General features: G+C 39.5%; 2 protein-coding genes across 2 annotated transcripts; one reads left to right on the forward strand and one right to left on the reverse strand.

The window, feature by feature from the left end:
• Positions 1-221387: 221387 nt before the first annotated feature.
• SPATA17 (spermatogenesis associated 17) lies at positions 221388-472076 on the reverse strand. Its single transcript, XM_064276902.1, has 9 exons — positions 471311-472076; positions 468830-468911; positions 441760-441810; positions 425806-425909; positions 372442-372565; positions 325209-325412; positions 319253-319401; positions 288733-288868; positions 221388-221580 (listed from the first exon to the last, which is right to left on the reverse strand). Exons 1-9 carry the CDS (start codon positions 471439-471441, stop codon positions 221500-221502), a joined length of 1062 nt encoding a protein of 353 aa, XP_064132972.1. The 5' UTR covers positions 471442-472076; the 3' UTR covers positions 221388-221499.
• On the forward strand, positions 348434-349740 carry LOC100656247 (malate dehydrogenase, cytoplasmic-like). The gene is given in 2 exon segments (XM_064276901.1): positions 348434-348882; positions 348884-349740. Coding segments are annotated over 2 exon segments (987 nt in total). The 5' UTR covers positions 348434-348550; the 3' UTR covers positions 349539-349740.
• Positions 472077-482473: the final 10397 nt, after the last annotated feature.

The following is a 482473-nucleotide window of genomic DNA, read 5'->3' on the forward strand; positions in this document are numbered from 1 at the left end:
ACAGTCGCTGCTTCCCCGTATTTGTTCGTTCTCCGTCTCTAAATCTGTGTTTGTTGTTCAGGGTTCGTAGATTGTTATGTATGTGATCAATTTACTCGTTTTTCTGAGTCTTTGTTGCAAGAGGGATCTGAGGTAGCATCTACCTAGTCCGTGATCTTGGCCCCCTGTACCGACATTCTGATTTTTAAAATACATTTAGCATTTTATCGTCCGCAGTAGGATTTTGCTCTGTTCCATTCATTTATGTATTCATTCAGTCAGTATTTACTGCGTGTTGAAGACTGTGGACTGCTAAAGAAATCAGGGTTAGAAAAAAACAAAAACAATGTTCTTTAGAAGCTAGGATGAGAAGACTTGGAATTGCTTACTTTGGACACATTGTCAGGAAAGATCAATTCCTAGAGGACAACATGTTTGGTAATGTAAACGGTCATTGAAGAAGAGGGAAACCGTCCATGAGATGGACTGACACAATAGCTGAAACAAAGGGCTCAAACATACCAATAATTGTGATGATGGTACAGGAGCAGGCCATGTTTCAATCTGTTGTATATAAGGCCGCCATCAGTTGGAACGGATTGGATGGCAACTAACAACAGGCAGTTCCCCAGGCCCTCTCTTAGGCCAGACAAGTTTCCTGCTTTGGCAGCTAACTGCAGGGTAGGGTAGGTAGTTGGGAGGGATGACGGATACTTTCGATAAGTGTCCTGAAAGGAACACTTCAGGTTACTTGTGCCCCGGGCTGGGGGTTCAGTAAAGGCCTACCAAAGGAAATAAAATTTAATCTGAAACCTGAAGGATATAACTAGATCGAGAGCGGAGAAAAGAGGTTCCATAAAGAGGAAAGAATATATGTAAATGTTAAAAGAAGGGAGAAAGCCTTGTGAAAAAAGGCTAGTATGACTGGAGCATAAAAGAGAGAAAGAGCATGATGCAGATGGAGCAGGTCAGATGACACAGGACCTTTAAGGCCGTGAATGGGATTTTTTTCCCAGAGGCAGTAAGAAGTGATTGCGGAGTTTGAGTTGAGGCTCCTTAGGGTCATATTTGCATTTTAAGAGATCACTGGGTGCAAAGAGAGAAATTGTTTGGAGGTGACTGTGCAAGTGGACAGTAAGGAAATCCGAGAGAATCATAACTGAAAAACTGTTAGAATTAATTGGAAAGTTTAGTAGATCAGAGCTCTAAAGCTAATGGTTTTCATATGAATTGCAACAATCAACAAGGTGGTAAATGCGTTTCTCAGGGCACACAGCTCATAAGTGGGAAGACTGGAGACTAAAAGTTCTTCTGATACCTAGTTCAGTGCTTGTCCAGACTCAAAATTCCTTAACATGCAGATCTCTAAGGCCTGACTTATTTCAAGAAATGGTTCATTTCAGTTTAGATGTTACTTTCTTTAGACAAACCAGAGGTAAGAATATCCACAAACTGAAAAACAACTATGAATTTAAAAATATTTTTTAAATCTTAAAAAAATACTTTAAAATTTATAAATTATTGGTTAATTTTATAAAACAGTCCTAAATATCATTCTCCTCTAGGAGATTTAATGTAGGATTTAAACACGGGAAACAAAGTACTTTATTCATGTGTTAGTCCAGGTCCTCTGAGAAGCACACACCAAGAAGAGGTTAATGGTGAAAAAATTTTGTTAGGTGAAACACCTTTGTTGAAAAATTGGTAGGGAGCCAGTGGGAAGGTTGGTCATATCACGGTGTGCATCTGACCCAAGATAAAGATAAGGGGGAAAGACGAACATTTGGAAGTAAGCTTCTTAGATTCAAGTGCCATTCTAAGGGAATTGAACAAGGCTGTTTGCGGGCATTCGGGTCAACATGAGCCATCAGAGTCCCCTGTGTCCTAGGAATGGACCTGTCTTGGAATTCCTGTCATACTAGGTCTCTGGCTGGGAGCAGCTCGTGGGAAATACGGCCTACATGGGGTTCAGCGCAGCAGCTGGGGCTTTTGGTCGATTATGGTCCCTGTCGTTGGAGATCTGAAAGGCAAAGTTTTGTAGCTCCCACAATTTACGATTTTCTTAATCATCCATTCTGTTGCCTAAAGAGGGCTAAACTGTACCTCATAGCTGATATTTGAGTGTTCCCACATTGCCATACATGATCGTTGTTATTATTCCCCTGTTTGGTAATTGCCAGAGTCCAGGTTTTTAGATGGTATTAAATGTACTTGCAAAACTCAATGGATTAACTATATTCCAGTTATCAATGGCTAATTAACAAGTTACCCCAAAACTTAGGATCTTAAAACAATTATTTTATTATAACTCATGGTTTTGTAGGTCAGGAATTTGGGCAGAGCTCAGCTGGGTGATTCTTTGGCTCCATATGGCATTGATTAATATCATTCAGTGGTATTCGGCTGACAACGGGCTGCTTTGGAGGGTCCCAGAAGACTTTACTAACATGTCTGACATCTTGTTGAGGATGCCTGGAAGATTGGGGTCAGCTGAAACCATCATCTGAAATGATTATGATGTCTTCTCCAGCAAAGTGATCTCGAGATAGTCATACTCCTTACTTGATAACTCAGGACTCTTAGAATTTTCCTAGAAAGAGGAAGTAGAAACCGCCCATCTCTTAAAGTATTAGCTCTGAAAATGGCCCAGTATCACTCCCACCATATTCTAGTGATGAAATCAGTCTCTGAGTCCACCCAGATTCAAGGAAAGGGGATATAGACCTCAAGTCTAAATGATCAAAATGTCCAAGTGTTTGTGGCCTTCTTTAATCTATCACAGATACTCCTCTTCCTGTATTAGATTTGATGCAAATTTTTGCAATTGTGTTTTTGACTTCTAATTCTGTACACTTTGTAATTCCTATCTTGGCTATTACGCCTACATAAGCATTTTCCTATCTTAGATAACTTAAGAATTTAATTATATTTTCTTCTAGATTTTAGCAATTTCCTTAAAAACAAAACTTTTTTAATTCAATTAGTATATGGGACATGGTGATGTCATAAGTTGATTTTCATCCCCAAGTCACTCTCTAATTTCCCAATACTATCTGTTGAATAATTGTCTTTCTTAATTGTTTGCAATGCTTCCTTTATCAAAAAATTGTTTCAAATTACACTAGAATCTGTTCCATTTCATTGATTTTTTTGTCAATTTTGTGCACTTAGCAAAAATCATAATTATCATATCTTTATAACTCAAAGCTATTATAATGAATAAGTAAGATATATAAAATCTAGTAGAAAATGTGCAAATTATGTGAACAGACAATTCTGAGAAGAAATGTAATTTACCACTTAATGTGAAAAAAAAATTAAACCTCATTAGCTGTTGTTGTTAGGTGCTGTTGTGTCACTTTCCACTCATAGTGATCCTATGTACGACAGAACAAGACACTGCCCGGTCCTGTGCCATCCTTACAATCATTGCTATGTTTGAGCCCATTGTTGCAGCCACTGTTTCAATCCATTTTGTTGAGAGTCTTCCTCAATAGTAATGTGTAGGAATTAAAAAATAAAGAACATTGAAATAGGTTTTTTTTTTTTCCAAATAACTGAACTTTTTTATTTCTGGTGAAAATATACACAACAAAATATGAACCTATTCAACAATTTGTACATGTACAGTTAATTGACAATGGTTACATTCTTTATGTTGTGTCACCATTCTCGCTATCTCTACTCCTGGTGTTTTACCACCGTTAACTTAGACTCTCTTTCCCTTAATGTTCTCATCTGTGCTTTAGAGCTACTGCTGTCATCTCAACCTCATATAAGCAGTTCTTTGTTTTTTTCAATAGGGTACAAAGCTCAAGACAGACTTTTTTTTTTAAATAATATTTTATTGTGTTTTTGCTGAAAGTTTACATAGCAAATTAGCTTTCTCTTTAACAATTTCCAGAGCCCTGGTGGCACAGTGGTTAAGAGCTCAGCTGCTAACCAAAAGGTTGGCAGTTCAAATCCACCAGCTGCTCTTTGGAAACCCTATGTGGCAGCTCTACTCTGTCCTATAGGGTGGCTATGAGTCGGAATTGACTGGATGGCAACAAATTTGGCTTGGTTTTAACAATTTCTGTGCATATTGTAAAGTATAGGGCCAGCAAAAAAGAGGAAGGCCTTCAACGAGATAGGTTGTCACAGTGACTGCAACAATGGGCTCAAATATAACAATGATTGTGAGGATGGCACAGGACTGGGCAGTGTTTCCTTCTGTTGTAGATAAGGTTGCTATGATTCGGAACCAACTTGATGGCACATAACAATAACTACAACATGCATGTTCTTCAACGGTATTGGTTACATTTTTAATACTGTGTCAACATTCTTGTTATTTTCTTCCTGGTTGTTCTGTTTCCATTAATCTAGCTTCTTGTTTTAAAATTTTCTGCAGTGAGTTTGAATGATCTTCAACTAAATTTTACTTGTCCGTGATATTAATGATACTGTTCAATAATTTCTGCATTCGGTTGGATTACTTTTCTTTGGAATGGGTGCAAATATGGATCTCTTCCAGTCAATTGGCCAGGTAGCTGTCTTCCAAATTTCTTGGGATAGACGAGTGAGCACTTCCAGCACTGCATCTGTTTGTTGAGACATCTCAATTGATATTCCGTCAATTCCTGGAGCCTTGTTTTTTTCCAATGCCTTCAGTGCAGCTTGGACTTCTTCCTTCAGTACCACTGGTTCCTGACCATATACTACCTCCTGAAATGGTTGAACATCGACCAGTTCTTTTTGTTACAGTGACTCTGTACTCTTTCCATCTTCGTTTGATGCAGCCTGTGTCATTTAAGATTTTCCCTGTAAAATCCATCAGTATCACAACTTGAGGCTTGAATTCTTTCTTCAGCTCCTTCAGCTTGAGAAATGCTGAGTGTGTTCTTCCCTTTTGGTGTTCTATCTCCAGATCTTCGCACTTGTCATTATAATACCTTATTTTGTCTCCTCGAGCCGCCCTTTGAAATCTTCTGTTCAGCTCTTTCACTTCATCATTTCTTCCCTTCACTTTAGCTACTTTGCATTCAAAAGCAAGTTTCAGCATCTCGTCTGACATCCATTTTGGTCTTTTCTTCCCTTCCTGTATTTTTAATGACCTCTTGCTTCCTTCATGGAAAATGTCCTGGATGTCATTCCAAAACTCATCTGGAATTGAACCCAGGTCTCCCTCACGGAAGGTAAGAATTCTACCATGGAATCACCACTGCCCCTGCTAATACTTAAAAAAAAAAAAATCCATTGTCGATGAGTCCATTCCAACTCGTAGTGACCCTGTAGGACAAAGGAGACCTGCCCTATAGGGTTCCAAAGGCTGTACTCTTTATGAAAGCTGACTGTCACGTCCTTCTTTCATGGAACAGCTGGTGGGTTTGAACCTCTGACCTTTAGGTTAGCAGCCAAGCACTTAACCACTGCATCGCCACCAGGGATCTTTGCTAACACCTTTGCTGTTGTTGTTGTTAGGTGCCATCAATTCAGTTCCAACTGTTATGGACCCTATGTACAACAGAATGAAACACTACCTGATCCCGCTACATCCTCACAACCGTTGCTATGTTTGAGCCCATTGTTGCAGCCATTATGTCAATCCTCTAGTTGAGGGTCTTCCTCTTTTTTGCTGATCCTTTACTTTACTAAACATGATGTCTGTCTTAGTTATCAAGTGCTGCTATAACAGAAATACCACAAGTGCATGGCTTTAACAAACAGAAGTTTATTCTGTCACAGTTTAGGAGGCTAGAATTCTGAATTTAGTGTGCCAGCTCCAGGGCAAGGCTTTTTCTGTCTGTCAGCTCTGGGGGAAGGTCCTTGTCATCAACCTTCTCTTGGTTGAGGAGCTTCTCAGTGAAGGGACCCAAGGTCCAGAGAACACACTGTGTCTTCAGTGCTTCTTTCTTGGTGGTATGATGTCCCCTGCCTCTCTGCTCACTTCTCCCTGTTATATCCCAAAAGAGATTGACTCAGGACACAACCAAATCTTGTAGATTGACATAACTGCCTCTAATCTTGCCTCATTAACATCATAGAGTCAGGATTCACAGCATACAGAAAAATCACATCAGATGGGAAAATGGTGAACAATCACACAGCACTGGGAATCATGGCCTAGCCAAGTTGACATACATTTTGGCAGGACGCAGTTCAATCCACAGCAATGTCCTCATGCAGGGAATGATGCCTCCTCATAACATGTCCAAAGTAATAGGGCATCCTTGATTCTAAGGAGCATTCTGTCTGTACTTCTTCCAAGACAGATTTGTTCACTCTTCTGGCAGTCCGTGGTATAGTCAATATTCTTTGTCAACACTATAATTCAAAGGTATCGATTTTTCTTCCGTTTTCCTTGTTCATTATCCAGTTTTCACAAGCCTATGAGGCAATTGGAAATACCATGGCTTGGGTCAGGTGCACCTTAATCTTCAAGGTGACATCCTTGCTTTTCAACACTTTAAGGAGGCCTTTGCAGCAGATTTTCCCAATACAGTATGTTGTCTGATTTTTTGACTGTTGCTTCCACGGGTGTTGATTGCCTATACGAGTAAAATGAAATCCTTGACAACTTCAACATTTTCTCCGTTTAACCTGATGTTGCTTATTGGTCCAGTTGTGGGGATTTTTTTTTTTCTTTACGTTGAGCTGTAATCCATACTGAAGGCTGTAGTCTAACACCTCTACCTACTGTAAAGTTATAATGCATTGGAGTCCTTCTTTGAGTGTTGACAAACTGATGGATGAATATGAAAGAAGATTAGAGCTCAGCAGAGGCTGACACAAGACCAGTTAATCCTGCTGTGTGCCAGATCATGGGCGCTCTCATGAGATGTTGAAATAAAATTATTCCAATATTCTCCATTACAAATGGAATTGAAAAAAATAGCTATTCATTTAAAAACTTTGAAGCTTTTATTACAAACACTCATGGCATCTGTTAGTTATTCAAGGAATTCTACAGTCATCCAGAAGATTGGTAATGAAGTCTTAGAATAAAAGAGAGGAAGTAAAAGACCTCACTATTTTTCTCAGTTTCCTGTGTGCCACAAGAAGCACGTGTGAGCTATGAGTTTCAGTGAGATACATTGTCCAGAAGGTCCCCAGCCAGCATCATATAGGCAGCAGAGGTCCATCAGATGTGATACAGTGGCAGATGGCAGCTTTCTGGAAACCTAGTGGCATATGGCGTGCATTCTCAGTAGTGAGACACGCTTGTCATCCTGTGGCTGGGTTACTGCACAGTTGTCCCTGCCTCTGATTCTTCTTGCACAGATCACTGTTCCTGAGGCATCATGTTCACTATGTCTCGCCCCTCATCAGAAATATCACCACAATAAGCTAACACTTATTGAGTATTTACTGCCTGCCAGGCACTAGCCTAGTTGCTGTCCCGTATGTTTTCTCAGTTAGTTTGTACAGCACACCATTGAGGGGCTCAGGGATCAATAGTGACTTCTTGTTACTGATCTGATCACATTCAAACTCTTTAAATGAGCATTTAAAGTATTTATGGATATGCACCCTAGACAGTCAACCCTCTTGTTCTTTATTCCTTTTCAGGTCATCAGCCAGGGCAGTCCCTCCATATTTTTTGGCCATGATTTTTCTCCTTGCCGGAATGCCTTTCTTACTCCTCTCCACCTGTCAAAGTCTTTAACTTCTTCAAGACCCAATCCCAAATTACCTCCTACAAGAAAACATTCTCTCCCAGTGCCATTCTCCCTTACAGGAGATCTTTTCCTCCAATATTTATCCATCCAGTCTATGCCTCCTTGGTATAGGTGTATCTATATATTGTTTTGAAATAAATAGTTGTCTAGATTTTTGTGTTTTTTTTCTTTGTTATTATCTAAGTAGATTCTAAGGTTCATAAAGATCTTATTGTCCGTTTATTTTTTTAATTTCCTAGCGTGGCCTTTATAGTCCTAAACACTGAAGTTAATCATTGAATTGAGCTTGCCCCTGAGAGAAAATTTCAGTGAATTTGCCTCCAACTTCAAATTCAAGTTTCTATGTGTCTAAATGTGGTACAGACCATCTGAGCTAAGGCTGGTGGGGTGATTCAGCCAGGTTTTTGTTTTGTTCAATGGGCCTCCTGTGTGGTGTTGACTGATACATGAAGGGCCTGAGGAGGGTTGCTGCTATTACACAGAATTCCTTCCCCACGCATATGAGAGCAGACTCATCTTTCTGCTTGAATGACACCACCTTGGCACCAAATTGATTCAGGCGCTCAAGTGCTTCAGCAACACAGGACAATACGAAGAATGTCAAGCCAACAATTTGAATGAGTATTTACAGTACCTTCTATAAAATGAATAAGAGCCTCAAGTCCTCCTGGTCATAGCATCAGAAAACACTTTCTTCATCAATGGGCCATTTTCTTTCTTTCTTTCTTTAATTGTGCTTTGGGTGACAGTTTACAGCTCAAGTTAATTTCTCTTTCAAAAATTTATACACATATTGTTTTGTGACATTAGTTGCAATCCTCACAATGTAACAACACACTCCCCCTTTCCACCTGGGGTTCCCTGTGTCCATTTGACCAGTTCCTGACCCTTCCTGCCTTCTCAGCTCACTTTTGGACAGCAGCTGCTCATTTGGTCTCATATATCTGGTTGAACTAAGAAGCACAATTCTCATGTGTATTATTTTTTGTATTATAGTCTTGTCTAATCTTTGTCTGAAGAGTGGGCTTTGGGAATGGTTTCAGTTCTGGGTTAACAGTGTGTCTGGGGGCCATAGTTTCAGGGGTTCTTCCAGTCTGTGTCAGACCATTAAGTCTGGTCTTTTTATGTGAATTTGAGCTCTGTTCTACTTTTTTCTCCTGCTCTGTCCAGGACTCTCTACTGTGTCTCCTGGCAGGGCGGTCACTGGTGGTAGCTAGGTACCATCTAGGTCTTCTGGTCTCCGGTTGGTAGAGTCTGGTTCATTTAGTCCTTTAGCCCTTCGAGCCATTTACTTTCTTAATACAATGTTCTGTGTCCATCAGAGAGAATCTCTTGGTACAGAAGTAAGGTGGTCAGGCAGAGAGAGTATCTTAAAGGTATAACTCTAAACTCTAATTGCTTCGGACCAGTGTCCATCAGATATTTCCCCTCTTTCTTTCTATGGCCATTTAAACTATAGTTTCTCTATTTCAGTTTTACTAATATGAATGAAGCAGATGAATTGTGGCCCACTTGGAGCATTATAGTATTTGGGGCTGGTTACTATCTTTAGCAGAGATGCTAGAATTCATTCTCATCTCATTTGCTGAGCGCTCTATCATTAAAGTGTCATTGAGAACTGACACCACTTAATTTTAGCAGCTTTCAATTCTACTTTGCGGCAAGAATAGCTTTAAATGGAGAGGGGTGCAAATTACAGAGAGAGGGATATTTTTACACCACACTCAGCATTTTATCAAACAAAGCAGCCTCCCAGGGAGTAGGGGACAATACATTAGGGAACCCAACTGTCCTCTGATGCTGGTAAATGGGTATTTAATCTTCGGATTGCAGGCATCCACTCTGATGAGCCTGTAATGAATATACTGACGGGGACATTATCTGAGCTGTTGTGCTTTTTTATACCTCAAAATATCCTTGGTTTTTATTTCGGGTGTGGTCAAAATTTTAAAAAAAGAATAAAGCTTCCCAGCTCAGCTGTCCCTTACAGGCCACAGCAGAACCTTTACCTTTCTGCAAATTACAGAGCTCTAGAGATTTTTCCCCTATTAATTGCATAATTGCTTTTCCTGCCAAAGTAATTTGAGCCCTTGGGGGTTAAGAAAATCACTTACTGTGAAATGGTGGCAATTTTTAACCCGTTCACTGGAGTTTCTTTGCCTAATTAAATGTAAAAGGGCTGTTTGCTGCCCATGTGTGTACGTGTTTCTGATGCTGCTCAAATTGCTTTGCACTAGAAGCCTCTGAGTATTTAAACCTTGATAGAATTATTATACTTATTTCTGGCTGCTTGCATCACTGTTTTGTGCAGGTGAAAACTTTATGTAATCACGGGCTGATCTCTGATATTTGTGTCTATCATTCTGTACATGGAAAAAATAAAGCCATCATCAGTAATAGGGGATGCTTTGGCTTTTGAGAAAATACCTTGTCTCACACTAGCTTTGAGAGCTGCTCAAACGGTTTTCAGAGAAATCCATGTTATCACCCCATGAAATAACGACTTGGGCTAGAGGCTTGATGACTTTCCCAAGGTCACACCTGAAGTTAACTTTTGGATTCCCAGATTAACTCTGCCATTTTGCCTCTTTGTTTCTTCTTGTTTTAGCAAAAGTTGTCTTCTTCTATCATGAACCATTCATAAGCAGCAATTTAACCCAAAGATTTTCTAGTTCTAACCACTAGATATAATTTAGTGTTTTGTAAGATCTAAAACTGGCCTGTAGAAAAGAAACTTTAAGCTCCTCTTCTCTTCTCAGGAGAACATGTTTTGGCACCTTGCAAAGCCTGGGCAGAGGGACCCTGGTGGTGCAGTTGTTAAGCACTCAGCTGCTAACCTAAAGGTCAATGGTTTGGACTGACCAGCCTCTCCACAGGAGAAAGATGAAGTAGTCTGCTTCCAAAAAGATTGCAGCCTTGGAAACCCTACGGGGCAGTTCTACTCTGTCCTAAATGGTCGTTACCAGTTGGAATTGACTAAACAGGCAACAGGTTTTGGGTTTGGAATGACTGGACAGTAAACATTGTAGGCAGAGGGGTCCTACCTGGGCTCTGGGCTACAAACTGATCCAAGGACATAGTCACCAAAAATTGGAAGCAACCAAGATGTCCTTCAATAGGTGAATAGGTAAGCAAGCTGTGATACATCCAAATAATGGAGTATTTCTCAGTGATAAAAATAAATGAGTTATCAAGCCAGAAAAGTACCTGGAGGAACAGTAAATGCATATTGCTAAGTGAAAGAAGCCAGTCCGAAAAGGCCGTATGATCTTAAATATAAAACATCCCGGAAAAGGCAAGACTATAGAAATAGTAACAAGATCAATGGTTGCCAGAGGTTTAGGAGGGGTGAATAGGTGGAGACAAGGATATTGGAGTAGCTCTGGTGAGAGGTAATGAGATCCTGAAACAGGGTTGTGGCACTGGGAATAGAAATAGGACAGTGGGTATCAAAGACATTGCAGAGATACAACTGAGAGTCTTCATTATTGGACATGGGGGTGGAAATCTGGGAGAGAGGAAATTATCCCAGCACTGAAGTTACAAGTCTGTTTTATTAGCAAGATGGTGATGGCATTTAATAAAATTAAGAAACAAAAGAGGCTCAGAGAAGGGAAGTGATTATTTGAGTTTTATTCATAATGAGTCTGAGATATCTTTTTGAAAGCCATATAGTGATGCCCAGTCAGTATTTGAAAAAAGGGCTGGACTGGAGAGAGTGAATTCAATTTCTTCTACATGGCGAAATCAAAAACTTGCAAGAAGTTATCAAGGGAAAGAGAATGGAGGGAAGAAGTCAGAGCTCAACTCAGATCTTTAGGGAACACCAAGCTTAAAAATATGGACCGAGAAAAATATATCAGCAAATTAGTCAAAGAAAGAATAGATAGAGAAGTCAGTGGAGAAGTAGAGGCATGGAGCATCATTGGAGTCAAAGGAAGAGGAACTTTAAATAAAAGGAAGTAGTCAATGTACTAAAAGCTGCAAAGAAGAAGCACAACAACTGAGAGGGGAAACCACTAAATTAAGTGACTTCTCGAACAGAAGAGGTACATGGAGGAAATCAGAAGCTTATCTTCAAAAGATTAATGAGTTTAGGAAAGTTGTTCAGAAAAAAAAAGTTCAACAATAATACAAAAGAATATACTACTTTTTAAATTTTTTTTCAGAAAATTTAATGTTTAGAAGAAAAAATTAATTTACAAGTAAACAAGCTCATTTGAAAGATTTTAAAGATTCCAAGTTATCTCCCCCAGTCAACATATATTGTGTCCATCTCTGACAGCTACAGCTGAGGGAGGGTCCAGTAAAGAAAGATGTACTGAGTAAGAAATAGCCATGAGCCTGTAAAGTCCCCAATCTTCAAGAAAAGAATTAGGTGTAGTATATTGTAGCTACATACGTTGCCGTTGAGTCAATTCCGACTTACAGTAACCCTGTAGGACAGAGTAGAACTGCTCCATAGGGTTTCCAAGGAGCAACTGGTGAATTTGAACTGCTCACCTTTTTCCAAGGGCTGGGGATAGTCCAGCCACTGTTTCTCAATTCTGCCCAGCTATTGGAATCTCCAGGGTAGCTTTTAAAAAAGACTATTTTTGTACCAAACAAATAATATAAAAGGTCTGAGGGTGGATTCAGGAATTTTTTTTTTAAAGCTCCGCAGGTGATTGTAACAGGTAGCAATGTTTGAAAACCACCGAGGCAGGCAAATTCAAATAGAAGGCAAAGGAAGAAGACCATCAAAGAAAGGTCCCAGGGGGTGTTTCCTGCACACAGTATGGACAGATGGGGTGGATGAGTAGAAAACACTTGCTGAGACCTTTGATCACCTTTCTCCTGTGAATTTCAAGACAGCAACAGCAGAATATTAAACCCATCATGGGGCCCTTGTGAGCCCAGGTCACTCTGTGACTGCATGGGTGACACACCCTGTGAAGTTGCCCCACCTATAGCACTCTTCCAACAGCTTTCTTATCGCATGTGTCAACTTCTGTGTTCAAAGTGATCAGTTCTGCACATTTCTATTCATTCGAGTGTTTGGATTAGGTCTCCTTGATCTTTGTTTCATCTTGCTCTAGTAGCTTGCCTCCTTGTTCTAACAGATTCTTCACACTACTGACATAATCAGATTTCTTATCCAAAAATATCATCATACTACTTTTTGTCTTAAAATTCTTTCATAGCTCCCAGTTGCCTTCAGGGCAAAGTCAAATCTCTTTACTAAGACTCTACACACTTTTGTGACCTGGCTCCCCCCCTTCTCTCCAACCTCATCTTCAACCATGCTCCTCCATGCAATCTATGATCCAGAGTCTCTTCCATACACTTTCCTGCCATCCTGCTTATGTGGTATCCTCTGCCTGAGAAGCCTTCTCTCACCCTGCATTCTCCTCGTAGCTCCCTCAGCGTTCCCACTGTAACTTGCACTGATTCTTCAAGATTCAGTTTTTGCCTCATACCGTCTTGAGATTTTTTGCTAATATCCAGGTTCGGTACGGACTTTCTCCTCCATACTTCCTTGTCCACCCCCCACCACGGGCCACGGTCTAGGGGTTTGCTTGCAAGGGTAGAGGCTGTGCATCCCTAGTGACCCACATCAATCTTGACACTCAGTAGACACTCAAGAAATGTCTAATGAGCCAAATAAATGAATGTTGCATAATGTTTATTGATTTGAGTTATATTTAAATCCTCTCCTTGGTGGTATTTCAATGTTAGGTGTCAGATCCTGTCTCCTGGTGGTTCATCTAACTTAAAAAGACTTTCACGTTTGTGTGTGTGTGTGTGTGTGTGTATGTGTATGTGTGTACATTCATGCATGCTAAACTTTTCCCTTTACAGATAAGGACATGTTTTCACCTTTAACATTTTTATCCCTGCATAAATATCCCTGTGTGTTTCTAAAAGATACTTTATTTGATATCCTGAAGGAGAAGGCAGTGTAGTATAATGGAAAAAGTGTAGATGTTGGAATTAAAGAAATGAGTTTCAAGCCCAGGTCAGCCTCCTAATAGCTATGTGGCCTTGGGAAAAGTATTTAATAACTTTGTGGGTCAATTTTTTCAGATGCAAAGAAGGCTAAGGATCATTGGATGGAGTGGAAAAAAGTATACATAAACTATCTTTTGCAGAGCTTATATCTATAAACACTCAATGAGTAGCAATTATTATGCGGTTAAATTTCTCATTCCTAAGTGTATAGCTCAGAATCTGAAATAGATTCAAAATAATGCATAGAATCTTAGAATGTTAGATGTGCAAGGAATTTGGAATTACAAACTTGATGTTTATATATTGTTGCTGTTTTTAGGTGCCATTGAGTCAGTTCTGACCCATAGCGACCCTATGTACAACAGAACGAAACACCACCTAGTCCTGAGCCATCTCTACAATTGTTGTTATGCTTGACCTCATTGTGGCAGCCACTGTGTCAATCCACCTCATTGAGGGTCTTCCTCTTTTCCGCTGACCCGGTACTCTGCCAAGCATGATGTCCTTCTCTGGGGACTGATCCCTCCTGACAACATGTCCAAGGTATATAAGTCACAGTCTTGCCATCCTTGCTTCTAAGGAGCATTCTGGTTGTATTTCTAAGACAGATTTGTTCATTCTTTTGGCAGTCCATGGTATATTCAATATTCTTCGCCAGCACCACATTTCAAAGGCATCAATTCTTCTTCGGTCTTCCTTGACCTTCTTTAGGGCACAGACCAAATCATTAACCCAGGCTGAATGGCGCTCTAGCACACTGTACTCTTGTCATCATAGAGATCGAGATTGAGGTTTATAGATGAGGAGGTTAAATTTCAGAGTTCAAGTGACTTGCTTGCCTGGGGTTTTACCCAGGAAGGACCAGAGCTGGGACTCGAGTCTTGGTCTTTTCGTCCCAAGTGCATTGCTCATTTTCTAATGGCTGTTGTTAAGACTCTCATTGACAGCCAACGCTTAAGGAGGGTTTGTCAGTCACTACCCATCTGTCAGTTTGTCATACTGTGGCAGCTTGCATGTTCCTGTGATGCTGGAATCTATGCCAATGGTATTTCAAATACCAGCAAGGTCATCCATTATGGACACAGGTTTCAGTAGAGCTTCCAGACTAAGAAAGACTAGGAAAAAAGACCTGATGATCTACTTCTGAAAATTAGCCAATGAAAACTTTATGGATCACACCAGAATATTGTCCAGTACAGTGCTGGAAGATAAGTCCCCTAGGTTGGAAGGCACTCAAAATACACAGTGGCCACAACAATGGACTTGAGCATACCAATGATTGTGAAGTTGGTTCAGGGCTTGGCAAGGTTTCATTCTGTTGTATATGGGGTTGCCTTGATTCAGAGCTGACTTGACAGCAACTAACAACAATTACTGAAAACCGTGGGCAGTCCGTGGTCCGGCTCCCATCCATTACATTCTGATGGCCAACATACTCTTTGCTTACGGCTCATCTTGACACATTTTGTGTGTCGATTTAGCCAGGGACGCATAGCAATGAGAGCGGAAATATAAAAAAGTGCTGGTAGTCTAGAAAGTAAAGATCAAAATCTACTCTTCTTCCCTATTTGGAAGTGTTGGCACACACGGGGCCCTTTGAGGCAGAGATGCCATAAGGAGGAATATAGGGGTAAATCTGCTGTTTCCAATCATTTTTGTTCTTTACTTCTGTAGTGCTGAGCTCCCCGGCTCTTCAAATTTTGACTTACTTGTGTTTTCTTGGGTGTTTTCTGCTATGTTGACAGTCTCCAGTGTCACAGTGGAACTTTACCGCTTGACTTCTCAGCATGAAGTACTTCCTTTTTTTCATTCCATTTTGTGTGGTCATCTTTCCACTCATATCTACACTTTTCTAATCAGTTCCTTCTATTAATTCTTTTCCATAATAATTTAGGCACCAAATATCTACTGTTTCATTTGAGTAGGACTATCAAAGTATGTTGTCTTAATGCTTCTATTTAGGGTATGCAAAGGGTAGATATGCACCTTTAAAGCTTTGGCGGCTGCTAATTTTTATTTTAAGGTGCAGAAACAGATGGTCAAGAGGTCTGTGACATTTTTACTTTCATACCTCCATTTTCAGTGCTATTAAAAAAAAAAAGTGCTATTAGTACTATAAAAATAAGGGAACATAGATGTCTACATACTGGTTTCTTTACTCTCTAGAGCTTCTGTATGACTATAGTATGGCATTTTAATTAATAAACTAGAACTAATTCATCCAAATGAGTGGTGCTTCCTTCAAGTTGTCACCTTGGGAAAAGACACATAAATTTCACTAATGTGGCCTTGTGGAAAAAATACTTCACAACTCCTCTTTTGAAATAACCTGGAGAACCTGAGAATGTCCTGATTAATGGTAAACTGTTATGTTTCTGAAGATGGGCTTGTTTTTTAGAAATAGCCAAATGTCATGTAGAAGTAAAATTGAATGGGTAATTTAATCATCAGTGGTGACCTATAGGGTTGCTATGAATCGGAATCCATTTGACAGCAATAGGTTTGGTTTAACATCATTCGTAATCTATAAAAGACATTTGAGTATAAATAAATGGCATTGATAATCAAGGCGTTTTCTAGAGTTACGGAAGGTATTGGGCAATGACAGTTTCATTGGAATAAGTGGGCAACCAAATAAGGTGGCTAATAGGCAATTATCTATTTGATAGAAAAGCTCTGATATGTTTATTAAATTAAAAATAGAATTTAGAGTCATAATTTATAACTTCCTTCACCTACGTATAAAATTCCTGTATTATCTAGCATTAGGCCAAAAGGATCCTTCATTTGGCGAGAGGAAAGGCAGCTGGCTGGTTCTTGAAAGATCAAGGACTAGACTCAACCCTCCTTCTCTAGTCTTCGGAAAACTCTCTTGGCTTTCTTTGGCTCTGTGGTTTGCAGCAGTCTCTATTTGGTCTTTCACTGTGTGACCTTGACATACGAGTTTCTTTGTCTCTAGTGTTTTTACTTCTCAGGGCAGGTAGGAAGGATTGAGACTGAAGGCAGAGAAGACTAGTCGGGACAGCTGAGACAGAGCACTTTGGAGAAATGAGGAAAATGTTCCATTAGAAATGTTGCTACCACTTTTAAGCACATGTGAAATATGTTTTTTGTTTGTTTATTTATTTATTCTGGAAGCTTTGTGGATCTGCTTAAGTTTTCTATAAAAATAAATTGTAGCTGTCTCATCAATCTTTTTAGGTAACCTAGGTGATTTTCCTACATAAGTTAACATTACCCTTTCCTCTCAGGGACATCTCATTCATGTGACAAACACTGTTTAACATGACGTGCAAATGTTCATTACTGACTTCTTTCTGAATTATCACATATCTTTAATTAAAGGTGCCTATTTTTTTTTTTTTTTTATGTGTGGAAGAAGGAGCCCTGGTGACCCCGTAGTTCAGAGCTCAGCTGCTAAGGGAAAGGTCTATGGTTCAAACCTACTAGCTGCTCTGCAGGAGAAAGATGTGGCAGTCTGCTCCCATAAAGATTTACAGCCTTGGAAACACTATGAGGCAGTTCTTCTCTGTCCTATAGGGTCACTATGGGTTGGAGTCAACTCAAAGGCAATGGGTTTTGGTATGTTTGGAGGATGTTGCTGAGACTTATTCATTAAATATTGTTAACCTGACACTTTGACATTATTTAAAAATTTATCCGTGTCTGATTTCAACCTCATTTTATTTTAATCTTAAGCAACGAGGTATCATAACTCTGTCCTTGAAAAGACAAACATGACTTACAAATTTGCTTAAAGCTCATGACCATCTTTTCAATCATTTTCTTATGCTATTTTCTCACAAGCCCTGTTATGAGAAGTTGTTTAGAGTGGATGGATGGAGCCATCTAATGCCATGTGTTAGGTCTCCATCCATACGCCTTGCTTCAAAAGTGTATACTTGGATTCAAGTGGTAAAAATGTATTAATTGCCTCACTTCTTAACACAGACACTTCTGGCATGGTGTTGTTTCTTACATATTTCCTCATCAAGTAACCTAGATTCAAGATTTAACATCGTCTAAAAAATGAGACCCCTTCATCATCAACATGTCCTTAGTATATAAATAACTGCAGAGGAAAGTGTCACCAGACACATTTGCATGGGAAAACTGCATTTGAATCATTGGGACAAGTGTCATTAATAAGACACACACTGAGAGCCAACATTGCATAAGAAATGTAATGCCACTTCCTGTGTAAACAAACTTTGTTGTCCAGTTGGTTGTATTTTGCACAGTTTCAAACACCTATTTCCAACGTGTGCCCTATTTCTGAAGAAAGCCATGAGTTCTGCCCTTCTTCCCAAAGCATTTCTCTTCTCCCCTTTTAGTTGCTTGTGATTTGGTGTCAGAGTGTCAAGATTCCCTCTCTATTCACTCCTCAAGCCTTAGTTTTAATTTCCTTTTCATGCCGCAGTTCGTGGCTATTAGATTTCCCTTGGACCTTTATTCAAAAGGTAATACATCACATACACAATGGGCCAAGCTTCTCTGCATACTGAAAAAATATATGCTTTTGTGTTTGGAACACGATGTGATACCCACATACATAAATGTATTTGAAATCCAAGTTCTTCTTCAGACCTTCCTTTAGAGGAAGCCAGAAAGTAGATCCTGTGGGGAGGGAGCAGGGCAGAGAGACCAGGTGGGGGGACAGGAAAGGGAGAAAATTGAACCTTCCAAGATCAGTGCTTAACATAAAAATTTCATCACAATCTTTATCATCTTGCAGTGGTTGCAGAAAAGGCCTAGGCTCCCTCCACCTTTAACTTCCTAAAGTCGCCTATTTTACCTTCAAATCTGATGAAGTGTCAAAGTCATTTACCAGTAATGAGTTCTGCTGCAAATTTTATTTTGCTTGGAATTTAATTAATGGGCCAAAGACTTTCCATTGTGATTTGAGCAAATGAATAATAAATCAAGAAAGGAGATTTGTCAGGGAAGGAACATCTGTTTCTTACAAGCGTTACAACATGACTACAGCTTGGCTGTGCATTACCAGCACAGAGACAGTAGGAGTCCTCTCCGGTGAAGCTCTCTTCATTTATTGCTCCACTGAAGGTGAACAGAGAGCACTCTAATGGGTCTCTGGTGTTAATAAAAGCTTTGCGCTTCTCCAGTCTGGCTGTAGCCTCTTCCTTTAGGGCGCTACTGTCCTTAGTCCATGGTTTGTTGAGCCACGTCAGGATTCTGCAGTGTCAGTACTTTATTGGATGATTAATAAGGGAAAGACAAATTCATAAGCAGAAACAATATGAAATTACCATCACATTAGTGTTCACTGTCATGCTTTTTATTTTGGGGGTTTGTAAATGAGATCCTGATTGAAGTTAAGTACTTTGACTTGCTCTGTCAAAAAGCAAAAGTAGGTCACCAGACCTGTTGGGCTTTGTCTAGTTCACCAGTAACAGACTATCTGGAGTAGTTCGAATTTGTCTTAGTGTCAAAACATCTGGTCAATGGTTAAAAAGAGGAGAGGAACGAGTCTGACCCACCAAGGTCTGCTCTTTGTGGGGGAAAAAAGACGTGGTAGTGCTTTTTCTGCTATTTGCTGTGGGAGCACACTTCGCTCCTATACACAACGGAAGTTTAAGTGCCCACCAGGCAGGAATAAATCGCCTTATGGAAATCTGCACCGCGGGGTTCATGATGACCCCTGTGAGACGTTTGCAATGTATGTGGAAAGTAATGGACACTAATATCATGCAGAAATCACGCCAGGTCTTACATGTTACCCTTTTCTTAAAAGCCATTTTTGAATGCTGGGGAGATGATAAGAAGAATTTCAAATTTTCTGATTTCTTTGTATGTCCCTGGAATACACCTTAGAGGGATGTCTCCCTGATGAATCAAGTATTTCCCATCATTAGAATAACAAACAGCCCCCCAAACAATTCCTTCCTGCATCCTGCACAACGTTGCTTGATATGGTGTCTTGCATCCAATTTGTGTCTGAAATAGCTCTATGGAGTGAAAATAGGAAAATATACACTGGCTGTGGGAGAGAAAAAAACACCAAGACAGAGAAAGGGGTTATTTTGGATGGGATCTTCTATGCACTGAGGCAGCATGATTGGTTGGGCTCGATCTCATTTTTCACCAATATATTGGGAATCAAGATAGTAAATCTACCCCTAAAATTAGCATAATGCAGAAATTATCAAACAATATCATTAATGCCACATGCAAGTAAAATTTTGCTGAAGATAATTAAAAAAAAAAAAAAAAAAAGTTGTAGCAGTACATTGACAGGGAACTGCCAGAAATTCAAGCTGAATTTGGAAGAGGACATGGAACAAAGGACATCACTGCTGATGTCAGATAGATCTTGGCTTCTTGAAAGAGTCAAAGAATACCAGACAGATGTTTACCTGTCTTTCATTGAGTATGCAAAGGCATTTGACTTTGTGGATCATAACAAATTATGGATAGCATCACAAAGAATGGGAATTCCAGAACACTTAATTGTGCTCATGAGGAACCTGTACATAGACCAAGAGGCAGTTGTTCAAACAGAACAAGGGGATGCTGCTTGGCTTAAAGTCAGGAAAGGTGTGGGTCAGGGTTGTATCCTTTCACCATACTTACTCAATCTGTATGCTGAGCAAATAACCTGAGAAACTGTACTATATGAAAAGAACATGGTAACAGGATTGGAGGAAGGATCATTAACAACCTTCAATATGCAGATGATACAACCTTGTTTGTTGAAAGTGAAGAGGACTTGAAGCACTTAACGGATGCAGATCAAAAACTATAGCCTTCAGTATGGATTACACCTCAACACAAAGATAACAAAAATCCTCACAACTGGACCAATGAGCAACATCGTGATAAATGGAGAAAAAAATTGAAGTCAGGATTTCATTTTACTCGGATCCACAATCAACGCTCATGGAAACAGCAGTCAAGAAATCAAACAGCATATTGCATCAGGCAAATCTACTGCAAAAGACCCCTGTAGAGTGTCCAAAAGCAAAGATGTCACTTTGAAGACTGAGGTATGCCTTACCCAAGCTGTGATATTTTCAATCACCTCATATGCCTGTAAAAGCTGGACAATGAATAAGGAAGATCAAAAAAGAATTGAAGCCTTTGAATTATGGTGTTGGTGAAGAATATTGAATATACCATGGTCTGCTAGAAGAATGAACAAATCTGTCTTGAAGGAAGTACAGCCAGAATGCTCCTTAGAAGAGAGGGTGAGGAAACTTTGTCTCACGTACTTTGAACATGTTACCAGGAGAGACCAGTGTCTGGAGAAGGACAGCATACTTGGTAAATTAGAGGATCAGCAAAAAAGAGGAAGACCTGTCCATGGGACGGATTGACACTGTGGTTGTCCATGAGACGGATTGACACTGTGGCTGCAACAATGGGCTCAAACATAGCAATGATTGTGAGGGTGTCACTGGACCAGACAGTGTTTCATTCTGTTGTACACAGGGTTGCTATGAGTTGGAACTGACTCAAGGGGATCTAACAACAACATCTTGTATTTTTATAAGCTATATCTAGCTACCTTCCTCAAGGAAAATTTTAGATATAAACACTAAAATTTTAGGTGAACAACATATCTTATTACTAGAACGACATAAAAATACTTGTAATAGAGAAAAGAATCTTGGGGCATAACTCAGTCAATTGGCATAACATAGCTCATAAAGATAATATCTACGTTCTAGTTTGGTGAGTAGCATCTGGGGTCTTAAGGCTAGACTTCTTGGACTGGAAGAGACTAGAGGAACCCCCGAGACTGTTGCACTGGGATATTCTTTAAAGTTAGAACTCGAACCACTCCCAGAGGTCATCTATCAGCCAAAAGACAGCGTAGTTCCTAAAATAAATAATACCACCCGCGAGTACTGTGCTTTTCTAAACAATTATCTAAATGAGACCAAATGGTTAACATTTATCCTAGACCAAAGATGACAAGGAGTCTAGATTCATGGAAACAGAGTAAGCAGAATAGAAATATTGGGAAAAGTGTAATCAATATCTCTGAATAATATGCATAGAAATTGTTAAATGAAAACCTAGTTTGCTATGTAAATTTCCTCCAAAATCACAATAAAAATATAGCTTAGCTGTTACAATTAATGGAGCACCTGAGTGGTGTAAATGGTTAGTGTGCTTAGCTGCTAACCAAAAGATTTGAGTCCACCCAAAATTGCTTATTTTTCAGAAGTAGATGGTCAGGCCTTTCTTCTCAGGTGCCTCTGGGTCCCTCTTTTCTGGGAAATGATTTTTGGAAAATGTCTTGCTTGGAATTGGACATATGGCAGAACTGTCCAACCGCTTGCAGGCGAGCTTTGTGATTGGAAAGAATTAAGGTCACTTCTGGAGCAAACCAAACCGAAAGGTAGGTGGTCCAAACCCACCAGCTGCTCTGCAGGAAGAAAGTCCTACAAGTTGCTCCCATAAAGATTTATAACCCAGAAAACCCTATGGGGTGGTTCTACTGTGCCCTGTATCATCACTTGGAGTTGGAATCGAGTCGATGGCAATGGGTTTGGTGTTTTTGGCGATATGGCTATGCTCATTTTTCTTCTCAGTTACAGGAAACAAGAAAGACCTTCTCATTTGGATATATAGTGAGTGGGACCTCAGATACTGGGAAACAGGAAGGAACAAAACAATTAATCAAGGTAAAGGGTACGGGGTTATAAGCATATTACAATTCTGTGCTTGCATCTTTCTTAATTGTCTGGGTGAATTATATGTTAAAGTGACGGTAAGAGTTCTTGTGCTTTATTTGATGTTTGAACATTTGATATTAATTAAATGGTCAAGTTCTTGTGGTGTATTAGTCTCCTGATTCTGGACATTAATCTTTTCTTCTCTGTAGTTAAATTTTGCGTGTCTGTGTACCATGGGCTCTAGATACATGTATGTGTGGTGTGGTTACACAATACACAAATGGGAGATTACTTATGACTTTTTTTCTTTTTCTACTGTTTTAAAAATATATGTAACACATTTGCAAATTCAACATTTTTCACGTGCACAATTCAGTGACACCAATTACATTAATCGTGTTATGCAAACACCACCAATAATCGTTGCCAACTTTTTCATCACAATAAACAGAAACTCAGTGCTTGCTAAACATTGACTCCCCTTCTCCCCCTCTCTCCTGCCCCTGGTAACCACTATTAAACTCTGGGCTCCATGCATTGCCTGTTCTAGGTATTTCATTGCCTATTCTAGGTATTTCATACCTAGAGCTCATACAGTACTGGTCCTTTTATGGTTTACTCATTCCACTCAGCGTAATGTTTTCAGGGTTCATCTATGCTGTAGCATGTATGCTGTGGTTTTCCAAAAATCAGAATAAGAAAAGCTCACTGCTCAAATTTAAGACTGGGTTTTGTTGAGTTTTACATTTGTAAGACTGAAATGTATTTGTTGTACTGATTTTTCTTAAAGCAACAAAAAACCGACCTGTTGCCGTCAAGTCGATTCCGACTCATAGCGACCCTATAGGACTGAGTAGAACTGCTCCATAGGGTTTCCAAGGAGCGGCTGGTGGATTAGAACTGCTGACCTGCCATAGTTCTTAAGCACTGCACCACCCGGTCTCCAAAGCAGTTCAAGATTTCTTAATTTCATAGAAACTGACAACTCTCAGGACTCTAAATTATGGAGCTGTAAAACCCAGGAGAATATGCTATACAAGGAAATTCACCAAGGTGCACGCTGAGTAAATTAATAGGTAAGTAAAATAAAGGCCAAAATGATTTTTTCCTTAAATCAGTTCCTGTCTCCCCCCGATTAATGAATTATATAAAAAAAAAAAAAAAAGGCGAAGGTGATGGTTTTGTCTCAATGTTCCCACACAGTCATCAAAATTGATCCATTCCCCTCAGTAATTCTTGTCTAGTTTTCTATCTCAGTTGTTCATGTAAGCCTACCCTTAACATCAGTCTGGAGTTTTCCTCTTTGAAAATGGAGGACTTAAATAGCATAATTGATGATGTCATTTCCAGTGTGATGCCACCGAAACAGCTCACTCATAAAACGCCTCATTTCTACTTAGTCTTTGCCACATGATGGTCCCCTAGGGGGACATGTCAGAGTCACCTGAGGGACTTTTACACCCGCTCCCTTCATCCAGAGCCCAGCATGCACCATCCATCCCTCGAGAATTACTCTAACTGATGGGGTGTGTTGTAACCCTCCGGTGTGTTGGGATAGAAAGAAAAATTGAAAACAACCAATCAGATGAAAAGCCAAACATCTGGCCAATTGTCAGACATTTTCCATTATGCTCATGTAGATGCTATGCAAATGGGACCTTCGGATAAGAGAAGTTTCTCCTCAGTCCAGTATTTGCCATCATTTAAATGGTAGACTCAATGGATTTTGTGAGAAAATTTTTTTTTTCTGCAGATATACAGAAATGTTTACAGCTTTGCAATGTTTTTATTTTAATTTACTGTGGGAGATCTAAACACGTTGGGCAATGAAATGTCATCCTCTGTTCAGGTAACGGTTTTATGACCCTCTGTCAATTATAAATTCCTGTCCTTACAAATGACAGTCTTACCATGAGAGGAAAAATTTGCATTGAGATTTCTCCAATCCAAATCACATTGCCTAACTCTTTCTATATAAAAGGGCAGAATTACAGCCAACCCTGACACTTTAAGCTGGTGAGACCTACCAGTTCCCTAACCCCTGACCGTAACAGTTCCAAGATTTCATTGTAACTAGTACATGCAAGAGGCACTTATCACTGATTCTCCATCCATGTCCATATTGCAACTGCTCTGTTTTGGCCTCATTCTCAAAGGGGGAGATATTGCATTTAACTAGTAGATGCTTTTCACAATATGATGAAATGGTATCCAGCACCTCTGTGTAAAACGAGGTGGTGCAGTGTATTCCTTCCATCTTCTTTCGATACTTCCTTCACCATTCAATCTTTTGCCAATAAAGTCCTTCAATATTGCAACTTGAAGCTTGAGTTTTTTCTTCAGTTTTTTCAACTTGAGAAATAGCAAGTATGTTCTCTTCTGGTTATCTACCTCCTCCCAACTTCCCAGGCTAGTTTCTTCTCACTTTTTGGAGGTCTCAGTTTGTACATTCTGAGATACCTTTGCTGACTACCTAAATAAATAGATTCAATCTCTCCCCAACCACCTACTCCCTCACTATTTGCAATCATTTCATCCTGTTAGTTTCCTTCATAACATCTGTCACTTGAATACCTTCTATTCCAGGTATATAATGTCTTTACCTGAAACTATTGATGCCATATGTATTTTAGTATTTAGATAGGTTTTATTTTATCTTTTAGGAAGATGATATGGTACATAAACCATAATATAAAGACTTTGGGACACTTTATAATCAAACCCATTAATATTGAAACAAATGTATATTCCCACCATGTGGGATGAATGGATAGATGATAGAGAGATAGATAGATAGATAGATGATGGATAGATAGATAGACAGATAGACAGACAGATAGATAGACAGATAGATAAGTAGATAGATAGGTAGATATAGATATAGATAAATATGGCTTCATGTTAACACAGTTCAGAATTTACCCTGAGTTAAGAAAATACTTTGCTTTCAGAGTCTTTTGGATATCAACATAAGTGATAAGGGATTGTAAGCCTACACATATGTACTTGTTTCTTAAGTTAAATATAGAGTTCCCATAAAAATATGACCTAGGAATTCCACTCTTAAGTATGTACCCAAGAGAGTTGAAAATATATATTCACACAAATACTTTTACATGAGTATTGATTATTCAAAATAGCTAAAAAGTGAAACGATCCAAGCGTTAATCAACTGATGGATGGATAAACAAAATATGGTACATCCACATAATGGAGTATCATTCAGCCATAAAAAGGAGTGAGGTAATGATACAAGTTACAATATGAATTAATCTTGAAAGTATTATGCTAAGTAAAAGGAGCCAGCCACTCGTATTGTATGACTCCATGTAGATAAAATGTCCAAAATAGGCAAAGCCATAGAGGGAGAATGTAGATTAGAGGTTTCCAGGGATTGGGGAGTGGGGTGGGGAGGGAGATGGGAGTAATTGCTCATAGAGACAGGGTTCCTCTGGGGGCTAAGGAAAATGTTCTGGGGTTAGATAGTGGTGATGGTTTCACAACCTTGAGAATATACTAAAAACCACTGAACTGTACACTTCAAAATAGTGAATTTTATGGTATGTGAAGTATTCAGAATCAAAAAACCCAGTGCCGTCGAGTCAATTCCGACTCACAGAGACTCTATAGGACAGAGTAGAACTGTGCCATAGAGTTTCCAAGGAGCGCCTGGCGGATTCGAACTGCCAGCCGTTTAGTTAGCAGCCGTAGCACTTAACCACCACGCCACCAGGGTTTCCACGTGAACTATATAAAATAAATAAAAAATGTTGGGGGAAAATATTTCTTAAGATATAGTCTCTATAGTGAAGGAAAAAGTAGCTTTATTGAGAACAGGCTGAAGAGAAAGAAGTGACAAAAAGGGAGATAGCTGTAAAAAGAAAAGCATCTGTGAAAGCGTAAAAGAGCAAAATTATAGTTTTCATCAAAAGTAGTTAGGGAGCAGAAATGAAAGTTTAGAAAATTAAGGAATGATGCAGAAGAAAAACCTAAGAAAGCAGTACAAAATGCAGAACATATTGAAAAAAATAAAACATATCATGAAATTACAGGCACAGAGAATAAAGAACGAGCACTCACCTGTGTGTCAGTTTGTCATATGTGGTGCCTTGCGTGTTCTTGCGATACTGGAAGCAATGCCACCGGTATTTCAGATACCAGCAGGATCACCCACGGTGGACAGGTTTCAGCGGAGCTTCCAGACTAAGACCAGGAAGAAAGGCCTGACAATCTGCTTCTGAAAATTAGCCAACAAAAACTCTATGGATCACAATGGAGCACTATCTGATACAGTGTTGGGAGATGAGCCCTCTAGGTTGGAAGGTACTCAGAACACACAGTGGCCCCAACAGTGGACTCGAGCACACCGATGATTGGGAAGATGGAGCAGGACCAGGCAAAGTTTCATTTTGTTGCCATGAGAGGGAGTTGATTTGATGACAGTTAATGGCAACTACCAGGGTCAGATTACTTGCTTAATATAAGCCTGTGCGTATCTTGCTTACTGGGTAATCTGCCCCTGACAACAACCCAACCTAAGTACTATAACTATGCGTCTTCCTAGGAGTCCAGATCCTGTACTTTCCCTTATTATGGATCATGTTGTTTATCAAGTTTGCAAAATCAGTGAAAGAAGCGAAGCAGCAATCCTTCCTGTTCATGACTGATCCACCGCCCCCTAAAATCCCACAGTGTTCGGCACACAGCAAGGACACAATACATGTTCGTGAAACTGATTTCTGAATTAATTGTATTAGAAAGACAAACCAGAACAAAAGAATAGAACTAATCACACTTTTATTAGAAAAATTCCATTTTATCAATTTAGAAGTTGAAGGGATTATTAAAATCTAAACAAATTTGAGTAAAAGAGACCCATATATCAGAAAGAAGTTGAGTTTTAGGGATGAATGAAGTAACTAACTATAAGCATCCAAGTAGAAAAAGATTTTCTGCAAAGGGTCTGGCCTCAGACTTCTCCTCTGCCACACCAAATGACAGGAAATGATGGAGCAATGTCTGCTGATTTTTCAGGAAAACAGATTGCAACCTAAGAATTCGATGCCAAGCCAAGTTATCATTCATGCACAAAGAATAGAAGGCCTTAGCAAGGGAAAGACTCAAAAATATGCCACTTTTGTACCTGACCTGAGAAAAAAATATAAAAATAAACAGTAGCAAAAGAAAAATAAATCAAATCATAGGAATGAAAAGCCATAGTATAAAGGAATAGTAGTAAACATGGACATGCATTAGCAGAATAAAAAAAAATCATTACAATAAATAATAAGCATAGTTATAAAACCAGATACAAATATCTGAGAATAATTACTGGGAGAGAAGATGCTAGTCTACAGTGTTTCTCAATCGTTTTCATGTTGTGGCAGACACAGACAATGAGAGCATTTTTTTTTTTTTACTGAACGCTGGCGCCCTACCCTCTGGGTGGCCCAGTTAGCTGAAGAAGACATCTGGGCACACCTGTAGTCGGGGGTAACCCATTGTATTTAGATTTAGATTTTACTTTCATTGAGATGAAAAAGCAATGGAGGGTTTTAAAAACAAGTCAATGGTAGGTGAAAAAAAGGAACAAATCTTAATGTGAAGTACACTTTCCATTTGGCTAAAGTACATTTTACAAAATTAGTAGGCAAGCATACATGTTAATGCATTATCTGGGTGGTGGGGAAGTTTGCATTTTTTCTTTATACTTTTTCTTATTTTTCAAATATTTGTCAATAAATTTCTTTTCATAATCCCCCCAAAATTACAGGTAGGATAAAGCCTCAATAAGGCCTTTAAAAAATGTGTTTGTTTGGTCTTAGTGCAAAAAAAGAAAAAAAAATCAACAAATATTAATGGAACAGAATAGGCTCAAACAGATTTTAAGATATATGTATATACATTTAAAAAAACCAAACCCATTGCCATCGAGTCAATTCCTACTCATAGCAACCCTATAGGACAGAGTAGAACTGCCCCCTGGAGTTTCCAAGGATCTCCTGGAGGATTCAAACTGCCGACCTCTTGGTTAGCAGCCATAGCACTTAACCATTAGGCAACTAGGGTTTCCATATACATACATATATACCAAAAAACCAAACCCATTGCCATCAAGTTGATTCCACCTCATAGCTGCAGCCCTGGTGGAGTAGTGGTTAAGAGCTACCTCAAGCTATGGCTGCTGACCAAAAGGTCGGCTATTCGAATCCACAAGCAGATCCTTGGAAACTCTACGGGGCAGTTCTACTCTGTCCTGTAGGGTCACTATGGATCAGATACATATAACCAAAAAACCAAACCTATTGCTGTCGAGTAGATTCCAACTCGTAGCGACCCTATAGGACAGAGTAGAACTGCCCCATAGAGTTTCCAAGGAGCGCCTGGTGGATTCAAACTGTCGACACTATGGTTAGCAGCCGTAGCACTTAACCACTATGCCACCAGGGTTTCCATAGATACATATACCCAACCCAGAACCCAGTGCCAAATCAGAATTCAAATATGTAACTATATTTGTGGACATGGTTTGCTATGTGGTATATCCATTAATTTAATTAGGAGTGTTATTATGCTATTCACTTGTTCATTGTATCACCGTTGTTGTTAGGTGCCTTCCGGTGGGTTCCAACTCATAGTGACCGTATGTACAACATTGCCCAGTCCTGTGCCATCCTCACAATTGTTGCTATGTTTGAGCCCATCTTTGCAGCCACTGTGTCAGTCCATCTGGTTGAAGGCCTCCCTCTTTTTTGCTGACCCTCTACCAAGCATGATGTGCTTCTCCAGGGACTAGTCCCTCCTGATAACATGTCTGAAGTACATGAGATGATGTCCTATCATCCTCACTTCCAAGGAGCATTCTGGCTGTACTTCTTCCATGACAGATAGTTATAGTTTCCAAACACAGCTTAATTTATTCTTGTTTGAAGCACCTCATCTTATCTTTTCATTCACTTCCCTTAATTTTGTCTGAAAGCTCCCTACCCCGCTCCTCACATCCCAGGCAGCTTGTCCATGGAACTCAACACGCAGTGTGAAACTCCTTAGTCGCTCATGGAATCTCTTTTTCTCAGCAGAGCCACTGTCTTCCCCCTCCCTGAGGATCCCAATGGGTGTGTTTTCTGCCTCAGTCTGTCCTGATTTACTATTGAATTCACTCAGCTTTGATTTTTGCCATTTTCTGAGAAAGAGCAATTCCATGGTTCTGAGAATTCTATAAGCCTAATGTCTGACCAAAGGAGCCCAGGTGGCATAGCAGTTAAGTGCTCGGCTGCCAGCCTAAAGGTCGGAGGCTTGAACTCACCAGTTGCTCCATGGGAGAAAGATGTAGCAGTCTGCTTCCATAAAGCTTAGAGCCTTGGAACCCTCTCGGGCAGTTCAACTCTGTTTTGTAGGGTTGCTGTGAATTGGACTCAAAGGCAATGGGTTTGGTTTAGTTTTGGAATGTCTGACTGTTCCAATCAGAAATAGAAATTTTTTGGATCCCCCCTGCTTGTTTCCCTCCTCTTCCACATGATTCAGGGTAATCGAACCAGCTGCCATAACAGAGAAACCCTGAAATACGGTTGTGTAACATAGAAAAAGTTGATTACTCTTTTATGTCGCAGGGTTTACTTGGCTACAATCTTAACGAAAATAGCCTTTTTTCTCCAGTACTGCTGGGTGGGTTTGAACTGCCAACCTTTAGTTTAGCAGTCTTATAGGGGTGTCTATTTACAAAACCTGGACATGTAAGTTTTCTGTGACACTGTCTCAATACTGTGTTCTTTTCAGCTTAACAAAGCACCGAACTCATGTTAAAATGTCTTTCATCACCGGTGTTCCAGGCCAGCCAGAGTAGCTCAAACTTTTACTGCAATGATGAACAGTAATCCAGCTGTATGGACTTTGGAGTCCAATATACTAGGCAATAGGTACAGTGAGTGCAAACCGATATAAGTATTGTTGGTCTGAGGCCTACTGACTTATAGCCTGGTGAACATTTCTGACTTGTTATTTTAATTTTCTGTACACAGAATTTGGAAAGAGAAGGGCATAGCCCTTCCACTCTGTGGCTGGACCAGGGTCTGGCACATGGCAGGCACTCAATAAATATCCGTAGATTATTTGACTCTATAGTGGTAGTTGAAGTAAAAGAAAGGAGACTCATGCCTTTAAATCTGCTCTGTCCTTGAACTTATATTGGGGCACAATATAAGTTTAAACTTGTCTATCTTGTGACTCTTCTCCTCTCTCTCCTTTTTCTTCCCTGGATATATTCATTTCCTTGGGTTGACATAAAAAAGTACCATAAAGTATGTGGCTTAGAACAACAGAAATTTATCGTCTCACAGTCCTGGAGGCTAGTAGTCCAAATTCAGGGTGTCAGCAGGACTATGCTCTCTTCAAAGGCTCTCAGGGGAGATCCTTTCTCACCTCTCCCAGCTTCTGGTAGTCTCAGGCGTTCCTTGGCTTGCAGCCACAGCATAGCTCCATCTCTGCCTTCTTCTCCATGTGGCCATCTTCCCTCTCTATCCATGTGTTTCCTCTCTTTTAAAAGGACACCATTCATATTGGTCAGGACCCATCTTACTCCAGTATGACCTCGTATTTACGCATAATATCATCAAAGACCCTCTTTGCAAATGTAACCTAGGTACCACGGGTTAAGACTTCAACGTACCTTTTTAAGGGACACAATTCAATCCATAAAACCAAGTCCAAAAGTAGGTATGATTGGAAAAGACAGCGGTGTAGAGTTTGGAGGTGGGAGGAAATGCCTGTAAAGCAAGAAAGAATAAAGGACGGGACATTTCATTCACAAAACTGAACTGATAAATTCTAAACTCAAAGCTCAGTGCTGAGTTATTTTTTGACATCCTACAAGAAACAGAAGCAACGGCATTTAACATATTTGCTGGCATTTGAGATGATGGAAACATTGCTGTTGTGTTTTTAGCTGACGCCAGGTAGACTGTGTTCTAGCTCCTTATGAGTCAGGAAAAAAACTTTTTTTTTTCATTTTAATGCCTTATGGAAATGAGAGAATAATCTATCAAAAACATAAATGAGGAACAATTGATTTGAATTTTCAGTGTCTTTTCACTGGAAGCTGTTGTTGTTAGGTGCCATGGAGTCAGTTCTGATTCATAGAGACCCTACAGAACAGAGTAGAGCTGCCCCACGGATTTTCCAAGCAGCAGCTGGTGGATTTGAACCGCCAACCTTCTGGTTAGCAGCTGAGCTCGTAACCACCACAGAACCTAGGTGACGGCAGGTAAGTAGCTCACCCAGAAGCAAAATGGAAGCAGTTAATGGTGTTTCACTGGTAAGTCTAAACCTTTCCATTGAAAGCTTTCATAAAACACATCCAAACTACTGTGTTCCACTATGGGTTTCCAGCCAGAATTAATTAGGGCCCAATCAAGAGAAGCACTCACCTTGACTGTCAATGAGCCATAGATAAATAATGAACTAAGTTTTGGCTGATGATAAAGGGGCTTAACGAGAAAAGAAGGTGCCAAGCTTAGTAGCTGGTTTGGGGACAGTCATCTGGAGCGCATCAATATATTTTTCTACCTTAATAATACCTATCTTAATATCTACATATCTCGAGATCTATCAAAAAGCCTCGCAATAACCCTATAGGTGTCAAGGGATGGCGTGGGCCAACAATGTTAAGTAGGTTTAGATAAAGGGAAGTTTGGAGTTCCATTCCTGCCTTTGAGGACAATGTTATGTAAGACAACCAATCTCATACAAAGCATCTCCAGGGGCCACTCTCAGAAGAGAGCGCTGGGCAGGATCAACTACGAGCTTGGACCCTTTCGTACCGAGATTTTGATCACAGAACAATATTTTTTTCCTTGATACCAAAAGTAGCCTGATCTCATCTCCCTGTTATATGCATTTAATTGTACCTTGTGCGATGGACTTTGAGCTCAAAACTGCTCCTGTTGGTGCATCTTTATGCAAAACTTATTTGTTTACCCAAGGAAGTCCTTATTGCAATTCCCATACTTTAAAAAACCCAGTTAAAGCTTACTTGTTTGGATGAGAACTTAAACAGTGGGTAAGAAACATTGACCCTACAGGCCAGGACCACATGAGACAGACGCCATGGATCTGAGTGAGAAGTTTGTGGGTTTACAGTTATTATTTCTCTTTCAACCATGTCCTATTTGGAAGAGGATAATAGTGCCCGACAGATCTTTTGTTGAGTGCTTCTTATATACTGTAAAATACTGTCATTTAACAGCTTGCTGGGGGAACAAGAATTTGTTCCAGCTCCTGAATTAAATGTTTATGCTAATTGCTATTTATTGGCCCAGATGCAAATGATAGGTTGGCCAAAGTGAAATTTTATGACGAGCAAACTCCCCCCTTTTGTGCAAATTGAAAAAGTGAAACAAGAGGAGGATGAAATGAGCCGAAGATGGTCTTAATGGCTGCTTTTTAATGGGGAAGATAAAATTAAGACTGATTTACGTGGCCGACTCCCCTGTTTTCTCTTATCAGCCCATTTGGCAGGAAAAATGGAAAAGTAATTGTTCTTCTTTCAGTGTGGGCCTCAAACCATTATTTATTGGCTGAAATTAATCGCTGTTTATCCTTCCTTCACGTGGAAACCGCTCTATCAGCACTATGAGCCCCAGCAACTCAACTAGTCCCTTGCGATTCAGTCGGCAGCGAGCTCGGATCCTGATGAGGCGTGCCTTCATTTTCTGGGCTGTGGGAGTTAATGAAAACTCCTTTCTGAGGTGGACATATTTGTATTTCTACAACATTAATAACAAAGACCTACACTTTCTCTTTGGCGGCAAATAAACTTTTTTCAAAAAAAAAAAAAACAGGAAAATTTATTGAAAGGCTGGTGGGTAATAATAAAATGGAGAAACAGAATCATGAAGGCCACATGTTTTTACTTCAAATCCGTCTTAAACATGAGGCGATTTGTAAACATGCAGGGGGCTGTCTGCAGGCCCCGGTGCTTCTGGGGACGCCTTGCAAGTTAATAAAGGAAAAGTGGAGAGGCTGCAAAAGCCACGCCTTCCAGAAGGATGGTTACTTAGTTCTTTTTGCTTCCACTTTGCCTCTTCTCAACAACGCCTGGCGCTGAGTAAGTGACAGCCCCTGGTTTTTCTGGGGCCGGGATTCCTGGATGGCCTCCTGCTCTTCCTCAGGGACCATCTGGAACTGACAATCTGTCCTCTAGGCTCCTATCTCCCCTTTCCAATCAACCAGTCAATCATCAAGCATTTGCGAACACCTTATGTGCCCACCAGGTCCCTTTGCCGTGGGAAACGCAGACAGCCAGAGCGCCCTTGCAGGACGAGCACAGCACAGCTGAGCGTCCGTCAGAGTGCACCTCCAGGAGGCACTTACGGAGGGCAGGTTGTAGTGGCAGGGTTTCAGAGACATGTGGGGTCTTTCTGTGGGTTCTTTTGGATCCCATTTCTGGAGTTTCTTGCCAAGACCCGAGCTTCCTTTCCTTGCTTCACTGAGTGTCCTTTATGGCTTCTCATTTGGGAGAGTGTGTGAGTAAATGTTGTCCTGCGCCCCCACAAACTCGAATTACCTCACTGTCTACATCACCCGGTGCTGCTGAAGCACAAATACCACAAGTGGATGGCTTTCAAGAACAGCGATGTATTTTCTCAAGATACAGTTCCAGAGGCTCCAAGTCCTAGTCCGGGTCTCAGTCCATTCGATTCCTTCCTTGTCGGTATCCCTGACGTTCCCTTGGTTCCTTTGGCGTGTGGACGATCCTCACATGACATCTGTGGGCCTCTGTGTCCACCGTATTTTTACTCAAATAACGTGTGCCTTCTCCATTTGTTAGCCGCCATGCCCTCCTCCCACGAGATATTTTTGCAAGCTTGCGCTACGCTAATTTTTTTTTTTACAGCAACATGTAAAAAAAATGGCATAGCACCTCTTATGAAAATACCCATGAGTGGAGAGCACGGCTGGCAAACAAACATAGAAGGTAAGAGTTATTTGTGTAAAAATAGGATCATCTGCTCTTTTATAACTCAAAAGGGGTTAGATTTAGAACCCACTCCACTCCAGCGTGATCTAATTAACATAACACAGAAGACCCTATTTCCAAACAGGATTCCATCCAGCTCATCCTATGAGCTCCATAGGGTATTCTTGGCTGTAATCTTTATGGAAGCAGAGATCTAGTCCTTTCTTCCGTGGCACCACAGGGTGGGTTCAAACTGCCAACCTTTAGGTTAGTGGTTGAGTGTAAGCCGCTTCCTCCACCGGGGGACTCGGCCACATTCTCGTTCATTTACATAACCATGACTTCCTGACGTTTCACTGATTTGCTATTGTAGCTAATACAGTGATGACTATCTTTGTGCATACCGGTTTTCTTCATGTCTGACTATCTCCTCAGGAGTCCACATTTCCTGTTGTCTGATATCAGGCTCTCAGCCTGGTCGCACACCAGAGTCACACCATCCCAGGCTTAATAAATCAGTACCTGCCAGCTGGGCTCCAGGCACACGTGTTTCTGGTTCTCAGCCAAAGTGAAGAATATTTTATTACAATTTCTCAGTGTCGCTCTGATTCTGGTTTCCAGTGCATGCTTATTGTATTTATACTCTCAAATTCCTCTACTTTTTGATGTTATTGGGCTGTAATAAAACCATTGTTGAACAGCTGTCCAGTTGGTATGGTTCTCCCCTCAGGGCTGGACTAACTTAACCTTCTGGAATTCATATTTTAATACGAAATGCGACCAGGAGAATGACATACGCTTTGCAAGTGGAGAAGAAAAAAAAAGAGGTTTGAGTTTATGTTGATAGTTTCTAACCTTCCCTATGAAGTATTTTTTCAAGTTATATTGCAATATTGATTTTAGAATCCATGTTATAGATTTTTATATAGTGATGCTGCCTTTCAACTATTTCAATTGACTCTCCATTAGCACTGAACAATATTAACAAAAAAAACAAAATCATCAATCTTGTTAATTCACAGGATGTTAAAAAATAAAATCCTATTCCAAAATCAGATTTCCTCTAATTGGTGAAAAAGATGACCTCGAGTTAGGTTGGGGAGATAGAAAGTTTGCATTGGTTGGAAAGGTAGAGATGTTATTGCCTGCTGGAAAGTCAAGAGAGATTTGGACTCTTAAAAAAAAAAAGTGTACACTTGTCTGATTTTTAAAAATACAGGTGTTTTACAATAAAAAGGAGCCGTGCTGGTAAGTGGTTAAAGTGCTTGGCTGCTAACCGAAAGGCCAGTAGCTCAAAATCACCGACTGCTCTGGGGGAGAAAGATGTGTCCGTCTGCTTCTGTGAAGATTTACAGCCTTGGAAACCCTATGAGGCAGTTCTGCTCTGTCCTATAGGGTTGCTGTGAGTCAGAATTGGCTTGATGGCAATGGGCTTTTACAATCAAAAAAAGCACAAATAAAGTAATTCCTTAGATTTGAAATTTTAGAGAATGATGACAGTCAGAGAACTTGCAGGTCCATATACCAGTCGTTCACTGAATTCAGTTTTAAGCTTCCTGGAAGCCAAGGCAAAAAAGAAACCTATAGTTCTTACAGGGTTAGCAGGAAAGAAGACCCTCAACGAGTGGCTGCAACGATGAGCTCAAGCGTAACGACAATTGTTAAGGATGGTGCAGAACAGGGCAGTGTTTCGTCCTGGTTGCTTTGAGTCGGAACTGACTCAATGGCACCAACAACGACAACAACATAGTTCTTACTGGCCTAATGAGGTATATAAGATCATTCAGCAAAGTAACCTTTTCCCTGGGAGGGTTTTATTAGAGATTTCTTCTGTGCAGAAAAAGGACAAAGAACTTGTGAAATTATGATAGATAGAGTGCCCTGAGGGTCAGAATGATTTCCAAAACCTTTCAAGGCTTTCCATCCCATTCTTCTTCTCACTTTCTTAATCACTGTTGTTTTCACTTTGTAATACAGCATTTCTGGGATTGACTTTTAAATGCCACCATCTAAGTCAGGTAGATATGAGTCGGAATCGACTCGATGGCGGTGGGTTGGGTGGGTAAGTCAGGTAGAACGATACCTAGTGGTGGCTCCACCACTCATTGCCTTCCTAACTTTGAGGTACAAGTGGGGAGAACTCACCAGAAGGTTTTAGGTATGTTTCACTCCACTTCAACTGTATTAGCTTTTTTCTAATTACATCATTAAATTCCATTTGACAAGGGTCAGCAATTAACTCTTTTATGAGTAAGTTTTTTTAATATTATTTTTATGATTTAAATTATTAAAATGATGTAAGATTACCCTTAGCCATTTGAGATTATTCTCATCATTTCAATGTGATTGAAGTCCACCTGGGTAATTTATAGTTGGCCCTTAATGCAGCTATACCAACTACTGAATAAGCTTTGACCTTGCTGATCTGAATATTTTCTAGAGAAATTACTGATAGAGAACATACCTTGATATGATAGTGCTCTCAGAAGAGAGGAATATTTGCTTTGTAAAAAAAAAAAAAAAATGCTCTTCTGTTTATTGTTTGCTAGTAAAACAAATGCCTTTTCACTCTTCATGTTAATACTAGCTTTTTGAAGGGGGTGTTCTACTTCTAAAAGATCTCAGCCGTTGAAAACCTTCCTCTGAAACTTTCGGGATCACAATGAGTCAGAACTGACTTGGTAACCGGTTGTTTATTCTTTTTATTTATTTATTTATTTGTTATTAATGTTTTAGGAATAAGAGCAACATTTATTTACAAGTAACAATTTAAATCTTCTATGTATTTGATAGGAAACCCTGGTGGTGTAGTGGTTAAGTGCTACGGCTGCTAACCAAAGGGTCGGCAGTTCGAAACTACCAGGTGCTCCTTGAAAACTCTATGGGGCAGTTCTACTCCGTCCTGTAGGGTCGCTATGAGTCGGAATCGACTCGATGGCACTGGGTTTTTGGGTTTTTTATGTATTTAATAGATTCTTATATATCACTTACAATGTTCCAGGCATTATTCTGAGTGTTTTAATAAATTATTTTATTTAATTATCCTAAAAATCCTATGAGACCGAGGCACAGAGTGGTTCTGTCACTTGCTTTGGGGCACACAGCTAGGAAGTGGCCGAGTCAGAATTCAAATGCAGGCATCTGAGTTGTATTGCGTGATTTTGATAGGTTGACCATATAATTTAACATGAAAACTTGTCACTTTAATGCTGAGACAATAGATGAAACTGAAATTGCCTTAAAGAAATTGGGCCTTATGGTCAAACTAAATGTTTTTCGTCTCATCCTTCTTAAAACTCATTTTTATCTTGGTTTCTAGTATACATCATCCTGCTGGGTGCACTTTTAACTCTGAACACTCTGATCTTCACTAGAATTTTTTTCTTCACCTTCTACCTACTAAATCCAGATGTTAGAAGTTATCAATGTACGGCCCTAGGCTTCTTTCCATCTATAATATTTTTTTGACAACCTCAAGTACGCCCATGAAAGCTGCGTTTTTTGCTTCTTTTGTGTACTGGTATATCGCCAGCACCCAGAATAGTGCCTGACAGGTAGCACCTAACAGGTATTCAGTAAAATGCCTGGTGCACAAATGAATCACATTACTTGTGATGTTTTCCAATCAAGGTTATGTGACTGGACTTGATTTCTTCTCAGAATATATTTCTGGTCTACTTCTACACATATTTGCCTTATATCCCCAGTCATTGGAAGCTGAATTCATATATATAGTCAACTTCCTATTATCATTATTATTACATAGATATTATGAAGAATCCTAATGATACCTAACATTCATATTGTGCTTACTACTTCACTTATACTAACCTTTTTATTGTCAAAATGCCATGAGTCAGATTGACTCGACAGCAGCTAACAACATTATTATACCTATTTTACAGATGAGGAAACTAAGGCACAAAGAGTGTTAAATTCTGTGTCCAAGATCACAAAGATGGGTAACATAAGTGCTAGGTAATGTAACTTCCTCTGAAAACTGAACATACAAAGCTGAACGTATCTCTACTCTTAGATCTGAGCTTCCTTCTGTGTTAATGGCTCAGCTAGAGAAGTTCTTAGGGGCTTTCACGTGCTCTGTCCAGGAGCTACTTCTTACAACCAGACAATGCTTCCCTTGTTCATCTTTCTTTCTTGTAGCAAGTCTCAGAACTTCAGCCAGCTCCTCTTCTCCTTATGCTAGCTGCCACCACCCACTGTATCTTTTGGGACCCTGTCCACCCTCGCAGCCCCCCAAACCCTGGTTGTCAGGGAAGACACCATTTCTCCGGTAATGCGCTTCCCTGGTCCCCACTACAAACAAGCACATAGCCTCTTTTTGGTGTACTGCAAATCACCACTGTGACAGGAAATTGTAAAAATAAACACTCAAGGGAATATATATATACATATATATATATATTTTCAAAGTTTTAACATTCCAGGCCCTGTTCTATAGTTCTGTATCTCTTCTGATAGAGTAACTAACTAGAAGCCCAATAGGAAAATTTTCACTTTGTTTTGATAATCTTTAAAGTCATCTCACCAACTTTTCACCCTATATTTGACCCTGCCTCGATGTGAACACCTGTAACTTACTCACTCTCGCTGCGTAGCAGTATGCCTGGTGTATTCTGGAGGTTCACAGTGTGTGTTGTATGTGTGTATGTATACACCATATTTTGTTTATCCATCCATCTGTTGATGGACATTCGAGTTGTTTCCACTTTTTGGCTATTGTGAATAGTGCCACAGTGAACATTAGTGTCAAATATCTGTTTGCATCCCCGCTTTCAAGAATTTTGGGTATTTACCTAGATTTACCATATAACCCAACAATTCCACTCCTAGGCACTATTCACGATAGCCAAAAAGTAGAAACAACTCAAATTGGGTTATGTAATAAATCTAGAAAACCCCAGTGGAGTAGTGGTTAAGTGCTACGGCTGCTAACCAAAGGGTTGACAGTTTGAATCTGCCAGGCGCTTCCTGGAAACTCTATGGGGCAGTTCTACTCTGTCCAATAGGGTCGCTGTGAGTCGGAACCGACTCAGTGGCACTGGGTTTGGTTTGGTTTGGTTTTGATGGTAAATCTATGTTTAACTTATTAAGGAAACGCCAAACTGTTTTCCACAGTGGCTACACCGTTTTACAATCCTACCAACAAAGGACGGGTGTTCCAATTTCTCCACGTCCTTGCCAACACTTGCTGTTTTCCATTTTTCTGAAAATAGTCATCCTAGCAGATATGAAGTGGGATGTTATTACAGGTTTAATTTGCATTTCCCTAAAGACCAATGTGCTGAGTTTTTTTTCATGTGCTTGTTGGAAATTTCTATAACTTCTTTGGTGAAATGTCTATTCGAGTCCTTTGTCCACTTTTTAATTGGTGTTTTTTTTTTTTTTTGTCCTTTTTTTTGGTAGGGCTTCTTTTAAGAATCAAGCGAGATGAGTTTTTTGAGAAAAGTCCCAAAATTATAAGAAATATTAGAAATTTAATGTTAAAACAATCTGTGTATATTCAAAGAAAAGAAAGATTATGATTAATTGAAATATATAAAGAAGACAAATGACATTTCCATGAATCTGAAACCACAGGGGAAAAGTTTTCTGATTTGCTTTTCTCTAGCATTGTGTTAATTTTTGGTTATGGTGCTTAAGATTGTATAACTGAATATTTTCTCAACAGTTAAGGTTACATTCAAAGTGGTTTTGAAATTATCTTCTCTTTACTACATGTACTTACCTTAGCAAACAGAAGGGCTTCCTGATGAGCCAAATGAAATTGCATTTATATCTGAGAAATTCACTTACTTAGAAAATACATAAAAGTAATTTGCTAAATCTGCAGTCTTTCCTTCCTAGAACTGGGTTTAAACTACTTTCAGAGAGTTCTTCTCCCCCGTGACATTTATTTAAAAAAAAAAAAAAAAAGGTAAACTTGTTATTGGTGTGAGAAAAATTTTGTGTAGGACTTTATGGCCTGTCTCTTGGGTATATTAATCTTCTAGATTATGAAAATGATTGCCCTGGACACATGTTTTCTCTTTCTTGACTCCTTTATTTAACCTTTGAATTTAGTAAAACATTGTCTCAGTTTTACTGTAAGATTAAAGCTGACCTTTACATTTTCCTTTTTTAAATTAAAAAATTTGGTCACTCTTCCTTTGTAATATGAGATGGTTATATAAAATTGATCCACGTACAAATGATGTAAGAATTTAAGGGTCTCATTTTATTGAGGTTAGTCTCTATTAAATTATACTTTGACCGTGTGGAAATAACAAATTATGGACAACAATGTCGAAGAATGGAAATTCCAGAACACTTATATTGTGCTCTTGAGGGAACTGTACAGAATTCAAGAGGAAGTCATTTGAACAGAACAAGGGGACTCTTTGTAGTTTAGAATCAAGAAAGGCATGCATCAGGGTTGTATCCTTTCACCACACTTGTTCAATTTGTATGCTGAGCAAATAATCTGAGAAGCTGGACTGTATGAAGAAGAACGGGGCATCAGGATTGGAGGAAGACTCATTAAAAAAGAAAAAAAAAACCTGCATTATGCAGATGACACAACCTCGCTTGCTGAAAGTGAAGAGAATTTGAAGCACTAAAAGACGAAGATCAAAGACTACAGCCTTCAGTATGGATTACACCTCAATATAAAGAAAACAAAAATCCTCACAACGGGCCAATAAGTAGCATGATGATAAATGGGGAAAAGATTGAAGTTGTCAAGGATTTCATTTTACTTGGATCTACAATCAATGCCCATGGAAGCAGCAGTCAAGAAATCAAATGACATATTGGGCAAATCTGCTGCAAAAGACCTCTTTAAAGTGTTGAGAAGCAAAGATGTCACCTTGAGAACTAGGGTGCGCCTGACCCAAGCCATGGTATTTTCAATGACCTCGTATGCATGGGAAAGCTGGACGATGAAAAAGGAAGAAGGAAGAAGAATTGATGTCTTTGAATTATGATGTTGGTGAAGAATATTGAATATACCATGGACTGCCAAAAGAATGAACAAATCTGTCTAGGAAGAAGTATGGCCAGAATGCTCCTTAGAAGCAAGGATGGCAAAACTTCGTCTCACATACTTTGGACATGTTAAAGGAGGGACCAGTCCCTGGAGAAGGACATCATGCTTGGTAAAGTAGGGGGTCAGTGAAATAGAGGAAGACTCAGTGGCTGCAACGATGGGCTCAAGCATAGCAACGATTGTTAGGATGGCACAGGACCAGGCAGTGTTTGGTTCTGTTGTACACAGAGTCACTACGAGTCGGAACCGACTCTACAGCACCTAGCAACAACAACAACATTAATTATGCTATAAATAATAATTAGCCTATTCTCTAATCTATTTCTGGTGTCTCATTGGTTTCATACTTGGTCTTCTGCAAATTAGTATATTTAAGCTTGAAACCTTGAAAAATTTACTTTCTTAGTAAAAATTCTTACATTGTTCAGAAATTTCGAATGGCTTTTATAAGTTGAAAGCACTGTATATTATAAAAATGCAAGCTAATGACAGTATTATTATATTTTTTTATTTTTGTTATTGATTTCTCTCTAAACAGCTTCCTAATTACCAAATTCCTAGTTTGTCACCCCTTGTCATCATTCTTGTTCTATTTCTTCCTTGAAATTCTCTCCTAGTTCGCATCATACTCCTTATGCCACCTTTGTCCCCATCTCAGGCTCCTCTCTTTACTTCTGATTTAGAAACGTTGATGTCCTCAGTGTTCTGTCCTTGCCTCTCTGCTTCTTTTTCCCCCTCATACTTTCTTTTTTAGTGACCCCCCCTTGTGTTTCCTAGCCACAACTCTTGAATTGACTTACTTTATATGTAATTTCTACCACTTGCCTGTCAGTTTGTTGTACTGTGGTGCCTTGCAAGTTGCTATGATGCTGGAAGCTATGCCACCAGTATTTAAAATGCCAGCAAGGTCACCTATGGTGGACAGGTTTCAGCAGAGCTTCCAGACTAAGACAGACAAGGAAGAAAGGCCTGGCAATCTACTTCCAAAAATTAGCCAGTGAAAACCCTAAGGACCACAACAGAATATTGTCCAATATAGTGCCCCCTCGGCTGGAAGGCACTCAAAATACACAGGGAACACAATAATTGACTCAAAGATACCAATGACTCTGTTGTCCATGGAATCACCATAAGTCAGAGCCGATTTGTCTATTCAAGAAGCATTAAGCCATCATTAGTATGTTGGTAATTCCCAAATCTATAATCTGAAGTCTTGTCTTTTCTTCAAACTCTAATCACACACTTCCACCTGCTGCCAGGGATCACATTTGGAATGCATGTTCAAACCCATTATTTCACAAACAGCCCATAATCTCTCTCTCCAATCTAACTCCTTCTTTTCATATTCTGCATCCTAACCTTGGTACCCAGGCGTGATGTTTGCCTCTTTCCTTACCTTCATGCTCTGCACCTAATCAGTCTCCTACTTTTATGGCTCTAGGTATTAAAATGGCATTCTCTCTAGATGCTACCCACCCAAAAACCCACTGCCGTCAAGTCAGTTCCGACTCATAGCGACCCTATAGGACAGAGTAGAACTGCCCCCTAGATCTGGAAAATCCTCGTGAACACTTGCCTGGACTTATTGCAGTAGTCTGTTAATTAGCGCCCTCTTTATAAAATCCACATTTCTTCAGCTGGTATGCTAATCTTATTCGTGATCTGCTTGCATCACCCTCAGTAGCTGGCTTGGTGCCGCACACAAAACAGACACACTCTACACATTTGTTAAATGACCAAGTGACTTGACCACATAAAGGAATCTCGATGTGGTGATTCTCTTAAGACATTAGTCACCAGGCCAACTTTAGTGAACCATCACACAGGATTTCCTGAATCATCCTTTCCTAAAGATGAAAGGCCAAGCACTGAATAGTAGTGCTCAATATTTTCCTAGACCATGTACATTGCAGACAGAAATGGAAACAGCCCTCTAGGAAAATTTGAAATGTCCTTGAAGAGTATGAAATTAATGTAGGTATCTCTAGGCTTTTTTTTTTTTAATTGTCTTCTGATAAATGAAAAATGCTTGTGTAGATTAAAAATCCATCATTTAGTGGGTACTAATTTTTTTTTTTTAATGGGAGCAAGACCTGTGGAGGTAAAGCACCTCAGATAGCACAATGTAAAGCTGCAAGTAACTTCAATAGCAAAGGCTATGCCACCTTAAGACCTGCAGCAAATAAACTTTGGTGAGAACACTTACATAAAGACACATTCACCAATTCTCTCTCCTCTCTACAAGGACAAGAAATGGATTTTAGTGTCTCTCTTTAAGCCTGACTGTTAAATTTATCTGGAAGTGGTCATACGCTTAACTTGTTAAATATTGCTCCATTTTATAAGACTAAAAATAGTATTTCTGGCATTCAGACAGAATGATGCTGTCACTCACATCTATTCTGGATGAGGAACTCAGCTGTTCAATCAACCCTGAAAGGGACGGTATGTGTAATACAACTCCTGGGAATTGGAATTTACCACATGGGAACAAGAAGAGTCCAACTTACAGGGGAAAAGAGGCAAAACTGAGGCAGCAGTTGCTTTGAAAAGATGACATGTCAGACAACTGACACTGAAACATTTTGAGTTTTTAGAACTGTTCATAGTCTTTCTTGTATAATTCTAGATATGAGAGCTGAGTTTAAACCAACCTATTTGGCACATAAAACTTCAAGTTGTCTATCGCCTCGGAGATGTGCTGCCAACAATTTTGACTCCCACTCCAATCTAATCACTAAGGCATAATACTGAGAATAACACATTCTTTATCTTGCACATTGACTTCTTAGATCTGAAAGGCCATTAACTAGCTCCAGAGGACATTTGGAAACCCTGGTGGCGCAGTGGTTAAGTGCTACCACTGCTAACCAACCAAAAGGTCAGCAGTTCGAATTCACCAGGTGCTCCTTGAAAACTCAATGGGGCAGTTCTACTCTGTCCTATATACGGTCGTTATGAGTCAGAATCGACTCGATGGCAAAGGTTTTTTTTTTTTCTTTTTAGGAGGACATTTCTTAAAATATATACTGCAGAATTTTCAATGGGTTTCATCTACTATATAGAGTATGATCATGATCATGGCATGATCTTGGCATGAAACAGAATGTAGCCACTGACCTGAAGGTTCTACCTTTTATATTCATCACAGCATGTTAATACTATTTATTGGCTTTATCTCTGATCATTATCAATAAGGCTTGGCTTCCTGAAGTATTACAAAGGTGCTCACTTAGTCATCTCATGGCTTACTGTATTCTTATCACTCCAACCCCCAAACATGTATTTGAATAAAAAAAAGCCCAACCAGGTCTGGGCTGTGACATAGTAGATGCTCTATACGTATTTGTAGATTAATTGATTGATTGGGTTGCGTGTTTTGCAGTTGGGTCATGAGACACACAAGCAACTCACACACCACGTCTGGTATCTTGAGCACATTCATCAGCCTCACACATAGAGAGCCTCAGACTCAGCATGGAGTGACAAGTTGGAAGAACCAACTCAGAAAATTAGAAGAAGGGTAAATTGAGCCTGCCATGTACCAGAAACACAGCTGCAAGCTTCTTGGGTAGTAGTCTTATTGTGAGCTGAAGCAAGGAGGGGGAGATAGAAACACAACTTCACTTCAACTGTCATGGACGTGCATGATAGATGCCCTTCCTGAGTTCCCCTGTTACCTGGGTAACCTCAAGCACAACACATACATCTCACAGCTGATTCACTTGACAGTCTCTGTTACTAGAACGTCTGTATATCTAAAGCTGTTGGCATACAGAAAGGGTACAATAATTGCATGTTAATGAATGAGCAAAGTTGGCTGATCCATTCAGTTGGTGGTGGTCAGATGCAGAGTGGTTTTGACCAAGTAAAGCAAAGGAGATCCTAGGGAAAGAGACAAAGGCTTTCGCAATAATTTCTTCTAACAGCAGCCACTGTCATGAATAGATTTCAATGTACTCAGTTTTAGCAGAAGCTAACTTCTCGCAGTATTCTTGAATAACATGAGCAACGCATTTTCCATTCCAAGGCCAAGCTACCACGCTTACATGATTTTTTTATCTCTCGTTTCTCGAAAACAACACTACCAACTTCCATCCAACTCTCAAAAAGCAGTTTTTCCAATGTTAAAACACACACACACACAAGATTATAAAAAGGATGTTCATGTCTTCATTAGTTCACAATGTTTTTCCAATTTTAAGACAGCTTCAATTATAATAACTTTTTCATAGTTTAAAATAGTTCTTTGTTAAATACAAAAACTGATTGTAACCTGGATCCTAATCTTGAAAACATTAAAATATGCCTTGTAGAGTCAAAGAAATATGGTGCATCTGTTTCCACTTTTCATTTCGTGATATCCCGTAAGAAAATCAAATAGAATAGCATTTAAAATGTATTTAATGTGGTGTGTTTTTTCATTATGCCATATCAAGTCGACAATGAGGTACTTTAATGATAATACTGATGACCACAGTACTCTTTAAATCTTGAATGGATATTTATCCAACAGGGCTTAACTTGCGAGTAAATAGATGTCGGGTTATATCTACGCAAACCCGTAGTAATTATTCTTGTCCTTCAGATAATAAGGACTTCCTAGCTTTGTGTCTTTCCAAAGGACGTCATTTTGGTCCTTTTAACATGATAACCAGCAGGCAGGAGTTAGAACAACATCATTTAAATTCTTGGGGAAAAGAGCATCTCTGTTACATGGAGAGGGGCCTTACAAGCCAGGGAAGACAGAGCTGGCATCCAACGTGGTTTCTTCTGGCTTAAGTTCTTGGTTTTCACAGTTCTTTTGGTTTCATAGTTAATGACTTCATTTAGAAAAATCAATAATAGGGAAAAACTGTTTCTCTCTCAATATATTGCTTTAGCTTGGGGGCCTGGGAGGATACATGCGGAATTGGTAATATATATATATTTTTTTCATTTTGGCCAATGGCTGAATTGCCTGAAACCTAGGGTAGCATACCCTTTGGGTGTAAGGTATTTGAAAGTCTGGTGAAATTTTAGGAGGTAGCCACCCCCGCCCCATAGATCTGATGTAAGAGATACTCTCCTTAATCTTCTTTAAGGCTCTATTCGCTAATGGAGCTGCATAGCTGCATAATTGCCTTGAGTCCATTGCTATTCCAAGTGGAAAATATAATAATCTAATGGTATTGTCTCTATAAGCGAATGAGAATTTCAGGAGTGGCTGTTGGTGCCACCCATGTGATCCAGAGAGGTTAATGCAGTTAAAGTTATTTCACAGTCCATTAAGGAGCTTACGGTGACCTCACGACCTTTTCGCCAACAACACGGAATCCATTATCATCACAATGGAGGAGCTGTGGGTTCGGCTGACTTGACAATGGGCCCGGGAAATCCCAAGTTAGTACTTAGTTTAAAAAAATGCACTTTTCTTTCTGCTTCTTGGGTATGGCTATTAATATGCCCTCCTATAATTTGTAACATTAACATTGCTGAAGGTACAGAAAAGGACATTGAAATGAAGATGTCAAAACTGCTGACTTAGTTCGGTGCATGATAATATTGGCTGTGTATTTTTTTTTATTGAAGTAGTAGATATCTAAGAGGAAAATCAAGATGAAGAAAGTCAAGGAACTCAGTTAAATTAATGATAAATTATCACAGGTTGTGAAATTCATTTAGGCAAATTATAGCTCCCCTCCATTTTTAATGCTACATTCTATTTTAAAATTTAATATATGACTTAGGGAGAAACAAAAAGAATGAGAATGCTACAGCCTAAGTGTAATTAATTAAAATTACATTAAAATACTTACCTTATCAAAATCCAAATTTCAGAGAAATATGACACACCATATAGTCTCAAGTACACCTCACCTTGACAAATGATGTCACTGTGCGGACCTCAACCGTTTTTCTTTCTTCCATATGTGATTTGATGAAAGACACCACTGTCACTTGAATTTAAGAACAGATTTCAAGCATGGGTTAAAAAATAAAGATTCTATCAGAATAGCAGCTGACATAGAAGTGTTAATTAGCATTTTTGCCCTCCAAGATGAACTTGACTGCACAACAGTCTCCTCTGGCGAAATAACAGGCAAGGAAATTAAAATTGGATTTTGCAGTACTTTGTACCAATAGAAAAGACATACCAGATCCAATAGTCCTTATGCCCAAAACACATTACACAAGATTGTTTGTACATATAAAACTTCCATTGTAAACACAGGCTGTAAAAGTACCATTTACATTTGCAGAAACCAAAAAGAAAGCATTTTAAAATAATTTAAGGAAAGCATTTAAAGGTAATTAAAGAATCCAGCAGTACATTTCAAAGATAGTTATTGCTCACGGTAGTTCACATATCTTACCTCATTTAAACACAGTAAAGTTTCAGCGCTTGTCACAGCTCCAAATGCCTGTAATATGATCACACCGAAGCAGAAGCTGAGATCTCAAGTTAATTTCCAGGAACACATTGTGATGATTTCCTTTTATGATTTGCTATCTGAGAAGATAATTGGAAAAAAAAGTATCACCTACTTTTGCTAATTCAGAAGAAAATAACAAGATCAAACAATGTTTTTTAAGCATCGTTCTACTGGAAACCTGTTTTATTTAAGGAAGATTTTTCAAAGAACATAGTGAAGTTAGTGTTTGAAATGTGCGTTAAAATCTGTCAGCTCAGACTCTTTAGAACTCAAAGTATCTTATAGTAGGTTTACAACAAGTTTGAATAAATGTAACTCACAAATAAATGTAACTCACAAATAAATGTAACTCACACGTGATAAATAGGTATTGAATTAGTCATTATTAAAGAATTTTTACAGAAGCTGTAGTCACTAACCAGTAAACCTCCATGGATGCTATTCCTAAAGGAGGATTCGCAGTGTTCAGCTTTTGAATTTTTTACATTTTTAAAACATTTCCTGAATATCAAAAACAACAGAAAACTCATTTTAAAAAGTCATTGAATTTCATTCTGTAACTCATGATACAATTTACAAAACAAAAACGATGACATAATACTGCTCTAATTCATCAACCTAAAATGTTTCGCAAGATATTTGCAGTAGTCGAAAGACATATTTTTATTTATGAAGCTCTAAAAGGTATGTTTTTAATTTTTCCCTCAGCAAATATTTGTTTGAGTGATTTAATCTAATTTTCATTGTCATGCGTCTCCTGGTAAGCACCTGGATTCCCTAAATGAGCCAGAATTTCAGAAAAGAACAGCAAATGGGAGACTGGCAGACATAAAAGCAGCCACAGTAAGTGGATTAAAAAACAGCATACGTTCTAAAGGTGAGGAGATGTGCTAGGTAATCACACGTCAGAATTTCATGTGAGCAAACTATGTGGAATTTAGGTGGAGTCCCAAGGAATGATAGGCAAACAACTCTCCACAATTTGCAAAGCACAGCGTGAAAAACCATTTTAAATACATTGAAACAAACCAGGTACCTGATACCCAAAACTAACGTAGCCATTAGTTTTGCCCTTGTGATGTTGTTATTGGCACTATTATTATTAGCAGCACACATAAGATACTGAAAATTCAAACATTGCTTCTTTTTTTTTTTTAACTTTTAAAAAATACTGCCAATTCTGAGGGATCTGTTTTCCCAGAGCTTTGTTTAAAAGGAGACCCCCTCCACCTCATGAAATCTCTATCTATAAAAGTAAGAATTGATAAGAGAAAAGAAAAAAATCTTCCAAACTCTTTCAAAATCTACAGCATGACTCTTAGGGAAGAAATGTGTAACTGCAAACGCCAGGCGAGACAGAGCTCATTTGCTCTGTAAAGATGCCTTGATTTGACTAAAGAGAAAGTTATAGCTGAGAGGCTGGCAGCAAGCGTGGATGTGTAAAATGCTGCTCCAAAGTGAGTCTCAGACTTCAGGAGCCAAAAATAAACCGGTTCTTGGCTGAAAGACACAAGTGCAATTGTGAAATTGATATCCCTCCTTGGCCGAGTCCCAGACAATATGTTGCCTTTCGGGGGCTGATCAACGTGATTGATGTGATCTGTGAAATCCAGGGGGGCGTTCCCCTTTAATCAAACCCACCGTCCTCGACAGAGAGGCAGCTGTGGACTAACAAGTACTTCAAGCTTTCTCCCTCCAGGTCTCCTTAGAAATCTGACAGCCTGAAAGAAGAAAAAGGTGGCAAAAGAGCCACCAAACAAACTCCTGCCTGGAAAAGAAAAGGAGAGAAAAGACAGACAAGCGATTGAGTGAGACGTAAGATGGCAGCAACTGAGCGGTTATTGCCTCTCAAGGAGAAATTCACACTGGACTTCTAATGTCACAGCAGGCTTACTGAGGATGTGCAGTTAAGCTAATTGTTCTATTCTAAAAATACAGATTTTTTTCTTCTGTTTCTCTTTATTTTACTCCGATGCTCAGTGTCAGAGTCTATACCTCTGTTTTTGTTTATTTTCTCCTCGGTTTTCCTGTGTGTATCATATATTTTAGAGTAGTGGTACTCTGAGCCCAAATAACATGTGAAGACAAAGTCACAGGGAGAAAAATAACCTACATTTTGTTTGCAGGTGCACTGCGGTTACCAACATTAAAAAAAAAAAAAACAACCCACCAAACCCATTGCCATTGAGTAAATTCCGATTCATAACAACCCTGCAGGACAGAGTAGAACTGCCCCATGGGGTTTCCACGGACAGGGCTGGTAGATTTGAATTGCCAACCTTTTGGTTGGCAGCCAGGCTCTTAACCACTGGGCCACCAGGGCTCCATGGTTATCAGTATAGTGATTTCTAGTTTTATAACCATGGACTTGTCACTCTTTCAGACTCTTCTCAGCTGCTGTAAATGAAGAAGCAGAAATATCAAATTAGAGTTTCCTTTGGTAAATGACTCTACACATAGAGCACACTGGTGCTTCTCGTTTCTTCTGTAGCATTTGTAATGAGTCAAATTGATTTTAGCTTAAAAGATCAACACCCAGGTATAATCCTTTTTTTCCTGGATTTCCTTAAACATTGAAAGGGCTTCCAGGTTGGTTAACCTTACCACCTTCTCCCACAATGTTGTCTGATTTGCACGGAATTTTCAGATGCCAGGTTGTCAGCTAATTACGTCACAAGCAATCAGCGAACAAAGCACAGCCATTCTCACCTGAAGAATGAACCGTGCTTTTTTTTCAAAGCTACTCCCAGGAAAAAATAGGCCCCTTTCATTAAAGAAGCCTGGGCAAGGGTTTTCACCAACTCTACACTCCATTTCTGCACTGCTGTTTCCTTGATGATGTGAGGGTGGTGATTGCTGGTTAGTTTTCCAGCAGCTTCGCGGAGCTGAACCCTGGAGCTCCACCAAGCCGTGGTTCATCACGCAGACTAAGTGGGAAGACAGGCAACACTTTGGCCTTTCTCTGCTATATCAGTTTACTAAACGAAAACCAAAAGCGAACTTCCTTCCAAAGGCCTTTTTGACTTTATTCCTTTGAACAATGATATCAGCTTTCTTCTCCAAAGACAAAAGGTGAAACAAAAATACAGCACCTTTTCAGTTATCTTTTTTAATGAAGACACAATTTAGCAGAGATGTGCAAAGCAAGTTGTGACGGAAAAAGTGCAGACCTGTCTGGGTAGATTTTCAGTAGTGAGTGAGTGAGTGGTATCTTTCAAGCACCTTACAGAGAGCCTGGCACGTCGCTGGCACTCAACGACTTGAGAGTATATAGATTCCAATAAAGATTCCAGGTCCAGTTGCCATGGGGTCAATTACAGCTCATGGTGACCCCAGGTGATTAGTTCCTCCTTCATGGAATCCCTGAGTGGACCAAAGAGTTAATGTGCTTAACTGCTAATCGAAAGAATGGATGGAGGTTTGAGTCCACCCAGAAAAAGGCACCTTGAAATAAAGGCCTAGCATTCTGCTTCTAAATAAGCCCTATGGAACACAGTTCTACACACTTGGGATCACCATGGGTCAGGATCAGCTCTATGGGAACTAGTTATTTATGTGAGCAAACTTTAAATGTAGTTCTCCAGTTTTGAGTGCGTGCCCATTTGCAGGTGGAGAGCCTGACCAGAGAAAACATTTGCTAAAAATAAATCAGTTACATCCATACCCTTCTTTTCATTCATGTATTACGGCTTTAATGTCATTCATTACCTACAGAATATAATAATCACAATGTATTGATGAATATATCTTAAAATCTTACAGGCGAACAGAAATAACACGTATGAAGACACTGGATAGAATATTACAATACACAATTTAGTGGTATATGCTGTGACATGACTAATAAATGCAACAGGAATTCAGCAAATAGGAAAATGTGTTAATGGCCTGTCCTAATGTCTCGTTTTCTCAGAGCTGTGGGCTAGGAAAATCCCGTGAGCTCTCGGTTATTAGCAGACAGGAATAATCTCTTGGAAGGCTGATTATCCTAACACTTTGCTCTAACAATGAAGATTCAAAACGTGAAATCCTGATAAATTAGGATGAGGATGAAAATGAAAGTTGTAAGTGCCTTGGTCATAGGTGTCCCAGGGGCTGCAGGCCTGTTTCCTGTCCCTCCAATGGGTACGACTTACTATTCTCGTGGATTTCTTTAATTCTACTGACCTGGACAGGAAAATTTTCAAGGTGAGCCTTTAAAAATGCCCAACTGCCAAAGGTATTAATGAAATCTTCATTGAAAATGGAGAGAAAGAAAAAAAAAATTGTTCAGAAGGTGCTCAATGCATTTTCAGTAAAATATGCCGTATATTCATCTAGTGCAACCCTGGCAAGTACTTCTTCCAAAGGGTTTTTCATTTTATAACAGATGATTCTGGGAAAATAAAGTCTCAGCTCGAGAAATGATTAGATGTGCAGGAATACTGCGGAACAGGAGGCAATTTTCACGGTGTTCCACGAGCTGAATCCACTTCAGCTCAGCAGCATCTTTACAAGATTGTGATCCGGAAAGCACAAACCGAAGACTAACACATCGGATAAGTCAATAACCCTCTTTATTTTGACAATGACCACATCTTAGTTTCAAGGTCTTTAATTAAATGGGATATGCTAAAATTATAGGTAGTCTTAGGAGAGTGGCAGAAACATAAAGGAATATGCTAAAATTGGGCATATGGCAAAAAGTAAAGAAGTTTGGGCTTCCTAGCAAGGTGAAGTAAAAGCCAGGAAAGGATTTGTGGTTAATATTCTGGTATACAAGAAGTTGACTAGTTGCCACCAAGGTGGTTCAGACTCAGGGCGACCCCGTGTGTGTCAGAGGGGGTCTGTGCTCTACAGGGCTTTCAACGGCAGAGTTTTTGGAAGTGGATCACTAGAAATTTCTTCCCAGGTGCCTATGAGCGGACTCAAACTAACAACCTTTTGGTTCGCAGCTGAGCATGTTAACTGTGTGCGCCACCCAGGGACTCCCATATAAGAAGTTACAAGATATTAAGGAGACTATGGCCAAATATTTTCATTTTTCCACCAAGAAGGGAGAAAGGTGGGTAAGTTTAGCAGGCATGAAGGAGATTGAGATTAGAAACCCTGACAATGTTCTGGACAGGGAATGATTTTATTATACTAAAATTTATGACTAGAAAATACCTGGAACTATTTTTCCCTGGAGATCTTTGAAAATACAAGAGAAAAGCAGCATTTTGGTCCAGAATAATTTTAATAACATACTGTCCAGAGTCAAAGGAAGAGGTGATTACAGATATCCCTTCCTGACTTTGAAAGCAAGATTATTACAAAGTCAGTGCACATTCTTCTAGTGAAAGAAATCAACTGAGAAAGGGAGACTTGATTTTTCTTGATAGAATAATGGGCTAAGTTTAATTTTTCTAATTATAAGATGCACAACATATAATAAGTGATAAATTCTCCTTGGGTCACCCCCACGTCCTTCCCCCACCCCCAATTAAAAGAGTCAACGGAGATACAAGAGCCAGGTACAGACGTCTTATGCTTTCTGAATCTGTGGCTGGGGAGCCTTAAAAAAAAAAAAAAAAAAATGGGACCTTTGAGTGTTAATGTTGGAAGGATTTTTGGGACTTCTAAGACATAAAAGTGGTGTGATTTTTCATATTTTAGTATTCATTTTGGGACTTTTTAGGCATTCTAGATTTTCCGTTCTCTCACTTGTCCTCTTGGTAACAAAAAGGAGAGAAGCAGAGATTATCTAAGGTGGTGAGTAGTTCGTATTTGTTTCACACATAAGGCTGGAAAACTTTAAATAAAAAATTATCAAATTTACACAGCTAGTACACGATAGTACTGTGGCTATATTTTATGGCCTGTTGATTTGAGAAATACATGAAGAAAGGGGCATGACTGCACATATATAATGCAAGCACTCTTAAATGATGTTTAGTGTTTTATTAATCGCGCCATTTACATACACACAGAAAACAAACAGGTGTTTATGTCTTCACCTATAGGCATTGCTTGGTGCACACAGACCTGAACTAACTCCTCAGGGTCCCTTGAGCACCTCTTGCTTTTCGGTTAGAAACCTCTGATCTGAAGAAAGTGTCACGTACCTTCTTGGCAGCATTCCTTCTAGAATGCAACATTATCATCAGTGGAGAAGAAAATCTGTTTAAAGTAAACTCAAATTTGAAATACATGACCCAACAATGATCAGAGAGGACTTGGAGCGCAGAGGAAAATAATACACTATTTACAGTGACAAATCTCACAGTTGTTTAACTTCACCTCATTTTAACCATTTGGAGAAAATTTATGTACTTAGCCACCAAATCTATATGTCAAAAAAAGAACAGCTCCTGGAATCAATTAATTCATGTTTTTTAAAAGGTTTTTTAAAAAATAACACAGTGCTTTATTTATTGTCTACATTGTAGATCAACATTTAAAAGGCCTCCTCTCAGCCCCTGTCATACAGATCTATTAGGAAGTGAGTAAATTTAATAAACACACAACTGCACCAAGTATGCGTTACCTAATTTGCATGCCTGTGCAGATACTAGGGCAGCCAGTGTGGGCAAACAGCTGTCTGCTCTTCGTCTGTGTTGGGATGTAAATGAGGTGCTTGGAAAATGTGTCTCCAACCGAACAGCAAACCCAGGGCTGAAAGGGATTCTCAGAAGCCACGCAGGACTCCTCGGGCACAGGGCATTCAAATCATCCCAGACGAAGCCGTCAGTCTGCTCCTTCAGATCATTAGACCAGGGTATGCCTCTAAAGACAGACAGGAACGACACGTGCAGAGAAGATAAAAACAGCATGTGGAAATGTTTTCATTTTCAGTCTGATAAGTATATAAAACTTATTTCAATCTGCAATATTCATTGTTTCAAAAAACTGGATTCGAAAACCTTTTGCAGCAGAATGCGATTTCTAAACCCATCAGCTGCTGTGTTTGCTTTCTACAGTAATATTTGCAATATATATCAAGCGGAGTATAATATCAAGTAAACCAAAAAACCAAACCCGTTGCTGTCGAGTTGACCCCGAGATGGAGCCCCGATATTGACTAAAACAAGCAGAGTGGGGAGGTAGGTCGCAGGTGAGGTGGTTCCGCGACATAATGTGTATCAGGTCCACCGAAACCAGAGCAGCTTTGAAAAACAGTTAGAGTCCTCTAGGTTCCAATGTATAACTGAGTTCCACAAACGTTCTCTATTTCCAGTTTGTGGTAAAGTGAAATCCAGCCAAAGAACTTGGTTCACCTCCTCTAAATAAACAAGAACCTGCAATTTCTGCATATTTTTATTTTATTTTCCCAACCCACACACCTTTTATATAAGAAAAAAGTAATTTCTAGCAATGGATCAGAATCTGTGGGTGATGGTGGGAGATACCTTTAATCTTACGAACAGCTTTATCAGGAAGCGATGCCATAAAAGATAGAAGATAAATAAGCATTTCTAATGTGAATCAGTTCAGTAAACCACATATGTAAATACATTCACAATGATTGTACATAAATAGGGATGTTCACAGTCCTGTCAACGCGGATTCATTGGAAATGCTTTCTCAGTGAATATCCCGTTCAAAAGAGTCTCAATAGAGCCACGCCCGGAAAGATCCCACACCCTGATACCCTGTGGCCCCCTGGGTTTGTGCTTCTGACGCACGGTGGCTGAAAGTGGCATGTGTGGCCAAGTTCCTATCTGTCCTTCACGTGAAGTCTGTATTGACTGCTCCAAAAACTCTTTGTATGAGCTATTATTTTCAAATTGTTTCCCAACTTATTCTGCAATTGAAAATTGGACAGCTCTTCGATTGCTCTTGCGTTCCAATTGATCACCGATAACAGTTTTTCAAAATTAAAACTATCAGTCTGCTCTCTTCCCGGCACCGTGTTGGCTTGCTGTGGCTTTCATTTAAATATTGCAGTATGGTTTGTGCCTGATTCTGTGTTAGGATAATGAGCAAGGCGATCAATTAGGTTTATTATCTCGCCTCTTGACTCGATGGTATGTATCGATGTGAAAAAAAAAAGAAAAAACAACAACCACCCCTAGACATATGTTGCCTTCACTTCAAGGTCTCCCAGGATTAGTATCTGAACTTGGTTTCTGCTGCATCAGACAGGTCTAAAGGTTTGTGATGTGTACCTCAGGACAAAGCGATTGTAACGATCAAATGACTAATATGTTTTCTGAATACATGCATTCTAACACTGTTAGGTTATCAGATCAAATCGATACATATTTATTGAGTGATTACTATGTATAAGGCGCCATGCTAGACCTGGGGGGGTGGGTAGGGGACTGCATTTGCAAGTGTGTCTTAAATTCTCAGGGATTTCTCAGAAAATACCAAAAAAGTGAAACCAATAGGAAAGAGGGAAAGAAAAATATAGTTTGTCTACAACATGTCTGAGCGTTTTAAGAAGTTGTTTGGTAACCTTCTCGGTGGTCCCACGAGCATTAAAGGTAGTCACCATTTTCGGAGGGGACAATAGAGGAAGGGAGAAGTTAAACGCTTTCCTCCAGGTCAGGCAGCGATACAGATGCCAGGCCCAGATGGCTCCAGTGAACGGCTGTCTCCTAGCTTTTCTGTTTTAACCCAAACTAGGCTTCAACAGTTGTTGGGGAGAGTGGAGGGGGCAGCCCTACTTCCCAGGGAAAGCTTGCCTGTGCTTTGTTCATTGGTATTTACGACACAACTACAGGCAAACCTGAGAGAGCTGGCACTCAACCGGACTGCCTTGTTTTTCTGGGTCTTGCAAGTTTTCCGCCTTCGACAGGGTGCTGTCTTACCACTGTTCTATTGCTAATTTTAGTGGATGATGTTTGAGTTTTCCTTCACTGACAGGTTTTCGCCTTACACCAGTGCTGGTTTTCGAAGCTTTGGTGTAACTGGCATGAAAGTGTCGGGATTTAAATTGGCACCAATACAACTGGTTTACCTGTATCGACACAGCACACTGTCAGCGCATATGAGCCCAGCCCCTGTTTTTACGTGATGAAGGGAAACAAAGTATATCGCTCTTTTTAAATGACTGCTCCCTTTGTAACGTTTGCTTGTGAAAACACTTTCAAACATACAGAAAAATGGAAAGAAGGCGTGTATTCCCAGCACCTCGGTGCTACCCTTAACATAGCTGGGCTATCCCTGTAGCCGTTCTTCTTTTCCTCAATCTTAATTTTTAAGTCATTTAAAAGTAAATTGCAAAAGCCACAAAACCAAATCCATTGCCATCGGCAACCTTTTTAGAAACTCTTTTCATCATAGGGTAAAGGGGCTTATGATAGCTGCTTTAATCTTTTGGGAGGAAATAAACAATTCTAACTGATGTCCAAATGAAGGTCGTGCCTTACACTTGTGTGGTGATGCATTCGTTAGTTTATCTGATCCTGGAAACAGTCCCATAATGTGGAAAGACTGACAGCAATAACTCCATTTTACAATTAAAAAAAACTGAAGCTTGGAGATTAAAGGGAGAGCCCGAGGCTACCTGGAAATGGCAGACCAAGACATGGCTTCTTTCAGCTCCTGGCCCAATGCTCTTGTCACTAGACCAGGCCTCTACCCTCTCTTTTGTCAAGACCTCAGAGGAAGTTTTTAATGATTATTCTAGTAACTAGTTCTTAAAACGTAAGTGTTTAAATAGCTGGATGTATGCCTTAAAAAACCTTAGCCATCGCATTAAAATCAAAACCAAACCTGTTGCTGTCAAGTCGATTCTAACTCATGGTGACCTTATAGGACAGAGTAGAGCTGCCCCATGGGGTTTCCAAGGAGTGGCTGGTGGGTTGGAACTGCTGACCTTTTGGCTAGCAGCCGAGCTCTTAACCACTGTGCAACTAGGGCTCCAAGTGGCTATAATCTTGTTCCAGGTCGCCTTGTTTGTTAAACAGGCCTCAAAGCCATTTACTCGGAAAGAGCCCCATTAAGGCTGAGAAGATGTTACACCAACTCCCTGATACTGTTATGTTCTGGTAGTCCATGGCTCTATGCTTCTATATGTCCATTTCTTGTATTAGCCCTATTTGTGGCTTTCCTATGAAAACGTTAATACACACACACGCAAACCTCATTTATATGATACAATACATTCATCCTCACTCACATCCATTTTGCCAATCCTGTTTTTAAAAGTTTTATTTTTATATCATAGAAACAATAATGTTTCTCACTAAAATTCTGAGCTATTCTACAGTGTTCAAAGGCTCCTTTGGGGGTCTTACCCTCCAAAGAACACTTACCATTTTGCAGTTCGATTTTTACACTTTTAGTGTGAGATTATACTGCTTTGCAACTTGCTTTTTTGTTGTGTAATAATCAATCTGCCTCACGGTTTGTAAAGGCTTGATAGTCATCCAGTCAACGACTGAGCCAGTCTCTGCTTAGTGTCTTTTAGTGAATGCTTTGTTTTTGTGCTTCTATTATACAAACAATGCTCGAGTTGACATTCTTATCATTATATTTTGCCCCCATTTGCTGTATTTTCAGAGGAAAAATTCCTAAAAGTGCAGGGTGGAGACAGTGTGAAGTGGGGGATAGTGAGGCTGAGGGAATGGAGGTTGGGAGGGAGAATACCAAGGAGGAGCAGGCTTGCCAGTAAATATGTTTCAGACATGTGATGTTTGAGACACTTGCTAGACATAAGCGAAAATACTTATACACCAGGTGCTAGGGGAGAAATGAAGACCAGAGATATTGATTTGAGAGTCTGTGACGTCTAGCTTCTGCTGAAACCCTTGGTATGGGATGGGATGAGGTCATTTAGGGGTAAGTAAAATGCATCAGGCAGTGATGGTTCAGTGGTAGAATTTTCTCCTTCCATGCAAGAGACCAGGGTTCAATTCCCAGCCAATGCACCTCAAGCACAGCCACCACCTGTTTGTCAGTGCGGCGTGTTGCTATGATGTCGAGCAGATTTCAGCGTAGCTTTCAGACTTAGATGGACTAGGAAGAAAGGCCTGGTGATCTACTTCTGAAAATCAGCCAATGAAAAACCTATGGATCACAATAGTTAGATCTCCATATTACAGGACAGGGCAGTTTTGTTCCATGGTGCACGGGGTAGCCATGAGTCAGGAGTCAACTTGATGGTAGCCAACAACAACATAGATAAAGAATAGGGTCAAAACTCCTGGGATGTCTCAACATTCAGGGGTTTAGCAGAAGCAGAGGCTGCAAAGGAGGCTGAGGAGGAGAGGGGGCAGAGTGGGATCTAGAAATCCAGGGCAGCGTGATGTCCTGGAATTCTGCAGAAGTGTTTCAGAAAGGAAGAGTGACCTAAGTGTCAAATGTTGCCGGCCCTACTGCTGCTAAACCTCTGAATGTTGAGACATTGAAGCCTCAGCTTATTTATTTATTTGCTATGGTATTTATCGTCCATTCCCTCGCTCTTGAATGTAAGCACCCTGCACAGCGTAGGGAGACGCCATTCGCTCAATCAATGCTTGCCAATTGAAAGAAGAAATGCTTATTTTTGCCTTTTGCTATTGGACTAGTCTTTTTCTTTCTCATTGATTTATAGGAGCTCTCTACATGTTCACCAAAGAATGTATCCCTTTATCACATATGCTGAAAAAATATCCTGTATTTGGGTTCTAACTTTATGATAATTTTTCCATACAGAAGTTTTAAATCTCTGCACTGCCCATCTTTCAGTTATTTAACTCTTAGTTCCTTTCGTTGGTATTATGATGAAAAAAACTCTCCCTAACTAAAGATTTTCAATAACATTTTTTTAAAAAACTCTACATTTTCTTCTAATATTCCTGTGGTTTAACTGTATACATTCCATTGGGAATTTTTTTTTGTATATGGAATGAGATAGAAAACAAGGTTTTTCTCCCCTGATGTTTAACTAATTGATCCAATATTATCTTTTGAATAATCCATCCTTTACCACTGATTTATAATGGGAAATTTACATAGGTAAATTTGTAACATGGAAAATTCCCATATGTGCTCTGAGGCTCTGTCTAGCTTAATTAATCTATTCCTATACAGTAGCATACACATTTCTATAGCTTGAAATGTATTTTGATGCCTGGTTGGGCGAATCCTTCTTCATCGTTCTTGTTATACAGAACTTTCTAGGATATTTCCTGATGTATATTCTTTCAGACAGACGTTTTAAAAAGTCAATTTGTCAAATTTGAAAAATAAGCTGTTCAGATTTTTTTCGGAGTTGTATCAAGATTTATATATTACTCTGAAGAGAAATGACATCCTTAGAATATTGAGGCTCTCACATCCTGGGAACAGAATATACCTCTGCATTCATTCCTGCCTACTTTAATGCCTTCAGTAAAACTTTATGGTTTCCATCTCACTCGGAGTAAAATTTCCACGTCCTTCATGGGCTGTGCTCCACCCCCACCCCAGGGATCTCTGGGATGTCATCCCCTACAACCTTTCCCTCTCTTACTCCACTTCAGTCACTCTGGCCTTCTTGATGGTCCAGGAACACATCACGTACACGCTCACTTCAAGGCCTCTGTGCTTGTCGTTCCCTGTGTCTGGAGAGCTGTTACCCAGGTAGCCTTCTGGCTAACTCCACTCTTTTTCGGGTCTCTATTCAAATGTTGGAGTCCTAACAATGGTTAGGAGCTATGACTGCTAAGACTGCTAACCAAAAGATTAGCAGTTCAAATCCACCAGTCACTCCTTGGAAACCCTATGTGGCAGTTCTACTCCATCCTATAGGATTACTACGAGTTGGAATCAACTTGATGGCTGTGGGTTTGGTTTGGTTTATCCAAATATCACTTTGTCAGTGTGGTTCTTCTTGACCATCCTACCGAAAAGAATGCCTTTCCTCCCACTTCTTCCCACCTTGCTTATCCCCCAACCTTGTTTAAAAGGAGCCTTGATGGTGCAATGGTTAAGTGCTCAGCTGCTAACCTAAAGGCTGGCAGTTCAAACACACCCAGCGGCTCTACAGCAGAAAGACTCGGCAATCTGCTTCCGTAAAGACTACAGCCAAGGAACCCCTGTGGGGCATTTCTACTCTGTGATATGGGGTCTTTGTAAATTGGAACTTGATGGCACCCAACAACAACAGCATAACCTTATTTAAATTTTGTCTTGAGCACATAACCCAATCTCACACACTATACACTAGTTTGCCAGTTTGTTTACTGACTCAATACTTTTCATCCCCTAGTAAATTGGAAGCTCCAGGAAAGCAGTTTTTCTCCGTTGTTGCAGTGCCAGCGCATTTAACAGTACTTAGCACTTAATTCATATTTATTGAACGCCAAATAATGACTTTCTTAATATAGCTATATAAGTTTGCTCATTCGCTATCAAGTTAATTCCTAGTGAGGAGCTCTGGTGGTGCAGTGGTTAAGTGCTTGGCTGCTAACCGAAGATGGGCCATTCAAACCCACCGGCTGCTCCGAGAAACATGTGGCAAATCTGCTTCTGTAAAGATTACAGCCTCAGAAACACTATAGGGCAGTCCTACTATGTCCTATAGGGTCAAATGCACGGGAGTCGAATCGACTCAATCCCAAAGGGTTTTTTTTTAATTGAGACTCTGTGGTCTCACAGAAGAAGGAAAGAAGACCATTGTGGAACGTAAGAGGTTTGGTAAAGCTTCTTTTAGAAGTGTTACCCCTTACTTTTGTTCACAATAAATTGGCCAAAACAAGTCACATGGCAACTATTAACAATAACCAAACCACAACCATTGCCGTAGAGGTGATTCCTACTCATAGCAAACCTATAGGACAGAGTAGAACTGCCCTGTAGGGTTTCCAAGGAGCACCTGGTGGATTCCAACTGTTGACCTTTTGGTTAGCAGCCATAGCTCTTAACCACTACGCCACCAGAGTTTCCACTATTAACTGGGACTGAAATGTATAATTCTCCTAAGGGGAGAGGCAGTGCAAGTCACATAGCAAGCCTGTCATTGACAAGGTTGTTGTTGTTAACTGCCATTGAATCAGCCCTTGACTCATGATGACCCCATGCACAATGAGATAGGGCCATTGTGATCCATAGAGCTTTCACTGGCTGATTTTCAGAAGTAGATCATGGGGCTTTCTTCCAGTCTATCTTAATCTGGAAGTTCTGCTGAAACTTGTTCAGCTTCATAGCAACAGGCAAGCCACATCTGACAGAAAACGAGGTGCATTGGCCTGGAATCAAATCCAGGTCTCCCACACAAAAGGAAGAATTCTACCACTGAACCAACACTGCACTTCATTGCTTAGGTTGGGGGATATAACCCTCCTTTGGAGACAACGATATTTATTTATTTATTTTTATTGTACTTTAGATGAAGGTTTACAGAACAAACTAGTTTCTCATGTCAACATTTTCCCTTTTCAAACTTGGGTTTCCCTATTACCAGCTTTCTTGTCCCTTCCTGCCTCCTAGTCCTTGCCCTTGGGCTGGTGTGCCCATTTAGTTTCGTTTTGTTTTTATGGCCTGTCTAATCTTTGGCTGAAGGATGAACCTCAGGAGTGACTTCATTACTGAGCTAAAATGGTGACAGGGGACCATACTCTCGGGGTTTCTCCAGTCTCCATCAGGCCAGTAAGTCTAATCTTTTTTTGTGAGTTGGAAGTCTGTTCTAGGTACCCATCAGTGGATGAATGGATAAATAAATTATGGTATATTCACAAAATGGAATACTACACATTGATAAAGAACAATGATGAATCTGTGAAACATTTCATAACATGGAGGAATCTGGAAGGAATTATGGTGAGTGAAATTAGTCAGTTGCAAAAGGACAAATATTGTATAAGACCACTATTATAATAACTGGAGAAATAGTTTAAACAGAGAAGAAAATATTCTTCGATGGTTACAAGAGGGGGGAGGGAGGGAGGAAGGGAGAGGGTTTTTCACTAATTAAAACCCACTAATTAGATAGCGGATAAGAATTATTTTAGGTGAAGGGAAAGACAACACAATACAGGCAAGGTCAGCACAACTAGACTAAACTAAAAGCAAAGAAGCTTCCTGAATAAACTGAAAGCTTAGAAGGCCAGCGTAGCAGGGGTGGGGGTTTGGGAACCATGGTTTCTGGAGACATCTAAATCAACTGGCATAATAAAATCTATGAAGAAAACATTCTGCATCCCACTTTGGAGAGTGGCTTCTGGGGTCTTAAACGCTAGCAAGCGGCCATCTAAGACGCATCAATGGGTCTCAACCCACCTGGAACAAAGGAGAACGAAGAACACCAAAGACACAAGGTAATTATTAGCACAAGAGACAGAAAGGGCCACATAAACCAGAGACTACATCAGCCTGAGACCAGAAGAACTAGATGGTGCCTGGCTACAACTGATGAAAGCGCTGACAGGGAACACAACAGACAACCCCTGAGGGAGCAGGAGAGCAGTGGGATGCAGACCCCAAATTCTCATAAAAAGACCAGACTTAATGGTCTGACTGAGACTAGAAGGACCCCGGAGGTCACGGACCCCAGATCTTCTGTTAGCCCAAGACAGGAACCATTCCCAGAGCCAGCTCTTCAGACAGGGGATTGGACTGGACTATGGGATAGAAAATGATACAGGTGAAGAGTGAGCTTCTTGGATCAAGTAGACACATGAGACATAGTTGGCATCTCCTGTCTGGAGGGGGGATGAGAGGGCAGAGGGGGTCAGAAGCTGGCCGAATTGACACAAAAATAGAGAGTGTGGGAAGGGCTGTGCTGTCTCATTGGGGGGAGAGCAATTAGTATATAGCAAGGTGTGTATAAATTTTTGTATGAGAGACTGACTCGATTTATAAACTTTCACTTAAAGCACAATAAAAATTATTTAAAAAAAAAAAAGGAGAGATCCATAGAAAGAAAAAAAAAAAGCACAATAAAAAATTAAAAAAAAAAGTCCATTCTACATTTTTCTTCAGTTCTGTCCAGGACCCTCTATTGTGATCCCTGTCAGGGCAGTCAGTGGGGGTAGCCAGGAACCATTTGGTTATACTGGACTCAGTTTGATCCATCAGTCCTTTGGACTAATCTTTCCCTTGTCTCTTTAGTTTTCTTCATTCTCTCTTGCTCCTGAAGAGGTGAAACCAGTGGACTATCTTAGATGGCCGCTCACAGGCTTTTAAGGCCCTAGACGTTACTCACCAATGTAGAATGTAGAACATTTTCTTTGTAAACTTTGTTATGCCAATTAAGCTAGATATCTCCACAGCCCTCAGCCAAGCAATTCAGTCCCTCAGGGAGTTTGGATGTGTCTATGGAGCTTCCGCGACCTTGCCTTGTACAAGTTGTGCTGGCTTCCCCAGTATTGTGTACTGTCTTACCCTTCACCAAAGTTTGGACATGACAATATTTAGAACAATAATATAATTTTCAATATGGGCATTATTTTTTGTCCCTCACTATAATAAGGATAAAAAAAATAATAATTCTTTTGTCCCTTTCTCTGTCAGTTTGTCATACTGTGTGGGCTTGCATGTTGCTGTGATGCTAGAAGCTATGCCACCAGTATTCAGATACCAGCAGGATCACCCGCAGAGGACAGGTTTCAGCTGAGCTTCCAGACTAAGACAGACTAGGAAGAAGGACCCGGCAGTCTACTTCAGAAAAGCATTAGCCAGTGAAAACATTATGAATAGCAGCAGAACACTGTCTGATATAGTGCTGGAAGATGAGTGCCCCAGGTTGGAAGGCACTCAAAAGATGACTGCAGAAGAGCTACCTCCTCAAAGTAGAATCGACTTTAATGACATGGATGGAGTAAAGCTTTTGGGACCTTCACTTATTGATGTGGCATGACTCAAAATGAGAAGAAACAGCTGCAAAACTCCATTGATAATTGGAACCTGGAATGCATGAAGTATGAATCTACAAAAAATGGAAAACATCAAAAATGAAGTGGAATGTATAAACATCAATATCCTAGGCATTAGTGAGCTGAAATGGACTGGTACAGGCCATTTTGAATTGGACAATCATAGAGCCTACTATGCTGGGAATGACAACTTGAAGAGGAATGGTGTTGCATTCATTGTCAAAAAGAGCATATCAAGATCTATCCTGAAGTATAACACTGTCAGTGATAGGGTAATATCCATAAGCCCACAAGTAAGACCAGTTAATACCACTATTATTCAAATTTACACACCAACCACTAAGGCCAAAGATGAAGAAATTGAAGATTTTTATCAGCTTCGGCAGTCTGAAATTGATCGAACGTGCAATCAGGATGCATTGATTATTGCTGGTGATTAGAATGCATAAGTTGGAAACAAAGAACAAGGATCAATAGTTGGAAAATATGGCCTTGGTGATAGAAACAATGCTGGAGATCAAATGATAAAATTTTGCAAGACCAAGGACTTCTTCATTGCAACTACCTTCTTTCACCAATACAAACGGCGACTATATACATGGACTTCGCCAGATGCAACACACAGGAATCAAATTTACTACATTTCTGGAAAGAGACAATGGAAAAGCTCAATATCATCAGTCAGAACAAGGCCAGGGGCCAACTGTGGAACAGACCATCAACTGCTCATATGCAAATTAAAGCTGAAACCGAAGAAAATCAGAGCAAGTTCATGAGATCCAGACTATGACCTTGAGTATATCCCACCTGAATTTAGAGACCATCTCAGGAATAGATTTGACGCATTGAAAGCTGGAGATGGAAAACCAAAAGGGAAGAACAAGCTCGGCATTTCTCAAGCTGGAAGAACTGAAGAAAAAATTCAGGCCTCGAGTTGTAATAGTGAAGGATTCTATGGGGCAAGTATTAAATGACACAGGAAGCACCAAAAGAAAATGGAAGGAATATACAGAGTCATTATACCAAAAAAAAAATTAGTCTATGTTCAACCATTTCAAGAGGTAGCCATTGATCATGAACCGATGGTACTGAAGGAAGAAGTCCAAGCTGCACTGAAGGCATTGGCAAAAAACAAGGCTCCAGGATTTGATGGAATATCAATTGAGGTGTTTCAACAAATGGATACAGCACTGGAGGTGCTCACTCATCTATGTCAAGAAAAATGGAAGACAGCTTCCTGGCCAACTAACTGGATGAGATCCATATTTATGCCTATCCCCAAGAAAGGTGATCCAACCAAATGCAGACATGATTGCCTGTAACTACAATATGCTAGATATAAAAATTTGAAAGGCTTCCAGGCAATTGCAACTATGAATGAAATTGCCTAAGCAGAGAACTTAGGCTGAGAAGAAAAGAAGGTCTAGGACCAAACTCTGGGGCACTAGTATTTAATGGTAGGAGGATCTAGAAAAGACCAAGAAGGAACAGTTACAGAGTTAGCAGGAAAACAGTGTGGTGTCATAAAAGTTAACGGAAGAGAAGGATTTAAAAGTGAAATGTACTCATCAGCACTGAATGCTGCTTTATTGGCCATGGAGTATGAAAAATATTAATAAGCAAAGGAAGCCTCAGAGGAAACAGAGACCATATTGGTATCAACTGAGAGGCTCTTGGAAAATATGGAATTGGAAGAAAAGCCTCAAGACTTCTCTTCTAAGAAGTTTGGCTAGAGGGCAGGAAACTGGTAAGAGGTAGACAGATAGGGAGATGAAATAAAATGAGGGATTCTTCCCCAAAATGGAAGAAGACTTGAGAATATTTAAACGCTGATGAGAAGGTTTTAACAAGATGAATTGGTGAAGACACAGAAGTGAGAGGGCACTATTCTTAGTGAGAGAGAGCTGAGAGAGGGTTAGCAGAGAGGATTCAGAAGTGAGGCAGACGAATTGGCCCTACCTCTGAGGAAACACTTCCTCTATTTTAACAGGAAGCAGAACATTCAGGGTGCAGGCAGACACGGGAGGTTTGTACTTTTGGTGGCACAAAGCAGAGAGAGAAGTTCCCACCTGAAGTGCTGTGGCTTCTATTTTCTCCCTGGAAAGATCATATTTGTGAGTGATGGAGAAGATCAGGTGGTTTGATGTTTGAGAAGTGTGAAGACGGTTTGAAACAGACTTTGTAGAGTGTGGAAGAACAAGATTATAGTCTGAACTGATACTGGACCACAGGCTTCATTTTTGATACGATCTTGGTCAGGCTTAACACAAAAAACCAGTTGAAAGCTCTCTGCCTTTTCCTATGCTTTAGAATAACAGAGAATACTGCATTGTTTAGGATTTGACAGCAATTGGCTATAAAATGGTCTGAGCCCATCTCCTCTTGTGGTAGTAGATACAGGACTATTCGTTTTCTTCTATAGTTATCCTTTTCTTGAGTTAATTTAGGTTATCTAGCGTTTCCTAGAAAATCACACATTTAATTTCAAGTATATCATTATTAATTGAAAATTTTACTACAGCCCCTTTCTCATATTGAATGTGATTTTTTGTACCCTAGAATTTGTTATACATCTTCTATGTTTCATAATACATATACCGTGATATATATAGCTTCTTTATTCCTCAGACTTGTAAGAGCTTTAATTTACTGGTCTTTTCAAAATGATCAATTTTACTGATTTTTTTTGTGTTCTAAGTAACCTTTTTCTGTTTTGGCTTTATTAATTGCTTCTTTCCATTTGGCTTTAAAGTATGCTGTACTTTTTTTTCCTTCAGTTGTGTGCTTTTTAATTCATTTTTAATGTTCCTTGTTTAATAGTAAAAATATTTAAGGCTAAGGATTTTTCTGAAAATAGCTTGACTTCATCTATATATAGTATTTCTATTTTCATTGATCTTTAGGTAAACTACAAATTGAGTTTTAACTTCCTTCTATAAAAAGATCATTCTTATTATTGTACAGAAAATGGATAGTAAAGGGGCAAGCCAGATGGGTGTCATTCACTAAGATGGGGGAGACTGGGACAGAGACAGTTTGAAAGCAATTCAGAAGGGTCACCAACTGAATCAAGCTTTTATGACAATGATTTTTTTAATCACTTGAAAGAAAACATCTGGAACTTTCTTTTACATGCTTTAAAATATACACTGGCATACTGTGCTAATTGCTTACACGATACCCATCTTCCTTTCTTTTGTACTAACAGAACCCTGATTTTGTGGACTAGGCAATGTACCCAGTAAACACATTCCCAGGCTCCCTTGCTGCTGTTGTGTTGTTGTTAGGCAGCTCTGGTCAAGGAGCTATAAAGGAAAGTCTGATAGGAGTTGCTAGGAAAGGCTTTGCTCTCCTAGAACAAGAGGATCTCTTCTCTCTGGCTTGAAAATGGATTTAACATCTGCAGATGCAGCAGCCATCTTGTGGCCAGGAGGTGACAATCTAAAAGATGAAAACCTATGCCTTAAGAAAGTCAAAGTAGCAGATAGAGTTTGCCAGTAGCTGAACCTAAACAACAGCTGCTTACTAACAGACTTTTTTATATGAGATAATTAATTTCTTTTCCTTTAAACCATTGTTGGGATTTATGTTACTTGCAGCCAAAGACTTTTTCAACAATGCATGTATTTATTCCAATGTTATCACTTTCCCATGAACCCCTTCTATTGTATGAGACCTTGTTTTGCCTGCTGAATATCTGCAACAACCCTCCATATAAAGAATACAACCCCTCAAAATGAGTGAGATATTTCTATTATGGCCTACACTTTAGTGCTAATGGTACCACATTCTTATAACGTCTTTGAATTTTTTCTCTACCTCACAATTCATGTCAATTTTGTCAACTAAGTCCTGAGGCATTTCCTTCTTTTGCTTCATTAATCACTTCATGCTTGGACCTAGATAATGGTTTCCCCAGTGGTTCCCCCATTCCAGTCTTTCTATTCTCTACCAAAACTAAACCAAACCAGTTGCCATCAATTCCAACTTATGGTGACCCCATGTGTGTAGAGGAGAACTGTGTTCCATAGGGTTTTCAATGGCTAATTTTTCAGCAACAGATCTCCAGGTTTTTCTTCGAAGCAACTCTGGGTGGGTTAGAACTGCCAGCCTTCTGGTTAGTACCTACACACTTAATCATGGTGTCCCCCAGGGACTCCTACCAGTTGCTGCTGAGTCAATTCTGACTCATGGTGACATGTGTTTCAGAGTAGAATTGACTCCATAAGATTTGCAAGACTGTGACCTTTCAGAAACAGATCACCAGGCCATTTTTTCAAGGTACCTTTGAGTGGGTTTAAACCACCAACCTTTTGGTAGTAGTTGAGCACTTAACTGTTTATGCCACCTAGGGACTCCTGTTCTCTAATCCAAAACCAAACTCATTGCCATTGAGTCGATTCCAACTCATAGCAACTGTATAGGACAGAGTAGAACTGCTTCACAGGGCTTCCAAGGAGCAGCTGTTGGATTTGAACTGCCGACCTTTTGGTTAGCAACCTGAGTTCTTAACCACTGTGCCACCGGGGCTCCTGTTCTCTGTTGTTGTTAGACGCTGTGGAATCAGTTCCGACTCACAGTGACCCTATGTACAAAGGAACGAAACTGCCTGGTCCTGCACCACCCTCACAATGTTGTTATGCTTGAGCCCTTTGTTGCAGCCACTGTGTCAATCCATCTCCTTGAGGGTGTTCTTCTTTTTCGGTGACCATCTACTTTACCAAGCACGATGTCCTTCTCCAGAGACTGGTTCCTCCTGATAACATGTTCAAAGTATGTGAGTTGAAGTCTTATCATCCTTGCTTCTAAGTAGCATTCTGGTTATACTTCTTCCAAGTATCAACAAACCCGTTGCCATTGAGTCGATTCCGACTCATAGCACCCTACAGGACAGAGTAGAACTGCCCCATAGGGTTTCCAAGGAGCAGCTGGTAGATTTGAACTGCAGACCTTCTTGGTTAGCAGCCAAGCTCTTAACCACAGGCCGCCTTAAATTCCTCTGCTGTACAAAGCTTTCCAATGCCATCATTACTTCATTCCTGTGTACGTAGTACAGTAAATGTTATTCAATTCATGAGGAAAATGGGCAAATTCCTTAGCCTGGAGTGCTCTGTCCTCTACAAATGGTTCCTGGTCTCCCTTTACAGTCTTGACTTTTATATTCTTCCACGAATTCTCCACTTGAATTAAACTGCTTTCCTGAACAAAATGTATCTATCAAATGTACTCTTCTCTGTATTAAACGCACTCTTATCTTCCCCTGCTCCTTTTCAATCTCTACTCATTTTCCAAGATTCAGCTGAAATCCCACCTCCTCTGTCAAAGCTTTGTTGCACACCACGACCTGATCAACTTGTTTCTTTCTCTCAAATCCTAGTTCTTATTATCAGTATTATTTTCATCTTCCATTACATCTTCTCACTTATAATGTACCCAGCTGTCTCGGGCTAACCTACCATTCTCCAAGTGTAGTCAGAAATACCTTTCCTTCTCTTCCCTTCTGGAAGTGCTACTTGTGATTCAAGATGTGGATCAAAGGTTTCTTCATCTGACGTCTTTGTTCATTCCTAGGTTAAGATGAACAGCTTCTCTCATGCCCTTTGTCTATTACACGGCTTGTTTTGCTTTGTCTTATCAAAGTGCTATTTGTTTACATGATTTTTACCTATGAACAAAGACCTGCAACTACCAAGTCCCAACAGAGCAGGTACTGCATCCTCAGTTCCTAATTCATCAAATCATAGCTATCTTTTTCTACTTATTGTGGTAAAAATATATAAAACAAGACATTTGCCATTTCAACAATTTTACACAATTCAGTGACATTACATTTATCATGTTGTACAGCCATCACCAAAGTCATAGCTATTGTTGTGAGAAAAAAATGCCTGGCCATCTCATCCAAAGCCCCAATTTATAAAAGAGGCGATAAGCTTGCAAATGAATAGTGACTTCTCTAAAGTCACAGAGTTCAGTTCCGCAGACAGGCACCAATCCTGTGTCAGTGCTCAGGACACAAAGGAAAATGAGGCAGTTCCCTCCCACAAGGAGCTAAGAATTTAATTGAAGATGTCAGACATATTTAATTAATAAGGCCCAGTTTTATTTTTTGAAGAATAAATTGGTGAACATCATGTTGTAGTAGATATTTTCTAAAGCTTCCATAATACAAGAGTAAGATTAGATATAAGAGCTAAGATTCTATTTTGAGAGACACCTATAGGGAATTTTTAAATGTTTGCAAATAATTTAATTTCCCACTGATTTAAAATTTAAGAGACCCATAAAAATAGGCCCCCAACCAATATCATCTGTATGAAATTATATTTGTAACATTCTTTTAATTTTGCAAATTTCTCCCTTGTTACGTAAGTGGTACAAAATTAAACAGAATAAGCAAATGTATCACAGCTTCATTTTAAATTAATGTGAATAACATTTACTCATTGCTTGTTTGTTTTAAGAACAGTAAGAAAATAATTCTCATTCATGCCTTGGTATTCATGTTTCAGTCCATCTACTCTTTATTTTACAAGAGAGGCCATAACCAGAAATGTGAAAACATTTGCCCAGAATCTCTTAATTGTTTAGTTCTGCCAGTTGTTTATTTTTACCAGAATGGATCGGTGGGTTGTTAGCAGAGTGATAATTATGATTAAGGGATATTCCTTTCCATAGTCAAAACTAGATAATGGACCATGTGTGCCAAAATCAAATTTCTAATTGTGTTTAACTGGTTTCCTCTTTTTGCATTGCCTACTGAGAGATTCATTATACTTTTTTTGTATATTTTGCATACTGTATATGTCTAATACATTATTGTCAATAAAATAAAAATTATTCTGATTTTTCTCCCTAACCATAGCCATAATTTTATACATCTCAGTTTCAATTAAACACAAGCCATTGACATTCATAGAAGGAAAATCAAGCATTATTAGAGAAGCTCAGTATTCCATGAGTTTGACGCAGTTAAATATGATCTTGTACTTTCTGAGTCTGGCTGCATTAAGTACCATCTCTTTGAGCAAGCCTAAATCTGATACTACCCACATTTCTCTTCTCAAGCAAATAGGGCCCTAAATTAAATGACTGGCAGGAGCAATACCCGTTGCTGTTGAGTCAATCCGACTCAGAGTGACACTAAAGGACAAAGTAGAACTGCCCCATCCAGTTTCCAAGAAGCGCCTGGTGGATTCGAACTGCCGACCTTTTGGTTAGCAGCCGTAGCTCTTAACCACTGCACCACCAGGGTTTCCAGCAGAAGCAATAATTTTCCTGATTTCTTTCACTTTAAACTATTAATGAACAAACTTCAAAAATACATGCCGAAGGAGGGTGGTTTTTAAAACAGTTATTATTTTCTGGATTATCCACTCATGGAAACTTGAAATAGAAATGATTGACCAAGAGTGACTGAAGACGTTGACTTTGGGGGAAGATTTATAGGCTGAAAAACTCCGGACTGGGTTCAGATAAATTCTGATCCAAACTGAATGCTAAAAATATTTATAAGAGAAGATGCACCAAGTTGCAACTAAATAGTGGTATAGCTTGGCAGCTGTTTAAAAGACAAATTAGAGTAACTTGTCAAGCAATGTATTAAGTGACAGGTGTCCAAGTGAAATCAGTTGGGTAATGGAATTTGGATTTTATTTAACCTGCCCAAACAATTAAGGAAAATTTGTCAGTCTCATTCTCTCAGCTCATTGTTTTGTTTTGGCATTGTTGTTGACATTGTTAGATGTCATAGAGTCAGCCTTGTCTCACAGCGACTCTACGTGACAGAGAAGAACTGCCCCGTAGGGTTTTCTAGGCTGTAATCTTTCTGGGAACAGATTGTCAGGTTTCTCTCCAGTGGAGTCACTGGTGGGTTCAAACTACTAGCCTTTTGGTTAGCAGCCGAGCACGTAACCATTGTGGCTTGTTTATCCTAATATTAGTTATCAAGTAGTGGTTTAATTATACCGCACAGATGTCTCTATTCCACAAGCAGAAACTTGGCTGTCAAAGGGTCTGTGCTATCACTGCCTTAAGTTCCTTAGTTGGACACAACCCTTCTATATGACACTTGATTGAAGTGAACAGCCAAGGGAGCTGGCACCCTCTCCCAAGCACACATCAACCCAGACAATGAAACTTAGACTGTCTATCCTTTTTGCATTTTTTTCTGCAATAATTTCTATTTAAACCTACAAGAAAGGCTTGTTGTCATTGTCATTGAGTTGGCTGTGACTCGTGGCAACCCCATATACAACAGAACGAAACATTGCCCAGTTCTGCACCATCTTCACAACCATTGGTATGCTCGAGTCCATTGTTGCAGCCACTGTGTATTTTGAGCACCTTGGCTCATCTTCCAGCACTGTGTCTGACAATAGTCTGTTGTAATCCATAAGACTTTCATTGGCTAATTTGAGGAAGCGGATCATGAGGCATTTCTTCCTAGCCTGTCTTAGTCTGGAAGCTTCGCTGAAACTGTCCACCGTGGGTGACCCTGTTGGTACTTGAAATACTGGTGGCATAGCTTCCAGCATCACAGCAACACACAAGCCACCACAGCATGACACACTGACATACCTGTGGTGGCAACGAAGGCTTACCAACTACTAATAAAGTACCCCATACAGTGCTGACTGCTTGGATTCCTTCATTTAAGCGTAAAGCAAGCTTCCCTCTCCTTCCTTCCTGGGCAGGTAAAGTAGAGCTAAACTGGTAAATAGATTTCACATGCCAAGTGGTGCTTGAGCAAATCTCTGATAATAAAGTTGTGTTTTCATGTTTTTGTTTGTTTGGCTGTGATCTCTCCTGCTATCTGTTTTGTCTGCAGTGGCTGACAGTATTTCAGGGAACCTGGCTTAGTTAGATTGATTGGAACCTCCAACTTAGCCACTTCCTTGCAGAATGGCTACATCCCCACCTCCTCTTCCCTCTTCTGTTTTTTGTTTTTTTTTCTTCTTCTTCATTTTTTTCCCCTAATGATGTTACATTTGTCCTGCAGATGATGTAGAGCACGCTGTGGAGGGTGAACGGCTGGGCTCCGATCGCTGCTTTCTTGGCAGGCGCTCACACTTCGCACCAGCCCTCCTCGGCACCATTAATATTATATATAGATACCCTTGTCACAGATTTACATCCGGCGATCCAAAATCAGGATGGGAGGGTGAAGTGTGTGTGTGAGGAGGGGGTGGAGAAGAGCTGGCTGATGTATTGTGGGGAATGTTAGAGAATAAAAAAGAGGTGATCAAATTTATATTAATGTCCTGACTTATATTCTTAAAACGGCTTTTTGCTGATTTTGGCGCTTAAGCCATTTGCTGCCTGAAACCAAAAAAATGAAAAGAAAAAGAAATTAAACAGTATGTTGCCTTGTTATTTATTTATTCTCTTTATTTACTGGGAAATTGTTCAAGTTACTATCCGTGCACGAGCTTTTGAAGAGAATATGGAGACAAATTGTTAACTTACATAATCTGCTGCTGGTCTCTGCATCCTCATGAAAGCAGAAAGGAGAAAGAAGGAGAAAGTTTGTATGCAGTAGGATAAACCAACTGTAGGGAATTCTGACTATCCAGGTTAAATGTACAATTTGGCTAAAAAGGCCTCAAGTTGTGTTTTTGTTGTTAGGTCCCCCTGAGTCAGTTCTGATTCATAGTGACCCTATGTACAACAGAACAAAACACTGCCGAGACCTGCACCATCCTCACAATTCTTGTTATGGTTGAGCCCATTGTAGCGGTGGCTACAATCCATCTCTTTGAGCGTCTTCTGCTTTTTCAGTGATCTTTATTTTACCAAGCATAACGTCCTTCTCCAGGGACTGGTCATTCCTGAAAACACGTCCAAGGTACGAGAGGTGAAGTCTCACCATCCTCTCCTCTAAGGAGCATTCTGGCTATACTTTTTCCAAGACAGATTTGTTCATTCTTCTGGCAGTCCATTGAATACACATTCGATTTTCTTCACCAACACCATAATTCAAAGGTGTTCATTCTTCTTATTCATTGTCCAACTTTCACATGCGTATGACGGGATTGAAAATATCATAGCTTCAATCAGGCCTACCTTAGCCCCCAAGGTGACATCTTTGCTTTTTTAACACTTTAAAGTTTTTTGCAGCAGATTTGCCCAATGCGATACGTCATTTATTTTCTGCCTGCTGCTTCCATAGGCATTGATTGTGGATCCAAGTAAAATGAAATCCTTGACAACTTCAATCTTTTCTCCGTTAATCATGATGTTGCTTATTGGTCCAGTTGTGAGGATTTTTGTTTTCTTTATGTTGAGGCGTAATCCATACTGAAGACTGTGGTCTTTGATCTTCATCAGTAAGTGCTTCAAGTTCTCTTCACTTTCAGCAAGCAAAGTTGTGTCATCTGCATAATGCAGGTTGTTAATGAGTCTTCCTCCAATCCCGATGCCCCATTCTTCTTCATATAGTTCAGCTTCTCAGATTATATGCTCAGCATACAGATTGAATAGATATGGTGAAAGAATACAACCCTGACGCACACCTTTCCTGACTTTAAACCATGAAATATCCTCTTGTTCTGTTTAAGCAACTGCCTCTTGGTCTATGTACAGGATCCATGTGAACACAATTAAGTGTTCCGGAATTCCCTTTCTTCACAACGTTATCCATAATTTGTTATGATCTACACAGTGGAATGTCATTGCAGAGTCAATAAAACACAGGTAAACATCCTTCTGGTATTCTCTGCTTTCACTTAAGATCCACCTGACATCAGGAGTGATATCCTTTGTTCCGTTGCCTCTTTGCACAGAAGTAGTTGATTTTTATTCTTGTGTTTTCCATCTGAGGAATTCCACGTGTACAGTCACTGTTTATATTTTTGAAAAAAGGTATTTCCAACGAATAGGTTTTTGGTCTTGCAAAATTCTATCATGAAGCTTCTCTCGTCATTTCTGTCACCGCAGCCATATTTTCCAACTACTTATCCTTCTTTGTTTTCAATCATTCCAATCACCAGTAGTTATCAATGCATCTTGATTGCATGCTTGATCAATTTCAGACTGCAGAAGTTGGTAAAAATCTTCAATTTCCTCAACTTTGGCATTTTTTTTTCATTAGTGGTTGGTCTGTAAATTTGAATAATAGTCTCGTATTGACTAGTCTTTCTTGTAGGCATATGGATATTATCCTACCACTGACAATGATGTGTTCTTTTTGACAATGGATGTTATGCTATTTCCCTTCAACTTGTCATTGCTGGCATAGTAGACCATATGATTGTCTGATTCAGAATGGTCAATACCTGTCCATTTCAGCTCACCAGTGCCTGAGATTTGGATCTTTACGCATTCCATTTCATTTTTGACAACTTCCAACTTTCTCAGATTTATACTTCGAACATTCCACGTTCTGATTACTCATGGATGTTTGCAACTGTTTTTTTCTCATTTTGATTCGTGTCACATCAGTAAATGAAGGTCCCTAAAAGCTTTACCCCATCTGTTTCATTAAGGCTGACTCTACTTCAAGGAAGCAACACTTCCCCGGTTGTATCTTGAGTGCCGTCTGACCTGAGGGGCTCATTTTCCGGCACTATATCAGACAATGTTCTGCTGATATCCATAGGTTTTCACTGGCCAATTTTTTCAGAAGTAGGTCTCCAGGTCCTTCTTGCCAGTCTTTCCTAGTCTGGAATCTCTGCTGAAATTTGCCCACTATGGGTGACCCTGCTGGTATTAGAAATATTGGTGGCATAGCTTCTAGCATAACAGCAACACGCAAGCCACCACAGTATGACAAACTGACACACGAGTGGTAGAAAAGACCTCATATGGACTAAAACTGTGTTATTTCATTAAATCCTATTCTGACCATAGAGAGGGAAGATTTACTATCTAAGATATGAGACAAAATTTGCATAAGATTCCAAATCGAAGGAAATCTTGGTGCTGTAGTGGTTAAGAGCTATGGCTGCTAACCAAAAGGTCGGCAGTTCAAATCCACCAGGCCCTCCTTGGAAACCCTATGGGGCAGTTCTACTCTGTCTTATAGGGTAGCTATGAGTCAGAATCGACTCGACTGCAATAGGTTTTTTATGGGTCCAAATCAAAAGCACATTTTCTGAGGATAGATCCCCCAGTTTTTAAATAATATTTATTTTTAGTTTATCTTTATTCTAAACTAAGTTAGTTAGCAAGGTTTTTACATTACCCTCATGTTTTATATGTGTGTCTGTATTGGTATGGTTCATTTTGCCAGGTATTTGCCAACCCCACAACTCAACACTCATATTTCCCAATTCAGTACAGACTAGTCCAGGTCAAGACTGTTTTGGTACTGTGGAACAAGCTTTTAATTGTCAACTTCTTCACCACCGACAGCAGCATGCATAGGCAAATTCTCCAAGGTTTTTTATTTACTTGTTGAAACCAGTTACTCAGTGTGGAGAAAATGAGACTTCCTTTATATTTTTCAAAATATTTGAAAAACTTTTACATGGCATCTTTTTAAGGTACTTTTTGTATTTATTCCTTTTCCAAAGAAACTCTATACAAAGTAAAAATCATTAACAAGTGTGCATAGTATAACCACTGGCTAAACTGATAGTCATCGCCGAGCTGAACATGAATACTGAAGAGTTCAATACAAAGGGTTCTTCTTATTTACAACTCAAAATTAAGCTTACGTCCAGAAAGATTGGATGCTTGGTTGTCTGAGGTCTAAGAAAATGTGATTTGGTATATTTTCATTTACTGAGGATCAGTTGTGTGCAGGGGGCATTGGGCTAAACTTTAATTTCAGTAGTTGGCTCGCCATCTGTGCTGTACTTTCTGTGGTAATGTAGCTAACCGCTTTGCCCTACTATCTATTCTAATATCTAATTAAACAAAATAAAAAATTGCAGACGTTGATGAGATGTGAGTACAAAAATTGCACTTTGTATTTGAAGGTGGTATCCTGTCAATCCTTTCCATTTTTGTGTATGGGCATGATTAATAAAAATTTTATAAACCCAGACCCAGTGCCGTCGAGTCAATTCCAACTCCTACTGACCCTATAGGACAGAGTAGAACTGCCCCATAGAGTTTCCAAGGAGCGCCTGGCGGATTTGAACTGCCGGCCCTTTGGTTAGCAGCTTATAGATTACCACTAATCTTTCTCACATGGGAAGCATCATTTTCAATACCCATTACTGTCTTATAAGTTGCCTCATAGACTGAGAGTTTATTCCAAGGCCAGTGCTCCATTGTAATGGCTTTATTCCTAAAAGCTACAGGCCAGACTCACCTGTCCATAATTTGATTTCCACAGTACATGTCTCTGTCCCATTATTTGAAGCTGTGCTCTAGTGCTTTCTAAGCATAATTATTTTGTTCTTCCTTTACAGAGGGGCGTGCTACTCTGTCAGACTCTTGAGAAACAGCTTGGCTGGCCATACTCAGGACAGGTAGAGCAGGGACCACCATCAGGGAATGCCAGGTATTTAAGGCAATCAGCTGCACTCCTGGCTGGTAATGATCTTCTACAGATCTAAAAATGATGGAGTGCTTTCAGCTGTTCCCATAAACTCGGGCAACGAGGACCCCTGGTCCTGGGTCTTCACCGTAGGGGGCACGGCATATGATAAACACTGATATGCAAGACCAATATTTGTTTCTTTTCCTCAGAAAGTGTTCTTTTGGAGGCTCTGTAACTGACTGAGTAAACAGGAATCGTAGGCGAGGTACCTCCCAGGGGGGAACTGGAACTGGGTGCTTCAGGCCTAACAGAAGAAGGTGCAGAGCATACAAAGCAAACACACTAGAGGGAGGAAGAGATCTAGTCCGTCTCGGGACTAGTATGAAGAAGACTATTTTTGTTCATACTTGGCTGTGCCAGTCTCCGAAGTGAGTGTCTAGGCGAATAAATATCCCCAAATAACTGCACTCCCTCTCCTCTTTGTATTCAGGGCCTTAATTTTGGGAGGTGTTAAGAACCCTGGTCTAGGCTCAGTCCAGAAGACCCAGGCTGACAGTCTGCCAGGCAGCATCACAGTGGCAATCCCCAGAAAGTGAGATGAGACCCCCCGGTGCCAGCATCCAGGTGGGCATGTGATCCAGACTGGGCAAATCTCGAGCTATAACTCTGAAACCTTCACACATACGGGATATGGACCTCCATTCGTAATGTTGTTCTGGGCCCCACAGATGTGAGGAGTCGTCCTGGGTGCTTTCTTTCCCCAACCTAGCTTCTGACTTGTCCTTGACAATGATGTTGCAATCTGCTTCTGGTGATCCGTGGCCTCAATTTCACTTCGTGTTTGAATCCTTTCTCTTTTCCTCATGTTTGACTTTTGTATTCTGACCCATGCTTGCTTTTTTTTGATGGTTTAATTTGCTGGTGCTCTCCTTGCCCTGGCCTCATACTTCATGTACCCACTCAAAAAAGTTTAACAAGAGGATCCCAGCACCCCCTTACCTCAACTATCTTCACATAGATATTTCCTTGGAATGAATGGGGACAGCACAGTGCATTAGGGGAGGGTTAAGCTGTTTGAAAGCAAACCACGTGGGGAGAAAAAAGGCATCTCTAACAGGATGATTTCTCCGACTTGGCCACACGCTTTTGTTTTAACGGTTGGCAACACTAACAGAGGTTCATGAATCACTGCTCAGGTCCCTGAGTAGAACTTGGCTCCTGCTACCTTGACACTTACTTAGAAGTTGAGTGCTAAATGGCGATGTAATGTTTGGGGCTCTATTCCATTTGCATTAAGCTGTCCAGGTTTGGTGGCTGTTCAACGGGAGTTCCCTGGGTGACTGTAAAAGGCAGGCGGCTAATGGTCCTGGTATCTTAGCCAACTTTTTTCTTTTTTGCTGTGGGAACAAAAGTTGCACATACAAACTGTTCACATTGACAGTAATCCACTTACCCCACAAAATCACTGCAAATAAAGTCAGTAGGTTTGCAGACAAAATGAGCTAAGAGTCAGCGCAGGGGTTTTCCTTTTGCCGCTGTGTTTCAGTATGACCATCACGTGTCTCTCCTTCCTAAAGACTGCAGAAAGAATGTTGACAAAAATGTCTTAACTTTTTTATTTTAACCAACATTTGGACAAGTTTAAGAGCTTGTAAAAGAGAGTGGAGACCGATAGTCGAAGACTGAGCTTTCTCTGAAACAAAACTACAAAGCACACATTCAAACTCACAGGAACTACAGCTTGCTGAGAAGAAGCAGGCCCTCTCTCTTGCTGTTTCTCTTTTCTAAAGAAGCTACCTTTAGGCCAAAGAGAGCAGCTACTGGATTATTTGGTCTCTCTCTCTCTATCTGTTTTAGGTACTTGCTGCCCACTTTTCATTTTTCTTTAGCACCTGAAAAAAGCTGCCATCGAGTGAATTCTGACTTACATCGACCCTGTAGTACAGAGTAGAACTACACCATAGGGTTTCCAAGGCTGCAAGTCTTTATAGAAGCAGACTGCTGCATCTTTCTACCACAGAGCGCCTGGAGGGTTCGAACCACTGACCTTTTGGTTAGCAGCCTAATGCTTAATCACTTCGCCACCAGGGCTCCTTATTTAGCACAGGGACTATGATTTGAGAGGAAGGCAGTATTATAGTCAGACAGACCTCCTTTTTAGCACTGACTTTGCTCCTTTCTAGATGTGTGAACTTGGGCATTCTTAACTACTACATCTTTAGGTTCTCTGTTTCCTCATTTCCTAACTAGGGATGAGAGAATGTTCTTCATAAAGTTAATGGGTAGGGGAAAGGGGTGTTAACTGAGATGTCTGGGCCAAGCAGTGACAAGGAGCACAGTCAATTATAGTTAACCAAAGGCATATAGCTATGGAGAAAGTTCCTGCAGCTTCTGTGCGACTGTGTTAACACAGATAAATAAAAATCTATACACTGTTACTTGTGGCCTTTATCTTATTTGATCTCCTTTACCAATGGGGCAACTGTTGATTGTTACATGTGCATGAAAACATAGCTAATGGGCTGGGTGTCAGGAGTTTACCTCAAGCCATTCTTAGTCGAGAGGAATACTGCCAGAAATGCTTGTCTTTATAGACAAGGGCAAGGACCTGCTCTGTCTTCTGCACTTCTGGTCCTCAGAAGAGGCTACCAAAATTGGGAAATCTTCATCCTTGCATTATATACTCCAATTGGGACAGGAATATTTTGATATTTGCTAGAAAATAAAGATAATGCTTTATAACATAGGGGTCATTCTAAACGCATAGATCTCACCTTTGAAGGAAAAAGAAAGAGAGAGAGAAAAAAAAGCAAAGCAAACATTTCATAACACCATGTGAATTAAGTTTGCTTGGAACATCAAGTGATTATCATTGATGCAATTAGAGATAAAGCAATTTCCTTTAGGTTTTGTTCATAATTTTAAGTGTCTTTTAATGTTTTAAATGTTAATTTTGTTATGAAGCCAGTGTATTCAGATTAGTATATTAAACTGAATTAATTTCAGTGCCCAGGACTCTTAATTGTCAATCACAGTAGAAGTCTCCTCTTGCCCACTTTACAATTAGCACTAATTAGGGGCCTATAATATGTTTATTTAGTTATTCAAAGCTTCTTGTGCTCTGAAATAGAAAACAATACAAGGAGCATTTAAACTTGTAGCAAATAAAAACCTAAAAAACAAAAACAAAAACATTGTGGTCATAAAAGTTACTCATTGAGGTGACTAAAATATTATCTACTTAAAAAAAAAAGAAACCTGCAGATTCTGACTCACAGCAATGCCATGTCATAGCCCCATGTAACCCCATGTTATAAAGTAGAACTGAGCTCTGTAGGGTTTTCTTGGCTGTAGTCTTTATGGAAACAGATTGCCAGTCTTTTTTTTTTTTTTTTTGCAGCCCACTGGCTGGGTTTGAACCCCCAAACTTCTGGTTAGTTGCTGAGCACAAAGCATTTGCACCACCCAACCCTAACCCCTTGCCTTCCAGTGGATTTTGACTCATAGCAACCCGATAAGACAGAGTCGAACTGCTCTATGGGTCATCCAAGGCACGGTTGGTGGATTCGAACTGCCAACCTTTTAGTTAGCAGGAGAATGCTTAACCACTGCGCCACCAGGGCTCTATCTGCACCATGTAGGAAATATTATCTACCTACCTAGAGAAAAACACAGATATTTTAAATGAATTAGTCAGGCTAAATTTATCTGCCAATAAAGAAAAATGAATGTTTTAGTTGCAATATTATAATATTGTAAATAAAAGGGAAAAAAAAATGATCCATCAACCTGCTTAACTTCAGTGGCCATGACTATTTGCTTATTGAGCTATCAGATAGAGATAGAGCAACCTTCTCAGGGTCCCTGGCTGGCTCCCCAAAAGTGCATGGCCAGGGTGAGAAAAGGAAATAAGGAACATGGGTAGATGGGAGATGGGGGGAGACAGATAGAGTAACTGATGGAGGAAAGTGTCATAGGAGGGGGAGGAATATTAACTGTAACAATGAATAAGGGCATATGAGCCTCTAAAACAAACGGAATAATGGGAGGATATATGGACGTATTTGTTACGGAAGGGAGGAAAACAGGAAATTCTAAAAAGACCTTGTTCTCCTTATTTGGAAGTTTCAGTAAAATGAATAATGTTCACAGCAGTCACTGTGAAGCACTGGGAAGGTGCGAAGGAGAGACAGCCGTGAGGTGAAGGTTTGGGAATTTATGCTGCAGACCCACCTTAGAGTGTAAGCAATCACCTCACAGTGGACCCAGCCAGCGCGGCTGTGCACTTCACCCAAAGCCTGTAATAGATCAGGATGAAAAGGCGCGGAAACTTTGTACTGGGTGAACCCAGGCTTGGGGATGGCATGTATGCCTTACAGTCACAAGGTTGAACTGATTGAAAGTGCTGCTGCTGAAGAGCTGAAATGATTTCTGGTGGCCAAGATAAAAATAAAAACAAAAACAGGACAAACAAAAAAACCCAAACCGGTTGACACCGACTTGATTCTGACTCATAGCGACCCTACAGGACACAGCAGAACTGCCCCATAGGGTTTCCAGGGAGTGGTTGGTGGATTCGAACGCCGACCTTTTGGATAGCAGCCATAGCTCAACCACTGCTCCACCTGGGCTCCGCACCCAAAATAGGAAGTATCAAAAAACATGAGAGCAGAAAAAGTGACTAGGGAACATACCGTGCGCTCAGTGGGCCTATCTGCAAGATACCTCGTAAGAACAACCTGTTTTGGGTAAAATAGGTGAATTTCAGAATTTGTAGTCTTGGAGGTAGGCAGCCCAAGATATATGGTTGGTATGCTTGGTAGACTGAAGGTGAAGATCTTACTATTTGTATCCCCTCTTAATCGGAAAAAAAACTCCTGGAGCAGAGAGGTTTGTGACAGGTGAGACAGTGGCAGCCCTCTTAGGCACTGACTTAGCTTTAGTTTATATCCTGCCACAAACCTGTACTCCCACTGAAGGAAAAGTATGGCGCTTTCCTTCACAGTTGATGCTACTGAGTTGAGTGGTACTATTATGTTCCGTGTTCTCTAAAGCTAGCTCTTTTCTTCTCCTTTATCAGAACAGTATGTTGGGTTATGCAGTGGGAGGACAGCCATCCCACCCACTCGCTAACTACACCCCATCCTAGTGACGTCACGGGGGTTATCCCACTGTGTTAAACTCCTTGAAGGCAGAAACTATGTTTTACTCATCTCTGTATTCCTAACAGCGGAGTTACTCATGCTTAGGAAGTGGTTGATAAATGTTTGAGGAGTGAATGAATGAATGAGAGAGAGAAAAGCTAGAGCAGAAGAGAAATTTAAGTCAAGTTTGAAGAAAGCAGAGGAATGCCGTGGAGCTCCATAGATGACATAAGGATGGGAAAACGAGGCGGCCTAATTAAATGAGCTAAGCTTCCATGAGGGAGTGTTACTAAATTATGGCTGCTGAAGTAGCAATGGGAAGTGAGAAGAATTCAGGCCCTTCCTTTTCGTGTGAGGAGGGGCCACAAACAGCAGCTAGAAAAGGTAATGAGGAAGGTGATGGCATCAGGGAAAGTCATAAACAGTGTTGAAGTCCTTCAAGGAGAAGTGATTCACAGTAACACCACACACCTGTTTAAAGAATGTGACATTTTCCTTGGTGCTTGGCAAGGCGTATATTTTAAAGTTTGCTTGAGTGTGGCTTTGATCTTTCAAGAAGTCTGAAGGAAGATTAACGCTTATTTGCTAAATATTTCTTACAGAATTAATTTTTCCATCTTGTTCTTTATATTGCTACAGTCTGCATAGCATGATTTAAAATTCTGGTCTCATGTGGCTAGTTTCAAAGTACAGTTTTGAATAATCAGAGAATTGGTTTAATCATTTGTTGCAAGGAATAATAAATTACTGCTGCTGAAGACTCTACCACTGTCTCTTGAACTCGGTCTGCTTTGGCCTGCTTCTAAATATTTGACACACTGTGCCATGTTATCATGTTCAAATAGGATTGAATTATGGATAAGCTCTGAAATGAAAAGTAAAACAATGGTATGGAGATTAGACACAGGAAAACATATGAATTGGATTAGATTGTTATTGTTTTACCTAACGAAAGAAGAGAATGAAATGCTAAAATAGTGGCAACATGCCAGAAGACTGGTTGATGTGTGGTAAAATTGCCCCTTCATTTTTAAACTAAGAGATCTTACAAAGTTCAAAAGTGAGACGTAGCAAGTTCACAAATGGTTGTTCTATAACTCATTCACATTCTGATTTGTTTTTTCCTTGTAAACATCCACTACGCAAAATACCTTGGAAACCCTGGTGGCATAGTGGTTAAGAGCTATGGCTGCTAACCAAAAGATTGGCAGTTCGAATCCACAGGCGCTCCTTGGAAACCGTGTGGGGCAGACAGCTCTACCCTGTCCTATAGGGCTGCTATGTGGTGAGTCGACTCAACGGCAGTGGGTTTGGTTTGGTTTTTTGGTACACAAGACAGAGGCTATTCTCCCATTCTGTCATATTGTACCTAATATGGAAGGTTATCAAGTGTTTATCGTGGTGATTCATAGCAACCGTTATAATAAAAGGTAAAGATTTAAGTCTCCTGTAACATCAACAAGCTAAATAGCAGAGTTGAAGAGTTAGCTCATAAAATATTGGCAAGTCATGTCTCAATTTTTCCAAGTAAAGCGAGCAACCGTGTAAAACCCACCAGGGTCCTGCCATGCCTCTCAAACTTCTGGGAATTCAGGAAGAAATTCAGAATTCAATGGGAAAGTAGAATAAGTAATTTTTTTTGAAAGGGAAGTTTCATCCAAGCAAATTTCAACTGTCAGATCCTGGTGACTTGCAGCAACAAATGAATACCAAACTGTTGTTATAGATCACAGACCTTTTTACAAAGAGTTTTGTTTCCTGTGATGGGTCAGATTTGTAGGAAAAAAGGACAGGAAATCAATGCCTGGAGGAAGAAATGCGATAAAAGTGGGCTTTGTCTTAAGCACGTTGTTTCCTTCCATTTTATCTTGCATCGATAGACTTTGCTTCCTTCTGCTTCATCATGCAGCCATTGACCTTCTGCTCACTGCCCACATTCCCCAGAAATGTCCCAGCCACCAGCATTGCATAAGAATTTCTGGTCTTTTTATCCTTACACTGAGTGTTGCCTAAGCCTATGGTTCAAAATGGGTGCAGTAGCCCCACTTCCACCCCCCCAACATGTGGCATTTTGGCTGTCAAGTGATGTGGGTCCTACAGGCTATTAGTGAGCAGACCCCAGGATGTTAGATGGAGGGACATCACTGTCTGTTCACATCTTTGTTTTCTGCAAGCCTCTGTGAAGTCATGCATCTTTTATTACCCACCTTTGTACCTCTGGCGCCTAGCTCAATGAATGTTCGTTAAATGAATGGGGAAATGAAAGAATGAGAAAAGCAAGAAGTGTGTGTGTGTGTTTAATTGTAGACAGTGATGCAACCAATAGATAGATTTTTAAAAATAATTATTCTCTACTTTGTTGTATAATTATTCTCTACTTTGTTGTTAAGGGTCACTTTAGAATTCAAAATTTAGAGGATTTACAAATTCTTCAATGGATAAGGTACCATTATTTCAAGAATGTTTCGGATTTATTTACTTAGGGAATTGTTGCATTTTGGACAGTTTTTGTGATTGATGAAAATGGCCATAGACATAATTGCCTTTCAAAATCAGAAGGCTGCTGAATTCCTTTTTTTTTAAAGAGTTTTATTTTCTTAAGTGATGAATATTTTTTTACCCGAGACAGAAGCATGCTCCGACTCTTAAAAGCAACTCAAAAGAAAGCCGTCTCTGGAAGCCTGTTTCTGTTAGAACGTTGTAATTTCCTTCAGGAAGTCCAGCTGTTCCACGGCACGCAGTTAAATGAAGTGTAAGCACTGTTAAATAGGAGGTACCATTAGAATATTTAACAAAATATGACTAGCATCCAATGTTTTCATCAAATCATTTGCTAATCACTCACCGTGGTGCCGCCTCCCAACCAGCTCCTGAGTTAACTCAGTCCTCCCCGCTGCCTGGGACCTGAGTTCCCGCTGCTGCTGCTCCTCCTTCCCTTCCCAGCCACAAGGCCCTTATTTCTCTCTGGAATGTTCCTCAGAGCCCATTAAGGAGTGTTTTAATCCAAGAGGATCTAGCTGATCAAGAAAAATTAAGCTCCTAATAACAGCAAAATCGAAAGAAATTTGGACAAAATGACTCTCCCCATCGCAGATTTTGTTTACTAGTGGGTAATTAATTCTCCACATATGTTGGGAACATCTGTTGCTGTGACCTGCCATCAGATCTGCGAAATGACTGCTGTGTGGTTTCCCCGCAGGTCATTAGCAGTACTCTGAAAGGAAGCTCCTTCCTCCTGCCCTCAGCCCGGGCAACTTTCCCTTCAGCTGTGAGTTTCACTATGTACATTTCTCCACGCGGGATGCCCTCTGCCACTTTCCCTCTGCCACCGGTGGGCATCTCTGGCCACCTCCCGTTCTCCCCCCACCAGGTTCAAAGCAAGAGGAAGGCAGCTACCTGGTCACCGGGAAAAGTAAGCTCGAGGAAGCCTTGCTTCTGCTATTCGGCCTTTCTTGCTCCGTCAGTGTGAAAGTTTTCAAGCACACTCAAATGGGATCCAACAGAAGTCCAGGATGCTTCTAACATGTGACTTCCTAGTCTAATTTGTGAAAATTGGCCCCAGAATTCTAGGGTACCTTTGGCAAGAGACTTTGTCTTAACAGAAACTAAAGATGGCAAGCAAAGTCTGGGAAGGGGCTTTGGCACATAGCGTGAAATGCCATTTGTTGGCATTCAGGCAATTCAAGGCAAAGGAAGGGGGAGTCTACTGGAAAGACGGAGCATGGGCTCCCCTCCCTGGGGTTTCGTTAAAAGGCCACCTCTCCTTTGGGTAACTGTAGAGGCCACCAAGCATCCTGGAAAACCAGAGATGGAAAATTGTGTTGCTGCTATGTGAGAATTTTTAAAGGGAAATAGCACACATTACATATTCCCTAAGTGCCCTATGGAACCCTGGTGGTGCAGTGGTTAAGAGCTTAGCTGCTAACCAAAAGGTCGGCAGTTCTAATCTACCAGGCACTCCTTGGAAATCCTATGGGGCAGTTCTACTGTGTCCTGTAGGGTCACTATGAGTTGGAAGTGACTCATTAGCCACAGGTTTAAGTGCCCTAACTGAATAGGGGCATTAGATATTCTGTGGTAGCATTCTTGCTTTCCTTGTGGGAGACCCGGGTTTTGCAGTGGAGGCTTGCATGTTGCCATGAATAGGTTTCAGCAGAGCTTCCATGATGCAGGGGCTGACTTGAGGGCAGCTAACAACAAATGCCCTAGCATAGTATTTAACATACTGTGCTGTTTGCTCGTGTGTCTCTTCCCTCACTTGTACAGTAAGTTTCTCCAGGACAAGGATTTTCCTTATTTTTCTTTGCATCTCTAGCGCCTTAGTATTCTACCTGTTAACAGAAAAATGTGTATTAAATGAGTGGACGGATGTTAGTCAGCCTCACCACAATCCTGCAAGGTAGACATTATTATTTTCATTTTTCTAGTAAAGAAACTGAGGCCCAGACAAGTCAAGCCGAGCCAGTATTCCCATCAGCTCTGCTTGCTACCAGTATCCACAATTTTTTCAACTGGAGAGTGGAAACTGTGCAGTCTATAGATACAGCTCTATTTCCTGGGATGGCTGGGCGATGTCATCCCAGAGGAGAGGATTTATAGCTTCTAGTTAAACTATTGAGTGAAAGTTAACCAAAACGATCTCATTTTTAAACAGCATTTATTAAGCATTGATAGTGGTGAAGGGAGTCCCTAGGTAGAGAAAACAGTTAATCCACTTGGCTGCTACCCGAAAGGTTGGAGGTTTGAGTCTATCCAGAGGCATCTTGGAAGAAAGGCCTGGCAATCTACTTTAGAAGATTCAGCCATTAAAAACACTATGGAGCACAGTTCTACTCAGACACACATGTGGTTGCCATGAGTCAGACTGACCTGACTGCAATGGGGCATGGGGTGATAAACCCAGATCTAGAGTTAATGACTCCTGGATTCCATTCCTGGTTCTGCCATTGTCCTGGGCAAGGTACTTGGCCTCTTCAAGCCATAGTTTCCACATCTATAAAATGAGGATACTAATAATTTTCAGATGACAAGAGTGCTATGAGGATCATATAAACAATATATCAAAAGCACTTAGCACAGTACATGGTACATAGTAAGTGCTCAATTAATTGTGCAAAAGAGAAGCTTATTGTTTCCTGTATCTCTTTTAAAAATTAAACACACTTCTACATTACATTAAGAACACATCTTACCCGACTGGTATTTCTCATCTGGCTGGTTCTTGTTAGCAACTGGAATGTCACTTCTAATTACCAGAATTGTACTTTGCACACTGATAGTTACATGAAGAGTTATTTTCAAGTGTTTGTTTAATGCCTGCTCTCTCTTTTAGAGAGCACGATCCAGAACGCCAGGGGCTGTTTCGGTCACTTTATTACCCCCCCGCCTGTCCAGGTGATTAAAGATCTTGTGAAGCTTGCCGTTGGGCAGATCAGAAGTCACTAAATGCTCAGTAAGCTCCTAAGCTGGGTCATCCATTTAATTGCTTCCTTAAGTAACAGTTCCTCAGACAGCAGTCCGTAAAGTAGACTGCTTAGCACCTGAGCCAACTGTTGCCCCTGGCCAGTTCTCAACTAGTCTTTAGTTTCCAAAAGGACACTTTTTGAACAGGGGTGGAATATGAAGTGTGGGATACATTTTATCCTCCCTGCAGAGAAAATGAGTCAGGAGAATTTTTGGACAGTAGAAGAATGACAAGCTTTGGAAATTTGGAAGAATGAGTCCCTTCTCTCATCGTGGGGTCTGGGGTTCTTTATTTGACCTTTGATGGACAGTAGCAACTCTTTGTTAAGGAGGGTAAGAAAAATGGAAAATGATCAGTCAATATGATATAAGTGCCAAGTTCAGATTAGGGTGAGGAGATTTGGAGCTGTCCCATTATTTAAGAAGCCAGAAGGAGACGTTTTGGAAAAGTGAGAGTAGCAGGGATACGCTTTTAACACAAAACTGAAAAATATAGAGGCATTTACTGAATAGTAAATGTAAAATCCAGTTGCCATCGAGTCAACTCCAAACTCATGGAGACCCCATGAGTGTCAGAGTAGAGCTGTGCTCCACAGCGTTTTCTATGGCTGACTTTTTGGAAGTAGATCAATAGGCTTTCCTTCCGACGTGCCTCTAGGTATACTTGAACCCCTAACCTTTTGGTTAGCAGCTGAGTGCACCACCCAAAAACTGCGCAGCAAAAGTAGAGGCACATTTATATAGGGTTTTGAAGGGACTCCTAGCTTTGTACTGGTTTATTCAATCCCACTCACACTGGTCCACCCTTTAAAAGGGAGAGACAACAGCCACTGGCTGACTTCTTCTAGTGTATATCATAGTCAGAGGACCTTTATTTGTGAAACACTGTGATTCCGAACTCTAGTGGTTTGCTTATTTAATAGGTAATTATTTTCGGAGACTGAAAGCTGATATTTATTCTTTTATTTGGTGTCTGTTTGGAATTTTTTTATAAACACTGTTTTTTGGTTCAGACCCTCTCTGATAAATCTTTTCAATTTATTTGATTCTTTCTCAATTCAACAAATATTTACTGAGCACCTACTACATACGAGGCATCATACTGGCGGGACAGGATACACAGATTCATAATATAGTCCTTGGCATCTAGTAGTTTTCCACAAATACAGACTAAATCAAAATGAAATGGGATGAATGACACAGTAGGGGTATGTTCACAGTGATTTTGTGTCACAGAAGAGGGAGCACATGACACCAACTAGGTTGATAGCAAAAAGATGTTACTGCAAAGAGGTGACATTTGAATTGAGTCTTGAAGGATGAATCATGGTTAAGGAGAATGAACTCTGGAGCTGCTTGGGTTCAAATTCTGGCTCTGTCAAAATTCTAGCTTTGTGACCTTGGACAAGTTGCTGAACTTCCCTGCCCCTCAGTCTCTTTGCCTGTGGAATAAGGATGGTAATAGTACCTGCCTCATAGTTTCGCTGTGAGACTTTAAAAAGTTAGTACTAATAAAATCCTTAGAACTCTCTGTGGCACGGTGTGCTATAAAAGTCTTTAAAAAAAAAATCTGAGGGGAACAAGGAATGGAAAACCATGGCGTGTCTAGGAATTAATGAATAGTTCTATGTGGGTGGGGTATAGTTTGTTTATTATCTGATTCTTTCTGGGCATTCACCAGGACATAGCTAGAAAAATCATTCTGCACTGGGATTTTATTTCCTGTATGATTTTTTTAAAACAGATTTTTTTTTTAGAGCAGTTTTAGGTTTACAGAAAAATTGAGCAGAAATGTATGGAGTTCCCATATACATCCCTTCCCATGGCACACAGTTTCTCCTATTATTAACACCTTGTGTTCCTGTGGCACCTTTGTTACAATCGAGGAAACAATATTGATACATTGTTACTAACTGAAGTCTATAGTTTACATTAGTGTTCACTCTTTGCATTGGACAGTCCTGTGAGTTTTGACTAATGAATAATGTCAGGGGTCCACCATTACAGTACCATACAGAATCACGTTACTGCCCTAAAAAGGCCCTGTGCTGCACCTGTTCATCCCTTTCTCTTTCCATTATCATCTTGTTTTACTCTCACATATTGCTGATTGAGTGTCCTTACGTATCTACTCCAGGTGCTTCCCCAGGTGACACTGCTGCTGTTCCCTGTTCCGTCGCACAGCTGCCAATCTATCTCAGTGTGTATTCTCTCAAGGGGCTCAGTCATTCCTACTGAAATTTCCATTTTCTTATGGCCAGAATGCCCCTTAGAAGAAAGGATGGTGAGGCTGCACCTTACATACTTTGGACATGTTGTCAGGAGGGATCAGTCCCTGGAGAAGGACATCATGCTTGGTAAAGTACAGGGTCAGCGGAAAAGAGGAAGACCCTCAATGAGATGGACTGACACAGTGGCTGCAACAATGGGCTCAAGAACAACAACGATTGTGAGCATGGCACAGGACAGTGCAGTCTTTTGTTCTGTGGTACATAGGGTTGCTATGAGTCAGAACCGACTCCATGGCACCTAACAACAACATGGCTTCATGGACACATTTGTCACTGGTTTTACTCTCTTCTGACATTCCTGATTGGAGAATGCTGTGTTCATCCATGTTCGTAGGGGGACAAGTGACAGCATGGGGCTAGGCAGGCTCTGCGGGCTTTGTCCCTGACCTCCCTAGTGCCATGTCTTAGGGTAGCATGACCGGGGCTCTCCACTCTTCCCGGTATGTAAGGACTACTCCCCCATTCACCGCATACAATAGCCAAAGTTCAAGTTTCCATGCTGTATACCACCTAGACTCTAAATTTACTTGGATTTCAACCTACACAGTCAGCCTACAGAGAGCTTTGAAGGAATTTTACCTTTATTCAATAAACTTTGATAAGCTGTTAAGAGTCTGTGTAGGAGAGTAGTAATACTAGCTTAGCAGTGTTTTGTAGAAGGGATCAGAGTGGAGAGGAGCAGGCAGTGAGAGGAGCTAGTGATAGACCTTGTACTCCTTCTGGGAATGCAAATGGGGGTGGATTAAAGAAATCCACGAGAAGTTTTAAGTCCTCAGGCTTGTTGTATAACTAGATGGAGGCTCGAGAAGGATGTCCGCGGGGCGGGGGGGGTGGTAGGAAAAGATGACTCTAAATTTTCAAGCAAGAGTCAGTGGGGAATGCAAAGTCATAATTAGTATAGGAGGTTGGACGAAGAGTTAACCCAAAAGGAGGGTGCGGTGGTAACAATCCACATTCTGAACATGCTGGTTCCGTTCTAGGAGTCCCTGAGTGGTGCAGTTAACACGCTCGGCTTCTATTCGAAAGGTTGGAGGTTTGTGTCCGCCCAGAAGTGCCTTGGATGAAAGTTGAAAATCCTATGAAGCACACACTGACATACTCTGACACACATGGGTTCACCATAAGTTGGAATTGACTCGATGGCAACTGGTTTTTTTTTGCCATCTTAAGTTCAATTCTAAGGGCAGATAATAAACTAAAAATAAACCAAACCAGTTGCTGTCACGTTGACTGACTCATAGCGACCTTGTGTGTTATGGAGTAGAACTGAGTGCCTCAGTTTCCTGGGCTGTAATCTTTATGGGAATAGATAGCCAGGCCTTTCTTCCATGGCACAACTGGGTAGGTTCTAACTGCCAACATTTTGGCAAGTAGTGAACCATGTATCACAGGCACAAAGAAACTCAAGAGTGGAGCTTAGATGTGCAAAGGATAGGGGTAGGTGCCATCTGCATAGAGGTAAGAGTTGCGACAAGGAGACGGATGAAATCCTGAAGGAGAAACCATAAATACAAATCAGAAAACAGCAATGTGCATCAATTGGTCTCAACCCACCTGGAGCAAAGGAGAATGAAGAACACCAAGGACACAAGGTAATTACGAGCCCAAGAGACAGAAAGGGCCACATAAACCAGAGACTATATCATCCTGAGACCAGAAGAACTAGATGATGCCCGGACACAACCGATGACTGCCCTGACAGGGAACACAACAGAGAACCCCTGAGGGAGCAGGAGAGCAGTGGGATGCAGACCCCAAATTCTCATAAAAAGACCAGACTTAATGGTCTGACTGAGACTGGAAGGACCCCGGTGGTCACGACCTCCAGACCTTCTGTTGCCCCAGGATAGGAACCATCCCCAAAGCCAACTCTTTAGACAGGGATTGGACTGGACAATGGTTTGGAGAGGGATGGTGGTGGGGAGTGAGCTTCTTGGATCAGGTGGACACTTGAGACTATGTTGGCATCTCCTGCCTGGAGGGGAGATGAGAGGGTAGAGGGGGTTAGAAGCTGGCGAAATGGACATGAAAAGAGAGAGTGGAGGGAGGGAGCGGGTTGTCTCATTAGGGGGAGATCAGTTGGGAGTATGTAACAAGGTGTGTATAAGTTTTTGCATGAGAGACTGCCTTGATTTGTAAACTTTCACTTAAAGCACAATAAAAATTAAAAAAAAAAGCAATGGACCAAATTTTGTAGACTGTGTTATGGAAACCAGGAAACGGGACCAAGAAAGAAAATTTAAGGAGACAAGACAAGATACAAAACTTTTTGGACACCAGATAAGGAGAAATTTCAAGAACGAGAGGGTGGTAACCAGTAACAACACTGTTCTTAGATTTTGGAGTAATCTTACACTATGTCACAGTTCAGCACGAACCACTACACTATACAGTCCGTTTGTTATATTTTTTCTTCCTTGATTTTTTTTTTCTTTTTAAAGAGGCATATCTGTAATATTTACTCCTTTGAAAATAATCTGTGACTATTTGAAAATAATCTAAGTAACTAATTAATTACCTTCTTTGGCAATTTAGCAACCATTTCTAAACATTAAGTCATTATCCTACCTTTTGGATAATTTTAAAAAGTGTGTGCTTTAAAAATAATTACCTTGCCTTCTCCGCCAAACCTGCACCGCCGCCCATCCCTTCCACCTCCATTAGCGTCAATTGTCTTCTTCTGGTTGTTCAGCCTGGGAACAACGGCATCATCTTTGACTCTTCTGCTTTCTATTCCATGTGCAATTTATTGGGAAATCCCAGTAGCTGTTTGTTCAGAACGTATCCAGACTCTTAACCACTTCCTTCACTCCTGCCACCCTGGTCCAAGCACCAAGGGATTTCTTGCTGGGTTATCGTAGTAGGCTCACAACCCGTCTTCTGCTGCCAGCTGGGCCTATACAATCCATTTTCAAACCAGCAGCAGAATTATCCTTTTACCATGTCGATTAGGTTATGTCCTCTGTTGAAAACCCTCCAACGCCCTCCATTTCACTCAGCCGAAAAGCCAGTGTCCTTTGATGGCTTCCAAGGCTTAGCCCCGCCTGGCCCTCCACTAGTTCATTAAGCTCTCCTCTACAGTTCTCTCATTCGCTGCAATACAATCTTCTTAAAATGCTGTCTTGACACACTTTTGAGGCCCTGGCTGGTGGCCGGTCCATTCTCCTTGTTGAGCAGCTGGTGAAGTCTACTCTCCAACCACTCCTCCCATCTGGTTCTCACACTTCTGGGCCTCTCTGCCCCAGTCCTAGTCACCCTGGAGCCAGGTATCCAACAACTAGGGACAACCTCTATACCCAGTGCCTGCAGAGTTATTCAAAATGCCCAATCCCCAAAAAGCCCACGAACCTAGTTAACCTCACCCTGCTTTCCATACGTAAGTCCTCTCCTACTATTCTGGCTTGTTATTTCCCTTTCCCTGGTGCAACTCCCTGTGTGGTTCTTCATCCTGGTGCGCTGTGCCTCCCTGTCTCTGGGATCTGTGAGTGTAATCAACTAGTTACTTTCTGTGGCCTCCTTGGCTCCTCTTTACTGCGTCATACCTCATCGTGAATCTGTTAGAGCACTTGCTCACTCAACCCTGGCCAAAAAACCTCCTTGCTGTGCATTTGGCTCCCTCTATCAAATTCTTGTCCACATATAGGCTACCCTGACCATTCTGCTTAGAACTGTAACTTAAAACCTTGAGCCATGAACTTGGTATTAGCAGTTGCCTGTATCTTTCTCTAATTACTTTTCTGTATCACTTACGACCTCCTAACTCTGTCTTTCCTGCTAGAATGCCAACTTCTCTGGGGAACAAATTTTTGTCTGTTTCATTACTGATGTTATCTATAGCATTTAAAAAAAAAAATGCAAGACCATAAAAATAAAGATAAAAACCAAACCCATTGCCTTTGAGTTGATTCTGATTCATGGTGACCCTATAGGACAGAGGACAAAAGTCCCATAGGGTTTCCAAGGAGCAGCTGGTGGTTTTGAACTGCTGATCCTTTGGTTATCATCGGAGCTCTTAACCACTACACCACCAAGGCTCCCTTAAAAGCACATAGTAAATGTCTAGTAAATATTTGTTCAATAAATAAATGGATGAATGAATGGATCCGGACTAACCCCTGTGGCTCATCTTGGGAGGTGGAAGTTTTTGTAGTGCCCCCTTCACAGAGTTGTTGTGAGAATTAAATCAGTTAGTCCAGCATCTGGTACATGGTAGATGTCAAAAGATGCTATAGTTATTATGTGCTTTTGGGCGTATTTATAGAATCAGCCTCTTGAAAAAATATTTTCTGGTGTTTTCATGTTCCATGTGAAATAGACTATTTAATCTTCACCTCAATTTATAAAAATTAATTTGGAAATTATATGGGATGAGAAAACTGAGGCTCCTGACAAAAACCAAAAACCCATTGCCATCGAGTCAATTCCAACTCATAGTCGGAAACCCTGGTGGTGTAGTGGTTAAGTGCTATGGCTGCTAACCTAAAGGTTGGCAGTTCAAATCCACCAGGCGCTCCTTGGAAACTCTATGGGGCAGTTCTACTCTGTCCTATAGGGTCCCTATGAGATAAACTGAGGCTCAGAGATGGCAAGTTACTTAACAGAGTTTACAGAGGTGGTATCAGGGTGAGGATTTTTTCCCAAACCCACCTGATTCTAAAGCTGAGTCTTGTGATCTGCCTTTGACCATTTTTCTCCCCTTCCAGACCCATGTACACAGGTACATATTACCTCTCCACTTCCAGGAAGTCTTTCAATCCTAGGGGACTCTTGTAGCATGTTCATCATTAGGGCTGTCTCCCAGGTTTTAAAACAAGATTTGGGTCCTCAAACCTGTGGCAAGATTATTCTCTTCACCCTGCCAGATCCTCTTCCACCTGGCTAAAATATTGGCTGTCCTTGCAGCTCTGTTCTAGGACCTCTCCTCTTCTCACTCTAGTTTTCTCTCCAAACCCACTAATTCACTGTCATGGCGTCAAGTACTGTGGCCAACAACTCCTGCATTTATTTTTCCAGCCTAGCTCTCTCTTCTGAGATGTAGACTAGTGCACACCTAACCATCTAAGGTACAGTGGTTAAGAGCTTGGCTGCTAACCAAAAGGTCAGCAGTTTGAATCCAGCTGCTCCTTGGAAACCCTGTGGGGCAGTTCTACTCTGTCCTGTAGGGTCACTGAGTCTGAATCGACCTGATGGCAATTGGTTTGGTTTTTGGTAACCATCTAATTACCTCCTCAACATAGCCATGGGATAGTTCATTGGCTTCTTATGGGCACCAAGCTGCAAACTGAATTTATCATTTTTTTCTCCAAATCTTCCTCAAGGATGCCCTTTCTCATCCACCAGACCACGTTGAGTTCAACTGTTGAAACTCTTCTCTTTTATGATGCTTACTACAGCAAGTCCATCTTCCCCAGTGGATTACAAACTCCAGTTGGGCCTCTGCTTAGTATTCTCAGTATTTAACACTGAACCTGGTACACAGATTTGCTTCAGAACCCTTGGCACGCCTGGTAAGTACCGTAGGCTATGCAGTTATGAAATAGTGTCATTTGCCTCATCCACTCTCTTTTGTATTCTTAAAAATTCCTGAAAGCATCAGAGAATGGGAATCTAGCGAGATTACTAACAGAGCTCCTTCACTTACGATTAAGTTTCCATTCCTGCAATGCTAAGAAAGCAGCATCTTTGAGTTCTACAGTGTGAGTCGTCAATACAGAGAAACCACATACACAGTCTTCAAGGCAACTGTCCTATCATAGCCTGATGAGAATTCCCAGGAGGCCTGTGTATAATTAGCTGTTATCATTTACCAGGCAGGTGTCTTCACTACATACAAAATAAACATAATTACGGTTCACTAAAAGCAAATTTATTGTACTGTAGTTATTCATCAGTCAGTCCTTTTATATTTCACAGAATGCAAAGGCTTGAGCCATTATCTTGGCTGCTTGGATACCGCAGTTGAGGATACTGGATAGTGCACGAGTATAGCTTTGTCAGAGCCCTGTGCAGATCTAAACGGCAATTCCAGTTGACTAACCTGATAACCGAGTTCCCATACCCACCTCTACCTTCAGTTTATCTAGTCCTCCCATTAGTTGGACTAGTTTGCTTGCACAGAAAATTTTAACAAGCCAGAGTCCTTCTCATCCCCAGGTTATTAGACACATATTGATGACATTTTAATTGATTACATAGCAAGAGGTCTGCAACTATTATTTTATGCGTTGAACTACCTGAGGAATATTTTTCTCTTAATTTTTCCCCATAGATGCCAGATTCAGATGAAGAAAATACAAGCTCCACAAGGGAAGAGACTTTGGTGGTGATGGTGGGATGTGTGTGTGTGTATGTGTATGTGTGTGTGTGTGTGTGTGTGTGTGTGTGAGTCACATGATTTACAAGAATATAGAGCAGTGCCTAGCACTTGGGAGGCACTCAGTAAACATTTATGGAACAAATGACTACGGAGTTATGAAATCATTGTGTTTGCATCTGTTACTCTTATTCTAGTTACAAGATGAGTTATGTTGATTTTTTTAAAGTAATTATTACTTAGTGTCATAAAAATGAGTGATATAAGGTGACTTTGTCTTTTTTATTGTGGTAAAAATATATGTAACAAAACACTTGCCATTTCAAAACTGTATACAGGTACAATTCAGTGACATTAATTCCATTCCTCATGTTGTGTAAACATCACGGCTACACACTGATTACCGTTCAACATAAAGAAAGTTTGAATTCTTGGGATAAATCCCAGTTGACAATGTGGGTAACACATTGAGCTAACCAACTTATGTGATCAAGCTTCACTAATACCTTCCAGGATACAAGCAATCAAGAGGCACAAGCAAAGCAGGGAGAAACCTCAAAATGAACCCATTGGTGTCAAGTCAGTTCTGACTCTGGGAGACCCCATGTGTTGAGGTCTGTGAAAACTCACATGACTCCCCAGACCCTTCCTTTCTGCATTGAATACATGCTTTCTGACCTGCAATGCCAGCTGAGGTCGGTAAGTGCACACTGTGGGTCATCGTACACATTGGAGAGTCTTCAGGTTGTAGAATATCTATTTCAGAGCTTAGGTCTGTCCCACACACAGTCAGCCCCTGGCCTTGTTCTGACTGATATTGAACGTTTTTATCATCTCTTTCCACAGATGTAGTCTATTTGATTCCTGTGTATTCCATCTGGCTAGGTCCACGTGTATAGATGCCATTTATATTGATGAAAAAGGTACTTGCAGTGAAGAAGTCGTCGGCCTTGAAAATCCGATCATGGAATCTCTGGTGTCATTTCTATCACTGAGGTCCTATTTTCCAACTATTGTTCCTTCTTCTTTGTTTCCAACTTTTGCATTCCAATCACCAGTTACTATCAATGCATCTTGATTGCATCTTCGATCAATTTCTGACTGCAGAAGTTGGTAAAAACCTTCAATTTCCTCCTCTTTGGCATTAGTGATTGGTGTGTAAATTTGAGTAATAGTCGTATTAACTGGTCTTCCTTGTAGGCATGTGGATATTATCCTGTCACTGACAGCTCTGTACTTCCGTATAGACCTTGAAATATTCTTTTTGACAATGAACGCAGTGCCTTTCCTCTTCGACTTGTCGTTCCTGTCGTAGCATACCACACGGTTGTACATTTCAAAGTGGCCAATACCAGTCCATTTCATTATTGTCTAATTCACTAAGGCCTAGCATATTGAGGTTTATATGTTCCATTTCATTTTTGACAACTTCTTATTTTCCTAGATTCATACTTCGTACATTCCAAGTTCCAATTATTAATGGATGTTTGCAGCTGTTTCTTCTCATTTTGTGTCGTGCCACATCACCAGATGAAGGTCCCAAAAGCTTTACTCCATCCATGTCATTAAGGTCGTCTTTTGACTGTCTTCCGACCCAAGGTACTCATCGCCCAGCACTGTATCAGACGATGTTCCCTTTCTATTCATAGGGTTTTTCACTGGCCAGTTTTTTTCAAAAGTAGACTGCCATGTCCTTCCTAGTCTGTCTTAGCCTGGAAGCTCTGCTGAAACCTGTCCACCACGGACGGCCCTTCTGGTACTTGAAATATTAGTGGCTTGGCTTCCAGCATCACAGCCACATGCAAGCCACCACAGTACAACAAACTGACAGACACGGAACTTATTTATGATAATCTCTTATTGACTTTTTAATATCTGCAGACTCTGCAGTACTGTCCCTTCTTTCACTCTTGATGTTCATAATTTGTATGTCTTTTTTTTTCTTATCAGTCTAGTTAGTATTTTAAAGACCTGACTTTTGATTCTGTTGTTTTTCTCTACTGTTTGTCCATTTCTCTGTTCCTGATATCCATTTTCATCTTTATTTTTCTTTCTTCTTCTTACTTTGAGTTTACTCTTATTCTAGTTCTCAAGGTGGGAGGTTTTTCAATGATTTTAGGCCTGCTTTTTTTTTTTTTTTCCTAATATAAGCATTTTAAACCATAAATTTCTCTTGAAGCATTATGTCAGCTATATCCTGTGTTAAACCGGCTCACTGGAGAAAAAAAATATAACAGGTTTGTAGCATTTGCTGAATCTGTGGTGCAGTATTTTCACCACAGCTAGTTCCAAGTCACCAATGTGATGTAATTGAATGCAGAGTTGGGAAGGGATGCACACGATTGGCCCTAGCTGGCATGAACCAGTTCCAGCACACCGCTGTTTGCATCCCACAAATTTTGATATGCTATGTCTTCACTTTTCATTGATTTCAAACTATTTATAATTTCTCCTGTGATTTCTCCTTTCACTCCTGGGTTATTTAGAGGCACTTTCTAAATATTTTAGAGGCACTTTCTAAATATTTTAGAGATTCTAATTATCTAGTTATTTTTCCACGAATTTCTAATCTAATTCTTGGTTGGTTAGAGAACATACTCAACATATGTCAATTCTTTCAACTTTACTAAGACCAGTGTATGGAGACTTTTTGTCTGGAGCAGCATATAACCTATCTTAACCAATGTTTTATCTGCACTTAGAAAACTTCAATATTCTCCTAGTGTTGGCTGGAGTGCTCTGGAATTGCCAGTTTGATCTAGTTGGCAATAGTGTTGTTCAAGTCTTCTATATATTTTGTGGTATTCTATGTTGGGAGTCAGCAAATTATTTTATATGGCTTGCAAGCTAAGAATGATATTTACATTCTTGAAACATTATTAAATGAAACAACAATAAGAAGAATACACAATAGAGACTGAAAGTGGTCTGCAAAGCTTAAAATGTTTACTATCCAGCCTTTTGGAGGAAGTTTGCCAAACCCTGTTGTATCTCTTAGTTAATTACCAAGAAAGGAGTGTTGAAATTTTCAGCTGTAGTTGTGAACTTGTCTAGTTCTCCTTTCGGTTATTTTATTTTGTTTTTATTTCATCTGTTCAGGTGCATACTCATTTAGGAATGTTACGTATTCTTCCTGAATTAACACTTTATCAGTAAGAAATGTCCTTCTTTAACCTTGATGATATTCCTTTCCTGAAGATTATTTTGTCTAATATTAATACATCCAGTCTAGCTATATTAATATGTGTTTCTATTCCTTTATTTTTGTCTATCTGTATCTTTATATTTTAAGTGGGTTTCTTCCTTTTCTGTTGTCAGAGAATGTTTGTCTTTAAATTGGAATCTTTAGATCATTTATGTTTAATATAATTTTCAATATGATTGGTATAAGACTATAATTTCTTTTCTATTTATGCCATCTTTTCTCTTTATTTTCTGTTTTTCTGCCTTATTTTGGATTAAATAAGCATTGACATTTTTCTCCATTATTGTCTCATCAGCTGTACCTTTGTTTATTTTTTTTAGTGGTTGCTCTAAGATTTACAATATGCATTTTTATCTTATCACAGAAAATTTTCAAATAGAATTTTACTACTTAATATTTAAGGTAAGAACCTTACAATAGGATACTGGCAGTCCCCAGGTTAAGAAAGTCCAACTTATGGACAACTCCTACTTAAGAATGGACCGCCATAATGAGTTAAATGCAATGGTCTGTAATAATGACCACACACATCACTTTGTGATGGTCATGAACCCATTGCGTGGAAGTGTGTATTAAGTGTTTCATACTCACGTTGTTGTTGTTAGGTGCTGTTGAGTCGGTTCCAACTCATAGTGACCCTATCCACAACAGAATGAAATACCTCCAGTCCTGAGCCATCCTCACTATTGTTGTTGTGCTTGAGCCCATTGTTGCAGTCACTGTGTCAGTCTATCTCATTGAGGGGCTTCCTCTTTTTTGCTGACCCTTCACTTCACCAAGTATCATGTCCTCCAGGAACTGGTCCCTCCTGATAACATTTCCAAAGTAGGTGAGACAGTCTTGCCATCTTTGCTTCTAAGGGACATCCTGGCTGTACTTCTTCCAAGGCAGATTTTTTTGTTCTCTGGCAGTCCATGGTATATCCAATATTTATGTGCACCGAAAGGTAAAATATATACTAAGAAAAATGTTTAGCTAACTGATGCTGAATAAGAACCATCTGACTTACCTACAAATTCGACTTAAAGATAGACTTAGGAACAAATCTAGTTGGTAACCTGGGGACTGTCTGTACTTCAATTTCTGCCTCCTATCACTTATGCTATTATCATACATCATACTTCTTTATATATTATGAAATCCAAATGATATTTTTACAATTTTTGTTGTAAATAGTAAATTATCCATTGTTTTATTATTAGACTTTATTTGTAGTTTTAGGTATATAGTCAAATTGAGCGGGGAGTACAGAATGTTTCCATTTTATGCCTCCCTACCCCCCAGCAACACACATACACAGAATTCGTCCTATCGTTAACATCTTGAATTAGAGTGGCACTTTTGTTACAATTGGTGAACCAATACTGAGACCTTATTTTATTAACTAAAGTCCATAGTTCACATCAGAGTTCACACTTTGTGTTGTACGTTCCTGTGGGTTTGACAAATGCATAATGTCATGTATCCATTAGAACATATCATACAGAATAGTTTCACTGTCCTAAAAATGCCCTGTACTTCATACATGTATCCCTCCTTCCCAATTCATCTCTTCATTTGTATTCTTTTGGATTTTGACAAATATATAGGTGTAAGCATAACCAAGCCAGAAAATCAAACTCATTGCCGTTGAGTTGTTCTGACTTACAGGAACCCTATAGGACAGAGTAGAACTGCTCCACAGGGTTTCCAAGGGGCAGCTGGTGAATTGGAACTGCCAGCCTTCTGGTTAGCAACCGGGCTCTTAACCACTGTGCCACCAGGGCTCCAAGTGTAGTATACTCTCTGTGAACTCTGTGAGTTGTTCCAGTGAATTATTGAAGCCAAAGAGGCAGAGGGAACCAGCAGGTCAGAAAGTAAGGGCGTTTGTTGTGTGGATTCCTGAGCTTATGGCTAGCATTCTGGAGGGGATAGTGGGAAACCAACCCCAAACAGAAGGTAAGAAGGTTGAGTTGTTATGTGGACTACCCAAATTTCAGCTAGTATCTGCTTTTTTGGCAGTCTGAAGGACTGTGTCCTTTTTACTTATGAGCAGTGACCTAGCTCCAAGTGGCTAGGGTCAGAGAAAGAGAATGCCATGGGGGCAACTGGTGACAAGGATGGAAAAGTGGGAATGTGAGGACTGGATCTCCACATTCTGAGGATTGGATGCATACTGTCCCTTACCAACACATATTCTTATTCATATATTTTCCATTTCCATATATCTTCATTCCTTTGGTTGATACAAGAATCATTTGGTATAATTTTCTTACTCCTGAAAAACTTAAACGTATCTGTGTTGCAGGTCTTTTGGAAATGTGTTTTCTTAGCTTTTGTTTATCTTGTAATTAACCTTAATATTTGAAGGATGCTTTCACTGGATATAGAATTCCAGTTGTCAGTTTTTACCTTCAAGTGCTTAAAAATGCTGCTCATTGTTTTCTGACTGAAAAATAATTTATTGTCATTCTTTGTTTTCCTGTTCCCAGTGTTCAATTTTCTCTGGCTGCTTTCAAGATTTTTATCTCTATCATTAGTTTTCAGACACTGGTTATGTCTTATTCAAGTTTTATTTATATTTATGTTGCTTAGAGTTCATTGAATTTCTTGAACTGTGGGTTGATATTTTTCTTCAAATTTTGGCCATTATTTTGCCAAATATTTTTTAAGCCCCTTTTTTATCTTTCTAAACAAATCTCGTTTGACATTTCAATTTCACTCATGTAAGAGCATGATATTGTCTCAAAGGTCACTAATACATTACTTTTTTCCTTTTTCTCCCTCTGTTTCAGTTTGGGTAGTTTTTACTTGTTTTCTGGTAAACTGATGTGTGTGTGTGTGTGCGATATCTAATCTGCTGTTAATCCCATCTAGTGAAATTTTTCATTTCAAATATTATGTTTTTTAAATCTCTACATGTTCCTACTTTATCTTCTTTCTGACCATTATGTTCATGTTTTCCTTTAACTCTTTGAACATAGTTATAACAGCTGATTCAAATGCTTTGCTAATTTCACCATCTCTCTTATTTTTGGTCTGTTTCTATCCACTTAATTTTCTTCTGAATTTGGGTTACATTTTCCTTCTCCTTCACATATTTACAACTTTTTGATTGGGATACTATAGCTTGTAAATTTTACATTATTGAGTGCTGGATTTTTTTTTTTTAACCTTTTAAATAATTTTGGATTTTATTTTGGCAGACAGTAAAGTTAATGATGGATCAGTTTGCTCCTTTTAAGGTTTAATTTTAAGCTTTGATTGCAAGGGTTTTACATATCCTTTGATCTAGGACTTAATTAGCGATAGTACTAAGGCTACTGAATGGTCTCTACTGAATTTCCTATGTTCAAGGAGAACTGTCCACTCTGGCTGGTCATAACTGAAATGTCTCACTGCCCTGGTTAAATTCTGAGAAATTTTCTTCTTACAGGTACTCAGTTGTTCTTTGTTCAGACTGGTAGCATTTAATACATGGCTTAGTATTCAGCAACAGACTGAAGAACACCCTTATGCAGATTTTTGGAGTTGTTTCTCTGCATAGCTACCTCATTTCTATGATTCCATCCTATAAATTTCAGTCACTGTAGGCTACCCGAACTCAGGTTCATTTCTAAAATGATTATTATATTTCTAAATTTTTCTTTTTCAAATTATCCCCAATTTCATCATTTCTACATTTTAACATTTTAATTTAAATGGACAATCATATTCAACAATTTAGAATTTTTCTTTTGGATCCCTTTGAAATAGTAGGTTAGAATTTTCACCAGTTTTGTGGGCACGCATATCTGGCATGCTATTATTATGGTCTGTAAGGACATTTTTCTCCTCCTTGTTCGTTTTTATTTTTATATCTTTTCTATGTATTGAACTATGATCCTTTTCTGTTGCTCTGGAAATTAGTTTTCCATTACTTTTAAGAGGGAGGGATGGGCTAAGATACCTTTTCTAGATTCTTGGCTCTGAACTTCATTTTCTGTTGTTTTCCCAAAAAGGTCAAAAATGTATCCTCGTACTTTCTGAAATCTATCTGTGTCCCCCTCTCTACTTTATCTGGACCTTCTCTTTTCTTTATCCTTATTGTCCTTGTCCTGTTCAATTTTGAATCTATTCTCAGCAGTTCCTCTTTAGTGTGGTGCTTTGTCCTAGATGGGAGCATCAATTTGTTAGTTCCGATAGGTCATGGAGCACAAGTCACTCCAGCGCTACAGAACTTATCACTCATTTTGCACTTACCTTACCTGTGAATTGGTTTCTCACACACTTCCACGTTCAGCAGCTGTTCCCAGATTGTCCCATGTGCTTTGCAATGAGAATTTGTTGGCATTTTGGGGCCTCTTTTCTTTCCAGGGTCATCAGAAGCCCTGTTTCCCTCTGTCGGCTTCGTCCTGCATGATATCATGATGTGATGTTAGTCTCTTACCTCTTAATAGTTTGTCCCTATTTTTGGAGTTTTAGAGTTCGCTTGTCATCTAGGTTTGTTGTAGATGTTCTCTGTAAATTTTTAGTTTTACTATTCTAGTTGATCTTTTATTTATTTATTTGGTGGGGAAATTCAAGGAGACTCAAAATAAATCTGCTATCATCTTCCCATTCTCTCTTAAGCTCACTGTAATCACTTTACCACAATTCCATGATAACCAAGTTCCTAAATCTAATGGTCAGTTTTCTTATTACTTGACTTCTCATCAGCATTTGACTCCATATTATCTTTTCCTCTTCCCTCATAGTCTTTCTTATTTAGCTTCTAGGACATCATCCTATTTTGGTTTCCCATCTACCTTATTGGTTGGTCCTGCATATTCTTCTCTGCTGATTTGTCCTCTTTTTCCCCAACTCCTAATGTTGAAATTCTTTCCTTTTTTCTTTTTCACCCTCACTCACTGGATGCTCTCACCTAGTCTCAAGGCTTTAAGTACTATTTTTATGCTGGTAACTCTCAAATTAACACCTCGGTCTAGAGCTCTCTTTAAATTCAAGACTCGTATATTCAGCTGCATAGTCAGAATCTTCTTTTGAACGTCTAATTTGCATCTCTTAAATCTCAAACTTACCATGCTTCAAACTAAAGACATGATAGCTCCTCCCAACCCAATCCGCCCTGCCTATAGTTTTTCCCATCTCAATTCATGGCAATTCCATAATACTAGCAGCTCAGGCCCAGAGTCTTGCAATCATTATTGATTTCTTACTTTCTCTTACATCCCATCTAATTTCCAGGAAATTCCCATATTGACTCTAATCTCAAAATACACCTAGAATCTCACCATTTCTCATCTGCTCCACCATTAAAATTCTGGTCAAGACAACATCATTGCTCTTGTCCATTACCACAATAGCCTCCTAACTTTTCTTTCTGCTTCCTCCATTGCTCCCCCACATAGCAGCCAGACAAACCCTTTTAAAATATAAGCCTGATTACAATCCTTTGCTCAAAATGGAGTGAAAGCCACAATCATCAATGGTCTACATGATTCTATATGATCTGGGCCTCCATTACCTACCTGACTTCAGCTCCTACTTTCCTCCTTCACTCACTCTATTCTAATCACAATGGCTCTGCTCATGTTCCTCCAACATTCCAGATATGCTCCCACGTTTGTGAGCCATTCTCTACGCCTGGAACGTCCTTCACTCAGCCATATGCTTGGCTAGTTCTCTCACCTCCTTCAAGTATTTGCTCAGATGTCACCTCAAAAATGCCTTCCTGACAATCATATTCAATCTCTGCCACCCTAACATATCTATACCCTATATTGTTTACATATTCATTCTATTGTTTATTATCTGTATCTCACCTGCAGTAAGCTAAGCACCATAAAGACAGGGTTCTTTGTCTTTCTTGTTTAGCAGTGTTGAAGAACATAGAAGACAGTCTAGCACACAGTAGGTAGATAATAAATATTATGAATAAATTAATGAATTTTCCTCTTTCGTTTTGCTCCTGGGTTGCTTTCTATTTTCTCAATTTTTTCTTTTTGTAAAGACTGCATCACTTGGTAATCTCCACGCATAATGTCTCACTAATCCTGACGTCTTCTCAATCTTGGGCCTTTCGTCTCTCCTCACTTTCTATCATCTTTTCTCATAATCATGCTTTCTTCTGTTAGGGAGATTTTTAGTATTGAATCTGATAAATTTATAATTTTGCCATTAATTTCAGGATCCTTAGGGATTTCCTCCAAGAAACATAGATACATATTATAAAAATTAAATTATTCTTTCATAATTATCAGAAACATACGTCAAATTTTAATCTACGTATAATGTCGCTTTGATAAACATTAAACAAATAAATTTAATCCATAAGTGGGCCTTGCTCTATAAATTAATAATTCATTTCACCTTTTATACTTGCTATTATTTAATGCTAAAAAGACAAGTTACTATCTTTCTCGGCTTTAGTGGGAGGAACCCTTGTCTTGATGTTTATAAGACCTGGGCTTTCCTACAAACTCTGCTGCTAATAAACTCTAGGATATTCAGCAAGTCATCAATCTCTGTATTTCTACTTCAGCTGTAAAACAAAGAAAATGCAACAAATTACATGCCAGTCTCTGTGTTAAATCTGTTATATATTTTCTGTCTTCTACTTTTGGTAATTACCTACTGAGGCAGGTCTGACTTAAGACCTATGGAGGCCCTATCCCCTCAAAAGATTGTGCTGCTCACCTTTCCATCCCCCACTATGCCACTACATGCAATTATTTTTAAAAAATCTGAACAGTAAAGGAAATATAATGTAGTTCAATGAAGTTCTCGTTTTTCCATGTTGATTACTTTGAAGCTTATATATAAAAACATATAATTTAAACAATATTTTTGTTTGTGTGTCTCTTCTTTGCTGAAGCCCTGTGCCAAGCTTGTTTACTTCAGAGTTATCCACAATGATGTGAAGTAGCCATCGCTATACCCACTTCATGGATAAGGAAAATGAGGCTGCAAGGAAGGAAGTAACTTGATCAGGGACATACCCTAGCAAATGACAGAGCTGGGATGAGGACCCAGGGCTTTCTGATATCAAAATCTGCAACTCTGTACTGCCTCACACCACCTGAGGATAAAATGAAATAGCAGAGCTGAGAGTAAAAGATATACCAACACTTACTGGTTTAATATGGAAATCTATGGAAGTCCATCGTAATTGCAGATCTCTTCATTTTCTGATTAGAGCTCATGGTTGTAAATAAGCAGGCATTATCAACAATAGCTACCTACCATGTTCCATCAACTCTAAGATGTCCATTTTTTCCACCTGTTAATATCTCTGAAAGCAGAATGTATCTTTTAATAGATAGCACCTTATATTTGATAAAATGTATATTTGTTGGGTGTTTATTATGCATCAGATATCATTCTATTGCTTTTTGTTTGTTTGTTTTAATATTCCTATAACCCTATATGCTGGTTAATAAATCCCATTTTGCAGGTAGGGAAGCTGAGGCACAGGAAAATTAAATAACATGGTCAAGGTCGCATATCAAACTCATGAAGAACGATATCTGAATCTTGAGAGCCTAGCTCCAGAGCTTGTTTTCTTAATCACTGAAACATAACCAGTACCAGCTGCTGTTGAGTTGATTCCAACTCATGGTGACACCATGTGTGCAGAGCACAACTGTGCTCCATATGACTTTCAATGGCTGATTTTTCCTAAGTAGACCACCATGCCTTTTATCCAAGGTCCCTTTGGGTGGACTTGAACTTCCAAATTTTAAGTTATCAGCCAAGCACGTTAACTATTTGTACCACCCAGGGGCTCCACTAAGACATACACCAACTCATTAAACTGGGGCTCCCAGGGAGGAGAACAGACTGGGGCTATCATATCCAGAAAAGAGCTGAACTCATAAAGGTTTAATTGACTGCATTCCTTGGGCGGAAGTTCCTTACCTTGCTCTTGTTTCTTCCTTCCAAATCTTCTAGTTGTGCTGCTTTCTGGACCAGGATGTTGGGTCAATTTCCACAGTGTCAAACCACCAAGTGAAGCAGGAAAGGAAAGGGAGGCACCTGTTAGAAGAATTTAGTCCTGGAAAAGTTCTGAGTGTTGTGCGCCCTGAAAACAACTTGGCAACTTTCCAATTGACATGGGGGATATGTTACAGGTCTGACTTCTAGAATTCTTTTCCCTCCCATGTTCTTTGGTTCAATGGAAATTGTTTTTTTATTTTGTGCTGAAACTAGAGAAGGGGAAGTGAGCTAGACAAGGGGAGAACTGTTCCAATTATCCAGCCACTCCTTGCAAACTCTGGTTAAAGCGAGCATTAAAAAAAAAAAAACCCACAGCCTATACAGATGTAGTTCTCATGATAAATCACTTTTTAATCAGTCATAATTTCACATTAAGTGCTGAATAAATGTCCTTTGTTTCATACTTAAACTGTCAGTGACTAACATCAGGAGGGCAGACTAGTGCCTATCATTACAGCAGAGAAAAATCAATACCATTTTTAATTAAAGGCAGGCACAGCCAAGCTCTGAGACAAGCAAATCTCCTTGTCAGTTCATCTCCCCTTTAAACTGTTTCAGAAGTTCAGTTCAGAAGTTAAAAGACAGCCAAGTGCAGGAACTGAGTGACACATGTGCTTTGGCAGTGTGTGTGTGGGGTGGGGGGGTGCAAATAAATGAAGAAGGCAGACGCAAACACGGGGAATGTGTGCTTTGCATTCAGCCGGTCCCTCAGGGACAATCATACAGTATGACAAAACGTAGATGCGGCTTATGCTGTAGAGATGGTCTTTTCATTTGCAGACTAAAAGAGAATCAAAAGACGATGAAAGAGGCATTCTTGTCTATAATATTTGTTCATTTGTTGAGGGTTTATTATGTATCAGACACCATTCTATATACATATATCTACATCTATGTATTTTAATACTCTGATGGAGCAGTGGTTAAGAGCTCGGCTGCTAACCTAAAGGTCAACGGTTCGAATCCACCAGTTGCTCCTTGGAAACCCTATGGGGCAGTTCTACCCTGTCCTATAGGGTAGCTATGAGTCAGAATCAGCTCGATGGCAGTGAGTTTGTTTGTTTGTTTTATAGCTCTATTAAATATACCACAAACTTCCAGAAGAACCAACTAATCTATCCTGAAAGAAGTACAGCCAGAATGCTCCTTAGAAGAGAGGATGGTGAGACGTCTTCTTAGGTACTTCGGACATGTTATCAGGAGGGACCAGGATTTCATGCTCGGTAGAGGGTCAGTGAGAAAGGGGAAACCTCTCAACAAGATGGATTGACACAGTGGTTGCAACAACGGGCTCAAAAAATAGCAACAATTGTGAGGATGGCACAGGACCAGGCAGTGTTTCTTTCTGTTGTACATAGAGTTGTTGGAGTCTGAAGCAACTCGGCAGCACCTAACAACAACAACATAGCCCTATGCACCAGTGAAACTATTAACCCCATTTTTCAAGTAGAGAAGATGAGGCACAGGAAGATTAAATACAATGGTCAAGGTCACATATAAACGCATAAAGAAATTATATTTGAACCTTGAGAGTCTGGGCTCCAGCGCTTGTTTTCTTAACTACTAAGACACGCCAGTGTCAGTAGCGATTGTCAGTCATATCATTACAGTTTAGAAGCCAGAACACAACTTTTTTATGATTTCTTCCATATTATACCTTACAATTTTAGATTTTCTTACTTTGCAGAGCAACAGTCCAGCAAGACAGAACCCAGAGTCCTTTGTAACCTAACGACAGAAGTGGCATTCCGTTGCTTCTGCCGTATTCCATTTATTGGAAGCAAGTCTCTAGGCCTGCCCACTTCGGGGCGGGGGGGAGTTGCACAGGGCGTGAATTCCAAGAATGAATTGAAAGCTGCTTACCACAGACCCAGACATTAGAAAGATTAAAATATGCCCAGATTTGAGGAAATTTGAGCATAAACCCAGGGTAGGTAGTATTTAATCCAACACCCTCATATGACACAGCCACTGAATCCTAGAAATAGTCAGGGAGGCTAGAAATGACCTGGCAAGAGTTTAGTTAACAAAGGCTAATGGATGGCACAGAGCCCCAGTGGTCAAGGGGTTAAGATGCTTGGCTGCTAACCAAGTGGTTGGCGGTTCGAACTCACCAGCCCACTTTGTGGGAGAAAGATATGGCAGTCTGCTTCCATAAAGATTACAGCCTTGGAAACCCTACGTGGCAGTTCTACTCTGTCCCATAGAGTTGCCATGAGTTAGGCTCCATTGCGGTGGGTTTTTGGGTGGTCAACGGATGGCTCTTTAGCAAAGGTACAGGGACATTCAGAATAATGTCACTCATATCTTTCTGATTATGTCAGAATCGCTAGGCAAGGGACTCTCAGTGGTCTTTCCCTGGTCTTCAGAGTTTTTGTAGGTGCATAGCCATCTCCTAATTATTGTATTTTCTCCTTAGGATGAAAACTGTAATGCTGTTTATGTCAGTAGTGCCTCTACCAGCTAGGGGCTCAATAGTTCTAAGTAATTTTTAAAAAATCCATGTTATACTGGCTTAAGGATAAACAGGAACCAGAAGTTCACGTAATTTAAAAGTCCAGAGTTAAGTGAAACCTCAGGCTTAGTTCATGGGGATCCAGCTCTCTTTTCTGGGATTCTCTGCGCTCTCTCACTCTCCTTTTGTGTGGCCTTCATCTTCAGGTGGTTCCCATTCTTGTGCCAAGATGGCTGTTGACAGCAACCAGGACTCCAGTGCCCTTATTCACATCCAGAAGTCCCTTGTGTGCCTTTCACCCGAACTCAATATGTCGTTTTCACATTAGCCATAAATTTCTGCCTAAATTCCAACGTCTCTGCAAAACCCCACAAAAATTGGTCCTATTTCTGGTTAAATTAACACACCCTACAGGACAGAGCTCCTTGGAGGCAAGGATGGCGAAACTGCATCTTACATACTTTGGACATGTTGTCAGGAGGGATCAGTCCCTGGAGAAGGACATCATGCTTGCCAGAGTACAGGGTCAGTGGAAAAGAAGAAGACCCTCAACCAGGTGGGTTGATACAGTGGCTACAACAACGGGCTCAAGCATAACAACGATTGTAAGGATGGCGCAGGACCCGGCAGTGTTTCGTTCTGTTGTGCACAGGGTCGCTATGAGCAGGAACCGACTCGAGGGCACATAGCAACAGCAACAATAACAGGACAGAAGCAGACACACAAAACCTATTATGAAATCAGCAGTGCTCTTTTGTTGTTGTAAAACCACTTGAAAAAAAAGATAGCTGCACATTTGTAGTCTGATATCCTTAGATCCAGGCAAAAGTGCCCCTGCCCTAACCGCGCACCTCAGCACCCCCTTTCCTTTTTGGAGCACTTTTCTTGAAATGTTCAGAGCGGCCTGGGCAGGTTGGCCAGAGTCCATATGGGGCCCCAGGCGCTCTCCAATCCTCCACCCCGTGCGGTCAAGCAGAAGCCCCCAGAAGCTCTGGGACTCCCTCCAAGCTCGGGTTCGAGCAGCGGCCCTGAGCTGACTGCCGCGGTATTTCTTACTGGGAACTTGGGAAATTGGACCACCAGACAGTGCTGACTCGCTGATTTTGGGGTGACGCCCACTCGCGTTGGACCCAGGAGCAGTTAAGGGCTGTGGGCTACTACCGGCCCCCACGTGACCCCTCTCTGCTTGAGCCGCCTCTGTGTTCCGGCCAAGGTGAGGCCCTCACTGCTGGTACCCAGGGGCCCCCACCCACCTCAGGCTCCATACCACGTGCCAGACAGACCTGGGGTGGCCATTGCTCCGTCATACCAGCAGACCCTCCAGACAGGTTGCTGTGGAGGTGCGTGCCCTCTCAAGTTGGTCTTAAAAAGGGACAGACACTTCTTGTGGGAACCAGACGGCTCTTCTCGCTCTGCCACATCACTGGTGCTGGCCTGTGGACAGCATTGAAAGATCACATTAGAGGAAAACATTTGGTTTATGCAAGGCTCAACCAGACTTCTAACAGTATAATGTTAATATTTGATTCACAGATCATTATGATTCCCCACTTCTTATTAAAAGAGAGAGAGAGAGAGAGAGCCCTGGTGGTGCAGTGGTTAAGTGCTCAGTTGCTAAGAGAAAGGTGGGGGGATTGGAAACACCAGCTGCTCCAAGGCAGTCTGCTTCCATAAAAATTACAGCATTGGAAACCACATGGGATAGTTCGACTCTGCTCTATAAGGTCGATATGAGTCGGAATCGATTTGATGACAATGAGTTTGGTTTGGTTTTTTTATAAAATTGTCAAAACTTCTTAGTAAATAGCAACTGGAAAGGTCACATAGGAAGCTTAGGGGGCTGTGAGTTCATGGTAATGAGGGAAGAATAATTTGGAAAAGGAGAGCAAGTGTAGTTGCACAATTTGAAGAACGTAGTCAATGTCACTGCATTGTACACACAGAAATTGTTGAATTAGTGTATGTTTTGCCATGTATACTTTCAAAAACAATTTAAAAAAAAAAAGGAAAAAAAATCTTAGTCTCTCTTCAGAAACCCTGGTGGCTTAGTGGTTAAGAGCTACGTGGCTGCTAACTAAGTGGACAGCAGTTCAAATCCACCAGGTTCTCCTTGGAAACCCTATGCTACAGTTCTAGTCTGTCCTGTAGGGTTGCTATGAGTCAGAATTGACTCAATGGCAACGGGTTCAACAGGTTGGTGTTCCTTCGGCAGCAGCTCCAGCTGCTCACTCTCGGAACGGACCCTTCACTCTCTTGCAGTCATACTATCCGCTGTTGCTTGTGTTACCTCTTCCCTGTATCTCTGTCGCGCCGTGCTTTGCCTGAATTTCCAGTTTTCTAGCCCATCCAAATTATACACTCTCTCAAAGCCCAGTTCAATTATTTTCTTCCAAGAAACTTTGGTTTGAGAAGTTGTAGTACCCCTGAACAGCCATCTCACCCTCTTCTGAACTGATTTTATTTACTGGCTGTTCCAGTTAGTTGGAGATTAACCACGCCAAAAAAAAAAAGTTGCAATTCCTTTGTTATCGTACATGTTTCTTTAACTTTTCACTTTGTGTTCTATCTTGCGGGCCAGATTAGGACATCCTTGGATACAAAGGCTAAATATATGCTCACAGCACCAGCACAAAGTTGATCGTGAGTATGTACCTATTGATCGGTAGATAAATAGTCTGCAAGGAATTCCAGATAGACTTTGGTACCAAGATGTGATTGGGTCAGCTACAATTATCTGCATACAGTTCGTTGAAAGAGTGTTATATGCACATGTGAGAAGATGAGGAAGCAAGCAAAAGAGATGAATTCAACTGCTGGACAGTGTTATATCCATTTTATTGGTTTGTGTGAAGAGTGTTTAATAATTACACAGTAGAGTAAGACTTACCTCTAGGTAAGAATTTCTTAGTGAATTTCTTACATTCTTTCTTCTATGATTAAAAATGAACAGTAGTTTCAGATAATGCCAATGATAATGGCTGTCTAATTTTTTTTAAATCTTAAAATTAAATTCTGTACATTCAATTTGGCCATATTTGAGTGGTTTGAATTTTTGATGAGCCACCAACTCTACAGGAAAGAACTTATTATAGAGGTCTCTGTAGTATTTCCCATGTGATTGGAAGTTCCTTGGGAGCACAGCTATGTTGTTCACTTTTTAAAAATAGACTTTATTTTTTAGAACAGTTTCAGATTTACAGAAATTTGAGAAGATACTACAAGAGAGTTTCCATACACCCTCATATCCACTCTGATACATTTGTTGCAATTAATGAACCACTACTGAGACGTTATTATTAACTGAAGTCAGTAGTTTATTCAAATTTCCTTAGTTATTACCTAACGTCCTTTTTCTCTTCCAGGATCCCAACCAAGGTACCTTATTTCATTGAGTTGTCAGGCCTCCTTAGACTGCTCTTGGCTATGACAGTTTCACAGACTTTTCTTGCTTTTGATGCCTTTGACGGTTCTGAAGAGTTCCGGTCAGGTATGTTGTAGCTTGGCCCCTTCATTGTCAACTATTTATCTCACGATCGTGATCGGTGTCAGTTGCCATCGAGGTGATTCCAACTCATTGCAACCCCCTGTGTGCAGTGTAGAACTGCTCCATAAGGTTTTCAAGGCTGTGGTCTTTCAGAAGCAGATAGCCACGCCTGTCTTGGGAGGAGCCTCTGGGTGGGTTCGAACTGTCAACTTTTTGGTTAGTGGTCGAGTGCTTAACTGTTTGTATCACCTGGGGTTGTGGATTTTTTGGAGGAAGATCACAGAGGGAAAGTGTCATTTTCATCACATCATATCGAGGATACATGCTATCTACATGACATCACTGTTGATGTTGACCTTGATCACCTGCCTAAAGTAATGTTGGTCAGATCCCTCCACTGTGAAATGACTCTTCCCCTCCCCCCTCTCCATACTGTACTCTGTGGAAAGAAGTCACTGTGTGCAGCCCACACTTAAGGAGTGGGGATTAAGCTCCCCCCTACTTGAGTGTGGAGCACCTACATAAATTATTTGGAATTCTCATACACGGGATACTCTTCTTTTTTCCCCATTTATTAGTTTATTCAATAATTTATCTTTATTAGTATGGGCTCATAAATATTTATTTTATACTTTGGCTTATGATCCAATACTAAACCCAAAACAAACCCATTGCTGTTGAGTCAATTCCGACTCATAGCGACCCTATAGACTGTTTTAATTGCTCAAATTGTTCCAACTTTGGCTACTGGAAGTTCTTTCACTTGGCTTCTGTGACTCTGACCTACCCCATCGTTGGGTGTTTTCCTTTCTTTGTTTTTTGTTGCCGTTGTTGTTTGAGAACTTTGTTACTTTCTGACCCATGTCGTCCACTTTTGCCTATCTCCAACTCCTCGCACTGTAATTAAGCATTTGTTAGGTGAATGTAGTACGTATTGAATGATAGTGCAGCTTGTTTTACCTTTATATATTTATCCACAGTTTAATTTTCAAAAAGAATAATGCCTCTGGTTGCAATTTCTGTCTTGTAAAAATATTCCACCACCTGTTTTGGGAGCAAATATGTTTACATGTTCCCTTGCTGAAAATTTCTCCCTTTATATTGGCAAGTCTAGAGACTTTCCAGCAACATTTTTGTGCATTTACTTACATGATTTTTAGGGTTTTAGTTCTGATCAAAATCTGAACAGTCAATTGATTGTCCATAGCCAAGTTGAACACAAGAGCCTTATTTCTCCCTTCACTTTCTGCCTCCCTGCTCCATCTCCCACAGCCAACATAAAACAAGACACTGACCTGGGAGTTGAAAAAGCAAAGGGCCTAGCACAAGTGTGGGTAGATGTGGTAAATTTATGTCTTGGGTCAACACGTTTTACTCCTGCCTCCTTCCCCCAGTTCTCCTCCACCCCCTAGTCTTGCCTCAGACAATGAATTTCCAGGGAGTTTTTTTTTTTTTTTTTTTTTTGCCTTTTGATCTCCACACCGATTTAATGCAATTGTCCACTGGCAGAAGCGCTGTGAGGTGCAGAATAAAGTAATGAAGCTAATTTGATTTCCACTCCACCCCCACCCTTGAGATCTACATGTCCTTACTGTATTAGGTTCCTGATGAGATTCCCTGTCTGTGCTCCAGCAAGAGAACTGGCACACTGGGGCTGTGGGAGGGGCTCATGTCAGGAGACTTTCCCTCATGTACATCCCATCTTTAATGGATGTGGACCTGCCTGCCCTTGAGTCCTAAGGTGATCATCTTTCCCTTCCTGGACCACACTGGGCAAGAAGTGGGAAGGCAGCCAGTGCTAACAGAAGTATGGGGCAACTGGAAAAAAAGGCTTTTTTTCAATTCTGGGGGGGAAAAAAGACTAAAGGTTAGTGCTGGGCTGAACAGTTCATGGAAAGAGACACAAGCTAATTTCCAGGCCTGAATCATCTGTTTTAGAAAGAGGTTTGTTCCTGTGTGGAAGTGCTTTTATTTCTATTTTGCCTCTACCACTATAAATAGCCAGCAACAAAAATAACATTTCAAAGAGCCTTCCCCAGGGCTTCGAATTCCCTGAGCCCTTTCAGTTGCACCCAGGTGTTGCCATGCATCGGAGATAAGTCCTGGCCGAAGGTTTGGCTGCCTAGGGGACCATTTGAGCGGGACATAAATATAAAATTTATTCTGGAGATCTCTGTCCTCTCCAATATAACACTCATTCACTCCCTCTACACTTCCAACCACCTATGATGAGGGAGGCATACCCATTTCATAAACATCAACCTTCTATTTGTTGATATCTTTTTTGTTGTTAGTTGTCACTGAGTCAGCTCCAACTCTTGGCCATCTATGTACAACAGACCGGAATGTTGCCCAGTCCTTCGCCATCTCCACGATCTTTGATATCTTTGAGCCTACTGATACGACCCTTTGTCTTATTTTCCAGACCTAGACCAATTAATTTACCAGTCTGAAATTATAACATCCACCAGGAGTAGAGTGTGATATCATTTTGCTTTTTTAGTCCATGAGCTCTTTATGGACCTGCTGCCACATTGCTGGAGACTCTGATTTAATCAGAATTCCACACTTATTTATACAGTGTAATGCATTATTTCAAGACCCAATACGGGTGGAAGCGGGGAGCGTGTCAGTAATTCAGAATTCTGAACTTTGTTGCTCCAATATAAAGGGGTTTTTGACTTTTCCAGAGTGATGGAAAGAGAAACTGAGTATTACCCTAGGAATAGTTTTTTGTTTTGTTTCAATAAAAGCCAGCATTGCTCTGTTTGTTGTAAGCCTCTCTTAGATCCCTGAAATCATGGGACAAAGGGAAAGGCGAGGTGATTGGTACCGTGACTGCTTTTCTAGGGGGAAAAACGTAGTTTATATCTAATCCAAGGTCTTTAAGAGGAATCTTTCAGCTTTGGTTTGGCTCTCAGTGGACAGGTGTCTGTATCATAGAAGCACCATACATAATTCACCACCAGAGAGCCCCAGAACTTAGCAAGAAGGCTAAATTACCTGTCACTTCCAGAAGAGGTGTTCCCTTCAGGTCAAGGTTGAAGGCTCTGGTCAACCAGTGTGAGGAAGAGCACATCCGTCCATATTTAAATGTCAGTGCTGCTTCTCAGCGGTGGCTATTTACTCCCCTAACGTGGCCACCTCTTGTGCAGGGCTAATTAACATGCCATCATCCTTTAGTCAGATTGGAAAGATGGAAGTAAGGTTCCCTGTGTTTATGACTGGAGATCACTTCGTGTCTGTCCATTCAATGGATGCTGAAGAACTGTACTCCCTTCACGGAGGGGCTGAGGTAGGGGTCCTGTCAGAGGTGGGAGCCACCACAGCTCAAGCTGAATACAAAAACATCTCATTATTATCCGGGGATAGAACACTGAGCCGCGTTCCAGGTAGAGTCCAACTTAGGAACACAGTTCATGAAAAGCAGGTGCCATCTGGCTGTCATTAGGCTGCTGATTGCACCCCTCTCCTTGATGGACTAGTGAGTGATTGACAGGTGGGGGAAAGTAGGCGGACATACCCGTGTCGGGAGGACGGTGGGCGCTAGGCTCCACCTCTGCGGTTTGGGGGAATCTGTTGGCGGCATCACACACAGATTGCCCTTTAGATTCCGCACCTGTATTTCAGAAACTTCACTCTTAAGGGAATACAAAGCAAAACAAAATATCAAATACCCACCACACAGAGAGAGAGGGCCCTTATTTCCTTTAAAAATTATTTTCTAGGCTTAATTCTGAGGCTACTGGAAAAGGTTGGTTGTATAGGATTTTTAGCTCTTTCACTGAGTTACAATTTCTTTACACTTATGAAGAAAATATTTGGTTTAATTAGAGAATTGGGTTTTGTAAGTTCTTTATTTCTAATAAAATAGAGTAAATGCTTAAGATTTCAGGTGTTTAAAGATAGAAAAATCTTTTGTTACATTCAAACTCTTATTAAATTTAAATGTTACTCAAATTAATAAAATCTAAATTAAAAATCCTCTCAATGCTAACTGCAAAATATATTGCATTTAGTAATCCAAACGAGCAGGATGGAGAAATACCAGAGCCCCAGAAATTTCCAAAAGCAAGAAGTAAAACACAAGGCAGCTGGGCGCCAGGATTCTCAGATGTGCTTGATAGATATTTAATTGATTAATTGATTGAGAGCTATTTGACCTAATTTGCAAAAATCTTTAGTCTTTAAATTCAGATGATCTCTTAGCTGAGAAAACTTTTTCAGATACACCTCATCAAAAAAATAATGCTTTCAAATTGTGTAAAAAGGTCTCATTTTAATTTTGGTAAGCTCAGCAGAGGCATAAAAAACCATAATTATTTCAACAAAGAATATTATAGTTTTGTTGTTGGTGTTAGGTGCCATCCATTTGATTCCAACTCATAGTGGCCCATGTACAACAAAGCCAAACACTGCCTGGTTCTGCATCATCCTCACAATCATCGTTATGCTCGAGCCCATTATTGCAGCCACTGTGTCAGTCTGTCTCCTTGAGAGCCTTCCTCTTTTTCGCTGACCCTGTACTTTACCAAACGTGATGTCCTTCTCCAGGGACTGGTTGCTTCTGATAACATTTCCGAAGTATGTGAGATGAAGTCTCACCATCCTTCTAAGGAGCATTCTGGCTATACTTCTTCCAAGACAGGTTTGCTTGTTCTTCTAGCAGTCCATGGTATATTCAATATTCTTCAACAACACCATAATTCAAAGGCCTCAAATCTTCAGTCTTCCTTACTCATCGTCCAGCTTTCACATGCATACGAGGCAACTGAAAACACCATGGCTTGGGTCAGGCGCACCTTGCCACAGCTATTGTGCAGGGATTTCATCCCAGGGGCCTCATCCTCAAGCACTATAAGACCCAGTGCCGTCGAGTCGATTCGACTCAGAGCGACCCTGTAGGCCAGGGTAGTACTATATCCGACGATATTCTGATGATCCATGAGGTTTTCATCGTCTCATTTTTGGAAGTAGATTGCCAGGACTTTTTTCCGGGTCTGTCTTGGTCTAAGAGATCTGCTGAAACCTGTCCACCAGAGGTGACCCTGCTGGTATTTGAAATACTGGTGGAATAGCTTCCAGCATCATAGAAACTTGCAAGCCCCTACAGTCCAACCAAGTGAAAGACCGGTGGTGGTGGGAAATAGTAAAAAAAAAAAAAAAAAAAAAAAAAATTTTTTTTTTTTTTTGGAAATAGTAGCACTCAACAAATAATTGTTCAATGAATAAATATATATTCTTAAGCAAACATAAAGCTGAGACCTTATAACTTTTATGGTTTATACTCCTTTGAGTAATTTTTTAAATACCTTTTAATATACATAAAGTAAAATTTACTCTTTTTGATGTACAGGTTTACGAGTTTGAGAAATGCTAGAGTCACGTAACCCCCACCATAATCAAGTTACAGGACAATTTCATCATCCCTCAAGGAAAAAAAATCTGATTTGCTATCTCTTTATAGTCAAATCCTTTTCCCACTAACCTGTTCTCCATTCTACAGTTGCCTTTTCTAGAATGTCACTTAGCATAATGCATTCGAGATTCATCTATGTTGTTGAGGATATTAATAGCTTGTCCTGTTTTATTGCTAAGCAGTTTTCCATTGTGTGGATTTGAAATTTTAGTTATTCCCAGGAGACCATGCATAAAGGGAATATGCCATCAAGTTGTATATCCCAAAGCCAAGTCTCTAAGAGGATATACGTACTTTTGCAGAAGTTAAAGAACTGTATTTTTTAATTAAATGTAGAAAAAAGATTTGAAGAAAATACACCAAAATATTAATAGTGGCTTTCTTCAGATTGGGGAATTATAACATGACTTTTTTCTCTTTTTCTATTCCTATTTGTCAAATTTAATAAAAAAAAAAAATAAAGGACATATTATTTCATAATAGAAACTTTATTTGAAAAAGATGATATGTAGAAATTAAAATATCCAGACAATATCATTCTGGAAAATGAAGAAGGCATCTTATTTCCTTTCGACTCAAATGGTATGAAATAATCTCAATCAGCTACACTTTTATTGGGGGGGATGAGAAAAAAGAAGGTTCAGCAAAAGAGTTTCCTTAACCCAATCCAGTTGTTAATTTTAAAATGATAATTTAAAGTTTTTTTTGTTTGTTTTTTTGTAGCAGTTTTATACCTGTAATCAAGAAGACTGCTGCTGCTTTAAGAAATGAGGGTCTCCACAGAGTTTATGAAGTAATAGATCATATATAAATAGGTTGTTTGCTCTTGGTGCAGATGCCACCCTCGCTAACTACTTTCAGGCTCTTTGAGAGCTAAACAATTCCGTAATGCATCATTGGACACTTAGTGGCTTCATAGCAGATGGTTTCAGGGGTCCATCTGCTCACAGCAATGTTTTCAACAAGCCCCCTTCACCTTCACCAAAAGGTTCGGAAGCATTACGATATTTATTCTCCACCGCAGGTACCTTTCCTTGGCTCCCTGTATTAGGGAAAGGGCCACTGTCTTTTTTTTTTTTTTCCCAGAAAGCAGCCTCTGGCCTGAGTCCTTCTAAATGAAGCCTTAGTACGTGTCAGGGAAACTATGGAAGAAACTCTTGATGTAAATCATTTGTAAACTTACCCAAGTTATTGTTGTTTTGAGTGTGTGTGTGTGTGTGCGTGTGCCTGTGTGTGAAGTGATTGCTTTCCTCGCCTGTGTTAAAAATGAGATACCAGGCAGTCAACATTTGCTTCATTACTCCTCTTCCCAGTGTGTAGAGGAGCAGAATCAGGTCCTTCAGGGTTTTCTGAAAAAAAAAAAAGAACACATTCCCTGCCTTTGAGAACCTGGGGGAGTCCCTGGGGCAAGGTCAGGGTGAACATGTGAAATTCACAAAGGAGCTCCAATCGCAACCAGATGGGTAAAACAAGCTGGATATAGTGTCTGGATGCTGAGGGGATCCAGGCCTAAGTGCGATGGGACACAGCTAGTTTTATTCCAGAAATCCCAAATGCCCCATTACCTGTGTGATCACTGAAATTTGCAGTCCGACTGCTGCAGGGACGGGATGGTGGTGTGCCATGAATAAAGCATGTGTGGCAGCTGCTCCCTAAATATGTAGGAGTTTCTTTTCCAAATTGGAAGATAACAAGGAAAGACAAAGTCGGTGAAGAGGAAGCACAGACCGCTAAGAAAAGAGCTGTTAAAAGACCGCAAGAAACGGTCATTTGATTTAGGAGGAGTCAATGGGCTCACCCCCACCCCGACCCACGGGGATTCAAGACTGTGAACTACACAAGTGCATTCCAGGTATCGAAGAATTAGGGAGCTCACTGGATCACCAGCTCGCGGGAGGGAACAGTGAAGAGACTGCTGCTTGGGAGAAGCGCGTGAACGGCAACTTTTGCTCCCTCTGAGGTCTCAGAGGAGGTTTCCAGAGGAAAGCGTTCTGCACGTTGTGTTCAAATGTCTGTATTTTGGTTTGTCTTTCTAAAACGAACAAATGGATTCACGTTAGCTTATTAAAACTAATCCCAATAATTTTCAGGAAGCTGTCTGAAGGCGATTTAATTATTTTTTGTCTTCTTTTTTTGAAAATTCAAAGCAACAGAAAATGAGGACAACCTTCGTTTTACTGAAATGCGTAACACTTGCTGTCTGCAGCTGTAACTGGGGCGACTGGTCCTATACTAGTCCTTTCATTTTTAAAAGGCATTGATCAAGTCCCCCCCAGCTGCCCAGCATTGGATAACATTTACAAAAGAGACTGTTTCTGACCTAAAGGATCTTCCCAGTTTCTAAGTTGAAACTCCTTTGCTAAATGGTTTATGTCAAAGGTGAGTGATTTATTACTGACCGCACGTCCGGAGGTGTGGCCTGAGCCACATTCCTGATATTGCCATCAATGTCGTCTTGATTATCCTGTCAAGAAAATCCACTGGAATTGACTTTACCGTCACTCCTACTTGTGCCATCAAAGCAGGAATGCTGCAGACCTGTTTTCTGTGTTTGAGAAAGCCTTTGGAATTGAGCTGATTCAATCCAGTTTCCTTTTTTAGGCATTAATTGAGTACCCAAGTAGGCTCAGCATTCTTAGCTCTAATTAAGTAAAGGACTTGTTCCAGGCCCTCAAGTAGCTTATAATCTAATTGAGGAAAGAAGGCAGACCTACTCAAAACTGTAAGAAACAATCTAGGGAACCTTCAAGGAATGCACCTTTTAAAGCGGACACCTTCCAGCCAGGGAAAAGAGAATGCGGGGTGGAGTAAACCAGAAAGGCATTCATCTGCTGGTGCCCTTGTGAATTCAGACAAACACTTATTTGTTTATGAGCCCTTCAGAGAGGAGAGGGGAGACCAAGAGGGTTGTGTTAGCTTTCAGGAATTTTGAATTGATTTTTTAAAAGTGGAAGTTGTTGCACGCCAGGGTGTTTGGAAAAAGGCATAGCCTGAGTGAATACACAAAGTAAACAGAGTGGGATCAAGAACAGCGGGGGAGGCAGTGCCAGCTGAGGCTACAGGGCCACGTTTTGAAGTAATGAGAGAGAGTGTGGCTAGGTAAGTCAGAACCTGAGGGCTGACCTTATGTAAAGGGAAGTATGCATGTGACAAAAAGGAACCCTGGGGGCGAAACGGTTAAGTGCTCAGCTGCTAACTGAAAGGTTGGTGGTTCAAACTTCCCCAGGGGTTCTGTAGGAGAAAGACCTGGCGATCTGCTCCTGTAAAGATCACAGCCTAGAAAACTTTATGGGGGCAGCTCGGCTTTGTCACATGGTGTCACTCTGAGTTGGACTCGATTCAATGGCACCAAACAACAACATGCATATGGAAGCTGAACTCTATCCACATCATACACAGCCCAACGTAGCTTGGCTGTTTGGTACATTCAGAGACCTTCGTCTGTTAGTGTAGCAACAGGAGCAGTAGGGGCCCTGGTTATGACGAGCTTCTACTACCTTCTCTTTTAGCTCAAGTGAAGATCACCTACCGGTAAGAATCTGACATCACACATCAGAAAAGGAGGTGGCTGTAGAAGACACAAATACGACTTCAAATTTTGAAGGAGAAAAGCTACTAATTAAGAAAGTATTTTTAAGGAAAGGATCATCAGAATGTATTTTTGTTGAATCCAGCGGAGGGTTCTCACAGCAGGGGAATTTCTTGTATTTTTCAAATCAGAAAATAAAATTTACTTTTTGGTCACTCTATGCCAGCAAACAGATTTAATTGTTTCAAGAAGATCTGAATTCAGTAAAACAAGTTATGATTGGAAGAGTCATTGATTCCTAAGTCTGGATTTAGATACGTTCAGACGTTTATCCAGTGGTTTTCGGGGATGCTATGAAATCATGTGGTCTCAAACAAACCACATTTTAATTGACTTTGTATTGATTTATCTATCTGCCTACCTGCCTACCTACGCCTCTGCCTCTAGCAATGTAGGGAAGGCGGGTTTGAAAGGTGACACCAGGAAACAGTAGCAAAGCAATGATTTCAATATTTTAAAGCACAGCCCTGTTCTCAAATGAAATCTGCAGGACCTGGATACATGGAACAGTTAAAGTAGGGTCTACTTTTGCTGATGCAGAGAGGGAGAGCTTAGCCTCTGTGGCCTCCCGTGGGTGCTTTGCCTCTCACATTTGCTCCAGGAGCCCCAGGGTCACTCCGTCAGCTTTCTAAAGGGTGCCCAAACTGGTTCCCTTAAATTTCTCACATTTCAACCAATTTGTTTGGTGTCCAGAACAAAATGGGGTAGACGATGGTCGCATCTGGGCATTAAGCCTACTCCCAGCTCCCTATGTAAGCAGACCTGTATTTTCTCTTTATTTCACCTGTGTGATAAACGATTGTATCTTGCAGCATCTCTAATAAAATATTCCGTCGTACATGATCATTAGCATGTGGTTGATTTGCTTAGTACTCAAGAGGTAATATGTCAAAAATGACTTTAAGTATGCTAAAAATAGTATATTTTGTTTAGAAAGTTTGAGTATAATAACTCAGGCATTTGTATCTTTGGGTTAAAACAACAATAACAAAACATCATTTTCCTTTTAATTGTAAGTAGAAACAGAAGGCACTTAATTAAAGGCCATTGTCTATAAATCTTAGTGCAAGGCAAGTGATACCTTCCTTGCTGCTCTGTATATGGATCTGCCATGGACTGAATTGTGTCCCCCAAAAATATGTGTCAACTCCGTTAGGCCATGATTCCCAGTATTGTGTGATTGTCCTTGATTTTGTGATTTCCCTATGTATTGTAAATCCTATCACTATGATGTAATGAGATGGATTAGTGGCAGTTATATTGATGAGATATACGAGATTAGTGTCTTAAGCCAATTTCTTTTGAGATATAAAAGAGAGATATGATCAGAGAGACAAGGGGACCTCATACCACCAAGAAAGCAGTGCCGGGAGCAGAGTGCATCCTTTGGACCTGAGGTTCCTGCTCAGAGAAGCTCCTAGACCAAGGGAAGGTTGATGACATGGACCTTTCTCCAGAGCCACCGGAGAAAGCCTTCCCCTGGAGCTGATGCCTTAAATTTGGGCTTGTAGCCTACTAGACTATGAGAGAATAAATTTCTCTGTGTTAAAGTCATCCACTTGTGATATCTGTTATAGCAGCACCAGATGACTAAGGCAGGGTCCCTATGTGTGTGTCTCTATCTGCCTGCACAAGGCAAAGACAGGTGCGGCAGAGTCAACTTTGGTGTGAATTTCAGTGCCTAGAAGCTATCATAATTATGAGAATAGAATCTAATAACTTATGTAGATATACCTATAGGAATATACCTGGGAAGCAGCATTAAAAAAAAAATCTTTTAAGAAAAATATAATTGACCAGAAAGCAAGCTAACAATTCAGTCAGAATAAAAACAAATGCAAGTGTTTTCAGGGACTTTTTTGGAAGTTCTTATACATAATACCAAATCTCTTGGGCCATTTATATCTATAATTATGGTAAAACACAAAGGTTAATAAAAATAAAAGCCCATTATCTCTTAAGTGGAAAATTTAATTAGTTGATAATGTTCAGGGTTTGGGTAATGTATAGGTTTCATCTTTCCAAATAGCTGGAGAGCCATGATCTCGCCCTTTGGCAATATTTCCGCTCTTCTCAATATGCCTCTCCCACCTTGGATCTTGATTACTAGGAGTCTCTACGTGTCACTCATTACCTACTTCAGGAAAAGCAGCTGTTGAAAATCCTCTGGTGCACAGCTCTGCTCTGACACTTATGGGATTGCCATGAGTTGGGGTCGACTTGATGGCAACAGGCTGGTTGGTGGGCCAAGTGTCAGACACTGGGGATACAAAGACGAGTACGTAAAAGAAAAACGAATGTAGGTAAACAAATGAACATGGTAAAGTTGTTAAGTTTTGCATAGGTTGGCGGTCCAACAGAAATTATTAAATTACGGAGTATTTATACGGTATTCATCATAAGCAACCCTCACCTGTCTGTCAGTTTGTCATACTGTGGGGGCTTGTGTGTTCTATGATGCTGGAAGCTATGCCACCGCTATTCAGATACCAGCAGGATCACCCAGGGTGGACAGGTTTCAGCTGAGCTTCCAGACTAAGAAAGGCTAGGAAGAAGGACCGGGCACTCTATTTCTGAAAAGAATTAGCCAGTGAAAACTTTATGAATAGCAGTGGAACATTGTCTGATATAGTGCTGGAAGATGAGCCCCCCAGGTTGGAAGGCACTCAAAAGACGACAGAGGAAGAACTGCCTCCTCAAAGTAGAGTTGACCTTAATGACGTGAATGGAGTCAAGCTTTCGGGACCTTCGTTTGCCGATGTGGCACAATTCAAAATGAGAGGAAACAGCTGCAAACATCCATTAACAATCAGATCCTGGAATGTACAAAGTATGAATTTAAGAACATTGGAAATCATCAAAAATGAAATGGAATGCATAAACATCGATATCCTAGGCATTAGTAAGCTGAAGTGGACTGGTGTTGGCCATTTTGAATCAGACAATCATATGGTCTACTATGCCAGGAATGAAACTTGAAGAGGAATGGTATTGCACCAATCATCAAAAAGAACATTTCAAGACCTATCCTGAAGCACAACACTGTCAGTGATAGGATGTTGTTCACATAGCTAAGAGGAAGACCAGTTAATATAACTATTATTCAAATTTACACACCAACCACTAAGACCAAAGATGAAGAAATTGAAGATTTTTACAAGCTTCTGCAGTCTGAAATTGATTGAACACGCAATCAGATGCATTGATAATTACTGGTGACTGGAACACAAAAGTTGGAAACGAAGAAGGGTCAGTAGTTGGAAAATACCGCCTTGGTGGTAGAAATGGTATTGGAGATCACATGATAGAATTTTGTGAGACCAACGACTTCTTCATTGCAAATACCTTTTTTACCAACATAAACGGCGACTATACACCTGGACCTTGCCAGGTAGAATACACAAGATCAAACTGAATACATCTGTGGAAAGAGACCATGGAAAAGCTCAATATTATCGGTCAGAACAAGGCCAGGGGCCAACAGCAGATCAGACCATCAATTGCTCATATGAAAATTCAAGCTGAAACTGAAGAAAATTAGAACAAGTGGACGAGAGCCAAAACATGACCTTGAGCATAAAAAAAAAAAAATTTTTTCTTTTTTATCCCACCTGAATTTAGAGACCACCTGAAGAATAGATTTGACCCGTTGAACACTAATGACCGAAGGCCAGACGAGTTGTGGGATGACATGAAAAACATCATACATGAAGAAAGCAAGAGGCCATTACAAGGACAGGAAAGAAAGAAAAGATCAAAACATGTCAGAAGACTCTGAAACTTGCTCTTGAGCATCAAATAGCTAAAGCAAAAGGAAGAAAAGAAGTAAAAGAACTGAACAGAAGATTTCAAAGGGCAGCTCGAGAAGAAAAAGTGAAGAATTATAAGGACATGTGCAAAGAGCTGGAGACAGACAACCAAAAGGGAAGAACACACTTGGCATTACTTAGCTGAAATAACTGAAGAAAAAATTCAAGCTTCAAGTTGTGACAGTGAAAGATTCTATAGGGAAAATATTAAACGACCCTGGAAGCATCAAAAGAAGATGGAAGGAATACACAGAGTCATTATACCAAAAAGAATTAGTCACGGTTCAACCATTTCAAGAGGTAGCATATGATCAGGAACTGATGGTACTAAAGGAAGAAGTCCAAGTTGCACTGAAGGCATTGGCGAAAAACAAGGCTCCAGGAATTGGCAGAATATCAGTTGAGATATTTCAACAAATGGATGTAGCACTTGAAGTGCTCACTCGTCTATGCCAAGAAATATGGAAGACAGCTGCCTGGCCAACCAACTGGAAGAGGTCCATATTTATGCCTATTCTCAACAAAGGTGATGCAACCAAATGCAGAAATTATTGAACAATACTATTAATATCACATGAAAGTAAAATTTTGCTGAAGATCATTCAAAAGCAGCTGCAGCAGTATATCAACCAGAAAATGTAAGAAATTCAGGCTGGATTCAGAAGAGGACGTGGAACCAGGCATATCACTGCTGATGTCAGATGGATCCTGGCTGAAAGCAGAGAATACCAGAAGGATGTTTACCTGTGTTTTATTGATTTATGCAAAGGCATTTGACTGTGTGAATCATAACAAATTATGGATAACATTGCAAAGAATGGAAATTCCAGAACACTTAATTGTGCTCATGAGGAACTTTTACATAGATCAAGAGGCAGAACAAGGGGATACTGTGTGGCTTAAAGTCAGGAACGGTATGCGTCAGGGTTGTATCCTTTCACCAAGCGTATTCAGTCTGTACGCTGAGCAAATAATCTGAGAAGCTGGACTATATGATTGGAGGAAGACTCATTAACAACCTGCGTTATGCAGATGACACAACCCTGCTTGCTGGAAGTGAAGAGAACTTGAAGCACTTGCTGATGAAGATCAAAGACTAAAGCCTTCAGCACGGATTGCACCTCAATATAAAGAAAACAAAAATCCTCACAACTGGACCAATAAGCAACATGATGGTAAACGGAGAAAAGACTGAAGTTGTCAAGGATTTCATTTTACTTGGATCCACAATCAACACTCATGGAAGCAGCAGTCAAGAAATCAAAAGATGCATTGCACTGGGCGAATCTGGTGCAAAAGACCTCTTTAAAGTGTTGAAAAGCAAAGATGTCACCTTGAAGACTAAGGTGTGCCTGATCCAAGCTCTGGTATTTTCAATTGCATCATATGCATCTGAAAGCTGGACAATGACTAAGGAAGACAGAAGAATAGGCACCTTTGAATTGTGGTGTTGGTGAAGAATATTGAATATACTGTGGACTGCCAAAAGAATGAAAAAAATCTATCTTGGGAGATGTACAATCAGAATGCTCCTTAGCAGCAAGGATTGTGAGAGTATGTCTTACATACTTTGGACATGTTGTCAGGAGAGATCAGTCCATGGAAAAGGACATCATGCTTGGTAAAGTGGAGGGTCAACAAAAAAGAGGAAGGCCCTCATGGAGATGGATTGACACAATGGCTGCAACAATGGGCTCAAACATAATAAAAATTGTGGACATGGCTCAAGACCAGGCAGTGTTTCATTCTGTTGTACATAGGGTTGCTATGAGTTGGAACTGAATTGACGGCACCTAGCAATAACTATCATAAGCAAAGGGGCCCTGGTGGTACACTGGTTAAGCATTCAGCTGCTAACCAAAAGGTCAGCAGTTCGAATCTACCAGCTGCTCTTTGGAAACCTTGTGGGGCAATTCTATTCAGTCCTATAGGGTCACTATGAGTCGGAATCGACTTCAGTGGGTTTGGTTTTGGTTTTTACCATAAGCAAGGAACCATGCTAGGCACTCAGAGGTGATGTAAAGAATAATAATTTATTGTGATGGATTCAAGACACCTTTCAATTTTTGAGGCAGAAATACCAAGGGGTATGAAATTCAAAAGTCCTAAGTTTAAATCCAATAATGATTTCATTATTGAATAATTAGATCACCATGGGCAAGTTATTTTGCATCACTGAACCTCAGGTTAAATGTAAACCTGAGGTTTACATTTGTAAACCTTCATATGTAAAATGGGCATGGCACTGCTTTCAAACGTTGATTGTGAGAATTATATAGAATAGCACACCTTATTGCCCACCCTGGAGCCTGCTGTATGGCATGTACTCAAAAGTGTTTGAAAATCTTCGACTGGGGAGATGAGACAAGTCCATATTGAAAAATAATGTCTAGCAGGAGGTAGTATGTATTTTGAATATAAAGTGAAGAATGTTTACTTTGTTCTAGGACTCAGGGAAGGGAGATCATTAGGGCTTCACGGATAAGTGGTGACCTCACAGGGGATCTGGATAGCTAGAGAGAGAAGACTATCGGGAGAAAGCAGTACTTATTTATCTAGAACATTCCATAACAAGAATGCCCTGCGGGTTTACTAAGTTAGCTAACAAATGATGAAACATTTATAGAAATGAGTCATAGAATATGAGAATTTGAAATTCTTACCAGAAAGATAGGCTATATATTGATATATACAGTTTTAGTTATTTGTCACAAAATGAAACAAAGAGAAATTATTGGAACCAAGTTGATCTTCACCTGTCATTTCCCATCTAGCCGATTCCCACCTATGGCAACCCCACGTGTGTCAGAGTAAAACCGTGCTCCATGGGGTGTTCAGTGGCTCAGTTTTGGGGAGGTAGACCCTCGGGCCTTTCTCCAGAGGTGTCTCTGAGTCGGCTTTAACCTCCAACCTTTCAGTTAGCAATTAATCACATTATTCTTTTGCACCACCAAGGGACTCCAAGTTGAACTTAAACCAAAAAACCTAACCCGTTAGTGACAGTACAGAACAGAGAAGAATTTCCTCATCAGGTTTCCAAGGTTGTAAATCTTTATGGAAGCAGACTGTCACATCTTTTTCCTGAGGGGCAGCTGGTGGGTTTGAACAGCCGACCTTCCAGTTAGCAGCCGAGCACTTCACCGCTATGCCACCAGGGCTCCTAAATTGAACGGATTCTTCTGAAAATCTACCTTTTAACAAACTCAGAACATGAGCATATATAAATTGATCACAATTTCAAAAATATCTACTTAAGTTATAGCTGTCACCTTTGTAAAACATAGTTTCCTCAAACCGATGTCTCAAATCACAATACATAAGTATTTCAAAAGCTATTTGTCACATGCAAAAGACTACCTTACTATTTTATGTGATTGAAAGTCAGGGATGAGGTGTAGGCTGTACTTTTACTACGACTGGTGAAGTCTCAGTTTCTCTTAGCTCTGGACTGTGTAAAGAACGAGTATCGAGGAAGTGTTTCTAGTGTGGTTTGGGAAAATACAGGTTTCCATTAGCATTCAAGTCCCTGTGGGCCTGGCGGTTTTGTGTAGATCTCCACAGAGACATAAAGTCAAGTGAACAGTGGAAAGAAACAGCCAGATATTTAGCTCAATAGTACTTACTGAAACTACTCGGATAATTATCACATCTCCACTCTGGTTTTGTTGCTGTTGTTGCGGTTGTTGTCAGGTGCCGTCAAGTCGGTTCCGACTCATAGTGACCCTATGCACAACAGAACGAAACACTGCCGGGTCCTGCACCATCCTTACAATCATTGTTATGCTTGAGCTCATTGTTGCAGCCACTGTGTCAATCCACCTCGTTGAGGGTCTTCCTCTTTTCCACTGATCCTGTACTCTGCCAAGCATGATGTCCTTCTCGAGGGACTGATACCTCCTGACAACATCTCCAAAGTATGTAAGACCCAGTCTTGCCATCCTTGCATCTAAGGAGCATTTTGGTTGTACTTCTTCTAAGACAGATTTGTTCCTTCTTTTGGCAGTCCATGGTATATTCAATATTCTTCACCAACACCACAATTCAAAGGCGTCAACTCTTCTTTGGTCTTCCTTATTCATTGTCCAGTTTTCACATGCATATGATGTGATTGAAAATACCATGGCTTGGGTCAGGTGAACCTTAGTCTTCAAGGTGACATCTTTGTTCTTCAACACTTTGAAGGGGTCCTTTGCAGCAGATTTGCCCAACACAATGCGTCTTTTGATTTCCTGACTGCTGTTTCCATGGGTGTTGATTGTGGATCCAAGTAAAATGAAATCCTTGACAACTTCAATCTTTTCTCCGTTTATCATGATATTGCTCATTGGTCCAGTTGTGAGGATTTTTGTTTTCTTTATGTTGAGGTGCAATCCATACTGAAGGCTACAGTCTTTGATCTTCATTAGTAAGTGCTTCAAATCCTCTTCAATTTCAGCAAGCAAGGTTGTGTCATCTGCATAACACAAGTTGTTAATGAGTCTTCCTCCAATCCTGATGCCCCGTTCTTCTTCATGTAGTCCAGCTTCTCATATTATTTGTTCAGATTAAATAGGTATGGTGAAAGAATACAACCCTGACGCACACCTTTCCTGACTTTAAACCAATCAGTATCCCATTGTTCTATGTAAAGGTTCCTCATGAGCACAATTAAGTGTTCTGGAATTCCCATTCTTTGCAATGTTACCCATAGTTTGTTATAATCCACACAGTTGAACGCCTTTGCATAGTCAATAAAACACAGGTAAACATCCTTCTGGTGTTCTCTGCTTTCAGCCAGGATCCATCTGACATCAGCAATGATATGCCTGGTTCCACGTCCTCTTCTGAAACTGGCCTGAATTTCTGGTAGTTCCCTGTTGATATACCGCTGCAGCCATTTTTGAATGATCTTCAGCAAAATTTTGCTTACGTGTGATATTAATGATATTGTTCTATAATTTCCACATTCGGTTGGATCACCTTTCTTGGGAATAGGCATAAATATAGATCTCTTCCAATCAGTTGGCCAGGCAGCTGTCTTCCATATTTCTTGGCACAGACGAGTGAGCACCTCCAGCATTGCATCTGTTTGTTGAAACATCTCAGTTGATATTCCATCAATTCCTGGAGCCTTGTTTTTCGCCAATGCCTTCAGAGCAGTACCATCGGTTCCTGATCATATGCCACCTCTTAAAATGGTTGAATATTGACCAATTCTTTTTGGTATAATGACTCTGTGTATTCCTTCCATCTTCTTTTGTTGCTTCCTGCATCGTTTAATATTTCCCCCATAGAATCCTTCACTATTGCAACTCGAGGCTTGAATTTTTACTTCAGTTCTTTCAGCTTGAGAAATGCTGAACGTGTTCTTCCCTTTCGGTTTTCCATCTCCAGCTCTTTACACATGTCATTATAATACGTTACTTTGTCTTCTCGAGAGGGCCTTTGAAATCTTCTGTTCAGTTCTTTTACTTCATCAGTTCTTCCTTTTGCTTTAGCTGCTCGACGCTCAAGAGCAAGTTTCAGAGTCTCCTCTGACATCCATCTTGGTCTTTTCTTTCTTTTCTGTCCTTTCAATGACCTCTTGCTTTCTTCATGGATGATGTCCTTGATGTCATTCCACAATTCATCTGGTTTTCGGTCACTAGTGTTCAATGTGTCAAATCTATTCTTCAGATGGTCTCTAAATTCAGGTGTGATAAACTGAAGGTCGTATTTTGCCTCTCGTGGACTTGCTCTGATTTTCTCAGTTTCAGCTTGAACTTGCATATGGGCAATTGATGGTCTGTTCCACAGTAGGCCCCTGGCCTTATTCTGACTGATGATATTGAGCTTTTCCATCATCTCTTTCCACAGATATAGTCAATTTGATTTCTGTGTGTTCCATCTGGTGAGGTCCATGTGTATAGTCACCGTTTATGTTGGTGAAAGAAGGTATTTGCAATAAAGAAGTCATTGGTCTTGCAAAATTCTATTATTTGATCTCTGGCATTGTTTCTATCACCAAGTCCATATTTTCCAGCTACTGATCCTTCTTCTTTGTTTCCAACTTTTGCATACCAATCGCCAGTAATTATCAATGCATCTTGATTGCATGTTTAATCAATTTCAGACTGTAGCAGCTGATAAAAATCTATTTCTTCATCTTTGGCCTTAGTGGTTGGTGCGTAAATTTGAATAATAGTCGTATTAACTGGTCTTCCTTGTAGGCGTATGGTTATTATCCTATCACTGTTAGCATTGTACTTCAGGATAGATCTTGAAACGTCCTTTTTGACGATGAATGCAACACCATTCCTCTTCGAGTTGTCATTTCCAGCATAGTAGACTATATGATTGTCTGATTCAAAATGGCCAATACCAGCCCATTTCAGCTCACTAATGCCTAGGATATTGATGTTTATGCATTCCATTTCATTTTTGACGATTTCCAATTTTCCTAGATTCATACTTCTTACATTCCAGGTTCTAATTATTAATGGATGTTTAAAGCTGTTTTTTTTCTCATTCTGAGTCGTGCCACATCAGCAAATGAAGGTCCCGAAAGCTTTACTCCATCCACGTCATTAAGGCCGACTCTACTTTGAGGAGGCAGCTCTTCCTCAGTCACCTTTGAGTGCCTTCCAACCTGGGGGGCTCATCTTCCATCACTATATCAGACAATGTTCCGCTGCTATTCATAAGGTTTTCACTGGCTAATACTTTTCTGAAGTAGACTGCCGGGTCCTTCTTTCTAGTCTGTCTTAGTCTGGAAGCTCAGCTGAGACCTGTCCTCCATGGGTGACCCTGCTGGTATCTGAATACCAGTGGCATAGCTTCCAGCATCATAGCAACACGCAAGCCCCCACAGTGCGACAAACTGACAGACATGTGGGGTTGTTGTGGTAGTGAGGTAATCTTATGACATGGTCTGGTCATAATAGAGGAAAGAGAAAATTATAAAATGACAGGTTTTCGCCGTTGCTGCAAACCTAAGTGAGTTCTGTTAAAACCGCCATTTCAGTCTCAATTACTAAAGCAGTTACAAACTCTGAGGACTTGATCTTAAAATCAGCTCAGAGAACTCTTTATAGTTTTGTTTGTGCTACATGTATATACATATATAAAACCCACTGCCATCGAGTCAACTCTGACTCATAGCTACCCTATAGGATGGAGTAGAACTGCCCCATAGGGTTTCCAAGGGGTACCTGGTAGATTTGAACCGTTGACCTTTTATTAGCTGTCACAACTCTTAACCACTATGCCACCAGGGTTTCCATGCATATATAAGGAGACCTAATTATATTTGTGCTTCATTGATAATTTTGTACTTATTTGGAGTAAACTGACTGCAAATTGGAAGGTTATTAGTGAAAAAATATGCCCTTTAAAAGAAAAAAAAAAAAAAGCATCACTGCCAACAAATGACTCACCTACATTCACAAAATGACTACATTACGGTGGTCAAATTGGAGTCGACTTAAGCATTTTATTGCAATAGGAAATTGAGCTTCTTCCCATGTTTACTTCATGGTACTGGCTGCTCATTTTATTTTCTGGCTCAATCTTTCCTCTCTAAAATTAGCAGTGCTTTGTTGTCTTAGAAAAAGAAAAAAGCAGGGTTTCTATATAGTCTTCATTCAAAACAAAGTTTGATTCAGTCAGATGCGGGTACTTCAAATTACAAAAGCAGATTGTCTGACTAACCAACATTTACACGGGCAGTGATGCTTCCTTGTTTGGGCTGTTTTACCAGGGGATGTGAAGTCCCTGGGTTTTTCAGTTAGGCTCTGGAGAACTCTAGAGCTCCTTTGTGAGGCATACTAAAATAAGCCTACCTCTGGACCCTAAAATGGGATTTATCTCCCAAAGCTCTCTCCCTTGTCCCTGTTTCAGCTCATTTATATCTAGCGGATGTCCAATAAGCTCTGATGGGTGCTGCTTTTCTTCTAACATTTCCAGTCTCCAGACATTAGTTCCGACAGAATCAGAGTCATCTACTTTTCGGTCTGCAGTGCCCCTGGTGCCATGCCAGCTGGAGAGGGTGACACGGCTGAGGAGCCCGCTAATCTCAATGGCCCTTGGGTCTTTCCTCTAGAGCAACAGCAAGCAAACATGCCAAGTGCTGTACATAAGAAGGTGGGATGTCACCGCTGCAGAAAGCACTCATGGTGCCGCGTGTCCCCCACTGAGACTTCTGAGCCTGGGTGAGACTTGGGAAAGCACCCGTGGCAAGAAGCGTTGCCACCCTGAATCTCAGTCCTCCTTTTACAGTACTGCCAGGCAAGGGCTCATAAAGCTTTGCTTCTGCTCTGCAAATGTATGTAGACAGAGGTCTAGGTTGGAACGATATGAAATGTACAGTCTTAATTATTGTCTAAGCACAGCCACAGGCAAATTCAGGAACAGGGGAAAGTCACTTTGGAGACAACGAAGGAGCAGTTCTCCTTCCAGAAACTGGGACAAAATGAGTTGTCTTCTTTATGGCAAGTAGAACCCTAAGTAAGGTGAGGAAAACAGGAGTCCCTTCCTCGGCGTGATAACGCCAAATGTGCTCTGACAAGCTCTCAATGCCACTGATTCTCAGAAGTGGCATCTTCTTTTTTTTTTTTTAAGATTATTTCTGGGAAATTAGGCAACTGTAATTTAAAAAGCGTGAAGAAGAGAGCTGTATTCTAAAACAGCAACTGGTTAGCTCAGCTGCTCCCTAGCGCACTGAAGATTGTCTCAAAGAAAACAGCAAAAGAGCTGACTTCTGACTTCTTCACCAGAGAAAGCATGGAGCTGTGTCAGCGGACACCACCACCCTTCTCTTTTCCAAAAATCACTAGTTTTTGAAGTTTAAATAATGCAAAGATTTTAACCTAAGTGACATCTTTTGTGCTAAAAGAAATACAGCTTTCTGTGATCTTGCCTTCCTAGCATATCCACAAATCAGCAAAAATGAAACGGTTTTAATAAATTTAAAATAAAAATAGCATGGCTCATAAGGAACATAAATTAAATTTTATTTGGGACTGCGAATTTTAAAAAGCTAATGTTAGATTCATAAAAACATTTATTTCAAAAGCTCTCATGAAAAAAATATCATTAGCAAAAAAAATTGGGAATATATAAATTGACTTGTCCTTTCAATCAACCAAAATGTTTTTTTAATTAAAATAATTTTTTTTCTTGGAAAATTCTGTGATCACACCAAGAATTCCTGGCTGTGCTTATGAGAGAAGCATGCTCGGTTTCATCCTTACCGTAAAAGCTAGCTGAAAGTTTTTATTACCAATTTAAGGTACTATTGTTGGGCTGAATTACCTACCTCAAGCCATTTTTTAAAGCTGGAAAGAATACAATTTTTATTTTAATAAAATTTGAAAAATATTTCATAATTAACATTTTCTAACCGTGCCTTTGTGTTCACATGTGACAGACCAGGTATTCTAAAGAGAAGGTGGCTGTAATATTAAACAACTATTTCAGTTACTCAAAATATTCAATTTGTCAGCTTTAAGCAAGAGAAAGATAGGATGATAAAAGTTTTAAACGCTAAAAGGAATTAAGTGTTCTTTCTATCTTGAAAGAATTTATTTTAAAGTTTGGAATCTTTGTCCTGGTAAATACATGATCTGTTGCCAAGATACAAAGGCTGGAAACCGATGTGCGGGCGGCTGAGGCAGGGGCTGAGTACCGAGAGAGCTCTGTTTTCATTTCTTTTTATTACGTTTGAAATGCTGTTCGCCTTTGGTAGCCATCACTCTAGGTCTTAAATAGTTTGGCTCAACGGCTTTGAGAACCCTATAACCTCAATTTTTAAATGCTGTGCTTCCCTGGTCTAGTTGGGCTGTGACATTATTTCCTTGGCCTTCCGAGTTAAGAAAATTACTTTTAGCAGGTCATAGTCAAGGCAGGATTATTACATAATTGGAAGAAGTCTGTTCCATTTTTCAGGAACCAGACCATATTACTGGGGTGCATGTATGTATTTCCCTTCCTCTTCCACCATTTACACGAGGGCCCTGTGTTCCTTTTGGATAAAGACAAGACTTCTCAGCACCCATTTCACCTCCAATTTAATGAAGTTGTTAAAGTAGCAAGACTGACAGGTTAATTATCCTTTATAAAAGCGGGACAAATTGAACTGTGTCTTTCCATCATTTTTTGATCTTTCAGGAAGCTCTGGAGGTGCCCAGATGCGGCTCTGGTGAATAGAAGAGCTAATCCAGGCTGCAGCTCCTCCCTGACCTTGCCCTCCCCGCCGGGGCCTGACTGTATTGCAGTTGGTTTTTGTTCCACATTCAACAGATTCCACTTTATTATAAATTCAGAAGGATTTTTTTCTCCCTCTCTCCATATGTTGGCTGACAGCTCCCCTGAAATAACTGATGGCTAAATTTAAACTCTGATGAAAATTAACCCAAGTGTTAAATGCAAACAGGAGCTGCTTGGAAGAGAAAAGAGTTATCATGGTAGATGCCAAACAGTGGAAAATGTGTGTAAATTAATGGAGCCTCGCTGGTGACAAGCCGTCAGGCAGTTTGACGGCTCTGGCTAGCGCTTTGGTCCCACTGAAGTTGGCCAGAGGGCAGCACCGACAAGTCCTGCTTTTCAAAAAGACTGCGGGACGCTTGACAGTACCGCTAACTAGATCATCGAAAGTTCATGGTCAAATAAGAGATTTTAAAAAATTTTTTTTTGCAAAGCTTTGCACTAAACAGAGTTTGCAGACAGGGGAGCCATGAATGAGACATCAAATTGCAAGTGCAGCAAAATGATCAAAAGAGAAGAAAGCCTGTGAGAAGTGCTTTAAAACCCCAACTGACGAGTTTGCCGCTGATTTCAAAGTTAATGGTGAGAAATTGGTTTTGTTAACAAAAATAAGCATTTGACTGAAAACATTTTCTACTTAGGGAGTAATGCATCCCTCGCTCAAGGTATTTTTCACAAAAATTAGATTTATACTTCTCAATTTTTTGGATTAAAATACGTAATTTTAGTGAAGCTCATGGAACGGAAATGGACATATAATCAAATATAATCAAACGTTTCCTATTGTGATGTATATGTGACATTCCTAAGAATCTAAGGGGAAAAAAATTCAACCATTCATCCATTTTTCTCCATGAATAAACCAAGCATTTATCTTCTTTAAAAATATAGCATTAATAATATGCCATTAGAACTTAATATTAGCAGGATATAATTTTTTAATGAGTAGGGCATTGAATCATGACAAATAGCCCTGTGACCTTTAACAAGTAAATGACCCTCAGTTTCCTTGTTTGTAAAATGGGAGTAGTTGTAATAGGATCAAATGGAATTCTGAAGATGAAGGCATTTTGAAAACTTGTAAATTTGAGATAAAACCAAGTTATATGCTACTGCTGTGTCATGGATTGAATTATGTCCCCCCAAAAATGTGTGTATCAATTTGGCTGGACCATGATTCCCGGTATTGTACGATTTTCCCATATGTTGTAAATCCTTCCTCTATGATGTTAATGTCTTTAAAGTGTTGAAAAGCAAAGGTGTCACCTTGAAGACTAAGGTGAGCCTGACCCAAGCTATGGTATTTTCAATCGCATCATATGCATGTGAAAGCTGGACAATGAATAAAGAAGATGGAAGAAGAATTGACACCTTTGAATTGTGGTGTTGGCGAAGAATATAGAATATACCATGGACTGCCAAAAGAACGAACAAATCTGTCATGGAAGAAGTACAACCAGAATGCTCCTTGGAAGTAAGGATGGCAAGACTTCGTCTTACATACTTTGGACATGTTGTCAGGAGGGATCAGTCCCTGGAGAAGGATATCATGCTTGGCAAAGTACAGGGTCAGCAGAAAAGAGGAAGACCCTCAACAAGGTAGATTGACACAGTGGCTGCAACAATGAGCTCAAGCATCATAGCGATTGTAAGGATGGTGCAGAACTAGGCAGTGTTTCGTTCTGCTGTGCATAAGGTCGCTATGAGTCAGAACCAACTCGACAGCACCTAACAACAACATGATGTTAATAAGGGAGGATGGGCAGCAGTTGTGTTAGTGAGACAGGACTCAGACTGCAAGATTGGATTGTGTCTTGAGGCAATCTCTTGAGAAACAAAAGAAAGAAGAGAGCAGAGAGTTGGGGGCCTCATACCACCAAGAAAGCAGTGCCAGGAGCAGAGTGTGTCCCTTGGACACGGGGTCCCTGTGCCTGAGAAGCTCCTCAGCCAGGGAAAGATTGAGGACAAAGACCTTCCTCCAGAGCCAACAGAGAGAGAAAGTCTTCCTTCCCCTGGAGCCTATACCCTGAATATGGACTTTTAGCCTAATTTACTGTGAGGAAATAAATTTCTCTTTGTTAAAGCCATCCATTTGTGGTATTTCTGTTATAGCAGCACTAGATGACTAAAATATATTGTTATAAAAGATAATTCATTATTATAAAATAAATCAATTTAACAAGGAAAAAATGGCTCTTATATTAAATAGGAAACCCTGGTGGAGTAGTGGTTAAGTGTTATGGCTGTTAACCAAAAGGTAGGCAGTTCAAATATACCAGGTGCTCCTTGGAAACTCTATGGGGCAGTTCTACTCTGTCCTGTAGAGTCGCTATGAGTCGGAATCGACTTGTTGGCAGTGGGTTTGGGGTTTATATTAAATGGAGCAAACATGGCGCTCAGTTTTCTCTATGCTTTTCTTTATCTTACAACTTCGTTATCTTGAAAGCACTCTGATTGTCAACTGTTTAGCTCTTCATCAGAGTCCGATTCCTTGTTTGATTTGATAATGTTTTCCCCATGCTCACCACCAAAGCATTAGATGCTATAGATTTATTACTTTAATTAAATTAAAATTTATTAATTTTATTTTTAGAATTTCCTATCATCCCTTAAAAGCTCCTTAGGACATTCAGAGCAAGCTCCAGTTTTTAGTGGAAGCATGTGTTATCTTATTTTCTGGGTTAGGAGCCACTCGTACTTCCATTCTGCATTAGAATTAGGGAAAGATTACTTATCATTTCATTCAGCTAGGGAATACACTGGATCTTCCTGGCAAGTTGTTTGAATTAAACATTCCTGGTGCTTACTACAACTGATTCTTCCTTGGATTTTGTTACCTTGGATTACATTGACTTCTACAACAAGAAAAGCCCTGAGTCCTTTCAGTTTTTCTGTAGACATGGCACCTTTAGCCCATCTCCCATTGATGGCAAAGTGGGAAAACCCAGATGTAGCTTATATCCTGTAGATTAACTCCGTTCACCTCATAATTCCAAAGGACCACAAGTGGACCTAAGCCTTAGCCTGGCACTGGCGCATAGCAGAGAGCTTGTTTAATCTCTCTAAAAGGCTTTTTTAATGAATCTCTTCCAGTCTGTTGGCCAGGTAGCTGTCTTCCAAATTTCTTGGCATAGATGAGTGAGTTTCCAGCACTGCATCCATTTGTTGAAACATCTCAATTGGTGTTCCATCAATTCCTGGAGCCTTGCTTTTCACAAATGCCTTCAGTGCAGCTTGGACTTCTTCCTTCAATGCCATCAGCTCTTGGTCATATACCACCTCCTGAAATGGTCAAATGTCAACCAATTCGTTTTGTCACAGTGACTCTGTATTCCTTCCATCTGCTTTTGCTTCCTGTGCTGTTTAGTATTTTTTTCTGTAGAAAGCATCAGTTTTTGCATCTGCCAAGGCAGCACAATAATACCTACCTCATGGGATTGTTATGAGGAATGAAAGAAATCACATATGTAAAACCTCTAGTCAGTGCCTGGCACATAGAAACTGTGCCACAAAGAGTAGAAATAGTAACTGATAGGAAGGTTGACTAAAAGCAAAGTAAATACTAATGAGGTATTCCTAGTCTGACTTAGCTCTGGCACAAATAGTTAAGTGCTTAGCTACTAACCAAAGTGTTGGTGGTTCGAATCCACCCAGAAGTATCTCCGTAGAAAGTCCTGGCCATCTATTTTCAAAAGATCACAGGCTTTGAAAATCCTATGCAGCACAGTTTAACTGTGACACACATGGGGTCACCAAAACTTACCAACTATTGAAAACAACCTTTTTTAAAAATTAACAACAATTATTTTTAATGAATAGCCTCTTTTCTCAAATGGGAATCTCCTAGTGCCCTCCATCACACACTGAGAGCTGGGGCACTTTCTGTCAGACTTGGCTTCTCATGTTGTGAGTGGTCTCTGTCTAACAGCAGGTCTAAGGTCATCTGTGAGTCAAGTGTTCTCTATGCTTAATGTAACTCTCTAGCATGAGATCCCGTGACAGAACTTTGTAAGACCAACGACTTATTCATTGCCAGTAGCTTTCTGCAACAACATAAATGGCGGCTATACACGTGGACCTCACTGCATAGAAAACACAGGAATCAAATCAACTACATCTGTGGAAAGAGACAAAGGAAAATCCCAATATCATCAGATAGAACAAGGCCAGGAGCCAGTTGTGAAACAGATTATTAATTGCTCATATGTAAGTGCAAGTCGAAGGTGAAGAAAATTAAAACAAGTCCGCGAGAATCAAAATATGACCTTGAGTATACCCCATCTGAATTTGGAGACCATCTCAAGAATAGATTTGACACACTGAACACTAATGACTTAAGATCAGACGAGCTATAGGAAGACATTGAGTATATCATACATGAAGAAAATAAAGGATCATTAAAAGACAGAAAAGACCAAAATGGGCATCAGAAGAGACTCTGAAATTTTCTCTTGAACATAAAATGGAAGAAATGGTGAAGTAAAAGAGCTGAAGAGAATATTTCAAAGGGTGGTTCCAGAAGACAAAGTAAAGTATTATAATGAAATGTGCAAAGACCTAGAGTTAGGAAACCAAAAGGGAAGAACACGCTTAGCATTTCTTAATCTGAAAGAACTGAAGCAAAAATTCAAAATATTTAACAATACAGAAAGCATCAAAAGCAGATGGAAGGAATACACAAGGTCACTGTACCGAAAAGAATTGGTTGACATTCAACAATTTCAAGAGGTAGCATTGATCAAGAACCAATGATGTTGAAGGAGGAAGTTCAAGCAGCATCGAAGGCACTGGTGAAAAGCAAGGCTCCAGGAATTGATGGAATACCAAATGAGATGTTTCAACAAATGGATGCAGTGCTGGAAGCTATCTCTTCTCTACACCAAGAAATTTGGAAGACAGCTACCTGGCCAACAGACTGGAAGAGATTCATATTTGTGCTCATTACAAAGAAAGGTGATCCAACAGAATGCAGGAATTATCTAACAATATCATTAATATCACACGTAAGTTAAATTTTGCTGAAAGTAATTAAAAAACAGTTGCAGCAGTATAAGGAACTGCAGAAATTCAAACCGGATTCATAAGAGGACATGGAACTAGGGATATTATTACTGATGTCTGATGGCTCTTGTCTGAAAGCAAAGAATACCAGAAAGATGTTTACCTGTGTCTTATTGACTCTGCAAAGGCATTCAAATGTGTGGATCATAACAAATTATGGATAACATTGCAAAGAATGACAATTCCAGAACACTTAATTGTACTCGTGCCAATCCTGTACATAGACCAGGAGACAGTCGTTTGAACAGGACAAAGGGATACTGCGTGGTTTAAAATCAGGAAAGGTGTGCATACCTATTCAATCTGTATGCTGAGCAGATAATCTGAGAAACTGTACTACGTGAAAAAGAATACAGTATCAGGATTGGTGGAAGACTCATTAACAACCTGTGATATACAGATGACACAACCTTGCGTACTGGAAGCAAAGAGGACTTGAAGCATTTACTGAAGAAGATCAAAGACTTTAGTATGGATTACACATCAACATAAAGAAAACAAAAATCCTCACAACTGAACCAATAAGCAACATCATGATAAATGGAAAAAAGATTGAAGTTGTCAAGGATTTCATTTTACTTGGATCCACAATGAACGCTTATAGAAGCAGCAGTCAAGAAATCAAAAGATGTATTGCATTGGACAAATCTGCTGCAAAAGACATCTTTAAAATGTTGAAAAGCAAAGATGTTACTTTGAGGACTAAGGTGTGCCTGACCAAAGCCATGATATTTTCAATTGCCTCATATACATCCAAAAGCTGGACAATGAATAAGGAAGATGAAACAAGGATTTGAATTATGGTGTTGGCAAATAATATTGAATATACCGTGGACTGCCAGAAGAATGAACAAATCTGTCTTGGAAGAAGTACAGCCAGAGTGCTCCTTGGAAGTGAGGATGGCAAGACTGTGTCTCAAGTATTTTGGACATATTATCAGGAGGGATCAATCCCTGGAGAAGGACATCATGCTCAGCAAGGTAGAGGGTCAGCGAAAAAGAGAAAGACACCCAGTGAGTTGGACTGACACAATGGCTCCAACAATGAACTCAGATATAACAACAATTGTGAGAATGGCGCGGGGCTGGGCGGTGTTTTGTTCAGTGGTACACAGGGTCATAATGAGTCAGAACCATTCAGTTCACAAAGTTCATGTTCTGCACCCTAGTGAGGTGAGTAGCATCCAGAGTCTTGAAAGCTTGTGAGCAGCATCTAAGCTGCAACTGTGGGTCTCTCTCCACCTGTCAGAGCAAAAAAGAAAGCAGGACACCAAAGTCCCTGAGAAGAAACTAGTTTACAGGGCGGAGAGTCTACAGGAGCCACGGCCTCATCTACACTGATACCAGAACTAAATGGTATCCACCTACCACTACTGACCATTCTGATCAGGGCCACCATAGATGGACCCTCAGAGCTTAAATTTTTAAAAAGTCCAGACTTATGGACCAGTTGAGACCAGAGGACTCCGTGAGAGTATTGCCCTGAGATACTCTTTAACCCTTGAACCAAAACTATCCACTGAGGTAACCTTTTAGGGAAATAACAGATTGGCACACAAAACAAATGATAGCACCCCTGTCCCATTAACATAACTGCCTCTAATTCAGCTTCATTAACATCATAGAGAAAGGATTTACAACACATAGGAAACAACATTACATGACAAAATGGTGGACAATCCCACAATACGTTTTGGGGGACACAATTCAATCCATGACAGAAGCTTTTTCAGTTAACTGCCCTGTTGGATTATACATCCTTTGCTCAGTTCAAATGGAGCCAACAAAATTAAGAGTTGATTTAAAAAAAATTAATCATCTGATTATATACCTGTGGGCAAATACTACAGGGAGTATCTTCTATACAAACAAGCTCTCCTTAAAAAATGTTTATATATGTAAAATATTTGCCATCTACTGTTGTACCCTGTAATTCACAAGACATTTTGCAGGACCTGATCATTTACCCATGTTGGGGCAGTTATAAAGCGATTTGTTTTTCAGATACATAAGGAATTGGAATATAGGCAAACTGACATGGTTTTATTCACATGTGGGCATTCTTTTATTCATATGCTCTCACAACGAGGAGCTTCTGATTAAGCCAAGGGCACTTCGTTATTCTGCAAAACAGCCAGAAATCATTTCGTTTTATTTTCTGATAGAACTTCCCTTCACTTCAGTGTCTTGCCTTGGATTAAAAGAACCAAATGCACCAGTATCCAATCTGTCCTACATCCAAGAATGGAATCTGAGGGCACGAGGTGGTGGGGACTCTGATGACCATTGCTGCATGGGACTGAGTCTGGAGCAGGTGCCAGGAAGCTCCCCTGAGCCTTGAGAGTGATGGAAAGCTGTTGACATCTGATGGCCTTTCCAGTGGCCTCTGCCAACAGAGTGAGAAGGGGTTTCCAGCCTCAGGGGATCGTCTTCACATCACAACTTGCACTAAGTGGTCCTTGCGCTGCCTTTCCCCGTGAGGAGGCCGGAGATGGGCCTGGTGGGTGTCCGAGCTGCTGGGCAGTGCAGCCCAGGGCCTGGTTGTCCAGCCGCAGCACAGTGGGGCCAAGTGCAGAGCATCACGCTGACGCAGCGCTGGCCCCAGTGGCCTGTGGAAGTAGAGACCCAGAGAAGGGGATCTTCTGAGAGTCAGGCATCAGGCATATATATATAAGTAGTTAAAAAGATGCATACATACTAGGTTTTATCCCTGTGCCTAGCCCAGTGCCTGTCACCTAAATATTTGAGTTTTGTTTGTTCGCTTCCTCACCTGCTGGCTTGATTGCGAATCCACAGTCAGCTCTGTGGATAAGAATACTGTTTTCTTCGTCACCGTATCCCATTGCCTGGCATGGTCCCTGCAAATAGCAGATACTCAACAGATGTGTGTTGAACACTTTATGAAATAATGCAATTTTAGAATTGAAAACTTTGTATTTATAAGCATACCTTTATTTTCTCCAGTACTATAAGCTTTTTGAGGGAGAACTCAGGTTCTAGGTCTGAATACCTTTTGTAGACCTCACAGTGCCTGGAAGAGTGTCTTGCACACAGTAAATACAGGCAGTACCCAGATTACAAGGGAGTTCCGTTCCTAAATCCATCTTTAAGCCAAATTTGTACGTAAATCTAAGTTGGAACAGTTAGGTATGGTTTGCTTCTAATGTCAGCTAATTAAATTTTGTCTTACTAAAAAAAAAAACAAAACCCAAACTCATTGCCATTGAATGGATTCTGACTCATAGTGACCTTACAGGTCAGAGGAGAACTGCCCCACTGAGTTTCCAAGGAGACGCTGGAGGATTTGAGCTGCCCACCTTTTGGTTAGCAGCTAAGCTCTTAACCACTGCGCCACCAAAAAAATATAAAATAATACTGCAACACCAGGGCTCCCTTGATACATAGTATATAGTGTACCTTTCTTTCTTTTTTATTGCTGTATTTTTTTAAACTTTAGCTGAAGGTCTACAGAACAAACTAGTTTCTCATCAAACAGTATACACATTATTGTATGACATTGCTTAACACAACACGTCAACATGTAGTGTACCTTTCTATGCATAAAAACCATTGAAGAAACACTTCCAGATACATGAAAACACCTTTAACATAATAATACAGTAATAACAATAATAATGTTTTGATGTGCGTCACAAAGCAGCATCCATTGGTTGTTACAAACCATTGTATGTACGTTGAAGTTCTAATAAAATAGATTTTATGGGGTTTGGTTTTCAACTATGGGTTGTACATAAATCAGACATTTGTAACCTGGGGACTGCCTGCACTCCACATGTAAGAATTGAGAAAATGACCTGAGTTCAAGTCCCAGCTCTGCCAGTTACCGGTTGTGTGACCTTGGGAAAGTTGCTTACACTTTCCTAGTCTCAGTTTCTTCTCCTGTAAGGTGGAAAAATCATATCTAGTTCATATAAGATAGTAATAACAATAATAGCTAGGAATTTCAAATGCTTTATGTATTATTATTCCCATTTTACTGATTCGGAAACCAAGGCATGGAGAGGTTAAGTGACTTGTCCAGGATTACTTAGCAAGGAAATGAGATAAAGCATGTGCTGGGCATGTAGCTAGTACTCAATAAAAGCCTGAGTATTATGGCCATGGCCGTTGATGTCGTCAATACTGGTGTTGTTATTGTTAAGAAGGACCTAGTGATAGAATATATAGGTATTGTGATTACTGCACCCTCTTGAGGGTGCTGTAAGTCTGATTCGCCTGGGGTTGGAGACAGAAGCAGAGTCTTGTTGTCTAAGCATCCAGGGCTTCCAGGATACAGGAGAGGTGGCTGTGGTAGCCTTTCGAATCCCCCACTGCCCATAGACTCTGCACTGAGCAGTGTAGACTGTTGGCTAACACTGTGCTCCAAGACCCTCCCCTGAGAGCTCCACAAAGAAACTCCCGGATTTTCTCTCTTTCAGGAGTCCCCAGCACTGGGCACTGACTAAGGGGGCAGAATGCCCATCCTGTGAAGGGACCACTGGATACCAGAGGTCCAGGGCTTCTCTGGCTGCTTGGGGTCTCTCAGAGGCTCCACTGATGCGAGGAGTGGAGAAAGTGTGGATCAGGTCATAGTGTCTGACAAGGCAAGCCCAGGCCAGCAGCTCAGCCTGTGCCTCCAGCCTTGTGTCTGGGCTTGGAGCAGACAAAGGGGGCTATGGAGGTCCTTCCACAGCCAGGCCAGAGTGCAGCCAAGTTTTTATTTTTACTACAGCGGCCTGAACGTGAGGATTTGATTTTATGAGTCAGAATCGACTCGACGGCAGCGGGGGGTTTTGGTAAACCAACTGCTACATTCTCCCTGAGATAGCAGAGTGAGAGAAAGCATAGCAATAACTAAACTTCAACACCACCCAGGAGGCAACCGGGGAGAAGTGAAGAAATAAATGTCCCAGCTGCCAAGTAATTCACTGAACGTGGCCATCCTTGCAGGCATTGCAGTAGCTTCGGTATTGGAAAAGTGAATTAACTGAGAATGAGAACCCGCAAACGTGTTGTTAGCTCGCTGTTACAAAGCAGTGTGACATTTACTTTAAGAATCATGTGGAAGTGGTTAACAAATTCTATTACCGCATTTACAGAACTCTGCCACAGCTGCTTTTCCCTGCAACGGAGGCACAAAGCCATTGCGCAGAGCTGGAAGTGGTACCCAGAATGTGTACCAGAGGGGGCAGGGAGGAGTGAGAGAACCCTGCTGTCTGGGTCCGAGTGATGTAACCCTTCAGAGCTTCACTTTCTCTACCTGGAAAAAGAAAATAATGGCCGTGTGCAACCATGTGATAATATGTGTCAATGTACGTCATAGCCTACAGGGCAAAAGATATATAAAAAAGGGGAAAAAGGGTCTAAAGGCAACAAAACCAAAGCAGCTGTCATTTAGTTAACTCTGATCCATAATGACCCCCAAGTGTGTCAGCGTAGAACTGTGCTCCATAGGGCTTTCAATGGCTGATTTTTTAGAAGTAGATTGCCAGGACTTTCTTCCAAGGCATTTCTGGGTGGGCTCAAGTGGCCAATTTTTTGATTATCACCTGAGTCCTGAACTTTTTGTACCATCTAGGGATGCCTTAGGAGCCCTGGTGGTGCAGTGGATAAGAACTTGGCTGCTAACCAAAAGGTCAGCAGCTCAAATCCACCAGCTGCTCCTTGGAAACCCTATGGGGCAGTTCTACTCTATCCTATAGTGTCACTATTAGTCGGAATCAACTAGAAAGCAACAGGTTTCTAGGGACGCCTTATTTAAAAAGGTGTATAAACTAAGATCATTGAATTGGAAAGCTTTGTTTTTCCCCCATGTGGACTCATAGGACTCTGAGCCAAAATATCACTTGTGCCTCAGTTTCTCCTTTTTACAATTGTCCTTCTCCCTGAATATTATCAGGATTAATAGAATTCAAAAACCTTCAATTTTTAGATGGGTATGATTTTGGAAAAACTGGGTATGCATATAAAGGCATTGCCAAGTGTCATGGATTGAATTGTGTCCCCCCAAAAATATGTGTCAACTTGCTTAGGCCATGATTTCTAGTATTGTATGGTTGTCCTCCATTTTGTGATTGTAATTTTACATTAAAGAGGATTAGGGAGGGATTGTGACACCACCCTTACCCAAGTCACATCCCTGATTCCATGTAAAGGGAGTTTCCCTGGGGTGTGGCCTGCACCACCTTATCTCTCTCAAGAGATAAAAAGGAAAGGGAAGGGGCAGTTGTGGGGGAGGGCGGGGGGACCTCCTGCCACCAAGGAAGAAGCACCAGGACCAGAGCGCTTCCCTTAGACCCGGGGTTCCTGTGCAGAGAAGCTCCTAGTCCGGGGGAAGTTTGATGAGGCTGACAGAGAGAAAGCCTTCCCCTGGAACTGACACCCTGAATTTGAACTTTTAGCCTACTTTACTGCGAGGAAATAAACATCGCTTTGTTAAAGCCGTCCACTTGTGGTATTTCTGTTACAGCAGCACTAGATGACTAAGACATCAACATTTATACCCTGCATAGGAATGCTTCAGAGGGATTAAAGGAATAGGATAATTTCTACGTTGTTCTTACAAAAGATGGAGTAGTCATGACACCCAGCAGCTGGGTCAGCTTCTCGAAGGGCAGAGTCAATCAAGGTATATTCAGCAGACAGGAAGAACTAAGGTCACTTCAGGATCTAACACGGGTGCAGTACTAGTCACATCCCATGGGTCAGGGGTGGGGAACCAGGGAGGGCTTTCTCACTTGGCTAGTGGTAGGTGAGATAAGACCATGTGGAAACAATTAGGTACAAACACACTCGTGTAATGGGAAAGTTTACTGGGCCTCACAGTGGAGGGTGGGAGGGAGAAGTAAGAGAAGATGCAGCCTAGGAGTGAGGAGACCTAGCCTGGCCACTAAAGAGTCTGTGACTTAGACTTTCCATCTCTGCCTAGTTCTTCACCTTTAAGACAGCCCTATATCACAAGGTACTGTGAGTACAAACAAGATAATCAAAGCAAAAGTGTTACAAATGTAAAAAGCTCAGTGCAATTGGAGGCCATGCTTAGGAGTCTCCAGGAAGCCCTTTCCAGACTTTCTGTAGTCATCGGGGTGATTCTGAGACAACGATTAAATCTATGAATCAAGCTCCTCCTCCCTGGCCCTCTCCTCTCTCAGCGATTTTGCTCCTACAGTTTAGGAAGCATTCAGTAGTTCCGCAGCATATAGTAGACCGCAGGAATCCCATCCTGCTTCTCAAAGTAGCCTGGAATAGCTCATGATACCAGAGACTGTGGGGTCAACTGGGTGGCCATACCCAACCTAAAACACCCCATCGACTAATATAATATCTCAAGGAAGCTTGAATGCTAGATCCGTCTCCAGGTGGATTTAGCTGAATGCCCCCAATTCTCCATGCCCATCTTTACTTCTTTCTGCATGGCAAGTAAGTATCTTTGAAATGTTGAGAACTGTTCTTTTCTTGCTTTTTCTAGGTATTGGTTGAGATCTTGGGAGAATACAGGGTAAGCAAGACCCAGGTTGCTGCTCCTACACTAAACAAAGATTCTCGAAGGTGGACATAGGAGGAAAGTGATGTGTGTAGGAGTTGGTGGAGCAGAATGAACCTGTGTGTCAAAAGGCTAGATGGCGCCTGGGACGGCCCCATGGAGTTCCCCCAGCTCGGCATGGCCTTGACGCACTGGACTGATATCCGTGTGTACCAGAAGGACCTAGAAGTGAGAAAAAGAAATGGAGGCATGAGCCATAAGGGGCCTTACTGCTTACCAGCCCACTCGGCAGCAATCTGTGTGGACCAATAACCGAGGGCTGAAGGCAACACTGGACGACGTCTTGGCTAGCAGTGATGTGGACAGATGGCATGGGTCTTAACACCCGTCCCTTGGAACTTTTTAAGTCTCCTGGTATGTCAGTAAAACTGCAGAGGAAGGGAGAGTGCTGAACGAGATACAGTTCCCGTCACTCCAGCAGGGTCTCGTCAGAAACTAAAATTAAGCTCAGTTATGGAATAATAAAGTCAGGCTTCTCGAATTAAGCTCAGTTATGGAATAATAAAGTCAGGCTTCTCGTGCACTTGAGTTTGCAGGCTGAGATTCATTCAAGGTGAAACTAATACATGCTCACCCTCTTTCCTTTGTCTCGACCTCTCTCCCTGTAGACATCTCCTTTTTGAAAAAAAAAAAAAAAAAAAAGTCTTGAATAGAAACAGAAAATTCTAGTACCATGTAGGCCAGAGCTGAGGAATATCCAATTGCCCAATGCCATTAAACTGAACTCCAGGGCTCCGTCTGACCTCAAATAGGTGATGGAGGTAGCACACAGGAGCGCCCGTCCTGTGTGCTACCGCTGGCTGCCCAGACAACTGACGCCCCACCTTTGCCCAGCCTCTCCGGCAAGTCGGGCTTCTCCATCTCTCCCCTCCTAGCCATCTGTTCCTGCTGCTCTCCACCCACCAGGGCCTGCCTGGGCAGGAGGGTGTGAGGGCCTCTGATGAGGTAGGCCTCGCCCCCCCCATCACTCGCAGCCGCAAGGAAAGCACCAGCTGTCTGGCTTCATTTGCATTTTTTCTCCCAACTAACGAAATTAGCCATGAGTTTCCTGAGGTGATGCAAGACACAAGTTTAGGCGGGATGTGTCAGTGTGTGATGGAGAGGGGAGGGGAAGGTCAGGGAAGCGTTTTGATAACAAATTTGCAGCCCTCAAATGGAAGAGAAAACTAGAACACGTTTTACTGTAGAAGTACCTTTCAGCTCAGAGGGAAACGTACATTTTTAGCTCAGAGGAAAGTTAGATGAGGCTTTTAACAGGTAATTTTTATCCCCTCTGGGAGAAAGGCACACGCATTTTACGAACAAATAGAAAAAGATGCCAGCCAAGATTGAGGCAATTCTCAATTACTGGACATTTCTTTGGTCACATTCAGAATTGTCTTAAAATGACGAAGACATTTGCTAAAGTGCTTAGGCCAGAGAGCCAGACATTCTGCTAAATATTACAAGCACAGAAGTGAAATGTCTTTCTCTGAACTGCCCTTTGTACCCTTCTGATTACAAATAAAACAACAAGACTGTCCTTTGCTGGGAGGGTTTGATTACTGGTTCTGGAAATGTTTCCAGCGTTCTCATCTCTTTTTGCATTTTTAAACTCACAGATTAGTTATCTTCCCTGAGGCAAATGCATAAACTCATGGTTATATTCTGAAGCAAGTCCAGATATGAAGATCTTTTAAGAAACTGATATTTTCAACAAGTTCACAGAATTCTTCAAATGACCCTTCAGAGGCAGAGAAAACCAGCCTTAGACAGGTGAGGAAAAATTGAGTACTTCCCCCAGGTTAGCCGCTGTCAGTCCTCTGCTCAGAACACTCCAAGGATTCCTCTCTCATTCAGAACAAAATTTAAATTCCTTCCAAGGCTTAAAAGCCCTCCATAATTCAGCCCCTGCTAGCTTTCTAGCCTACTCTTTACTTCCATCCTTTCTCCCTCCCCCCCTTCCTTCCTTCTTTCCTTCCTTCCTCCCTTTCATCCTTCCCTCCTGAAAGAAACATTTTGAATACCTCTATTATCATTTTTTTTTTTAATGCCCTTTTGTTGTTGTTAAAAAAAAAAAAAAAAAAGCCGTCAAGTCAGTTCTGACTCACAGCAACTCTATGTACAACAGGACGAAACGCTGCCTGGTCCTATGATATCCTGACAATCATCGCTATGTTTGAGCCCATTGTTGCAGCCACTGTGTCAGTCCATCTCGTTGAGGGTTTCCTATTTTTTGCTGACTCTCTATTTTACCAAGCATGATATCCTTTTCCAGGGACTGGTCCCTCCTGATGACATGCCCAAAGTAAGTGAGACAAAGTCTCACCATCCTTGCTTCTAAGGAGCATTCTGGGTGTACTTCTTCCAAGACAGATTTGTTTGTTCTTCTGGCAGTCCGTGGTATATTCAGTACTCTTCACCAACACCATAATTCAAAGTCATCAATTCTTCTTCAGTCTTCTTTATTCATTGTCCAACTTTCACATGCACATGAAGTGATTGAAAATACCATGGTTTTGGTCAGGTGCACCTTAGTCCTCAAAGTAACATTTTTGCTTTTGAACACCTTAAAGAGGTCTTTTGCAGCAGATTTGCCCAATGCAATGCGTTGTGTGATTTCTTGACTGCTGCTTCCATGGGTGTTGATTGTAGATCTGAGTAAATTGAAATCCTTAACAACTTCAATTTTTTCTCTGTTTATCTTGATGTTGCTTATTGGTCCAGTTGTGAAGATTTTTGTTTTCTTTATATAGAGGTGTAATCCATACTGAAGGCTGTAGTCTTTAATCTTCATTAGTAAGTGCTTCAAGTCCTCTTCACTTTCAGCAAGCAAGGTTGTGTTATCCACATATCACAAGTTGTTAATGAGTCTTCCTTCAATCTTGATGCCCTATTCTTCTTCGTATAGTCCAGCTTCTCAGATTATTTGCTCAGCATACAGATTGAATAAGTATGGTGAAAGGATAAAACCCTGATGTACACCTTTTCTGATTTTAAACCACACAGTACCCCCTTGCTCTGTTCAAATGACTGCCTCTTGGTCTATGTACAGGTTCCTCATGAGCACAATTATGACTTGGGCACTCTAATAATCACTTTGGAATATATTGAAGAACAAAACAAAAATGTTTGTCCTAACAGAGCTTACATTCTGCTGTGGAGGAAACAGACAATAGTCAGTATGCACAATAATTAAATTTTATAGCATGTTAGATGACAGAAACCCTGGCAGTGTAGTGGTTAAGAGCTATGGCTGCTAACCAAAAAGGTCGGCGGTTCGATTCCACCAGGCACTCCCTAGAAACCATATGGGGCAGTTCTATTCTGTCCTATAGGGTTGCTATGAGTCAGAATTGACTCAACTGCAATGGTTTTTTTTTTTTTTTTTTTTGGTTAGAAGATGATGGCTGCTATGGAAAAGAATAAAGCAAGAGGCGTGAAGTGTGTATGTGTGGGGGATGGTTATTTAAGTAGGACAGTCTGGGTATGCCCCGTTGAGAAGGCAAATTTTGAGTGAAGGATGAAGCGAATGAGTGAGCCATGAGGTTATGACAGGGTAGGGTCTTCCAGGCAAGGGGAGCAGCCACTGCAGAAGCTGGAAGGAAGAGCAAGTCTGGAATGTGAGAGGAAGAGTAGAGAGGCCATTGTGGTCAGAGCAGAGTTCGAAAGGGGAAAGGAGAAGGAGAGGAAATCCAAGAGGCCATGGGGCCAGATTGACTAGGGCTCTGTGTACCTCTGTAAGGACTGTGTGAGATGGGGAGTCAGTGGAGGAGTGATGTGATCTAATCTATATCTTTAAAGGTTCATTTTGATTGGATAGTTGAGGATAGGCTGTAGAGTGGTAAGGGTAGGAACAGGCTGACCACTGAGGAGGTTGTTGCTATCGTCCAGGCACACGGTGGTATTGAGGGTGTTCACAGTGGAGGCAGTAAGTGTCGGTTGTATTCCTGACATATTTTGAAAGGACAAACAACAGGATTTCCAGACAGAATGATTGAGAGGTGGAAGTGAAAGAGAGGGGTCAAAAGCAATTCTAAGATTTTAGCTTTAAGCAACTACAAGAACGGAGTTGCCATTTGCTGAGATGGAATGACTACAGGAGGAACAGGTTTGTAGTGGGGGTGATATAGAGAACTTGGCTCTGAAAACATTAAGTTTGAGATGCTCTTAGACATGCAAGTATTAAGTAGGCAATTGCATATGAAAGTCTCCCTGAAACAGCTCGTATTGGGGTTGTCATGAATTTACCATTTCATGTGGAATAAAATATTTTAGAGCTCTTCATGTTCTGGAAAACCAGAAGCACAAGATTCCTTTAGAACACTCTGTGGATCTTGCCAGCCTCTGCACTTCCACAGACTGCCAAGACCATTGCCACTGGCCACTTTCAAGTTCAACCATTTACTGTGTGACTTCAGGCAAGTTACCAACCTTAGTCTGTTTCCTCGTCCATAAAATGGGAATGAAAATAATGCTTACCTTAGAGTACCCTTGTAATATTTATATCAGATAAGATAGCAGAGCATATGTAAAGTCTAATGAGCCCTAAATAAAAGGCTGTCTAGGATTACGCTCTCTGACAGCAGGCATTTGGGCTTTCACTGTTGCCTGCACTACTATAGGGAAGTATGTGGCCATTTGTATCTCCAGAATCTAATCCGTATTGTGGACTTGTCTGATTTCCAAGTGAAGACAGAATAAATTTCTTAGGAAAAAAGGGAGACACATGCAGTGGGACCCTGCATCAGGCAGGGTCTCAGTAGGTGGTACACTCAAATTAGGATATTCATGGAGGGTTTACTCACAAATAAACTCATTGCAAAGGTATGGACAGGTGGCAGGGGCTGTTAGGGGTACTTCAAGAATCAGAAATGAGCAGGAGAAAACTGTTACCTTTTGTAGGCCCAAAAGGACAAGGTGAGGGGGAGGTTACTAGAACTCTGAAGAAGGGAGAGTGAGAGGCAGTTGGCCTACTTGAGAGGAGCCATGGCTTTTTATAAAGGGACTCCCCTAAAATGACTCACAGGGAGCTCCAAAAAGTTCTCTCTGGCCTCACTCCCCACCGACGCTCGATTTGTGCTGGGACGCTTTGTTGACTGGGCCCACTTGGAAGCTGGAGGGCGCTGAATCCCACTGCTGCGTCCCTAGAGGCCAGCGTTCTGGGCAGAGAGCAGATAGGAGAAGGGACAATAGAAGCCCCAGAATGGAGCTCTTCCAGTCACCCTAAGCCCAGTGTATGGAGCATCTGAAGGCCCTTGCCCCCTTCAGTCCTAGGAATCATCTAGCCTTGTCTCTGTTCCTGTCTGGTGTGACTTTGGCCCTTCTTTCCTAGAAAAGGATATGAAAGGACTGAGAATTTGAGGATGTGGAAGCAGAGCACCCCCTCCCACTGGCCCCATGGGCCTCCAGATTGACCTGAGCTGCTGCTCAGGTAGAGACCTCCTGGGGGCCGTGCAGCCTGGTGCATACGTATCACTCTTGTTGAAAGTTTTCGTCTTCGTGAGTCTTAAAACTACATCTCAGTGTCCCCAGATGTGCGCCGATCGCCAAGTCCTGAAACAAGTGAAAAGTAAGCTGAGAACTGGAATAAGTCTCTATCTATGCCCCTCTGCCCCTCTCTGACACACACACACAGACACACAGACACACGCACACACTGAATCCTTGGCTAACTGCATTTCTATACTTTTTGGGTTGATTTTCACGAGGATCTGCTTCTGTGGGCACCTAGAGTCAGAGTTCCCAGATGGTTGCTTTATTCTAGCCTCTTGTTCTCCATGAATTGGACATCAGAAAATACTCTATGGTGGGACATATAAAGGATTTCTTGCTGATTCCAGTCTCTGGAACTCTCCTCTCTGACCCTAGGCCTGGCCTGCACATCTTAGCCTCTTGACTGACTTTCTTACCTCTCAGATTCTCTCTTTCCAGCAGCCTCAACGCTACCACTAGAACAATCTTTCTCAGATAAAAAGCTGACCACGTCATTCTCCTGATTTAAACATTTTAGTGATCCCCAATTGCCTATATCACAGAGTCTAAACTCTTTGACAGGCTGCTTGAGCCCCCTCTTCTCTCAAGAAAACACGCTGACCCTTAACAACCTCAAGAAGTTAGGTCTCTATTTCAAAAGAGAAAAAAACAAACAAAAACGTGTACTTGAAAAGTTGTCCTTGGCAGATCTCAGGCAGAGCATGATGTAGGGGTTCAAACAGTAGTACCAGGACTTAGCTTTCCTTCATGCGTATTTCAGCTCCAGCTTCTCCGTGTCAGCTTCTTGCTCAGCTGGCTTCTCCCCTCCTGACTGTAAGAAGGCTGTGGTAGCGTCTGCCTCGTGCTGAAGCAACTTCAGTCACAAGGCAAGAGTGACTACCTCTGTCCCTTGGTATCCTACAACATCTTAGGCTCTGATGAGGCCGTCTGCTTACCCCGAAACCAATCACTGTGGTTATGGAATCCTCTGATTGTCCAGATTTGAGTCATTTGGAGCTGGCGATGGAGATGGTTTCTCTGGAACCATACATACTAAGAATAAGGTACAATGGATCCCCCAAATGTTATTATTTATTACCAACATTAAAAAAAAAAAGTTGCCCTTGATTCGATTCCGGCTCATGGAGACCCTATAAGATAGAGAGGAACTGCCTCATAGGGTTTCCAAGAAGCAGTTGGTGGATTTGAACTGCCAACCTTTTGGTTAGCAGCCGAGCTCTTAACCACTGAGCCACTAGGGCTCCATTACCAACATTAAACATCTATAATTACATGTAATGGTGCAATGTAAAGGAGCCCTAGTGGTTAAGCTCTTGGCTGCTAACCAAAAGGTTGATGATACATACTCACCCAGCTGCTCCATGAGAGAAAGACCTGAGAATCTGCTTCTGTAAAGACTGCAGCCTAGAAAACCCTATGGAGCAATTGTACCCTGTCACATGAGGTCACTATGAGCACCTAACAACAACAACAACAATAATTGTATGTAAACACCCAACCCTATTTGGTCCTGCTTTTTAGGTGAAGCATAAAACATGATAAAGCATTTCAAAGTCTTCTTGAAAATAAATTCTTAATAATTAGCTTCAAATGGTAACTTTATTTCCCAAACTTTCCCTTTTACACGGATCCTCTAATTCAGTTATATAAGGAACATATGTATGAGTGTCCTTGGGCCAGTTACTTCACCTCCCTGAGGTGCAATTTGTCCATGTGTGAAGCAGGGATTACAATACCAACCTCACAGGGTTGGGGTGAGGGTTAGAAGTCAATGTGAAAGTCAGTTAGTACAATGCATGGTTGGAGAAGGGGGGTCTCTGGTGTAGCAGTGGCAGCAGGCATCAAACACAGCACCAAACCAAAAAACCAAATTCACTGCCATGGAGTCATTTCTGACTCTGACCCTACAGGGCAAAGTAGAGCTGCCCCATAGGGTTTCCAAGGAATGGCTGGTGGATTTGAACTGCTGACCTTTTGGTTAGCAGCCATAGCTCGCCGTAGCTCTTACCACTGCACCACTGGGGCTCCAGACAAAGCACAGGACAGGACTTAAATTGTAGCACTACAACTTAAACATTGGAGTCTCTTGTTTGTCTGGGCGTATCATAACAGCTCAAAAGCAAAAATTCGAAATTTAAAATTCCAGCTTCTTGACATGTAAAGGCACTGAAATAACTTTTTAGATATCAGGGGGATTAAAATAGAGAATAAATGATATTGTAAAAATAAGATCCACTCAACAACGTTCTCTTTGGAGAGCTCTTATCCCCCGGTGCTTAAAAAGGAAAAGCACAGATTAGGGGTTCTTCTAAATTTCTCAAGGAGCCCTGGTGACAAGTGGCTAAGCGCTGAGCTGCTAACCAGAAGTTCTGCGGTTCAAACTCACCAACTACTCCTTGGGAGAAAGCTGTGGCAGTCTGCTTCCATAAAGATTACAGCCTTGGAAACCCTATGGGGCAGCTCTACTCTGTCCCATAAGGTCGCTATGAGTCTGAATTGGCTCTACGGCAATGTGTCTCAATGATTTTAACATTCAAGTAGGTGTTTCTATACAAGTCGGCAAATTTCTCCATAGGATCATATTTGGAATTCTGCTTTAAATTTAAAGTGTCTTCTCCAATCATATTGGAATAGGGGTTGAAAGGAATACCAGGGAATTATCCTAACTGACTGAGACAAACTGTGACTTCTTCTAAACCACACTGATGGAACAGATTTGACTGTACTCCTCAAATCCTTCTCCCCAGCACAGATGCTGCTGTCGCCTGTGGTGCATCTGTGAGGACACAGATGTGGGCCCCCAGGAGTGAGCTCCTCCCCTGAGCTTCCCTCTGCTCCATCTACCTCCCTCCTGCCTCGTAGTCACGACTGGAAAAGAAGGTTTCTTCTTGACAGCTCTTCATGTCAGTCAAAAGTCTAGGTCAGACACTTATCAATTGACCTGGTGTTAAAGGTAGACACTCATTTCAGCATCTGTCAATAGCTTCTTTTGATCCATTTAGGCCAGAGCCTATGTCCCTGCAGTGATTTATACGTAAGCGTGCATAGAATTTTAAAGACAGCAAAACATTTCTAGAACTCTGGAAATCAGCTAGCATGTGTGCTGCTGCTTCTCTTGCTCTTTAAAAAAAAAAAAAAAAAAGCATCTTAGAGAGCAGATTATGCTTGGGGAAAAACACCGAAGACCTTCAAAGATATCAACTGCAGGGCCCAGGCATGGAGGCCAGGCATTCTTACTGAGAACCTTGTTTATGGTGTCTGTGTGCTGGCACACCCATCAGATTGGGAAGGCTCCACCAAGCTAGCTAATTCCTGACATACCAGGCTTTAGGGATACATTTCCAGGGAGACCTGGTGGTGTGGTGGTTAAGAGCTCGGCTGCTAACCAAAAGGTTGGCAGGTTGACTCCACTAGCTGCTCCTTGGAAACCCTGTAGGGCAGTTCTATTCTGTCCCACAGGGCCGCCATGAGTTGGAATCAACTCAATGGCAACGGGTTTGTGCTTTTTTTTTTTTTGGAGGCCACAGCTAAACTATACTACTCCTTTGAAAAGTGCCCACAAGTATAAGCCAACACTTGACTTCCCTCTGGGCTACTCCAGTCTGCACTCCCCTCCGATTTGGCAAAGCTTCAGGAGTGCTTTCCCACCTGAGCTCAGATGTCTTTTCACCTCAGCACCCCTGATTCCTAACAGGGATAGTGCCCATTTTCCTCTCCCAGGTGTTTGTCACAAAGCTGCCAATCCCTCCCTACTTGTGAGACAGGAAAAGAAATGCAAACACGTAAGAAATTCAGAGGAGCCTAGGAAATTTTCCTGACACGCTCCTGCTGTGACACCACAGTGGTTGAAGAAGGCCTGTCACTGGGCTGTCAACCTTTAACCTCCCCCAGACGTATTTTGAAATGACGTGAAAAGAATTGCTGCGTTGTACCACCAGCTCCTTCCAGCTCTGCCTGTCTGTCCTTGATGTCAGTCAAAAGTAGTTAACTGGCACCCATGGTGCCTTAAAAAAAAAGCCTCCACAAAATATCAGTAATGACTTTTGTTAGGGAGACTAGCTCTTGTCAAGTAATGACTTTTTGACATAAGGTGTTGTTTACCTAGGCAACGTTTTCTTACTTGCATTTTAATGAGCCTAATTAATAATAAGTCAGGAGTCCACAGCTATGTCTTCACAGCTGGACCATATGCACTAATTACACTGAGTGTGCAAACTTAAAACAATCCATTTGCTCAGAAGAATTAGTTTAAATATAGAGAAAACCTTGGTTTATGTATATTTCTCAAGGATGTCAAGTGTGAAATCAAAGAAATTCCCTCAGTGATGCAAACTCTAATATGAGAGAAATTTGCAAATCATTAAGGCAGACATTACCTTTAAAATTTAGGTTTTCTTTGTGGGTTTTTTGTGTGTGTGTGTGTGTGAAAGTTTTTGCATAGAGATTTCAGGAGGTTGGGTGAGGAATGGACTGAAGGACTTGCTTGGTACATCCCATGTGTTACTGATCAGAATAGTTCTCAGGCTGAAGGATAAATATCAGTGGTAGTGAACAGTCATTTATTAATGGGATTATTGCATTTATAAAGAATAACTAGCTTCCAAAGGGCCATTTTGGAGCTTATGAAAGTCTTTTACGTATTACATAAAGCATGCTTTAGTTGGCTTTCCTTAACACTAAGTTTCTGTTTAGCTTTTGTGCCATCTTCAATAGAAACTTAGGAACTGAAATAAGCCTTTGATATCAGGGCAGGACAACAACTCCAAAGAAAGCAAAATCCCAGGTCACTAGGCAGATTTTACAAGGGTGACAAGACACCTCTCCTCCTTTCACCACCCCCCAAACCTGGCTTGCAAAATTAGAGGGTACCCCGTTACAATCTTCTTTGGGAAAGTACAGTGAATCCTACTGTGTCAGAGAGAGAGTTCAGTCTTATCAGCAGTTGGCCATTGTTGAAACTTCAGTGTGATTGTTCGACTCTTTGGGACACAGGCATTGGTGCTATGCCAGGCTGCTATGAGCAGAGGTGCAGCTATTACAGAAAAGATAATCTCTGATAGATCATTGATCACTTGAGCTCAGAGTCAATCACTATTTTTTTCTCAGAATAAACCATGAAGTTTAGCTTTTAGATTGTGAAAAGATCCTGGAGAGAATGTGATGAGGAATGCTTCATTGAAGGCATTGCTCAGAACCCCTGCCAGGATCCTTCGGGAAGTCAGACTAGCAACTTGAGCGCTGAGACCTCTAACTACATTAAGTGGAAAAGAGAGTTGATTCAGGCCTCAGGGCTGTATTAGGAGATTTGATTCTTTTAGAGTGACTTTTGGACTTCACCAGGTCCCCATCCACCCATGTTTTAACAAGACATAGTTCAAAGCAGTCAGAGATGATTCCAGCTAATTGGTTGATTCAGCAAGAAACCTGGGAAAAGGTGATGCTGAGGTTGGAAGGCATCAGGCTGGCAGGGTTAGCAGATGCTCTCCAGAAAGGGCCTTGGAGTGGAGGTGCACCCTGCCAGGCACCATATGTGTGATGGACATGAGAGTGAATGCGGGACGCCTGAGCGAAGGTGACAGACTGGCTCTCATTTGCAGAGAAAGAAACTTCCCTTGGAGTAGACAAAAATGAAATGATGTCCACAAATTGGGCACATTTTCAGGCGGCTGGCCACTTGGCAGAATTTTCTCTGCTGCAGCCTTCCCCTCCAAGAAGGGAACAAAAGCCCGTAGTATTTGCCATGACAGAACACCTGTCCCAATTGTCCTCCAGTGCTCTTAGAGCCAGCAGAGGAGGAATTAGAGAATGCAGGCACACAATTGCCACTGGTACTTGTAGAGCACGTTGCAAGCACCTTTGCAGATCTTCTCTCATTGAATCTTCCCAGCATCCGAGTGAAGAAGAGAGGCAGTTAGACAATGGTGGAGCCCAAACTTAAACTCATGACTTCCTCAATCCAAGGGGAGTGCTGGCTTCATTGCCATCTCGCATTAGAACATAAGCACGAAGATGATGAAAACAGGACAGGTGTCATTCTGAGGAGTAAATGGCCCTGGGTTTGTTTAGGGTGCTTGCTGTTCCCAAATATATCTCCAGCTTCCCATTCCTTGCCTTTGCTGGGACCTTCTCTCAACCACCACCCCTCCTGTCCATCTTTGCTTTGTCTGTTTAATTCTATCTCCTATACAAATGAGAAGATTAAAAAAAAACTCTCCTTGTGTTATAGAACATGGTAAACGTGTTATTTGAAGGGAGATTACAGACCATGGCTAGTCAGATACATGTTTTGTACTCACCAAAGGATCTCCAGCTCTTTGCTACTGGATGAGGTTACCAAGTAGAAACCATCATTCTTTTTACTTATCCTCACCAAAATCAGAAAACATGTATCAAACACCTATGTGATTGTGGAAGAAAGAGGGGGCAGAGAAGTCTCAGAGGCATGTTCTCTAGCTCCAGAGCTTACAGTCTTCACAGGCGATGAAATAGGGAATTTGGTCATCAGTCATCTCTACAAGGACCTTGCTGTTGCAGTCATTGCAGATAATTAGACATCAAAAACACCTACTGGGTCATCATTTCCACTGCTTAGCATTGAGCTGTAGCACCTAAACTGTCTGCCCTTTTAGGCTGGCAAATGGCCATTCATTCACACGTCCAAGGCCACTAACTGAGTCTACACAAGTAAGCAGTGTTTATTTTATAAATTTTACCCCTTGGTGTACTTTGCAGGCTACCAGAAGCAGTAAAAATGGGTGGGTGGGATAAATATTATTTCCTGAGAGGAAAGGTTGGTAGTCAGAGACATGGCATCTATCACTGCTGCCTTCCACCCCTCTCACCCAACCTCCAACACCAGCTTCTCATCCAGTTGTCCCCTGTCTGCGCTCAGCCTGAGACAGCCCCAGGGTCAGCATTGACTTGGCCCAGACCTGGGGTCTTCACACACACATACGCATACACACACACTCGGGGGTGGGGGGGGGTGGAGAGCAAATTTAATTTGGGATCTAGCCCAAACTGGAATTTATCTTCTTTAATCTTGGCCAGAGGTCTCCAGATGAGACATCATTGCCATTCAGGCTAGACTTCACATTCTAGATCCCACTCTTGGGCAGCCTGGAACAGAATTATACCCCAGACTCCATATGAGGAGAATAAGACCCTGGGTACCTTTACAGTTTACCACCCATCTATCAGTTCGTCGTACTGTGGTGGTTTGCATGGTGCTATGATGCTGGAAGCTATGCTACTGGTATTTCAAAATACCTGCAGGGTTACTCATGATGGACAGGTCTTACTGGTCAAAAATCAAGGTGTCTTCCAGGGCTGCAGTTCTCATCTGGGACTCCACGTCCTTTCCCAAGTCCCTGCTTGCTGGCAGAATTCATTTCCCTCTCATGTTCTCCACATGCCTCTTCCATCTTCAAGTTGGCAACTGTAACTTGACTCCTTCAAATCTCTCTGATGTCCCCTTCTGATGCATCTCTTTACCTCTCTTCTTCTCTCAGCAGGGAAAAATCTCTGCTTTTATGGGCTTATGTGATTACATTGGGCCTACTAGGATAATCTTTTTATTTTAAGGTCACCGTTTTGTAACTTTAATTACAACTGCAAAGTCCTTTTTGACATGTAATATATTCATGGGCATAACACCAGAGGGTAAAGGTCATAGGAGCCAAAATTCTGCCTACTGAGCCTATCATGCAGCCCCAAATATGGTGCCAGCTCAGAGAAGTTGATGGAGCTGCAGTGGGAGGGCTTGGATTTCCATTGCCCCTTATTTGACTGTCCTGGAAAAAGGTCATTCTGGTTTTGTAAGGAAGTCCTTCAAAGGTCCACAGTGGTCTAGGCGTGGCCCCAGAAGATTTCACTATTTCCTAAATATGAACTAAAAGGATGCCTTCTAGTCAATAAGATTTAGATTTGAGTCCAGTTCAACTTCTAAATAGCCACATATTTTCGAGTTTGGGACCCCCTATAGTCTCTGTCTTATCCAGACATTATAACTATCACACAGAGTCACATAGATTAAAGCACCTGAAAATCTAGACGCACCATGCAATCGGGAATATTATGACTGTGTTAGTTTCTAATCATTGATGTAGCAGATTACTACAAATTTTGTGGTTTAAAACAATACAAATTTATTACCTACAATTCTGGAGGTCAGAAGTCTGAACTGAATCTCACTGGGTTAAAATCAAAACACTGGCAGAGTGCTGTTCCTTTCTGGAAGTTCTAGGAGAGAACCCATTTTCTTGCCTTTTCTCGTGCTAGAGGCTGCCCTCATTCGTTGCCTCTTGGCCCCCACACATCTTCAGAGCCAACAATAGCCCGTCAAGTTTTTCTCACACGGCAACACTCTGACATCGACCCTTCCTCTGCCTTTAGCTTCCACTTTTAAGGACACTTGTGATTACATTGGGCTCATTTAGATAATCCAGGATAATCTCCCAATTTTAAGGTCAGCTGATTAGCAACTTTAACTCCTCTTTTCTGTGTAATAAAGCATAATCACAGGTTCTGAGGGTTAAGAGATGACATCTTCCAACGGTCATTATTCTGTCTACCACAATGCTTATGAGAACCAGTTACCATTCACCTCGTTTAAGACTGGTGTGCCTGTCTGGCCCGTGGTTAGGGCTGGGATACTTCTACTAGAAAGATTTAAAAGTTGTTGCTAGTTTCTGTTTTGTGGCTCTTCTCCCAATCCTCTTCCCTGTGGGCAGGCTGCACTGAGAGCTCTTTTGTCACTTTGCCACAATGGGAATCACAGGTCTGTTTTTTAAGGATCTTTCAGATTCTGGACTTCTAGAACTCTCTAAAATTGCTGGAGTCATACCAAATGGGTACTTCTCTTATAACCTACTTCTCCACGAGTCCACCTCAGACTATTTTTTGCTATTCTGGCTCCGTTTTCCCCATGTGGTTTGTACACTTTACCAGTTAACGTAGGTCCTATCTAACTTCCTTACCAAGCTATGCAAATCCTTTGGCTTCATCATTCACACATTTATTGTCTACTATGGGGCCCTACAGGGAAAAAATTCAATGATGCAGGAAGCATCAAAAGAAGATGGAAGGAATACACAGAGTCACTATACCAAAAAGAACTGGCTGGCATTCAACCATTTCAGGAGGTAGCATATGATCAGGAACTGATGGTACCAAAGGAAGAAGTCCAAGCTGCACTGAAAGCATTGGCGAAAAACAAGGCTTCAGGAATTGACAGAATACCAATCGAGGTGTTTCAACAAATGGATGCAGCACTGAAGTGCTCATTCATTTTCACCAAGAAATTTGGAAGATAGTTACCTGGCCAACCGACTGGAAGAGATCCATATTTATGCCTATTCCCAAGAAAGGTGATCCATCCGAATGCAGAAATTATTGAACAATATCATTAATATCACATGCAAGTAAAATTTTCCTGAAGATCATTCAAAAGTGGCTGTAGCAACACATCGACAGAAAACTGCCAGAAATTCAAACCGGATTCAGAAGAGGATGTGAAACAAGGGTTATCATTGCTGATGTCAGATGGATCCTGGCTGAAAGCAGAGAATACCAGGAAGATGTTTACCTGTGTTTTATTGACTCTTCAAATGCATTTGATTGATTGGATCATAACAAATTATGGGTAACACTGCGAAGAATGGGGATTCCAGAACACTTAATTATGCTCATGAGGAACCTGTACATCGATCAAGAGGCAGCTGTTCGGACAGAACAAGGGGATACTGTGTGGTTTAAAGTCAGGAAAGGTGTGAGTCAGGGTTGTATCCTTTCACCATACCTATTCAACCTGTATGCTGAGCATATAATCCGAGAAGTTGGCCTATATGAAGAAAAATGGGGCATCAGGATTGGAGGAGGACCCGTTAACAACCTGTGTTATTCAGATAACACGACCTTGCTTGCTGAAAGTGAAGAAGACTTGAAGCACTTACTGATGAAGATCAAAGACCATAGCCTTCAGTATGGATTACACCTCAATATAAAGAAAACAAAAATCCTCACAGCTGGACCAATAACCAACACCATGATAAACGGAGAAAAGATTGAAGTTGTAAAGGATTTCATTTTACTTGGATCCAGGGCCAACACCTATGGAAGCAGCAGTCAAGAAATCAAAATTTGCATCAGGCAAATCTGCTGCAAAAGACCTCTTTAAAGTGTTGAAAAGCCAAGATGTCACCCTGAAGACTAAGGTGTGCCTGACCCAAGCCCTGGTGTTTTCAATAGTCTCATATTCATGTGAAAACTGGATGATAAATAAGGAAGACCAAAGAACTGATGTCTTTGAATTGTGTGTTGGCAAAGAATATTGAATATACCATGGACTGCCAAAAGAAAGAACAAATCTGTCTTGGACGAAGTACAACCAGAATACTTCTTAGAGGCAAGGATGGCGAGACTATGTCTCATATACTTTGGACATGTTATTATGGGGGACCAGTCCCTGGAGAAGGACATCATACTTGGTAAAGTTGGGGGTCAGTGAAAAAGAGGAAGACCCTCAACATGATGGATTGACACGGTGGCTGAAACAACGGGCTCAAGCATAGCAAGGACTGTGGGAATGGCACAGGACCAAGCAGTGTTTCATTTTGTTGTACAAAGGGTTGCTATGAGTCAGAATCAACTCGACAACACCTAAGAACAACGACAACATGGAGCCCTGAAGGCACAACAGTTAAGCACTTGGCTGCTTACAAAAAGGTTGGTGGTTCAAATTTACCCAGTGACTCCACGGGAGAAAGGCCTGGCAATCTGTTTCTGTGATGACTACCAAGATCGATTCTGACTCACTGCAGCCCTGCAGGACAGAGTAGAACTGCCCCATGGGATTTCCAAGGTTGTAGTCTTTACGGAAGCAGACTGCCACACCTTTCTCCTGCGGAGCGGCTGTAGGTTTAAACTACCAACATTTCTGTGAGCAATTGAGCACTTAACCACCGTACTGCCAGGACTTCGTCCATAAAGATTGCGGCCTAGAAAACTGTACGCGGCAGTTGCACTCTGTCACATGGGGTCTCTGCGAGTCAGAAATGGACGGCACTCGAGAACAATAACACCACCACCATAGGCCACACTACCACTAAGAGTCAACAGGCCGGCAGACCCTCTCTGGGCTAACTCTTCAAATATGCTCCCTGTAAAAAGGTTGAAAAATCAATTAAAAGGCAACATTGTTACAGGCCTTCCAAATGTTGTACCTTATTTTTTTAAGCAGTGGTTAAAAAAAAAACATTATTTGTGTTATACGAAAGGAAACCTTCTCTGACACAGGATTAAATGTGCTGGAGACTTAGGTTCAGCAGTATTCAGTTGGATATCTGAAGGCTATTGATTACTTGTCTAATTTGTATTATTTCTCTTGGGTTCTTTAGACAAATTGAGCTTTTTTGCCATCTGATCTGCCCTCAATTACGCATCTTACCTTCTCATTCTTTCAGCTTCTCCCAGCGTACGGAGGTCCCTGTGTTCACTCCAATCTGCCCCAGCTTTCTTGGGGTGGTCCACTGGAGGACCGGGGCCCAGCCCGTGGTCCTAGCCTGCCTGGGATTCATGGTGTTCTCTGGGTGGATGAGCCATGGCAAACTGACCTTCGGAGGGTGGCAAACTGGAGCAGGAAGGGGGTGCATCTAGCCAGTCTTGGGGTTGGACTTTTAAAGTACGACATTCAATACTTCTCTTTCCTCCTCTGTGAAATGGGGTTAATGTAATTGCCCTGCCCTCTGCCTGGGGCTGCTCTTGTTAGGTTGGAAGATGATAGAGCTTGCTGGAGGACTATATAAACTGTAAGTATATATCGCGATCATTGTGAGTTATCTGAACTTTTGCTTCTTTCTTCCTCTTCTCTTCTCCTTGACTCTAAAGCTTTGGACGCCTAGGAAAAGAGCTGACACTCTAATAATTCCATGAGACTTTGTGAATGGTTCTAGCAAAATTGAAGAGAACATAAACCTCTGACCAAACCAGAGGTTTGTGAATTTGTCTTCCCCTTTTAATGTGACTATAAGTAATGAATATCGCCTGGGCCTTGGTTTCTTTTTCCTTATTTGTCAAACACTAAGCTCTTAGGTCTTGTAAGCTAAAAGCAATGCTCTTTCAGCAGCAACACCTCATAAAGCAATAATTCAAATGAAACATTTGTCACTAGTAAGCACTTATTTAGTACTCAGAGTGTGCAAGACCCATGCCTTGCACTGCAGTGAATAGGAAAGAAATGTAAGGCATAGTCCTTAACTTCAAAGACCACATGAGAAAGCTATGGGAGTCCCTGGGTAGTACAGACAGTTAAGTGCTCGGCTACTAACCAAAAGGTTGGTGGTTTCAATCTACCCAGAGGCACCTTGGAAGAAAGACCTGGCAATCTACTTCCAAAAGATCACAGGCATTAAAACTCTACGGAGGATAGTTCTACCCTGGAACACATGGGGTCACCATAAGCTGGAATCAAAGCAATGGTAATTTTTTTTTTTTTTTGGTTTGGGGGGAGTTGTAAACACATATCAATGGCTAACTAATTTTATTAAAAAAAAAAATAGGCATTTAAGCAAAGTTTCTTGGTGCCTAGAGAGAACCCTTGGTCACTTCTGATAGTCCACTTTTGCTGACCAGTGGCACAAGATGCATATCTGTTCCACAGGTGTTTTCTAAGGTCATTGTTGTGTTGTGTAAGGAGTCAGACAGATACGGGTTTGAACCTAAGTCTCCCACTTGAACTTGGACAATGAGTAAGGAAGACCGAAAAAGAACTGATGCCTTCGAACTATAGTATTGGTGAAGAATATTGAATATGCCGTGGACTGCCAGAAGAACAAACAAATCTCTCTTGGAAGAAGTACAACCAGAATGCTCCTTAGAAGCAAGGATGGCGAGACTCCGTCTCACGTACTTTGTACGGGTTATCAGGAAGGACCAGTCCCTGGAGGAAGACATCATGCTTGTTAAAGTAGAGGGTCAGCCAAAAAGAGGAAGACCCTCAATGAGATGGATTGACACAGTAGCCACAATAATGGGCTCAAGCATAACAATGATTGTGAGGATGGTGCAGGACTGGGCAGTGTTTTGTTTTGTTGTACATAGGTTTTCTATGAGTTGGAACTGACTTGACGGAACCTAACAACAACAGCAACACTTGAACTTGGGTTAATTACTCAACCTCTTTGAGCTTTAGCTTCCTCCCCCATAAAATGTCTCCTGGAGGGGGTTTTGTGAGGATCAAGTACAATTCCGAATGTGAGAGCTCCAAGCCTAGTGACTGGCACACACCAGGTAAGTGGAAGGTTCCTTTCCCTCCACAGCCCCCTCCCAAATGGAACTATATAGAGTGACATTTCTGCACTTAGTCACATACACTTTTATGTAGTCAGCTCTTTACTAGCAGTTACCACCACCCATCTGTCAGTGTGTTGTACTGTGGTGGCTTTTGTGTTACTGTAATACTGAAAACTATGCCACTAGTATTTCAAATTTCAGGGTATCTTCTAGAAAAAGATAGACGAGGAAGAAAGGCCTGGCTATCTACTTCTTAAAATTAGCCAGTGAAAAACATATGGATCATAGTAGAACATTGCCCAACTCACTTGCTTTGGACATGTCATCAGGAGGGATCAGTCACTAGAAGAGAACATCATGTTTGCTGAAGTAGAGGACCAATGAGGGCTTAGGAGACCCTTGGTGAGATAATTGGCACAGTAGCCACAACGATGGACTGGAACATGCTGCCAATTTTAAGGATGACACAGGACCGGGCAACTTTTCACTCTGTTGTATCTAAGTTTGCTATGAGTAGAAGTCAACTGGATGGCAGCTAACAACAGCTACAGTTTGGGGATAAAAAAACAAACAAAACACACTCTCTGCCCTAAAGCAACTCAAGACCTAGTGAATTTCTTTGAAGGTCAAGGCACAGTCATTACAGTTGAATGTAACTTTTTTTAGAGAGGCATAGTCTTCATAAAGCCAATTTCGGAGTCACTCATTTCAATCTTCTCCACAGAGAATACATGGTAACGGCAGAGGTTGTGCAGTATGCTTATTTGTTTTCCCACAGAGATCTTTTTTGAAAAATCTACTGAGTTCTGCCAGAAGTAACTCATGACATGTTGTAAGTTTAATTATGTTCAATTCATTAACACAATTAGAGCTGTGAACAAATTTATTGACACAGCCAGAATCACTTAGTAACAGGCAGTAAGTCATAGATTAAAAAACCCATTCTTGTAGGCCTCTCGACTCTGGGAATGCGAAACTGGAAATTCATCTTTAGCTCCTTGGAACAGTTCTAAGAGACTTGACCAGAGGTCGCCACTAACGATTCATTGCAGGGATCGTTCGTATTTTAAGAATGATTCTCAGGACCCTTGGAACATAAATTGAATCCCCTTGAGATACTGCTTTTCATTTCAACATAATAAGTGATCCAAACTTGGGGATATTTGATGGATACGGATTCGGTTTTAGCTTAGCTGGGCTGGCCTCCCTTACGATCAGTGATGGCGGCTTGTCCTCGCTTTTCTAGGGGAGGCCAGAGGGATACTACTGTAAGTTGAGATGAACCTCGTGATGATCTGCCTTTCCTTTTGGTACATTTTTGTCCTTCTTCTGAGGTTGATTTACACAAATGAATGCTGAAAAAACTTGAAGCAAAGTTTCCAAAGAAAGATTTTAGGATCTGGGATAGTCTCAAGAATACTCTTATGAGTGAGAATCAATCCCCAGGCAAAGGATTTTTAAAGAGGCCTCAGTGAAGTGTGACATTGTTTTTGTTTATAATAAAAAGTTCATCAAAGAGCTTTTTTGAAAAATTAAATTGCATACAATTAGCCAACCTTTCCAGCAAGAATGATCTCTTCACTGAACAATCTCTAAGTTGGCATAACAACACCGGCAATTTAACTCTCAAAGAAACTTTCTTGTCTATATTTTTTATAATCCAGGTTAGGGTAGATATCTTGCAGATCCTTTACCTGGCTTTACCTGTTGATGTTGCTGTTGGTCAACTGTCAGTCAATTCCGATTCCTAGTGACCCCATGTGACAGAGTAGAACTGCCCCATACTGTTTTCTAGGCTGAAATCTTTACAGGAGCATATTACCAGGTCCCTCCGTGGAGACTCTGGGTGGGTTTGAACCACCAACCTTTCGGTAAGCAGCTAAAGGATTAATCATTGTGCCACCAGGGCTTCTCTATATATACATATATAAGCTGCTCGATTCTGACACACAGTGACCCTATAGGGCAGAGTAGAACTGTCCCATAAGGTTTCCAATGCTGTAATCTTTATAGAGGAAGCAGGCTGCCACATCTTTCTCCTACAGAGCAGCTGGTGAGTTCAAACTGGTGACTTTTTGGTTAGCAGCCAAGTGCTTAGCCACTGCACCACCAGGGTGCCTTTTGTGTATGTATAGGCTTCCTAAGTGAGGGACTTATTTCTGAAACCAAAGTGTGATTGGGCCTGAAGGCTCCTAAGCAGACTGTCAGGGTTTGAATCCTGCACTCTGCTGACTACTAACTAGATTGATGTTGAGTGCATTTTTAGCATTTCTGTGCTCAGTTTCTGCATTTGTAAAAATAGCAAGTCTCTCACAGACTTTTGCTTTGAAGTTTAAATGAGATATGTGAAAAGGTCTTAGAACAGTGGCTGGCACATTGTAAGCACTCAAAAAATGTTAGCAATTATTATTCTGCACTGGCTGTCATCAGTCTCAGTCCTCTGGTGGGGCTTGGAGTCCTTGGTGGCACAAACGCTTAAGCACTACATTACTTACCAAAAGGTTGATGGTTCGAGTCCACCCAGACACATCTCAGAAGAAAGACCTTGTGATCTACTTTCTTGAAAAATCAGCCATTGGAAGTTTCATGGAGCACAGTTCTAGTCTGACACAGAGGGTTGCCGTGGGTCAGAAACAACTTGGTAGCAACTGTTTTGGTTTGCTTTGGTGGGGCTTACAATTGAAGCTGCCTTTTCTCTGAGGTCCTGGAATCCAATGGGCTAACAATGAGCCTGGAACTCTGTGCTACTTCCAGAGATTTCTTTGTTGCTTATAAGAGAAATTTTTTGCAAGTACAACTAGTTCATCACCTTCATAAAGTAAGAAATTTTTTAATTGGAAAAAAAATCAGTATTTTATTTTTCTTCTAACACAGTCTTAAAATTTTCAGCTGACATGCAGTGCAGCTTTGTAAGGAGATAAGAAGTAGAGTTGTGGATGAGAAGTTCGATATGTGGCCTTGGAAATTCACAGAGACGTGGCCAGAAAAAGGCATCTGACTCTTAGAAATGTGAAGCCATGTTCACAGCAGAATCTGATTCATAAAAAAAAAAAAAAAAAAAAAAACAGGAGACAGCAAGGGCAGGGCAAAAAGCAAGATGTTAGGTTTCAATTAAAGTGATATTTTTGAGTCTCACAAAACAGTGGGAAGTCGATACCACGTGAGACAATCTGAACCAGCACCCTCCTTCCTATATGGTTTGTGGTCCCCTGACGAAGCTGAGCATTGAATGGTGAGGATGAGTAAGGCATAAGGTGCCTGGATCTCCGGAGCAGACAGATGCCATCGTTTGAGAGAAAATTCATCGGAGATCAATAAATATGATTAAGGGACCCAGCAAATTGATTTTTGAAAAAAGATTAAGAAAACTAAATGTGCAGCTTGACACACAGCCAAGAAGGAACTGGTAAGGGGGTGGTCAGATGCGGAATGGAAGACTCTGAAGAGCTATCACATTTACTAGGAATGTGGAGAGAAGTTTCCCAAAACGGTGCCTGAGGAGAAAGTCTTCCCAGAGAAGCAGCACAAAGCCCTGCCGCCACAATTACTAGTGGTTCAAGTGGCTAGATGCTTCTTGAACATTGATGGCAGATAATAGTAGACAAGATGATCACACAAGTTTTTTTTTTTTTTTTAGTGTGATTTTAGTAATTCCTGGAAACATGAACATACATGCTGACAGAGTCACAATTTCAACCAAGCTCCTGTTTTCACTATGGAGTCATTTTAGGCAACCATCAAATTACATAATTAAAATTAAAAAAATGAGGAATAAACTGTAACATTCAATTTGGTACATTTCTGCCCTTAAATATACACACAATAAATGTGGCTACGAGTTGGAATGGACTCAAGGGCAGTGGGTTTGGTCTGGGAATATGTAGATAATAAAGCATTTGTGGTTCAGTGGTAGAGTTCTCCTCTTCCGTGTGGAAGACTTTCCCGGCCTTGGCCAATGCATCTCAAGCACAGCCACCATCTGTCTGTAATTGGAGGTTTGTGTGTTGCTTTGATGCTGAACAGATTTCAGTGGAGCTTTTTTTTTTTTTTTTTCTAGACTAAGGTGGACTAGGAAGAAAGGTCTGGAGATCTACTTCCAGAAATCGGCCAGTGAAAACTCTATGGATCACAATAGTCTCATCCACAACCAATCCTGAGGATGGCCCAGGACCGAGCAGTATTTTGCTTCATTTTGCATGGGGATGTCATGAGTCAGTACTGACTCTACAGCAGTGAACAACAAAGCATGTGGATAAACAACGTATCTGCATTAGAACTGCATACTTGCAAAAGAGATGTGTGTATGTGACACACACACACATATAAAATCAATATATTAACTGAAATATTTGTGCCTAGCGATACGCCATCATTTTCACATTGAATTAGATGATGATGGAGCCTCTGAGTACATTACCTCTGTCCTTCGTTCTGGCAGTTTCCAGAAAAGTCTCCTAAGCCAAGTATGAATCATCTTTTTCTGGCACTGGAAAAGCCATTTTCAGTGCAGCCACATTGCAGGGTCATTATTCTTAGCGCCGCATTACAGGGCAGCAGAGGAAATGACATCACCCAACTCAACTCACAAAGAGTGGCAAGTGGAGGAAGCTTAAGGCTACATCATACAATCTATCCATTCTCTCCTGAAAGTCACACAACTTCTTAATAATGTCCCTTAGGGAAAAAAATCTAAGGAGAAATAGCCTGAGATATGCCCCCATGGTATAAAACTCCTTCATATATTTTTGTAATAAAGAATGTATACAATAACATACAGAATAATAAAGTGAATCTTTAATTATATTATTTAAAAAATTATACTCAATGTTTGGCTGCTATTTTTCACACTTCCCACATAGTGCAGGAGATCCTTCAATAACCATCAAAATAATAAAATGTATAGTGGACAAAACGACTGTGAAAGAAATGCTGGGGAAAAATGTTGACCTATGTGTTTTTGATGATGTAGACTCACATTCACCATACAGGGTCTTACTTAGATTTACTTCCAGAAGGATGCAGGAGGTTAATGTTCCACCTTTGCAATTGCTCGAGGACTGAAAGAAAATGTGATTTTCCTCTCAAGTGAACAGTGCGCTGGACTCCACTGAACAGCTTTCCCAATTGGTCTTTAAGCGTTGCTACCCCTGGAAAAGTTCTTGGCATGACTCAGCATGGGTGGAGATCGGAGCAAAGGGCCATGTTACTATTGGTGCATGTGCCAAATATATAAAAGCCAAAATTTAAGCTGGGACATAGTCTCATCGTTCTTTGCAGATTTTCTCTCACATTTTATGCTCTTCCTTCACGTGACATTATCATTGACTTACTCCACCTTCAGAAGGGCAGAATTTCTATTTGTAACAACAAAAGGGCCACACTAATCTAGCATTCTTAATACTCTGGACGTAAGCACGCTAATTGTTCTGTGAATAAACAGAACTTGAGAGGCATGTCAAAAGTAACCAAAGCAGGAAAGAAAAGCATTTATAGATAACAGGACAATAAAACGAAAATTTTTGTTGGGGTATGTGAGGTGCTAGATCAAAATGAAAAATTTTTATTCTTATCATTGCTACTGGGGTATCACTACTTCCATAGTAGGTGGTTAAGAAGTGTCTTAATAACTCTTAAATCTATGACCCATATTGAGAGTATCAAAGGGCTAAGAGTCAGAGATTAGAGATGGACTTTTGAAGGAGGATTTCAGAAAAGGACTGTTGGTGTGCTGTGAGTAGCACCCTACCACAGGGAAAGGGTGATGGGCTCTTCTTCTTTCACTTCAAGTACAGAAAGTTGGACTTTAAGACAACTTGGAGAAATTACTACATAACCCATGTAGTTTGGGGTCACAGTAGATGCATTGGAAATGTGGTATCAGAGAAGAATATTGAATATACCACGGACTGTCAAAAGAACGAATAAATCAGCCTTAGAAGAAGTACAACAAGAATGTTTCCTTGGATATCCCTCATGAATGTAGATGCAAATATTCAACAAAATTCTAGCCAATAGAATTCAACAACATATCAAAAAAATAATTCACCATGACCAAATAGGATTCATATCGGGTATGCAGGGTTGGTTCAACATTAGAAAAACAATTAATGTAATCCACCACATAAATAAAACAAAAGACAAGAATTACATGATTTTATCAATTGATGCAGAAAAGGCATTTAACAAAGTTCAACACTCATTCATGACAAAAACTCTCAGCAAAACAGGGATAGAAGGAAAATTCCTCAACATAATAAAAGGCATTTATACAAAGCCAACAACCAACATTATCCTAAATGGAGAGAGCCTGAAAACATTCCCACTGAGATCAGGGACCAGACAAAGATGCCCATTATCACCACTCTTATTCAACATTGTGCTGGAAGTCCTAGCCAGAGCAATTAAGCTAGATAAAGAAATAAAGGGCATCCAGATTGGCAAGGAAGAAGTCAAAGTATCTCTATTTGCAGATGACATGATCTTATACACAGAAAACCCTAAGGAATCCTCAAGAAAACTACTGAAACTAATAGAAGAGTTTGGCAGAGTATGGGGATACAAGGTAAACATACAAAAATCAGTTGGATTCCTCTACACCAACAAAAAGAATATCAAAGAGGAAATCACCAAATCAATGCCATTTATAGTACCCCCCAAGAAGATAAAATACTTAGGAATAAATCTTACCAGAGATGTAAAAGACTTATACAAAGAAAACTACAGTACACTTCTGCAAGAAACCAAAAGAGATTTACATAAGTGGAAGAACATACCTTGCTCATGGATAAGAAGACTTAACATTATAAAAATGTCTATTCTACCAAAAGCGATCTATACATTTAATGCAATTCCAATCCAAATCCCAAGAACATTCTTTAATGAGATGGAGAAACAAGTCACCAATTTCATATGGAAGGGAAAGAGGCCCCAGATAAATAAAGCATTATTGAAAAAGAAGAACAAAGTGGGAGGCCTTTACCTGATTTTAGAACCTATTATACTGCCACAGTAGTCAAAACAGCCTGGTACTGGTACAACAATAGATACATGAACCAATGGAACAGAATTGAGAATCCAGACATAAATCCGTCCACATATGAGCAGTTGATATTTGACAAAGGCCCCAAAACACTTAAATGGGGAAAAAGACAGTCTTTTTAACACATGGTGCTGGCATAACTGGACATTCATCTGCAAATAAATGAAACAAGACCCATACCTCACTCCATGCACAAAAATTAACTCAAAATGGATCAAAGACCTAAACATAAAATCTAAAATGATAAAGATCATGGAAGAAAAAATAGAGACAACGTTAAGAGCCCTAATACGTGGCATAAACAGTATAGAAAACATTGTAAAGAATGTAGAAGAAAAACTAGATAACTGGGAGCTCCTAAAAATCAAACACTTATGCTCATCCAAAGACTTCACCAAAAGAGTAAAAAGACTACCTACAAAAACAGACTGGGAAAAAGTTTTTAGCCATGACATTTCTGATCAGCGCCTGATCTCTAAAATCTACATGATACTGCAAAAACTCAACTGCAAAAAGACAAATAACCCAATTAAAAAATGGGCAAAAGGTATGAGTAGACACTTCAGTAAAGAAGACATTCAGGTAGCTAACAGATATATGAGGAAATGTTCACGATCATTAGCCATTAGAGAAATGCAGATTAAAACTACAATGAGATTTCATCTCACTCCAACAAGGCTGGCATTAATCCAAAAAACACAAAATAATAAATGTTAGAGAAGCTGTGGAGAGATTGGAACACTTCTACACTGCTGGTGGGAATGTCAAATGATACAACCACTTTGGAAATTGATTTGGCGCTTCCTTAAATAGTTTTAAATAGTTAGAAATAGAACTACCATACGATCCAGCAATCCCACTCCTTGGATTATATCCTAGAGAAATAAAAGCCTTTACACGAACAGATATATGCACACCCATGCTCACTGCAGCGCTGTTTACAATAGCAAAAAGATGGAAGCAACCAAGGTGCCCATCAATGGATGAATGGATAAATAAATTATGGTATATTCACAAAATGGAATACTATGCATCGATAAAGAACAGTGAGGAATCTGAAACATTTCATAACATGGAGGAACATGGAAGGCATTATGCTGAGTGAAATTAGTAGCAAAAGGACAAATATTGTATAAGACCACTATTGCAAGAACTTGAGAAATAGTTTAAACTGAGAAGAAAACAATCTTTTGTGGTTACGAGAGGGGGGAGGGAGGTAGAGTGGGACAGGGGTATTCACTCATTAGGTAGTAGATAAGAGCTACTTTAGGTGAAGGGGAGGTCAGCACAATTGGGCTAAACCAAAAGCAAAGATGTTTCCTGAATAAATTGAATGCTTCCAAGGCCAATGCAGCAGGGGCAGGGGTCTGGGGACCATGGTTTCAGGGAACATCTAAGTCAATTGGCATAATAAAATCTATTAACAAAACATTCTGCATCCCACTTTGAAGAGTGGCGTCTGGGTCTTAAACTCTAGCAAGCAGCCATCTAAGATGCATCAATTGGTCTCAACCCACCTGGATCAAAGGAGAATGAAGAACACCAAGGACATAAGGTGATTATGAGCCCAAGAGACAGAAAGGGCCACATGAACCAGAGACTACATCATCCTGAGACCAGAAGAACTAGATGGTGCCCAGCTACAACCGATGACTGCCCTGACAGGGAACACAACAGAGAGCCCCTGAGGGAGCAGGAGAGCAGTGGGGTGCAGACCCCAAATTCTCGTAAGACTAGACTTAATGGTCTGACTGAGACCAGAAGGACCCTGGTGGTCATGGCCCCCAGACCTTCTGTTGGCCCAGCACAGGAACCATTCCCAAAGCCAGCTCTTCAGACATGGATTGGACTGGACGATGGGTTAGAGAGGGATGCTGGTGAGGAGCGAGCTTCTTGGATCAGGTGGACACTTGAGACTAGGTTGGCCTCTCCTGCTGGAGGGGAGATGAGAGGGTGGAGGTGGTTAGAAGCTGGTGAAAAGGACATGAGAAAAGAGTGGAGGGAGAGAGCAGGCTGTCTTATTAGGGGGAGAGTAATTGGGAGTGTGTAGCAAGGTGTATATGGGTTTTTGTATGAGAGACGGACTTGATTTGCAAACTTTCACTTAAAGCACAATAAAAATTATTTTTTTTTTAAAAAAGAATGTTTCCTTGGAAGTGAGGATGGTGAGACTTCAACAAATTTACTTTGTACATGTCATCAGAGAGACCAATTGCCAGAAAAGGGCGTTATATTTGGTGAAGTAGAGGACCAATGAAAATGAGAGAAACCTTTCAATGAGATGGATTGGCACAATAACTGCAGCAATGGGCTCAAACATACCAATGATTATGTGGATGGCACAGGTCCAAGCAATGTTTCTTTTACTTGAGAATAGTGTTTAGAAACCAAGATCTGGGCACTGGGTGTGCTCATTGCTACTGGGATATCGAAGCCCTCTCAGCAGACAGAGCAAGGAAGTACCTGTGTATTTCAACCAGTGTATAAACACATGTTTCTATTTATTTCAATATTTATCTATCTGTATATGTTTTAAAATATACGAGTTCACACTGCTTTTGATGATTCTAATCCAGCATCACAAGTTTCATTTTAGTCTCTCCATCTCTTTCTTATTTGTAACCTGGCAGTGAAAAACCTGGCTCCCATTATCTGCAATGTATTTACCTAGTTGTTCAACCCTAGCACGCATGTACATTAGTTTCAGAATTGCTAGCCCACATCCCCATGAAAAATAAATTTACCAACCACACTAACGTTAACACAGTTATTTTTGCCTTTTGTTTTACAGTATTCAGTTAAAACATCATTTTTCCAAGGATACTTGAGTCTTTTCCCCCACCCCTCCATTATGCAAAACATTTGTAATACAGTTAGATTCACTTGTCACAGTTTTCAGTCCTTCCTGGGATCCTCTGCCATCCTGGCTGGGTTTTAAAAGGTTCAGTCTTTTAGCATACACTCCAATGGATATTAACAAATCCATGGAGTCATGGATCCACCACCACAGGACCACACAGAATAGTTCCGTCATCCTAAAATTTCCCCTGTGCGGCTGCTTTATCGTCAACCCCTTTCTTTCTCTCATTCTTTCATGATCCACTGGTCTGTTTTCCATTCCTACAGTTTTCCCTTTCTTATAATGTTATATAAATGGAATTATACACTATGCAGCCTTTTGGTCCTGTCTTCTTTCACACAGCAACTTGCATTTAAGATTCCATGTTGTTGCATAAATCATTTAGTTTATTACTTTTTATTGCTGAATAGTATTCTATTATATGATCCATTAAAAGACACTTTGGTTGCTTTCTGTTTTTATCAATTACGAGTCAAGCTACTATAAATATACATGTACAGGTTCTTGTGTAAACAAAAGCTTTCAGTTCGCTTGGGTAAATAACTAGGAGTGGGATTCTTGGGCTATATGTTTAACTGTAAAAAAAAAAAAAAAAAACTGCCAGACTGTCTTCCCAAGTGGCTGTACCATTTTGCTTTTCCACCGACAATGAACGGGAGTTCTTGTTGCTCCACATCCTCATCAGCATTTCTTATTGTCAGTTTTCATGCTTTTAACAACTCTAATAAGTATGTAGTGGTATCTCACTGTGGTTTTAATTGGAATTCACCTAATGACAAATGATGATGACTGTTTCATATACTTATTTGCTATTATTATATTCTTTGAGGAAGTTTCTGGTCATATACTTTGCCATTTTTTAAATTGGATTATTTGTTTTCTTGTAAAATTAATTATTAATAAGTATTTTCTTTGTCTTATTGCTTTATATGGATTCTTTCTAAAAAAAAAATTTTAAATCTATTGCCTATCTCATCAGGCAATGGGGAAAACGCTACTTTGGAAGTTTTACAGAGACCAACTCAGGCAAAAGATGCTATAAGAGAATAGTTCTAACTTAGATTTTTACCTCAAATAAGAAAATTGAATGGGGGCAAAAGCTTAAAAATGTATACCAATCTTGCTCTTTTCTTTCTCAGTGCACCTCATGGATTCCAAATATCTTGCATTACATACTTCCTAAATAATGAAAAATGATAGTTCGCTCTATATAATTCAATATCTAATATCAATATTTTAAATCAATTTATATCTGTTAGGCATCTGGTCCAATGAATGAAACTTCCTATCTTTAAAGAGTAAAGGCACTCAAGTCATCACCTACTAGTTGCCTCTGTAGCGAGAGTCTCATGTTTAGAGGACTTGGCACAGCAGTGTTCCAGCTGTTAGGTATTACCTTCTTGGCTTTTGGAGCCAGTATGCCCTCAACTTTTTTTCCCTGAAGCACAAAGATTACATCTATCAGTCGTGGAGTGGCTAGGGGTGACTCAAATGCACAGATGCTGCTTGACAGAGCATCGTGTACCCGTTAATTAAACAGAAAACCAAAAACACCAAACCCAGTGCCGTCAAGTCAATTACGACTCATAGCGACCCTATAGGACAGAGTAGAACTGCCCCCATAGAGTTTCCAAGGAGCGCCCAGGGGATTCAAACTGCCAACCCTTTGGTTAGCAGCGGTAGCACTTAACCACTACGGCACCAGGGTTTCCAATTAAACAGAAAAAAAAAAAAAAAAACAGAAGCTACTAAGAAAAATGAACTTAGTGGATGATTTGTAGGGTCCTAGCCACACAACCCCAGTGACGTAGCAGTTAAGTGCTAAGGCTGCTAACCAAAGGGCTGGCAGTTTGAATCTGTCAGGCGCTTCTTGGAAACTCTATGAGGAAGTTCTACTCTGTCCTACGGGGTCGCTATGAGTTGGAATCGACTCGACAGCACTGGGTTTGGTTTTTTTGGCTTTAGCCACACAACCATATGTGCCTCACAGCAATAGGAAACTGGAATGACAACCAGCTGGTACCAGTTGACAACGGAGATCAACATTTTGCTGTAAAAGGAGAATGAACTTTGTGGCCTTGTTTGGCTTTGTGGCATGGCAATTGAGAGCACCTGGTATAACAATTTGTTCTTATTATTTTGTATCATTTATTCTCTTCTGGCTTACATGCTCTGGCATGCCCCATACTACAGCCATCCCCCAACAGGAGGCGTGGGACTAGCCCAAGTCCAATTCCTTTTAGCTCCCCCAAGACCACAGTGGGGCACGGGAGCGGACTTCCCTGCACTTACTTTGCTGCCGTTTGAGGAGTCTCAAATAATGTATTTCATGTAAAGAACACCTGTTTGTCCTGAGAAAATTATTATTCTGGAGAAACTCAACAATGTGGTCAGATTACATTAGCCTTCTCTTCTGCAAGGAGCAGCTCCAACCTCATTTCCTGTATGACAACATCATAATAAAACGCCTGCCTGACACTGGCACTGGCTCCTTGGCTAACACCTTGGCTGACACTAGCATATAGTTCCAATGTCTGAGGGAGTGCCCTCTGTTCTGAACTGTTCTTTCTCTGTTGTCATATCTGTAGACTAGGTAGGCTCAGTGCCTACCCATTCCCACATGGTCATCTGCACAGTAAGGTTGTAGATGGTAGGCTCCAGACATGGACGTTCTCAGGAAGGCCTTCCCTGCACCATAACTCTAACTTCTAACCCTTTCCCAAAGCCTCCCTTTACCACTCAGCACTCTCTAGCACACTCTACGTTTTACTTATTGCTTATTGTCTCTCTCTGCTAAAATATGAGCCTTCTGTGATCAGGAACTTGTGTTCGTTTTGGTCTCTATTGCATCCCTAACTTCTAGGAGACTGCCAACATTGTAGGCACTCAATAAATATTCATTGAATGTAGTAAATAAATGATCTTTACTAGACTAATTTTCAAAAACAGGGGCTATGCCTATTTATTTTACATTCTACATGCCCTTGCAATAATCTGTCCTTTAATAAATGTCTTCAATGCTGAATGTAAGGATTTGACCCTCATTTGTGGTAGATGCTAAATATTCAAAACAGCATACTTGCTGCTACTTCTAATATTGGAATATATAGCCATGTTGTGTTGTTTTTCCTATCTAGCTCTTTCTTCACAGGGAAATCTTCTGCAAAGCCCTCTACTGACTCTCAGGCGAAAAGATACATGGAAATCAAAGTCCATCATTTTTTTTTTTTTTCCAACCTTAAGATCAGACTACCATCTGGCTACCCAGAGCTTTTGGTATCTGGATAAAGTTGTGAGCCTGAGTCAATGTCAATGTTGTTTGAGATAAGTCCTTTTTTATATTGGTTGCTAACAAACAATACATATTCATAAATGCTAATAAGTTCTTTGATCCGACAGGCTCTCCAAAGAGCAGCAGGGCAAGTGTGTGTTGGTTAAACGATGGACAACCAACAAATGTACTCTGTACCACCATCAGGGATGGAAGGCCTGTCCTATGGGCCATTTTCTTTACAAAGGCTACATTACCTGTAGTGAAGTTTTAGGTCTTTTTGGGTTTTTTCATATTATGGTTTTTAAAACTTTTTTTCCCCAAAGACATAACTTTACAAACATTTCTTCAGTGCTCATTTTATAAAGGGCACTGTGTTAGGTGCCATAAATCTACAGTTGCACAGGGTTCCTGTGCTCTCAACCAAGAATCACTTGTTGAATTTTATTTTGGACCCAACAAAGTATTAAAGGGGGAGTGTGCAACAAATATTAGTAAAACACTCATCTTTGAGGGCTTTGTAATCTTGGACGGAAGGTGAGAGTTACTTTCAGAAAGTAAGAGAACGATGTAAGAACTATACAAATTGGCTGCTGCCCTTGGTAGTGGTATTACTTAAAACCCAGGGTTTGTAAAAGGGAAAGAGACTATATGCACGACACTATGCACCCAGGACATTTTAAGAGATTGAAAAAAGTATAAAATGTGACCTATGGATTTCAATAGCATACACTTAACTTAGAAAATAAGATAACCTAAAGAGCCAAATTGGTTCTCCATAATTTGCTCTATGATGCAAAAATTATCAAGCCATTTTAATCCCTTTCCCTCCACTTAAAATATTTTTAGAAGATGAAAAGAAGGTAGAGAAGAAAGAAAAGGGAAAGGAGGTAGTGCTTATAGACCTAGAAGTTATGTTTAGATTAAGTGACATAAAATGGCTAAACAAAGGAAAGAATAAAGAACTATGAAAGAAAGTTCTTTGGATCAAGGTGTTAAGACAAAGCTTCTTCTAGCTGTGCATGCATCTGTAGTCATCCAGGCAGATTCAGGTCTAGTTTGACAGACAGTGTTCACTGCTTCCCATTTTAAACACCACTCTTTCTATTTTCAACTTACTGCACTGCCAATTTCTGGAGGTCAGGGACCATATGGACTAATCTACATCCAGCACGTGTGTAAGTATGACACTTCTTACAAGACTGGGGACCTGTCTTTGAACGCAAAGCTGGTATCAAAATAAATCATTAGAATTTGAAAATGGGGAACTTATGGGTGCAATAGGCTTTAAGTCTCCAGTCTAGTAACCAGTTTCCAACTCATGAAATCTCCGTGTGTGTCGGGGCAGAACTGTGTTCCATAGGGTTTTCAACAGCTGATTTTTCAGGAGATCATTAGGACTTTCTTCCAAGGTGTCTTTGGGTGGACTAGGATCTCCAGCCTCTCAGTTAGCAGCCAAATGCCTTAACTGTTGGCCCCACTCGGGAACTCCTAAATCTCCAGTCATTGTCGTTGTTAGTCTCTGTTGAGTTGATTCCAACTCATGGTGACTTCATGTGTGTCAAAGTACAACTGCTACATAGGGTTTTCAAAGCTGTGACCTTTTGGATGCAGATTGTCAGGGCTTGTCTTCTGAAGAGCCTCTGGTTGTGTTTAAACCACCAATCTTGTGGACAGTCATTGAGTGCTTAACTGGACTGGGAAAGGGAGGACCTAGGCCACTGCCGATGCCTAGGGAAGTCTGTGCAGAGACTGGTGGAGCTCTGAGTCCACAGGCCCGCCAAGCACACTTATTGTTCTTAATCTGGTTTCTCAAGCACGCTTGGCACATACTGATCTTCATGGCAGTGAGATTTCTCAGCATCAAGGGCCTATCTAAGGAAAACAGCACCAATGGCAATTAGTTTTAAATTGCTGAATGATCTCTAACAGCTGGCAATGGAAACTGGGATGACCAATAGAAACTGCTCATGAGCAGCGCCCAGGGCACACGCCCTACGTGCCGTGCCTTAGTTACGCCTCAATTGAATTTTTTGATTCAGTTCCACCACATATGAGTCTGGGCAGCATGAGTGCTGTTTCCAAGGCTAGTTAACCACTGAACAAGCAAAAAATTCCCAACTTCCTATGGAGCAAGTCATGATGTCATGGAACGCTTACTGTCTCTGCAATCAGACCCAGATTTGAGTTCTGACTCCACCACTAACTAGGTACAGGATCCTGAGCAAATTGTTTGCCCTTATCTGTGAAATGATTGTTAGGAAAATTCAAAGTAAAAAACTAACATATAAAATTCTATACTACTGCACATTCTTAATAAAGGCAGGTTCCTTCCTAGCCCAACAAAGCAGGAAAGTGATGTTCTAGTCTCACAGGGGTTGGCAAACTTTTTCTGTACAAGGCCTAATAGTAAATATTTTAGGCTTTGCAGGCCATACAGTTTCTGCCACAATGACTGATCTCCGCCATTGTAGTGCAATAGCAGCCATAATAATTCCTAAATGAAAAAGCAAGACTAATAAAACTTTACAGAAACAGGCATTTGGCCAGAGTTGGAGGCAGTGCTTCTTAAACTTGAATGTGAACGCAAATCACCTGCGGATCTTATTAAAATGCAGATTCTGATACATAGGTCTGCATGGTGACTTGCTTTAGCATTTCTAACAACCTTCCAGGTGCAATGTTGATGCTTTGGTAATTACACTCAAGAGAGCACACAAAAAAGGGTAACCTGGGAAACTTTTTTGATGCTGAACCTACTATACTTATTTCATTTGATTGCCTAAGTGGGTTGCCAACGTCTCAAAATCTGCTTATTTTAAGAACATATTTACCAATGCTTCCTCCATTTGTCTATGATGGTCTGGATTTCTGTTCTGAACTTTAATTTTGGTGAATTTAATGCTAATTACTCTTAGAACAATAGGAATTACCCTCTGGTGAAATTCTGTCTTCCTATCTCTCACTTTGGTAATAAATGAGATTTTACTGAGATTAATAGGATTGTTTTAGAATTACACAACTGAAAACTGGCAATCACACCACACTCTCCATGATGATTGTTAATACTACACTGCCCGCGTGTACTCCGGGAGTAATGGTTTCCTATTGTCAAAGAGCAACAATGTGTACTCTGTTTAAAATAAAAGTAAAGAGATTTGTGAGAAATTCAAGACAGTTCATACAGGGGAGATGCGTAGTCAACAAAGTGAAACTAAGCGCTCCAAGGTAGTGAAGTTACAGAAGTATATTTACTTTGGAAAATCAGGAACTTCAAGTATGGTTCTCTGATTGGAAGGTACACAATTAGGAAAGTAAGAGGTGGGACAGCTCTGAGCAGGGATCTTAACGTGATTGATCTGAAGTGTATATGTTGGTTACCTAGATTGGTTAGTCTTCTAAGTTACAGAAGTATGTGACTAAAGGGGGTTTACAAGATGGTCATGAGGAAATCACAAGACATTCTTTCTGAGATTATTCTGTTAAAATAGCTTTTTTTAAACAAAGCGTTTCCTAAGGGTTAATTACAGCTGAATTTTGATAAGGGTCTTGTGTTAAAACCCCCCCTTAGAAACATTCTTTCCGCATTCTTAGCTTAACCACTGGGAAAAACATTTCCTCAGATACATGATTAGCTCTACACAAAGGTTAATGGTTACTAGATAAGTAAGTGAAAGACTAAGATGGAGTCAGGGCTCAGGCATAGGCCAGTCATTGTACTATAGCTAAGTGCCTCAGTTTTGGGGCTCTGACACATTGCAACCTTTTGATAAAAAATTTCCATGAAATTCTTTGATCATTTTCTAAAAAATACTGTCTTCTGCATGGGCTTTGAGATTGGGTCCTTTATAGGTGGCTTACCTTGGTAAGGTTTTAAGACCCCAGACATTACCTGCTTTGTGTAACTGAGCACCACTGAACGTCTTCACCAAGCTATAGTTTTAGCTTCTTTGAGCTTTATGGTGGGTTAAGGTGGAACCAGACCACATTAGGAGGAAGAACTTGACTGATTCAAAGGGCTGATCTAAGGTGAAAATTCGAGACCATCTGGAGAGTAGGTCTTGTCTATATACATAATATTGTTCATAGCATACCATTGGTTGTGGAATTAAAGGCATTAATTATATATTTTAGACAGAATTTAATCAAACTTAGTATTATTAAGATAATAATCAATAAGAGGATTCCAGCCTGCAGAATTTTGCATAACCAAGACCTGATGCCTTCAGGAAGCCAACTAAAAATGTCCAAAAAGAAGAAATCAAGCATGAGAGAAACAGAATGTAGCCAAGTAGCTTGTTCATGGATGTCTTGTTCTACTTCTCCGGTGGTGTTTATCCAAGTACAGCAAGAGGTATAGGCAATGGCGCAGACCTCAACTTGCTGGGCAAGGATAAAGTCAAGGGCTATTCTGTTGTCTAATAGCATTTTAACAAGAGAATTTAAAGACTGCTGTTATTTTTCCATCTTGTCTGCAATATTGTCAGCAATCTTAGCCATGGTAGCAGATAGGTTCTGGACAGCCTTTTCAAGATCTATTATGCTGGCCCAGGGAAAAAGCGCTTGGAAAAATACTCACCCTAAGCTGGATTGTTCTGCTATAGTATTAAAAAAAAATAAAAAAAAAACTAGTGCCATACGATATTTCATTTGGTCAGCCCATCCTAAAGGATCTGCTGGGTCAGTGTCTCATTTAAGATGGGTGAAGAGTCTCAGGTCATTAGTCCAATGTGTGCTTTCATTATAGAGGTATATTTCAAGAGGGACTCAAATGACCTAGAGTGCATTGGCCTGTCATGTTCCATCCATCTGGACAGGGCAAGGCCCAAGCATGAGGTTCATTCCCTGGGTTAAGCATTATCAATATATGGGTACTTTGATCCTCCACATAAGACCATGTGTCCGTAAGGAGCACAGATCATACTTTTTCTGATAGTGGTCAATGGTGGGCAGAGGGAATGGTTTGATTAACTTGCTTGAGGCAACTATTAGCTAAAGAGTTGTTACAAATTGGTAAATGTCAAAATTCTAAAAAACTGGTTTCCAGATTAGGGGCTCAAGAAAGCTATACCGCTGTTTATATTAGCAGCAAGAAGACTCACCCAGAATCTTGGGAATTTTGTATATGAAACTAAATACTCATGGGGACAATCTTCAGCAGTATTCAAGCAGCTTTAGAGAAATTTATAGGTTTGATGAAATGCAAGTTAAAACAAGGAACCTGAGGATGAGCCAACAATCTAGGCAGATGCCATAGTCTATCACATATAGCTTATCTAAAGGTGATATTAAAATTAATGACTACAGGAGGCACTGAGCTGAAGCCAAAGGACCTGATCTGTCATGCACAATTTGTGGGGAAGGGTGACAAATCCATCAATCAGATTAGCAGTGCTAGCTACTGATTGGGCCAACCTAATAAAGGCATTTGTTTTTCCAGGAGTTAATGGGTATCACAGTATACAGCAAGAGAATATTTAAGAAAAGCTTCATAGAGCAAAATACTAACCAAAAGTGATATAATAAAGCAAATATCATAAAGATAATAGCTATAAATGAAGCAAGTTCCTCTTTCAGTTATTTGTATGGAACTAACAATTAGTAAATGCCAGCTGATAGAATATGGTAACTACAAAGGCAACCAATATAAAACAAAGAGCAATTATTTCTAGTTTTTGCATGGGAAAAGAGAATATTAAAATAGGGAATAATACCACATTAATGCAGTATAGCGATTAGCATAAGAATACTTGTGATTATGAAGCAAAACCCAAAAATTTCAACAGTCTGCATGAATTGATCCTTCTAATCAATACATTTAAGCTGAAAAACAATTAACCCAATTTCAAGAGCTATTAGTATTAAATAAAGGCCATTTATTTCAAGAACTTGCATGTGGTCTTGTTCCATGATCTTGGGACAAGCTATCTATCTTCATGATCATCTACTTCTGGTCACCATGGTATTTGAGAGAAATCCATAAGTCTCCATTGGATTTCCAAATCCAGACAGGTTCTTTGGCCTTTGGTTGTGAGAGGTGAACCCAAGAGTCCACTCCCTCTAATTTGGCAACACGAGGTTTGCCCTCATGAATTTGATCAGTTCAGCCTGTTGAGCAGGTGACTTTAGGGAGGGCATCACTTTTGAGGATGCCTATAGACGTGGTGATGGCATAGCTTCCCTGGTAATGAGGACTGGTGGGATTACATCTTAGGTAGAACCCAACCACAAATAAGATTAAATCAGCATTAAATAAAGGAGTTTCTTTCAAGTCTTTCCTGGGAGATAAAAGTTGTTCAGTTAAATCTAGTCAATCATGTGAAGGGGTAATCATTATTATCCAGAGGAGTAAAAGGGTACTTGGGTTTAATGAAGCTATGGTATCCAGTCTAACATTATGGGCAGCTAAAAGGAGAACTTCATATGAAGTGAGCTAGGTAGCTGAAAGGTGTTGCGTTAAGGTTGAATTTAAAATGGCAGAAATTGCATGGGGAACATAAACATCAATAGAATTCCCTAAAACTATGTCTGCTGTGGTTTCTATTAATTTAGCTGTAATTGCAACCACCCAGAAGCAAGGAGGGTATCCCCTGGCAACTGAGTCTAATTATAAACTGTAATAACCAACAGGTCCCTTTTAACTTTTATATAGCATCTCAGCCTTCTTTTGAAAGTTAGAAAGGGTCAGACTTAGAAGATTTTAAACGCTGATATAAAGGTTGAGTGAGTAAAGAAAAATTCTGTATCCAGACCCTGTAAACCAAAAAAACCCCACTGCTGTCAAGTCGATTCCGACTCATAGTAACCCTATAGGACAGAGTAGAACTGTCCCATAGAGTTTCCAAGGAGTGCCTGGCAGATTCGAACTGCCGACCTTTTGGTTAGTAACCGTAGCACTTAACCACTACACCACCAGAGTTTCCATCCAGACCCTGTAGTACCCACAAAGTCCTAAAAAATCTTCTTAATCATTTCTTTATGGCAGGGATAGGAAAAGTCAAGATGGCTTCCTTTCTTTTAGGATTAATTGATACTCCCTTTGTTGTTGTTGTTGTGTGCTGCCAATTCTGACAAATAGTGACCCTATAGGACACAGTAGAACTGCCCCCATATGGTTTTCTTGGCTGTAATCTTTACAGGAACAGATTGTCAGGTCTTTTCTCCTGCTGGTGGGTTTGAATTGCCAACCTTTTGGTTAGTAGCTGAGTGCTTAATCATCATGCAACCAGAGCTCCTTGAGACTCCCTTAGCTGAGATTATATGCCCTATGTATTTGACCAAAGATTGAGTTAGGTGTATTTTCTCTTTAGAAGTTTTATGTCCACCAGTAGCTAAGTGTTTTGACAGCAGGAGGCTGTCTTCAAGATATGCTACCTGTGAACAGGAACACATGAGTAAATCATTGACATACTGTAATAAGGTGGACCCTCAGGTAAACTATAATGGCTGTAAATCTGCATATAAACTTTGGGGTAGTAAGTAGAGGGCTCAGTGAAGCTGAGTCTGTAAACTGTAATGGCTATAAATCTGCATGTAAAATTTGGAAAAAGTAAGTAGGAGACTCAGTGAATCCTTGGGGCATCACAGTTGAAGTAAATTGTTGGTCCTACCAAGTAACAACTGTAAGGATGGCGTGGGACGAGACAGTGTTTCATTCTGCTGTGCATAGGGTTGCTATGAGTCAGAACTGACTTGATGGCACTTAACAACAACAACAACAAAAACAGCCACCAACTAATGGCAAATAAATATTGACTACCCGGGTATACAGAAATGCTAAAAAAAAAAAAAAAAAAAAAAGCATTGCAAATGTCTATGATGGTCACGTGAGTGGCTCTGGGAGGGACATTGGAAAGAAGTAAATGAGGACTGAGAACTGCAGGGAACCTAGGTATGACAATGCGATTGTAGCCCATAGGTCCTACACACATCTCAAGTCTCAATTATTTGGCTTCTTGTCAAGAAAAACAGGATATTGCAAGGGCTAGTGCAAAGAATAATATTTTAGCAAGAAAATCTTCGATAATGGGGGCAAGTCCTTCTTTGGCTTCTTGTTTCAATGGATATTAGGAAATTTCTGGTAAAGTCTTGGAGGTATCAACTTGGATCTCAATTGGATCTGCTGATAGTACCCGGCGAACAAGCGTAGAGGTAGTGGCCCATAAAGTTTCTGGTACAGAGGAAAGGCAGTGTAAAGGAATAGAGGAAGCAGAAAGACTACATTCCCGCAGAGGCAGTTTAAGTGCCTGCAGGTAACAAAGATCCTCCTCCTTATCTTGAATGTTTTCTGATTCAATATCTGTTTACTTATGGGTGTCTGGTAAATTCAACAAAATTTCTCCTTCTTCAGTAAATTGAAATGGCAATTCTATTTAGATAGAAGATCTCACCCCAGTAGGTTAACTGGGGTATCAGGGCTAAGTAAAAATGGGTGCATGTCTTCACTAGGGGAAAGAAATAGGGACTGGTTGGGAGCAAGTTACTGTATACACTAGATTGGCTATCCCCACAACTTGGGAAATCTGGTCACTCTGGGGCAGGGGCTTCTGTAAATGTGTGGGGTTTATTGCTGACAGGGTGACACTAATATTAATAAAAAATTTACAATGTTCTCCATTTACTCAGAAATTTGTTTCTCCGTGAGGATTTAAAGCCACCACCAGAAAAGCCGCTGTCCACAGAGCCTCTTCGTTTCTGTTCAGGTTGGGCCCTGTCTGATGGCAGATCATTCAACTTAATTTTTAATTATATCCAATCTTTCCTAAAATGTCCAGTTATTTTATAGTAATGGCAAGTGCCAGGTTTAGTACCACTAAAGGGCTTAAATTTCTTTGGTTAAGAGACTGCAATTGTTGTAATTGTAGGGCCATTAGCTTATTTGCCTTGGGGGTTTGTCGAGTCTCCATTATTTGAGAAAGTTTGTGAGCTAGATTAGCTTGGCAATCAGAGCTGCCTTCCAATCCAGGTGTTGCCTCTTTATTAAGGCTGAAAGTGCAGATTTAAGGCCAGACAGAAGCACAACACTAAAAGCCCCTGAAGCCCCTGGGGTCAGTGGGTCCAAACCAGAATGCTAAGAAAATCTTGGGACAACTGGTTTTGGTAGTCATAGGCAACTTTTCTTTATTTCATATACAAGACTGAATCTTTGTCCAGTCTACTACAGGGGAAGTGCCTTACCAACAGCATCAAGAAATTTCTTTCCCCTGTCTTGGGCTTTGGCAAGCAGGGTCTCAGCTCTCATGCCTGTGTGTAAAGCAAGACTGGCTTGAGGGTCCTTCCAGTCAGCATGTTCTAACCATAACTGAGTATCTCCAGGGCTGGCTAGTATGTGAACTAATTGATATAAGTCTGACGATCCAGGCTAGTATACTTCCACAAGGATTTTAAATGTTTTTGTAAATTTGTAAGCGTCTTTACACAAATTTGGGAAATCTTTAACAATACTATGTAGTTTGGTGTGAGTTCAAGGACTAAAGGACATGCCAGGTTCATTTGAAGTTTCCTTTGTAGTGACTCCTGACCTCAGCAGAGGACAGAGTTTAAAAGCCATCTCAGGAATGGGTCTTAACTTTTTTGACAGGTTCTTTGGGAAAAAGGGAAGTCAGAAAGGGTATTAATAGGGGAGCAAAAAGGCAGAGATGGGTATAAAGAAGAGTCAGCCAGCAGAGGAGCAGAGGGACCAAGGTCCGTGGGATAGGAGTAGAAATCTGGCATTCTAATTCTTTTTATCTCGTTATTAATTTGGAAATAGTATCTTGCATAGAGAATATTCTGCTCTCTTAGTGCCTTTTATAGGCTTCTATAGACCAATCAAAATAGGTGTCCCATTGTGGTTGCCTGATCCGGGAGCCTTTCTTTTCTAATTGACTGCACAAAAAAACTAGTTTGTCTAGTTCAAAGGAGCCCTATAACACGCATTGATTTTTAAAACCTGTCTTTGTAAAAGTACGCCAGCAGTCCAAAAACAAGCAGGAGAGGAAAAAAGAAAAAACTTGTTCATGTGGGTGACTGGGGTGCCCGAAGGTGGCCCTGCCAAGTCCTTAAACTGGCATTCTTCATCTTACTAAAACAGTAAATTGCACATGTTATAAAACCTGGGGGTGTGATAAAGCCTGAACATGCACTGGGACCTGAATGCATCCTGAAACCTAAATGTGCACCTTAAGAAAACAAAGTGAGTTCAGCTTAATGGGCTGAAACCTTGATTCTCCCAGAGTTTACTAGAATTCTATTAGAGCTTTGCTGCAGGCTGCGACTGGTGTTTTGCTCTAACCAACATGTACCTTTGGTATGTGAATTTTTGCTTGCAGCCAGCAGGCAGCCTAGTGCTTTTGCCTGGTTCATGATCTGGCTTATCCTGTCATGGGAGTCTTTGACCATTTTTGTGGTTGGCAGCTGTCCTACCAGTGTTTACTGGCCAGCCCATGCCCAAATTTTTCATGTGGTTTATAAGGCCTGACAAAATCACAGTAATGACCTCACCAAAATTAATTTGGCAACAAACTCATCAAAACATTCACAGTGTTAACTGAAAATGACAACACAAAAGAAATCTCAAAGAGCATCAAGCAAGGAAACAGAGCTCAGTTCAAAAGGCTTTTTACCCAGGACAACTCCCACAATCCCATGGAGGCGGAAGGGCTCAAGGGGCCTATGCCAGTACCAAAGTTCCAGGTCCTCAGTGTCTCAGGGGTGGCCAAAGATAATGCATCTTCAAATTCCACATATATGACACCAAGAAATATCAGAGTAAGGACACGTACACTGTTTAAAGTAAAGAGATTTATTGGAGATTCTTGAAAGTTCAAACTGGGGAGACACACAGTCTAAGCATTTCAAGGTAGTGAAGTTACGGAGTTATATTTATATTGGAAAAGCAGCAACTTGAAGTACAACTTTCTGACTGGAAGTTGCAAAATTAGGAATGTAAGAGGCAGGACAACTACAAACAGGGATCTTAACATGATTGGTCTAAAGGGCATATGTGGGTTACCTAGGTTGGTTAGTCTCAAAATTGCAGAAGTACATGCCTAAAGGGAGGTTTACAGGGTTGTCACAAGAAAATCACAAGACATTCTTTTTGAGATCATTCTGTCAAAATAGCTTTATCAAAACAAAGCATTTCCTAAGGGCTAACTGCAGCTGAGTTTTGATAAGGGTCTTGCGTCAAGACCTCCTCTTATGAATATTCTTTCCACATTCCTAGCTTAACTATTGGGAAAACATTTCTTCAGATGCATGATCAGGTCTGTGCAAAGATTAATGGTTTCTAGAGAAGTAACTGAAAGATTAAGACGTAGGCCAGTCATTTTACTATAGCTAAGTGCCTCAATTTTGGGACTCTCGCACACTGTAATAGCCTCCAGTGCCATTTGTAAAGATGTCATTCTACAAAACCAGTGGATAAAGCACCAATAAGCAGAAAGCAGTTGGCAAGTGATGTGGTGAAGCCCATGTGAAATTGTTCACTACAGATTAGTAAGTAAACATAATTAAGTCCATGCGTACCTTGCTTACTGTAAGCCCATGTGTACCGTGCTTACTAGTTAACCCACCCCTGGTTAATTGGCACTGCCCAATGCTGAGTCAAAATGCACCTCCTCAACTAGGCACTGATTGCCTTGCTTTTTGAGTAGAAAATCTTTCTCTGAAGGCATGGCAATTTTAACTTTTGAATTATGTCAGCTTCCTGTGAACAGAAGCTCATTTCTGCAGAGAGCTGGAATATAAACTCAAAATATAGCTCTATGTTTCAGCAATTCTCATCCCAAATAACCCCAGTACAATACTCCAAAATTAATCTACTTTCAAGCTAAAGCTTACACTGAAATGGGAAGTGCTATAAATATCCTCTGTCTAATAAAATGTTCTAGTCTGCTTTAGCAGCCTGAGCTCCTGAGTTTATTTTGGATATGGTTTAGCCTCCAAGCTTAGAGATGTTCTTAAAACAAAAATGGTATCTTTGTGAGGTCAGATAGAAACTTAAAATATCCAGAAATATAAAGGAATGCAATTTCTGATTTTTTTTTGCTAGACAAGGAGACTCCATAAAACCCTGATAAGTATTATACTTTTCCAAGTTCTTCTTAGTTAACAAAATTGTCCTTAATTTGAACCTAAGTTCTTTTTGATACAATATAAACCCATCTCTCTTCTTTTCGTATTTTAAACAGCTGCTAAACACTACTTATCTAGCAGCAATTAGCCTGAACTAATTTCAAAGTATCCTGAGAGGGAGTCATTTTCCAGAGATATGGATGGAGATTCTAGGCAGGGTGGAAGAACCAGCAAGTGGGATGGTTGTGGCTTGAAAACCAACTGCCGCTTGTCTTTACAAGCAGGAGGCTAAGATAAAGAGAACAATTATCTGACTGTAAAAAATATACATAAAATCTGTCCTTGCTTTACACACTTTTTTTTTTTTTTTTAAATAATTTGAGTTGTTGTTACGTGCCATTGAATTGGTTGGTACCCATGCTGCTGTGTACAACAGAACGAAACACTGCCCGGTCCTTAGCCATCCTCACAATCATTTATGTTTGAGCCCATTGTTGCAGCCACTGTGTCAATCCATCTCGTTGAGGGTCTTCCACTTTTTTGCTGACCCTCTACTTTACCAAGCATGATGTCCCTCTCCAGGGACTGATCCCTCCTGATAACATGTCCAAAGCACATGAGACAAAGTCTCCCCATCCTCACTTCCAAGAAACATTCTGGCTGTATTTTCCAAGACAGATGTGTTTGTTCTTCTGGCAGTCCATGGTATATTCAATATTCTTCTCCAACACCATAATTGTTATTATGTTGTTGAGTTGGAATGGACTTGAAAGCTTACTTTACCTCTGTGTTGCTTAATTAAAAATTTAAATCACTGTAGCTTTTTAGAGCTAGGAGTTCTCTTGGTCCACCTTGCCATTACCTCAGTTTACAGATGAAGACCACTAGGTACAGGCTAAGCTTAAGTGATGCACAGGAAAGGATAAATCCAGCGAGCCTGGGCTGTCCACATCCTGCACATTCCAAAGAAAGGTTCTGCCTTTTTCCCAGCACCTGGATGGTAACTTCTATGTCTTTGGAATTAAATGAATGGGATAAAGGTCTCCAGGGACTTAAAGACTGTGCATAACAAACAAACAAACCTATACATGCAAAGCATTTTCACTGATAAAATATATCTTATATATTGTATTTTCCAAAATACAATGCCACATATTTCTAAAACTATGTTGTGGAACTTTCAAGGTGAAAATATCTCAACAGCTCTCAGCTCCACTGAATCTCTTGTGTAAAACTGTCTCAAGCAACCTGGCCTCTTTTACAGGCCAAAGAAAGCTGAAGTCAGAAGAAGGTCCATTTCTGAGACTCAGGATCACTCCAACAAATCAGTCAGGACAGTAACAATATCATACTGTCTATCCTAAACCAGAAAACACACAACAACAACAAAAAACCTGTTGCCATCAAGTCCGTTCTGACTCACAGCCACCCCATGTGTCACAGAGTAGAACTGCTCCTTAGGGGTTTCTTGGCTGTAATCTTTATGGAAGCAGGTCACCAGGCCTTTCTTTTATGGTGCTGCTGAGTGGATTCGAACCACCAACCTTTAGGTTAGCAGCCAATTGCAAATTGCTTGCACCACTCAGGCTCCTCTTTCTAATACTTGTTGGTTACGCTTGGTTAGGAGAAGAAAGCTCAGTGGTAGACATACAGGTTCACTTGGGGATGATTTCAACAGGGAAGAGAAACATGTCTGTGGATTCACCAGCACGTTATAAATACAAAAGTTAGACCTGTTGACCATCAGAATGTAAACATTCTCAAGGATTCAAAGTGATGGTAGGGGTGAAGTTCACAAGCAGTCGGTGAGGTGCCTATACTGCAAATATCAGAGAGAGCCCCCTCACAGATTAAAAACACTGTCAAGTATAGGGGTTACATTAAAGGGGGTACTCTTATCAATTCATTGCCCTCAGCTCCCATTCAACCTTCACTGCCTAATCCGTGAAAATACATCTGGGTTCTTTAAATAATTTTCCTTTGCCAGCTGGCATGATGCTAAATTGTGTCAGCAGAGGGCACTGAAGAGACATTGTAGGGGAAGGGCCTTTCTCCCCTGGTTCCAGTGTGCTCAGTAGGTGGGTTCCTGCAGCCTGGTGGGCTTCTCCAGCATGGGTGGCTTGCTTCTCCAGCACGGGGAGCTTCTCCAGTACCTGGGTCTTTTCACTGTCTAGCACCAGCCTTCTACAGCACGTGTGACTTCTCCAGGACCAGATTCCCATGCTGTAGGCAGCTTCTCCAGTGTCTGGCTCCTGCAGTGTGCGCAGCTTACCTAGTGCCCAGTCCCTGTACCACAGCTTCTCCAGCACCTGGCTCCTGTAGTATGGTGGCTTCTTTAGCGTCTGGCTCCTGCAGTGTGCACAGCTTACCTAGTACCCAGTGCCTGATTCCTGCAGTGCATGGCAGCCAAAAGCACCCCATGGGCACCAGCTTCCCTTAGCAACCCCTCAGTTGCTTTTGTAGCAGAGTGGCTCCAGTGACAGACCGGTTTGTGAGAGTCTTCTCCACGCACATTAAAGGGTGGATTTGCAGCAAGTTCTCCTGGTGCTGAGCCACAGAGACCTCGCTGTCACTCAGTGAGCCAGGGCCATGCTGTCTCCAACAAGGCCTGGGTCTCAGTCCTTGGGGAGCTGGCGCTCTGCCTTGGATGCTCTTATCTCAGTCCTATAAGTAGTGGCTGCTCCTTGTATCTGCTATTCCTATATTCTTCTAGAGTTCCTGGTACTTCTTACTAGCTGATCCCTGCTACTCCAATCTTCTTTCCTAGTTACTAATTCTTTACGTTAAACTTGCCCTGTTCAAATTACTGTGTGGCTGTGTATACTAAGTGGATCCTGACTGACATGTTCTAGTTTCTGTGAGTCATTGAGAAGTAACTTATATCGGAGGGACTGTGACTTGCATAATTGCTTTTTCCCCTACGAAACAAAGCAGCCTTATAATCTGTAACGTTTTTTCCCCTATCCAAGCATACTATTAAAATGCTGCTTTCAATGATAGATCAGATTTATTGATACATTACTCAATTACACAGCTCAATTCAGAAAGCTCCTTCAAATCCATGGCTTACACTAAACATAACCCAAAGCAAAAATGACTTCACTATATGAGCATCTTTGGAGAACATTTTATCAGAGAGCCCATAACAGCTTTGGCAAAGTGACCTCATTTCCTTTCTCTGTCTAATCACTCTCATCTCACTAGACAAACTCTAAAAGGCCTTTGCATTGCCCTTCTCCATCTTCTGCCTCTGGGGGGATGTGGTCTTGAGCTTTTTTTGAGCAGCTGTAGGGTGAAATAAATGTGTCTCAACTCAACCTCTCAAAGTCTAACAAGACATGCTAGAAATTTGAAAAATCTTCAAATTTCCTTGACATCAGTAATAAAGGTTTGAAGAAGAGAGAATGGGAGCAGTAATGAGGTCACATCCCCCAAAATATCCCAACTCTTGGTGAGATTACAAGACCTCAGGACTTCGAGAACTCTACACTAGGCTGAGACGTACTTAGATCCCAAGACGGGAGAAATACATGACCTCTTCCAGACCTTGGGTTAATTGAGATCTTCTTTTATGGCTTTATATATTTATTTACCAATGGCTATGTAATTAGATAGCTTTTTTGATCTGATATTTTGTTAATTGTATAGAGCCTTTTTCGGTGACGTATTCTCTTTTTCATGGGGAGAATTGAATGCCAGATTTTGGACATACTCCATAATTTACTACTCTAAGCAGAGTATTCTTCTTATATGGTTATGTTATAATCATGTTATTCAAGAAACTACAGAGTATTGTATGCTTAAATGTTTAAAATCCTAGAAGTAATGTGAAAGGTACATAAAATGTCATGTAAAAAAAATGTGAATGGCTTTGAAATCAATTGATCTACTGTAATGGAATCTAGTATTACAGCTAGATTTCTCTCTCTCAATAATCTGGGACTGATGTTAGCTTAGACAGGTAGTATTTCTTGCATATAACCATGATTTGGCTGCATCTATAATAATCAATATAGACTTGGTCAACATGCGTCCAGAGAAACACACTGTACTAGTTTTCTATTGCTGAGTAACAAATTACCATATATTTAGGGGCTTAAAACCACACTCAGTTATCAGCTCACAGCGGTGTAGGTAAGAAGACTAGTACGGCATGGCTGAGTTTTCTATTCAGGGTATCACAAGACTGAAATCAATGAATTGGGTAGGCAGAGTGTTTATCTGGAGTCTCTGGGAAAAAGCAACTGATAAGACCATTGTTGTCGCTGGTAGAATATAGTTCCTTGCAGTCATAGGACTGAGACCCTCATTCCTTGCTGGCTGTCAGCCAGGGACCACTCTCAGTTCCTAGAGGCCATCTGCCATCCTCGCCATGTGGCTCCTCCCATCTTCAAGCCAGAAAGTGTGCATCAAACTCTTCTCATGCTTCAATCTCTTAAAGGTCTCATGATTGGGTTAGGCTTACCTGGATAATCTCCCTACTTGTGCCATACAGCATAACATGATAATAGGAGAGGGACAGTGGTGGTCCAGTGGTAGAATTCTAACGTTCCATGAGGGAGACCTGGGTTTGATCAATGAACCTCACGCACAGCCACCACCTGTCTGTCAGTGAAGGCTTGCGTTTTGCTGTGATGGTCAACAGGTTTCCGCAGAGCTTCCAGGCAGACTAAGAAGTAAGGCCTGGTGATATATTTCCAGAAAATAGCCAAAGAAAACCCTAAGGATCACAATGGTCCAATCCTCAACCGATCATGGGGATGGTGTAGGACCTAGCAGCATTAATTCTGTTGTCATGGGGTTGCCATGAGTCGGGGGTAGACTTGACAGCAGCTAATAACAACAACAGAAGTAAATTTTACCTAACTCACACTCGTGGGGATTATGCAAGGCATGGGCACGAGGTAAGTGGGAAATCCTAGGGGCGGTCTTAGAATTCTGCCTACCACATGCATCTCAACTGGAAAAGTGGTGGGCAAAGTAAATGATTTAGAGTAGTGTCTGTGTGGACTGAGGTTCAAAAAAGACAAAGGTGGTACAAGGGAAAGATTAGTCCACAGGATTAATGGACCATAACCACCACAGCCTCCGCCAGCACAACTAGATGGTGCCCAGCTACCACCACCGACTGCTCTGACAGGGATCACAATAGAGGGTCCTGGACAGGGCTGGAGAAAACTGTAGAACAAAATTCTAACTCACACATACACAAAAAAGACCAGACCTACGAGTCCAACAGAGGCTACAGAAACTCCAAGAGTATGGCCCCCTGATACCTTTTTAACTCAGTACTTAAGTCACCCCTGAGGTTCACCCTTCAGCCAAAGATTAGACAGGCCCATGAAACAAAACGAGACTAAATGGGCAGATCATCCCAAGGGCAAGGATGAAAGGCAGGAGGGGACAGAAAAGCTGGTAATGGGGAACCCAAGTTGAGAAGGGGAGAAAGGTGACAAATCTTGGGGTTGGCAACCAATGGCACAAAGCAATATGTGTATTAATTGTTTAATGAGAAGCTAGTTTGCTCTGTAAACCTTCATCTAAAGCAAAATTAAAAAAAAAAAAGATGAAAGTGGAGAGGTGTGTTTGAATTTAAAAATAAATGAGCGTGGATACAGTAAATCGTAATTATTTACCAAGTGCTAGAATAATAGAACCAGGAGGCACTTCCTGAAACTGAAAGGAAGAATAATGATAAGAAGTACGAAATAAATTTATACAAGGAATATTAAACTTCATTCAAGTAAAAGGTGAAAGACACTGAAAACAATAAGTTAAATTATTTGAGTTTCCACTACAGTGAAACCGTGAGAGTTGGAACTCAATGGGATTGCCTTGTTTTTCTGGGGCTTACAAGTTGTCTGCCTTTTACAGGTTTGGTCGAACCACTTTTCTTTCGCTCTCTATTCATGAAAAATATGAGTTTTCCTTCTCTGACAGGTTTCTGCCTTACACAGGTTCCAGCTTTTGCAGGTTTTACATTTACTTCAGAAGCAGAAATCAACAGTAGGGTAATAGTAACAATAGCATTACTGTGCACTTACTAGATGCTAGAGCAGCTAGACATTATTCTGAGTGATTTACAAGGATTTACTCATTCAATATTCAAACCGTACCTAGGGACTTCTATTATCCTTATTATGTATTTGTGGAAACTAAACTATAGAGAGATTAAGTGCTTTACTCAAGATCGCTAACACTTGGTGGATCCAGGATTGAACCCAGGAAATCTGGCTGTAATGCCTAGTCTCTTTTTATGTGTCCTATAGAAAAGGGAAGAAGGAAAAGAGAGGGGGAGCGTTGCAGACAGGGAAGGTGGCAGAGAGAGGTACAAGAGCAAAAGCAAAGCCTGCCTGATCCCTAGCATTCTTAGTGAGAGCACTGGAGGTGCAATGAACATGTGCCGTCTCCTTGGAGAGTGCCTGGATGGGCACCGCAGGCCTTTGCTTCTGAGCCTCCTCTATGATTGATCTTCTTCCCAGTACATTAATACATTAAGCCTCATTACAGTCCAGACCTATTGGCCTAGGAGCCATCCAGATCTTCTGCATTCATTCATCCATTCATTTATTTATTCAGCAAATATTTATGAGTGCCTACTATGTGCCAGATGTTGTTTGAGGTGCTGAGTGTCCATTAGTTACAAGACAGATGAATCCCTGGTTCTTAGGGAGCATACACTCCAATGGGAGAAGATCTTCAATGAACAAATGAACAAGAAAATACCTATAAAGAAAAGAGATCTATGAAGAAAATAAAACAGAATTGAAGTGACAGTGACCAGAGGGGCACAGATATTAAATATGATGATAAGGGAAGCTCTCTGATAAAATATAAAATGATATTTAAATTGTGACTTGAATGACCAAGTTTGAGCCAGTCTGGAGCCTTGTATAATTCTGCTCTGCTCTGTTTGACTTACAGGGGTAATGTATTTCCTTTCTTCTTCTTTTGGGGGAAGCACCTCTCTTAAGTCCCCAGGTTCTTGCAACACTAAGGACATTGTTAGATTTGTTTTCTGGTGTTTTTTTAGGGTGAACTTTGGAGGACAGAACACCAATGAACCTAAGAGAAGGTGGGAATTTGAGGGGTGCCCTAACTTTCTTCCCCAAAGGAAAACATGCTCCTGGACTTCTCCACATTTTCTGAGACCTAATATGGTATACGGAGCCCTGGTGGCACAGTGGTTAAGAGTTCAGCTGCTAACCAAAAGGTTGGCAGTTCGAATCCACCAGTCACTCCTTGGAAACCTTATGGGGGTAGTTCTGCTCTGTCCTATTGAGTTGTTATGAGTCAGAATTGACTTGACGGCAATGAATTTGGTTTTTAATATGCTATATACTATCTTTGTTGGATTTCTTTGTAATCCTTTTTAGATGTGAGGATAAATGCAAGTCATGAGTAGACCATGGAGCCAGTCCCTCTTAAATATACCTGTCTTAGTTTTGTTACTCAAAGAGTGTAGAATACAAATATACTGCTCATTTTCAGAATGAGCCCACTGCTTTAGTCTTCCACATTATTGCCTTTAATTATTCTTATTTTCTAATCAATCATCTCTGTGTATTCTTCCACGTCTAGAAGTCCATATTAATAACTTCTGCTTACTTGTAGGATTTGGTGAAAAGTTTAATTTCAGGGTGTTGATCCATCTGGCCTTGCCAATGGCAGAACTTCAGAAGGGTAAGTTGGTGGTAAAGGCAACACCATCTGTTTCTGAGAATTACTTGATCTCTGTGTGATGAGCAGGAAGTTGACTGTAAAACTTAAGAGACAAGATGGTGAACAGAAAGTGAAGAGTTACTGTGCCTGCTATCTGATTTATGAGCAAAATTTTCACAAGATGGATCAACATCATAACCAATAAGCAAAAGGTTTACATTGTGTAGCTAGTCACCTTAAAGAAATAACTTCCCACCTATTTAGCTTTTTTCCCCTCCTCTTTGGTGGCAACAAATGGTTAAAAATGAGGAATTGCATTCTTTCTGCCTAAATATATATCTCTCTGAATGAAATAACTTGTTTATCCATTAGCATTGGTCCATTCAGGCAATATATGATAGAATATGGATCAGAGATCCGGGCTAGTTAGCTTAGTTGATCGTGGTATTTTACTAATGATCCAAAAGTCACAGGCTTTACTTTTATCAGTCAAGTTCATTTTACATGGATACGGACTTCATTACATAATCTGAACTCCATCTTTTTCCTCAGTTAAGTAGCTCAAAGATGCCATCAGGGAATAGAGGAAAACACAACCTATCACGTTTATTCAATAAAAGCACTTTAAAGTTCGTGTCTTAGTGATGGTAACCTGGTTGAATTGTGGCCATGAAAAGCAACACGTTTCAAAAATCTGCATGAATGGTTTGGTTACTGAATGGTTTAGTTACTGGATGATACTAGAAGCAATTGGAAGGATCAATGATAAGGAAAGGCAGTTCAACTGAGCTTTTACTCTCTAACCATTTGACTTCATCTCTGTAGGCAACAGTTTTTTTTTTGCAGCTGATGCTTCTGAAGAGCTCTCTTTCCCTTAGGCTTTCACAACAGTTAAAAAGACTTCTGCTATTTCTTCACTCCTCTTTCCATTGCATCCTCTTTCCTATCCTTAGTTTCCAGGCTCTCTCATTTTCTTTTAAACACTTCAGTAAACTAACCCCTGCTCATTGATCCCAAAGTAATCTATATCTGATGATGCCTAAATTTATATTTTTGGTCCTGAGTTTTCACCAGAACTTCAACCTCATAATTTCAATTCTGCAAGACATTTTCTCCTAAAGATCATAGTTACTTCAAAGTAAATATATCTCAGACTAAATCATCTTCCCTCCTAAACCAGCCCTTGTCCCAGATTTACATGGCACCAACATTCTCTTAGTAAACTGAATTCTGCGTCAGGGGTTCTTGCCTATTTCACCACAAAAAGGCCTTCATTTATTCACCCAGCTACCTCTGCTAACCAAAGGGTCAGCAGTTCGAATCCACCAGGCGGTCTTTGGAAACTCTGTGGGGCAGTTCTACCCTGTCCTATAGGGTCGCTATGAGTCGGAATCGACTTGACAGCACCGGGTGGACCTTCCTGAAGGTTTTTCTTTGTTTAAAATATTTCCACACACACACAAAAAAACTCATTTAAGTAGTAATCTTTAATTTTTATTAAGCAAGGGTAAAAAAACAAAAAACAAACCTACTGACATCGATTCGATTCCAACTCATAGTGACCCTATATGACACAGTACTTGGTCCATTATCTAGGGTTTCTAATGAAATAAATAGGGGGCAGTTGCGGCTCGGTGGTAGAACTCTCCTTTTCCATGCGACAGATTCCCGACCAATGCATGTCCTGTGCGGCTACCGCCCGTCTGTGAATGGAGGCTTGTGTGTTGCTTTGATGTTGAATAGGTTTCAGTGGAGCTTCCAGAATAAATTGGAAGAAAGGCCTGGTGATCTACTTCTGAAAATCAGCCAGTGAAAACCCTACTACGGATCACCACAGCCAACCATGGGGAAGGGGTCACCATGAGTCGGGGTCACCATGAGTGGGGGTCACCATGAGCTGGGTGCTAATAACAGCAGTGATTAAATGATTCCACTATTATCGCACTAAATTCCAACCATAAGCAGAGACATTTGGTACTTTATTTACTCTGTGACACCAGCATATATAGAATGTACATTGTCAAGTGAGGAGGAATTAAGTGTTCTGTTATTGTCTGAAAGCAACTTGACTATTTAAAATGGCATAATCAAACCTTAACAAGCTTAAAAGGATTTGTCTCAGTCACTGTCTTCGTATGCCGAACATCCTCACAGGAACTTGCACCCAGAGAAAGAGCCATAAAACTGTATTACTGATTATTCATCCATGAATTGCAATGGTTCCCTGGTGCTGACAGATGGAGAGATATGTACTCTGGGTGGCCTCTCCAAAGTTTGGCAGTAGGTGTGTATGATCTCATGCAACAAAGACAGACACTTCCCCAGTTCTCCTGGCAGAAGATGATGAGGGTTATAAAGGGAGGTCAAACTTCTAAGCAATGTTTCCTTCTAAAAACCTTCTAAAAGTATCATATATATATTTATATGTACGTATGTATAACCAGTCCTAAGTGAAGCCTTCTGTGAGCTTAAGGTATACACTGCTGTCAAACAAGAATATTGTAGCTTCTAGGTGTTTGACACCAGCCCTGAAATATATGGGCATGTATTAAAATGGATGAAAGCTAATCAATTATTTCCTAAACTAAACCAAACTAGAGTTCTGACAAAATGTTTACAGATATCACTCATTCACTTTTATTGCCTTGTACTCTTATTAATCTATCAGGGAGAATCGCCAAATGTAAGAATTTTGTTCCCGGTGATCTGCTTAGAAGAGATTGTTTTTAACGGAAGCCGCATTATCAAGGGCACAGTTGACATCAGATATAATTCCTTAATTTAGTTTGGAGTAGAAGAAACACTGACATCAACTTTGGGCTGGTACCCAAACAAGAACATGTTCAAATTATTAAAGAGCTTTAACCCATCCCCCATCTCCACCTCCACTGAACTTTATTATATTGAAGCCAGGATAATAAGGATGAGAAATAGGTTTCAATTTGCATTCCAACTCAGAATGGAACAGTGGCTGCCCGGAGAGCCATGCTGAAGAGAACTCTGAGCTCAGGTCTTAGAAACGAGCTTTGTGACTGGCAGCGTCTGCCATGGGAAGGAAGTGATAGAAACAACTAGAGGATGGAATTGTGGAATCTGAGAACGTAACACAGAACAAAGGAATCTGAGGGGGGCTCCCGTACCTTTTCCTAAGACTTGAAGGACTGCCATCCGCAACACAAGTCAACATATTCTAAAGCACCACGTAGTGCTTCTAGTGCTTCCAGAGAAATGTGACTCCAATCTGTGGCGATGTCTGCACCCTGCCAAGTGGTTTATACAGATATTTTTATGTTAAATATTTAAAAAAATACTTTCGAAATTGGATATCATTGTTTAAAGTCTCAGAATTCGGGATTCAAATGTGTGAACGTGGATATGCTTGAACTAGCAGTCTTTGCCAGAATGAAGCTTATCAAAAGGATTTGTGCCATTTTTATTTGAAACCAATTGGTTGCCCTGGAAGGTTAGGTATATGATCAGTTATTGTCCCGTCAGCAGTCAGCATCTTTGCCACAGAGTGAAGGAGATGGGGAGAAAATCGCCCAAGACAGAGATGAAAGCTGTGTAGTCAGAAGAAAAAAGCCTTCTTGATTATGCTGTGGACTTTCTGAAGTCTTTGATTCCCCGTCTAGCCCATCTTCAAGCTGGCATGCTGGACGGACTGCAGATGGATGGTGCCGCTCATCAGGGGAAGCACACACATATGTCTTCTGGGTTGATTTTTTCATTTGCCAGCTCAAGAGGAGCTGGGAGATTTATTTGGAAGGATGGTAATGAAGGTGGGGAGGCATAGTTAGACTGCAGTTTCTGTTCCCAGTGTGTTATTCTCACTTTTTTCCCTTCTGGGTGTTGAGTTGCTCTCTTTATTTCCACTCACAGCTCCTGAAATGGGAGAATGTTTTGGTAGAATAAGCCAGTGGCTTGAGGGAGGATTCACATGATGATATGGGAACATAGAATTTCTATGTGTAATATTTGCTGAGATACTTCAGATGTTTCAATTACACTCTACACATTTTTATTTTTTGTATGAGTATATACACACATTTGCTTATACATAATTACATACTATTTGAAATACTTGTTTTCTTCATTCATCCAGAATGAAATTTCATGTCCCCTTTCTTGCTTCCTTTCTTTGGCTACAACTCACAAGAATTAAATAATTCACTACACTGAAAAAAAAATTAATTTTCTCCTTGATAATAATGGCACAAGGAAACAGGCTGATATTGCTGGACCCTAATAAATACAGCATAAGAGATCACTATCATCACCCTATCTGAACCAAAGAATGGCAATACTCACTAAAAGGAAGAAGTAAATTAGTGTATTCTTGGTTTCCAGAATGCTGCTTCACTCCAGGAGAAAGCATGACCTTTGGAGAACTGCGAACATCCAGCACTAGGAGCCCCATTCTAATGGAACTAACAACCTGAGCGGAAGGCTCATGCTAGACCTGACTCCAATTCCAATTTTGCTATTTACCACGTAATATCACTCCAGTTACTTATACTGTCTGAATTTTCTCATCTAGCATGGGGAAAATATATCCTAACCTTACATGATTTTGGAAATATTAAGTAGGATAATTACGAGCCACGCCATGCAAATAAATTATTGAATATTACTGACTTAAAAATGTAATTATGGGGTAAAGGGACAGATGGATAAATACATCCAAAGATGTTTTGAGTGACTAAAGTTAATTGCAGATGGCCAAAATATGATGGCGCAATGATTATAGAGGTGCCTGTTACTCGCTTTCTGATTTATATTTAAGGTTTACTTTTCACTGCCCAGTGCTGCTTTTACTTCCCTTATTTCTACCCCAAACCAGCAGAATTTTGCCAGAATGGAGGATCAGGGATTTGGAGATGTAAAATGTTCTCATTTGTTACTACTCTTTATAAAATTTGAGTTACAAGAGCTTAAATGAAGATTTTTCTGACCCGTGGGTTTTAACTTCCTGAGAAGCCCCTTACCATTTGTGTACACATGACCCTGAGGCACTAATATGGTGGCGTAAGGAGTCCCGTGTCACACATTATGCAGTAAATATTCTTTTTTAGACAGTTTGAAAGTGCAGTCTCATATGTCTCTGAAAATGCTGCTATCTTATACATCGCAGTAAGGAGTCCTTGTGGCGCAACCAACAGTTAAGTGTTCAGCTGCTAACCTAAAGGTTGGTGGTTCGAACCTACCCAGCGGCTCCACAGGAAAAAGATCTGGGAATCTGCTTCCATAAAGATTACGGTCTAGAAAACCCTATGGGGCAGTTCTACTGTGTCACATTGGATCACTACAAGTTGCAATCAACTCAGTGGCACCCAACGACAGCAACATACATCGTGGTTAGGTGCCCGGGCAGTCCACAAGAACCTATTTAACTCATGTCCTACTTTCTCTAGAGTAGGAATGAAATTTTAGAAGTAAACTACTCTATGTAATAGTATTTTTATCAGGGGAACAAATGAGTTCAGGGATTCAATGTGGGGCAACAGCAATACATCTTCCAGCTGCCCTATGCCCAGCCTCACCCTAAACATGTGCTGGCAGCCCCCTGGCCTGCGGTGGTGCTGGGGCAAGAGGCCATTGACGGCAGGAAAGGATGAAGGTGGGAATGGAGCTGGGCGGAGGGTAGGAAGGAAGGGACGGCAGGGAAACATGGGTATTGGAAGCTGTACCTATATGTCTTTGTTTCAAGCTGTTACCTGTTTTCTGTTATCCCTAGAGCGTACTTAGCAAATACAAACAAATAATAAAAATTATCATTTATTAAGATCTGGCTGAATTAGAGGCACAGTCTTAGGTGATTTTAACATGCAGCCAGTCCTCTTAACAATACTGAGAGGAAACTATTATTTTTCTAGTTTTTGTAGATGAGAAAGGAGACTCTGGGTGGTGATAATGGTTAAACATTTGACTACTAGCTGAAAGGTTAGCGGTTTGAACTCACCCAGAGGTGCCTCAGAGGACAGGCCTGGGAATCTGCTTCCAAAAGGTCACAGCTTTGAAAACCCTAAGCAGCAGTTTTACTCTGTACACATGGGGTCACCACGAATCACAATTAACTCGAAGGCAACTAGCTACCACATAGATGAGGAAACTGAGGCTCAGAGAGTGTAAGAAATGTTGCCGAGATCATATATACAGAAAGTGGCAGGGCCACGTGAAATAGCCATTACAGTTGCCCAAACCACCAACCAAGGCAAGAATCCAGCTCTGATCATGCTTCCTATGGTTTTTACAACGTTGGTGTAATTGAAATCTTTACCAACACTTACAGGTACGGAATTTTATATAAACATTTCCAGTTTTTCTAAACACATTGATGGTTTGAAGTCACTGGGCCTTGCTTTCGCACAAAGCAAAACAAGGGGAGCTGAAGAGCAGCTGCCGCCTTCAGAGAGAACAGGCACTCTGTGCGTTTCTGATGCCGTTTGCTCCACTCCTGCCCACAAAATTTATAAATGTAGTAAGAAGTACATACAGAAAGGTGCACAGCCCTTGGAAACTTCGGCTCAGTGAGTTCTCGCTAATAAATGTAACCAGAACCTCGATCAAGAAATAGAGCAACGTCAGCAACCCCAGAAGACTTCAGTCATTATAAACCAAAACCAAACCCATTGCTGTCGAGTCCACTCTGACTCATGGCGACATTGTGGGACAGAGTAGAACTGCCCTACAGGGTTTCCAAGGCCGTAATCTTTAAGGAAGCAAACTGCCACATCTTTCTCCCATGGAGTGGCTGGTGGGTTCCAACCACTGACCTTTTGATTAGCAGCTCAGTACTTTAACCACTGTGCTACCTGAGCTCCTTCAGTCACTATACCTCCTCCCAAATTGCCAGTGATAAGTTCTGCTATTTTTAACTTTAAATAAACAAAACCATACAGTATTGTATGTATATTTTGTGTCTGGTGGCTCTTATGCAACATCATACTTAGAGGTTCTTCCCCTTACTCAGTGTAATAGTAGTGGGTGGACTCAACTTCCAACTTTTTGGTTAGCAGCTGAGCACGTTAACCTTTGCACCACCCAGGGACTCTGTACTAATAGTAGTAGTTAGCTTTTTTTTTTTTTTTTGCTGTATTCTATTTTATGATTATACCAAAATTATTTATAATTTTTATAATTGGTAGTCATTTGAGTTGTTTACAATTTTTGGTTGTCATACATAGTACTTCTGTTAACATTCTCTTGTGTGTGTGTTTTGGTGAAAGAAGAATTACTGAGTCACAGGATATGCATATGTGAAGTTTTGAATTTTCCAAAGATACCAATTTATACTCCCACCAGTTTACTGGATGACAGTTACAGCAGCATCATATCTTGGTATTGCCATTCTTTTTACATTTTAGTTATTATAATCAGTATGCATTGGTATCTTGTTTTGTTTCTGTTTTTAAAAAGTTTTTTGCAATATAAATAAATCTGAACCAAACCCGTTGCCACTCAGCATAACGTTTTTGAGGTTCACCCACGTTGTAGTATGTTATCAGTGTGTTAATCCTCTTTACTGTCAAATATATTCCATTGTACGGATATGCCACATTTTGTGGTTGTCAAAGACAAGGAATTAATTACAAGGGTGATCCTTTAGGAAAGGAGAACTACGAGTGCCATGGGAAGATATGGACATGGAATTTTAGTTTGGGGAGTCAGGGAAAGCATCTCTGAGGAAGTGATTTTAGGCTGAGTTGAATAATGAGGAAGCCATTGTGCAGGTGGAGGTAAGGACAGCATTTCAAACTAAGGGAATAATAGGTATGTGAGCCCAGAAGTGGGAGAGGCCCATGAGAAACTGAAAGAAGCCTAGATTATACAAAAGTGAGAAAGCTGTGAACAATGTGTTACAGAGACAGACAAGGGCCACATTACATGTTGCTGTGAGGTGCCGTTGAGTTGGTTTCAACTCATAGTGACCCTATGCATAACAGAACAAAACACCGCCTGGTCCTGAGCCATCCTTATAATCATTGTTATCCTTGAGCTCCTTGTTGCAACCACGGTGTCAATACACCTCACTGAGCATCTTCCTCTTTTCCGCTGACCCTGTGCTTTGCCAAGCATGATGTCCTTCTCCAGGGACTGATCCCTCCTGACAACATGTCCAAAGTATGTAAGATGCAGTCTTGCCATCCTTGCTTTTAAGGAGCATTCTGGTTGTACTTCTTCCAAGACAGATTTGTTTGTTCTTTTGGCAGTCCATGGTATATTCAATATTCTTCGCCAACACCACAATTCAAAGGCATCAATTCTTCTTCAGTCTTCCTTATTCATTGTTCAGCTTTCACATGCATACGATGAGATTGAAAATACCATGGCTTGGGTCAGGCACACCTAAGTCTTCAAGGTGACATCTTTGCTTTTCAACACTTTAAAGAGGTCCTTTGCAGCAGATTTACCTAATGCAATGCATCGTTTGATTTCTTAACTGCTGCTTCCATGGCTGTTGATTGTGGATCTAAATAAAATGAAATCCTTGACAACTTCAATCTTTTCTCCATTTATACTGATGTTGCTCATTGGTCCAGTTGTGAGGATTTTTGTTTTCTTTATGTTGAGGTGCAATCCATACTGAAGGCTGTGGTCTTTGATCTTCATTAGTAAGTGCTTCAAGTCTTTTTCACTTTCAGCAAGCAAGGTTGTGTCATCTGAAAAATGCAGGTTGTTAATGAGTCTCCCTCCAATCCTGATGCCTCATTCTTCTTCATATAGTCCAGCTTCTCGGATTATTTGCTCAGCATACAGATTGAATAGGTACGGTGAAAGGATATAACCTTGACGCACACCTTTCCTGACTGTAAACCAATCAGTATCCCCTTCTTCTGTCTGAACAACTGCCTCTTGATCTTTGTAAAGGTTAATGCTCTGTAATAATTTTGTCCTAAGTTCAATATGAAGGAAAATGATATAATGAAATTTGTTTACAAAAAAAAAATTATTCAGGCTCTGATGAGAATGAATCAGTGAGATAATTAGAGGAAATGCTGGCAAGAGCTCCAAGAGAGAGACTGTGGCTGACTGGAATGGAGGCTGAGGAGAAGGACAGTGTCTTAGGCTGGGTTCTCTAGAGAAGCAAAACCAGAGACTTATGTCAGGGAAATGGCTCATGAGGTTGTAGAGGCTGGAAAGTTCCAATTGCATGGGTCAGGCTGGATGCTTCTCCTGACTCAGGTAACTGCAGGGGCTGATGAATCCCAGAATGGCAGGTCAGATAGCAGGACTCTTGCTCATAGGTAGGCTGCAAAGGCTGATGAACCCCAAGACCAGTGTATAAGCTGCTAGCTCACGTTCCAAGAACTGGAGGACAGATGAACAGGAGCCAGCTGTAGGATCCAGGGCCAGCAAAAGCCCACGAGCCTTGCCAGAAAGTCCACCTATATTGGGTGCAGCCCACAAACCCAAGGAAACCCCTTTTCAATTGATTGGCTGATCATAGAACATTCCACCATGGAGGTAATCACATTATATCAGATATCATCATGGAAGTGATTATGTCATTATACAACTGCCAAACAAAAACATAACTACCAAACCACTGAGAATCATGGGCCAGCCAAGTTGATGCACAAACTTAACGATCACAAACAGTGTCCACAAAGTCAGTGAAGGCCATTCATGCCTGCGTTCAGTTAGGAGCCACTGTTGCCACTTATACTAACTTAAGGAAGAGAACTTTTTGGATTGCACCTCAACATAAAGAAAACAGAAGTCCTCACAACTTGACCAATGAGCAACACCATGATAAATGGAGAAAAGATTGAAGTTGTCAAGGATTTCATTTTACTTGGATCCATAATCAACAGCCATGGAAGCAGCAGTCAAGAAATCAAACGATGCATTGCACTGGGTAAATCTGCTGCAAAGGACCTCTTTAAAGTGTTGAAAAGCAAAGATGTCACCTTGAAGACTAAGGAGTGCCTGACCCAAGCCATAGTATTTTCAATCACATCATGTGCATGTGAAAGCTGAACAATGAATAAGGAAGTCTGAAGAAAAATTGATACCTTTGAATTATGGTGTTGGCGAAGAATATTGAATATACCATGGACTGCCAAAAGAACAAACAAATCTGTCTTGGAAGAAGTACAACCAGAATGCTCCTTAGAAGCAAGGATGGAGAGACTGCATGTCACATACTTTGGACATGTCAGGAGGGATCAGTCCCTGGAGAAGGATATCATACTTTGCAAAGTACATGGTCAGCGGAAAAGAGGAAGACACTCAAAGAGGTAGGTTGACACAGTGGCTGCAACAATGAGCTCCAGCCTAACAATGATTGTAAGGATGGCTCAGGACTGGGCAGTGTTTCGTTCTGTTGTGCATAGGGTTGCTACGAGTCGGAATCAACTCGACAGCACCTAACAACAACAGCAACAACATGGAAGAGAATGGCTTCACAATCCAATGGAGATGGTTAAGTATTTTATTTATTTATTTTTTAAATTAACTTTTATTGAGCTTCAAGTGAACGTTTACAAATCAAGTCAGTCTGTCACATATAAGTTTACATACATCTTACTCCGTACTCCCACTTGCTCTCCCCCTAATGAGTCAGCCCTTCCAGTCTCTCCTTTTGTGACAATTTTGTCAGCTTCCCACTCTCTCTATCCTCCCATCCCCCCTCCAGATAGGAGATGCCAACACAATCTCAAGTGTCCACCTGATATAATTAGCTCACTCTTCATCAGCATCTCTCTCCCACCCACTGTCCAGTCCCTTTCATGTCTGATGAGTTGTCTTCGGGGATGGTTCCTGCTTGATTATTACTAAAAATTTCAAACTTTACAAAAGTAGAACAGTATAATGCACACTCATAGATCCAATCATCATCTTTAACAATAATTAACTCTTAGTTAATCTTCCTTTAGATATGCTATTGCTAGGTGATGTTGAGTAAGCTCTGACTCAGCAACCTAATATATAACAGAATGAAATGCTGCCCAGTCCTGTGCCATCCTCACATTTGTTACTATGTTTTTGAGCCCACTGTTGAAGCCACTGTGTTGACCCATCTCATTGAATGCCTTCCTCTTTTTTGCTGACTTGCTACTTTACCAAGCATGATGTCCTTCTCCTGGGGTTGGTCCCTCCTGATAACATGTCCAAAGTAAATGAGACAAAATCTCACCATTCTGACTTCTGAGAAGAATTTTTGCTGTACCTCTTCCAAGACAGATTTGTTCATTATTCTGGCAGTTCATGGTATATTCAATACACCCACTCCTCACTTATCGACATGGTTAGGTTCCAATGACCAGGTTATAATGAGAAAATTGGCATTATGCAAAAACGGAGGGCTATGACATAAGATCATAAATTGGAAAATGACTACATCATTACATAACTGCCAAATTATACCATTACATGACAGCCAAATTACATCATTACATAACTGCCAAACTACAACATTATATAACTGCCAAAGTACAACATGACATAACTGCCAAATTACATCATTACATAACTGCCAAACCACTGACAATCACGGCCCAGCCAAGTTGACATATAACCTTAACCATCACAGCCAGAGTTACTATCATCTTGTACCTCAGCATTCGTTACTGCCAGATATATGTCGTTAATACACAAAATAGATAGATTTTTTACTATTGTCATAAATGTGAAATATCAAATAATGAGAGAGTCAATAAGTGAGGGGTAGGTGCGTTCTTTGCCAACACCATAATTCAAAGGCATCACTTCTTCTTTGATCTTCTTTATTCACTATCCACATTTCCCATACATATGAGGTGGCTGAAAATACCATGGCTTGGGTCAGGTGCACCTTAGTCCTCAAAGTGACATCTTTGATTTTAACACTTTAAAGAGTTCTTTTGCAGAAGATTTGTCCAATGCAATATGTCATTTGATTTCCTGACTGCTGCTTCCATGGGCGTGGATTGTGGATCCATGTAAGATGAGATCCTTGACAACTTCAATCTCTTCCATGGTTATCATGATATTACTTATACTGCTCCAGTTGTAAGATTTTTGTTTTCTTTTTCTTAAGGTATAATCCATACTGAAGACAACAGTCTTTGATCGTCATCAGTAAGTGGTCAAGTCCTCTTCACTTTCAACAAGTAAGGTTGTGTCATCTGTATATGGCAGGTTGTTAATAGTCTTCCTCCAATCCTGATGCTACATTCTTCTTCATATAACCCAGCTTCTCAGATTATTTGCACAGCATACAGATTGAATAAGTATGGTGAAAGGATACAACCTTGACTTTAAACCATTTTGTATCCCCTTGTTCTGTTTGAACAGCTGTCTTTTGGTCTGTGTACATGTTCCTCACAAGTACAAATACGTTTTCTGGAATTCCCATTCTCCGCAACGTTACCCATAATTTGTTTTGATCCACACAGTTGATTGCCTTTGCATAGTCAATAAAACACGGTAAACATTTCTAGTATTGTCTGCTTTCAGCCAAGATCTATCTGACATCAGCAATGATATCCCTTGTTCCATGTCTTCTTCTAAATCCAGCTTGAATTTCTGGCCACTCTCTGTCCATGTACTGCTGCAACCATTTTTGAATGATCTTCAGCAAAATTTTACTTGTGTGTGATTTTAATGATATTGATCCACATTCTGTTGGATCACCTTTTTTTGGAATGGGCGTGTATATGGATCTCTTCCAGTCAGTTGATCAGATAGCTGTCTTCCAAATTTCTTGGCAGAGATGAACGAGTGCTTTCAGAGTTGCATCCGTTTGTTGAAACATCTCTACAGGTATTCTGTCAATTCCTGGAGCCTTGTTTTTCACCAATGCCTTCAGTGCATTTAGTATATACTTTCACACATTTCTCTGCCTCCGAAATTAAACCCCAGACATCTTGTTATCTACCTGTAAATATTTCAGTGTGTATCTTTAAAAAATAACAACTTTTTTAAGCAAAACAATTCCATGATCACATTTTTAAAAGTATCAATAACTTCTTTATATCATCAAATATTCAGTGTTCAAATTTCCAATTGTCTCACAAAGATGTTTTGTTTTTTACAGTTTGTTTATTTAAATCAGGATCCAAATAAAATGCACACACTGAGATTGCTTGATATGTCTTTTAATTTTTTTAAATAGGTACTTCTCTTTCTTTCTCAATTTTGTGATTTATTTGTTGAGGAAACAGGTAATTCAGCCTATAGCATTTTCCAGAGTCTAGGTTTTGCTGGCCAGCAACTTTAAAGCTTTGTGATCAATAAATCATTTTTCCTTTCCCTTTGTGCTATATTTCTTCCATCCTCAAAATTGTATGCAGTAAGATTTGTGTTATTTTTTTCAGATTCGAAAAATGAAGACTCCCATAGGGTAGACTTTCAGTGGGAAGTTTTATTGTTAGGATGCAAATGGGACCAAAAGATAAGGGAATCTCAATTGTTGCATTAACTTTGCAGGATTCCAGGAAAATCTAGTCCTGTCATAGAGAATTGGAATCTTACAACAGCCTGGCTTCTGTGATCCAAACCATAATTCGGAGTCCTACAAGATCTAACCCAGCCCTAGAAACCAGGTAACTCTGCTTTCTTTGCAGCAGAGACCTGCAAATGTCCTCTCTGTCTGAGGGTGCCTGTGTTTTTGCTCCCACACCCACTAGTCTGAGTCTCTGTTTCTCAAGTTCAAGAATCTGAGAGGGATTCCAGTTGATCTAATGAATCAGTATTTCCCTCTGGCCAGAGCTTTCATGCCAAACCCCTCCACAGGGTTCTGGCCGAGTTACATGTTGACTGCTCTCAACTTGGGCCCAATACTGGACTCATCATTTGTGTCCAGGGTGACTGGTTCAGAACATTGGCAATTCAGTGGAACCATTTATAGTACTTTTGGTCAATAGGGGCTGTGGTTGTGGCAGACATTCTCAAACGTGAAATACCTAAGTTTAAGCATTCGTCCCAAAGGATAAATGCAGCAGAATCTAGCTACCTGTCTATCCTCCATCTATCTCTCTATCTATCTACCTATCACCTATCTCTCTCTCTCTATCTACGTATCATCTATCTATCTATCTATCTATCTATCTATCTATCTATCTATCTATCTATCATCTGTCTATCTATCTATCTATCTATCTATCTATCTATCTATCTATCTATCATCTATCTACCTACCTACCTACCTATCTATACCATCACCTATTTGGCAGTTCATCATACTGTCATGGCTTACATCTTGCTATGATACTGGAAGCTATGCCACCAGTATTTCAAATATCACCAGGGTTACCCATGAGGGACAGATTTCAACAGAGTTCCAGACTAGACAGATTAGGAAGAAATGCTTGGCAATCTACTTCCAAAAATTGAAAAAAAAAAAAAACTTCATGGATCACAACAGAAAACTGTTTGATAGAGTGCTGGGAGATAAGCCCCCTGGCTGGCAGGCAACAATGGACTCAAGCATACCAGCTGTTGTGAGGTTGGCACATGGGACCAGGCAGTGTTTCATGAGTTGTCATGAGTCAGAGCTGACTCAATGACAACTGACAACAATAACATATATATTTAATAATATATAAACACATCCACAGTATAATCAACTCATGACTACTTGGCTGCAAAATATCCCAGTTTATTGAATCGTAACAAACGCTAAGTACGGTTTAAGTGTATTTTCCTGTAGGATACTTATTTGCATGTTTCTTTGAGACCTGCAGAGTTTCTGAAAGTACCAGAGACGATTCCAGCTTCTTCTGCTGACAGGTAAGGATGGTGGAGAAAACCTGAGGTTAAGAGATCCGTGTCAGGTGGCTCAGCCACCGTGAAAGTAGGGTCCAGGACTCCAGGCAGTGCTATCTTCTATTTTACACTCACTTCACACCTTAACCTCATTTTTAGATTTTGTCTTCTATTTTCTAGGAACAAAACAATGAAGTGAAAAAAAGAAAAATAACCCCAACAACATAAGAATTCTCGAATTATCTATTTATAATTGCCTCACTTAGAATTAACTTGGTTAATACCAGGAAGGCTAGGATTACTGCTAGGATTACTGCCAACCAAAAGGTTGGCAGCTGGAATCCACCAGCTGCTCCCTGGAAGCCCTATGGGGCAGTTCTACTCTGTCCTACAGGGTCACTATGAGTCGGAATTAACTTGATGGCAATGTGTTTGGCTTGGTTTCACATACCAATCCTCCTTTTCCTTACACAGTTTCTAAAACCATATTCCCTTGGGGGAGAGAGGTAAAAAACAAACAAAACAAAACAATGGAATTTCATCTCTTCCCCAATTCAGGTGCTAACTACTTATTTTTCATTTTTTCTCAGCTATTTGAGTCAATAATATGTCAAATTCCTATAGAAAAGGAGAAAAGGCTCATTGTTTTTCATGTATAGCAAATAGTTTAATTTAAAATTCATCTCATCTGGCCTCAAAATTGAATCACCTTTTAGTAGGAAGATAGCCTGGACCAAAGCACATTGCAAAGAAAATTAAGAAACATTTAACGCGAGAAAATCCCCATTGATTCCAGACTGAATTGGACATATTATTCAATTCATAAAATCACAAACAATGACTTCACCTCATCTACTTAATTTTTCTCCACTCTCACCTTTAAAGAGGTCTTTCTCGCTGGCAAGATGAATGGAGCTAAAAGGATCAGAAAGCACTATGACAGGACTTAGTGTATTCTGATTTAGACAAAACTGCTTTGGGCAAACTATCAAAGGTTACAAAAGGTAAAGAAAACTTAAAGAGATTAAAGGGAATCATATTATCCTAGCCAGAGAGCAGATTTTAAAATATGTGTGTATTTAAAATCTATTCATGCCGAATAACTTTGGCGGCTGCAATCTTAGTGCATTAGTGATAATGGGTAGGTACAGGCTCTGTTTATCCTCGACTTAGACACACTGAAGGGAAGAAAGATTAATCTGATAAAGGCATCGCTATTTCTAATCGGACTGATGGGAAAACGTAGCGTGGGCGTAAGATGCAATGCCGGGTGAATTATAGCGAAGTGATGAACTACCTTGAAGCTGAAGCAATCAAATAGATAGCTCGAAAAATTACCACAGCATCTTTATTCAACAGTTTGGTGCACATGTCCTGTCTTTACAAAGAGCAAAAGCACTTTGGGATATTTGGAGAAATTAAATCTTAACAGAGAGCTTCAGCTAAGGCTGCCGCTCTTCACTTATCCAAATTAAACGCTAGATATTCATGTCCTAAAAGGAGAAGACAGCGTTTTCATCACATCCTCAACTCACAAAATAGTTAAAAATCCAAGGGAAGAGTTAGCAAACATCTTTTTTTTATGTCTATCACACATTTGTATCTTTGCACTGTGCACTCTTTTTAATTAAAAATAATGCGAAACATTTGTTAGTCATCCTTGTCTGGGTATAAATAATTTAGCAAGTAATTATTCTACCTTCAGAAAAAAAAGGTAATTGTCTCTAAATTATTATGATTGAATAGAATAAGTCAAGATGTTTTTGTAATTGGTGGAGAAGAGCAAGCAGTCCCTATTGGAGTATTTTGTTTTAATGCTTTGTTGTCTGATTATATAAACAAAAAAATGCAAATAGAAAAAAGTATCTCCCAAAAAGGTACCCATAATCTCACCACCCAGAGATAACCACCATTAACATTTTGCAATGTGCAAAAAATGTGTATTATTAATACATCAGTGTGTGTGTTTTATATATGCCCACGTATTTTATATACATATACCCATATGTGTAAACACACATACATATATACATGTATTTAATGGAATCAAGTTATACAGGTTGCTTTGAATCCAGCTTCCTTTTTTTCAAAATATATTGTAGGCATTTTTTCAAATTAATAGGTAAGAATCTATGCTAACATTTCGATGTCGGCACAGTGTACACTGTGTGTGTTTCATTATTCATTGGCATGTACTAAGGAGCATTCCAGTGGTTTTCAGTCTTTCACCATTATAAACAGGATTGGTACATCTTTGAATTTTGTCCAATTATTTCTTTACAATAAATTCCTAGAAGCATGATAGCTAGGACAAAGAGTATAAACTGTTTTCTTAAGGCTTTGGACACTATTTCCAAGCAGTCCTCTGGAAAGGTTGTAAAGTTTTTGCCCCAGATAGATGTTAAGACGATACCCACATCATCACGCCATAATCAATTCTGCTTGATATCAATCTTTTAAAGCTTTACTAGTCTAAGAGGCAAAAAAATAAACCAAGAACCAAAATACATATTTAAAAAATTTTTGTTTTAATGTGCAATTCTTTGCTTACTAGAGAGACTGGAATTCTATTCATAAATTCATTGGAATTTTGTGATTCCTTTTTCTAGAGTATATTCATAAATATGGTATTTCAGTTGCAGATTTATTTTTTCATTAGGTTTGTCCTATTTAAGAGTTTCTTCTTAACAACTTGCACTAGGCTTCCTAACTCCAAGCAATGATTGCATAAACTTAAAAAATAAAAGTTTTACTGGGCTCGTTAATCACAGCTTTATCTTCAGTACAGTGCCTTTATCCTGGCTTTCTTTCTTTTTTTTTTTTTTTTCATGAGTACTAGAAGTTTCAAAGAGCATGCACGAGCAGTAAGTATACTTTTTGTACTAAGTCTCTCTAAAAATGTTTCTTTGCTTTTAAGCTAAGCACAAAATTTGAGGGTCGTAGTCTTTAACTCAAAATCTATAATCCTTGATTCATTGCTTTCTGGCATTTCTTATTGCAGATGAGAAGTCTGATGTCACCGGGAATTTTTCCTTTTGTAGGTAATCTGTTCCTTTTCTGTTGCCAGAATTCTTATGGTATTGGTGTAAGGCAATGTCTTTAAACACTAATACTAATCAATACTTCGAGAACCCTTTCCATCTGAACACTGAAATCTTTTTTCTGGTGGTGGTGGTGGTAAGGGGGCATTTTTTTTTATTAATGCTCTCTTCCATTTGTTCTTACCTCTCCTGAAATTCCTATTTTAAGTTTATTCCTAATGTGTTATAGTTTGCACCTTTTTGCTTTTTTCCTCTGAGCTCTGGGAGAATTCTTTGATCAGGTCTTCTAATGAATCAATTTGGTTTACTACGGTATCCCTATGGGTCAGCCATTGCACATACTCAGATTTTTAGTTCATTTTTCATCGTTAGCCACTCTTCATGGTTTTAGCATTTTTTTTTTTTTTGCGATGGATGCATTTGTCTCACTTATGCAAAGTTCTCTCCAAGATCACGGTAAAGAGTAGATTTCTCTTATTTCTTTTACTTCTTGCATTCAGTCTGCTTCCATGGGAACAGCTTTTTCTAAGAGGACTGATTGTTCCCCTTTTGGGAGTTTGTGAATTTGTTTCTTAGGCCAAATGTGTTTGCTATCTGGCTGTATTTACACAAGGTTTTTGTTCACTATCTGGCTGTATTCACATAAGGTTTTTGTTTGGTGTTAATAACTGTAATGGGCTCTATCAGTGAGTATGTAACTAACCATTTGGTTCATTATGTGGGAAATCTTTTCCCTTTGTGTCTACCCCAAGAACTCAACTTATATAATTGGCCCCTCATTCCTACATATACAAACGATATTTATTCTTACTTAAAGTCTTTGAGTACAAGTTTTGCCCAGCACAAGAGATACCCACTTTCTAAAAGGTTAGTCACTGGTTCAGAAGCTGGGGGCTTAGTCTCCTGATCCTTGCCCACCAGAACGTCATGCTCATTCATATGCTGGACCTGAGAGAAGAACAACAGGGATTTCTCCATCTGCTCATGGGTGAATATGTCCTCTGTACTCCACTCTCACTCACACTGATTGCTGCCTATGGTGTGGTACAGTGGTAGAACTCTTGACTTCCATACGGGAGACCTGGGTTCAATTCCCTGTCAATGCCCCTCCAGCACAGCCACCACTCAGCTAAGACAGAGTAGAAAGAAAGGGCTGGTGATCTCTTTCCTAAAATCCAACCCACGATTGATCACGGGGATGGACCAGGCAGTGTTTCATTCTATGGTGCATGGAGTCACCATGAGTCAGTGACCCTGACAATTAACTTCTAATTAACTACTAACTAGGGTTTGGAAACCCTGGTGGTGTAGTGGCTAACAGCTACAGGTGCTAACCAAAAAGTCAGCAGTTTGAATCACCAGGCGCTCCTTGAAAACTCTGTGGGGCATTTCTACTCTGTCTTATTGGGTGGCTAAGAGTCTGAATTGACTCAGTGACAACAGGTTTGTTTTTCTTTTCTTTTTTTTTTTGGTTTTATATCATTTAAACAGAGGAGACTTTACACTAAATCTAGGGAACTTAAGTTGCTTAAATCCATTCTCTGCTCTTTCTGATGGGCCGGTGTTTTTGTTCTTGGTTTAGGAGAATATCTGGGAAATTGCAAATTTTCACGTTTGCTTCATTCCTTCCACTTTAGTGATCTTTGCTGGCTTTGTCCAATTTCTCCTTAAATTTCACTGAAAATACCAGGATACCTCCTATTAGACTCACTTCAATAAGAATCACTTCTCTATTCTAAAATATTTTAGCAACTGAATATGGCACTCATTGAGAACCTGTTCTGTGATTGATGAATTTTACGTAGTTATCTTTCTTCTTCTCTATATTATAAACCTTGGTAATCAGAGACCCTAGACTCTATTTCTTTGATATCCATCAGGCACCGAACACTTCAAATAATGCACACACCATATAAATGATACTGTATGATACAGTACCAGAAAGTATTTTAGTTAACAGCATCAGTATTTTTTAATTGTATTGTGTAAAACTAACGTACTGTCTTAGCTAATTTAAAGATAAAAGGTACTTCAGATTTTTGTCAGTCCATTTCTTAAAATAATTTTGGTATCCATTTTGGGGAAGAGATTTGAAAAACAAATTCCATGACTTTTAAATATTGAATACCATTAGATTAGAATGAAATAAATTTATGAAGTCTTATTACTACATATAAATAATGCTATAGTATAAGTTTAAAAAATGCCTGACAGTTAAGTCAATCTCATTTCCTTTTTAAAAATTTTATTCAACATACTGTATAGACTACTTTTTAGCAAAAAATACTTACTTTTATACAATCTGCCCAGCTTTTGAATATAATTTCCCATACTTTGAGAAGAGATCAAATGATGGTAACACAGTTTGGAAATCCTAAGAGGAAAAGAGCAAAGATTACCACAGAGATCTTACTGACTTTGTATTATTATTATTTAGATTATATTAAATTGCTAGTTAGATGTCATTTAACTGTACTTCAAATTTCCCATCATATCATCAAATAAAACAAAATTAGCAGGGAAGTTTTAGAAGCCTCATCAGTTGAGAGCCAGATATAATGAAGCTTTCATTAAACACATAGCTATTAATAGCTGAGGATGGTACCTGCTAGGAGCTTTGAGTGATGCAAAGATTTGAGATAGCCTCCTGTTTTCAAAGAGCTCACAATCCAAAATTTTTACCTTGGTCTATAAGTCCCCACATGACCTTGCTTTTGGTTCCTTCTCGGACATCATTTCTTTCCACATTTCTCCTCCTTTAATCCTCTCTAGCAACCTTTTTGAACCCTTTCCATTTTAGAGTCTTTATCCTTACAGTTGCCTCCACCTAGACAGCTTTATTTCTACTTACGCCCGTGGTTCACTCCCTCCCTTCATCACATCTTTGTTTAAAGAGGCCTTCTCTGACTACTTTTACCTAAAATAGCACCCCTGAAACTATCACCTGGTTGTTGTGTGCCATTGAGTTGATTCTGACTCATAGTGACCGTACATGATAGAGTAGAACTGCCCCATAGGTTTTGTAGATTCCACCAATCTTCATGGGAGCAGATCGTCCGGTCTTTTCTCCCATGGAACTGTTATAAAGGAATTTTTATTGAGCTAGGATGACAGAACATATTTTATTTAACAGTTAGCTAGATTTATAAGTTTTAAATCAGACCTATGATACGTGGGCCTCCATTGTTCTTGTACTCTGTAAACACTACTACACAGCCATCAAAGGATTCAGTCCGAGTCCTGGGTGGGCGAGGGCATGTGTAGTGCTCAGCACATGACTGTCAAATGCATCAGTGGCTCCAAAGCCAGGTCAGAGTCCTTCCCACTATACCACGCTGTTAAGGGGGGCCTGCTCAGCAAATGCTCAGAGAGGCATTCCACTGATCCTCAGACTTTCTGCTCTAGGCGCAGACTGCTTTTCCTCCAGGGGCCTCACTTTCCAACCTTTTAAACCCTCTTTACGTCTGCCTTCTAAACCACTTTCATAGCCTATACACCTGTGCAGATGTAGCAGTTTAACAAACTCTGATAAAAGCAGAAGATATATTCTGAGGGTTCTTTATCTCTCACAGCTCAGGAAAATCCTGATATTTTGACAAAAATATTCTAGTAGTCATTAGGCTTGTTGTTGTTTTTGTTGTTGTTGTTAGGTGGCCTCTACTTGCCTCCCACTCATAGCAACCCCATGTATGAAAGAATGAAACACTGCCCGGTCCTGCACCATTCTCACAATTGTTGCTATGATTGAGCCCATTGTTGCAGCCACTGTGTCAATCCATCTTGTTAAGGGTCTTCCTTTTGTTCGCTAACCTTCTACTTTACCAAGCATGATGTCCTTCTCCAGGGTCCAGTCCCTCCTGATAACATGTCCAAAGTAGTGAGATGATGTCCTGCCATCCTCTCTTCTAAGGAGCATTCTGGCTGTACCTCTTCCACGACAGATTTTTTTGTTCTTCTGGCAGCCAATGGTATATTCAATATTCTTCGTCAACACCATAATTCAAAGGCATCAATTCTTTTTCAGTCTTCCTTTTTCACTGCCCAGCTTTCACATGCATGTGAAGTGAATGAAAATATCATTGCTTGGGTCAGGGATACCTTAGTCCTTAAAGTGACATCTTTGCTTTTCAACACTTTAAAGAGGTCTTCTGTGTGGATTTGCCCAATGCAATGTGTCCTTTGATTTCTTGACTGCTGCTTCCATGGAAAGCTTTACTTAATTGTGCTCATGAGGAACCTTCACATAGATCAAGAGGCAGTTGTTTGGACAGAACAAGGGGATACTGATTGCTTTAAAGTCAGGAAAGGTGTGCATCAGGGTTGTATTCTTTCACTGTACCTACTAAATCTGTTTGCTGAGCAAATAATCTGAGAAGCTGGACTATATGAAGAAGAATGGGGCATCAGGATTGGAGGAAGACTCATTAACAACTTCCGTTATGCAGATGACACAACCTTGCTTGCTGAAAGTGAAAAGGACTTGAAGCACTTACTAATGAAGATCAAAGACCACAGCCTTCAGTATGGATTGTGCCTCAACAGAAAGAAAACAAAATCCTCACAACTGGACCAGTGAGCAACATCATGATAAACAGAGAAAAGATTGAAGTTGTCAAGGATTTCATTTTACTTGGATCCACAATCAACAGCCATGGAAGCAGCAGTCAAGAAATCAAAAGATGCATTGCATTGGGTAAATCTGCTGCAAAGGACCTCTTTAGATGTTATCTTAAAGACTAAGGTGCGCCTGATCCAAGCCATGGTATTTCCAATCGCATCATATGCACGTGAAAGCTGGGTAGTGAATAAGGAAGACCTAAGAAGAATCGATGCCTTTGAACTGTGCTGTTGGCGAAGAATATTGAATATACCATGGGCTGTCAAAAGATTGAACAAATCTGTCTTAGAAGAAGTACAACCAGAATGCTCCTTAGAAGCAAGGATGGCGAGAGTGTGTCTTACATACTTTGGACACGTTGTCAGGAAGGATCAGTCCCTGGAGAAGGACATCATGCTTGGCAAAGTACAGGGTCAGTGGAAAAGAGGAAGAACCCCAATGAGGTGGACTGACACAGTGGCTGCAAAAATGAGCTCAAGCATAACAATGATTGAAAGGATGGCGTAGGACTGGCAGTGTTCTGTTCTGTTGTGCATAGGGTATGAGTCAGAACCCACTGGACAGCACCTAACAACAAAAACAACAGCTTCCATGGACGTTGATTGTGGATTCAAGTAAAATGAAATCCTTGGCAACTTCAATACTTTCCGCACTTATCATGATGTTGCTTATTGGTCCAGTTGTAAGGATTTTTGTTTTCTTTATGTTGAGGTTTAATACATACTTGAGGCTGTAGTCTTTGATCTTCATCAGTAAGTACTTCAAGTCCTCTTCACTTTCAGCAAGCAAAGTTGTGTTATCTGCATATCACAAGTTGTTAATGATTCTTCCTCCAATCCTGATGCTCTGTTCTTCTTCATATAATTCAGCTTCTCAGACTGTTTGCTCACCATACAGACTGAATAAGTTTGGTGAAACGATACAACCGTGATGCATACCTTTCCTGACTTTAAAATATGCAGTGTCCCCTTGCTCTGTTTGAACAACTGCCTCTTGGTCTATGTACAGATTCCTCATGAGCACAATTAAGTGTTGGAATTTGCATTCTTTGCAATGTTATCCATAATTTGCTATGAGACACACAGTCAAATGCCTTTGCATAGTCAATAAAAAACAATTAACCACCTTTCTGGTATTCTCTGCTTTCAGCCAAGATCCTCCTGACATCAGCAAAGATATTCCTCATTCCAAGTCCTCTTCTGAATCTGGCTTGAATTTCTGGCAGTTCCCTGTCAAGGTACTGCCATAACTGCTTTTTTTTTTTAGATTGATCAACCTAATTAAAAATGGTTAATTAGGATTACCTGATATCAATTTTTTTCCCCTCTTATATTATGTCATTTTTTGTTTCCTCCTTTTTTTTTATGGAATGCTTAAGAATGTGTCATTACTACTTTTTATTGAGCGGGAAATTTTTGTTCGGTTGTTACTTTTTTTTTTTTCAGCACCCTGCCTAAATGCTAACTTTTGCCAGTGGTAGTGTAGGCAGTAGAAAGGACTGGCCTGGCTTTGGGGACACTTACTCATTTCTCAAACACATGCTGGGCACTACACCAAGCGCTAGCAAGCCCACACAGAGGTAGGTGTGAATCCCAGGGCTGACACTCACGTACTAGCGTTTTCAGCTTGGGGGAGGTATTTAGCCTATCTGAATGTCTCTGAATTTGTTTCCTCATCAGCAAAATGGGAATATCTACCATTCAGGATATCTGTGAGGATTAAATCAGATAAAGGTCTGGCACTTAGCACTAGTAGATTCTGCTCTCTTTCCTTCAATGGTAGAATTCTATTCATATTCTACCCACTACATTCCTTCAAAAACCAAATTAAGTAAATTCCATAGATCCCTATAGGAGGCTAACAATAGGGCAACAATGTGGTGAAACAGGAATCAAAGATTTGGGTCATGTCCTCTATTGGCACAAATATTTTGAGCAGGCACCCTGAATATATGTCTAGTTATTTGTGTTAAATCGTATATGTGTAATGCTATCGTGGAAGAAACACCTGCCAATCTACTTCTGAAAAACCAGCCATTGAAAACCCTATGGAACACAGATCTACTCCGACACACATGAGGTCATCATGAGTCAGAATCGACTCATCAGCACCTGGTTTGGTTTTCTTGGAATACTATATTAAATAATGTGATGAAAAATATTAAAATGAGATAAATATAAATAGTGGTCCTAATATTTTCTTCCTTCACCCTTGTGCATCTTCTTGTGTACTTAAGTTTGGACTCTCCTGATACAATGAATGAAGCATCATTTAACTCTGTTATACTTCCTTCATCTGTGTATTCATCAAACATCTGAGTATCTACAGTGTGTCAGGTATTATATTAGGCTCCAACCAATGGTAAGCAAAACTCAGTCCCCTCTTCTCAGCAGCCCTCACAAGTAGTGGGAAAGTTAGACAACAGGCATTTTCAATTAATCGTGCAAGAAAATAAGGATTGATTCTTTTTTTTTTTAATGCCCACTGAGCCCTGGTGGTGCAGTGGTTAAGAGCTAAGGCTGCTAACCAAAAGGTCGGCAGTTCGAATTCACCAGGCCGTCCTTGGAAACCCTATTGGGCAGTTCTACTCTGTCCTGTAGGGTTGCTATGAGTCAGGTTTTTTTTTTTTTTTTTTATATATCCACTGAACAAAAATCTTTCAGAAACTCTGACACTCTTATTTCTTAACCTAAAATCCCACATTCTCACTTGGCCTCAGTCAACCAATGCTGTTACCTCTGGCACAGGAATGACTATGCAATTAGGACAGCTTTGGTTTTAGAAAAAAATCTGATGCCTATCATCATTTGTTTAAAACCTGCCTCTGATACATACAACAGGCCATCCTGCCCAAGGAAGCTGTTTATGAGCTTAAAGTACCCACCTGCACAGCAACCGTGCAGTGTCACTTTTTAAACGGGGGTTGAGAGGATTCCTTTCATGAGAAACAACCTCATTAAGAAAAAACACTGGGGATGGTAATTCTAAATTGTGCCGTAGCCCTTGTTTGCCAGAGCAGACAGCTTTTGTTATTTGGATGCCCAGCCAAACACAAATAAACCACTGCCAAAATGAGCTCCATGGGACAATTTAGGAGTCTTTGCAAGTGAACAGCTCTTTGAGCTGGACGGAAGCCCAGGTCCATTTTCAAACCCAAGTCAAAGTGACAAAGAGCAAATTTCCTGGGCCACTCACCCCCTAAGTGTAAGATTACTATAGGTTGGCAGCTGCACTGTTTATCTAGTTATTTAAGGCTTTTCACCAGACACTCAACTGAGTACTTATTCAACAGCCAGTTCCAGTGTTGGTAAGTAGGGCAGTGCTGGTAGCCCGTAGCAGACAAAGCCCCGAGATCAGAGGGATGAGATGAAACTCAAAGGTTATGCACATATCGTTCAGCTTAAAATATTTTATGATTATCCAGCTCTAAAATACCACAAAGATAAGGGCAAGAATTTTGGGCTTAATATTTAAGACTGTTTTAATTGAAAATGTTTCCGGAATGAGCCCTCAATTAGGATCTGGCTGGTACCACTTGGGATCTTACATACAAACAAGACTTCAGAGGTAGGTTTAAAAGAACCTCTCAGGGACCGGGCAATACTCCTGCGTGATCAAACTTTGCTTTCTCCTGACACGTTCTCGTAACGTGAGTTTCTTGTAATATGTAGGACACTCTGTGATGGCATGCACATCTCTACTGCTGTGACAAAAGAGCTTGCAGTTAGCTGACAGGGCTATAGGAGTTGTTCCCTTCTTTTCATTTACTTGGACCTTTCAGGAACATTTCCTCAAGCATTCTCTGTTATTTGCCCCGTTATTTAGATATTATTCTGTATTGTTCTTTTAATTAAGTCATTTTATATGTTCTTGAAGAAACACATTTTAGCTAATATTGCATTGATAATGTGTTACCAACCTGAACTTAAGAAGGGAAACCAAGTTTGCATATTACCTCGTGTCCAGGGCCTCAGTAATGGGATTTGCAAGCTGTTTAAAACTTTCCTATGACTTCTACTCTGAGACAGCATTGGTTTGGGGCTGTGTTGCCTGGGATCGGAATCCAGCTTTACTCCTAAGAAGCACTGAGATCTTGAACAACTTATTTAACCTCTCCAATGTGTCAGGGATGAACTAATATGGAACAGATAATGCCCTACTCACAGAGTTGTTACGATGATTAAATGACTTCATACACACAAAGCACTTAAAACAGTGCCTGGCAGATGTTGTTGTTGTTAGCTGCTGTCAAGTCAGTTCCGACTCACAGTGACCCCATGTACCACAGAATGAAACATTGCCTAGTCCTGTGCCATGCTCACAATCGTTGTTATGCTTGAGCCCATTGTTGCAGCCACTGTGTCGATCCATTTCATTAAGGGTCTTTCTGTGCTTTGCTAACCCTCTACTTTACCAAGCATGATGTCCTTCTCCAGGGACTTGCCCTTCCTGACACAGGTCCAAAGTATGTAAGATGCAGTCTTGCCATCCTTACTTCTAAGGAGCATTCTGGTTGTACTTCTTCTAAGACAGATTCATTTGTCCTTTTGGCAGTCCATGTGATATTCAATATTCTTTCCAACACCACAATTCAAAGGTGTCAATTCTTTTCAGTCTTCCTTATTCATTGTCCAGTTATCGCATGCATATGATGTGATTGAAAATGCCATGGCTTGGGTCAGGTGCACCTTATTCTTCGGGGTGACATCTTTGCTTTTCAACACTTTAAAGAGATCCTCTGCAGCAGATTTACCCAATGCAATGTGTCATTTGACTTTTTGACTGCTGCTTCCATGGGTGTTGATTGTGGATCCAAGTAAAATGAAATCCTTGACAACTTCGGTCTTTACTCTGTTTATCATGATGTTGCTTATTGGTCCAGTTGTGAGGATGTGGTTCCCTTTATATTGAGGTGTAACCCATACTGAAGGCTGTGGTCTTTGATCTTCATCAGTAAGCGCTTCAAGTCCTCTTCAGTTTAAGCAAGCAAGGTTGTGTCATCTGTGTAACGAAGGCTGTTAATGAGTCTTCCTCCAATCCTGATTCCCCATTCTTATTCATATAGTCCAGCTTCTTGGATTATTTGCTCAGCATACAGACCAAATAGCTATGGTGAAAGGATACGACCCTAATGCACACCGTTCCTGACTTTAAACCAAGTGGTATCTCCTTGTTCTGTCTGAACAACTGCCTCTTGATATAGGTACGTGTTTCTGATGAGCACAATTAAGTGTTCTGTAATTCCCATTCTTTGCAGGCAAACATCTTTCTTGTATTCTCTGCTTTCAGCCAGGATCCATCTGACATTAGCAATGATATCCCTGGTTCCACATTCTCTTCTGAATCCAGCCTAAATTTCTGGCAGCTCCCTGTTGATATACTACTGCAGCCACTTTTGAATAACTTTCAGCAAAATTTTACTAAGTACTTAATAATTGTTAGGTATTTTCAAACCAAAAGCTCTTGAATACACTTTTTAGAAAAAAAAATGTAAACAAATAAATCATAAACAGTTGCTATTTCAAAGGTCATTTATATTTGACTTTGGTATAAACATTTCTGCTTATATTCAAATGCAGTTATGTCTAAATCCCCCACGTGTCTGTCAGTTTGTCGTACTGCGGGGGCCTGCATGTTGCTGTGATGTTGGAAGCTATGCCACTGGTATTCAGATACCAGCAGGGTCACCCATGGAGGACAGGTTTCAGCTGAGCTTCCAGACTAAGGCAGACTAGGAGGAAGGACCCGGCAGTCTACTTCTGAAAAGCATTAGCCAGTGAAAACCTTATGAATAGCAGAACATTGTCTGATATAGTGATGGAAGATGAGCCACCCTGGTTGGAAGGCACTCAAAAGACGACCGAGGAAGAGCTGCCCTCTCAAAGTAGAGTTGACCTTAATGATGTAGATGGAGCAAGGCTTTCAGGATGGACCTTCATTTGCTGATGTGGCACGACTCAAAATGAGAAGAAACAGCTGCAAACATCCATTAATAATTGGAACGTGAAATATACAAAGTATGAATCTAGGCAAATGGAAATCATCAAAAATGAAATGGAACGCATAAACATCAATATCCTAGGCATTAGTGAGCTGAAATGGACTGCTACTGGCCATTTTGAATCGGACAATCATATAGTCTACTATGCCGGGAATGAAAACTTGAAGAGGAATGGTGTTGCATTCATCATCAAAAAGAACATTTCAAGATCTATCCTGAAGTACAATGCTGTCAGTGGTTGATAGGATAATATCCACACGGCTACAAGGAAGATCAATTAATACAACTATTATTCAAATTTACGCACCAACCACTAATGCCAAAGATGAAGAAATTGAAGATTTTTACCTGCTGCTGCAGTGTGAAATTGATTGAACATGCAATCAGGATGCATTGATAATTACTGGTGATTGGAAGGCAGAAGTTGGAAACGAAGAAGACGGATCGGTAGTTGGAAAATATGGCCTTGGTGATAGAAATTATGCCAGAGATCAAATGATAGAATTTTGTAAGACCAACAACTTCTTCACTGCAAATACCTTCTTTCACCAACATAAACGGTGGCTGTACACATGGACCTCACCAGATGGAACACACAGAAATCAAATTGACTACATCTGTGGAAAGAGATGATGGAAAAGCTCAATATCATTAGTCAGAACAAGGCCATTGGCTGACTGTATGAACTGACCATCAACTGCTCAAGCTGAAACTGAAGAAAATCAGAGCAAGTTCACAAGATCCAAAATATGACCTTGAGTATATCCCACTTGAATTTAGAGACAATCTCTAGAGTTGCTGTGTTGAACACTAGTGACCAAAGACCAGACAAGTTGTGGAATGACATCAAGGACATCATACATGAAGAAAGTGAGAGGTCATTGAAAAGACAGGAAAGATCAAGATGGTGTTAGAGTAGACTCTGCAACCTGCTCACAAATGTCAAGCAGCTAAAGCAAAAGGGAGAAATTAAGAAATAAAAGAACTGAAGATTTCAAAGAGCTGCTTGAGAAGACAAAGTAAAGTATTATAATGACATGTGCAAAGAGCTGGAGATAGAAAATCAAAAGGGAAGAACACACATGGCATTTCTCAAGCTGAAAGAACTGAAGAAAAAATTCAAGCCTCGAGTTGCAATAGTGAAGGATTCTATGGGGAAAATATTAAACGAAGCAGGAAGCATCAAAAGAAGATGGAAGGAATGGACAGACTCATTATACCAAAAAGAATTAGTCAATGTTTAACCATTTCAAGAGGTAGGATATGATCAGAAACCAGTGGTACTCAGAGAAGAAGTCCAAGCTGCACTGAAGGCATTGGTGAAAAACAAGGCCTCAGGAATTGACGGAGTATCAATTGAGATGTTTCAACAAATGGATGCGGCGCTGGAGGTGCTCACTCGTCTATGCCAAGAAATATGGAAGACAGCTTCCTGGCCAACTGACTGGAAGAGATCCATATTTAGGCCTATTCCCAAGGAAGGTGATCCAACCGAATGCAGAAATTATACATCAATACCGTTAATATCACATGCAAGCGAAATTCTGCTGAAGATCATTCAAAAACGGCTGCAAAGGAGGCGGGGCCAAGATGGCGGACTAGAGAGACGCTACCTCGGATCCCTCTTGCAACAAAGACTCGGAAAAACAAGTGAATCAATCAAGTACATAACAATCTACGAACCCTGAACAACTAACACAGATTTAGAGACGGAGAAGGAACAAATACGGGGAAGCAGTGATTGTTTTCAGAGCCTGAAGCCAGCGTCCCAGTCAGGTAACCTTTGGTGCCCGATTTAGGGCAGAGCCCAGGGGAGCTGACGGAGCAATCAAGGGGCCCAGCCCTACCCCCCGAACTCACCCCGGGAGGGGGCCCAGCCGGTTCGCACGGGCGGCGCAGTGACGCAGCCGGTGGGAGAAGTCCCTGGGAGGCAGTGACTGGTCTTGGAGCTGGGAGAGCAGCGTCCCAGCTGGGGAACCGTCCCGCCGGGATTTTGACTGGGCGCTGGCACAGCACAAGCATGGAGAGCTGCTCCACTCCCCTGAACTAACCCCGGGAGGGGGCACAGCGATGGCTGGTGGGACGAGAAGTCCCCAGGAGGCAGCGACTGATTTTGGAGCCGGGAGTAAAGCGTCCCAGCAGGGGAACCTTCACGCTAGGATTTAGACTGGCAGCGGGTGGCTTCAGAGAGCCAGACCCCTGGGGGCAATCTCCACACAGCCAGCACACATAGGCGACACGTCCCCCGGGAATCTCAGATATAATAGTCATTCCAAGCAAGACAAGCAACTCTGGCTATATTCTGAGGTGGTACTCTCCTATCTCTCTGATCCCTCCCCCACCCTTCCCAGGCGGCTTCATTAACATTGGAATTGCCTGAGCCAGAGGGAGAATGGCTCCGGCTCCGGCTTCGCGGAGGCTTTGCTTCCCCCCCCTCCTTTTTTTTTCTTTTGGTCTTTTCCTAACCCACTCTTTCGGCCTGAGAGAAGGAACAACAACAACAACAAAAAAAAACTCAGGGACCAAAAATCCACCTCTAATTGGACTAAAAACACAGAACCAGCTACAGCCAAGCATATATAATCCAAATCTCAGACTTTCATCCTTACAGGGAACAAGGTGGTGGTTATAACCCAAAGGGAATTCTGATAGGGATCTGACTGCATTTTTTTTTAGCGGATTTTCTGGAAAAACTAGTTTCCCAGTGATGGCTCGGAGACAGCAGTCCATATCAAACCACATAAAGAAGCAGACCATGACAGCTTCTACAACCCCCCAAACAAAAGAATCAATATCTTTCCCAAATGAAGATACAATCCTGGAATTATCAGATACAGAATATAAAAAACTAATTTACAGAATGCTTCAAGACATCACAAACGAAATAAGGCAAACTGCAGAAAAAGCCAAAGAACACACTGATAAAACTGTTGAAGAACTCAAAAAGATTATTCAAGAACATAGTGGAAAAATTAATAAGTTGCAAGAATCCATAGAGAGACAGCACGTAGAAATCCAAAAGATTAACAATAAAATTACAGAATTAGACAATGCAATAGGAAGTCAGAGGAGCAATTAGAATGCAGACTGGGACATCTGGAGGACCAGGGAATCAACACCAACATAGCTGAAAAAAAATCAGATAAAAGAATTAAAAAAAATGAAGAAACCCTAAAACTCATGTGGGACTCTATCAAGAGGGATGACTTGCGTGTGATTGGAGTCCCAGAACAGGGAGGGGGGACAGAAAACACAGAGAAAATAGTTGAAGAACTCCTGACAGAAAACTTCCCTGACATCATGAAAGACGAAAGGATATCTATCCAAGATGCTCATCGAACCCCATTTAAGATTGATCCAAAAAGAAAAACACCAAGACATATTATCATCAAACTCGCCAAAACCAAAGATAAAGAGAAAATTTTAAAAGCAGCCAGGGAGAAAAGAAAGGTTTCCTTCAAGGGAGAATCAATAAGAATAAGTTCAGCCTACTCAGCAGAAACCATGCAGGCAAGAAGGGAATGGGACGACATATACAGAGCACTGAAGGAGAAAAACTGCCAGCCAAGGATCATATATTCAGCAAAACTCTCTCTGAAATATGAAGGCGAAATTAAGATATTTACAGATAAACACAAGTTTAGAGAATTTGAAAAACCAAACCAAAGCTACAAGAAATACTAAAGGATATTGTTTGGTCAGAAAACCAATAATATCAGATACCAGCACAACACAAGGTCACAAAACAGAACATCCTGATATCAACTCAAATAGGGAAATCACAAAAACAAATTAAGATTAATTAAAAAAAAAATACTCATAACAGGGAATCACGGAAGTCATTATGTAAAAAATCACAATAATCAAAAAGAGGGACTAAATACAGGAGGCATAGAACTGCCAGATGGAGAGTGATACAAGGTGATATAGAACAATACAAGTTAGGTTTTTACTTAGAAAAATAGGGGTAAATAATAAGGTAACCACAAAGAGGTATAACAACTCCATAACTCAAGATAAAAGCCAAGAAAAACGTAACGACTCAACAAACATAAAGTCAAACACTACGAAAATGAGGATCTCACAATTTAATAAGAAAAACGTCTCAGCACAAAAAAGTATGTGGAAAAATGAAATTGTCAACAACACACATAAAAAGGCATCAAAGTGGCAACACTAAACACTTATTTATCTACAATTACGCTGAATGTAAACGGACTAAATGCACCAATTAAGAGACAGAGAGTCTCGGACTGGATAAAGAAACATGATCCGTCTATATGCTGCCTACAAGAGACACACCTTAGACTTAGAGACACAAACAAACTAAAACTCAAAGGATGGAAAAAAATATATCAAGCAAACAATAAGCAAAAAAGAAGAGGAGTAGCAATATTAATTTCTGACAAAATAGACTTTAAAGTTATATCCACCTCAAAGGACAAAGAAGGACAATATATAATGATAAAAGGGACAATTGATCAGGAAGACATAACCATATTAAATATTTATGCACCCAATGACAGGGCTGCAAGATACATAAAACAAACTTCAACAGAATTGAAAAGTGAGATAGACACCTCCACAATTATAGTGGGAGACTTCAACACACCACTTTCGGAGAAGGACAGGACATCCAGTAAGAAGGTCAATAGAGACACGGAAGACCTACTTACAACAATCAACCAACTTGACCTCATTGACTTATACAGAACTCTCCACCCAACTGCTGCAAAGTATACTTTTCTTCTAGCACACATGGAATATTCTCTAGAATAAACCACATATTAGGTCATAAAACAAACCTTTGCAGAGTCCAAAACATCGAAATATTACAAAGCATCTTCTCAGACCACAAGGCAATAAAACTAGAAATCAATAACAGAAAAACTAGGGAAAAGAAATCAAATACTTGGAAACTGAAGAATACCCTCCTGAAAAAAGACTGGGTTATAGAAGACATCAAGGACGGAATAAGGAAATTCATAGAATGCAATGAGAATGAAAATACTTCCTATCAAAACCTCTGGGACACAGCAAAAGCAGTGCTCAAAGGCCAATTTATATCGATAAATGCACACATACAAAAAGAAGAAAGAGCCAAAAGCAGAGAACTGTCCCTACAACTTGAACAAATAGAAAGTGAGCAACAAAAGAATCCATCAGGCACCAGAAGAAAACAAATAATAAAAATTAGAGCTGAACTAAATGAATTAGAGAACAGAAAAACAATTGAAAGAATTAACAAAGCCAAAAGCTGGTTCTTTGAAAAAATTAACAAAATTGATAAACCATTGGCTAGACTGACTAAAGAAATACAGGAAAGGAAACAAATAACCCGAATAAGAAACGAGAAGGACCACATCACAACAGAACCAAATGAAATTAAAAGAATCATATCAGATTATTACAAAAAATTGTACTCTAACAAATTTGCAAACCTAGAAGAAATGGATGAATTCCTGGAAAAACACTACCTACCTAAACTAACACATTCAGAAGTAGAACAACTAAACAGACCCATAACAAAAAAAGAGATTGAAACGGTAATTAAAAAACTCCCAACAAAAAACGCCCTGGCCTGGACGGCTTCACTGCAGAGTTCTACCAAACTTTCAGAGAAGAGTTAACCCCACTACTACTGAAGGTATTTCAAAGCATAGAAAATGATGGAATACTACCCAACTCATTCTATGAAGCCACCATCTCCCTGATACCAAAACCAGGTAAAGACATTACAAAAAAAGAAAATTACAGACCTATATTCCTCATGAACATTGATGCAAAAATCCTCAACAAAATTCTAGCCAATAGAATACAACAATATATCAAAAAAATAATTCACCACGATCAAGTGGGATTTATACCAGGTATGCAACGCTGGTTTAATATCAGAAAAACCATTAATGTAACCCATCACATAAATAAAACAAAAGACAAAAACCACACGATCTTATCAATTGATGCAGAAAAGGCATTTGACAAAGTCCAACACCCATTTATGATAAAAACTCTCACCAAAATAGGAATTGAAGGAAAATTCCTCAACATAATAAAGGGCATCTATGCAAAGCCAACAGCCAATATCACTCTAAATGGAGAGAACCTGAAAGCATTTCCCTTGAGAACGGGAACCAGACAAGGATGCCCTTTATCACTGCTCTTATTCAACATCGTGCTAGAAGTCCTAGCCAGGGCAATTAGGCTAGACAAAGAAATAAAAGGCATCCGGATTGGCAAGGAGGAAGTAAAATTATCTCTATTTGCAGATGACATGATCTTATACACAGAAAACCCTAAGGAATCCTCCAGAAAACTACTGAAACTAATAGAAGAGTTTGGCAGAGTCTCAGGTTATAAAATAAACATACAAAAATCACCTGGATTCCTCTACATCAACAAAAAGAACACCAAAGAGGAAATAACCAAATCAATACCATTCACAGTAGCCCCCAAGAAGATAAAATACTTAGGAATAAATCTTACCAAGGATGTAAAAGACCTATACAAAGAAAACTACAAAGCTCTACTACAAGAAATTCAAAAGGACGTACTTAAGTGGGAAAACATACCTTGCTCATGGAGAGGAAGACTTAACATAGTAAAAATGTCTATTCTACCAAAAGCCATCTATACATATAATGCACTTCCGATCCAAATTCCAATGTCATATTTTAAGGGGATAGAGAAACAAATCACCAATTTCATATGGAAGGGAAAGAAGCCCTGGATAAGCAAAGCATTACTGAAAAAGAAGAAGAAAGTGGGAGGCCTCACTCTACCTGATTTCAGAACCTATTATACAGCCACAGTAGTCAAAACAGCCTGGTACGGGTACAACAACAGGCACACAGACCAATGGAACAGAATTGAGAACCCAGATATAAATCCATCCATGTATGAGCAGCTGATATTTGACAAAGGCCCAGTGTCAGTTAATTGGGGAAAAGATAGTCTTTTTAACAAATGGTGCTGGCATAACTGGATATCCATTTGCAAAAAAATGAAACAGGACCCATACCTCACACCATGCACAAAAACTAACTCCAAGTGGATCAAAGACCTAAACATAAAGACTAAAACGATAAAGATCATGGAAGGAAAAATAGGGACAACTCTAGGAGCCCTAATACAAGGCATAAACAGAATACAAAACATTACCAAAAATGACGAAAAGAAACCCGATAACTGGGAGCTCCTAAAAATCAAACACCTATGCTCATCTAAAGACTTCACCAAAAGAGTAAAAAGACCACCTACTGACTGGGAAAGAATTTTCAGCTATGACATCTCAGACCAGCGCCTGATCTCTAAAATCTACATGATTCTGTCAAAACGCAACCACAAAAAGACAAACAACCCAATCAAAAATTGGGCAAAGGATATGAACACACACTTCACTAAAGAAGATATTCAGGCAGCTAACAGATTCATGAGAAAATGCTCTCGATCATTAGCCATTAGAGAAATGCAAATTAAAACTACGATGAGATTCCATCTCACTCCAACAAGGCTGGCATTAATCCAAAAAACACAAAACAATAAATGTTGGAGAGGCTGCGTAGAGATTGGAACTCTTATACACTGCTGGTGGGAATGTAAAATGGTACAACCACTTTGGAAATCTATCTGGGGTTTTCTTAAAAAGTTAGAAATAGAACTACCATACAACCCAGAAATCCCACTTGGAATATACCCTAGAGAAACAAGAGCCTTCACACAAACAGATATATGCACACCCATGTTTATTGCAGCTCTGTTTACAATAGCAAAAAGCTGGAAGCAACCAAGGTGTCCATCAATGGATGAATGGGTAAATAAGTTGTGGTATAGTCAGACAATGGAATACTACGCATTGATAAAGAACAGTGATGAATCTGTGAAACATTTTATAACATGGAGGAACCTGGAAGGCATTATGCTGAGTGAAATTAGTAGGAGGCAAAAGGACAAATATTGCATAAGACCACTATTATAAGATCTTGAGAAATAGTAAAAACTGAGAAGAACACATACTTTTGTGGTTACGAGGGGGGGAGGGAGGGAAGGAGGGAAAGGGTTTTTTATTGATTAATCAGTAGATAAGAACTGCTTTAGGTGAAGGGAAAGACAACAGTCAATACATGGAAGGTCAGCTCAATTGGACTGGACCAAAAGCAAAGAAGTTTCCGGGATAAAATGAATGCTTCAAAGGTCAGCGGAGCAAGGGTGGGGGTTTGGAGACAATGGTTAAAGGGGACTTCTAAGTCAATTGGCAAAATAATTCTATTATGAAAACATTCTGCATCCCACTTTGAAATGTGGCGTCTGGGGTCTTAAATGCTAACAAGCGGCCATCTAAGATGTATCAGTTGGTCTCAATGCACCTGGAGCAAAGGAGAATGAAGAACACCAAGGTCACACGACAACTAAGAGCCCAAGAGACAGAAAGGGCCACATGAACTAGAGACCTACATCATCCTGAGACCAGAAGAACTAGTTGGTGCCCGGCCACAATCGATGACTGCCCTGACAGGGAGCACAACAGAGAACCCCTGAGGGAGCAGGAGATCAGTGGGATGCAGACCCCAAATTCTCATAAAAAGACCATACTTAATGGTCTGACTGAGACTAGAGAAATCCTGGCGGCCATGGTCCCCAGACCTTCTGTTGGCACAGGGCAGGAACCATCCCTGAAGACAACTCATCAGACATGAAAGGAACTGGACAGTGGGTGGGAGAAAGATGCTGATGAAGAGTGAGCTAATTATATCAGGTGGACACTTGAGAGTGTGTTGGCAACTCTTGTCTGGAGGGGGGATGGGAGGATAGAGAGAGAGGGAAGCTGGCAAAATTGTCACGAAAGGAGAGACTGGAAGGGCTGACTCATTAGGGGGAGAGCAAGTGGGAGTACGGAGTAAGATGTATGTAAACTTATATGTGACAGACTGACTTGATTTGTAAACGTTCACTTGAAGGTCAATAAAAGTTAATTAAAAAAAAAAAAGATACAAAAAAAAAAAAAAAAAACGGCTGCAGCAGAAAATTGACGGAACTGCCAGAAATTCAGGCTGGTTTCAGAAGAGGACTTGGAACCAGGGGTATCACTGCTGATGTCAGATGGATCCTGGCTGAAAGCAGAGAACACCAAAAGGTTGTTTACCTGTGTTTTATTGACTATGCAAAGACATTCAACTGTGTAGATCATAACAAATTATGGATAATATTGCAAAGAATGGGAATTTCAGGACACAATTAAGTGCTCGTGAGGAACCTTTGCATAGATCTAGAGGCAGTTGTTCAGACAGAACAAGGGGATACTGAGTGGTTTAAAGTCACGAAAGGTGTGCGTCAGGGTTGTATTTTTTCACCATACCTATTCAATCTGTATGCTGAACAAATAATATGAGAAGCTGGAATATATGAAGAATAACAGGGCATCAGGATTGGAAGAAGACTCATTAACAACCTGCATTATGCAGATGACACAACCTTGCTTGCTGATAGTGAAAAGGACTTGAAGCACTTACTAATGAAGATCAAAGACCACAGCCTTCAGTATGGATTGCATCACAACATAAATAAAACAAATATCCTCACAACTGGACCAATAAGCAACATCATGATAAATGGAGAAAAGATCGAAGTTGTCAGAGATTTCATTTTACTTAGATTCACAATCAACAGCCATGGAAGCAGCAGTCAAGAAATCAAATGATGCATTGCATTGGACAAATCTGCTGCAAAGGACCTCTTTAAAATAGTGAAAAGTAAAGATTTTACCTTGAAGACTAAGGTGCGCCTGATCCAATCCATGGTATTTTCAATCACATCATAGGCATGTGACAGTTGGAAAAGGAATAAGGAGACTGAAGAAGAACTGATGCCTTTGAGTTGTGGTGTTGGCAAAGAATACTGAATATACCATGGACTGCCAAAAGAAGGAACAAATCTGTCTTGGAAGAAGTACAACCAGAATGCTCCTTAGTAGCAAGGATGGCGAGACTGCGTCTTACATACTTTGGACATGTTGTCAGGAGGGATCAGTCCCTGGAGAAGGACATCATGCTTAGTAACTTACAGGGTCAGCGGAAAAGAGGAAGACCCTTAATGAGGTAGGCTGACACAGCAACAATGAGCTCAAGCATAACAACAATTGTGAGGATGGCGCGGGACCGGGCAGTGTTTCAATCTGTTGTGCATAGGGTCGTTATGAGTGGAACCGACTCCACAGCACCTAACAACAACAACAGTGTCTATATATTCCATTGTCTCTTTCTATAGACATAGTCCATTGGGCTCCTGTGTTTTCCATCTGGTGAGTTCCACACGTAGTCGCAGTTTCAGTTGTTGAAAAAAGATGCTGGCAGTGAATAAATCATTTGTCTTGCAAAATTCTGTCATTTTATCTCCAACTTCGTTTCTATCATTAAGGCCGTATCGTTAGTTAAAACAAGGCCAGAGGCCAACTTCAGAACAGACCATCAATTGCTGCCCAGTGTACACTGGGGTTGTATCCTTCACCATACTTACTCAATCTGTATGCTGAGCAAATAATCCGAGAAGCTGGACTATATGAAGAAGAATGGGGGATCAGGATTGGAGGAAGACTCATTAACAACCTGCATTTTTCAGATGACCCAACCTTGCTTGCTGAAAGTGAAGAGGACTTAAAGCACTTACTGATGAAGATCAAAGACCACAGCCTTAGTACGGATTACACCTCAACATAAAGAAATGAAAAATCCTCACAACGGGTCCAATAACCAAGACCATGATAAACAGGGAAAACATTGAAGTTGTCAAGGTATCATCGCAGTGCCTGACACATACCAGAAGTCAATAAATCTTTGCTGAATTGAAATATAAGACTTCTCATTGTGTCCCTGTTTTCAAGCAAAATAATCCCTAACTTCACACCATAAACATGCTATGACGATGTATTGAATTACTCCTTTAGAAGAATTGTTATACCTATAATACAGTCAGACTCCATCATGACACACACGTTGTTACATGAGCTTGTATATTCTACCAGAATATTACAGATACCATGTCTTCTAGGACACAACACTGAGTGAATAAATGAATGAGAACGTTAATACATAAAATGAACTAATGAATTTAAAATATTGTGTGCTATTTGTTAAGAGTGTGTTATAAATAATTTTCCATAAATACTAACCATACATGGATTATAACCTGAAATTTTAGTTTTATAAGAAATAATTTTCATTTTATTTTAATTTCTCTGAGGCTTAAAATAAGATAAAGTAAAAGTGGATCTTTAAAAAATAGTATTCTCATAACCCTGTATTAAACCTAGAATTTCATTTTATCATTACAATTACCATGTTTGTTAAACTCATTTTTTCTGCTCTCTTAGAATTGGTTTATTGATTTATTCTCCTCCTTTTCTGCCTGCCCGCCTGCCCACCTGCCTGCCTTCTTTTTCTTTAAAAAATATTTATTGAGTGTCTACCCATGGTTAAGTGCTACAGCTGCTAACCAAAAGGTCAGCAGTTCGAATCCACCAGGCGCTCCTTGGAAACCCTGTGGGGCGGTTCTACTCTGTCCTTTAGGGTTGCTATGAGTCAGAATTGACTCCACGGCAATGGGTTTCTTTAACTTTTTTTAACCTATGCAAAGCACTGTTCTAGGCTGTGAGGATACAGCACCAAACAAAACAAGTAAAACTTAAGGTCTTTGTGGAATGTAAATTCTATCAAGGGGAGAGAGACAGTAAACAAATAACTGAGTCATGTGTTAATAAGTGCTATGCAGAAAAATAAGCCAGAGAATGGGAAAAGGATTGAAGGAGTCAGGGAAAGGGCTCACAATTTCAAATGGGGTGGTCAGGAAAGGCTGCTTTCAGGTGGTATTTGAGTACAAACCTGGAAGAGGTGAGCGATCAACTATGCAAACTAAAATAGGAGCATTTTCTACTGCAACCAATTCTGTCACTACAACACCAGTGCCAGTTCCACTTCAAAGGCCCAGAAACCCACTTTGTTTTTTGTTGGTAGGTGCTGTCCAGCTCATAGTGACCCCATGTATAGCAGAAAGAAACATTGCCCAGTCCTGCACCAGTCTCATAGTAGTAGGTATATTTCAGCCCATTGTTGCAGCCATTGTGTTAATCCATTTCATTGAGGGTCTTCCTCTCTTTTGCTGACCCTCTACCAAGCATGATGGGACTGATCCCTCCTGATAACGTGTCCAAAGTATGTGAGACCAAGTTTCACTATCCTTGCTTCTAAGGAGCATTCTGGCTGTACTTCCTACAAGGCAGATTTGTTCCTTCTTGTAGCAGTCCATGGTATATTCAATATTCTTCGTCAACACCATAAATCAAATACATCAATTCTTCTTCAGTCTTCCTTTTCCATTGTCCAGATTTCACATGCATACGAGGTGAGTGAAAATACCATGGCTTCGGTCAGGCACACCTTAAAAACCCACTAAGCTACTCTATAAAGATAGATTTATCTGAGCTAAGATTTCCGGGAGGCAAAATTTTCCAACATCTGAAACCAGTTAATACCCCTGGCACCTGCAGGGCAGAATGCAGTCCGGCATCAAGCAAGCATTACCTCTTCTCTGTAGGCAGCATGAAAGGGGTGCTGAGGGCTTGTTGTATATGAAAAGAGCTGCAATACGTTTACTCCCTTCAACAGGCACGGCTAAACCCTAAGGTTGTCAATACGCTTTGACCACCTGCATTGACACTGCCCGGACATTGAGGACAGGTTTATAATAGCTCAGCCAGTGAATGGGGCCTGGCCCATAGTTCCTAATTCCCACTGGTACATTTATATCCCTTAAGCAGCATTGCCCTTTGATTGATACCACAAATGGTGTCTAATGTCAAAAAAGTAATTAAAAAAAAAAAAAAGCAGCATTGCCCTTTGATTGATACCACAAATGGTGTCTAATGTCAAAAAAGTAATTAGCCAGCATTAAGTTCACAAAGAAATAATTCTTGAGGCATTGTCTGGGAAGGTGGTAGCTGAAGATTTTTCTTTTTTTTTTTTTAAGTCAGCAATCACTAGTTTTTGTCAAGTTTTGTCAAGATTAGGTCTTTTTTTCCAATTGTGAATGCCAGTGAGAAAAACGGATCCCTCTCCAAGAGCAGTGGTAACAGGAGGCACGATTTTGAAAATGCCCCTCCTCACCTACCCCCTCCACCCACCCAGTTCTTGTGATGGGATTTATTATTATATCTTGGTTAGCTGGAAGAGAGGTCTCTGAATAACATGTCTTGTTCATTTTCTAATTACCTCCTGGAAAGGAAAACACCCCTGAAATAATAAACTGGGTAATTTAAAAGGTGCAGCTAACTAATATGAAAGGCAATATTCTACTTATTCTGACGGCTTTAAAAGTACAGATTTTAGCCTGGGAGTCAACTAGTCATCAGATCCTAAAGTAAGAAGTACTATTGCCTTTACTTCATAAAAGCTAGTTTCTCTCTTCTGTATACCCTTTTCATCGGTGTTTTCTACTTGTTGGTTTACTCTTTCACTGAGAACGAGTATGATAATGTGTGGTATAAAAATCAAGAAATTAGTCTCACAGCAGGAATCCGCCAACAACACCATTTTAATCTTATCCTTCAAGCAGCAGCAGAAAATATATTAACTGCAGTTTAATTTATGCAATAAATATTTCATTTTAATTATGCTTCATTTTTGTCAAGCTACAAAAATGTCAATAGTTCTGACAGTTTTTTTCTTACAAGTTTTTCTTTTTAAATGAAAGAATTAAAATCAAGCGCTGTTTCTGAAAGAACTTGTGAAAGATTTCTAATTACTGCTTACGTTTTTGAAAAATTGCTAATCTAGTAGTCCCAAAATAACATCTGGAAGCATTTGAACTTGAAGCTCTATAACTCAATATTTATAATTCTTAATAATACACATGCATCACTAATATAATGGAATTATCACGACAGGAATTTTTTTTTGTAATTATACGTTATATCAATAACTGTCACTGAATGGTTCATTTTCTCTATAGAAACATTTTTAGTTAATTCCTTTCAGGAAAACTAAGATAAGAATAAGTGAACCAATTGCTGCTGACACACCACCCCAAAGAAAAGAATATTTACCATTAGCAGAAGTGGAAAGAAAAATGTCAAACCATTGAAGCTGAACAGTATTAATTATATTCAGAAAATATTTATTAAGCTCTTATTAGGCACAAATCCTGGAGCCCTGGTGGCACAGTGGTTAAGAGCGTGGCTGCTAACCAAAAGGTTGGCAGTTCAAATCCACCAGCAGCTCCTTGGAAACCCTATGGGGTAGTTCTACTCTGTTCTATAGGGTCGTTATGAGTTGACATCGACTCAACAGCAATAGGTTTTAGGTGTAAATCCTACCCAAACTTCAAATCTCAATAAAGATCCTACCTCCCCCTGCAAATCCTTCTCTCTTCAGATGTAAATTCCATTTCCCTGCACTGAATTCCTATGATACATAATTACACCATCCTCACAGCCCTTTTATATTTTCTGCTTTGTACCACAGTAATTCTCCTACGTGTTTCATCTCCCCTACCGGATGATAAGGTACCTCAGGGTAGGGCCCAGGCCTCGTGTGTTTATATCCTCCATCTACCACTTCTAAATATAGCTGGAAATGAAAACCTACAGGCATGAGTGAAAGATTCTGGGTCTTATGTTTTGGGGAATAAGTTCATTATTTCAAAAGCTTTGTGGTAAAAGTTACATATACCTCCAGAAACCACCTTCCAGTCAAGCAATAGATAGGCCTATAAAATAAAAAATGACACCTGAAAAGAATGTGCTTCATAGGACAAACAATTATACGAGAGCCAAGCCCAAAAGTAAAGATGAGAAGGCAGGAGGGGTAGGAAAACCAAATGAAAGAAACCGGGGAATCCAGGGCGGAAATGGGGAGAGCACTGACACAGTGTGGGGACTGCAACCAGTGTCATGGAACACTTTGTGTACAATTTGTTGAATTTTCTCTGTGAACGTTCACCTAAAACATACTAAAATATATATTTTTAAAAGCTATATAGACCTGCACTTCAAAATTATCCACTAAAAGACTTCTAGTTTTAACCAGCAATCCCACTCCTTGGAATATATCCTAGAGAAATAAGAGCCTTCACACGAACAGACATATGCACACCCATCCTCACTGCAGCACTGTTTACAATAGCAAAAAGATGGAAGCAACCAAGGTGCCCATCAACGGATGAATGGATAAATAAATTATCGTATATTCACACAATGGAATACTATGCATAGATAAAGAACAGTGAGAATCTGAAACATTTCATAACATGGAGGAACATGGAAGGCATTATGCTGAGTGAAATTAGTTGCAAAAGGACAAATATTGTATAAGACCACTATTATAAGAACTTGAGAAATAATTTAAACTGAGAAGAAAACATTCTTTTGTGGTTACGAGAGGAGGGAGGGTGTGAGAGTGGGAAACGGGTATTCACTCATTAGTTGGTAGATAAGAACTACTTTAGGTGAAGGGAAAGACGACACACAATACAGGGGAGGTCAGCACAACTGGACTAAACCAAAAGCAAAGATGTTTCCTGAATAAACTGAATGCTTCCAAGGCCAGTGTAGCAGGGGCAGGGGTTTGGGGACCATGATTTCAGGGGACATCTAAGTCAATTGGCACAATAAAATCTATTAAGAAAATATTCTGCATCCCACTTTGAAGAGTGGCATCTGGGTCTTAAACTCTAGCAAGCAGCCATCTAAGACGCATCAATTGTTCTCAGCCCACCCGGATCAAAGGAAAATGAAGAACACCAAGGACACAAGGCGATTACGAGCCCAAGAGACAGAAACGGCCACATGAACCAGAGACTACATCATCCTGAGACCAGAAGAACTAGATGGTGCCCGGCTACAATCGATGACTGCCCTGACAGGGAACACAACAGAGGACCCCTGAGGGAGCAGGAGAGCAGTGGAATGCAGGCCCCAAATTCTCATAAGACCAGACTTCATGGTCTGACTGAGACTGGAAGGACCCCAGTGGTCATAGTCCCCAGACCTTCTGTTGCCCCAGGACAGGAACCATTCCCGAAGCCAACTCTTCAGACATGGATTGGACTGAACAATGGGTTGGAGAGGGATGCTGGTGAGGAGCGAGCTTCTTGGAACAGGTGGACACTTAAGACTATGTTGGCATCTCCTCCCTGGAGGGGAGATGAGAGGGTGGAGGGGGTTAGAAGCTGGCAAAATGGACACAAAAAGAGAGAGCGGAGGGAGAGAGCGGGCTGTCTCATTAGGGGGAGAATAATTGGGAGTATGTAGCAAGGTGTATAGAAGTTCTTATGTAAGAAACTGACTTGATTTGTAAACTTTCACTTAAAGCACAATAAAAATTATTAAAAAAAAAAAAGAATTCCAGTTTTAAGATGAATGAGCAAAGAATTTCTTGCCCAACCTTATTTTCTCGTAAATAGCACCCCCAAAAGATGGAGAAATACAAACATGCACAAAACTACATCTTCAGTGAAGCCAGGAGAAGGCAATAACCGTAAGTTATAATTTATGCTGGAAAATAGATGGTGAGTAGTACCAGCTCTAAGAGGAGAGAACAGAGCCACTTTCTTGTCTGTAGCAGGTATTACCAAGGGAACTCCATCCTACCCTTCCTACCTAAACCCAGAAGCCTCAGTCCTGGACACTTCTAGTATTTCAGAAGGCAGAAGTGAGGCACAGGGTTTGGTATAAAGTCTATGAAAGAAACACTAATTCTTCAGGTCAGCTCCTCAGGGAGGCTTCTCTCCCATTTTCTCCCAGGTTCAAGTGATTTGTTCTCTGGGGACAAAAATTAGAGATTCCAGCATAGAGAACACAAGGATAAGGAGCTATCCTAAGAATGAAGTGGAAGTCTTTATACTGAATGGTGAGAACAGCATCCTACTCCCCACCGCCATCCCCAACTCCCAGAACACTAGCAGACTGGGCAGGAGATTAAAGAATCTTCAGCTGGAAAACTGAATGGCCTCTTATTTTTAAATACGTGTCTCATTTTTTAATGTGAGTGGATAGACAAAGATGAAGAGGCATTTGAGAAACGTCTCCAATCTAAAAAAACAGAGAGACAAAGATAAAGCAAGAAAACAAAAAAAATGAATTTAGGTGAATTTGAGACAATGCAAGAAGCTTAAAAAGTACCATTTAAAAGAAAAAAAAAAACCTAAAATCTTCTAAGAGACATTGGAAAAGATATTGCAGCCATTAAGCAAGTATAAGTTGCCATAAATTTTTTTTAAAAAAATAAGAGTTTTAGCAAATTAATAAGAGCAGGAAAAAATCTTGATTAAAAAAAAAATTGCAAGATGAGACAAAGGAACTCTTCCAGAATATAAAATAAAATGACAGTGTGATGAAATAGGACACATAAAATTAAAAGAAAAAAAGTTGAGGGTCGATCTAGAGAGTTTGATCTCTGACTACAGAATCTCAAGTAAAGAAGAACTGAGAAAACAAGGGAAAAAGAATGAGGAAAGAAAGAATGCAAGAAAGTTTCCTAAAAGCATAATAACAGAAAAAAAAAAAAAAAAAGGTTTCAAACTGAGTAGAAACAACTTTAAACTTAGAATTCTATATTTAACCAAACTATTAAATGTGAGATGGAATTTTCAAACATGTAAAGTGTCAAAAATTTACCTCTCATGGACCTTTTCTCAGAAGCTCCTGAGGGATGGGATTCAACAAAATTAGGGAGTAAACCAAGATAGAGACAAAAATCCAATCAAGATGATGATAAAGGAAGTTTCAGAATAACAGCTGTATAGAAGACCTAGAGATTGATAATAGAGATTGCAATATGACAAAGAGCTCCAGAATGAAGTATTCAGGAAAATAAAAAGTTGATTTTCTGATTGGTTTGATCACATAAAAAATTCTATTGAGAGGCTGTCAGAAGATATGGAGAGACTCGGCACGAAGAACAAATTAAGCAAATGGGAAAAAAAACAATTACTAACTCCAGGAAATGTAAAAAGTTATACAAGAAGGGATCATTACCTTAGAATATTTCTTTGCTTAATATAATACCATATCTACATAGTCAAAAAGTGTAAAGTCTGAATATTGGTTTCCTCAGGACTTATGATAAACTACATTCCAAGAAAACATGAAGGCGATGGTACAAGAGTCGGAGGTGATGGTACAGGAGAGCCAAATCCTCATGCACCGTAACTGGAGGTCAAGGGCTAATATCCAATACTGAGAAACCGAGAGCGAGCGTGTTTAGCTAAAGGATAAGGGTTCAAAGTAGCGGCCTCTGGGAAGGAGAACTGGGCGTGCTGGCTGCATGACTGGCTCACAGTCTGTCAGCTTTCATCATAAATCTTTGGACATATTTACTTTTCTTTAACTATGCATGTATTTTAATCAAAATGAAATAAAAAATAATTAGCAACCAAAATGTTTACTATTCTTAGAATTAATATTTCCTTTCTCATTGGACACTTATTTATCAATTGCATTATTCTCAGGTAAGTGCTGCTCTTTTTTACTTTTTATCATTTATACTACATAACTAATTACCTTTATCCTAAATACCTAAATATAGAATCTCTCTTATGCTATACTTTAAATCTACATCATTTTCCTTTCTGAGCATTTTTAACGATGCTTCCCATATGCCAGTCTAGATATTAAGTAAGACATACTAAAATCCAGATAAGACAGTCAATGAAAATTAATATGTTTTACAATGTCGACAATCTCTACAAGCTTTGGGGAAATTCTATGCACAATTATAGATTTACTAGTCTATGTACAATACTTAATGTCTATATTTGAACCAAACTGATTTAAGACAATGATATATTTTCTGAACTAGTGTCTTTTTCCTAACTAAATCAAATTAAGAAACCAATGTGCATTTCTTTACAAGCTATTTCATAGTTGGATGCCCATGAACTTTACTGAGTCTGAACTATTTAAAAATATGTGTGGGAAAAATACATTGGCATTCAAAATAGTAAGGAGTGTTTATTTGGTTTTGCCATTCAAAGCACAGTTTATTGCAGAACTCTTAAATATAAATCCTATTTAGATTTTTTAAAATGAAATACATTTACAAGTACGCTGACATCTGATGCATATAAAAATTTAATCTCAATAATCCATACATTAGCTCATTATCATTTCGAAGGTAGGAATTATTTAAAGAGCGAATGGACATAAAAATAAAACAATTTAAACAATGATTGCCTTTAGAAATTCTACAGTCGGCAGTCTCATAATACAGGAGAAAAAATTCTCTGGAATAAAGTTTAATTGTGTGTATATTGTCTTGACTTACATCATTTTTGTTTTGCAAATAAGAATTTATCAGAAACAAAGTCCAAAACAACTATGCCTCACCACGGCCAATATATAATAACTGCTAATTAGCTGACATCTCTTCTTAAATGACACTTTTAAAACCAACTGATACAAGCTAGTGGGAGAGCCAATCTAATAAAACCGCTGCAAATGGCTAATTTGAATGAAGGTCAATTGGAGTGAATTATGAATTACAGAAGATCATTAAGGAAAAATAACTAAATTCAGGTATTTTCAGTAACAAGTTAAAATAAAGTGTGCATCGGTAGTCAGTTTGGGTGGAAGCCTTATTTGTTCATTCATACACATTATATTCTTAATAAATGAATGATATGCAAATTGCTACTTGTAAAAACCTGAGAAACTTTGACCTACTAAATGTGTTAACCACTCTTACAATATTGCTTATTATTCTATTTAATATTGTTGTTTTTACAAGAACCATATAAATTCAATACAGAAATAAATTATGACAAATTCTGAAGAAAACAAGTAGAAAATTAGCAACGATATATAAAGCATCAAGTCCTCAGTAGTCCAAATTTAGTTCTTTTGACGAAAGTCTAAAATAGTTTACTGGAGTATTAACCTGTCTTGTGTCCATTAGTAATTTGAAGGTTAATATGAATTACTATTAGGACAAGTCTCCGAATTAAGCTTGATAGGTTAAAAGTGTTTCAAACTAATCAAAATCCTCCAGAGGCAATTTATAGTGTCTTTTTCTTTTTTTTTTAAGAGGTAAGAGGGAGAATTTTTTTTTTTTTTACTTTATTCAACTTTACTAAGTAAAATTTTGATGAGTATTTATTCACTTAAGAGGAGAAAGAAGTATAAGAATTGTTTCACATTGGAAAGTCACAATAACACTCCACTTTATTAGGAACATAGTATTAATATGCTATGCTGAAATAATTATTAATCGTGGATTTCTTTTATGAAAACATTCTCTATATCACAACAGAGCTCAGTACATTAGTATATAATATTTTATATATCTTTTGTGTTGATCATATGTTTAGCTCCTATAGACAATGATATAGGTGTTAATCATCAGTAGTGACGTTTCTAGAAGTCCATTAGTTTCTAAGAGCTTGGAAATTAATGGTAAGGTATTTCAATTAGTTTTGTCTGCCCTCCAACTATATGGCTAGGGCCTATCCAAATTTTCAAAACTGTTAATGTGATTTAGTGGATATTAACCTCACAATATTCCTCTAAGTTCACGGTGGCTCGCTCATTAGCCTGGAGGGGGAATTTCCTCTCCCAAGAAATCTTCTCTTTAGAGCCCCAACAGCACTCTTTTCCGCTTCTACCGTCAACAGCATATGGAAGAACTGGTTGAGCATACAGGTAGGGAACTGCAAACAACAGCCGGTGAAGTCTCTGGGTTTGTGAACGGAACTGAGAAAGTCGCCTACCTCCGCGAAATCTCTGGCGCTCACGCAGTTACACCAGCAAGTTCTTCGAAACTTTCAAACAGAAGATCACTTTCAGTCTAGGTAAACCACTCTGGGACTTCTCCTTACTTACTTTTGACTTCATCACAAGCATTAAAACTCAGCTTCCTTTTAGGGTTTCTTTAAAATGGAAGTTCCATCTCCTCAAGGAAGGTGAGGATAATGAGTGGAAAACACAAAACCCTTGAGCTGCAGAAACAAGGCTGTTGACTGGGCTCACCACAGGCGGGCGGCTCGCTCCTGCAGAACCCTTCCTGCACAAGGGACCTCCACGCCCAGCAAAGAGGCAGGACCATCCCTTCTACCATTTAAAGGATCCCTGGGGTGCAGCAGCTAAGTGCTCGGCTGCTAACCGAAAGGTCAGCAGTTCCAACCCACCAGCCACTCTGTGGGAGAAAGATGTGGCAGTCTGCTTCTGTAAAGATTACACCTTTGGAAACCCTGTGGAGCAGTTCTACTCTGTCTGATAGGGTCACTACAAGTCAGAATCGACTCCACGGCAGTAAGCAACGGGTCTGTCATTTATGAGTGCTGCAGAACTAGGAAATGGGGCCATGTGAATTGGGCTGCCTTCCAAATGGCACTCACGAAAGAGGCCTTGATTCAAAGAGACAGTGAGAAGAGGAGGTCCACAGGCTTTCTATGTTGGTGAGCAGTGAATGTGCCTAGCCCTCCTCCAACAGCAGTGGGAGAAGAGAAAAAATTATAGAGACCATTGGAGGAAACGTAGACCCCCATGGTAAAGACTCGGACGAAATCGTACAGCTGAAGTCATCCTCTGCAGGAACATGTGGAATGTTAAGTGTTAGAGAATGTCTGACAATCTCAACCAACTCCTGAAGACATAGATTCTATAAGACAGAGCCAGGCAAAAAGGGTAAAAAGAGGCTAAAATAAAAGGACTATATGCCCAGGAAAGCGATAAGGCAGGGGATGTGTTAGTTAGAAAAAAAAAAAGGTAAATAAACTAAGATTACAATAGCAGAATTAAAGTTCACTTTGGAAATAATGATTGGGTATTTAAAATTGAATGAGCGATAAAGGCTATATTTCAGAAACTCACAGAATGCAGAGGGAAAAATAAGAGATGAAATTAAAATGACAAAAATATAGCTTGGGAAAGAGAAAAAAAAGTTCTAAACATAACATTATAGGGGTCCTTAAGGAAGAAATCAGAAAAATTGGAACAAAAATAATAATAAAAAGTCAAAATTGTAGAAAGCTTTCTGAATAAGCAAAGTACTGGATGGGTTCCAGATATAATTAATGCATGCCTGGCCACTCTCTGGCAACTCATTCAAGAAACATTTTTTGTGTCTACCATGTATGGCTCTAGGCACACTGGATACATCAAAGAACAAAATAAAGATTCCAGCCTTCATGGAGTTTCTATTCTAGCAAGACTGCAAAAATTAAAAAAGGAATAAAGAAAATAATTCAAAACAGCATGTCACCACAACACACAGTCATATTTCAGATATTTCTTTGGTAACACTAATTGCTAGAAGACCACAAACTAGTATCTATAAAGTAGAGAGAAAAAGTTTGTGAGCCTAGTATTTTACACACACTCTAGAAATTCTTCTAGTTGGCACTTATATATGGTAGCTACAAAAAGGCATTCTTAGATATGTATTAGTTAGGATTAGATTCAGCTGCAATCAACAGAAAGATCAAATTAATAGTTATTTACCGAAGAGAGGAAACCCTGGGGGTATAGTGGTTACGTGCTATGACTGCTAACCAAAAGGTCAGCAGTTCGAATTCACAAGGCACTCCTTGCAAACTCTATTGGGCAGTTCTCCTCTAACCTATAGGGTTGCTATGAGTCAGAACTGACTGCATGGCAACGAGTTTGGTTTGGTTTACACAAGAGAAATTTCTCTTTTACACAGAAGTCCAGAGTTGGCTTGATACTCCCTGATTCTTGTATATTGCTACTCTTTGGTGTCCTACACTGACTCAAGGATTACACTCACTCTCTAGCCATCAACCCCCCATCCAAGACATCCAGAAAGGTGAAATAAGAGTGATACTCCTCCTTTTTTAAAGACACTGTTGAGAGACAGTTTGCCATGGGTTTCTTGAGTTTATGCCAGAATCAGAAGACCCTGACCATTCTTTTACCCAGTCCACTCCTCAGAATTGTTTATGCAACTGGTGATCCTGAGAAGTGAGGTAACACATCACCAGTGTGTACCACACCGTCCTGTGATGCACTTGGTCTCCCTTCAGACAGAGCAGGCTTGCTTGCTAGTGTGAAAGAGAACTCTAAAACTGAGGTGCTTGACATAACTAAAATGGCCGACACAGGTCTGAATCAGACTCCATTTTGCCTTAGGCCCCTGCTTCTGTTTTCTTTTTTTTTTTTTTAACATTTTATTGTGGTTTAGGTGGAAGTTTACAGAGCAAATTAGTTTCCCATTCAATAATTTATACACAGATTTTTTTCATAACATTGATTGCGATTCCCTCAATGTATCAGCACTCTCCCGACTTCCACCTTGAGCTCCCCATTTCCATTTGTCCAGTTTTCCTGCCCCTTTCTACCTCCTGAACTTTGTTTTTAAATAAATGCTACCCTTTTAGTCTCATATATTTGAATATTCTGAGAAGCTCATTTTTCACTGATGTTATTGTTTTTTTTTTTTTTATTGTTTACTTTTTTTTTTATAGGCCTGCCTATTGTTTGGCTGAAAGGTGGTCTCTGGAAGTGGGTTCAGTTCCAAGTTTGAAGGGTGTCTAAGGGCCATAGTTTTGGGGGTTTCACCAGTTTTTATCAGAGCAGTAAGTTTGGTCTTTTTCTTTTTTTGTGAATTTTGTTCTACACTTTTCTGCCATTCTGTCTGGGACCATCTGTTGTGATCCTGATCAGAGAGGTAGGTAGTGGTAGCTGGCACCATATAGTTCTTCTGGTCCCTGCTTCTGCTTTTCAGAGTGCGTGACCCCTGACCACACACACTCTTGACCAAGAAAGCTTGCTCTGCACCATTCTGAGGTGGCCCACCCAGATTGTTGGGTAAATAAGCTCTGGAACACAGGAAACTGAGGCTAAGGTTGAGTACCCCAGCCAGCAGAGATTCTTGGTAAATGAGTCTTACAGAGCAGGTTGAACATCAGCCAGTCGAATGTACCCTCATGTTCTTTTGCAGCTCTGTACAGAGTTCTGCAAAACTGAGTATAAAGGACGTGTGCTTAAGCTTTCTCCTCGGACCGCCATTTTGAATTTCCATTTTGGCACTTCCTGATTTGCAAATCTTGGAATTTGAATAAAACTCTTATTTTACAGAAACTCTTTTTCATTTTTAACACTACTTGCTGTAAAGGTGGCAGATTCCCCACATTCCAGGTTTTTCTCCTACACAACACTCCGCTGCAAGTGCAGGTTCCCCCTGGCTCTCTGCATCACTCTGTGGGATTTGAAGCTCAAGGAACTGTCTCATCTAAATTAAAACCCGTGTTACTGAGTCTGTTGTGAGGAACAGCCTCTGGCACCGGGGTCTAGTGTGTCCTGTCAGCGTCTATGGAAACTACGCCAGACTAATTTATCAGCTCCTTTTATAGTTACTCTGTAGGAGTTCTCCTGCTTCAAGCCGTCTTCCATACCATCGAACTTTTTTACACAGGGCAAAATCTTAATAAATACTTCCCAGAAATTGGAACCAATGCTTTTCCTTGCATTCCATTTTCTAGTACTTAGATAGGTGCATACCTAGCTTAAAAAGGTGGCTCATAAATGTAAGTTTTTATTTTAGGCAGCCATGTACCCAGCTATCAATCAAAGGTTCGATCAGCATAGAACAAGAATTGGCCAACTGCAGCCCATAGCCTCAATCCAGTCTGCTACTTGCTTTTATAAGTAAAGTTTTATTGGAACACATCCATGCCTATTTATTTACTGTTTATGGCTGCTTTCACACTAAAACAGCTGAGTTGAGTAACTGCAACAGAGACCATATATATGGTCTTCAAAACCTGAAAATATTGGCTATCTGACTCTTTGACTAAGTTTGCTGATGTCTGTATAGAGGAAGGGAAAACTGGTATGAGGGACAATGAGCTTTCTGCTAAAGGTATTCAAGGCCTCAGAAAGTACACCATCCATCTCATCTGAATTATGCCTCCACGGTGTATCACATGCATCAAAGAAATAAATCATTTTTAATATTTCAGGAAGAAGATTAGGTAATGTCAACACGATCTCCAGCAAGAACAAAAGATCAAGAAGAATTTAAAGGATTTGAACACTTCTAACAAACTTGAGAAAATTGATAAATGTAGAACATTACACCCAACAACTGTGGAATATATATTATTTTTAATGCACATAGAACATTTTCAAAAATTGATCAGATCCTTAGCCACAAAGGAATTCTCAGCAAATTTTAAGAGATTAAATTAGGAGTATAATTTTTGACTACAGAGGAATTAAGGTATGCCACTATATCCATGCTTTGATGGAAACTTACAGCCTTATATGGACATATTAGAAACAGAGATTGAAAATCAGTTATCTTAGTATCCATCTCAAGAAGTGACAAAAAGAACAGCAAATTAAGCCCAAGAGACATGAAGGAAGAAAAAAACAGAGAGAAGAGCAGATGTTAATGGAATAAAAAGCAATTATTCAATTGAGAAAAACCACAAAGCCAGGAGTTAGTTTTATAAATAAATTGGTGAAACGGAAAAATCCCTGGGGCAAGACTGATAAGAATTAAATTTACCAACATCATGAGTAAAAAACGTGACATCACTACATATGCTACAGACACTAAATATGTATGTGTGTATGTATCAGATGTCTACCATATAGCTTTAACAAACATATTTTGCTGTACTTTTCCACAAATACAAAATTTTTCAAAACTAAACATTATATGATTCTCCATGAGAAACATATAGAAATATCAAATTTTATCACATGTGGTCAAAACTATTTTCAGAGGTTTACTTATTGCCATAAATATTTTAATCATCCCCTTTGGGTTTCCCAAATTTCCCCTTCTTTATGCCTGATTGGGTTCCTGGTGGCACAGTGGTTAAGAGCTATGGCTGCTACCCAAAATGTTGGCAGTTTGAATTCACCAGCAGCTCCTTGGAAACCCTATGGAGCGGTTCTACTCTGTCCTATAGGGTTGCTATTAGTCAAAATCAGCTTGATGGTAACAGGGAATGGGGTTTACCCCTGATTATAACTTCACTTTCAACTAAAAATATACAGGTAAAAAACCAAACACAGAAACTGTATAACCTGTTGCTGTCGATTCCGACTCATAGCGACCCCATAGGACAGAACAGACCCCCTCTAGAGTTTCCAAGGAGCAGCTGGTGGATTCAAACTGCTGACCTTTTGGTTAGCAGCCACAGTTCTTAACCACTGAGCTACAGAGGCTCCATGGACATTACTTGACTTCTATGTATTAAAAAAAAAAAAAAAAATTTTTTATGTATTATCTAGTAAATGTTTCATGATAAAAATTCTATGATTAAGATGTAAGATTTTATGACTTAAATACAAAAATAAGTATCCGATTGTTCAGAATAATGAAATTTAAAAGAAAATATACTTCCAAAAATTAATAGTAACTCATTTTTATATTTTGTGTACAGATATATAATTTGTGTATGCATATATATGCTCATATAACTTTAACCATTATTTAAATAAGTAGCTTCTCATCAAAAATATTTATTGCTCAATTAGCAATTATTCTTATATTAGGTGTGTGTGGGTGGTGTATAATTTTTTCATTTATTTCTCAAGAGGAATTAACATAAAACAATTTTAAGCTGGATAATACCCAGTACAATTGGGCAAGCAATATATATAAGCCAGCCACATATATTAAAAACAAGTAGGAGATGTTAAAGCTAAAACTATGAAGTTCATGGACAATAACATAGGGTCAAAATTAGGGGACATAATTTTTGGAATAAGTAGCCTGTCAAACAAAACTAAAAATGCGCAAATGACAGAAAATAAACTGGATAACTGGGACCTCCTAAAAATTAAATCTCTGTGCTAATCAAAAGAATTTAACAAGAGAGCAAAAAGAGAACCCACAGACTAGGAAAAAAATCTTTGTCAATGACATATCTGATAAGGGTCTAATTTCTAAAATATACAGAAAACTTCAGCAACTCAACAACAAAAAGACAAATGGTCCAATAAAAAAATGGGCAAAGAACATCAACAGACATTTCAAAAAAGAGGACATCCGCGTGCCCAACAAATACATGAAAAGACACTCTTGATCATTAGCCATTAGAGAGCTGCAAATCAAAACTATGATGAGATACTATCTCACCCCTGGAAAGTGGCAATGATTAAAAAACAGAAAATAACGAATGCTGGTGAGGTTGTGGGAGAATTGGAATTCTTATAAATTGCTGGTGGAATGGTAAAAATGGTACAACCACTATTTAAACCAGTATGGTGCTTCCTGTAAAAGCTAGAAATAGAAATACATTATGATCCAGCAATCTAACACTTAGGTATATATCTAGAGAAATAAGAGCTGTGACATGAATAGACACATGCACACCGATGTTCATTGCTTCAATATTCACAATAGCAAAAAGATGGAAACAACCTAAGTGCCCATCGACAGATAAATGGATAAACAAATTGTGGTACATACCCACAATGGAATACTAAAAAAAAAACAAAAACAAAACCAAACCCAGTGCCGTTGAGTCAATTCCAACTCATAGTGACCCTATAGGACAGACTGGAACTGCCCCACAGAGTTTCCAAGGAGCACCTGGAGGATTCAAACTGCTGACCATTTGGTTAGCAGCCGTAGCACTTAATCACTATGCCACCAGGGTTTCCAATAGAATACTACACAAGTATAAAGAGTGACGAGGAGCCCTCAAAGGATCTTCTAACATGGATGAATCTGCAAGACACGCTGAATGAAATAAGTAAGTCATAAAAAGACAAATATTGTATAGTCCCAATGTTGTAAAAAAAATCAAGAATAGATATGCACACAAAAAGAAAAGTTCTTTGATGGTTACCAGTGATGGGAGGGCAAGGCAGGGGGAATCACTTTCTAGATAATGGACATGTGTTGCTTTGGGTGATGGGAAAGACAAGACCAAATATGAGTGAAGTCTCCACAACTTGACTAAGGTAAATAAAGACACTAAGAAGTACATGAGAAAAAGGGTCAATTTAGGTAAATGCTATAACATATACAATTTTGCAACAACAGTAAAAACAACCAACAAATATATGGGTGGTTACATGGGTAGATATGGATGCGTGTAAGCATACAGGAAGGCGTATGTGAGTAAATGCTTGTGCAGGTATAGGTGTATCTGCGGGCACATGTATAGACATGCTGGTGTGTGCTACAGATAAATCCACGCATATGACAAACCCTATATGGGGACAGTTATGGAAGCTTCCTAGATACGTCCAAACAACTTGTGGGACTGGCTTACTTGGGACCATAGTCTCAGGGGATAACATAGTTCACAAAGATAATGTTCTACATCCTAGACTGGTGACTAGCATTTGGGGTCTTAAAAAGCAGCCATCTAAGATGCAACTATTGGTCTTTACTCACATGAAACAAAAGAGAATGAAGGAAATCAAAGGCTCAAAGATGAAGGAAATCAAAGGCTCAAAGAAGAAACTAGTCCACAGGACTAATAGCCCACACACAAACCACAGTCTCCTCTAACCTCAGACCACAAGAACTAGATGGTACCTAGTTACCAGAGACACAACAGAAGGCGTTGGATAGAATGGCAGAAAAATGTAGAACAAAACTCAAATTCCTAAAAAAGACCAGACCTACTGAACTGATAGAGACTAGAGGAACCCCCAAGACTATTACCGTAAGGTAACCTTTGAACTTGAATTTGAAGCTATTTCTGTAGGTCACCTTGCAGTCAAATAATAGATTGGCTTACAAAATAACCGATATCACCTGTGAGTAATGTGCTCCTTGAACAGATAACTTTATGAGACCAAACAGTCAACATTTACCCAAAAGCAAAGATGAGAAGCCAAGGAGGGGAAGGGATGCTAGATCAATGGAAACAGAACAAACAGAATGGAAATAGTGAGAATGTTGACAAGTTGTAAATATTGTAACCAGTGAAACGGAACACTTTGCACAAAACTGTTAAACGGGAACATAATTTGCTGTGTAAACTTTCACCTAAAACACAATATTATTTTAAAAAATTACAGTGAGATACTACTCACATCTATTAAAATGGCCAAAATTAAAGAGACTGGCCAGCCAAGTGTTGGCAAGAGTGTGAAAAAATTGGAACTCTCATATACCATTAGTAGAAAAGGAAAATAGCACGATTATTTTGGAAAACAGTTTGGCAGTTTCTTAAAAAGTTACACACCTCCAGTATGATCCAGCCATTCCACTTCTAGGTATTTACCCAAGAGAAAAGGAAATATATGTCCACACAAAGACCTGCACATGGATGCTCATGGCAACTTTATTTGTAACAGCAAAAAACTCCAAACAACCCAAATGTCCATCAACGGGTGAATGGATTAAAAAAAAGGAGGAAACGCAAACTAACAGACAGTGACAGGAAGTTCATTGGGGGTTCCTTGGGGAGCGGAAGGTCGGAGAGGGTTAAGGGGAACAGATTCCAAAGAGGAAGGAGGGAACTTTGGGGCATGACATGGATACCAGCGTTATCTCGATAGTGGTGATTTCATCAGTGCCTGTGTCAAAACTTATCAAACTCTACACTTTAAATATGTGCGGTTTATTTCATGTCAATCAGACCTCAATAAAACTGTCTTATAAAAAGCTAAGACAAACAAAGAAACAAACTAGGTGACACTGATATTCTGTGTAACATTACCTATTTAAAGGAATTCATTTACCGTTAATCAGGGAAGATTCAGGTAGAACACTAGAAAGGCTCTTGGAATTAAGGCATCTGGGGCAGAAGAGGGTGGCTTTCGATTTTTTTTTTTTTAATGGAACACTCATTTTCAAATAAAACCATACACAAAATCATATAATATGGAAAGATGTGTACCTGCTCTGGATGGGGTAGTCATGGTGGTCTGGGGCTCTGGTCATGTAGTCTCCTATCCAGAAGTTCAAATTTCACATTTGAGAAAGAAATTCTCCGGGCTTTACTTTCTTCATTTTACGAAGTGAAGCAAAATTATTTTTAATATGACTTCCAGTTCTAACCATCTACTGTACACACATTCACATGGACTAAAACTGGGATGATCACTAGCATGTCTTCTAAATATCTGGAGAGAATAGATAAGATCTTAGAAGCTGGGGTACAAAAGAAGAAAGGGGGTTTAAAGAGCTAGCTGAAGCAGTATGTGTAATGGTTAGTAGCCCAGACTTATCCATCCTTAGTTTCTTCATTTATGAAATGACAGTGTGAACATCCTAGTTTAGCTCTGAGGGTTATGAGTGATGATACACCTAAATCTCTTCAGAAGTTAAACACCACTATGTTTTTAGTGAACTGACAAATTCATCTCTGAGATAATTTACCAAGAAAAAGGGAAGAATTGAAACATAAAACTTTGTAGCCACAGGGAGAACATCTAAAAGTTTTTTCCTTAACATTTTAAAGGGCATAACCCATTGTTGTGTGCCATCAAGTCGATTCTGACTCATAGCGACTCTATAGGACAGAGTATAGCCACATCATAGGGTTTCCAGGCTGTAATTTTTATGGAAGCATATCACTAGGTCTTTTCTTCCGCAGATCCCACAGTTAGCAGCCAAGTGCTTTAACCATTGTCCTACCAGGCCTCCTTACGTAACCCCTAAGTAGAATTTAATACCTTTGTTTTATTGAATTGCCTTACAAATTGAGATGGCACTCTGCACATAGTGGGTGCTCAACAGTTGCTATTGATTAACTCTTAATCATATTAAAAAGGAAATTTAATTGTATAAAATTGCAGTCCTGCCTGCAAAATGACTGACTCCCATTTTGGATGAAAGGAATGAGAGCTACAAGGTAGTTAAAAGGTTTTCTGTGGCGGACTCCAGATATACACAGAGTGATTTAACCGGAAATACAGACTTTTGGAAACCCTGGTAGTGTAGTAGTTAAGAGCTACCTCTGCTAACCAAAAGGTTGGCAGTTCAAATCCACAGTTGCTCTTTGGGAACTCTGTCTTATACAGTCACTATGAGTTGGAATTGACTCAATGGCAACGAGTTTGGGCTGGTTTATACAGACCTTCGGTCTTAATACTTCAAATGTTTAACCCAACGCAAAATCTGAACATCTTATATAAAACCATGTTGAATTATAAATGGAGAGGTATAGTCCCCTAAAAATAAGCTAAGGTATACGTATTAACTTCATAGAAACTCTTGGTGATATTTTAGTCACCTAAATCTCAACTATGATGCTATTCTGGTATGTTCTACGTATGTTTGGAAACAAAAAATGATACCCATGGATGTGCTTTATTGCTACCTGTAGCAGGATTGAAACAGTATATCAGATTTTATTCTGGTGGTCCTTTTATTAGCTTTCCACCACTTGATCAGCTGATATCACTAATAATAATTTTTTTTTCTTAATAAACTAGAGTTTGCAAGTCCTGTCAGAGACTACAGTATTTCAAAAACCAGCCAAAGCTTTAGGGAAAAAACCAATTATGGAAACAGCATTAAAAATGCCAAGCGCTGGGAAGAAGCAATTCTGGGTCAGTTTAAAAAAGTGATTGATGAAACTCTAATCCAAGCTGAAGGAACAGTTTCACGACAAGCTGTGACCATTCCACACACTTCATTAGCTGCCATAATTAGCCTGGTGTTTCAATTTGTTAGAACTGGTGGGGACAATTTTCCTCAGAATACAAACATCAAAAAATCAGGTCCTTCAGACTTCAGAAGAGGCTGATGAGAGGCTTTTGTAGTCTCCGTTAACTAAAGGATTAATTACTGCTGATGGGAGGCTGCGCTGTGATTGTCAGCCTGTCTGTGAGCATTACTTTTAGCATTGGAAGGAATATATGGGTGACACTGGACTACTCAATCAAGCAGCTTCACATCAGAGCACAAAGTCGGTTTTAATATGTGGGGTATTTTTGATTGGTTTGTCTTCCTCTATTTTCTAGGTCCAAGACTCACATTTACTTATTTGTTTCAGAATTTTTTTAAACAGCCTCTAAAATGTTGAAGGGTTTGGTTAAAGCAGTTTGCTTCAAGTCATTGCTTCCTTCTTAAACCGTAGATCAGCCAAACGGTGGCTTCACATATTTCTGATTACATAATGAAATCTTTCAAATAGTTTTATAAGCCTTCTTAAAGAGATATACTTTTATCAGTCAATACGGTGACATTAATCTTACCTAGCCTGATAAATACAGCACTACAGTCCTACCCCTGGATTAAGGGAATGCATCCTGATCCTCCACGATATAAATCCGTGAAAGCCTAATTACAATGGGTGGCAGGAAGGGAACTCTTAGTTTCCTTAGAACAAAACTCATTTCTTTTAGACCTTGGGCCACAGGGCAGAGCTGATCCTATGTTGATAGTACATACGTATGGACAGACTGTCGATAAATATTTCACCAAGGCCATAATTTTTAATTTTGTTGGATTTATTTTTTAATTATTTGCACTAAGAATTAATTTTAAACCAAATATTTCCACTCTATATATCTTTAAAAAAAAAAAAAAAACAACAAACAAATTTCTCTAACCAACCTATAAAGAGTGAATTGAAAGGATTATTTACAGACATGGAGGTAGCAGACATCACTGTAGAAACTGGGGGCATTTCCAAAGCCACTGTAACAGGGTAGTGGCAAAGTTTTAAAGTAAGAAAATAAGAAAATGAGAGAAAAAATGCTTGTCTAAGTTTTCAAGGAAATATTTTTTTATAAGTCCCACTAAAATAAAGCCCCTCGGACACAAATATTGGGCAGAGGTATAACTTAGAGCAGCGCTGTCGAATAGAAATCTAACGTGAGCCACATATGCAATTCTAATTCGCTAGGGTCACATTACAGTGGGGCTACAGATTGAACTGTGTCCTCCCTGAAGGCGTCAGCTTGGCTAGTTCACCATTCCCAGTGTTTTGTAATTGTCCACCATTTAGTCATCTGATGTGATTTTCCCACCTATGGTAAATCCTGCTTCTATGATGTTAATGAGGCAGGATTACAGGTAGTTACGTTAATGAGACAGGACTCGAGATTAGGTTGTACCTTGAGTCAATCTCTTTTGAGAGACATGGGGACCTCATACCACCATGAAAGCAGCTCTGGGAGCAGAGTGCATCTTTTGGACCCTGGATCCCTGCACTGAGAAGCTCCTAGACCAGGTGAAGATTGAAGACAAGGACCTTTCCCCAGAACTGACAGAGAAAGCCTTCCCCTGGAGCTGGTACCCTGAATTCGGACTTCTAGCCTCCTAAACTGTGAGAAAATAAACTTCTGTATGTTAAAGCCACCCACTTGTGGTATTTCTGTTATAGCAGCACTAGATGACTAAGGCAAGTAGTGACAAGAAATATATGAAATTAATTTTATATTAATAAAATATTTTAACCCATGATATCTATATCAAATACTATCACTGTAATATGCAATTAGTATGAGAATATTTATGTTACTTTCTCCATCTCTCTCTTTTTGGTACTAAAGCCTTTCTTCACACATGTGTAAGTCTGTTGTACTGTGGTGGCTTGCATGTTGCTGTGAAGCTGCCACCACTATTTGAAATACATCAACAATGCAGACTCTGTAACACATGACCTCAACAACTTAAGGACGAAGAAAATGAAATGACGTGACTTCAACCTAGATATTTCTTGGAAGACTTTGATGTTCCTTTAGTCCAACTTCTGCTCTTCTGAAAAAGCAAGTTATTGGAACTCAGGCTCCATCTGATATCACATTATTAGGTGAAATATTATTTTTAGCACTTACTGCCATTACAGCAAAAAAACTGAAATCAAATGAATGTCAAAGATGATACGTATGTTGCCATATAAAAAGGCTACCTTAGCATTTCAACTTATTCAAGTAAAAAAAAAAAAAGGGTTCTCACTGAAATTTACTTTTATAAAATTTCATTTTTTATTTGCAGAATTTCACATTTTTATAAAGGAGACACTTCAGAGTCATAATTACAAAAAAAAAAAAAAAAAAGAACTGTTACTTTATGGCCTGTGAAGGAAACGAGTTTCAGATAAAATCCACGGTATGCAAATTTTGTGTGCATTTCTAGATTTGCACTTTTTTCCTAGAAAGAAGGTCCAGAGCTGCAATCATATTCTCTAAAGAGTCAGATGTCAAAAAAAGGTATCGTGTTATTAATTTGAATTTTTAACATTATTCCTGAAGAACAAAGCAGTCTCCGGAATTAAACTGAAAACCTATTTTGCCATTCTATATTCAAAATCAAACTTTCCACATTAAAAAAAAAAAGTACAAGAAATCAGGTTGGCAAAAAGATTTCCTACAAATGGAAATAAGATCATGTGGTTTGCTGCTGTTGTTTTTAGGTGCCCTCAAGTCGGTTACGACTCATAGCGACCCTATGCACCACAGAACAAAACAGTGCCCGGTCCCAAGCCATCCTTAAAATTGTTGTTATGCTTGAGCCCATTGTTGCAGCCACTGTGTCAATCCACCTCATTGAGGGTCTTCCTCTTTACTGCTGACCCTATACTCTGCCAAGCATGATGTCCTTCTCCAGGGACTGATCCCTCCTGACAACATGTCCAAAGTATGTAACACGTAGTCTCACCACACTTGCCTCTAGGGAGCATTCTGCCTGCAGTTTTTCCAAGACAGATTTGTTCGTTCTTTTAGCAGTCCATGGTATATTCAATATTCTTCACCAACACCACAATTCAAAGGCATCAACTCTTCTTCCGTCTTCCTCGTTCATTGTCCAGTTTTCACATGCATATGATGCGATTGAAAACACCATGGCATGGGTCAGGCGTACCTTAGTCTTCAGGGTGACACCTTTGCTCTTCAACACTTTGCAGCAGATTTACCCAATGCAATGCGTCTTGATTTCCTGACTGCTGCTTCCATGGCTGTTGATTGTGGATCCAAGTAAAATGAAATCCTTGACAAGTTCAATCTTTTCTCTGTTCATCATGATGTTGCTCATTGGTTTAGCTGTGAGAATTTTTGTTTTCTTTATCTTGAGGTGCAATCCATACTGAAGGCTGTGGTCTTTGATCTTCAGTAGTAAGTGCTTCAAGTCCTCTTCACTTTCAGCAAGCAAGGTTGTGTCATCTGCATAACACAGGTTGTTAGTGAGTCTTCCTCCAATCCTGATGCCCCGTTCTTCTTCATATAGTCCAGCTTCTCGTATTATTTGCTCAGCATACAGATTAAATAGATATGGTGAAAGAATACATCCCGGACGCAAACCTTTCCTGACTTAAAACCAATCAGTATCCCCTTGTTCTGTCCAAACAACCGCCTCTTGATCTATGTAAAGGTTCCTCATCAGCACAATTAAGTGTTCTGGAATTCCCATTCTTTGCAATGTTATCCATAGTTTGTTATGATCCACACAGTCAAATGCCTTTGCATAGTCAATAAAACACAGGTAAACATCCTTCTGGTATTCTCTGCTTTCAGTCAGGATCCATCTGACATCAGCAATGGTATCCCTGGTTCCACGTCCTCTTCTGAAACCGGCCTGAATTTCTGGCAGTTCCCTGTTGATATACTGCTGCAGCCATTTTTGAATGATCTTCAGCAAAATTTTGCTTGTGTGTGATATTAAGGATATTGTTCTATAATTTCCACATTCAGTTGGATCACCTTTCTTGGGAATAGGCATGAATATGGATCTCTTCCAGTCTGTTGGCCAGGAAGCTGTCGTCCATTTTCTTGGCATAGATGAGTGAGCACCTCCAGCTGAAACATCTCAATTGGTATTTCATCAATTCCTGGAGCCTCGTTTTTCGCCAATGCCTTCAGAGCAGCTTGGACTTCTTCCTTCAGTACCCTCAGTTCCCGATCATATGTTACCTCTTGAAATGGTTGAACAGAGACTAAATCTTTTTTGGTATAATGACTCTGTGTATACCTTCCATCTTCTTTTGATGCTTCCTGCATCATTTAATATTTTCCCCATGGAATCCTTCACTATTGCAACTTGAGGCTTGAACTTTTTCTTCAGTTCTTTCAGCTTGAGAAACGCCGAGTGTGTTCTTCCCTTTTGGTTTTGCATTTCCAGCTCTTTGCACATGTCATTATAATACTTTGTCTTCTCGAGATGCCCTTTGAACTCTTCTGTTCAGTTCTTTTACTTCATCAATTCTTCCTTTTGCTTTAGCTGCTCAACGCTCAAGAGCAAGTTTCAGAGTCTCCTCTGACATCCTTCTTGGTCTTTTCATTCCTTCCTGTCTTTTCAATAACCTCTTGCTTTCTTCATGTATGATATCCTTGATGTCATTCCACAACTTATCTGGTCTTTGGTTACTAGTGTTCAATGTGTCAAATCTATTCTTCAGATGGTCCCTAAATTCAGGTGGGATATACTCAAGGTCATATTTTGTCTCTTGTGGACTTGATCTGATTTTCTTCAGTTTCAGCTTGAACTTGCATATGAGCAATTGATGGTCTGTTCCACAGTCAGCCCCTGGCCTTGTTCTGACTGATGATATTGAGCTTTTCCATCGTCTCTTTCCACAGATGTAGTCAATTTGCTTTGTGTGTGTTTCATCTGGTGAGGTCCATGTACATAGTCACCATTCATGTTGGTGAAAGAAGATATGTGCAATGAAGAAGTCGTTGGTCTTGCAAAATTGTATAATTCAATCTCTGGCATTGTTTCTATCACCAAGGCCATATTTGCCAACTACTGATCCTTCTTCTCTGTTTCCAGCTTTTGCATTCCAATCACCAGTAATTATCAATGCATCTTGATCTCATGTTCAATCAATTTTAGACTGCAGCAGCTGATAAAAATCTTCTATTTCTTCATCTTTGGCCCTAGTGGTTGGTGCGTAAATTTGAGTAATAGTCATATTAACTGGTCTTCCTTGTAGCTGTACAGATATTTTCCTATCACTGACAGCGTTGTACTTCAGGATAGATCTAGAAACGTTATTTTTGACGATGAACGCAACACCATTCCTCTTCGAGTTGTCATTCCCAGCATAGTAGACCATATGATTGTCCAATTCAAAACCGCCAATACCAGTCCATTTCAGCTCACTAATGCCTAGGATATGGATGTTTATGCATTCCATTTCATTTTTGACAATTTCCAATTTTCCTAGACTCATACTTCGTACATCCCAGGTTGTGATTATTATTGGATGTTTGCATCTGTTTCTTCTCATTTTGAGTCATGCCACATCAGCAATTGAATGTCCCGAAAGCTTTAGTCCATGTATGTCATTAAGGTCAACTCTACTTTGAGGAGGCAGCGCTTCCCCACTCATGTTTTGAGTGCCTTCCAACCTGGGGCACTCATCTTCCAGCACTATGTCAGACAATGTTCTGCGGCTATTCATAAGGTTTTTAGCAGCTAATGCTTTTCAGAAGTAGACTGCCGGGTCCTTCTTCCTAGTCTGTCTTAGTCTGGAAGCTCAGCTGAAACCTGTCCTCCATGGGTGACCCTGCTGGTATCTGAATACCGGTGGCATAGCTTCCAGCATCACAGCAACACGCAAGCCCCCACAGTAGGACAAACTGACAGATACGTGGGGGTCACTGGTTTAGGACAGTCGTAAGTGGGAGAACTGTAGTGACCTGCCTTGGGTTAGCCATCTGGAGAGTGAGTGCAAGTGGAGAAATCCTGAGCGTAAAGCGCCAGGCCAGCAGCCGTGTCCTGGGCACTGGGGACATAGAAGAATTCTGTGTCCCCATCGGTCTTGTTAGCTACGCCCCTGCAGAGAAAACGATCCTCCCTCGGGCAGAGCCTCACACTTTTATTTAAGTTTCGACATGATAGAGAATATTCTTCAGTTACTTCCCCCTTCTTCCCTACCCAGTGGCACCTTTCCTCTGTGTGTGTGTGTGTTTTTGGTGATGGGGCATGGAGGAGTACTTACAGTTGTAAAAAAAAAAAAGGAAAGATAAACTTTGAGTATACTTCAAACACATTAAATACAGTATAGATAACAAATACTGCATTTAATGTGTTTTAAGTAGCTAACGTTTTGACTATAATGTTTAAATAATATAACCAAGTACACTGTCATCTCCTACGAGATCATGATATACACTAATGATGAAAATGATGATTTATTTGTAAAATATTAAAATACATATATGGAGCCCTGATGCACAGTGGTTAAGAGTTCAGGCTGCTAACCAAAAGGTCAGCAGTTCAAATCTATCAGCCAGTCCTTGAAAGTCCTATGGGGCTTTTCTACCCTGTTCTAAAGGGTGGCTATGAGCTGGAATTGACTCGACAGCACACAACAATGACAACAACATAGGAACAATAGGTAATACTTGAAAATCCTTCCTTGCTTTGGAATAGCAGACTTTTCTGAGGTAATGATATAAGCTATGTTGCAACCTATGGTAGAAAAAAAGCTTTCTTCAAAGTGAGCTTTTTTTTTATATTAGTATGTCATCTAGAATCAATCCTTAAAGCTGTCATTGATTATTTTAATGCTACTAAACCATAGTTTTATATTTTTATATTAGCTACATTCTGAGATGATTTTCTTTACAGAATGCCAAATACTTAACATTTGATACCTGAAAATCTCTCAATCTTTAACAAATTCATGCAACTTCAGATCTTCTCCTGTCAGCATTTACGTCTATTACAGATCAGTAAGATGCCAGTTAGAATGTTAACGTATGAGAAAACTTATGAGTAATGTTTTAGAGTTCAAAAAAAAGGGAAAGACATTGCCAACATATCTAATTCTATCAATTGTTTTCCAGTATATTTTTGGAATTTTTCCTGCACGTCAAATGTTAGTAACGCTTGCTATGAATATGCAAACGTACCTTGAAAATTAAGTATACATTGGACACGCGGGGTTTTGGGCTTCCTTAGTTACACTATAGGAATTAGGAAGTGCATTAGTACTTACTGCTTGGCTGGCTTCCATCCTGAGGACGTTATTTATGTGTATCAAATGCCAAACCTAGAATGACTGATGATTTCTGAATAAAATTAGAAAAATAATATACAACCTCCCATTGCTGTAGAGTCGATACCGACTCACAGCAACCCTATAGGTCAGGGTTGAACTGCCCCACAGGGTTTCCAAGGAGCAGATGGTAGATTGGAACTGCTGACCTTTCTGGTTAGTAGCCAAGCTTTTAACCACTGCACCACCAGGGCTCTGAACAACACAAAGTGTCTCAAAAATCATGCAGAAATAAACTAAGCAAAGCTTCAAATTCAAACAGGTAGAGTTTCAAATTCCATTTTTTTAAAATACTATTTTCATGAAAATGCTTTTAACTTTTTTGGTAGTTTATGTGCTTTAGTGATATGAATTAGTTCCACTGAAGATGTTGACTAATAAAATGGAAGTAATTTTCTTAAAGTACTGCACATATATGACATAAAAGCGAAGGAACGAAGTATATGGTAAATACTGTTTGCTCATGATCGCCAAAATAAGTGTCATTCTGACATATACAACATTAAGTTCATGAGCTACAGAAAAATTTGGACGGGCATGCTTCCAATCTTCTGATGGCAAATAATTAGATTCATAACAACTCAGAAGAACATGAAGAAAATAAAAGGATTGAACAAAAGCACAGAATATTATATTATATATACCATAAAGAGCCTGTCAGTTTGTCATACTGTGGTAGCTTGCATGTTGCTATGATCCTGGAAGCTACGGCACCAGTAGTTCAAATACCAGCAGGGTCACCCATGGTGGACAGGTTTCAGCAGAGCTTCCAGACTAAGAAGGTCTGGGGAAAAAGGTCTGGTGATCTGTTTTTGAAAATTAGCCAATGAAAGCCCTATGAATCACAAAAGAACATTGTCTGACATAGTGTTGGAAGATAAGCCCCCTAGGTTGTAGGGCACTAAAAATACACAGTGGCCGCAACAATGGACTTGAGCATACCAATGACAGTGAAGATGGCATAGGACCAGGCAATGTTCCGTTCCGTTGTATGTGGGGTCACCAGGTGCCTGAGGCAGGCTCGAAGTCAACTAACACATATTACAAGAAAATTTATTTTGGGACTAGGATATAATTTTCATATCAGGTTACAGTTTTTTTAAATACTAATTAAACTAGCCAGTTGTGCACACCTTCACACGGGAAGGAGTGTAGCTAGGAAAGGCCTTCCTAAGGAAGAAGAGAGAGAAAATTAGCATGTCTCCCTAGTTTTGGCCAGGGACGCTGTGGATGGAAGGAATGTAGGAAGAGACCAGACGTGAGGGAGAAGTTGAAGAGTTATGCCTTGGGCATAGTAAGTGTGAGCTGCCTCTGGGATAAGCAAAGAAAACACTTGAAAGAGTAATAGGGCAACATTGTTTCCTCTGATGCTGTTACAAACAAGTTACATGATTAAATGAAGAAGGTAGGGAAAGCAAGACATTTATAATACAACAGACAGATGACAATGCATTGCTAGTTAGACAGCATAATAAGCACCATCTAATTTTCTCTTTAGAATCCATTTATTCTTCAAAGCCCTAGATCATCATCAAGGGACCACATTTTCCAACTGAGGAATTACAGAAGAGGAAAATTAGATTTTATTAAGTGTTCCAATTGTCATGAGCAAACCTTTTGCAAATAGCCCTTGGAATAGATTTAATATGAAAGTAAGGTCAACATGTGTATCCTTGCAACCAACACTGTGGACTATTTCACTAATTTTGTTCTTTTATAGTATTTGAGCAATTTCCTTAAAGTCAATTGCTGTCCAGATTATCAAGTCACGACTTTTTAGTCATCTGGTAATTCAAGTTTGTTAAACTTTTAGCATATTAGCATATTGAAATCTTTCCCAAAGAGTTTAACCTTATAATAGCACCTAAAAAAAGTACCTTGTACGTTAATCCAGAGTTAATAGCACAATTATCAATCTGCCAGTCATATGACAAGCTACAAACGACAGCATTCTCCAAATCCACCTAGCGTTATGGCTTCCCAGCATTTTCTCAGGACAAACATGAATGTTTATTTAGTTCAATAACTCAGTGAAACACACCCTTAAGAAAAAAAGATACTGCATTTAGGAAGAATTTGGGGAAAAAATTCAATTAGGTCCATTAAAATGAGTTAAATTCCCAGCAATAATTTTTACAATAAAATCCTTTCTCCAAATGAAATTTCAAGCAGGAAGATGAGTGCATGGAGGACACGAGCAGAGCTGAGGAGATGCTCAGGACAACTGGATATCAGCACCTGAAGACGTTCAGTGCTCCTTGGAGCACATTATGTGAAGTCATATAAAGTTATAAAAAACTCAAAATTAAGAGAAGTGTTTGACTTGTCCTTTATTTTGTGGCCTGTGTCACTATTGGTTTCCTTTGCATTTCTGCAAAAGTTAAAAAAAATATTAAGCATAAACTTGGGAGTGTACCAACATTTTTTGAGAGATGTGTTCTCTACCGTGATATAAAATCAAATGGAAAATAAAATGGATATGAAATGTTGTCTGTAAATAAAATCAGATTTGAATGAAAGCTTTCACACATGTACCTTTGAAGTTAACAGAAGGTAGAGGTTTGGTATATGTAAATTTCAGTATTTAATTTTATAATATTAAAACATGAACAGTATGGTATAGAACACAAATTTATATCCATAAAAGGCAAATGAATCTTTTATTCATTTAGGACTCAGTCAATTTATTAATGTGATTTTATTATTACTTTCTAAATGACAGTTATTCTAATGTTAATATATGAAAATGAAGCTTATAATCAATAAATTCTAAATGATAGATTAAGATAGAAGATAGATTAAGATTTAGGATACCATTATAACATAAATGATCAAGATATACTATTAGAATAGGAAAAAATCAAAAGGGTCATAAACATAACAGCTAAAATGTACTGGTGCTTACCATACTGGGTAGTCTTCTGAGTGATGTATATGGTTCCCTAATTCAGTCATTACCAAATCACTGTGAGGGAGGTCAATTTTTTCAACTTTTCACAGATGAGGAAACCAAAGTCCAGATAGTTTAAATAACTTGTTCAAAATCATGCAGTTAATAAAAGGACAAATAGGAATTTGAACCCAATGAATCTGACCCAGAATGCAATCTCACAGGTATGCTTTAATGCCTCAAGTTTCATATGTACTGATTTTAATATGAGTTATGAAATTCAGTGTTGGGTTGAGAAGGTAAATTCACCTTCTCCTCTAATGAGTCAAAATTTTATATTTCAAAGTTAAAATTCAATAAACGTTAAACCCTAAAGTGAAGTTTAGAAACACATGAAATGCTAACTCTCATTACTATTATTTAAAATCATTCTGGATTTATTAGCCAATGGAATTAATTAATGAAAACGCTGAATTATGGTATACCAAAAAAGAAAAAAAAGAAAAATCCAAACCTATTGCCACTGAGTTGATTCTGACTCATAGTGACCCTAGGACAGAGTAGAACTGCCCCACAAGGTTTCCAAGGCTGTAATCTCTGTGGAAGCAGACTGAATGCCTTTCTCTTGCGGGGTGGCTGGTGAGTTGAAACTGCTGGCCTTTTGGTTATCAGCTGAGTACTTACCCACTGTGCCACTAGAGCTCCTGAATTATGGTATAAATATCAGAAACAAGAAGACAAAATTATGATGATTTGCTGATAATTGTCTACCTGGAAAACCTAACAAAATCAACTGATAACAAATTACACCTATTAAGAGAGTTTGAGAAGCTATACAACCGCAATGATACACAGGCACAACAAAAATTAATATAGAAAAACAAGACCCAATAAGAAAATAGAAAGAAAAAGCAATAAAATATAAAACACTTAGGAAAAATGTAAAAGCAAAGGAGTAGAATCTACATGAAGAAAACTACAAACATTTTTATTGTGAGATACAGCAGGCTCCTGGAGAGGAAAACTTCATTAAAATCAAGGAAACACTAATTAAAACTGGAATTTCACACCAATCTGATTGGGAAAAATTTTTTAAGTTAACAATAATACATGTTGGCAAGAATGTACAGGATCATTGTTGTAGACTAACTCATCCAGCCCTTTGTAGAAACCTGTCTTTTATGGAATAAAATTAAAGATCCTACAACTCAAAAATACCTTTCTTTCATATGTGCACCTGGAGACATATGAAAAACTGAAATAACATTCACATCAGTGTGGCTTGTTAAAGCAAAACAACCCAGCTTCATCTCCAGTAGAATGGATAAATAAATTGTGGCAAATTCATATGTAGAATACTTTACCAAAAACCAAACCCATTGCCATCAAGTCGATTCCAGCTCATACCACAGGACAGGGTGGAACTGCCCCACAGGGTTTCCAGGGAGTGGCTTGTGGATTCGAACTGCTGACCTTTTGGTTAGCGGCCGAGCTTTTAACCACTGTGCCACCAGGACTCCAGAACATTTTCCACCAGTGAAAAAGGGTGAAATGCAGCTACACACAAGGAATGAGTTGTATAGGAAGTTGTAAAAACAAACAAAAAACCAGACGTCGTATTATTTACACATTTACAAAATATATTCATATAAAGTGCATGAAAAGTTATTGCTTAGGAATAGAAACATACGTAATAAAATTGTGGAGAAAAGCAAAGAAATTATAAATAAATTCAGTATAGTGGGTACCTCTAATCAGGAACAGAAAGGGCAGAATCATAAAGAGTTCCACACAAAACTTCAAAAAGAAGAGGCACATTTTTTCTGAGACAGGTGGAGAGTTCATTGTACCATTGTTTTTACAATATTCTGATGTCCTGCATTGCTTGACACACGTTGTAATTTAATAATATAAAATGGTATTTAAGAAATAGGATGATAAAGATTCAGTTTAATTGGGATCTCCTTTACAGGATGGGAGAAAGGCAACAGCGGCGCTATTTGAAAAATGTTAAAATTAAGGGGACAGTCAGCATGCAGAGATAGACAGGAAGCTGAGGTCCAATAAAGAAAATGCCTTGTAAAGTTGGAGATAAATGACTGTGCATGCCAACACACTGTGCATATGTGGTTATTGGTCATTAGCCTATTGACAAACAGCAAAATGAGGCCAGTGGCAGAACGGAGAATTGTACCTAAAACAAGGATATGGGACCCAGGTTCATTTTAAGGTCCCTTTTACAACCATGTGAGATAAATTCTGTTGGATAACATGGTTGGTGGTAAAGCAGGTTTCAGATGTTTCCACTCAGTGAAGGGTCTCACTTTGGAAACACACACCATCATCATCATCTGAAAGAGTTATCCATGGGAGCACTGATAAGCTGCGCTTCCTGGATATTCTCTAGCTTGGTATCTTTTGGAAACCCTGGTGGCATAGTGGTTAAGTGCTACGGCTGCTGGCCAAAGGGTTGGCAGTTCGAGTCCACCAGGTGCTCCTTGGAAACTCTATGGGGCGGTTCTACTCTGTCCTATAGGGTCGCTATGAGTCGGAATCGACTTGACAGCACTGGGTTTGGTTTTGGTTTTTGGTATCTTTTAGCTTACTTAAAACACATTCGGCTTATTTCATTGGAATGCAACTTTTATAAGATTTACATGTCAAGGTAATCATTTTATTCAGTCCTTAAGCTTGGTCCTCTGTAAGGCTGATTCAATAGCTAAACCCAGAGGAAGTAAAAGTAGATAATAATAGTTGAGTTATAAGAAATCCAGATACATATTTCATGAAATTCAGCATGATGTTGACAGAGTAACATTTCATAACTTGGTGGGGTTTACACCAGGAATAGAAGTATGGTTCAATATCAGGGCGTATACTGACACAGTTCATCTCCTTCATGAGAAAAACTCTACAGTGATCTTTTTACATGCTGAACAATTCTATACCCAACAACCAATATTATTTTAAATATTATGTCAGGGGAATACCAACTATGCCCACTTTCATCATTATTTTTCATCATTCTTTAAGTGCTAGTCAGTAAGACCAAAAAATGTAAAAATGAAGTAAAAATATTCTAAAGTAGAAGAGGGCAGATTGAATACATAAATATTTGCAGGTGGTATAATTGTCTACTTGGGAAACCCAACCACTACAACTAATAAGAAAATCCATTCAAACATAGCATTCTAAAATTAATAGCTTTCTTATAACTCAACCATAATTTAGACAATAGGGTGAGAGAAAATCCTATTCACAATAGCAGTACAGATATAAAATAATTATGAATATGCTTAACCAATTTTATATTTTTTTAACCAACATGTAGAAGGAGCCCTGGAGGCACATTGGTTAAGTGCTACGGCTGCTAGCCAAAAGGTCACTAGTTCAAATCCACCAGCTGCTCCTTGGAAATCCTATGGGGCAGTTCTACTCTGTCCTATAGGGGCATTATGAGTCAGAATCTACTTGACGGCAACAGGTTTGGATTTTTTTTTCAATATGCACAAAATGATTCCCTGGGTGGTACAAACGGTGAAGCACTGACTAGCTTAAGGTCGGCAGCTTACAACCATTCAGACGTCTTGGAAGACTGGCCTGGCGATCTGTTTCTGAAAGGTCACAGCCTTGAAAGCCCTACGACTCGGTTCTACTCTGCACACGTGGGGTCACCGTGAGTCGGAATCGACTAGATGGCAAATTACAACAACAAATATGCAGAGACTTTAAAAGAAAATCAAAACCCTCCTAAAGGCCAATTTTAAAGGCTTTAATCAACTGAGAGACCAGCATTTTCTTGAAAGCTAAGACACAAAAACTATTAATAGTCAATTACCCCTAAATTAATCTATAAATTTACACAATAGCAAACAAAATTTCAACTGATCTCAGACTAGAGGTGTGAGAACATCTTTTTATAAAGTGACAAAAGACTAGAATTGCTCTGCCAGATAGTTGAAAATATGTTACAAAGGCATATAATTAAAGGTGGTGGATCCTTGAGAGCAAGGATTATATACGTTTTGTCAGTTACTGTGTCCCCAAAGCCTATACAGAATCAACAAATGAGTGAATTAACAGACAGTTGTCCCCAAGTGGTACAAACAGCTAAGGCCTCAGCTACTAACCGAAAGGTTGGTTGGCAGTTCAAACCTGCCCAGATGCACCTCCGAAAAAAGGCACAAGGATCTGCTTCCAAAAGGTCACAGTCATGAAAATCCAACAGAGCACGGTTTTACTCTGAAACACACGGGGTCACCAGACGTTGAAATCAACTCAATGGCAACTTTTTTTTTTCCTTAAATACAATTCAAAATTAAAGAGAAATACACTTATGCATGTTCAAAATCAATATAATGAAAGTAGCTTTAAAATTAGTATTAAACAGATAAACTCTTGTTGTTAGGTGCCCTCGTGTGAGTTCCAACTCATAGCAATCCTATGTACAATGGAATGAGACACTGCCTGGTCCTAGGCCATCCTCACAACCGTTATTGTGTTTGAGGCCACTGAATAGATAAACTAGTCAAGAAATAATTTGGGGAAAACTGACTAACCATTTGGGAAAAAAGAAGTTACAGTTCTAAAATTAAAAAAACAAAAAAAGCCCATAAAAATACTAAAAGAACATTTAGGTAAATATTTATATTTAACCCATAAAAAGAAAATATTGATAGATTGCCCCCAAACAAATTGAAAGCTATGTCAAAAACTATTGGAGAAATTACAAATTTGGGTGAAAATATTTATGGCTATAATACAAACATATATCATTATTATATCTTGTAAGACAATAAGATGACACCTTAAGAAACAAAGTCAAAAGCCCTGAAGAGGTAGTTAACAGAAATCAACAGAAGCCCAATGAATATATGAAGATATATTCAGCTGATAATAACAGACATTAAAACAGGATGCTTGCTTTTTCTATCAGATCAGAAAAAAATTAAAAACTGATAATAACCAATGTTGATGAAGCTCAAGGAAAACACATTTATCAAATAAGAGACACATTTTCTGTAGGGCAGAGTTTGAAAATATATAACAAAAGCCTTAATAATGTGCTAACCCACTGACGCATAAATTTTACTTTCAGGAATTCATTAGGGCAACAATGCATGTGTAAGCATGTCCACTGCAGTAGAAGTACTCAAACATCCTAAGTGGTCTGATAGCAGTCTATTATACGCACACACAAATATTCCTGTTGACTTCCCCGTGCCAAACTGCAGGCATAGCCAGAATGACATCTGAATACCTTCTGTTAATGCTACTTCTTGGGTTCACATAGTGTTTCAAGTACTTTCATGAATTCTAAGGTTAAAGTTAGTCTCTTTCTCATACAGGAAGTCTATTTCCTAATTATTTTGCTAGTCATTTTAAGCCCGTTGATTTTGGAAAGCCCCCTCCTTTGCCAAGGCAGATCAAAACAACACTGATAGGTCACAGAAAGAAACTAAAGCAATGATCCTATACTTGGGGATGAGGGAATAGGTAAGGGAGCTTAAAATCCTGCCACTGATATGTTAATCCACTCTCCAATAGCAACAAAACAGTAAATTGAGTCTTTAATTTAAAAATCATCTACATTGGTTATTACCTGTTTCTTTTTAATTTTTTCCAATCTGATAGAAAAAGCATGCACCATGTTTTAATTTCCATTATTATCAACTGAATATATTTTCATATATTCATATTTAAACCCCCACTCATCTGTATGTTTGTCATACTGTGGGGCTTGCATATTATGATGCTGGAAGCTATGCCACTGGTACTCAAATACCAGCAGGGTCACCCAAGGCAGACAGGTTTCAGCTGAGTTTCAAGACAGACTAGGAAGAAGGATCTGGCAGTCTACTTCTGAAAAGAATTAGCCAGTGAAAACTTTAAGAAAAGTGGTGGAACGGTGTCTGATACAGTGCTGGAAGATGAGTCCCTCTGGTTCGAAGGCACTCAAAAGAGGACTGGAGAAGAGCTGCCTCCTCAAAGTAGAGTTGACCTTAATGACATGGATGGAGTCAAGCTTTCGGGACCTTCATTTGCTGATGTGTCATGACTCAAAATGAGAAGAAAACAGCCGCAAACATCCATTAATAACTGGAACCCGGAATGTACAAAGTATGAATCTACGAAAAGTGGAAACCATCAAAAATGAAATACCAGAACCCAAAACCCAGTGCCATCCAGTCAATTCCAACTCATAGTGACCCTATAGAATAGAGTAGAACTGCCCCATAGAGTTTCCAAGGAGCGCCTCCCAGATTCGAACTGCCGACCCTTTGTTTAGCAGCTGTAGCAGTTAACCACTACGCCACCAGGGTTGGAACACATAAATATGGATATCCTAGGCATTAGTGAGCTGAAATGGACTGGTATTGACCATTCTGAATCAGACAATCAAATGGTCTACTATGCCAGGAATGACAACTTGAAGAGGAATGGTTTTGCATTCATCGTCAAAAAGAACATTTATCCTGAAGTACAATGCTGTCGGTGATAGGGAAATACCCATACACCTACAAGAAAGATCAGTTAATATGAATATTATGCAAATTTACAAATCAACCACTAAAGCCAAAAATGAAGAAATTGAAGATTTTTACCAACTTTGCAGTCTGAAATTGATTAAACATGCAATCAGGATGCATTCATAATTACTAGTGATTGGAATGCCAAAGTTGAAAATAAAGGAGAAGTATCAGCAGTTGGAAAATATAGCCTTTCTGATAGAAATGACACTGGATACTGCATGATAGATTTTTGCAAGACCAATGACTTCTTCATTGCAAATATATTTTTTCAACAACATAAATGGTGACTATATACATGGACCTTGCCAGATGAAATACACAGGAATCAAACTGACTACATCTGTGGAAATAGATGATGGAAAAGCTTAATATTATCAGTCAGAACAAGGCCAGGGGCCGAATGTGGAACAGACCATCAATTGCTCATATGCAAGTTCAAGTTGAAGCTGAAGAAAATTAAAACAAGTCCATGAGAGCCAAAGTATGACCTTAAGCATATCCCACCTGAATTTAGAGACCATCTCAAGAATAGATTTGACACATTGAACACTAATGACTGAAGACCAGATGAGTTGGGGGATGACAGCAAGGCCATCATACACAAAGAAAGCAAGAGGTCATTAAAAAGACAGCAAAGAAAGAAAAGACCAAAATGGATGTCAAGTACCTAAAGCAAATGGAAGAAACGATGAAGTAAAGAGCTAAACAGAAGATTTCTTAAGGGCAACATGAGAAGACAAAGTAAAGTACTATTATGAAATGTGCAAAGACCTGTAGTTAGAAAGCCAAAAGGAAAGAACACACTTGGCATTTCTCAAGCTGAAAGAACTAAGGAGAAAATTCAAGCCTTGAGTTGCAATACTGAAGGATTCTACAGGGAAAATATTAAATGACACAGGAAGCATCAAAAGAACATGGAAGGAATACACAGGGTTACTATATTGAAAAGAATTGGTCAATGTTCAACTATTTTAGGAAATAGCATATGATCAGGAACCAATATTGATACTGAAGGAAGAGGTCCAAGTGCACTGAAGGCATTGGTGAAAAACAAGGCTCCAGGAATTGACAGAATGCCAATTAGAATATTTCAACAAACGGATGCAGCAATGGAAGTGCTTACTTGTCTAGGCCAAGAAATTTGGAAGACAGCTACCTGGCCAACCGACTGGAAGAGATCCATATTTTTGCCTATTCCCAAGAAAGGTGACTGAACAGAATGCAGAAATTATCCAACAATATCATTAATATCAAACACAAGTAAAATTTTGCCGAAGATCATTCAAAAACAGCTGCAGCAGTACATCGACAGAGAACTGCCAGAAATTCAAACTGGATTCAGAAGAGGACATGGAACGAGGGATATCATAGCTGATGTCAGATGGGTCCTGACTGACAGCAGAGAATACCAGGAAGATGTTTACCTGTGTTTTATCGACTATGCAAAGGCATTGGACTGTTTTGGTCATTATGGAAATTATGGATAATATTGTGAAGAATGGGAATTCCAGAACACTTAATTGTGTTCATGAGGAAACTGTACATAAATCAAGAGGTAGAACAAGGGTATACTGCATGGTTTAAAGTCAGGAAAGGTGTGCATCAGGGTTGTATACTTTCACCATACTTATTTAATCTGTATGCGGAGCAAATAATCCGAGAAGCTAGACTATATGAAGAAGAACGGGGCATCAGGATTGGAGGAAGACTCATTAACAACCTGCGTTATGCAGAATGACACAACCTTGCTTGCTGAAAGTGAAGAGGACTTGAAGCACTTACTGGTGAAGATCAAAGACCATAGCCTTCAGCAAGGATTACACCTCAACATAAAGAAAACAAAAATCCTCATAAGCAACATCATGATAGAGAAAAGATTGAGATTGTCAAGGATTTCATTTTACTTGGATCCAGTCAACACTCATGGAAGCAACTGTCAAGAAATCAAATGATACATTGCATTGGCCAAATGTACTTCAAAAGACCTCTTTCAAGCATTCAAAAGTAAAGAGGTCATCTTGAAGACTAAGGTGCACCTGACCTAAGCCATGGTGTTTTCAATCTCATCATATGCATGAGAAAGCTGGACAATGAATAAGAAGACTGAAGAAGAATTGACACCTTTAAATTATGGCATCAGTGAGGAATATTGAATATACCATGATTGCCAAAAGAATCAACAGATCTGTCTTGGAAGAAGTACAGCCAGAATGCTCCTTAGAAGCAAGGATGGCAAGACTACATCTCACATACTTTGGACATGTTATCAGGAGGGAGAAGTACATTATACTTGGTAAAGTAGAGGGTCCGTGAAAAAGAGGAAGACCGTCAATGAGATGGATTGACACAGTGGCTGCAACAATGGGCTCAGGCATAACAACAATTGTGAGGATGGCACAGGACCAGACAGCATTTCCTTCTATTGTACCTAGGGTAGCTATGAGTGAGAACTGACTCAATGGCACCTAATAACAAGAAGTTTAAAAAAAATTAAGCGTTTTGTTGCAGAGTTCAGAGATAAGATCTACCATTATCTTTGTCAGATCAAGGATTTAACTTTTGTCATTCTAGAGTAGTAATAATTCAGAGGAGACCAGCACATTTTGAATTTTTACAGGCTTACAAACTTTAAGAGAAACTTTTCACAAAGTTCACGAATCGCTTTGGGACTGAAAACTTGCAGGAGGAAGATGTTTTAGGCAAACTATAAAACCTCCGACTGCCAAACAAGGATCCAGCTGCATGCCTAGGGCAAGGGTCTTACCTGGGGTAATGTAGATCCTACAGACCTCAGAAGGCAATGTTTACCACGGTCTCACTGGAGCTCTAAAGTTATCAATAATCTGATGTAGGGATCTCTCAGACTTAATTCAGTTATAAAACAATAGGTTTGATTTTTTTATGGCTTACCATGCTTCTTTATAAAAAATCTCTTCTACCATGTTTGCTCATCACTCAAGTGAAATATTGCATTTGACAATGCAAATTTAGCCCTTAGGTTAATAATTATAGACTAATATGGTCAGATCTAATCTTTTGAAAATCTTGGATACCTCACTGCACATATTATTTTCATTCACAAGTTAAAGTTCAAATCAAAACTCCTTTGAACCATTTTTAAAACTGTAAATGAAATGTACTAAAACACTGTAAAAAATCTATCAGAAACAAAAGTGTTTAGAAAGTAAATGTAACATTATGCAACAATAAAGAACAATGATGAATCTGTAAAACATCTCACAACATGAATGACTCTGGACGGCATTATGCTGAGACAAATAAGTCAACCATGAAAGGATAAACGTTGTATGAGACCACTATTATTAAAACCCAGGAAAAGGTTTACATACAGAATAAAAAAAAAATCTTTGATGGTTACAAGGGAGGGAAGCGGTAGGGAGGGGAAATCACTAACTAGATAGAAGACAAGTGTTAACTTTGATAAAGGGTAAGACAGCACACAATACAGGGGAAGACAGCACAACTTGACCAAGGCAAAGTCATAGAAGCTTCCTAGACACATCCACACACCTTGAGGGACCAAGTTACTATGGCTGAGGTCTAGGGTCCATGATCTTGGGGAACATCTAGGTCAGTTGGAATCACATAGTTTATAAAGAAAATGTTCTACATCCTACTTTGGTGAGTAGCATCTGGGGTCTCAAAAGCTTGCGATCAGCCATCTAAGATACACCTATTGGTCCCATCACATTTGGTGTAAAGGAGAATGAAGAAATCCAAAAACACAAGGAAAATATTACCCCAAAGACTAAAGGACCGCATGAACCCAGCCTCCACCAATCTGAGCCCAGAACTAGATGGTGCCTGGCTACCACCACCAACCGCTCTGGCAAGGATTACAACAGAGTGTCCTGGACAGAGTGGTAGGAAAGCGTAGTACAAAATTCAAATTCACAAAAAAAGACCAGACTTACTGGTCTGACAAAGACTATGGCTCTCAAGCTCTCAGACACTCTGCTAACTCAAAACTGAAGCCCACCTTTCAGCCAAAGATTACACAGGCCTATAAAACAAGCAATAACACACGTGAGGAATGTGCTTCCTCGTTCAATCAAGTATATGATATAAAATGGGCAACACCTGCCCAAAAGCAAAGACAAGAAGGCAGAAAGAGACAGGAAAACTGGATGAATGGATACAGAGAACCCAGGATGGAAAGGAAACGGTGGAAAGGGCTGACAGGGATTGCAACCAATGTCACAAAATAATTTGTGTATAAATTTTTGAGTGAAAAATTAATTGTGCTATAAACCTTCATCTAAAAACAAAAAAACAAAGGCAGGGTAAATTCATAAATCTTAACATATTTAAATTATTATTTTTTTTGGTAAATATTATTTAATAAATAATGTAACGTTTTGCTCTGCTTTACATTCCTAAATGCATCATAGAATAACTTGCATATATACGGAGCCCTGAGGGTGCAGGGGCTAAAAGCTCAGCGGCTAACAAAAGGTCACCAGTTGGAACCCAACAGCCACTCCTTGGGAACCATATTGGGCAGTTCTACTCTGTCCTGTAGGGTCACTGTGAGTCCGAATTGACTTAATGGCAATTGGCTTTTGAGTGTTTTATTTTTGTTTTTTGTTTTTTTTAATACAAATGTATGTATATCCAAATGCAGCTATAGCTTTATTTATTTATAGAAATATACTTTTCCTGACATCAGGAACATTAATACAAGGATAATTGGAGGAGGAAATCAAAGAACTTCAGTCCCTGATACGAAAGACAGAGATATTTAAACTGAATATTTGATTATCAAAGGCCATCCTCGTAAGCAAAATATTTTCCCTCAATTACACCTAATTATTTAATTGTTTACATTTGCTAATGAAATGAAACAAAACAAACAACTGTAAGGGGCTGTTTTTCAGCAAATGCATAATCATCAATCACCATGTGTGGAAAGATTCTTAAAATTATATGAAGCCAGTCCGTTTAAACAGGAAGGCGTATTTTATCCCAATCAGTGCATAGAAGTAAAATCGCCCCTAACTGAGGCCTGTTTCTCTGCCGTACAGTCCAGCTGTAATGATCCCCGCACACTGCATTTGCACATCAATTATGATAATCATAATCACGGTCGTTAAGCTGAGCGTTCATTATTCTCAGGATGCTGGTGACAGCAGATTCAATCACCGGGTGCAGTGGGCAAGCAGGCAGAGTCCCACCCAAGTTTCCGCAGGCAGCGATGTGCCACATTAAATCCATGATGGGTTCCACATCCCACTCCATTCCGAGAGCCGTAGACGGGAAAGGTCAACTTTATGTTCTGTGCAACACGCTTAGGTTCTCTAAATTAATTCTTTAGGGTACTGGAGATTTTTATTCTTTGTAGCTTGTCAAATCTTGTTTAGGGCCAAAATGCATGTGAAAATAACAAAACAGAGCCGCTCTATTGCTGTAATTCACCTGTAATAAGGTGTATGAGAAAAGGCTCCACCAACATGCCCCATTTTAGAAAGGACACTTCCTGAAATTTGCAAAGACGGAAAAACATCAAAATCAGTGGTCTAAGAGGCATGCGTATGAACGCCTGCTCCAGCGCAGATAAAGGCCTTACACTATCATTTCTGCTTCAGTAAATACGAACATATGTGAATGTTTGACAAGCAGAAGAATGTTTTTAGTGTACTGAGCTTTTGCTTGTCTAACTCTTTTAGACCTATCAAAATGGGGTAAATTTACAGTGACTGAGCGGTAGACTCTCCTTACTTAATTTCACTTCTATTTTCAATATGGAGATCAGCCCTGAATTTATAGATACAAAGGACTTACTTGAACTTAAAAAGTGTGACCATTTAAAGACACAGACTTTGAATCTAACCATTTAACTTGAAATGCTTTACAAACAAATAAAAGAAATATAAGTGCTATGATATGTACATGATTTTATTATTGATTTCTATGCTTTGAAGAAAAATAAGGTACATGCTACTTTTCATTATCGATTTCCATAATTTCAGGAAAAATAATACTTGCTCTCAAGTTGCCGACTTTGTCATTTCTTTGTATAATGGTCTTTAGATCAAGAGCATTAATAAGACAGAAATATGAGCTAATATTTGAAATATTTAATGTGAATATGATTAGAAACCAAAAACCAAACCTGTTGCCATCGAGCTGATTCCGACTCATAGCCACCCTACAGGACAGAGTAGAACTGCCTCATGTGATTTCCAGGGAGAGGCTGATGGATTCAAGCTGCTGACCTTTCGGTTAGCTGCCGTAGTAGCTCTTAACCACTATGCCGCTAGGGCTCCAGAAAAAGGTTTTTATTGACATCTGATTTTCTCTCCACTGATATTTTTTAGGAAACCCCGGTGGCATAGTGGTTAAGTGCTACAGCTGCTAACCAAGAAGTCGGCAGTTCAAATCCGCCACGCTCCTTGGAAACTCTACGGTGCAGTTCTACTCTGTTCTATAGGGTCGCTATGAGTCAGAATCGACTCGACGGCACTGGGTTTGGGATACTCTTTAACACAACTGTATTAAAATCATTTGAAAACTATGACCTCCACGCTTAAAGATGATAGAAGAAAAAGTAAGTTTTTCAAACAAACTATGTTAAGGCATAATGCAAAAAGTAGAAACAAGAGCCAAATATACTTCATTGAGCTATTTCTAAGCTGAAATCAATCTATTGCATTCAACTATATTTACATTCAATGTAAATCAATCTATTTGCATTCAATGTAAAATTGCATTACATACTAAATCCTATGTGCATTTGTTGTTGTGTGCTGTTCAGTCGGTTCAGACTCATAGGGACCCTACAGGACACAGCAGAACTGCCCCATAGGGTTTCCAAGGCTGTAATCTTTAAGGAATTAGAAGGCCACATCTTCCTCCATGGAGTGGCAGGTGGGTTTGGACCGCTGCTGACCTTTTGGTTAACAGCTGAGCGCTTAACCACTGTGCCACGAGGGCTCCTTTTTATGTGCATTTAAATGTGTATAAGTAGTCCATCTTCCCACAGAAGAACATAAGGCCATGTCAGCCTTTTCTATCTTCACCATTTGAATTTAAAACTCTAGTCTCCCTAAGGCTATCTTTGATCCATTGATAAAGAATAAATTGGAAACTCCAATTTCCAAGCTCAAGAAACAAAAGTTAAAAAAAATAAAGAAAAACAAGCTTGCTTTTAGAAACTTATTTAATACAAGTCTCATCCAAATCACTTAATATCAAATTAAAAATTAGATATTTCAAAAAGTTTTAATAGTTCTATGGTTTTACACACAACCAATAAAATGACTACCTCCGTATTGCATAGATTATATTAGCCACACAGGAGGGATAAATTGCTTATTTAATATGGCTATTTGAAGAAAACGGAAGGGAGGAAAAAAAGGAGAAAAGGAGGAGGGGATGAATTTAAATTTTCATTTAATATTTTCTACACAGTTTCGTGTCGGCCTAGGAGAACTAAAGACGTGCTAAGATTTATAGCATCACTACGCTCTTCCCTCTCTTAATTTTGAGGGTCTGCAAGACAATTATTTGTGATTTATTTTGTTAAGTATGTACACTTTTTGAAAGTATACAGAGATACACAATGATTCCTACAGAAGAACAAAATAAACTATTTTTGTTTTTAGTGAGTATCCAGAAGACTGCATTTTCATGAAGTTGCTTACTTCAGCTGTTGTTAGGTGCCCTGAAGTTCCAACCCATAGCAACCCTATGCATAACAGAATGAAACACTGCCCAGTCCTGCGTCATCCTCACAATCGTGGCTATGTTTGAGCCCGCTGTTGCAGCCGCTGTGTCAATTTATCTCCTTCAGATGGATACTTCAGTTAGATGAATGTATGGTCTTAGAATATGTCAGAATTGATAAGTAAAGTGAGTCTTTTATATAAAACCAAAACGAAGTACTATATCATTAAAAAAAAAAGCAAACATTTTGCATATGGCTATTTCTTATTCTGAAAAAGCTTGACGTTATAAGTATTTTCTAAAAAGAAATCAACGCTTCCTTGAATGGTGAATGGTGAGAGGGCATAAAAGCAGAAATGGCTTTTGTCAAATAGAAAATATGTAGATCACAGCATGCATCATCAAAATATGACATTAAATAAATATTTTTAAAATCCTATTTAGCCTATATTCTGAATGGTAGTATCATTAGGTAAAAACAGTTGCCTATAGTTGGTGGTGGAATTTTATGAAATGCTGTCTTCACATTTGGGCTTGCCAATTGGTCTTAGGGGCGAACCAGACTGAAATACTCCCCACACATCCCTAAGGCCAAAAAACCCAAAAACCCATCGCCGTCAAGTCGATTCCAACTCATAGTGACCCTATAGGACAGAGTAGAACTGCCTCATAGAGTTTCCAAGGAGTGCCTGCTGGATTCGAACCGCCAACCTTTTGGTTAGTAGCCATAGCACTTAACCACCACGCCACCGGGGTTTCCAAGGCCAAAAATGGTGTCCTTATTATCCATGTTTGTATCTGTTTAGTGCTTCAGGGGGCTATTTTCTAAAAGGCAGTTTAGAAGCTGGTAAGGAAAAAAGTACTTTCTGAAGTATCCAACTTACTCTGCAACATGACTTACTTCTTGGCAATCCCATATTTACAATGGTCTTAAATTCTTTTTTTTTTTTTCCTTAGAGTTTAGTAAAAAAATAAGACCATGTTTTCCTTGAGGACCTGATATGCTCCTTCCTCTTAGATAATGAAGATACCTCTGTAACTTGTGCTTTCTTCTTCATCTTGGCCATTGTTGTTGTTCTTGGGTGCCATCAAATCAGTTCTGACTCATGACAACACCATGTACAACAGAATGAAACGCTGCCCGGTGTGCACCATCTCCACAATTGTTGTTATGCTTAAGCCCATTGTTGTGGCCACTATGTCAGTCCATCTCATTGAGGGTCTTCCTCTTGTTCTCTGACCCTCTACATTACCAAGCACATGTCCTTCTCCATTACCTCTTGGCCATCATGGAGCTGCAGTTTCTAAGTCGCTTAGCACCACAGTAACGATTCCCTGTATCTTGCTGGTGTGTACACTCTTCTCTTCCTAGATCAGTTCCCCTTATTTTAATTTCTAGAATATGACCTTTATGTATTTACTTTTTAGTAAGATGCCTTAAATACCTTCTGGAAATTACTAAATGAATAAATCTACATTGACAGACAATTAACAGGATCAATAGGTCTGGTAGTGTATGGAACTCAGTGGTCCTAAACCCAGTCCAGAAAGTCACTTACTACTTCCTTTTACCTGTGTAAATTTTGCTATAAATAAATTATAGTTTCAAACTGTTAGACAACAGGTTTAACACGTAGTGAGAACACTTCCTTTTCACCACCTTTAGCATAAGGTATCTTAGTATTTTCTGAATTTATAAATCTTTATGTAACAGCAAACAAATACTACTATGAAATCACATTGGGAAGTATTTTCTTTATGCCTTTCTGTACCATGTTTTGTGACTCCTGTTCTACAGCTCTCCAGCCTTTACTGGATCCTTAATATAGCCAAGGAGTGCTCGTGCACCGTTTTGTTAATTTAAGCCATTTGAAAGTTTTGATCTAAGTCAAAAATTAAATAAAGTATGCTGAAGATATAAAACATAATATAACGAATCACAGGGTTTAAATTTTGGGAAATATAGTGTAAAATGGTGGTTATACTAAATGCCTTTATTAAAGCAAAGTCTCTTAAGAATGTCCTCAGTGTGTTTCCCTTTTATATTTTATAAACATTCCATTTTTTTCTGTCTGTAAGTACAGCACAATATAAATGTGTAGTTACATAATGTATGCATGCACGTGTATACACATATGTTCTATGTGTGCATATATAACATGTATGCTATGTATATGTTTTCTATATAGCACTTATATGTTAAATAAGGGATCCTGGGTGGCACAGTGATCAAGTGCTCGGCTGCTAACTGGAAGTTTGGTAATTTGAACCCACCCAGCAGCTCTGCAGGAGAAAAACTTAGCATTGTGCTCCTGTAAAGATTACAGCCAAGAAAACCGTATGGGGCAGTTCTATTCCATCACATGAATTGAAAACAACCAATAGCACGTAACAACAGCCATGTGTGTCACATATACACACATATAAAAGATGTATTGTAACATACAACATATAAATATATAGCAAAAGTGTATCATATATACATCGGACATAAGAAACGCATATATGTAACATACATGCACACGTACATAATAGTATGCATGTTACACATATGTGTGTTTGTAATATATTATCTATGTATATCACACACACGTATACAGAGAGAGAGAGAGCCAGCACAGGTCTGCACGCCCAAGGGTTAGTTATCTTAACGCCATTCTGTGGCCACAGATTCAGGCCCTGCCTCTGGCTAGTTTGCCAACAATCCATGCCATTGATCATAGTTATCGGAGCCATAAAGCATAAGAACACAACACTGGAAAGAAAATAAATCTTCTACTGACATAGGCATAAAACAGCTATAAATAATTTTGTAAGCATGAAGGTCTTAATTATAATGAGAGTATTTATATTTGCTGTAATCTGTTTTTAGCATTTTAAAAGGAATACCATTTTTAAATACTGCATTATCTCACCTTGACATTGACCCATTTCTTAGGATTTTCATCTCGGAAATGTTGACGGCCGTAGGAATCAGCACCATACTTGCTTGAGGAGTGCATTGATGGCATATACTTCTCATTCTTATGATAGGAAGAGAATGGCAAAAACCTGAAAGATGCAATAGTTAGGTGACATTCTGAATTTGATTTCTAGAGACATTTGATTTTAAGAAAGCAGGATTTGGAGACGCAGTGTAGTGTAGTGAAAATAATACATGGTTTGGAATCAGAATACTTCAATTCCACTTCAACCTCAACTGCTGTGTCACTAAACTTCTATGCATATTCGTTTCCTCTGAGACTTTATTTCCATATAGAGTTATTGTGGAAGGAGCCCTGGTGCTGCAGTAGTTAGGTACTTGGCTCGAACCCACCTGTTAACGAGGAGTGAACAACTTAATACATATAAAGCACTTAGCATGGAGCCTGGAAAAGAGCAAGTGTCCAATAAATAATGGGGGTGCTAACAGTGGAAGTAAAAGTAGTAGCAGCTTGTTGTTGTGGCTATTGTCATTATTATTATCATCATTATTATTACTTAGGTATTGTTATGATCAACACGAAAGAAAAGACCAAACTTTTAAAACCCATATAAACTCTCACAGAACATCTAAGACTGTGACACGCTTCTGGGGTAATCTGGCGAATTGTTCAAATTCCTTCCCAAACATAGTGAAATAAAAGTAAAGGAATAAAGAAAGTTATAAATCCACAAGAATAAAGAGGATAGAAGAGGAGAGACAGCAGATGAAAATACCAACAAATTTTTGGCAGACGGAAAGCAGATAAAAGAGTCATAACTGATCCAGCAGAGTTAAGAAAACACAAATTTAGGTGCCAAATGAGAGAGATGCCACGAGAAATAAGCTGATTTGTCTTGCAGAATCGCGGGAAAGCTCAGGACTGAAGTCACCAGCTACTGCAGAAGATGAGAGTGAGAAATAAAGCTGAGAAAAAGATGGAAAGTCTACGTAGGGAGTAATCCCATGCCCGCGTCTGATGTCCTAGCCCAGTTCATGCAGCCATGTTGCTGTTGTTAGCTGCTATGGAGTTGGCCCCCAACTCACGGCGACCTCACCTACAATGGTAGGAAAGGCTGCCTGGTCCAGTGCCGTCCCTATGATCAGCTGTAGATACGTTTTCATTGGCTGATTTTCAGAAGTAGGGAGGCAGGCATTTCTTCCCCATGCAGCCATGTTAGAAGCTTAGTTTCAGAAAAATTTACACCAGAGAAGGAGCTCTGGTCTTTGGGAAAGCAGGAACAGGGGAAGGCCAGAGCAAGGCACCAAAGGGAACACAGGATTTCAATTCCAAGTCTACCTGTTGAACTCTTCCCTAGTTCATCGCTAAGTGAATGGCAGCTAAACTTAAATCCTTCGGAAGATTGGTTGCATTTTCTAGGAAGATAGAGAGTGTCCTCAGAGAAAACATTTCAAATATCAACATTTGAGACTTCTTAATCGAAACGTTGTATTGCAGGGAAGTCTGTGAGTCAAAAAGCCACTCCCCCATAAAATGCTGTTTCCAGTCTGATTTTTAGAATCATCTATTAAATATTAATTTAAGAATGTAATATCATTTGGGGAAAACTGGCAATGTGAAAGAAAGACACAAATCTAAACGTCAAGGTAACCTAGTGGAATCAGACATAATGCAGGAAAGAGGGATAAACTTCAGAAATGTTCAATGAATACAATCAAAGAAGGTATGGTATCAACAAAATAAGAACTGGATGCTATTTTAAATAAAAGGAACATTTAAAGAAAAAGAGCAAGATCTGGGAAATTGAAAAAAATATAGTAAAATGAAATATTTCATGAAAATATTCAAAAATAAAACCAAAGAAATATAATATGCAGAACAAAAGAAAAAAAGATGAGAAACAGGAGAGAAAATATGAGAAGATAATCATTTCAATAGGTCCAATATTAAATCATAGGAGTTCCCAGAAGAAAAAAACATAGACAGGAAAAGGGAGGGGATTCCCAAAGGAATATAATATCACAGAGAAGACCCAGAACTGAAGAAGTTTCTAGATTAAAGAAATATACTGACTTCCCAGGAAAATGAAGAAAAACACGCAAAAGAGGAGGGGAGAGCCCCTGGAAGCTTCTAGAATTAAAGAATAAATAGGAACAAGTGCAGGCATCAGAATGACATTATACCTCTATGAAAACCCTGCAAGTTAGAAGACAATGGAGTGATCTCTTGAATATTTTGAAAGAAAGTAATTTTCAGCCTAGAATCCTAAGCCTAACAAAATTATATTAAACATAAAGGTAAAATAAAGACATTGCTAGGCATGAAAAGTCAAAAAATTTATGCCCCATAATCCTTTTTCAGGAAAATACTGGGAGAATTGTTTTACAGCTAACTAAGGCAATAGAAACCAGGAACGGCACAGAAGGAACAAGGGGAGTTAAAAGAGAATCAAACAACATTTTTTTTTTTTTTTTTAAAGGGAGGGAGGGTCTGTCATGAGGGGTCCATTATCTGGCAATCTTTGTATAGCAAATTAAAAAACACACACACACACAATGATATTTTTCTTCATTCATTACTCTCAATAAACTCTCAATGAATTATGAATGATTTTAATAGAACAATTCTATTAAATCTTTTTATATCATTTACTAAACAAAATTATCTGATATTTGAAGGTACCTGAATTTAAGAAAAGTATCAAATCAGTCTAAATTTTTAAATTATGATTTGACGTTCTTCGTTTAGATCTTCTTACTCATAGATACCTACATAGGATATTATAAAACATAGTAAGGCTACTGTGAAGGAGTACTTTAGCAATTACGATTCTGTGTCACAATTTGTACATTTGTTCTGCTGATAAAAAATATTCTGAAATTAAGACTTTGAAAAAACAAGGTTGAGGTTCAACACATTTACTGAGTCATTCCCATATGTGAGTATTTCCACACGCATTATTATATTTATCTCAAGAAAGGTTTTGTTTAATTTCAGTTAATTGAAATTTTACTTTTGGCACTGTGTTCATAAATTCATTTTAAAAATAAAAAATTTAGGAAAAGTATCATTATTTTGTCCATTTTCACACCTCTTCACAATTTCTTTTTAACGTTTACTAATAAGCTCCTTTTTGCCCTGGCGGCCGAGTGACATTCTCTAATACTGTTTAAAATAAAAACAAATAAACAAAACACAGAGCTTAGAATTATACAAAGTTACAGAAGGATGTATTACATACGCTCTTGGGAAAAGGGCTCTCATATAAGACAGATTACAGTCCTTTCAGTGCTAATTTGCACGTGGGATGGGCATCACACGCACACAAATTAATGCAGCCCCAATGTCCCTGAGTACACGAAGGGGGTGCTGTGAGCCGGCTGCTCCACTTACAGTTTTTATCACTTCTGAATTGCATTTTAATAGTACATTTTTCTTTTGTGTCTGAGCAAAATTTGCTTTCTCAGGGGACTGTTGGGCTGAGAAGAGAAGACTGAAAGACTAGGTATTTCCCTGCCCATGAATTAATTTTTTCTTTCATTTAGCCACAGTATTTCAGTAAAGTAACACTGGATGCATAATGTTAAGTGTGTGTGTGTAGGTGTATACCTGTATCTATGTATAGGTAGGTTGACAGACATTAAAAATATTTAGATGTTCTATAAATTATCTTTAAATAAAGTTTATCTTCAAACTGGGATGAAATCATTTAATTTTCATACAGGGTTTTCTGAATAAAAGTGAATTAGCTATGAAAACCCTAAATATCACTTTTGGCTTATAATCAAACTTTTTAAATATATCTTATACCAGTTTTAAATCTATTCTCAGATGCATTTTATACTTGCCTGTCAGTTGTTAACAATCGATTACTTTTTAAATATATCTGATAAAAAAATACCAATCTTAAATCTACATTCAGATGTATTTTATGCTTGCCAGTCAATATCTTTCTTTTCAATTAACTGAACATCTTGTTATGAAGTAGGCAGGTATGGATTCTAATTAAAGACACAGATCTGGCAGAAATTCTTAAATACAACATGAATATGTAATGACATATACAAATACATTATTTGACAGTCTGGGCAGGTAGAGAAGAATTGATAGAGGTCTTAAGAAGCAAAAATTTTAATTATCTTCAGGAAAAAGAGGTCCATTGCAAATAAATTATGAAGTTTTTAAACATTCAATATTCATACCATTAATATTATTTTCCACAGAAGAGGAATAACAAATCACACATATCTTTTTTTTCTCCCCTTATAAATCTCTCTCATTTTTTCAGTTTTCTTGTAGTCTTACTACTGTCCCTTGTAATTCCAGGTTTTAAAACCCTTTTATTTCACAGGCAGATGATTCAAATCTTCAAATCATGAACCCGTATTGCCTGTTGAATCAAGCCTGAATTCTTCAGCTCAGCCGCCCACGCGTGCTTCCGAGAATGCACTTAGCCTCTTCAGTCTCCCACCACTTCCTACCTGTAACTCTGTCGATTCACTTTTCTTTCTTTCTTCTCCCATCCTACCTCTGTGCCTTTGCCCTTGCAACTCTACCTGAAATGCTGATTCCTACAGTATTCCTTCTTCTAAACCAGCTTAACATCAAGGTTTCCCAGGCAAAATAATCTATCCACTTCAACCCACACTGATTTACTGTCTAAATATTTACTTGTTGACAAACATTAAATAAACCACTTTTATGTGCTAATCAATGTGAAAAACACTGGAACGTTGTCTTAGTCATCTAATGCTGCTGTAACAGAAATACCACAAGTGGATGGCTTTAACAAAGAGAAATTTATTTTCTCACAGTCTAGGAGGCTACAAGTCCAAATTCAGGGCGTCAGCTCCAAGGGAAGCCTTTCTCTCTCTGTCAGCTCGGGACGAAGGTCCTTGTCATCAGTCTTCCCCTGGACTAGGAGCCTCTCAGGTGCAGGAACCCCAGGTCCAAAGGACAGGCTCTGCTCCAGGCACTGCTTTCTTGGTGTTACGAGGTTCCCATGTCCTTCTGCCCTTTTCTCTTTTTTACATCTCAAAAGATATTGGCTTAAGACACTATCTAATCTTGTAGAACTCATCACTAAAACTGTCACTAATCCATCTCATTACATCATAGTGATAGGATTTACAACACATAGGGAGATCACATCAGATGACAAAATGGGGGACAATCCCACAATACTGGGAATCATGACCTAGCCAAGTTGACAGATATCTTGGAGGGACATAATTCAATCCATGACAGATACAATGATGGAAAGTGCAGTCTACCTAAAAGGAATTCACCTTATAGTGGTGGGGGAGGGGGGAGGGAATGAAGCAGTAAATACAAGCAGAATGTGGTAAGTTCTGTGATGTATACATCACCAGAGGCTATTAGTGCCCAGAGGAAAGTTTATATCTATATATGCCTTTGTGTATCTGGGCGTGGTTGGTTATTTGCAAGGAGTTAAGAGGGTGGGGCATGGAAAAGTTATCAATAAAAGTCTTCCCAGACCATGTATGCCTGAGCTGAGTACTGAAAGGCAAGAGAGCTAGGCAAGCTAAGAAGCTGGTGAAAGCTACTTCGGACAGAGTAATTTTTTGTATACCTTTGTACATTTTTAGACATACAATCTTTGCATATCTTCAGACATACAAAGATACGGAGGTGAGTTAGAACATAACACGGCATGCTGAAGAAATGCAACCGCGTTCACAGAGCTGGAAAACTGGGTTCCTTCGGAGGAACCAGTAGTGCAGTGGTTAAACCGCCGGGCTGCTAACCAAAAGGTTGGTGGTGCTAACCCACCAGCTGCTCCGTGGCAGAAAGATATGGCCGTCTGTGTCCGTAAAGATTTCAGCCTTGGTAACCCTATGAGGGCAGTTCTACTTTATGCTACAGGGTTGGTTGCTATGAATCGGAATCAACTCGATGGCAATAGTTTTGGTGTTGGGGGGGGTTATGGAGGAAACAAAGTAGATCATTAAGAGCCTCATAGTGGAGACAAGATTACCCACGGAAAATATGTGTATTTAATAGACTACAGAGCTTTATAAATTACAAAACATTTTTTATTTTTACATGTGAATAAATTTTGACTGTCCAGTAGCGTAGTTATCAAAGCCACAGGAGACTCACCTTGGGTAAATCGTGTAAACATGGGCATGGTGACGGAGATTTACAGATATCAAGACACGTGGCTATGGTACAGGTTCTCAGATGCCAACATGTAATAGATCAGCCCTCTCTCCCTTAAAGAGATCCCAGTGAATATAGCACAAAACAAGATAATAATAATAATAAAAAGTAAAAGCCAGTTGTCTTGGAGTCAGTTCTGACTGAATGCAGCCTCATGTCTGTCAGAATAGAACCGCGCTCCACAGGGTTTCCAAGGGCTGATTCGGAAGTAGATCACCAGGCCTTTCTTCCAAGGCACCTGTATGTGACTCCAACCTCCAACCTTTTGGTTAGCAGCTGAGCACGTTAACCATTTGCACCACCCGGGGACTCCAAGCAAGATAAAGAGACACTTTATTACAAGTTCGGAATTTGACCTTAACCTCAATAAATTTCCCCAGCAGTTATACAAGTGCATAAAAATAAATCCTTTTGCCTAGGTTACTTCTACTGCTGTCGAGTCAATTCTGACTCGTAGTGACCCTACGGGACAGCGTAGAAGTGTCTCATAGAGTTTCCAAGGCTGTAATCTTTACGGAGACAGACTACCACATCTTTGTCCTGCAGAGAGGCTGGTGGGTTCAAACAGCTGATCTTTTGGTTAGCAGCAGAGCACTTAACCACTGAGCTACCGGGGCTCCTTGCCTAGGCTATCCCAAACCAAACCCACTGCCATTGAGTTGAATCCAACTCACAGTGACAGGAGCAATAATAAATTAGAGGGAGTTTCTTCCAAGGACAACAACACAGCTTGTGTCATACAACAGTTTCTAATGTTGGAACTGCTCCTGGACCTACCCTTGGCATCCAACAGCTAGGAAACATCAGACAGCTGATAAGAGACAGTGTGGTTTCTCTCCAGGGAGAACGGCCACATTCTCAGACTCTGCTCAGTAGAAGGAAAAGGAGGTACAGCCAAGGATTCTCTCCAAAGGGACCAAATCCAGCACGATGCCTTCCAACTGGAATCTCCAGGGAGGTCAAGAGAAACTCCCTAAGAGAGGCAGGCCTCGCCGCTGGAACCACAGCCCCAGGTGGACTGGTCACAGCAGCACTCGGCCCCCTTGAGCTGATCCGGAAAATGATGGTGGTAGAGGGGGACAACTCCTCATAGCACTGGAATGGATACTCAGTTCTGGGTCTGTATTAGGCAGGCAAATATTAACCTGTTGCCATCGAGTTGATTCCGACTCATAGCGACCCTATAGGACAGAGTAGAACTGCCGCATAGAGTTTCAAAGGAGTGGCTGGTGGATTTGAACTGCCAACCTTTTGGTTATCAGCTGTAGCTCTCAACTACTATGCCACCAGAGTTTCCAGGCAAACATTAGCTATATAACAAATGCTTGATGACCTGACTCAATTAATTTAATCCACCAGATACGCTGTGAATAACTTCACGTGTTCACTACATTGTGGTAGACACTGTGGGTGCTACAAAAAGGGGAATAAACAAATGCCTCTAGGTTTCTACATGTTAAGTCCTTCAAATCTAATAAGGGATAAAGACAACTGCAATATAAAGGAGGGGGAGCAAAGCTTCATGATAAAGGTAAAACAACAGAGAACAGCGACAGAGAGCCCTGAGGAGATGTCTACAACAGGTGTGAACAAATAGGTCAGATTTCATCAGGCCAAAATGAGGAAGGGCTCACAGGTGGGGGACCAGTGCTAGCAGATGCTCAGCGACTTAAGATGAAAAAGCATACGTGGTGTCTTTAAGTATGTGGCTAATGTGCCTGGAAAATAAGAAGTATGTTCTTCATAGGGCAGTTCTGCTGTCTCCTCTCAGCTTATTTAACACTTCCAGAGGATATTATCCCACTTACCCATTCTTCACAGATACTCTTGTCAAACCTTTAACCACCTCTTGGGCTCTACAGATCCTTTCCCACAAGGGCAGCCTGGGCCACAATATTACAAAGGCTTGTAAATAGTGGAGATGAAGGCAGGGTGGCCTCATTATCACACCTATCTCTCTAAACTACTGATTTTTCCCCATTAATGTAACAAAGAAAACCCTATTTTCGAATGGGATTATATCCACGGGCATAGGGGTTAGAATTCCAAGACATACATGGAAGGGACACAATTCAACCCGTAGCACAAGCCTTGTGCCAGGGACAGATTGCCCAAAAAAGCAAGGTACACACGGGCTGAATTGTGCTCACTTACTAATTTGTAGTGCACAGTTTCACCTGGGTTTCACCACCTCAAAGATTAGTAAGAAAACACAATTAAGCCTGTGCGTACCTTGCTTATTGAAAACCAGTGTATACTGTGCTTACCGATTAATGCACCCCGGTTGTGACCCTTGATGTTAAGACATGCCTGGCATTTTCCACCTTCTATTGGAAAAGATTTCTTATTTATAAATTATTAAAAATATATATATATTCTGATATAATAAATGACTATCAATGCATTCACTTTTTTCAAGTGGACAAGAGAAGCAAAAATATATACTTTTCCATAGTCTCAGATTAGGTATAAAATTATTTAGTCTTTAAATTTCAAAACCTCCTACCCTTTGTAGACAAGAAAACAAAATGTAACAAAATGACAGCGTAGCAAACAAAAGCCTTGTGAGTTTTAATCTCTTAATATGTCAGTAATTGAACGTATTCAAGTATTATTTTACTTCCAACTATCTAAGGCTGAATATATGATGCTATAAATATTCAGACACTTCTGAGGTAATAAATGACCAAAGAATCTCTGAGAAAATCAGTGGTTAGTCTTATTTTGTATACCACACAGAGTGGGAATCCTGCCAGTTATTTCTCCTGGTCTTGGAGTAGAACAATACACATGCTCAGAAGATCACAAGCTTCATTAGTGTTATGGGTTGAATTATGTCCCCCCCAAAACATGTTGAAATCCTAACTTCTGTACCTGTGAGTGTGACCCCGTTTGGAAATAAGAGTTTTCTTTAGTTATGTTAATGAGGCCGTACCAACATAGAAAACCAAACCCGTTGCCTTTCAGTTGATTCTGACTCACAGCAACCCTATAAGACAGAGAAGAATGGTCCCCATAGGGTTTCCGAGGAGCAGCTGATGGATTTGAACTGTCAGCCTTTTGGTTAGCAGCCATAGCTTGCCATAGCTGTAAGCACCATATCACCAGAGTGGGTCCAACCAATGTAGAGTGGGTCCTATACCTAATCCTTTCTGAGTGGTGTCTTACAAAAAGGGAAAGACACACACACATACACACATGCACACATACACACGGGTGTGGGGGTAGAGAGAACATGTAAAGAATGCCAAAGAACACCAAACACTACCAACAAAGGGGGAGCCTTCCCTGTAGCTGAAGCCCTGAAATGGACTTCTAGCCTTCAGAACTGGAAGATGATAAACTTCTGTTCTTTAAAGCCATCCACTCTGTGGTATTTTATCATGGCAGTGCTATCTAACTAAAATATTTAGTAAAGATCTTAATCTATGAACCACCCTTCTCATGCCAATCGTTAAAAAGATTAGTAGAACAGACACTCCAAATAGGAATACAGGAGTAAGCCCTGGGAATCATCCCAGGATCTTTGCTTAAAGGCTTTATCTAAAATACTTTCAAAAGGAGTACAGGTAGGATCTTCGTAGCATTCAAAACAGAGAAGTTATTTAATTTGAGGTACGGAAAAAAGAACATTAGAAGACAAAACATAACAAAAACCTCTACTATGGACTAAGGGAAGTAAATTTGTACTCTGGTCTATAAAACTTAATTAGACAAGCAAATACACCCAGGTATAAAAGTTTGGAAAGAGTTGATGGAAGAATTAAAAGAGAAAAAATAATTAAACATTTAAAATATGAACAAAGCAAATTGATTTAATCTAACAAAGTACAAGAGATTTTCATGTTATCATAAAAGTATACCTGTTCAAAAAATTATCCTATTACACTCTAATATTTTAACCATTATTATAATATAGAAGATAACTAGTGAACTTAATAACTTGAGGACTGAGTTATAACCAGTGCACACCTGGTCTCATTACCAGATAACTCAGTTCTCATTAACCAATCACAGCTTTTTTAAGATAAAGCATTTTAAAAGAACACTTAATTGGAAACATACAAATAATTTATGTCAATTATCTTTGAAATAGGTTGAGTTGTGTTCTAACTTTGCAGTAGGTATAATTAATAATGTCTTAATGAATTGCTTCAACGATTCTAAAAAAAATAAATCAGGTCAACTGTCCATTTCATTAAAAAGGGCTATAAAAGATTCGATGGTTTTCCTTTATAATACAGGATAGTCTAAATTTTAGAAGGACAAAGAAAAAGGTCAGGAAATAATAGAAACTCTTTCTCATTATCTTCAACATAAGAAAGAAAAAGTGTTATAAACTGTATGTATACATATGTAACTATGTATATGTATCAGCTCCTGGAGAAGGGCATCATGCTTGGCACAGTAGAGGGTCTGTGAAAAAGTGGAAGACCCTCAACCAGATGGATTGACATAGTGGCTGCAATAGTGGGCTCAAGAACAGCAACAATTATGAGGATGGAGCAGGACCAGGCAGTGTTTCATTGTGTTGAAGATAGGGTCGCTATGAGTTGGAACCGACTTGACAGCACCTACCAACAACAACAACTGTTATGTATTAACAATTCAAATTTCCAGATAAACCTAATCAACATAATTAATGTCAATGCAAAGGCTTCAATATACAGCCTACTCTGTGAAGATGTGTTAGACTAACAGAATTCTGGCTGAAGAGAGGTTAAGAAGGTGAGCAAGAATCTCGAATAGACAGACAGACTTCATTTATGAGTGAAGACAGCAAAAGCCACCAGTGACTTAAGAATACCCAAATCCTACAGATTTTTTCAGTCCTCATTCAATTTAAACACTACATCAAGTTGTTCATCCACTCAATGGAGTGAATTCTCTTCTCTACTGGCTTCCACAATACATTTCTGTCCTGGTCCTCTTCCTTGCTTTCTCAGTTTCTTGACGGGCTAGTCATTTTCTACAACTTCCTGATAGGAAAGACTGGGCATTTGAATCACCTTGGCATATTTTTCAAATACATATGTCTACTGAATCAAAATAGCTGTCATTGAAACTCAGAAGTCTGTGTGTCTGTGTATACATTGGATGCGCATATGTGTGTGCCTGTGTGCATATGTATGTATATATATACATATACGTATTCAGCTTCAAGGTGATGCAGGTAAGTAATCCTAACTAAGAGCCACTGTCCCTAAGTACACTGTGTTATACTTAATCTTTTCTATATACAGTCTCTCCCTGGGACAGTCTTCCACTACCAGGAAGACTACCTCTACACTGATGATATCCAAGTTTTTACATACACCATCTTTCTTTAAGACCAGTATTTTCAAATGCACACCTGGGATATCTACCTAGATACACAATAAGAACCTCAAACAGAGTTGCCCAGAATTAAAACTCATATTCAGAACCTCCATCCTATCAAATCTGCAATTCTTCATATATATATATATATATATACATTCTTTTATATACATATATATTTTTTTCCTTAGTCAAATAAGGATACCACAATCTAGCCAGCCACCTAAGTCAGAAGACTTGAAGTCAAGGTACTAGGGGGCTCTCGGCCTGTGGCACATTTCGATTTGAGGAAATCCTTGCTCACGGCCCTACTCTTATGAAACACTATATATATATTGTATGACGTGGCACACCCTGCCCAGACCACAGTTGTGATCCATTCATATGTTGACCAAACACACTCATTATTTAACATGTATCTATTGTCTATTGTGTTCTAAGCCTATGACTTGTGTGAGCTACTTTGATAATACAAATTGAACAAAATGGATTCTCTTTGAGGAATTTGAACTGAAAAATGCAATTAGCTGTGGGTGCCAGAAGTAGAAGGTTATATTGAATCCGGCCTGGGGCGGCTATGACAACTAAGTGCAAGCTGAAGTTTTGTGAGAAAGAACTGATAAGCCAGCAGATGAAGCTAGTCAGGAAAGAGAAAATACGGAGCAGTTGTGCAGAGAAAGCAGAGATGACATGAAAGGGAGAAAACCATGACCCTGTTAGTCCCAACAGAGTCACGGTATTTCTTTGGTTCCTCATATTCCTTTAAGATTCCCCAATGTATCTTTTCAAACACACTCTTAATTTCTTGGGGTATCTTAAATGGATCTTTGTCCTTTTAAACTAAGAAAGCTCTAACACAGTGATCCTACATGACTAATCACACCACCCACACCATATCACGTTGGCCCTAAAGCTTGTTGATTGTACCTATAAAGTGGTTTGGAAACCTTTCTCTTCCCCTCCACTCTCTTTCCCTCCATAAAGAGGACTGAGATAAAAAGACCCTGTTTTATTTCAGGTCCACTTTGTCTATGAACTAGACTACGGTAACAGTTTCCTCACTGTTCTCTGTCTCCAGTGCCTTCCATTTCTTAACCATTTACATAGATTGTAGAGTGATATTCCTAAGTTATCTATTCTTGGCACTGCAGTGCTGAAAACACTGTGAAGGTTTTACACTGTCCTTAAACAGCATGGTCCAAATACCTTAACAAGGTACACATGGCCCTTTATAATCTGGCCCCAAACTATATGTCATGGATTGAATTGTGTCCCCCAAAAGTATGTGTATTAATTTGACTAGACCATGATTCCCAGTATTGTGTGGTTGTCCACAATTTTGTCATCTGATATAATTTTCCTATGTGTTGTAAATCCTAATCTCTGCCTATAGTTAATGAAGCAAGATCAGATTATTTAAAGAGGATTAGGGTGGTACATAACACCCTTACTTGGGTCACATCCCTGATGCAATATAAAAGGGAGTTTCCCAGAGGTGTGGCCTGCATCACCTTTTATCTTACAAGGGATAAAAAGGAAACGGAAACAAGCAGAGAGTTGGGGATGTCACACCACTAAGAAAACAGCACCTGTAGCAGAGTGTGTCCTTTGGCCCAAAGGTTCCTGCATGGAGAAGCTCCTAGACCAGCTGAAGACTGATGACAAGGATCTTTCCCCAGAGCCGACAGAAAGAGAAAGCCTTCCCCTGGAGCTGGCACCCTGAATTCAGACTTCTAGCCTACTAGACAGTGAGAAAATAAACTTATGTTTGTTGAAGCCATCCACTTGTGGTATTTTCTGTTGTAGCAGCACTAGATGACTAAGACACTATACTTTCTACCCCATCTTCTGCTACTTTTCATGAGGTATTAAAGCTATGAGAGAAGTGTCATAAGATACCTCATGCAGCATGCTGAAACCCTCATAGGCTACAAATTTTGTGACACAGGGGTGGCTTTGCCCATGCTACCTCCTCTCTGCCACTCTCCTCGCTCTGCCTGGTAAATTTCTATTTCTGACCCCATTCACACTTTCAAATCCTAAATTGGGCAAATTAATAAACATCTGAGAACGTATGGGAGCTACGAAAAAACAACTTAAATAGGGACTTCCCTGGAAAATCTGAGATGTATAAATGCTATGCCAATAGAAAGATGTCAGTATGGCACAAAATCACTATGCCACACAAAGAAAATCCCATATACTGCATAAGATGACTACAATTCATTTGGTAAACTTTTACTAAGTATATGTTAGCTATTCTTAGTCGTATGTCAGGAAGAGTGCCTATAATGTGATAAAACATTTGTAAAACTGAAAAGACCAAAGTGTCTTGTTATGATCTCTTGATTACATACATTAAAAGCATACACAATGTTCTCAGGTAGATCATGAACTGTATTCATTTATCGCAATTATGCCCATGTTATAAATCTCAAACTTCTTTAGACTTAGATACCTGTAAGAACACGACTCTACCATGCTGTGGTCATTTATTTAAAAAACTCTCCCCCCCCTGCCCCCAAGGAAAGCAGTGGACAAAAACAGAGCACAATTCTTGCTCTACAGCCAGAGTAATAAAGGGCTCTTTTGTAGACAGATTCTAGAACTTCTTAATAATGTACAGGCTTATTATCTGTACCCCCAGTGTTATAAAGTACCAGGGCTTCATTAGAAAAATTAAGCTGGAAGAATGAAGGCAGCACTTTGTAAATTTCTACTGGAAATGAGCTGGGAGAGGCAGAGGGATAGTGGATCAAAAGAGGGTAATCATGCGTAACTGTGCCCTAGAGCACCCGCGTGTATAACACCATTTGTGCAGTAACTACCCTCCTATTACGGCTTGTTTGGAGCATTCTGTGTTAATGGGGTTAGCTAATTTAGTATTTTAACTTAAAAAGGCTCTGCTGATTAATAAATGTTGCACACTGTGCTAGTAATTAAAATAAATGGAAGAGTTACAAACGAAAGTTGAATTGTTAAGAAAATATTATCTGAAAATATATGATAATCCCGATTTACCATAACACAATAGCAGTTCAGAAGATATGCAAATTATAACAAGGTCGAAAGTCTTTGAAACATCATACAAGTCAGAAAAGTTTTGGGATGTTCTTGATTCTGTTTTCATTATTCTTTTGTGATCAACACAATCACATCTCATCTCCGTTATCTACATTTCGGAAAATGTCCTTTTTAAAAACTGCTTTTTACATCTTGTTCTTTAATCTTTCTCATAACATTTTTTCCCATAGCAGTCTGTGAAATGATACTGATACTTAACTAGAAACGCAATTTAGAAGGTTTAAAACTGAGTAATCCAACATTTACTAAGGGTCCTGTCTGAGCTCAGCTGCTCATTTGAGGGAAATGAAGGCAGACGCCTAAGATTCATAACTTGAGCGTTTTTAATTAGTTCCAGCAAACAGAGAAGCTAATCAACTCAATTGTTAGTTCTTCTGTGTTACTAAATGTTTACTGAATGCCTTTCATTTCACCTACTCTGAATAACTATCAGAAAATTAACCTTTTATTCCAAAAAGTTGTATAGACAGTTATTTTTTGTTTGTATTCAGATACTTAAATGAAAGCCTGTATAAGTTTAAAATAGTTTATTTAAATTTTATTTTATAAGACATCTCTCCTCATAGGGAAGCTCAAACTATTGGCATATATTTTTTTAATCCTCTAAGTGTCCATACCCTAAACCTGTAGAAGAATTTTGAACCCTTGGGGGCCCAAAAATTTCTCTCAATTTTAGCTAAAGGTTATAATTAATCTAAACACTGAAGTCTGATTTAGCAAGGTAGCTCCTGGATTTGGAAATCTGAAGGAAGAAGACTCATTGGAATTGATTTCTATTGCAATGTCCTAAATCCATTCTATTTTAGATACATATACAGTCTGCATCATTATAGTCTCCCATATTCAGATGACTCGACCTTGCTTGCTGAAAGTGAAGAGGACTTGAGGCACTTACTGATGAAGATCAAAGGCCATAGCCTTCAGTATGGATTACACCTCAACATAAAGAAAACAAAAATTCTCACAGCTAAACCAATGGGCAACATCATGATAAACGGAGAAAAGACTGAAGTTGTCAAGGATTTCATTTTACTTGGATCCACAATCAACAGCCATGGAAGCAGCAGTCAAGAAATCAAACAGTGCATTGCACTGGGCAAATCTGCTGTAAAGGACCCCTTTAAAGTGTTGAAGAGCAAAAATGTCACCTTGAAGACTAAGGTGCGCCTGACCCAAGCCATGGTATTTTCAATACCATGCATGTGAAAGCTGGATAATTAATAAGGAAGATCGAAGAAGAATTGATGCCTTTGAACTGTGGTGTTGGCAAAGAATATTGACTATACCACGGACTGCCAAAAGAATGAACAAATCTGTCTTGGAAGAAGTACAACCAGAATTCTCCTCAGAAGCAAGGTTGGGGAGACTGCATCTTACGTACTTTGGACATGTTGTCAGAAGAGATCAGTCCCTGGAGAAGAACATCATGCTTAGTAAAGTACAAGGTCAGTAGAAAAGAGGAAGACCTTCAGCAAGATGGATTGACACAGGGGCTGCAACAATGGGCTCAAGCGTGACAACGATTGTGAGGATGGCATAGGACCGGGCAGTGTTTCGTTCTGTGGTACACAGGGTCACTATGAGTCAGAACTGACTCGAAAGCACTTAACAATGACAACAACACATTAAGCCAGGGTGTTTACAGTTAATCAAGGCTATTACATATAAGACTTTAGTACCTCTCATAAGATTTTGATGATGCCCATATTACAGCCCTTATCATCTGACTTGTGATCCCTCACTCCATTTCATCTTCTGCCACCTTGATGGTGAAATTAAACATTAACTTTGATGGCTCTGGTACCATCATGTCCTCCCAGTTCTTTTAACTCTTAATAATGATGATTTCTTTCCCATTTCATCTTAGCAAGCTGCATGTTTCCATCATAGACCTGAAAATATTTCTTAAAATGCTCTTCTCTAAAATTACAAACCCTAAAATTCTCTCTGTTCAAAAGAATATTGTACACAGTGCACTGCCTCTTAATAGGAGATTTTGGTCTCCGATATATTTGTTTGTGTGTGGGTAAATGCAAACAAAAAAATCTGGATGACTATACAAGAAACTGTTAATAGTAGTTGCCTCTAGGAACCATGATTGGGGATCTACCACTTTATAATATTTAAAGTTTATACAATAAATGTGTTGCTATTTCAGTTTTTTAAAAAATAAACCAAAGGTCATGTAAAGTGGATTTGAGCAGGTTGAGTAAATCAAGGGAGGTAAGAAATATTAGATGGAAGAAGAAGAAAACATGGGAGCATTCAGAGGACAGAGAATAGCTCAGTATCTCTAAAGCACAAGATCCTGATGGAGAGTGGCAGAAATTTAGCCGAAGAAATAAGCCCAGACCAGATCCTAAAGGGCCTTGTGTCATGTAATAAGGAATTAAGACTTACCCTGGAGATGATAATACAACACTGAAAAGCATTTTGGCTGAGTAAACAGCATGATCTAATTTCCCTAGTGTTGGTGTGATAAATGCTCTGAATGGGAGCAAGGCTGGACAGATCAGAGAGAAGGCTTTTTATAGCAATGATAGAAAGAAATTGCCATAAAAGTGCCTCAATTAAGGTGGCAGTAATAGAAAGGAAAGCAGCCTTGATGGAGCAGTGGTTAAAGTGCTAGGCCGCTAACCAAACGGTTGTTGGTTCGAACCCACCAGCTGCTCCGTGGCAGAAAGATATGGCAGTCTGCTTCTGTAAAGATTTACAGCCTTGGAAACCCTATGCGGCAGTTCTATCCTGTCCTATAGAGTCACCATGAGTTCGCATCAACTCAACAGCAGTGGGTTTGGAGGTTTGGGAGTAGAAAGAAGAAAGGGGCTGAATTTGAAAAATCCTAGAAAGGTAGAATACTCAGGACTTGAAGACCAAGAGGACATGGGGGATAGTGGAGAAGGACATAGGGTAACTCTCAAGTCCCTATCTTGGACAGATAGTTGGTGCTACAATTCAATACAAGAAGAGGCAGGCCAATTGGAAGTATACTGAGTATAGGACATGAGTCGAAGATGCAAATGGAGATAGCAGTTGAAAACATAACTCTGGAATGCAGGAGTACAATCTTAGAGGTTTAGAATGGAAATCATTGGCATAGAGGTGGTAGTCGAAGTCTATCAATTAGAAATGGTCCCTCAGAGATCACATATAGGAAGAAGAAGAAAATAAAGAGAAACAGAAAGATTGAATCCTGTAGATAGGACCTTAGTTGGTTACCATTACCTCTCAACAAAATTACTACAATATTCTCCCTCGTGGGTTTCCCTGCCCCAGCATATTTCCCCTCAAATACTTCTATCTCACAATCAAAAAATTTGTGTTCTTTTTACACCCTGTTTCTCAAAAGCCTTAAATGATTCTCCATCACCTACAGGATAAATCCAAAAATCTTTCGTTTTGAAGCCATTCACAATATTTCTCCCTACTGTCCTTCCACCGAGGGGGGGGGTGCGAATTAGTCCCTGTTAACCTGGTCCTCTTATTGTTTCGTGAACGTTTCTTACCACAACTTTTCTTACACCACAACCTGCTTATATTTATTTTCTCTTCTCTGCATTTTCATAACTTTAAGATTCATAACCATCAGTCTTAGCTTCCGAGTGATGCTATAACAGAAATACAAGTGGGCGACTTTAATGAACAGAAATTTATTTTTGCATAGTTTCAGTGGCTAGAAGTCTGAATTCAGGATGATGGCTTTAGGGGAAGCCTTTCTCACTTGTTCTGGGTAAAATGTTTTTCTAGCATTCTTCTCCACATTCCCTGGAGATCTCCATGTGGCATCTATCTTTACCCCATTTGTGCTCACTTTCTTCTGTGCCTAATCTGCTCCTTTTGTATCTCAGAAGTGGTTAGGTTTAAAACATACCCTACACTGATATGGGCTCATTAACATAACAAAGACAACCCTATTCCCAAATGGGATTATATCCACAGGTATGTTATTGCTGTTAGGTGCCGTCAAGTTGGTTTCAGCTCATAGTGACACTATGTACAACAGAATGAAAGGTTGCCCAGTCCTGTGCCATCCTCGCAGTTGTTCCTATGTTTGAGCTCATTGTTACAGCCACTGGGTCAATTCATCCCACTGAGGGTCTTTGACTTTTTTCCCTAACTCTCTACTTTACCAAGCATGATGTGCTCCAGGGACTGGTCACTCCTGATAACATTTCCAAAGTCTGTGAGACAAAGTCTCGCCGTCCTTGCTTCCAAGAAGCGCTCTTGCTGTACTTCTTCCAAGATAGATTTATTTGTTCTTCTGGCAGTCCATGCTATATTCGGTACTTTTTACCAACACCATAATTCAAATGTATCAATTCTTCTTCAGGTCTTTCTTATTCATTGTCCAGCTTTCTCATGCATATGAGGTGATTGAAAATATCATGATTTCGGTAAAGCATACCTTAGTCCTCAAGGTGATATTGTTGCTTTTCAACACTTTAAGAGGTCCTTTGCAGCAGATTTGCCCAATGCAGTACTTCATTTGATTTCTTGACTGCTGTGTCCATGGGCGTTGATTGTGGACCCAAGTAAAATGAAATCCTTGACAACTTCAATCTTTTCCCCGTTTATCATAATTTTGCTTATTGGTCCAGTTGTGAGAATTTTTGTCTTCTTAATGTTGAGGTGTAATCCATACTGAAGGCTGTGGTCTTTGATCTTCATCTAAGTGCCTCAAGTCCTCTTCACTTCCAGCATGCAATGTTGTCATCTACATGTCACAGGTTGTTAATGAATCTTCTTTCAATCCCTATGCCCTATTCTTCTTCACAGAGTCCAGGTTTTCAGATTATTTGCTCAGCAAACAGACTGAATAAGTATGGTGAAAGGATACAACCCTGAAGCACACCTTTCCTGACTTAAAACCACAGGTATAAGGGTTAGGATTTACAGCACATATTTTGGGGGGACACAATTCAATCTATAACACCAGCATTCACAGAACATGACTCAGTTCCTTCCCTGTCAAGAATCTCTTCATATATATCTGAGTCCACAGCAAATTCCATATTTAAAAAAAAAAATTCATGGCACTTACTGTCTTTAACATACATTTGACAACATACCAAGGACTTTGCTATGGTAATTTTTACTCAGAATTCCATTAGATTTTGTGGTTAGATTTCAAGTTAGAAGTATGTAAGTTCCAGAAGAGCAGGAATTTTGTCTCTTTTATTCACTGCTATATCTCTAGTGGGAGCCCTGGTGGTGCAGTGGTTAAGAGCTATGGTTGCTAACCAAAAAAACATTGGCAGTTTGAATCCACCAGCCGCTCCTTGGAAACCCTATGGACAGTTCTACTTTGTCCTATAGGGTCACTATGAGTCAGAATTGACTCGATGGCAATAGGGTTTTTTATATCTCTAGTGCCTAGAACTATTCCTGACATGCAAACATTGTTAAATCAACAAATACTCCTTTTTTTTAATTTCTCACAATATCTAGTTGAGAGTTCCCCATGTAGGAAGAAACCAAAAACCAAACCTGTTTGCCGTTGAGTCAATTTCAACTCATAGTGACCCTATAGGACAGGGTAGAACTGCCCCATAGGGTTTCCAAGCAGCGGCTGGTAGATTTGAACTGCCAACCTTTTGGTTAGCAGCTGAGCTGTTAACCACTGCGCCACCAGGGCTCCCCAAATAGGAAGTACTTGACAATTGTTTACTAATTGCTTATTTAATTTCCTGGCTTCCTAAATACAGATACGTGAATAAGGACTCTAAGAAGGCATGAGAAAAGGGAGTGAGTTTCTTTAAGAACAAGAACAAATGCATCTCTTAAAACGACTTCCAAAAAACCTCTGTAATCCACAATCTATGTATAAATTATTATTTTTCTATTTCTTATACCCATTTTGAAGAAAATATCTAGATAACAGCTATAACATATCAGTCTGTAATTATTGAGAAGCATTTTGTCATCTCTCGTAGCTACCTTCTCCTGGTCTAGGAGATTCTCAGTGCAGGGACTCCGAGTCCAAAGGATGCACGCCTTGGTGGTCTGAGGTCCTTTTCGGGGAAGATTCATGTCAAGGCCCTTCCTCCAGAGCCAACACAGACAGCAAGGCTTTTCCAGGAGTCGGGGCCCTGAATCTGGATTTCTAGCCTCCTACGCTGTATCTGTCAGTTTGTCGTACCTGTGGGGGCTTGTGTGTTGCTGTGATGCTGGAAGCTATGCCACTGGTATTCACACACCAGCAGGGTCACCCAAGGAGGACAAGTTTCAGCTGAGCGTCCAGACTAAGACACACTAGGAAGAAGGACCTGGCAGTCTACTTCTGAAAAGCATTAGCCACTGAAAACCTTATGAATAGCAGCAGAACATTGTCTGATATAGTGCCAGAAGATGAGCACTCCAGGTTGGGAAGCGCTCAAAAGACCACTGGGGAAGAGCCGCCTCCTCAAAGTAGAGTCGACCTTAATGACTCGGACGGAGCAAGCTTTCGGAACCTTCATTTGCTGATGTGGCACAACCCAAAATGAGAACAAAGAACTGCAAACATCCATTAATAATCGGGACCTGGAATGTAGGATGTATGACTCTAGGAAAATTGGAAATCATCAAAAATGAAATGGAACACATAAACATTGATATTCTACGCATTAGTGAGCTGAAATGGACTGGTATTGACCGTTTCGAATCAGACAATCATACAGTCTACTATGCCAGGAATGACAACTTGAAGAGGAATGGTGTTGCATTCATCATCAAAAAGAACATTTCAGAATCTATCCTGAATTACAACGCTGTCAGTGATAGGACAATATCCACACGCCTACAAGGAAGACCAGTTAATACGACTATTATATTCAAATTTATGCACCAACCACTAAGGCCAAAGATGAAGAAACAGAAGATTTTTATCAGCTTCTGCACTCTGAAATTGATTGAACATGCAATCAAGATGCACTGATACTTACTGTTAATTGGAATGCAAAAGTTGGAAACAAAGAAGGATCAGTAGTTGAAAAATATGGCCTTGGTGACAGAAACAATACCGGAGATCGAATGATAGAATTTTGCAAGTCCAACGACTTCTTCATTGCAGATACCTTCTTTCACCAATATAAATGGCGACTATACACAGGGACCTTGTCAGATGGAATACACAGGAATCAAATCGACTACATCTGTGGAAACAGACAATGGAAAACTCAATAGCATCAGTCAGAAAAAGGCCAGGGGCCGACTGTGGAACAGACCTCACTTGCTCATATGCAAGTTCAAGTTGAAGCTGAAGAAAATTAAAACAAGTCCACAAGAGCCAAAATACAACCTTGAGTATATCCCACCTGAATTTAGAGACCATCTCAAAAATAGATTTCACTCGTTGGAAACTAACGACTGAAGACCAGACGACTTGTGGAATGACATCAAGGACACCATACGTGAAGAAAGAAAAAGGTCATTGAAAAGACAGGAAAGAAAGCATAGACCGAGACGGGTGTCAGAGGAGACTCTGAAACTTGTTCTCCAACGTCGAATAAAAAAAGTAAAAGAAAGAAACGATGAAGTAAAAGAATTAAACAGAAGATTTCAAAGGGTAGCTAGAGAAGACAAAACAAAGTATTATAATGACATGGGCAAAGAGCTGGGGATAGAAAACCACGCTTGGTATTTCTCAAGCCGAAAGAACTGAAGAAAAAATTTAAGCCTCGAGTTGCAATAGCAAAGGATTCTATGGGGAAAATATCAAACGATGCAGGAAGCATCAAAAGAAGATGGAAGGAATACACAGAATCATTATACCAAAAAAGAATCCATCACAGTTTGACCATTTCAAGAGGTAGCATATGATCAGGAACCGATGGTACTGAAGGAAGAAGTCCAAGCTGCACTGAAGGCATTGGCAAAAAACAAGGCTCCAGGAACTGATGGAATATCAATCGAGTTGTTTCAACAAACAGATGCAGCACTGGAGGTGCTCACTCATCTACGCCAAGAAATATGGAAGACAGCTACCTGGCAAAATGAACGGGAGAGATCCATATTTATGCCTATTCCCAAGAAAGGTGATCCAACTGAATGTGGATATTATACAACAATATCATTAATTTCACACGTAAGCAAAATTTTGCTGAAGATCATTCAAAAGCAGCTGCAGCAGTATATCGACAAGGAACTGCCAGAAATTCAGGCCAGATTCAGAAGAGGACGTGGAATGAGAGATATCGTTGCTGAAGTTAGATGGATCCTGGCTGAAAGCAGAGAATACCAGAAAGATGTTTACCTGTATTTTATTGACTATGCAAAGGCATTCGACTGTGTGGATCATAACAAATTATGGATAATATTGCAAAGAATGGGAATTCCAGAACACTTAATTGTGCTCATAGGGAACCTATACATAGATCAAGAGGCAGTTGTTTGGACAGAACAAGGGGATAGTGAGTGGTTTAAAGTCAGGAAAGGTGTGCGTCAGGGTTCTCTCCTTTCACCGTACCTGCTGAATTTGTATGCTGAGGAAATAATCCGAGAAGCTGGACTATATGAAGAAGAACAGGGCATCAGGATTGGAGGTAGACTCATTAACAACCTGCATTTTTCAGATGACACAGCCTTGCTTGCTGAAAGTGAAGAGGACTTAAAGCACTTACTGATGAAGATCAAAAACTACAGCCTTCAGTATGGATTATACCTCAACATAAAAAAAATCCTCACAACTGGACCAATAAGCAACATCATGATAAATGGAGAAAAGATTGAAGTTGTCGAGGATTTCATTTTACTTGAATCCATAATCAACATCCATGACAGCAGCAGTCAAGAAATCAAAGGACGCAACCCAACGGGAAAATCTGCTGCAAAGGACTTCTTTATAGTGTTGAAAACCAAGATGTCACCTTGAAGACTAAGGTGCACCTGACCCAAGCCATGGTATTTGCAATCATATCATATGCATGTGAAACCTTGACAATGAATAAGGAAGACTATAGAAGAACTGACACCTTACAATTGTGGTGTTGGTGAAGAATATTGACTATACCATGGACTGCCAAAACAATGAACAAATCTTTCTTGGAGGAAGTATAACCAGAATGCTCCTTAGAAGCAAAGATGGTGAAACTGCATCTTACATACTTTGGACATGTTGTCAGGAGGAATCAGTCCCCGGAGAAGGACATCATGCTTGGCAAAATACAGGGTCAGCAGAAAAGAGGAAGATGTTCAATGAGATGGATTGACACAGTGGCTGCAACAATGGGCTCAAGCATAAGAACAATTGTCAGGATGGTGCTAGACCAGGCAATGTTTTGTTCTGTGGTACCTAGGCTCGCTCCCCCACATGTCTTTTGGTTTGTTGTACTGTGGGGGCTTGTGTGTTGCTGTTTTGCTGGAAGCTACGCCACCAATATTCAGATACCAGCAGGGTCACCCATGGAGGACAGGTTTCAGCTGAGCTTCCAGACTAAGACAGACTAGGAAGCTAGGAAGAAGGACCCGGCAGTCTACTTCTGAAAAGCATTAGCCACTGAAAACCTTATGAATAGCAGTGGAATATTGCCTGACATAGTGCTGGAAGACAAGCCCCCCCCCCCAGGTTGGAAGGTACTCAAAACATGACTGGGGAAGAGCTGCCTCCTCAAAGTAGAGTCGACCTTAACGACATGGATGGAGTAAAGCTTTCGGGACCTTCATTTGCTGATGTGGTACGACTCAAAATGAGAAGAAAGAGCTGCAAACATCCATTAATAATGGGAACCTAGAATGTATAAAGTATGATCCAGGAAAATTGGAAATCATCAAAAATGAAATGGAATGCATAAACATCGATATCCTAGGCATTAGCGGGCTGAAATGGACTGGTATTGGCCATGTTGAATTGGACAATCATATAGTCTACCATGCTGGGAATGACAACTCGAAGAGGAATGGTGTTGCATTTATCGTCAGAAAGAACTTTTCAAGATCTATCCTGAAGTGCAACGCTATCAGAGATAGGATAATGTCCATACGCCTACAAGAAAGACCAGTTAATACGACTATTATTCAAATTTACGCACCAACCACTAGGGCCAAAGATGAAGAAATAGAAGATTTTTATCAGCTGCGACAGTCTGAAATTGATTGAACATGCAATCAAGATGCATTGATAATTACTGGCGATTGGTATGCAAAAGTTGGAAACAAAGAAGAAGGATCAGTAGTTGGAAAATATGGCCTTGGTGACAGAAACAATGCCGGAGATGGAATGATAGAATTTTGCAAGACCAACGACTTCTTCACTGCAAATATCTTCTTTTACCAACATAAACGGCAACTATACACATGGACCTCGCCAGATGGAACACACAGAAATCAAATTGACTACATCTGTGGAAAGAGATGATGGAAAAGCTCGATATCATCAGTCAGGACAAGGCCAGGGGCTGACTGTGGAACAGACCATCAATTGCTCACATTCAAGTTGAAGCTGAAACTGAAGAAAATCAGAGCAAGTCCACGAGAGCCAAAATATGATCTTGAGTATATCCCACCTGAATTTAGAGACCATCTGAAGAGTAGCTTTGATGCATTGAACACTAGTGACCAAAGACCAGACCAGTTGTGGAATGACATCAAGGACAGCATACATGAAGAAAGCAAGAGGTCACTGAAAAGACAGGAAAGAAAGAAAAGACCAAGATGGATGTCAGAGGAGACTCTGAAACTTGCTCTTGAGCGTCGAGCAGCTAAAGCAAAAGGAAGAATTAATGAAGTAAAAGAACTGAACAGGAGATTTCAAAGGGCCGCTCGAGAAGACAAAGTAAAGTATTATAATGACGTGTGCAAAGAGCTGGAGATGGAAAACCAAAAGGGAAGAACACACTCAGCGTTTCTCAAGCTGAAATAACTGATGAAAAAATTCAAGCCTTGAGTTGCAATAGTGAAGGATTTCATGGGGAAAATATTAAATGACGCAGGAAGCATCAAAAGAAGATGGAAGAAGTACACAGAGTCATTGTACCAAAAAGAATTAGTTGACATTCAAACATTTCAAGAGGTGGCATATGATCAGGAACCGATGGTACTGAAGGAAGAAGTCCAAGCTGCTCTGAAGGCATTGGTGAAAAACAAGGCCTCAGGAATTGATGGAATATCAATTGAGATGTTTCAACAAACAGATGCTGCGCTGGAAGTGCCCATTCGTTTATGCCAAGAAATATGGAAGACAGCTTCCTAGCCAACTGACTGGAAGAGATCCATATTTAGGCCTATTCTCAAGAAAGGTGATCCAACTGAATGTGGAATTATAGAACAATATCATTAATACCACACGCAAGCAAAATTTTGCTGAAGATCATTCAAAAATGGCTGCAGCAGTATATCGACAGGGAAATGCCAGAAATTCAGGCCGGTTTCACAGGACGTGGAACGAGGGATATCATTGCTGATGTCAGATGGATCCTGGCTGAAAGCAGAGAACACCAGAAGGATGTTTACCTGTGTTTTATTGACTATGCAAAGGCATTTGACTGTGTGGATCATAACAAACTATGGATAACACTGCGAAGAATGGGAATTCCAGAACACTTAATTGTGCTCATGAGGAACCTTTACATAGATCAAGAGGCAGTTCTTGGGACAGAACAAGGGGATACTGATTGGTTTAAAGTCAGGAAAGGTGTGCATCCGGGTTATATTTTTTCACCATACCTATTCAATCTGTATGCTGAGCAAATAGTATGAGAAGCTGGACTATATGAAGAAGAACAGGGCATCAGGATTGTAGGAAGACTTATTAACAAACTGCATTTTTCAGATGACACAACCTTGCTTGCTGAAAGTGAAGAGGACTTGAAGCACTTACTAGTGAAGATCAAAGACCACAGCCTTCAGTATGGATTACACCTCAACATAAAGAAAACAAAAATCCTCACAACTGGACCAATGAGCAACATCATGATAAACGGAGAAAAGATTGAAGTTGTCAAGGATTTCATTTTACTTGGATCCAGAATCAACAGCCATGGAAACAGCAGTCAAGAAATCAAAAGATGCATTTCATTGGGCAAATCTGCTGCAAAGGAGCTCTTCAAAGTGTTGAAGAGCAAAGATGTCACCCTGAAAACTAAGGTGCGCCTGACCCAAGCCATGGTATTTTCAATCACATCATATGCATGTGAAAGCTGGACAATGAATACAGGAGACCAGAGAAGAGTTGATGCTTTGAATTGTGGTGTTGGCAAAGAATATTAAATATACCATGGACTGCCAAAGAACGAACAAATCTGTCTCAGAAGAAGTACAACCAAAACGCTCCTTAGATGCAAGGATGGCGAGACTGGGTCTTACATACTTTGGAGATGTTGTCAGGAGGAATCAGTCCCTGGAGAAGGACATCATGCGTGGCAGAGTACAGGGTCAGTGGAAAAGAGGAAGACCCTCAACGAGGCGGATTGACACAGTGGCTGCAACAATGGACTCAAGCATAACAACGATTGTGAGAATGGCGTAGGACCGGGCAGTGTTTCGTTCTGTTGTGCATAGGGTCGCTATGAGTCGGAACTGGCTCGAGGGCACCTAACAACAACAACGACAACCTAGGCACACTATGAGTTGGAAATGACCTGAGGGCACCGAACAATAACATCAACATAGCTACCTAGGAATATACTCCGAGAGCTCAATTTGTCTGTCAGAAGCATAACAAGGAATCTTCTATGAGGTTAGAACAGTGCGGCACATAGAAGAGCTCTTCTCATGGTCCTTTTTAAATGTTAGTTCCACTGACTAGTGGATGAAACCCAGTCTGCCTCTGGAATCTGTGACTTTCTGCCCCTTCTTTGATGTCTTACATGCAGAATTATTATTGTAGCAAATATAAAGCATGTTAATAATTATCTTTTATTAAGACCCTAAACACAACCAGAATGCTCCTTAGAAGCAAGGATGGCAAGACTTCAGCTTTCCTTACTTTGGACACGTCATCAGGAAAGGCCAATTGCTAGAAAAAGGTATCATAGTCGGTAAAACAGAGTCAATGAAGAAGAGGGAAACCCTCAGTTAGGTGGATAGCCACAATAGCCATAATAATGGATTCAAACATAACGATAATCATGAAAGTGGTGCAGGACCTGGCAACATTTTGTTCTGTTATACATAAGACCACCATTAATCAGAGTTGACTGACAGCAACTAACCACAATAAAGCTATACCCATTATTTCATTCAATCCACATCACCACCTTTTAAAATAACATTTCTGTCCCTTTTACAGACAGGGAAATAGAAGCTCAGGAAGGCTAAGTTACTTAGCCAAAATCACACTGGTGGTGCACAATGGAGCCATGATTTGAGTACCCAGAGATCTAGTTCCAAGCCTATACTCCTTCTACTTCTACTATACCACACTGCATTTTTCATGATACCAAACAAAGTAGCTAAATGTATCCAAACCCTCACATATAATGTCACCCTTTAAGCCCTAAAGATTAAAAGCAAAAGGCTTCCTTCCCAGGTCTGGTTAGTGTTCCTGCTTAAGGCCCTTGGATGGCAAAAGTACTGCCTTCAGTTCCTTATACGTAATATTGTAACACTCGGCGTTAAAAAATTATCCATCTCTGTGGTAAGAGAATAATTTTTGCCTAATTTCCATCTCTGTGGTAAAAGAATACCTTTTTCCTAATTTCTATCACAGAAGTGAGGATGGCAAGACCCTGTCTCACATACTTTGGACATGTTATCAGGAGGGATCAGTCCCTGAAGAAGGACATCATGGTTGGCAGAGTGTCAACTAAAAGGAGGAAGACCCTCAACTAGATGGATTGACACAGTGGCTGCAACAATGGGCTTAAGCGTAACAATGATTGTGAGGATGGTGCAGCATCGGGCAGTGTTTGGTTCTGTTGTACACAGGGTTGCTATGAGTTGGAAACAAATGGACAGCACCTAACAACAACAAAACTTAAATCTCTAACATTTCTTTTGCTTACATGATACATTATATGTTACCCATTACATTCAAACCAAAATGGTTCTGGAAGCAAAATTACAGTGTTTTGATTCTCTGAGTAAGGAAATTATCCTTAGATTCATTGCTAAGACCAGTTGCTTAGCCTACTTACAGAAAATGGTAACTTCAAATTTATAAATCATTTCTTTAGCATTCCTAACTTGTTCCTCATTGGTTGATAATCCTAAAAGGACTTTTCAATCTCTGAAAGCTTCAGTGTAATGGCTCGTGAGCAACACCATAGAGGCTGAAGATATTTACGGATGTTCCACAGGAACTATAGATGGAGCAACTTTCTTTGGGGATAACGTTGTTAGCTGATCTTTCTAGGCTTAGCAAGGAAAATACTAAGAAAGAATAGTTTAGTATCTTTCATATATACTGATTTCTGTAGAAATATCAATATGGTTAATCTCTTTGAGAAATTAATCTTGTTATCTCATAAAACTTTGCATCACTGAAAACAGGAAAATAATTCTAAGTAACTCCTAAGATATTCATCACTGGATTAGATGTTTTGCTTGACCAAGTCTGAGCAGCATTAATGTTCTGTAATGTCTTTAGTAAAAGGAATCTACCTGCCCAAAAGTAATTGGAAAGAAATGTTTCTTATTTTTTTATTCATCTCATGTTGGATTTACTCAGTTGATTATTAAAAGAACCTGTTGATCACTTTATAGGGAATCATTACACTTCAAGTAATTGCTATAAAATAAAAATCTTTGTAAAAATTACTCAAGATGCTTACCAATTTTATCTTTGGTATGAATTTATGTGAAAGTTTTTATTTCTTCCCAAGGGTCTTTTCAGAAATGTATAATTATTTTCATATACTATACACTATACAAAACAATAAATTGGAATCAACTTGATGGCAAGTTTTTTTTTTTTTTTTAATACAAGACAAAGAATATTACATATCCCTTCCAACTGAGAAAATTATCTGAAATTCACTGTGGTAGATGAGAGGTAATTCTAGTTTTTTTTTTTTATATAACAAGACACACTTTGTAATGTATTTTGTAATTATTATTATCGTTTTTAGTTTATATAATATAAATATACCATTTATATAACATAATCATTATATAAATCATTATTATATAACATAACATGACAGTAGGTATTATGTAAATCACAATAATAATTGTGGTTTTACATGTCATTGCCTATTATTATAAAATGATTTATAATACTTAATATTATATTAAAATTATTGTATAATTATAACTAATATTATAATAGAATATTTATTATACCTTACTATTACATAGCATTTTTTTTTTTAGTAATACTAAATAATTATTAAGAGACACATTAAATAATAATAAACCCATTCTAGATTTTAAAATGGTTTATTTATAAATCACATATAACTCTATCGATGACAGTGTTTTTAAAGAGAGGAAGTACCCTAGGGGAAGACATGAATTGAGGAACAAATCAATAATGCTAATAATATAATCTAAAGTGCAGTGCTACTAGATGATCCTTCATCTCCCTCAATCATCTTTCTCAATCATAAAGAAACCAATCTCTTTCATTGCTCTTGATTCATAAAAACTACCATGTTTTTTGGTTTATCATGCTCTATCAGTGTATTCAAATAAATCTAGTCCATGTTAAGAAAAATGTATTTGTTTTGTTGGGCCTTGTTTCGGAAGCTTCATAAATATGTACGTTTTTTTCCCTAGATAACCAAGGAAATTATCTTTACAAATGCATGGACAGTGGTCACTATCACCTTTAAAATGCCATTCGTTCTTATTTTTCTCAGTTGAGCAGTGTATTAATTATTTTAGTTCACCGTCAATATTGACCTTACCTAAAGCATTTGCATGTTAAAAGATGTTTGCTTCTGAATAGATCAAGGGTCACTTTGCCTTTTATCACAAATAAAAGATTCTCTTCCCTAGGAAATAGAAAGGATTAGTAAACATAAGGTACAAAACGTTGTACAGTTACCATTTTTGGCTAAGAACTCACATGTTATCGTTGATGTTGCGTGCCCACTCCTCTCTTCTGCGCACCTCCCTGGCTTCCTTTAGCTCATGGATTGGTTCTGCCACCCGCAGGGTTGGCTCCAAAGGCTTGTAGCGTTGTTGCAGTACTTCACTGATATCACGGAAGGGCCCCTGATGGGTACAGGATAAGGTAAACATCTTATTATGGGGCATTTTTCACATGTTATCTATAACCAATGGTGGTGAATATCTACAAAGTATAGTGAGTTTACTAAATTAATTTTTGAAAAGTAATTTGTTCTTCTCTGAGTTAGGAAGTATACAACAGAAGAACAACACATATCTTCAAGAAAGGTTCTCTCAAGTAAAAGGGTTTACATTAAACACGTTTTAAATCAAACAAAAATTTTCCCGAATTATATTAAAAGGATTTTCATGCTAACTGGGAAGCTTGTAGCTATATATCGCTTTGTTTTCTAGTTCAAAGAAGCACATTCCTTCCAATAAAAAAAAAAAAAAAAAAACTCTCCTTTTTTAAGTAAAACTATTAAAAGAAAATTCTGAGCATAGCTTCCAAAAAGCCCTCTTATAAATAGGAATAGGGGAACATCTTTTTTTTAATTAAATTAAAGCTTTTAGGTGAATGGCAAACTACATATTTTAATTGGTGGGCCCTAAAATCTAGAAGAGTCACATTCTTGATTATTTTAATTGTTCTTTATTTAAAATTCTAAACTCCATTGTTTAATAACTCTAATATTAATAAAAAAAATAGTAACCACTTAATGACACAAACACATAGCAGAGGAAATTCCATAGTTGGACCATGTCGTAACTTACAGGATATCCTGCTTTTAAGTTACTATTTACACTTACTGATGCTAGTCACTAGAATCCAGTGTGTTACGGATTCAATCACATCATCACAAATATATGTCAACTTGTCTAGGCTATGATTCCGAGTATTGTGTGGTTGTCTTCTATTTTGTGATCTGATTATCCTCCATTTTGTGCTGTGTTGTAAATCCTAGCCTCTATGCCTGTGGTTATGGTCCCGTTTGGGAGTGAGCTGTCTGTTGTGGTAATGAGGCAGGATTAGGTCACTTTAATGAGGACTAGAGTGGGATGTAACACCCTTACTCAGGTCACAGCCCTGATCCACTGTGAGGAGACTTTCCCTGGAGTGTGGCCTGCATCACCTTTTATCTTACAAGAGATAAAAGGAAAGAGAAGCGAGCATAAAGGGAGGGACCTACTACTACTAAGAAAGAAAAGCCAAGAGTGGAGCGTGTCCTTTGGACCTGGGGTCCCTTTGCTGAGAACCTCCTAGACCCAGGGAAAGATTGATGCCAAGACACATGGAGATTTCCAAGGAAAGCCAGGCCCACAGATGTTGAAAGAGATAAGGACCTTCCCCCAGATCCTCAGAGAAAGCCTTCCCCTAGAGCTGGTGCCCTGAATTTGGACTTCTAGCCTCCTGAAAGTAAGAGAATGTTTCTATTTGTTAGTCATCTGCCTGTGGTATTTCTGTTATAGCAGCAGTAGATAACTAAGACACACCAGTTGTATAATTAGTATCATAGTAAGCACAATAGAAATCAGAGGCTACTCAAGATTTTGCTGTGCCATTAATTACATATTGTTTTCCTTCTTTCACCATTATTATTGTACTGGGAGAGAAGTGATATAAATGAACAAAGATTTCTAATCATATTCCTTCTTCTTAAAGGTCTCTTTTTTAAAATCGGTTATCACTAACAAGACACAGCTGGAGTCACTGCAAGCATTGAGTGAAGACTGTAGGCCTAATAAAAAGAAATGATTCACGCCTCATTTATGTTCACTTATGTTTTACATTAATAGAAACCAATAATAGGAACCAGTTACCATAAAAGTCATGGACCGTAAATAACACAAATGGCAAATAAGTATCATCTAGTACTTTTCACAGCTGGACAGGAGGATGGCTATATCTGAAAGTAGGTAATGGGTTTTTATTGGAACTTTACTTTTTTTAAAGATACAGTAATGTGATTCAAATTCTGCTATTAGAAATATTAAGAAATCAAATAGCGATTTTTGAAAAATAGATTCTTATTCTTTCACTTAGACAAGTTCTGTGGTTTAAAATATTGAAGTTTTGTTGTGTAACTAGGGACAAATTCCTGTTCTATGCCTCTTTCCTCATATGTAAAAAGAGAACAGTAATTATCTCCAAAAATTGCTCTCAAGATATGTGAAATAACGTGACGTTATACTTGGAACATAGTAAACATCTAAAAATGGTGGCCATTGCTTTGTTATTATTATTTGTATTGTTATTATCAGTTTCAATAACTTGTAGAAGGTTTTGAACAATAACAGCATCAAAGAAATAAATGAATGGCCTCCCATGCTATGACTTTGGAGGGGCCAGCATTCACATGGAGCAATGGTCTTCCTGGTGGCCAAGCTCTGCCTTGTAACCTCTGCTGCTGTATTGATATGCCACATAACCCATTTGCGGGATTACTCCACTTCTTGTTCTAGAACTTCATAGTTTCAGTAAGACTACGAGATGAAACAGAAGGAGCCCTACTTAAGCAGCAATTTAGAATGAAAACAGGCTGTCTTCCTTTTGGGTTCACTACGATCTTTGTGACCCCAACTCTTCCACAGTCATGCCCCTCTTCCTATGCCTTTCAGTGCCTGGTCCATGCATCTATATCTTAGACTACTAGTGTCTTGCCTTTGATCTAAATGATCTACCTCCCTGAATAGCAAACTTGAAACCTGCTATCAAGCTTCTATTATGCCAAAGTTCATGTTGATTTGTACTTCTACTGCTAGCCTGCCTTTTAGATCTCAGGTTATCACTTCTCTCAAGCATACTTGCAGTGATATAGGATCACAGATTTGGGACATAACTTCAGATCTGCTTAGTATATTCATTTCCAAATATTAACCCATAGAATGCCAAGACCATCAGGACTCAGCCTGAACCTATAGGTCTTCTTCGTCACTTAGCTATGGTTTTCCAGTGTTTGGCTTTCCTTGCCTCCACCCAAGCCCTAGTTATAAGAGTCAAATATATTTATGTTTTTCTATATTTTTAATAACCCATCTTATTTTATAGTCATCTTGTATTTTTTAAACTTTTCCCAAACTTTAAGTAATAATGAAGTTATTTTGTTTTTAACTTGCTACAATTATCTCACACATTTAAGAAATTCACTGGCAAGTACAGACTGACTGGTTAGAGCATAAAATTATCATTTAAATCATAATGCGTTTAATTTCCATTCTGTGAAAAAGGATAAAAAGGAAGGAGGGAGGGAAGGAATGAGGTAAAGGAAGAAAAGAGACAAAAAGGTGGAAAGAAAATCTGGGAGAAGGAAGAATGGGAAGGAAAGAAGAAAAAGAGAAAGAAGGAAAGAAATGCAGGGAGAATATTGGGAACAGAGAGGAGGTGGACCATGGGCTGGGGAAAGAAGGAAGAAGGGAAAGAAAGAGGAAAAAGAGATGAAAGAAAGGAAAATAAAAAGATACTAGCAGAGATCATTATCTTGTGGTATTTTAGGCAAAGGTAATTCATGAGTACATACGTATATACACACATACATACACACAAGCACACATACAAGATCTTCCACATACGTATATATATTCCATAAATAAACCTATTTCTATATATATGCACACAAACACATCTTTTTATAAATACATATCTTTCCATATATACATATATCTTCCGTAGCCAAACCACTGCCCTTGAGTCAATTGCAACTCGTAGAGGCTCCATAGCATTTCCAGGGCTTCAAGTCTCTGTGGGAGCGGACTGCCACATCTTTCTCCCGCAGAGCCACTGGTGGTTTCGAACCACTGACCTTTTGGTTAGCATCGATCACCTTAACCACCATACCGCCATATATGACTTCCATATGGATATACAAATACATACCATTTACACTTGTATCTTTTTCATATACATATACTTGATCTATATATACCTTCTGTGTATCTATATATGCATTCCATATATACTAAATACATATACACACATATGTATATACATATACACAGGGATAGAATGGATAGAAGAAATAAAAATGGTTTTACTGAGAAAAGCATAGTCATAGAGATGAAGTGTGAAGGGAAACAAGTATAAAAAGTCATATCATAAAAGCAAAACATTAAAGTTAATGTCAAATATCAATATTATAAAACCCATAAAATAATTTTTTAACAGTTAATGTTGTGAATATTGTACAGTGTGATAGTTTGGTTCAGACAACCTCCATGCTGTTTCCAGCTCAGAAGTATTTTATATATTCTGACCTTATTCATACCATATAATTTTCACATTTGCTAAGAAGTTGCATGCAAAATTACTACATGAATTCCATATAGAACCAATAGCTATCACAATGAATACAGCATGAAGTATAGATTATTAAATATTCATACACACAATGTTATAGCTAAGGAGCCCTGGTGGCACAGTGGTTAAGCGCTCAGCTGCTAACCAAAAGTCAGTGGTTTGAACCCACCAGAGTTCCACGGGAGAAAGATGTGGCGCAGACTGCCTCTGTAAAGATTACAGCCTTGGAAACCCTATGAGGCAGTCCTACTCTGTCCTATTGGGTCGCTATAAGTTGAAATTGACTTGACCACAACAGTTTTTTTTTTTTTTTTTAAATGTTGTATCTGACACCTTGCCAATCATTGCACATACAATACGCATACAGTGGGGATACTAGGGTTATTATTTTCTTCATACAATAACTACTTCATTGAATTGCACACACTGGTGATGTTATACAGAGCCATGACTTGCATGAATGTAAATAGTAATGTGCATAATACAAAATGGTAAAAATTCAATTACTGGCACAACTCATATTATAAAAAGAATAATGCAACCATATTCTAAACATATATGCCAAAATGAACTGAAACTTTTTCTATTATCAGCTATATCTCATTTGCCCCTTGTTCAACTCTAGGCTGCTTCCCTGTCCTTTTCAAAACGAGGAAGGATTGTTGGCTTCTATCTCTTATTTGAGTAGATTAGTTTAAAGGTAATTAAAAATACTGACATAGATTTTTTTTTTAGGAAATGAATGAGGGATGAGGAAAAAGAAAGTAGTTCAGGGGACAAACCGACTTCATAGATTTTCAATCAATTCTTATAGTTCCTTCTACAATATAGTATAAACCTTCAGTTAATAACATTGACTATAAGTTAGTTGTTTTGAGAGAGCAAAAGAAAAAAAAATTCACAAATAAAGGTAATTAAAGGCCCAGTTATAGACACTGGAAACACAACATATCACAAATAATTCCAGGAAAGTAGGAAAATGTTCTATAGCATAGAATGCCGGCTTGTCTGACTACAAGGTTGATTCAACGACTGGAGGTGTGAAAGGCAGCTCATGAAGCTCCCAGTGCAAATGCTTAATGCGCTTGGCTGCTAACCAAGAGGATGGAGGCTCAAGCCCACCCAGGGGTGCCTCAGAAGAAAGGTCTGCCAATTTACTTCAAAAAAACTAGCCATCCAAAACCCTATGGAGCACAATTCTTCTCCAAAACACGTGGGGTGACCATGAGTAGACGTCTACTTGATGGCAACTGATATTTTTTAAAGATATAAAAGCATGGATCATTCGATGAGAGGTTAAGTTCAATAAATTCAGTAATAAATACATAAAGATTTTTCCAGCAACACCAGGTTATAATAAGTACTGCTATAACAATATTTATACATTAAAAAGTCTAGATCTAGCCAATAATCCATGTTTTAACTCCATATTCAATACACCAAAATTCAGTATTAATGAAGCCTTTGAATACTTCTTTAGTATATATTTGTTGTCTAAAATTAGATTCTGTAAAAATAGTTTTTTGTTGTACAGACAAAACAAAACAATTACAAAAAAAAAAAAAAAATAGCAAGAACACAATCACGGCCAGAATTCTTATATAGTACTAATGAGTACCTGACATTGCTTCCTACCAATGGGTGGCAGGATTTCAGCCCGAGGAAAAGAACGGGTGCTCGTACAAGCTAGCCAGTTGCCAAGGTTTATGGAGCCCTTCTGCTTAACTTCAGGGCTTTGGTGGGTCAAAGGCTTTGCCTTCTGTAACCGCAACTCCCATGGGTCAGGCTCTTTTCTGAATGGTGAATTGTATACACCTGGAATCTGAAGAAGAAAAAAGCAATTCTGATTTTCATCTTGAATTTTCATATGAAATAAAAGATAAAGCTGGACCATGACATTTTGCACATGTTTAAGGAATATTTTTAAACTACAAATCTGGTTCTTGACTAGGGGTGGACTTCATATTCATTAAGGAGATTTTAGCAAATATTCATACTTTGACTTCACTCCAGAACAACAACTTCAGGATCTTTCAGGGTGGACGACTAAACATGTTAAGAACTATAGTTTCTGCCACATAGGGCATATTTTATTTTATCTTTATTTATTTATTTATATTTTTATTGTGCTTTAAGTGAAAGTTTACAAATCAAGTCAGTCTCTCATACAAAACCTTATATACACCTTGCTATTTTTATATACTACTAATTGCTCTCCGCCTAATGAGACAGCACACTCCTTCTCTCCACCCTGTGTTTCCATGTCCATTCAGCCAGCTTCTGCGCCCCTCTTGGCCTTCGCATCCCCCCTACAGACAGGAGCTGCCCACATAGTCTCATGTGTCTACTTGATCCAAGAAGCTTACTCCTCACCAGTACCATTTTCTGTCTTATAGTCCAGTCCAATCCCTGTCTGAAGAACTGGCTTTGGGAATGGTTCCTATCTTGGGCTAGCAGAAGGTCTGGGGACCATGGCCTCCAGGGTTCCTCTAGCCTCAGTCAGACCATTACAGGGCATATTTTATATAATTGTATTTAAGAAAAAAATAACTGAAGGACCTTAATCCATCCATTTTGTACTTTACCCATATATTATGTGTATTTAACAGTATCAATAAGTCATATATGCACTCACACAAACTCAAATACAGAACCAGTTTTGGGTACAAGCTTGACTGATAGTTTGAATGATTATTCATTACATATCCTAATGTCAGCAATTTTAAGCTCTGTACTTTAAAATTATAATCAAAGTGGTATCATATATATACTATATTATGTATTATTCAAAATATCATAACACATTTACTGAGTTGTGGTCATGTGGTTAGCTGGTATACTTCTGCAGCCTCACATTGCCCTTGCTGCGCTATCATTGACCTTGAAACACATTGCATCAAAATAAAGTCAAGACTTACATAGCACAGTCCCTGCCACACAATGGAGCTTCAAAAGATTTACATATGATCAATGCTAAATTCAAATTTATCAGTTGTCCATTTTCTGAAAATACAAGGTGTTTGAGTACACAAACTGCACAGAACCGAGTTTTGCTGTTCTGTTCATATACACAGATACATACTCATGAGGCAAATGTCACATTTTAAATGACAGCATGACCTGTAGACACTCTGGACTAATGTTAATGTACCCATCAAACCTATCTGTCCTTTCTAAAATCGTGCATTTTCTCTTATGCTGCCATCTTATCCATAAACATTTCTGGTTGCTTTATTTACCTCAAGGAATTGGAAGTTCCAAGGTATTAAAATTAACTAGGATCGTTGTCTTTGAAAAACTATTCTAGGAAACTTTATATTTTCAGTCTAACACTTGAATAAAGTGTCACCTCTATCTTATAACCTACCCAGACTGGATTTGGTTTCCTGCCCCTAATACTTCCTTGATAGCTTCAGGATACATCTATCACAGTACCCTTCACACTGTTTCATAGTTATCTCTGTGTGTTCTGGTCTCACCAAGCAAGTAGTTGAAATAGTGGGACTCTGTTTTATGAGTTTTGCGTCTAGGCCTAACAGAGTGCCTGGCACACAGTAGACACTCGATAAATGAAAGCTAAATGCTTACCTAGAACAATGCACAGTTCAGAAAGGCCTTTGAGAATCTCCATCTTACTCTTCAAAAGTCACATAAATATCTTTGTAAAAAGTTTGAGATTTATTTCAAAATCTTATTGACCGCTTTCAAACAACTTTATAGATTACTGTATTTTTACACAAATAACGTGCACCTTCTACATTTGTTCGCCAACTGCACCCTCCCCCTGTGAGGTATTTTCATAAGTCAATTTTTTTTTTACATGTTGCTGTAAAAAAAAAAAAAAATTAGTATAGCATGCTTATGAAAATACCTTGCAAGGGGAGGGCGCCTTTGGCAAACAAAGGTAGAAGGTGTACATTATTTGCATAAAAATATAGAAAAAAAATATGGTATACCCTTTTCATCTTTCTTAACATATCAGTTTCAATTTGCTTTTAAATACAAGCTTCTAGAACTAAATTGTTATTGACCCAGTCAAACCACCTCCAACTCAACTTTTTCTATGTTATAATTAGGAACTGAATTTTATTAGATATAAGTAAGTTAATTTAAACACTTTTACTTATTTAAAAAATATTTTTGAACTGGCTCTTCTTTGAGATTTCCCATTTAATTGATATAAGAAAAAAAAATCACTGTACTGAAAACTTGAAGACAGTTGTAAAAAACATTTTTAATGTTATGTTAATATTCTCTCACTCTCTCTCTAAATATGGAACAGGCTGGATATATACATAGATAATATAACTGAATATTAACAAGAGAAAATATATATTAACAAGAGAATATATATATTTATAGTAGCTTTCAGAAGATAGTAATTTTTAAGTGTATGGTAATTTTTAAGATGATTTTTAATGTAATTTCTTAAGAGAAGCATGTATCAATTATAAGTAAAAACAATAAGTGTTACATTAAAAAAGTTACCAAAAACACTGAAAACAATAATGTTACATTAAAAACAATAAGTATTACACTATAATTCTGACATAAAATACAACTAAGTCTACATAGTCTATGAAAGAAATATAAGACGATACGAATATGATCAATGATGATTTAATTAAACTGATGCCTATTAGTTTATTACTAAAATTTCTAGATTACAGATTAAAATGGTGAAATATATACAATTTAACTAGATTATCATTTATCATCTAAAATACCTATCTACCTGAACGACTGCTAGCAGCTATTAGTTTTACTCCATTAGAAGTCTTCTTTGATCTCTTCCACATTTGCATGCACATGTATACATAGGCTAGATGGGAAATGCAAATACATCAGTAGACATGATAGCTTTCTTAAATTATATTTGGCAACCTATATGGAGACCTCCTCATGTGTATTCTCTTTGCAATTTAAATCAAATATGGATAGAAAATATATTTTAATTGAATTTAAAATGTACCATTTGAAGTCTTCAAGGGGTCAGCATTTTAGAAATTAATTTAATATATTTGATAACTTACACCAATGAAAACAGTCCAGCCCTCCCTCAATCCCTACAGCAAGAAGATACCGTATTTATTTATATTGACTCAGTATTCATTTAATTATTATCTAGGTAAATAAAATAAGGTTAACTTACTATTGTCACAATTACCACATTCCGTAATTAGTAAACCACGTAAGAATAATGGTTTGTTGTTACTTTTAAAAATATTAGTATGTGTATGTGCCACAAAAGACAAAGTTAACCCTAGGGGACTATGACAGATTTTTCAGTTTTCACATTTTTCACAACTTAGAAGGGCTACTGCCAGGCTAGCTTTCTGGGACTTCATTTTCAGCAATAATTTTCTAGAGTGACCAACACTATGGGGAAATCTGTGCTAAGTGTTTAAAAAAAAAAAAAAAAACTACAACTGAATTATTTGCAGTGCTGTCATGCCATCATCCAACTCAATAAGACCCAAGAAATCTCAGGAGAGGACTCTGCTAATAGCTTCTTACTGAGCTCCTTGCATCAGCCTGGGCTCTGACTGGTGGCCCAGTGGTGAATATGGCAAATGAGGTGTGAAAGCACTGATTTTTTTAAAGGCTATGATCTGACTCGTCAAAAAGGAAAAAAAAAAAAAGCAATGAGTTATATAATAGATAGATATTTTTCTTGAATTCCTCCCTTCAGACTCTCCATCATAGGAACTTAAGCATGACCTAGAATATTAATTACGTCGGGTTGAGCAGCGAGCAAATGTACATTTATCACCCAGTCACCCTTAGCATTACATTAATATTTTGAACCTTTCCATATTTCTAACAATCTATCAGTTGGCTTTTTTTTTCTCGTACTTAAGTACGCTATGAAAAGGTACCTTAAAAATGCAATTGATTTGGAAGCAAATGGATACACTTCTTGTATTTAGAATGTCTATTGTTTTATCTCATGCAGGATTTTTTTTTACGGTCATTTTCCACTCACACGCTGACCTTTATTTTGTAATTGCCTGGGGGGAAGCTATAGTCTCATTTTTTTTCTTCTTTGTTATGGAGGCTTACTCCTCACACAAATTTCTGTAAAATATGATGAATTTGAAACAAAATTGCCTGCACCTGTAATTCCCAACTCACAGTTGCTAATGTTTCAAATCCGTATTTCACCACCTGAGAAATAATACTGTCTCACGATTTCAAAGTAACTGCTTCTTGCAGTAACAACGAACAACTAAGAAGCCAGGGTAAGTGGGAGAATTCAAGTTTTACTTCTGCAAATGACAGTTATGCAACAAACTAAAGTCTATTGTTGCTACAAAAAGGAACACTACTAAAAACTTTCTTATCCCTTGATTCAAAATTTGTGAATACTGCGAGAAATAAATGGTTCTAAGTGGAGGGCTATGTAAAACATGCTTGGCTTCTAAGTTGAAATCAGAAATGCTTTTAAAAAAGAAGACACTAAGGAAGTACAGAAGAGCGGTGAAGACCTCTAATAACCAGAGAAGGAAAAGTGGGACAGAGAAGTGTGGATGAACTACTTGCCAAGGTAATGACTGCTGAAGCAACACTGGCCAAGGCACTTCATCGTAATTATCAGGACACACTAGTGCCAGGGGATTGATAAAAATCCCACTCAGCAAATAATTGCCCTGCTGTTAGGAGATATTCAGTGTTAACACGCTGTCACAGGCCAGCGTTTAGTAAGATATTCTGCATTCAATTACTCTCGCTGAGAACTCAGAGGAAACATGGTCATTTCTCAGCCACTGCAGTAAGGTTCCAGGCATTTCAGAAAATGGGGTCGTGTTAACCCTCAGATACGGCACCTCAGAAGGAATAAAAATTTCATGGATACAGTAGGGAGTCACAAAGGATATATTTGGTGTAGAATTTGTCTACAGAAAGCAAGGTTGTTTTTTTTTTTTTTTTAAAACTATTACTACAAATGATTTTTCTCTTTTACTTCAGTTAAGAAATAGAACTTTTTAAATGCTTTGAGTCAAGTAACTAAGTGGGGTCATATTAAATATAGATGCTAAAAATATCTATATATATATATAGATATAGATAGATAGATAGATACATGCTAGAAGGTCTAAAAAGTGGTTTTCAGGGGCCATTTGCAGCTGTTTCAGGATCTCCAGCCCTGAAGATCACCATCAAGGGGACCATTTGAGCCAGTATCACCAGTTGTTTGCAGGCGTGTTGTGCGACCATTGTTACTGAATCCCTTAAAAAAAAAAAAGAATAACAGCGTTTGGAGAAGAATCTGAGAGCTCCTCAGAGGTAGGCAGTGCAAGGGGCAAGTAGGTCTACTGGAAAATTCACTCTAGAGGATTCCCCACATAGGGTTATGGAACAATTGCTCCAGAATGTCTTCATTCTAGAACATACTCAGTGTTTCCTCTCCTATTTCACATATCAAAGAAAAGGTATACTTTGATTTTTTTCTTACATGACAGAAAAGAAACATTTCAAAGGAATATTCTCTTTGATGTAGCTGGTTTCATTAGATTAACAGAAATGTATATTTTTACAAATTATTTTGATAGCATCACCATTATTATCATACATTAAAATATTCTCATGAAATGTTGCTTAAAATGAAGAAATGTAAATCAGATGTTAATGTATACATAGCAATTCAATTCAATAAATACTAAGCATTTCCTTACTTTGAAGCACTTTGCTAGATTTAAGGAGGGCTCAGAGATGAATAAAAAGTGATCACTCGAGGGCGGGGCCAAGATGGCGGACTAGGTAGACGCTACCTCTGATCCCTCTTGCAACAAAGACTCGGAAAAACAAGTGAATCGATCACATACATAACAATCTACGAACTCTGAACAACAAACACAGATTTAGAGACGGAGAAGGAACAAATACGGGGAAGCAGCGATTGTTTTCAGAGCCTGGAGCCAGCGTCCCAGTCAGGTAACCTTTGGCGCCCGATTTAGGGCAGAGCCCAGGGGAGCAGAGGGCACAAACAAGGGGCCCAGCCCTACCCCCCGAACTCACTCCGGGAGGGGGCCCAGCTGGTTCGCGCGGGTGGCGTGGCGATGCAGCTGGTGGGAAAAGTCCCTGGGAGGCAGTGACTGATCTTGGAGCGGGGACAACAGTGTCCCAGCCGAGGAGCCGTCCCACCGGGATTTTGACTGGGCGCAGGCACGGTACAAGCACGGAGAGCTGCTCCACTGCCCTGAACTAACCCCGGAGGGGGCCCAGCCAGTTCACAGGGGCGGCGCGGCGATGGCTGGCGGGACGAGAAGTCCCCGGGAGGCAGCGACTGATTTTGGAGCCGGGAGTAAAGCGTCCCAGCAGGGGAACCTTCACGCTAGGATTTAGACTGGCAGTGGGTACCTTCAGAGGGCCAGACCCCCGGGGGCAATCTCCACACAGCCAGCACACATAGGCGACACGCCTCCTGGGAATCTCAGTTATAACAGTCATTCCAAGCAAGACAAGCAACTCTGGCTATATTCTGAGGTGCTACTCTCCTATCTCTCTGATCCCTCCCCCACCCTTCCCAGGCGGCTTCATTAACATTGGAATTGCCTGAGCCAGAGGGAGAATGGCTCCGGCTCCGGCTCCGGCTCTGGCTCCACGGCGGCTTTGCTTTCCCCACCTTTTTTTTTTCTTTTGGTCTTTTCCTAAGCCACTCTTTCGGCCTGAGAGAAGGAACAACAACAAAAAAAAAAAAACCCAGGGACCAAAAATCCACCCCTAATTGGACTAAAAACACAGAACCAGCTACAGCCAAGCATATATAATCCAAATCTCAGACTTTCATCCTTACAGGGAACAAGGTGGCGGTTATAACCCAAAGGCAATTCTGATAGGGATCTGACTGCATTTTTTTTTTAGCGGATTTTCTGGAAAAACTAGTTTCCCAGTGATGGCTCGGAGACAGCAGTGTATATCAAACCACATAAAGAAGCAGACCATGACAGCTTCTCCAACCCCCCAAACAAAAGAATCAAAATCTTTCCCAAACGAAGATACAATCCTGGAATTATCAGATACAGAATATAAAAAACTAATTTACAGAATGCTTCAAGACATCACAAATGAAATAACGCAAACTGCAGAAAAAGCCAAGGAACACACTGATAAAACTGTTGAAGAACTCAAAAAGATTATTCAAGAACATAGTGGAAAAATTAATAAGTTGCAAGAATCCATAGAGAGACAGCATGTAGAAATCCAAAAGATTAACAATAAAATTACAGAATGAGACAACACAATAGGATGTCAGAGGAGCAGACTCGAGCAATTAGAATGCAGACTGGGACATCTGGAGGACCAGGGAATCAACATCAACATAGCTGAAAAAAAATCAGATAAAAGAATTAAAAAAAATGAAGAAACCCTAAGAATCATGTGGGACTCTATCAAGAAGGATAACCTGCAGGTGATTGGAGTCCCAGAACAGGGAGGGGGGACAGAAAACACAGAGAAAATAGTTGAAGAACTCCTGACACAAAACTTCCCTGACATCGTGAAAGACGAAAGGATATCTATCCAGGATGCTCATGGAACCCCATTTAAGACTGATCCAAAAAGAAAAACACCAAGACATATTATCATCAAACTTGCCAAAAACAAAGATAAACAGAAAATTTTAAAAGCAGCCAGGGAGAAAAGAAAGGTTTCCTTCAAGGGGAATCAATAAGAATAAGTTCAGACTACTCAGCAGAAACTATGCAGGCAAGAAGGGAATGGGACGACATATACAGAGCACTGAAGGAGAAAAACTGCCAGCCAAGGATCATATATCCAGCAAAACTCTCTCTGAAATATGAAGGCAAAATTAAGATATTTACAGATAAACACAAGTTTAGAGAATTTGCAAAAACCAAACCAAAGCTACAAGAAATGCTAAAGGAGATTGTTTGGTCAGAGAACCAATAATATCAGGTACCAACAGAATACAAGGTCACAAAACAGAACGTCCTGATATCAACTCAAATAGGGAAATCACAAAAACAAACAAATTAAGATTAATTTTTTAAAATAAATAAATAAATAAAATCATACACATAACAGGGAATCATGGAAGTCAATAGGTAAAAGATCACAATAATCAAAAAGAGGGACTAAATACAGGAGGCATTGAACTGCCAGATGGAGAGTGATACAAGGCGATATAGAACAATACAAGTTAGGTTTTTACTTAGAAAAACAGGGGTAAATAATAAGGTAACCACAAAAAGGTATAACAACTCCATAACTCAAGATAAAAGCCAAGAAAAACATAACGACTCATCTAACACGAAGTCAAACACTATGAAAATGAGGACCTCACAATTTACTAAGAAAAACGTCTCAGCACAAAAAAGTATGGGGAAAATTAAATTGTCAACAACACACATAAAAAGGCATCAAAATGACAGCACTAAAAACTTATTTATCTATAATTACGCTGAATGTAAATGGACTAAATGCACCAATAAAGAGACAGAGAGTCACGGACTGGATAAAGAAACACGATCCATCTATATGCTGCCTACAAGAGACACACCTTAGACTTAGAGACACAAACTAAAACTCAAAGGATGGAAAAAAATATATATCAAGCAAACAATAAGCAAAAAAGAAGAGTAGCAATATTAATTTCTGACAAAATAGACTTTAGACTTAAATCCACCACAAAGGATAAAGAAGGACACTACATAATGATAAAACGGACAATTGATCAGGAAGATATAACCATATTAAATATTTATGCACCCAATGACAGGGCTGCAAGATACATAAATCAAATTTTAACAGAATTGAAAAGTGAGATAGACACCTCCACAATTATACTAGGAGACTTCAACACACCACTTTCGGAGAAGGACAGGACCTCCAGTAAGAAGCTCAATAGAGACACGGAAGACCTACTTACAACAATCAACCAACTTGACCTCATTGACTTACACAGAACTCTCCACCCAACTGCTGCAAAGTATACTTTTTTTCTAGCGCACATGGAACATTCTCTAGAATAAACCACATATTAGGTCATAAAACAAACCTTTGCAGAGTCCAAAACATCGAAATATTACAAAGCATCTTCTCAGACCACAAGGCAATAAAACTAGAAATCAATAACAGAAAAACTAGGGAAAAGAAATCAAATACTTGGAAACTGAACAATACCCTGCTGAAAAAAGACTGGGTTATAGAAGACATCAAGGAGGGAATAAGGAAATTCATAGAATGCAATGAGAATGAAAATACTTCCTATCAAAACCTCTGGGACACAGCAAAAGCAGTGCTCAGAGGCCAATTTATATCGATAAATGCACACATACAAAAAGAAGAAAGAGCCAAAATCAGAGAACTGTCCCTACAACTTGAACAAATAGAAAGTGAGCAACAAAAGAATCCATCAGGCACCAGAAGAAAACAAATAATAAAAATTAGAGCTGAACTAAATGAATTAGAGACCAGAAAAACAATTGAAAGAATTAACAAAGCCAAAAGCTGGTTCTTTGAAAAAATTAACAAAATTGATAAACCATTGGCTAGACTGACTAAAGAAATACAGGAAAGGAAACAAATAACCCGAATAAGAAATGAGAAGGACCACATCACAACAGAACCAAATGAAATTAAAAGAATCATTTCAGATTATTATGAAAAATTGTACTCTAACAAATTTGAAAACCTAGAAGAAATGGATGAATTCCTGGAAAAACACTACCTACCTAAACTAACACATTCAGAAGTAGAACAACTAAACAGACCCATAACAAAAAAAGAGATTGAAACGGTAAGTAAAAAACTCCCAACAAAAAACGCCCTGGCCTGGACGGCTTCACTGCAGAGTTCTACCAAACTTTCAGAGAAGAGTTAACCCCACTACTACTGAAGGTATTTCAAAGCATAGAAAATGACGGAATACTACCCAACTCATTCTATGAAGCCACCATCTCCCTGATACCAAAACCAGGTAAAGACATTACAAAAAAAGAAAATTACAGACCTATATTCCTCATGAACATTGATGCAAAAATCCTCAACAAAATTCTAGCCAATAGAATCCAGCAACACATCAAAAAAATAATTCACCCTGATCAAGTGGGATTTATAGCAGGTATGCAAGGCTGGTTTAATATCAGAAAAACCATTAATGTAATCCATCACATAAATAAAACAAAAGACAAAAACCACATGATCTTATCAATTGATGCAGAAAAGGCATTTGACAAAGTCCAACACCCATTTATGATAAAAACTCTCACCAAAATAGGAATTGAAGGAAAATTCCTCAACATAATAAAGGGCATCTATGCAAAGCCAACAGCCAATATCACTCTAAATGGAGAGAACCTGAAAGCATTTCCCTTGAGAATGGGAACCAGACAAGGATGCCCTTTATCACTGCTCTTATTCAACATCGTTCTTGAAGTCCTAGCCAGGGCAATTAGGCTAGACAAAGAAATAAAAGGTATCCGGATTGGCAAGGAGGAAGTAAAGTTATCACTATTTGCAGATGACATGATCTTATACACAGAAAACCCTAAGGAATCCTCCAGAAAACTACTGAAACTAATAGAAGAGTTTGGCAGAATCTCAGGTTATAAAATAAACATACAAAAATCACTTGGATTCCTCTACATCAACAAAAAGAACACCGAAGAGGAAATAACCAAATCAATACCATTCACAGTAGCCCCCAAGAAGATAAAATACTTAGGAATAAATCTTACCAAGGATGTAAAAGACCTATACAAAGAAAACTAGAAAGCTCTACTACAAGAAATTCAAAAGGACATACTTAAGTGGAAAAACATACCTTGCTCACGGATAGGAAGACTTAACATAGTAAAAATGTCTATTCTACCAAAAGCCATCTATACATATACCGCACTTCCGATCCAAATTCCAATGTCATATTTTAAGGGGATAGAGAAACAAATCACCAATTTCATATGGAAGGGAAAGAAGCCCTGGATAAGCAAAGCATTACTGAAAAAGAAGAAGAAAGTGGGAGGCCTCACTCTACCTGATTTCAGAAGCTATTATACAGCCACAGTAGTCAAAACAGCCTGGTACTGGTACAACAACAGGCACATAGACCAATGGAACAGAATTGAGAACCCAGATATAAATCCATCCACGTATGAGCAGCTGATATTTGACAAAGGACCAGTGTCAGTTAATTGGGGAAAAGATAGTCTTTTTAACAAATGGTGCTGGCATAACTGGATATTCATTTGCAAAAAAATGAAACAGAACCCATACCTCACACCATGCACAAAAACTAACTCCAAGTGGATCAAAGACCTAAAAATAAAGACTAAAACGATAAAGATCATGGAAGAAAAAATAGGGACAACCCTAGGAGCCCTAATACAAGGCATAAACAGAATACAAAACATTACCAAAAATGATGAAGAGAAACCAGATAACTGGGAGCTCCTAAAAATCAAACACCTATGCTCATCTAAAGACTTCACCAAAAGAGTAAAAAGACCACCTACAGACTGGGAAAGAATTTTCAGCTATGACATCTCAGACCAGCGCCTGATCTCTAAAATCTACATGATTCTGTCAAAACTCAACCACAAAAAGACAAACAACCCAATCAAGAAGTGGGCAAAGGATATGAACACACATTTCACTAAGGAAGATATTCAGGCAGCTAACAGATTCATGAGAAAATGCTCTCGATCATTAGCCATTAGAGAAATGCAAATTAAAACTACGATGAGATTCCATCTCACACCAACTAGGCTGGCATTAATCCAAAAAACACAAAATAATAAATGTTGGAGAGGCTGCGGAGAGATTGGAACTCTTATACACTGCTGGTGGGAATGTAAAATGGTACAACCACTTTGGAAATCTATCTGGCGTTATCTTAAACAGTTAGAAATAGAACTACCATACAACCCAGAAATCCCACTCCTCGGAATATACCCTAGAGAAACAAGAGCCTTCACACGAACAGATATATGCACACCCATGTTTATTGCAGCTCTGTTTACGATAGCAAAAAGCTGGAAGCAACCAAGGTGTCCATCAACGGATGAATGGGTAAATAAATTGTGGTATATTCACACAATGGAATACTACGCATCGATAAAGAACAGTGACGAATCTGTGAAACATTTCATAACATGGAGGAACCTGGAAGGCATTATGCTGAGTGAAATTAGTCAGAGGCAAAAGGACAAATATTGTATAAGACCACTATTATAAGATCTGGAGAAATAGTAAAAACTGAGAAGAACACATACTTTTGTGGTTACGAAGGGGGGAGGGAGGGAGGGAGGGAGAGGGTTTTTTATTGATTAATCAGTAGATAAGAACTGCTTTAGGTGAATGGAAGGACAACACTCAATACATGGAAGGTCAGCTCAATTGGACTGGACCAAAAGCAAAGAAGTTTCTGGGATAAACTGAATGCTTCAAAGGTCAGCGGAGCAAGGGCGGGGGTCTGGGGACCATGGTTTGAGGGGACTTCTAAGTCAATTGGCAAAAGAATTCTATTATGAAAACATTCTGCATCCCACTTTGAAATGTGGCGTCTGGGGTCTTAAATGCTAACAAGCGGCCATCTAAGATGCATCAATTGGTCTGAACCCACCTGGAGCAAAGGAAAATGAAGAACACCAAGGTCACATGACAACTAAGAGCCCAAGAGACAGAAAGGGCCACATGAACCAGAGACCTACATCATCCTGAGACCAGAAGAACTAGTTGGTGCCCGGCCACAATCGATGACTGCCCTGACAGGGAGCACAACAGAGAACTTCTGAGGGAGTAAGAGATCAGTGGGATGCAGACCCCAAACTCTCATAAAAAGACCAAACTTAATGGTCTGACTGAGACTAGAGGAATCCCGGCGGCCATGCTCCCCAGACCTTCTGTTTGCACAGGACAGGAACCATCCCCGAAGACAACTCATCAGACATGAAAGGGACTGGTCAGTGGGTGGGAGAGAGATGCTGATGAAGAGTGAGCTAATTATATCAGGTGGACACTTGAGATTGTGTTGGCATCTCTTGTCTGGAGGGAGGATGGGAGGATAGAGAGAGAGGGAAGCTGGCAAAATTGTCACAAAAGGAGAGACTGAAAGGGCTGACTCAATAGGGGGAGAGCAAGTGGGAGTACGGAGTAAGATGTATGTAAACTTATATGTGACAGAATTATTGGATTTGTAAACGTTCACTTGAAGCTTAATAAAAGTTAATAAAAAAAATCCTTATAATAATAATAAAAAAAAAAAGTGATCACTCCCATTATTAAGCCACTCTCAGTGGTGGAGGGTAGGGGGTAGGGGGCGGTTCTGTGATTAACTATGACATGGACCAGCCTGCAGTAAGTGTCCTTTAATAAATATTGTTAAAAAAAAAAAAAAAAAAAAAAAGCACATGCCAAGGGCTGTGGTAAAGGTATACGTGCATTAGAAGGCTCTGTACAGAAGGTATCTGAACTTATTCTAAACATGGTTAGAACTTTCGTAATAGAAAAAAGGCAGAGAAGAATTCAAACCAAGGAAAGAGTAAAAATAAAGACATGGCAGGGGGGAAACATAGGGTGCTATTGGGAACATGAAGTACAAGCACCAGGGTATAGTCAGAGATGAGCTTGTAAAGATAGACTGGGGCCAAATCCTAGAAGGCTGCAGGTTTGAACTTAATTCCTCATCGATTGGGAATCTCTTGGCAGAAGTCTGAAGCATTCCAGGCCACTGCCCAGCGCCTGCAGAAGCAGCTTCTGGGGAACTCTTCTCACTACTTTATAATGCCTGTGGGGCCATTTCATTTGAACTGAGTGTGCACTGTCTTAAGAAAAAAAAAATTTTTTTCAAGTCGTCATTCCTCACATTCTGGTTTGGAACAGTCATTACCAGAAGCCCACACCTCGCTAAGCATTCCTTATCTCCTGAATTCTCATACCCACACTGCTGAAAAATCCTAGTTAACAACCTCTGAGACCTCTCCTTCAAAACCCCTGCCATCTTGTTAGCAAACTATGGAACTCCCATTTCATCATTAGCCAGATCGTTGAAATCTTTAACTTCCTTTCAGATGTGTACTCATTCATTCACTATCTAGCCCCTACTATCTGTCACGCAGCATGTTCTGCTAAAGTTACAAGAACAGAACAGATATTTTCCTGCCCTAACGGAGTTTACATTCTTCTCTGAACTCTTCCGTCACATTCTTTCCTAATGTGACACCTGGCTGTCTGCTCCCTCTCTCCAGCTCTCTCCTTGCCCAGAAACCTAATCTAATAGAAGTTATTACTTCTCTCAAGATGGGTAGCTGTCCTCCTTACTCCCCATTGCTGCCTTCAGAACATTTCTTCACCTACCTCTTGTAAATATTCACTCTTCCTCGAAACACAAACCATTCAACTATATCACCTTTATCCCATCTGGTAGTCCTCATCCAGTGACAGCCTAGTAATTTCCCGTCATTTCTTGAAGCTTTAGCACTCAGCACATGCATCCTCCCCCTCCAGTTCCCTATCACTTTAGGCTACCTCGGTGTGGATGAACCAGCCAATACTCTGGCTTCTTGGATCCTTGACCTCCTCTTTTAAATAAATTTTCCTCATCTTTAACTCAGAGACTTACTCCCATTATCACAGCTTAATCCCACACTTTGCAAACTTTAATGGGCCTACAAATTACCTGGGAATCTTGTTAAAAAGCAGATTCTGATTCAGTAGTTCTGAGACGGGGCCAAGGATGCTGTGTTTCTAAAAAAACTCCTAGGTGATGCCAAGGTTTCTGGTCTACAGACCACACTTAGAAAGGGATGGCCCTGTGACTGTGTCATCACTAGAAACTGTACCAGCTTGGAATCACTAATCCTTTCTCTCCAAAACAGCCTACTGTTCTTCCAGAGAATTAATCCATTGCTGCAGGGTTTAAGTTGCTGACCTCTTTAAGACCTCCAAGCCACTGAGCACAGCACCTCCTCACTATACATCAGTCTTAACCTCTTGACCTCACCTCCATCTCTGTCCAACCTGGATTCTGGCCAAATATTATAATTACTGTCTTGACAATACACTCAACTCTCTTGACACTTTCTTTTTCTGCATCAACCACACATAAAAAATCAACTTTGGAAAAACCAAGATATCATATTTGTCCATGTCTGTGTTCAGACATTTGATAATTGTTCGAGAAAAAAATCATAGTATCAGGCAGATTGCTATCTCTAGTCATTATCAACAGCTTTAAATGGGCACTCAATAAAAAAAAAAAAAAACTCAATACAGATAAGCAATATTACTGTGTTTTTCTAATAAACTATCTTGCCCATACTCTACAACAACTTTTACACATTCCTTCTACCTCAAATCTCTCTCTCTCTCCTGCCTGACTTTTTTAGCTAATAGATTTGACTCATAATTTATTAAGAAAAAAATAACAGAACAAATAAGGACCCTCTCCCATCTTCCAATATCAAATCTTCAAACTTATTGGCATTGTTACCCATCTTCTTTCTCCTTCCCCTACACAAGGACATTTCTCCACCTATGCTCTGGGTCCATCCATTTGCCTTCTTAAGGACTTCACTCCATCTTTTCTCCCCTCTGTATTATGTATCTTTGGGATCTCTCTTTGTACTTAATCACTCTTGACTATAATCAAGGATGCATGAATATGTCTCCTTTTCAGAATCCCTTCTTATATCTTTCACCAGGGATGACTTTATATCTCTGCATCCCCTTCCTAACCAAATTTCTTGAAAGAGTTGTCTCCATTTTCTATCTGTTTTTTCACTTCCTGAACACTTCTAACATTTTAATCTGTTTTCCTGCCACACAATTCCCAAAAATGTTCCTGCTAAGATAGCCAATTACTCCCATATTGCCAAATCCAGTAGACATTCCTCAGTTCTCATCTTCATTCTCTCAGCATCATTTTCCTGTTTTCACTCCTTGAAACAACCTCTTCCTTTGGCTTCCATGATACTACAGTCTCTTCTGTATTTTATGTCCTCTGGGTACTACTTCTCAATCTATTTTTAGTCATCCTCCATATAACTACTGATATTGGGATATCGCATGTCTGGTTCTGAGCCTTCTTTTTTTTCTCACTCTACAATCCATTCCTTAGATAATCTCAATCATGCATGTGGTTTTCTACTACCTAGATGTTGGTGATAACAAAATGTATATCTCCAGTTCATGTTTCTAGTTGAAACCTTAGACTTGTATCTAACTGCATATCTAACAATTTTACAGCTGTGTCACAAGCATCTAAAACTTAATATGTTGAACTGAATTCTTGATTTTCCTCTTCAGTTTTCCTCAGCAAAGTAAATGCTACCAAGGAACAAAGGAATAGGATTTTGCTTAAGCCAAAATCCTGATAATCATCTTTGGGACCTTCCCTCCTTCCCTTATATTCAACTACTGGCAAGTTCTATTAAATCTACCGCCAAGATATATCTCGAATCCATAGAATTCTATTCATATCCTTGGCCACCACCCATGTCCAGCAACCGTAATATCGTCACTAAAGTGCTTCAAACTTACATTGGTTTCTCTTCATCGGCTTCATTTTAGACCCACCTCTGATACTCTTCCCACAGGGCAGCCAGGGTAATAATTAGTAGTAAAACAATTGTGTTAGTTCTTTACCCAAGACCTGTCATTGGGTTTTCATTGTACTAAGAAACTTAACAAATGCTTAACAAGGCCGTTTTTTATAGTTCCAACCTCATTTTGAGCTACTCTCCCATTACTCACCACCCACCAGCCACATTGGCTTTCTCTACTTCTTCAAAACGTGCCAGGGTCTTTCAGGACTGAGGCTCACCAGAAAAGCTCTCCCTCTGTATGTCCCTGGCCAGATCACATGATCCTTAAGATATCACCTTAAATGTCACTTCTTCAGAAAGGTCTTTTGAATTAAATTGTTTTATTATGTTCTTTCTCATAGAACCCTGTTCATTTCCTTCGTGACATTTATAATTTTTAATTATATACATATACGAGTGTTTTCTAATGTCTGTCTCCTCAACTGGAATGTAAGCTCCATCTGGGCAAGGGCTATGCCCATTTCCTGACCTCTGTATACTTAAGTTGGTGGCTCTCAACTCTGGCTGCAGCTTAGAGTCAGTTGAAGTCACTTGAAAAATACTAAAATCCAAGCCTCACACCAGACCAACTGAATTAAAATCTGTGTCTAGCTCAGTACCTGCCTCAGAGCAGACAATCAATCCATGTTTATCTGAAAAAGTGGCATAAGACCAGAGGTCTATAGCAGAGGTAGAAAGATTGCTTATTCAGAAGTAAGGAGAAAGAGTAGTGAGAAAAAAAAAAAAAAAAAGAACAGGGAGCATTCTGGGTTTGGAACCCAGAATAAAGGGAGAAAAAGGAGCAGTTATGTAGAAATACTAGTATTTGTTTTGGAGTTATTAGGATTGAGCTGCCCACAGAACATTCAGGCTGAGAGGTGCAGTGTATAGTTGCAAAAGTGGTCTGGAACTCAGAACAAAGGTCATAAGCTAGTAAGTGGACTATTTTCTAAATAAAAATAGCTGGACGTGTGAAATTGGATGGGGTCACTAAGAGAGAAAGTGTAGATGGAGAGAAGGACCAAGGCGAAATTCTTAGGAGTTTATATATTTAGGAAATATGTGAAAGAAGAGAAGGCCATGAAGGACACCGATAAGAGCAAACAGCGAGGGAGGAAAGGCGGACGCAAGGGAGAAGATGGTTTCATGAAGGAGGTCAGCGATGTCAGGCGCTGCAGAGGGATGCAACAGCACGAGGAGGCAGGATGCACACTGGAATGGTTATTAGGAGGTGACAAGTGACCTTCGCAGAAGCAGGTTCTGTTCTTGTGGCAGAAATCATCATTCATTGACAGTGAGACAAGAAAGAGGAAGTAAGACCTGGCTCCAGTCTTCTGAAACATCATAGAAATATTATGATTATTCAGAAAATCTGGAGGCTGAAAGAGTTCTGCTTTTCAGGTCATGATTCCCCATTTAACTACATTGCGTCTTAAAAGAGTTTCTGAGAAAAGGGTCTATTTAAAAGGCTGTCTGGGGTATCTCCCACTAAACAATTCTCTCTTTACCTGCAAATGTCAAGTCACTATCTGATTTATCCTTTAGAGCTAGACTAAAGTTGCTTGTTTTCTTCCCTAGGCGGTTTCCCTAGGCCCCCTTCTTTCCCTACTCCCGCACATCACCATTTGGCTTAATTTTTCTCCTTCTCTATCTGTTCTCCTGGCAGCTGCTCCAGATTTGGCTTTGATTCCTGCTTTTCTGTTTGATACCACCTTCATTTACTGGATTTGGTGACAAGTTTTACTCTGCTGCATTTCTTAATTAGCCCCTGACTGGTTTGTCAGCAAACCAGTGTTAGGATTACATTCTGGCTTGATGATGGCCCACTCAAGAGCCAACTCTCTAATCAACTCATTAACTTCCACACCGTTGGCATAAGCTGAGAGCTACTCTCCCACTCCAGGATACAGCCCAGCCAAGCACACCTTCCCTACAGGTCTTTCTTATTGGAATATAAATATTCTGAGAGGCACTGCCTTGATAAGTTTATGAATAATTACAACACACTGTAATAAGTGTTGATATGGGTACACGCCTATACTTCAGATAGCCCGTATCTATGAGGTTAGGATGCCTGATGTTAAAGGTAGTGTCACAAAGGAAGAGAAGTGGTTTGTCTGGTGTCTGCAAGATGGCGAAAAGGCGTTCCCAGCAAAAGAAACAAAGTACGCATGTTGGTGAAGAAGCCCTCCTCTGAGATGCCCAATCAGGGCCCCAGGCCTGGAGTATCTTCTTACACGAAAATAGCAGTCTGTACTGGGCACCTTATCTTGTTTGGTGATCTCTCCCTGTTGTGAACCCCATGTGTACTTCTTTGTTCTACTTACGTGTGTGAGTCATGTGGCACCTGACCATGCCTACTTCTGTATCTGCTCCTGGTGGGGAGGGGACAGGGTCCTTTGTCTGCAGCAGGAGAGGGGTGTGTGCAGTCCACCATCCAGCCTTGGCTGCAGAGTGTGACCTGCTGACCATGGGGCACCAACACCCACAGTTGAAGCTGACTTACTCTGCTTCTCTTTTTTGAGTAAATGCTGCTCTACCCAATGCCTATGAGTTGGGTCATCTCTGGTGACCTTGACACCTGCTAGGTATGGAATGGGTTAACATTCTGGGGCTGCTGCTCCTGGATATGGACATTCTCGTGCCATCTTCCACATAGTTGGACTCCTCCAGCGGTGGTAACTGGTATCACTCCAACCGTGCAAAGTAACAGAAACTTTAATTACCTTTAATATTAAAGAACTACAAGTAGCTCCATATGATATCTGAATAAACACAAGGTACAGGAGTTATTGAAGAAGACTAATTGAGAAGAAAAGACCAAAGAGAAAGAGAAAAGGCTGACCATGGTGTCACAAAGGCCGAAAGAGGTTTGGCCTTTCAAAAGTATAGGTGATGAACAGTGTGCAATTCTCAGAGTGGTCCCTTGGATTTGCAATTACAATATTCCTGGGGACCTAATCAAGAGTTATTTTCATTAGAGTAGTGGAAATACATACCCAATTGTTCGGTGATTTTAAAATTCCCTACTGTGACTTCTCTAATGCACAGCCTCCACATATTCCAAGCTAGCTTATTATACATACAAATGGAGCCTGCATGGTGTAAGAAAAAGAGAAGAAAAAGAGTGAAATCTATTTTTTACGACCTACTCCTTCCCATAAACCCTCTGTTACATAAACTTTTTCCTTCTGAATTTGAAAATAATAATAGTTTGCATTTTACAAGATTACTTCCAGAGGCAGAGCCAACATGGTGCTATAGACAGAAGCACCATGCCATTTCTCCACAGCAAAGACCCAAAAAACTAAGTAAAACAGAGACAGATGTCAATCCTGGAATCCTAAGCATCAAACGAAGCGATGAAGAACTCAGCCAAGTACCAAATGGAATAAGAAACTGACAGAGAACAGAGGAGGGGGAGAGATATGTGCAGAGGTACTCTATCAGCTAATGCAGCATGGACTCACCACCTTGGACTCCTGTCAGAGATCGCCAGACAGGGGGTACAGAAAAGGGAGCTGCATGGAGCTCCCAGCAAGAGACAGAACATCTGGTAACCGACCATAGATGCTTCCCTGCCCCCCATTTAGCACCTCCCCCCACCCCCCACCAGCTCAGCCTCTGCAGCTTTCTAGCTGGCTGTGGCCACTCAGCTGGCCAGGAAGTATAGAGTCTGTGCCACTTGGATTCACCCCACCCACATCAGAGATTGACAGACAGTGAGTATAGGAAAGCAGCTTCACAGAGCTCCCAGCAGGAGACTTTCCCACCCCCTACCCTTCATCTCTCTGCTTGGCCTCCACTGCTTCCCTGTAGCCTCAGTCTCTTGGCCAGGAAGCACCGCCTTCGGCCCCGTGCCACTTGGATTCACCCTGCCCACACTGGTCAGCTCCATCAGTGCCATTTGTATCTTGCTGATGTTCCTGTTTTCCACTTTTTTTGGTTTCTTCCCTGCCTCTCACCAACTCTCCCTCCTTTCTCTTGAACATCTGGCTCCATGTGCCAGCTTTACTTCTTCTTAAAAGGCTGTGAGGCACCACTCAAGTGGGGAACTGCTTCCCCAGTCCGCACTGCCACGTTGGTGGGATTCCTAGGCCCTATTTCTTTGTTTGGTTTGTTTTTTGTTTGCTTTCTTTTTCTTTCCAAGGCTTAGGGGCCCCTTCTAGCCAGGCTGCACTGCCTGGCTTGGGAGCCACTTCCTCGGTCTGCCCAGCCACATCGGTAGGATCCCTGGGGGCATTTCTTTTCTCTGTTTTTTTCTTTTTGTCTTTCTTCCTATTTAAGTTTCTTATCTCTCTATACTCACCTTCTTTTCCTGTCTCCTGAATAACTGGCACTGTGTGACATCTCCACCCCTCCTAGCCAGGCTGTATGGCCCAGCCTGGGAGCCACTTCCCCAGTCTTTGCAGCTGCACTGGTGGGATCCCTGGGGGTTTTCTTTTTTCTTTCACCTAAGTTTTATTTACTTTACTATTTTTTTCTTTTCAATTTGCTTTTCCTTTTTGTTTTTCTCCATTTCTCGGTTTCTTGTCTCTCTAATCCAGTGGCAAGGTCCCTTAGAACTCTTCTTTGTTTTTTGTTTGTTTTTGGCTCTTGTTTCTCTCTCCTTTCTCTCCTATTTTCCATACCCATTCAGCTCCACACATCACACCCTCCCCCCACCTTCCTGCCTACCTGCACCCTGTGATGAACACCACACCCTCGAGCAGGACAGGCATAACCTACTGAACCTTGCCTTGGACTGATTCCTGGCCTGTCCTGTTGGCTCTAGTATGTGCCACAAACAACCCATCCCAGCCCCTCCCTTTCAGCTGGACCTGCCCTGTGGCACCATAGCTGAGCAACTGGCTTTTTCCAGTGCACAAGGAGGTGGAAAGTATCACGTCCACAGATGAGCAAACAACAAAGAATGCACAGCTCACCTGCTCAGACATAACCAAATAAAACAAAAAAACAGGATGAAACAAACAAACCTACAATCAATAAACAAAGCAGTTAACAACAGAATGTCCCAAAGACAGCAGACAATATCAAAGTATACTAAAAAAAAAAAAAAAAAAGGACAGGATGGTTCTGGTAAGCATCCAAAATAAAATGCCAGATGACTTTCCAGTAGAAGAAAAGGCACTAGAACTACCTGACAGGGAATTCAAATCTCTAAAATTCAGAGTCATCCAAAAGTTGAAGCAAAAAGAAGACAAAAATGAGAAAAAAAAATAGATAAATTCATGGAAAAGACAAATTCATGGAAAAATACAGATAAAAAAATGTAAGAATTCAGGAAAGTAATACAGGACAAAAATGCCTAAATAAATTCACAACTAGAAATCATACAAAAACAACAATTAGAAATCCAAAAGATAAACAAGATTTCAGAAATGGACAGTGTCACAGAAGGGCTGAGAAGCAGGTTTGAAACAGTGGAAGACAGGATTAGTGAAATTAAAGACAAACACTTGGATACAACTTTGTTTGAGGAAAAATCAGAAAAAAAGTACAAAGAAAAATGAAGAAACCCTGAGAACTATGTTGAATAAAATCAAAAGCAAAAATTTGCGAGTGATTGGAGTTTCAGAACAGAGGGAGAAAATGGAAAACACAGAGAGGATCACTGAAAAATTTCTGACAGAAAACTTCTCTAATATCATGACAGATGAAAAGCTGACCATCCAAGAAGCTCAATGAACCCCAAATAGCATAGACCCCAAAAGAAAATAACCAACCCAGAAACACCCAGTGCCGTCGAAAGGCATATCATAATCACACTCACTAAAACCAAGGACAAAGAAAGAATCCTGAGAGGAGCTCGAGAAAAATCAAAGGTCACATACACACAGGAAATAATAAGACTAAGCTCTGATTATTCAGCAGAAACCCTACAGGCAAGAAGGCAATGGTATGACACATATAAAACCTTGAAAGAAAAAAACCGCCAGCTGAGAATAACACATCCTGCAAGACTCTCACTCAAATATGATGGCGAAATTACGACATTTCTAAATAAACGGAAATTAAGGGAATATGTAAAAACCAAACCAAACGTACAAGAATTATTAAAGCAAGTCCTTTGGTTTGAGAACTAACAATATCACACCACAGCCAGAATCTAGGACACAAAATCATACCACCCAGATGCCAACCCAGGATATGAACTCTCAAGGACTGTCCAAAACCAAAAGAATTACAACAGGGAACCAGAGAGGTTAATCTTTAAATGACAACAACATCAGAACAGTAAAAGAGACGATAAGCGGTGTAGGTGTAGAAGTTTCTAATGCAGAGGAAAACAAGGTGATGCCAAGTAATAATACATTGTTTCAAACCGAGGAAGATAAGGGTAAATTTCAAGCTAACCACAAAGAAAGTTAACAAACCTACTCATCAAAATAAAGAAGAAAGGCAGTTCCCGATCATGTCTGAACCAATCAGAGTCCTTGTGACTGGAGCAGCTGATCAAATTGCATATTCACTGCTGTACAGTATTGGAAATGGCTCTATCTTTGGTAAAGACCAGCCCCTGATTCTCCTGCTGTTGGATATCACTCCCATGATGGGTGTCCTGGAAGGTGTCCTAGTGGAACTGCAGGGCTGTGCACTTCCCCTCCTAACAGATATCATTGCAACAGATAAGGAAGAGGTTGCCTTCAAAGACCTGGATGTGGCCGTTCTCATGGGTTCCGTGCCAAGAAGGGAGGGCATGGAGAGGAAGGACTTACTGAAAGCCAATGTGAAAATCTTCAAATCCCAAATATGCCAAGAAGTCAGTTAAGGTCATCATCGTGGGGAACCCAGCCAATACTAACTGCCTGACTGCCATAAAGTCAGCTCCATCCATCCCCAAGGAGAACTTCAGTTGCTTGACTCGTTTGGATCATAACCGAGCTATAGGCCAAATTGTGCTTAAACTTGGTGTGACTGCTAAAGACGTAAAGAATGTCATCATCTGGGGAAACCATTCCTCAACTCAGTATCCAGATGTCAGCCATGCCAAGGTGAAATTTCAAGGAAAGGAAGTTGGTGTGTACGAAGCTGTGAAAGATGACAGCTGGCTCAAGGGAGAATTCATCACAACTGTGCAGCAGTGTGGCGCTGCTGTCATCAAGGCACAAAAACTGTCCAGCGCAATGTCTGCCGTGAAAGCCATTGGCGACCACATCAGAGACATCTGGTTTGGAACCCCAGAGGGAGAGTTTGTGTCCATGGGTGTAATCTCTGATGGCAACCCCTATGGTGTTCCCGATGATCTGCTCTACTCGTTCCCGGTTGTCATCGAGAATAAAACCTGGAAGATTGTTGAGAGTCTCACTATTAATGATTTCTCACGTGAGAAGATGGATCTTACTGCAAAGGAACTAACAGAAGAAAAAGAAAATGCTTTTGAATATCTTTCCTCCGCCTGACTAGACAATCATTTTGATGTTATTAAATACCCAAAAGCTGAGGAATCTAAATGTCGTCTTTGACTCTAGTAACAAATAATAATAATGCTATATACTTAAATTATGTGTGAAAAACAACACATTTTAAGGGTTATGTGCTTCTTGGCACAAATTTGTGACGGTTTGTCATCATGGTGTTAGTGCTGCATTCTAAATAAAAATATATATTCAAAGGAAAAAAAATAAAGAAGAAAAACAAAGTCTCAGTAAAAACAAAATCTACAAAAACAAAATAAATGAAAAGAAAATCCACAAATAAGGAATTCAGCACAGAAGAGTAAGAGGAACAAAGAAAATGTCAGCACCACACACACACGCACACAAACACACACACAAAAAAGCACTACAAAGTGACAACAATAAACTCACACTTATGAAAAATTACACTGAGGCGGGGCCAAGATGGCTGACTAGGAAGAAGCTACCTCAGATCCCTCTTGCAACAGACTCGGAAAAACAATGAATCGATCACATACATGACAATCTACGAACCCTGACCATCAAACACAGATCTAAAGAGTTGACCTGAGTGACAGAGACTGAGAACGAGCAACCACGGGGAAGCAATGACTGTTTTCGGAGCCTGGAGCCAGCGTCCCAGTCAGAAAACCTTGGCGCCGGACTTTGGACTGGGCGCAGGGGAGCTGAGCATGGCATCCTGAGATGGTGCAAACACGGGACACAGCCCTAGCCCCCAGAAGTGACCTCTGGGGAAGCCCAGCCAGTGTACACAGGCAGCGCAGTGATGCGGCTGACAAGAGGAGAAGTCACCAGGAGGCAGCAACTGGTTTTGGAGCCTGGAGTGCAGCATCCCAGCCGGGGAACCTTGGCGCTGTGCTTTGGACTGGGAGTGGAGGAACTGACCACGGCTTCTGAGACAGCACATGCACAGGACGTGGGCCTGACCCTCGGAGACAATCTCGACGCAGCCAACGCACACAGGCTACACACCCCTCGGGAATCTCAGATAAAACTCATCGCCAAGCAAGATAAGTAACTCTGTCTATATTCCAGGGTGCTACTACTCTCTCCTGTCTAGCTGATCCCTCCCCTCCCCTTCCCAGGCAGCTTCATTAACATTGGAATTTCCTGAGCCAGAGAGTAAAGTGCTCTGTGTTCTTTTTTTTTTTTTTTCCCTTTGGTCTTTTCCTAACCCATTCTCCTGGCCTGAGAGAAGCAGCTACAAAAAACCCAGGGACCAAAAATTCTTCCCTGACTTCCCGAAAGTGGACTAAAAATACAGAACCAGCTCCAGCCAAGTATATGAGATCCACAATCTTGGGCTTTCATCCCTACGGGGAACAAGGTGGCTATTATAATGCAAAGGCAATTCTGATAGGGATCTGACTGTAATTGTTTTAGCGGATTACTGGAAAGACAAGTTTCCCAGGTCTGATATCTCTGCGTATTAAACAGAGCACTCACTGACCCACAACGGGGAACTGAGGGCTGAAGCTCCCCCCAGACCACCTAGCCTTCTGCCTTAGGGGTCTGAGGATGGTGACACCTACCAATCTGTAGAGGTACATGCATTGGGTGCCTAAGGTACAGCTGAAGAGCCCACCCACCAAGGTGCTTTAGGAATAGAGACACACCTACCTCAGTGGCACTTGGGGGAACTCTATCAGCATCCTGTCCCCCCGGAGTGTGACCCCCTGCTGCTAATAGAATCTGGTGCACACAACTATCACCACCACTCCTCTAGGTGGATAGGTGACAGTCTACACCACATGTTTGGTGAACCAAAATCAGATTCTACTCAAGAATAGTGAATGGACTTATAGGCTTATATATCTGGTAACAGCCCAAACCAGCTGGTAATAGGACATAAGTGATTCAAGGGCTACAACAATCAAGACAGCGCAATCTAGTAGCCCATCTACGTATATTGAAAGAAAACAAAACAAGATAAGACTCAGTGAGCAAATATAAAATAAATCATTACAATATCTTATAGATAGCTCAGAGACAGCAGTCGATATCAAAACACATAAAGAAGCAGATCATGATTGCTTCTACGACTCCTCAAATTAAAGAATCAAAATCTTTCCCAAATGAAGATACAATCCCGGAATTGCCAGATTCAGAATATAAAAAACTAATTTACCAAATGCTTCAAGACATCAGGGATGACCTCAGAAATGAAATAAGGCAATCTACAGAAAAAGCCAAGGAACACACTGATAAAGCAGTTGAAAAAATCCAAAAGATTATTCAAGAACATAGTGGAAAAATTAATAAGCTGCGAGAATCCACAGAGAGACAGCATTCAGAAATCCAAAAGATTAACAGTAAAATTACAAAATTAGAAAACTCAATAGGAAATCAGAGGAGCAGAATCGAGCAATTGGAATACAGAGTGGGGGACCTGGGGGATAAGGGAATTGACATCAATATAGCTGAAAAGAATCAGATAAAAGAATTAAAAAAAAATGAAGAAACCCTAAGAATCATGTGGGACTCTATCAAGAAGGATAACTTGTGTGTGATTGGAGTCCCAGAACAGGGAGGGATAACAGAAAATACAGAGAGGATAGTTGAAGATCTGTTGGCAGAAAACTTCCCTGACATCATGAAAGACGAAAGGATATCTATCCAAGATGCTCATCGAACCCCACATAAGATTGATCCAAAAAGAAAATCACCAAGACATATTACCATCAAACTTGCCAAAACCAAAGATAAAGAGAAAATTTTAAAAGCAGCCAGGGAGAAAAGAAAGGTCTCCTACAAAGGAGAATCAATAAGAATAAGTTCAGACTACTCAGCAGAAACCATGCAGGCAAGAAGGCAATGGGATGACATATATAGAGCACTGAAGGAGAAAAACTGCCAGCCAAGGATCATATATCCAGAAAAACTCTCTCAAATATGAAGGTGAAATTAAAACATTCACAGATAAACACAAGCTTAGAGAATTTGCAAAAACCAAACCAAAGCTACAAGATATACTAAAGGATATTGTTTGGTCAGAAAACCAATAATATCAGATACCAGCACAAAACAAGGTCACAGAACAGAACATCCTGATATCAACCAAATAGGAAAATCACAAAAACAAATTAAGATTAATTTTAAAAAGAAAAAAATGCTCAAAACAGGGAATCATTGAAGTCAATATGGAAAAGATCACAATAATCAAAAAGAGGGACTAAATACAGGAGGCATAGAACTGCCATATGGAGAGGAAAACAACGTAATATAGGACAATACAAGTTAGGTTTTTACTTAGAAAAATAGGGGTAAATATTAAGGTAACCACAAAGAGGTCTAACAATTCCATAACTCAAAATAAAAACCAAGAAAAATATAGTGACTTAGCAAACAGAAATTGAACTACAATGAAAATGAGGAACATACAATTTACAAAGAAAAATGTCTCAGCACAAAAAAGTGGAAAAATGAAATTGTCAACAATACACACAAAAAGGCATCAAAATGACAGCACTAAACACATAAAAAAAAAAAAAACACATACTTATCTATAATTATGCTGAATGTAAATGGACTAAATGCACCAATAAAGAGACAGAGAGTCTCAGACTGGATAAAGAAACACGATCCATCTATATGCTGCCTGCAAGAGACACACCTTAGATTTAGAGACACAAACAAACTAAAACTCAAAGGATGGAAAAAAATATATCAAGCAAACAACAAGCAAAAAGGAGCAGGAGTAGCAATATTAATTTCTGACAAAATAGACTTTAAAGTTATATCCACCTCAAAGGACAAAGAAGGACACTACATAATGATTAAAGGGACAATTGATCAGGAAGATATAACCATATTAAATATCTATGCACCCAATGACAGGGCTGCAAGATACATAAAACAAACTTTAACAGAACTGAAAATTGAGATAGACACCGCCACAAGTATAGTAGGAGACTTCAACACACCACTTTCGGAGAAGGACAGGACTTCCAGTAAGAAGCTCAATAGAGAAACGGAAGACCTAATTGCTACAATCAACCAAATTGACCTCTTAGACTCATTCAGAACACTCCACCCAACAGCTGCAAAGTATACTTTTTTTCTAGCACACATGGAACATTCACTAGAACAAACCACATATTAGGTCATAAAACAAACCTTTGCAGAATCCAAAACATTGAAATATTACAAAGCATCTTCTCAGACCACAAGGCCATAAAAGTGGAAATCAATAACAGAAAAATCAGGGAAAAGAAATCAAATACTTGGCAACTGAACAATACCCTGCTGAAAAAAGACTGGGTTAGAAGACATTAAGAAGGGAATAAAGAAATTCATAGAATGCAATGAGAATGAAAACACTTCCTATCAAAACCTCTGGGACACAGCAAAAGCAGCGCTCAGAGGTCAATGTATATCAATAAATGCACACATACATAAAGAAGAAAGAGCCAAAATCAGAGAACTGTCCCTACAACTTGAACAAATAGAAAGTGAGCAACAAAAGAGTACATCAGGCACCAGAAGAAAACAAATAATAAAAACTAGAGGTGAACTAAATGAATTAGAGAACAGAAAAACAATTGAAAGAATTAACAAAGCCAAAAGCTGGTTCTTTGAAAATATTAGGAAAATTGACAAACCATTGGCCAGACTGACTAAAGAAACACAGGAAAGGAAACAAATAACCCAAATAAGAAACGAGATGGGCCATATCACAACCAACCCAACTGAAATTAAAAGAATCATATCAGATTATTACGAAAAATTGTACTGTAACAAATTTGCAAACCTAGAGGAAATGGATGAATTCCTAGAAACACACTACCTACCTAAACTAACAAATCAGAAGTAGAACAACTAAATAGACCCATAACAAAAAAAGAGACTGAAAAGGTAACCAAAAAACTCCCAACAAAAAAAAGCCCTGGCCCAGCTGGCTTCACTGCAGAGCTCTACCAAACTTTCAGAGAAGAGTTAACACCACTACTACTAAAGGTATTTCAAAGCGTAGAAAATGATGGAATACTATCTAACTCATTCTATGAAGCCACCATATCCCTGATACCAAAACCAGGTAAAGACACCACAAAAAAAGAAAATTACAGACCTATATCCCTCATGAACATAGATGCAAAAATCCTCAACAAAATTCTAACCAATAGAATTCAACAACATATCAAAAAAATAATCCACCATGACCAAGTGGGATTTATACCAGGTATGCAAGGTTGGTTTAATATTAGAAAAACCATTAATGTCATCCACCATATAAATAAAACAAAAGACAAAAACCGCATGATCTTATAAATTGCTGCACGAAAGGCATTTGACAAAGTCCAACACCCATTCATGATAAAAACTCTTACCAAAATAGGAATTGAAGAAAAATTTCTCAACATAATAAAGGGCATCTATACAAAGCCAACAGCCAACATCATTCTAAATGGAGAGAGCCTGAAACCATTTCCCTTGAGAATGGGAACCAGACAAGGATGCCCTTTATCACCGCTCTTATTCAACATTGTGCTAGAGGTCCTAGTCAGAGGAATTAGGCTAGACAAAGAAATAAAAGGCATCCGGATTGGCAAGGAAGAAGTCAAATTATCTCTATTTGCAGATGACATGATCTTATACACAGAAAACCCTAAGGAATCCTCCAGAAAAATACTGAAACTAATAGAAGAGTTTGGCAGAGTCTCAGGTTATAAGATAAACATAACAAAAATCACTTGGATTCCTCTACATCAACAAAAAGAACATCGAAGAGGAAATCACCAAATCAATACCATTCACAGTAGCCCCCAAGAAGATAAAATACTTAGGAATAAATCTTACCAAAGATGTAAAAGACCTATACAAAGAAAACTACAAAGTATTAGTGCAAGAAACTAAAAAAAGGACCTACTTAAGTGGAAAAACAGACCTTGCTCATGGATAGGAAGACTTAACATAGTAAAAATGTCTATTCTACCAAAAGCCATCTATACATACAATGCACTTCCGATCCAAATTCCAATGACATTTTTTAATGTGAGGGAGAAACAAATCACCAACTTCATATGGAAGGGAAAGAAGCCCCGGATAAGAAAGCATTTCTGAAAAAGAAGAAGAAAGTGGGAGGCCTCACTCTACCTTATTTTAGAACCTATTATACAGCCACAGTAGTCAAAACAGCCTGGTACTGGTACAACAACAGGCACATAGACCAATGGAACAGAATTGAGAACCCAGATATAAATCCATCCACATAGGAGCAGCTGATATTTGACAAAGGCCCAGTGTCAGTTAACGGGGGAAAAGGTAGTCTTTTTAACAAATGGTGCTGGCATAACTTGGATATCCGTTTGCGAAAAAATGAAGCAGGACCCATACCTCACACCATGCACAAAAACTAACTCCAAGTGGATCAAAGACCTAAACAGACTAAAACAATAACGATCATGGAATAAAAAATAGGGACAACCTTAAGAGCCCTAATACAAGGCATAAACCGAATACAAAACATTACCAAAAATGACGAAGAGAAACCAGATAACTGGGAGCTCCTAAAAATCAAACACCTATGCTCATCTAAAGACTTCGCCAAAAGAGTAAAAAGACCACCTACAGATTGGGAAAAAATTTTCAGCTATGACATCGCCAACCAGAGCCTGATCTCTAAAATCTATATGATTCTGTTAAAACTTAACCACAAAAAGACAAACAACCCAATCAAAAAGCGGGTAAAGGATATGAACATGCACTTCACTAAAGAAGATATTCAGACAGCTAACAGATACATGAGAAAATGCTCTCAATCATTAGCCATTAGAGAAATGCAAATTAAAACTACGATGAGATTCTATCTCACTCCAACAAGGCTGGCATTAATCCAAAAAACACAAAATAATAAATGTTGGAGAGGCTGCAGAGAGATTGGAACTCTTATACACTGCTGGTGGGAATGTAAAATGGTACAACCACTTTGGAAATCTATCTGGCGTTTTCTTAAAAAGTTAGAAATAGAACTACATACAACCCAGAAATCCAACTCCTCGGAATATACCCTAGAGAAATAAGAGCCTTTACACGAACAGATATATGCACACCCATGTTTATTGCAGCACTGTTTACAATAGCAAAAAGCTGGAAGCAACCAAAGTGTCCATCAACAGATGAATGGTTAAAGAAATTATGGTATATTCACACAATGGAATACTACGCATCGATAAAGAACGGTGAGGAATTTTTGAAAGATTTCATTAACATGGAGGAACCTGGAAGGCATTATGCTGAGCGAAATTAGTCAGATGCAAAAGGACAAATATTGTTTAAGACCACTATTATAAGATCTTAAGAAATAGTATAAACTGAGAAGAACACACACTTTTGAGGTTATGAGGGGGGATGGAGGGAGGGTGGGAGAGGGTTATTTACTGATTAGTTAGATAAGAACTACTTTAGGCGAAGGGAAGGACAATACTCAATACACGGAAGGTCAGCTCAACTGGACTGGACCAAAAGCAAAGAAGTTTCTGGGATAAACTGAATGCTTCGAAGGTCAGCAGAGCAAGGGCGGGGTTTGGGGACTATGGCTTAAGGGGACTTCTAAGTCATCTGGCAAAATAATTCTATTATGAAAACATTCTGCATCCCACTTTGAAATGTGGCGTCTGGGGTCTTAAATGCTAACAAGTGGCCATCTAAGATGCATCAATTGGTCTCAACCCACCTGGATCAAAGGAGAATGAAGAACACCAGGGTCACACGATAACTATGAGCCCAAGAGACAGAAAGGGCCACATGAACCAGAGACCTACATCATCCTGAGACCAGAAGAACTAGATGGTGCCCGGCCACAACCGATGACTGTCCTGACAGGGAACACAACAGAGAACCCCTGAGGGAGCAGGGAACAGTGGGACGCAGCCCCCAAATTCTCATAAAAAGACCAGACTTAATGAGACTAGAAGAATCCCGGCGGCCACGGTCCCCAAACCTTCTGTTGGCCCAGGACAGGAACCATTCCTGAAGACAACTCATCAGACATGGAAGGGACTGGACAATGGGTTGGAAAGAGATGCTGATGAAGAGTGAGCTACTTGTATCAGGTGGACACTTGAGACTGTGTTGGCGTCTCCTCTCTGGAGGGGAGATGGGAGGGTAGAGAGGGTTAGAAACTGGCAAAACCCTCAAGAAAGGAGAGACTGGAAGGAGGGAGTGGGCTGACTCATTAGGGGGAGAGTAAGTGGGAGTATGGAGTAAGGTATATATAAGCTTATATGTGACAGGCTGACTTGACTTGTAAACTTTCACTTAAAGCACAATAAAAATTATTAAAAAAAATTTCTACCAATTAGGTTAAAATTTATGGCAGAGATGGAGGGGTAAATGCATTATCACATGCTACACTTAAAAAAAAAAAAAAACTAAAGAAATAGTTTCCTATAGTTACTCAAAAAATGAGAATTATGTTTTGTAACATTCCACCGAAAATAAATTTAACCCATTTATACCTAATTCATTCATTTCACCAAAAAAGATCTGATGAAATTGCAAACAATTCATAAATATATAAAATCATTTATATCTGTTTATTCCTAGTGCTTGCCAACATGGTACCTAATAAATGAGCTCTCAATAAGAAAATAATAATAACTACACTGAATGTAAATAGCCTAAATGCACCCATAAAGAGATACAGAGTGACAGAATGGATAAGAAAAACAGGATCCATCAATATGCTGTCTACAAGAGACACACCTTAGAAATAAAGACATAAATTTATTAAAAATCGCAGGATGGAAAAAAATATATCTAGGAAATAGCTACCAAAAAAGAGAAGGAGTGGCAATAGTAATCTCTGATAAAATAGACTTTAAAACAAAATCCACCATAAAAGTCAAAGAAAGGCACTATATAAAGATTAAAAGGGATGATCCATCATGAAGACATAATCATAATAAACATCTACGCATCCAATGACAGGGCTCCAAAATACATAAAACAAGCTCTAACAGCACTGAAAAGAGAAATCAACAGTTACACAATAATAGTAGGAGACATCAATATGCCGCTCTAGGTAAAGGGCAGAATACATAGAAACTCAACAAAGATGCAGAAGAACTAAAGGTCACAATCGGTCAACTTCACCTCATAGACATATATAGAACACTCCACCCAGCAGCTGCAAAGTACACATTCTTTTCCAACGCACATGGAACGTTCTCCAGAATAAACTACGTCTTAGGACACTTTTTTTTTTAGGCCACAGAGCAACCCTCAACAAAATCCAAAACACTGAGATAATACAAAGTATCTTCTCTAACCACAATGCCATGAAGGCAGAAATTAACAACAGGAAGAGCAAGGAAAAAAAAAAAAAATCATTTACATGGAAACTGAATAACGTCCTGCTGAAAAACCACTGGGTAATAGAAGAAATCAGAGATGGAATCACAAAATTCCTAGCATCAAATAAGAATGAAAACACATCATACCAAAACCTTTGGGACAGAGCAAAGGCAGTGCTTACAGGTGAATTTATAGCAAATGATGCACACATCAAAAAAGAAGAAAGGGACAAAAACAAAACATTAGCTACACGACTTGAACAAATAGAAAGCGAACAGCAAAAAAAGCCCGCAGCCACCAAGAGAAAGGAAATAATAAAGATCAGAGCGGTAATAAATGAAATGGAGAATAGAAAAACAGTATAAAGAATCAACAAAACCAAAAGTTGGTTCTTTGAAAGGATCAACAAAATTGACAAACCACCAGCCAAATTAACAAAAGAAAAACGGGAGAGGACGCAAATAACCCAAACAAGAAATGAAATGGGAGATATTACAACAGGCCTAACTGAAATAAAAAGGATCATAAAAGAGTACTATGAAAAAGTATACTCCACCAAATTTGAAAACCTAGAGGAAATGGACAAATTTCTAGAAACACACTACCTACCCAAACTAAAACAAAATGATGTTCAAAATATGAACAAACCCATAACAAGAGAAGAGATTGAAAAGGTAATAAAAAAAAAAACTCCCAACAACAAAAAAAAGCCCTGGCCCAGAGGGCTTCACTGGAGAATTCTACCAAACATCCAGAGAAGAGTTTACACCAGTAGTACTCAAGCTATTTCAGAATATAAAAAAGGAAACTGTACTTCCAAATTCATTCTATGAAGCCAGCATAACTGTGATACTAAAACCAGGCAAAGACACCACAAAAAAGAAAATTATACACCAATATCTCTCATGAAGATAGATGAAAAATTCTCAAGAAAATTCTAGCCAATAGAATTCAGCATCATATCAAAAAAAAAAAAAATACACCACAACCAAGTAGCATTCATACTAGTTATGAAAGGATGATTCAACATTAGAAAATCAATAAATGTAACCCATCACATAAATAAAAGGAAAGAATCACATGATCATCTCAATTGACTAAGAAAAGGCATTTGACAAAGTCCAACACCCATTCCTGATAAAAACTCTCAATAAAACAGGTACGGAAGGTAAATTTCTCAACATAATAAAGGGCATCTATGCGAAACCCATGGCCAACGTCATTCTTAATGGAGCGAGGTGGTAAACATTCCCCCTTGAGAACAGGAAGAAGATAAGGATGCCCTTTATCACCATTCGTATTTAACATCATGCTGGAAGTCCTAGCTAGAGCAGTAAGGCAAGAAAAAAAATAAAGGGCATACAAATTGGTAATGAAGAAGTTAAACTGTCCGTATTTATGGATGATACGATACTATACATAGAAAACCCAAGAGACTCCACAAGAAAACTATTGGAACTAAGAGAAAGATTCAGCAGAGTAGCAGGATAAACACACAAAAATCAGCTGGGTTCCTATACACCAATAAAGAGAATGGTGACAAGGAAATCAGGAAAACAATACCATTTATAAAAAAAAACAGCCCCTGAAAAAAATAAAATACTTAGGAATAAATCCAACCAGGGATGTAAAAGGCCTATACAAAGAAAACTACAAAACACCACTGTGAGATACCAAAAGAGATCTACATAAATGGAAAAACATACCATGCTCATGAATAGGTAGACTCGACATCGTGAAAACGACAACTCTGCCAAAAGCAATTTAAACAAATGCAATGCGATCTCGATTCAAATATCAACAACATTCTTTAAAGAAATGGAAAAACTAATTATTAACTTTATATGGAAAAGTTTTTTTTTTTTTTATTGAAGAAGAAGAATAAAGTAGGAGGACTCCCACTACCTGGCCTCAGGACCTACTATACAGCTACCGTAGTCACAACAGCCCATCCACCTGTCATCACCTGACCTTTGACAAGGGCCCAAAGTCCATCGAATGGGGAAAAGACAGTCTTTTAAACAAATAGTGCTGGCAAAACTGGATGTCCATCTGCAAAAAAAAAAAAAAAATGAAACAGGACCCATACCTCACACCATACACAAAAAACTAATTGAAAATGAATCAAAGGCCTAAATATAAAGCCAAAAAGTATAAAGTGCATAGAAGAAAAAATAGGATCAACACTAGAGGCCCTAATACGTGGCATTAACAGGATATAAACCATAACCAACAACACGCAAGCTCCAGAAGATAACCTAGATAACTGAGGTCTTCTAAAAATTAAACACTTATGCTCATTAACAGAGTTCACCAAAAGAATAAAAAGAGAACCTACAGATTGGGAAAAAATTTTCGGCTATTACAAACCAGACGAAAGTCTAATCTCTAAAATATACAGGAAAATCCATCACCTCTACAACAAAAAGACAAAAAAAAAAAAAAAAGACAACAGAATGAAAAATTCTGGAAAGGGATCTTTTAAAGAAAATGTAATGATAGAACTGAACCCTTGTCAAATTTTACACCTAGTATGTTATACAGGGCTTTGAAAGAAGCAGAGGCTTTCAAGAAAGATTTTTTTAAGCAAACAGGAAGAGGCCATTTTAAGTTTCATCACAGAATAGGACTGATTGCCTCCTGAGGGAATGCTGTGTTACCTTAATCTGATTGGCCACAATCTTGAGACCAGACCTTGAAGACCACACCACTTGCAGATCACTGTGTTCTTCCACAGTGTTCTGTAGAACTGTGGCTTCTTGTATGGAATTTATTAAGTACATATTAGATAACCTCCACGTATCTGTCAGTTTGTTGTACTGTGGGGCTTGTGTGTTGCTGGATAAAATTATGGATAATGTTGGTAAGAATGGCAATTCCAGAACACTTGTGTTCATGAGGAAATTACATAGATCAACAGGCAGTTTTTTGGCAAGAGCAAGGGGATACTGATTGGTTTAAAGTCAGGAAAGGTGTGCGTCAGGGTTGTATTCTTTCACCATACCTATTCAATCTGTATGCTGAGGAAACAGTATGAGACGCTGGACTATATGAAGAAGAATGGGGCATCAGGATTGGAGGAAGACTTATTAACAACCTGCATTTTTCACATGACACAACCTTGCTTGCTGGAAGTGAAGAGGACTTGAAGCACTTACTAATGAAGATCAAAGACCACAGCCTTCAGTATGGATTACACCTCAACAAAAAGAAAACAAAAATCCTCACAACTGGACCAATAAGCAACATCATGATAAACGGAGAAAAGATTGAAATTGTCAAGGATTTCATTTTACTTGGATCCAGAATCAACAGCCATGGAAGCAGCAGTCAAGAAATCAAAAGATGCATTGCATTAGGTAAATCTGCTGCAAAGGAGCTCTTCAAAGTGTTGAAGAGCAAAGATGTCACCTTGAAGACTAAGGTGTGCCTGACCCAAGCCATGGTATTCTCAATCGCATTATATGCATGTGAAAGCTGGACAATGAATAAGGAAGACCGAAGAAGAATTGATGCCTTTGAATTGTGGTGTTGGTGAAGAATATTGAATATACCACGGACTGCCAAAAGAATGAACAGGTCTGTCTTGGAAGAAGTACAACCACAGTGCTCCTTAGAAGCAAGGATGGCGAGACTGCATCTTACGTACTTTGGAGATGTTGTCAGGAGGGAGCAGTCCCTGGAGAAGGACATCATGCTTGGTAAGGTACAGGATCAGCGGAAAAGAGGAAGACCCTCAACGAGGTGGATTGACACGGTGGCTGCAAAACGAGCTCAAGCATAATAATGATTGTAAGGATGGCGCAGGATTGGGCAGTGTTTCATTTGGTTGTGCATGGGGTCGCTACAAGTTGGAACCGACTCAATGGCACTTAACAACAACAACTATTTCCAAATTTCAGCCCCCAAAAGCTCTTTATAAACATGTACAAGTTTTCATTATTGCAAAAACTCACTTCTAACTCTGCTTCCTTACCAACCTACAAAACCAAAAAAAAAGAAGAAAAACCAAACCCATTGCCTTGGAGTTGATTCTGACTCATAGCAACCCTACAGGACAGAGTAGTACTGCCCCATAGGGTTTCCAAGGAGCAGCTGGTGCATTTGAACTGCCAACCTTTTGCTCAGTTGTTGTAGCTCTTAACCAGTGCACCACCAGGGCCCAATAAACCTAATTAGTAGGGATTATATTTCCCTTTCCTCAAGTTTTCATTGGCTCCTACCTGCCCTTCATTCCATTACGGAAGAAGGCATGATCCTCAGTTCGGTGTGTCAGGCAAGGAGCTTGTCCAACTTAGTTTGACTCCCCCCCACTTCCCTTCTCCCCTCCCACCTCCAGTCTTTTTGAGGCCCAGCGGCCCTTCACAAAGCAAATATCCTTTTCTCCCATTTGTGCTGAGATTTACAGGGACAGTGCTAGTTTTCTTGCTTTGCCTGTGACTAGGAGGTAGATTTAATTCTGGAATTAAGTGGAAGCAAGTTCATTATTGCTTCAGATATAAACCTCGAATCCAGCTTTTATTGCTACTAAAACTGCTTTTTTTTTTTTTTTTTTTTTAATCTCACTGGTTCTGAATTCAGGGAGAGGAAAGGGGATTTATTTATTGGACTCTTTAGACCACTAGCACCTCTCTTTCTCTATTCAGCCAGGTTCCCACCCTACTATTTCACGACAATGCTCTGGCAAATACCATCCCTCATTTCTGCCATTAACTGTATTGACATCTCATGTAGTATTGAACACATCAATAAACATAACTTCAGCTTTACCATTTGGGACCTAACAAACCCAACCCTTTCACTGATATGAGTATTCATTAATTAAAAGAATTACTAGTTAGATCAAGAGTGCGAAGTTAACGAAATTTGTATTCCTACAGATATCTCTTATGACATTTGTATTCCTAGAGATAACCCTTCATCACAAATGAAATTATTGCAAAACAATGTGTGACTGGGTGTGGAACAGAACTTCTGTTGTTTGAGAAGTTCGGCTCATGCCTCAAAATGAAAATGGCTAATAGGTGACAAGTACCCACTCTTAATCCTCTCTCCCTGGCTCCTTTCCCAAAGAGACCATGACATTGCCCCTTAACTGTGCAGGAGAGCCCACGAAGGCTTGCTTGCTTTCCAGTGAGAGTGCTTTTCATCTAAGCCCTTCTAGCCCACCTTTCCGGTGTTTGAAGGAAACAATACACTAATTTGCACAAGGCATTGAAGACTAACTATGGTGTTTAAAAAACCATTTCCCTCGAGTCAATTCCGACTCTATAGAATAGAGTGGAACTGCTCCATAGAGTTTTCAAGGAGCAGCTGGTGGATTCCAACTGCCGACTAGTTAGTTAGCAGCGGAAGCTCGCCGTAGCTCTTAGCCACTGCGCCACCAGGGCTCCCCCCAAAATGACAGTCATTGAAAACCCTGTGGAATGCAGTTATACTCTGAAACACATGGGGCCGCCGTGGGTCAGAATCAACTCTGTGGCTACCGTTTCCATTGTTTTTTTTAGATACTGGCAAAAATAATATAAATTTAGATGGTGAGTACAGCAAAGTTACATTACCTTAATGATTCGAAGTTTATTTCAATTAGAAGTAAAATGATATGCAAATGTGCATATGTATGCTTTAATTTAAAAGTAAATGGAAAATAAAGGTGAACTGAATAAATTTAAGAGGAGAAAGGTTTGAAATTCAACTCATTAAGGAAACTAATAAACTAATCAGGGATGCCTTCCATTACATACGTATCTTGAAAAGTAACTTTTCTCTAAGCTAAGAGAGGTGATATTCTTTTGACAACTTTTTTTTTTTTTAATATAATAAAAGCCATTTAGCCATGAGGTTTAGTTTACTTATGATAGGGGACAAACATTATAAAGCTGTGTCAGGCAGTTAGTAAAAGTAGAATGTTACATTTTTTTTTTTTTTTTTTTTTTTGGCACTTTGTGAAGTGGTTTTGATTGTATTTTTGCCTCTATCAGTTGGCCAGGGGAGAAGTGCAGAAAAGGGGACCATTTGGGGGCACACCAAGACTTTTGTTTTGACCACTTCACTGTCTTCTCAAAGAGTACTGACAATGAGTAATAATTCTATCCCTTTCATATATTGCAGGACGAAACTACAATGTTAAAGAGGGAGGAAATAAAATGTAAAAGGTAATAGCTAATTTGTTCTCCATGCCAGTTCAGCCCTTGGCCTTTCCTGAGCAGATACTGCCAATAGTGACGAATTATATCATGATTTTGTGATGCAGACTGTCCACTCGGGACTGAGAAGAAATGACCAAACTTGAAGACCTGCCTCTGAAAGTACAGACCCAAAGATCACAGGTCAGCTCTTTAGACGCTACAGTCTTCTTGAGAGAATATATCTGCCAAGTATCCAGAGGAAAAACAAGTGCCAAACAGCAGTATTTTGGTCACCAGAAAGATCACTGTTACTTTCTAGGAATATTGTGGAGATAAAAATAATAAAAGTGCTTTAAGCTAGTCCCAGGAAGACAACGAACAAATTCAAATTATGGTCTGGCTTGCTTCAACCCTTTATAGCCAGGCCCTTGTTTTTTTCCATCTTTACAGATGAACTCACTCAGAATCAGTGTTTCTTGTAAGTGCTGAACCATTTCAGAGAAAGAGAAAAAGAATTCAATGACTTGGGGGCAGCTCAATGAGCAGCGTATAGTTAGAATACTGGTGTATTCAAGAATAAATGGTAACCCGGTAATCCTAAACCTAGATTAAGGTTCCCGATGTCATAAGCCAAGGATAATGCTCCTGGTGCAGACCACAGATGTAGGCCACTAACTCAGATGGTCACTGTGCTCTGGTTGGACTGACGATGCCCCAACATCACAGTTTGTTGAAACCGGTTGAGTTACCTTGGGCAAGCTGCTTCGTTTTCCAGACTTGGTTTCTCTAGTTTGTTGAAAGAGAGGGCTAGAAAGATTGTCTCTAAAGAGCCCATGCTGCTGAAGCATGGTCCACACAGAGACCCTCGGCCACTGGGAGTTCCTCCTGCCACATTCTTCTCCACCAAAGCATTTATACAAACTACTGGGAAGTTAGAGGCAAATACAAAACACTTCACGTAAAACACTTCACGTAAAACTTAGGAATCTACCTTCCAACCCCTGCTCCCAGAATTCTCAGTCTTAACGCCGTATCTCTTCAAATCCTGTAGCGGTTTGTCGTAACTAAGTCATGAGCAATATGAAAATTAAGAACTGGTTGTTGAGGATGTTGTATGAAGCAGGAAAGACATAAGAGGTATCTGGAGTGATATACCTAATAACAACAAAAAAAAAAAACAGGAAAAAACCCATTGCCCTCAAGTCAATTCCTACTCATGGTGACCCCATATGTCACAGGGTAGAACTGTTCCATAGGGTTTTCTCAGCTGTGATCTTTACAGAAGCAGGTTGCCAGGCCTTTCTTCCACAGTGCCACTGGGTGGGTTCTAACCGCCAACCTTTAGGTTAGTAGTCAAATGCAAACGGTTTGCACCACCCAGGGACCTAATATATTTAATAACTGATATCAAAGAGCAGGCACCCTAAACAAAATGAGAAAAGGGACAAGTATGCCTTGCATGTTCTCCTGCTTTCCATCTCAGTGCTGAAAGACCTGCATCCCTCTTCAGATACCCTGTGGAGTCATCAAGTCCCTTAGCAGCCCAGGAGGTGTTCCATGCCAACCTTCCCTTACCCAGAGCATACCTAATGGGCCTTCATAGTCTGGGCATTGCCTCAGGGCTCTGGAACTACTTTCACTAAATATACTAATAAAAGCAGCTTAGCTGCTAATATGTCTCCTTTAATGGTAAAGTAAGGGCAAATTCAAAGCACTAGTGGCAAGTATATATGATATTGCCTTTGGTGGCGGGGAGGAGGGGAGAATTCTGAATTTCCGGAATATGACAAGCCACAAGAAGTCACCTACCTTATATACATAAAGAGAACCTTTGGAAGAATTATCCTAGGATGTTAAGCCAGGATGTATCCAAAATGTTCACATTAGGAGCAGTGGTAGATAAGCCTGAATAGGCAGGGTGGAGTCAAATTGTGGCGAGCTTTGAATGCCTTGACTGAAGAGTGTGGATTTTATTCTACAGACAAAGAGAGTCTTTAGAGGTGTGTGAGGTGTTTGTAAGCATGACAAAGATTGTGAGCATGGCACAGGACCGGGCAGTGTTTCATTCTGTGGTACACAGGTGGCTATGAGTCGGAACTGACTGACGGCACCTGAGAACAACAACAACAAAGATGCTGAGAGAGAAGAAATTTTTATAGTGTTATTTCAGAAAGATTTATCCGATGGTGGTTAATATACCAGGTTAAAGGACAAAAGACTGGAAAAAAAATCATTTTAAAGACTATTATCATGCTCAAGATTGAAGAAATGGACACGAAGAAATGGATTTGAAATACACCTGGAAGGATGAATTGAAAGAAGTTGATGAATTTACACAGAAAATGAAGAAAAGTATAAGATTTCAAAAACTTAGATGACTAGGAACAGACAATGATTTGGACAAGAAAAAAGAACCTCGAGAAAAAAAAAAAAAGCCAAAATTAAAGCAAGGAACCATGTGGAATGTCCAAAACCAGGTTGCATCAAGCCATGAAGATCATAAATGTACTATTCAATTCACTGGATATAAAGCTATTATTAAAAGCCATAAGTAACATGGACGTATATCATGGAAACCCAAAAAAAGATACAAGCCCCAACCAAGTAAGTAGGAAAGAAATGAATTAATATTTTTGAAGTCAAAAAGTGGTTTTGAGATAAGGTATAAAAAAAAAATATAAGAGGTCTAAAAATGTGCTCCAGAGAGTCATTATAGGGGTATGTTTTAACACCCTCTTGAGTTTCCCAACTACTGCTGTGTTATACCATTGCCTAAGGATAATGCCTTATGATAAGGCTCTCCAAAGATGCTTTCCAGATAAACCATGTATAAAAGATACATGATACGTGCACACACACACACACACAATGGCAGATGCACACTGAAACTCTGCCACTCTTCCATACTTCATCATTTCAAATTAAAAATTGAACAATCACATGTTGAGTTCTTAATCTATGTAAGGCATAGAAACTCCTGACTTGCAATACTGGGAAGATAGAGTCTAAAGCATTAAATGGTTTGGAAGAATGAACATGTTTCTTAATCCATATGTTTTTTCACCTGCTAAGATTTGTTTTCCAAGCATGTCATCCAGACCAACAGACTATCAATTAATGATGAGTACATCAAGTTTACTTTCTTAAATTAGGATGTTTTCCTTCACTATACAAATGTAATAATTAAAAAAATAATAATACAATTCAGAAGCAGTTGAAATCATTTTGTTTCACTCAAAAAATTAATATAAAGTTTTATTAATATTAATTGGAGTATGAGGTCTTTATAAAGAAGCATAAATACCTGAAAATTGCTATCACAGAGTCCATATGAAATTTTCACTACCCGCTAAAGCAAAAACACTGGAAACCTATAAATTATGACATGAAAATCATTTCTATAAATAAATATATGTGTAAATATTTTTATTAAATTTCATTGTTTCTATCTTAGTTTTATTTTCAATATATACAAAATATTAAATATCATAAGCCAAAATAAAATATACAAAATTGTGCAATACAATGACCTGTAAAAAAAAAAATTTTTTTTTTTTATATTTTGTATTTATCCTTTTTATTAACATTATTATGTAATATTTTTACCAGTCAGGCAAATGCTAATGTGTATAATTCTATACGGTAACCTATATTTCCAAACATTAATCTTTTATGGTTTGGGTCATCAGTTTACATTTGCATCTGTGATCTCCAGGAAGATCCTTAGGAAAACTGGCGATGTTTTAGAGGCAGCACCTTTTAATGACCCCAACAACAGGCCTTTGCCTGCATCTACCAGTAGGTGGAGCAGACAACATAATTTATTGGCCAAAAACAAGGGCAAGGGAATGAAAGTCGGCTTTATTTGGAATAAAACAAATCTGCAAATGAGATTTTCTTCAAAGGAAACATGTCTCATATGTGTGAGATTTAGTTTGACTGGTTACTGAATCAAAATAAATAACTTTATTAAATAATCCATCTTTGCAGAAAGATAAATTTCCAGATGGAGGCAAAGTTTGCATTTTACTTTATTCAAATCAACTAAAATTAGCTCTCTTTCCATAAAACTTTTACAGGGACAGAGACTTTTTTTGATGTGCTCATTTAATAAGGGCACTAAACCCAATCCTGTTTTACAGGTGATGGGGTGCATAACAAATAGCATTTTCTGGGAAATATAATTGACTAATCCTATTATGTCTGTAGCAACAAATTAGCCTTATTACTACTAGTAAACGGTGATTGATTATTTATGCAAATAAGTTACCATGTTCAGCTTTCTGATTGAAATAAGCATATACCAAAGGTGCTTTAATGTGACTTGAACTTTTTAATTAATAAAACCCTGAGGGGCCTATTAATTCACTCATTGCAATATTAGTTATTTACTTGTGTAATTCCTATTAGCACAAACATATTTGCCTGAATAAAGATGAGATAATTAACCAGTAAAAATTAGTAATAGCTTTTACAACTATTTTAAGACTTACATTGGATTTGTACTAAAAATAAGCTTAAAACTGACTTTAGAACTGTTCGAACAGTATATGAATATATCAGTGGATCACTGTAATCATTCTAAAATTATTAATATAATAAATAACATTATTTCATTTATTAGCTACATCAGAACACACAAATACAATTTTGGCTTACAAAATCTCCACCTTTTTTGAAGCATTATTTGTCTGAGAATAAACTTTTTATTTCTACTCAAAAAGTTATGCTATATTAGAACTATGAACATTTTAATATAAAAATTAGTATTCTGCAAACTGTATTAATATCATCCTAAATTATTGAAATCTTCTCTAAAAATAGTGTCCTCCTCTTGCTAAAAATGCTATTAGAATTATTTAAGCAGGCCAACAAAACATTATTTACTTTTGGATATTTATACACTAAATTCAAAAATATTTGTAGGAACTGAAAGTCAAACCGATACAATCTTTCAAAATAATAGATAATCATAAATAATTCATAATTGGCTTTTATTTTGTGCTTAAATGTGTATTTAATATAATGTAAAATCAAGCTTCTTAAAACAAGCAATAAAATTAATCTGTGAACAACTGACTTAGAAATATTTTAAAGTCCGCAGCTTGGTTTCTTCCCAACAGCCAAGTCATGTTGAGAAAATCAGTGGCAATACTCAGACAGAAGTACGGGTCTTTCACGCTCTGAGTTTTATAGGTTAAGGAAAATAAAACAAAATAGTAAATGGCAGCAAAATCATAGATGGTTGTTAATTTCAAGTGATGCCACCTATAGAAGCTCCATAACAGAAAGTTGGCCATTGACGTCTACTAAAAAGGTGCTTGATACTAGACTGAAATTAGACTTCACGCTCCATGTGGCCAGGGCTCAGGTCTTGTGCATTTTTATATCCCAATGTCCTTTTTTTTTTTTTTTTTTAATGTCCTAGAACAGTAACACATGGTAACCAAAAAAAAAAAAACAAAACAAACCCTTTGTCTCCAGTCGATTCTGACTCATAGCAACCCTATAGGACAGCATAGAACTGCCCCATAGGGTTTCCAAGGAGCGGCTGGTGGATTCAAACTGTTTGCCTTTTGGTGCAGTGGTTAATCACTGGGCTGTAGGAATTCACCAGCTGTTCTGTGGGAGAAAGATGTGGCAGTCTGTTTCCATAAAGATTAAAAATACAGCCTTGGAAACCCTGAGGGGCAGTTCTACTCTGACCTATAGAGTTACCAGGAGTTAGAATTAACTCGATCCAATGGGTTTGGATTTTTGGTTATTGGCTCCTTAGTTTCATCAGTTATTTGGTAATAATAGAACACTAAAAAAAAAATTACAAGGAATTTTTAATTTATAATTCTATAAATAAAAACGTAGCCCACCAACCAAAACAAACAAGCCCATTGCCATCAAGTCAATTCCGACTTATACTGGCCCCGTCGGACATAGTAGAACTGCCCCACAGGGTTTCCAAGGAGCGGCTGGTGGATTCGAACTGCTGATTTTTTGGTTAGCAGCCAAATGCTTAACCAGTGCACCACCAGGGCTTCAGTCACACAACTAAACATTTTATATTGTTATGGATTTTATAATTCTAAATACTTTGACTTTTCTTTTTTTAATTTTCGTTTAAATTATTATTTAAGAATTTAGAGTCAAATGGCCTCAGTTTGAGTACCAGGTCAATTATTACTTAGCTTTGTGTCTGTAACCAGTCACATAATATCTCTGCGTCTACTATTAAGTGAAGTAACTCAACTCTACAAATCCAAATGAACAATAAGATAGTGATCATTACTGTAAACTATTTTTTTTTTTTTATTATTTAGACAACCAGACAGAGGCTAGAGGCCTAGGAGATGTGACCCAAATGTGTGTGACCAAACAGCAGTTAATAAGTTTTTTAATTTGGATGCATCAAAGGATGGCATTCAGGTGCCCTGGTGGTGCAGGGGTTAAACTCTCCGCTGCTAAACAAGAGGCTGGAGGTCTGAACCCACCCAGCGCCTCTGTGGGAAAAAGACCTGGCAAATTGCTCCCATGAAGATCACATCCTAGAAAACCCTATGGGGCAGTCCTACTCTGCCACATGGGGTTGCAATGAGTCAGAATCGACTGAACAGCGCCCAACAACAACAAGGATGACATTCACTTTGAGGTCTCATCCTCCACTACTGAGACTTGCTGTGCCCACATGTGAAGACATTTGAATATGATACCCTGAGCTAGAACTGTGAGGCTGGATTTGAAAGTCTCTAAGAAAGAATAACAAAAAAAAAACCTCTAAATTGCTACATTCCTGACTGGAACTCTGTTAATAAAGCACATCTCAACTGCCAAATTCATGCTTTTTTAACCACATTACTTTTTGAGTAGAATATTATACATGCGATATATTCTTTCTTAGCAACCATGCCAAAATCTGTAACTTTGCCAAGTACCATGAAGTAAATTTCTAAGTGTTCCAAATTCCTCACTGACATTTCTATATGAAGTTGTGAGGTAAACTGCTGAAGCAATTTTATTAAAAAGCTTCACCTGAAAACTTCCAATCAAAATTCGGAAAGGGTGGCGAACGGTTTTAATCTCAACATTAGCCCAATTAAAAGCGAAAACACGAAAGCCACCTCAGCTTAATACCTTGGTAGTTCTTGATCAATTCAGTACACAACAATAAGGTGCTTAAAATGAGTTTTTAAGGCGAGGTTACAGCCTTCGTGCTGTGTTGTCACAGTGGCAGACCACACTGCTGACGGGGACCTTTCTGCCAGCATCTCAGCCACCGCCTCTAAGAAGCTGCTGTCACCGAGGAGGCCTGCTGCCTGTGCGCACCCACGGAGACGCACGGAATTGAACTCGAAGTAGTGTCTTTGCGATATCTTTTCAACAAGTCATGTCCCATTCAGCCTGATAGTTTATCTCTGTCAGGCCAGGGGCCCAAGCGGCTTACGGGAGCTGTCAGGGACAGGTAGACCAACCTGCTTTGTGCTGAGGAGGTAATGCATCTTTCGGGCTTGGTAATCTCTTTTCTTCTCTTCCCTTTCAAGGTCGGCCTTCTTCTCTTCTCTTTCTTTCATCTCTGCAAACTCTTCCAGTGCTTCCCTGCATCACAACGGTCTGCGGTTATTTATGTTACCAAAAGTCTGCTAACATTTTAACTCACTGATGAAAATCAAGTCAGTCTTTGAAGGGCAACTATTATCCATACCCATCAAAATCAGTGGTGTGACTTATCTAACCTGCACTTTTCTACGTGATCTCTGCAATCTTTAAAAAGCATTTAAGTGATTTTTCAATTGATTAAACTTTTAAAATCAAACACCTAGGTATTATAATTAATTCAATATTTGGAGAAATAGTCATATCAAATGCAAAGCACTGTAAGTGAATTACTACATTATCAGTTTCTTTGGTTGATTAGTAATTATACATTCATGCCAAGAAAACATCTCAACTTCCCATTTCCTTTCAATATGGTTTTATATTTATGGATCACTCATTCTTTATTTTGCACTCTAACTAAAGGGCTAATTTAAAAAGTACAGTGGCTTTTAATACACATAGTTTATTGTACATTTGTTTCAGTTAACAGTTTCAAATATCAATACAATTACATTGTTCTGTACTTAAAAGATTGGCGTTTTGTTCAATTATAAAAATAACTAAACATTAAATTAGCTGAATGAGTTCCAGTCTTTTCTAAATATACTAAACCCCATTCAGTAACAAAACCTTTCATCATTTATGTGTGTGTACCTAAGAAATTTAAACAAAAAATAATTTTTTTACCTAAGAAATTTAAACAAAAAACAAATTTTAAAAATATACCATATGAAAGACACATACTATACAGAGTAAATATAGAATAAGATATTATTAAACATGGAACAAATAACTAGATCATTTCTTTTCTAGGACAAATTTAATTATTCATGTTAAAATAATCTTTCGAAATTGCACTTCACTCTTTAAAAAAAAAAAAAAGATGCATAACTTATTGTCTAGTGCTATATGTAAAACCTTAAGTCAGTCACCCAAGCATTCGCCTCAAAGATATCAGGGGAGGGTAGAGGAAAAATTCCAAAAAGAAAAAAGATTCTCATACCTACTTTAAATCTCTAGACATATTTTTGTTGCAGTTTTCTGTGAAAGGCCACACATATAATACTTCATACAAGGTTACTTATGAAACACGTTGACGTTTAAAAATCACCATGCTATGCTATTGTAGCAGAGTAATTTTTTTCAACATAAGATTAAATTGCAAAATAAATGAATTACTTGGAGTGGCATGGCCCCCATTTTGCCACCCTTCTCTTGAAAATTGCTTATTAATATGAAAGAAGGAGTCAGAAAATAGCCTGTTTTGCTTTATGCATAGTATTTTGGGGGCTTCTGCGCCCACAAAGCTGGGCTAGCTGCACATTTAGATTGTGTTGGCAAGCTGGTACAACGACCTTCCTGACCTGCATCTCAAGGCTATTATTAATCGCTAAGTAACCTGGTAAAGCCAAACAAATTTGTTTCCATTGAAAGGATCTCTATCTGTGTCTGAGAATTTGTTCTGTACCAAACAAACCTCATTAACTGTGTCCATTTTTGACAAAGAACCAGGAGGCAGAGGGATTGGTAACCTTTCTTTGTCCTTAAGGTACAAATTTCAAGGCAGTTACATACAAATAAATGAGAGCTTTTACCAGAAAAAATAACAATCATGTGTTACATAAAATAAAACTGAATACATCATTAATTTGAATCTTTACTTTTGGTATTCTATAAAACATAAATATTTTCCTTTATAATTTCTGTTATAAGCCTTTAAAATAAATTGAAATAACCAGTGAGATGCTACTTTAAAAAGAGTCAGGAATGCCTTTATCCAATTTTATATTACTCCAAAGATAAGTACAAAAATTTCTAAGCAATCACAAAAATAATACAGCCACAAAGAACTCTGTGCTCTATAAATGATTTAACGAATGTCAAGAAATCTTATATAAGAAGGAGTAGCCATTTATATGTGTGTGTCCGTGTGTGTGTGTGTAATATAACAAAGACGTACACAGACCTGGGATCCAAAATCAAAACTGTAAGTTATTTGAAATAATGAAAACAACCCATCTTCAGGCTATGAAAATGCAAAACAAAACTAGCTTGTACTTGGGGAACGGGACAAGGAGAGCTAAAGCTGGGTGATAAATAGAAGAATGTCAGCTCCCAGCATATAAAGAAAACACACAGTAAACCCAGAAGAAACAGGAAGCTCCTCCCAAAAAAGGGGGAAAAAAAAAATCTAAGAAACTTGATAGTACACAAAAAACTAATCCAAAGATATGGCTCAGTGTGAAACCAAAACTAAACGCATTGTGAAAGGTGTGATAAAAATTGTATTCCCATTAAAAGTAAAATGATGGAAACCGTTCTAACTAGGATCCCCTACAAAATGATAAAAATGACTTATTTTTAAATCCTAGAATTTTTTAAATATAGTACTTTAGAAATACTTACAAAATTTTTTCCAAATACTTTCATGTTAATTTAAAAAAAAAAAAACTAAAAAAAAAAAATGGTCCTATGGCATATATAGGCTACCAAACCCATTGACATCGATTCGGTTCCGACTCATAGCGACCTTATAGGAATAGAATTGCCCCATAGGTTTTCCAAGGCTGTCATCTTTACAAGAGCAGATGGCCAGGTCTTTTCTCCCACGAAGCGCCTGGTGGGTTTGAACTGCTGACCTGGTGGCTTAACCACTGTGCCACCGAGGCCCCATATATGGGATAAACAACAACAACAAAAACCATTGCCATGGAGTCGATTCAGACTAATTACCCTATTTTATAAATGTGGAAACAAATGAAGAGATTCAATGACCTATCCCAAACAACAAATCAAGCCATAGCAGAAATGGAACTAGAGTTCCTAGATTCCCAGGTTCTCCAATCCCAAACCAGGTAGCAGGCATCCTGATTAAGAAATATTATGCAGAAAATATTTTTTTATTGAAATGGATCACAGAAATCTCCTCCTTCTTGTGATCCTGTTGTTCTATAAATAGTTAAAGAACTTTGTATAAGTCCCAAGACTTTTTTGCACCAGTTTTTATGTCTATATTTTATGATACTAGTTTAAAAATTAAGGTAGATCTTAGTGAAACTTTTGCAAAGCTTTACATATTTGAACATATTTTGCCAGTGATATTTACAATGGATACAAACTTTTACATATTCTAATAATGACAGCTATAATAAAAATAACAGTTGCCACTGGGAGGCAACAGAGTGGAGCAGTGCACAGCACAGACTCTGAAATAACGGCTGGGTTTTAAATTCTCTACTGTGCTATTTCCTAGCTGTAAAGCCTCTGCCTCAATATCTTCATCTGTAAAATGCAAACATATTAGAATTGCCATCTTCCTCATCAAGCTGTCCTGAGGATCAAATAAGTTAATTTTATGGAAAGTACTGAGTAGCGGCTGGTGTGTAAATGTTAGCTATTTATTGAAGGTTTACTACTGGAAACCCTGGGTGGTGTAGTGGTTAAGTGCTACGGCCGCTAACCAAAAGGGAGGCAGTTTGAATCCACCGGGCACTCCTTGAAAACTCTATGGGGCAGTTCTACTCTGTCCTATAGGGTCCCTATGAGTTGGAATCAGCTCCAAGGCAACGGGTTTCGTTGTTTTTCTTTTTTTTTACTATGAGCCAGGTACTAGGCTACTTGCTTTATCTACTCAATTAGATAAAATATTTAATGCTTTCTCAAATTTCCTCTATGGCCTCCTCCTTTCTGTCTCTTGACCAGATCACACTTGGATGATATTTTTCACTGTGGAGAAGGAAATCTGGCTTCCTGGGAGGCCTGGGGTAAACCTTGATCAATGGGGAACAGGAGACAGAAGGGAACCATGCAGATAGGTTTGCCCTTTTTCTGCCCTCTGTTCCCCTTGCACACCTGAAGAACACCTGCATGGGGGACGGTCACAGACATACCTGCTGCATCATGCTGAATCACTTTGGGACTCTGTGTGAAGCAGCAACCAGGCCTGCAGGAGCCCATCATGTCATTTTCTTCCCTACAGGACAAGGTACTCAATCCTCTAGCTGCCAAGGGTGTTGCTGCACACTGCTCACAGCTGTATCCCTCTGAGGAAAATGGGCTGCCCTGCCCATCACCCCTGCCCACATCCAGTGACTGCGCATTAAGGGACAACAGAGGCCCAGACCCTTGTTTCAACTCTAAGGAGACGTGTGAGCTTCAGTCTCCTCAGATCGGCCACTGACACAGTTCAACTTCTCCCTCTGCCCCCCCTCCACTCCCTTAGAGGTGTTATTCCAAGAGTGCTCCCCACAAAACCTGCACCGATTCACCATCTCAGAGTCTGCTGGCTTGTATGACACTTCACATTCTGCTTTTCCTCACCCACACTGCCCTGTGCTTGGTCCACTCAAAGTATCAGCACGTTAATGTTTGTCTTCTGTTCTGCTTCCCAGAGATCCCGGGCTAAGACATAAACGTTACCTCATTTAGTACTCTACGGTCCTGTGGAGCAAATATTATCACCCCCTTTTACAAATTAGGAGCTGAGATTCACAGGGGTTAAACCTCCGCCCAACCTCCCACAGCTGGGAAGCGCAGAGCAAGGATTTGAAGCCGGGATTTGAATCCAGGCAAGACTTTGTATAATTTTTTATTTCTTTGTTGAAATTATAATTTCTATAAAAGTATTATGATGCGCATAGTCTATCATCTTTGAGGTACTTCATAGTGCCTTAAAAGCACAAATGCCTGAACTTTCAGAGGGGACCGTTAACAAGACTACATTCTAAAATGAAAACAAAACACCACCACCGACACCATCTTTAAGAACAAATATTCTAAGGAAATAGATTTAAACAGCTTTCTAGTGAAGGCCTTCACTACTTCCTGAGGCCAGGTAGTCAGTGACATGCTTCTGTTGTAAGAAACCTTCAAAATAACAATAGCTGAACAGCAATTTTGTCTGCTGTGGTATATTATGACATAAGAGTATTTAAGTGAAGTTTACTATATGTATTTACGTTTCATCTCTAACAATTTTCTGCTCTCAATATGTCCATATTAATCTAACCAAATAAGTAGACAATAAAAGAGGAAGAAGAAAAAAGACATGGCTAAGTTAAAAATTCATGTAAAAACGTCAACTTCAAACAAAACCAATTATATGCTTAGACAGGGTATGTGACATCCAAAACGATTCTGAGAGAGAAAACCTTGGAGCGGATTATCTGGAAGCCATTAAGATACCCGAAACATTTGCATTAGTAACCAAAAGGTTCACTGTCAGTCAGTCAAACTCTTGAAACCACTTATTTTATCTACCTTAGTTTGCTACCTGCTTACCTACTACCTGGAACTGTTTGACAGGTGTTGCAAATTGCATTAGGGCAGCAGGTTGCAAAGGAGACCACAGGTTACAGTGAGGCACCCTGTGGCGCACATTCACGGCCCAGCTCACGGGCGGACCCTGAGTTTCACACCCTTCTCTGTGGCTTTAACATTTCGGAAACATTTAGAAGGGTCCTCTCATAAGACATTGTTAGTTACTCTTGACAATGCTTTGTTTGTTACAGTACAGATCAGTTTCTCTTGAAAATGTTTAAGCTATTTTAATAGTTACCATCATGCAGATAATTAACATTCATTCACTTATTCTGTCAGGCAGTCATGGGTGTGTTTAAAAAAAAAAAATTCAAAGAGGTAAAATGAAAAACAAAAGAGAACAAAAAACTAGTCCCTGCCTTCAAACAACTTGCAAACAAAAGCGGTAATAACTAACTGGAAAACAACCATAAGTCTATGAACTAAATATATATGCAGTGATGTGGTTCAGAGATCTTAAATCTGTTTAGAGGAATCAGAAAAGGCTTCATGTAGGTGGAGGCACTGGAGCTGGGAACCAAACAACAAGCAGGCTTTTACCAGGTAAGGCAGGGGGAGGGGTAGGGGGCAGGGGTAGAGGGCAGGGGTACTGAATTGAGGCCGAATCATTCACTAGAAATTCATGCTGTCTTTTGTAGACTTTGGCCATCAACAGCCAAGGGGAGAAATTCATGTGGTGTAGAAGCAAGGGGTCCTGGCCACAGGTGAATGGGCTCTCTAAGGGTAATGGTAGCAAATTTATAAACCATACAGACTAGGCATTTTAGGAATGAAAAAAGTAAAAAAGAAGATAATGGTCGATGTTATAAAATTACAATACCATTACTTCACTCTGATCATAGAAAGGGATAGGCCAATTGCTCTATTATTTCATTTACCTACTTTGCATGATTTTAAAAAGCAATAAGGCTCCATTCAGAGATCATTCATGAAAATCGTTTTTTTTTTTTTTTCCTTCTTCTGGCTCTTTTGAATTGATTTAGCTCAAAAAGACTTTATGTATTCTTTCGAAAAATACGCACATATTTCACTGTAAAATTATTTTCTTTTACTATTCTGGATAATTTACGTAAAAAGGAGTAGAATTTTGTATAACATATATGAAGTCAAATGATTAAGAGTGACATTGAGCTCAGTACAATAACAATAACATGGATTTACATAGGGCATTACTTTTCAGGGGCTTCAAGTGCCTACAAGCCCCCAGTGAGGTTGGTAATGGGGCAGATGTTACTAACAAGGTCTCTGTTCTTCTTTGTGGAATGAAATGACTTTACAGATGGTGACTCTCAGACACAGCATGGAGGCTGTCCTGCATAAGGTAGATCAAGGCACATCATATTCTCTCTCGTTTGCATGTCTTTGTAGGGGTTCGGGTAGTACTTCAGTCTCCTGAATTTATGTTTTGGGTAGAGGTCAGAGATAAGGTAGCTAAGGGTCCTATATCAGATGAAAAGATGCATGATCTTATTCACTTTGTGTTTACTCAAAAATCACACATTGTCTCTCACTTAAAGTGTGTTAATCTCATTTTAAGCAAAGATAATTGCTGCAGCTTTTGTACACAATCCACTCAATATAGTCCAGGGGTATCTGGAAACTGCTCTTGATGTCATTACAAAGCAATAATAACCTACCACAGGAAGATGCCAACATATTTAAAACAGTACACCATATGTAGCTTCAGAACACACCTAATGAGTTTGGGGAAACTGAGTGATGGACTGCTGAACGGAAGATCGGAAGTTGGAAGCCAACAACCGCTCCACAGGAGAAAGATGTGGCAGTCTGCTTCCTAGAGATTTACAGTCTTGGAAACCCTACGGGGTCACTATGAGTCAGAATCAACTTGACAGCAGTGGCTTGATGGATAAATGATTAAATAGTTGCTTTATAACCGATCTTAAAAATCACTTCTATATAAGTGCCCAAGAAAATTCCACTCTATTTATACTAATGTAATTCAAGTATTTAAGTTCGCTTAATTCTCTTTCTTTCTCTCTCTCTCTCTCTTTCCTTTCTTTCCTCCCTCCCTCCCTCCCTCCCTCCCTCCCTCCCTCCCTCCCTCCCTCCCTCCCTCCCTTCCTTTCTTTCTTTTTTTTTTAACAGCTAATTGAGATATAAGGTCCCTGGGTGTCAAGAACAATTTGCACTAGGCCACTAACCTAAACGTTGGTAATTTGAACCTACCCAGCAGTGCCTTGGAGAAAGGCTAGGCAATCTGCTCCTCTAAAGGCTGGAACTAAAACCACACCCATTGCCATTTAGTCGACTCTGACTCATAGGGATCCCGTAGGACAGAGTAGAAGTGTGCCATAGGGTTTCCAAGGAGCAGCTGGTGGATTCCAATAGACAACCTTTTGGTTAGCAGCAAAAGACTTAACCACTGCACGAACTACAGCCATGAAAACCTTATGGAAGCAGTTCTACCCCACAACACATGAAGTCACCATGCTTCAGAATATACTCGACCTCAGTGGGTTTGGTTTTTCAGGTTTTATAGAGATACAGCTCACATAGCATATAATTCACCCACTTAAAGTATAAAACTCAATGGCTTTTAGTATACACACAGATCTGGGCACCCATCACCAGGCAGTTTTAGAACATTTTCATCATCTCAGAAGGAAATCCTGTACCCTTCATCTATCTCCCGTCTTACCCTCTAGTCTCCTTCAGGCATAGGCCATCACTAATCTACTTTCTGTCAAACTTAATTTTTATACTAAGAATACCTCTACACTGTAATCCTGTGGTTTATATTTTACATGTTCTAGGACCTCTAAGTCACCTTTTATTACAGAACCCTTAAAGAGAAGGAAATGAAACACATCTCCATGATCAGATCTGTGATGTTGGAAAGATTATTATGGCAACGGTAAGGAGAACAGATGGAATGAGGACAGAGAACAGAGACCCAGACAAAAAATCGTTAGGTCTTGGTGACCAACAGGGTGGAGGAAGGAAACATTAAAATGAATCCCATGCTTCTGGCTTGAGTGCCTGAATGTAGAATGGTTCACTTCTCCATAAGAAGAGAAATAATGATTTTCTATATCAACATGCTCAGCTTGAGGTGTCTATGGGATGTCCAAGTGGCAATACTAGCCACTAGGCATTTGAATAGATGGTCATGATAATCAGGAGAGAGTTCTAGGCTGGAGAATACTCGGATTTATGAATCAGCAGAATACAAATGGCAGCAGAAGTCACAGAAGTAGAAGACATTGCCCACAGCATGTAGAACGAAAAGGCAAGTGCATCAAAGAGAGAACACTAATATTTAAGGTCAAGCAAAATAAAGGTGAGTATGCAAAGGAAGTAAGTGAAGTAAAAAACATTAGAAAAGTGGAAAGGAAACCAGGAGAGTAGTGTTGGAGAAACCAAGTCATAAGGCAGATCAGAGAAGTGGTTAGCGGTGTCAAATAATATGATGGCCAGATAGTCCACTGGATAGTATTATAAGTAATTTTTCAGCCATTTTTAAATACAATTTCAGTATAATTTAAACCCACCTTCAAGTGTGAATTAAAAAGCTTGTATTTTATTAATGTGTCAAGTACCTGCATATGACTTCCACTATATGAATGCAGTCTCAATCAGCAAGATAAAAATTAGCATTCATGGCCCTTATCACAGAATTAAAAAAAGGAAATATCTTTCATCTATCCCCTATCAAAAATCAAAATATTGGCTAAGAGAGGTAAAAGATAAGGACTTCAATCCATCCATTCCTCGAGGCTGGTCAACCTCAAGGCTAAGTCCATGAACCAACAAATTTTAGTCCCTTGTTTTCAAATGAGTAACATTTTAGTGCTATGCTCTGGGATTTTGGTTGTTCATTTTTTTTTCAAAAGACCACTCCAAAAAAAATGGAACTTGAAATTCAGACTTTTACTGTTTTTTTTTTTTTTTAAAAGCTACTGAAGACATTGTCCATCACATTGCTCAGTGCCTCCTACGAAGATTCACATCTGAAGTCCCTTGTAGAATCAGTACCAGGAACAGCTGTTTCTTGGCAGAGGCAGTAATATTTTCCCCATTTTGAAGATGGGAAACACTTAACCAATCATGTTCCCTGATCAATAACATTTGAGTCACCTTACCTGTATTTCCCTTTACCATGGTCCTTACTTTTTAATCTTTTCTTGTGCACCTTTTTGTAAATTGCCTCAAATTCATTACAGAAAGAAAGTTGAACAAATATATGTATATGTATGTAAAGAAATTATATCCAACTTAATAAGCTTTTTCCTTTTACTAATTCCTTCTTAAGAATGACACTTTTTCAATTTGTCTCAACCCACTTGGAACAAAGGCGAATGAAGAACACCAAAGACACAAGGTAATTATGAGCCCAAGAGGCAGAAAGGGTCACATAAACCAGAGACTACATCAGCCTGAGACCAGAAGAATTAGATAGTGCCCAGTTACAACCAACGACTGCCCTGACAGGGAACACAACAGAGAATCCCTAATGGAGGAGAGCAGTGGGATGCAGACCTCAAATTCTCATAAAAAGACCAGATTTAAGGATCTGACTGAGACTGGAAGGATCCCAGAGGTCGTGGTCCCCAGAACTTCTGTTAGCCCAAGGCTAGAACCATTCCCAAAGCCAATTCTTCAGACGTGGGGACTGGACTGGACTATAAGACAGAAAATGATACTGGTGAAGAGCAAGCTTCTTGGCTCAAGTAGATACATGACACTATGTGGGCAACTTCTGTCTGGAGGGGAGATGAGAAGGCAGAGTGGGGCAGAAACTGGCTTAATGGACACAGAGAATATAGGGTGGAGAGAAGGAGTATGCCTTCTCATTGGGGGAGAGCAAGTAGGAGCACACAGCAAGGTGTATAAAAATTTTTGTATGACAGACTGACCTGATTTGTAAACTTTCACTTAAAGCACAATAAAAATTAAAAAAATTAAAATGATGCCTTTTCCCCCTCTTTTTTCATATATTGTGCTCTTAAACTTTTTTAATATAGCAAATTACTAAAGGTAGTGTATTCTTATACAAAAATAAATATAGTCTGTTAAAAGGCTGTGATCAAATAGCTGATATTCAATAGTTTAACAGGATTATATGGATTATGTCATTAGTTACTAATTATGAATAAATAGTGGAATGTTTTTAAAGCAAAGAACATGTGCTATATTTTAAGTTAGACAATCTGGCATACATTATTATCTACATTCTACCAAACTAATTGCTATAATTATTGTATCCTCATATGTAAAATGAATCTTCAGTGAAAAATAATTCAGTTACATATATAGTTAACATTACAGAATAATTTGTTTCTTGAAAACTAGAAAGTTATTTCCTCTGTATCTTATAAAGAGCCTGTCCTCTAGATACCATGAGATAAAGCCAAACTGCTATCATTTAGTTGGCTAAGATCAGAATATTATATTCCTAAGATGAAGTTTATTGAAACATTATCTTTAGGTGATCATATTTATTCTCCTTATTTACACACTATCTATGATGTTCTACATGTCCTTGAAATAAGGAACAGGGACACCTTAGCATGAAAAAGTGGCCTAGCTCTGCTGGAGTTCATAAATTTTGTTCAGCTTTGGATGAGTTCAAAGAATTGCCATGTAAGAAAAGCCTTACAGAGGGAATTTATCTGATTATGGCAGTAATAATTACCCAGCTGTTTATTGCAGATAGAGAAATAATTCATGTAGGCAATAGGCCGTGGTGGCAATGACACTCCGCATTTAGTAAATATGCAAACTGTTCACTTCTAATTAACCAAGCTAGAGGATGCCCTTATTAAATGTATAAACTAAAAGTGCCTTCCTGACAAGTGATGGATTGTTACATTGCACAAACTCTTGCCACAGAATTATTGGAGTGAACTTGGGGCTTAACTTCATTAAGAGATCTTGTGGGATAGTTAAATGAGGATGGACAGTGTAACAAGGCCTACCTGACAGCCAATGATACGTTAGAGCTCAACAGAACTGCACCTTCTTCTGTCCCACTTAACGGTTCCGATTCACAATAGATAAACTGTGAAACTCTGAGGTTAATTTGAGTTTGAATAATAAAAATAAAGGAAATAACAGCCAATTTAGGGAGGCTACCTGACAGTTTACGTACCTAGTGAATCTATAAAACAGCCCATATTTTATGATTCAAATATCTTTCACACACCAAAAACTGAAAAATTACCACTCTTTTCCTCAACTTTAAAATAATTTGTTTAATAAAAATAAACAGTCTTGTTGACTAGCTTTAAAATGTCTTCCAAAAAGTAAATGGGTGAGTTTTATTAAAGAAGAACACTGCAACACAGAAATAACTCTTAATATTAACTTTGAATGAATCTTAATTTTATAATAAATCAATTATGAAATATTTCATTGTGCATATTCTATGCTTAGCTTTACTCTAAGACAACTATTTCTTCTTTGTCAAACATTTATACTGGCATTTTTAGCCCCCTAAGGATCTTATAAAAATATTCCTATGAGGGAACTCCTAGATACAAGAAGCAGAACTAAAATATTCTTCTTTGAATGATAGAGCGGATGAGGCTAACGCACAGGGTCGTTGTCACAGTTAATGGAGACAATGTGCATAAGGGAAGGGCTTCGTACAGTGCTTGCTATACACTAATGCTCAACGTAAGTTAGCAATTTTAATGTGTTTGAGTGACAACTGTTCTCTTTCACTGAAATATTAATTCCTATGTTTTGTTATTAGAATATATTTTATTGCATAATATTATTTCTTCTATTGCTTGTTGTTGCTGTCAGTTGCTCTTCAGTCAACTCCAACTTATGGTGACCCTACGTGTGCGGAGTAGAACTGCTCCATAGGATCTGCAAGGCTGTGACCTTTTGGAAGCAGATCACCAGGCTTGTCTTCCAAGGTGCCTCTGGGTGGATTCGAACCACCAACACTTAACTTCTTGCACCTCCCAGAGACTCCAGCTTCTACTACTCCCTCTACAATAATTTCATGATCTAAAGCATTCGGGTGCTAACCTAAAGGTTGGTTGTTTAAAATCATCCAGTGGCTCCATGGAAGACAGGGCTAGTGATCTGCTTCTATAAAGATTACAGACAAGGAAATCCTATGGAGTAGTTCTACTCTGTAGTATGTTGGGTCACCACGAGTTGTGGGCAGACTTAACGGCAGCTAACAACAACAACAACAACAACATGTTCTTCTACCTCTTATTTACAAAACCCAAGGTAGTATTAGATGGTCTGCCAATACAAGTACTTTGTAAATGATCTGGTGTTAAAAGTCAAATTTTTAAGGTAACTTTAAGAAAATCCTTTCCAACATAGATATCACACAAAATTACATTAAGATCTATATTAACGTAAGTATTAACATCTGAAAAAGTCTATGAGATAATCCTGCAGATGGAAGAACAAGGGTGTAGAGTTATAAGTAACTTCCCTAAGGACACAAGAGCGTTAACTGGTGTAGCTGAGATTCACGCTGAGGTCTGCTGAGACTTCACCCTTGCTCTTTCATCTATAGTACACAGCCTCTGAGACTATAAAATTATTCGTTGACATTTTAGATACCAGAATATTATTGTAAAAGTTTGCTTAATCATATATTTATTGTAAAGCACAAAAGGAACAATGTATAGAAGCAGCAGTATTTACTATAAGGGAGCCAGGCTTTGCCACTATTGAAAGTCACATGTGACTTCTCCAAATTTATAATAGATAAGTTAATCAACAAGTATTTACGTCCTATGAAAATACATGCTTCCCATGTTAAGAAAAAAAATTATCCATTCAAATCACCTCCATGAACAACCCTTGCCTCCTCTGCCATGAGGCCAGGAGAACCACGTGGTGCCCAGCTACCATTAGTGAACATTTTGATCAAAGATTCCATAGAAGAAGGCTAATCAAAAGAGGGAAAATGTGAAACAGAATTTCAAATTCTCATGGACTCCAGACTTCCTGCTGCCATGAAAGTTGGATGACCCCCTGAAATTACTGTGCTGAGATAACCTTTAAACTTTAAACCAAAATATCCCCTAAAGCCTCTTTAAAACCAAACAATAGTTTAGCTTGATTAGTAAAAAATGTCTGCCTTGAGCATTATCTCTTTTAAGAACCACCTATATGGGATAAGATTGACAACAATCACTTGAAAGATTAAATAGGAACCTTAGGGGGCAGTGAATTTGTTAATTGGGGAAGAAAAACTCAGAAAAGGAGGGTGAGAATGGTAGCATAACTCAAAGTAAGTAATCAGTGTCACTAAATGGCACGTGTAAAAACCGTTGATGCATGTTTTGCTATGCATATTCTCAATAACAAAAAAATTTTTTAAAATTTTAAATGTGTACATTCATACATTTACTCATATACAAACTTTTTTTCAATGAATATCATTTGTCAAGAACTATAACAGGAAAAAGGGAAAATATTACTATTATGAAGATAAGACTTCCACATTTAAACGAGAAAACACGATAATCAAGGGCCAAAATAAAAATTTTTTAAGAAGGAACCATATATTGTAATAATCAAATAATATCAAAGACTTTATAAATGCAGAACAACCTAGGATCCACGCCATGAAGAAACAGTAAGATTGAAATAACTACAGAAATGACACTATTTATGGAAAGCGTAATAATAGTAATAGCTAATATTTATTGAGTACTTATTAAAATAATAATAGTGCTTGGATTTCCAGGAAAGATGGTGGGTGTGTGTTCTTTTGCTTATGCCTTCTTTCTCAAATCAGCAAAATGAACAAAAAGAAACAAATATAAAAATAAAAATAAAAAACAGTTGCCATTGAGTTAATTCCGACTCATAGCGACCCTATAGAAACAAAAATAGAGGGGGAAAATCGATCTTCATTAAAACAAAGGAAGAGTCACAACCTTCATCATAAACTCAGGAAAATAAACAGGACTTGAACGAATGAATAGCTGCCAGATTCATTTCGACTTTAACCACAGGTACGTGAGTGTCTTCCTTAGTCACAAAGGCAGTGCAGTATGTGAGCGATAACTGAGCAAGCTTGAAGACCTCACTATGAATCCCAACCAAAACGGATAAAGACTGAGAATAAGGGGATGCCGGGCTGAAATTGCAGCCAAGCAATTTCCCTTTTTGTTGATCAGACTCCTAACTGAGTTGAGAACTGGTGGCAACACTGGGATGGAAGAGAATGGGCAAAAGCTGGCTGAGAGCTCTGAACAAGTTAGAGATAAAAGTCCATGAGCAGTGACCCTGCCTCTGAAGACCATTATCCATGGCGACAGAGAACAACTGGGGCTTGGGACGAGGGCGGTGGGAGCACAGCTGTCCATTTCTGCAGTTTACTCTCCACCCCCATCAGAGACCGAATGACTCGACAAGAAAACAAGCTACCCATCCGTCTAGCTTAAAAAAATAAGCACTGAAAAAAAGCGCAAGAGAATTTTGAAACTCAATTAGAGATTTTTGGTAAGGTATAAAATGCTATAAACTTATTCCAAAATATATGGCTTTCTTAAATATAACAATAGTTACTCAGAATATTAAATGAAAGAGACTATACCATTAAAAAGGAGTCCTGGTGGCACGGTGATTAAGCACTCGGCTGCTAACCGAGAGCTCGGCGTTTGCGGAGAAGGAAGTGGCACTCTGCTTTCGCAAAGAATACAGCCTTGGAGACCCTGTGGGGCAGCTCTGCTCTGTCTTACAGGGTAAGCTGGGGGTCAGCATCAACTGGACAGCAATGGGTTTGGTTTCGGTTAGGATTTGGTTTGGGTTTTTTATACCATTAAAAAATGTAACGGAAAAATACAAAATTTACCTGGAAAAAAAATTAACAAGATGTGTTAAGAAATCCATAAAAATTTACTGATGAACATTTTTAAAATACCCAAATAAAAGAAGAGACATACTCCATTCCTTGACAGGAAGACTCAAATTAGGAAAACGTTACTTTTCTCTGCACTACTGTACATATGGGTTCCCTGGGGAGGGCAAATGGTTAATACTCTCGGTTGCTAACTGTAAGGCTGCAAGTCTGAGTCCACCCAGAGGCACCTCGGAGGAAAGGCCTGACCCTCTACTTCTGAAAAATCAACCGGTGAAAACCCTGTGGAGATCAGTCCTGCTCTGACACACGTGGGGCCACTGGGAGTCAGAGTCAACTTGGCAGCAATCGGTTTAACACCGCACATTTAATTTACACCCTTTCAAAACCCTAATGCTAAAGTCTGTGTATTTCACAGCAGGTCAAAATAATTCAGAACTTATCTGGAATAAAAACAAGCAAAAGTAACTACAGCATTTTCCGAAAAATAAAATTTATAGCTCCTTTTTTTTTTTAAGCAGTGCAATGCTACACAAGATTACATGTGGAGAAATGAGTCAGGGGCACAGGGAGCCAAAAGAAGAGCTGAGCACAAATGGGGACTTGAATGTGATAAGATGGTATTTAACAGCAAGAGAGAAATGGATTCTCAAATAAATGCTACTGGAAGAACTTCTTAGCCATTTAAAAATTTTAAAGCCAAATTTCAAATTTATCCCTTGTAAAAAAAAAAAAAAATTTTATCAAATTCCAGATTCAATATTAAATGTTACAAAAATAAAAATGAAAATGTCAAAAGAGAACATGGATGACTATTTTTAAAGTCATATGCAGAAGAAATCGTAAAAGAAATTATTGATAAATACGACTACATTAAGATTTAAAAGTCAGCATAAGTAAGTTTGAATGACAACAAACAAATCTCTGTAAATAAAGTTGGAAGACAACAAACAAGGAAGATAATTGCACCGCAGACGACAAAGTCTTTGTTTCCCTAACAAAGGGTTTTTTTTTACAAACCCATAGGAAATAAAGTAACTAGGCAAATGCAACATATGTAAACAAGCAAGCCATTAAAGAAAGAATACAAACAGGCGACAAAAGGTATTCAACTTCCTAATAATAATAATTAAAAAAAAAAATCAGACAATTAGATAATCCCTCTATTAGATTGACAGTGATTAAAAAAAAGGAAATCAGAATCCAGTATTGGCAAAAGTTTCAGGAAACAGAAATTCTTATACATTTTTAGGCGTATAAATTGATTTTTTTGGCAGAGCATTAGGTAATATGTATCGAATGGAAAATATGGCTCCCTCTCCCTTTCTCTGCCATCTTGGTCAGTGTGGCTGACTTCCATCCTCACCATGTGTTCTCAGGAGACTTTCAGGATCAAGAGATGCCTGGCCAAGAAACAAAAAGAGAATCGCTCCGCTTTCTGATGGATTTGAATGAAAACTAGTAATAAAATCAGGTACAGCGCCAAGCGGAGACACCAGACGAGAGCCAAGCTGGGTCTCTAAGGAGTCGCACGTGTGATGGCACACAGATTTGTGCTCTATTGAGTTCACCAGCATCTTACCGGGTCAAAGTGAAAATACCGCCACTGTCTTAGCATGCCGTATTGGGAAAATTCTGGTGTCTTCCTTTGTTTTTATGCTTCCGCATTAATAGGTTGGTTCAGTAATAAATATGTGAGAATTTTGTTTGGAAAAAAATTAAAAATATCTCGAGTTTTACTCAAAAATTCCAGTTCAGAATGATGCATAGAAAAGGTAACAATACAGATGCAAAAATCTATATGCAGAATAATATTATATCACATATCTAAGAATATAAATATATAAGAATATAGACAGGGCTATTTAAGAAGTATGGTACAAATAATATAGGATACTACAGCCCTGGAACACACCACCAAAAATGTGTGTCTACTGACAGAAAATGTTGCTTGTTGGGGTGGGGGACTGCTTCCCCCATTCCTGTTTCTTTCCATGTGGAGGGATGTCCAACTGCCGGAAAAGAGTTTTAATCTGACTGGAGGAGAATCCAGCCCCACACCCCTTCCCAGACAAACTGCTCTGGGTCCTCTGTGCTCTGAGCCTCGCAGGGCCAGCGTCTGATGCTGCCGTGGAGGAGATGTCTGCCCAGTCCAGTGCTATGGTCATTGGCTGGGAGAATTTAACTCTTGTTGTTCAGTATTTGAAAACCTGTTGCTTATACACGTAAACTGCATCCTATATTACCAACGATGTTGTTGTTAGTTTCCATCCAGTCAGTTCCGACTCACAGGGACCCCATGTGACAGGGGACTATGGCGGATTTTCTTGGCTGTAATCTTCACGGAAGCAGATTGCCAGGTCTTTTCCCTGGGGAGCCACTGGATGCATCTGAACTACCAACCATTCAGTTAGCAGCCGAACCCTTGACTAGTCACACCACCAGGGCTCCTTCATAAATGTATTATTTTCATCTCTCATCTGCCCTACCATTTTGACTTATTTCCTGCTTGGCCCAGGACTTAGGCTGAGAAAAGTAAGATTTCCTGGGCCTCTGCAAACCCACAACATTATTTATTCAATGATGATTTTCTTGCATTCTCACTATGTTCCAACACTGTGGTAGGTGCCGGGGATACAGTGATTTATGAGGCAGGATAGGCATTATACAAATACCTACCAAAAATATTTACAATACAGAAAATCCTGGGAAGGAAGATTACAAAGAATTATAGAAATACATGATAGAAGGATCTAATCTATTTGTGGGAAACGGGAAGGGGTTAGAGAAGACTTCTCTGCGGAGGTGACACTTAAGAGGAAATTTGAAGAAGAACAGACTTTATAGGGCCCCCTGACCTTGGGAAAGGGACTTTATGTGGCTAAAGAGCACCCATCAAATGTATTCGTGTTATCATTGCTGGTTGCTGAGGAGGTATGTGCAATTTAATAGAGATGTTTAAAAAATTCTCCGTGGAGGAAAGGAATGGAGATTCCAATCCCTTCTCTTTCGAGGTTCTCTGTAGGTGTTCTAAAAAAATTAATTCGAATAGTCCCAACTGATTTTTACTGGCAGGGAAGGATACCAAAGGCTGCAAAGGGCAACTCAACACAAGTCTGAAGAGTTATATGGACTAGTGTTCTGGGCTCAACACAAAAGATCCGTGGGAGAGAGATCATTTGGACATAGCCCATCCTGCGTGTGGAAGCCTCTCTGCACCTAGATACTCTGCCCTTTGGGCCTAGCCACCCCGGCATGGTGTTGTGTTTAGGAAAAAATGGATGGAACGTGAGACTGTGCCGTAAAAAAACGGTATATTCACAGGGCATAGTGGGATGCCACTATAGCCCTGAAATAATCTAGAACAACAGCAGCACCTGCAAAGCAGGAAAAAAATCACAAAACCTTGTAAATGGAGTGATCAATGGTCGCTAGTGGGGCAGTAAGTGACCAAAGCAATGAGGTTAGTGGACAGATTGGATTTACTAGCTGTTTGTTTCTGCCTGATTTCTGAGTGTAGGGGTGAATAAGTAAGCTCCAGAATTACTGGACAACGAAATGGAGGAAAAATTAATTGGAAGATATGTCTTCTCCGGAGAGAACTGGTCACTCAGATATACATACACACTCTCTCAGAAACATGGATGAAAGCATATTTTCCAACAGTGCTCGTCTCTGGTTAGATTTTGAAAGAAGTCTGTGTTCTTCTTTTACTTGTAAAAGACATTATTTACTTGTAAAATGTTAGCTGTTTGTTTTGTTATTCATTTCCTATATGGTTGAAGTTTTCATAAGATCACGTATGTAATCACTTTTATCAAAAAGTTACAAAATATAATGCAGAGGTGATATAAAATTTTTCTAAATATTTTTGTAGACTTTTACTAATTTTTCTGCAACATTGCTAATCTTGGAACCCTGGTGGCATAGTGGTTAAGAGCTTGTCTGCTAACCAAAAGGTCGGCAGTTCAAATCCACCAGCTGCTCCCTGGGAACCCTATAGGGCAGTTCTACTCTGTCCTACAGGGTGGCTAGGAGTTAGAATCGACTGGACGGCAACGGGTTTATTGCTCATCTTAAATTATTTCTACCTCAACAAAAAAGCTGTTTCTTTTTCCAAAAATATTCCCAATTGGTTTGAATAATATTACAAAGAAGATTCTAGGACTGGGAATTACTGGTACACCCATGCTAAAGTCTGTGTAATAGATAAAAATATATATATATATATTTTTAAATACCTCTCATTTGTTTTCCTTTTGTTTACTAAGGGATATTCTCCATGCATTTCATCTAATTCTAACCACTGGGAGAACAGGTCCTGCCTTGGAATTAGAAAAAGATAAGATGGGAGGAGGGGACAGTAAGACGAATGAAGGGTGGCAAGTCTGTCTGTCTCTTCCAATCCCAGGGGACGGTAGAAGGGAGAAGGGGGTGGAGAATAACAGAGGTCAGGATGCAGTGATGTGCCCTAACTTCTAAACTCCAGGCCAAAGTCTTGGAAACAGAGGGGAATGGTTAGTAGATCGAGAGGGATGGCAGAGACAAGGGAGTGTTTTCCTACCTCCTGCTTGGGGTTCTGGGAGGAAGTCACTTACGCAAGGCAGCCCTAAGCCAATAAGGGACGGCTCAAGCATAGTAAAGAAGGTTGAACAATGTGGTCAGGCACACAGAGCTTATCAGAATCCTCAAGTCTTCCTGGGTTCCTTATCATGTAGAAGGACTAAGGAGGTCATGCATATCCTTTAGGGGCCAAGCAAACATCTGAATTAAGAACCAGGGATCAGGCCATGAGAACCACGATGGCAAAACAGCAACAACCTTGAATCAGACTGCAGGGAAGACAGCCTTGTCTAGGGGGCACTGGAGCGCATAGAAAATCTTAACAGAGTTAGTCAGAGGCAGAAAGAGAAGATGCAGGGCCTGGTCAGCTAAGGAAAACTACCAGACCTAAACCAAGCTCAGCCCAGTTACATAAAATGCAGGCTTTAGCAGCAGATGCCAGCAGAACTCCCAGTGACAGGACTGATGAACCACACAGCTGCAAACACCAGCCACTATTACCTGAATATAACACCTTAAACTTCATAGCCACTGCTTGTAAAAAGATTTCATTCAATAATACCCTATGGAACAGTTGTACTCTGTACCACATGGGTCACAGTGAGCCGGGGGCTGACTGGATGGCAGCTAACAACAAATTCAAGTTCATCTCTTTCTTACAGGAATCTGATGAAAGAGGCCAGAGAAGGCAGCACGTACCAATATTCTCAATTGTACCCACGACTGGAGCCCTGGCGGTACAGTGGCTAAGTGTTCAGGTGCTAACCAAAAGGTCAGCAGTTCAAATCCACCAGCCACTCCTTGGAAACCCTATAGGTCAGTTCTACTCTGTCCTAGAGGGTTGCTATGAGTCAGAAGCAACTCGATGTCAATAGGTTTGATTTTTTTTTTTTTTTAATTTCCATTAAAATCAAAGCCTCCAATGGTAATAATATGCATCAAGTGGTAGGGCAGCTGAGATATGAAAAAATATCTTACACTGTATAATTATGGTTTCTATCCTGACACTCAACTGCCTTTAGTGGCCAAATTCCCATTTTATGTTCTGTTACTTTTAATATGCTACTGTCCAGGCCCTGGTGGTGTAGTGGTTAAGAGTTTAGCTGCTAACCAAAAGGTCAGCAGTTCGAATCCACCAAATACTCCTTAGAAACCCTATGGGGCAGTTCTCCTCTGCCCTAAAGGGTCACTATGAGTAGGAATCGACTTGAGGGCAACGGGTTTTTGGTTATGTCTTTGCCCAGGACCAACTCCCATGGCTACTCCTAACAGCAAGGAAGTCTGGGAAGGTGAGCCTTACCAGTTGAACCACTGAACCCGTTGCCATCGAATCAATTCTGACTGATAACAACCCTATAAAGGACAGTAGAATTGCCTCCACAGGGTTTCCAAGGAGTGACTAGTGGATTCAAACTGCCAACCTTTTGGTTAGCAGCTGAACAATGCTTAACCACTGTGCCACCATGGTTCTGCCTTACCAGTAGAAGAAGGAAATTTATAAGGAGGCAGTGGTGGGTTTTATGTGAGCCTAGTTATGATATAACCCACAAATATGACCAATAGAATCAGTGGTGTCACTAGGTAGGTACCGGGGTTGCAGACCATACCAGGTGACACTGTCAGAGGTGGTGATACCAAAATGACTGTCTACAAAGTTTCCGTGCAGAAATTTATTATTTTTTATACAAATACCCTGTAGCTAGTTATTAACCACAAAAATATTTTTCCTAAGTCCAGTTTACATGTATCAACATATCTACAAGGCTGAAACTCTGTGCTAATTTAGTTTTTGAACCTTCTAATGTGCCATGGTATTTTCAATGGCATCCTACGCATGTGAAAGCTGAACAGTGAATAAGGAAGAGCAAAGAAGAACTGCCGCCTCTGGGTTGTGGTGTCGGCGAGGAACATTGACTGTACCACGGACCGCCGGAAGGACGAACAGGTCTGTCTTGGAAGAAGTACAACCAGAATGCTCCTTAGAAGCAAGGATGGCGAGACCACGTCTTACATACTTTAGACATGTTATCAGGTGGGATCAGTCCCTAGAGAAGGACATTGTGCTTGGTAAAGTACAGGGTCAGTGGAAGAGAGGAGGACCCTCAACGAGGTGGATTGACACAGTGGCTGCAACAATGGGCTCAAGCATAACAAGGATGCTAAGGATGGTGCAGGACCGGGCAGTGTTTCGTTCTGCTGTGCATAGGACCACTGTGAGTTGGAACCAACCTGACGGCACCTGACAACAACAACAACGTGCTCCAGTCAGAGCTGTCATTATTATCCAATTCCAATGAGGCTTCGAGTTGCGTGCTTTCCTCCGCCAGCACTATAAGCATGCGCCCTTGTTTTCCTTGCTAACGGTGTTTTTATAGTCGCTGATTTTGTCAAAATTGTTGGTGTTTTAGCTACAATGTTGTGCTCATTAGCATGGGGAGGTGACATGATGAGTTACCACACTGGTGACACCAACCCTAGTGACACCACTGAATAGAACTTTAAAAATTCAAAAGTGTAAAGAGAGACAGCGTGTTTTTATTTAAAAAAAAGGAAGAAAGAACTCTGAATTCAAACTTCCAGATTCACCACTAATTAGGAGTGTGACCTTAGCCAAGTTAAAGCCTGAGTTCTATTTTCTCATCTTTAAAATGTAACAACACACATGCCAAAAGGGGATTTGTGTGGTAGATATACGTGGCAACCATAAAACCCTATTCTCACAGATTCTGACAACAGGTGCTTAATAAACATGATTTACTGTGACTGCAGTTTATTTACCGAAGTTGGTCATTAACTGCAATGTCTAAATTTGTCCATCTAAATTTCAGGCTTGACAATTACTTACGCCATTTCTGATTATTCCACACCAGATTGACTTTCCTCCTCCTGTTATTTACCATGAACACATAGGCTGTACCAACATCTAGAAATGTTTGATGAATCTGTAATTAAAGCATTTCTTTTGTTTATGTTTGCACTACTTAAGCAACTACTCTGTTATTATCCTTTTTTGTGTACACTGTACAGGTGTCTAAAGAGGAATCCAGTATCGCCAAGCAATTTTTAATGCTGATAGACTAGATATAGTTCAGATTCTTATTGTTTACTTGTTTTTTTGTATAAAATTAATTCTGACTTTAAAATGAAGTTGGTCAAAGCTGAAGAATCCAGATAGATGTGAACGTGAGAGGAGGGCAAATACAAACACTGCCCTGTAGGTTTTTGCTCGAGCTTACTGCTTTGATTTTTAGAGGTGGCACATGTCACCCATCTGGAAGGACATGCTCATTTCCTTCATGTTTCTATTTCTTTGTTAATTAAAGCACAAGTGGAAGCCTGCTGCCTAGATAGCGAGTGTAGTATTAGAAGTCTTCAACTCCAGAGAACTGGAAAATTTTAGTATCGTGTTTCCTTGATGCAGAATGTTGAGTGATCTCAGTTTTCTTCAGGTTTGTCGTTAGCCTAGTGCACGTGTTGGCTCTGTCTGTATCACCTTCCGCAAAAGCGAGATTACTTAAAGACTGTAATGGTGAGCCTATCAAAGCTCCCAGATAACCATTATGAGGACGGAGATCACGTTAACGTCTTTCGGATTGAGTTTCCCAGAATCTAGACAAGTATTCATAAACATCACTTTTAAAGTTTTTTTTTTCACTTTATCCTTGAAAACAAATGCAAATTAGCAGATTACAAAGACAGCATTTAACACAAATATTGTTATAAATATTTTGAAACGGCAAGCTGTTAGCTGTTAGTTCTTGATTGTGAATGCTGCCACTAGGGATAAACACTGACAGTGAAACGGAGGCAACACAAGGCAGAGAGAAGAAATGTAAATTTTAAGACTTAAGAGAATGTCTCTAGAAATTGTGGAGATGTGAAAACGGGAAGTTGTTCACATAAAAATAACTGCAATAGGCAAAGACCGGAAAGTCAGTCTTTTATTGGGTTTTTAAGTGCATGGCATGGATTTCAAAATAACCAAGGAAACCAAGTACACAGCCCACTCTGGGCCAAGATGGCAGAGCTGCCTCGGGAGCTTGAAAGAGCAGGAGGCTGTTCTCATAAATGTGATACTTCATTCAGCAGCGCTCGCAGACCACGAAAAAGCTGATAATGCATTTTAATAGGCCTGGCCTTCCCCGATTTAGCATTTTGGCAGGCACATCAATGAACCCGAGAACTCTTTACTATAATATTAAAATTAGACTAATGTTCATATTAATGATGAAACCATTACTTATTTTTCTCTAAAACTTTGAAAGATCTGTTTAGTGATTTGTGAAAGTGTTGCCCCTTCTGAGATAACCTCCATATCTACGTGAATGTAAAACAACCTTTACACATCAGGAGTATACAAGATACTACAACTCTATCTTTTAACATTATAAAGATTTTTTTTTCTAATTTCATGATAATTAGACCAAGAACACTTTTAATTTTAGATTGAGTTAAGGGTTTAAAATACATATTTATAAAATAATATGCATGTATAAAATCTTGATTTACATGTATTTTCATACCCATCTTGGTCATGGCAAATGATAATTTTATACCACATATTTTAATGTAAATGCCTGAAGCCATAAATTAATCTCATTAAAACTTTCCTGGCACTTTTATGGAATTCTAAATACTTTGAGTTTCATGGTAAATAAATATATAAATCTCGCATCTTCTAAGTACATTTTGTACTGTATTAAGCAATTTGTCTCAGACTTAAAGCAGAATTTGGAATCTTCTAGTCACTCACCAAAAGCAGAAATCCTTTTTATACAAGTGCTGACATTTTGGATGAATCCTTCTGTCAGCGTACTTTGTACCTCATAATTCAGTCTGTTATTGGACAGCTGCAATTATTGGAAATGTAATTTTTACACTGAACTCAAGTCTGCCCATTTGTCCTGGTTTTTTTTCTTTTAATAATGTCATACATAATGGTCTTAAAGTTTTTGAAGACAGTTATCATGCCCTTCTTTAGGCTTCTGTTTTCTAATCTATGTCAAGTCCTCATGATTTCCAAACCCCTTAAAAATTCTGGTTGCTTTCTGTTGGATGCAGATTTTATTTTCAAAGTTCCTACAAATAGGTACATCAAGAATTTTGCACTGTACACTAAATTTTGCCAAAGATCATTCAAAAATGGCTGCAGCAGTATATCAACAGGGAACTTCCAGAAATTCAGGCCAGTTTCAGAAGAGGACGTGGAACCAGGGATATCATTGCTGATATCAGACAGATCCTGGCTGAAAGCAGAGAATACCAGAAGGATGTTTATCTGTGTTTTATTGACTATACAAAGGCATTTGACTGTGTGGATCATAACAAATTATGGATAATATTGCAAAAAATGGGCATTCCAGAACACTTCATTGTGCTCATGAGGAGCCTTTACATAGATCAAGAGGCAGTTGTTTGGACAGAACGAGGGGATACTGATTGGTTTAAAGTCAGGAAAGGTGTGTGTCAGGGTCATATTCTTTCACCATACCTATTCAATCTGTATACTGAGCAAATAATCCAAGAAGCTGGACTACATGAAGAAAAACAGGGCATCAGGATTGGAGGAAGACTCATTAACAACCTGCGTTATGCAGATGACACAACCTTGCTTGCTGAAAGTGAAGAGGACTTGAAGCACTTACTACTGAAGATCAAAGACCACAGCCTTCAGTATGGACTGCACCTCAACATAAAGAAAATAAAAATCCTCATAACTGGACCAATGAGCAACACCATGATATACGGAGAAAAGATTGAAGTTGTCAAGGATTTCATTTTACTTGGATCCACAATCAATAGCCATGGAAGCAGAAGTCAAGAAATACAAAGAACGCATTGCATTGGGCAAATCTGCCGCAAAGGACCTCTTTAAAGTGTTGAAGAGCAAGGATGTTACCTTGAAGACTGAGATGCACCTGACCCAAGCCATTGTATTTTCAATCACATCATATGCACGTGAAAGTTGGACAATGACTAAGGAAGACCGAAGAAGAATTGACGCCTTTGAGTTGTGGTGCTGGTGAAGAATATTGAATATACCACGGACTGCCAAAAGAACGAACAAATCTGTCTTAGAAAAAGTAGAACCAGAATGCTCCTCAGAAGCAAGGATGGCGAGACTGCATCTTACATACTTTGGACATGCTGTCAGGAGGGATCAGTCCCTGGAGAAGGACATCGTGCTTGGCAAAGTACAGGGTCATCAGGAAAGAGGAAGACCCTCAACGAGGTGGATTGGCACAGTGGCTGCAACAATGAGCTCAAGCATAACAACGATTGTAATGATGGCGCAGGACCAGGCAGTGTTTCATTCTGTTGAGCATAGGGTTGCTATGAGTCGGAACCGACTTGATAGCACCTAACAACAACAACAACACTAAATGTGGTCTAATGGGTATGTACTGGGATATTTTTATTTCCTGTGTTCTTTCTGCCATTTCATTCTGTGTACATGAAAACAGTGTGATGCACTGGAAAGGGCACTATTCCTGAGGTCACAGAGTCCCATCTCAGTTCTGCTTCAAGTCAGCAAATTAGCATTGGGTTACAAATTACAATAGCTACACACATTTGTTTGTTTGTTTGTTTAACACACACTCACAGAGAGGCTAGCATCCAGACATTAATCTCTTAGGTAAGGGATCAAAGGTATGCTCTCTGAAGAAACTGTACATAGTTTCTTGATAGTTAAGTATTTAAGAGAAAAGGCACAGGGCTCAGGCTATGGTGGCTTGTGAGTCTGAAGTGCAAGGCCCTTCCCTAGCCCTTCACCAAGGTGAAGCAAAGCACCAGAAATTTCTTTTTCAAAGAACTAACAGCCCTGAGGAGAAGACCTCCACATACTGGCATTTTGGCATTCCATAGTGAAAATAGTCAGTTCCTGTCCAATTACTTGGAAACCTTTGTGGCGTAGTGGTTAAGAATTTGGCTGTTGACCAAAAGGTCGGCAGTTTGAATCCACCAGGTGCTCCTTGGAAACTCTATGGGGGCAGTTCTACGCTGTTCTATAGCGTTGCTATGAGTCAGAAACGAGTCAGCGGCAATGGGTACGGTTTTTGGTTGGTCCAATTACTTTAAAAGTAGGCAAACAAAGCCTACCATTTAATAACAAATGCCTACGTCTGCACACATTCAAATTAGAGTTTCTGTTCCTCACTGTCACATATAAATGAACAGCTGAAGATCAACCATTGTGTGAAGAAAACCGACAACATATAAAACCCAAAACCCACTGACAACATATAAGGGGAGGTAAAAATTATCAATTGAAAAAAAAAAAAAACACCATGAAAGAAATCAGTAACACAGGAACTGGAATAGATCCTCACCTCTGATCTCAAATTATTACCAGTGCTGATTATTTCCCATTTGCCATGCCTCATTCATTCTACACATTTCTAAGCCCTGTATTGTGGCCAAAGAGGCCAGACCTGACAGCTAGTATCACCTTGGCTAACTTACCAGCTCCTTTCCAGTTGGGTTTAGTGCAGCAGAAGACTAGACTGCAGGAGGAAAAAAGAGTTGTGGGGTATATCTTTGTCATGTGTCTTGCTCCTTTGGTGCCCCACACCTCTGGCAATAGCTGCATCTCTCCACGAGGGTACCTCATGGCCAAGCACAGGGGGTGGGTAAATGTCACCTGGACTTCAGCCCTCACTACATTCCAGTAATAATATTTCTACCCCTTAACCCTTCACCCCTGGCATTAGTAATAACTTACTCTCTATAACCCACCCCTTCATTTAACTCTTTTAATTTGAACCACCAGAGCTGGATTTTGTTTCCTGCCAAGATCCTAACTGTTCTAGAATTTTAAGAAAGATATTAGATTTTTTATTAATAAAATAAGAACAAAATGCTATGAATAAGAAACTATCAAAATACTGGAAATATTTTGTGAAAGTTAAAAACTACATCTGCTCCTCACTTACTGACTGTTTTGTTATGAGATTTCACATTTACGACAACAGTAAAATATCTACTATCTGACCATTTTGCCCAATAATGATGTATGTCTGGCAGTAATGAACACCGAGGTACAAGATGAGATTAGCGTTGGCTGTGATGGTTAAGATTAAATGTCAACTTGGCTGGGCCATGATTCTCAGTGGTTTGGCAGTTATGTAATGATGTAATCATCTTCCATTTTGCAATCAGAGGTGGTCATCCTCCATTTTCACATAAAGTCGATTTATATACAATGACCTGGTCTTTGGAACCTAACCATGTCGATAAGTGAGGAGCGAGTGTATTGTTAAAATAAAAATTTCAATAGAAGGACAGGAAGTAAATTGCTCTCAGAAGCAGAATGTACAGACAAAAGGAGGAGGGAAAAGTTTAAGTAATTTAGTGTGTTACTTCCAGAGGGCCAACATCCAAAAGAATGAAGAAAGAATAGAAAACAATGGAAGTGAGAAAACCACAAAATGATATAAGAAAATATCATAGAACTAAAGACATTGATTGCTCAGACCCCTGAGGCCAACATAAATAAATAAATAAAACCCATAGAAATGTTAATTTTGAGAAATTTCAAGAAGTTCAGGGAAAAAGAAATCCTAAAAACATCTTGTAGTGGCCATGAAAATGTATGCTGGGTCTACCAACGTGTTCATACCAAAGTCACAGCTTCCTCAAGTCACTTATAGCCAATGAGTGAGAATGAGAAGTGCTAAGGCAGAACCACTCTGGGTAGACAGGAGATTCCTCCAGTGGGAGACTTTGGTTTGAAGACAACACATCGGCCTGGCTGAAACTTACGTGATACTGTACTACAGTCCCAGATGTCCCCAATCTGTTTTCCTTCCCTCTTCCTTTTCAGAGGTGTCAGACTTGCATAGTGGACTGAAAGTTCTCCCTACCTTCCTTCTGCGTCCTCCCCCAATAAATTTCAGGTGCATATAACTTCATCTTGGCACATGCTTCTTGGTGGACTTTAACCACCACACATTGAAAGTAGGAAGAAAAAAAAAAAGATTACTTTCTAAGCAAGGAAAACAGGATGGTGAGTAGTTAGCAATCTTGGAAAACAATGGAGCAGGACCTTCAAAACTCTAAGGAACAATGATTTTCAACCTAGAACGCTATACCCAGTCAAATTATTGATCAAGTTTGAGGCTACAATAAGACATTTCAGACTATGAAAGACTCCAAAAATTGCTCCTCCTCCCCAGGCACATTCTGGTAGCAGGAAATAAAATATGAAAAGTTAACACAGATACACAAGGTAGTGAGTCAAGCCCAGGAGAAAATGAAGAGATGTCTTAGCAAGAAGATATCTGTGCATACAGTCTATTTGGGGCAGGAGAATGGAAAGGCCTAGAGGGTAGGCTCCAAAGGTAGACAGGACCTGTCTGCTACACTAACTGGAAAAATTAATGGCAGATATAATTTGCGCATACAGAAAGAGAAAAAAAAGACAGAAATTATCAAAAATGAAACAAAGAAAATATTCTCGTTCTGCAGTAAGTGCCTCCGTAATGAAGCCTACTTCCATAATCATAATAACGGAAACGCTCACGACGACACATCCAAAAATAGACGAGGTGGAGGCGGAAGGTGCAAAAGAGCTAAATCCTCGTCCACATTACATAAAGGTAATTTAAAGGACCTGAAGTTGTAAAATCAGACAACGTCGGACAAGCATGTAGTCTGGAAACACTGAGAGACGATAAGAAATAGTAGTAAAAAAAGAGAAAAGCTGTTTATTTCTGGGACTCCGAAAAAGATGTGGCAAGGGGATTTTTTTTCTAATACGAAACATTTAGTTGCAGATACTATATGTAAGCCCATGGAGGTATTATGTTGATATGTTTTTACTTTGTACTTTAAAAAGAAAAAAATAATGCCAAATTAAATAAATAAATAAACTTCTGTTTTCATTTATTGCATCTTTCCCAACTTTGTTCTATGCTTCATACTTTGCCTTTCCTTTGAGTTCCATGAAAGAACAGTGTTAGCCATGATTTAATGTCATGCAATACTGATGAATTATATTGCACTTGGCAACTGATATTTGTATAAATTCTTATAAGAGCATATAAGCTAATTAATGAAATTTTATATCTGGGATTTGCTTATTTTGAATCGAAAATAACCTTATATAAAATTGAGTGCTACTTGTTAAATTTATAGGGAGGGATACATTCATAAATATTAGCTGACTTTTTTCACTACCTTGTCCTGGATAATAACAATAGCCACTATTTGTTGAGTGTCAATTATTGGCTCATTGTTCACACACTGCATGTCTCATAAAAATTCTGCAAAGTAGACATTGCTACTCCCCTTTAAAAATGAAGACATAAAATCTCTGTAAGATTAAGTAACTAGTTAAGGGTCACACAGTTAGAAAGTGGCACAACCACGATTGTAATCTATATTTACCTGACTCCAAATTCAATGTTCCTAACCATTCATGTCGTACATTTGTTATCTTAAAACTTTCATGAAGTACCCAAAAGAAACGAAAACACACATCCACACAAAAACTTGTACAGGAATGTTCCTGGTAGCATTATTCATAACAGCCAAAAAGTAGAAACAACTCAAATGCCCATCAACTGATGAGTAAATAAATGATAAGTGATATATCCAAACCTGGAGCCCTGGTGGTGCAGTAGTTGAGAGCTATAGCTGCTAACCAAAAAGTCAGCAGTTTGAATCCCCCAGTCTCTACTTGGCAACCCTATGGAGCAGTTCTACTCTGTCCTAGACGGTCACTGTGATTCAGAATTAACTCGCGGGCAATGAGTATGGGTTTGGATATTTCCAAGCCATGAATATTATTTGGTTATAAAAAGGAATGAAGTACTGATACATACTAGAACATGGATGAACCTAAGGGAAAAAAGCCAGACAAGGAAGACAGCACATTACACAGTTCCGTTTATACGAACTATCCAGAATAGGCAAAACTATAGACACAGACAGCAGATAAGTGGTTGCCTCAGCTTAAGAGGTCATGGGGACAATGGGAGGCGCTGCTACGGGATATCAAATTTCCTTTTAGAGTAATAAAAATGTCATAAAATGGTCTGTGGAAATCTTTGCACAACTCTGTAACTGCAGCCAACAAATAAATAAATCCTTAACAAAAAACTTCCCTGAACAGTGACGAATCTCTGAAACATTTCATAACGTGGAGGAACCTGGAAGGCATTATGCTGAGCGAAATTAGTCAGAGGCAAAAGGACAAATATTGTATAAGACCTCTATTATAAGATCTTGAGAAATAGAAAAAACAGAGAAGAACACATACTTTTGTGGTTACAAAGCGGGGAGGGAGGGAGGGAGAGGGTTTTTTATTGATCAATCAGTAGATAAGAACTGCTTTGGGTGAAGGGAAAGACAACACTCAATACAAGGAAGGTCAGTCTAATTGGACTGGACTAAAAGCAAAGAGGTTTCCGGGATAAAATGAAAGCTTCAAAGGTTAGCGGAGCAGGGGCTGGGGTCTGGGGAACATGGTTTGAGGGGACTTCTAAGTCAATGGGCAAAATAATTCTATTATGAAAACATTCTGCATCCCACTTTGAAATGTGGCGTCTGGGGTCCTAAATGCGAACAAGCGGCCATCTAAGATTCATCAATTGGTCTCAACCCACCAGGAGCAAAGGCAAAGGAAGAACACCAAGGTCACATGACAACTAAGAGCCCAAGAGACAGAAAGGGCCACATGAACCAGAGACCTACATTATCCTGAGACCAGAGGAACCGGTTGGTGCCCAGCCACAATCGATGTCTGCCCTGTCAGGGAGCACAACAGACAACTCCTGAGGGAGCAGGAGACCAATGGGATGCAGACCCCAAATTCTCATAAAAAGACATACTTAATGGTATGACTGCGACTAGAGGAAACCCGGAGACAATGCTCCCCAGACCTTCTGATGGCACAGGACAGGAACCATCCCCGAAGACAAATCATCAGGCATGAAAAGGACTGGTCAGCTGGGGGGAGAGAGATGCTGATGAAGAGTGAGCTAATTAACTCAGGTGGACACTGGAGAGTGTGTTGGCAACTCTTGACTGGAGCGGGGATGGGAAGATAGAGAAAGAGGGAAGACGGCAAAATTGGCACAAAACGAGAGACTGAAAGGGCTGACTCAATAGGGGGAGAGCAAGTGGGAGAAGGGAGTAAGATGTATGTAAACTTACATGTGACAGACTGATTGGAATGGTAAATGTTCACTTGAAGCTTAATAAAAATTAATTAAAAAAAAAAAAAACTTCCCTGATACACGAAAAGATAGGAATAATATACATAAAAACGTTTCTAGCCAGACCATACTATACAAAATAAACATGCTGAGAAACTAGCTCTTTTTCACAAATGGCAAATTTATACTCAAAACAGACCTACTGTTATGAGATATTAATAAAAAATTACATTCAAGTATTAAACTTGAGGGGGGGAATACTACTTTTAGCTGAGTTTCTGTCAAAAGCAAAAAAAAAAAAAAAATTGTCAGTTTTCTGCACTCCAAGCTAATGATGTTTTATTAATGCTACCAAACTGTAACTCTGTAGCTAATTTTTTATATCATTATGTAATTTTCTTATTCATAACCTGAGGCAGCTTTTGCATATCAGGCTAGAGGTTACAAGGGAACATGTCTACCAAGTCCACACTCAGCCTTGTATTAATCAGTCCCATTTATCTTTGTAATAGGTCCACTCTTGGTTAAGAAAATATATTCTTACAGACGTACTATATAATTTTTCTACTATTAACTATAGAACAGACGCACTATATTTTTTAGCAAAAGAGCAGGTAAACTAAAGTTGAGATCAATGTTATCTGATAGCCTACACAACTCAAACATAAAACATATTCTGATGTAAAGTATATTTTTACTCATTTCTGTTTTTCTGTAAGTGATTTAGCCCTGCCCAAAGGCAGAGGACCCTTTTGTCTTTTTGTTTTTTTATAAATTCTCTTTGAAATCCAGACACTTTAAATTTTAATGTTTGCTGGTATAAGTAATTAGGATAAGTCATAACTGCTTTGGCACAATATTAAGATTTAAAATATAATCTTGAAAAGGCAAGACATGACACAAAAACATTGTCCTGTTGTTGTTGTTAGTTGCCACCAAGTTGATTCCAACTCATGGCAAACCCGTGTGTGCAGAGTAGAGCTGCTCCATAGGGTTTTAAAGGCTGTGACCTTTTGGAAGAAAACCACCAGGCCTGTCTTCCGGGTGGGTTTGAAATGCCAACCTTTCAACTAGTAGTCAAGTGCGCCACCCAAGGCCTTTGAAATATTGTCCTAAGTGAATATAAAATAACATTTTTTTTTGTCCTAGACAAAACACTGAAAATAAACATGTTTAAAGATCAAATACTTTATGTATGAGTCACTAAGTGTAGATGGCAGGTCTCCGCCATTGATCCCCACCTCCTAGCACTCACATCCCGTATAACTCTTCCTTTTGAAGGTCGGATATATCTAGTGTCTCACTCAAATGAACAGAATACAGCAGAAGTAATGGCATGTCACTTCTAACATTTGGTTACAGAAATACCGTGTCATCCATCTTGGGTCCTAATTTGTGTTCTCTTGCTCATTTGCTCTGAGGGAAGCCAATTTCAAGAGAAACCAATTTTTATGTTATAAACTGACCCATAAAAAGGCCAACATGGCAAGAAACTGAGCAATGCCCCCGGCCAAGAGGCAGAGGAACTGATGCCATTGTGAATGGCCTTGGAAGTGGATCTTCCCCCAACCAAGCCTTCACAGGAGACTGCAGCCCCAGCTGTCAGCGTAACTGTAATCTCATGAGAGGCCTTGCGTAGCAGAACCCCTCCCAGATTCCTGACCCCCAAAACTTATGAGATAATGAAAGCTTATTATTTCATGTTGCTTTGGGAGTAATTTGTTATGTAGCAAAAATGACTGATACGCTGTGCAAGGCCTTAGAATTCTGATTCTAAGGATTTGCAATGAAAAGTAGAATAAAAGAAACGTGCCAAAACAACCACACAAAAGTGCGGTATATGCTTCTACACAAAGGAAAAGCCACATTTTCTCTGCAAAATGAATAACAGATGCTTTTGAAATTTACTGAATTATTTACATGCAACTATGATGAAAAATAAAATTGTGCCTGTGTTTCAAAACACAAACTGGATCATGTCACTACCCCACTCAACAGAGAGGTCCACGCCAGTGTACTCAGAAGAACATTCAGACTCTTTGATGTGGCCTAAACGTCTTGGCTTGGCATGGCACCTGCTACGTTGCCTGGATTCATCCCCAGTCAGCTCCGGACCCTGGGTCCAAAGGAGGCACTCCACTCCTGGCTCTTCTTTCTTGGTGATAACGAGGTTCCTTTCCACCGTTTGGTCCCCCCATATTCATGTCTTTGCCACATGAAAAATACATTCATCCCCATCATATCATCTCAAAAGTCTAAATGAACTCCAAGTCCAAATTCCATCCTGGGGAAAAATTTTTCTTCATCTGTGAATTCTAGAATATGAGTTACTGGCTTCCAGAGTACAACGGTGGGACAGACACATGCTAGATACTTCCATCACAAATGGGGGAAATTGGAGGGAAAGAAGGGATAAGAGGCACTGAGCAAGGCAGCAGAACACGTTACATTAGCTCTCAAAGGCACTCAGCTCTCCTTCTCCGTGAGCTGGCTCCTGCATCATCTCATGCCAGTCTCCTAGTTCTACTGCTGCCATTGCTTTGCTGCTCCTTCTCGCCACCCGTGCCTTGTCCAGTGTTAGAGTTCTCACTTCCTTCTGATCCCTCACCAGAACTGTCTCTGATGTCCCTAACTCCACCAACAGTCTCTCCAAGGCAATCTAGGCTTTTACTATCAGGAACTTTAAAACTCTTCCAGCCTCTATTACTCAATTCCAAAACCACTTCCACATTGTAGGTTACTGTTAGAGGTGCATCCCACTCCTAGTACCAAATTCCATCTTAGTCATCCAGTGCTGCTGTAACATAAATACCACAAGTGGATGGCTTTAACAAACAGAAATTTATTCTCTCACAGTTTAGGAAGCTAGAAGTTGGAATTCAGGACACCATCTCCAGGGAAGCCTTTCTCTCTCTGTTGGCTCTGAGGGAAGGTCTTTGTCATCAATCTTCCCCTGGTCTAGGAGCTTGTCAGTGCAGGGACCCCTGGGTCTAAAGGACGCACTCTGTTCCTGGCTCTTCTTTCTTGGTGGTAATGAGGTCCCTCTCATCTCTGATCCACTTTTTCTTTTATATCCCAAAAGAGATTGACTGAAAATACAACCTAATCCTGTAGATTGCATCCTGTCCTGGTTCATTAACATAATTGCCTCTAACCCTGCCTCATTAACAACATCTAAAAAAAAAAAAGCACAAACCCATTGCTGTTGAGTCGAGTCTGACTCATAACACAGAGGTTAAGATTTATAACACATAGCATAATCACATCAGATCACAAAATGGTGGACAACCACACAATCCTGGGAATCATGGCCTAGCCAAGTTGACACACATTTTTGCAGGACATAATTCAATCCATAATAACAGCGGCACAATTGAGGAGAAAAAGCAGAAATGCCTTTCTTGCTCAGAAGGACAAGACTGCAGAACAACTCTTGACTGTGGAAGATTCTCTGAACTACACCATAGGGGGACAGAGAACAGGGCTAAATGAGGAAGTCACCTTTGCCACTGATTTCTAGGGAGGATGGGTATCTGCAAGTAATAAACAGTGCTAAAACTGCCGATTACTGTCCATTTAAAACAAGCATATAAAAGTTAAGCCAAACCTTGAAAATATTATACAGGGTGAAATAATTAAATTACAAAAGGGCAACTATGGTATGATCTCACTTACATAAAATGACAGGACCAGGCAAATGTAGGCACATGGATAGAAACCGAAGTTCATTCGTAAGTGGTTACCAGCCGCGGGAGACAGAAGAGGGGCGGGGGGAGGTATTGTTTAGGAAGCAGTGAGTTCCTGTTTATAGTGATGGAAAGCACGGCATGGATAAAGGGTAATGGTGCACAACATGATTAATGTAATGGATATCACCAAGTTGTGTACGTGAAAAATGTAAGATTAGCGAATGTTGTGTTGTGTGTGTGTGTGTGTGTGTGTGTATGTATACTTACAACAACAGCTAAACTAGTCCACACACACAGAGACACAACAACACAGTTACCATGCTCTGAGCTAGGGAGACCTCCTAATACTGCAAAGCACTGCCCTGGCCCTTCCCCAACACTGCCTGTCTAAAATACCCAATTCCAAAATAAAAAATGATAATAATTGTGAATAAATTACACATGACCCATTAATAAATATCCCAAGAACAAAAAGTGCATAAAGGATCAGGGAAGATAAATTGCTGACGGAAAATATATACCTGAAGAATGTGGCCACGTTTATGAAGAAAACCATCACCAAGCATATGGTCATGAATTAAAAGAAAGCATAATGCAACAATCAATTACTTCTTAAAATGAGTGCTGAGAGCAGAAACGCAGGGCCTTAGGAAAAAGAAACAGATGATAAAAGAAAGAAATGAAAACGAGTAAGTAGATTTTCAGTGGGCTGAACTACCCCAAATGCCCATCACAGCCATCCCCAACTCCAAATACATGGAGCCACCAGATAAAATGTAAGAAAATAATTTTGGATATTTAACCAAACTCAAAACTGAGAAACAATATTGATACGATAGAAGTAGAGATGCAGTTAGAAACTCTGGTGGGAGGTAAAGTCAAATCAGCTTATAAGGTTATCAGGAACCATTTAAGGCTGTTGTGTCTGGCCCTCGAATTTCACTGCCCACCAAAGGAAAGGTTAAGTAAGAGCTCGGTGGGTGTGAGAGGCAGCACTGAGCTACCCATCTAAAACCAGGGATCTCAGTGGGAACAAGGTTAGACAGATCCCAGCTACCAGCAGCCGGGTAGTATGCCAGCTGCTTGGGCTATGTGAATGAAAGAAATTTCTCATGAGAAATCAGAGACTCAGACCTGAGCCGTATGCAGATATAAGGTCTAAGACCCCACCACCCGCATGGTGTTATGTATCACAGCCTGAACATTTATGACCACCACAATAAAATGTCCTCAAAACAGTGCAACTCATGGGGACTGGCAGAAGAAACTGCTTTGTAAGAAGATTTCCATAGTCCCAGACATGTGGGTCTCTAACAGAGTGGTCTATATGAGCTCATGCTCAAAAATTTTTTATAAAGTATAAGGAAATAAACTACCATGAAAGTGTTACAAGATACAAAAACAAAACGAAACAAAAAATAGGAGCATTTCCATTCTAATAACTACAAATAAGAAAATTCAAAAGATAACTTAAGCGTAAACAAGAACAAGCCCATTGCCATGGAGTTGATTTCAACTCACAGCAACCCTGTGTGTCACAGGGTATAACTGAGCTGTATGGGGTCTTCTTGGCTGTAGTCTTTACAGAAGGAGATCACCGGGACTTTGGTCTGCAGCACCGGCTGTAGTCTTCACAGGAGGAGATCGCCGGGACTTCGGTCTGCAGCACCGGCTGTAGTCTTCACAGAAGGAGATTGCCGGGACTTCGGTCTGCAGCACCACTGGGTGATTTCAAACCGTCAACTTTTCACTTAGCAGCTGAGTGCAGACCATTTGACCACCCAGGGAACTAGTATGTTGAAAATATTTAAAGATAAACTGGAAAATAGAAACTAAAAAACAACGACATATGAAAAAATGAGGGCGAGCAGGTTTTTCAAAAGAACTGGAGAAAAATGTAATCGTATAATAATTGAAATTAAAAACTCAATGGATGAATTCAACACACAACAATAACTGAACACAATGAACCCTGAAAACATTACGCTGAGCAAAATAAGTCGGTTGCAAAAGGACAAATAGTGCGTGATTTCACTTATGTGAAATGAATAAGTATACAGAAACCAAAGATTATTAGTGGTTATCAGGGGTGGGAGGGAGGGGGGAAGGGGAATTTGGCTTAAGGGGCACTGAGTTTACGTTAATGGTGACCGAAAAATTTGGAAACAGGATACTGAACAAAGATTGCACAATGTGAAGAACGTAATCAATGTCTCTAAATTATACTGTGGAAATTACTGAACTGGGGAAGGTTTTGCCGTGTATATTTTTGCTGTGATAAATAAAAAAATTATTAATTTTTAAAAATCTCAGAAAAGTTTTTTATGTATATATAGATGAACTTATTTTAAAATTTATATTCTTGGTAAAGCTCTAGAATAGTTAAAACAATCTTGAAAAAGAAAATAAAGAGGGAGGAAACACTGCCCAATATTAGTGTTGACTCCATCTCCAGGCTTCCCTTCCTCGTCTGCCTTAGGCTGGAAGCTCCTCTGAAACCTGTCCGTGATGCTGAGAGCTGGAGTATTGGCGGCACAGCTTCCAGCATCATAGTAACACGCATATCAAGACAGCATGTACAACAAACTGACAGATGGACGATATCGATTATGATAATAAAATATAATTGAATCAAACATTGTTAAAAGACAGTGACTAGAAAACTGGAATATAAAAATCCATTATATGGATTGTAGAAGAGATACCAAAAAAACCAAACCCATTGCCGGCGGGCAGACTCTGACTCATCGTGACCCTACAGAACAGAGTAGAACTGCCCCATAGGGTTTCCAAGGTGTGGCTGGTGGATTCGAACTGCCAACCTTTTGGTTAGCAACCGAGTTCTTAATCATTGTGCCACCTCTAAAATATAAGAACATGAAAAAATGTAAAAAAAAGTGAGATAAAAAGACATAAAATGATATAAAGACAAGCAGTTAAGAACATAATGTTAGTGTGGTTAATATCAGATTAAATCAACCTTAAGTCAGAAAGTATTGGGAAAGAGATGATAAAAGATTTGATTCTTTATGAAGATTAAAAGAAAAAAAAACCTAATATTGTGGGAACCTAAGAGCCTTAAAATATTTAAAGCAAATATTGGTAGAACTAAAGGGTAAAACTGGCATTTCCACCAATATAATGTGAGATGTCTATATATCTCTGTCAGTTATTAAAGGAACTGTGAACATTATATTTAATAAGCTTAAATTGTAAATGTAATTTAAACTAATTTCACCAATTGAAGAAGAAAAAGAATATAATCACCTCAATAAATGCAGAAACATATCTGGTAATATTTGAAGTTCATTCATAATATACAAAAAATATAACAAAATATGAATAGAACTTTCTTAGTCTGAGAAACTATCAACTAAAAATCTCCAGAAACTAAGTTCTCATTGGTAGACTACTAGAGGCATTCCCTTTAAGATCAAGATCACCATGACGCTATCAGCACTCTAGATAACGTTGCTACTACTGATGATAGTGTACTGGGATTAAATAAACAGAACTGTAATTATTTCAAATAATACAGTATTATATACATAGAAAGAACAGTCCGTTTCCATCAAGTTGATTCCAATTCATAGTGACCTCATGTGTAAAATTCTCCCCCAAATCAACAGACTAATTATTAAAAATCAATAATATTTTAGCCGGGTGGCTGAATATAAAATTAATACATAAAAATCAATTACATTTCTACACACCAGTCATAGTTAAAAAATGCAATTTCAAATAATATATCATTTACAAAACAAACAAAAATATATGATTTCCAGGAATAAATTTAACAAATGAAAAAAAGTTTTAAAACTTTACTCAGACATTAAAGACTTGCTTAGGCTCTGAATAATTGAGAAATATGTTCATTCATAGATTAAATACACACAAATGTCATTTCTTTCCTAACTGATCCATAGATGGACTGAAACTTCAATCAAATTCCATAAAGACTTCTTTAAGGGACTTGACAATTTGATACTATAATATTTACACGGAGAAGCAAAGACCTAAGAATAACCAAGATACATACATTTATTGCAGCTCTACTTGTGATAGTAGAAGATAAGAAATAATTACATTTCACTAGAGGACCGGCTGAATTAATTGTGATTTATCCATACCATAGAGTGCTTCTAAAAAAAGAAAGAAAGAGAGAAGCTCCTTAAGCACTGATACGGAACAATATTCAAGCTGTTATTTATAAGCAAGAAGAGCAAGGTAGGGAAGGGTGTGTATATATACACACTGATATAAACAGAATACTTCTAGAAATATACATATTAAATTGGCAAGAATATTTGCTTTAGATGAGGGGAATTAGAGGGCAAGAGGATAAGAAATAACAGCTTGTGAGTGGCCATCTAAGGTACTCCAGTGGTCTCACCTGGTCTGGAGCAAGGGCTAATGAAGAAAACCAAAGACACAAGGAAAATATTAGCCCAAAGGACTAACAGACCACACGAACCACGCCTCCACCAGCCTGAGTCCAGAAGAATTCCATGGTGCCTGGCTACTACCACCTATAGCTCTAATAGGGATAACAGAGGGTCCTGGACAGAGCAGGAGAAAAACGTAAAACAAAATTCAAATTCACAAAAAAAGACCAGACTCGCTGGTCTGCTAGTCACTGGGTGGACCCTGAGGCTACGGTCTGGACCGCCCTGCTAACTCAGAACTGAAGCCACTGCTGAAGTCCACCTTTCAGCCAAAGATTAGACAGGCTTACAAAACAAATAAAAACACTCGTGAGGAAATGTGCTCCTTAGAACAATCAAGTATATGAGACCAAATGGGCAACACCTGTCCAAAAACAAAGCCAAGAAGGCAGAAAGGGACAGGAAAACTGGACAAATGGACACGGGGAACCTAAGGTGGAAAGGGAAAGGGGGAGAGTGCTGACACGCTGCAGGGACTGCACCCAATGTCACAAAATGGTTTGTGTATAAATTTTTGAATGAGATACTAATTTGGGCTGTAAACTTTCACCTAAAACACAATAAAATTAAAAAAAAAATTTCACATAAACAAACAAATCATAGTCTGTATATAAAAGGAAACATAAAAAGCAGGAACATAAAACAAGATGAGAGAAGTTGAAAAAATCATAACCATTAAGATGATGAAGGTAAACATTTTGTTGCTCAATTAAAATGCAAAAACTTGCATTGGTTGGAAAAACAAAATCCATTTATTTGCCTTTAGAGAACACCTAAAACAAAATAATACACGTAAGGTGAAAAATTGCAACAAACTCCCTAAGGGAATGATTGTACCAAACACAGTAAAATGAGAAATAAATTTGTTTAATGTTTAAAATACAACAAAAAGTTCAACCTCTGGAGGCTGAAAACCGAATTCCAAAGAGGGAGTAAAAATGCAAATAGAAAATGAGAGCACTATATATCAAAATGCACAGGGAGTGGACAACACTGCATATAGAGAGAAGTAATAGCCTAAATGCTTTAATTGCTAAAAAGCAATAAACAAGGAAGCAGAGTAATAAACTTATGAGGCAAGAACTAAAAAACACTCCATATTAAGGAGCAGTAAGAACACAGGGCAACATGGTTTAAAGTAGCAAAAAACTGGATCACTGATACATGCAACAATAAGAAAGCTATTACGAATAATGATATTGATATAAATTTATCAACATGAAAATGTTCACAATATTTTGTTAATTGAAAGAAAACAGGTTACCAATCGTATATTGTATTAAGCCATTTTTGTAAAGTATGTTATGTGTAAGCATAGAAATAAAATAAACTGTATCAGGATATTATATTCTAAGTGCTTATGATATGCTAAGTACTGCTTAGGCATTTTACATGCATAGATTCAATTATATTCATAAGAAACCTATGTGTTCATTCTATTATTTTCCCCATTTACAGATGAAGAGATTTAAAGTTTAAAAACTCACGCAAAGTCACACAGCTATTAAGTGGTAGTGGTCTGGAAAAACACACAGCAAATTATTCACAGTGCACATCAAAACTGCAATGAGAAATTATCTCACCTCTGCAAGAATGACACCAATCCAAAAACAAAAAACAATAAGTGCTGGTGAGGTTGTGAGGAGACTGGAACTCTACTACACTGCTGGTGGGAATGTAAAATGGTACAAGCACTATGGAAAAGGATGTGTTGCTTCTTAAAAAGCTGGAAATATAAATACCACATGACCCAGCAATCCCTCTCCTAGGTACACATCCTAGAGAAATAAGAGCCGCCACGTGAATAGACACAGGCACACCCGTGTTAACTGCGGCATAATTCACAAAAGCAAAAAGATGGAAACAACTTAAGTGCCCATCAGTGAATGCGTGGATAAACTATGGTACATACAGACAATGGAATACTAAGCAACGGTAAAGAATAAAGATGAATCCATGAAACATGTCACAACATGGATGAATCTGGAGGACATCATGTGCAACAAAATAAGCCAATCACAGAAGGACAAGTATTGTATGAGACCATTATTATAAGAACTCAAGAAAATGTTCAAATAAATGTTAATAGCATTTATTTTTGAACAACGAGAATATAGATGAGTTTTTGTTTTATTTGCATTTTCAGTTTTTCTGCAATAAACATGCCTTATTTGTGGAAAAAATTGTTATTAAAAGATGAAAGGAAGATATTTAATCAGGAAACAGAAAAGTAGGTAAAAAAATCTGAAAGGTTGCTGTTTGAAAAATAATAAAACAGGTGTGACAATTTTAAGAGATAAAAACTTAAAGAGTTAAATATGAGAAATAGATTATAAAAACAAATAAAATAGACATTTAAAATATAAATACTATCATGGTATCATATTTTTAAATGTAAATAAACTAAATAATTATCTGCAAATTGATTCTAACAGACAGTTTCATGAATTATTTCTTGTAAATTGCTGAAGAACAATAATTCCCATGCCATATAATCTATTCAATTCATCTAATAAATATAGCAAAAACCTGATACTGAGGCGCGACAATTGCAAGACAAGAAAGAAAATTACAAGCAATCATTCCTGCAAATCTGGATATATGTATCCTTAATCAAATACTAACATAATTTAGTAATGAGTCAAAATAATAATTGACAATAGCCCAATTATACCCATCCCAAGAACACACTGATGGTTCAATATTAGAATATGTATTAATAAAATACGCATCCTATAGTATGTCAATAAATCATAAAGGAAAAGGCTTATATATAATTATTTCAATTGATGCTAGAAAAAAACTTTTGTTAAATTCAATTTTCATTCTTGGTTTAAAACACTCTGAGGTAGAAATAACAGAATGACTCTTTAATACATAAAAATACCAATCTAAAACCAAGTGTCAGCACAGATATACCCTACTGTCTAGTGATGAGACACATTTCCATTAAATTGAGGAAGAAAACAATGGTTAGTGGAAATACCTGTTGAACAGAAGATATACCCTTTTCTAAAGACACTTGTCTTAGTCATCTACCCCTAATCCCCACTGCCGTCGAGTCGATTCGGACTCATAGCGACCCTATAGGACAGAGTAGAACTGCCCCATAGAGTTTCCAAGGAGCGCCTTGCGGATTCAAACTGCCAACCTTTTGGTTAACAGCTGTAGCACTTAACCACTACGCCACCAGGGTTTCCGATTCAGTCATCTAGTGCTGCTATAACAGAAATACCACAAGTGGATAGTTTTAACAAACACAAATTTTTCTCTCATAGCCTAGGAGGCTAGAAGTTCAAATTCAAGCCACCAGCTCCAGGAGAAGGCTTTCTCTCTGTGTCAGCTCTGGGAGAAGGTCCTTGTCATCAATCTTCCCCTGGGTTTAGGAGTTTCTCAGTGCAGGGACCTCGGTCCAAAGGATGCACTCCACTCCTAGTTCTTCTTGCTTGGTAGTAATGAGTTCCCTCTTTCTATCCTCTCTCACCTTTTATCTCTTGTAAGATAAAAGGTGATACATGCCACACACCAGGGAAACTCCCCTTACATGGGATCAGGGCTGTGACCTGAGTTAGGGTGTTGCATCCCACCCTGATCTTGCCTCATCAACCACAGGCAGAGATTAGGATTTACAACATGTAGGACAATTGCATCAGATCACAAAATGGAGGACAACCACACAATATTGGGAATCACGGCCTAGCCAAGTTGACACATATTTTGGGGGGAAACAATTTAATCCATGACACCACCCTTCTACATGTTTGCCTCTTTAGGGACTTTCTCATATTCAGGGCTAGGAGTAGGGTGAAACAAGTGAGGCCCCTAAAACACAAAATTTATGCCCATACTCACTTTTAGGTTGTGAAAGTGCAAGGCCAGCACATGTATGACCTTGATCACGAGTGCCTCCTTCAGTTTCACACCTCATCCTAATCCAGCCCTACCCGTATTCCCTCCCTCTTGCCTGTTCTACTGGCTATTTCTCTTTGAGGAGCTCAAGTCTGCCCTTTGGAAGATAGCAAGCCCATCTCTAGAACTTCAGAATTCTCAGGCAAAAATCAAATAGCAGTCTTACGTCCCATGTGTTCCAAAGTTTTCTAACTTATCCCATTGACTAAATCCCACTGAAGCTGCCCCAAATCTTTGCTGCTTTTCCCAAAGAAATCATCTTAATAAATTCTCTATACTTAATCTCCAAAGACCAGATGCTTTTATATCAGAGCTTCGAACTGGTTCATTCTGGTTTGAACCCCTGCTAAGAATGTGCATTTCCATTTCTGACTCATAGCCACCCTATAGGACAGAGTAGAACCACCCCATTGACTGTCCAAGGAGTGCCTGGTGGATTTGAACTGCCGACCCTTTGGTTAGCAGCCATAACACTTAACCACTACACCACCAGGGTTTCCATATTTCCACCCCAGATATGCTAAATCAGAACCTACATTTAATGAGATCCCCAGGTACACTGAATCAAAATCTACATTTTAACAAGATCTCATTTAGTATATCTGGGGTGGAAATGCAGATTCTCAGCAGGGGTTCAAGACTGAATGAACTAGTTCCAAGCCCTGTTATACATTCACAACATACGTGAGGGATTCGAGTTGGGAAATTAGTGCTTAGATATTTATGTTATATATCATTTTAGGGTTTCAGAAAAAGTGTCTATTTTAACAACTTATTGCCATTATTCTCTGTAGCTCGTAGAATTTTACAAGCAAAATATGTGGAAATATTTTTGAAAGAAAAACTACTATATAAATGCCATCTATTATTAATTATGGCGCCCTGGTTAAGAGCTGGGCTGCTAACCCAAAGGTCAGCGGTTCAAAACCACCAGTCTCTCCTTGGAAACCCTAGGGGGTAGTCCTACTCGTCATGTAAGGTCACTATGCGTCAGAAGCCACTCTACAGCATATAACACCAGTCTCCCCTTGGCAACCCTAGGGGGTAGTCCTACTCGTCATGTAAGGTCGCTATGCGTCAGAAGCCACTCTACGGCGTATAACAACAATTATTAGTTACCGTTGGTGTTAGATGCCTTCGAGTTGGTTTTGACTTATAATGGCCCCATGTGACAGAGCAGAACTGCCCCATAGGATTTGCTAGGCTTCATTCTTTACAGGAGCAGATCGCCAGGTCTTTTCTCCTGCGGAGCCGCTGGGTGGGTTTGAACTGCCAACCTTTTGGTTAGCAGCCAACATTTAACCGTTGCGCCACCAGGGCTCCTTATTATAACTATTTCTTTTTTTTTTATAATAACTTTTATTAAGCTTCAAGTGAACATTTACAAATCCAATCAGTCTGTCACATATAAGTTTACATACATCTCACTCCCTACTCCCACTTACTCTCCCCGTCTTGAGTCAGCCCTTTCAGTCTCTCCTTTCTTGACAATTTTGCCGGCTTCCCTCTCTCTCTATCCTCCCATCCCCCCTCCAGACAAGAGTTGCCAACACAATCTCAAGTGTCCACCTGATATAATTAGCTCACTCTTCATCAGCATCTCTCTCCCACCTGCTGACCAGTCCCTTTCATTTCTGATGAGTTGTCTTCGGGGATGGTTCCTGTCCTGTGTCAACTGAAGGTCTGGGGAGCATGGCCGCCGGGATTCCTCCAGTCTCAGTCAGACCATTAAGTTTGGTCTTCTTATGAGAATTTGGGGTCTGCATCCCACTGATCTCCTGCTCCCTCAGGGGTCCTCTGCTGAGCTCCCTGTCAGGGCAGTCATCAATTGTGGCCGGGCACCAACTAGTTCTTCTGGTCTCAGGATGATGTAGGTCTCTGGTTCATGCGGCCGTTTCTGTCTCTTGGGCTCTTAGTTGTCATGTGAGCTTGGTGTTCTTCATTTTTCTTTGCTCCAGGTGGGTTGAGACCAATTGCTGCATCTTAGATGGCTGCTTGTTAGCATTTAAGACCCCAGACGCCACATTTCAAAGTGGGATGCAGAATGATTTCATAATAGAATTATTTTGCCAATTGACTTAGAAGTCCCGCAAACCATGCTCCCCAGACCCCTGCGCTTGCTCCGCTGACCTTTGAAGCATTCATTTTATCCCGGAAACTTCTTTGCTTTTGGTCCAGTCCAATTGAGCTGACCTTCCATGTATTGAGTGTTGTCTTTCCCTTCACCTAAAGCAGTTCTTATCTACTGATTAATCAATAAAAAAACCCTCTCCCACCCTCCCTCCCTCCCCCCCTCGTAACCACAAAAGTATGTGTTCTTCTCAGGTTTACTGTTTCTCAAGATCTTATAATAGTGGTCTTATACAATATTTGTCCTTTTGCCTCTGACTAATTTCGCTCAGCATAATGCCTTCCAGGTTCCTCCATGTTATGAAATGTTTCACAGATTCGTCACTGTTCTTTATCGATGCGTAGTATTCCATTGTGTGAATATACCACAATTTATTTAACCATTCATCCGTTGATGGACACCTTGGTTGCTTCCAACTTTTTGCTATTGTAAACAGAGCTGCAATAAACATGGGTGTGCATATATCTGTTTGTATGAAGGCTCTTGTATCTCTAGGGTATATTCCTAGGAGTGGGATTTCTGGGTTGTATGGTAGTTCTATTTCTAACTGTTTAAGATAACGCCAGATAGATTTCCAAAGTGGTTGTACCATTTTACATTTCCACCAGCAGTGTATGAGAGTTCCAATCTCTCCGCAGCCTCTCCAACATTTATTATTTTGTGTTTTTTGGATTAATGCCAGCCTTGCTGGTGTGAGATGGAATCTCATCGTAGTTTTAATTTGCATTTCTCTAATGGCTAATGATCGAGAGCATTTTCTCATGTATCTGTTGGCTGCCTGAATATCTTCTTTAGAGAAATGTGTGTTCATATCCTTTGCCCACTTCTTGATTGGGTTGTTTGTCTTTTTGTGGTTGAGTTTTGACAGAATCATGTAGATTTTAGAGATCAGGCGCTGGTCGGAGATGTCATAGCTGAAAATTCTTTCCCAATCTGTAGGTGGTCTTTTTACTCTTTTGGTGAAGTCTTTAGATGAGCATAGGTGTTTGATTTTTAGGAGCTCCCAGTTATCGGGTTTCTCTTCATCATTTTTGGTAATGTTTTGTATTCTGTTTATACCTTGTATTAGGGCTCCTAGGGTTGTCCCAATTTTTTCTTCCATGATCTTTATCGTTTTAGTCTTTATGTTTAGGTCTTTGATCCACTTGGAGTTAGTTTTTGTGCATGGTGTGAGGTATGGGTCCTGTTTCATTTTTTTGCAAATGGATATCCACTTATGCCAGCACCATTTGTTAAAAAGGCTGTCTTTTCCCCAGTTAATTGACACTGGTCCTTTGTCAAATATCAGCTGCTCATACGTGGATGGATCTATGTCTGGGTTCTCAATTCTGTTCCATTGGTCTATGTGTCTGTTGTTGTACCAATACCAGGCTGTTTTGACTACTGTGGCTGTATAATAGGTTCTGAAGTCAGGTAAGGTGAGGCCTCCCACTTTCTTCTTCTTTTTCAGTAGTGCTTTGCTTATCCGGGGCTTCTTTCCCTTCCATATGAAATTGGTGATTTGTTTCTCTATCCCCTTAAAATATGACATTGGAATTTGGATCGGAAGTGCGTTAAATGTATAGATGGCTTTTGGTAGAATAGACATTTTTACTATGTTAAGTCTTCCTATCCATGAGCAAGGTATGTTTTTCCACTTAAGTATGTCCTTTTGAATTTCTTGTAGTAGAGCTTTGTAGTTTTCTTCGTATAGGTCTTTTACATCCTTGGTAAGATTTATTCCTAAGTATCTTATCTTCTTGGGGGCTACTGTGAATGGTATTGATTTGGTTATTTCCTCTTCGGTGTTCTTTTTGTTGATGTAGAGGAATCCAAGTGATTTTTGTATGTTTATTATATAACCTGAGACTCTGCCAAACTCTTCTATTAGTTTCAGTAGTTTTCTGGAGGATTCCTTAGGGTTTTCTGTGTATATAATCATGTCATCTGCAAATAGTGATAACTTTACTTCTTCCTTGCCAATCCGGATACCTTTTATTTCTTTGTCTAGCCTAATTGCCCTGGCTAAGACTTCCAACACGATGTTGAATAAGAGTGGTGATAAAGGGCATCCTTGTCTGGTTCCCGTTCTCAAGGGAAATGCTTTCAGGTTCTCTCCATTTAGAGTGATATTGGCTGTTGGCTTTGCATAGATGCCCTTTATTATGTTGAGGAATTTTCCTTCAATTCCTATTTTGGTAAGAGTTTTTATCATGAATGGGTGTTGGACTTTGTCAAATGCCTTTTCTGCATCAATTGATAAGATCATGTGGTTTTTGTCTTTTGTTTTATTTATGTGATGGATTACATTAATGGTTTTTCTGATATTAAACCAGCCTTGCATACCTGGTATAAATCCCACTTGATCAGGGTGAATTATTTTTTTGATGTGTCGTTGGATTCTATTGGCTAGAATTTTGTTGAGGATTTTTGCATCAATGTTCATGAGGGATATAGGTCTATAATTTTCTTTTTTTGTAATGTCTTTACCTGGTTTTGGTATCAGGGAGATGGTGGCTTCATAGAATGAGTTGGGTAGTATTCCGTCATTTTCTATGCTTTGGAATACCTTTAGTAGTAGTGGTGTTAACTCTTCTCTGAAAATTTGGTAGAACTCTGCAGTGAAGCCGTCCGGGCCAGGACTTTTTTTTGTTGGGAGTTTTTTGATTACCGTTTCAATCTCTTTTTTTGTTATGGGTCTATTTAGTTGTTCTACTTCTGAATGTGTTAGTTTAGGTAGGTAGTGTTTTTCCAGGAATTCATCCATTTCTTCTAGGTTTTCAAATTTGTTAGAGTACAATTTTTCATAATAATCTGAAATGATTCTTTTAACTTCATTTAGTTCTGTTGTGATGTGGTCCTTCTCATTTCTTATTCGGGTTATTTGTTTCCTTTCCTGTATTTCTTTAGTCAGTCTAGCCAATGGTTTATCAATTTTGTTAATTTTTTCAAAGAACCAGCTTTTGGCTTTGTTAATTCTTTCAATTGTTTTTCTGTTCTCTAATTCATTTAGTTCAGCTCTAATTTTTATTATTTGTTTTCTTCTGGAGCCTGATGGATTCTTTTGTTGCTCACTTTCTATTTGTTCAAGTTGTAGGGACAGTTCTCTGATTTTGGCTCTTTCTTCTTTTTGTATGTGTGCATTTATTGATATAAATTGGCCTCTGAGCACTGCTTTTGCTGTGTCCCAGAGGTTTTGATAGGAAGTATTTTCATTCTCGTTGCTTTCTATGAATTTCCTTATTCCCTCCTTGATGTCTTCTATAACCCAGTCTTTTTTCAGGAGGGTATTGTTCATTTTCCAAGTATTTGATTTCTTTTCCCTCGTTTTTCTGTTATTGATCTCTAGTTTTATTGCCTTGTGGTCTGAGAAGATGCTTTGTAATATTTCGATGTTTTGGACTCTGCAAAGGTTTGTTTTATGACCTAATATGTGGTCTATTCTAGAGAATGTTCCATGTGCGCTAGAAAAAAAAGTATATTTTGCAGCAGTTGGGTGGAGAGTTCTATATAAGTCAATGAGGTCAAGTTGGTTGATTGTTGTAATTAGATCTTCCGTGTCTCTGTTTAGCTTCTTACTGGATGTCCTGTCCTTCTCCGAAAGTGGTGTGTTGAAGTCTCCTACTATAATTGTGGAGGTATCTATCTCGCTTTTCAGTTCTGTTAAAATTTGATTTATGTATCTTGCAGCCCTGTCATTGGGTGCGTAAATATTTAATATGGTTATGTCTTCCTGATCAATTGTCCCTTTTATCATTATATAGTGTCCTTCTTTATCCTTTGTGGTGGATTTAAGTCTAAAGTCTATTTTGTCAGAAATTAATATTGCTACTCCTCTTCTTTTTTGCTTATTGTTTGCTTGATATACTTTTTTCCATCCTTTGAGTTTTAGTTGGTTTGTGTCTCTAAGTCTAAGGTGTGTCTCTTGTAGGCAGCGTATAGATGGATCGTGTTTCTTTATCCAGTCTGAGACTCTCTGTCTCTTTATTGGTGCATTTAGTCCATTTACATTCAGGGTAATTATAGATAAATAAGTTTTTAGTGCTGTCATTTTGATGCCTTTTTATGTGTGTTGTTGACAATTTCATTTTTCCACACACTTTTTTGTGCTGAGGCGTTTTTCTTAGTAAATTGTGAGATCCTCATTTTCATAGTGTTTGACTTTATGTTAGTTGAGTCGTTACGTTTTTCTTGGTTTTTGTCTTGAGTTATAGAGTTGTTATGCCTTTTTGTGGTTACCTCATTATATACCCCTATTTTTCTAAGTAAAAACCTAACTTGTATTGTTCTATATCGCCTTGTATCACTCTCCATATGGCAGTTCAATGCCTCCTGTGTTTAGTCCCTCTTTTTGATTATTGTGATCTTTTACCTATTGACTTCCATAATTCCCTGTTATGTGTATTTTTTTTTTTAATTAATCTTAATTTGTTTGTTTTTGTGATTTCCCTATTTGAGTTGATATCAGGACGTTCTGTTTTGTGACCTTGTGTTGTGCTGATATCTGATATTATTGGTTCTGTGACCAAACAATATCCTTTAGTATTTCTTGTAGCTTTGGTTTGGTTTTTGCAAATTCTCTAAACTTGTGTTTGTCTGTAAATATCTTAATTTCGCCTTCATATTTCAGAGAGAGTTTTGCTGGATATATGATCCTTGGTTGGCAGTTTTTCTCCTTCAGTGTTCTGTATATGTCGTCCCATTCCCTTCTTGCCTGCATGGTTTCTGCTGAGTAGTCAGAACATATTCTTATTGATTCTCCCTTGAAGGAAACCTTTCTTTTCTCCCTGGCTGCTTTTAAAATTTTCTGTTTATCTTTGGTTTTGGTGAGTTTGATGATAATATGTCTTGGTGTTTTTCTTTTTGGATCAATCTTAAATGGGGTTCGATGAGCATCTTGGATAGATATCCTTTCGTCTTTCATGATGTCAGGGAAGTTTTCTGTCAGAAGTTCTTCAACTATTTTCTCTGTGTTTTCTGTCCCCCCTCCCTGTTCTGGGACTCCAATCACCCGCAGGTTATCCTTCTTGATAGAGTCCCACATAATTCTTAGGGTTTCTTCATTTTTTTTAATTCTTTTATCTGATTTTTTTTCAGCTATGTTGGTGTTGATTCCCTGGTCCTCCAGATGTCCCAGTCTGCATTCTAATTGCTCGAGTCTGCTCCTCTGACTTCCTAGTGTGTTGTCTAATTCTGTTATTTTATTGTTAATCTTTTGGATTTCTACATGTTGTCTCTCTATGGATTCTTGCAACTTATTAATTTTTCCAGTATGTTCTTGAATAATCTTTTTGAGTTCTTCAACAGTTTTATCAGTGTGTTCCTTGGCTTTTTCTGCAGATATCCTAATTTCATTTGTGATATCATTAAGCATTCTGTAAATTAGTTTTTTATATTCTGTATCTGATAATTCCAAAATTGTATCTTCATTTGGGAAAGATTTTGATTCTTTTGTTTGGGGGGTTGGAGAAGCTGTCGTGGTCTGCTTCTTTAAGTGGTTTGATATGGATTGTTGTCTCCGAGCCATCACTGGGAAACTAGTTTTTCCAGAAAATCCGCTAAAAAAAAAATGCAGTCAGATCCCTATCAGAGTTCTCCCTCTGGCTCAGGCTATTCAGATGTTAATGAAGCCGCCTGGGGAGGGTGGGGGAGGGAACAGAGAGCTAGGAGAGTAGCACCTCAGAATATAGCCAGAGTTGCTTGTCTTGCTTGGAATGACTGTTATATCTGAGATTCCCGCGGGCGCGTCGCCTATGTGTGCTGGCTGTGTGGAGATTGCCCCCAGGGGGTCTGGCCCGCTGAAGTCACGGTCAGATCCTCCGCTTCCAGCCCCACGCCCAGCGTCAAGGCTCCCCTACTGGGACGGTGCACTCTCAACTCCAAAATCAGTCGCTGCCTCCCGGGGACTTCTCGTCCCTCCAGCCGCGTGGCCGTGCCGCCCCCGTGAACCAGGTGGGCCCCCTCCCGGGGTTAGTTCAGATGGGTGGAGTAGCTCCCCATGCTTGTGCCGCGACCAAGTGTCCCGGCTGGAACGCTGTTCTCCCCACTCCAATACCAGTCGCTGCCTCCCGGGGACTTCTCCTACCGGCTGCGTCCCACGCCGCCCGCGCGACCCGGCTGGTCCCCTTCCCGGGGTTAGTTCAGGGGGTGGAGCAACTCTCCGTGTTTATGGCGTACCTGCGAGCAGTCCAAATCCCTGCGGACGGTTCCCCGGCTCGGATGCTGCTCTTTCTGCTCCAAGATCAGTCACTGCCTCCCGGGGACTTCTCCTACCGGCTGCGTCCCACGCCGCCCGTGGAACCGGCTGGTCCCCCTCCCGGGGTTAGTTCAGGGGGGTGGAGCAGGTCTCTGTGCTTGTGCCGTACCTGACTGGTACGCTGGCTCCAGGCTCTGGAAACTATCGCTGCTTCCCCGTATTAGTTCGTTCTCCGTCTCTAAATCCGTGTTTGTTGTTCAGGGTTCGTAGATTGTTATGTATGTGATCGATTCACTTGTTTTTCCGTGTCTTTGTTGTAAGAGGGATCCGAGGTAACGTCTGCCTAGTCCGCCATCTTGGCTCCGCCCCCCTATAACTATTTCTTTTTAACCTAAATGAATTGTTGGCACATGTTCACACAGGTCATTAGAAGAGCGTATATCACGAGAGAAAAAGCAAACAAACCACTTTAAACGTAATGTGAAAACATAATACATGCAGCTTTGGAAAAGCGGCGTGAATGGCGATGCAATGCCTGTATTTGCGTAAACCTACAGAAGACGTCATTTGATAGCCGGAATCCACGGGTTACCTTCCTATGTGTTTAAAAAACAAACAGACAAACAACTAGCAGTACATCAGCCCCTTTGAGTACGTGTCATCTTCTTCTCTCAATGGTTGTTGCTATGGCACATGCTTCGGAAAACACAACTGGGGCTCGAAAAAATTAAGGTTTCATTTTTGGCATCTTTTAACAGATAAATCCATCTCATAATGACGTAATTTTACTGGATCTGAACTGTGTTGGATAGGACAAAGATAGGCTTATCCCATATACGAATAATCTAATTTATATCCAGAGTAAAACCATATAACAACAATCATTTTTGTAAGATAAATAGCGTGATATATCTAACCCCTACCAATAAATTTCAGCATAAAATGTAACTAAGTTTTAGGAAGTATTTCTAAGTATGGTAATGCTCAATATTTTTCTGTAATCTCTCTAAAATTGTCACCAGTCCACTACTCACCTGATTGCATCATTGGTCTCCGAAACAGCTTTCAAATACTCCTTCAAATAATAATAATTAAAGCAGTATTTCCGAATCCTATAGCCTCGCCATCGTCTCTGAATCTATTGGTGTGGATAAAAAGACAAAATAGGCCATTTGAAAACATTAATAGCTCTTCAAAATCAAGGTGATAACTCATATCAAAGTCTTTTATGCCTTCGCACTAATATAACAGCATACAGGTTGCTGATGTAGGTTTTACTCATAGATTTACTACAAAATATTACACAGATAAAAACATACACACAGGTTATAATTTATTTTAAAATATATACACCTATTTTATAAAACATTAAACTCTGAAATTGAGAGATAAAAAGTTGCTTTATAAAATCCTGCCACTTCCACTTCCTGAACAAATCACATTTTTTTTATAATCTATTAGCTTTTAAAGATTGTATTCGGTCTCAATGAAATTAAAATTTTTAATGGGCTTTTTAAATTCGGTGGTTTTCAAAATCTTTAAACAAAATGTTATTGTATCTTAATCATTACCTTTTAATACTTTTTCAATGGCAACAACAATAATGCCTACCATTTCTTAAGTTTTTATTACGTGTCAGGCACTATTCTGGAACCCTGGTGCTGTAGTGGTTAAGAGCTACAGCTGCTAACTAAGAGGTCAGCATTTCAAGTCCACCAGCCGCTCCTTGGAAACCCTATGGGGCAGTTCTACTCTGTCCTATGAGTCAGAATTGACTTGATGGCAACAGGATTGGTTTGGGTTTTTTTTTTTTTTTTCTTTTTTTTTGGAGGCACTATTCTAAGGGTTCTGCTTGTATTTACTCATTTAATCTTTAGAACAATCCTTAAAAAAAGAAAAAAAAGTTTTTTTTATGAGATAAATATTTTTATTACTTTATCTATAAGTGAGAAGACCGTTAAAAAAAGAGGTTACATTAATTTTCCCTTAATGTACAGCTGATAGTAATGGATCCAGAATCAAATTAAGGCTTCAGAGAGAACTCATTCTTTTAACCAATACAACTGAGAACAGAAGTGGAGTGTAATTTTCAATGAATATACTTTTCTACTGAAATTATGTTTTTATATCTCCTACTTTTTTTTTTTTTTTTTTTACTGTAATACGGGCATTCAAATAGTTTAATCTTTCCAGAACATACAGTCAGTGCTTTTTTTAGGATAGGAGGAATTCGGGCGGGGGCGGGGGGGGTGTCTAAGAAACATACAAATGTGGACTTCTGGATGTCTTATAAAACCTCTGTAACAATGAGGCAGTCAGTCTCCTTAGGCCCTAACTACCTTTGCTAATACAACCAAATCTATGATAAGGACTCAATAATGATAATAATAATGTAGTGATCTTAACCTTACGGTAAATAAAAACAAAAACATCTGAATGTCGTTAAAGAAGTAGAAAAAGAAGAAACAGCAAAAATTGAAAAACATTAGTCTCGGGGAACATCTAGCTCAACTGGCATAACTGTTTACAAAGAAAATGTTCTACATTCTACTTTGATGAGTAGCGTCTAGGGTCTTAAAAGCCTGTTAGTGGCCATCTGGGATACTCCACTGGTTTCACTCCTTCACAAGCAAGGGCGAATGAAGAAAACTCAAAGACACAGGGAAAGATTAGTCCAAAGCACTAATGCATCACGACTGCCATGGCCTCCACTACACTGAGTCCAGCACAACTGGATGGTGCCCAGCTACCATACTGACTGCTCTGACAGAGATCACAATAGATGGTCCCAATGCAGAACGAAGTTCTAACTCACAAAAAAAGGCCAGACTTCCTGGCCTGACAGAGACTGGAGAAACCCCAAGAGTATGAACCCCAGACACCCTTTTAGCTCAGTAATGAGGTCACTCCTGAGGTTCACCCTTTAGCCAACGATTAGACACGTCCATTAAAAAAATAAATAAAACGAGACTAAAAGAGCACACCAGCTCAGGGGCAAGGACTAGAAAGTAGGAGGGGACAGGAAAGCTGGTAATAGGGAACCCCATGGTCGAGAAGGGAGAATGTTGTTGGCATGTCATGGGGTTGTTAACCAAAGTCATAAAACAATATGTGTAAAACACTAACTGTTTAATGAGAAACTAGTTTGTTCTGTAATTTCATCTAAAGTACCAAAAAAAAAAAAAATTTAAAAACACTAACCCAGCCTTGCGTTAAGATTTAAGGTCATTCCCTAAAGTTTTCCAGCAGCTTACACTATTTATGGAAGACTCACATGACGACTGATTTTCTTGAAGCAAATGAAGTCCTCCCCATTTCAGCGCAGCTTTGTAGGCGAAACTTCTTCTCTATACACATTTTTTTTTTTAAATGGGGAAAGGGTAACATACAGACTTGACCCTGGTCCTTTGGGTTTATCCCTAAAGCCTAATAAGCCTTTTTAACTAAAAGAGATTTAGTTGAAAATTTTTAAGTTGAATGATGGATCAATAAAGAACAAATGAGAAAAATGTTTTACCTGAATCATGATCTTTAATTTTTCTTGGTTCTAAAATATGGCTATTTTTTAAAGATATTTTACAATCTGAGAAAGTAAATGTTAAGATTTTGAGGAAGTGTTTCAGTCATCCTCCCAGTGGGAGAATAGCTAACAGTATTGGAGATATCATGCAAAATAGCTTGTAAGAACAATTAAATCAGAGACAGAAATTCCACAAAATAAAACCATGTAGTAGAGAAAACTAATATAAAATAAAGTTATAGAATGTGTTTTCCAAAATATTTTTCAAGTGATCTTATTTCAGAAATCAACTGTTTAAATAAAAAAATTAAAATCAAATTTTCTAAATTTACAGTCAGTTTAGAAACTACCTCCCCCCACCCCCCATCACCACTGTCATTGTTGTTAGGTGCCATTGAGTCAGTTCCAACCCATAGTGACCCTATGTACAACAGAAGGAAACACTCCCCGGTCTTGCGCCATCCTCATAATCGTTGTTATGTTTGAGCCCATTGTTGCAGCCACCGTGTCAATTCATCTCTTTGAGGGTCTTCCTCTTTATTGCTGACCCTCTACTTTACCAAGCGTGATATCCTTCTCTAGGGACTGGCCCCTCCTGATAACATGTCCAAAGTATGTGAGATGTAGTCTCACCATCCTTGCTTCTAAGCAGCATTCTGGCTGTACTTCTTCCAAGAGAGATTTGTTCATTCTTTTGGCAGTCCATGGTGTAGTCAACATTCTTTGCAAACGCCATAATTTGAAGGCATCAATTCTTCTTCAGTCTTCCTTATTCATTGTCCAGCTTTCACATGCATATGAGGTGATTGAAAACACCCCACTTGTGTGACCAAAATCATATTATGGCTGACCAAGAAAGAGGAAGAATTCATATAAACCACTTGCCTAATGAAAAAGAATAATCAATTTGAATATGTGTATGTATGTAAATTACACAGGCAAATAAGTGAGTATTTTCATGGCTTATCTAATTTAATCATTGCAGCATCATTCTGAGGTGGGGGTTATTATTAGCCTCATATTACACAGGCAAATAAGTGAGTATTTTCATGGCTTATCTAATTTAATCATTGCAGCATCATTCTGAGGTGGGGGTTATTATTAGCCTCATTTAATAGAAGAGAAAATTGGTGCTACAGAAGCTAAATAATTGCCTAAGATAATATAAATGCTTGGATTGCTTCTAATGTTTCAGTATAATTTTACTGCATATACAGCAATGATTTTATTAAGGAAGAGAACACTTGTAAACACACTTACTGACAGAAAATCCATCATCAGGGATAAAAGTGGCCCAGGAAGCACAGGGAAATATTAGGATATCAAATGAAAATATCATTACCTTCTGGATAAAATAAGATTAAATGTGCTACAGAACATAAAAGATGCATGCTGGAGTACTGAGAGGGAAAGAGAGAAGATGGTGATGTCTGATAGCCAAAAGCAGACAGTGGGTATGCCCGTGTTGAGGAAAGAGGCCTGGAGCGTTAGAAACTGAAATTGGTTGAAAAATAGGTGCTAACATATGAAGAGCTCCTTGCAAAAAAAAAAAAAAAGAGCCAATGAGATGCGCTCCTTCCCTCTCCAAATCCAGCAACGACTAGAAACAGCACCAACCCTACCTCAGAGACCATACAATTGCTGTGTTCTCAGGGAACCTCCTAATACCCCAGATATCTGCCCAAAAGTAGGCTAAAATTTCTTTCTAAGACAAATCCTTTTATTCACAGTTGGATATTAAAGAGAATAATAAGTAAGTGATAGTTAAAGTAACAAATTAAAACTCATCCCCATTAAAGTATAGTCAGTCAATCTCAGTGGCTTTGTTAGAGAAAGGTCAGTAAAAAATGACCTGGAAGACACTGAGCATTTGAGTGGGTAAAGAGGCTGCCATCAAGTGAGGATATAAAATTTATTGAGCTCCAGGTATTATGCAAACTGCTTTAATTCTCACACTAGCCGTGTGAAGAGGGCACAAACTCCAGGTCAAAAAGGAAGAAGATACAGGTAAACTTGCTCAAGGTCACATACCCAGTAAAAGAGTAAATGGCAAAGTCAGGTTAGATACTCAGGTCTGTCTTCCTTCAAAGCCCATGTTCTTTTCATTAAAACATCTGAAGTATATACTTTATAAAGTATGTGCATGTGTGTTTTTGCGTGTGTGTTCTTTAATTTAAAAGGTAACATTTTCTTGCATTATAAGGAGCAATGTTTAATGAATTGCTAATTGATGTAATAAGCCACAATATACCTGGAATCCTACTTTAGTTTGTTGCAGGAACAAACGACATTTTGATTTTTGCCTAAATTTCCTGTTGGTATCCCAGTACTAGTGAATAATCTTTTAATTAAGGCGGGGGAGGGGGGGAAGTATTTTCAAAAGGCAAAGCAAATTTTGATAATAACTTTTCAATTGCAAGGTGAATGGGTTATTATTCCCCCCCGCCCGCAAAAAAGGCTACTATTCATGCCCTTCAAAGTAATCAGCAACTTTCAGAAGTGATTGGTATGAAACAATTATTGTCATTGATCAGCTCTGTACAGATAATTTTAAACAAAGTCATTCTGTGCTCAGCAGATTACAGCTTGTTAACGGGCAAGTTCTAAATGACCTCTTAAGCTAGTCAAATCAATGATGCATATTCCTCATTAAGTAACATCAGGATGTAAGTGGTCTTATAAATAATGTTTATTTTAAGCACTAAAACAAATGGCAAAACCTTGATATATCAAAAGCCATCTGCTCATAGAAAAGGTTTCCCTCTATTGGGCTTACTATTATTCCTGTATATCCATAGTAATCTTAATGCAACCAAAGGGCAAAAATAGAATAACTTGAGAAAATAAAAATAATTTAAAAATAAAATGAAGACACAGAAAACAAAGTCACTGATAACAAGCCACCCAGTGTGAATGCTCTAAACACATACAAGAGCCTAGAAGTAAAAAAAAAAGATAGGACCCAGTTATTCAGAATCATCCTCTTATTTACTCTAACGCTCAGCTTTCCAGAAAACTATATAGTGAGTTCAGAAGAAGGGTTTACCTGATGTTCAGAATAGGAAGTTAAATAGCTAGTCATACAATCCAAGTTTTAATTCTAAGTGCCACTGCATTGCCATGGAAAAATCATACAGAAACGTACAAATGAAAATCTTGATTACCTGGGTATTTTAGCAGAAGACTCTGGATAATTACTCCATAAGTCATGCCTTCTCTTCACATTTTGTCTCCCCACTATCCTACTTTATATTTCCTTTCTCTATAAAATGATTTAATCATTTCACAATGATATTGGTGCTACAAGTAGCAGGAGGAGATACTCTTTTGCTTGGTGATGAACATTTAAACACCCCTGCATCATCGGGCAAAGGTCTGAGTTGTCCAAATGGATAGTTCCTCTCTTTCTCCTTAGGCTCATGTTTTGGGATATATTTTTCCCCTGCCAGGCTGTTAGTTGGTGAGAAAGGGGCTTGGGAAACTACAAAGGAAAGAAGATAAAAAAGAGGACAAGATTCAAAAGACTTCTCCAAACCCTTTATAACCAAAGACCATGGACTGGTATCTTCAAATATTCATATGTAATATCGGCAATTTTGACAACTAAACCCTAATTCAGCTCATTAAAAACAAAATTGTGAGCATAGACATAGGAATCAATTCAAAATTTCATACATAAATGAAAGATAGGAGAACCATCTAAATCATTCCCCAAAAGTATGCAAAATTCTAGGACTTAGTTAGAAGTCATCTCAAACCATATAAATCACCAGGAATTAAATAAGATGTTCTTATGTATTTCCTGTAAATTCTCTACATATTTTAGAGAACTTAAAGGATAGTTCATTGCTGCAAATTGCCATAAAGGTTAATAGTTGTATTTTTTTAAATAAATATGTATGTACTGCCACTCCCCAAAACCAAACCCACTATAGTGCTTTGCTTGATCAAGAAGATCAGGAGGAAAGAAGATGGGTTAATTTAAAAATGACTCTAGTTTCTGCCTTGGCATCTGAGTGAATGGCTGAAGAAGACAATAAGGAAAGCAGTATTTGGAAGGAATGGGGTTTCCATCCTTCTTTTGCTCTTTAGAAACCCTGGTGGCATAGTGGTTAAGAGTTCGGCTGCTAACCAAAAGGTCGGCAGTTCAAATCCACCAGGCGCTCCTTGGAAACTCTATGGGGTAGTTCTATTCTGTGCTATAGGGTCGCTAAGGGTTGGAACAGACTCCATGGCAACTGGTTTTTTTTTTTTTTCTCTTTATCTCTTTTCTTATGTTCCAGTCTTCCTTATTTTATCCTTTTATTTATTCTTCCCTCCTTCTTTTACCTTTTTCCTATTATAACTTTTATAGCATTTATCATACTCCATTATAGTTACTTACTTGCCTGCCTCCTCTTCTAAACTGTTAGCTCATCTAAGGCAGGGACTAGGTCTTACTCATTTTGTATTCCCGGGACCTAACAGAATGTCTAGTACGTAAGACATCTTCAGTATATTTCTCCTGAATTAATTTATCTCTCTCTTCATAGCCATCTAATCTTGGAGTTATTATCCTGAACATAAATCCTTACTTCATATTATTATAAATATGAAAATATTATAAATAGCTTAGGAGACAGATGAATCCTCATATGTCTGACATGAACTTTAAAATTTTCTAAAGCCATCCATATAGTCTTTTCTCATAGATTTTTATATTACAAAAAAATATAGACATGGTAAAAAAAACAAAACAATTGATGTTTCTAGTTCTATTAGTTTTTAGAAATTAAAATTTTTAATATATAGATTCAGAGCACCAAGAGGGAAAGGGCCAGTTACGGTATTTTGCTGATTGGCTGTTTTAAGTGATTTTCAGTGTACACTTCCTTTTTTCATTACAGATTTTAATTTCACTTTCCTTAGTGAGCATCTCAGAAACCCTGCTGGTGCAGTGGTTAAGAGCTACAGCTGCTAACCAAAAGGTCAGCAGTTCCAATCCACCAGGTGCTCCTTTGAACTTCTATGGGGCAGTTCTACTCCGTCCAATAGGGTCACTATGAGTTGGAATTGATGGCAACGGGCTTGGTTTTGGTTTTAATGGAGCATCTGTACTTGAACTGAAATGTACTGGGGCACTGATTTCAAGTTAAATCATATAAAATAACCACAACAGTAAAAAATAAGTTGAGACCCTCCGAGTTTCAGCAGAATACCACTAAGTATACGTGGTTGATCAACCACATGTGCAAGTTTTCCAGAGGATGCGGAATTCTACCTGAAACGTGAATCAATTCCATCTGTTAAAAGACAAACAAACCGAGCCAGTGCTGTCGAGTCGATTCTGACTCCTGGCAACACCTGCAGTACTGTAAAATGCTGTCAGCTTTAATCATTACCATGTCTGTCATTCCTCCCATATCTCTGAAACTGAGAGGAATAAACATGATGGAACACACTCTATAAGAAGATCTTTAAGACACTGCATACTACCACTTGTGGAAATTCACAGTCACATGATATTGCTCCAGTTGTCCCAGGACAAACAAGCAAATGAGGACTCAGGATATCTGAGATGACACCATGGAAGCTTTTCAAGGGCATCATAAAGAGTAAGTATTTCCCAGAGATTCTACCTTTGTTAACTTCCAAGGTCTGTGCCAGATTATATGCACCAATGTTGTTTAGCTTCTTGAAGACCAGTGTATTCTATGAGTTAATTTAGAAAAAGAGAGATCAGCAGGTAAAGGTAACTCTCCTAGAAAATTCTGTGGGGTTCCTAAAATTTTAACAAAGTTAGCGTCTCCTGTTTTTTTCCATTAACATTTCAGGGTCCAAAACACGTACAGTGGAGGACAAACACAACCAAATGCAGACTTTTGGATGACAAAGTCTGTGTGATCTGCACCTTGGACTTCAAGCAGGAAAAGAAATGACAGAGTTTCTTTTTCTTGCAATAGAAGTGTTTTCATCTAGCATTATGATGGATGACAAATTCTGGTTCTGGCAATAGGGATATGTCATAGCCTGAATGTCCTTTTGGATGGTGAGATTTTTCATCCTAAGCCATCTACTTCTATATGCAAGGGGAAGCATGTGACATTGAATTAGGATGCCTCAACTTAATCATCACTAAATTTAAAATTCCCTGGTGAAATGTACCACTACAAGGGTACTCACAAATTGTTAGGACTGTGGGGTCAGTTTTCATAGAAAACCAGGATATGGGTAATAACATTTTTATAAGAACTTGGTCCATGGTTCCCATAGTTATTTTCATCCAGGTTTTGAGAAAAGGAAAAGGAGAAGGCTGGAAGTAAAGAAAAGACTACAAATGAGCAGAATTGACAGGAATGTGGGTACCAGACCTCCTGGGTTTAATTCCTAACACTACTTCTACTAGCTAATTACTAGTTGTGTGACTTGGGCAACGTGCCTTTCTGTGATTCTGTTTCCTCATCTTGCAAATGAGAATCTACGATGCCTATCTTGGAGCATTGTCGTGAGATTCACAGAGAAGAAATACAATATAGAAAACACTTAGAATGGTACCTGGAGAGTAGTAACTGCTACTCAGTTGTTAATTCTTATTATGGTCATTTACCAACGGTTCCGATTTACCAATTGTTAAATATATGTGATATGGCAATCTTTTTCTTGCCTGACCTCAGAGACATAAAGCTCTCTGGCAGTCAGTTTGACTAAAGTATACTCGTGTGTATTCCAGAAATCTCTCTTCACCCTCAGGTATTAAGTTTGAGAACCTGGAGCCACCCTATGGAAAATGGGGACCACAGTATCAGGGTTGAAACTAAGTGTTTGTAATCTTGGTCTCGGGTTATTTTCCTCCTACAAACGGAAGAATTTGGTATAAGAAATGTGCCATTCCATACAGGAGACTTCACCCTGGATGGGGTCAGCCAGAAAGCAAAAGCCATAAGCAAGACAGAACACTAAATATCAAGAAATATGAATTAAAGTGCTGGGGAAAAGGAACAAGTAAAAGACCTAAGGACTTCCTGGGTAGTACAAACTGTTAACGAGTTCAGCTACTAAACAAGAGGTTGGAGGTTCAAGTCTAGCCAGTGGCTCTTCTGAAGAAAGGCCTGGAGATCTGCTTCGGAAAGCAGACATTGAAAGCCCTGTGAAGACAGCCAAACACATCACGGGATTTGGTTCCTTGGTTTGGAGGCTTAGGGTCACAGTTTCATGGGACATCCCAGTTAACTGGCCTAATAACATATATAAGGCTTCTGTTCTCCCTCCTAGTTCACTGCATAGTGCCTGGAGTCTTAAAAGGTTGCAAGCAGCCGTCCAAGACACAGCAATTAGTCTCTATTTGCCTGGAGCAACAGAGAAAGAAGGAGAGTCAGGAACAGGATGAGGAGATGGATGTGTGGCTAATGGCTTCCATGAACAACTGCCTCCTGTGCCATGAGATCAGAAGAACTAGATGGTGCCTGGCTACCATTACTGACCATTTTGATCAAACATTCTACAGAAAAATCCTGATCAAAAGGGGGAATATGCAGAATGGAATTTCAAATCTCATGAAATCCAGATTTTCTGGAGCCATGGAAGCTGGATGAATTCCCGAAACTATCGCTGTAAGATAAACTTTAAACCCTAAACCAGAAATATCCCCTGAAGTCTTCTTAAAACCAAATAATAGTTTAGCTTAAACAGTAAAGAATGTCTGCTTTGAGCATTAGGCACTTTTCAGAACTAATCCTGGTGGCATAGTGGTTAACAGTTTGGCTGCTAACCGAAATGTCAGCAGTTTGAATCCATTAGGCGCTCCTTGGAAACCCTATGGGGCAGTTCTACTCTGTCTTATAAGGTTGCTATGAGTCGGAATTGACTCAATGGCAATGAGTTTGGTTTGCTTTGGTTTATGTAGGATCAAATTGACAACAGCAACCTAAAAGATTAGATAGAAACCTTAGAAGGCAGTGAGTTTATGTTAATGGAGGAGGAACAGCTCCAAAAAGGAGGGTGAGAATGTTTGCACAACTCAAAGATTGTAATCAATATCACTGAATTGTACATGTAGAAAGTGTTGAACTGGTGTATGTTCTGCTATGTATCTTCTCAACAACAATAAAAATAAAATAATTAAAAAAATAAAGAAACGTGTAAAGCATAGTTCTACTCCGACACACATGGGGTCTCCATGAGTAGGAGTCAACTCGATGGCAGTTGGTGGTGGTGGTAGAATACACCTAGGATGGATAAAATTATTCCACTAAGCTGCATTTTTCTATCTCAAGATATTTTTTAAAGGGCTTTTCAAATACAGAGTTAATTCTTGCCTTCATCTTTACCGTATTGTCAGGAACCCAACTCTCTAAGCCTAGCATCCGATGAGCCTGATGTAAGATTCAAGTGTTTATGTACACGCTCACTGAAGATCACTTAAAACAACCATTTTCATTTAGGAGGGAAAGGGAGAGAAATGAATCAGGCAACTGGGTCAGCTCATGCCATCTGTAGGAGATACCGAAAGCTGCTCCAAGAGAAAGAACTCAAAATAAAAGTTGCAGGTCAAACTTCAATGGGATTTACAGGGAGCAGCCAGTATGATGGAGGAAAAGCAGACCTCTAATCTGGATTAAAGTCCAATTGAAAACGAAAAAGGAAATAAAATGTCATGAACAGAAACGGGAGGAATAGGGCCCCAGGAGCTCAGATAAAAATTTACGGAGCCATTTATTGCTGTTTTAATTGGCTATCACTGGCCTAGCAGCAGATTAGCAACAGGGCTTTTATAAGGGCAGCTTACATGGTAGCAAGCCTCCTCCAGATGTGTATATGTTACTACACTTAGGCAAGTCCTAAAGCTCAGGAGGTCTTCCATTCTCTAGTGAGCTGTACTAACCAAACTTTACCTTGCCATGTCCACTATCCACACCACATAGCCTAATCAGGTAATCGGCAAAGGCTTAGAGGTCCTCCAGCAAAAGTTTAAATAATTCCAATTAGAGACTTAAAGAAAAGGTATTTAAGGCAAAGGTCTTTCTTCGCTCCTTGTTTAGAAAAGAATGGGCCAATAATTCACTGATTTATTCAGGGACATTTATTTAATCGCTTCCTATAAGCCAGGCATTGGAGATACAGAAGCTAGGACCCTGGGCCTCAAGGGACTTACAGTGAGTGGGGGGATGGAGACAGGCATGTAAATTAGCAAGGATAATAAAGTGTTACAGATTCTATAACAGAAGTATGTACGTGACAAAATAGGGACATAAAAAGAGAAGTGATTAATTCTACATGAGGGGAACGATCATAAAGTCTTTGGAGAGAAGGTGACCCTTTAAAAAATAAATGCAGCAACTCAGGGCACAAATATGGATTACCTACAAAAATTACATACGTAAAAATTTTTTTCATTATCAATGAGTGACATCTATTCGGAGATGGATAGGCTACAAATAAATTTTTAAGACTTGCTTCTTTCCAGACATGTTCTTCTAGGCTTGTTGGCAACCAGATATGATGTGGTAGTCACGCCAGCACTCAGGGGGCCAAGGCGCACCTTGCAGTTGCTTCAGTGTACGAGGCAAATAAAGACAAAGTCTTTTCTTATTTTGTGTGTGTGTGCGTGTGTGTGTGTGGAGGTCCTACTTACGATTTGAGTACATATATGTCTGAATATTATCGGACATGTATTTTTGGCCAATACTATTCAGACATATATGTGCATCTGTCGGTTTGATGTGCTGTGGTGGCTTGCATGTTGCTATGATGCTGGAGGCTGTACCACTGGTATTTTGAATACCATCGGAGTCACCCATGGTGGACAGGTTTCAGCTGAGCTTCCAGACTAAGACAGACTAGAAAGAAGGAGCTGACGGTCTACTTCTGAAAAATAATTAGCCAGTGAAAACCTTATGAGTAGCAGCAGAAAACCCTTTGATACTGTGGTGAAAGATGAGCCCCTCAGGTTGGAAGGCACTCCAGATAGGACTGGGGAAGAGCTGCCTCCTCAAAGTAGAGTCAACCTTAATGAGGTGGATGGAGTCAAGCTTTTGGGACTTTCATTTGTTCCCGTGGCACGATTCAAAATGTGAAGAAACAGCTGTAAACATCCATTAACATTTCTGTTAGTTATCTGTAACTAAACTTAGAAGTTCTTCCTCCTAGACATTCACTATAACCCATAACCCATTGCTGTTGAGTTGATTCCGACCCATAGTGACCCTATAGGACAGGGTAGATTGGTGGATTCGAACTGCCAACCTTTTGGTTAGCAGCCTGAGCTCTTAACCACTGCACCACCAGGGCTCCTAGACAGTGACTATGGTCATCTGTATTTAAATTCTTTGTATGGCAGTTATTTTGAATGGCGTTACTAGGTGGTTTACCACCTCAAAAGGCAGAGTTGTAGATACTAGAAGTAAAACTTCAGCTGTTGTCGTTAGGTGCCTGGAGTCTGTTCTGACTCATAGCGACCCGATGTACAACAGAAGGAAACCCTGTCTGGTCCTGCGCCATCCTCATGACCGTAGCCATGCTTGAGCCCACTGTTGCAGCCATTGTGTCAATCCAGCTTGTCAAGGGTCTTCTTTTTCGCTGACCCTTCACTCAGACAGTGTTCCGCTGCTATTCATAAGGTTTTCACTGGCTAATTTTTTTTTTCAGAAGTAGACCACCAAGTCCTTCTTCCTACTCTGTCTTAGTCTGGACACTCGGCTGAAACCTATCTGCCATGGGTGACCCTGCTGGTACTTGAATACCGGTGGCGTAGCTTCCAGCATAGCAGCAACAGCCGAGCCCCCACAGCAGCACAAACCGACAGACGCCTGGTGACTTCAGCGACTAGTATCCAATAGGTGCTGAATTCTTCAGATGTGTGCAACATGAAGATAGAGAGCAAAATTTCAGGAGCACCATCTTACAAAAGTCCATTTACAAACACATTGCCCAAAATCCACTCACGAATAAATTCAGTTCTTGTCCCTGCGATGAACCACTACTAAAACTGAGTCTTCATTAGAGAATCACTTATCGCCTTTATGCAAGCGAGCCCCATTCTTGGCTCCTCAGCTTAGGAACATGTGTCACCTAATGAGGTAACTCCTGGTGTCACACACACCCATTGCCCGCTCTGGCCCAGGTGGGCGGGGCTGTCCTGCAAACCTCCCCCCTGGTGGAGGGAGCATCCCAGCCCCACCCCACCCCCAGCAGGGACGAGCACCTTGCCACTGCCCTGCCCCTCCAGCCTTGCCCTCTCACCTCCCTAGTGATGTCACTGCATGCAGTACCAAGTCAATTTCCAAGTTAACTCATCCCGAATCTCTGAAGGAAATTGTTGAACTTCTTTGTTAGAGCATTTCTATGATAAATACTCCACAGTAGTCTTTACATATTCCATACAGCCTCACGGAAAATCCCGTGTGGCTTTAGTGCTGCATTCTAGCCTCTAGGTAAAAAAAAAAATGCTCACTTTAATCCCCACTGTGTGCCCAAGGCCACTCTTCTCTCCAGGACTATTCTCAGGAAGGGCTGTGAGCTAGGAGCTGTATACTGGCCAAGCTTCCGGGACCAGAAGTTTGGCTGACGAGGATTTTGTTCCAATTCATCAGTGGGGTAAGCAGTTCACTAATCATTCATGAGATGGTGCGTTGGAATCTGGAGGGTCTGTGTCTGGCCTTGTCATAGATCAGCAAGTATCTAAGTCATAGTGGGAGGGTGCGGTAAACCCCTCCTGAATGCAAAAGGGTGGAGGGATTTCTTAACCTTTGCTGTTTTCCAGGATCACAGGGCTCCAGAAAGTTCCACATTGTCAGCTGATATAAATGAAAGACAAGCTGACCACTGAACAACACTATCAGGAAATGGAGCTTCTAGTATGATGGCGGAATAAGTAAAGGCTGGCTTCCAAGCAACTTGGACTGACGTGAGCTTTTATACATGCCTGAAAATCAAAACCAACCCCGATGCCACGGAGTCCATTCCGACTCATAGTGGCCCTACAGGACAGAGTAGAACTGCCCCGTAAGGTTTCCAAAGAGCAGCTGGTGTATTCCAACTGCAGACCTTTTGGTTAGCAGCCGAGCTCTTAAACCCCTGTGTTACCAGGGTAAATGTACTAATAATTACAAAGCAGATCAAGATTCACTACGAAGATTTGGGGCTAAATAATAAACAAGAGTATACATTTTTCTAATCCTGTCTTCTGAGGTGATCTTCCCTGGTGATCTAGGGTCATCAACTTGATCGTTATTAACTAGGGCGATCTTGGTCATTTACTACTTGAGGTTTTCAGTCATCTATTGCCTTTTACTTTGGAGATACATCTGACAGGAAGCAAACAGAAAAAAAAAATCTAACAGTGCTTTTAGACTCAGAAGTGAAGTCTATGGCAGAGCTGTACACAGAATCAAAACCTCCTAAATTCCCACTGAAAGAAAAAGCCCAGGTTGTTTTCCTATATGGATATTACCGAGAAAGGCAAATAGCTCACTGCAGCTGGAGAATCTGTTCCTGGCTCAGGAAAAGAAGCAGGAAGATTTCCTTCTTTCTCTTTTTTCCCCCCCTCAAACTACATGCTACAGAAAACCAGAGGGTGGAGGAATAAGATACTGGAGACTGTCCCTGGGCTAGGCTCCCAGCACACTCACCCCTGAAGAGGAAAGCACCTTGCCCAAAGCAGTACATAGACAGGATACGTACACACACAGGGTATCACAGGATAATGTAAATTTATCTGGCAGAGTTCAACACCTGGGCTGCTTTCAGAAAGTATTTTACTTCCTTGCCTGACCCAAGAATAAAATCTATTATTACTAAAAGAAAGAACTAACAGATCAATGAAAGAAAATATAATAAGGGCAACATAGGTTTTAAAGCTATAAATAAAAATCACTTAAGTAATTTCTCCATTTACAATAGTTTAGCAATTAAGGTATTAGCATCTATTCTCAGACAAAAGAAATAATCTTTTTGTTGTGCCTATTCCCAAAGTCTGTGTGGAATCCAAGTTCAAGCTCCATGATCATTAAATTCAGCTTCCTATTAGAAAAATAACACTTAAAAAATGAACACAGAAATGATAGAAATAAAACTTCTAAGGTGGAAACTGATGTTATTACCGCTAAATCATATGAATAATTTCTAATTGATTTGCACTGGGCAGGAATCTTATATTCCAGAACCATGTTCGTCTATTCAACACAACACTCTGTACGACATATGGAAACTAATACATTGTTTCGTTAATACTCACGCTCTTTCTCTAGTTACGGATCAGAGATGGTTAACATTCTAAAACATAAGGAACTTATAATTACCCACTTTACATTTTACTCTAATTTTTAACACTGCCAAGATTATTCAGTTTAACTAACTTTTTAACTATGCACCCTTTTTTCTCTGTATTAGCATATCAATCAAATTTACATTATTCTGGTTTGCTCGTTTTATTAAAAGCGAATTCAGGGCGCAATTGACTTTTCATTTGTTTAACAAGTGAAGAAATATTTACCCTGACAGCCATTGCGTTGTAGAGATTCATCTTCATAGTATAATATGCTACCTGTGAATCGAGAAAAAAAAAGACAGCATACATTTCAGTTACACAAAGACACTGCAGCCTATTTTTACATGTGAAAGATAAGAATCTTTATATATAATACATTATAAGGGTTCTAGCCTTAGAAAAAAATGGAATCAAACTTTCTGTTGAAGAGATAGGCTTCCTAATACATAATGCAGGCTTCACCAGAAAAATCTATGGTAGTCAGACCAGGAGCTAATGGAGATGTATGATCATAAAATGCTCTCCGCTGAGTTTGATAATCAATGGTGCTCTACTGAGAACAGAATAACAAAGCAGAAATATTCACAAGTGCTGGTGACACGTAGTATTGTATGATTTATTCACTGGGGTGCTTTTAGCCAAAACTCACAGAAACATAAAAGGAATTCATATTTCAAGACGTCTGGTTTAATGAAAAATTCAAAGAAATGCTGTCTGCAGTCTAAATCGTTCAAGGGTATGGACGCAGTGATGGTGTAAAATTGTGCCTTCCAACCATCTGTACAAAATGCTATGTACTTAGCTGCCTCCTGAGGAATCCTGGGGAATTTTGTTTCATTTAATATTCATTTTAACACCATAAAATCATAAATACAATGATATCATGTTACAGCAAATCCCCTGATACAGTGAAGACTTCCTAAAGTCTTAGTTTCTTTCTGGCAAAGACGCGTTTATCTATTATTATACAAGTTCCTGTTATAGAAAATAATCATTCAGTAACACTGCTTATTTCAGTGAAAATACTGCTTTAAGTAAAGCTTCCACATCTGTTCTAACTTTTAATTAAAAAATACAAAATTAACATAGTTTATACCAGCAAATAAACCTTAAAAGCAATGAAATGTATACAAATCTTTTTCAACACTGTATAATCATATTCATTTTTATTCAATCAAAATTCATTCAAGTAACATATCTTCAGGCCAGGTAATAGGTATTACGTTTCAGGTAGAAATCAGAGGAAAGTACCTAACCTTTTAGACAGGGGTTTTCTCCCCCATGATAAACAGGAATTCACATAAAAGGGCTGCTCTGTAATTAGTCTTATTTGAATTGCCTGGTCTGATCCAAAGCAAATTGTCTGTGGAAAGCAGCAGGGCTGGATTCTTTATCAACAGTCTGGGCAATTAAGAAACAGTTGGCTGCAATATGTTATTTACAAATGAACACAATGATGTTACTTCATTTTAAATTCTCTTTCTTCATCATGGCAAGTAAGACAAAATTCTTGGCGTTTGAGGTGAATTTAAAATATTTACATTGATGTTGTATTTCTTCGCGTCATACTGAGGTAGACATTGCCATGAAATATTTTTATACAGAAGAAACATATGGGAAATTATACATTTGAAAAAGTTTGGCTCAGGAAAAGATGTTGTTTCTGGTCTGTATCATACTCTTTGGTTAGCAGTGGAGGCTGGGTGAGCTTTTGAACTGAAGATCTGAGTTCCATTCCTGCCTTTGCTCTTGCAGCTGTGTGGCCTTGACCTTAAAAGTCCTGTCTTGATTTCCTTTTTACAGAATGGAACATTACATACTTCATAAGAGTTGTTCAGAATTAAAATGAGATAAAGTCCTTGTGACAGAGCCGACAGTCATTCTGAAAGGTATTGTCGGAAGCACTAACTTACACTTTTTGTGGCTAAAAGTATGTAATTCAAATCGTAAGTAAAATTTCAAAATGTGTAAAAGGGTGACTGTTACTATGAACTAAGAGGCGCAGCTTCAGAGCCTTAGAATTCTGAATTCTGTAGTTAAAAGGAGGAAAAGGACTTTGATCCCAGTATATCCTTATGTGAAACAGTAACTGATACTACATTTTTATATTTACTCGCAATTCTACAGCCCAGATACTTTCGAAAGTATAAAAAACCGTGTATAAATATGATCCGGACATCTTCCTAAGCCATTAAAGTGACACATTTTGACACTTTAAAATCTGACAAAATTTCACCTAAGTCTTAGTATATCCATTCTGAACAGTGACAATTAGTTGTGATAGTAATTCTAGCTCTTCCAGTTGCATGAAGAGCCAAAATACAACCCATTCAAGAGCCCTTTTTATTGAAATTATTTTCTAAAATTCTGTCCTAAGAGTTGTTTGGGTTTTTTTTTTTTTTCCATTCCATGGAGCTGGAAAAGCACAGCCGGAGAATAAGAAGCTACTGTAATTTCTCAGCAAAATTCTAAAAAAAGTTCCCTTCTGTGTATTAATTTCCTATTACAGTAAAACTGGTGAAAGCTGGAACCCGTGTACGGCGAAACCTATCAGAGAGGAAGAACTCAAATATTTTCCACTAATAGCAATAGAAAAGAGGTCAGACTGTGCCCTGTCAAAGGCGGAAAACTTGCAAGGCCCAGAAAATCAATGCGGTCCTGGCTCTCACAGGTTTCACTGTGTTTTAGCATAAGATACCGCGTCTATATTAAAGCGGAAGACTAAAGACATGGAATGAAAAACAGGCATAAAAGCAGACAGGACTACTGTAATAGAAACGGCTCGATTATACAGCTTCTCCTACAGTGTTTTTTTTTTTTTTAAATGAAGGAAGTAAAAGAGGGTAGGAGAAAAAGATAAAGAGGGAGAGAAGGATAAAGAGAAGCTTTGTTACATTTATCCCAGGTGGAGTAGGAAGAGTTTGGGAGCAACAAATAGCATTTGAATTCTAAATCAACCATTTATTAACTGTATGGCTTTGTCATATCACCTAGCTCAATTTTTAGAATGCTTCTGAAATTTTTCATAGAAGATATATTCCTTTAAAAACATATAATGAATTGTCTGGGCCGTTAATATCCATGTGGACCTTGTGGGCAGGGCTGCTAGTCAGTGGACTGACCCAGAGTGGCCATACGTGTTGTGTACGGCTGGTGTCCCTTCTGAATGGTTGGTCACTAGTTTTGATAAGGGAGTGCCTCCACTGTATAGACTGGTAAGGATTTTGAGTATCACCCTCCTTCTAAGACAAGCTTCTGAGTGCTTGCTATCTCTAGTGGCTGTGATTGCTTTCTATTTTATACTGATGGTTTCATTTTCTTTTTCATCCCTCATTTCCAGAATTAGTGTCTCAGCTCTGTCGAGTTTTTCTTTTTTTTTTTTTCCCATGACTGAATTACTACCCTGGTGGCATAGTGGCTAAAGCGACCGACTGCTAACTAAAAGGTTGGTTGTTCGAAACCACCAGCATCTCTGCAGGAGAAAGATGTGGCAGTTTTCTTCTGTAGAGATTTACAGCCTTGGAAACCCTGTGGGGCCACTATGAGTTGGAATCAACTTGATGACAGTGGGTTCTTGGTTTGAACTTCTTATAGTCTTCATGCCTGTAGCATCTTACTTTTAATCCATTCTGAACACCTTCTCTAGATTAATTTGTAAAGTATTGCTTTTACCAAGTCTTTTCTTTTTTTTTTTTTTTAAGGAGCCCTGGTGGGGCATTGGTTAAGCAGCTGATGATTAGAACCCACCAGGTCAGTGGCTCAAATCCACCAGGTCAGTGGTTCAGGCCCATCGGCTGCTCCGTGGGAGAAAGATGTGGCAGTCAGCTTCCATAAAGACTTTCAGACAGCCTTTGAAACCCTATAGGGCAGTTCTATTGTGCCCTTTAGTGCCACTACGAGTCAGGACTTACTGACAGCAACGGGTTTGGTTTGGTTGGTTGGTTTGTTTAACTCAGAGAACTTCAATGTCTTTCAATTGCTTAGGCCAAAGTTAAGAAAAAAAAAACCATTGCTGTGGAGTCGATGCAACCCTGTAAGACAGAGTGTAACTGCCCCATAGGGTTTCCAAGGCCGTGATCTTTACATAAGCAGACTGCCACATCTTTCTCCCGCAGACCAGCTGGTGGGTTTGAACTGCCACTGTCCGATTAACAGCTGAGCTCTTAACCACTAGCCCATTAAGCCAAGGGGTGTTAATTGGGACATAACCAACAAACTTGAGTATTTTAGATCACTAAAGTAGAGAGAAGGAGTCCTGGTGGCACAGTAGTTAAGCAGCTCAACTGCTACCGAAAGATGGTGGTTGAAACCCATCAGCCACAAAGATTTACAGCCTTGGCAACCCTGTGGGGTCAGTTCTACTCTGCCCTATAGGGTTGCTCTGAATTGAAATCTACTCGATGGCAACGTATTTTTTTAAGGGAGAGAGACCACAAAGGAACTCGAACCCTCAACCTTCCAATCCAGAATCAGATGCCGTATACATCACAACTCCTGCTACTGTCTTGAGAGTTTTCACATTCATGTAGGCAACACATCCAACTACCTAATCTCACAGTCACCTGCCTTTCTCAACCCCAACGACCCCGCTTCCATGCAGCCTTACTTTTCCATCACCACACTCTGGACCTTGTCTTCAACTAGAAGTGTTCCACCTCTTAAAATCTTAAGTTCAGACTGCAAATTCCTCTCCCTAAAGCCCTCATGACTTAATTTGCATTAAAAGAGCTCTTCCAACTGATTTAGTTTTTTTTTTTAGTACAGCTCTCTCCTCTCCCATTTTTATGTCCTTTCTTCATATATTTCCTATGTGTACATATAGTAGCTCCATGGTCTTTTGCTACATAAACACACCATAAATTATTTCATCTTTCCCATACTGTTGCACATTTAAGTTTGAACCCCGAATAAAGATGTGTTTCAAAAAAGAAATGGTCAACCATTTTCAAAAGCAGGTTTTGAAGTAATACGTACTTATCATGATTTTGAGTAACAGATGCATATAACTTGACCAGATCAACTATTTATTTCCTCCATTAGGCAATACGGAGGAAATATCTGCATGAAAACAATGACAACAGAATCTGTAGAAGCCGTGCACATACGGACAACAGATCTGATGAGCCTCCACCTTTGTTATTTTCCACATCCACGTTCCACAAACGAGGAGTGCCATCCTCATTGGATAATTTTGAGCATAATCATTAACATGATTTATTGTCAAGTAATCATGAGTATTTTGTGCATATGCTTTGTCTTGTTTGCTGGCAACTGATACCAATCTGGTTGCTACCAACAGCTAATTTTTAAAACAACCTTTTTTTTCCCGTTAAAACAGTTAAAAGCCAATTACATTATTTTTCCCAGTTACTGAGGAATAATATTTAAAAGCAGGTATAACACATCTAAATGCTTTTCATAATTATGATGGAAAAAATTAATAATTTTTCTAACTAAAAAATTATGTATTAGTAAGTTCAAGTCCTAAGTTGCCTTGCCACTGCTGTTTATTTAAAATGTAAGACCCTTATGGGAAAAAACACCATGTTTCAATTTTCTGTTCCAACACTAAAGATGAAAAGTATTGCCTTATCATCTTAAAACTGATTTGGGAGCCCTAGAAAAAGGGATATCAAAAGAGTTGAGCATTTTCTCATAGAATAAACATTTATTTATCCAACGAAGAAGAATAAAAATGTCTATAGAGGCAACTATGTCAATCCATTATCAGTTTTAAAATAGTGACTGATATTATATACACATGAAAACATACAATGGCATTTGATAGTGGAGGCATCTTTTGTCCCATTTCAGGTTGTTAAAACTTTCTCCCATTTTTACTTTATTATATACTCAGTCAAATATGAAAACTTCAGCAGGAGGTGGGGCCAAGATGGCGGACTAGGTGGACGCTACCACGGATCCCTCTTGCAACAAAGACTCGGAAAAACAAGTGAATCGATCACATACATAACAATCTACGAACTCTGAACAACAAACACAGATTTAGAGACGGAGAACGAACAAACACAGGGAGGCAGCGATTGTTTTCAGAGGCTGGAGCCAGCGTACCAGTCAGGTGACCTGCGGAGCCCGATTCAGGGCAGAGCCCAGCGGGGCAGACGGCACAGACAAGCGGCCCAGCCCTAGCCCCCGAACTCATTCCGGGAGGGGGCCCAGCCGGTTCACACGGGCCGCGTGGCGGCGCAGCCGGTAGGAGAAGTCCCCGGGAGGCAGCGACTGGTCTTGGAGCGAGGAGAGCAGCGTCCCAGCCGGGAAGCCGTCCCGCCGAGATTTTGGCGGGCTCGGGCGTGGCGTGAGCACGGGGAGCAGGTACATCCCCCTGAGTTGACCCCAGGGGGGGGGGCCGAGCCGGTTCGCATGGGCGGCGCCCAGCCAGTTAGCGCAGGCAGTGCGGCGGCACAGCCGGTGGAAGATGTCCCCGGGAGACAGAGACAGGTTTTGGAGCGGGGAGAGCAGCGTCCCAGCCAGGGAGCCGTCCCGCCGGGATTTTGGCGGGCGCGGGCGTGGCATGAGCGCGGGGAGCAGCTACATCCCCCTGAATTGACCCCAGGGGGGGGCCCATCCGGTTTGCGTGGGCGGCGCCCACCCGGTTCGCACCGGCGCAGCTGGTGGGAGAAGTCACCGGAAGGCAGTGACAGGTCTTGGAGTGGGGAGAGCAGCGTCCCAGCCAGGGAGCCGTCCCACTGGGATTTTGGCGGGCGCAGGCGTGGCGTGGCATCAGCGCGGGAAGCAGCTCCATCCCCCTGAATTGACCCCGGGGGGTCCCAGGTGGTTCGCGGGGGCGGCGCGCGACATGGCTGGCGGGAAGGGGAGCCCCCGGGAGGCAGCGACTGATTTTTGAGTCGGGACTGCACCGTCCCAGTAGGGGAGCCTTAACCTAGAGGGCGGGGCTGACAGCGGAGAATCTGACCATGACTCAAGCGGGCCAGACCCCCCGGGGGCAATCTCCACACAGCCAGTACACATAGGCGACGCGCCCCGCGGAAATCTCAGATATAATAGTCATTCCAAGCGAGACAAGCAACTCTGGCTATATTCTGAGGTGCTACTCTCCTAGCTCTCTGATCCCTCCCCAACCCTCCCCAGGCGGCTCCATTAACATCCGAATACCCTGAGCCAGAGGGAGAACTCTGATAGGGATCTGACTGCATTTTTTTTTTAGCGGATTTTCTGGAAAAACTAGTTTCCCAGTGATGGCTCGGAGACAGCAGTGTATATCAAACCACATAAAGAAGCAGACCATGACAGCTTCTCCAACCCCCCAAACAAAAGAATCAAAATCTTTCCCAAACGAAGATACAATCCTGGAATTATCAGATACAGAATATAAAAAACTAATTTACAGAATGCTTCAAGACATCACAAATGAAATAAGGCAAACTGCAGAAAAAGCCAAGGAACACACTGATAAAACTGTTGAAGAACTCAAAAAGATTATTCAAGAACATACTGGAAAAATTAATAAGTTGCAAGAATCCATAGAGAGACAGCATGTAGAAATCCAAAAGATTAACAATAAAATTACAGAATGAGACAACACAATAGGATGTCAGAGGAGCAGACTCGAGCAATTAGAATGCAGACTGGGACATCTGGAGGACCAGGGAATCAACACCAACATAGCTGAAAAAAAATCAGATAAAAGAATTAAAAAAAATGAAGAAACCCTAAGAATCATGTGGGACTCTATCAAGAAGGATAACCTGCAGGTGATTGGAGTCCCAGAACAGGGAGGGGGGACAGAAAACACAGAGAAAATAGTTGAAGAACTCCTGACACAAAACTTCCCTGACATCGTGAAAGACGAAAGGATATCTATCCAGGATGCTCATGGAACCCCATTTAAGACTGATCCAAAAAGAAAAACACCAAGACATATTATCATCAAACTTGCCAAAAACAAAGATAAACAGAAAATTTTAAAAGCAGCCAGGGAGAAAAGAAGGGTTTCCTTCAAGGGGAATCAATAAGAATAAGTTCAGACTACTCAGCAGAAACTATGCAGGCAAGAAGGGAATGGGACGACATATACAGAGCACTGAAGGAGAAAAACTGCCAGCCAAGGATCATATATCCAGCAAAACTCTCTCTGAAATATGAAGGCAAAATTAAGATATTTACAGATAAACACAAGTTTAGAGAATTTGCAAAAACCAAACCAAAGCTACAAGAAATGCTAAAGGAGATTGTTTGGTCAGAAAACCAAAAATATCAGGTACCAACAGAATACAAGGTCACAAAACAGAACGTCCTGATATCAACTCAAATAGGGAAATCACAAAAACAAACAAATTAAGATTAATTTTTTAAAATAAATAAATAAATAAAATCATACACATAACAGGGAATCATGGAAGTCAATAGGTAAAAGATCACAATAATCAAAAAGAGGGACTAAATACAGGAGGCATTGAACTGCCAGATGGAGAGTGATACAAGGCGATATAGAACAATACAAGTTAGGTTTTTACTTAGAAAAATAGGGGTAAATAATAAGGTAACCACAAAAAGGAATATCAACTCCATAACTCAGGATAAAAGCCAAGAAAAACATAACGACCCAACTAACATAAAGTCAAACACTATGAAAATGAGGACCTCACAATTTAATAAGAAAAACGTTTCAGCACAAAAAAGTATGTGCAAAAATGAAATGGCCAACAACACACATGAAAAGACATCAAAATGACAGCACTAAAAACTTACTTATCTATAATTACGCTGAATGTAAATGGACTAAATGCACCAATAAAGAGACAGAGAGTCACGGACTGGATAAAGAAACACGATCCATCTATATGCTGCCTACAACAGACACACCTTAGACTTAGAGACACAAACAAACTAAAACTCAAAAGATGGAAAAAAATATATCAAGCAAACAATAAGCAAAAAAGAAGAGGAGTAGCAATATTAATTTCTGACAAAATAGACTTTAGACTTAAAACCACCACAAAGGATAAAGAAGGACACTATATAATGATAAAAGGGACAATTCATCAGGAAGACATAACCATATTAAATATTTATGCACCCAATGACAGGGCTGCAAGATACATAAATCAAATTTTAACAGAATTGAAAAGTGAGATAGACACCTCCACAATTATAGTAGGAGACTTCAACACACCACTTTCGGAGAAGGAAAGGACATCCAGTAAGAAGCTCAACAGAGACACGGAAGACCTACTTACAACAATCAACCAACTTGACCTCATTGACTTATACAGAACTCTCCACCCAACTGCTGCAAAATATACTTTTTTTTCTAGCGCACATGGAACATTCTCTAGAATAGACCAAATATTAGGTCATAAAACAAACCTTTGCAGAGTCCAAAACATCGAAATATTACAAAGCATCTTCTCAGACCACAAGGCAATGAAACTAGAAATCAATAACAGAAAAACTAGGGAAAAGAAATTAAATACTTGGAAACTGAACAATACCCTCCTGAAAAAAGACTGGGTTATAGAAGACATCAAGGAGGGAATAAGGAAATTCATAGAATGCAACGAGAATGAAAATACTTCCTATCAAAACCTCTGGGACACAGCAAAAGCAGTGCTCAGAGGCCAATTTATACCGATAAATGCACACATACAAAAAGAAGAAAGAGCCAAAATCAGAGAACTGTCCCTACAACTTGAACAAATAGAAAGTGAGCAACAAAAGAACCCATCAGGCACCAGAAGAAAACAAATAATAAAAATTAGAGCTGAACTAAATGAATTAGAGAACAGAAAAACAATTGAAAGAATTAACAAAGCCAAAAGCTGGTTCTTTGAAAAAATTAACAAAATTGATAAACCATTGGCTAGACTGACTAAAGAAATACAGGAAAGGAAACAAATAACCTGAATAAGAAACGAGAAGGACCACATCACAACAGAACCAAATGAAATTAAAAGAATCATTTCAGATTACTACGAAAAATTGTACTCTAACAAATTTGAAAACCTAGAAGAAATGGATGAATTCCTGGAAAAACACTACCTACCTAAACTAACACATTCAGAAGTAGAACAACTAAATAGACCCATAACAAAAAAAGAGATTGAAACGGTAATCAAAAAACTTCCAACAAAAAAAAGACCTGGCCCGGACGGCTTCACTGCAGAGTTCTACCAAACTTTCAGAGAAGACTTAACAGCACTACTACTGAAGGTATTTCAAAGCATAGAAAATGACGGAATACTACCCAACCCACTCTATGAAGCTACCATCTCCCTGATACCAAAACCAGGTAAAGACATTAAAAAAAAAAAGAAAATTATAGACCTATATCCCTCATGAACATAGATGCAAAAATCCTCAACAAAATTGTAGCCAATAGAATCCAACAACACATCAAAAAAATAATTCACCCTGATCAAGTGGGATTTATAGCAGGTATGCAAGGCTGGTTTAATATCAGAAAAACTATTAATGTAATCCATCACATAAATAAAACAAAAGATAAAAACCACATGATCTTATCAATAGATGCAGAAAAGGCATTTGACAAAGTTCAACACCCCTTTATGATAAAAACTCTTACCAAAATAGGAATTGAAGGAAAATTCCTCAACATAATAAAGGGCATCTATGCAAAGCCAACAGCCAATATCACTCTAAATGGAGAGAACCTGAAAGCATTTCCCTTGAGAACGGGAACCAGACAAGGATGCCCTTTATCACCGCTCTTATTCAACATCGTTCTTGAAGTCCTAGCCAGGGCAATTAGGCTAGACAAAGAAATAAAGGGTATCCGGATTGGCAAGGAGGAAGTAAAGTTATCACTATTTGTAGATGACATGATCTTATACACAGAAAACCCTAAGGAATCCTCCAGAAGACTACTGAAGCTAATAGAAGAGTTTCGCAGGGTCTCAGGTTATAAGATAAACATACAAAAATCACTTGGATTCCTCTACATCAACAAAAAGAACACCGAAGAGGAAATAACCAAATCAATACCATTCACAGTAGCCCCCAAGAAGATAAAATACTTAGAAATAAATCTTACCAAGGATGTAAAAGACCTATACAAAGAAAACTACAAAGCTCTACTACAAGAAATTCAAAAGGACATACTTAAGTGGAAAAACATACCCTGCTCATGGATAGGAAGACTTAACATACTAAAAATGTCTATTCTACCAAAAGCCATCTATACATATAACGCAATTCCGATCCAAATTCCAATGTTACATTTCAAGGAGATAGAGAAACAAATCACCAATTTCATATGGAAGGGAAAGAAGCCCCGGATAAGCAAAGCATTACTGAAAAAGAAGAAGAAAGTGGGAGGCCTCACTCTACCTGACTTCAGAACCTATTATACAGCCACAGTAGTCAAAACAGCCTGGTACTGGTACAACAACAGGCACATAGACCAAAGGAACAGAATTGAGAACCCAGATATAAATCCATCCACGTATGAGCAGCTGATATTTGACAAAGGACCAGTGTCAGGTAATTGGGGAAAAGATAGTCTTTTTAACAAATGGTGCTGGCATAAGTGGATATCCATTTGCAAAAAAATGAAACAGGACCCATACCTCACACCATGCACAAAAACTAACTCCAAGTGGATCAAAGACCTAAACATAAAGACTAAAACGATAAAGATCATGGAAGGAAAAATAGGGACAACCCTAGGAGCCCTAATACAAGGCATAAACAGAATACAAAACATTACCAAAAATGATGAAGAGAAACCCGATAACTGGGAGCTCCTAAAAATCAAACACCTATGCTCATCTAAAGACTTCACCAAAAGAGTAAAAAGACCACCTACAGACTGGGAAAGAATTTTCAGCTATGACATCTCAGACCAGCGCCTGATCTCTAAAATCTACATGATTCTGTCAAAACTCAACCACAAAAAGACAAAGAACCTAATCAAGAAGTGGGCAAAGGATATGAACACACATTTCACTAAAGAAGATATTCAGGCAGCCAACAGATACATGAGAAAATGCTCCCGATCATTAGCCATTAGAGAAATGCAAATTAAAACTATGATGAGATTCCATCTCACACCAACTAGGCTGGCATTAATCCAAAAAACACAAAATAATAAATGTTGGAGAGGCTGCGGAGAGATTGGAACTCTTATACACTGCTGGTGGGAATGTAAAATGGTACAACCACTTTGGAAATCTATCTGGCGTTATCTTAAACAGTTAGAAATAGAACTACCATACAACCCAGAAATCCCACTCCTAGGAATATACCCTAGAGATACAAGAGCCTTCACACAAACAGATATATGCACACCCATGTTTATTGCAGCTCTGTTTACAATAGCAAAAAGCTGGAAGCAACCAAGGTGTCCATCAAGGGATGAATGGGTAAATAAATTGTGGTATATTCACACAATGGAATACTACGCATCGATAAAGAACAGTGACGAATCTGTCAAACATTTCATAACATGGAGGAACCTGGAAGGCATTATGCTGAGTGAAATTAGTCAGAGGCAAAAGGACAAATATTGTATAAGACCACTATTATAAGATCTTGAGAAATAGTAAAAACTGAGAAGAACACATACTTTTGTGGTTACGAAGGGGCGAGGGAGGGAGGGAGAGAGAGGGTTTTTTATTGATTAATCAGTAGATAAGAACTGCTTTAGGTGAAGGGAAAGACAACACTCAATACATGGAAGGTCAGCTCAATTGGACTGGACTAAAAGCAAAGAAGTTTCCGGGATAAAATAAATACTTCAAAGGTCAGCGGAGCAGGGGCGGGGGTCTGGGGAACATGGTTTGAGGGGACTTCTAAGTCAATTGGCAAAATAATTCTATTATGAAAACATTCTGCATCCCACTTTGAAATGTGGCGTCTGGGGTCTTAAATGCTAACAAGCGGCCATCTAAGATGCATCAATTGGTCTCAGCCCACCTGGAGCAACGGAAAATGAAGAACACCAAGGTCACACGACAACTAAGAGCCTAAGAGACAGAAAGGGCCACATGAACCAGAGACCTACATCATCCTGAGACCAGAAGAACTAGTTGGTGCCCGGCCACAATCGATGACTGCCCTGTCAGGGAGCACAACAGAGAACTCCTGAGGGAGCAGATCAGTGGGATGCAGACCCCAAATTCTCATAAAAAGACCATACTTAAGGGTCTGACTGCAACTGGAGGAATCCCGGCGGCAATGCTCCCCAGACCTTCTGTTTGCACAGGACAGGAACCATCCCCGAAGACAACTCATCAGACATGAAAGGGACTGGTCAGCGGGGGGGAGAGAGATGCTGATGAAGAGTGAGCTAATTAAATCAGGTGGACACTGGAGAGTGTGTTGGCAACTCTTGTCTGGAGGGGGGATGGGAAGATAGAGAGAGAGGGAAGCTGGCAAAATTGTCACGAAACGAGAGACTGAAAGGGCTGACTCAATAGGGGGAGAGCAAGTGGGAGAAGGGAGTAAGATGTATGTAAACTTACGTGTGACAGACTGATTGGATTTGTAAATGTTCACTTGAAGCTTAATAAAAATTAATTAAAAAAAAAAACTTCAGCAGCAGCAGTACAATGGGAAGCAGTATGTGAATATCTTGCACCTTGCTTTTCAATACATAGAATCATTTTTATAAATTGAACAATAATCTCTTTTTAAATCATAGTTGTCTTTATAAATTAGTGTTCCGTAAACTATTAATACATTTTAATAAAAATTTTTAATCAAATTGTCTGCTAACGTGGTTCCCATAAAAACCCGTTGCTGTTGTATCAATTCCAACTCATAGCAACCCTATAGGACAGAGGAGAACCACCTCACAGGGTTTCCAAGGCTGTAATCTCTATGGAAGCTGACTGCCACATTTTTCTCCTGTGGAGCAGCTGGTGGTTTCGGTTAGCAGCCCACAGGGCTTCTATGTGGTTCCCATATACATATGCTACCCACTGAGTGGTTTCAATTTAAGAGCATAACATTGAGCTGTCTGTGACTGGCTAGATACATTTATTTCATAATAATTCATTTACAATTAATCATATATTGGGGTTGCCTTTATTTTACCCTACCTTTGAGTCTGGTAAGAAAATAATACACTTAAAAGTAAACATAATGCAAGCTATGTAATAAAAAAAAGAAAATTTAAAAGAATAACACAATTTATAAAAGCTGTCTTTTACATGTAATATTGGTGAAGTCAGTCAATTTAAACTCAAAGTGCTAGTGCTCAAAAAAAAGCAGATGAAAGAATATTTCAGTATATCTCTGGTACCATTGCATACAGGAAGCACTACCAATTTTTTATTTCATCACTTGCAAAATGAAGTGGGGAGTGGTAAAAAGAAGTTACATAGAATATGATCCCCATACCCAATGCCATGGAATTGACTCCAACTCATAGCGACCCCACAGGACAGAGTAGAAATGTCCCACTGAGTTTCCAAGGCTGCGAATCCTGTGGAAGCAAATGCCACATCTTTCTCCCAATAGAACATGATAGGGCTGAGAACAAGAAGGGCCCCCGAACAGTAGGGCCATTTGAGTGCCTAATGGGAAGAGCACGTTGCAGTAAAATCACAAGCAAGAGTTCAGGATGTGTGCAATGCATGTGGAGATCCATCAGGTGACTACAAAAAAAAAAACAAAAACCAAACCTGTTGCCACCGAGTCAATTCCAACTCATAGCAACCCTACAGGACAGAGCAGAACTGCCCCATAGAGTCTCCAAGGAGCAGCTGGTGGATTCAAACTGCCAGCCTTTTGGTTAGGAGCCATAGCACTGAAACACTACACTACCAGGGTTTTCCCAGGTAACTATATGTTTTTTTTTTTTTTTTAAATCAGAGCATAACCTCACTGACAGCTCTGGTTCCGTAAGACAGAAAAATTGTGGTTCTTTGGCCAGTTATAGCAGCATGAAAGTCAGCAGAAGGCCTGAAACGAAGACTGAAAAGAAAACAAACAAAAAAGTTATGCAGGAAGCGAGAAAGAGTCAAATCACAAAAGAAAACCAAAATGGCTCTACTATTATGGGTTAATGAGGGCACAAGGGTGGAAATCATATGACATTTTAGGACTGGGGAAGCCATTTGGTCTCACTGTGAGAATTATTTAAAAGCTGGATAGAAATATACTGGTTCAGTCATATTTTTGAGGAAGGCTATCTCTCTAGATATCCCAACTCATGGCGACCCAATGTTTGCAGGGTAGCACTGTACTCTGCAGAGTTTTTTGATGGTGGATTTTTGGAAATAGTTTACCAGGCCTTTCTTCCTAGATGCCTGTAAGTGAACTCAAACCACCAAACTTTGGTTTGGTAGCAAGTGTGTTAATCGTTTGTTCTACCTAGGGACTCTATATAAAATACAGGGCCCTGGGGAGCAGTGGTTAAGATCTCAGGCTGCTAACCAAAGATTGGTGGTTTGAATCTACCAACCACTCCTTGGAAACCCTATGAGGCAGTTCTACTCTGTCCTATGGGGCTGCTATGAGTCAGAATTGACTGTATGGCAATGGATTTTGTTTTAAAGAAATCTTAGGACTTCTGTCTTTCCACAGTCATCTTTCTGTTGGATCTTTGCCACATTTGAGGCTGTTGACCACCCCAAGTTTCTTTAACAGTTTTCTCCTCTGATACTGTGGATTGAATTATGTCCCCCCAAAATATGCGCCAACTCGGTTAGGCCACGATTGCCAGTATTGTATGATGGGCCACCATTTTGTCACTTGATGAGATTTTCCTAAGTGCTGTAAATCCTATCACTGTGAAGGATTAGTGGCAGTTATTAGATAGTGTCTTAAGCCAATCTCTTTTGAGGTATAAAAGAGAGAAGCAAACAGAGAGATGGGGGACCTCATACTACCAAGAAAGCAGCGCCAGGAGCAGAGCGCATCCTTTGGACCCTAGGTTCCCGTGCAGAGAAGCTCCTGGACCACTGGAAGATTGATGACAAGAACCTTTCTCCAGAGCCAACAGAAAGAGAAAGACTACCCCTGGAGCTGGCGCCCTCAATTTGGACTTCCGGCCAACTGGACTGTGAGAGAATAAATTTCTCTTTGTTAGAGCCATCCGCTTGTGGTATTTCTGTTATAGAAGCATTAGATGACCGAGACATCTGGTTCCTGTGATACTGTGTCACTGTTTCTCTGACTGTTTATTCTCTATGTAACAACTTTTCTTCTTTCTAGATCCCGCCAAGTGCATCCCACAAACCTCAGTCCTTGGTCCTCTGCTCTGCTGCTCAGATACCTTTTTTAAATCAGGTAGAAAATCCTATTATAATGATGGCTCTAAAACCTTTATCTCCAGCTCTGACCCTTCACCTAATCTCCCATTCAGTAGTTCAGTACAGAAAACATTTGTCGAGTGCTTACTGTGATATTCCAGACACTCTGCTAAGAGACAGGATCCCAATGGCCTTATATCACCACATGGAGGTGTCCTAACACCATCACACACTCAAAATGCTCAGAACTTCTTTTTGTAAGCTTCACCAACTGCCCCATTTAAAATGTTTCTTGTAAACACCCCTGCTTTTGTTATCATTATAATCATTAATCAGCTTTGCTAAGATAAAAATCCAACTATCTCAGTAACATACAAAATACAAAAGTTCATTTCTCACTCGCGTTACACGTAGGCTAAAGTTCCCTGTAGCTATGCTGCACAAGTCTATTCATCCCAGCTCCAGGGTTAAAAGGAGCAGCCCAGACCTGAGGTGTGTTGTTCTTGTGCCAGAGCCAAAGAGTGAGGAAACCTCTTAAAGCTTCAGCTTGGGCATGGCGTAGGTCCCGTTTGCTCATAACACGTGATCAAGCCCAAACTCAGTGGAACGGGGGTGAATAATCCGTTCAAGAAGAAGGGGCAAGTGAATAACGTTGAACAAGAATATAACTCTATCATCATGGCACATATGGGGGCAGTGGAGATTCAATGGTAAAATTCTCGCCTTCCATGCAGGAGAGCCAGGCTCGATTCTTGGCCAACGCACCTCCTCTGTAGCCACCGGCCTGTCAGTGGAGGCTTGCATGTTGCTATGATGCTGTACTGGCTTCAGGAGATCACCCAGACTGAGATGGACTAGGAAGAAACGCCTGGCAATCTGCTTCCAGAAATCAGCCAATGAAAATCCTGTGGATCACAACAGTCTGATCCCACTGTGCATGAGGTCGTCATGAGTTGTGGGCTGACTCGACAGCAGCTAACATATTGAAACTAATCACCAACCATGCTGACCATGGGAAACATCTTCCAACTGTATCCCTGTGCATCATTCATTTATCCAGTCAGTGAAAACTTCTGCAAGATATTCTATGTAAGACTCCCTGTAATAAGGCTGGGATATAATAAATAGAACAGTCACTGCCGTTCAGGAGCTCCCAAACAAATGAAAGAGACATGTAAATAAACAAATGAGTCATGGTAGGACAAGCTACAAGAGCAAAGCATTAAAGAGGTACACTTCAGCCTCCCTGAACCCTACTCCTGCTTGAGGAGGTCAGAGAGGGCTAACCATCACGAAATAAAGTCTTGAAGGGTAAGGAGGAATTCAGACCAATTTGGAGCAATTTGAGTTCATTCCACGCAGAGTGAACAACATTTGGAAAAACACACAGGTAGGTGAGGAAATAGCATATTTGGGTAATGGCAAATGGTTTAATGTGGTCAAAGCGTATTTATACAGAAGTAGTAAAAAAGGGAGGCTAGATAAAAAGCAAATGTCAGATTACGAAAGACGTGACAATGTCACGCCAAAAGGTTTGAACTTTATGTTAATAGGAAAAGGACTTCAGGCAGGGAAATAAAATGAGGAAGTCTATATTGTAATCAAAAGACTTTTATGAGGGGAAATAGAAAGGTTCTAATGATCTGATAGAAGGCAGAGAGTAGGAAGCAGGGAGTGAGAGGTGGTGGGGAGTCTAGGATGACTCCTAGTTCCCCCAGGCTTGGATTTCTGGTTGAACGGTGGCACTACTGGCCTGAATAAAGGGATACAGAAGCAGAATCAAGTTTCAAGACCTGAGAGATATCCAGAGAAAATGTTTAGTAGGTACTTAGGATATGCATCTCCATGGATCAGGAGCATAGAACCTTAAGCATGTCATTTAATCTCCCTGAGGCTCCATTCCTTCTATAAAATGAAGAGAACATCTGCTCTTTCTACTTGGCGGAAGGTGGCCAGGATCACGTGTGATAAACTCGTTGCCGTTGAGTCAACTCTGACTCACAGTGACGCTATAGGACAGAGTAGGACTGCCCCACAGGGTCTCCAAGGCTGTAAATCTTCACAGAAGCAGATTGCCACTTTTTTCTCCCATGGAGCAGCAGGTGGGTTTGAACCTCCAATCTTTTGGTTAGCAGCTGAGCACTTAACCACCATGGCACAAAGGGCTCCTATATGAGATAAAAACCAAACCAAACTCGTTGCTGTCGAGTCGATTCTGACTCATAGAGACCCTACAGGACAGAGTAGAACTGCCCCATAGAATTTCCAAGGAGTGACTGGTGGATTCAAACTGCCAACTTTTGTTTAGAAGATGTAGCTCTTAACCACTACACCACCAGGGTTTCCATATGAGATAAGGAATGGAAAAAAAAAAAAAGTTTTTTAAACAATAAATTCCTTTAAATATGTAGGAAATTATTGTCAAGGTCACACTCAACGCCTTAGCAGCCTTCCACTGCTCCCCAAACTCTCTACTCCATCGAGATCAGCATCCTGTTTTCCAGCATACTGTGCTCATTTCCAACTTCAAAACTTCACTCACGCTATTGCCCTCCTGAAACACCCTCCCTCCTCCAAATCTATCATCTATTGTTCCATGGAAGCTCAACCCACATCTCATTTCCTTGACCTTCGGAGCCAACGGTAACGGCCCATTCTGTGGGATCCTAGCATTCTCATTATCTCTGTGCATGCTCATGTGTATATACACTTGGGGCGGGGGAGGGAATCCTATTTTTCATTGATTTTAAAATAGTTTATTTAATAAACTATGCACTCGTGTTGTTTAAAATTCAAAAGCTACAAAAGAATTTATGGAGAAAAGCTTCTTTCCCACCTTTATTCCTCAAGTACTCAGTTCTCTTCCCCCAGGCAATTAATGTTGCCAGTTATGGCACATCCTTCCGGAGTTACCTAGGCAAGCAAATTAAACGGGTGGCTTTCAACTCATGCTCCGCTGTCTCAGGTGATAAGAGAGGCCACAGGCAAAGAGTGAAACCGGGGGAGTTTCTCCAGCTTCCGAAACAACTGTACTGCTTATATCTATTGTGTGTAGAGACCTCAAAACTTTGTCAAAATTTTATTTGAGGAGTTCTGTTACTAAAACAGTTTTAGAATAACTGACCTACACCATTCATTTTATAATTTAATCACATACCATATGGTATTATTACCTTCACTATTATTATTACTTATTGCTGTTAGGCCAAAAATAAAGTTATATGGACTAAATTAGGGCAGTGATGGTTTAAGTATAGTTACTATGCTAGTATGTGGAACAGGATAATTTACAGAGATTCAAATAATATCCTCAATTCATGTTCAACTCCCCAAACCAAGAAAATAGCAGGCCCTTTCATACACTCTTGCTTCAGAAGGTATGTATAGTTGTTTACCCCCAGCTTTATTTCTTAAAACACGAACTTCCAGATACTGTGCTAGGGGGTAAGAGGAGAGGTGTAGACAAAGAGAAAGAAAGAAGCGTACTCCTGGGAAAGAGCTAGGTATTCACTTTGTAAAATGTGGAAATACAATATTGTCCCCCCGCCAACACACACACATTGGTGGCATAGCGATTAAGAGCTTGGCGGCTAACCAAAAGGTCAGCAGTTTGAATCAACTAGCTGCTTCTTGGAAACCCTGTGGGGCAGTTGTACTCTGTCCTATAGGGTGGCTATGAGTTGGAATTGACTCAGAGCAATGGGTTTGGTTTTGTTTTGGCATTGTTCCTGGTAATCCGAGAAGCTGGAATACATAAAAAAGAACAGGGCATCAGGATTGGAGGAAAACTAATCAACAACCTGCAATATGCAGATAACACAATCTTGCTTGCTGAAAGTGAAGAGGACTTGAAGCACTTAGTGATGAAGGTCAAAGACCACAGCCTTCCAATCATCTCATATGCATGCGAAAGCTGCACAATGAAACAGGAAGACAGAAGAAGAATTGACGCTTTTGAATTGCGGTGTTGGGAAAGAATATTGAATATACCACGGACTGCCAGAAGAAGAAACAGATCTGCCTTGGAAGAAGAACAACCAGAATGCTCCTTAGAAGCAAGGATGGCAAGGCTTCAATCTCACGTACTTTGGACATGTTATCAGGAGGGACCAGTCCCTGGAGAAGGATATCATGCTTGGTAAAGTAAAGGGTCAGTGAAAAAGAAGGCCCTCGATAAGATGGATTGACACAGTGGCTGCAACAATGGGCTCAAGCATAACAACTATTATGAGGATGGCACAGAACCCGGGAGTGTTTCATTCTGTTGAACACAGGGTCTCTATGAGTTGGAATCAACTCGTCAGCACCTAGCAACAACTAACAATAATTGCTCCTGGTGGCAGAGTGGTCACGTGCTCTGCTGCCGACTGGAAGGTCAGTGGTTTGAACCCATCAGCCAGTTCATGGGAGAAAGATGTGGTATTCTGCTTCCATAAAGATTTACAGCCTTGGAAACCTTATGGGGTTGCTTTGAGTCAGAATTGGTGGCAACAGGTTTATTGATCCTAGAAGATGGCTTTTCCTCTAGAAGGGTTGCCTGGTGGCATCTCTAGAGGAGACTGAACTCTAAGCTCTAGCGATATCAGTTCTGGCAAACATTCCCATTCCCCATATGTGGCACAGAAGCCGTAGAGTCCTCAAAGCGTAAACCTTGAGGGATCAAATATGTGGGTTTGGACAATGGGTGTCTTTTAAATGAAGGCTCCACGAAGACAGGAATTTTTGATATTCTGGCACTACTTCAGTCCCACGGGATCTCTGTATAACATGAAGGAAGAAAATATCCAGTAATAACTGAGACTGAACTGCCTACCAGCTCAGCAAGAGGAGAGTCTAATTCACTTCATTTAACGGAAAGAAACAAGTGACACTTCTTGCAAACACGATATCCACTACTTGTGCACTGTGAATCTCTAAAAGGGCCACGGACTGTAATTTCGCTTCCCAAACTTGTTTGACTACTAGGCCTTTTTTCAGGAATGTTGTAAAACCAAGATTTTAAAAAATATACTTCAGGAAAAACTAATTTAGTATCTATCTTTATTTGCGTATGTCAATTAGGCTGTAAATTCTTGAAGCTAGGGATTATATTTCTTTGGTATAGCACTGAGCAACCAACACAGTGCTAACATGTAGTAGCTATATAATCAATGTTTAATAATAATAATAGTAATAGAATTAAAAAATTTATTAGATATCTTCTATGCCCCAAGCTTGTCATGGGTTTATCACTTTCACCCCTATAATAATACTGTCACCTCCATCTTGTAAGTGAAAAAACTGGGGTTCAAAGAAGTTAAGAAAAATTATCCCAGGTCACATAGACAGTAATTGCTGGAGCTAAGACAGAAATTCAGGTTGATTTCTGTGTCTAAGCCAAGAAAGAATACAACTAGAAGACATAGAATGATTAATTTTCATAGGATTCATAAATGCAACGGCTACTAAAAAATTTAACTCTGTGTTTCCTCAATTCAAAGACAATCTTTTCAAAATAGCTTAATGTTTCTGAAATCAGGGAGTATGTTAAAAACACATGCTAAACATTTCTTTTCTTGAAGATCTGTTAATAAAACAATGTATGCCTTACAAATTGCATTGTCAGGGTTCTCTCTAGCTAACCCTGGTCACAGAGCCAGTTATATCAAACCGATCAGGGTTTCTGAGATTACCCACCACTGTTACAAATGTGTGGTGGATAATAAATCCCACCCCACATGCCAAATCCACCCTGTAGAAATCTCAGCTTCCCTCCCCTGGTCAGTCCAGATCCCAGCTGCTCTACACAGCCCTTTCTCTCTCATCTCCAGTTACCCAGGTCAATGGTTGCCAGTCCCTCCTCTGTTTCTTAGGTCCCATTATGAATTGGAAAAACTCTCAAACTCCAGGGAAAAAGCTACCTTTTTTTCTTCTTTTAAAATTTTATTTATTTTGTTGTTAATGTTGAGAATACACATAGCAAAACATATACCAATTCAACAGTTTCTACATGTACCATTTAATGACATTGATTATATTCCTCAAGTTGTACAACCATTCTCACCCTCCTTATCTGAGTTGTTCCTCCCTCGTTAACATAAAGTCTCTGCCCCCTCAGGTTCCTATCTAATCTTTCAAGTTACTGTTTTCAATTTGATTTCACAGTTCATAAAAGAGTATAATGCAGTCCCTTTTTTACTAGTTAAGCTAAATTGTTCAGTTTTAAGATGACTTTAGAGGATATTTTTGGTTTAACGTTTAAAGAATACCTCAGGGCAATAGTTGCAGAGGCTCAGCCACCTTCATGGCTCCAGAAAGTCTAGAGTACATGAGAATTTGAAATTCTCCTCTACATTTTCCCCATTTTGATCAGGATTCTTCTGTGGAATCTTTGATCAAAATGTTTAGTAAAGGTAGCTGGGCACCATCCAGTTCTTCCGGTCTCATGGCAAAAGGAGGGAGTTGATTACGGAAGTAATTAGCCACATATTCCATATCTTCCTTCTGGTCCTAACTCTCCTTCTTCCTTTCTTGCTCCAGGTGGGAAAAGACTACCTTTAATCTAGCAGAAAAAAGAATACAAACGCATATGGCAAGGTCTGGGAGGGGGTCTCAGTACAAAGCTTCCATGTCCCCAAGGGACATGTTTACCCTGCAGAGAGCAGATGTTCACTCTCTCTACCCAAGAACCTCCACAGAACCTCTGTCTTCCAAGGCCTTTTATTGGCCTCACAATGTGGCCATGATAGATTGTATCATGCTCCCTGAGGCTTATTCAGCATCAGGCCCCTAGGTGGTCTCTCTGCTTAGTCCCCACTCATTGGCCTCAGGTGTGGTCTGGCTCTCAGGAACCAGGGGCAAAGCCAAATTGTTTAACTGCAAGGGGATTTCACACTTTGCATAAATCTATTTACTGCCTTTAGAATCTAGGGAAACAAGGAAATCCTCTATTTTCTTTATCTACAACTCCTTACTTTGAGACTGTATGTAAACATACACATTAAAGCTCTTAGCATAGTACCTAAAATATATTAGGTATTGAACAACTGGTAACTATGTGTATTATAACTATTTAAAGAATAAAATGTAGGACGTAAACACAATCCCATCCAGTAGGTGGTGTGAACTGAACATTTAAAAACCAAATCTGGACAGGCAGATAAAAAAGCTATCTATTATCTGCCTAACATTGTTATATCACTTACAGTGACTCACTTTTACGCTAACAATAGCAAGGTCATATTGCTCCAATTGAGTACTTTCCCCTCCCAACAGTCTTTTTACATGTCCTTGTTCTCTAGAAATGCGGCTATTGTTAAAGGAACGCTTTTTTTCTTTTAGATTTTTGGTGATTATGTTTGAAGTATACAGAATATTTTTAGGAATATGGTAAGAAAGGTAACCAAGAGTGGTGGAAAATACAGGCATTTTGGAATCACATAAAACTGGGTCTAAACTTCGCTACACTTACTACAAGCAGCATGTCCTTGGGGAAGTAACTGTGTCTTGAGTCTCAAGTTCTTCATCTGTAAATAGCAATGATATTTTTAGGGTTGGTGTAAACTGTACAGAGTTGGTGTAAGCATTCGAGAGGAACACTGCTTAGTGCGATATTCAGCTCACAGTAGGCAGTCAACGGATGCAGTTACCTTAATCTCATTCAACAATTATTTATTCAGAGCTCATTATATCTTGTGTCCTATTGGGCACTGAATATACAATGGCAAAATAAATGAGCGAATGAATAAATGAATGAGTGGATGAATGAATCAGACTTGTTCTCAGGGAGCTTATTATAGCCTCCCAATGAAAAGAGAAAGGAAAATCAAGAACGAATCTAACTGAGGAAAATCTTCACCTTTTTATTATTGTTTTTCCAAATGAGACAGAAAGCGATTAGGTCCGAATCTGGAAAATAAGTTTGGTTATCAGTCTGGGCGATACCATTTTTGATCAAACACAGTTGAGACACTAAAGAAGCAAAACAAGTTTTCTCGGTGGCTTGTTACTTGAATTTTAAAGAAAAATACATTTTCAGCAGCTCCAGCATCATTAGAATAAGCATAGATTCCCAAGTTGGCTGCTTCAGTGAGTAACAGTCACTTAAGTGTATCAGCTCTGGTATGTTCAATTTATAAAGAGTATCTCATTAATCACTCATAATCATCAGACTTGCAGCTTGTGACTGGCAATGAAAGCTAGTAGTAACATTTGTGAAATGCATACGCACAGTCTGTTGCCCTCTCTGTTGACAGCATTGGTCAGTACCCCCAATCAGTAACGAATAATGGAACTTAAGACACTCTTGTGAAGTACCCTATGTAGAGTACCTTAATCCTTGATCATCCTACTTCAGTGATCTGATTCTGTCACAAATTGGCTTGGAAGGGCTCTGCCTCTGCACACTCAGCTTTGCTATTCGAAAATTTGAGGCTTTGCTTCAACTGTTTTGACTTCCCTTTTCCATCTGTTTCCAAGCTGGTAACCAAGCAGTGTTCTACAGTGGAACCTGAACTATATATAGTACTGTGTTCTTCTTCTTCACTGATATTGGCCTGATTTTAGTAGTTCAGAAGAGAGAGGTAGAGATAATGGTTTCAAGCTATTATTGAAAAATTAATATGCAACCTGGAGGAGAAACAACTACATTAAAGACAACGTGTTACCACTAATGAAGTATAATGGATAAAGATAAAGCAACATATAACCCTACTCTAACTCACATATTAAAGCCTAGAACTAGGTTGAAACTGAATACCAGCCTCAGCATCCAATATAGTGAGGATGTATCTCCAGAGGTGATTTCCTAAAAGTGGGCATATATTTTGGGCTCCATATAGTTGATCAGAGGAGGAAGCTTTGTTTTTGAACCCAGCAGCTTTTTGAATGAATGTCGTTAAGCACCATTTATAAGGGACGCAAGTTGTAACTACAACATTCATGCATTATTAATAGTTATACAATGATGCAGGAGATAATACAAAGTTATGCCACAATGGGCTGACAAATGAGTGGCAAGAACAGCAAGAGAGGAAGATAATATTTCAGGCAAGGAAAATAGCATGAAGAATGTATGGAAACTAAAAATGGTAAGTCTTGTTTCCAGAACACTCTGTAGACCTATTTAACTAGCATGGAAGTGTCATAAAGGCGCAGTAGTGCTGGATAAAACTGGATCTTGGAACCATATTGTGGATAACTTTCAAGGACCCAAGAAATTAGAATTTGAGTTTTTTTTGCATAGTTTTCTCTCTACTTAAACATGCCAAAAATTACTGCTAACATTTTACTTTCCTGAAACTCATCATAAATAAAATAATTGAACACAGATTATTTTCACTCACTCAAAATATTTACTGAGTTATTTATTACTACATGCAACATACTTTCAAAGAACTACAGGGAATATAAAGATGAGCCAGAGGCTAATGGATACCGCTTTTAAATGTGTATCTTTCCATTTCAGATAACTTTTACCTTTTGCTATATTGAAAACAAACTATATCTTTAAAAAATGCTGAAGAAAATTTATAAAACCTAGGTAACTTTGTATATGGCATTGGGGAAGACCCCTAAGGTATATTACGTATGAAAGCTAAAAGTAACTATGATTGCTCCTCAAATTTAAAATTCTTTATAGGTTAGATTAACCGTCTATAGGATAACCTTCTGAAGACCTGTATTAACCTCTAGACAGGGGAACCTGTGCTATTAACGAGATTACTGAAAACTGCATTTTCAGTTGGTTGCTGTTATGGAAGCCAGCTTACTAAGCCATGTTAATTAGAAGAATTATTAAGCTTTCCTTTGGTTCTTGGTAGATTCCTAAAATCTTAAATGACATAACATTAGTTAAGTGGGAACACATAGTATTGAAGTAGGAACTGACCTCGAGATAATCATTTTATTTCAAGAAGTTATCACTGGGAGGTGATGATGTAAAGGCAAAGTTACAGAGAACAAAAATGTGTACAAGACATCAGATCTACCTTATAATAACATCATCATGGTTTTGAACATAGCTATAAGAGAGATACATTATTGTCTGAATATTTTATTTTAGTAATCTGAATTGTTAGACTCTTCAAAAAGTAGTCTCTGTAGTTTAACATTTTTAAAATTCCCTTGCTAACAGTGAATTTATATATCATTTATTTATATCTACTTATTTCTTCTTTTTCCTCTCTATACCTTTTATGAATACAGAACAATTCCACTTAGATACAATTAATCAAGAAAAAAAACGAAGAATGAATTTAAACTATTATGAGAGAAAATAGTATTAAAAAAAAAAAAAATCAGGCGAAGCAATGAAGCAGACCACTGATTTAAAAACCTTCTCATTGTGTGCTGAGAAAATTACCTTTTTTTTAAATTTCTGACACCTTGAACCCAGGTAAGAGCTGGCATGCCAGCGTATACTTCTGCTAGTCTATAGGAGGATATAGACAGCTGCTGTATGCTACATTTCTCAAGGCAGATCTTCAAACTATTTCAAAATTCAGTAATAAAGAATGGTAAGTAGCATAGAAAGAAACTGCCTTGTTTTTATGTTTTGTGGAATTAATTTGAATACAATATGTTCCCAGTTAACTAATGTATGCCACTTAAGATTTTTGAAAAATCTAATGATAGACAAAAAACAGTTTAAATAATTCAATATTTATTGACTCCTGTTGTGGGCCATACTAATGAAACCAAAATGAAGAAGACTAAACAGGGCTCACACTCAAAGAGCTCACCATCTAAGAAAATGGAGACAATCATTAAAAATTAAATATCAGACACGATGAAAGGTACTTTAACATAAGTAAAATGTTTGGTTTAGTTTGGGTACAAGGAAGCAAGTCACCAATTCTCAGAAAAGGTCTCCTACCAAAAATTAAAGCCAAATTCTGTCCTTATATAAATATTCACTAGGTTTAGTTTGGGTACAAGGAAGCGAGTCACCAATTCTCAGAAAAGGTCTCATACCAAAAATTAAAGCCAAATTCTGTCCTTATATAAATATTTACTAGCAATAATTTGCAAACTACACGTAAATACTACTGAAGAGAATAAGCTACCTCATACTGTATCATTCGAATGCTAACACGTGTAAATTTTGCAATATTTACCTTCACTATTAGTTGATAATGTTGTCTGCCCAAGTAACTTCTCCACCATTTCTGAATAATTGTTACTCGTCTGTGTAAATACCTGGTAGGATAATTATGCGTATTAGTATGCTTTCAAGAAAAGGATGTCTCTTACATTTCAAATGAAGAAATCAAATTCAAAGCCAAGTTTGGGTGCACTTTTAAAGGGTAGAGGGTTATCAAAATGGGATACAGTTAGTTGTTCCCAGGGGTAGAAAAAGTGCGTAGACGCTATTCAATATTTCTTCTGGGCTTACGGGTAAAACTTTTTTTTTTTATTTCAATTAGTTTTCAATAATTAGTCTTTAAAATATTTGTGAAAATTAAGGCTTTAAAGCAGATAATAGTCACATGCTGAGAAGAGGTCAGACACTAACGACCCGAGTGAGTCGTCGCTGTTGTTAGTGCCCGGTCCAGGCAATTCCAATCCAGGGGTCCCCAGGTGTGCAGGACTAGAACTGCTCTATAGCAGTTTTCAAGGCTGCAACCTTTCAAAAGCAGATCACCAGTCCTTTCTTCTGAGGCACCTCTGGGTGGGTTAGAACCACCAACCTTTCACCTAATAGCAGAGCACTTAATGCTTTGCGCCTGCCAGGAACTCCAGGGGGTCATTGTAAGTGCAGGAATCCCCCAGCTTTGTGAAACCTTGCTTTCGCCACTTTGCTTTTACAAAGGACGGACATATCAGTACCTGTTTTCACTAATCTAAAGAAATCTGAAGAGTTTTTTCGCTTTTATGAAAAAAGGAGAGAAGCAGAAATAGCTTCGAGCGTCTGTTTTGCAGGAAGCAGTTACAAGAGGCAGCGCCCACCTGGAGCGGCCAGAGCGGCGTGGCCAAGCTCCTTCCTGGGAACTACACTCATCATCCCAGCATCAGCTGCCCTAGCTTTGAACTGTGTCTGTGAGCAGCTCTGCTTTATCTCCATTTATTTTGTGCATCTGTTAGCAAGGCGTGTCCTAAGGTATCAGAAAAGCCTGAGAGAGCTCATAAAGGTTTTATGTGTTATTTTGTATGATTTGATAAGTTATTTTTTAGATTTGGGAGCACGGAAAAAAAATTCCCATATAAATTAATGGTAATTACTTTGCTTTATGCAATTTCTGCTTACAAAAGATTTCATAGGAACATTGTACTTCCGGTTAGTGGTGAAACCAGTACTTAGAAATAATTCTATTAAACAGAATTCCTCTTAAGGTCAAGAAACATTTCCTCTCTTCACTCTTTCTTACATTCCTCAGTCTCTCTGATCTAAAGTCAAGTTAGCCTGGTGGATTAAAAGATACCCTTTGCTTCTGGAGCCTTGGTGACACAGTGGCTAAGAGCTGAGCTGCTAACCAAAAGGTCAGCAGTTCAAATCCACTGGCTGCCTTGGAAACCCTATGGGGCATTTCTGCTCTGTCCTATAGAGTCTCTGTGAGTTGGAATCGACTTGATGGCAATGGGTTTAGTTTTCTAGAAGAGAGACCTCATCTTCACACTTCAAATGTGCATGTCTGGCACCTACTAGATGGTTTGAGAAAGTATAAAAATCTTAAATGACATACATTAATTAACTGGGAACATACAGTGTTCAAGTGGGAACTGATCTCAAGATCATCATATTATTTCGAGAAGCTATCATTGAAATAGGGACTTTGGTGACTTCCTTTAAGGCTTAGCTTAGAAATGTGTTAAAAGTTTTTTCATCCATGGTTTGGATAATTGGATAAAGAAAATGTATTGGAAAGAGTAATGTCATATTGAGGAAAATTCACAGTAAGGGAGGTGATGACACAAAGGCCGGGTTACTTACAGAGAACAAAAATGTGTTCAGGACGTCAGATCTGTGTTATTAAACTTCCTAGGGATTTGCACAGAGACCCAGAACTTACCTATAAAACGATTATTGTTTGAACATTTTATAGACTGTAATGTCCAGCCTACCATCTGAGCTTTCATGGACTGGACATGCTCTTCTTTCAGCTTCTCCAGGACAATATCCGTTTAGAATGGAAGGGAGATGAGAAACAATTTGGGGAAAGTTAGGACAAGGGCCTACGTCAGACAACTTTTACAATCAGACGGCATCTGCCATCAATCGGCTTCATCCACCAACATCATGCTGGAGAGGATGGGAGAATCCCCGCCACTGCTGCCAGTACAAGCCCAGTTATTTGTCACATCTTAGGGAATCCGAGGAAGAGAATCTGGCCAAGTACCTTTATAACATTGGGAATTATTAAAAGTAGAGGTATGTTCAATAAAATTTAGTTTTTGGTATGAAGAAAAGATGCCAGAAACAGTATGCTATTTCTTAAAACAAACAAAAAGACATCATATAATTTATTAACTTCCTAAAAAAGTTAAAAGATTATCTGAAATAAAAGATCATTTGAAATGAACGATGTATGAACAAATGTATTTTCTAAGGAATTTTTTTGTTTTTTTCAATCTGAGTTTTCATAACAAAAGCAATATACCTGATATATGCCCGGACTTTGCACCCTCGGAACCAGCTCTGGATTTTAATTGCTGCCTCATTCTCCTGTTTTCTAAATCGATCTGCAACACTAAAACAGCATTTTAAAAACATTTCATTAGTAACTAACATAACTCTATTCCAAGTCAAGCTGTTAAACTTAATTTTTAATTTCTTACAAAATGATAATTATACTTTGAATGCCATGTTAAGGAAAATTAAAATACTAAATAAAGCAAGCATTTCAAAAATCATGAGCTATGTTTTAAAAATTAACCTTTCTTCAAGAGGCCATGTGCTTTCAACAGCTTTACTTTTTTTATTTTTATAATCACCTATTTTGCAACTAATTAATTTGCTAGCGATTTTTATCAGGGAATAAAAAATAAATGTGTTATTTTGTCACTATTTTAAAAACATAATTATTTGAATTTACCATTTAAAGGCTCCTACACATAAAATATCCGCATATTGCACTTAATTCAAGAGTAAAGTGAATTGCTAAGTAAAATGAATCCATCACCCAATGCCTATTTTAGACAGAACTCTCAAAAAATCCATTTCAGTTACAGGAGGCAATGGGCAAGGCCATGGGGCTTATAAAAAGATAAGAAATTCAGTTGTTTGATTCTACTGATTTACTGCAAGAAAAAAATCAGTAAAGACCTCCTTAATTTTATCATTCATTACATTTTCCCCTTCCTGTCCCCAATTAATAAAGTGATATTTCTAAGGCCAATGATGTGGACCACAGAGAGCGTCTCTCCTAGAATTCTGGTTGGCACATTTTTAGCACTGTATGTTTCCTATGGGGTCGATGGCAATGGGTTTTGGGTTTGCTGAATGAATAAAAAAATGGCCAACAAAACAAACCCACTGCTGTCAAGTTGATTCTGACTAATGGTGACCCCATAGGGTTTCCAAAGCTGTAAGTCTTTATGGAAGCAGACTGACACATCTCTCTCCCACATTGCCACTGGTAGTTTCCAATCAACAACCTTTCGGTTAGTAGTTGAGTGCTGTAAAGACTATGTCTCCAGGGCTCCAATGAATGGCTAGTCACCTAGTTTTTACATTTTTTTTTTTAATTCCATTAGAATTATGTTTTCTTAGACAGGTTACTTTTGATTTTCCATTATATTTTAGACAAAATATACAGATTTCCTTAAACAAAACAGAATGGAAAAAAAAATACTTCAAACAATAAAATTGTTGGACAATACTATAAAGTCAGCTGATTTGAGAAAGAAAATAGAATTAGCACCTAAGCTGTCAATGACAATAGCTGGAGAAAAGCCAGTTCATGGTGACACTGCCGAAGTCGGAAGAGCATGGGGCTCCGTCAGGTTTTCATAGTTGATTTTTCAGAAGGAGATCTCAAGGCCTTTCTTCTGAGGCACCTCTGAGTGGACTCAAACCTTCAACATTTTGGGCAGCAGCTGAGCACGTTAACCACTTACACCAGCCAGGGAATGAATTATAGTTCTAGGTATGCAAGAAGGAAGCCTAGGAAGCCTAGCTGAGAATCCATAAAAGAAAAGAGGAACAAAAATTTATGCATCAAAGTCCGTGACCCAGATGTGAAAATAGAGAGAGTGCTGTTGAGGATTCACAGAAATCGGTATGGCTGCATAAGGTACAGCACAATGTGTAGAATAAACTGTAAAAACCACATGTAAGAACGTACAGTTGCATTATCTGATAATGGGAAAACACAATGGTAAGATTACTATTTGATGCAATAAAATTGGCTGGAAGTAATCAAGGGTGTGAGGCTATTCTAGATAATTAGGAGTAGAAGAAAAGAAAATTTTATTACTGTTGTATGCTTGGACTGCATGTAGCAAATGTTAGAAGAGACCTGTGTGAACTGTATTCTTGGCTCATATTCTGGTACTCCATACGGGACGGAGAACAGCTTAAAGTCCTTTCCTCCAAGGGGCCTTCCCTGAGACTCCAGACTATAGTAGGCCTTTCTGTTACATGCCCTCATAGCTCTTCATAGTATTTACACAATCATAAGTAATGATTGTTTAAGGATGGTCTCTTCCACTAAATTTTAAACACCAAAAGCAGGAATCTGGTTAGTTTTGTCCCACATTGTATTCCCAGTGGCTTTTTTTTTTCACATTGTCTGGCCCAAAGGAAAACTCTACAGCTATTTGTTGAATTAATACTGAATGAACAAGTGGAAGGTGATGTAGTGGAATAAAATGTAATTATCCTCAGACCATCTGCCCCAAAATATCTATGCATCACACAGCAGCTGAAACTTCAAGGAGGATGGAATAACCAACAGGATGAGAGCCATGTCCCACTAAAGAAACACAAGAGCTAAAATAGAAAGAATCTCAGGGCCCCTAATGGGTAAGAAAGTCTCAGCAGAAGTAACAGGGAGAGAGAAAGAAGGGATAATTGGTGTTACTCCTCATATTCAACCTTTGTCTTACCAAAGTTGCTTCCTTTGAGGGAACTGCATGCCTTGATCCCTGTGAGAAACACCTCTGAGAAATGGTAGTAATATCAGAACTTGTCTAACTTCAGGGGGTAATGATCACAATCAGCCCAAAGCTGATATCCATGAGGTGGAGGTCAGACATGCCCCTTCTCTCCAACCTTTTTACCAATTCTGACACCGACTGTCCCACCCACATCACTCTCTACATTGCTTCTGGGTTTGATAATCCATTGCAATGGCCACACAGAACTCCCAGACAGCACTTACTGTTAAGTGGTTTATTAAGGAAGTAACAGGAACTCGGGATCAGGATCAACAGGCTACAACTCAGGATAGGATCAGGAAGCATTCAGGCAAAATCTCCCTTCTTCGGTGCAGGACAATTCTCTCAGCTCCTCTCTCAGCCCCCTGAGGACAGGCTTCTCTTGGCCCTACCACTTGTCATCACCGACTCTGCTGCAGGGCCCCTTCTGGGTCTGCTTCCACCAGCTCTGCTGCTGGGACCCTTCCAGGCCTCTTGCTGTCTTCAGTAGTATAGCCCTTGACCCCTGTTACCAAAGAGGGTTACAAGAGAGCACCTGACTTCTTTTAGTAGGTTCCTCGCCTCCTCTCTCTGCTTCTTCCCTCTTCTTTCTTCCTTCTGATTCTTCCTGCTGCTTCTCTTCCTGCTTCTTTCTGTCTCAAAAACCTCCGTGGGGCTAGCTACATATATACACAACTCCTTGTCAATGTCAAGCATGGCCCCTTCCAGCAGGGGCCATAAACTAACCAATATCCTGTAGGCAGACTGCAGACACTTCATTTGCATGGTAGGCTATAGTCACCTCATTTGCATAGGCCATAATCACTTCATTTGCTTTGTGCATTAACCAATCCCTGCAAGGTACAGACCTATCATAGGACAGGCTGCAGCCCAGGACCAGACAAAAAAAATCAAACCACAAGGTGTTTACAGCTTCTCCAGAAAATGTCAATAAACCTGGACAAAAGTAACAAACACTCTGGGGTAGAAAAGTAGAGCAAAAGTAACTCCTCAGGGTTTAGGGGAAAAAAAATCCCTCAAGGTGTTTTTCCAGAGAACCAAAGCGAAAGGCCATACAAAGGAACTCATTTCACCACAACCCCTCACTAGGTCTACTGACAACGTTGAAATCCCTCCTTATTTTAGGATCACAGAGTTGCCGAGGAGCCAATGCCTACCTCCATCCCCTTAGAAACTTGAATCTTGGGGGAAAAACAGGTATGAAAGGAACTGTTGAGAGAGACAGAGAAAAAATTATCTTACACTAACAAGTACTAAAATATGTGCCAGGCACTATTTCCAGCATTTTATACACCAATGAATTAACCCACATAATCTTTTCAATACCTCTATGAGGAGCCCTGGTGGCACAGTGGTTAAGTGCTTGGCTGCTAACTGATAAGGTTGGTGGATCAAACCCACAAGCTGCTCCGAGCGAGAAAGATGTGGCAGTCTACTTCTGTAAAGATTACAGCCTTAGAAACAGTATGGGTCAGTTCTACTCTGTCCTGTGGGCTGGCTATGAGTCCAAATGGACTTGATGGCAATGGGATGAAGTAATTATTCTCCCCATTTCACAGAGGAAGATATCAAGGCAAAGAGAGGTATAACATGTCTAAAGTCAAAAGCTAGTATGTGGCAGAACCAAGAATAGATCCTAGGTGGTCTGGCTCCAGAGGCTGTGTTCTTAATCAGCATTGCCGTTAAAGCAGAAAAGAAGAAAGAAAGAAAACAGGGGAAAAGAGGGAAAGTAAAAGGGAAGAAAAGAAAAGGAAAAAGAAAGAATCCATGAATGCCATTTCCAAATATAATACTGAAGTTTTGTGATGTAAACCCAATGTCGTCAAGTGGATTCCAACTCACAAAAAAACCAAACCCACTACCATTGAGTCGATTCCGACTCATAGCAACCCTATAGGACAGGGTAGAACTGCCCCATAGAGTTTCCAAGGAGCACCTGGTGGATTTGAACTGCCGGCCTCTTGGTTAGCAGCCGTAGCACTTAACCACTACGCCACCAGGGTTTCCTTCCAACTCATAGCAACCCTATAAGACAGGAAAGAACTGCCCCCATAGGGTCTCCAAGGAGCAGCTGGTGGATTGGAACTGCCAACATTTTGGTTAGCAGCCAAGCTCTTAATCACTGCAACATCAGGGCTCCTTGTGGTGTAAGGTGGGCCAGTTCCCCTAAAACAATGAAATAAACCAAGAGACTAAGAAAGTGAAGGACGCCAACATTCCCAACTATTCCTGTGGTGAGAATGTGGCTCAGAAGTGACTCATATGTAGTGCTGGTAGGAAACAACTTAAACACATGTAGAATACTTGCATTTATATAAATAGAAATCTCACGAATGTAAGCAATGTGTGCACACAATAAAACTATAATGGGAATGATAAGATAAAAATTTCAGTGGACAGTGTTGGAGTAACAGGGAGGGAAGGGATTGGCTGGGATAGGAACCCACGAAGGCCTCAAAGGCATTGGCAGGGTGTATCAAACTGAACAAGGGTATAGGAGAAACTTTTTAAAAATTATTGTTTTATATCATTTACATTGATATATGTATATACTTTTCTGTATAGGTGAAATACTCTATAATGCATTTTTTTAAAAAAAGACTGTGGAACTGAATTTTGGGTAAGCCCTAGCACATTGATAATTAAGTTCAAAGAGTAAATTTCTAAAATCTGCCATGTTGTCATCCACTGAGAATTCCATAAGGAGAAAAAAAATGACTTCATGTTAGGGGGGTCACCGTATTTGGGGAAAAAAAGAAACTCCAAAGAAATTAAAGGAACCAATTAAAAAGTAGCAAAAAATAAACAATTTACAGAAAATACAAACAGCTTACAATTATATGAAATTTCATGAAAAAGTACTCAAATCTCTAAAGATGACATGACTGTTCTATCTCTAAAGATTATTATTCCAGGATGGATTAACGATCGCTGGTGGCACAGTGGTTAAAGTGCTTGGCTGCTAACCATACAGTTGGTGGTTCGAATCCATCAGCCACTGAGCAGGAAAAAGATGTGGTGGTCTGTTTCTGTAAAGATTACAGCCTTAGGAACCTTATGGGGCAGATCTACTCTGTCTTATAGGGTTGCTATCCTATAGAATCAACTCAACGGCAGTGGGTTTGGGTTTCCGGTTGTTCATAATATTAAGGGATACTGGACTCCATGGTGACGCAGTGGTTAAGAGCTATGCTGCTAACCAAGAGGTGGGCAGTTCAAATCCACCAGCTGCTCCTTGGAAACCCTATGGGGCAGTTTTATTGTGTCCTATAGAGTTGCTATGAGTCAGAATCAACTTGATGGCAATGGGTTATGGGCTCCATGAGTACTATCTTTGTAAACCCCTACCCATACAACCTGAAAGTTTAACAACTTATAGTCTGGAAAGATTTACAGAGAAGAGGTGTGAAATAAGTAAAACCAAACAAGGCCCAGTTAGAAGACACAAGCATAGCGCAGTGTCATGGAATCTAACAGAAGGCACCAGAGAGGGAGACCATGATTAAGCAGTCTCAAACGCTGTGAAGAAATCAAGGAGAATAAGGTAATTGTTTCAAGGGGCAGCGGAGTTGGAGGGAATCCTTCATTTCTCTTCTAAAGTTCCATTGTAGCAAATAACAAGATATGATAGTGGAGGATATAAGATGTCATTTAGGGCAAAAATAAAAAGCAACTCAATATCCAGTAGAGCAGACAACTCAAAGAAGACAGAGTGTGCAAATTTAGATAAGGAGAGAATAGTTTCATTCAATAAACCTGATGTGAAGTAAAATTCATGATAATGGGATAAAACTTTTTTATGGTTAATTAACCCCCCTTTTGTTGACCATTAACATTTATTGGAACCGCAGTAGATCGGTTCTCCACCTTTTAAAGTGGTCTACTAAAATGCTGAAAACATTAATCTCTCATTCCCTGCCACCAATTAAATGTAAATGAGGAAGAAAATATGAGTAAGTACACAGATAGACCTAATTCTTCTTTTGAGACATTGTACTAGTTTGAGCCTGCCCTTTATTTATGATTGACATCAGAAATTCAGAACGTAAACAATCAAATTATTTTGAGTTTATGTTTTTTAATCTCCTCTGGTGATAATGGTAACATATAATATGTATCCAAGGGGAAGATTAAATAATCTCTTTTAGGAGTTATAAACAATAATGTATATAAATATAAGCACATATAATATTAGCCAAGTGCAGTGGTTAAGAGCTTGGCTGCTAACCAAAAAGGTCAGCAGTTCAAATCTACCAGCCACTCCTTGGAAACCCTATGAAGCAGTTCTACTCTGTCCTATACGGTCACTATGAGTCGGGATTGACTGTACAGCAACGGGTTTGGTTTGTGTTTTCGATAAACACCTTAATTAAAAGGAAGAAAACATTAAAAATAATTAGCAGTTAACTTACTGCTAAGTTTTAACTTAAGTACTAAAATTTGACTTCTATACACATTTTTCTGTTACCCTTTTTTTAACAGCTTAAAAAATTAAATTTACAGATACTTGGGTTACCACTGGGATGCTGAATGCTTGGGTTACCACTGGGATGCTGAATACTCATACAATATGTCATGAACTGCTAGACATTTTATGTTTAAAATGAAAAATGAAAGTAACACTTTATTTTAATGGTATATTAATTAGTTCTGAATTACAATGAATATCCTATAGCAGTGAATAAAATATGACATCTACATGAATTTGAAATAAATTTATTATGATCAGTATTATCACGATGAATACTAAATGAATTAATAATGATGAAAGACCAAAAATATTACCAGTAATGTAATTAAACATTGAGAGAAAGCTGGAAGTTTCCAGTCACTTCATCATCAACTAGAAATTAGTACAACCCTGGATAACACTATATTCATATGTATCATTAGTGGTCAGAAAGTAACTGACAATAAATAGAAAATGGTAAAAAAAAAAAAAAAAGTATGGTTAAGTATCTTTCCAGTAATATACAAAAAATATGCATTTTACACACTAACAGACTGTGCTTAGTGTGACCTATGTGTATTAGATACTGAATAAAAGCTGAAGTAAAAACCCAATCCTCTTTCCTTCTCATTATCATATAGCTTGTAACTATTTTAGACACGAAGAATAAAATTCCAGTATTAGCCACCCTATGCCATAAGATATGCTGATGTGCAAAATGATTATATATTTTTTGCACATTATCTCATTGTTAGATCTTATGGATTTCAAGCTGCGTTAAGACAGGGTCTTTACTTGGACCCACAATCAACGCCCATGGAAGTGGCAGTCAACAAATCAAATGGTGCATCAGGCAAATCTGCTTTCAAAGACCTCTTTACACTGTTAAAAAACAAAGGTGTCATTTTAGGAACTAAGGTGCGCCTGACCCAAGCCATGGTGTTTTCAATCACCTCACATGTATACAAAAGCTGGACAATGAATAAAGAAGACTGAAGAAGAATTGATGCCTTCGAATTATGGTGTTGGTGAAGAATATTGAATATATCATAGACTGCCAGAAGAAGAAACAAATCTGTGTCGGAAGAAGTACAGCCAGAATGCTCCTTAGAAGCAAGGATGGAAGCTTTGTCTTACATACTTTGTACGTGTTATCAGGAGGGACCAGTCCCTGGAGAAGGACATCATGCTTGGTAAAGTAGAGGGTCGGTGAAAAACAGAAAGACCCTCAATGAGATGGACTGACACAGTGGCTGCAACAATGGGCTGAAACATGGCAATGATTGCATAGGACCGGGCAGTGTTTTGTTCTGTTGTATGTGGGGTTGCTATGAGTCAGAACCACTTAATAGCACCTAATAGCAACAAAAAAGATGGGAACTATGCTTAATCTGTACTTTGTGTTTTGATTATCCGCCATGTCTTTAATAAGAGGCCAATTAATTGATGATGAGAAATGGGATTGTATTTTAGAAGGTAGAAGCTAGTCTTCATAATTATTATTATTTCATAGCCTGATGAATAAATGCGTTACATAAATATTAGTACTAAAACATAAAGTAGGTGCTACTGTAGTTTGTCATAAACATTTATATCAATGCATTTTTTACGAGTTTTATATTTACTTATCTTCCTCTTCCTCCTTTCTCTTCACTTCATTTCCTGAAAAATTCAGTACTACTAAAGCCATGGGGAAGGGGTGCAAAGGAAAATAAGGATCTATGCTAGGGAGGGTGTGATAGTTAAGATAGTGTGTCTACTTGGCTGGGCCATGATTCTCAGTGGTTTGGCAGTTTTGCAATGATATAGCTTGGCAGTTATCTAATGATGTAATTTGGCAGTACTATTTTTTTTTTTTAGTCATCCTCCATGATGTGATCTGATGTGATCAGCCAATCAGTTGCAAGGTGAGTTTCCTCAGAAGTGTGGCCTGTATTCAATATATATACATATATATACACATATACATAAATATATACATTTTTTATGTATATATACACACACACACATATATATATATACATATACATGTATATATATGGATGTTCTGGCAAAGTATGCTTGCTTGCTCTGGATCCTGCATCCAGCTCATCATCATCTGACCTCTGGTTCTTGGAACTTGAGCCAGCTGCCTGCAATACTGCCTGTTAATCTTGAGATTCAACAGGCTCCACAGCCTGTAAGTCAGCAGTCTGCTGTCTCACCTGCCGATCTTGGGTTCGTCAGCTTCTGCAGCCACGTGAGTCAGGAGAAGACTCCAACCTATGCCTGATCCACAGACTTGGGACTTGCCAACCTTTATAACCACGTGAGCCATTTCGTTGAGATAAATCTCTCTCTCTCCCTCTCTCTCTATATATACACACACATATTCTTCACTGGCTTTGCTTCTCCAGAGAATCCAGCCTAAGACAGAGGGTGTTAGACAGGAAGTTGTAGTGGCTTAGCATGAGGTGTCAGAGCCTGAGAGAGGTAAGGAGGGCATTCACAATTGGGGCAGCCTGGGGTAGGATGGCACAGTCTGAGCATTGGAAGGGGAGTGTTCCCGTTGACAGGAACACTGGCTTCAGGGTGTTGAGGCTCAGGCAGGGTGAGGAAAGGGTCTGTGCAGGAAGATGGCCAGCACAGTGAGTATGAGCCCAGGAGTGATGAGGATGGTATCAAAATTAGCAGGGAGGTGATGGCTCAGCATGGAGAGGTAGAGCCCAAACTGGGTGAGAAGGGCATCCATATGAGACGAGGGAAGCTGTGGCTAGAGAAGTTTGGTGACATACAAAGGGACTGATCAAATAATATACTAAGGACAATGGGAGCCCGGTTTCTCCATGTCAGAAGAGGAAAGGGAGAGAAACTGGAATGAATTCTGTGGTTCTGGATTTGAAATATAAACGTCAGTGTGAACTCATGGATTACAATAGATAGACACGTAAACATGTGTGCAAATGCATACATACATATATTCTCTAGCTCTGGCCTGAGAGGGCCTGAGAGCAGCAATTTTCAACAGCAATGATTATCTACTAAAAGGAACAAGGGCTCTTGGAAAAATGGATGATTCTAGGGTTGGGATAGAAAAAGTAAAAGATGAGCCTGGAACATGTTTTCTGTCAGAAAGCAAGAAAATGCTCAATGATGGGGACACAGAAGGCAGCTGGAAATGGCTGCCATTGGCCCAATCTGTTACTCTTATTAATGGATTTTAACCCATCAAATGAAATAGAAAACTAAGTCCATACTTATATTCATATGTAAACAAATAAATTGAAAGGTCCATGAAGAACAGTATATATAAAAGCTCCAAAGTACCTCTTTAAAAAAAAGAGAAAAAAAAAAAAAAACTTGTTAATTACAAAGAACATCGCAAAGGAGAAGTCTGCCAGATAACACATTAATCAAGTGATCGACATGATAGAACAAATTAAAATCATGCAGTTCCTGATAAGGAGTATTGAGACCACAGCATGACTTCTGTAATATTCCTGCCAAAGACACATAACCTGAATCTAATCAAGATGAAAAATCAGACAAAACTATATTGAGGAAATTCTACAAGAGACCTGTAATCTTCAAAGTTTCAAGGTCATGAAAACCAAAGGAAGACTGAGAAATGTTTCATGTTAAAGGTAACTAAAGAGAAGAGAAACAGGCTTTTTTTGCTATAAAGGACATTATTGGGATAATTGGCAAAGCTTGAGTGGAGTCTGAAGATTAGATGGTAGAAATGTACTGATGTTAATTTCTCGAGTTTGTGATTGAATTGTGGCCATGTAAAGTATCCCCTTGTGTGTATTTTAGGAATGATGGACCATCAGGTTGGCAAATTACTCTCACATGATTCAGGAAACAATCTCTTTGTATTATACTTGCAACTCTTTTAAGTTTGAGATTGTTTTAATAATTTAAAATGTGTGTGTATGTGTATGAATGGCATCTTAATACTGCTTTAATTTTTTTCAAGTAGTTTTGATATTTTTAAATATATGTTTTAAAAATATTTAAAGTAGAATCGAGGACAAGCTATATTACCAGGGATAAGGACACACATTTTATAATAAAAAAGGGTCAATCTATAGAGAAAATATAGCAATCCTAAATGTCTACATACCTAATAATAAAGCTTCAAAGTACATGAAGCAAAAACCTGACAAAACTGAAAGAAGAAACAGATCAATGCACAATTATACAGAGATTTCAACACTCCTCTCTCCATAAT

Source organism: Loxodonta africana, chromosome 25, assembly GCF_030014295.1.
Source record: "Loxodonta africana isolate mLoxAfr1 chromosome 25, mLoxAfr1.hap2, whole genome shotgun sequence".
Lineage (NCBI taxonomy): Eukaryota > Metazoa > Chordata > Mammalia > Proboscidea > Elephantidae > Loxodonta > Loxodonta africana.

Excerpts from the sequence above, each read along its gene's own strand:
- SPATA17 (XM_064276902.1), bottom strand. The coding sequence starts at position 471,441 with ATGTTAGTTACTAATGAAATGTTTTTAAAATGCTGTTTTAGTGTTGCA. Across the intron at positions 425,910-441,759 it reads ACAACGCAATGGCTGTCAGG|ATTCAGAGACGATGGCGAGG; the intron begins GTAAATATTTCT and ends CCACACCAATAG. Across the intron at positions 325,413-372,441 it reads ACCTCCTCAGCACAAAGCAG|ATTCCAGGTGTATACAATTC; the intron begins GTTGGTCTACCT and ends TTTCTTCTTCAG.